The 537,004-nt window shown below is 38.6% G+C and overlaps 28 protein-coding genes, 9 long non-coding RNA genes and 9 pseudogenes across 76 annotated transcripts in view; 18 read left to right on the forward strand and 28 right to left on the reverse strand.

The window, feature by feature from the left end:
- Positions 1 to 2,687: 2,687 nt before the first annotated feature.
- On the forward strand, positions 2,688 to 12,238 carry LOC143878253 (uncharacterized). Of its 2 annotated transcripts, XR_013250907.1 has the most exons (3): positions 2,710 to 3,215; positions 10,647 to 10,904; positions 11,668 to 12,238. It is a non-coding gene; the product is annotated as an uncharacterized LOC143878253 (long non-coding RNA). The 2 variants fall into 2 exon arrangements; XR_013250906.1 differs by lacking the exon at positions 10,647 to 10,904 and having other exon boundaries at positions 2,688 to 3,215.
- Positions 12,239 to 20,257: 8,019 nt separating this feature from the next.
- LOC143879351 (xyloglucan glycosyltransferase 4-like) lies at positions 20,258 to 23,894 on the forward strand. The gene is made up of 5 exons (XM_077381707.1): positions 20,258 to 21,492; positions 22,148 to 22,456; positions 22,537 to 22,827; positions 22,932 to 23,045; positions 23,136 to 23,894. The coding sequence occupies exons 1-5, from the start codon at positions 20,857 to 20,859 to the stop codon at positions 23,772 to 23,774; spliced, it is 1,989 nt and encodes a 662-aa protein (XP_077237822.1). The 5' UTR covers positions 20,258 to 20,856; the 3' UTR covers positions 23,775 to 23,894.
- A 4,435-nt stretch (positions 23,895 to 28,329) lies between these two features.
- On the forward strand, positions 28,330 to 34,591 carry LOC143879352 (xyloglucan glycosyltransferase 4-like; annotated as a pseudogene). Its single transcript, XR_013251205.1, has 6 exons — positions 28,330 to 28,909; positions 30,195 to 30,503; positions 30,581 to 30,871; positions 30,947 to 31,060; positions 31,426 to 31,533; positions 34,230 to 34,591. The product of XR_013251205.1 is annotated as a xyloglucan glycosyltransferase 4-like (transcript).
- Positions 34,592 to 38,999: 4,408 nt separating this feature from the next.
- Positions 39,000 to 40,723, forward strand: LOC143878254 (D-ribose-binding periplasmic protein). The gene is made up of 3 exons (XM_077380554.1): positions 39,000 to 39,489; positions 39,596 to 39,738; positions 40,331 to 40,723. The coding sequence occupies exons 1-3, from the start codon at positions 39,231 to 39,233 to the stop codon at positions 40,433 to 40,435; spliced, it is 507 nt and encodes a 168-aa protein (XP_077236669.1). The 5' UTR covers positions 39,000 to 39,230; the 3' UTR covers positions 40,436 to 40,723.
- Positions 40,724 to 46,819: 6,096 nt separating this feature from the next.
- On the forward strand, positions 46,820 to 60,951 carry LOC143879353 (uncharacterized). Of its 3 annotated transcripts, none has more exons than XR_013251206.1 (7): positions 46,820 to 47,027; positions 47,183 to 47,238; positions 47,468 to 47,585; positions 47,703 to 47,809; positions 49,056 to 49,199; positions 59,582 to 59,651; positions 59,745 to 59,813. XR_013251206.1 is itself a non-coding variant. In XM_077381708.1 (7 exons), the coding sequence occupies exons 1-6, from the start codon at positions 46,961 to 46,963 to the stop codon at positions 59,819 to 59,821; spliced, it is 495 nt and encodes a 164-aa protein (XP_077237823.1). In that variant the 5' UTR covers positions 46,820 to 46,960; the 3' UTR covers positions 59,822 to 59,824; positions 60,450 to 60,951. The 3 variants fall into 3 exon arrangements, 2 of the variants coding, with proteins under 2 accessions (XP_077237823.1, XP_077237824.1); XM_077381708.1 differs by lacking the exon at positions 49,056 to 49,199 and adding an exon at positions 60,450 to 60,951 and having other exon boundaries at positions 59,745 to 59,824; XM_077381709.1 differs by lacking the exon at positions 49,056 to 49,199 and adding an exon at positions 60,450 to 60,951 and having other exon boundaries at positions 46,876 to 47,040; positions 59,745 to 59,824.
- Positions 60,952 to 73,499: 12,548 nt separating this feature from the next.
- Positions 73,500 to 76,895, reverse strand: CYCD1;1 (CYCLIN D1;1). The gene is made up of 6 exons (XM_077381710.1): positions 76,481 to 76,895; positions 75,791 to 75,877; positions 75,091 to 75,189; positions 74,796 to 74,997; positions 74,522 to 74,652; positions 73,500 to 74,435 (listed from the first exon to the last, which is right to left on the reverse strand). Exons 1-6 carry the CDS (start codon positions 76,721 to 76,723, stop codon positions 74,226 to 74,228), a joined length of 972 nt encoding a protein of 323 aa, XP_077237825.1. The 5' UTR covers positions 76,724 to 76,895; the 3' UTR covers positions 73,500 to 74,225.
- A 9,415-nt stretch (positions 76,896 to 86,310) lies between these two features.
- LOC143879355 (gibberellin 3-beta-dioxygenase 2-like) lies at positions 86,311 to 87,712 on the reverse strand. The gene is made up of 2 exons (XM_077381711.1): positions 87,219 to 87,712; positions 86,311 to 87,022 (listed from the first exon to the last, which is right to left on the reverse strand). The coding sequence occupies exons 1-2, from the start codon at positions 87,677 to 87,679 to the stop codon at positions 86,395 to 86,397; spliced, it is 1,089 nt and encodes a 362-aa protein (XP_077237826.1). The 5' UTR covers positions 87,680 to 87,712; the 3' UTR covers positions 86,311 to 86,394.
- Positions 87,713 to 91,529: 3,817 nt separating this feature from the next.
- LOC143879356 (RNA-binding (RRM/RBD/RNP motifs) family protein) lies at positions 91,530 to 99,845 on the reverse strand. The gene is made up of 5 exons (XM_077381713.1): positions 99,548 to 99,845; positions 99,148 to 99,475; positions 93,858 to 94,065; positions 91,983 to 92,489; positions 91,530 to 91,896 (listed from the first exon to the last, which is right to left on the reverse strand). Exons 1-5 carry the CDS (start codon positions 99,689 to 99,691, stop codon positions 91,809 to 91,811), a joined length of 1,275 nt encoding a protein of 424 aa, XP_077237828.1. The 5' UTR covers positions 99,692 to 99,845; the 3' UTR covers positions 91,530 to 91,808.
- A 2,778-nt stretch (positions 99,846 to 102,623) lies between these two features.
- Positions 102,624 to 157,131, forward strand: LOC143879360 (cardiolipin synthase (CMP-forming)-like). Of its 8 annotated transcripts, XR_013251212.1 has the most exons (12): positions 102,624 to 103,133; positions 105,848 to 105,945; positions 106,064 to 106,114; positions 106,283 to 106,396; positions 107,672 to 107,728; positions 149,903 to 149,988; positions 150,101 to 150,250; positions 150,361 to 150,578; positions 150,681 to 150,752; positions 152,367 to 152,416; positions 152,497 to 152,556; positions 153,280 to 153,837. XR_013251212.1 is itself a non-coding variant. In XM_077381718.1 (8 exons), exons 1-7 carry the CDS (start codon positions 103,016 to 103,018, stop codon positions 108,339 to 108,341), a joined length of 645 nt encoding a protein of 214 aa, XP_077237833.1. In that variant the 5' UTR covers positions 102,627 to 103,015; the 3' UTR covers positions 108,342 to 108,370; positions 108,481 to 109,056. The 8 variants fall into 8 exon arrangements, 2 of the variants coding, with proteins under 2 accessions (XP_077237833.1, XP_077237832.1); XR_013251210.1 differs by lacking the exon at positions 153,280 to 153,837 and adding an exon at positions 156,872 to 157,131 and having other exon boundaries at positions 150,101 to 150,578; XR_013251208.1 differs by having other exon boundaries at positions 150,101 to 150,578.
- Positions 112,321 to 114,866, reverse strand: LOC143879357 (G-type lectin S-receptor-like serine/threonine-protein kinase LECRK4). Its single transcript, XM_077381714.1, has one exon. It carries the CDS (start codon positions 114,759 to 114,761, stop codon positions 112,395 to 112,397), a length of 2,367 nt encoding a protein of 788 aa, XP_077237829.1. The 5' UTR covers positions 114,762 to 114,866; the 3' UTR covers positions 112,321 to 112,394.
- Positions 148,479 to 149,819, reverse strand: LOC143878081 (G-type lectin S-receptor-like serine/threonine-protein kinase LECRK2; annotated as a pseudogene).
- LOC143878145 (uncharacterized) lies at positions 153,538 to 157,206 on the reverse strand (annotated as a pseudogene).
- Positions 157,207 to 157,345: 139 nt separating this feature from the next.
- Positions 157,346 to 160,016, reverse strand: LOC143879359 (G-type lectin S-receptor-like serine/threonine-protein kinase LECRK4). The gene has a single exon (XM_077381716.1). The coding sequence runs from the start codon at positions 159,814 to 159,816 to the stop codon at positions 157,444 to 157,446; it is 2,373 nt and encodes a 790-aa protein (XP_077237831.1). The 5' UTR covers positions 159,817 to 160,016; the 3' UTR covers positions 157,346 to 157,443.
- A 7,599-nt stretch (positions 160,017 to 167,615) lies between these two features.
- On the reverse strand, positions 167,616 to 179,241 carry LOC143878146 (G-type lectin S-receptor-like serine/threonine-protein kinase LECRK3; annotated as a pseudogene).
- Positions 179,242 to 179,361: 120 nt separating this feature from the next.
- Positions 179,362 to 182,428, reverse strand: LOC143879358 (G-type lectin S-receptor-like serine/threonine-protein kinase LECRK4). The gene has a single exon (XM_077381715.1). The coding sequence runs from the start codon at positions 181,828 to 181,830 to the stop codon at positions 179,458 to 179,460; it is 2,373 nt and encodes a 790-aa protein (XP_077237830.1). The 5' UTR covers positions 181,831 to 182,428; the 3' UTR covers positions 179,362 to 179,457.
- A 10,239-nt stretch (positions 182,429 to 192,667) lies between these two features.
- Positions 192,668 to 220,408, reverse strand: LOC143878147 (G-type lectin S-receptor-like serine/threonine-protein kinase LECRK4; the record flags this gene model as incomplete). Its single annotated transcript, XM_077380455.1, has 2 exons — positions 192,668 to 192,948; positions 218,087 to 220,408. Coding segments are annotated over 2 exons (2,472 nt in total), but the record flags the coding sequence as incomplete, so codon positions are not given.
- LOC143878255 (uncharacterized) lies at positions 197,077 to 198,010 on the forward strand. Its single transcript, XR_013250908.1, has 2 exons — positions 197,077 to 197,170; positions 197,467 to 198,010. It is a non-coding gene; the product is annotated as an uncharacterized LOC143878255 (long non-coding RNA).
- LOC143878256 (G-type lectin S-receptor-like serine/threonine-protein kinase LECRK1) lies at positions 198,718 to 208,773 on the reverse strand (annotated as a pseudogene).
- Positions 210,138 to 210,765, reverse strand: LOC143878082 (G-type lectin S-receptor-like serine/threonine-protein kinase LECRK1; annotated as a pseudogene).
- On the forward strand, positions 213,335 to 213,968 carry LOC143879365 (uncharacterized). The gene is made up of 3 exons (XR_013251214.1): positions 213,335 to 213,393; positions 213,688 to 213,773; positions 213,887 to 213,968. It is a non-coding gene; the product is annotated as an uncharacterized LOC143879365 (long non-coding RNA).
- On the forward strand, positions 213,963 to 214,442 carry LOC143879366 (uncharacterized). Its single transcript, XR_013251215.1, has 2 exons — positions 213,963 to 214,036; positions 214,151 to 214,442. It is a non-coding gene; the product is annotated as an uncharacterized LOC143879366 (long non-coding RNA).
- A 1,723-nt stretch (positions 220,409 to 222,131) lies between the features above and the next one.
- LOC143879361 (G-type lectin S-receptor-like serine/threonine-protein kinase LECRK4) lies at positions 222,132 to 281,136 on the reverse strand. The gene is made up of 2 exons (XM_077381720.1): positions 278,635 to 281,136; positions 222,132 to 222,461 (listed from the first exon to the last, which is right to left on the reverse strand). The coding sequence occupies exons 1-2, from the start codon at positions 280,987 to 280,989 to the stop codon at positions 222,309 to 222,311; spliced, it is 2,508 nt and encodes an 835-aa protein (XP_077237835.1). The 5' UTR covers positions 280,990 to 281,136; the 3' UTR covers positions 222,132 to 222,308.
- LOC143878083 (G-type lectin S-receptor-like serine/threonine-protein kinase LECRK4) lies at positions 233,213 to 235,582 on the reverse strand. The gene has a single exon (XM_077380416.1). The coding sequence runs from the start codon at positions 235,580 to 235,582 to the stop codon at positions 233,213 to 233,215; it is 2,370 nt and encodes a 789-aa protein (XP_077236531.1).
- Positions 239,564 to 246,745, reverse strand: LOC143879363 (uncharacterized; annotated as a pseudogene). Its single transcript, XR_013251213.1, has 2 exons — positions 246,392 to 246,745; positions 239,564 to 240,242 (listed from the first exon to the last, which is right to left on the reverse strand). The product of XR_013251213.1 is annotated as an uncharacterized LOC143879363 (transcript).
- LOC143878084 (uncharacterized) lies at positions 254,792 to 261,806 on the reverse strand (annotated as a pseudogene).
- Positions 274,612 to 275,077, forward strand: LOC143879369 (uncharacterized). Its single transcript, XR_013251217.1, has 2 exons — positions 274,612 to 274,671; positions 274,786 to 275,077. It is a non-coding gene; the product is annotated as an uncharacterized LOC143879369 (long non-coding RNA).
- Positions 276,876 to 280,358, forward strand: LOC143879368 (uncharacterized). Its single transcript, XR_013251216.1, has 3 exons — positions 276,876 to 276,965; positions 277,397 to 277,586; positions 280,062 to 280,358. It is a non-coding gene; the product is annotated as an uncharacterized LOC143879368 (long non-coding RNA).
- A 5,282-nt stretch (positions 281,137 to 286,418) lies between the features above and the next one.
- On the reverse strand, positions 286,419 to 293,780 carry LOC143879362 (uncharacterized). The gene is made up of 2 exons (XM_077381721.1): positions 293,403 to 293,780; positions 286,419 to 287,093 (listed from the first exon to the last, which is right to left on the reverse strand). The coding sequence occupies exons 1-2, from the start codon at positions 293,755 to 293,757 to the stop codon at positions 286,558 to 286,560; spliced, it is 891 nt and encodes a 296-aa protein (XP_077237836.1). The 5' UTR covers positions 293,758 to 293,780; the 3' UTR covers positions 286,419 to 286,557.
- A 2,462-nt stretch (positions 293,781 to 296,242) lies between these two features.
- LOC143879364 (LIM domain-containing protein WLIM1-like) lies at positions 296,243 to 305,878 on the reverse strand. The gene is made up of 5 exons (XM_077381722.1): positions 305,561 to 305,878; positions 299,790 to 299,886; positions 299,655 to 299,698; positions 299,382 to 299,471; positions 296,243 to 296,914 (listed from the first exon to the last, which is right to left on the reverse strand). The coding sequence occupies exons 1-5, from the start codon at positions 305,693 to 305,695 to the stop codon at positions 296,705 to 296,707; spliced, it is 576 nt and encodes a 191-aa protein (XP_077237837.1). The 5' UTR covers positions 305,696 to 305,878; the 3' UTR covers positions 296,243 to 296,704.
- A 4,408-nt stretch (positions 305,879 to 310,286) lies between these two features.
- Positions 310,287 to 325,317, reverse strand: LOC143878257 (uncharacterized). The gene is made up of 4 exons (XR_013250909.1): positions 325,222 to 325,317; positions 319,166 to 320,497; positions 319,002 to 319,067; positions 310,287 to 310,555 (listed from the first exon to the last, which is right to left on the reverse strand). It is a non-coding gene; the product is annotated as an uncharacterized LOC143878257 (long non-coding RNA).
- Positions 325,318 to 325,716: 399 nt separating this feature from the next.
- LOC143879370 (G-type lectin S-receptor-like serine/threonine-protein kinase LECRK2) lies at positions 325,717 to 328,146 on the forward strand. The gene has a single exon (XM_077381723.1). It carries the CDS (start codon positions 325,777 to 325,779, stop codon positions 328,096 to 328,098), a length of 2,322 nt encoding a protein of 773 aa, XP_077237838.1. The 5' UTR covers positions 325,717 to 325,776; the 3' UTR covers positions 328,099 to 328,146.
- A 13,281-nt stretch (positions 328,147 to 341,427) lies between these two features.
- LOC143879371 (G-type lectin S-receptor-like serine/threonine-protein kinase LECRK1) lies at positions 341,428 to 345,199 on the forward strand. Its single transcript, XM_077381724.1, has 2 exons — positions 341,428 to 343,674; positions 344,845 to 345,199. Exons 1-2 carry the CDS (start codon positions 341,486 to 341,488, stop codon positions 345,035 to 345,037), a joined length of 2,382 nt encoding a protein of 793 aa, XP_077237839.1. The 5' UTR covers positions 341,428 to 341,485; the 3' UTR covers positions 345,038 to 345,199.
- Positions 345,200 to 346,321: 1,122 nt separating this feature from the next.
- Positions 346,322 to 348,919, forward strand: LOC143878258 (G-type lectin S-receptor-like serine/threonine-protein kinase LECRK1; annotated as a pseudogene).
- A 7,018-nt stretch (positions 348,920 to 355,937) lies between these two features.
- Positions 355,938 to 360,884, forward strand: LOC143879372 (G-type lectin S-receptor-like serine/threonine-protein kinase LECRK1). Of its 3 annotated transcripts, none has more exons than XM_077381727.1 (3): positions 355,938 to 356,414; positions 356,502 to 360,488; positions 360,599 to 360,884. In XM_077381727.1, exons 2-3 carry the CDS (start codon positions 358,162 to 358,164, stop codon positions 360,612 to 360,614), a joined length of 2,343 nt encoding a protein of 780 aa, XP_077237842.1. In that variant the 5' UTR covers positions 355,938 to 356,414; positions 356,502 to 358,161; the 3' UTR covers positions 360,615 to 360,884. The 3 variants fall into 3 exon arrangements, with proteins under 3 accessions (XP_077237842.1, XP_077237841.1, XP_077237843.1); XM_077381728.1 differs by having other exon boundaries at positions 355,939 to 356,414; positions 358,328 to 360,488; XM_077381726.1 differs by having other exon boundaries at positions 355,938 to 360,488.
- A 4,940-nt stretch (positions 360,885 to 365,824) lies between these two features.
- LOC143879373 (Calmodulin binding protein-like protein) lies at positions 365,825 to 373,327 on the reverse strand. Of its 2 annotated transcripts, XM_077381729.1 has the most exons (7): positions 372,949 to 373,327; positions 370,852 to 370,927; positions 369,460 to 369,512; positions 368,802 to 369,295; positions 368,217 to 368,377; positions 367,173 to 367,376; positions 365,825 to 367,089 (listed from the first exon to the last, which is right to left on the reverse strand). In XM_077381729.1, exons 1-7 carry the CDS (start codon positions 373,041 to 373,043, stop codon positions 366,430 to 366,432), a joined length of 1,743 nt encoding a protein of 580 aa, XP_077237844.1. In that variant the 5' UTR covers positions 373,044 to 373,327; the 3' UTR covers positions 365,825 to 366,429. The 2 variants fall into 2 exon arrangements, with proteins under 2 accessions (XP_077237844.1, XP_077237845.1); XM_077381730.1 differs by lacking the exons at positions 370,852 to 370,927; positions 372,949 to 373,327 and adding an exon at positions 369,838 to 370,037.
- A 7,182-nt stretch (positions 373,328 to 380,509) lies between these two features.
- LOC143879374 (uncharacterized) lies at positions 380,510 to 383,813 on the forward strand. 13 transcript variants are annotated; one of them, XR_013251230.1, is made up of 5 exons: positions 380,525 to 381,135; positions 381,242 to 381,555; positions 381,750 to 382,022; positions 382,263 to 382,365; positions 382,459 to 383,468. It is a non-coding gene; the product is annotated as an uncharacterized LOC143879374 (long non-coding RNA). The 13 variants fall into 13 exon arrangements; XR_013251223.1 differs by having other exon boundaries at positions 380,529 to 381,135; positions 381,750 to 381,823; positions 381,908 to 382,022; positions 382,263 to 383,463; XR_013251221.1 differs by having other exon boundaries at positions 380,530 to 381,135; positions 382,266 to 383,144; positions 383,244 to 383,458.
- A 10,654-nt stretch (positions 383,814 to 394,467) lies between these two features.
- On the reverse strand, positions 394,468 to 395,645 carry LOC143879377 (snakin-2-like). The gene is made up of 4 exons (XM_077381733.1): positions 395,529 to 395,645; positions 395,419 to 395,445; positions 395,286 to 395,328; positions 394,468 to 394,853 (listed from the first exon to the last, which is right to left on the reverse strand). Exons 1-4 carry the CDS (start codon positions 395,580 to 395,582, stop codon positions 394,669 to 394,671), a joined length of 309 nt encoding a protein of 102 aa, XP_077237848.1. The 5' UTR covers positions 395,583 to 395,645; the 3' UTR covers positions 394,468 to 394,668.
- Positions 395,646 to 400,616: 4,971 nt separating this feature from the next.
- On the reverse strand, positions 400,617 to 405,469 carry LOC143879376 (xyloglucan endotransglucosylase/hydrolase protein 2-like). Of its 2 annotated transcripts, none has more exons than XM_077381731.1 (4): positions 405,261 to 405,469; positions 404,518 to 404,618; positions 404,050 to 404,243; positions 400,617 to 401,154 (listed from the first exon to the last, which is right to left on the reverse strand). In XM_077381731.1, exons 1-4 carry the CDS (start codon positions 405,442 to 405,444, stop codon positions 400,770 to 400,772), a joined length of 864 nt encoding a protein of 287 aa, XP_077237846.1. In that variant the 5' UTR covers positions 405,445 to 405,469; the 3' UTR covers positions 400,617 to 400,769. The 2 variants fall into 2 exon arrangements, with proteins under 2 accessions (XP_077237846.1, XP_077237847.1); XM_077381732.1 differs by lacking the exon at positions 405,261 to 405,469 and adding an exon at positions 404,982 to 405,012.
- Positions 405,470 to 408,101: 2,632 nt separating this feature from the next.
- Positions 408,102 to 410,499, reverse strand: LOC143878259 (xyloglucan endotransglucosylase/hydrolase protein 2-like). The gene is made up of 4 exons (XM_077380556.1): positions 410,334 to 410,499; positions 409,768 to 409,868; positions 409,277 to 409,470; positions 408,102 to 408,660 (listed from the first exon to the last, which is right to left on the reverse strand). The coding sequence occupies exons 1-4, from the start codon at positions 410,497 to 410,499 to the stop codon at positions 408,276 to 408,278; spliced, it is 846 nt and encodes a 281-aa protein (XP_077236671.1). The 3' UTR covers positions 408,102 to 408,275.
- Positions 410,500 to 414,310: 3,811 nt separating this feature from the next.
- LOC143879379 (uncharacterized) lies at positions 414,311 to 416,335 on the forward strand. The gene is made up of 3 exons (XR_013251232.1): positions 414,311 to 414,610; positions 414,749 to 414,809; positions 416,158 to 416,335. It is a non-coding gene; the product is annotated as an uncharacterized LOC143879379 (long non-coding RNA).
- A 491-nt stretch (positions 416,336 to 416,826) lies between these two features.
- Positions 416,827 to 422,430, reverse strand: LOC143879378 (IAA-amino acid hydrolase ILR1-like 4). The gene is made up of 5 exons (XM_077381734.1): positions 421,680 to 422,430; positions 419,796 to 419,921; positions 418,842 to 419,156; positions 417,400 to 417,528; positions 416,827 to 417,294 (listed from the first exon to the last, which is right to left on the reverse strand). The coding sequence occupies exons 1-5, from the start codon at positions 422,097 to 422,099 to the stop codon at positions 416,911 to 416,913; spliced, it is 1,374 nt and encodes a 457-aa protein (XP_077237849.1). The 5' UTR covers positions 422,100 to 422,430; the 3' UTR covers positions 416,827 to 416,910.
- An 18,353-nt stretch (positions 422,431 to 440,783) lies between these two features.
- Positions 440,784 to 457,958, reverse strand: LOC143879380 (Glycosyl hydrolase family 47 protein). 3 transcript variants are annotated; one of them, XR_013251233.1, is made up of 16 exons: positions 457,596 to 457,958; positions 456,936 to 456,978; positions 456,741 to 456,806; positions 456,570 to 456,631; positions 453,521 to 453,620; positions 453,157 to 453,339; positions 452,706 to 452,754; positions 452,438 to 452,617; positions 451,845 to 451,965; positions 449,828 to 449,909; positions 449,654 to 449,739; positions 444,904 to 445,004; positions 443,286 to 443,427; positions 442,979 to 443,129; positions 441,262 to 441,641; positions 440,784 to 441,161 (listed from the first exon to the last, which is right to left on the reverse strand). XR_013251233.1 is itself a non-coding variant. In XM_077381735.1 (15 exons), exons 1-15 carry the CDS (start codon positions 457,745 to 457,747, stop codon positions 441,411 to 441,413), a joined length of 1,749 nt encoding a protein of 582 aa, XP_077237850.1. In that variant the 5' UTR covers positions 457,748 to 457,958; the 3' UTR covers positions 441,238 to 441,410. The 3 variants fall into 3 exon arrangements, 2 of the variants coding, with proteins under 2 accessions (XP_077237850.1, XP_077237851.1); XM_077381735.1 differs by lacking the exon at positions 440,784 to 441,161 and having other exon boundaries at positions 441,238 to 441,641; XM_077381736.1 differs by lacking the exons at positions 440,784 to 441,161; positions 441,262 to 441,641 and having other exon boundaries at positions 442,989 to 443,129; positions 443,279 to 443,427.
- A 9,782-nt stretch (positions 457,959 to 467,740) lies between these two features.
- On the forward strand, positions 467,741 to 470,698 carry LOC143879382 (peroxidase 31-like). Its single transcript, XM_077381737.1, has 2 exons — positions 467,741 to 468,692; positions 469,988 to 470,698. The coding sequence occupies exons 1-2, from the start codon at positions 468,025 to 468,027 to the stop codon at positions 470,313 to 470,315; spliced, it is 996 nt and encodes a 331-aa protein (XP_077237852.1). The 5' UTR covers positions 467,741 to 468,024; the 3' UTR covers positions 470,316 to 470,698.
- A 1,800-nt stretch (positions 470,699 to 472,498) lies between these two features.
- On the reverse strand, positions 472,499 to 486,264 carry ARL1 (ARG1-like 1). The gene is made up of 12 exons (XM_077381738.1): positions 485,852 to 486,264; positions 481,819 to 481,942; positions 481,476 to 481,558; positions 481,251 to 481,362; positions 481,061 to 481,165; positions 476,691 to 476,741; positions 474,049 to 474,138; positions 473,838 to 473,946; positions 473,593 to 473,741; positions 473,445 to 473,498; positions 472,879 to 473,108; positions 472,499 to 472,767 (listed from the first exon to the last, which is right to left on the reverse strand). The coding sequence occupies exons 1-11, from the start codon at positions 485,995 to 485,997 to the stop codon at positions 472,884 to 472,886; spliced, it is 1,248 nt and encodes a 415-aa protein (XP_077237853.1). The 5' UTR covers positions 485,998 to 486,264; the 3' UTR covers positions 472,499 to 472,767; positions 472,879 to 472,883.
- A 4,837-nt stretch (positions 486,265 to 491,101) lies between these two features.
- Positions 491,102 to 520,113, reverse strand: LOC143879385 (uncharacterized). 2 transcript variants are annotated; one of them, XM_077381742.1, is made up of 6 exons: positions 519,971 to 520,113; positions 518,804 to 518,923; positions 517,173 to 517,329; positions 516,698 to 516,760; positions 492,023 to 492,643; positions 491,102 to 491,595 (listed from the first exon to the last, which is right to left on the reverse strand). In XM_077381742.1, the coding sequence occupies exons 2-5, from the start codon at positions 518,908 to 518,910 to the stop codon at positions 492,500 to 492,502; spliced, it is 471 nt and encodes a 156-aa protein (XP_077237857.1). In that variant the 5' UTR covers positions 518,911 to 518,923; positions 519,971 to 520,113; the 3' UTR covers positions 491,102 to 491,595; positions 492,023 to 492,499. The 2 variants fall into 2 exon arrangements, with proteins under 2 accessions (XP_077237857.1, XP_077237858.1); XM_077381743.1 differs by lacking the exons at positions 516,698 to 516,760; positions 517,173 to 517,329; positions 518,804 to 518,923; positions 519,971 to 520,113 and adding an exon at positions 492,788 to 499,789 and having other exon boundaries at positions 492,091 to 492,181; positions 492,402 to 492,510; positions 492,583 to 492,643.
- A 3,327-nt stretch (positions 520,114 to 523,440) lies between these two features.
- LOC143879384 (uncharacterized) overlaps positions 523,441 to 537,004 on the reverse strand; it is a 30,116-nt gene continuing 16,552 nt past the window's right edge. For 3 of the 9 annotated variants that reach the window (XR_013251240.1, XM_077381740.1, XM_077381739.1), the window contains 2 exons: positions 524,096 to 524,155; positions 523,441 to 524,015 (listed from right to left, as the gene is read on the reverse strand). Coding sequence is in view for 3 of the 9 variants with exons in the window: in XM_077381740.1 (XP_077237855.1) it covers positions 523,800 to 524,015; positions 524,096 to 524,155 (276 nt within the window). In the remaining 6 variants the exon portion in view is untranslated. Of the gene's footprint in view, positions 524,156 to 535,997; positions 536,046 to 537,004 lie in introns of all 9 variants that reach the window. The other 6 variants (XR_013251239.1, XR_013251236.1, XR_013251237.1 and 3 more) reach the window with 4 other exon arrangements.

A 537,004-nucleotide genomic window follows, 5' to 3' on the forward strand; every position in this document is an offset into this window, starting at 1 on the left:
TCACCCAAAAAATGTGGACCCCACTTTTTTGGGGCTGCAAGTTCACATGACCGTCTATTTCCATGGGCTTAACCATTGATGGATCATGACGCCAATACCACATCAATTCAACGACTCTAACCATCGATAAATCATAGCTCTTTTTCTTATTTAAAATTGTGGATAGATGTTTCTATAATGAGGCCCACCTTTGATTGACCTGGACCGCTCATCTAATTTATGCTATGTCGGACCTCTAGTGGCCCAAGACCTGGCAAACGGGTGGGCCGGGCTGGGTTTGACGAAGCTTTTATATGTGCACGGGACGTAGTTCTCCAAAAAGGACAGTTGGGCCCACATGAATAGATGATCTATACCATTCATTTTTGGGGGCCGTTGCTAGAGGCTGAGCCCAAAAAAAACGACTGACCATTGAATGATCTGAAATGCTTTGAATTTAGGAATTTCCACTGCCTTCCTATGCAAAAATGTGGGCCACAAAACATGTTTCTTTCCTTTGGTCGTTCTTTTTCTTTCTATAGGAAATTTTTTATTGAAAACATTTTTCATAGAAAATTTTTACTAGAACTTTTCTAGGTGGATTATATTTTACACCTCATGCATAGCAGGCCCACCATTTTTCTTCTCTGTATGTGACTTTATGCATATTGACAAACTGAACTTTTAATGGTTAGAATTGTATGGCATACCTCATGTTTTGATATGGTATGGCCCAACCTGTCTACCCCAATACATGAATAGGCTAGGAGCCTACCATTTCACAATGATAACTAGCCTACCATCTCAACCCAAATCCGTGCATAGGGCGGGCCCGACATTTTGCCCCATGTTTTGACACAGTAAGTCCCATCCGCTCAAATCCATGCATGTGTGTGGCCCCAATTTACTTCATGTTTTGATAGGGGTGGGTCCCACGATCTTCACTCGTGCTCATGAATAGGCTGGGACCCACCATTTTACACCTCATGTATCAGAGGGTGAAGTACATGGAATTGTTTTACTAGTCCATCGAACCTTCTCAAGATTACACTAGGTGGATCAGATAGAGTAAGTCACATGGGTTCTTTTTTCTGAAATCTCTAACTATCTATTAAAGGAAAGGGATCTTGGGTCATTCTCTAGATTTTATAAAACATGGTTGCAGCACAAGTACATCTCTATCATCCCATTCTAGTTCTCCTTTTAAAGCTAGTAATTTACAGTCACATGGCCCTATGACTAAAGCAACCCTTAGATGCTCGTGAAAGATTGAACTTTGACAGAAAGGTTCTCATTCAATCAGGTGAAAGGGATTATACAGTGGCTAACAGAAAAATCAACACCAGGACTTGACTTATCTTATAAATACACCTCAGCTAAAGGTGAAAAAAATACAAATTTCAGACTGTCATTATCCCAATGATGCCTCTGTATAGTATATCGGTCGGGGAGGAATTTTATTGGTTCATGTTTTTTCCCAATGGGTCTCCATAATGACATGATACATGCAAGGTTTAAAATTTCGGTTTCGGTACGGGTTTCGAATCCTGAAATTTTGAAATTTCGGTCGAAATATGGTACAAAACCCAAAACCAATATTTTATTCAATATTAAATTTCGGTGAAATATTAAATTAATATTTAAAAATTTCGGTAATTTCGGTCGAAATTTATGTGAAACATTAAATTAATATTAAAAAAACAGATTTTTAGGTCAAATTTCGGAAAAACAGAAATTTCAATCGAAATTCCAAAATTTCGCCCGAAATAAATGACCATTTCGGTTTTGGGTGATTTTGGTGTCGGTCGATTTCGGTCGAAATTTAAAACCATGGATACATGTATGCAGTTATTATAGCTGTTGAACGAACCCCTTAGACCCACAGTGAATGAATGATCTGAACCATCTGTTGAAAAATCGGAGGATCTCTATGTTGGGGTTCCACGCAAAAGCAATAGTCCCACATCGGACATGTGAAATGGATGTGGATGGGTAATAAGAGAATGGGCACCCTCTCTCTAACAGCTAGCTTTTAGGGGTGAGTTCTACCCGGTTAGATTCCCTACAGATGGTATCAAAGCCCGGGCGTGGTAACTCCCGGGAAGATCTCAGTAACCCCGGTGTGCCTCTGAGGACGGTGGAATTTCCTCGGAGAAGATCTCGTGGTTCCCATGTTGCCGCTGCGTGGAGGGGCAAGATGGTCCACGTTGCTTCCGCTTGGAGGGGGAGATTGTTGGGGTTCCACTCAAAAGCAATAGTCCCACATCGGACATCTGAAATGAATGTGGATGGGTTATAAGGGAATGGGCACCCTCCCTTATAACAATCTGGCACACAATCGGTCAGGGTGATGATCACTGCTAGAATACAAGACATCCGCGCAGCACGATCCCCTCGATTATGACTTGCAAATGGCAGAAATCGATACTATTATTTTAATTAGCACAAATTAAACTTGTTTTGTTAGATTATCTGCTCATCATGGGACCCAAGGCCCCATACAAAATCAATTGTCCCAATCACCATACAGTTTTGCCATGTTTACTGTAGGACGCACGCGCAGAAGTGCCCTTAGCATTCCTCATTGGGTTAGATTGACTTTAATCTCAAGAAAATTCATATGAAGGAGAAGAAAATAAAAAGAAATTCAACATCGTCACCTATTAGTTTATTTAAACTACTGGTGAAATAAAGAAAGTGGGCAATCCTAAACTCCTAAAAGGATGTCTGTTGTAGTAAGAATTGTGGGTGATTTTATCAACCCCTTTTGGGGCAAGCATTATCCAAGTTAATCCAAGGGTTGTGCGAGGGGACATCGATTTGATCATCAATCACGATTTGTTCCATAATTTCTTGTTCCAACACCATAATTGGGTTTTCATGATCCTAGACCTTCATGTAGGATTAAAGATAAATCGTTGATTTTTTTTTGGACAATTATTAATCTTGTAGGGCAGATCTGAATTTTTTTTATATGACTTGAACCCACTATCACAGAGTGCTGGCAAATCAATTCCGTGGTCCCTATCCAAACTACTGTAGATCATGTGTGGCAAACAACCCCCTTTACATGCCACTGATCAAACGGTTATGATTATTGCAGTTCTTGATGGAGCCCACCTGTTCTACAAATCCTAATTTATTTGGGGACATAGGGCAATCCAAACAAAATCGTCGGAACATTGGGATGTGTGGAACTTAGCAGGTGTCCAAGCAAGGGAAGAATCTGCTACGAGGTCAGATTTTGGGCATAACCCATTTACTACTTTATTTGGTTTTTCTCGTTTTCCTTTTTGATGTTTCATTTTTTAATTCTCTCTCTCTCTCTCTCTCTCTCTCTCAATTACCATGATCTATGGTTCAAAATTTATGAAAAGCTGGTTAGACATGAATCCAAGTGGTTCTAACTAAAATAGCTTCACACCCATTGGGTGTGGGTAGTGGATTTTTAGCCAGCCTCTCTCACCTGCTGCCTTATCAATCCCACTGCTTGTATTTCATCATCCTTTACAAAGCATTTCTGCTTTCTTGTGAGTCATCATCCTCTACCCATTGTGCATATGCTATCCTAGAATTAAAACTTATACATGCTTGAGCTGTTGTTATCCCCATTACTGGTAAATTGTATACTGTATCCAATGTTTCCATATTAAGTATTTCTTTAGAGCCCATGCTTTTTTATTGTGAAAAGCACAGTAATTGATAGCATTGTTGTGATGCCAGTCCTTCGTGAAGGTCTCTGAGGAATTCCTCAGCCATGCTCTTAGGATTTAGGATGTCATCGGTATGCTTTCATATTATGGATTATCCAGATGAATTAATCTGGAGCCTAGAACAAGAAAGGGAATTCTTTGGTGGGTCATACTAGTCATTTTAAGCCCAAACCAAACTACTATCGACTTCCCTAACATCCTCATGGCGTCTCCTTAAGCGATTGCCTTTATATGATGTTTTTTTTTTTGAATGATACCTTTCTATGATGTGTAATGCATCACAAAATTCTTATGGCTAATCTGTTGAAATTTGAGTGGTAGAAGAACAAATTTTATTCAATGTAAAAGCTCAAAAGTACACAACTTGTATACACTCAAATGCACTCAAGAGTTTCTCACCCACAATCACTTTGCTCTCATCACACACACTCAATTACTCCTTTGCACACTCTAAGGAGAAGCTTTGAACTCTACATACCCAAATGGAAGGGGATGACTCATTTTTATACTTGCTAGAGATGCTTCCCCATTATTCTAGAATGGTGGCTACACTCTTCTAGCATTACATGTTTCTTGAAAGAAACATCTAGAACAATGTTTTAAAAGAAGGAAAAAGGAAGAGTGGAGAAATCTCTAGAAAGAGGATTATCTAAAAAGAAGAAGAAGAGAATTCTAGAGAGAGAGAGAGAGTCGGTGCTCTCTTAACGCTCCCCCTCAACGGCAACTCTCTCTTTATCGGCTACTCTCCCTTATTTCCGATCTAGTGACCATGCTGAGTTGTCTTCTGAACTCCTCAAACTTCGTGCCACTTAGTCCTTTAGTAAATATGTCTGCAACCTGGCCTTCGGTTTTGATGTGCTTCATTTCAATTTGTCCTTGTAGCATCTTCTCTCGAATAAAGTGATAGTGTACCTCCACATGCTTAGTCACTACGTGAAAGACTGGGTTCTTTGCCAACCTTATGGTTGATTGATTGTCGCAATGGATCTCCATCGAGTAGTCAATTGGTTGATGTAGGTCTCTCATCAGCTGCATTAGCCATGTACTTTCCTGAGCTGCCTTCGTTGCTGCTCTATACTTAGCTTCTGTGGTTGACAGAGATACTGTTGGTTGTCTCTTGCTACACCATGACACTGCTCCTGATCCAAGGTGGAATATGTATCCAGTAGTTGAACGTCGTGTGTCATGGTCTCCAGCGTAGTCGGCATCGCAATATCCTTTGACCTCACAGTCAGCTCCTTTCTTATAGAAAATTCCAAGGTCAAAGGTCCCTTTTACATACCTTAGTATGTGTCGAATTGCTTCTAAGTGAGGCTTTCTAGGTTGCTCCATGAATCGACTAGCCACTCCAACTGCGAAAGCGATGTCAGGCCTTGTGAGCGTTATGTAGATTAGACTACCCACCAAATTGTCTATACATTGTTGAATCTTCATCATCACCTTGAGTTATGATAACTGACATGCCCGAGTCGTGCATGCCATAGATCAGCCGTCTCTTCTTCCTAGTCTTGTCCATGTATGCCGTCTGTGCTGACATAACGTAGATAGCCTCTAAGCCTCTCCCTTCCATGCTTGGAGTACCCATTGGCTTAAGGTTCTGCTATACCTTTACAACGTCTGGTCCGAACACCAAATAATTTCTAGATGCTGTGAGCTTTGAGACGGACAACAAATTCTTCTTCATCTCAGGCACATGGTACACATTCTCCAATGGTACCTGGCTAGAGCTGAATCGAGGAACTATTGTTGCCTTGCCAATGTGAGTGATAGGCAATCTAGAGTTATTTGCCGTGACGACCACTCGTCCTTTCTTATATTCCGTCATATCAGTCAACTTCTTCATATCTCCAGTCATATGATTGGAGCATCCAGAATCTACAATCCAATCATCATCATAATTAATTAATTTATCACTCACCGTAACAAGTGCAGACTCCTCTTCTGGGTCTATGACGCATGAGGCCGCAAGCTCCGTGGGGTCTTCAACGGCAAGTGATGCTTGAAAATCCCACTAATTTTCACTGTCATTCTCATTTTGGGTGGAGGTTGCTGCATTACCCTCCACTCGCTTGGACCAGCAGTCCTGTGCAAAGTGTCCTCTTTTTTCGCAGTTGTAACATTGGTTATTTTGGCGACAATATTTCTTATCTTCGTTGCCTCATCCTTGTCGAGCTCTCCCTTGCTGCGAGCCCTTTCCTTCTGGTCTCTTTTTCCATCCTTTTTTATCTTTTCGATCACCGCCAGTTTTTGACCTCGCAGCATTTTTGTCATTAAATCCTTTTCTCTTGTTGAACAGCGCCTTGTCATCATTTACTGAGGCTGTAGACATTTGTTTGTCTAAGGCCTCCTGATTGGCTAGTATATTTTCCAACTCTATAAGAGTTGGCTCTTTGGCCCATCCACGGGTCGCCGTAATAAGCCCGTTATATTCCGGCCTCAACCGGTGAATAATTATTCTCCTCATTCGTGCTTCGGAGATGGCATTTGTAGGATCTAATTTTGAAAGTTCTTCACAAATAGATTTATTTTTTGTGAAATATTCACTCACTGTCATATCCTTTTGTGAAGATGATAGGAGCTCGTTCTCCAGCCGCTGGAGCTTAGCATCATTCGTTCGTGCAAAAAGAGCCGCTAGTGTGTCCCACGCCTCCTGTGGCGTTTTCACGCTTTTAATGTGTTGCAGTAATTCAGCTTGAATAGGTACTGCAAGGACGAACATGGCCTTACCAGCCTTAATCTTCCATTTCTTCAACTCGTCAGCATTAGTGTGTGGTGTGGTGTTTTCGCCGCCGACAATATCCCACAGGTCCTGTCCGAGCAGGTAAAATTGTATGCGACCACTCCAATTGTTGTAGTTGTTGTCATTGAGCTTCTCCACGCCGCTAGCCGAACCACAAATATCTGCCATCGTGACTTGGTGATGCCCTGCACTCTACCAAGTAAGCCTAGTCCCAGACCAATAAGCTTCACAGTCCCTGACTGTATAGTTGTAGAACTTCCAGATAGAACGATCCCTGATCGCCTGCTCTGATACCACTTGTTGAAATTTGAGTGGTAGAAGAACAAATTTTATTCAATGTAAAAGCTCAAAAGTACACAACATGTATACACTCAAATGCACTCAAGAGTTTCTCACCCACAATCACTTTGCTCTCATCACACACACTCAATTACTCCTTTGCACACTCTAAGGAGAAGCTTTGAACTCTACATACCCAAATGGAAGGGGATGCCTCCTTTTTATACTTGCTAGAGATGCTTCCCCATTATTCTAGAATGGTGACTACACTCTTCTAGCATTAGATGTTTCTAGAAAGAAACATCTAGAACAATGTTTAAAAGAAGGAAAAAAGAAGAGTGGAGAAATCTCTAGAAAGAGGATTGTCTAAAAAGAAGAAGAAGAGAATTCTAGAGAGAGGATTCTAGAAATCTAGAGAGAAATCTAGAAAGAGAGAGAGAGAGAGTCGGTGCTCTCTTAACATAATCGACTTCACAAAAGAAAAAATTGCAGTACACCGGACTGCTATTTTTTGGAGCCCAGTAGGAAACCCCTGTTCATATATTCATTCATCGCCATTGGGTATCCCAAGTTTGGAGATGTTTTTTTTGTTTATTCAAGATGTATCCTTTTCAGACAAATATTGCTAATTTTTACTCCTTTTGGTTGTGGTAGCATAGGCTCATAAAAAATATGAGACTCGAAAAATGGGTAAATGTGGCTAGAGGCAAGGGGATTGGAAATGCGACGATAGCAATTTCATGAACTTCTGATGGTGACAGTTCTATGGAAGATGCAAACCACATATGGAAAAATGGGTAAATGAACATTGAAGTGCTTCATACCATTGTGGCTCGAGGCAAGGAGATTGGAAGTGTAATGATTGAAGATGTATGAGTTTTAGATGGCAATGATTCCGCGAACGATGAAAATATCGTATGGAAGAAAGGAAAATCGGAGGGATCTACGAGAGCAAGTGAAAAATAAGACAAAAAGGAATAGAAGGGATGGGCAGCGATGGGGAAGAGAGGAAAATCCCACATTACAGATTGAGCGAAGGTGAAAATCGCAATTATATTGGGAATTGGATTTGTAGTAAATGAAAATACTCAAACTTCCAGTGGAGAAAGTTCTACAGACGTTGTTATCTTGACATGGAGTCGCACATTTCCAAGAAGTGCACAAATCCTAAGAGGAATGGAGGAACTGGTAGGAACGTAAAAAAATAGGTGACTACAAGGGGAAGAAGTTCAAATGTGAGCTAAAAAAAACCCCAAAGCTTGGAGCTACAAGGTAACACTTATTTGAACGTTGGGTTGTCGTGGGAAAAATGGCTGACAGAGGGTGGGGTGAATATAAAATTTTATGGAGGTTGCTGGAGGGTGGAAGTTGAAGTCAATGCATTAGAGAATGAGAAGGAATTTCTCCATAAGCATCTGATTGGAAAACTTGAGGGATTCCTGCATGCAGAACTTCAGGGCATTAAAAATATCCTATGACTAATAGATAAAGAAGACTGGAGATGGGCTGGTTTTTTGGTGTTTCTGTCTATGGCAAAGGTAAATGATGCTCTGAAGAAGATGGAGAAAGGGGCTTTTAGTTTTTTTGGGGCCTCAAGAGATGGCATTCGAATTTCAAAACAAACACTGGGGATCGATGGGTCTAGCTATTAAGTATTTTGTTTCATGCCTGGGGTATGGAAATCATTAGGAAGCTAGATGAATGCTTGGGGAGTTTTCTACCCGTAGATATAAACTTAGAGACAACTGAGTTCTTGGGATATGCTTGGGTGCTTCTTTGGATGAAGGAGCACATCACAATTCCTCATACTCTTGAAGTCTTGGCCATAACCAAAAACTTCTCTGTGAGGTTGGAAATCGACGAAGATGCAGAAGAAACAATACATGTTGCAATATCTTCGAAAAGCCAATGTGCCATGGCAACAAAGGAGGAGGTTCCAGGGCATGAGGTTGACGATGACATGGGACCTAATGGAACACCTAGATACTTGGCACATCAAAATCAAGCCGCTGTCGAAGGGGTCCATTTACCATGTATGGATTCACGGAGTTTTTGTTTCAGATTTTGAATTTGAATCTCAAGAACATGTGGATAAGGATGGGGAATTTACCCGAGAGGTTCCTAAGGGCAGGACTACCGGGACAAGTGGGGGTCATTAGTAGAGGGGCATGAAAGACTCCAGGGAAAGAAAATGTAATCCCCACATGCGCGGAAGGAGGCGACAGCGGGGCCTAGAGAAACTCAAACGGAATAAAGATTGAAAATATAAAGTGGGTGGTAAGTCGTTTTTCTTTACGATAGGTGTCAAGTGGAAGTGTAGTGATGTATGCAACTGAGGCATCCTAACTGACCGAGAGATTTGAACCTTGCACCTACATGACCCAATCAATTCGATCAGGCACTCGCCATCTATTTTCATTGTTCAACTATTTGACTCAACTCAACTCAACAAAGCCTTTGTCCCAAACTAGTCGGGGTCGGCTATTTGACAACATGAAAAAACCAAAGTTGCCGGGTTTAGGTTTTGTTTATGATCCAATGATGATGTTTATGAACCCCCTATGAATTAGCATTTGGTCTGCTCGTCGCACAGTACTAGCCACGAGTCAATCAATCCAATTATATATGATTGATGGTACGAAGCCTTTTTTCAAAGCCTGAAGGCGGATAAAGAGAGGTCTCCATCCGCTTCAGGCGAATATTACCTTCTCACTTTTGATTTTATAGTTTTGTTAACCGTTCCAACCAGATACAAGTTTTGCAAAGGAAATACATTATTCAACGAGTGAAATCAAAGCCCTCGGCATACTATTCACGGAGCATCACAGTGGAAGCCATACGTGGGGTGCAAAGAGCTTGTTCCATGTCGTGATGTGATCCCACTCATCATTAAAAGAGGGTCCCTCTCAATCATATCACAATTCGGCATAACTTTTATGGATCCTCTTGGCGTGCTCCTACCTTTCCTTTCCTTATCGAGGAGTGGCTAGCTCAGTTTGTGAGTCTAGTTCTGTTGAGTAGTTCAGGAAGTCCTTTTGTAAGCTGATCTTCTTTCCAAGAAAGCGTTCGTGTTACTTCATGCTGTAGTTGTAGGATGATGTTGCTTGTAGTTTTGTTTTTTTCATCGAGATTGGTTTGTTTGACGTGTACATTAATTTCTCTAAAAGAATGCATTGGATGAATGCCCGGGCATTGAGAGGCAAGGGCGCTTTCAAAGGAGAAAGGCCATGGGGAGATACCGTTTGTGATCCATGGTAAATAAGAAATTAAAGGGTGTACAGACTGTTAGGGGGAATAGTCAGGTCTTGAGAATAAACAAGAATGGCTAAATGAACATGAACACGATTCAAACAATAGAGCAAACAAGGACAAGGTTACACTCTTTTGAGCAAGAAGATGCTGCTCCTTCCATGGAAGCTTCTGTAAGGAATGAGGGCATGACCTTTAAGAGTCCTGTGATAGAGTTAGAAAGCTTGAAGAGTTGGGTTATAGCTGCTTAGGTAGGAGTTGGGCTTCTAGTTATAATTAGAGTCTAGGCTTATCTTATTCTATAATGCCCATGTGTCTCCAATTTTCTAAAGATCTAATAATGCTTTGCTTGATTAGCAAGGGATGGCGAGATAATTTCTTTAGAAAGAGGCTACCAAAAAAGGTAGATGAGATATTTAGTTTCTATTTAAGTGGGTTGCTGTCCAAGATATTTGCCACAAATCGGTTGCTTGAAGACTTGGGACCTCTAAAAGCAGATTTAGTGCTCAACTTTGCTTGTTTCTCCACAAATTGATGCTTGTTTTATGCCTCATGATCCAACCAGTTCCTGCATTGACAACATCTAAGCATTATCTTGTTATTGTAGAAACACAATTGCTTGTGGATGTCTTGTTGTGCTTTCCAAGATTGCTTTTTATTAGAACTGACCAAAGTTTGCTGGTTAGGTGTTCCAACTGAGCTTCACCATTCATTCTCATAATTGGGTTGTAAGACCTGTCACTTGGACAAATCTGCACGGTTCCTTTCTCGCCATAGGATTGACACTGGTTGGGGAGCTTTCACCGGAATAAAGCGAAAATTGTGAATCTATCATGGTGCTACTTTATTCTCCTGCAAAGTCTGGTTGATACAAAGGAAGTACTAAGCTGATATGTGAGATTTTGAATCGGAGATCATTAAAATGGTCCACAAGTGAAGTCGAGGTAGCATTCTGTCCAAACTTGCAGATGGTTATTGATCTTCCTGAGTACAGGTTTAGCCATGCTGGCCTAAATGGATAAGTTTTTTTTTTAAATTGTGGCTTAAATGGATAAGTTAAATGGCATGATCCACGAATCTGTGTCGGGGAGAGTGAATCAAGCTATTTAGATTATGAATGATGCATCATTACTGATATCTGAAGCAAATCCAATTAAAATCTCAGTTTCCATTTATTATTTGTTGGACTTGATGGCATTCATATTGTTGGGAAGGTCTTGGACTTTGTGTACTTACCTGCATTCAACATCATCTACAAACATCTGATATGTTATCTTTAGGCATTTTTTGGTTTTGTTGGAGTATCTTCATTATAAATGAATCATGTGGATTTATGCTTAATACTTCTTAAGCCTCTAGAAATGCGATGTGGATTGATGTTCTTCATATCATTGCTGTCTGTTACTTTCGATAAGCCATTAGGGGGATCCATTAAAAATGACTGTGAAGCTAATGAGTTTTCATGACATGGAAAACTCAGTTATCTAAAACCAAATATTCTCATACTTCGAGGAAGAATGTGCCTCACTTAAAGTGTCAAAGTTTTAATATTGTTCATCCTAGTGCATACAGCTCAACTTTTGTTTTCTATGGCCAACATTTCTTTATATTTCATCTGCTGAACAAATATGGTTTTGATACATTGACCTTGCATGTATATGCTTTTTTTTTTAACTCTCCAGCCTTTCTCTGCTCCATGCCTTTCAGGAGGATCGTTCCATGTCACTGAACTCTCTACAGGAAATCGTTTCCCCATCATCTGTGATAAGTGCATTAACTGGATTGCAGAGCAACTAGATAAGAATCCGGATATCACTTTCCAAAAGCTACACTCAACTCAACCAATCCTTACACTTTACCTATCATGTCTCTCAAGTTTGTGGGACCCATCAATATCTTTGAGAGCATCAAACTCTCTTGCAGAGCATATAAAAAAGCATGCAGGCCATAGATGCAGAGATCTGTTGGGATAGGGAAGTGGATAGGAGCTTTGTGAGTGCTATCAGTGTGAGGCCTTCATCAAGTGATTTTTGTTATATCTTGAAATTGATATCATCCGCACATGAAATTGATCTTGTGTTACTGTTTGTTGAATTTGTTCGATCCTTCTGCGATATTATTCAGGGGTCTGCGGAGTTGACCCAATTTTGCGAATTTAATTGGTCGATGAGTATTGTTGAAGAATTCTGATCTTATTTCAACATCCTGAATGTTATATTTCTCTCGAATCCTTTTGCTCCTCAAATCTCAATGCAATTGCTTGTGTTTTCCTTGGTTACTTTCCAGTTTATCGAGGTGGTTGTTTTGGTATTTTATATTTGACCAATGCACATTGAAAAAATTCACATGAAAAACTTGAGCGACGTGGAGTCTGAATATTGCTATAATCTATCCAGCCCATACGAAGAGCCATTGGAGAAGCCACTGCTTCATTTTGCCACCTTTATTTTCTAACACCTTATGGAAATGTTGATGCGGTATCGTTCTCGTCATATTTATATTTTATGTAATTCTAGAACATTCCACACGAGTTGAAGTGACTTGAAAAAACAAATATTTGGAGCAAATATTCAGTGTTAATTCTTTTGTCGCAGCTTACAGCTTACTTCATTCGTCATGTTCTCTATCCTTACTATCGAATGTATGCTTGTTCTGTTACCACCCTTTGTTCTATTATCAGGCTTCCAGTTAGCACCCGTCATAGTCGTGATGAATGCAGTGCGTGTTAGTAGCCCATAGATTCTTATCTAATGGTTTTAGAGTTTGTATATTGGCAAACATCAATTCATGAGGATGAACACTTTTAGATAAAAGGAGCAGCTGATATATCCCAGTTTAATTGAACTCAACACAGTGTTCATCACCATAAAATTCATGCAGGGTCTTGCATTTTATGAAGTTCTTTCTTTCTTTAGCTATATTTCATCTTAACCTCTTGGCTGAGAACGTGGATTGTTCTGAGATAGCAAACTTGCTGGTACAATTGCAATAAAATTTCTCCCGACAATCATTTAGTTCAACAGTTCATCTACATTTATCATATGTTACTTTATACAGAGGTGCTGAACATGGGAGGTTGTTGGATTCTTATTCTAAGCTTAAGATTGAACCCTTGACATTAATGCTGAGACATTTTTTAAGATATACTAAAAAAAGCACAATAGCCAATCCCAGGGATTCATTTAAGATAAAATTATACAAGCAGGATAGCCAATCACAAGAAAGCTTACCCAATGACATCTATCTGGGGTTTATTTTATCCTTGGATAGCTAGGCTTGCTATCCTTAATTATTCAAACAGGGTAGCCAATCCAAAAGGGTTTTTCTCAAGATAAAAAATATCAACATCTAACAATGTGGGGAAGCCAGTATTAGTTTTGCTGATCCTTGATGTTTTTTGGTCTTATTGTTGCTGCTATGTCAAATCAAGGCGCTCTGATGTCGACGTGCCTTCCATTTTGGACGACATTTGTCCACATAAACCATGCAATTTCCACCATTGATGACATCAAACTTCAATTATTATGAAACATGATTAGAGCAAGTCCTTTTCGTATTTAGATTTTGCTTAAATGCCCCACAACCAAGGATTATCCTGACCGAGTCGCAATGAGTTTCTCATCAAGGCAGTTGATTTCGTGAAAATAGTTGCAAATTCTGTAGTAATTGGATTGATCTCAACCGTTCCATTGGTGAGATTCTTCTGCATTGAATGTAGACCATTGCTTACTTTCCACTCCAAGTTTTTTCCAACAATCCATTTTCAAGACACTGATCGAGCGGCTAAGATGGTTTCATTGACGTGGGTTTCGGACTGTGGCCCATCCACACCGCCCCCGTAAGATCAACAGCCCCATATGTGCCACGTGTACAATGTAGATGGTTGGGATGGAATGAAATGGAATTCATGCCTTGCTAGTAACAAGGTGGGGGCCAACATCACATGGAGATGTGAAGTTGAGAGTTAGAAAATGAAGGAACATTGAAAAAGTGAGGTGAGTGGTCGAGTATCAGACAAGGCCAACACGGTCCAATACCATTGGACCGGCCGGTCCGGTCGGGTTAAAAGGAGTTGACATATCACCTACTAGACACTTTCACATTGTTTTGCCCCACCTTCATGCAATAAAGCCAAGGCAACAGCTAAATTGGCCATGTGAAATAGTGGTCCCCCAAAACCAAAGTGTCCCAATTCATTTATAGTACCGGTTATGCCCACACATCAGAAATTAGCCGTGGATGGAATCTCACCACCGTTCGATCACAGATAGGATGGCGATGATGAGATGTGTGGGCCACTTGTTCTGAGCTTCTAGTAGATGATGTGGTGGGCCCGCGTGATGAGATCCGCACAATAAAATTCCCGTGGTACATCATTTTTTTAAATTGTGGAGAAAAAAATGTCAAAAAAAAAATACCGTGAAAAAAATGGCGGGTGAAGAAAATGGAATAAAAATGAGAATTTTCAAATGCATCCAAAATTCTAAATTACTTGTCAACACATGTCATCAAATTAAAAAATCTTAAATAATAACTAATGATTAATCAATCTCTCATCATATTTAAGTGATTAAATTATACATAGAAAAACTAAAATATTTTTAAACTTATGAAGGAGCCCCGGAGATTTTACATGAACAAAAGGGTGTGAAGCTAGCTCTTCACCACCTAAGGTGGAAAAAAGAACCCTAATCTTGTATTTGGATGAAACATTTGAGCTTAATTATCATCTTGTAATTGAATCAGATTACTTTTAAGCAAACACGAATTCAAAAAAACGTCAAAATGTTTGTTTTCGACCTCCAACATTAAATCCCAATTCAAAACATCTTAAATTTCATCCAAGATGACCTCAGGATGAGCTTGAAAAATCAGTATTTTTCAATTATCTTAATGAATTTCATCAATGAGAAGAGTCCAATTGAGAGAAAAAAGAGACACTGAAAAGCAAAAAGAGTACAAGGGAATGAGAAAAAACCACGCGGGGTACCTGTCCACACTAGAATGTCTTCAAAAATGAACCCTGACCCGCCTTCAGGGTTGGAAAATCCAGCCCTGACCCTGTTCGGCCCATGGTTGACAGGGCCAAACTTGCACCCCTAACTAGTACATTTTTTAAGAAAAAGAAGAAATAATAATAAAATATATATTTTGATAAAAACATAAAGGTGGGCTAAAAGGCAGGGAAAAAATCTTATTTGGGTGTAGACTACAAAGCATGGCCCACATGAGGGTAGTTTTGGTCATTTTAGTGTGGAAATTAGTTCCTATATATTGTAGGAAAACATGGTGTGTCATCATATATAGCTGAAGAAAACAATAACAGAAAGAGGAGTGTGATTCAATAGGTGTATGCACTCTTAATTACAAGAATACCAAAGATAAGAAGACACTAAAAAAACGTAGTGATGTGTTTGTACAGCCAAGGCCAGAGGAGTAGGGCTTTTAGGCCATGTGATCTTCTATAACTGCCAATAGGAGGCCTGAAGAGCAGGTATATGAAAATGTTGTGTGTTTTTTATAATGCTTGGTAGATAGGGAGCAAAAAATCCATGCAAATAAATCAACATGTAATTGAGACATTTCTTTGTCCTAAATTAAATAAGAATTAGAGTGGATTCAGATGTGCAGCAAAATTGCAATTCTATCACATAGTCGCTTCACTCACCTCCCTCTCAATTTTTTGTTTCACCACCCTCTCTACCCTTTCTCTTACCTTGGGTAAACAAATATTCAATTTTTTTTGGTTGCCAAACATGCCCTAACCAAAGGCTGTATCAGAATTTTCTAAGAATCTATTGAGGGATTTGCTAGCGTCCATTGCAAAAGGCATTTCACAGATGGTCTGTCACACGGGATTTGCTAGCGTCCATCGCAAAAGGCATTTCGCAGACCATCTGCGAAATGCCATTTGTGATGCTCCATGGGACCAACAACTCGTGTCTATACATAATCATCCCACTAGATTTCGATTGTCTCCATGTTCCACCTGGGACACATTCTTAGACACACCCATTTTAGATTATATTCATCGGGTCCGTCAGACCATCAAAGTCCGTTAACAGTCCTAGTTGGAAATCATAAAGATGCCTACATCAGGGCAATTAGGCTTGCTTAGCTATGCTTTAAAAAAATCCTCGAAAATGTGTTTTTCCTTGAATTATTTGTCAGTCCACAAGTATAGCCTGTGTGTCAATTTTTTAAGGTTTTTGATGAATACTTGAAAAAAAATCTGTTGCCATACATCGGAAAATTCAATTTTCAAGTAAATCTGTTTTTTTGGCTGCCATCCCATTTGCGATTGAGATGAGAAAGGGCTTGGGGCTATGCCATCTCATTTGAGATTGGCAATGGAAATTTTTGTTGGGTAGCTAACCAATACGTCAAAAGCTTCAAAGCTGATGGAATTGGAACGCGTTAGGCTTGGCCCTTTATACATATCCCATTCCACGTTGAGTCCCACTTAGTTCCAAGGTTTTAAATTTCGACCGAAATCTGAAATTTCGGGTTTCAGTCACGACCGAAATCAAAATGCCGAAATCGAAATGTGTAATACTCGAAATGTTATTTTATTTCGATTGAAATTTCAAATTTTCGAAATTTCGCTTACTTCACCCAGAAATCTCAATTCTTGATAATTTTTTTTGAATGGTTTGATTCTTGATAATTATTTAATATTATCCTGAAATTTCAGCCGAATTTACTTCAGCCAAAATTCTGTAAGAGATAAAATAAGCGTTAAAAGATTTCGTCGGATTTCGGCCGAAATTTCAAAAATTCAGCTGGAATTTCGGTTTCGGTGAGGACCGAAATGCATTCCGAAACCGAAATTTAAAACCTTGCTTAGTTCCATAACTAGGCAGGCACCCCACTTAGGGCCGTAACATTCCACCACGCTTCTGCATCCGTGGTGGCCCACTCTAGCCTTTTTCCCAAGTAGCCCTTTCCACAGGTTACCTCTAGACTCGAACATGAGACATAGTGATTGCTCTAATATCAAATGTTAGGTGCCTAACCAATACATCAAAAATTCAAGAACGGGTGGAATGCAATAGGCTAAGACCTTTAAACTTATCCTATTCCAAGCTGAGTCCCACCTAGTCCTATGCCTATGCAGGCCCCCACCGTGACAAATTTAGATAGGTGACAATGGAGCTGCCTCATTTGCAAACTCCCAATGATGTCAGCTCCAACACCCCAATAGTGATTTGGGGATGAAAAATGATATTAAAGATAAGGGATTTGGTAGGCAATTTCACGAAATGCCATTTCGTGGCTTACTTTTACCGGGGAGAACAGCCACCTCAGATGGATTAAATGAATAAAATAAAATTTGCTAAAAAGTGTGCCTCTGTGACTGTTCTCTGCTGAAAAAGTGAGCTGGGAAATGGCTTTTCTGCAAAATTGCCTAGCAAATCCCCACATAGAACATCTCATTTCGAGGGCTGGGTAAGTCCTCCCATGTGCTAAATACGAGAGAAAAAAGAGTTCCTTGATATTAGCCACTGTACACATATAATTCTTCAAACATATGATTCAGCTACTCAAATTTAATTTGCAACAAGCTAATTGCTTAGTATAGTTGCTTGATATTAGCCTCCATTTTTTGCAACTTTTGAGAGTGAATATCTGCCATATGTAATATCATTGATGGTTAGGTAAGTTGACAATGAACCTTCCACCTCAAGCTTGAAGAAGAAAGCCATACCCAATTGATCTAAGGCTATACCCGGACCTTCAGTAGTTACACTCTCTAAAATTAGATTTTTAATTTGAGTTGGTATTTTAATGATTAAATTAACATGTTGGGTGTGAATACTCTCTCAATCATTGGGCTTCTCTTGTCTCTACTCTCAATTATCATGGGTGGAATTATCAAATTTTCAGTACCCTTAAAAATAGTAATATATATGCCTTGGTCCTTGAGAAGGTGCCAAGAGAATGTGTTAGTTTTCATTTCCAGTTTCCAAGGTACTAAGTCTCACACATAAAATCCTTTACCTTAGACCAGAGAGACGATGATGTGATGACGATGATGTCTCTCTCCAATAGTTGGAAGCCTTTGTCTTTTCCTACCGTTATTGTTCCACGTCATTGATTGTATCATGCATGTGAGTTTATCATGCATGCGAGTGTAACCGTGAACGTGGCTTACATGACCCACTCACAAGTCACAACTCACAAAGACCCTATCATTGTACAACTAATATAAAATGCACAGAATGATCCGGTGTGGCACGGCATACTTGTAAGACTAGTTATACCGAATATGTGGGCCCTACTTTACTTGATCTACACCATCCATGTGGTTGGGCCTACCATAATTATCCAATGTTTTAAAAGAAAAGTCAGCCGAAGAATCTTAACTATCAGATTAAATGCTTTTTTTTTGTAGTTAAAGCCAATCCCTAATATAATTTTGTATAATCCTGTTTAAACGTTCTTGATTTTATGCTTAGGATTGCAGGGCCATCATCTTTTTTGGGTCATTGAATATTCAAAGTATCAACGAGTGGACGGTTTAGATCGATCTAAGTTGGAGAGTCTGAGAGATATGCCACATCATATTACAATGAGGCTGGAGAGTCTAGCTCAAGGAGCAAAAATAAAAGTTAAATCTAATGAGATTGCTGACCAAATGATCCCAACCATCCGATCAATGGACTTGTTTAGGTATCTTGCCTATAAATTGTATTTACTATGTCAAGGCAAGCTATTCATAAAAAAAAGTAATGGTGGAGATGGCTCATTGTTTTATAAACATTAATTGGACGGTCCTGATGGACAGGATTTACACTCCTTGGAAGGTGGAGATGGTTTAGAGTTTAACAACGCAACTCCGCTTTATTTGCAAAAAGAGTCTTCGGGTTTGACAATTTGCAAATAGCTGTTACATTTGAGTGAATTTTGCAAATCTGCGCAAGCCATATTTTTGTGACCAAAATACCCATGGTAGATTTTTTTTACCCATAAAAATGCCAAAATATGCATATAAGTGAAAAGACAGAAATTACCTTATAAATAGACCAAAATAACCGTGACACTCAACTATATGTTTAGGGGTCCCACCAACTCAACCCAAACCGTGCATTAGGGTGGAGCCCACCATTTTACACGTCATGTTTTGATGGGTGGGGTTTAATGTTTTGATAGGGTGGCCCCCAGCAACTCAACCTGAACCCATGCATCTAGTGGGGCCTACTTTTTACCTCATGTTTTGATTGCGAAGGTCCCATGATATCCTCTTGAAAGTATGCATAGAGTGGGCCCATTATTTCACACCTCATGCTTTGATGGGAGCGTCACACATATTTTGATCTTTTCAGAAGGTATTTTTTATATTTTCACATAAATACGGACATTTTAGTCTCTTTACTAGTCAAAAAATTTACCACGGGTAATTTGGTGACAAATTTATGGCGTGACCTGATTTGCAAGATTCCATCAAATGTAATGACTCTATTTGCAAATTTTCAAACTAGAAGACTCTTTTTGCAAAGGAAAATGATATGGTGACCGAGGGTAAGACACATGTGAGAGCCAAACAATGAGAATCTGTCGCGTGCAAAAATAAATAAATCTAACTTTTGTTGATTTTTGTAAACCTAAGGGTTGGCATTGGTCACTTGTGATGATGTTTGGTGTCCTGCTCGTCTCTTTTGCAAATAAAGCAAAATAGAATACTTCTTTTGCAAAAAACACCTTTTTTTTATTTACATGTAAAGCGTTTCCTTTCTTCTTACTCTTTGCCTTTGTAACAATCTAGCCTTCATGGGGCTGTATTTGCAAAAAAATACTATTTTCAAAAAAGTACATTAAGTCGTCTTTGGAAGCCATTAATTATATTAGAGAAATTATATGATGCCCGACTGTGAGAATGTAAAGGGCGGAAGGAGGTAAAACCTGCCTTAGTTTTTGAACCAAGGAAAAGTCAAAACGGGGCTTTCTCTTGGATTTAAAATCACGGTCGGGCATCATATAATTTCTCATTATATTATTTCACGGTCGGGCATCATATAATTTCTCATTATATTATTTCGCTCATAAATTGAAAATAATTGTATTTAACAGCAAAAGCCTTAGTTAGTTTTACACATGTCCAAAGATGCTCTGTAATCTTCTGTGCCAAAATTTAAATTTTCTACAGGATAGAAGATACCTTTGATATTTTTAATTTTTATTGCAATAAAAATAGTAATCTTGCATGAAATAAAAATAGTAATCCTGCATGAAATCTGCAATTTGGCTGTATCTTGCTGGATTTTTCCTTACTTACATTTATAAATAAAACCCAACCTAACCTTTTCACAACTCAATCTAAGCTCTTTCTTCTCAACAGTAGAAACTAGAAAGAATGCTTACATTTTGTTCTCAAGCCCTTCTCATTTTTCAAGCTTTCTCAGGGTGATTTTTCATAGATACAATGCCATCTATAGATTAGAGTCCTCACCTCCATTGCCACCAAATTAAGTTTAAACACTTTGTATCTTTTGGTGTTTCCTTTTTCTCACTCTTCTTCAAGAAATGGTGGGAACTTTAATGATGTCTCCAATCTCTAGTTTACTGGTTTCAATCTTTGTCTCAGAGAAAAGTGAGATATTTCAGAGGAGTTTAGTTTAGGTCCACTTTCTTCCCTTTTAGCAATCTCTAACTAATTTTTATTTTCTTTCTCTTTTTTATACAACAGATTGAAATTCCATATAGAAAGTTGAATCAAAGCTATTCTATTTTTTTTTTTACTTATTTCTGAATCTTAGAGGGAACTGGGACTTTTCATACAGCATAGATTTTAGTTGATTTTCTTTTCAGCTCTGTCATTTCTATTTGAACAAATTCAACTTGGTTTTCTCTTTACTTCTTTTCTTGCCACAAAACATCAGAATTTTACAGAGAAAAATGGCTCCAAGCACAATGGCAGTAACAACTGAGAAACCCAACAATTTCTCTGTTGTAGAGATCAACTGCCCTGCTTCACTAGCAATTCCTGAGAAAGAAAAATCCAAAAACCCCAAGCAATTCACTTGGGTTCTTTTCCTCAGAGCCCACAGAGCTATTGTTTGCCTTTACTGGTTAGCCATAACCATCTGGGGTCTGGTTCCTGCGATTACGAAACGCCTCATTTTTTTCAAAAAAAGAGAAGAACTCAAAAAGAGGGGAAGGCTGTTGAGGTTTATCCGAGCTTCTCTTATTGTTTCAATGGCTGTGCTCTTCCTAGAAACCATTGCCCATTTCAAAGGCTGGAATTTGCGTCTGATCCAACCGTTGGAGGTTCAAAGTCTTGTGCATTGGGTGTTTCTGTTTTGGCTGTCTTTCAGATCTAATTACATTGCTCCTCTGATTCAAGCACTTTCGAAATTCTGTGTTTTCCTGTTTATGATCCAATCATTGGATCGGATAATTCTATGTTTTGGATGTTTTTGGATTAAGTATAAGAAATTAAGGCCAGAAGTAGAAGAAGGCATCTACAGCACTGAGGAGTCTTCAGGTTTTCCAATGGTTCTTGTTCAGATTCCAATGTGCAATGAGAGAGAGGTAACAAATCCGGTCCATTTCCTCTAAACTTTGCTTGAATATTATATCTCTTCTTTTTTGCTTTCTGTTTATGGGTTGATGTCTGTCTGCCCTTTTTCAAGATTCAAGGTTTATTGATTTGTAAAGAAAACCAGATAAACTGTGATAACTAGTGATGAACTCATATCTGAAAATTAGGAAAAAGTTATTTCTAACATGGGATTTGCCAGGGGCAATCTCAACAACATTTCGTGGACCCGCTGTTGGATAAGAGAGCAACCACATAGGCTCACTTTTCAACAGATTTTGTCTTATTCATTTGATTCATCCTATGTGGCTGCTCTCTCATGCAACAGCTAGTACGCAAAATGCCTTCTGCGATGATCCTTAGCAAATCCCTTCTAACATAGTTTTCCTTTTTTGTTTGTTACTTTATCTGCTAATTTGAGTTCCCTATTCTAGTAGAGATAATATAATTACAAGGGGTTTAATGATTCGCAAATAACTTATGCACTTTATCTTTTAATCATATACTGTTAACATATCAAGCCTACAATTATTCCATGTCTTTACATTTAAACGTCCTTGGTTGTAAACGTGTTCCGGTTATATTGCTTGCTATACAGTTATTTTTGTTACTGAAATTGTTCTTATGGAGATGATTACATGGCATTAGGTATATGCGCAATCGATCTCCGCAGTTTGTCAGTTAGATTGGCCAAGGGAGAGACTGCTAATTCAGGTTCTAGATGATTCAGATGAAGAAAATATACAGCTGCTAATTAAAAATGAAGTTTCCTTATGGAGTCAAAAAGGGGTGAACATACTCTATAGGCATCGGTTCATCCGGACTGGCTACAAAGCCGGCAATCTTAAGTCTGCCATGGCTTGTGACTATGTCAAGGACTACGAATTCGTTGCCATCTTCGATGCAGACTTCCAGCCCAATCCTGACTTCCTAAAGCGAACTATACCACATTTTAAGGTATCCCAAAATTCACTTTTCGTAAATTAGTCTTATCGTGAACCATCTCCTAAAGAAATTATTACCATTTGCTGTTACAGGGAAATCCCGAACTAGGTCTCGTCCAGGCTCGCTGGTCTTTCGTGAACAAAGACGAGAATTTGCTCACAAGGCTCCAGAACATCAATCTATGTTTCCATTTTGAGGTGGAGCAGCAAGTTAATGGTGTATTTCTGAATTTCTTTGGATTCAATGGGACTGCAGGAGTATGGAGAATCAAAGCTCTCGAGGATTCCGGAGGTTGGGTCGAAAGAACAACTGTCGAGGATATGGATATTGCCGTCCGTGCACATTTGAATGGATGGAAATTCATCTTTCTCAATGATGTCAAGGTAAGTTAACTCAGCAGTGAAACTAGAAATACTGTTATACAACGCTAGTTGTGCTTATTCCTGTCATACCACTCTAGTTGTGCTTATTCATGTGACTGGATCAGGTCCTTTGTGAACTTCCAGAATCTTATGAAGCATACAAGAAACAACAACATCGTTGGCATTCTGGCCCAATGCAACTATTTCGCTTGTGCCTTCCCGATATCCTAACTTCGAAGGTATTCGAAGTTTTATTTCTCTTAATTTAGAATTCTAAACTTTCAGCATGGTTTTGACGGGGTGTTTAAATTGGTTTTATGTCTCTACAGATATCATTTTGGAAGAAGGCCAACTTGATTTTTCTGTTCTTCCTTCTAAGGAAATTGATACTCCCCTTCTACTCATTCACATTGTTCTGCATTATTCTTCCACTCACAATGTTCATCCCAGAGGTTGAATTACCGGTCTGGGTGATCTGTTACATACCAGTTTTTATGTCTCTACTGAACATCCTCCCAGCCCCAAAATCGTTTCCTTTCATAGTACCTTACCTACTGTTTGAGAACACGATGTCTGTAACAAAATTCAATGCTATGGTTTCGGGCCTTTTTCAGTTGGGGAGCGCTTATGAGTGGGTTGTGACAAAAAAGACGGGAAGGTTATCAGAACCTGATTTATTAGCAGCAGCTGAGACGGAATCAAAGGCTATGAACCAACCACAGCTACATAGACATGATTCTGAAACTGGTTTAGAAGTATTGAATAAATTAAGAGAACAAGAAGAAGTTCCATTTGTCAAGAAGAGTAATCGCCTATATAGGAAAGAGCTAGCACTTGCTTTTCTTCTTCTTACGGCGGCTGCGAGGAGTCTGTTATCAGCTCAGGGTGTCCATTTTTATTTCCTGTTGTTTCAAGGAGTGTCATTTCTTGTTATGGGACTAGATTTGATTGGGGAGCAGATGAACTGACATGAAATGATAGGATTGTTTTTGGTTTCATGTTTCTTGGTCTATAGACAATCGAGATCTAATGAGACTGTTAAAGCTATTTACTGAAGTGTTGGATTGACTTGTTGTCACAGCTTTTCATACTTGGGCTTGGCATCAAATTTCATCACAGTTAGGGACAATTATGTAGCTGAGCATAACAGACTGCTGTTGGATGCAAAGAAAAAATCAACATCCTCTCTCTCTCTCTCTCTCTCTCTCTCTCTCTCTCTCTCTCTCTCTCTCTCTCTCTCTCTCTCTCTATATCTATCTCTCTCTCTCTCTCTCTCTCTCTCTCTCTCTCTCTCTCTCTCTCTCTCTATATATATATATATATATATATATATATATACTGATAGGTAAAATCATATATTTGTATTCATTCATTTGAGTTAAATGAGAAAGAATCTGTTGTCCTTGATGCAGAACAAGATGTTTTAAGCTATATATGATTCCTGTGAGTATTTTTATCAGTCTTTGGAAAGGCATTCAAGATTTTGAGATGGATTTGCTCAAGGGACCCCCAGGAAAATAGGCTGAAGAGGATGTTTGTATTTTCTCAACTAGTTGCATACAGGCAATTTGCCCTGGAATTGGTGGCAGAGCTGTAACACCAGCCAAAAAAGTTCTTTAGAAGTTTTAACCCAAGTCTGATGTGTAATTAGGCGAACTCCAGAAACAAGTTGACATAAACCAAAATGGTTTTGCAAAAATAAAAGCCTACCCTTTACAGAAGGGAGCTGAACTGTACATATGAACTGTATTAAATACTCATTCATTGGCTATTAGAATTCCAAATGAACTGAACAAACCAATGTATATTAAAAAATGTTGTGGAAGCCTGGAATGTAAATGGTTTTTTTTTTTTGGTGGAGAGAGAGAGAGAGAGAGAGAGAGAGAGAGAGAGAGAGAGAGAGAGAGAGAGAGATTGCCAATCACTGATTTCTCAGCCATGGCCCATTGGGTCTGGATTAGTACTTATCACTGCAGTGGAACAACCCAAAAAATCAAACCATTTGGACATTCCTAACAATGAGTGGAGAAATCTTAGAATTGCACTTAGTGCCAGAAGCCCAAATAAAAGTACTTGAATCAAACTGGGTTTAATTTATCCTTGGATAGACTTGTTATCCTATGGCCATGCCACCTTTGCTCTTAGGTAAATATTATCAGAACAAAATTGTATATTTTTTGACGTTAAAAATAGACTGCGAAAAGTACATACAATTTACGGTTCACCTTCAATGAAAAAAATGCACTCATGTTTGGCTGCCATGAAAGTTTTTTCCATGGAATATTAGTTTACCAAGTGTTAGGATAGGAGCAATGAGGGTGGGAGACGAAGAGAATTGACAGGGCATGAGCATAGTTAGGAGAAATTGTCTTTTTCAAAAGAAAAAAAAACATGCCGTTTAAAACTCGTTTTAATGGCTTGCCGTTTAAAACTCTGTTTAAAACTTTTCCAGTAAAAAAATTCCATTTTTTTTAGGAAAATGCTTTAAACACATTTTTTGGCCAACTTCACAACTCTACCCCAACTATATTTTGTAAATTACAAAATTTTAAGGGAAATGATATCAACGCTGCAACGTTTTAATAAAATGCGCGAAAGCATCTTGTCGTTTAGTATTTGAAGGGCTGTCAGAAGGATATTCCAGTTCTCAAAAAGCTCTTACAAGCTCTTTAAATGCTAAACGGCAAGATGCTTCCCGCATTTTATTAAAACGTTGTAGTGCTGATATCATTTCCCAATTTTAAATGCATTTTTTTGTGTTTCCTTTTTTTGCCTACAATTTTTTGAACCAAGATCGTATTAAACTCGAATTTTTGCCTTCCCATTTTATTGCCAAATCACGTTTTGCTATGGGCATGAGTCAAGAGAGTGTGAGAAGGGGTTGAAAATAGGGAAAAGAAAGATTCTATTCAAAATAGAGTTCTATTTTCTGCCACTTCAACTTCTCACTCATGCCCTTTCAATTATGTCCCCCCTCACCACTCTTCCTACGGTCCTACCCCTTCTTTCAACACTTGTAAGCTAATATTCCATGAAAAAAAATCATGGTCGCCAAACATGGCCTATGATCATGGCCGTGTTTGGCAACCATGAAAAGAAACTCATGGTGGTTGGTAGGGGTGCAACTCGGGTTCAACCTGAAAAAAGGTTGGGTCGGGTCGGGTTTGGGTTGAGTTCGGGCCGGGTTCGGGTTGAGGGGTTAGGCAACCCGACCTGAGTGAAACCCGACATTTTTTATTTAAGTAAGCTTAAAAAAGTCGCGTGGGGTTAGGTTCGGGTTGGAAGAATAAGTTCCTCGGGTTGGGTTGGGTTGAACCTCATCATGTTGGAACTCGGGTCGGGTCGGGTTCGGATTGGAAAAATGGGTTCCTCGGGTCGGGTTGGGTTGGCCTCAACTCGACCCAACCCGAGTTTGTACCCCTTGTACTGGTTGGGCCTGTAGCTCAATTGTTGAGGCTTTGTATCTCAACCTTGAGGTGGTAGGTTCAATCCCAATTTACCTACCAAAAAAATAATAATTCATGGAATGTTTGTAAGGTGAGAGATGGCTGGTGAGGGAGAGATTTGAAAAGGTGATGAGTGAGGAGAGCTTACCATGGGGTTTGGGAAACAGAGGGAAAAAAATCGGTTTAAAATAGTAATTTAGTTTTCCATCTCCATCCTATTCTCTTTTTACTCACCACTCTAAATCTCCTCTCTTGGTCTAGGCACCCCTCTCTTCTATTTTAATCAATACCCCCATTTTGATGACACACCCCGACTTTTGATCCATACACCTTACAAGGAGAGAGAGAGATTCCACCTACTGTCCAATATTCCAAAGTTGAAAATTATTGTCTATATTTGCTTCCAAAGTTGAAAATTATTGTCTATATTTGCCAGCAGGGGCTGGGCTACATGTAGCGTAAGGGGGGCAGGGGCAGCTGCCCCCTTGAGTTGGGTAAAGGTCTTTTAAGAAGGGCATTTTTTGAACTAAACATATGCATGACTAGTTTGTCATGTTTTTTAGAAATCTCCTGTCAGTAGCCCTTTGTCCAAGAAGAAACCTTCGTTATTCGGTCAAAATTGAAACTATGCTACTCAATGGTTTTAAAAAGGTAGGTTTTTAAGGTCTTTAAAAACAGCTATGCTTTTTTTTTATAGTAGCACCAATGTAAAAAGGTTTATTATTGGTGTGCTGATTTTGATAACAGCACTCCACTTTTGCTAAATTCAACACACCTAGTTTTTTATAGTGACACCTTGTTATTCTATCCAATTTTGAAGAACTAATGTTTTTATGGTCAGTCAAGCTTGGTTCATTCTGATTGTAAGTCTTGTAGAATTTTAAGTCCTTTAGCAGTTTTGCAAGTTGTGATCGTGTGGAACATCCTTAAGGCTCTGTTTCTTTTAATGTAAAATGGACGTGAAAAAAAATTTATGCTCATTTTTAGAGTAAAAATGGGCATAAAACAAATTTTATTCTCATTTTAAGTGTAAAAATGCGTGTAAAATTTGTTTTTGCACCAATTTTATGTCAAGAGAAACGGAGCATTAAGTAAAAAATGAGCTTGAAACTTAAGATATTTAACATCTTCTACATGGAAACTGTAATTGAACTGCACAAATTTGATGAGTTGTTTGCCCCGCTTGGGGCAAATTCCTGGCTCCGCCCCTGTTTGCCAGTCACCATATCCCGCACAATACTCATTAGTTGCTGCTCATCTCATTTTCTTTTCCTTCCAATTTTTTTTCTCCAAATCTTCATTTCTTATTTCAGTTGAGGTTTGTCACTGGATTAGCAACTCTTTTATGTAGAGGGCTAAATTTTCTTTGAATGCGTGCATGAGCGAGTAATTTCATCTCATCTCAATGACGTTCAATATCTAAAATCGACCATACATTCAATATCTAAAATCGACCATAAAGGCTCGCACAACGATGCTTGAGTCACAGCCACCTCTTTGAGATACATCGGCTTTTATAAGTTCGTTCGTTGCACATCAACAAGCGGCAACTTCGTCGGCAATCATTAGCAGTCCGTAGCTGACATTCGAGGCAATGATCTGTTATGATCCATTGGTTTTTATAAGCTCTATTCGTGGAACATCAACAAAGAAATGTCTTCTTCGGCAATCAATATCAGTTCTCATCATCAGCAACATCGGTCACCATCATCAAAGGATCTTCATTGTCGACTTTCTACATTGTGCATTGAATTGACTGATTTTGATTACATTTGTAATATAGGGACTTCAGATTTTGAGGACATTTGTAACGTGGGAAATTCTATTGTAATCAAACGTATCGTCATTTTCCATCCACATACGTTTGAGGGGGCATGCTAAGATATGTTAGATCTCACCGTTGGATTGGATTGGTGGTAGATTAGGCAAGTAGATTAGAAGAGGTAACCTAGAGTGATTAGGAAAGTGGGTTAGATTAGGTATTTCTATCTTTCATCTCTTTCTACACGTACTCCCTATCTTTATATGTTTATCTTTTGAGTGTTCTACATAAACACTCGTTAGACACTGTAGATCCACTGCCCTGCTTCACCAGCAATTCCATAGAAAGAAAAATCTAAAAACCTCAAACAATTTACTTGGGTTCCCCTCAGAGCCAACAGAGCTATTGTTTGACTTTCCTGGTTGGCCACGGCTATCTGTGGTCTGGTTCCTGTGACCTTGAAACGCCTCATCTTCTTCTTCAGAAAAGAAAAGAAAAGAGAGAACCCAAAAAGAGGAGGATGCTGTTGAGGTTTATCCGAGCTTCTCTTATTGTTTCCATGGTTATCCTCTTACAAAAAACCATTGGCCATTTCAAAGGCTGGAATTTGCATCTGATTCAACCGTTGGAGGTTCAAAATCTTGTGCATTGGATGTTTCTATTTTGATAATCTTTCAGAGCTGATTACATTGCTCCCTTGATTCAAGCACTTTCGAAATTCTGTATTTTCCTGTGCATAGTCCAATCGTTGGATAGGATAATTCTATGTTTTGGGTATTTCTGGATTAAGTATAAGAAGTTAAGGCCAGAAGTAGAAGAAGGCGTCTATAGCACAGGGGATTCTTCAGGTTTTCCAATGGTTCTTGTTCAGATTCCAATGTGCAATGAGAGAGAGGTAATAGATCCAGTCCATTCCCTTCAAACTTTGCTTGAATGTCTCTCCTTTTTTTGCTTTCTGCTTATGGGTTGGTGTCTGTCTGCCCTTTTTCAAGATTGGAGCCTTATTGATTTGTAAAGAAAACCAGATGAGCTGTGATATCTACTGATGAAACAGTGATTTCTTGTTCTATTTTGAGAATTTAACATGAAAATTTTATTCATAGACAGCAACGCTTACAAAGGCAGACAAGGTCTCCCCCACCATAAAACACAGAAACATCCAAAACCAAAAAAGTACCTAGATACATGATGCAGGTGAAATTAGCAGTAAACTCCTCTCAAAAGTCCTTAAGTTTGTCCAAATTTCCAACAAGTGAAAGTTGCAAGACTGTTGTTTTGTCTTTGAAAATTTCTGGAAACAAGCACATAAAAATGGTCAAGAATCACTTTCATCTTGGACTGAACTAGTCCATGGCCATAATTTCTGAAGCTACAGTAACATACAATTATCCTTACTCTTTCACAAGACTTTAATCGAGCATCATGCATGCATGAGAAAAGCCATTGATAAGTAGTCATACCCTCGCTTCATTCAATTCCAACTGTATCACTCAAACCCCTTGCTTTCAATTGCAATTAAAGTGCATGGAAACCTTGGGCATAAGTAGTAATTGCTAATGGATAAGTCATCATCCAACTCAAGTAATCAAACAACATGCACATAAGGAAACAGAGCAAATATACTGGTAGGGGTCCACCTAACCCCAGCTTACCGATAAAAAAAAAGAGCTACAGAGCTGAACTTATGCTTGAAAAGAGGTCTCGGTTGAGATGCATGTAGTAAAGTGTTGGTTAGAACTACGGTTTAATCAAGTGAAGACATTGAAAATGAGCTAGGTGAGCTTGAAGGTGAATTCTACTTCCCAATTCAAAAGGAAAAATTCACAGATTCTATTCAAAGTTCAAACTAGCTTGCCCATGAATCCAACTAATAAAGGCCACGGATCAAACGGTTTAAATGCCAGGCGTAAATTGTTGTCTGTCTTCAATTGAGAAAAGCCATTCCAAGTAAAATTTAATTAGAGCTCCCTATTCTAGTAAGAAATAATATAATCACAAGGGGTTTAATGCTTTAAAAATCACTTGTGCTCTGGATCATCTAATCATATACTGTAACATATCAAGCCTATAATCATTCCAAGTTTTCACATTTCAATGTCTTGGATGTTTGTGTTCATGCTGTATTGCTTGTTATGCTGTCATTGTTGTTGCTGAAATGGATATGATTACATGGCATTTAGGTATATGCACAATCGATCTCAGCTGTCTGTCAGTTAGATTGGCCAAGGGAGAAACTGCTAATTCAGGTCGTAGATGATTCAGACGATGAAAATATACAGGTACTAATTAAAACTGAGGTTTCCTCTTGGGGTCAAAAAGGGGTGAACATACTCTATAGGCATCGGCTCATCAGGACTGGCTACAAAGCAGGCAATCTTAAGTCTGCCATGGCTTGTGACTATGTGAAGGACTAAGAATTCGTTGCCATATTCGATGCAGACTTCCAGCCCAATCCCAACTTCCTAAAACAAACTATACCATTTTTTAAGGTATCCCAAAATTCTTTCCTCGTAAATTAGTCTTATCATGAACCATCTCTTAAAGATATTACCATTTGCTGTTGCAGGGCAATCCCGAACTGGGTCTTGTCCAGGCCCGCTGGTCTTTCGTGAACAAAGACGAGAATTTGCTCACAAGGCTCCAGAACATCAATCTATGTTTCCATTTTGAGGTGGAGCAGCAAGTTAATGGTGTATTTCTGAATTTCTTTGGATTCAATGGGACTGCAGGCATATGGCGAATTAAAGCTCTCGAGGATTCTGGACGTTGGGTTGAGAGAACAACTGTTGAGGATATGGATATTGCTGTCCGTGCACATTTGAATGGATGGAAATTCATCTTTCTCAATGATGTCAAGGTAAGCTTACTCAGCAGTGAAACTATAAGTCTTGTTATACAACTATAGTTGTGCTTAATCCTGTGATTGGATCAGGTCCGTTGTGAACTTCCAGAATCTTATGAAGCATACAAGAAACAACAACACCGTTGGCATTCCGGGCCAATGCAACTCTTCCGCTTGTGCCTTCCTGATGTCTTAAAATCGAAGGTATTTGAAGCTTCATTTCTCTTAATTTAGAATTTAGAGCTTTCCAAGTTGTTTTGATGAGGTGCTTAAATTGGTTTTCTGTCTCCACATGGAAGAAGGCCAACTTGATTTTTCTGTTTTTTCTTCTAAGGAAATTGATACTCCCCTTCTATTCATTCACATTGTTCTGCATTATCCTTCCACTGACAATGTTCATCCCGGAGGCTAAATTACCAGTCTGGGTGATGAGTTACATACCGGTTTTTATGTCTCTACTGAACATCCTCCTAGCCCAGAAATCGTTTCCTTTCGTAGTGCCTTATCTCATGTTTGAGAACACAATGTCTCTAACAAAATTCAATGCTATGGTTTCGGGCCTTTTTCAGTTGGGGAGTGCTTATGAGTGGGTTGTGACAAAGAAGGCGGGGAGGTCATTGGAACCTGATTTATTAGCAGTAGATGAGAAAGAATCAAAGGCTATAAACCAACCACAGGTACACAAACATTCTTCCAAATCTGATTTAGAAATATTGAACAAATTAAGGGAACAAGAAGAAGTTCCATTGGTCAAGAAGAGTAATCGCCTCCACAGGAAGGAGCTAGCACTTGCTTTTCTTCTTCTTACGGCAGTTGCGAGGAGTCTGTTATCAGCTCATGGTATCCATTTCTATGTCTTGTTGTTTCAAGGAGTGTCATTTCTTCTTTTAGGGCTAGAATTGATTGGGCAGTAGATAAGCTGGCATGAAATGATCGGATTTTTTTTCGTTTCATGTTTTGTGGTCTATAGACAACTAGTTTGGGACAAAGGCTTAGTTGAGTTGAGTTTTGTGGTCTATACACAATTGAGATCTAAGACTATAAAAGAGCTATTTACTGAAGTGTTGAATTGACTTGTAGTTACAGCTTTTCTTTCTTGGTCTTTTAGCATCAAATTTCATCACAGCTGGGGACAATTATGCAGATGAGCATATAACAGACTTCTGTTGGATGCAAAGGAGAAACCAACAATCTCTCTCTCTCTCTCTCTCTCTCTCTCTCTCTCTCTCTCTCTCTCTCTCTCTCTCTCTCTATATATATATATATATATATATATATATATATATATATATATATATATATATATATATATATATATATATATATGAGGAAAAGGTTGTGCGCTCAAACGCGCCAAGCTTAGGTGCGCTCAAGTGCACCAAACTCATGTGGGACCACTTTGTTAGGATGATCCAAAGCATTCATTTGAAAGGCCCTTACATAGATGGGGTATGTACCAAAAATTAGCTCCATAGGATCATCCTAACCCATCCATTTGTGGAGGTCAAAATGGACAAACTCTGTTTGTCCACAAATCTGCCCATTTTTTCCCTCCATTTTTGGAGGGGTTAGGATGATTCAATGGACCTGATTTTTGGTACACACCCTATCTATGATGGGGCCTTGAAAATGAATGGTTTGGATCAGCACAAAAATGTGGGACCCATGTGATTTGGCACTCGAGCATACAATCCTTTTCCTCTCTCTCTCTCTCTCTCTCTCTCTCTCTCTCTCTCTCTCTCTCTCTCTATATATATATATATATATATATATATATATATATATATATATATATAATATAGGGTGTGCCCAAAAAATCAGCTTCATAGGATTATCCTAACCCTTCAAACCGTGGAGGCAAAAAATGGACAAATTTTGTGAGGGTCTATACACGTCCATTTTACCTCCACAAATTGTAGGGTTGGGATGATCCTATGGAGCTGATTTTTTGTGGACACCCTATCTATGTGAGGACCAATCAAATGAATGATTTGGATCACCCAAACAATATGCCCTCTACTGCATTTTAAGCTAGTGTGTAGATAACTTATCTATACTAGTGTGTAGAAACCGTTTTCTCATATATATACTGAGAGGTAAATCATATATTTGTATTTATTCATTAGAGTTAAATGAGAAAGAATCTGTTCTTCCATAGTGGCAAACAAGATGTTTGAAGCTATAAGTTTCTTGTGAATAGTTTTAACAGTCTTTGGAAAGGGACTCAAGATTTTGAGATGGAATTTGGTCAAGTGCCCCAAGGAAAATAGGCTCTAGAGGATGGATGAATTTTGTATCTTTGGCCCTTTCAGAGGGAAAAAATTGTATCTTTGTTCTTTCTCAACAAGTTGCAGGGAGTCAATTATGCCAGAAATTGGTGGTAGAACTATTTAACAAGTGTGAAGTGTAATTAGGTGAACTGCAGAAACACCAGTTCACACAAACCAAATGGTTTTGCTAAAAGAAAGGCCACTATTTAGAGAAGGGAGCTGAACTGTACAAATGAGCTGTATTTTATGCCCTGTTCATTGGCAATTAGAATTCCAAATGAACTGTACAAACCATTTTACATTACAGAGAGGGTATGCAAGCCTGGAGCGAAATTGTTGGGGAGGGGGTCGGTCCTCGTAACACTCCATGTGTTATGCCCTGTTCATTGGCAATTAGAATTCCAAATGAACTGTACAAACCATTTTACATTACAGAGAGGGTATGCAAGCCTGGAGCGAAATTGTTGGGGAGGGGGTCGGTCCTCGTAACACTCCATGTGTGTCCTTCCAATGATGCCTGGTTCATAATTAGTTAAGCAGGATCACTTCGAGTGCACAAAACATGAGCATTACTAACCTAACAACTGTGCAATTTGCCTAAATCAAATTCAATCATTCTCGAGGAGTACTAGGTTAACTGATCTGAAGACAAACATATGGTCGATAATATTTCATTGCATAGAGATAGAGCTAAGAGAAAAACATGAGGTAAATGATGAAGGGCAAAAGCATGATAATATACAAGAATGGCAAGAAATAAATTCCTTCTTCTTGCTATTGGAATCCATTTTACCTATCAAATATACAGAAAAGACATATACATAAAAAAGGCAACAGATGCATCCTGTAAAGGGATTCATTTATACCACTAGGATATCCACTCCACAGACAGAAAAACGTTATATCATTACCTAACTGGTTCTTACAAGATCGGACCGATTTTGGACAACATGGTCTCACAATCAGACTGATGGAAAGAATTCGACGAAACTGAAAGGTAGGGAGTACAATTCTTCCTTTCCGATATCGATCTTAAACGAATGGAACCTATCCCACCAATGATAACCTCTATCTTTCCTTGTTGGGCTGTCTTTTTTAGGCAGGGTGCTGTCCAAAGAATGCTGCAAGGCCTGCACCAAACGCTTCTGAAGAGAATATATAAGGCTCCAACATTTGGTGCTGGAATCGAAGCAAAAAAGGCTCCAAATTTTCCTGGAATGGCCGAATGTATTGCAATTTAAACCAGGTTCTGAACACATGGCAAGATGCAAATCAGCTCAGATAGTCCCAATATTCTGCTTCATCAGATCACGCACATTAGATATCCTTGTAGTCAAATTGTAACTCAAAAGTATACAGCAATTAACAGTGTAGCTCATACATCTGACAGTGTATGACCAAGGACTCTGGACTCTTCTGGTATCCAATTCTTCTAGCTGAAAAACTCATTCTCCAGCCGTACAAAATCGGGGCAAAGTTACATATTCATGAGGAATTTCGTGGAAAGCCAATTTGCCGCTCACTTTTGCAGGATAGAACAGGCACCAATCTCACCTTTTAGCAGATTTTGTCTTATTCATTTAATTCATTCTAGGTGCTGTTCGCTCCTGCAAAAGTGAACCACGAGATTGCCTAGCTAATCCCATTGATAAATATAGGGAAATGATATCAGCACAACCATATTTTGATATTTTCACTAATGCATCTAATCTTTTAGCATTTAACGAGCTTTACAAAAGTTATTACAGATCCCAAAAAGCTCTCACAAAACCAATTAAAAAAGAAAAGACAAAGTGGGTCTGTGCAAATATTAAAACATGGGTGTGCTGATATATAGTGTATAATATGTCAGTCGTAACCATCCCCACCTAGGATAATGCAACGGTGATAAGTGAGGCCCACCTATTGTAAATCAGTGTGTACACATTATACAAAAAAGTGGTCAAATCTCGATCATGGACCATTATTGTTGTAGAAGAACTATCATGATCGGTATTTGGTTTTTATATTCTTATCTTTTTCATTTGAATCGAGACTTTATAATAATCGGGTTGTTTAATGTGTCATGTTGTGGTTGTTCATCTTGTTGTGTTCTTTAAAAGTTTAAGCCACAAAATAATATGACAAAGGATACAAAGACAAATTATTTTTGGATTGTTCCAAACTTCCATCATAATGTTGCCTTGTGTATCAAAGTAGGGGTAGAAGAAAAACATTTATCCCAGACAATTTATGAGGGAAATGATATGATTATGGCTCAATTAGAAGGATATCGTCGTAAAACAGATTTTTTATGTCAAATTTCGGAAATTCTGAAATTTCGGCCGAAATAAATGACCATTTCGGTTTTGTGTGGTTTCGGTGTCGGTCTCCACCGAAATCCGAAATTTCGGTCGAAATTTAAAACCATGATTTGTTTAGTCATTGATATGGAAGTAAAATGAAGTGTTCCTAATGTATTTGCCATAATATCAATCTAGAGGAATGATAGATGAAGGGGGCCCTTGCATAAAGAGCCCGAAAAGGGCCCTAGATTGGATCCACATCATTAAGTGCAATGGTATGGCCTCTTATCCCTTTTAAATAGGCTCCAATATTAGCACTACCATGTTTTGATAAATGCACTAACTCACCTTGTATTTTCCTTTTTAATTGGCCTCTGACTTTCTGAAAGCTTCTAGGGAATTGCAATAAAACTTTGACAGCTGGTTAAGAAAAGACAAAATGAGTGTGTGCAATTATCAAAATATGGTAGTGCATATATCCGTAGCCTTTAAATATTGCTATATTTATTTAGTGGGAAATCATATTTCCACCTACTTTCCCAGCATTTCCAAGTTCCAACCCTTTTTCCTGAAAATTAGCCATTTCCAGGAAGAAACAGAGAAAAGGCTCGGGAAATGCATCAAATTTTATTTAAAGACAAATAAAATGGGGGTAGAAATAAATTCCCTTATTTCCAATATTAACTATAGATGGGATGATAGATGCAAGGGCGCCCTTGCAAAAAGTGCCGGAAAAGGGCTCTTGATTGGATCCACATCATTAAGTGCAGCAGATTTAAATCCGTTGAGAAAGTAAAATCATTGGCACTTAATGACATGGATCCAATCAAGGGCCCTTTTCCCATTAAGTGTAGCAGATTTATATCCGTTGAGAAAGTAAAATCATTGACACTCAATGACAGGGATCCAATCAAGGGCCCTTAATGTTAGTGTATGACCAACTCCGTAGGATTATCCAAACCATGGACGGCTTGGATCATCCTATGTTGTGGACGGGCCTTAATGTTACTGTAGGACCACAGGATGATCCAAACCATTCATTTGATGGGCCAACCCTTTTGGGGGCACAACCCATTTACGTTATGGCCAATCAAATGGATGGCTCGGATCATACTACGGTCTGGACGGTACACTTCATTTTCAAAAATATGGGTGGGGCCTAAATTGGGCCTTAATGTTACTGTACGAACCACACCATAGGAGGATCCAAACCATGGACGGCTTGGATCATCCTATGTTGTGGACGGTACGCTTCAATTTGAAAAAATATCGGTGGGGCCTACGATTGGGCCTTAATGTTACTGTACGACCAACTCCATAGGATTATCCAAACCATGGATGGCTTGGATCGTCCTATGTTGTGGACGGGCCTTAATGTTACTTTACGACCAACTCCATAGGATGATCCGAGCCGTCCATTTGATGGGCCACAATGTAAATAGGTTGTGCCCCAAAAATCATTTCCATAGGATGATCACAACCCTACAATCTATAGAGTTTGCATAAGATGTAGTTTCTATATAGATCGGAGGGCTAGGATCAGCCTATGAAAATGATATTTTGGGACGCAACCTATTTACGTTTATGGCCCATCAAATGGACGGTTTGAATTATCCTATGGTGTGGCATGGGCGGGGCCTACGTTGTTCAAAGATGGGCCCACCATTCCACCAGCGGTTTCTGTTGGGCCCACCAACTGTTCCTGTTGTGTGTGTGGAGAGAGAGAGAGAGACCGGTCAAACGGTAGGAAAGTGACATATACTTAAATCCTAACGTTTAACGTTAGCCAGCCGTGGGGGAAGGAATATCAGCGCCCTACTTTTACCCTTTTTAAAATCTCTCAATTTCCTTTTGATCAACCCATATGAGAAAAGCAACACTATCAAACTTTATTCGTATACTGATGGAGATAATGACAGAGAGGAGAATTCTATCCCTTCCCAAACCCCCAAAAATCTCATGTTATCTGGTAGGGGGGTTTAATTAGAAATTATAGCCAATAGAATGACATTGGGAGTTTGGGACCAAAATATGTTGTCCCCCCACTCTACAATTATGAACAAGGAGACCCACTAGCTAGTGTATATTTAAATCAACCAAACCATATAATATGTGATCCTTCATGTAACACATCATCTCTTCTCGGTCCTCGAACTGGAAAGGGATGTCATTGACTCCATGAGCCCTAGATCCCCAACATTTCCACATGGGCACATAAATGACATTTAAAATCAAGGAAGTTTAACAGTGGTGACTTCCTATACAGCCAAAGAACTCTAGATTCTTTATTATTATTTTTTTATAGCACAATTAGGAAACCAAATGTTTACAAGATGGGTTATTCCTTTTTCTCACTCAGGCAAGAAAAGATATTCTAAAATTTCCCCTTTTTACACACAAAAAGATAACCTAAACCAACCCTATTCAATTTTTACTTAGCGGACCTTCAATTTATGATAATATTACCTCTAAATTAATCACAATTATATCATGGGCAGTGATAAAAATCGACTCCCTATGTGTCTATCTCTCTCCTCTTTCTCTCTCTAACCCAGAGGAGAGAGAAACACACATGGGGAGTCGATTTATCACTCCCCCTTATATCATTCCCCCATAAATTATTGAAAGAAAGAAAATTTTTTCCATCAGAAAGGTTTTTCTTCCAATCCAAGCAGGGCCTGAAGAAGTTAAGAACCCTAGATTTAGAAGATTGATTTATGTAATAATTAGTCAATTGAGAAATCATAATGATCTTTGAAAACATTAATGTCCATCTGGTATTTAGTCTAGTGGATCTTGCACATCATCCAGCCAAAGAGTAAAGCAAGAAATTATAAATCTACTGTCAAATATCTGTCTTTGAATGATCTGAACCGTTCATCTGATTTTACTCGCTCTGGCCCAAAAGAATACTCAGCAGTAACATTCAATAATGTGTACTGTTTTCGTTGAATTTGAACCGTTGCGTTGTTTGTTATCGTGGACTATCCATGATTGGGCCCACCATAGGAATCTTCCAAGTAATCTGACCGTACACTAAAAATTTAGCCCCACTTGTTTTAGTATCTGACACCTGCTCTCTTTTAAATTTCAAAAGCGACAAATGAGCTGTACGACACAATGAACCAAGTCAAACAAAGAGAGAAGGGTGTACACAACCAAAACAAGAGGGGTGTAAATATCAGCGACCCTGGAAAGTAAATAGTAAAGGCTAAAAAGTAGAAAGGAGAATGTTTCAGAGAAGCAGCAGCCTTTGGTTTACTCCCATGCCCAAATGAGTGCACTTACTGCCGCATGTCACGTGTAGTTATTACAACGTGGTAAGAGAAGAATGATGTGGGGCCAGTGGTGGGACCCACCCAACCCCGTGGCTTTCTTTTTCGTCGTCACGGAATCTCACGCTTCGGTAGGCAATAGAAAACACGCCCTTCCATGCAGTTTTTCCACGTGTCCAATGGGAGCTTGCCACGTGGAAAGCTTACCAGCTTCAAAGCAAAATGTGCTTCCTTTCAAAGGTGGTGAGATGTACACTGTGCAAAGGAATATACACAGTAAAAATGAAGAAAGAATGAAATTTGAGAGAGTTATAGCAAGTTGTTGGTTGGGGGCCCTGCTTAGACAAAAGATGTGATGTGTTTTGTGCTTAGAAAAAAGAGACCTGTGCTCATTTCACCTCCTCTATTTCTCTTTCACACCTATCTTCTTCTTCTGCTTCTTTACATGCCATCTCTCTGTTCACACCAGCTGGAAACAAAAACTTAAGACCCATAGTTTCTTCTTTTTTTTCTTCCTCTACTTTTACTTCTTAGGGAGAAGTAGATGGGGAATTGCCAGGCTGCGGATTCAGCGACTGTGGTGATACAACACCATGGAGGGAAAGTAGAGAGGTTGTATTGGCCGATTACCGCGAGAGAAGTGATGAGAAGTAACCCGGGTCATTACGTCGCGCTAGTTACTCTATGTCGACAGGAGGAAGAGAAGCGTGAGAACAACGGTATACGTTTCACGCGCGTGAAGCTTCTACGGCCCAAGGATATGCTTCTTCTGGGCCAAGTTTATCGGCTAGTAACCGCTCAAGGTCGGTTTGATCCTTCTTTTGTATTTGTTCTTCATGGGTATTGCTTTCTTGGATGTGTTCTTTCAAGTAAGGAGTTTTGTTTACTTACCTGTTTTTTGGGTTGTAGAGGTTATGAAAGGATTGTGGGCGAAGAAGTATGCGAGGATGAAGAAAAACCAGTCGGAATCGATCAAGAAGCGAGAGAGGGAGAGGGAGCCGAAAAGTTTAGAATCTGTAACAGAAGCAAAGTCTGAAATGGAGGTGAATCAGGTAAACCTCCTGTCTGAGTGTGTCAGAAAATTTGGTCTGGTTTAGTCCATGTAACTCTCTCAACACTTGGTAACCTAATGTTCCATGAAAAAAGAAATCTCATGGTCGCCAAACATGGCCTTCATGTTGACATATATTTGGGTCTGATATGCGAGGGAGAGTAAGAGGCTTAACTAGATTTAAGGCCCTGTTTGTTTTGGATTTTAAGAACCGATTGTCAGTCCAAAACTGATTGTTGGACTCAAAATTAAGGCCCTGTTTAATTTAGGTTAACCTATTGCGAGTCCATAACCTATTATTATTGGACTCAAAATTACGGTTAATTCTGAGTCCAATAATAGGTAATTTTGAGTCCAATAATAGGTTTTGGAGTCACAATTGGTGGTCATAATCTAAAACAAACAAGGTGTAAACGTAAATTTGAGCCCAACAATCAGTTTTGGACTCTGTAATCGGTTCTCAAAACCCAAAACAAACAGAGCCTAAATATCAGAGACTTGAGCATTGCAATGGATTGAAATCTGAATTCAGCAAAGGCTTTTCAAGTGACTGTTAACACCATTCATAACACACCTACTGTCAAACATTTCAGGAGGAAAACCAAGATAGGCATCAACCAAAGCCAAAACTGTCAGGTTCAAGATCATCACGACACTGGCGTCCCTCCTTACACAGTATTTCAGAGCTTGGAAGCTGATGAGAAAGGCTTTTGAGAATGATTATAACAGATGAACAGGCAGGTGAAGAGAGAGAGATTACTGCAATTGAAAAGGTTATCCTTTCTAAATTGTTCGAGCTTAGAAATAAATAAGACATCATGGAGGTGACTAGAATTCTCAGTGATTCCAAAGTACTGTCAAGGAGAAGTTCTGCATTTGAAGAGTTCACTGGAATAGAATCCTTGTATAGCAAAAAAAAAAAAAAATGTGTTTGATGTTGTAATCAACTACTGTTTTGGAATGAAATTAAATTCAGCTTTATGATATATATCAAACAGATGCAAACTGCACTTCAAATTGATTTTTCTGGTATGGGTTAGTTGTGTCAGTACATTACGGATAGATGAGTGGAAATTCAGACCATATAGAAACCAACTCTAAGACTGCCAACATTTTGTTTCACAATCAATTCATACATGAATAAACAATGCCAAGTTTTGTAAAATTTCATATACTTGTGAAGGTTTAGAAGGGAGTGGAATAGCAGCTTCTGATAATTTCCATGTATTATGTTCTCCTTTAAGGCCATGTTGGCAGCCATGAAATTTTGGAATATTGGTTTATCAAGTGGTGGAAGAGGGGCAAGGAGGGTGGGAGAGGGAGAGAATTGAGAGGGCATGAGTGAAGAGTGGGTGAGAATAGGATGCAAACAGGGAAAAGAAATATTATATTCAGAATAGAGTTTAAGTTTTCCTTATTTTTCAGCCACTTCGCATCAAATCCTGGCTCATGTCCTCTGAATTCTCGCCCTCGCCCACCCTCCTTACTCCTCTCTCCGGTGTTTAAAAACTCCTTGACTCAACAAGGAACTCGTTCGAGTCGACTCCTTTTCGCCTTGGCCGTATTCCGCGTGACACCACATCCGCATTCCGCGTTTTGCACCACAGAGTCAATAAACTCCATTGACTCTCCCGAGTTATGACTGCGTCGATCGCGTCAACCACATTCTTGGAGGCGTCCGCGCCGAGTCGACAAGGATTTTCTTTGGCCGCATTCCGCGTCACATCCGCGTTTTTAAACACTGCCTCTCTCAACACTTGGTAAACTAATATTCCATGAAAATAGAAATCATGGTTGCCAAACAACGCATAAGTGTCATTCTTCAACTCAGGTCAAAGAAACTTGGCTTTTAAAGTAAAGAGGCTGACAAGTCTTCCGAAAAAAATTAACACTCTGTAGGATATTCAAGGTAGATGATTTCAGCGGGAGATTTGCCTTCTCTGTGGTATATGTGGTTGCCTTCAACATGATCAAGAAACGCCACTAAAATTTTGAGGTATCCACCTCAAGCCAAAACAAAGAAATTCATAACTAATTTGGAGAGAGAGGGACGTTGGTCAGTAAGAAAAACGAAAAAAGAAATCTAGCTGTAATTTGGTTTGGAAATCTCAGTCAGTAAGGAAAAAAAATTTCCCCTGAAAAATGAGAACAAGATGATAATAGAGACGGAAGAGCGAGAAAGTGAGATGAAGTAGGTAACTTTCTCTTAAATTTCTGTCCATTCTCTATAGGTAAGTTCTTTCCTCTTTTCCTCCCGTCTTCAATGTTCTCTTTTTCTTGTTCTTTAACTCTCATCTTCAATGTTCTCTTCTTCTTGTTCTTCTTTTTCTCTATCATTCAAATTATTACAGGATCTGTTGGTTGAGAGCTCCCCTTTTGTCCATTTAAGGACAATGAAAAGTGTATAAGGGTTAGTGTACTTACCGTTAGAGCTTGTAACTTTCATTTCCATACCTACAAAATCTGCTTTGTTATTTTTAAGGGATTGGCATGGGGATTATCTCCTGGTCCAACACGGCAAAACATATAGTATTTTAATGCCAAACTTGCATATGGTGTGTTGGCCAAGTCTGGCAGATCCAATAGAAAACTAGACTGTCCATTTAGGACTATCTATGCAACAAGCAATCTGTTGTGCAGATGTCTTGTGTTCTGCTATTGACTCATCAGGACTAATGTGCGCAATGCACACCGGGTTGAGGTAGGGTTGTAAGGGTTAGCATACCGCTGTCATGGTTTCCAGGGCAGCGCTTCGGAAAGAAAATTTAATTTTCAATTTGCATTATAAGGGTATTTCGGTAATTCTTGACATAGTGGCGTTTATGTATAAACCGCATATTAGGGTTTCATGTGAAAGAATTTTCCTGGGCGTTTCTTGGTTGAGAGGAAAGGAAGAAAATAGAGTTTGTAACCACAATCGAAATAGTGAAACTCTCTTTTCCTGTGGACTTAAGCACACAGTCTTACCATGTAAATCTTATGTTTTCTTGCATTTTGTGATTGTATTTCTTACACCTTATCTTGTCATTGATTGCACATTGAGTTTGATCCTATTTTGAGAGATTAGCGATCTCTCGGTTATCAACAAAGTCCAACAGAAAACTATTGGTTAATTATTTGTAAACTAACTCACACTAATCCAGCTAGCTACCTTGGTGAAATTTAGATGAACTTATACAGAGAAGAGCTCAAACCTATTAATCGGAACAAAACTAGGTCCTAAGAAGTTCTTTGATGCTCATCCATGTTAGGTTGGACTTAGGGATGCTCATCCATGTTGCATAGTTTGGGTGCGAGTATCATTCTCACAAGGGTGAGGGATAGATGGGGATGGAAACCTATGCTATTTGGATACTTCAATATGACATGTTGCTTGTACCAGATGTGTACTGCATATGCATGAAGGATTGCCAACATACAGAAGGAACAAATTAATGCACTTATAGCACTTGTTTTTAGCAATTCCACCCCATAGTCTCTTTTTTGTGTTTTTAATAGAATGATTGAGATGCCTCTCTCTCTCTCTCTCTCTCTCTCTCTCTCTCACACACACACACACACACACACAACGGAAACCATAGGAAACCCCAAAAACCCCACAAGTCTCCATCTCCAGTCCTCCCCCTCCTACCATTCCTCTCCCTCTACAAATCCAGCCTGGAGCCCTGGTATCTCCAACTGGCTACTTTTTCCACACATGCTGATCCGAGAGAGAGAGAGAGAGAGAGAGAGAGAGAGAGAGAGAGAGAGAGAGAGAGAGAGAGAGAGAGAGAGTCGGACTATCTATTTGTCATAACAGCAACATGTTCTTTGGTTCCTTCTCTTGGATTTGTATTTAGTTTTTTTTGTAGAATGACTAACTATCTACTTTGCTTTATCCAACCCCCAACCCCCAACGCCCCTTGTTTCCTGTTCTTCTCCTTCAATTATCACCAACAAGATGATCCATGAGAATCTATTCCTGGTTAGCCTCGGATTGGCAGCTAAGGTCAACAATTAATATGCTGATATCTTCATGCCAGCGAAGATGACAAGAGCTCCCTACCTAATTTGACACAGCAAATAAACTGCTACAATTCAGTTGTTGCAGGCATAAATTCAAGCCCATCAGTACTATAATCTCTGTCCACCACCCCCAACTGTTACCCTAGGGACCATGGCAAGAATTTGACGCCCTTCCTGTATTCCTCTATTTTAATGTACAGGGAGACATGTCCCCTACATTTCTCGCATAATACCAGATGGGTTAAACTAGTTATTCTTCAGTAGATAACATTTCATGAAATTTACAACACCAGAAAAACCCAAAGTTTGAAAATTGATAATAGTGGAGTAACTAAAATTGCTTAAGAACATTGACAATAAGAACAAAAGAGGGCTTTCCAATTCAAAAAGATCTTCTAAACGCAACTCAGGTGGCACTGCAGGTGCCCTTCTTCCAGCGTCGAACTTAAGCCCTCAAAACTGAGAATGTTGATGTGTGAGAGGAAATGAGGTAAAAACCAGAGGATTTTATAGCAGAGAATGGGAAATTGAGGAAAAAGGATGTGATTCTCGATGTTGATGTAATAAGGGATGTGGTAGCATCAGCAATGAGGAAGGCAATGGGTCGACGAGGAATAAGGTGGAGACCTCGATGACCTTGAGTTCGATGTAGAGGGTTGCTGGTGTGTGGGACAGATAGAAGATGGGAGAGAGCAGGCCTCCCTGATGGACTTGAAGAGAGAGAGAGAGAGAGAGCATTCCCTTTAGTTCAAAAAAATCACCGAAAAAGAGACTGTAGGCGGATAAATAACATTTATATACAGACCGGGGGTGTCTCGACTGTATTCTGAATGTGGGTTTTCCACAATAGATTCCCCATACTATACCGGATACTAGGGTTGCAACTTGGGTCCAAAAAACCCTACCCACATCGACCCAATCTGAAAATAACATGGGTCGGGTTTAGAAATCATGGCTCTTGGGTAGGGTCGGGTTTCAATTTGGAAAACCCGACCTAATCTTGGGTAGGGCCGGGTTTAAAGGAAAAAAACCTGAAACCCGACCCGACTCGACTCATATGGGTGCACTGTGACTTTCTTAAATAGATCAGAAAAAGAAATGCATAGCAGCTGAATAGATCAGAAGAATTCATTGAGGCGTGCATGCCTAGTTAGCATACTTAAAAACATGTGGCATCAGAATAGATGAGAAGAATTCATTGAGGTGTATGCCTAGTTATCATAATTATGGATATAAATTTCCAAGGTATGCATGACATAACCAAATGTTTCTTTAACCAGGAAACAAATGTTGCCCAGCCACAAGAGTGTCACAATGCATCTACTCGAGTTATATTTCTGTCACAATTCATGTGCCTAACTAAAGTAGTTGCGCACTGCATTGCTCAACTTCACCCAAGTATTCATACCTTCTTTCCAAAAGATACACTGCCCTTTACTTGGATGAGCCAATAAACTGATGACACCTTCTAACAACTACACTTTGGACACTATTGACCTATAGAAAGCACTTTGGACACTATTGACCTATAGAAGTTTAGATAAATCCAAATCCAAGAGGTATCCAAACGAGGCATAAGTCATTTTTACTTGATATAGGGGTATTTCAATAATTTTCCATGATCTTGGGGTATTTTAGTCATTTTACCCTATATGAGGTTATTTTGATCATTTCTATGTCGTAAGGGTATTTTAGTCATTTTGCACGACTCGGGGGTATTTTGTCATTTTTATCTGGTATAGGGGTATTTCTAGTCATTGTACCTAATATGGGGTATTTTTTCAGTTTTATCTCATGATGGTATTTTTAGTCATTTTAGTCACTTTTTATGAGTCATGTGTCATTTTTACTTGATCTAGGGGTATTTTAGTAATTTTCCATGATATTAGGGTATTATAGTCATTTTACCCTGTATGAAGTTATTTTGATCATTTTTATGTCATAAGGGTATTTTAGTCATTTTGCAAGACTTGGGGGTATTTTGTCATTTTTACTTGGTATAGGGGTATTTCGGTCATTTTGCCTGACTCGGAGTTTTCTAGTCATTTTACCTAATACGATGTATTTTAATCAGTTTTTAATGTCATGTGGGTACTTAAGTCATGTACCACTTTTTTGGTATATTTGGTCATTTTAAGCCCTCACAGGTGAGATTTAGATTTATAAATAACCTCTCGCAGAAAGGATTTATAAATCCAAAAAATTACACTAGCATGAGGAATTTGTAAATCTTGTAGATTTCACTCAAATCCAAATCCAGATGTCATAAAGGCTTGCCAAACGCCGAATTTGGATTTAAAAATCCAAATTCACCTCCAAATCCAAATCCAAGAGGTATCCAAACGGGCCCTTATAGAAGTTTAGATAAAGAGGAATAAGATTATGCGGTCGAGGGCCCCAAACTGATAAATCCAATTCATAGTAACAACTAAGCAGATAAGTTGACCTGTGGCTTCATCACCATTGTTGTTAAGTAGTGACGGATTCAGATCAAGAACAACTTGGAATTTAAAGTAGGGATAATTACATTTACACCCCCTCCAGTTTCTGACACATCCACTTCCACCCCTATAGTTTAAAACGTGACAAATACACCCCTGTAGTTTCAATTTGTTTAAGGGTTTGCCCCCTCAACTGAAGGTTCATCCATAGATTAAAGGGTTAAGATGATCCGATGGAGCTGATTTTTTGGGCACACCCTATCTATATCAGGACCCATCAAATGAACGCTTTGGATCATCCAAATAATGTGGGCCTATACCCGAATCCAAACACTACCAAAAAATATCCAAATAATGTGGGCCCACATTGTTTGGATGATCCAAAGCGTTCATTTGATGGGTTCTGACATAGATAGGGTGTGCCCAAAAAATCAGCTCCATCAGATCATCCTAACCCTTCAATCTATGGACGAACCTTCAGCTGAGGGGGGCAAGCCTTAAACAAATTGAAACTACAGGGGTGTATCTGTCACGTTTTAAACTATAGGAGTGGAAGTGGATGTGTCAGAAACTAGAGGGGGTGTAAATGTAATTATCCCTTTAAAGTAAAGAAACAATACTCCAATTCTTCTGGCAGAAATCAGAACTCCAAAAATGACGAAAATACCCTTTTAATAAAAACCCCTATCCCATCTCTCCCACACACCCAAATCCCCTAACCCTAGCTTCCCCTCTCTCTCTTTTTCATCTTTGTAGGGCACAAAAGGCCAAAAAGAGATGCAGCACTCAGCAGAGGAAAGGGAGGCCTACGGGTACCGACGGCTCAGATTTCTCCTATCGAATGGTCGTCGATCCCAGTTACCCAATAAAAATCCCTACGCCATATTTTTTTCCTTCCCTATTTCTTTAATCTGTCTCTTTGAATATGCACTGAAACAAACAAACATAGGTGATATATTCTAGGGTTTTTTTCTTGATTCTAATCCTTTTCTTTTATAGGGTATACGAAAGTCGCTCAACAGAAATCTCGACTCAAAGCACTCATAGTCGTACAGGTACTCTTTTATCATTGCCTTGCTCTAATCTGAGATTCTTTTGGTGCAATTTTTGAACGTTCCCATGTCTTGTAGTGTTGTATTTTGAACCATCTTTGTGTGGTTTCTTTTTAAATTCTTAGTTTCTCATCTTTGTGGGGGTTTCATTTTGAATTCTTAGTTTGTTACAATGTGATAGAAACTTGAAACTAAGCCTATAATGAGATTGGCCTGAATTCTTTGATTGTAGGTTGTTAGTCAAGTGATAGAAGTACTATGGGCACTTCTAACTGGAGAAAAGGGTCTGGATAGGCTTGCTATTTTATCAATCACTGCCGGTTTTATTTCTGTCATTACTGGAGAACTAGGTTGTTGCCATTCAATCCCAATGTTTATCTTCTCGTTGAGTTTCCTTGTTTCGTAATTGTATTTCTGTTTTATTTTGTAAAATTTTGTTTGACATTAGTCATTTCTTATGTTTGAAGGTCGAAGGCGTAGCAATGCGAGCTTTTTGAGGCTTTACATTGTCGCATCATCTATTGCTGCGGTGCTTTCACTTGCACCCATTGCTAGACATGGTTTCTCATTGGAGGTAAGATAGATTGTATGTTTCTCTTATCTATATATATGTTCTCTTAATATATTGTGTTTGACAAAAGGATCACCTTGCGTATCTTTATTTCTAAGAAGAATTTAGCTTTGGTAGATCTTTGCTTTTTTGGATATATTTTGTTTAAAGAAGGTAATTGTATTCCACATATATAATACCATAAAGAAACAGAAATGGCAGTACATAATTGGAATGAGATGTCCTGTCCAAAGAATAATGAAGCAAAGAACACTTAACTTTACACAATAGGGTAACTATCTTTGATAATTAACACTGGGTGCAATATTCCTTCATTTGATAAGACATCTGCCTCGCCATTTGCAGAGTTGAGTGGAAGTACCTGGATTATCTAACGAGGCATATGGGATTTGTAAATAGATGGTGATCTTGGATTTAAAGATGCATTTCTTAAGCTTGGTTATCCATTCCAATTAATGGATCTTCGAAAGGCTTCTTTAAATCCTCCAGGGGGTTGAGACAAGGAGATCCGTTGTTTTCATTTCTGACCACTATCATAGCCAAATCTTTCAGTAGGATGCTTGACAAAGGTAGGAATTGTGGTCTCATTGAAGGCTTCAAAGTTGGTTTCCCAAAGATGGCAATTACGCGTCTGGACTCTAGAGTATGCTTGTGACATCCTTATTTTAGCATCACGGATGAGGATAAAATGTTGAATCTAAAAGCGATCATGCTATGTTATGAGCTCCTATCTGGACGAAGGCAATTTTCTTTTGAACACCAAGTTTTTTATTTTTATTTTTTGAAAATGAAATATACTGAGTTTTGTGGTGGAGATGCGGGGTATGGATCCCTGTACCTCTCGCATGCTAAAATATAGTAATTTTTTTTTTGAACGCCAAGTTGATGAGAATTAATTTATCTGATGACGAAAAAGATAGATTTGCGAAATTGTTGGGGTGCATTGTGGATCAGTTTCCTTATAAGAATTTGGGTCTTCTGCTGTGTGAGGGGAGACCAAAGAAGAGAATGTGGAAAAAGAGGAGAAATGACTCTCTTTGTGGAAAAAGAATCTTGTCTCACTTGGGGGGAACACAATGTTGGATAATCTTTCAATCTACTACTTTTTCATTGTTCAGATGTTGTATTGTGGTTATCAAACGAATAGAGCAGTTATAGAGAAACTTTTTGTGAGGAGATGGATTTGATTTTGGTAAAGTAAAGAGGGTGGATTTTTTACATGATCTGACTTGGGGCAATGTGTTTACAGTTACAACGACAAATCAAGCGATAAGGGCGTTGGAGCTGTTGAGAGAGAACAAAGATCTGGTTATTAGCGATGTACACATGCCAGATATGGATGGTTTTAAGCTTCTAGAGCTTGTGGGTCTTGAAATGGATCTACCTGTCATAAGTAAGTCGTGTAATGCTTGTGGGGTTTTCGATTATCTGTTTTCGATGGAATTTTTTATTATCTGTATATTAATTTTTTTTACGATTTAATGATTCCCATGTTTATAAATTCATCTAATTGAAAGAGAAAATGTAGAAAATGAACATTATGTATCTGTGCACAGATTATAAACAGATCAGTTTCAATTATAAGATTTCCTCATTTTCACTTCTTTCAGTCTAAGTTTGGTATAAAAATCTGATCTTTCTCCTTCTCTTCATCTTCTTCACAATTTGTTTACCGAACCCAACTGTATAGTTGTGTCAATTTGGTTCATTGGTACTATATTTTCAAGGCTGACGAATTGGTTGGCTTGTGAGAGGAGAGAGCTCATCTCTGGACAAAATCATAAAGAAGAAATACGGGATTTTCCCAAGGATGTGGATGTCTTCTGAAAATTACAGGAATAGTAGCCTTACAATGTGGAGGGATATCATGAAGCATAAGGATGATTTTTGTAAACGAATCATATATCGAGCTTATGAAGGGGACACAATTCAGTTCAGGAAAGATAGATGGTGCCAAGAAAAGTCTTTAATGGAAATGTTCCCACATCTGTTTGCATCCGTCTCTGACAAAGATGCTACTAGACAACATTCTTCTTATTGAGTTGATTGCAGGATCACTCGGAAGGTAAAGTTTCGCCAGCATTTCTTTGACTGGGAAATTGATAGGTTTGCCTCATTTTTGAACAATTTGGATGCTATTTTTCATCAAGAAAGAAGGTAAAGAGAAGGATTTCGGCATGGAACTCAAGGTGGGTGTTTACGGTCCAATCTTTCTATCATCATCTTGTGCCGATCTACTCGTATTCACTCATTAATAGTCTCTAGAGTATTCCAGTGCTGCCTAGAGTGAGTGCGTTCGATTGGACACCACTCAATAAGATTCTAATCCTAGACCATTTCCGGAATTGAAAGATTCTCGTCGTTCACCATTGCTCTTTATGTTTGAAGAACTGTTGTAAATTTCGTTTCGTTTCGTCCGAAATGGACGAAACGTTTCGGTTTCGGCCGAAAACCGGAATGAAACGACGAAAATTTCGTTTCGTTCCGGATTTTGGTCCATTCCGTAATTTATCGAAATTTGACGAAATTTACCTAAAATTTTTGTACGAAATTTACAACATTGGTTTGAAGGTAGGAGAGTCAGTGGATCATCTCTTTATCCACTGCAGGCTTTCTAGAGAAGTTTAGAGCCACATCATTATCAAATTTGGCATATCGTGGGACTTCTCACATCATCTCGTTGAGGTTTTTGGGAGTTGGAGATTCACCTCTTGGCCAAAGAAAAGCTCTTTTGGGGGATGGTTTTCTTGACAACTATTTGGTCGATTAGGAAAGAAAGAAGTGGCCACATTTTTTACAAATAGAACTAGAGGAGCCTATCCCGTTTTTCAGAAGGTTAGCTCGATGCCGACATGCTGGACGAGAATCCTCGTGTTACAAAAATGAGTCTTATCATGCTTTCATGTGCTTTTGGAAGGAGCTTTGTTTTAGTGCTCAGAAGACTTGCTTTAGCTCCTGAAGCTGGAAAGTTGAAATTGATTTTTGACGTATCAAGCTTAGGAAATTCGAGTCCTGCTGGAGTGGGGGGAACTCTAAGAGATGACGTTGGAGTTATCAGTTGGGCCTTCTCTGGGGAAATTGTCATAAAATATTCCAACGAGACAGAATTTCCAGCAGTTTTGCATGGTCGTCAGCTCGTGGATTGCTGCAGTGATATTAATCGTCTAATAGAAGGAGATTCCGTGAATGAAATTCTGTGGTTGGAATCAAAGTTTTTCTCGATTTAAATGTAAGTAATTCGGTGGTTGGAATCAAGGTTTTAAATTTCAGTTTCGGAATGCGTTTCGGTCCTCACCGAAACCGAAATTTCAGACTGAAATTTTGAAATTTCAGACTGAAATTTTGAAATTTCAGACTGAAAATTTGAAATTTCAGACGAAATTTATCGAAATCGAATTAGGTAATATTTTGTCCTGTACCAGATTTCGACTAAATTTCGGTAATTTCGGCTGAAATTTCAGGATAATATTAAATAATAAAGAAAATCCAGATTTTTTTAGTGATAGTCCTTAAATTTCGACCGAAATTTCGGGGAAAATGTCGGAATTTTGTAACGTTTTGACTTTACGCAATTTCGGTTTCGGTCTCGACCAAAACCCGAAATTTCGGATTTCCGTCGAAATTTAAAACCTTGGTTGGAATCAAAGTTTTTCTCACACTCAAGGATTTAAATGTAAGTTTCGGTGTCAGTTTCGGGCTTTCGGCCACCACGAAGGAAATTTCGGCTGAAATCATGTAAAACATTTATAATTTTTTTTTAAAAAAAAATTTCCAATGAAATGTATAAAATTTCAGTGGAAATTTCGGCGATTTTGTATCCTCACATCACTCCTAGACAACATATTTGTGATATAATTCACTCTACGACAATATGAGAGAAAGACACTGAATGCAATGGAGAAAGAGCTATTTCAGTGGTATGAAGGGGGAATAGTATCAAGGGGGACAAGAAGGCAAAAACAGGGGATAAGAAGTCAAAAATGGGGTGGTGGCCTGGGGATTTGGTATGCTCATCCTGTGATTACCACAACTTCAAATGGCGGAATCGGTGTCGATGGTGTTATCAGGACAAAAAGAAAATTGCTCCCCCAATTGCTTCGGCTCCCATCATCTATCAGCCACAAAAGTCTGCGTTTGGTGGCCTGACTCAGGGGTGATCTCGACAACTGTTGAGGAAGGGATCCCGTCATTATCTATTTCGGGTAAGGAAGTGGAAGTGTGAATTGATATCCTAAAAGCGTGTCTGGGTGGTAGGAAAAAGGATATAAACGGGAGTTTAGACGATCTTTGGCATTGGGCTAAAAGATTCTGGGACATTCCTTCCCTTACATATCCCTGTGCCCTAGCAAAGAATGAAGTTCTTTTTATGTTCGAATCAGTGGATCTGGCTGCCAAGATTCTGGCTAAGGGAGTTGAGGCGTGTGGGAATCAGCTGTTCTATCTTTCTGCCTGGAATCGGGACTTTGTTCAGGGTGCAGAAGAAATTTGGGTTAATTTTTACAGAATCCCGCTGCATGTATGGGCCACTTCAACGGTTGAAGCTTTAGGAAACATCTTTGGTCTGGTCTTGGAAGTGAAGATGGAAAGAAGCCATAACCAATGTATGAGTTTTGTTTCGGCTAAAATCCTCGCTCCTAGATGGAAGTTATCCCGTCCTTTTGTTCATCTCCGGATATCGGGTGATTGCTTTACCATAGGAATTGAAGCTCATAAATCCCAACATGTAGAAAGTAACGGGTCCCAATCATGCTCAGATCCACTCAGCATTGATTCCCGCGGGAAAACAAACCTAAATCTGAGGTGTCCATTGAATTCGTTGGCTCTGGTTCGAATGGACTCTCTTGGGGGTCGAAAGCTCGATTGTGCTAGACCACCAACGACTCTTGTTAATAGTCAACTGTTGACTAACTAGAGGAATCATGGCGGGAAGATGGTTAAACTTTTGGAGCCCACTTATTTGAATTCAAAATTCAAACCTCACCAACCAAAAAAAAAAGGAAAAGAGAAGGGTGTACTTCCCAAGAATCCCCTAGTCCTGAATCCTCTAGTGACCGATGGAAATGACTAGGGATCTAAAAGGAATGACTTGTTTGCATCGAAAGGAGTATTTGGGCATGTGGGTCCATGTCTCGATCAAGGATCTAAGCAAAATAGATTAGTTAAACCCAAGGAGCCTGTTGGAATGCACCCGAAATCAAATAAGTTCTTGGGCATCCTTAAAAATGGGATATCTGAACCGCGCACTACTGGAACGATCTTCAAGGTTCGAAAGTCTAATACTTGCTCTCTGTGGAAGGGAAAAGTTGGACTGGAACTATCAAGGGAACAACTTGGGAGGAGTTCCCCTGAAAAAGCATCCAAAAGCAAACTGGAATACATTACAAAGCCACCTTCAGGAAGTTTTCCGAAGGATAAAATGGTTGAGTGGGTTTCAAAAAATCATGATTTTCCCCAATCTATTTCCAGGGCATGCGTAGCCTTTGGATGATCGATAGAAAAGTCTTTGGGGTTCCTCTAGTTTTCGCTCCCATGGAAGCTGGTTGGATTGGAGGGGTTGCAGGAATAAAAGATAAAGAATTAAAAGGAAGGAATGACGGACACTTGGAGGGCATCTTTATCGTAGGGAGTGGGGGCATGGGTGAAAAGGTGTCCTTGAATACAGCAAGACTGCTTCATACGATATTCGATTGAAAAGCACCTAAAGCGTGGTTTTTTCAATGCATTATTGTAATCGGAAATATAGAGGTGGCGCTTTTTTCGAAAGTGGCGCTAATCATCAACAGATATCTTAAAATATTAAAGGTGTCAGTGGAATCGATGTAGATGATTAGAGATCTGCCAGGAACAATATCTGGTCTCATAAATATTTTGCTATTTGAGTGTAGAAATCCTTGTCTTACTATCTATGTGTCATTAGAAGTCGAAGAGGGAGATTGGATACCTGTCTGGAATGATCAATTGTATTTGGCCTCATAAATGTCGTACTATCGAAGTATGGAAATCTTCTTCCACACGCTATCGTGGGAGGTGTGGGGATCTATTATTGGTCATCGTAGGCGGTTGTGCTTTAAAAAAAAGTGTTTTTGGGATTATTCAGGAGATTTGAAAGAGTGTAGCTGTCGACCTTTCGTTGTCTCCCTGAAAAGCTTGAAAATGGAACGGAAGAACGATAAATCCTCCCTCCCATCCTCTTCCTTGGACAGTCCGACCATTAGCCGGAAAAGGAAGCGATCCATGGACCTTTTGGAAATGGAGGAGGCCTTCGGCAAGATGAAGACCATGATTTACAATCAGGATAGGGCCTCTAGGTTTTCGCCGACCCCAGGGAAATTATTAAAGATTTCCTCAAGAGGCAATGGACGCTCTTTAAGGAGGAGGCTAACCGGAAACCAGAGGTTTTTTTCAGTCCAAATGGGACCTACATTGTAAAGGCAACTCATACGCCTATGTACAAACACCCTTTCTTCTGCAAATCTTTGCAACTCATACGCCTATGTACAAACACCCTTTCTTCTGCAAATCTTTGGTTGATGAGAGGAGCCTAAGGCGGCTTCGATGGTAGTCAGACAAGGCGGTGGGGATACAAAACCTTGAAGACATGATCGCTGCAGAAAAGGCCTATGAAGGTATGGAAACAAAGCCCGAGGATCTCTCTGTCCTCCTATCAGATGAAGAAGTCTTTGGTTTTAAGATTGATAATCTCTTGAGGGAATTGGAAAAGTGTTCATCTTGAAGGGGCGTCTGTCTGGACTTGTTGATGAGAAGTTTTTTGAGAAGTATTAGGAGTAGTTTGTCTTCAAAATCTTCGCAGGAAGATCGCAAGGGTTTTTGGTATGGGAGTTTTCAATATCTTCGCTGGAAGATAGCAAAGGTTTTTGGTAGTTTTACCCGGAGTAATGAAAAGTTTCTGAAAAATGATGATGAATGACCTTCTAAGAAGGTGGCAGTAATTGGGGTTTTTTTTTTTTTGGTTTGGAATGGCTGATGTATAGGGGACAACAAAGGAGGAATAGTTTTTTGGTTTTTTCGATTTTTTCTGTTTTTGGCCCGGGAGTTATTTCCTTGGTCCACATACTCTGTAATACATAGGAGGACTCCTGTCTGGTCCCTTTTTCATGTAATCTTCGTATGAATCTTAATATATCTATGTCAATTTTCAAAAAAAATGAGAGAGACACCGGAAGAGACTGACACAAGTCCAAATTTTTGTTGACAATGTTCGCCAAGCTCCACAAACTTGGGGATTGCCTCTTCATCCACGAACACTCGCAAACCAGGCATTTTCACTTGTGAACACTCTCAAACCAGTTAAATAGAGCCTTAACTTCTGCTTCATTGAGTTAGTTCTATTGATAAGACCTGAGAAAACACAAATAATGTCACCCATGTGATTCCTAAAAAGCTCGCAAATCCCCATCGGGTCAGTTTTGCAAGGGAAACGCCGTAAATTTGTCTTGATGGCATTTCGCAGAGGTGTTCTCGACTTGACCAACTTATTTCTCTTCCACACTATCCCCTACGATCTTTCCCAATTGTTTTGGAGGTCTTGAATAGTGTACCCCATGAATTCCTTTCTTCCGACTGCCCTTGTGAAGATGGTATTTCTCACCTCGAAAGAATCCTCCCTCCTTTATTTTGGTTCTTGGGACTTTTGTGGAACAAAAAACTTCCTGGGAGATTGGTGGGAAAAAAAACTCCCTGGAAGTATCCCGGTAAACCATGTTTGGTTGACCGGACTATGGTGGGAAAAAAAATCCCGGTAAAATAAAAATCCCATGCTTTGTTTGGTTGCTTAAACTGTTGGGAAGAAAAAAGTTCTTTTGGTTATTTTGGTTCCTCGGATTTCGTGCGGGATTATTTTGGTTTTGGGATTTTTTTTCCAGCTTTGGGTTTCGTGCGGGGTTATTTTGGTTTGTGGGATTCTTTTTTGCCCACTATATAACTAGCAACCAAACGTGGGTTTCCTGCGGAAATTCCACAAAAGTCCCAAGAACCAAAAAAATTCTGGCATCCAAACGGAGCATTAGATGCACGATTGTCGAAAATTCTCTTATTCCTCCCATGCTAAAGAACCCAAATTACTACGAATTGAATTCGCATCTACAAGAAACTTCCCTTCTCGTCAATTTGTCAACACCACCACCCCTCCAAAAGACCCTTGAAAGATGAATCTATGGTCCAATTATTACCAAACAACTTGAAAACATGACTCCAAACCAATCTAGCAATAGAATAGTGAGAAAAATATAATTTGATATATCTGCAACTTTCAAGGCCATCACACACCTATTAGCCAATTGAAACCTTTTTTTTTTTTTTTTGAAGAGGCAAGCAGGAAAATATATATATAAAAAGGGAAGACCAAGGAAGTCACCAAGGAGAATACAACAAAGAAAAGAAAGGTACAAGCGCCTCAAGGAGGCATAAAATCGAAAAACTCCAAAACATCCTTAACAACACCCTCCCGAGCGAAAGCATCAGCCTCTCCATTCGCAGATCTTCGCACATGATAAAAACAATAGAAGAACCACAAACAATATCATTGATCTCATCAAACAATATCAGCCAATTGAAACCTTTTGCGCTTGAGGATGTTTTGGCTTGTTGGTTTTTTGGTGAGCTACCTTCCAACTAAAACTTTGGACCTTGGGTGGGACGGGAGATCGCCATATTTCGTAACTCAAAGATCTTTGTATTTTCATCCAAACAAAAGAAGGCCCCCTCACACACCATCCCCACTAAAACAATGAGATAAAAACTGATCTAGGGCTCAAATCCTTCTATCCGACATGGTAGTGGATAGAAAGACCTCTTCAAGCATTCCAAAAGGGTATACAAGTTCATTATATCTTCTTCCTTGAAGTTACGGCTACAAAACCCAACTCTATAACACCCTGGCCTTCAATCTCTCAAAACAATCCATGATATGGATCTCCTTTAACTCTCACTAACATATAAATACTCTGATACGCATGGAACAAACCACATATCTTCCCAACAACTAATGCTTAACCTTGCCCTACCCTAAAGCTAATAAAAGACTTAATGACTCATTGACTACACAAACCGACAAGCATGCCCTTAAACCTTTAACACTAGCTAAATCTCTCCCTTCCTACCCTTCAATCTCTCAAAACAATCCATGATATGGATCTCCTTAACTCTAACTAACCTAGAAATACTCTGATACGCATGGAACAAACCACACATCTTCCCAAAGCCTAATCCCATAACCTTACCCTACCCTAAACCTAATGAAAAACTTAACAACTCATTGACTACACAAACCGACAACCATGCCCTCGAACCTTTACCACTAGCTAAATCTCTCCCCTCCTACCCTTCCCTCTCCATGTTTTCCCATGATTATTGATCTCCATAGGACATTCCTTTCCTCTCCAACTCTCCAAATCTGTTTTCCTAATAGAGCACTATTTCTATTTTGGATATTTCCAATACCAAGACCCCTTCCAATTTAGGTCTATACACATTCTCCATTTTTATCAACTGCTTCAACCTTTTACCTTCTCTCTTACTTCCATAGGAATTTACAATAAGGACATAAAAGACACTTTACATTTGGGGGTATGATCACTCTTATAAATGTGGTGCTTTCCAACCTCCCCACTGGTCATGAATGCGAAGATCATTGGAGCTACACTTTGTATGCGTAATCATCTCCTCATTGAATCGAGTAGCTGATGTCACAAACGAGTGTCTATGTAGCTGGAGGGCTATTCCTTCACACCAGTTAGGAAGATGTTTCTATGGAACCGTAATGTCAAGCATGTTCCTTGGTGAAACTTCGCAAAAAACAGACCTTTGAAATGCGTCTTTTACTATGTGACTGTGGATACAAGAAGATCGAATGCATTGCCATGTTATTAGCACAACAAACACCATAAGGTTTCTTAACAGTGTAAGTGTGCATTCTGGCAATAACAAGTTAGTGATTCGACTTGAGACTCTCCGATGGAACAGAGTTGAGGTGGGACAAGCATCACTGAGCGGTATGCAGACTTAAAAATAGGGGCTTGGGATGACATAAATAGAGGACCCTTAACTTGGCATGTAAGGGAAGTGATGGCTGGTAAGTGGGTCGCAAGAATCGTGAGGATATATTTTCTATGAATCTTATGGCAAAGTGGAACACATCTTTAGGCTGAGTGATGGTGGAGATAGTGGTCTTGCCTATGGTTGGTTTGGAGGGAGGTCTTCAACTTGTTCTCCAAGAGTAGTGTTTCAAAATGCGGATGTGGATCAAAATGGAGCCAAAGCAAATCCTAGTCGACTTGGGATGATGCAGTGGAGTACTCCGTTGATGGAGCTGATACTCGGTTGACACGATCATAACTCAGTTGTGTCAAAGGAGTTTTGATCTACTTTGTAAGGCAAAATGCGGACTCGGACAAAAATGCGACTGAGGTAAAAGGGAGTCGACTCGGGGGAGCCCATGGTGACACGGGGGATTTTATAAGTATGACCAGGAGATCTTTTTCAGAACGAGTAGCAATGACCATGCGTCTGGCTTGACATGTGATGTGCCAACTGTTAGGTGGTGCATTTTTTTGCCACCTTTTAGGGTGATGGAAAATAGGAGTTCCTAGGTGGTTAGCTGCTTTGACCAGTGGGACGGGTTTTAACATAAGCACTAAAAGTTGCTAGACTTTATAGAGAAGATGTTAATGTTTCTATTGCTGCAAGAGTTCTTAGAGCTAGTGTCTATTGTGGACAGTGGTCTTAGGATGAATTAGTGGATTCTGACTATGGGTTGTTCTTTGCGAGTTCTTTTTTGTTTTGATTCTTGATAGGCCCAGTAAGCCTCTTCCTCTATAGCTAGCCCGAGAGTGCTAGATTTCATTTGGATAACAATGAGGAACAATATTCTCACTAAAGACAAGCTGCATCGTCAAGGCCTCCGATTCCCGATCAGTGTCTGTTCTGCGATTTGGTCGAGGGATGCCTTTCACCTTCTTCTGATTCTCTTTACAGTGGATTTGGAGGCAATTTGCCACTCTTATGGTCAGAGAGGCTACACTCATTGATACCGGAAGATGGCATTTTTGGAGATTCATTTGGGGTTACAGAGTGGGTCATATCTCTTCTGGTCACCATCATGTGTGGAATGTGGATGGAAGGAAACTCAAAAAGGGTCTGCTGCAGTCTAATGAAATTTATTGCTGCCAAAATCTGCTTCGAAATGAGTGGAAAAACTTTCTCTTCCTAGACTAATAACAATGCAGATTTTCTATTTCTGTGCCAATAGACTGAGAGATTATAAATTTTCAAAAAAGATGATAGAAGTAAACTCTAAAATGGCAGATATATCCTAAGAATTCAAAGTAATCTTGTTGTTTTAGGGGAGTTACTATGCGTTTTCCAGTCATTTTTTGCCCAAAAGGAGAGGGTTGTCAAAAAATATTAATTGGCTTGAATTACCAAATTCATTTGTTGGATACAATTTTACAATAAGTGATATGTAGTGGTTTTTTGTCAGTGCTCATCGTCAATAAGTTTCTTAAAGGTCTACTTGAGTCCTGGGCTGTGATTGGAACCAATTAAGGTGGCCATGCATCAGACTTCTGTGCTCTATTTTGTTATCACTAGCACATCTAACAATACATTTATCATTTTCAAAGAATAATTTGTTTTCAACATCACATAACTGGCTAATACAAGTTATATACATAAAGAGAACTTACTGTGAAGACCTTGAAAGCCATATGCATTATCATAGGATTTTTTTTCGAAATAATTCTATTTATTCTTGATTAGGCATTCCATGATCAAGACAGCTCGGTGCTGAAAAAACTTGAACTAGCTGAAGTGGGTCGTGTTCTACTCAGTGAGTTCCAAGTTCATGATATTTATACATACCATCTATAATATCAATATGTACTCAGCTATATTTATGCTCACCTTACTTTGCTTCTTCCAGGATTGCCAGTGCAAATATTTGCTATTATTACGACAGTTACACTCATACAAAACATGTCTCCAAAGAGAGCTTCTTGAAAGGTTTGTAAACTCACAGCAATGTCCTGTGTCCAGCTGCAGAAAAATTAATATTCACCCCATTTTGTGCTCCTACTGCATCTTCTGATTGAAAAATTAACCAGCTAGTTTGAACAACATTGAGCGGAAACTAAAAATATTTAATTTATGCTTTCTCCATGCATTATTATCCCATTTTGCTCGTTCTCATCGGTAGAGCAATGACAAAGGTGCTTGATCTGGGCTGCAAATTTCATGAACTTTTGCCATTAGGTTATGAATGAAAACAAGAGTACCCTGATTAGTGTGGCAAGGCTGCAAATTTACCTGCTTCCTATTACCAAATTTTGCTTAGAGTAGCCTTCTTTTTATATTGGAGGCTTTCGTTTCATGTCGCTGAATTGTTTGGTCTCGATCAAGCTTAGACTATAGTCTCTTAAGAATATGATATGGTTTAATCTAAGTTTGGGAGCAATTCCCCCCAGTTTTACAAGTTTTCTATTATTTAAAATAGAACAGGTAACCCGAAATTGATGTAAATTTTCAAACATGGTACTGTGAATATCAGTAGCCTACTGTTATCATAAATGACTGAATTATTTTTGCAATACAGCCATCTCTTATTTTGTTATCTGTTCTCACTGTGCAGGTAACACTTCTGAGAAATGCAGATACATTACTTCCGGTTTGATTTATTGATTCTTAAACTCAGAACCTGTCAATCATTGGGGAATGAAGCCTTCGATTTAGTTGACTGGGTCCAAGAATCTGGCTTTACTAATTCCATACATAAGATGGTGACTGCAGGTCTCAGAAGTAGTTAGGATTCCAGCCTGTTTAAAAATCTTCTATTCATGACAAGGTTGCTTATGAAAACTGAAGGCAGGCCACTGCTTTCAGTTCTACAGGTACTCTGATTCTGCCAAGAATTCTAGAACCCTCCATTCCATTTGTCTAGTGCTGTTAACCAAGGGGTTTTTGCTTGCTTAAAAGTTATTGATGCTGAGGGCATTAGTTATGATTCTAGAAAACAGTTCTCACCATTGCGTTTTGTTTCTCCTTATTGGTGTTTGGTCCTCTAGAATTTGGAACCAGAGAGTTTCTGTAATAATATTTTTTGATATGATTTGTTTGTCAGGCCGGTTTTGATTTCTTCCGGCTTCTGGTTTAGTCAATGAAAGCTTCCTAGAAAATAATAAGATGAGAACAATGCATGAAAGGATCCTTGAACGACCATAGGGTCTTCTGAAAATCATTACGAAGCACTACTAAAAGATGTTCAATTTTTCCATAGAAATGTGTTCACTCAAGAAAGGTTCCCGAAGATGTTGGGCCTTCATTGCTTTTCAATAGACTGTTGACAGAATCCGTCACATTTTCATTCTAAATAACATATGCATTTTATACCGAGGTATACCTTTCTCTCAATCATATATTTAGTATTCCATGTGCATTTATTCTATGAAGCTATTTATATATGCGTGGTAGTAGTGTTTTAGATTCAAGAACCCTTAAAAGATTTTTTTTAAAGGACCATCCATATTAAGTTGACTGTATTTCATGCTGTAATTTTAATGAAAATGGACCAAAAGCAAAATGTAGTAATGAAATATAAGGACCGTTACAAAAAAAAATTTTTTAGTGAGGGTTGTCTGCTGGGGAATATACTCCTAGATAGAATTCAATGGGGAATATAATCGAACACTGGTAAACAATAGACTTATGAAGCAAGAGGATTACCAACCATTTGAATATAAGAATAATCAATGAGAAGAATATTTACTAATGAGGGAGGTTAAACGATGGTATTGAATAATCTGGTTAGTTGCCTCCTTGAAGAAAGACTGGATGAAAGGGTAATAGCAGTATAAGAAAATACACTAGGGGGGAGGGGCTTGGACTGCATAATGTTAGGTAGCTTACTGATACGCCAAAAGCTCTAGAGCTTGTGGAATGTGTTAGGCAAGGTAAACCTGTCCTATACCAGGTTGGGTCCCAACCAGTCCCATACCTAGGTAGGTCCCCACTTAGGACTGTAACACATAATCACAGTGCAGATGCTAGTGCCATTGATTCAGGGAATTTTTGAAGTCATATAAAATCATTAGAAAAATGTTGTTTTTTAAAAATATCATAAAAGTGTTGGGGGGCTTTGAAAATCTTGGAGATATTTGTTACTTGGGTGCACTCCCCCCTTGTGGTCAGTATTTCCATTGCTTCATTTTGGGCAAGTCTTTTATTGATTGGCCACCTGCCAACATATCCAAGTCTGTGTTCGTTGTTTTAAGATTGTGCACAGCATGCCTAGATTTTCCGCTGGGTCGATCGCAGCTCCTTGATGAAGCAATTTCTGTGAGGCTTTTTTCGAGTTTCTAATGTAACTATGGAAGTTACTCAATGTACCTAAATATTTTAAAGAACTCCTTCAGTGTTCCAGTAAAGGGAAACTAAGGGATTAACCCCTCATTCACATTCGTTGGGTGGATAAGAACTATGCCAATAAAAGCAGGGGTCCGCTTTCATGTCGATCAGTTTGCTCCCATTACCCCCACCACCCACATTTGTCTCCAGCAAATTATCAAGGTAAAGCCTGAAATCTTAAGTCTTGATTGGGCTATTTATATTTTGCTATGATTTAGCTGGGCCTTTGAATTTACAACTAAAACACTTGCCGACATGTGTCGACACTGACATGCATATTGATGCTCCCACATACCCACCTACATTTTGTACCGTGTCAAGTGAAAAACTATTTATTTTTGAATATGGTGTCTACTTCATCCTTTTTCATTAACTCTTCTTTTAACTCTTCATTAAGATATTTATTGTATTATGTTGGTCTCTCTTTCTTGCTGCATACTGGAGACTAAAGAGAAACTATATTAGATTGATGAATGCACTGTTATTTGATTATCTCATGTTTGTTTTATACTTATAGTTGCTTAACCTAAAGGTTTATTAATTTTTTAAATGAATTCCGTATTTATCTTATTGCAAAATATGAGTAGTAATCAGTAATTTTATATGTATGTGCGTGTTTGGGTATGTCCCTATTTCTAGTTTTTTAGGGGTTGTTGTGTTGGATACCTCGCATCTGTGTTGCAACTCGACACATGAATCCATATGCACCGATGATAGATTTCTTGTTATCTTAGTCTTATGGTTTTTGTAAGCTTACTGAAATTCAGGAAAAAAAAAAACCAAATTTGAAAATTTTGCTTTTTCTTAGACTTTTTTTTTTTTTTTTTTTTCAGTTAGAGCAAAGGCACCTAAAACCCTAGTAATAAGTGGGGCATATAATGAGGTTATCTTTTGGAGGCTCTTTGGCAGTTTGGCTTAGTTACCGGGAAATTCTATTTTACCAATGGATAGCTATAAGAGCAATTTTAGTTCATCAACCTTGGAACAGATAGTCATGTGATAAAGTAGGTAAACTCGTTTTAGAAATCTCTGGTGAGATTGCACCAGAACATCCAGCTTTGGGCAAATTTAATTTAATTATGTTTTTACCTGAATATAAATTTTCTCACAATAAATCCTACTTTTGGCAAAACTAATGCATCCTCTTAGCTATGATAGGAATCTTGCCTTCAATTTATCCAATTTTGTACTTTTTTTTTCTTCTCATGCATTTTATTTTATGGCCAAAGTATTTCATATGCTAATGTAGCCGAGCTAAAGGTGCTTATGGAAATCTTGAACATCCTATCAACAACTCAAGAAAACATGTTTCATGTGGAAGGTGACTCATTTGTCGTCATTTCTTGGGCCCTTAACAAATCTATTGGGCCGTGGAGATTCACTAACCTGATCGCGCGCATCCGAGACATCAAAAAACAAGAAAATTTTGATTTTTTTTCATATGTGATGTTCTGCGATTGATATCGCTGACGAGCTGGCTAAAGTTGGAGCTGATTGTGATGATCTTATGTTTCTGATTTTTATCCTGTTTTTCTTTTAGCTTTTTTCTTTTGCTTTGTGAGGGCCATCTCGGCTCTTGCTGTATCTTTCCTTTATGGACACTTGGTCTTCATCTTAATATATTTATCATTTTAAAAAATATATGCTACAAAAAAATATGTTTTACTTATATTCCTGCCCTTCACAAGGGCACCTTATCCAATCCAATGAATTTAGATGGAAACATATAGAACCTTATGATAATTATCATGGGAATGATTTTGTACATGAAGTTTCACAAACTGATTGGTTGTGGTATGGATAGACTGTTGGGCTTCTTGTCTTGGGGGTTTGGAATGTGTGATCCAAACCTTCCAAAATCTTTCCTAGGTTTAGGTTTTGATTATATCCCAACCACTTGTGGTAGTGGAAAGTGGATACTATGTCAGTTAGGCTTGGTCTTACTAGGCATCAGTAGAGATGCCAAGTTTATATTTACAATAAGGGCAGTGATAAATCGACTCCCCTAATGGATAAATCGACTCCCCATGTGTCTACCTCTCTCCTCTTTCTCTCTCTAACCTAGAGGAGAGGGAGAGAGAAAGACACATGGGGAGTCGATTTATCACTCCCCTTACAATAATCATTAGTAGGACTATAATTACCATCTATTAACAATTGTAATTACGCATGATCATTAGAACTATTAAATAGGAAAAATATGGTGTTGCTAGGGTGCATCACTCAGCCTAAGCCAATGAAATGATTATGGACTGACTATCTATTATCCTTTCACACTAGCTATTGCTTTTCCAATTGCTTTATGCACTGAGATCAGCTTTATTTTTTTATCTTGAATTCCTTCGTATTAAAGCTGTTAATGTCGACCTTTAGCAGTTTACATCAAAAAACCTCAAGTAGAGTTCTTTTTTTCTTTTTTGAATGATAGAGAATTTTATTAGGAAAGAAAGGGTAAAAGCCTCAAGTAGAGTTATTTGTACCATTTTATATGAGGTCCTTCCTGATTCAGTAGATGACCCCTACACTTGCATTTTTTAAAAGCAAACCAATGGCCTGACTTGCTAGACCTATGTACCTAGATGTCTTGTCCAGTGGGCTGTGTTATTACTTCACTTTACAAATTTCTACTCTTAGCATCTTAGGGAACTCTACTAACAGCTCACCGAGATTGAATCAACATAGGCCAGTCACTCAAATTTGTAATGTAAGGATCTTCATAGCCTGAACAAAAGCTTTCATTTCAATGGGGGAAGGTGATGGTTTCCATTTTCAGAGTAAAAATGTGAAAACAAGGACTGTTTCTCTTTTAGTTGGAAGATGAAAATGCTTACACCTATGCTTGTTGTGAACCACATTTTCTTCGTAAAGATTCTACTGTGTACTTTAGAGGTCCTCTTAACATACTTGTCATTTTTTCCTGTTCTAAGTCATCTTGAAAGTTTCCTCTTGGGAGGAGGTTCTATTTGGGAGGGACCTATTATCCATTTTCTTACCAGCATATGAAGACTTAGTGATAGAAAAATACAAGGCAGATAGATGCTGTTATTTTAAGGGCAGGATCTTCATTCCCCAACCTTGGAATCTGTCTATGATCTCCTGTTTGATTACCCCCTAGCTGACAAATTTTCATAGTTGCCCTTCAACTTTTACACATTTTCCTAGCTTAATGTGTTTGTTACCTCTACACATTTTGTAGGTTAATGTGTTTGTTAATTTTATGACAGGATCAAAGTGAATAATAATAATAATAATAATAATAATGGGTTTCATGAGGATATGGTGATTCCTGATGATTGAACAAAGACCTTCAGTCTCCACTTCATCCACAAATGGAGGTGGGCAGTGGGCACTACCACAAAGCAAAAAGGGAGAACGGCGCGTCGTTCGCACACTATCCGATGGAGTTCCCATTGCCTTTTTTTAATGGCATCCGAAGAGGAGAACTGTGAGTTGGAAAGCCTCAGATGGGGTCACCACAGAGATTCATGTATAAAAAATGGAGGTTGATTTCCAACTCATTCATAGGCCCGAGTCAAGTTGGCTCAATGGCTTCCTAGTCTACTCAGCGAGCTGTCTTTTAACAACTGGGGATAGAACAAAAGGTAGCTACAAGCCTACAACCACATAGAAGATCAGTGAATGGGCGAGTCAGGTGACTCGGGCACTGCCCACAAGATCAAATGATTTTGAGTAGATTTTCTAAAACAGGCACACAGTGCCCCACGTACTCGAGAGAGCAGTTCTGTCTTGCATTCAGCATAAAAAACACCATCCATCTCCAAAAATTCTGAATCATTCTGACTTTTGACTCTATTATTTAGGGCCTACAACAGCCCCAAGAGCATGTTTTTACAATCAAAAGGCAAACTTGAAAGCTGAGAGATCGTATTTGTGATGGCCACCCCTTAAAGCTGAAATTCTCCAAGGAAAGAGATTTGATAAAGAGGAAGATTCTGCCTCCCCTTTTCTTTTCATTGGGAGGGGAAAAGGGTCCTTGGCTTTTGGGCATATTCATAGGATTCCTCACTTTGTAGAGCATTCAAAGGAGAGGGATGAGACTCTATAAAGGATAAGGGAAGTGAGGGTCTGCCATTTGAATTTCCAGCTTAAAATAAAAGTAGCCGTTGGGTCAGTTGCTGATCTGGGGTCCACGTGGATGGCCTTTTTTTGTTGCACGTGTTGACTCTTTATCATATACAAACCCCTTCTCTTTATATATATCTACCCTCCATCGCGACGAAGTTAGTCGCACAAAAACAAGTTCACTTTTTGGTGGCTTACATCAGCCGTGATGCTCAGAGCATCTCTTCTTTCATGGCTTTATGGTTCATCATGTTAAAACATCTTTTTTCTCTTTGATGGGTACTTTATTATTGAGATTTCTGTAATCACTTTTGCATCTTGTGATCTTTTTATCTTTGATGGACAGTTTATCATATGTCTATAAGGGCGCTGATATCCACCCACCGCGGAGGCTATTTCCCCCCTCGACGGCTAAACGTTAGACTTAACGTATCTGGCGCGTTTCCCAACCTTTGACCGGTCTCTCTCTCCCTCACTCTCTCTCTCTCACCAACAGGAACAGTTGGTGGGCCCAACAGGAGCCGTGCCCTTCCCATACTTTTCAAAATGAACACCACACCATAGGATGATCCAAACCGTCCATTAGATGAGCTACACTGTAAAATCGTAAATAGGTTTCGTCCCAAGAAATAATTTCCATAGGCTGATCCTAGCCCTCTGATCTAAATAAAAATTACATATTATGCAACCTCTATAGATTGGAGGGTTGCGATCATCCTATAGAAATGATTTTTGGGGCACAACCTATTTACATTGTGGCCCATCAAATGCATGGTTTGGATCATCCTATGGAGTTGGTCGTACAGTAATATTACGGCCCAATCGTAGGCCCCACCCATATTTTTCAAAATGAAGTGTATGGTCCACACCATAGGATGATCCAACCCGTCCATGGTTTGGATCATCCTATAATGTGGTTTGTACAATAACATTAAGGCCCAATTGTAGGCCCCACCCATATTTTTGAAAATGAAGTGTATGGTCCAGACCATAGGATGATCCAAAGCATCCATTTGATGGGCCACAATGTAAATAGGTTGCGCCCCAAAATATCATTTGCATAGGATGATCACAACCCTCCAATCTATAGAGTCCATAATAAGCAGTTTCTCTTTATATCAGAGGGTTAGGATCATCATATGGAAATGATTTTTTGGGACACAACCTACTTGCGATGTGGCCTATCAAACGGACGGCTTGGATCATCCTATGGTGTGGGCCATAGTTCATTTTGAAAAAACTGGAGAGAGAGAGAGAGAGAGAGAGAGAGAGAGAGAGAGAGAGAGAGAGAGAGAGAGAGTAGTCCCCAGCTTTTATAAATACCAATTTATTTTGTAAATTCTGAGTCGTACGGTTGGCCACAACGTAGAATGATCCAAACCGTGCATTTGATGGGCCCAATGTAAATAGGTTGTGCCCCAAAATATCATTTACATAGGATGATCCTAACCCTTCGATCTAAAGAGAAACTGCATATTACCTCTATAGATTGGAGGGTTGGGATCATCCTATGAAAATGATATTTTAGGGCGCAACCTATTTACATTGTGGCTCATCAAATGGATGGTTTGGATCATCCTAAGGTGAGGGTCGTTAAGTAACATTAAGGCCCAACTGTAGGCCCCATCATTGGAAATGATAGTTTGGGATGCAACCTTTGTCGCTCGTCAAATGGACGGTTTGGATCATCCTATGGTGTTGCGTTAATTTTAAAAAGTATGGGTAGGGTTCAAAAGATGGGCCCACCAACGGTTCCTGTTCCAAAAGATGGGCCCATCTCAGCGCCCCGTCTATAATCACTTTTGCATATTGTTGATCAGTTCCATCTCTTTTGTCATCAGAAAGTGGACACTTCTCTTTTTCATTTTCACTAAACACTTTAAACCAGATCAATACATTGGTTTGTGTGCTTTAAAAAACCAAAAATTATACATAGGAGCTGGAAATTTTTTTAAAAAAAGGGTAAAAAGTCCAAAGAGAAGTATCCACACTCTTCTTTCATTACTGCCACTCTAATCTCTATTTTGTACTTTTCTAATTTGCTTTTGCGGGCCATTCTAATCCCCAACACACTTCAAATAATCAATAAGAAACGTGGTTAATAGTAAAGTGTGGATCGTCCTTGTTAAAAACAAGAGAGAGAGAGAGCCTACATATCATTTCCCATTTAGAATTTGACTTACCTTCGTAGATTATATATAGAGTCCTGTATTTTCCAAAAATTACAGTGGGGCCCACTTCATAGGATGATCCAAACCGTTCGTTTGTTGGACCACAGCTTAAATGAACGGAAGACAATTTTTTATGACAAGCTGGGGAACGTCGTTGAGCCGTGGGCTCGCTATTCCCGCCATAACCGGTATCCCAATAGTACCAAACATTGGATTAGATTGTACCGAAAAATCTCCGCTATCATCCGCAAACCGAACAGCCTCTGAATAAGGGAATATAGTAGGGCCCAATCACTAGTCAATGTGACTGGTGACGTTAGAGTGGGTCCCACAGAAAAGCAAGTTAGGCAACTGTTGGTATGTCACTTGGCCCCGTTATAGGAAGCCATTTATGAAGCCTGCGCAGTGTTCCTAACTAAATTTCTACCAGACTAATTCTATGTCCCCCTGTATGTGTTACAAACTTACAATAAATAAAAAAAAGAAGAGAGGAATGCTAAACTGAAGGGCGTCCTTGCAAAAACCAAGGGCAAGATCTCCCTTATTGGAGCCGCATCACTAAATAGCATTTATTATTCCCTTACTTTTATATTTTTCATTGCGGTTATAAATCCATTTTGGTGACGTGGCTCCAATGCGGGCGCTCTTTCAGTTTAGCAATCCTCGAAAAGAAGAAGAAGAAGAAGAAGAAGAAATCATCAAGTCTTTCTTGGGAGCCCATCAGTAAAATGTACCTTACGTCCAACACCATAAGATGATCCAGACCGTCCATTAGATGGGCCACGACCTAAATAGGGCACAATAATCATTTCCATAGGTTGATCAACCCTCTAATGTGCGCAACCTATTTTTTCAAAATAATGGACTATAAGGCCTTTCATCGTATAAAAACTCCTTGCTTGGATATGTGTAAGCATGGAAAGATTTTTTTGGCTTTCTCGTCTTTAAAGCACCTCTTTATGCAAGCTGTCATGCCTAGGATCCGCCAAGAGGCACGTCACTATGTAAGCAGCATATTGGACCACAGGACCAAACGATCCCGGCCATCAAATCAATGACCGAAACAAATGGATGGATTCGATTCAATTTGGGGCAATATTTGGACCAACTGGACAGTTACTCTTATCCGATCATTCAGATTTTCCCTCAGTAGCAAATCCACACGGTGGAACCCCCTGATCAATAATCCAAGTTCCCTCGACCCGCTAGGGGCTGCAACTTGGGTCGGCCGGGTTGAGCTTTTGCTTAAAAAAAAATAATTTGGAACGGGTGTAGGTGGTGCTATTAGGGATGCAACTCGGATCGGGTTAGGGCTGGCAACAGGTTTTTAACGCCCATAAAAAAGAAAAAGACAAGCTCTGTTTATGCACTTATCAAAATATGGTAGTGCCAATATCAATAGCATAAAAGAAATATTTACTGTTAACAAAAAAAAACACTAAAACAGTACTAAAATAAGAGGATATTGATAATGCCTTGCCTGTTAAAACAGGGCCGGGCCATCTCCACCCCGATCCCCTCCCCCGTCCCCACTTCAGGGATTTTTAAAATCACGTCCCCGTCTCCGTCCCTACGCCGTGCGGGGAGGGGCAGATCCCTGTTTTCACGGGTGAAATTGCCAGCCCTAAGTCGGGTTGACTTTTCCCAACTTGGGTTGGGTTCGGGTTTTTAAAACTTTTTATTTTTTTAAGCTTAAAACTGGGTTTGGGTTAGGTCGGCCAACCCGACCTGAGTTGCACCCCTAGGTGCTATGGGTCATCGCTCGAGTGGACCCTAACAATATTGTATTTCAACCTGGATTAGTGAAAAGGTTAAGAATACTAATAAAGTAAAGCATCTAATCCCACGCGTGGTTACTTAAAAACTTGTGGGCTTTGGCAAGAAAGTAGCTTCTAAAGGGATTGGCCCACAACACGATTCTCGGTACATGTGACTGAGAAGGAACTAAAAGCAAAGCGACACTGTTAAGGACTGTGAGTACTTTTAAATGGGGCCTCGGTAAAAATGTCGATTGTTATGTCTCTTCTGTGTTTCTTTTAGCAAAGCAAGAAACTTCACTTGTGTGAAGAATATTCATTGCAAAAGCCACTTCAGATATCATCCATAGATATGAAAACACGAGGTGGGTCTCAATATGGATGGACCGCACGCCCACAGGAGCTTCTTTTAGGTTTGTTCCATACATGCATGGCGGGCCATGACTCTTTATCGGTTCTGATCGCAGTACACGGTGGAGATTGAAATCTACCAGATGGGTCGTCTCTATAATATGAGATTTGATTTAATTTTCCTTGGGTGAATACATGAACAATTGCTTTTGTAATTCTTTGAAGCAGACTAGGAGGTGGTAGATTTAGGTTTTAGATTGTTCCAATCTAATCAAGGGGACCATATGACAGGATTGTGGTAGCTAGATGTTTTCTGGGTTTTTGGATCTTACTTCTTAATTTAGCTTTGATAACATATGCTTTGATAAAAAATCCAAAGAGCTTTAGCAGAGATACTTTCAAAAGCTTAAGAAAATTCTTAGGATTTACAACAAACATGTACTTGACTCCCAAGGAGTTATTCAATTTTCTTGAATGCTTTCACCACAATTGGCATTGCTTCTTGTGGATTTTTCTTTATTTTATACCCAGATTTGTGAGGACACGCTTTTTCTTCTTCTTCTTCTTCATATGCTCCACTGTCCATCTAATTATATTTGACCTTTTCCTTTTTTTTAGTATCTTTTAGCATTTATTTCACGCAAATTAAATAAGGGTGCAGCCTGGGTCAATTTTTGGGAATTCCAGTTGAGCTTTTACCGTAAAATTAGGTCGGGTTCAAGTTGATTTCAAGTCATTTTTTTTAGCAAAAGCTCGACCTGACCCTACCAAAGTTGTAGCCCTAAAATTAAAGGAACAAATGCCTATTAGTAACTTTCGATTTTAATCACAGCGGGACAAATACTTGATCCAATCAGAACTCCAAAGTTAAGCATGCCTGGGCAAGAGTAGTAATAGGATGTGCAAACTTCTAGAGAAGTCCTTATCATGAACCTCTTATTTATTTTCTCAGGCCAGTTTTCATACCAAAAAAATGACACAATTTGAGACACCTTATTGCATTAGGCTATGCATACAAGTTCTTAGATTTGTTGGTAAACAGAAGATTGAAACATGTTGAACGTCGACAATTGCGATCTAGTTCTTTGCCATCCATCCAAAGGCCATTGATCGGATAGCTAGAATCATTCAATGGGCCTGATCATTGTTCAACCCCCCATCCACTGTAGGGACCACCATAATAGACAGTCTGGATTATCTGATATTAGAAGTGTATGGCTGCCATTGACACAAAACTTCCTCTTTAAAGGTTTTGTTCTCCATCATTTTTCTTGTTTTGGTCAATGAATCTGTTAAGGTTATTGAAATTTTAACTCGGTAGGTGACATGATTGGGGGGGTTGAGCATCTTGTCACAATGTAAATGTAACCTTTTTTAGTTCATTACATTAAAACTTGTGGGGCTGGACTTTAGCCAACCATTAACCCTACTGATTACGACCCAAGTGCCACTCTTTCACCTCATGGTTCGACCTAACCCTTGAAAAATTTTCGCGAGAAAAAGACACAGCTTTATAGCATGGGATACCTTTGTCAATGTTTTCTTATGAAAAAAGTTTTACTTGGGGCCCTTTGGATCTAGGGAAAGCAAATGGGAAAAGAAATTACAGGGTTCAGTATATGTTTGTGATTTTTCTCGAATATAGGGAAAATTTTTAATTTGAAAAGAAAATCCACAGAAAATTAGTTTAACAACCATTTAAAACTATTCCCTGAAGTTGGTAATTTGATTTAGTAAAAAAGAAAAGGTGTCATGGTAGAGTACCAAGACTGTTTCTTGCGAGGCCGTTAAAATTTTTTACTCATGCACATTTTGAATGGAAAATGGGAGTAAAAATTGTTTCACACCCATTTTACTTGGAAAGAAATGGAAAGAAAAGGGTGGAAATGACGGTGTGAATAAATTTTGTACGAACATTTTTGTGTGGAAAATGGGGGGTAAAAATTGTTTTACACCCATTTTACATGGAATGAAATGGAAAGAAAATGGTGTGAATACCCATGAAGGCATGAATAGATTGAGGACCATTTCTACCACCCAAATAATTCCCACCACCATGAATGTAGCTTTCGTTAACCATCCATGAAGTGGGTAATTGACTAAAAGATTTTCATTGGTTTAGCAGATTCCATTGAAGTCGATCAGACAATTTACTAGTTGAAGTGGGAAAAATTCTTCCAACATCATTTCATGAGCTAAAGGCAATAGTGATTGCTCGTGGAGATTAGCCACCTTTATGGACGAGATTAGAGAGACATGGAGAAGGTTGAATTTGTCTTCTTCGGCTGTAATTTCTCAAATTGCCAATGATTAAGATGATCAGCTTGCAAAATTGGGTGCTTTGAGGGATTCTTTGTAAATTGGGCGCCTCATGCCCAATGACATTGTAATATTTATCCCTTCACTATAAGTGGTATTTCCTTATAAAAAATAAGATTGGGGCTTTGTTAGGGCAATTTAGTGGTGTGGTTCACTTCTGAGTTTAGATTTATATAATTAGGGATTTGCTAGGGACCATGGCAGAAGCCACATTAGGCTCATTGTTCAACAGATTTTGTCTTATTCGTTTAATTCATCGAGTTTATACACTGAGTTTAGATATGTATAATTATGGGAAATGATATTTGCACTCCTCGTTTGTTTTTTCCTGAAAATAACAACTGGTTGGGGCAGCACTATTGAAAGTAGTTGTCCGTATAGTTGAAAGAAAGCACAAATGAATAAATGAAAAAGAGATGGGTACTAGAAAAAGGAGAGAGGGGAAGCAGGGTAACGCTTTTAAAAGCAGGAAAACAACCATTTGTTTGTCACGGCCTGACGGGAGTGTCAAACAAGTCGTTTTCAATGCATAAACTATCAATTATGTTGCGTGTATATAAAAATATCATACAGAGAATGAGAGAGAGAGAGAGAGAGTATAGAAACATATAAAGCTTCATTAATGAATTGAAATACAACACGCCTTAAAGGTCACCCAGACCTTTGTAGTATTGTTAGGCCAAAGTTGGGCCATTGGAAAGAGGCATTTGCCCCCCTCCAAGCACACTTAAGTGTCTACGCACAAGCTGTACGTAGACACATACTCAAACAGCTCAGATCCTATTGAGCTATATATGTCTCCTCCATTAATAAAAGAAGTAGTTGAATCAATGATGGTGGACTGAGTGTGAAGCTTGACTATTTCACAAGACAATTCAATACTCCATTTCTCCCTTATTTACCTAACCACATCATGTCTCTTTTCCCAACTCCTGCATGGCCCACCATCTCCTTCTCTTTCATTCAACAATCAATGCTGCCTTTGAATTCAATCCCCACCTCCTCTACACTCCACAAACAAACATATCTCCCTCCTATGTCTCTCTCACTTTCTCACACAAAAAATAAAATAAAATAATTCCACTCCCTTGGGAATCAGCAATCTCATCATCAGACATTAACAAATAACAATACCCAGAAAGAAAAAAATAGAAAAGAAAAGAAAAGAAAAAAAAACTCTCAAGTCTCCCAACTCCCAAACGTATCCAATTATACTAATCCACATCACTTAGTTAATTCAATCCAACCTCAAAATCCTCTTAAAAATGCTGAGGATTCTGTCTTTATCCAATTCAACAACTTTTATTATCATTTCCTTTTTCTTTATAGTCCTTCCTTGTCTTCATCTACCCATAAGCAGTTGTTTAGTTTTCTCTTTTTGTTGGGAGAGGAAGAAGATGAGGAAGACAAATCGCCTGATCCCGTGCCGGCCGGGGTTGTTACTCTGAGCTGTTGTAGAACTTTAGGGCGCTTTCTCCGGCCGCTATCGACCACAATATCTTGCATTAATTGGTAGCAACTGATAATCCTCTCCTGCAAAAGTGATATAGGTTTTTCTAATTGATACAGTCCTTTGTTTTAGACATACCCCATAACCATAATCACAATTACTTACTTACCTTGCTCATGCCAATACACCACGATATCGAGTTCCTAGGATTAGCCATAGATATGTCTGGGATTGCATCGGCCGCGCAAAGTATGGCTGCAGCAGCCACTGATGATGGCCAGTAATTTAGGAAATCAATCTCTGTGTCATATCAATAAAGTGTCAGATGGATGTAAAGACTGCATTTCTTTAGTTCTGTTTCTTTTAATATAAAATGGGCATAATGTTTGTTATGCCCATCTTACATCGAAGGAAACCATCCATAAAAATACTATATGTGCTACCTTGGATAATGGCTAGAATTATTTGAGTGGCTCGCGAAACCAAGAACTTAATAAAGGTTCCATTGGAATCAACCTTATAAGCGAAAAATTCAAGGAAGGTAAAGGGTGTTATGGATCTAAGTCTCCAGTTCAAAGTGGTCAATATGAGAATCTCCATTCTGCAAATCGTCCGAGGTTCGAAGATGAATCGAGCACCCTCAACCTATGAAATCAATGATTTTTGATAGTGCAATGAGAAAAAAATAATAAAAATCAATGGAATTGATATTTACAAAGATAAAATTAAGGTGGGTACCTGGAGATCCAAAAGAGAAGGGACTTGGGTTTCCTCCATTTTAGCAGCCAAGGACAAGGAAGCCACACTTAAGAGCTGTATTGGCCATCCATTCGCTTGCTGTGGCGATAATACGAGAAATTTATTAATAAATATTACAAGATAATTAGAAAAGCTTACTTAATAAAAAATATATATATAATATTTCTAGGCTACTGATATTGGCACTACCATGTTTTAATAATTGCACTAGCTCATTTTTGTCTTTTATTATTTAAACAGCTGTAAAAGGTTGTAACCGTTCCCAAAAATCTCTCATAAGCCAATTAAAAAGTAAAGACGAGCTGATTTAGTGCAATTATCAAAACATAGTAGTGCCAAAATCAGTACCCTATTTTTAACACTATATCATAGTACACCTAATGCTTCCTACACTTTTCAGTAATTTCATAGGAATGAAAACAATTGTTTTAGGTCAGTGATTGGCATTTAAGATCTGTTTGGGAATTGTAATAACCTTAGAAATCTGGTTAAATAATAAAAACACGGTAACAATAGTGCAATTATTAAAACATGGCAGTGCCAATATCAGTAGCCTTGTTTTATTCATAGAAGACAAAAAGCTTTGGATATTTTCTTCCTATTACACGACAATATTATCAATAAATAAGAGCTTGGAGACTGTTGACCTGCAGTTTAACTGACGGTGACGGCAGCTTACCGGCAAACAGTGAGATGAGAGGAATCTATCCATGTAGTTAACGGAAAGATACGCCGTTAACGGTTGGAAACGGTAGAAAGCATGCACCTGCAAAATAATCATCTGGTTATCACCTTCGGTTAAATACAAAACAAACGGTGAATGTCTAATATATTTAGGGTGATGTTAAATTCGCACCCCTCTGTAGGATAATCCGCACTCCTTGGACGTGAATTGATGGGGCAGACATTAACGCTTTTATCAAGTTAACAGTGGTGCGAATTATCCTACAGCGGGTGCGAATTTATCATCTCCATATTTTTATTCTTCGGCGCAAACCAGCGCCGTCACTCCGTCAGGGATATTTCAGTAATTTTAACAAACGGCGGCTACAAATCCAACGGTTGAGAACTCCTGGCGCATGTTAGCATCATGGCAGATCCGTAATTTTTGCGGTTGAGAACTTCTGGCGCATGTTAGGATCATGGCAGATCCGTAATTTTTGCCTATTCCTATGCTTGCTCGGATTAAGCGACAGAAAGTCCCCTGCGTAAGTTAACAACAATAACCAAAAGATAGCTAACATGCGCCACAAGATTCTCGCGCAAAATCTGGCCAAACTGACGGAACAGTTTCGTCACCCTCCCGGGGAAGCGCAAGTTAGAGGGCTACAGAAACCGGCGCATGTTAGCATGGAAGAAAAAAAAATACCTTGAGAATCCAGGCAACAGCCTCTTTCCGAGCGGAAGCATCGAGAGATCTCGACCGGAATCTCGCCGGATAATCCAATCCCGGCGAGTACACTCCCTCGAGTTCTAAGAATCCGGCGATTGATTCCTCGATATCCGCCGGAAATTCCAGATCGGAAGAATATTCCGGCTCATCGGCGGCCAATATTCCGGCATCCTCCCCGCAGAGGAGGTCGGAGAAGCAGTCAGGGAACGTGAGAGACATAGCCAGAAGAAACAGCTCTTCATCCTCTTTCCATCTCCGATCCAAAACGCCCGACGGAAAATGCAAGAAAAAGTGTCGGAAAAGTCGTCGGAGAAGTCGCCGGGAAATCTGCTTGAGGCGGAGATGCTTTTGAGTCTGCTTTGAGTCTGTATGCCTATCAAACTCCGATCTCTTCTCTCCGTATATATATAAATAAATAAATAGATATAAGAAGCTTTTTTTGTCCTTATTTTATTTTCAATGTGACAAAATAATCCTCTCACAAACTGCTAATTAGGAAGAAAATTTAACTGAGATTAAGAGATAATCACAGCTTTTTAGGTATAAAACCGAATTAAGTTCTAATAAAGAAAGGTAATGATTGGTAAATCACACATGCTCGTACTTCGTTAAGCTTTTGTTATGTGTAAATCTCACCACTGTTCGATCAAGATCTGATAGCGGGTCCCACTTATTTTCTAATTTCTAATTCTAGTTACCTCCTCAAATGATCGAAGCTAGTGGGCCCTACTTCCTCGTATTGATTGGATGGTGATAAAATAAAATAAAATAAAAAATGTAATGCACATATGATCTATCCTCATGCTGACATCTATCCATTTGGGTGAATGATTTAGATGCCAAATAGTGAATATCTTATCATCAACCATTATGGTGGGCCCTACCGTGGATAGACTGAGGTATTTCAATCACATCCACCGTCCGAATAATAGGTGGGCCATCGTAAATCACGACCCACCAACGACCATGATCGAAATTATGTTCAGTTTTTTTTTTTTTTTCCCTTTCAAATCTGATCGATCCAAGGAATGTGTAACCAACGGTCGGGATCTCTTCCCGCGAAATTGGGTGGCTCTTATTCTGCCTAACGTAAGCCCCATCGCTTTCTCATATTTACCTTTTTACCTGCCACGTTAACAGGACGTCCCACTCTCACTCTCACTTTCACCCAGCAGAGAGAGAGAGAGAGAGAGAGAGATTGTTTAATTACTAAAATGCCCGTTGGAGCGAAATACCAGAAATGCCATTGCCTGATGTTGAAAAGGACCCGTTTAGAAAATAAAAAGGTGATTAACGTATCCAGTATGAGGTTGGACAAGAGGTACCACAATACCAAAACGGAGTGTAGAGTCAATGCAAATGAGTAGCCATAAAGCTGACATATCGTATTACTTGTGCTGTATTATAGTATGATAATTACTCTAAGTATTTACCCATGGGGACATATGATGAGGGATTTGGGTAGAGAAGGTGTTGGGAATTAACAAAATAGGGTATGGTTGTCTTTAGTAAGTAGGGGTGCAGTTTGGGTCGGGGTGGATTGAGCTTTTGGTAAATTATGAAAATGAATCGACCCTAACCTGACCCCATTTTATGGTAAAAACTCAACCCGAATTCCCAAAAATCGACCTGAGTTGGACCCTCAGTCTTAGAAGGGATGGGGAAATGTGATTGGAGGTGCACTTCTTTTTCTCCTCCTACTTGTGTGCAATATAGGATTTGTCTCTTGGTGCATTTGTCCATTATTCTTCACTTTCTCTAGTGAAAAGTGACTCTTTCCCTATCAAAATTCCTATCTCCTTTTTTCTCTTCTCTACAACTTGTATGAACCATCATACCACACTAGCAGCCTCTCACTCTTCTTCTCACAAACAGCTTAGAGAGGGAAAATGAATTGACCCCTCTGATGGCGAAAGAAGACAGAAAGGAGTCTTTATTTATTTGTTTTTTATTGGAACACAGAGGGCTACAATTTAGAACTGCCCGGGTTAGGCATTGGTTTTGCCAAAAAGATGAATGGGTTTGGGCCGAGTTTACTCTATTACAATGGTAAATTTTGGGTCCAAATAGCTTGTGAGGACCACCTACTTAGTAGCAGACAATGATGATTAAACCCAATTGGTTAACTCGGACTCATCGGGGTCTACTGGACAATTTGAAGGGTTAGGATGATCCTATGGAGCTGATTTTTGTTGGACACCCTCTCTATGTGAGGTTCAATCAAATGAATGGTTTGGATCACCCAAACAATGTGGGCCTCCACTGTATTTTAGGCTAGTGTGTAGATAACTGTATAGAAGCCGTTTTCACTTAATAATATTCAACTTACATTTATTTTAGGGAGATGATATCAACACTCCAATGTTTTGATATCAAGCTCTACTAGCTTGTATTTTAGTGTTAAAAAGGCTGTCAACAGATTATTACAGTTCCCAAAAAGCACTCAGAAAGCCCATTAAATACTAAAAAACAAGCAAGCAGAGGGTGGATATCAAAACATTGAAGTGCGTGGATATCATTTCCCTTAATTTAAGGTCGACTCAACCCCGAGATTTACCAAGTCTTAATAAAAAAAGGTCACGGGGAACTCACGTTGTTCCCTTTCAAAAGTGGAGTGATATATTTGCCCCAATTTTTTCCCTGGCCACGCCCACTAGTGTATTTGAGGGTGTAGCCCAGAGAAAGAAAAGGGGGCAAAAAAATCATTTCCTATCATTAGGATTTCTACCCCGTTTTGTTTGTCTTTTCCTAAAAAAGAAGAGAAAGACAAAGAAAAGGAGACGGGAATGCATCCATTTTTTAGGACAAGACAAACAAGTGGGGTCAAAATGCTAAAAAAGAGGGTGGAAATAACATTATCCAGGGAAGTGATATATTCGTCCGCTTTTCCTTCACTGGCTACTCCTTTAGTGTATTTATGGCTCCCCTTTTTTACATATAGGAAGGTCTGACACAAGGAGCGTAGAGCGGCAATACCAAGTTAAAGATCGATACAAGAAGCAACTAAAATAGTCTTGTGGGGGCTTGAAAACCCATGCCACGGTTTGGAGGAAAGCTCCAATATAACACGTGAAAGGAACAAAGCTCCTTCACCCACGTGAAAGAGCCAATGCTCTCTTAACAAGTGATGACTAAAAATAAACTTTATTCAATCTCCTCTTCTCTCCTCATGCCATTAAAGTATATAAAAAGCCAAAACCTAAGAATAGCAACCATAAAGTCTTGCCTAACTATTATTCTCAACTTCTAACTAAAGCAACATAAATAAAAACAAGAAACATGACTAAAACTTTCCTAAAATACTAACCCCGTAATCTACCTATACAATATCCGTAAAATGCCCAAATCAAGTCCAAATAGCATCTCTTTAGTCATGTTTAGGTAATAGAAAAACCTTTCTAAAAATACCAAAATCAAGCTAAATAGACAGGTTTGGACACCCTAAAAAAATACTATAAATAAAATGACGAAAATAAGAAATAAAAAATAAAAGATTTGATTAACGCTATCCGTTCTGCATCAGGGTGGGAATATAAAATGGGGCGAATATATCTTTTCTCAAGAAATATTATCCCCTTGTTATTTTCGTTTTGGGATTTGCTAGCGTCCATAGCAGAAGGCATTTCGCGGATGGACGCTAATTGTCATTGACGCCACCTCGGTCGTGCACGATCCGAACCTAGGATCTCTTGCTGCTTCCCATCATGAAACTATACTCATATTACTCTCTTTTTTTTAATGTAGAACAACCCTTTTTAGGTAACATTAACGCCATAGATCTACAATTGGAATGCCAATAGGATGGTGACCATGCGCCACGGACCCACGACACGAGGGGGGCGAATAATTAGCTGGAAGAAGTAACAATAATAGAGAATTATTTGAGGTTTACAAATCATGTCCCCTCCTTTTAGGGGTTCATTCATTCAAAGTAGCAATAGAGTTCTGTTTACATGCTCTGTTTGTTTGCATCTTTTTCCAAAACCTGTTGTTTATTCAAGCTCCACAGAAGATCATGTCTCTAGATATTGGTCATGATCATGTTTTTTAATTAATTGATTATGAAAGTGATATCTGCACTCCCTTGTTTTAATCACGGCACTCCTCTCTTTATTTATACATTTCTTGTTTGTTGGCTGTTAAAAGCTGTTGTAATACCCAAAAAGCTATGAAATCCGAATCGCAATTGTTTAATAAAGTGAAGAGTACCGTTTTAAAAAATTATGGAAAGTAAACATACATGCATGCATGGTCTTGTAGGGTGATTCAAAATATCATTGAATCAGGGCAAACATTGGAAAACTCATTTTTCAATGGAAAAATTTCCATGCATCCAAAATCTCTTAATTTATCCTTTTTAAAGGGACGAATACCATTTTCAAATCTTTTCTAAGGGTGCAACCTGGGTCCGATTTTTGGGAATTCGGGTTGGGTTTGATTCCAATTCATTTTTGTTTTACAAAAGCTCAACCCGTCCTGACCCAAAATTGCACCCATAACATTTCTTATTATTGTTCGTAGATAGTAGGGCTGCAACTCGAGCCGGGTTTTACCCTACCCGCATCGATCCGACCCGAAAATAGACTGGGTTGGGTTCAGGTTTCATGGGTTTCGGATCGAGCCTGGTTTGAAGGGGCCCGACCCGACCCGACCCCAGTTACATAAGTTATAGTATGTACATTTTTTTTTATTGTTAGTTAAAAGTTAAAAGTGAAAACCCACGCACCCACTGTTATTGTATGTGAGTGTAATTTCTGCTTCCATGAATTGAGTTGATTCAAGTGTTTGATTCAACATTGTTTGATTGTAATTACAACATTGTTTGATTACAGCATTGTTTGATTCAAGTGTAATGTGAGTGTAATTACATTATTGATTGATTCAAGTGTAATGTAAGTGTAATTTCTGCTTCTATGAGTTGAGTTGCCTTGCCAAATAAGAATTTTCCTTAAAAAATTGCGTCAACGTGAAAAAACCCGACCCGACCCGACCTGACCCGAGATTTATCATGGGTAGGGCCGGGTTTGGGAATCGTGGGTTTTCCGGAAAAAAACCCCGACCCGACCCGAGATATTTCTCGCGTAGGGTTGGGTTCTGCAAAATCCGACCCGAGCTGCAGCCCTAGTAGATAGGCCGTGTCCCAAAAAGATGGTCGCCTGATGATCTAACCCTTTTAATTGTGGCCCTCATTTTCTGACAGCACTGTATAGAAAAACTACACAAATCGAAGGATTAGATCATCCTATGGCCCCCATTTTTTAGGTCAGGGCAAATCTGAATCTATGACAAGGACCGCAGAATGAATGATGTAGGCCCATTACACTTTTTATACGCCATATAGAAACACATTCGAGCGTTGTTAAAGGGAAAATCCGTTCCATTTAAAAACACCTCCTGAAGAATGAGTTTTCCAATGTTTGACTACGTGACTTTCCCGCAAAACCTTTTCCCAGAACATATTTTTCTAGAAAATTTTCAACCCTCTTAGACCCTAAAAAAAATTTCTGCATGAATTTTTTTTTCCATAAAAACTTTTACCCCAGTCTCATGTTAGCCTACACTGATAAATTTGTATCAAAATCTTTCTTTCCATCCCTGAAAAAACTTTCCAAGAAAAAAAAAACACATAATAGCCTGACTTTTGTTTTTTGATGAAAATGGGTAGTAAAATCTCGGAGAAAATTTTCAGAGAAGATTTTCAATGTGGTCAAACATGTCATACATATCCGATTAAAAGACTTTTGATCATTGAATCTGGACCATTGATTTTATTACAATTATTGAGTATAGTTGTGAAGTGCGACAAACGTATCTCGGCTAACCACAACAAATATAAAACAGAATTCTTACATAGATAACAACTCAAGTCTTAAAAAGTGTTTTCTTCATTCTGGTAGGCAGGGTGGGATCCAGTCCGTGATGGTGAAACAGAACAAACAAGACGAGGACTGGTAGGTTACCAACTCTCTGTTCTTCACATGAGAACCTGACAATAACATTTCGCAATCTGTAAAACCTTCTGCTCCATGTTTCATTAAGTAAGTAAAACTATTTTCCAGAATTCAATGCTCAAAAGGGATGGTCTTCTATTATATCTTCCAGAATCCTATATCTAAATACCCTCCCCTCAACAGGATATGAGCATAAATTCAGGTGTCAACAAAATCAGAACGTGACAATCGACTAATTTTTCTAGTGAACTAATGCACTAGATAAACTATACAACAAGGGATAATCCATAACAAGAGGAGAAAAACCAAAATAATCAGTCTTCAACTGGGGGCCACCTGAAATATACACCTACTTCTAGGCAAGGTTTAAAATTTCGGTTTCGGTACCGGTTTCGGACCTGAAATTTCAAATTTTCAGATTTCGGTCGAAATTTAAAACCATGCTTCTAGGCCACAATTACATATTGATTAGACCCGGAAAAATGGCACCCGTACCCGTGGGTACACCCGGCCCGTAGCAAAATTTGCTGGTACGGGTACCGATTTCGTTACCCATGGGTACACCTACTTCTATGTAAATCAGTATATTTTTCAGGGAAAATATTAGCATACTGCAATAACGCATAGCTTTGACCTAATGGGGTAGCTCCCTTCCCCCTTTCTTTGCACTATCACGATCTTTTCTCAGGGATCGGACGGGCTGATGCATGAGAGAGCAGCCACCTCTCATGAATTGAATGAATAAGACAAAATATGTGCCTCTGTGTGGCTGCTCTCTCATGCAACAGCCTGCCCGCGAAATGCCTTCGGCGATGGTTCATAGCAAATTCCCTTTTCTTAACTAACCATAATATTTACATAATGAGGTGCTAAACTTACCATTCAAAAAAAAGGGGTCCTAAACTTAATACAATAGAAAATGGGATTATGAGTACAATCTCTGCTGTTGATTTTCTATGGGATTATGGTCCATAGAAAATGAAATTGATGTTGTAGTAGAAGGTGTTTTTTTTTTTTTTTTATAAAAATATATATATATATATATATATTTGCTGGGTTATCCGCGGGTTGGGTCTGGGTTAATGAAAAGCCTACTGGTAGGTATTTTTTAGGTATTTTTTACCTGTACCCCCTGGGTACGTACCCGCACGGGTCGTACCCGTACTCGTGCGGGTTACCCGTTTGCCGGGTCTAATATTGATGTCGCAAAGGCTACGAAGAGAGCCCCGCTGTATAGTCAAATGTAGCCACACCTTCATGTGTAGGTTTTCACCTTGCAAACGTTGAGGGCCATACCTTACTTTTAATAAAGTGAGGAGTGCCCTCATCAAAATACAGTAGTGCTGATAACATTTCCCAAAATAAATTATCTTTAGTTAGTTCTTTTTTTTTTTTTCAAGTTAGAGTCCTAATGAGACTTATAGGTTTAGAGCGTAGAGTTTTTATTTCATAACTAGAGGAAAACCCCTGTGCAAGCTATAGGGACCGTTTGGATGCAGGGAAACTTTTTAATTGAAATTTTTTTACATGGACATTAATTTTCTTGCATTTGGTCAACTCATATTCAATTTCTTTTTCAAAATCAAATTTTTCAAGGAAAATTGCAAACCAACTACACCCTAGAATTGTACGTTCTATGGAATATTTTTTACCTCTTTTCCCTAGATACAAACTTAGAGAAGCCTCTAGAAGTCAATGGGACTTTTCATATATGAGGCCATTCATGTCATGATGAATCGAAGACTTGCAAACTTGCAATTATAAAATGAGTGATTTTACATTTTGATCATAGGTGGGGAAGTGGGTATGCCTTGATCATCTCCTTGGGTGGGATGCCCTTGGACCGATAAAGGAGGGATGCCCCAACATAAATTATCATTAATAAGTTCTATTTCCTTAACTCCAAATCTTCATCTTGTAATCTTGTTCATTCTCTTGCTTGATTTCTATTTCCTAAAAATTTCTGAGCTGGACTGTTGCCACGTTACCAATAGTATCAATAGACTGACTCTAGATGTTGATCTAACCATCAGATCTTATTACAAGTTTCGGGCTCACCCCTAGACCATAATTAATCCAACATTATCAAATTTCAACCTGATCCAACGGTTAGATCACAAACTTATGGTACGATGTTTTCTGCAGAATTGATAAAAAACACCCAGATTTGAGTTTTATTGACCAAATCAACTTCAAACTTTGGCATTAACCTCCAACAATCTTTTCCCACCACATATACAAGTTTATGAAGATCCAAGTGTGAGATCATTCCCTGTCTCCTGAGAACGTTCCTGATCTTAGCATCTCTTTTCCTGTTTTTTTGGTGGGTAAGCTAGGATTGGACCTTCAACCTCAAAGTTGAAGAACAAAGACTTAACAAATTGAGCTAGAGGCTTAAACCCTCTTTTCTATTCTGAAAATTCACTTGATTACCCTATTGAAATTCCGAACTTGGATTCCATCTAGTTCATCTGTAATCATCCGATCCTAGTTTCCACGCCTTCCATCGCAGGCCAAGCTTCTTCCATAGAAATCCTACATTATTCTACCACATATTTAGTTATGGTAGTCGTTGTGGGATACAAATTAAAGAAAGAGGGCGAGAGATTATTGCAATAAGAAAAAAAAACACAACGGAGGGAGAAGGCCTACACGATTTCATCCAAGGACATTTTCAAAACACAACGGAGGTGGAGGGATCCATATTGGTGATGCCTCTGCAAACAACATTTTACCAGAAGCAACTGTTCTCCAATTTCTAAGAATATCCACTATTGACAATCCCCCCCAAAATTCATACTTCAAAGTTGACAATCTTATAATCTCCATTTTGATATCCATAATTCCCTTCCCAATAGACTATTCCTCATTGAAAATTCTTCTATTTCTTTCTTCCTAAACAGACCGTTTCTCCAACTTTCACAAGTAGACAGTAACAGACTTTGGGAAGACTCAATGCATGCCAAAGCAAGATTGGATTGTCCCCCGAATCTTGTGATCAATAAGATAATTTACAAAAAATGATCCAATGATTCTTCTTCATTATTACAAAGAATGAGCATGCTTGCTAATCTAAATTACTACTACTTAGGACTTCGGCCTTTGTTTGGCTTACCCATCACTGTCGTCCAACAAAAAACTTTGACCATGGGAAGTATCTGAGCTCCACAAATACGAGCTAGAGCGAAAACCACTTCCTCCCCAATGATGATCGAGAGAAAGAAAGATTTTTGCCAAAATTTTCTCTTTGGGGGGTCAGGATCCAAATCCTTATGTCGGTTTCATAAGGGGATACGTACACTGACTAAGGATGATGAAGTATCTATCTCATCTTGCCAGAGCTTTCTCCTAAGAACGTGGGCGCACCCACCCTCCCACTCCCCCTCCTATCATGGACTTGATTTCAAGCCAAATTAACCCACGAGATTGCCGTCTCTCTTTGGTACATTATTCTTCTCTCTGGTACCGCTTCGTTTTTCTTCTAAGTATACGTACTAGAACATTAGCCTTGGCGCAACGGTAAGGTTGCTCCATTGTGACCTAGTGCACAGGTTCGAATCACTGAAATTGCCTCTTTGCAAAGTAGGGTAAGGCTGCGTACATCTAGCCCTCCCCAGACACCGCAATGGCGTAGAGCCCGTGCACTGGGCCGACCTTTTTTACACAGGACTAGAACTAAACAATAGCATGTGCCTATACATGACTTGATGTAACTGATCTGCTCGGGCCTTGTGTGCTCATGTGAACTAACCAAATTCCTCACACTTTTCAGTTTTCCCTCCATCCCCACCCAAGCAATGTACAGTAACACACAGCTCCCAAAAGTTAACATTTAATAGAAAGAGAGACGAAAGATTCTAAAGCAGTTATTCCTTTTTCATTATAAACTGGTAGGATTTAAAACATTCTTATTACAAACTGCTTGTGCTCTGCTCAACCCTAGTTGGAGAGAGGTTGATCATGGACGTTGTTTTCATCATCAACGTTAATGCGAATGGCAGCAAGCCCGTTGTCGGAATTATTCTCCTTGATTCGGAGGTACTCATTCCATGACACACCACCATATAACAGAGGGCGTTCAGGGCCCACGAGCTTCGGAAAGGGCGAGATTTTAACATCCTCAGGTGGGCCCCAGAGATAAGCCATGGAGAACCGGGCGCGGGTCTGGTTCACGACCGCCCGGTGAACTGGACTCTGGAATCGGCCGTTTGAGAGGATGTGGAGGAGGTCGCCCACGTTGATGAGGAGAGCACCGGGAAGTGGGGGAACTGGGACCCATGCCGGATCTTCGGCCCGAAGGAGTTGGAGTCCAGTGGTATTGCTTTGGTGAAGGATGGTGAGCATGCATGAGTCCGTGTGTTGGCCTAGGCCCATGGCCCGGTTTGGGTCCGGACACTTGGGATAGTAATTCATTTGAAGAGCGGCCGAGGACCCTGTTTTGGACTCTCCTCCATTGGGTTCCAACCATTTGACATCATCCTTGTTAATGTCCAAGTATTTAAGCAAGAGACCCATGAGCTTCTCAGCCAGTTTCTCCATCTCCTTGTCGTATTCTTCAATTACATCGCTGGATTCAGGCAAAATATGGGTCAGAATGATAGGGTCAATTTTCAATGGACCATGCATATCGTAGGATGATCCAAACCGTTGATTAATTTGTAGGGGCACAACGCAAATAACCTACTGACCTTGTGCCCGAACAAATGAACGGTTGGATAATCTTATGTATATGTTTGGGTACGTAAAAGTAACGAGGGATTTACCAAAATTGCATGTAGTCTTGAGGCCAAAGTTGGCGAGCGTGTTCAATGGGAGAACCCATGATGGCGAAGCCTTCATACCACAAGAGCTTAGCGAAGAAGCAAAAGATGTGCTTGAGGCCATAGCCCTTGAGCCCATCAGGCCCTTGAGCGACCTTTAGCTTCTCTTCTAAAGGGAGTGAGAAAAGGCGTCCACCTTGGTAATCTATAGCCTCGAGAAGGCTGATGGGGACCCCGTGGTTTGTGAGATGGAACATACCCCATTCCTCGCATGCATTTCCAAGGGATTTGAAAACGTTTGGATCGTCTAGATCGATAACGGGCACAGATTTGAAGGTCGATGATTCAGTGGATTGGTAGTCGTTAAGGGTGGGCCAGGTGTGAGAATCAGGGACATATTGGGCCGAGCTCAAATCGATGTAAGAGTTGTAGGGGTCTAAGGGGGATTCTACGAGTGAAGACATGGTGATTTGAGAGAGTGGCTTCTTGGTTTTGAGCCCTGTGTTGGTTGTGCTTTTATAGAGAGAAAGAAATGGATTTTCCTCGTTTGTATCTGACCTATAGGTACATGCAAATTTTTTTATTTTTTATCGGTAGGTACATGCAATTTTGTAACGCTTCTGAAAATCTGCCAGAAACGTTATCCAATATTGTAACGTGCCATTTCTCTGCTTTATTTTTTATTTTGTTTTCCTTATTTAACCTACTTGCCTAATCTACGACTAAGATGATCCAACTCAATCCAACACTGAGATCTCACATGTTGCTAATCTAAAATGGGGTGAATATATCATTTCTCAAGAAATATTATCCCCTTGTTATTTTCGTTTTAGAGGGTGATTTTGATTGAGGGAGATTGCCACCTTGTTAAGATAGTTGTATGAAAATTGCAAGAAGTCGGTTTTTGGGCCCCACACATGTACCACATGGATGTGATCGGTCCAACCGATGACCAGAAATCCGGCCTATTGTCATTGACCCCACGTCGAGGATCGCTTGCTGCTTCCCATCATGAAACTATATTCATATTACTAATAATATAGTTTTTTTTGTCTATCCCGAGTTTTGGATATCCCTTTCTCATTTGTTCCGAGTTAGGGATGGCGTATTGTTCCCATGAATATTAACATCTTTCTCATTATCTAATAAATCGGTAGGGTCCCCGTCAAACCCCAGCTTATCTATGAAAAAAAATGGCGGGGTTACCTCTACATTGGGTTTTAGTAACTTAGGATGAGCCCACTTTTGCAAGGTTAGGTTTTCTTAGCTTTGTTTTATTTTTCTAAGGTCTTGTTGATTTGGATTTTTGAGAGCCTATTGCGAGTCCCAAACTGATTATTGGACTGATATTTTTGTTTAGGCCATGTTCGTTTTGGACTGTAACAACCTATTCTGGCCCCAAACCGATTATTGAACTCATAATTACATTTAATTCTGGGGTCGATTTAAGATATTTGGGGGTCGATTGATCACTGCTCTTAATTTTTTGTCTAATAATTGGATTGGGCCCACAATCGGTTCTCACAATCTAAAATGACCATGGCCTTGGGTTTTTTTAGAATAGATTGTAAGTCCAAAACTGGTTATTGGACTCAAAATTAAACATAAATTTCAGTTCGATAATCAGTTTTGGTCTGACAGTTGATTCTCAAAATCCAAAACAAACGGGTCCAGAAAGTCCAAGTTAAAATCTCTTAAGAATCAAGTTAAAAGCTACTAGGTTTCTCTTTTGTTAATTTTTTATTATTTGTATAAATCTATAAAGTCCAATTAGGTTTTTGTTTTGTTTATTCCTATGTTTAATAAGATAAATTATCTTTAGTTAGTTCTTTTCTTTTCAAGTCCTAGTAATTAGACTTATAGGAAGTGTGTAGGGACAGTTTGGATGTAGGGAAAGTTTTTATTTGAAAATTTTTTACATGGAAAATTAATTTTCTTGCATTTTGTTAACATATTAAATTTCGTTTTCAAAATCATCGTCTTCATGAAATTTTTTTTAAGGATTCATTTAGCAGACCCCAACTCGTTTGGACAAAGGCTTTGTTGAGTTGAGTTGAGTTTCAAGGAAAATTGCAAACCAACTACACCCTAGAATTTAATGTTCTATGGAATATTTTTTACCTCTTTTCCCTATATCCAAACTTAGAGAAGCCTCTAGAAGTCAATGGGACTTTTTATATATTAGGCCATTCATGACATGATGAATCGAAGACTTGCAAACTTGCAATTATAAAATGAACGATTTTCCAATTTTCCTTAAGATGGGATGCCCGAACACAAATTATCTTCAATATGCTCTTTTCCCTTAACTCCAAATCTTCATCTTGTTCATTCTCCAATTTCCCAATTTTCCTTGTCCTAGACCTTTTCTCTTACTTGATTTATATTTCCTAAAAATCAGCCATATTACAAGTTTAGGGTTCACCCCTAGACCATAATTGAACCAACATTATCAAATCTCAACCTGATCCAAGGGTTAGATCACAACTTATAATCAGGTTCAATCAGAGGGTATGATGTGTTCTGTAGAATTGATAAAACACCCAGATCTGAGTTTTATTGGCCAAATCAACTTCAAACTTTGGCATTAACTTCCAACAATCTTTTCCCACCACATATCCAAGTTTATAAAGATCCAACAACACTCAGATCATTCCCTGTATCTTGAGAATGTTCCTGGTTTTAGCAACTCTTTCTAGTCAGAAAATTCATTTGATTACCCTATTGAAACCCTGAACTTGGATTTCATCTAGTTCATCTATAATTATCCAATCCTAGTTTCCCACATGTTCGCTGGTACAAGCTTTGTGACCATGTCAGATTTGAAATCCTTATCTAAACAGATGCTTAGGTCCAGTGGTTTCTTTCCCTCCTGAAACATTGTAATCAATGCAAAAAAATTAGAACTGTTTCTGCGATTCTGTGATGCAATTCTCATGTCTTTATACAACTTGCATTTGCAGTGTGACAGAAGCACTTTGAAATGGCTTAACTACACAGAAGCAATTCAAGAAAGACTACTGCGAGTCCGCGAATGCCAAAGTGCAATTCAAAACAACTCAACTGCAGATTTATAGATTTCCAGGGTAGGGGAAACAGGCCATTAGTTCCCTCCACAGAAAAAATATAGGGGCCCTCATGAAAAGAAAAATAGAACAACAAAAGAATAAGTAAATAAAATTTCCATATAGGCTTACCTCTGCATTTGATGGTGGGACTGCAGGATTAGTAGAATGAACTGACTGAAGTTTTGATCACAAGAGCTAACGTTGGATGGATCATATATTTTTTAAGGAGAGTAAAAATGTTGGACATGAATAGGTTGAATGTGTCATCTAAAGGAAAAGGATCAGAACTCTCTTCTTTGAGCAGTATGAAAGAAGAAATTGTTCATGGAGGAAAAATACAGAAACACCGATGAAATGTCGCCTGGTTCCAACTCTAGCACAGTGCATGTAAGTGACAAATACAAGGAAATCACACAACAAACAAAAAAACAGATCTGTTGAATATGTGAACGCCAGTGAAGAGAGATTGCCCTCGTTAGGATGGAGGTGGAGGAATCCATATTGGCCATGGCAAAGCAAGATTAGATTGTCCCTCAAATCTTGTGATCAATAAGAAAATTTACAAAAAATGATCCAATGGCTCTTCTTCATTATTACAAAGAATGAGCATGCTTGCTAATCTAATGACCATGGGAAGTATCTGAGCTCCACAAAACGAGCTAGAGGAAAAGCCACTTCCTCCCCAATGATGATCGAGAGAAAGAAAGATTTTTGCCAGAAGTTTATCTTTGGAGGGTCAGGATCCAAATCCTCTTGTCGGTTTCATAAAGGGATATGTACACGGACTAAGGATGATAAGCATGATAAACTATCTATCTCATCTTTCCAGAGGTTTCACAGTCTTTCTCCTAAGACTGAGGGGGCGCCACCCTCCCATTTCCCCTTCTCCCATGACTTTCTTTCAAATACTCAATGGCAAACTAAAAGATACAGGCCCGGTGTGGAGTGATATACGATGTTTCTACTCTCCCATTCACCATAACATATCTCATATTTTTTTTGGAAGAACGGCAAAATCATCATTTGCTCATAAAAAAGACGGCAGTTGCCGTTGTACAAACATGGCAGAGGGCCAACCATCCAAAATCATTTAAGTGGGGTCTATCTATATAGTTGTCATTAGCTCAAGGGTCAACTATACCTTCTTTTTCATTTTTGGTTGAGGAAAATCCAAAGTCACCATAGTGAGTAATATGCAACTGGTATTTTTCAGCTGCCCACACCCAAGCACAATACCAGAGACCCAATAAATCACAGGAGTAACATGTGCATAGTGTGCACTTTAGTGTTCATCTTCTCACCTGAGAACATATGATGCACATGATGTATTTCATTCTGCTCTAACTACAAGCTGTTTTACTAAATTCTTGGAAGTCTAGTTTTTGTACATAATATGCTGCATGCAAAGGGAGCTCAGGAACAGAATGTAACCTCAAGGTTGCTCTTGGCCTTTGCTAATAGAAGAGTAAGGATGTTGGTTAGTGGACTCATCTAACGTGGGCCGCATAAAATTAAAATCAATGGTTCAGCTCTCCCGTGATGAAGCCAGCTCAGCTTTTCCACCATACTTCAAGAACACGCCATTTAGAACAGCCCTCTCTTTGATTTTCAATCTGCACAAGAGCAACAAGTCAAACAAACTAGGCAATGATTGGTTGCGGTGAACATGGACGTAAATCGAATGTGTGTATAGATCTACCTATTTGCAGACCCTGGAACGTTCAATCTTAAAGTCTTCTCTGAATTTTTCTTGTCTGTTTGCCTCTTTTGACCGGTGCGTCTTTTCTGTCGTTGTTTTGAGGATAAAGATTCGGCTGTAATCACACCTTGTTTGTTGTTTGGTGTGGAGATATGGATATGTTCAATACCCACTTCAATCTCGTCGCTGTCAGGGAATACATCTTGGTTGTCCATGCTATCAGTGTGCTCCATAGTTAATTCAATGCCACCATTTAATGGAATTCCAGTAGATCCTTCAGAGAAGGTTCCTTCCTGTAAATCCCCGAGATTATCATTCATATCGGAATCTGCCTCCGTCTCTGCTCCCATAGCAGGAAACCTTAGTTGAGGAGTAGATATAGAAGTGATCTCTGCTAACTTTTCAGAAGCAGAGTTGGAAGAGCACTGTGGGTTTGTGATCTCACATGTTATTTGCTTTTGAAGCTTTCCAAACTTTAAATTTTGCTTGGAATACACCTCTATGAACCTAAAACATAAGTGGCAAAAGGCTCCAATTACTGAAGTTAATAGATATGAAAATAACTAGTAAGCAGCTTTGGATATAAAAACGGGAATTTAAATTTGCTCGCCTTTTTTTATGGATACACCCCCTTTCTTTATTTTAGATTCTTTCATTAGCTTCTACAGCATTGGGAAATATAACAGCTAATAAAAGATTTAAAATAAATAGAAAGAGTGTATCTTCAAAGATAAGGGGCTAAAAATATCAGGTCCCTATATAAAGATGCATTGGTTTTCTTAACATGTATCAAACCTTGTATAACTAAAAGGTCAATATGAAGGCAATAAAGCTAGACTTAGGGAGACAAATCAAGGCATAAGTGCACATGTAAACCTGCCTGTGAATCTGGAAGATAAGACATGTCTTTGAAGATCATGACCAAACAATAACAAGTGAAGAGTGAAGAACTAATCCATTTCTTTAAACAACAAAACAACTTATCTTACAGAACATAGAGGTTGGGACATTCCAACAGGTAACTACCATCAAGAAAGGTAGGAAATAGTGTGAGACTGCAAAAAATAAATCTGTTAAGAGTTTTATGCAAGTACGAGGCTGGTACTGCCACTCATAAATTAGGAACTTCAACCCATGTCAGTTTGTCGTGTTTGATATGCATTTTGTTTACAATAAGACATTGCTGTGAGGGTAAGTGCCTGATATTAAGGTGGCAATACCATGCCACTTTAGGAAGAGGTTTTGACGATTATAAGATTGCTATACATTTCAAAATAGGAGATAGTGATTGATTTTCCACTAAATGTGTTGTGTAAGGAACATGTATTTACTTGGTTTTTAAGATGGAGAAGCAAGCAAAAATAATTTTCAGATCAAGGAGGTAGGCAATAAGAACAGCGCTAAGCAAAAGGAAAAAAAATAATGATATATGAGGCTCTAGGACATGCCACAAGTTATAGGCCTTCAGAGAGTTCAAATGCAGATTCTCTAACTTGGCCAAAAGAACCACCTATGATTTTTACGCATCTTTGATATGTCTAGCATTGGTAATCCATGGCTGCAAGTGTTGGAGGTATCTTTCTATATCGTGAAGAACTGAAGTGCTTGTGTATGTTGGCCCTATCAGCATAGCTAACTAATGAAGCAGAAGTACTAGCTCTTATGTTGGGGATAAGGTTTTGGAACCCCATCCTATGGCCACCTTGATTGCGGAAAGGGATTCCAAAAATGCCATTAGCATAAATCTTTTCAGAGCTGTCCAGAAACACTAAAAAAAATGCACGTTTACATTTTATTTTTTTCCTCTATTGGCATAATTAACATGATATTCAATTAATTCTGACAGAGAAAGGATAAATTAAACCATAGTATTACCTGTATGCAGCCTTTTCAGACTCAAGATAAACAAAAGCAAAACCCTTGCAAATAGGGTCCCTTGTCTTTTTATTTCCAGAAACCACTGGGCTTATATTAACAATGCCAGGAAAACCTTTAAAAGCTAATTGCAGATCTCTATGAATGTTCTTTTTCTTAGGAAGGTTCCCGATACGCACCTGATTTCTCCCAGGAAAAACTTCGAGTGCTGCAAATGCCCAATACTACAGAATCAGATTCTACTAGAGAAAAAATGCATATGACAAAAGCAGTGAAACTATGAACCATATACAGAATTACTCAAATGGGTCTTAGACTCTTAAATGCTCGCTCAAACATCTTGTTTACAAATATCCTTAAGCATTCAGTATAAGAGGACCTTCCCAGATGGAAAAAAAAGTACTATAAATAATAAAGATCCTTAAAGTATCACAAGAAAATGGCACCCATTGCAGTATGTAAACTGCACAACAGAATCCTCTCAGGTGGTTACAATTGTGTGACTGATGAGGCATATTAGCCTTAAAATCATGTAGATAAACACATACAAACCGGTTGAGAAGAGCAAACAATTCAACCAATTTAACCTAAACATTGTCGGATTGGCCAAAGCTTGTTGAGAAAATTAAGTGATAAATGAACCAAAAACTATTCAAGCAATTAAGATTACTGAATAGCAGACAAGCAGGCAATTGGAATATTGAATGTGTATGGCTTTTGTGACGGCCTTCAGTTAACAAAATGTAATAAAAAGAAGTTAAAATTCACTCTATTGTTGCAAAAGAATCCCATTTATTGTTCCCCTCCTATGATGCTAATCTATGGGATAGCCTTACTTGTTAATTGAAGCCAAAACATTAATGAATTAGTTCACAACAGGAAGACTACTAGGTAGCGATAGGCACATCACGCCACAATTTTAAGCGGTGGTTATGAAATGGGACAACACTCCGCACGATGCACAACAATCCACGAAGGATCAGTTCACAAAGTGTACCAAAAAAACCACAACAGTTCATGAAAAGTGGGGCAACTCAGCACGGCCGAACAGTCCATACAACAGCCCACAATGAGGGCACAAAATAACCCTCATGCAAAGTGTACCAACTCAGCATGGCAGAACAGCCCATACATATGCACAAAAGCCCACACGAGGGCACAAAACACCCTCATATGAAGCACAACAGTCCACGTATGATTGTAGAACAGATTCACATCACAGTCCTTTATGTTTTATTTGTTAAAAAATTGAACATTATTCCTTGATAAAACATTGTCAAGAAACGGTAAGGTTCCTCCATTGTGCCCTAGTGGTCACCGGTTCGAGTCATGGAAACAACCTCTCTGCAAAGCAGGCGTAAGGCTGCGTACATCTAGCCCTCCCCAGACCGCGCAATGGTGGGAGCCTCGTGCACTGGGCCGCCCATTTGTTGATAAAACATCCCAATCAAATTAGCACTATGGAGGGAGGACATCAACTCTTTAATCGCCACAGATCAGAAAAGAAACAATGAGGAGAGAGAGAGAGAGAGAGAGAGAGAGAGAGAGAGAGAGAGAGAGAGGGGTGGGGTGGGGTTAGTGTTTTATGAAGGTAGAAATGGTTTCAAAGGTGGGTTTGTGGTTTTAAGGTATACGATGGTAGTTTAGGGTTTCGAAGGTACATTTATGAGGTTTTAGGGCTTTGGTGTGTTTGAATGGTAGTGTTTGTTAAGAACTTAAGATGGTTTAGGGTTTCAGAGGTAGGTTTGTGGGTTTTGGGGCTTACGATGGTGGGAGATGGTGGTTTAAGGTTTTGAAGGTAGGGTTTTGAGGTTTTAAGACTTTGGTGTGTTTGAAATTTAAATGGTAGTGTCATTTTTAAATGAATTGAATGGTAGTGTTTATGAATGTGGAAATGGTGGTTTAGGGTTTCAAAGTAGGTTTGTGGGTTTTGGGGCTTACGATAGTGGGAGATGGTGGTTTAGGGTTTCAAAGGTAGGGTTCTGAGGTTTTAGGGCTTTGGTGTGTTTGAATGGCAGTATTTATGAAGGTGGAAATGCTGAAATGGTGGTTTGGGGTTTCAAAGGTAGGTTTGTGGGTTTTAGGGTTTGCAATGGTGGGAGATATTGGTTTAGGGTTTCAAAGGTAGGGTTCTGAGGTTTTAAGATTTTGGTGGGTTCGAATGGGAGGGTGTGGAGCTAGGGTTCATGATTGGTGAAATTAAGGTTTTGAGGTATTTGAATGGTAGGGAGTTGAATCTTGGTTTTCCATTGGTTAGGATTTTGAGGTCTCAACGACTCCAATAGCAGAGAAGATAAGATCCACAAAGCACGAATCTTGAGAGCGAAGGCAATTATGTCTAAGACTCTAAGGTCTCAATGACCATGATAACAGAGAAGGAAAGATCCATGAGACAAGGGAAGAGAGAGGAGGGTCGGTCCAGGCTAGATCTTGCTCTAATACCATGTTAAAATTAAAAGATCATCCCCACTGTTTGATTCATATGAAGGAAGAAGCTGAATATAAGAGAAAGAGAGAAATATGAAGAAAAGGAAACAGGATTTTCGTGGAAGTTCATTCCCCAACCCCACGAATTGGTGTATTTATTATAACATTAGCTCATAGTAAAAATAAGGCCAATTAAGGCCTTTTAAGATGAGCCCTATCAATTTAATATAAGAACCACCGCTAGAAACATAAAAGCAACTACATTAAGATGCAAGCCCTATCGAATTTAAACTCTCAACAAGATGTATAAACAACGGTGAGAACCAACGCAACAAACGGGATCCAATATATGATCTTTGTCGTAATGTCTAGGATGGCTCATATTAACATGCGACCCCTTTGGGGAACAAAAGGATGCTCAGTGTTCCAACTTAGTGTTCTAACTTCATGTGACAAAAATGAATTCCCAGTTGAAAATCTACATAAATATGGATCTTATTGTGGACCATTGCTCTCTTTGTCTTGAGGTAGGGGAATCTGTAGATCACATCTTCATTCATTGTAATTTGGCGAGGGAGGTTTGGAGTCTGTTGTTGAGCAGATTCAATATTTCCTGGGTATTCCCAGAAAAGCTCATCTACCTTTTAGAGTGTTGGTCCCTAGTCCCTTGGAAAAAGAAAGGAAGAATTTTATAGAAATTTTCTCCTGGCAGTATGTTGGATCATTTGGAAAGAGAGAAATGCTCGTGTATTTAAAGGAGTTGTGAAAAGTGCATTTTTGGTTTTCCTCAAAGCCATTGCCTTAACTATTTCATGGGTTAAGAACTTAAGATCATTCCTTCTTTCAGATTCGTATCGGCTTTCGACCTATGGCATGGTTGGAGAGAGATTTGCTTCAATTCTGAGCATCAAATTCCTCCCTCTATGAATTGGAAGCCTCCACCCCCTAGTCAGTTGAAGCTAAATTTCGACGGTTCTAGCTCGGGCAATCCGGGTCCAGCAGAGATAGGTGGTGTTCTTAGAGATACGGAGGGGGCCGTCCATTGGGCTTTCTCAGGTACCATTGGTGTGCTGATTCTTCTGAGTCGGAGGTGTGAGCTGTCCATCAAGGAATCAAACCCCTTGACTCTAGTTCTCTTTCAAATGCGGTGGTCGAAGGTGATGCTCTTAATGTCATCGATTGGCTTCATGGGTCTCATCCCTTCCCTTGGCGGTTTGCCCCTCTCTTTGATGAGATCCAGGACCTGACTAGGGGTGCTAATAGTGTGTTTCGACACATCAGGAGATCCTCAAATGGGGATGCTGATCGGTTAGCGAGGGCCGGGGTGTCTCGCGAGGATCTAGCTCTTTTTTATTTCCTCCCTCCTTGACAGTTGTTGGTCTTTGGCTTTGCCCTATTTGTTGTGATGTATTGATCCTTTTCTTTGTTTTATCTCTAATATATTGTAATATGACCATCTCGGTCTCTCTCTTCTTTTTTTCAATAAAATATCTTCAGCCATTCAAAAAAATATTCTCGAAAAGCGACATCTTGGTACAAACAATGTAGACTTAACGCATTATTCTGGGTTGGTTTAAGAAATTCAGCAACAGAATGGAGATGAAAGTGCGTAATACATCTACCATTAAGTGCTAAGTCCAGAGTAGTTACTGCTCATTCTCACTAATAAAACAGGTTCAGAACTGCTACTCAAAAATGTCTACTTCAGCTTCTTTGTCATCAGAGATGACTGAGTATAGCTCCTTCAAGTCCCGCATAATAGAAATTTTTATATCAAGAAGCACCATTAATATATGTCCATGTTTTGAGTCCATCTGCAGCCCTTGTAGTTGCTGGTAGCATCTTCCAACTGGAATTATGATAGGAAATAAATGACAACACTTCTAAAATGTGTTCCAAAAAACTTAACAGCTAGTAAATTTTGTACAACCACCTAAATGGGGGTTTACTCCTTAGAAGACTCGGCACAGAATGCTAGCTGATTCCATTGTAGCTATGGCTTCACTACTTAAATAGTTCTAAGTTCTAACTTATATCAGTTGAAGGTATGAATTTCACTATTTAAGTCTCCTTACATCAACCTTGCCAAATAATGCTACAATCATAATGGTATGTTCGCCTATTACTCCTGCAGTAGTTCTTCGAACACAATAACTCCTAAATTGTATGAAAACCTACCCTCAAAGAAAATACAATTCTTCCTTTTTACAAGAACCAAGAAGTTCATAAAAAAGAAAAGAAAAGAACACATCACAATCATCAATCAAAAATAATAATATACGTGAGTATTGTTTTCCCCAATTACTTTTTTTTATAAATGTGACAGTATATTTATACCATGGAAATTACATTGGGGACCAGGGGTCCCGGCTTGCATTTACATAGTATTATGGCGAGGATCATACTCCTGAACCATGAAGAGAAACAAGTAAAAACTATTCATAATTACATCAAGATAAAGTATAGCACATCCAACCTATCAACTCCCACCAACATTTCAAAACTACTGACCCCACAGCTACCCCAACCGAAAACCATTTCCCAACCTCCTTCCCACTCAACCAAAAAGAATTCTTCTTCTCTCCGAAGCACCTGAGGAGAAGTGCATGTACAAAAGGGGATATCACCCAAAGCGAAAGACTGGAATCTCTCCAGTTAAGGGGATCAATTTCAATACAGCTACTTCACTGCTTCCATGGAAATTGAAGCTTTAGTGTTTTCCCCAATTACTAATTGGGTTTAGTATGAACATAAAATCGAAACATGTGTAGAACAATAAAGTTGTAATTCCACCCATATAGTGAGCAATTAGAAACCCTAAATATATCCAAATGAATAAACAAATAAATGTGAATTATGCTACCTTTCTGGGGTTGCTCCTGTTTCTTAGAGTTAGGGTTTGGAGGACTGGTCTTGAGTTCATTGATATTAGTAATCTGTGCTTTTCTACTCTGCTCAATCTCTTCTAAAAGCTTCTCTTCAATGGAAATATCGTATGCCTTGCCCTCACCAAATCCAGACGGTTTATTCCGAAACCACCTTCCCATTTCTTCCAAAGGCATCGATATCATTTCCTTCTCTTCCTCCCCATCATCATCATCATCCTCGAATTCATCTTCATCGAGAATTTCCACCAGGTTTTTGCTTCTTTTACCATTGCTTGAAGCAGAGACAGAGAACCCTGTTCGTCCCTGATAAAACATAAATGAATAAATGAGATGGGTTTTTTGGAATAAAGAGAAAATGGGGTTTTTTGTACAGACCGAGAAGAAGAAATTGTTGGTAGAAGAAGCATTCCAATAGAGACAGTGGGGTTTTTTTTTGTGGGTTTTGTTTGAAAACAGAGGAGGAGAGAAGGGGATGAGGGTGGAGGAGGAATTGCAGAGTGGTAGAAATGTTGCCAACATCCTAATCTCTTCTTTTCTTCTTCCTTCCTCTTCAATCGCATTACCGTTATCCACCTTCCGACTGCTAAGTTGTCGAATATTTTAGGTAAATGGTATCTGAGCTATAGGTTATCTGAGCTAGCTAGAGACTCTAAGAAGGATGGGTGCCATTCCCAACAAGCTCTTGGAAGCCAGTTAAAACAGAAAAGACATGCTGAGTTAGTGCAGTTATCAAAACTGGAAGTGCCAATATCACTGGCCTATATTTAATGTCTCGCCCTACCGTCTCATTTCCAAGTAAGATTACCTTAAAGGCAAATGTTATCAGCACTACCTTATTTTGATGAGGGCACTCCTCACTTTATTAAAAGTAAGGTATGGCCCTCACCATAGAATGATCTAAACTGTCCATTAGATGGGCCACAGCCTGAATAGGTTGTGCCCCAAAATTCATTTCCATTGGTTGATCCTCACCCTCCGATCTCTAACATTCAGATCGGAGGGGTAGGATCAACCCATGGAAATGATTTTTGGGGCACAACCTATTCAGGCTGTGGCCCATCTAATGGACGGTTTGGAACATGCTATGGTGCTGGCCATACCGTACTTTTAATAAAGTGAGGAGTGCCCTCATCAAAATACAATAGTGGTGATAATATGTCCCTATCTTAAATTAATTTTACAGGCAAATAAGGCTCTAATTGATTGTATCGATATCCAAAGAGGCTCTATGTTTTTTAAATGGAGGAGTGCGGTTATTAAAGTAACACAATGCAAATACAATTTCCCCTAGTTATGTAGATTGTGATGGAAGGGTTACGATAGTCCAACCAAATTGGAATTAGCGTGTTTTTTCACATGCTCCTGTTTTATATCATCAGCCACCATACGTGTGGTGACCAATCAAATCAACGGATTTGATCACTGCACACACATGTCAGCCCGTGGTGAGATCTATTTTAGCAACATTTTATAAGTATTATTTCTTTTTATGAGCATACTATTAGAACTTCAAAGTTACACAGGAATTGAAATTGTGCGTTAGTAGTCAACAAATGCTCGACTTTGAAGTCTTGAAAGATCAATAACACTCAAATTTTAGGATTATGCTGAGGGTTTATGGGATCCACTAACAGATCCCAATATTAAATGAGGTTTGTGGGCAGCATTAATAGATCCGAGTACTCGTAGGTAGAACTATGTGAACCCCACTAATGCATTTAAATAAAGAAAGATTTGTATGCCCGGGCAGTGGGTAACACTCAGATTCGACTCTTAAGGATATGGGTGGATTCCAACCACCATCCTTGTGACAGCCAAAGAATATTTGTTCACACATTAATCAAACATAGTGAGAATATTACGAACCTGATTTGGTTCGCAATAGATATTATTTTCTTGGAGAGAAGATCAAGTTTCTTGACCCATCTGTCCATTTTGAACTCCACAAATGGATGGGTTAGGATGATCCTATAGAGCTGATTTTTTATGGACATCCTATCTATGTTAGAGGGCTTTCAAATGAATGCTTTGGATCATCGAAAAAATGTGGACCCACATGAGTTTTGTGCACTCAAGCGCACATATGCTTCTGATTTTAATAATCATTTATATAAAAAAAAAAGCTATCGTAGCAAACTTAGAATAAAATGTGTTGAACCAATATTGGATGTAGAAAGCATATATTATTAGATTGCGTGAATAATTATCTGCATACAATGATCATATTCAATTATATGTTGAAAACTTCAAACTACTATAGAGGAACTATAAAGGAAAGTGATATTTACGCCCCTTTTCATCACCACGGACACCCAGCGTCAGTGTACGTGGCAATCAAGGCCACTAGATTCTTCTGACATCAAGTACATTAGGCCTCCTTTAGTCATTGGTATACTGGCACCAGATGTCCCTGGTGATGAAAAGGGGCGTAAATATCACTTCCCACTATAAAAATAAGGTTGTTTCTATGTCTTATGTCAATTGGTGAAGAGTCGGTGTTGAGAGATTGAGATGCTTTCATCCATTTGACAATTTGTTAGCACTTATAATTTATAATTTACTCAGTAAAATATGACAAGAAGTTATTTAATAGTGAATTGTTATTTTAGATTTTAAAATTCTAGGACATGTATTGACTTTGCATGTACGGCCATTCCTTGAAGCCAGGATATATATATATATTTTTTTTCATGGTAAATTAGAGAAGAAGAGACTCGATGAAGGGGATATGGAAAAATTAAAAAAAACAACAGAAGAAGAGGGCAAAATGGTCTTCTAGACCTGTTTTCTCCTATGTCAATAAGGTTGGCACTGACAGCCATCCGTAAATTGGCTCTTTATGTTTTGACTTAGTAAATTGCCCTTAATTTATTATAAAGCAACCTTTACAACAAGTTTTCTATCAAACTAGACAGAGACCATTTTATATTGTTTTTCTATCTTTTTTAATGAGACGAGATTGTTTCCCTTCATCGTGACTAAGTGCGTCTCCCTTAAATCAACCTTTCATACTTAGGTGAAAGCTGGGATTCATATTTTGGGTGGAGTTTTTTGTTTTCCTATTTTCCAGGCTTTTCTCACCCTCTCCTCAGTTGCTCTAGTATCTGTCTTCTCCCAGTCTCCCTCACCATTTGGGTAAGCTAATAAGCTAATATTCGAGTTAAAAAACAAGTTCATGGTAACCTAAATAACACCAGCTCTACCAACCTAACCTTTTGGAGTAATTGTTTGGTATCGTCCCAATCTTGTGTGACCTTTGGACTTTGGAATCACTATTTCTCTCCATCCACTTTTAATCTCAGCCCTTCACAGAAAAGAGTGAAAGGCTGATGTAACCTCCCTAATGAGATAGAGATGTTTGGTATCTGTGATATCATTTTCTCTTGACGTTTTCCTACCATCATTGCTTTTGCTAACTATATAGAAGGCCTGGACTCGTCCATCTTTTCATCTTTATACTGTTACCATGTACATAAAAGTTTCACGCTTCTAAGACGGCAGTTTTGGCCCACCATACATGTGGGTTGGTACAAAACTTTTAGTTGGGCCCCACACGGATGGTGACGATCTTAGCCAACCCTAATCTTTTGAACGAGCGTTGAGGATCATCCAATCCCCATCATCCTTGCTTGGACATAGGGCCGGGGCCAGGCGGGCCCATCTCCCCAAATCTAGTAGGAGTTTTGTAGCTAGGATAACCGAGATGATGGCGAGAGCAGAGGGTTCGGCGTCCCTTTTTAATGGGAATGGAAAGTTGGAGGTTAATTTCGTTGGCGGGTTTTGTTGGGTAAGAAAATTTTGGGTCTAGGGTTTGAAAGGAGAGGGGGAGGTCTGATATCTGAAATGGGTTCTCAGATTAAGGAAGGGGAAGAACACAATCAAAATCCTCCTCCCAGATTACTCACGTTGCCAACAATTTTAACCATCGGCCGTGTTGCAGCCATTCCTCTCCTCGTTAGCAGTAGGTTTATTTCTTTTTTATTTTAGTTTTTTTTTTCTGATCAAAGTCTCTCTTTTTTTTTTCCCTCTTATGTATCCATCTATATATTTACATTTGATTGAAAATTCGATGTGGGTTTTGATGTGGGGAGTGATGATGAGTTGGGTTTTGATTGGATTGAGGATGTTTTGTGTCCTTTTATTTTTTTTTCCTATTGAAATTCATATGTAGTTGGGTTTTTGTGTTTTTCTTCATCTGGGTTCCTTTTCTCTTTTCTGTTGGGCTTTGATCCAGATGATTTTTTTTAATGAGGTTTTGGGTCCTTTTTTTTTTTCCGTATGGAGTTTGTAATTTTGTATTTTGCACTTTTTTTTTATTTCTTTTCTTGAATTGGGTCTTTTTTTTTGGGGTTTGGTTTTTTAAATTGAATATATATATTTTTTCTTTTCTTCTCCGTGTTGGGTTTTGATTGAGGCGGGGATTTGGATTTTCTTAGGTTTTGCAAAAGTTTCATTTTTTGTTATTTGCAAGAGGCTGCTGTCTTTTTTCTTCTTTTTTTTCTGTCTGGGTTGTGATAGATCTGCTGCTCAGAGAAAGGAACTGTTTTTTTTTTTTTTTTTGGGTTTTTTTTTATCTTTCTCACTGATTTAGAAATAAGGGTTTAGTTATTTCTTCACACATTGACATTATTAGATATACATGATGTTCGCTGTCTGGTAATAAGATTCAAATGGCGATTTTTCTTTTTGAGGCATCTGAAATCTTGAAGGGTTTAGTATAATTTTTATATGTTGGTATTTGTTTTTATTTCCTCCTCTCTTATGGTCTAAAGTTCGAAGAAATTTAGCTACCTATGCCTATTTTGAGGCCGTAAGATCCAACAAAATTGTCCATAATTATGGTTGGATTCATTTAGTTTAACTTTATGGTAATGAAATTCTTACATTTTAGGATGGAAAGGAAAAATATTAATCATCTTGGGGTGAATAAAATCATTAAGTAGTGCATGTGGTATTTCAGTCTTACTTGATAAGCCACGTAAACCCTTTGAAAGTCAACTATGGAACTTTTTTCATTTAGTTGGGTGGTAAAAAGAAACTTGAGATTCATAGTCGAGATTTTAATTCTTGGGTTACCTGCAATAACTTGAGGATATTCATACGGTAGTTTGGCGGGGTGGGAAATAAAAACCTTAAGATCCACTTGTACTAGATGTTACTTTGATTATTGCAAAATATGGGGTACACTGGTTGAATTTGATTCAATTAGGTGCAGCTGAATTCACGAGTTCTTGAGACTCGGCCAAGTTGGCCAGAGCCCCAATTGAGTCGTTGTAATAGTGAAGGCCAAGTATGCCACTAGTTGACTGAGACGGAGTTGATTTAAATTCTGTTTATATCAGAAAAATAAATTTAAATCAGAAAAATATTAAATAATTTTTTTTATCACCAATTTGATACATGATGGATTTGAGAGATTGGGTTGAGTTCTGGGCACTGAAGCTTTTGAACAATTGTTCTGTCTTTTTTTTTTTTTTGAATGGTATATTGTTCTGCCTTTCTCCACGCCTTTGGATTAATGATTGTGCCACTGATGGGCTAAACATAGTAGAGTCATCCGTCACTTTGTCGAGGAAATATGGATAAAATGAGTATTGATTTAAAAGGTTTGTTCTTAATGTGATTAGGTAGATAAATGAAACATCCAGCCACCTATTTTGGTTTTAAAATGGAAGCTTTTGTAATAAATGATTGTATATGTAACAAAAGAGCACCATTTCCCCCAAGTTTCAACAGAAATATATGAAATTATAGTGGTAGGGATCAACTTAGCATCTACAACCAGGAGCAAGAAGGGGAAAGACAGTCATTCTAAGATACCCAAAATCAAATAAGTCAACCCCAGATTTCAACGGGGTTGGATAGTCATTGTGATCTTAAATCCGACTGTTAATTTGAGTTGATCTCAACCATCAGATTTAGCAATTGATTTGATCTTCAGATTCAGTGGTCTGATTTGAGCACTTCTATTGGGGATCATTGTGATTTTATTGCGGATCATTGTGATTATCCCAGATCTGAGGTTTAACAGTTGGGTTTGTTTATATTTGTGGAAGTATGCTCAAACCCTAGATCAGCTAGATTAGAGTGAGTTTTATATATTTGAAGGTTAGAAGAAATCTCTCTCCTAGATCTACATCTTATAGATCATTTGGCAAATATGGAGCTTAGGAGAGCCGTCAAATATTGCCCAATTTTGCTAGTCTTTGTTTTTCTCTCCTTTAACTTCTGTGGAAATCTCTTTTTCAACTACTGGTTTATGCTTGCGGATTCTTCTGTTTATAGCCAAACTATGATGAAGAACTTTCTCACAAAATTAAGCGGATCAATTTGACCATGATGAGTGGATTAAGTCTATAGTAGAGATGAAGATACTGCCACCAAGCCATTGCTACCATATCCAACATGTAATGTCATATAGTTTTAAGTTGCTAGAATACGGGAAATGAGAGCTAATGCTTCATAGATATCGTTGTACATATCCTTCCTTTTTGTTCTTTGGGGCCAAGAGTAGATCTTTCCATAATCATATTCTCCAATAGGTTGTGATTGTAACAAATATGTACTTGTCAGACATTCTCTACCTACAAATTTTCTTCTTCACTCGTTTGTTTACATTGACTTGTGTCAGATCTATACATTTGATGATGCTAACTTGATAATTTTTCCCACTAGCCTTTTACATGAATGGTTGGTGGGCTACAACTGCTACAACAAGTATCTTTATTGCAGCGGCAATTACAGATTGGCTTGATGGATACATTGCTCGGAAGGTATGGAAATTCTTAATATCTTTAAGGAGCACATTTTGTAGGAGCAAATGCTAGACCCTTTTGACTGCCCATTTTATCACGATGTAGTTTTAGAGCTAATTACTTCCTTATGTCTCAGATGCGGTTAGGCACAGCCTTCGGTGCATTTTTGGATCCTGTAGCTGATAAGGTTTGATTTTTTTTTTAAAATAAATTGTGTAATCTGTTTGTAGTAATTGACTCTAGGAAGGGATGTAGTTTGGGAGTCTAAATGAAGAAAGGCAGTCACTCATTTTCATTTTTCCTTTCGATTGTTTTAGAGTCTCTTATGTCTGATTCTTATGCTTATTGAATGCAGCTTATGGTTGCTGCAACTTTGGTGTTATTATGTACCAGACCTTTGGAAGTTGCTGTATTTGGACAAATACCGTGGCTATTGACTGTACCCTCAATTGCTAGCATTGGTAGAGAGGTGATTTAATAATTCATTACTGTTGTTTCATTTCAGTCTTGATAATATCCATTCCAACTGTGGATTGTAGTATTTGCACGTGGAACCCTTGCATTTCTTCCATCTGGAGTTCTGGACCAAAAGTTGGTTCTAGTCGCAGCCTATATGTTTCTGTAGTGCCAGATAGATAAACAACATGACTGCATTTTGTTCATTTGACAATGATATAACTGACACTTTAGATCTGATAAGTCAAAGGATAATTTTCAGACTAGTATGAAACAGCATGTGCTAAAACTTGCTTTTTGAACACGTTTGTTAATTAGTACATATTGCATAACATGACACAAGATATCAACTTGGTAGTTATTCACAATGAAAGCTAAATGCTGCAAAGTATGACGGTACCACGTAAGTTTATGCATTCAGGGGCAGTTGAGTGGGCCTTAGATTTTTTGGGATCCGTTTTTATAGAATTGTTACAGTAATCATTTTTAGGTGACTTTCCAATTGAGGTGTGATTTGTGCTAGATCTCAACTCAAGGATCTGACTTTGAAGCAATCTCTTGTGTTTGCCCTTTTCCAAACTGGTCTCGCAAGAAAATAAGATTTCATATTGAGCTCCAAATATATGCTATTGCCATTTACAATCTTGCAATAGGAGTCTTGGCATGGTAGCACCACTCCATTTTTTTTTACTAAAAAGAGAAATGTGAATATTCTTTCACGATATGCATAATGTTACATGGAATTGGACACAAACAATTCCCTACATCTTCACAGAATACTATTTACAAAGCAGGCAAAATTTTCTTTGGCTTCACTTTAAATCATATATAATTGCATCTATCAACAAATATTTGGCTCTTATTTCCCAAATAAGTTGTAAAATAAGTGCTTTGGACAAGGACAACGAGTCACAATAAATCTATGAATTCTTATTACTATATTAAAAAGCATGTTTTTGATAGTCGGAAAGTGAATCATATTTTGGTTTTGTCATCAATTCGTTCTTGATTTCTTTCATCATTAACAGTGAACTTTCTTGTTTATGCAAGGAAGCTTGCACACCTCTATCGTAGGAATTTTAGTGTGACATTTGAAAATAGCTACTATATTAAAAAGCAGAAAGCCTTCTGTCAAGTAACATGGGAACTTATGAAAAGCAAATTGGATTCCATAACATTGAGGATATAATTTTAGTATTTTACTTTTTATGTTTTCTACTAAGATTGTGTTTATGTTAAGTTGTTTTTTCCTATAAAGTAATTCCACTATTGGCATTTTCTTTTATAGATAACAATGTCAGCAGTGCGGGAATGGGCTGCATCTCAGAATAGTAAAGTTCTTCAGGTTTCTTTTCCTACTCATGCCTTGTATATCTTTCTGTGATGACTCTCTTGTTCATAAAAGTCCTAGGATGAATGATAGCAATCTGTGCCAGAGGACAAAATTGAGCAATATGTCTGCATCTGTTGGCGTCCACGATCGGACAACATGCCCAACACCCCTCTCCTGTAATGCAGTATGGGTCCCATTGCCGGAGCCCATGAACATGCACATATTACACAATTTTGTTGCAAGCATTTGTAAAGTTTTAGTTGAAATTTACATATTATCGACTGACCGTTGACTATTATTGGTAGTCCGTTGCTGTAAACAACTTGGGGAAATGGAAAACAGCAACACAAATGACGGCACTAACTATCCTTCTGGCTGCCAGAGATAGCAGGTTCGTCATCATCTTCCTTGCTGTTCACATATCTTTCCTGATCAGTTTTTTTTTCCAGCAGGGCTGTTGGAAAAACTTTTAATCATTTGCTCTTTTTTATCCGTGGAATGCAGTCTAATGGGGCCAGGCATTCTAGTTGCTTCTGGTGTTGTTTTGCTTTATATCTCGGCTGGGCTCGCCATTTGGTCATTCGCTGTATACATAAGGAAGATAAGGAGAGTATTGCTGAAGTAGTTGCCTTTCATTTTGAGCTGGCCTGATGGGTCAGTACGTTGGAATTATATTTATCGAGGACGTTTGGAATGTGGGTCACTTTTTCTTTTTCTTTATTGCTTTTTTGAAGATTGATATATAAGGTGTGGGAGGATTGCAGATTTCTACAACCCTTGTTGGGTAATTTGCATTATGCTGAACGAAGTGTGGCTTCACCTCAGTCGCCAACTTTGCAACCATCTGTGGAGTGGAAGCTGTTGCAACTTTTCTTGAGGGGGAAATGGATTCTTTGATTTTCTTTCTCAAGTGTGACCCCTCAGTGACCTGCAGTTTCAAACCATTACGGTTTGGCCGTGGCACTACTACACTAATGAGAAGGTTTGGAAAATAGGCTAGTTAATCATTTTTATTGTATATTGATTCGAACAGGGTGGAAATTGATTTCCGATGAACATTGACACTGTTATGGGGCTCAAACAGGGAGCGTTTTAATGCAATTCGATGGGCAGCCGTCATTAAGGAGCTCGATTTAGAAGTGCTTACCTTGGAAGGTTGGCATTTTAGAAATATTTCTTTAGAAGATTTAGAGAATTATATGGAGAAATTTGTTCATGGATACAAATTATAAAATGGTCAGTCTTGATTTTCTCACAGAACATTTGACCTTTTCTTTTATTTTTTGTTGAAATGCAGTTTGGAAATTTGCATATTGAAAGAGAGGTTTCCTTTGTTTCCACTTCCTTCTTTTACGTTATTTTTATTTCAATTGTGCCGATGCATGCTTGGAGATTCCGAGACGGAAAGAAACATGATAACATATTCATATCAACCTTAAGGGGCCGTTTTGATAAGCGTATTTTAGAATCCTGGATTTCCTCAAAATTGTAGTTGGGAGACGAGAAGAAAGAGAGTGGTTGTCGTTTTCTGATTTCTAGACCTTAATTCCGACAGCAAGAGAGCTGGCGATCGTCCCATGTTTCCAGGTTTTAGAAATCGCAGGATGCGGGAAAACTGCCAAGACAGCATACCAGCAGCTTGATCATGACCTTCTTTTACACTATTTTGAAACTAAAACCTTGATTCTAAAATCCACGTATCCAAACGGCCCTTAAGGGTTTTGAAGAAGCTCTCCCCACAGTTGAGTTGCCCAAATTGCTACCGGCGTCATCATTGGGCTGGGTAGTCAAATTGTCTTCCAAAGTCTAAGCACTTGCCTGGGTAGGTTTTCGGGCTTGACCCAAAGCCCTGGAATGGAATTTTGTGAATGGGGGTTTCTTCTGCAGGTCTTAGCGGGGGTTCTCTAAAGGGTTGTTTACCATGGGGATACAAATCCATGGATAAGCTGTTCAAGCCTAAGTCTTTCCAAGGATAAGATAAACACTGGTTTGTTATACCCATGGGGAATAGCCCAATGGGCTGAACTCAAATCGCAGGTGGGGTAAAAAATGGAATAGCTGAGTCTCACTTATTCTCATTTGATGTTCATTAAAGCAACTAAGATATGTTGCTAGAAACAGTGAGCTTACATGGTTGCATCCTATAATTGGCACCCCCAATGTAATATCTCTTAAAACAATGAGGTTTTACCATGGAGATTCATTTGAAACCCCTTGGCCTTGTGTTGGTCTTCATTAGTTGCATTGTAGGAAGAGGAACTTTCCCACACCATATTCATCAGAACCATAACAAGATAGTTATATGGAAAGGATTTGCTAGCGTCCATCGCAGAATGCATTTTGCGGATGGGCTGTTGCATGTGAGGGCAGCCACAAAGGCTCACTTTTCAGCAGTTTTTGTGTTCATTACTGTGGTGGCTGCTCTCAGATGCAACAGGCCATCCGCGAAATGCCTTCTGCGATGGACGCTAGCAAATCCCCTGGATATTGGAAAATATCCCAAAAGTCTGGAAGGGTTGAAACATCCCTAGAAAATAAGGAATTTTTTTATTCTGCAAAATAAAATCCATGAAAAATAATTTAGCCAAACATTGTATTTTTTTTATGAATCCAAATAGTGCCACATTAGGTGGAAATGATGGCACCCACCTGATTCATTCAGGGGTGTTCGGATGTAGGGAAAGAAAATTATGGAAAGAAATTCCAGGGTTTAGTAGCTTTGTAATTTTCATTGAAAACAGGGAAAAGTTTCTATTTTAGTAAAAAAAATTGCGTGCAAAATAAGTTTACCAAAATAAGGACAATTTTGTAAGGTTAGTTTTGTTCCAATTGCCAGGAACAGACCACTTCTGTGTTGTCCGAGAGAAAGTTCCCTGAGATTCAAAGCCGTGATTGTGATTGAGGCGATATATGTCAATAAAAATTGGAATATCTGCTTCCATGGATTCTTTTTATTAAACTTGATTAAGGATATTTTGGTCGGTTCCCCAGCTCTGCAAAGAATTGGTTTTCAAGATTGGGTATTAGAGAACTTTTGATTGATATTTTAATTGGGCGTATTTCTTTCAAGTGTTTGGGTCTTTTTAAACTCTCCAATCACTCTTTTATTTTGTTCCTCATTATCTTTGTTAGGCATGCATGTGTTTAAGTTTCACTCCAAAGCTATCCATCCTTTTGATGATGTGGTTTGAGTGATAACATGTAATCATATTGTTATGAGTGATCTAAATGATCTCTTAAGGGGAACTGGTCTCGAAATCCCTTCTCTTTCATTTCTATTATGTTTTGGAAGCTGTTCATCCTTGTATATTATATCTGTTTTCTTTTCTAAGTATTTAATATCATTTTTAGTATAGGTGTTTTCATTTTTAAGTATTTAACAACTGCAGATGCAATTATGATATTATTTAGTTTATCTTTATCGATCTTCCTCTTTCAAATGTTAATGCAGAAGGAACAATGAGTGAATCAGCTGTCTCTACTGTGACAAAGGCTCTACAGGTGTAACCTTTATCCCTTTTTAAAATATTCATTTCGCTTATATCGATTTATCCTATTGATTTTTTCCCTTCAAGGTGTAGGACCAAGAGGGTGTCAGCGATCTATAAGTTCAGGTCCTTGAGGGAATTGCATGTGTTGAGGTACATTTGCAAATAACTTTATTTGATAATAATCTGTTCAGATATGATGGGAATCCTTTAAGCTAATAAATATTATCTGAAAACTCTGTCTAAAAATGTAACCATTTTTTTCAAAATATTTATTTGCTTTGTTAGAGAATGTTCTTTTAATTAAGCATGGCAATTCAATCATTTAGAGAATAAAACACAATAAAGAAAAGATGTGATCGGGGGTCGGGATAGGAAACAAAATAGATGAACAATTCCCTTGGGTTGTAGTTGAACTAGTGAGGAGGGGAGACAACAATGTGCAAGTAGACAAAGTGACAGTTTTATCAGAAACTCCATCATCATCAATATCAAAACCCCCAACTTCCAACCAGTTTTGGTTGACATTGCCCTGTAAAGAGTACTAGTTTCCAGATGCAATGACGAATTTATCTGTCAGCATTTAGCTTAGCTCCTTGTGCTGCCAAGGAAAGGCTGCAAATCTTTCAGCTTGAAACTAAAAAGATGTTTAGTAAATTCAATCTTTGCTGACAATTCTTAAGTAATGGATAATCTGATTTGCCAACAGTTGGAGCTGAGAATTCTGACATTTGTAAACCATATTTCACATTGGATGATGGTATTTTCTTACAAAAACATTATTCACCACGAACAGATGTTTTCAACAACCACCATTCATCTGTTTGTGGTTTTTCTTTACCGTCGAGGAATGCAAGGCGCAATTCCAGAAATCTCTGCATTTTATATTATTCATAGTTTTATTCACTTGTGTAGCACCGATATTATCCATAACCTTCTAACCAAAAGTAAACTTTATCTATAATTAAAGGTATAATCAATAAAGAAAAAGTTTCAAAGTTATTTAAGGCACACGATTGTAGTATAGGTGATTAAGAAGTTTTTTGGGGATTCTTCTACTTACGTATTGATGTAGGGGTTTTTCAGCACTTTTCCCTTTACATTAACACAAGATAATCTCTTAAATAAACTAATGATAGTAAAAGAACACAAGATGTTCTCTTAAAATAAAATAACGTAATACATGCGTATCAATAACTACTTACAGTTGGAGATGGAAGAATTGGTACATCCTTAATCCCTTCCAACATCAAAATCACAGTTTTCATAGAAGGGCGAAGATGGGGTTCGTCTTGAATACACCACAATCCCACCTTCACCATCCTCTCCAATGTTGCCTTCTCCACCACTTCACTGCCCAAGAGCTGACCCAACTCTCCATCGAAAAAGGAACTATACACGCATTCAGATAAAACAATCTTGTCATCTGCAAAATCTGACTCCACATTCCTCCTACAAAAGACAATCTCCAACAACACAATCCCAAAGCTGTAGACATCCACTTTCACAGAGATAGGTTTGTAGTAGTGCCATTCGGGCGCCACGTAACCCCTTGTCCCTCTTACTTGGGTAAATGTTCTCGTTTGATTTGGCATCAACAGCTTCGCCAGCCCGAAGTCTGATATCTTTGCAGTCCAGGAATCATCCATGAGTATGTTTTGAGGCTTTATATCACAATGGATGATATGAGGCTCGCAGTCTTCGTGTAGATAGAGAATTCCTCTAGCCACATCTATGGCAATTCTCACCCTTTCGTTCCAATCTGGCCGTATTTGGGCCTTGAAGATGAGATTTGCAAGTGAGCCATTGCACACGTACTCATAAACTAAAAGCCTATGAGAGCCTTCGTCACAGAAGCCAAGCAATCGGACCAAGTTCCTGTGATGGGTTCTTCCTATTGCTCTCGTCTCTGCTCGAAACTCTCTTTCCCCTTCTTCGATCACTTTCTCCAGTCTCTTTACAGCGATGGCTCTGCCACCAATGGATAAGGAGCCTTTATAAACTGTTCCAAAAGCGCCTTTCCCGAGTTCTTCCTTGAAGCCATCTGTTGCCTTGAGTAGGTCTTCATATGAGAAGAACCGCAGAGCAATTTCCTCTGTCAAACTAAAATTCCTTGCTTCCTCCAGCTTTTTGTATCTATGAACTCGGTGTCTGTAGATAAGAAAAGCAGAGATTATAAAGACGGCTATGGAGAACGTAGCGAGAACTATGCTTATGATTAAAATCTCCATTCGTAGCTCTTTTTTGGTGTGATAAGTTCCCGTGTTGTTTGCATTTGAGAAGGGATTGATCGGGCTTGGAATTGTACTACTTTCATTGCCGACTTTGACAAAAGTAATCAAGCTGGTCGATTCATCTTTTTTCCCATAGGTGAGTGGAATGCTAAATTTCTGGCACCCATTCCCTCTGAACATTGCAACCTTGCATTCACAGTCTCTTAGACACTCATTTCTGCAATCTTCTTCACTATTGGATGGTACAACATAGTATGGCTCTTCTCTCCAATTAATATTACTATACAGAGTCTGAATGAAGTTTGTTACGTTGTCTTTCTTGCTGTTACAATCTTCGATCCGGAAGCTTCTCTCACAGCCTTGAAACTTATTAATTGGGTCACTAAAATTGAAACCAGGTAGACCAATGCAGTCAGGTTGAGTATTCGTGCAGTAGCTGTTAAATCCACAATAACCTTTGGCTGAACATTGATCTGAAAGGGCCGACCAACTGATCGACTTACTTGAGCTACCATCGCCCCAGAAAGTGTGAGAATACAGCCGGAAATTCCCGTCTGTGTCGAGTGTTGCACGGTAAACAACATCTGTTCCATTGCTAGAACTCATGATGCCATTCCCCAAACTCTTCATATTTAGATTGCTAGAATTAGCAAGGTATAATTGGCCGAGGTTGTCGAGAATGAGTGTTATATTGGGCCCTGCACCAAAACTACCAGAAGCCCAATTAGCATCTGCACTAGTTGGAATGCTATATGTAGGGTATAACACGAGATTGCCATCCCTTTGCATTCTGAGCAGAAACCGTCCTGTCCTGTGGTCTGTATCCGAGAAGATAGAAACCAACTGGTTATTGGATAAAAGATGCTGACCACCTAAAATGGTGTCGGTCGGAGAACTAAAGCTTTCCCAAATGATTGTGGAACTAGAATTGTAGAGAACAAAGTTGCCGGAATCTAGCAACGAAGCCGAGGAAGCAGATTGAACTGCACCAGTGATGTTTTTGTCGGGGCCACCCGGAGTTTTGAGAAGAAGCCAACCATCATGGGTTAAGAGCAATGTAGCATTTTCAGAAACAGGTGGGTCATCTCGGTTCGCCGTCCATACGACTGTCTTGTTTGGATCAGCCTCCAACCATATTCCAATTTCAAAGCCATTGCCTTCTTTGTAGAATCCAAAGGCAAAATGGGTTGAAGGTGAGAGCCATGAAGTGGTGTTTCCTGTGGGGAAGAGAGAGGAGCCTATGGTTATGTTGGTTTGGTTTTGTTGAGCTATTGTCAAAGGAGTTGCAAAGAGAAACAACAAGAAGAGAGAGATGAGTGCCATTAGATTACTGTATGAGGGAAAGACTAGAGAGCTCTTTTTGTGTATTTTATTGGGGAAATGATGCTGCAGTTCCTTATTATATAGCCAGTGGGGCTGCTTATTTTCCTAAACACGTTTCGGATTGGCTGTTTATAATCTTTCGGGAATTGAAACAAATTGATTAGAAAAGTCTATTGAATTAAGGGAGTGCGAGTATCATTTCCCTATTCCCTCTTTTTGCGTTTGAAAGAAGAAGGAGACGTGGAAATTTCAAGGTTACGGGTCTTTTAGCACTATCTGCGGGGAACAACAACGCGTTTAGTCGATCGTCTACAAAAAAGGGGCCCACATTTCATATTTTCCACATCAATTTGCCTAGGATTTTAAGAAGCGGGTCCATATTTTCTGAGGTTCACACACACACACACAAAAAGAAAACATTTTTTCGTGACCACGAACTCAGCCGCCTTGACGTAATGTTAACGGTATACTTTATTTGTGAACTATACAGGCCAGTGAGGGATAGTTCATGTGGGCCCAATTTTTAACAAATGATCTAGCCTTTCGACAAAAGATGGCCCCTTACAGACAATTGTGAGATAGTTCATGTGGGCCTAATTTTGAACAAATGATATAGCATTTGGATAAAAGATGGGCTCTGAAAAATTTTGAACAATTGATTTGATAGACTATCTTGAGATTGTTGAGTGTCAATGTCCCAAGGCTTAAGCGCAATTGCTTCGCACGCCATTGTAAAATGAACCATTCCCATATTACATAGTGTATCCCATTGTGGCCGTCTGTCTAATCTGTATTGCTCTCAAATGGGCTTGAAATCAGTCCACTCAAATAATTCTTTGGCCCTATTCATTTTGGATATCAGGAATGTTCATGGCCCTGTTCGTTTGAGATTATGACAACAGATGGTGAGCCCTCAAACCGATTATTGGACTAAAAATTAATGTAAATTTGAGTCCATAATCGGTTTGAGGGCTCACAATTGGTTGTCATAATTTCAAACAAACAGGGCCAAATTCAATTTTGAGTCCAATAATCAATTTAGGACCCAAAATCAAGGCTCTGTTTGTTTTGGATTATGAGAACTGATTGTGAGTACCAAACTGATTATTAGACTGAAAATTATGTTTGTTTTTTAGTCTAATAATGAGTTTGGGACTCACAATCGGTTCTCATAATCTAAAACAAACACGTAATTTTGAGTCTAATAATCCGTTTTGGACTCGCAATCAATTGTCAAAATCCAAAAAAATAGGGCCTTCGGATGCAGAGAACTGATTGTGGGTCTGAAAGTGATTATTGGATTCAAATTAATGTTTAATTTTGAGTCCAATATTCATTTTGTTTAATTTTCCGTTTTGGACTTACAATTGGTTCTCAAATCCCAAAAAATAAAGCCACGATGCTAACAGGCCTTTACTGTCCAAAGATGATCACTACATATGAAGTAATATTTGACTCTGTACATTCAATCACCATAGCGGAGCATTTGGATTTTCAACTTTGCGTGATCTTTGGAGAATTAAAAATCCAACGGCAGTCTTTCCAATTAACAATTACTCAAGACGTATGACTATCAACATTACATAACCATCACATCATTCACCAAATACATTGACTCCCTCTTTAATATGAGAAATTATATGATGTCCAAGACAACATGCTCATGTTACGGCCCTTGATATTTGATCCTCCGATGGCATTAAAGTTTTTAAGAGGCTGCTGTTGGATCAAATATCAAGGGCAGCACTTGAGCATGTCCGCTCGTGTTCAACACAAAAAGGTTGTGCCCCAAAAATCATTTTCATAGGATGACCCATAATGTGCAGTCCCTCTATATTACGAAGAGGACATGATTAATCATCCAACAATACTATGGAAACACTTGGCTCCCTGCCAACACATAACAAATACACCACCATCTTTGAAACACCAAATCACAGCTCCCAACCTGCAGACAACAAATTCACAGCCTACAAAAGGCCTTTGCCTACGCTGCTTATTGTAACACTACACCTCTCCTATTATTCATTCAACTCTCACATCTCAAAAAAATTTAGCTACAAAGTGAAAGGTTTGGTTTTGCAGTGCACATCAGACACTCCAGAACTCTGCTTATATACTTTCACAGTTACCTCCAACTTGTGCTAGATGTGATACTATGCTGCGATGACCTTCAGTGAACGGTCACAGGGAAAGACAGACCATACCACTCGAGAGATGAATATCAAAGCCATGATCACTCGGAGACTATGATCTCAGACACCCCTTTAATGTGCTCATGTTTGCTAAGCTGGCTGAAATTTCCCTTCTCCTTGAAGAGCTGCATGTGATGGTGTTTGCAGTAGAGTCTGCCCTTGTGTGCCACATAGTTTGATGGGCTGATTACGCAGTCCCATGGGTACATTTGAAACAAGGCTGAAGGTATGAGTTGCCATCTAACAGATCCAGAGAACAAGGACTTTATATTAAGAAATAAGTCAACTTCGTAATGTATTTTGAATGAGATCAAAGTTTCAGAGGAAAAAGTATAGTCACACAAGGAAATTTGTGGAAATTTAAGATAATTACGAACGTAAGCAAAACGTCCACTTCAGCCACACAAACTGAATTTTAAGGCTAGACACAAAGTGAACTTTAAATCTAATGAGTTCCATGGTCTAAAATTTGGCCTAAACATTTCATTTCGGCCAAAATATTTGTATTTCATTTTCTATTGAAATGAAATCCCGAAATGAAATCCACTTGGATTCAAAAAATACAAGATTTCGCCTGAAGTTTTGAGATTCCATTATTGTATCAGTCGAAATATCCAAAACATGCAACTTTTCAAATAAATAAAAAATGACGACATTTCCTCATAAACCCTAATAAAAATCAACTCCGACAAGAACCACAACATTCCTTTAAGATATTTCTAAAAAAATAACAAAAAATAAAACGAAAAAAACTGTGATGAAGAGTCTTGCTTGGATATAGGCTGTGATTTCGGACTGAAATGTTTCTATGGTTTTACAAGATTTCAGCTGAAATTTCATACCAAAACCAAAACATATTGGTTTCGCTGATGACCTAAACCAAATCAGAAACCAAAATTTCAAAGCTTGATCAGTTCAGGAGACTCCATTGTTACATAGGATGAAGTGGGCATGTGCTAGGTGATCAAAGCTATCCCAATTATTTCTCAAAACGGAGTCCTACCTAAGAAGGATTCTTCAAGACAACAAATAAAAATAAATAACTAAATAACCATAACAAAAAAGATAGCAGACACGTATCATTCCACCCTCCTTGGAAAGAACCTTGTCCTCAAGTTTCAAAATTTGGAAAGTGCTCCTTCAACTGCTGCCAATTTTCCCAAGTTGCATCCTCAGGTGCCATATTTGACCATTGCACTAGAACCTATGAAATTGTTGGAAAATTTGTTGAGGGTACTGTTGATGATAGAAAACAGAAACTTGTTGCTTCAAGGCGTGATATCACTTTCCTTAAGACAAGATTCGCCCCCACTAGTAGTGTGCAAAGGGGATCCGCGAATTGCCTCCAAGATACAATGAAGCCTAGTAGGGAAGCCCTACTAATGTTTGATGACTCGTAGCACTAGCAGAATCAAACCCGAAATACCCTTCCGAAATTTTAAGCCTTAGAGAAATCTCTAGATTCTGTTTCTGCAGAAAAACAGTATCTAGAACAGTAAACAAAAGAAAAACAGTATGTAGAAATACTTGGGGATTTTTGTAGGAGTGTAGAAGAGAGTGTAAAATCAGTCAGAATTGCCAATTCGATTTCTATCTTAAATGACTGAAGTTTGCACATATTTTATAGACCATCTGGTGACTTTTCAGTGTGAAAAACACCTCTACAGGGCACCTTTCCAGAATGTTTGAAATCTGACCGTTAGATCGCACCCATTGATTTTGAATGGTCCTGATCGATTCTAGAGGTGACTGTTGGTTTGAGTAAAACCTCTCTCCAACCCAGTCATCGTTAGATCAACCATCTATGGTGGGGATCGCACCCCCTTGGCACATGACCGTTGGGGGAAGGGACACAACCCATTTGATCACACCCTTTGAAAGTGCAAAGTGCGCCTAAAAAAGCGCCAATAAAGCGCCACTATGCGCCCTATAGCCCATTGCCCACGCCGCGCGCGCGCGTGCGCGTGCGCGTGTGCGAACTGTGCGTTGCACCGTCCCGCGGGTCCAACCATGGGTTCAACCCAATGTGCAATCAACAAGAGTTAGAAAAGGTAGTGCTTTATAAGCCCTTCTCTTTCTTTTCTCTCATCCGATGTGGAACTATCTTTTTCAACTACACTTCTACATCCTTTTGTAAAAGCAAATATTTCCAAGAAAACATTTTCTTTTTCCCAAACGCTTTTGATAAAATATTTTCCAAAACACTAAAACATGTAATATACATGATTTTGAAAATGCAAAATCACTAACAATCCCCCACCATTTTCAAAATCAAAGAAAATTTTCTCATCAAGCTTGGAAATCTTATGCATAGATGAATGTATCTCTCGATTTGAACCTTCACTTAGTGAGGACATATCAAAGTTAACCAGAATTGCATAGTAGACGTATCTTTGAACTAGCTATTCTATTTGGTTAACCGGATACGTCTCACACACAAGATTTCACCTCTTTGGGCAATTTCTAAAACCGACACATGAACTGGCCTTGTGTCTATATCTTGGTTTCATGAGCGCTCTAGAGACTAGCCAGGTCTCATAGGAAGGGGCACCACTCCCACACTCACATAGGTAGGCTTATCAAGAGTGCCCCTGTAACCAAGACACTCCAACATTATGTTATAAGCCTATTAAGAGTTTAAATACTCAGCCTTCTCCTTTTAAACATTACAGGTACCAAGCACTTTACCTTGGGATGGCAAATAATACAGATTATAGTGCTTGCAATCACTCCATATGATGTACTTGGACTCATTGAACTCAAGACTTGATGTTTATTCAAGTGTTGAGTTGATGTTCCATCATTGGTGACTATTGGTTAATGGCTTTAACCCCATCCCTAATGATGTTTTGCACACCAGATCTCTTGCAAGAGCTTTAGTGAATGGATCGGCGAAGTTTTGGCTCGATCTCACAAAATCAATAGTTACTACTCCATTAGTAAGTAACTCTCTTATAGCACTATGTATAAGTCCTATATGTCTGGACTTACCATTATAAACATGATTATATGCCCTTGATAGTGTGGCATGACTATCACAATGGACATAAATCGATGGCATTGGTTTAGACCATAACGGAATTTCCAATAACAAATTCCGAAGCCATTCCGCCTCTTTACAGCATGCTGCCAGAGCTATAAACTCTGCTTCCATAGTTGAAGTTGTTATGCATGTCTGTTTCTTAGAGGCCCAGGAGACTGCTCCCCCACCAAGGGTGAAAATCCACACACTGGTTGATAAATGGTCTATACGCTCAGTTATCCAACTAGCATCAGAGTATCCTTCTATTACAGTTGGATACCCACTATAACATAAACCATAGTCTATAGTTTTCTTTAAATATTTTAAAACTCTATAGACTGCATTCCAATGAGAAAAACTAGGATTACTGGTAAACCTACTAAGTTTACCTACAGCATATGCTATGTCTGGCCTAGTACAAGTCATAGCATACATAAGACTACCAATTACACTAGCATACCCTAGTTGAGAGATAGTCCTGCCAGTATTAAGATACAACTTTATATTTGGGTCAAAAGGTGTTGAAATGGGTGAACATTCAAAATGGTTAAACTTTTTAAGAACTTTCTCAATATAATGTGATTGTGTTAGAATAAGACCATTGTCCTGTCTTATGATTCTAATACCCAAAATCACATCAGCTTCACCCATATCTTTCATATCAAAGTTTTGAGAAAGATATGATTTAGTACTTTGAATGCTTGCAATATCAGTACCAAAAATTAACATGTCATCAACATATAAACAAATAACAACACCTTTGCCGCCCTTAAATTTACTGTATATACATTTATCTGATTCATGTATCTTATAACCATTTGACACTAAGACTTTATCAAATCTTTCATGCCATTGTTTAGGGGCTTGCTTAAGCCCATACAAAGATTTGATAAGCTTACATACTTTATGCTCTTGGCCTGACAGAATAAATCCCTCAGGTTGTTCCATTTACACTTCTTCATCAAGTTCACCATTTAAGAATGCGGTTTTAACATCCATCTGGTGAATGTGAAGTTTGTATATGGAAGCAAGGGCAATCAACACTCTAATGGTAGAAATCCTAGCAACAGGTGCATATGTGTCAAAGTAATCAATACCGGGTTTTTGAGTAAACCCTTTGGCAACTAACCTTGCCTTAAACTTTTCTATGGTTGTGGACCCCGATCCGAGAGAGAGGCGGGGAACGGGCCCCACACTAAGTCTCAGGATCATCCACGTGAATGGAGAGCTCTACCAAGGAACTCTCGAAAGAAGTGCCCCTCACAGCATGAGTGGCGATACAAAAGGTGAGATACCTCTCGATTCGGGGACTAGCCCAGATTCGAGGCGTACCTTAAACAAAGAAGAGTCGCCATCCAAGGAAAAAGGCAAATGGGCCTTGGATCCCATACTATGCTCTGTTGCAACGGATAACCAGAGATATAAAATAAGGTTCGTGCCTGGTTACGAATTCGGAAGGTCTAAAGAGCACCTCATCCGCCCAAGTGCAAACACCTGGTCTCTTATGCCATTTACTTAATAATTTTGAAGAGCTTTGGGGGGGGAATCATATGAAATGGGAATGAATATCTCCGAGAAGACGTCTATCTAATCATGCATGTCTCGGAGATGAAATCAAAGGCACACAAGATAAAATAAAAGAAAACATGTATCACCTAAGCATAGCTAGGTTATAAGTGACATGCCTAATGGGTGTCTAAGTTCTGATGAACAAACACATGCATGACACACCAAAAAAGTATAAGGTCTGCGCAATAAAGTAAGAAAACACTGCAAAACATAGAAAATGACCCGATACCACACAACCTTAAAACTCTAATCTATACCTAGGCCCGAGTCTTTAGATGATCTGATGTTCATCCAAAGAAGCCTACGTATCCCCGCCTCCACGAGAATCAAGGCAACGTAGTTCTTCGTACCTATTCTAAGCTATGATGCCTAAGACATCTAGACCTCTATCCTAGACTCGATCTAAAAGACCGGACTAGTTCTTAAAGCTTCTTGTGTGATTATTTAAATTCCAATGGATTGTAGATTTTAGGACACCCTATATGCCCTAACTAAATGCAGGTTAATCCTAAACTAATGCAGGTGATTCCTATAATCTAAGTGTAGCTAGGCTGTACGCCCTAAGGGAAACAATGGGATCACTAACGTATCCAAGACTTAATCATCAATCGGCGATATGAATCGCCAACTGACTGGACGGAGGCGCTCCTATAACTCTAGGACAAACTCCTAACTCTAACACAAACACAAACAAACCACACAACACATCAAAGACAAACTCAAAACTCTAAAACTCTTTAACTAGGACAAACTCCTAACTCTAGAGGAAGATCTTGTTGAAAACAAGGTTTTGAAGATTTTTGGTATTTTTTCTTAAAATGGGTAAATGATTTATTTACAAAGGTTTGGCTGGACCTGAGATAAGAATCTCAAGCTGCACTACGTACCTCGTGGAAGAGGATCAAGCCAACGTAGTTCGAAAAACGATTTTCCTAACTACTTCTAAATGACTCAAGATTTTTGAGATTTTTAGCTTTTCAGATGTTTTTGATATTTTGGTTGTTTTATAGTATTTTTTGAGTTTTTGATGCAAGAGGACTGAATCCTATCATCATAAGGGGAGGACAGACTCCTGAAATCCCGCAAAGGTTGGACAGCATCCTATGCTTTGCGGGAGAAAGAACAGAAACACGACTCTGCAAGGGTTGGACAGCATCCTATACCTTACAAGAGCGGATAGAAAAACACAAGATTTGATGAGAGGTTGGATAAAATCCTAACCCCTATGATGATAGGACTGAAACCTGAAAGAAAGATAGACTCTCTAGCTAAGGACAGACTCCTAGGCAAAGGACTGACTCTAAAAAAAAAAGGATTCTAAGAAGGAGGTGCTAATGAGACAAAGCCTGTCTCCTAAAAGAAAATGAGATAAAGAAGGGTGCTAGTGAGACTATCAAGCTAAGATAAAGCTCACAAGTAATAAGGAAAGACCTTGTGCATATTTAGCAAAGGTAAAACATCCAGCCGGGCCGGACAGCTACCTAGCCTTAGGGTGCAACAAATGTGCAACCAGATACCCATATAGGATAGGGGTATGAAGCCAAGCCGAGTAGGGTGTTCTCCCCAAAACCAAATGATACACAAAGAGAAGGTTTAGCAAGAAAATGAGACTAGGTAAGTCTCTTAGACACAGAGGTAGGATAGAGAAAATACTAACAAGGAAAAAGAGACCTTGTGCATATTTGGCAAAGGTAAAACACCCAGCCGGGCCGGACAGCTACCTAGCCTTAGGGTGCAACAAATGTGCAACCAGATACCCATATAGGATAGGGGTATGAAGCCAAGCCGAGTAGGGTGTTCTCCCAAAACCAAATGATGCACAAAGAGGAGGATGCTAATAGAATGAGACTGGGCAAGTCTCTTAGACATATAGGTAGGATAGAGAAAAATGCTAACAAGGAAAAAGAGACCTTGTGCATATTTGGTTTAGGTAAAACACCCAGCCGGGCCGGACAGCTACCTAGCCCTAGGGTGCAACAAATGTGCAACCAGATACCCATATAGGATAGGGGTATGAAGCCAAGCCGAGTAGGGTGTTCTCCCAAAACCAAATGATGCACAAAGAGGATTTAAGACCTATGAGACTAGAGATAGTCTTCTAGAGGTTAACTCAGGTTGATTCATTAATGAGACAATGCCTGTCTTCAAAGATTTGGATCTAAAAGACTAGGCAAGTCTTTTGAGAAAATAGAATGCTATTTGGACTGAGCAAGTCCCCTAGAGATGGGCTTGGGCTAGCGCCTTCATCGCCCTACAAGAAAAGGGGATTCTAATATCTAAAGAAAATTAACAGCAATCTATAAGACTGTGTTAGTCTATCAAAGAGAGAAGAAAAAGTTGCCAGATAATTGCAAATTTCACTCTAAAAACAAATCAAGTGCTAAGCAAAGAAGAATATACAATTTAATTGTAATCATAAAATGATAACTAACATTAATTAGTCCAGACCAGCCGCTGGATAGCCTAATAAAGTAAAAAAAAAAATATCAAACACTTCTAAACCAACCACAAACCCCAATACGGGGACTCCAATGAAATCAGATGATGCCAAAGTAATCATCTGATATCACATACACATAATAATATTTCTAATCCCGCCTTGAGATCAGACAGTACTCATGTCGATAATATCGAATAGAGTAGTCATCTGATCTCCTTCTTCCTATTAAACAATTTATTTAAATAAAAAGAATGAGTATAATAAGCTTCGAGATAAACTCACCTGAACAATCCATTTATTATTGAATTTTAAGGTGTCCAAGAAGATTGTATATAATATTTTAAAATGATCAAATGAGACAATGATATAAAATAAAGACTGCAGGAAGATCTCGTTAATATAAAATGAACTATCATAAACATTAAAATAATAAGATATCAGCAGTCTATACTTTTCTTAAAGAAATGACATCATCTCAGCTTAAAATATTATCAATGACAAGTCTCTTTTAAAACATTTGAACAAGCATGAATTATTACCTAAGAATTTAACCACTTATAAAGGTGGCAACTATGTGCAATAATGGGCATCAAACAATGAACTACAATGAACATCAACTATGTGCTAGTGAAAAGAACCAATAGACAGCTTGTTTATACAAAATAATGGGCAGCAATTTATACAAGATAATGGGCAGCAAGCGGTGAATAAAAATGGACAACAGCTTTGTGCTTATGAACCAAATCTATGGGCAGCAGTTATATACAAAATGAAACAGCAAGTAGTAAGCAAAAAATGGACAATATCTATGTGCTTGTGAACCGAATCTATGGGCAGCAGTTATACACAAAATGGATAGCAATTAGTGAGCAAAAAATGGACAATATCTATGTGCTTATGAACCAAATCTATGGGCAGCAGTTATACACAAAATGGACAGCAGATAGTGAGCAAAAAATGGACAATATCTATGTGCTTGTGAACCGAATCTATGGGCAGCAGTTATACACAAAATGGACAGCAGATAGTGAGCAAAAAATGGACAATATCTATGTGCTCGTGAACCGAATCTATGGGCAGTAGTTATACACAAAATGGACAGCAGATAGTGAGCAAAAAATGGACAATATCTATGTGCTTGTGAACCGAATCTATGGGCAGCAGTTTATGCAAAATAAGAGGCTTGGGCTATCGCCTTCATCGCCCCCTAGTCAATGATACTTGGGGTACACAGCTAAAAAATTAAGGAAAACCTCTATAAATGACACTCTAATGAGACTAAGTAGTCTCCTAGAGGGTTGAAAAATCTTCAAAGAAAAGCACACAAAAAGACATTTACATAACCTTAGGCTGCAAACAAGATCTCTTTGATTCTTACCACCAGGTGATCATCAATATTGCTCCCTTACGAAATTTCCAACTAAGAGGAATCTAACTCAGCCTTTTTCTCCTTGCCTCCACAACTTCAGCCATTTCACAATCATCTTGAGATATTAATACCTCCTATTCAAGTTTATCAACACCAACGGAGCAATAGGTTCCGTGAAGCCTTGTACAAGAACATATTCTCCTTCCATAATTTTCTCCAACAATTAAGTTAAAGCCTTCTCCTAGTAAATCCTATGATTCCTGCACTAACTCTAATGAAGCTATGTTATGCCATTCATACAAGCTCAACTGACAAGCCCTACTGCCAGCTCTTACAAATCCCTGTAAAAATAAAAATAAAAAAGATATTTGCTAGGATAGTCCTACTAGAAGGTATTTAAAGGACTACAATTAGTGCTAACAAAGAGTGATTTTCAGATTGCAGTTGATGCAAAAACTGGGGTCAAATCAGGGCTGATCTTATGCCAAAACATGGGTCCAAATCATGAGCCAAATTGCGTTAAAGCTGGGAATAAATGCATTGAAAAGGCTAATTTGGTAGCATGGAAAACATAGACTAACCTGTAAGTGAATGGACAGACTTTGTATTATACAAAACAGGGGACTAAATCAAAGACTTGCACTATGTAAAATAAGGATTGAATCATGTTTTGATACCAAAATGAGAGCTATTATGGAGAGGGCTGCTATGGACACATACATACACACATATGTATACATTCACACACATACATACACTCAAACATACGTATATATATAAACACATGAGAGTACACTCATGCACACAAACACTCACTGGTCACTTGTTAAAACATCTAATTTTCATAGATCATAGGCTTAAAATGCTAGCAATAGAAGAGTTCACAAATCTCCAGCTTAGAAATTAGCATGTTACAGACGTTTTATGAATTTTAGATTCAAGATACAAACATCACAGAGATCTTACAAATCTCAAGCTAAACAAAACAGAGATCCCATAAATTTCACATTTCAGAGCATTAAAACATAGAGATCATGCAATTTTTACACAAACATTCACATTTAAATCAACAATTCAAAAATAAAAAAAAAATAAAACTCAAATGCCCAACAAAATCATGTACCTGAGCTGTTGCAGAATTTTTGAATTGACTGAAAAAATGATCAAAGCCTGAGGAATTTCGAGAATTGATATCTGATGTTTCAGCTCTTGAAGGTTTTGATGCTAGATCTGAGGTCTTAGAGAATGGCCAGAGCTTCGCGGAGCTTGCGGAGAAGAAGAAGAGAAAGAAGAGAAAGATGAGCTTTGCCGGAGATGATTATCCGACCGGAAATTGGCCGGAAAAAGAAGAACGGAGGAGAAGGTAGAAATGGGTTTCAAATACAGAAAAATAGCAAGAGGAGTTTCAAAATAGTAGAGATGGCTGCAAACAGATGATGTAGAGGCCGGACGGAACGGTCGGATCTCCGGCGATTTCGGAGAAGATCGAAGCTAGGGAGTTAGGGTTTGGGCTATTTTTTTTTTCTCGCTCAGATTTTCGCTCAGATTTGGAAATCAACTCCTCTCTCTATTGCAACTCATGAAACCCTGCCGGAGAAGATGTGCGGCTACCGCCGGCCGGAGTATTGCTGGATCTCAGGTGAAATGATCGGAGAAGACGATCAAAACCCACTCTCTCTCTGTTTCGCTCTTTCTTCGTTTGAAACGAATTTTTTCTTTTTTTTTTTTTCTTCTTTCACAGATCTGAGGTTTTTTGGGATGAGCAAATCTACGGTTTTATGAAACTAAGGTTTCTAAAGGGAACACACAGAGAAATCAATAGATTCACAGAAGAAGGAGAAGAAGAAAATCAGAAATTTCATGATCAGAAATTAGCCGGAGCTAAGCCGGAGATCTATCGGAAAGAAGAAAATGGGAAATAGGGTTTGAGCTTTGGGGAAAGCTCTCGTCCTCCCTCTTCTCCAGATCTGAAAAAAATGAGGTCTCTCTCCTTTCTACGATTTTTTTTATACTTTTTATAAGAAAATATGGGTGATATTGGCACTCCATTTATGAGATTTTTGATAGGCGCACATTAGAATCGCGTCCTATTCGGCCATGCACAACCCTCTCCAGGATAAATGCACCCCCCCTCTGCGATTTACACTACAGCACAATCTCGACCCGTCTCGTTCGCTAGGCAAACGCCCTCGGAATTCGACGAAATTTTGCAGGGAGCTTGGTAAGACCCTAACCTAGCTTGGGGTGAAATTTGAGGTCCTATCTCATTGATTCGATGGGGTTTTTGCACAAACATGGAGAGATTAGGGTACGGTCAAAATGGGGTGTCTACAGATGCCCCTCTTTGGCAGAGCGTGCTTGTCACGCGAATGTCAAAGCTGAACAGACAAACCATTTTGGCCGACCCGAAAAAGGAAGCAAATCAAATTTTTATTTTTATTTTTGAAAATGATATTTACAAAGATAATACGGTGAAATAGCCTTTCGCCGGACTCTGACTCTGCAAACGCTGGTGAGATAGCCTCTCTCCAAATCTTAACTCAGTACATATTGACGAGATAGCCTCTCTTGCAAAACATTAAAGGATAGATTTGATTGTAAATGATCTTGAAATTTGAAGAGAAAATGAATCTTGATGCCGTGTGAAAACGGTCTTGAATGCCGTGTGAAAACGGACTTGAATGACTTGGATGCCGTGTGAAAACGGACTTGAAATACTTGAATGCCGTGTGAAAACGGACTTGAAATACTTGAATGCCGTGTGAAAACGGACTTCGAATGCCTTGAATGCCGTGTGAGAACGGACTTTGAATGCCGTGTGAAAACGGACTTGAATACCTTGAATGACTTGGATGCCGTGTGAAAACGGACTTGAATACCTCGAAAACATTTTTTTTTCTTTTAAATCTTTCAAATGGTGAAAGAAATGACCAAACTCCAAATCGCGGAGCCATTGGCGAAAACAGCTTTTAAAATCTTTCAAATAGTGAAAGAAATGACCAAATCGCGGAGCCATTGGCAAAAACATCTTTTAAAATCTTTCAAATGGTGAAAGAAAGGACCAAACTCCAAATCACGGAGCCATTGGCGAAAACAGCTTTTAAAATCTTTCAAATGGTGAAAGAAAAGACCAAACTCCAAATCGCGGAGCCATTGGCGAAAATAGCTTTTAAAATCTTTCAAATGGTGAAAGAAAAGACCAAACTCCAAATCGCGGAGCCATTGGCAAAAACATCTTTTAAAATCTTTCAAATGGTGAATGAAAGGACCAAACTCCAAATCACGGAGTCATTGGCGAAAACAGCTTTTAAAATCTTTCAAATGGTGAAAGAAAAGACCAAACTCCAAATCGCGGAGCCATTGGCGAAAACAGCTTTTAAAATCTTTCAAATGGTGAAAGAAAGGACCAAACTCCAAATCACCGAGCCATTGGCGAAAACAGCTTTTTTTTTAAAATCTTTCAAATGGCGAAAGAAAAGACCAAACTCCAAATCGCGGAGCCATTGGCGAAAACAGCTTTTAAAATCTTTCAAATGGTGAAAGAAAGGACCAAACTCCAAATCACGGAGCCATTGGCGAAAACAGCTTTTTTTTTTTTTTTTTAAAAAAATCTTTCAAATGGCGAAAGAAAAGACCAAACTCCAAATCGCGGAGCCATTGGCAAAAACAGCTTTTAAAATCTTTCAAATGGTGAAAGAAATGACCAAACTCCAAATCGCGGAGCCATTGGCAAAAACAGCTTTTAAAATCTTTCAAATGGTGAAAGAAAAGACCAAACTCCAAATCGCGGAGCCATTGGCAAAAACAGCTTTTAAAATCTTTCAAATGGTGAAAGAAATGACCAAACTCCAAATCGCGGAGCCATTGGCGAAAACAGCTTTTTTTTAAAAAAAAAAAAAAAAAAAAAAAAAAAAAAAAAATGAAAGGAAAATTCATTGAAATGATTGAGGAAATGACCAACTTTGATCGATTTCACAAGGTGAATAAGTCATTCTTCGCCAAGAATGATTGAAAATGTATGATCTTTGCTGAAGATAAAACTCAAGAAACTTGAAGAAAATTCCAGGTATTGACCCTTCTTTAACAGGTAAAAAGCATTATGCTAAGGTTTGAAGGTTGGGGAGCAAATTCTATACTCCACTGAGGAAATTGATTTTTCTTGGGAAATTGACTCTTCAGGAGAGTGGACTCGTCTAAGGAGTTTAGAAGTTTAGTTCGAGATATACTCTTACATCTCTTATCTCAACTTACTGAAGACATTAACACTGATTGCCTTTTTTGCTTGATATCTTTTATGACGCAAGTCATAAAAGATGCCCCTAGTGTATTGTACTTCCATAACAAGAGTCCCAAGGAAAGTAAAACCAGGATAGGTAAGAAAATTTGGGTTTGTATAGGTTCTTTCTTTGGAATAAAGATGGGATAATGGCTAAGCTCAAAGACTTCTCCTTTCATTGACCACTATTTGAGGTTCGCTCTTTCCACCACCTTCTGCTTGAAATTTGACATCTTCAACATTTCTGAACAAGATATTTTTCGCTTTTCTCTGGTACTTAAACCAGGGTCTATTCATTTTTATCACTTCAGAAAGTATACACCCATTCTTCCAGTGCCAGATGACTTGGACCTTGAAGGAAAACAAATATGAATGAGGAACAGACTTCCAAGACTCTATCAAAGAAAATGTACATTATTCAAGGGACTTGACTCACTTTTGATTCACCCTTAGACCTTATGTGTATTTTTAAATGGTAAGGCTAGCCGCTCTCAGAATAATTTCAAAAACCATGTCAAAAGGCATTAATTTCCTCCATCGGTATTTCCGTCATGGTTATTACCCCCTTTGGATTGCTCAGTTTTAATGCTCCTAGTTTAAAAAGGGTGTCAAAGTAGGTCTCACTGACACTACTTGGATTCCAAGATCCTGCCCTGTGTAGTGATTGCTTTTTCATTTCTTCGAGTCTCCTTTGCTGGGAACTCCTGATTATTGCATTCCAGGTTTCTGATTTAGCAAACCATTTGCTTCAGTTTTTGCCTGGAATTCTCATACTACTCAAACTTCAGAATTCTTCATAATCGAGGAACTCCTTCCATGTCTTATCAGCTTACTTTTTGTGGGAAGTCTTCGCCTATGACTGGATTGCCTCTTCAAGTTTTCAATCCATTGGACCGCTACCCTCATTTTGCATAAGCCGGCTTCTTTGGTTATCGACTTAGCAAATACATGACTTTATCTAGGCCGCCCTTTCGGGTTTTCAACCTAGTGGGTCTTCAGACTCTCGTTCTTTTCATTTCTTTCTGTTTTTATTTTCAATTGCCTTGAACCTTTGCTCGTTTCACCAGAAGAACTTTATAGGTGGGCTCGGGTTCAAAAGGGTTGGATATCAGAAGTTCAAACGATTTGGACCGAATCTGGTCTTGCCAGACTACCTACGTACCCCAAAAATGGAGGATCAGATCCGCGTAGTTCGCTTTGGGGTTTAACAAAGAATGGTTTAGCTTTTTAGCTTCAAAATTTTGGAAAGGGAATGATTTGGCTTTTATCCCAAAGGTTTTACCGAACCTGAATTGATCAGGTTGCCTACGTACCCCCGAAGAGTTGGGGATCAGGTCATGACGTAGTTCGGGTGCACAAAATGCCCCTGGTTTATAATGTGGTTGAAAGAATTATTTGGTTTTAAAATATTGGCTCAAAAGGCTCACAAAAGGATTTTTAAACATTGGGATTTTGGCTATAAAGGCTCAAACGTCCAAGGATGGCCTCCTGGTGTCTTGATGTACAAGCTTTTGAATGTTTAAGGTTCAAGACTTTGAAATTTTTTTTTTTGTTTTTTTAGAGTCTGGCGGTATTTGCAAGCAAGACTTCAACCATGGTGCTCCACTTAAACTTGTGCGCTTCTCGAATATTGAACTCATGCTCAAGATTATACTGCTCTCAATAGTCTCCAAATGTTGGAGACAATTCTGATATTCAATCCATCTCATAGACTCCATCACTTGGGTCTTTGATTTTTCCAAGATGTTGTCTTAGGGACACATTCCCTTCTCCTTCTGTCTCTTTTTCTCATGCTTTTCTTTCTTTTGAATATTCTCTTTCTCTTGGACATAAAAACTGTCCTTACTATCTGAATACGATGACTTGAAATCCCACCAAGATGTACAACACAAATGCTCTTCTTGGGGATCAAGTCTATGGCTTTCTTTTCTGAAAGTCATCTCTCAATGTCTTCATCAGCTTCACTTAATGCTTGATGTTCATCCCTCTCAAATTCTTACTTTTCGACTGAGTGTCTAAAGCGGATGAGTCTTGCTTTTCACAACAACAAGGCGTTCACCTGGTTTATCCTTATAGGATCAAGCAAGACTACCTCAAACCCCTATAAACAGGTTTATCAATTCCTCGCTATCCTCGGAAGATAAAGTTTTGCCAATCCATCTTTCCCGAGTTTCGGATTTCAATACCACTATCAACAGCTTTGATTTCTTCTTTGAGTGGCTATGCTCGACGCTCTTCCTCTCGTTTGATCATGTTTCAGATCTCGAGGGGAATTTCGTCTGCATTCTCATCCGAAAAGGGTGTCTTTAGTTATTTTAAACATTAGATCTAAGAGTGAATCATAGAACATCAAAGATATAAAATGAACAACTTTATTGAATTGAAAACTGTATATACAATGGTAACACTCTTTTTCTCTTTTTTTTTTTTTTTTTTTTTTTTGACGCGCCTCAATGGGCTCTACATTGGACTTGACAAAGAACGGAAACAACAAACTCTTGAATGAACAAGACTGACAAACATGACACTCTTTTTATTGACACTGCAAGACGCACTAACTCTCAACACGAGAGCTAGTATACACTTGACGGAAAATAAATCTTGAAATATGACACTTGACACATGACATTTGAAACATGACACTTGAACTGAGACAAAGAACTAGCACTGATGTTCATGAGTAGCACGCCTTCCTCCATGATAATGACAACTACTGAGTCCGATCTCAGAGTAAGAATCTCGGAAAGGGTAATCCTACAAAGTCCGGATGACCTGGCTTGTATTGATCTCCACCCTTTGATCTCCCTGAAGTCTCCTTAGTCATGACAGAACTTTTCGGAATCTCAAACACTAACTCTTTTCCTTTCACAGCTAGTTTGCCACTCGGTACCGGAGTATGAGCAATAACAGTTGGCTTTGCAGACAGCTGAACAGGATCATCATCTTCGATTCTCAGAATATATGGAACATGCTTCGGTTCACTTGACCCTGGAAAGTGGGAGGTAGAAATAACTGGTTTTGCGAGAGGCTGAATGAATCCATCATCCTCATCTGACTTCAAAACATACACATCCCGTCTCAGAGGTCTCTGATAAGTATTGAGCTCATGTAGAATATGGAGATCCTCATCTATCAAGTCTTGGATCTTGTGCTTCAGTGCAACACAATAATTGGTACTATGGCTAAGACATTGGTGGTACAAACAATAGCATTTACCATCATTCTGCTTCTCTGAGTTTTTCAACAGATTTGAACACGGTGGTAAGGTTAACTTTCCCATTCTGACCAACTTCTTGAGAGCTGCTGCTTGTGTACAAGGTAATCTTGAAAATTTTCTTTTCAACTCCTTGGCTGGTTTTTCTCTTTGAACAAAAGGTCTCTTTAAAGGTTGAAGGGAGGTTCTACTATAATTCATTTCCTTTTCAGCAATAAAGGATTTCATTCCATCTGGTTTCTCCTTGGATGACCTTTGCTCATAATGGATGACTTCCTCTACATTTCCATAAGAGAACCGATCAAGAAACCTGTCTACTAAATCTTTCAAACTTGTGATATCCCTCAAGTTTAAAGTGAAAAACCATTTCTTAGCTTCACCAGTTAAAGAGAGTGAAAACAACTTGGCTATCTGCTCTGGAGATAGGCCTTTCATTTCTAATACAGGAATATATGACCTTAAATGACTCCTCGGGCATCCCATCCCGTCATACATGTCAAACTTAGGAACTTCAAACTCAGGAGGGAGGATAACATCTGGAAAAAGGACATAGTCATTAAGGTCAAACTTCTTTTTGTTCTGAACCCTCTTATTTTCACCATCGCAATCCGATATCCCAAGCTCTTCTAGTAATGATTTTCCTTTGTCTAACTTGGTCTTATGTTCACAAAATTTCTCCTTGATATGTGGTCCATTATCAACATTATGCACTGATGACTTCTCAGACTGGTCCAGGCTTGTAATCAGATGAGAGTTTAAAATAGGCAAATTCTCAGAAATCATGGGTGTCTTCTCCTTTTCTTGAGCCTTCAAACGGGTCAACTCTTCTTTCATATTTGCTACCCGTAGGACGAGAGTTTTCATCATGTCCAATATCTCCATTTGTGTTTCCTCAGATTCAGCCATTTAGTAAGAACCGCGTAGAACAGGTGAGGGTTGAATAGAAATAGGTACTGAAAATGAGTGAAGTCAACAAGGTCAGACTCCCGCCATGGAATTGACAAACACTATAGTTCAATATAGGGTAATCAAATGAAAATCTCATATGCAAGTTGAGACAAAAGATGATACGAATATATCCTCTCATAGATAAAATCTGACAGCATAACATCTATGCAAAGAGATATGGTAAGATCAGCACATAGAGTTTGTCAACAAGTCTAAAAGGATATCGACCAAACCCAAGGTATTTGGAGAAAATTCGGCAGCATAACAGCTACATAGGGAGGTCAGGGTAAAGTAAACTCATGATCTAACCAACTTTATAGAATAACTGTCATACACAAAAAGGTTCTAGGTAAAATTTGACAGCATAACGGTGCTACAAAGGGTATATGGGTAAAAAGAAACAGTAGTGCAGCACTCTTAAAAAGAATACCAACACCTCAAAATGACAGTGTCACTAGAAAAAGATAATAGGGTGAAAACTCGACCATAGCTAAAAACTATGTGACACGGGGTTTAATCCAATAACCGAAAGATCGAATAACAGAACATGACGATGATAATGGACAAATAAGAGTCATAGACTAGATCTGAGACTGGATAATAAGTGGAGATAACCCACTGAAATGAATAAGGATCCCTAACTAAAGGGAGAGAGGAGAACCCTAATCTAACAATCAAAATATACATATATATATATATATACACATATATATCCTAACCAGGGGCACCAGCCCTAAATATATCCAAACAGAGTCAAGATACTTGACTCAAGACAGACATGTGAGTGTACTAGGACCGCATTGTAACCACATAAGGTGAGCTACAATAATCTATACACAGGACAAGGCTCCTAAATCTAGGCTCCAACATGTGTAAGCAACACATGTTCGCTCCTATATGAATAAAATACATATATTAGTACAAGCAAGTCCTAATTGGGTTTTTACTAGGTTAGCAAATATACTCATGTACATAATATATGTGAAAGGAAAGTAGAGCTCCGGACTCAATTAGGTACTATGCATATGATCCATACTTAGTATGTATAACACAAGTGCACCGAGTGCTATACATAGTATGCTTCATTGCTCATCGGCTGCTGTAAACACAAGTGCACCGAGTGTTTACGGGTGCAGCACGAGCGCATAGCTTGGAAATAGATACAACAGCACCAACAGGGTAATGACATCCCATGTGGCACGCATTGTTTCTATCCCGTGGAGCCAATTATAATAAAATCAATAAAAGAAAATAAAGAACAAAATGATGTATGTCTCTGTGCAGTGTGTGAATCCCTTGTTTTAAACACCTATTTGGTGCCCCTGGATTCTAATCGATTGAATTCCAATTTATAATGATTTTAGCTCAAAATTCTTCAAAATTAGTAACAAATGGCATTTTAACAGAGTTAGGCAATATCTCGAAAGAGAATATCCCCAGCAGAGTCGCCAGCCTGTGGACCCCGATCCGAGAGAGAGGCGGGGAACGGGCCCCACACTAAGTCTCAGGATCATCCACGTGAATGGAGAGCTCTACCAAGGAACTCTCGAAAGAAGTGCCCCTCACAGCATGAGTGGCGATACAAAAGGTGAGATACCTCTCGATTCGGGGACTAGCCCAGATTCGAGGCGTACCTTAAACAAAGAAGAGTCGCCATCCAAGGAAAAAGGCAAATGGGCCTTGGATCCCATACTATGCTCTGTTGCAACGGATAACCAGAGATATAAAATAAGGTTCGTGCCTGGTTACGAATTCGGAAGGTCTAAAGAGCACCTCATCCGCCCAAGTGCAAACACCTGGTCTCTTATGCCATTTACTTAATAATTTTGAAGAGCTTTGGGGGGGGAATCATATGAAATGGGAATGAATATCTCCGAGAAGACGTCTATCTAATCATGCATGTCTCGGAGATGAAATCAAAGGCACACAAGATAAAATAAAAGAAAACATGTATCACCTAAGCATAGCTAGGTTATAAGTGACATGCCTAATGGGTGTCTAAGTTCTGATGAACAAACACATGCATGACACACCAAAAAAGTATAAGGTCTGCGCAATAAAGTAAGAAAACACTGCAAAACATAGAAAATGACCCGATACCACACAACCTTAAAACTCTAATCTATACCTAGGCCCGAGTCTTTAGATGATCTGATGTTCATCCAAAGAAGCCTACGTATCCCCGCCTCCACGAGAATCAAGGCAACGTAGTTCTTCGTACCTATTCTAAGCTATGATGCCTAAGACATCTAGACCTCTATCCTAGACTCGATCTAAAAGACCGGACTAGTTCTTAAAGCTTCTTGTGTGATTATTTAAATTCCAATGGATTGTAGATTTTAGGACACCCTATATGCCCTAACTAAATGCAGGTTAATCCTAAACTAATGCAGGTGATTCCTATAATCTAAGTGTAGCTAGGCTGTACGCCCTAAGGGAAACAATGGGATCACTAACGTATCCAAGACTTAATCATCAATCGGCGATATGAATCGCCAACTGACTGGACGGAGGCGCTCCTATAACTCTAGGACAAACTCCTAACTCTAACACAAACACAAACAAACCACACAACACATCAAAGACAAACTCAAAACTCTAAAACTCTTTAACTAGGACAAACTCCTAACTCTAGAGGAAGATCTTGTTGAAAACAAGGTTTTGAAGATTTTTGGTATTTTTTCTTAAAATGGGTAAATGATTTATTTACAAAGGTTTGGCTGGACCTGAGATAAGAATCTCAAGCTGCACTACGTACCTCGTGGAAGAGGATCAAGCCAACGTAGTTCGAAAAACGATTTTCCTAACTACTTCTAAATGACTCAAGATTTTTGAGATTTTTAGCTTTTCAGATGTTTTTGATATTTTGGTTGTTTTATAGTATTTTTTGAGTTTTTGATGCAAGAGGACTGAATCCTATCATCATAAGGGGAGGACAGACTCCTGAAATCCCGCAAAGGTTGGACAGCATCCTATGCTTTGCGGGAGAAAGAACAGAAACACGACTCTGCAAGGGTTGGACAGCATCCTATACCTTACAAGAGCGGATAGAAAAACACAAGATTTGATGAGAGGTTGGATAAAATCCTAACCCCTATGATGATAGGACTGAAACCTGAAAGAAAGATAGACTCTCTAGCTAAGGACAGACTCCTAGGCAAAGGACTGACTCTAAAAAAAAAAGGATTCTAAGAAGGAGGTGCTAATGAGACAAAGCCTGTCTCCTAAAAGAAAATGAGATAAAGAAGGGTGCTAGTGAGACTATCAAGCTAAGATAAAGCTCACAAGTAATAAGGAAAGACCTTGTGCATATTTAGCAAAGGTAAAACATCCAGCCGGGCCGGACAGCTACCTAGCCTTAGGGTGCAACAAATGTGCAACCAGATACCCATATAGGATAGGGGTATGAAGCCAAGCCGAGTAGGGTGTTCTCCCCAAAACCAAATGATACACAAAGAGAAGGTTTAGCAAGAAAATGAGACTAGGTAAGTCTCTTAGACACAGAGGTAGGATAGAGAAAATACTAACAAGGAAAAAGAGACCTTGTGCATATTTGGCAAAGGTAAAACACCCAGCCGGGCCGGACAGCTACCTAGCCTTAGGGTGCAACAAATGTGCAACCAGATACCCATATAGGATAGGGGTATGAAGCCAAGCCGAGTAGGGTGTTCTCCCAAAACCAAATGATGCACAAAGAGGAGGATGCTAATAGAATGAGACTGGGCAAGTCTCTTAGACATATAGGTAGGATAGAGAAAAATGCTAACAAGGAAAAAGAGACCTTGTGCATATTTGGTTTAGGTAAAACACCCAGCCGGGCCGGACAGCTACCTAGCCCTAGGGTGCAACAAATGTGCAACCAGATACCCATATAGGATAGGGGTATGAAGCCAAGCCGAGTAGGGTGTTCTCCCAAAACCAAATGATGCACAAAGAGGATTTAAGACCTATGAGACTAGAGATAGTCTTCTAGAGGTTAACTCAGGTTGATTCATTAATGAGACAATGCCTGTCTTCAAAGATTTGGATCTAAAAGACTAGGCAAGTCTTTTGAGAAAATAGAATGCTATTTGGACTGAGCAAGTCCCCTAGAGATGGGCTTGGGCTAGCGCCTTCATCGCCCTACAAGAAAAGGGGATTCTAATATCTAAAGAAAATTAACAGCAATCTATAAGACTGTGTTAGTCTATCAAAGAGAGAAGAAAAAGTTGCCAGATAATTGCAAATTTCACTCTAAAAACAAATCAAGTGCTAAGCAAAGAAGAATATACAATTTAATTGTAATCATAAAATGATAACTAACATTAATTAGTCCAGACCAGCCGCTGGATAGCCTAATAAAGTAAAAAAAAAAATATCAAACACTTCTAAACCAACCACAAACCCCAATACGGGGACTCCAATGAAATCAGATGATGCCAAAGTAATCATCTGATATCACATACACATAATAATATTTCTAATCCCGCCTTGAGATCAGACAGTACTCATGTCGATAATATCGAATAGAGTAGTCATCTGATCTCCTTCTTCCTATTAAACAATTTATTTAAATAAAAAGAATGAGTATAATAAGCTTCGAGATAAACTCACCTGAACAATCCATTTATTATTGAATTTTAAGGTGTCCAAGAAGATTGTATATAATATTTTAAAATGATCAAATGAGACAATGATATAAAATAAAGACTGCAGGAAGATCTCGTTAATATAAAATGAACTATCATAAACATTAAAATAATAAGATATCAGCAGTCTATACTTTTCTTAAAGAAATGACATCATCTCAGCTTAAAATATTATCAATGACAAGTCTCTTTTAAAACATTTGAACAAGCATGAATTATTACCTAAGAATTTAACCACTTATAAAGGTGGCAACTATGTGCAATAATGGGCATCAAACAATGAACTACAATGAACATCAACTATGTGCTAGTGAAAAGAACCAATAGACAGCTTGTTTATACAAAATAATGGGCAGCAATTTATACAAGATAATGGGCAGCAAGCGGTGAATAAAAATGGACAACAGCTTTGTGCTTATGAACCAAATCTATGGGCAGCAGTTATATACAAAATGAAACAGCAAGTAGTAAGCAAAAAATGGACAATATCTATGTGCTTGTGAACCGAATCTATGGGCAGCAGTTATACACAAAATGGATAGCAATTAGTGAGCAAAAAATGGACAATATCTATGTGCTTATGAACCAAATCTATGGGCAGCAGTTATACACAAAATGGACAGCAGATAGTGAGCAAAAAATGGACAATATCTATGTGCTTGTGAACCGAATCTATGGGCAGCAGTTATACACAAAATGGACAGCAGATAGTGAGCAAAAAATGGACAATATCTATGTGCTCGTGAACCGAATCTATGGGCAGTAGTTATACACAAAATGGACAGCAGATAGTGAGCAAAAAATGGACAATATCTATGTGCTTGTGAACCGAATCTATGGGCAGCAGTTTATGCAAAATAAGAGGCTTGGGCTATCGCCTTCATCGCCCCCTAGTCAATGATACTTGGGGTACACAGCTAAAAAATTAAGGAAAACCTCTATAAATGACACTCTAATGAGACTAAGTAGTCTCCTAGAGGGTTGAAAAATCTTCAAAGAAAAGCACACAAAAAGACATTTACATAACCTTAGGCTGCAAACAAGATCTCTTTGATTCTTACCACCAGGTGATCATCAATATTGCTCCCTTACGAAATTTCCAACTAAGAGGAATCTAACTCAGCCTTTTTCTCCTTGCCTCCACAACTTCAGCCATTTCACAATCATCTTGAGATATTAATACCTCCTATTCAAGTTTATCAACACCAACGGAGCAATAGGTTCCGTGAAGCCTTGTACAAGAACATATTCTCCTTCCATAATTTTCTCCAACAATTAAGTTAAAGCCTTCTCCTAGTAAATCCTATGATTCCTGCACTAACTCTAATGAAGCTATGTTATGCCATTCATACAAGCTCAACTGACAAGCCCTACTGCCAGCTCTTACAAATCCCTGTAAAAATAAAAATAAAAAAGATATTTGCTAGGATAGTCCTACTAGAAGGTATTTAAAGGACTACAATTAGTGCTAACAAAGAGTGATTTTCAGATTGCAGTTGATGCAAAAACTGGGGTCAAATCAGGGCTGATCTTATGCCAAAACATGGGTCCAAATCATGAGCCAAATTGCGTTAAAGCTGGGAATAAATGCATTGAAAAGGCTAATTTGGTAGCATGGAAAACATAGACTAACCTGTAAGTGAATGGACAGACTTTGTATTATACAAAACAGGGGACTAAATCAAAGACTTGCACTATGTAAAATAAGGATTGAATCATGTTTTGATACCAAAATGAGAGCTATTATGGAGAGGGCTGCTATGGACACATACATACACACATATGTATACATTCACACACATACATACACTCAAACATACGTATATATATAAACACATGAGAGTACACTCATGCACACAAACACTCACTGGTCACTTGTTAAAACATCTAATTTTCATAGATCATAGGCTTAAAATGCTAGCAATAGAAGAGTTCACAAATCTCCAGCTTAGAAATTAGCATGTTACAGACGTTTTATGAATTTTAGATTCAAGATACAAACATCACAGAGATCTTACAAATCTCAAGCTAAACAAAACAGAGATCCCATAAATTTCACATTTCAGAGCATTAAAACATAGAGATCATGCAATTTTTACACAAACATTCACATTTAAATCAACAATTCAAAAATAAAAAAAAAATAAAACTCAAATGCCCAACAAAATCATGTACCTGAGCTGTTGCAGAATTTTTGAATTGACTGAAAAAATGATCAAAGCCTGAGGAATTTCGAGAATTGATATCTGATGTTTCAGCTCTTGAAGGTTTTGATGCTAGATCTGAGGTCTTAGAGAATGGCCAGAGCTTCGCGGAGCTTGCGGAGAAGAAGAAGAGAAAGAAGAGAAAGATGAGCTTTGCCGGAGATGATTATCCGACCGGAAATTGGCCGGAAAAAGAAGAACGGAGGAGAAGGTAGAAATGGGTTTCAAATACAGAAAAATAGCAAGAGGAGTTTCAAAATAGTAGAGATGGCTGCAAACAGATGATGTAGAGGCCGGACGGAACGGTCGGATCTCCGGCGATTTCGGAGAAGATCGAAGCTAGGGAGTTAGGGTTTGGGCTATTTTTTTTTTCTCGCTCAGATTTTCGCTCAGATTTGGAAATCAACTCCTCTCTCTATTGCAACTCATGAAACCCTGCCGGAGAAGATGTGCGGCTACCGCCGGCCGGAGTATTGCTGGATCTCAGGTGAAATGATCGGAGAAGACGATCAAAACCCACTCTCTCTCTGTTTCGCTCTTTCTTCGTTTGAAACGAATTTTTTTTTTTTTTTTTTTTCTTCTTTCACAGATCTGAGGTTTTTTGGGATGAGCAAATCTACGGTTTTATGAAACTAAGGTTTCTAAAGGGAACACACAGAGAAATCAATAGATTCACAGAAGAAGGAGAAGAAGAAAATCAGAAATTTCATGATCAGAAATTAGCCGGAGCTAAGCCGGAGATCTATCGGAAAGAAGAAAATGGGAAATAGGGTTTGAGCTTTGGGGAAAGCTCTCGTCCTCCCTCTTCTCCAGATCTGAAAAAAATGAGGTCTCTCTCCTTTCTACGATTTTTTTTATACTTTTTATAAGAAAATATGGGTGATATTGGCACTCCATTTATGAGATTTTTGATAGGCGCACATTAGAATCGCGTCCTATTCGGCCATGCACAACCCTCTCCAGGATAAATGCACCCCCCCTCTGCGATTTACACTACAGCACAATCTCGACCCGTCTCGTTCGCTAGGCAAACGCCCTCGGAATTCGACGAAATTTTGCAGGGAGCTTGGTAAGACCCTAACCTAGCTTGGGGTGAAATTTGAGGTCCTATCTCATTGATTCGATGGGGTTTTTGCACAAACATGGAGAGATTAGGGTACGGTCAAAATGGGGTGTCTACAATGGTCCCATCTACATTGATCTTCTTCTTGAAGATCCATTTACATCCTATAGGTTTAGACCCAGGTGGTAGATCAATCAAAATCCAAGTTTTATTACCCATGAAAGAATCCATTTCGTCATTAATTGCTTCTTTCCAAAAAGCAACATCTTGTGACTTTATGGCTTCTCCATAGGTTTGAGGGTCACTTTCTATGCTTAAGTTTAACAAGACAGAACCTTGGAGTTTTTCCCTTGTCCCTTCTACCAGGTAGGTTACAAAGTCAGGGCCAAAACTCCTATCCCTTCTATCTCTTGAACTTCTTCTTATTTTACTAGGTTGTACACTAGGTTCACCAACTTCTGTTTGTGATTCTAAAGGATGATCTACAGAAGTTGTAGGTTCAATTTCTTTAGGAATTGAAGTGAACCTATTTTCATAGAAAAATGCATCTCTAGATTCAATTATGGTATTGACATCTATGAAATCATTAGGTTCTATAACTAAGAACCTATAGGCCTTACTGTGACTAGCATATCCCAAAAAGATACACTCAATATCCCTTTCACCTAATTTTCTTAACTTAGGTTTAGAGACTTTAACTATAGATCTACAACCCCAAACTTTAAGGTAACTTAAGTTTGGTTTCCTTTTCTTCCACAATTCATAAGGGGTTATATCAGATTTCTTACTTGGTACCCTATTCAAAATGTGACAAGCTGTAAGTAAGGCTTCACCCCAAAAACTTTTATTTAAACCAGAATTAACAAGCATAGCATTAATCATTTCAGTAAGTGTCCTATTCTTCCTTTCTGCTACACCATTTTGTTGTGGTGTATAAGGGGCAGAAGATTCATGGCCTACTGATTCACAGAAATGAGGAAAGTGATATTCACCACCTCTATCTGATCTGAGACATTTAATGCTTGTTATACATTGGTTTTCTACTTCAGTTTTATAAATCTTAAATTTTTCTAAAACCTCATCTTTATGACTAAGTAGATAAACATAACAGTACCTAGAATAATCATCAATAAATGTAACAAAGTACTTTTTACCTCCCTTTGTGGGAACACTATGTATGTCACATACATCACTATGAATTAAATCTAACAAGTTAGAAGTTCTATCTACTTTAGGAAATGACTTAGTGATTATCTTGGTTTGCATGCATGTTTTACATCTATCTACTGAGTCATTTTCATATTTAGGAATTAAGGTTAACTTAACCATATCATTCATTTTCCTAGTATTTACATGTCCTAAACGATTATGCCATAAAGATAAAGAAGAATCCAAAACATAAGCAAAGACATTCACTTTATTGATATTAAGTTTGAACATCCCTTCATACATATATCCCTTCCCAACAAAAGTACCCCCCTTAGAAAGAATGAACTTGTCAGATTCAAATACAAGTTTGAAGCCATTCTTGTTGAGAATGCTTCCAGACACTAAGTTCTTTCTAACTTCTGGTACATGGTAGACACCGGTTAGAGTGAGTCGCTTGCCGGATGTGAACTCAAGTTCCACCTTGCCCTTCCCTTTGACTTCTGCTGTCGACGAATTTCCCATGTATAACACGCTTCCATCTTCAACTGTTTCATAAGTTGAAAACAGGTTCCTGTCTTTACAGACATGCATCGTCGCACCAGAGTCAATCCACCAATCATTGCCATCTTCAAGCATATTTGCCTCTGAAATCATGGCGACAAACTTTTCTTTGTCTGTTGGTGCACCCAACTTCTTATCCTTAAGAAGTCGGCACTCATTCTTGTAATGGCCTGGTTTGCCACAGTTGAAACAAGCACCCTTTCTTTTCTTATTCTTATTAGTATTCTTTTCAGGGTGTTTGTTTCTCTTCCAATTGCCTTTTCTTTGTTGGTTCGAATTCTTGACATTTTCCACCAAATGGATCTTAGAGGATACAGTTTCATTTTCTTTCTTGTCTCTGATTCTTGACTCTTCCTCAATCCTGAGGCATTGAGCCAAGTCTTCAATAGACATTTCCTCTTTCTTGTGTTTTAGACTTTTTCTAAAGTCTTTCCAATTTGGTGGAAGTTTGTCAATAATTGACGGGACAATGAAGGAATCATCAAGAAGGATGCCTTGCAAATGAATTTGATTAATTACATGTTGTATTTCATGTAATTGATCAATAACAGACTTATCATCTACCATTTTAAAATTTAAAAATTGACTCACAGTGAATTTCTTGCTACTGGCATCTTCCGCCAAGTATTTGGCTTCAAGTGCATTCCAGATTTCACTTGCTGATCCCATGCCTTGATATATGTCAAATAGTGTATCTGACATAGCATTTAGGATGTGCCCTTTGCAAATGTAGTCATCCTGTTCCCACTTCATCCTTGCACGAGCCTCCGCCAAAGTTTCATTTTCATTTGCTGACGGCTTTAGAGTAGTGAGAACATGGACCACTTTGAGTGATGTCAAAATGAAGTGCAACTTCTTCTGCCAGCGCTTGAAATTTCCTTTGTCGAAACGTTCGAGTTTGACAAAGTCTTGGGTCATTTGACGAACTGAATAAAGTGCCATTGAAACAACAGTAGTAAAATCTTGTCTTAAGATTGTTGGAAAATTTGTTGAGGGTACTGTTGATGATAGAAAACAGAAACTTGTTGCTTCAAGGCGTGATATCACTTTCCTTAAGACAAGATTCGCCCCCACTAGTAGTGTGCAAAGGGGATCCGCGAATTGCCTCCAAGATACAATGAAACCTAGTAGGGAAGCCCTACTAATGTTTGATGACGCGTAGCACTAGCGGAATCAAACCCGAAATACCCTTCCGAAATTTCAAGCCTTAGAGAAATCTCTAGATTCTGTTTCTGCAGAAAAACAGTATCTAGAACAGTAAACAAAAGAAAAACAGTATGTAGAAATACTTGGGGATTTTTGTAGGAGTGTAGAAGAGAGTGTAAAATCAGTCAGAATTGCCAATTCGATTTCTATCTTAAATGACTGAAGTTTGCACATATTTTATAGACCATCTGGTGACCATCTTAAATGACAGCCAATTGTAGCTAAATCTGGAGAGATGATTTTTTCAAACCCCCCACCCCCGTTTAACGTGAATTGTGGCAGACTTTAACGCTTTTTGATGTCAAATCACGTTAAAAGGGGGGTGGGGGTGAAAAAATCATCTCCCTAAATCTTGCATTGAAGCCAAATATCAGGCCATGGCTACCGTCACCGCTGATCTCTGTTGGGTTCATGCCATCATCATTGACATGGGAATTCACCCCGAACACGTCCCACTCTCTCTTGTGACAATCTCAGTGCTACGTCTCTCGTGGCAAATCTCATCTTTCTTGCTTGTACCAAACATATAAAGGTCGACTATCACTTTGTTCTAAAACGGGCTGCTTGCGATGCCTATCAAGTCCAGTACATTCACAACAATGACCAAATTGCATATGGTCTTACAAAGGGTCTTCCCATCAACCACACTGAGTTTGAGGGTGGGGGATAAAAGATAGCCTTTAATCTTGTCAATCGCATGCATTTATTGACAGCAGGTATATTTGTTTGTATGCAAATTTGTTTCCTTTTTGGGTGATTGGACTACTCCAACCACGGCTTTTCCTTTCCTCATTAGGAGATTGGATGGCACAACAATTTAGCATCTATATTTGGTTACTAATTCATTCTTTATAAATGCAATTATAAATATACATAGGATGCAACCAAAGTGGCAAGCAACTAATTCTCCAAAACATTGGCATCTTCATTCTCCATTCCTTTTGTTTGTTTTACATTGTGTACCTATGAACTCGGTGTCTATAGATAAGAAAAGCAGAGACTATAAAGAGGGCTATGGTGAACATAGCGAGAACTATACTTATGATTACAATCTCAATTCGCAGCTCTTTTTTGTTGCCACAATTCCCTGTCTTGGTCACATTTGAGAAGGTATCGATTGTGCTCGGAATCATACTACTTTCATCGCCGACTTTGACAAAAGTAATACTCGTGTTGGTTGATTCATTTCTTCTCCCATATTGCAGTGGAAGCCTTGATTTCATGCATTTCTGCCCATCGAATATTGCAGCCTCGCATTGACAGTCACTTAGACACTTATTGCTGCAATCTTCGTCACCGTTTGATGGTACAGCATAGTATGAACTTTCTTTCCAAACCAAATTCATTAAAGATTGAATGGAGTATGTTATGTTGTTTTTCTTGCTGTTACAACCTTCGATACCGTAGATCCTCTGACAGCCCTGAAACTTATGAATTGGGTCACTAAAATTGAAACCAGGTAGACAAATGCAATCAGGATGAGTATCAATAAAAGTGCAGTAGCAGTTATATCCGCAAGAACCTTTGACTAAACATTTATCTGAAAGGGCCTCCCAATTGATTGACATAGTCGAGCTACCGTCCTCCCCGAAAATGTGAGAATACAAGCGGAAATTCCCGTCCGTGTCAACTGTTGCATGGTACACAACAGTTATTCCATTGCTACAATTGGTGCCATTCCCCAGGCTCTTTACATTGGCATCGCTAGAATTAGCCAGGTATAATTGGCCAAGGTTGTCGAGGATGAGTGTTATATTGGGTCTGTTACCAAAAGTACCAGAATTCCAATAAGCATCTGAGGCAGTTGGAATGCTATATGTAGGGTATGAGTATGACACAAGATTGCATCACTTTGCATTGGGAGGCCAAAACGTCCCGTCTTGTGGTCTGTATCTGAGAAGCTAGAAACCAACTGATTATTGTTGAACAGACGCTGACCCCCTAAAAGGGTGTAGGTGGGAGAACTAACGCTCTCCCAGATAATCGTGGAATTGGAATTGTAGAGAACAAAATTGCCTGAATCAAGCAATGAAGCCGAGGAAGCAGATTGATCTGCACCAGTGATGCTTTTATCTGGCCCACCCAGGGTATTGAGAAGAAGCTGACCATCATGAGTTAACAGTAATGTAGCATTTTCAGAAACAGGTGGGTCGTCTCGGTTCGCTGTCCGTACCACTGTCTTGTTTGGATCAGCCTCCAACCATATTCCAACTGCAATAGAATCCAAAGGCAAAAAGGTTTGAAGGTGAGAACCATGAAGTGGGGTTTCTCGTGGGGAAGAGAGAAGAGCCTAAGGTTAGATTGGTTTGGTTTGGTTTGGTTGAGCTACTGCCAAAGGAGTTGTAGACAGAAAAAACAAGAAGAGAGGGATGGCTGCCATGAGATCACCGAGTGCGAGAAAGAGAAGCCAACTCTGTATTTTACTTGGGAAATGATATCTGCAATTCCTTATATAGACATTGGGACTGCTCATGTGTTGTTTGTTTATGTTGCTTTCTTCTTCTTTTTTGGTTTGTATGGTCTTGATCATCTTGGATTGCCGGGGTCTTCCCCTTCTCTTTCATTATTAATTTAATTCATTACCGTTAAAAAAAAGACAGTGGGAATGCTCAGTTTTTCTATACACGTTTTGGACTGTTGATTATCTTTCAGGGTTTGAAACAAATTGATTAGAATACTCTATTGAATGGAGTGCGAGTATACCGATTCCCTCCTTTTTGTGCTTGGAAGAAGGAGACTTTGGAAACTTCAAGGTGGCGGGTCTTTAGCACTAAAACCTCTTTGGAGATTTTATAGGGTGTAAGACTGTATGATCCAGTATTTTTCAAAAAGTATTGTACGGACATAGGATGATCCAAACCGTCCATTTGATGGGCTATAACGTAAATAGGTTGTGCACCAAAAATTGTTTCCATAGGATGATCCCAACCGGCCGATTTATAGAGGTGTTCATAATATGCTGTTCCTCAATAGATATGAGCTTACACCGGATAATAATATCAAAACTCTATACGGGCTTACACCATATAAAAACTTCTTTGCGTGGAACGAACAAAAACGCGTTTGACTACAAAAAACAGATACGTTTTCTTAAATTCGTAAACGACATTTGGCCCTGCCTTTTATTTCTGAGACGGCTAATTCTAAAATCACGTGGAAATTGCGTGCTGTATGGTAAAAAGACTAAAAATGCCTTTAAGGCAGTTTTATAGATTCAGTCTTTGCCGACAATTTGTTTGAGTAATGGATAATCTGATTTGCCAGCAGTTGGAGCTGAGAACCATATTTTACATTGGATGTTGGTATTTTCTTACAAAACCATTATTAAACATGAACAGATGTTTTCAACAACCACCATTCATCTGTTTGTGGTTTTTTTTTTACTGGCTTTTAAGAGGATGCAAGGTGCAGACTTCTTTTCTTTTTATATTATCCACAATTTTATTCACTTGTGTAGCACCAATAACTTTTTTATTTTAATTTTATTCACTTGTGTAGCACCAATATTATCCATAATCTTATCACCAAAAGTAAACTTTATCCATAATTAAGGTTGTGTAGCACCATTATTATCCATAATCTTATCACCAAAAGTAAACTTTATCCATAATTAAGGTTATAATCAATAAAGAAAAATTTCAAAGTTATTTAAGGCACGAGATTGTAGTATAGGTAATTAAGAAATTTTTGGGGGTTCTTGTATACACGCTTTGATGCATGGGATTTTTAGTAGTTTTCCCTTTAACACAAGATATTCTCTTAAATAAACTAAACATAGTACAAGAACACAAGTTATTCTTACCATTCAAAAAAAAAAAAAAAACCAACAGAATAGAAGTTATAATCTAAACTAAACAACGTAATACATGCATATCAATAACTACTTACAGAAAAGGATGGAGATGGAAGAATTGGTACATCCTTAATCCCTTCCAACATCAAAATCACAGTTTTCATAGAAGGGCGAAGATGGGGTTCGTCTTGAATACACCACAATCCCACCTTCACCATCCTCTCCAATGTTGCCTTCTCCACCACTTCACCGCCCAAGAGCTTACCCAACTCTCCATCCAAAACGCAATTATACACCCATTCAGATAAAACAATCTCGTCATCTGCAAAATCTAACTCCACATTCCTCCTACAAAAGACAATCTCCAACAACATAATCCCAAAGCTGTAGACATCCGATATAGGTTTGTTACTGTGCCATTCGGAAACCAGGTAACCCCTTGTCCCTCTTATTTGGGTAAAGGTTTTCGTTTGATTTGGCATCAACAGCTTCGCCAGCCCGAAATCCGATATCTTTGCAGTCCAGGAATCATCCATGAGTATGTTTTGAGGCTTTATATCACAATGGATGATATGAGGCTCGCAGTCTTCATGTAGATAGAGAATCCCTCGAGCCACATCTATTGCAATTCTCACCCTTTCGTTCCAATCTGGGCGTATTTACTCATTGAAGATGAGATTTGCAAGTGAGCCATTGCCCATGTACTCAAAAACTAGAAGCAAATTTTTCTTTGGCTTCACTTTAAATCATATATAATTGCATCTATCAACAAATATTTGGCTCTTATTTCCCAAATAAGTTGTAAAATAAGTGCTTTGGACAAGGACAACGAGTCACAATAAATCTACGAATTCTTATTACTATATTAAAAAGCATGTTTTTGATAGTCGGAGTAAAGTGAACCATATTTTGGTTTTTTCATCAATTCGTTCTTGATTTCTTTCATCATTAACAGTGAACTTTCTTGTTTATGCAAGGAAGGTTACACACCTCTATCGTAGGAATTTTATTGTGACATTTGAAAATAGCTACTATATTAAAAAACAGAAAGCCTTCTGTCAAGTAACATGGGAACTTATGGAAAGCAAATTGGATTCCATAAATTCTACATTGAGGATATAATTTTAGTATTTTACTTTTTATGTTTTCTACTAAGATTGTGTTTATGTTAACTTGTTTTTTCCAATAAAGTAATTCCACTATTTGCATTTTCTTTTATAGATAACAATGTCAGCATATCTTTCTGTGATGACTCTCTTGTTCATAAAAGTCCTAGGATGAATGATAGCAATCTGTGCCAGAGGACAAAATTGAGCAATATGTCTGCATCTGTTGGCGTCCACGATCGGACAACCATGCCCAACACCCCTCTCCTGTAATGCAGTATGGGTCCCATTGCCGGAGCCCATGAACATGCACATATTACACAATTTTGTTGCAAGCATTTGTAAAGTTTTAGTTGAAATTTACATATTATCGACTGACCGTTGACTATTATTGGTAGTCTGTTGCTGTAAACAACTTGGAGAAATGGAAAAAAGCAACACAAATGACGGCACTAACTATCCTTCTGGCTGCCAGAGATAGCAGGTTCGTCATCATCTTCCTTGCTGTTCACATATCTTTCCTGATCAGTTTTTTTTTCCAGCAGGGATGTTGGAAAAACTTTTAATCATTTGCTCTTTTTATCCGTGGAATGCAGTCTAATGGGGCCAGGCATTCTAGTTATTTCTGGTGTTGTTTTGCTTTATATCTCGGCTGGGCTCGCCATTTGGTCATTCGCTGTATACATAAGGAAGATAAGGAGAGTATTGCTGAAGTAGTTGCCTTTCATTTTGAGCTGGCCTGATGGGTCAGTATGTTGGAATTGTATTTATCGAGGACGTTTGGAATGTGGGTCACTTTTTCTTTTTCTTTATTGCTTTTTTGAAGATTGATATATAAGGTGTGGGAGAATTGCAGATTTCTACAACCCTTGTTGGGTAATTTGCATTATGCTGAACGAAGTGTGGCTTCACCTCAGTCGCCAACTTTGCAACCATCTGTGGAGTGGCAGCTGTTGCAACTTTTCTTGAGGGGGAAATGGATTCTTTGATTTTCTTTCTCAAGTGGGACCCCTCAGTGACCTGCAGTTTCAAACCATTACGGGTTGGCCGTGGCACTACTACACTAAAGAGAAGGTTTGGAAAATAGGCTAGTTAATCATTTTTATTGTATATTGATTCGAACAGGGTGGAAATTGATTTCCGATGAACATTGACACTGTTATGGGGCTCAAACAGGGAGCGTTTTAATGCAACTTCGATGGGCAGCCGTCATTAAGGAGCTCGATGTAGAAGTGCTTACCTTGGAAGGTTGGCATTTTAGAAATATTTCTTTAAAAGATTTAGAGAATTATATGGAGAAATTTGTTCATGGATACAAATTATAAAATGGTCAGTCTTGATTTTCTCACAGAACATTTGACCTTTTATTTTATTTTTTGATGAAATGCAGTTTGGAAATTTGCATATTGAAAGAGAGGTTTCATTTGTTTCCACTTCCTTCTTTTACGTAATTTTTATTTTTATTTCAATTGTACCGATGCATGTTTGGAGATTCAGAGACAGAAAGAAACATGGTAACATATTTATATCAACCTTATCAACCTTAAGGGGCGGTTTGGATAAGCGTATTTTAGAATCCTGGATTTCCTCAAAATTGTAGTTGGGACATGGGAGACAAGAGAAGAAAGAGAGCAGCTGTCGTTTTCTGATTTCTAGACCTTCTTTCTGACAGCAAGAGAGCTGGCGATGGTACCATGTTTCCAGGTTAAAACCTGGTTTTCTTACTTAAAATCCAAGAAACGCTACCAGGACAGCATACCAGCAGCTTGATCATGACCTTTTACTCTATTTTGAAACTAAAACCTTGATTCTAAAATCCACGTATCCAAATTCCAAACGGCCCTTAAGGGTTTTGCAGAAGCTCTCCCCACTGTTGAGTTGCCCAAATTGCTACCGGCATCATCATTGGGCTGGGTAGTCAAATTGTCTTCCAAAGTCTAAGCACTTGCCTGGGTAGGTTTTTGGGCTTCACCCAAAGCCTTGGAATGGAATTTTGTAAACGGGGGTTTCTTCTGCAGGTCTTAGCGGGGGTTGTCTAAACGGTTGTTTACCATGGGGATACAAATCCATGGATAAGCTGTTCAAGCCTGAGTCTTTCCAAGGATAAGATAAACACTGGTTTGTTATACCCATGGGGAATAGCCCAATGGGCTGAACTCAAATCACAGGTGGGGTAAAAAATGGAATAACCGAGTCTCACTTATTCTCATTTGATGCTCATTAAAGCAACTAAGATATGTTGCTAGAAACAGCGAGCTTACATGGTTGCATCCTATAATTGGCACCCCCAATGTAATATCTCTTAAAACAATGAGGTTTTACCATGGAGATTCATTTGAAACCCCTTGGCCTTGTGTTGGTCTTCATTGCCTTGATTAAGGATATTTTGGTCGGTTCCCCAGCTCTACAAAGAATTGGTTTTCAAGATTGGGTATGAGAGAACTTTTGATTGATATTTTAATTGGGCTTATTTCTTTCAAGTGTTTGGGACTTTTTAAACTCTCCAATCACTCTTTTATTTTGTTCCTCATTATCTTTGTTAGGCATGCATGTGTTTAAGTTTCACTCCAAAGCTATCCATCCTTTTGATGATGTGGTTTGAGTGATAACATGTAATCATATTGTTATGAGTGATCTAAATGATCTCTTAAGGGGAGCTGGTCTCGAAGTCCCTTCTCTTTCATTTCTATTATGTTTTGGAAGCTGTTCATCCTTGTATATTATATCTGTTTTCTTTTCTAAGTATTTAATATCATTTTTAGTATAGGTGTTTTCATTTTTAAGTATTTAACAACTGCAGATGCAATTATGATATTATTTAGTTTATCTTTATCGATCTTCCTCTTTCAAATGTTAATGCAGAAGGAACAATGAGTGAATCAGCTGTCTCTACTGTGACAAAGGCTCTACAGGTGTAACCTTTATCCCTTTTTAAAATATTCATTTCGTTTATATCGATTTATCCTATTGATTTTTTCCCTTCAAGGTGTAGGACCAAGAGGGTGTCAGCGATCTATAAGTTCAGGTCCTTGAGGGAATTGCATGTGTTGAGGTACATTTGCAAATAACTTTATTTGATAATAATCTGTTCAGATATGATGGGAATCCTTTAAGCTAATAAATATTATCTGAAAACTCTGTCTAAAAATGTAACCATTTTTTCAGAATATTTATTTGCTTAGTTAGAGAATGTTTGTCAGAACAAATCTTTTTTGGATATTTCTAGCATTAAATCCATGATCTTTCATGCTGCGGTTTATTCCGTCTTAAACTGTCGGCTTGATGAGAGGATCCCAACTATGATCTCACTACTAGCATGTTTAAATCGTGTTACCTTGTGAAGGTGCATGAGCTAGTGGACTTCCAGTGATGAGAAAAGTTTTTTTTTTCCTTCTGTCCCTGTTAATTGGGACTTAATAATTTACTTGGCTTAATAGTCAAACTGACAATTTCCCCACGCCATCCTAGTTTTCTTTTTTCTTTAGAGTTGAAGGATCTCTTAGATTGAGTCCATAAGATAGCAATATCTCTGTCACTCTTACAAAAAAAATTTCCTCTTTTTGTTAGGCAAGTAAGTTGATTCATAAACCCAATTTTCCTTCCTTCTTTGACATTTAATTAACTTTCAAAATAATATAAAAAATGGAAGTCGACTTGATGCATGTTATAGTTTTCCAATTTGTTGCCCTCGACTTTCAAATGTAATGAAATGCAGAAAACATCTGGGGACAACACAGGTAATGCATATACTTAAGTGACTTGCATCTCTCTGCAGTTAACAAAACAGACCACCGTACAAGCTACAGAAGTGGCTTCCAATTTACTCGTGATCATACAAGGATCAGTCTTTAAGTTGCAGGCTTTGAATCTAAGTTTTGAGGATGAAGAAAATACCAACAAATGACAGATTTATCAGAAACTCTATCATCATCGATATCAAAACCCCCAACTTGCAACCAGTTTTGGTTGACATTGCTCTGTAAAGAGGACTAGTTTCCAGATGCAATGACGAATTTATCTGTCAGCATTTAGCTTAGCTCCTTGTGCTGCGAAGGAAAGGCTGCAAATCTCTCAGCTTGAAACTAAAAGGAAGTTTAGTAGATTCAATCTTTGTTGACAATTTCTTAAGTAATGGATAATCTGATTTGCCAACAGTTGGAGCTGAGAATTCTGACATTTGTAAACCATATTTCACATTGGATGATGGTATCTTCTTACAAAAACATTATTCACCACGAACACATGTTTTCAACAACCACCATTCATCTGTTTGTGGTTTTTCTTTACCGTCTTTTTAGAGGAATGCAAGGTGCAATTCCAGAATTCTCTTCATTTTATATTATTCATAGTTTTATTCACTTGTGTAGCATCGATATTATCCATAACCTTCTAACCAAAAGTAAACTTTATCTATAATTAAAGGTATAATAAATAAAGAAAAAAATTCAAAGTTATATAAGGCACACGATTGTAGTATAGGTGATTAAGAAGTTTTTTGGGGATTCTTCTACTTAAGTATTCATGTAGGGGTTTTTTAGCAGTTTTCCCTTTACATTAACACAAGATAATCTCTTAAATAAACTAATGATAGTACAAGAACACAATATATTCTCTTAAATAAAATAACGTAATACATGCGTATCGATAACTACTTACAGGTGGAGATGGAAGAATTGGTACATCCTTATTCCCTTCCAACATCAAAATCACATATTTCATAGAAGGGCGAAGATGGGGTTCGTCTTGAATACACCACAATCCCACCTTCACCATCCTCTCCAATGTTGCCTTCTCCACCACTTCACCGCCCAAGAGCTTACCCAAATCTTCATCCAAAAAGCAACTATACACCCATTCAAATAAAACCATGGTTTAAAATTTCGACCGAAATCCGAAATTTCGGATACCCGTGGGGACTGAAACCGGAATTTTCTGAAATTCCATTTTTCGCGAAATTTCGGTTTAATGACATTATTTATTAAAAAAAAAAAGTGTTACAAAATTTCGGAATTTCGGTCCGAAATTTCAAATTTTGGGTCCGGAATTTGGAACCAAATTACCAAATTTTGGTCCGAAATTTCGGTTTTTGGTGGGGTCCGAATTGGTTACCGAAACCAAAATTTTAAACCTTGGATAAAACAATCTGTTCATCTGCAGCATTTGACTCCACATTCCTCCTACAACAGACTACCTCCAACAACACAATCCCAAAGCTATACACATCCGCCTTCACTGTTATTGGTTTGTTTCTGTGCCATTCTGATACAAATCAGGCTCAGGGGGAGATTACAGGGGTTACTGATACAGATCAGGTTCAAGGGGAGACTACAGAGGCTACTGATACCGATCCTCAGCAGATTCGCACAAGTAATAGAGCAAGGAAGGGGCCTGTGTGGGCTAAATATTACCAACTGTAATAAAGGGAAAGCATGATTAGTTAGTTAGTTAGTTAGTTAGTTAGTTACAACTAGAGTTGTGTAGCCTATATCAAGAGGCATTGTAATTTCAGAAGGTAATAAAAAGTTAAATCACATTTCTTTGTTTTTTCTTTTCTCACTTTAACCCTTTCTTCTTCTTTCTTCTTCCCTCCTCTCATCTGTTCTTACGCAAAAATCTCTGCAATTTCTTCTAAAACTCTGTTCCAGGAGCCATCTCTGGTTCAGATTTAGCAGTTCTTTCCCCTAACAGGTCGTAACCTGTTAACATTAAGAAAGGGATGAAGTGAGAAAAGAAAAAACAAAGAAATGTGATTCAACTTTTTATTACCTTCTGAAATTACAATACCTCTTGATATAGGCTACACAACTCTAGTTGTAACTAACTAACTAACTAACTAACTAACTAAGCATGTGTTCCCTTTATTACAGTTGGTAATTTTTAGCCCACACAGGCCCCTTCCTTGCTCTATTACTTGTGCGAATCTGCTGAGGATCTGTATCAGTAGCCTCTGTAGTCTCCCCTTGAACCTGATCTGTATCAGTAGCCTCTGTAATCTCTCCCCGAGCCTGATTTGTATCACATTCTAGCGCCACGTAACCCCTAGTCCCTCTTATTTGGGTAAAGGTTCTCGTTTGATTCGGATTTAACAGCTTCACCAGCCCGAAATCTGATATCTTTGCAGTCCAGAAATCATCCATGAGTATGTTTTGAGGCTTTATATCGCAATGGATGATATGGGGCTCGCAGTCTCCGTGTAGGTAGAGAATCCCTCTAGCCACATCTATTGCAATTCTCACCCATTCGTTCCAATCTGGCCGTATTTGGACCATGGAGATGAGATTTGCAAGTGAGCCATTGCACATGTACTCATAAACTAGAAGCCTATGAGAGCCTTCGTCACAAAAGCGAGCAATCGGACCAAGTTCCTGTGATGGGTTCTTCCTATTGCTCTCGTCTGTGCTCGAAACTCTCTTTCCCCTTCTTCGACCACCTTGGTTGTCGAGAATGAGTGTTATATTGGGTCTGATACCAAAAGCACCAGAATTCCAATAAGCATCTGTGGCAGTTGGAATGCTGAATGCTATACGTAGGGTATAACACAAAACTGCCATCACTTTGCATTGGGAGGCCAAAACGTCCCGTCTTGTGGTCTGTATCCGAGAAGCTAGAAACCACTTGATTATTGTTGAACAGACGCTGACACTCTAAAAGGGTGTCGGTGGGAGAACTAAAGCTCTCCCAGATAATCGTGGAATTGGAATCGTAGAGAACAAAATTGCCTGAATCAAGCAATGAAGCCGAGGAAGCAGATTGATCTGCACCAGTGATGCTTTTATCTGGGCCACCCTGGGTTTTGAGAAGAAGCTGACCATCATGAGTTAAGAGAAATGTAGCATTTTCAGAAACAGGTGGGTCGTCTCAGTTCGCTGTCCATACAACTGTCTTGTTTGGATCAGCCTCCAACCACATTCCAATTGCAAAGCCATTGCGTTCTTTGTAGAATCCCAAGGCAAAAAGGTTTGAAGGTGAGAACCATGAAGTGGGGTTTCTCCTGGGGAAGAGAGAAGAGCCTAAGGTTATGTTGGCTGAGCTATTGCCAAAGGAGTTGTGGACAGAAAAAACAAGAAGAGAGGGATGGCTGCCATTAGATCACCGAGTGCGAGAAAGAGAAGCCAACTCTGTATTTTTCTTGGGAAATGATATCTGCAATTCCTTATATAGACATTGGGACTGCTCATGTGTTGTTCGTTTATGTTGCTTTCTTCTTCCTTTTTTTTTTTTTTTTGGTTTGTATGGTCTTGATCATCTCGGATTTCCGGGGTCTTCCCCTTCTCTTTCATTATTAATTTAATTCATTACCATTAAAAAAAAGACAGTGGGACTGCTCATTTTTCTAAACACGTTTTGGACCGTTGATTATCTTTCAGGGTTTGAAACAAATTGATTAGAAAACTCTATTGAAGGGAGTTCGAGTATTCCGATTCCCTCCTTTTTGTGCTTGGAAGAAGAAGGACACTTTGGAAACTTCAAGGTGGCGGGTCCTTTAGCACTAAAACCTCTTTGGAGATGTTATATGGTGTAAGACTGTATGATCCAGTATTTTTCAAAAAGTACTGTATAGACATAATCTTATTCACTTGTGTAGCACCAATAACTTTTTATTTTAATTTTATTCACTTCTGTAGCACCAATATTATCCATAATCTTATCACCAAAAGTAAACTTTATCCATAATTAAGGGTATAATCATTAAAGAAAAATTTCGAAGTTATTTAAGGCACGAGATTGTTGGATAGGTAATTAAGAAAATTTTCGGGTTCTTGCATCCACGTTTTGATGCATGGGATTTTTAGTAGTTTTCCCTTTAACACAAGATAATATCTTAAATAAACTAAAGATAGTACAAGAACACAAGTTATTCTTACCACTCAAAAAAAAACAAAAAAAAAACAACAGAATAGAAGTTATACTCTTAAATAAGCAACGTAATGCATGCATATCAATAACTTCTTACAGAAAAGGATGAAGAAGGACGAATTGGAACATCCTTAATCCCTTCCAACATCAAAATCACAGTTTTCATAGAAGGGCGAAGATGGGTTTCATCTTGAATACACCACAATCCCACCTTCACCATCCTCTCCAGCGATGCCTTCTCCACCACTTCATCGCCCAAGAGCTTGTCCAACTCTCCATCCAAAAAGTATCTATCCACCCATTCAGATAAAACAATCTCGTCATCTGCAAAATCTAACTCCACATTCCTCCTACAAAAGACAATCTCCAACAACACAATCCCAAAGCTGTAGACATCCGCTTTCACAGATATAGGTTTGTTTCTGTGCCATTCGGGAGCCACGTAACCCCTTGTCCCTCTTATTTGGGTAAAGGTTCTCGTTTGATTTGGCATCAACAGCTTCGCCAGCCCGAAATCTGATATCTTTGCAGTCCAGGAATCATCCATGAGTATGTTTTGAGGCTTTATATCACAATGGATGATATGAGGCTCGCAGTCTTCGTGTAGATAGAGAATCCCTCGAGCCACATCTATTGCAATTCTCACCCTTTCATTCCAATCTGGGCGTATTTGGGCCTTGAAGATGAGATTTGCAAGTGAGCCATTGCACATGTACTCATAAACTAGAAGCCTATGAGAGCCTTCGTCACAGAAGCCGAGCAATCGGACCAAGTTCCTGTGATGGGTTCTTCCTATTGCTCTCGTCTCTGCTCGAAACTCTCTTTCCCCTTCTTCGATCACTTTCTCCAGTCTCTTTACAGCGATGGCTCTGCCACCAATGGATAAGGAGCCTTTATAAACTGTTCCAAAAGCGCCTTTCCCGAGTTCTTCCTTGAAGCCATCTGTTGCCTTGAGTAGGTCTTCATATGAGAAGAACCGCAGAGCAATTTCCTCTGTCAAACTAAAATTCCTTGCTTCCTCCAGCTTTTTGTACCTGTAAACTCGGTGTCTGTAGATAAGAAAAGCAGAGATTATAAAGACGGCTATGGAGAACGTAGCGAGAACTATACCTATGATTAAAATCTCCATTCGTAGCTCTTTTTTGGTGTGATAAGTTCCTGTGTTGTTTGCATTTGAGAAGGGATTGATCGGGCTTGGAATTGTACTACTTTCATTGCCGACTTTGACAAAAGTAATCAAGCTGGTCGATTCATCTCTTTTCCCATAGGTTAGTGGAAGGCTAAATTTCTGGCACCTATTCCCTCTGAACCACGCAACCTCGCATTCACAGTCTCTTAGACACTCATTTCTGCAATCTTCTTCACTATCGGATGGTACAACATAGTATGGGTTTTCTCTCCAAGAAATACTACTATACAGAGTCTGAATGAAGTTTGCTACGTCGTCTTTCTTGCTGTTACAATCTTTAATCCGGAAGCTTCTCTCACAGCCTTGAAACTTATTAATTGGGTCACTAAAATTGAAACCAGGTAGACAAATGCAGTCAGGTTGAGTATTCGTGCAGTAGCTGTTAAATCCACAATAACCTTTGGCTGAACATCGATCTGAAAGAGCTGACCACCTAATCGACATACTCGAGCTACCATCGCCCCAGAAAATGTGAGAATACAGCCGGAAATTCCCGTCTGTGTCGAGTGTTGCACGGTAAACAACATCTGTTCCATTGCTAGAACTCATGATGCCATTCCCCAAACTCTTCATATTTAGATTGCTAGAATTAGCAAGGTATAATTGGCCGAGGTTGTCGAGAATGAGTGTTATATTGGGTCCTGTAAGTGGAGTATTAGAAGCCCAATAAGCATCTCGAGCAGTTGGAATGCTATATAAATAGTATGCCACGAGATTGCCATCAAGTTGCATTGTCAACTGAAACCGTCCAGTCTTGTGGTCGGTATCTGAGTAGCTAGAAAACAACTTATGATTGGGTAACAGATGCTGACCCCCTAAAATGGTGTCGGTCGGAGAACTAAAGCTTTCCCAAATGATTGTGGAACTAGAATTGTAGAGAACAAAGTTGCCGGAATCTAGCAACGAAGCCGAGGAAGCAGATTGAACTGCACCAGTGATGTTTTTGTCTGGGCCACCCGGAGTTTTGAGAAGAAGCCAACCATCATGGGTTAAGAGCAATGTAGCATTTTCAGAAACAGGTGGGTCATCTCGGTTCGCCGTCCATACGACTGTCTTGTTTGGATCAGCCTCCAACCATATTCCAACTTCAAAGCCGTTGCCTTGTTTGTAGAATCCAAAGGCAAAATGGGTTGAAGGTGAGAGCCATGAAGTGGTGTTTCCTGTGGGGAAGAGAGAGGAGCCTATGGTTAGGTTGGTTTGGTTTTGTTGAGCTATTGCCAAAGGAGTTGCAAAGAGAAACAACAAGAAGAGAGAGATGAGTGCCATTAGATTACTGTATGAGGGAAAGACGAGAGAGCTTTTTTGTGTATTTTATTGGGGAAATGTGTCTGCAGTTCCTTATTATATAGCCACTAGGGCTGCTTATCAGTGTCTGCGTGGAAATTTCCTTCTTTTACCAGTGTCTGCGTGGAACAAAAACGTGTACGCGTTTGACTGGGTATACTTTATCGTGACCACGAACTCAGCCGCCCTGACCTAATGTTAACGGTATACTTTATTTGTGAACCATGATCAGGATCATCATCATGTACAGGCCATTGTGGGATAGTTCATGTGGGCCCAATTTTTTAAAAATGATCTAGCATTTGGATAAAAGATGGGCTCTTACAGCCCATTGTGAGATAGTTCATGTGGGCCTAATTTTGAACATATAGCATTTGGATAAAAGATGGGCTCTTAAAAATTTTGACCATTGATTTGATAGACTATCTTGAGATTGTTGAGTGTCAATGTCCCAAGGCTTACGAGCAATTGCTTCGCACCCCGTTGTAAAATGAAGCATTCCCATATTACATAGTGCACCCCATTCTGGCCGTCTGTCTAATCTGTATTGTTCTCAGATTGGCTAGAAATCAGTCGAATCAAATAATTCGTTGGCCCTATTCATTTTGAATATGTTTAAGGCCCTGTTGTTTGAGATTATGACAACAGATGGTGAGCCCTGAAACCGATTATTGGACTAAAAACTAAAGTAAATTTGAGTCAAATAATCAATTTAGGACCCAAAATCAATTCTCAGAATCCAATGGCTTTTGTTTCGGATTTTGAGAATTGATTGTGAGTCCCAAACTGATTATTAGACCGAAAATTATGTTTATTTTTAGTCTACTAATGAGTTTGGGACTCACAGTCGGTTCTCATAATCTAAAATAAACACATAATTTTGAGTCTAATAATCCGTTTTGGACTCACAATCAGTTGTCAAAATCCAAAAAAATAAGGCCTTCGGATGCAGAGAACTGATTGTGGGTCTAAAAATAATTATTGGATTCAAATTAATGTTTAATTTTGAGTCCAACATTCACTTTGTTTAATTTTCAGTTTGGAATAACAATTGGTTCTCAAATCCCAAAAAATATAGCCTTCACATATAACGTACTATTTGACTCTGTACATTCAAAGACCATAGCAGGGCATTTCGATTTTCAACTTTGTGTCATCTTTGGAGAATTGGAAATCAAGAATAAATGCAGTCTTCCCAATATATTAATATGAGAAATTATATAATGTCCAAAAACTATCAAAATTACATCACCATCACATCATTCACCAAATATATTAATATGTGAAATTATATAATGTCCAAGAGAACATGCTCGTGTTCAAAGGTACGGCACTTGATATTTGATCCTCCCATGGCATTAAAGTTTCTCAGAGGTTGGATCAGATATCAAGGGCAGCACTTGAGCAGGTCCGCTCGTGTTCAACATAAAAAGGTTGTGCCCAAAAATCATTTCCATAGGATGACCCTACCCCTCAAATCTATAAAGGTTCCCCATAATGTGCAGTCCCTCTATATTACGAAGAGGACATGATTAATTAGGGCTGCAACAGGGTCGGGTTTTTCAAAACCCTAGCCCATTATCTAGGCCTTGACCCGCCCTGACCCTGAGTCAGGGCCGGATAACCTCAACCCATTACCCGCCCTACAGGGTATTTGTGCTGGCCCTGGCCCGCCCTAATTGACCCCAGTGCAAATACCTGTTAAGAGTGCCAAAAATAAAGCAACCACTTATCATATGTAACAAAATGATCAATAAACAAAGAAAGGGAACAAAATAAGACAATATGAATTCAACAACATGCGGGCAACAGAGACAATTAATACTAATAATCTAAAGAAACATCAATCCAAGATAATAGAAAACATTAGCAAAAGAACACATGCACAGATGGTTCAATTCTATAATAGAAAACTCAGGGTCGGGCTGGGTCAGGGTACCCGAGGTATTAACCCAAAACCCGCCCGACCTGAGTCAGGGTCAGAAAAAAATAACCCTGCCCGCCCTCAGGGTTAGAAAATCCAGCCCTGACCCGTTTCGAACTCAGGGCGGGTCAGGGCCAAACTTGCACCCCTATGATTAATCATCCAAAAATACTTCAGAAAAACTTGGCTCCCTGCCAACTTTCAAATAACTACACGACCATCTTTCAAACAACAAATCACAGCTCCCAACCTGCAGACAACAAATTCACAGCCTACAAAAGGCCTTTGCCTACACGACCATCTTTCAAACAACAAATCACAGCTCCCAACCTGGAGACAACAAATTCACAGCCTACAATAGGCCTTTGCCTACACTGCTTATTGTAACACTACACCTCTCCTATTATTCATTCAACTCTCACATCTCAAAAAAAATTAGCTACAAAGTGACAGGTTTGGTTTTGAAGTGCATATCAGACACACCATAACTCCATGTCAGACACTCCATAGCTATACTTTCACAGTTACCTCCAACTTGTGCTAGATGTGATACTATGCCGCGATGACCTTCAATGAACGGTCACAAGGAAAGACAGACCAGACTACTCGAGAGATGAATATCAAAGACATGATCACTCGGAGACTATGGTCTCAGACACCCCTTTAATGTGCTCATGTTTGCTAAGCTGGGTGAAATTTCCCTTCTCCCTGAAGAGCTGCGTGTGATGGTGTTTGCAGTAGAGTCTGCCCTTGTTTGCTACATAGTTTGATGGGCTGATTACGTAGTCCCATGGGTACATTTGAAGCAAGGCCGAAAGTATGAGTTGCCATCTACTGCTTCCTGATGAAAAGCAGAAAATCAGTGTCAAAAGGTTCTCACACAGATCCACCCGGAGTTTTGAGAAGAAGCCAACCATCATGGGTTAAGAGCAATGTAGCATTTTCAGAAACAGGTGGGTCATCTCGGTTCGCCGTCCATACGACTGTCTTGTTTGGATCAGCCTCCAACCATATTCCAACTTCAAAGCCGTTGCCTTCTTTGTAGAATCCAAAGGCAAAATGGGTTGAAGGTGAGAATCCAAAGGTAATTCTGACAGACTTTACACTCTCTTCTACACTCCTACAAAAACCCAAGTATTTCTATATACTGTTTTTCTTTTGTTTACTGTTCTAGATACTGTTTTTCTGCAGAAACATTATCTAGAAATTTCTCTCTAAGGCTTGAAATTTCGGAAGGGCATTTCGGGTTTGATTCCGCTAGTGCTACGCATTATCAAACATTAGTAGGGCTTCCCTACTAGGCTTCATTGTATCTTGGAGGCAATTCGCGGATTCCCTTTGCACACTACTAGTGGGGGCGAATCTTGTCTTAAAGAAAGTGATATCACGCCTTGAACCAATAAGTTTCTGTTTTTATCAACAACAGTACCCTCAAAATTTACAACAGTGTTTCCTGTGGGGAAGAGAGAGGAGCCTATGGTTATGTTGGTTTGGTTTTGTTGAGCTATTGTCAAAGGAGTTGCAAAGAGAAACAACAAGAAGAGAGAGATGAGTGCCATTAGATTACTGTATGAGGGAAAGACTAGAGAGAGCTTTTTGTGTATTTTATTGGGGAAATGATGCTGCAGTTCCTTATTATATAGCCAGTGGGGCTGCTTATTTTCCTAAACACGTTTCGGATTGGCTGTTTATAATCTTTCGGGAATTGAAACAAATTGATTAGAAAAGTCTATTGAATTAAGGGAGTGCGAGTATCATTTCCCTATTCCCTCTTTTTGCGTTTGAAAGAAGAAGGAGACGTGGAAATTTCAAGGTTACGGGTCTTTTAGCACTATCTGCGGGGAACAACAACGCGTTTAGTCGATCGTCTACAAAAAAGGGGCCCACATTTCATATTTTCCACATCAATTTGCCTAGGATTTTAAGAAGCGGGTCCATATTTTCTGAGGTCCACACACACACGAAAAAAGAAAACATTTTTTCTTGACCACGAACTCAGCCGCCCTGACGTAATGTTAACGATATACTTTATTTGTGAACTATACAGGCCAGTGAGGGATAGTTCATGTGGGCCCAAATTTTAACAAATGATCTAGCCTTTCGACAAAAGATGGCCCCTTACAGACAATTGTGAGATAGTTCATGTGGGCCTAATTTTGAACAAATGATATAGCATTTGGATAAAAGATGGGCTCTTAAAAATTTTGAACAATTGATTTGATAGACCATCTTGAGATTGTTGAGTGTCAATGTCCCGAGGCTTAAGCGCAATTGCTTCGCACCCCATTGTGAAATGAACCATTCCCATATTACATAGTGTATCCCATTGTGGCCGTCTGTCTAATCTGTATTGCTCTCAAATGGGCTTGAAATCAGTCCAATCAAATAATTCTTTGGCCCTATTCATTTTGGATATCAGGAATGTTCATGGCCCTATTCATTTTGGATATCAGGAATCGGTTCTCATAATCTAAAACAAAAACGTTATTTTGAGGCTAATAATCCGTTTTGGACTCGCAATCAATTGTCAAAATCCAAAAAAATAGGGCCTTCGGATGCAGAGAACTGATTGTGGGTCTGAAAGTGATTGTTGGATTCAAATTAATGTTTAATTTTGAAGGGGTTGGTGTCGCCTCCTTGGAGATTTTCTTCTATTTTTGATGAAATAGATGATTTAATTGCAGGCTCATCTATTGTTTTCAATCATGTTCGGCGATCTGCTAATGGGGAAGCGGACTCCTTGGCTAGAAGTGGGGTTAGGAGGTTGGAGTTGGAGTGGTTTGACTTCCTCCCTCCTTGAGATTTGTCTTTCTTGTTATTGTTGTTTTATTTTCTTGTAATTTTGGTTGAGGCCCACCTCGGTCCCCTTCCTTTTTAATGAATTCATCTTGCCATTTCAAAAAAAATAAATTTTGAGTCCAATAATCATTTTGTTTAATTTTCCGTTTTGGACTTACAATTGGTTCTCAAATCCCAAAAAATAAAGCCGCGATGCGAACAGGCCTTTACTGTCCAAAGATGATCACTACATATGAAGTAGTATTTGACTCTGTACATTCAATCACCATAGCCGGGCATTTGGATTTTCAACTTTGCGTGATCTTTGGAGAATTAAAAATCCAACGGCAGTCTTTCCAATTAACAATTACTCAAGACGTATGACTATCAACATTACATAACCATCACATCATTCACCAAATACATTGACTCCCTCTTTAATATGAGAAATTATATGATGTCCAAGACAACATGCTCATGTTACGGCACTTGATATTTGATCCTCCGATGGCATTAAAGTTTTTAAGAGGCTGCTGTTGGATCAAATATCAAGGGCAGCACTTGAGCATGTCCGCTCGTGTTCAACACAAAAAGGTTGTGCCCCAAAAATCATTTTCATAGGATGACCCAAACATTTCATTTCGGCCAAAATATTTGTATTTCATTTTCTATTGAAATGAAATCCCGAAATGAAATCCACTTGGATTCAAAAAATACAAGATTTCGCCTGAAGTTTTGAGATTCCATTATTGTATCAGTCGAAATATCCAAAACATGCAACTTTTCAAATAAATAAAAAATGACGACATTTCCTCATAAACCCTAATAAAAATCAACTCCGACAAGAACCACAACATTCCTTTAAGATATTTCTAAAAAAATAACAAAAAATAAAACGAAAAAAACTGTGATGAAGAATCTTGCTTGGATATAGGCTGTGATTTCGGACTGAAATGTTTCCATGGTTTTACAAGATTTCAGCTGAAATTTCATACCAAAACCAAAACATATTGGTTTCGCTGATGACCTAAACCAAATCAGAAACCAAAATTTCAAAGCTTGATGAGTTGAGGAGACTCCATTGTTACATAGGATGAAGTGGGCATGTGCTAGGTGATCAAAGCTATCCCAATTATTTCTCAAAACGGAGTCCTACCTAAGAAGGATTCTTCAAGACAACAAATAAAAATAAATAACTAAATAACCATAACAAAAAAGATAGCAGACACGTATCATTCCACCCTCCTTGGAAAGAACCTTGTCCTCAAGGTTCAAAATTTGGAAATTGCTCCTTCAACTGCTGCCAATTCTCCCAAGTTGCATCCTCAGGTGCCATATTTGACCATTGCACTAGAACCTATGAAATTGCTCTGTTGTGTCTCTTCACAGTCCTGTGGTGAAGGACGACTAGAGGTTTGGAAAGTAATTGTCCTTCATCATTAACGTCTGGCAAGATTGTTTGTGGTATAAATTACTGTTCCAATTTCTTTTTTAAACATGAGACGTGGACCTTTGAGCCCTCAGGGGGTTCTAGCTTATAAGCCACACCTTCATGCGTTGTAATACCATATAGGGACCATAGAATTTCATTGCTAACATCAGATTTTCCCTCACTGCTATAGTAACTTGCTGATATGGATGCAATCATAGGAAAACTATATCCCCAACCTGAAATTCCTGCATAGTCTGGTGTTGGTCAGCTTGTTGCTTCATTATGCGGTTGCAAGTTTTCTCTAACGAAGTGAATGGAACTATTCCTTTCTCTTAGTCGTTGTCCTATAACAGCCACTATTGTTCCTTCTGAAGTATATAGTGTGAGTGAAGGTAGTGGTTGTCCATAAACGACCTCATATGGAGTGGCAAGGGCAGCAGAATCAGATGATGTGTTATACCACCACTCTGCTAGAGATAGCCACCAAGCCCACCGCTTAGGCCTCTCCCTTATAGTGCATCTCCCGGGACCTATGGGTTATGGGCCCACCATGCTTCCGCTGCGCAACAGAAGTGTGATGGGCCCATAACCCACAGGTCCTAAGATTGAAATCTGTCTCTAATACCAAATGATATGAATATGAAAGAAAAACACAGAAGCAAGAATAGATTATGTTTCTCTCGTCCGATGGGAAGCCCTTCGACAAATCACATGGAAGCTATCATATGCATACTTCGCTATATCAAAGGCACAGTTGATCATGACCTCACCGTTCATGCTTCCAAGGAATTCACTCTTCACACCTTTTCAGATGCCGACTGAGCTGGGTCGCCTGATGATCAATGCTCTACTGGTGGTGGTTCCATATTCCTTGGCAAAATTTTCATCTTACGGTGTTCCAGAAAACAGCCAATTGTAGCTAAATCTGGAGAGATGATTTTTTCAACCCCCCACCCCCGTTTAACTTGAATTGTGGCAGACTTTAACGCTTTTTGATGTCAAATCACGTTAAAAGGGGGGTGGGGGTGAAAAAATCATCTCCCTAAATCTTGCATTGAAGCCAAATATCAGGCCATGGCTACCGTCACCGCTGATCTCTGTTGGGTTCATGCCATCATCATTGACATGGGAATTCACCCCGAACACGTCCCACTCTCTCTTGTGACAATCTCAGTGCTACGTATCTCGTGGCAAATCTCATCTTTCTTGCTTGTACCAAACATATAAAGGTCGACTATCACTTTGTTCTAGAACGGGCTGCTTGCGATGCCTATCAAGTCCAGTACATTCACAACAATGACAAAATTGCATATGGTCTTACAAAGGGTCTTCCCATCAACCACACTGAGTTTGAGGGTGGGGGATAAAAGATAGCCTTTAATCTTGTCAATCGCATGCATTTATTGACAGCAGGTATATTTGTTTGTATGCAAATTTGTTTCCTTTTTGGGTGATTGGACTACTCCAACCACGGCTTTTCCTTTCCTCATTAGGAGATTGGATGGCACAACAATTTAGCATCTATATTTGGTTACTAATTCATTCTTTATAAATGCAATTATAAATATACATAGGATGCAACCAAAGTGGCAAGCAACTAATTCTCCAAAACATTGGCATCTTCATTCTCCATTCCTTTTGTTTGTTTTACATTGTGTACCTATGAACTCGGTGTCTATAGATAAGAAAAGCAGAGACTATAAAGACGGCTATGGTGAACATAGCGAGAACTATACTTATGATTACAATCTCAATTCGCAGCTCTTTTTTGTTGCCACAATTCCCTGTCTTGGTCACATTTGAGAAGGTATCGATTGTGCTCGGAATCATACTACTTTCATCGCCGACTTTGACAAAAGTAATACTCGTGCTGGTTGATTCATTTCTTCTCCCATATTGCAGTGGAAGGCTTGATTTTATGCATTTCTGCCCATCGAATATTGCAGCCTCGCATTGACAGTCACTTAGACACTTATTGCTGCAATCTTCGTCACCGTTTGATGGTACAGCATAGTATGAACTTTCTTTCCAAACCAAATTCATTAAAGATTGAATGGAGTATGTTATGTTGTTTTTCTTGCTGTTACAACCTTCGATACCGTAGATCCTCTGACAGCCCTGAAACTTATGAATTGGGTCACTAAAATTGAAACCAGGTAGACAAATGCAATCAGGATGAGTATCAATAAAAGTGCAGTAGCAGTTATATCCGCAAGAACCTTTGACTAAACATTTATCTGAAAGGTCCTCCCAATTGATTGACATAGTCGAGCTACCGTCCTCCCCGAAAATGTGAGAATACAAGCGGAAATTCCCGTCCGTGTCAACTGTTGCATGGTACACAACAGTTATTCCATTGCTAGAATTGGTGCCATTCCCCAGGCTCTTGACATTGGCATCGCTAGAATTAGCCAGGTATAATTGGCCAAGGTTGTCGAGGATGAGTGTTATATTGGTTCTGTTACCAAAAGTACCAGAATTCCAATAAGCATCTGAGGCAGTTGGAATGCTATATGTAGGGTATGAGTATGACACAAGATTGCATCACTTTGCATTGGGAGGCCAAAACGTCCCGTCTTGTGGTCTGTATCTGAGAAGCTAGAAACCAACTGATTATTGTTGAACAGACGCTGACCCCCTAAAAGGGTGTAGGTGGGAGAACTAACGCTCTCCCAGATAATCGTGGAATTGGAATTGTAGAGAACAAAATTGCCTGAATCAAGCAATGAAGCCGAGGAAGCAGATTGATCTGCACCAGTGATGCTTTTATCTGGCCCACCTAGGGTATTGAGAAGAAGCTGACCATCATGAGTTAACAGTAATGTAGCATTTTCAGAAACAGGTGGGTCGTCTCGGTTCGCTGTCCGTACCACTGTCTTGTTTGGATCAGCCTCCAACCATATTCCAACTGCAATAGAATCCAAAGGCAAAAAGGTTTGAAGGTGAGAACCATGAAGTGGGGTTTCTCGTGGGGAAGAGAGAAGAGCCTAAGGTTAGATTGGTTTGGTTTGGTTTGGTTGAGCTACTGCCAAAGGAGTTGTAGACAGAAAAAACAAGAAGAGAGGGATGGCTGCCATGAGATCACCGAGTGCGAGAAAGAGAAGCCAACTCTGTATTTTACTTGGGAAATGATATCTGCAATTCCTTATATAGACATTGGGACTGCTCATGTGTTGTTTGTTTATGTTGCTTTCTTCTTCTTTTTTGGTTTGTATGGTCTTGATCATCTTGGATTGCCGGGGTCTTCCCCTTCTCTTTCATTATTAATTTAATTCATTACCGTTAAAAAAAAGACAGTGGGACTGCTCAGTTTTTCTATACACGTTTTGGACTGTTGATTATCTTTCAGGGTTTGAAACAAATTGATTAGAATACTCTATTGAATGGAGTGCGAGTATACCGATTCCCTCCTTTTTGTGCTTGGAAGAAGAAGGAGACTTTGGAAACTTCAAGGTGGCGGGTCTTTAGCACTAAAACCTCTTTGGAGATTATATAGGGTGTAAGACTGTATGATCCAGTATTTTTCAAAAAGTATTGTACGGACATAGGATGATCCAAACCGTCCATTTGATGGGCTATAACGTAAATAGGTTGTGCACCAAAAATTGTTTCCATAGGATGATCCCAACCGGCCGATTTATAGAGGTGTTCATAATATGCTGTTCCTCAATAGTTATGAGCTTACACCGGATAATAATATCAAAACTCTATACGGGCTTACACCATATAAAAACTTCTTTGCGTGGAAGGAACAAAAACGCGTTTGACTACAAAAAACAGATACGTTTTCTTAAATTCGTAAACGACATTTGGCCCTGCCTTTTATTTCTGAGACGGCTAATTCTAAAATCACGTGGAAATTGCGTGCTGTATGGTAAAAAGACTAAAAATGCCTTTAAGGCAGTTTTATAGATTCAGTCTTTGCCGACAATTTGTTTGAGTAATGGATAATCTGATTTGCCAGCAGTTGGAGCTGAGAACCATATTTTACATTGGATGTTGGTATTTTCTTACAAAACCATTATTAAACATGAACAGATGTTTTCAACAACCACCATTCATCTGTTTGTGGTTTTTTTTTTACTGGCTTTTAAGAGGATGCAAGGTGCAGACTTCTTTTCTTTTTATATTATCCACAATTTTATTCACTTGTGTAGCACCAATAACTTTTTTATTTTAATTTTATTCACTTGTGTAGCACCAATATTATCCATAATCTTATCACCAAAAGTAAACTTTATCCATAATTAAGGTTATAATCAATAAAGAAAAATTTCAAAGTTATTTAAGGCATGAGATTGTAGTATAGGTAATTAAGAAATTTTTGGGGGTTCTTGTATACACGCTTTGATGCATGGGATTTTTAGTAGTTTTCCCTTTAACACAAGATATTCTCTTAAATAAACTAAACATAGTACAAGAACACAAGTTATTCTTACCATTCAAAAAAAAAAAAAAAAACCAACAGAATAGAAGTTATAATCTAAATTAAACAACGTAATACATGCATATCAATAACTACTTATAGAAAAGGATGGAGATGGAAGAATTGGTACATCCTTAATCCCTTCCAACATCAAAATCACAGTTTTCATAGAAGGGCGAAGATGGGGTTCGTCTTGAATACACCACAATCCCACCTTCACCATCCTCTCCAATGTTGCCTTCTCCACCACTTCACCGCCCAAGAGCTTACCCAACTCTCCATCCAAAACGCAATTATACACCCATTCAGATAAAACAATCTCGTCATCTGCAAAATCTAACTCCACATTCCTCCTACAAAACACAATCTCCAACAACATAATCCCAAAGCTGTAGACATCCGCTTTCACAGATATAGGTTTGTTACTGTGCCATTCGGAAACCAGGTAACCCCTTGTCCCTCTTATTTGGGTAAAGGTTTTCGTTTGATTTGGCATCAACAGCTTCGCCAGCCCGAAATCCGATATCTTTGCAGTCCAGGAATCATCCATGAGTATGTTTTGAGGCTTTATATCACAATGGATGATATGAGGCTCGCAGTCTTCATGTAGATAGAGAATCCCTCGAGCCACATCTATTGCAATTCTCACCCTTTCGTTCCAATCTGGGCGTATTTGCTCATTGAAGATGAGATTTGCAAGTGAGCCATTGCCCATGTACTCAAAAACTAGAAGCAAATTTTTCTTTGGCTTCACTTTAAATCATATATAATTGCATCTATCAACAAATATTTGGCTCTTATTTCCCAAATAAGTTGTAAAATAAGTGCTTTGGACAAGGACAACGAGTCACAATAAATCTACGAATTCTTATTACTATATTAAAAAGCATGTTTTTGATAGTCGGAGTAAAGTGAACCATATTTTGGTTTTTTCATCAATTCGTTCTTGATTTCTTTCATCATTAACAGTGAACTTTCTTGTTTATGCAAGGAAGGTTACACACCTCTATCGTAGGAATTTTATTGTGACATTTGAAAATAGCTACTATATTAAAAAACAGAAAGCCTTCTGTCAAGTAACATGGGAACTTATGAAAAGCAAATTGGATTCCATAAATTCTACATTGAGGATATAATTTTAGTATTTTACTTTTTATGTTTTCTACTAAGATTGTGTTTATGTTAAGTTGTTTTTTCCAATAAAGTAATTCCACTATTTGCATTTTCTTTTATAGATAACAATGTCAGCATATCTTTCTGTGATGACTCTCTTGTTCATAAAAGTCCTAGGATGAATGATAGCAATCTGTACCAGAGGACAAAATTGAGCAATATGTCTGCATCTGTTGGCGTCCACGATCGGACAACCATGCCCAACACCCCTCTCCTGTAATGCAGTATGGGTCCCATTGCCGGAGCCCATGAACATGCACATATTACACAATTTTGTTGCAAGCATTTGTAAAGTTTTAGTTGAAATTTACATATTATCGACTGACCGTTGACTATTATTGGTAGTCTGTTGCTGTAAACAACTTGGAGAAATGGAAAACAGCAACACAAATGACGGCACTAACTATCCTTCTGGCTGCCAGAGATAGCAGGTTCGTCATCATCTTCCTTGCTGTTCACATATCTTTCCTGATCAGTTTTTTTTTCCAGCAGGGATGTTGGAGAAACTTTTAATCATTTGCTCTTTTTATCCGTGGAATGCAGTCTAATGGGGCCAGGCATTCTAGTTATTTCTGGTGTTGTTTTGCTTTATATCTCGGCTGGGCTCGCCATTTGGTCATTCGCTGTATACATAAGGAAGATAAGGAGAGTATTGCTGAAGTAGTTGCCTTTCATTTTGAGCTGGCCTGATGGGTCAGTATGTTGGAATTGTATTTATCGAGGACGTTTGGAATGTGGGTCACTTTTTCTTTTTCTTTATTGCTTTTTTGAAGATTGATATATAAGGTGTGGGAGAATTGCAGATTTCTACAACCCTTGTTGGGTAATTTGCATTATGCTGAACGAAGTGTGGCTTCACCTCAGTCGCCAACTTTGCAACCATCTGTGGAGTGGAAGCTGTTGCAACTTTTCTTGAGGGGGAAATGGATTCTTTGATTTTCTTTCTCAAGTGTGACCCCTCAGTGACCTGCAGTTTCAAACCATTACGGGTTGGCCGTGGCACTACTACACTAAAGAGAAGGTTTGGAAAATAGGCTAGTTAATCATTTTTATTGTATATTGATTCGAACAGGGTGGAAATTGATTTCCAATGAACATTGACACTGTTATGGGGCTCAAACAGGGAGCGTTTTAATGCAACTTCGATGGGCAGCCGTCATTAAGGAGCTCGATGTAGAAGTGCTTACCTTGGAAGGTTGGCATTTTAGAAATATTTCTTTAAAAGATTTAGAGAATTATATGGAGAAATTTGTTCATGGATACAAATTATAAAATGGTCAGTCTTGATTTTCTCACAGAACATTTGACCTTTTATTTTATTTTTTGATGAAATGCAGTTTGGAAATTTGCATATTGAAAGAGAGGTTTCATTTGTTTCCACTTCCTTCTTTTACGTAATTTTTATTTTTATTTCAATTGTACCGATGCATGTTTGGAGATTCCGAGACAGAAAGAAACATGATAACATATTTATATCAACCTTATCAACCTTAAGGGGCCGTTTGGATAAGTGTATTTTAGAATCCTGGATTTCCTCAAAATTGTAGTTGGGACATGGGAGACAAGAGAAGAAAGAGAGCAGCTGTCGTTTTCTGATTTCTAGACCTTCTTTCTGACAGCAAGAGAGCTGGCGATGGTACCATGTTTCCAGGTTAAAACCTGGTTTTCTTACTTAAAATCCAAGAAACGCTACCAGGACAGCATACCAGCAGCTTGATCATGACCTTTTACTCTATTTTGAAACTAAAACCTTGATTCTAAAATCCACGTATCCAAACGGCCCTTAAGGGTTTTGCAGAAGCTCTCCCCACTGTTGAGTTGCCCAAATTGCTACCGGCATCATCATTGGGCTGGGTAGTCAAATTGTCTTCCAAAGTCTAAGCACTTGCCTGGGTAGGTTTTTGGGCTTCACCCAAAGCCTTGGAATGGAATTTTGTAAACGGGGGTTTCTTCTGCAGGTCTTAGCGGGGGTTGTCTAAAGGGTTGTTCATCATGGGCATACAAATCCATGGATAAGCGGTTCAAGCCTGAGTCTTTCCAAGGATAAGATAAACACTGGTTTGTTATACCCATGGGGAATAGCCCAATGGGCTGAACTCAAATCACAGGTGGGGTAAAAAATGGAATAACTGAGTCTCACTTATTCTCATTTGATGCTCATTAAAGCAACTAAGATATGTTGCTAGAAACAGCGAGCTTACATGGTTGCATCCTATAATTGGCACCCCCAATGTAATATCTCTTAAAACAATGAGGTTTTACCATGGAGATTCATTTGAAACCCCTTGGCCTTGTGTTGGTCTTCATTGCCTTGATTAAGGATATTTTGGTCGGTTCCCCAGCTCTACAAAGAATTGGTTTTCAAGATTGGGTATTAGAGAACTTTTGATTGATATTTTAATTGGGCTTATTTCTTTCAAGTGTTTGGGACTTTTTAAACTCTCCAATCACTCTTTTATTTTGTTCCTCATTATCTTTGTTAGGCATGCATGTGTTTAAGTTTCACTCCAAAGCTATCCATCCTTTTGATGATGTGGTTTGAGTGATAACATGTAATCATATTGTTATGAGTGATCTAAATGATCTCTTAAGGGGAACTGGTCTCGAAGTCCCTTCTCTTTCATTTCTATTATGTTTTGGAAGCTGTTCATCCTTGTATATTATATCTGTTTTCTTTTCTAAGTATTTAATATCATTTTTAGTATAGGTGTTTTCATTTTTAAGTATTTAACAACTGCAGATACAATTATGATATTATTTAGTTTATCTTTATCGATCTTCCTCTTTCAAATGTTAATGCAGAAGGAACAATGAGTGAATCAGCTGTCTCTACTGTGACAAAGGCTCTACAGGTGTAACCTTTATCCCTTTTTAAAATATTCATTTCGCTTATATCGATTTATCCTATTGATTTTTTCCCTTCAAGGTGTAGGACCAAGAGGGTGTCAGCGATCTATAAGTTCAGGTCCTTGAGGGAATTGCATGTGTTGAGGTACATTTGCAAATAACTTTATTTGATAATAATCTGTTCAGATATGATGGGAATCCTTTAAGCTAATAAATATTATCTGAAAACTCTGTCTAAAAATGTAACCATTTTTTTCAGAATATTTATTTGCTTAGTTAGAGAATGTTTGTCAGAACAAATCTTTTTTGGATATTTCTAGCATTAAATCCATGATCTTTCATGCTGCGGTTTATTCCGTCTTAAACTGTCGGCTTGATGAGAGGATCCCAACTATGATCTCACTACTAGCATGTTTAAATCGTGTTACCTTGTGATGGTGCATGAGCTAGTGGACTTCCAGTGATGAGAAAAGTTTTTTTTTCCTTCTGTCCCTGTTAATTGGGACTTAATAATTTACTTGGCTTAATAGTCAAACTGACAATTTCCCCACGCCATCCTAGTTTTCTTTTTTCTTTAGAGTTGAAGGATCTCTTAGATTGAGTCCATAAGATAGCAATATCTCTGTCACTCTTACAAAAAAATTTTCCTCTTTTTGTTAGGCAAGTAAGTTGATTCATAAACCCAATTTTCCTTCCTTCTTTGACATTTAATTAACTTTCAAAATAATATAAAAAATGGAAGTCGACTTGATGCATGTTATAGTTTTCCAATTTGTTGCCCTCGACTTTCAAATGTAATGAAATGCAGAAAACATCTGGGGACAACACAGGTAATGCATATACTTAAGTGACTTGCATCTCTCTGCAGTTAACAAAACAGACCACCGTACAAGCTACAGAAGTGGCTTCCAATTTACTCGTGATCATACAAGGATCAGTCTTTAAGTTGCAGGCTTTGAATCTAAGTTTTGAGGATGAAGAAAATACCAACAAATGACAGATTTATCAGAAACTCTATCATCATCGATATCAAAACCCCCAACTTGCAACCAGTTTTGGTTGACATTGCTCTGTAAAGAGGACTAGTTTCCAGATGCAATGACGAATTTATCTGTCAGCATTTAGCTTAGCTCCTTGTGCTGCGAAGGAAAGGCTGCAAATCTGTCAGCTTGAAACTAAAAAGAAGTTTAGTAGATTCAATCTTTGTTGACAATTTCTTAAGTAATGGATAATCTGATTTGCCAACAGTTGGAGCTGAGAATTCTGACATTTGTAAACCATATTTCACATTGGATGATGGTATCTTCTTACAAAAACATTATTCACCACGAACACATGTTTTCAACAACCACCATTCATCTGTTTGTGGTTTTTCTTTACCGTCTTTTTAGAGGAATGCAAGGTGCAATTCCAGAATTCTCTTCATTTTATATTATTCATAGTTTTATTCACTTGTGTAGCATCGATATTATCCATAACCTTCTAACCAAAAGTAAACTTTATCTATAATTAAAGGTATAATAAATAAAGAAAAAAATTCAAAGTTATATAAGGCACACGATTGTAGTATAGGTGATTAAGAAGTTTTTTGGGGATTCTTCTACTTAAGTATTGATGTAGGGGTTTTTTAGCAGTTTTCCCTTTACATTAACACAAGATAGTCTCTTAAATAAACTAATGATAGTACAAGAACACAATATATTCTCTTAAATAAAATAACGTAATACATGCGTATCGATAACTACTTACAGATGGAGATGGAAGAATTGGTACATCCTTATTCCCTTCCAACTTCAAAATCACATATTTCATAGAAGGGCGAAGATGGGGTTCGTCTTGAATACACCACAATCCCACCTTCACCATCCTCTCCAATGTTGCCTTCTCCACCACTTCACCGTCCAAGAGCTTACCCAAATCTTCATCCAAAAAGCAACTATACACCCATTCAAATAAAACCATGGTTTAAAATTTCGACCGAAATCCGAAATTTCGGATACCCGTGGGGACTGAAACCAGAATTTTCTGAAATTCCATTTTTCGCGAAATTTCGGTTTAATGACATTATTTATTAAAAAAAAAAGTGTTACAAAATTTCGGTCCGAAATTTCAAAATTTGGGTCCGGAATTTGGAACCAAATTACCAAATTTTGGTTGGAAATTTCGGCGAAATCTGAATTTTCAGTTTTTGGTGGGGTCCGAATTGGTTACTGAAACCAAAATTTTAAACCTTGGATAAAACAATCTGTTCATCTGCAGCATTTGACTCCACATTCCTCCTACAACAGACTATCTCCAACAACACAATCCCAAAGCTATACACATCCGCCTTCACTGTTATTGGTTTGTTTCTGTGCCATTCTGATACAAATCAGGCTCAGGGGGAGATTACAGGGGTTACTGATACAGATCAGGTTCAAGGGGAGACTACAGAGGCTACTGATACCGATCCTCAGCAGATTCGCACAAGTAATAGAGCAAGGAAGGGGCCTGTGTGGGCTAAATATTACCAACTGTAATAAAGGGAAAGCATGATTAGTTAGTTAGTTAGTTAGTTAGTTAGTTAGTTAGTTAGTTACAACTAGAGTTGTGTAGCCTATATCAAGAGGCATTGTAATTTCAGAAGGTAATAAAAAGTTAAATCACATTTCTTTGTTTTTTCTTTTCTCACTTCAACCCTTTCTTCTTCCCTCCTCTCATCTGTTCTTACCCAAAAATCTCTGCAATTTCTTCTAAAACTCTGTTCCAGGAGCCATCTCTGGTTCAGATTTAGCAGTTCTTTCCCCTAACAGGTCGTAACCTGTTAACATTAAGAAAGGGATGAAGTGAGAAAAGAAAAAACAAAGAAATGTGATTCAACTTTTTATTACCTTCTGAAATTACAATGCCTCTTGATATAGGCTACACAACTCTAGTTGTAACTAACTAACTAGCTAACTAACTAACTAAGAATGTTTTCCCTTTATTACAGTTGGTAATTTTTAGCCCACACAGGCCCCTTCCTTGCTCTATTACTTGTGCGAATCTGCTGAGGATCTGTATCAGTAGCCTCTGTAGTCTCCCCTTGAACCTGATCTGTATCAGTAGCCTCTGTAATCTCTCCCCGGGCCTGATTTGTATCACATTCTAGCGCCACGTAACCCCTAGTCCCTCTTATTTGGGTAAAGGTTCTCGTTTGATTCGGATTTAACAGCTTCGCCAGCCCGAAATCTGATATCTTTGCAGTCCAGAAATCATCCATGAGTATGTTTTGAGGCTTTATATCGCAATGGATGATATGGGGCTCGCAGTCTCCGTGTAGGTAGAGAATCCCTCTAGCCACATCTATTGCAATTCTCACCCATTCTTTCCAATCTGGCCGTATTTGGACCATGGAGATGAGATTTGCAAGTGAGCCATTGCACATGTACTCATAAACTAGAAGCCTATGAGAGCCTTCGTCACAAAAGCGAGCAATCGGACCAAGTTCCTGTGATGGGTTCTTCCTATTGCTCTCGTCTGTGCTCGAAACTCTCTTTCCCCTTCTTCGACCACCTTGGTTGTCGAGAATGAGTGTTATATTGGGTCTGATACCAAAAGCACCAGAATTCCAATAAGCATCTGCGGCAGTTGGAATGCTGAATGCTATACGTAGGGTATAACACAAAATTGCCATCACTTTGCATTGGGAGGCCAAAACGTCCCGTCTTGTGGTCTGTATCCGAGAAGCTAGAAACCACTTGATTATTGTTGAACAGACGCTGACACCCTAAAAGGGTGTCGGTGGGAGAACTAAAGCTTTCCCAGATAATCGTGGAATTGGAATCGTAGAGAACAAAATTGCCTGAATCAAGCAATGAAGCCGAGGAAGCAGATTGATCTGCACCAGTGATGCTTTTATCTGGGCCACCCTGGGTTTTGAGAAGAAGCTGACCATCATGAGTTAGGAGAAATGTAGCATTTTCAGAAACAGGTGGGTCGTCTCAGTTCGCTGTCCATACAACTGTCTTGTTTGGATCAGCCTCCAACCACATTCCAATTGCAAAGCCATTGCGTTCTTTGTAGAATCCCAAGGCAAAAAGGTTTGAAGGTGAGAACCATGAAGTAGGGTTTCTCGTGGGGAAGAGAGAAGAGCCTAAGGTTATGTTGGCTGAGCTATTGCCAAAGGAGTTGTGGACAGAAAAAACAAGAAGAGAGGGATGGCTGCCATTAGATCACCGAGTGCGAGAAAGAGAAGCCAACTCTGTATTTTTCTTGGGAAATGATATCTGCAATTCCTTATATAGACATTGGGACTGCTCATGTGTTGTTCGTTTATGTTGCTTTCTTCTTCCTTTTTTTTTTTTTTTTTTGGTTTGTATGGTCTTGATCATCTCGGATTGCCGGGGTCTTCCCCTTCTCTTTCATTATTAATTAAATTCATTACCATTAAAAAAAAGACAGTGGGACTGCTCATTTTTCTAAACACGTTTTGGACCGTTGATTATCTTTCAGGGTTTGAAACAAATTGATTAGAAAACTCTATTGAAGGGAGTTCGAGTATTCCGATTCCCTCCTTTTTGTGCTTGGAAGAAGAAGGACACTTTGGAAACTTCAAGGTGGCGGGTCCTTTAGCACTAAAACCTCTTTGGAGATGTTATATGGTGTAAGACTGTATGATCCAGTATTTTTCAAAAAGTACTGTATAGACATAATCTTATTCACTTGTGTAGCACCAATAACTTTTTATTTTAATTTTATTCACTTGTGTAGCACCAATATTATCCATAATCTTATCACCAAAAGTAAACTTTATCCATAATTAAGGGTATAATCATTACAGAAAAATTTCGAAGTTATTTAAGGCACGAGATTGTTGGATAGGTAATTAAGAAAATTTTCGGGTTCTTGCATCCACGTTTTGATGCATGGGATTTTTAGTAGTTTTCCCTTTAACACAAGATAATATCTTAAATAAACTAAAGATAGTACAAGAACACAAGTTATTCTTACCACTCAAAAAAAAAAACAAAAAACAACAGAATAGAAGTTATACTCTTAAATAAGCAACGTAATACATGCATATCAATAACTACTTACAGAAAAGGATGAAGAAGGAAGAATTGGTACATCCTTAATCCCTTCCAACATCAAAATCACAGTTTTCATAGAAGGGCGAAGATGGGATTCATCTTGAATACACCACAATCCCACCTTCACCATCCTCTCCAGCGATGCCTTCTCCATCACTTCATCGCCCAAGAGCTTGTCCAACTCTCCATCCAAAAAGCATCTATCCACCCATTCAGATAAAACAATCTCGTCATCTGCAAAATCTAACTCCACATTCCTCCTACAAAAGACAATCTCCAACAACACAATCCCAAAGCTGTAGACATCCGCTTTCACAGATATAGGTTTGTTTCTGTGCCATTCAGGAGCCACGTAACCCCTTGTCCCTCTTATTTGGGTAAAGGTTCTCGTTTGATTTGGCATCAACAGCTTCGCCAGCCCGAAATCTGATATCTTTGCAGTCCAGGAATCATCCATGAGTATGTTTTGAGGCTTTATATCACAATGGATGATATGAGGCTCGCAGTCTTCGTGTAGATAGAGAATCCCTCGAGCCACATCTATTGCAATTCTCACCCTTTCATTCCAATCTGGGCGTATTTGGGCCTTGAAGATGAGATTTGCAAGTGAGCCATTGCACATGTACTCATAAACTAGAAGCCTATGAGAGCCTTCGTCACAGAAGCCGAGCAATCGGACCAAGTTCCTGTGATGGGTTCTTCCTATTGCTCTCGTCTCTGCTCGAAACTCTCTTTCCCCTTCTTCGATCACTTTCTCCAGTCTCTTTACAGCGATGGCTCTGCCACCAATGGATAAGGAGCCTTTATAAACTGTTCCAAAAGCGCCTTTCCCGAGTTCTTCCTTGAAGCCATCTGTTGCCTTGAGTAGGTCTTCATATGAGAAGAACCGCAGAGCAATTTCCTCTGTCAAACTAAAATTCCTTGCTTCCTCCAGCTTTTTGTACCTGTAAACTCGGTGTCTGTAGATAAGAAAAGCAGAGATTATAAAGACGGCTATGGAGAACGTAGCGAGAACTATACCTATGATTAAAATCTCCATTCGTAGCTCTTTTTTGGTGTGATAAGTTCCTGTGTTGTTTGCATTTGAGAAGGGATTGATCGGGCTTGGAATTGTACTACTTTCATTGCCGACTTTGACAAAAGTAATCAAGCTGGTCGATTCATCTCTTTTCCCATAGGTTAGTGGAAGGCTAAATTTCTGGCACCTATTCCCTCTGAACCACGCAACCTCGCATTCACAGTCTCTTAGACACTCATTTCTGCAATCTTCTTCACTATCGGATGGTACAACATAGTATGGCTTTTCTCTCCAAGAAATACTACTATACAGAGTCTGAATGAAGTTTGCTACGTCGTCTTTCTTGCTGTTACAATCTTTGATCCGGAAGCTTCTCTCACAGCCTTCAAACTTATTAATTGGGTCACTAAAATTGAAACCAGGTAGACAAATGCAGTCAGGTTGAGTATTCGTGCAGTAGCTGTTAAATCCACAATAACCTTTGGCTGAACATCGATCTGAAAGAGCTGACCTCCTAATCGACATACTCGAGCTACCATCGCCCCAGAAAATGTGAGAATACAGCCGGAAATTCCCGTCTGTGTCGAGTGTTGCACGGTAAACAACATCTGTTCCATTGCTAGAACTCATGCTGCCATTCCCCAAACTCTTCATATTTAGATTGCTAGAATTAGCAAGGTATAATTGGCCGAGGTTGTCGAGAATGAGTGTTATATTGGGTCCTGTAAGTGGAGTATTAGAAGCCCAATAAGCATCTCGAGCAGTTGGAATGCTATATAAATAGTATGCCACGAGATTGCCATCAAGTTGCATTGTCAACTGAAACCGTCCAGTCTTGTGGTCGGTATCTGAGTAGCTAGAAAACAACTTATGATTGGGTAACAGATGCTGACCCCCTAAAATGGTGTCGGTCGGAGAACTAAAGCTTTCCCAAATGATTGTGGAACTAGAATTGTAGAGAACAAAGTTGCCGGAATCTAGCAACGAAGCCGAGGAAGCAGATTGAACTGCACCAGTGATGTTTTTGTCTGGGCCACCCGGAGTTTTGAGAAGAAGCCAACCATCATGGGTTAACAGCAATGTAGCATTTTCAGAAACAGGTGGGTCATCTCGGCTCGCCGTCCATACGACTGTCTTGTTTGGATCAGCCTCCAACCATATTCCAACTTCAAAGCCGTTGCCTTCTTTGTAGAAGCCAAAGGCAAAATGGGTTGAAGGTGAGAGCCATGAAGTGGTGTTTCCCGTGGGGAAGAGAGAGGAGCCTAAGGTTATGTTGGTTTGGTTTTGTTGAGCTATTGCCAAAGGAGTTGCAAAGAGAAACAACAAGAAGAGAGAGATGAGTCCCATTAGATTACTGTATGAGGGAAAGACGAGAGAGCTTTTTTGTGTATTTTATTGGGGAAATGTGTCTGCAGTTCCTTATTATATAGCCACTAGGGCTGCTTATCAGTGTCTGCGTGGAAATTTCCTTCTTTTACCAGTGTCTGCGTGGAACAAAAACGTGTACGCGTTTGACTGGGTATACTTTATCGTGACCACGAACTCAGCCGCCCTGACCTAATGTTAACGGTATACTTTATTTGTGAACCATGATCAGGATCATCATCATGTACAGGCCATTGTGGGATAGTTCGTGTGGGCCCAATTTTTTAAAAATGATCTAGCATTTGGATAAAAGATGGGCTCTTACAGGCCATTGTGAGATAGTTCATGTGGGCCTAATTTTGAACATATGGCATTTGGATAAAAGATGGGCTCTTAAAATTTTTGACCATTGATTTGATAGACTATCTTGAGATTGTTGAGTGTCAATGTCCCAAGGCTTACGAGCAATTGCTGCGCACCCCATTGTAAAATGAAGCATTCCCAGATTACATAGTGCACCCCATTGTGGCCGTCTGTCTAATCTGTATTGTTCTCAGATGGGCTAGAAATCAGTCCAATCAAATAATTCGTTGGCTCTATTCATTTTGAATATGTTTAAGGCCCTGTTGTTTGAGATTATGACAACAGATGGTGAGCCTGAAACCGATTATTGGACCAAAAACTAATGTAAATTTGAGTCAAATAATCAATTTAGGACCCGAAATCAATTCTCAGAATCCAATGGCTTTTGTTTCGGATTTTGAGAATTGATTGTGAGTCCCAAACTGATTATTAGACCGAAAATTATGTTTATTTTTAGTCTACTAATGAGTTTGGGACTCACAGTCGGTTCTCATAATCTAAAATAAACACATAATTTTGAGTCTAATAATCCGTTTTGGACTCACAATCAGTTGTCAAAATCCAAAAAAGTAAGGCCTTCGGATGCAGAGAACTGATTGTGGGTCTAAAAATAATTATTGGATTCAAATTAATGTTTAATTTTGAGTCCAATATTCACTTTGTTTAATTTTCAGTTTGGAATAACAATTGGTTCTCAAATCCCAAAAAATATAGCCTTCACATATAACGTACTATTTGACTCTGTACATTCAAAGACCATAGCAGGGCATTTCGATTTTCAACTTTGTGTCATCTTTGGAGAATTGGAAATCAAGAATAAATGCAGTCTTCCCAATATATTAATATGAGAAATTATATAATGTCCAAAAACTATCAAAATTACATCACCATCACATCATTCACCAAATATATTAATATGTGAAATTATATAATGTCCAAGAGAACATGCTCGTGTTCAAAGGTACGGCACTTGATATTTGATCCTCCCATGGCATTAAAGTTCCTCAGAGGCTGCTGTTGGATCAGATATCAAGGGCAGCACTTCAGCAGGTTCGCTCGTGTTCAACATAAAAAGGTTGTGCCCAAAAATCATTTCCATAGGATGACTCTAACCCTCAAATCTATAGAGGTTCCTCATAATGTGCAGTCCCTCTATATTACGAAGAGGACATGATTAATTAGGGCTGCAACAAGGTCGGGTTTTTCAAAACCCTAGCCCATTATCTAGGCCTTGACCTGCCCTGACCCTGAGTCAGGGCCGGAAAACCTCAACCCATTACCCACCCTACAGGGTATTTGTGCTGGCCCTGGCCCGCCCTAATTGAACCGAGTGCAAATACCTGTTAAGAGTGCCAAAAATAAAGCAACCACTTATCATATGGAACAAAATGATCAATAAACAGAGAAAGTGACCAAAATAAGATAATATGAATTCAACAACATGCGGGCAACAGAGACAATTAATAATAATAATCTAAAGAAACATCAATCCAAGATAATAAAAAACATTAGCAAAAGAAACATGCACAGATGGTTCAATTCTATAATAGAAAACTCAGGGTCGGGCTGGGTCAGGGTACCCGAGGCATTAATCCAAAACCCGCCCGACCTGAGTCAGGGTCAGAAAAAAATGAACCATGACCCGCCCTCAGGGTTAGAAAATCTAGCCCTGACCCTGTTCGGACTCAGGGCGGGTCAGGGCTGACATGGCCAAACTTGCACCCCTATGATTAATCATCCAAAAATACTTCAGAAAAACTTGGCTCCCTGCCAACTTTCAAACAACTACACAACCATCTTTCAAACAACAAATCACAGCTCCCAACCTGCAGACAACAAATTCACAGCCTACAAAAGGCCTTTGCCTACACGACCATCTTTCAAACAACAAATCACAGCTCCCAACCTGCAGACAACAAATTCACAGCCTACAATAGGCCTTTGCCTACACTGCTTATTGTAACACTACACCTCTCCTATTATTCATTCAACTCTCACATCTCAAAAAAAATTAGCTACAAAGTGACAGGTTTGGTTTTGAAGTGCATATCAGACACACCATAACTCCTTGTCAGACACTCCATAGCTATACTTTCACAGTTACCTCCAACTTGTGCTAGATGTGATACTATGCCGCGATTACCTTCAATGAACGGTCACAGGGAAAGACAGACCAGACTACTCGAGAGATGAATATCAAAGACATGATCACTCGGAGACTATGGTCTCAGACACCCCTTTAATGTGCTCATGTTTGCTAAGCTGGGTGAAATTTCCCTTCTCCCTGAAGAGCTGCGTGTGATGGTGTTTGCAGTAGAGTCTGCCCTTGTTTGCCACATAGTTTGATGGGCTGATTACGTAGTCCCATGGGTACATTTGAAGCAAGGCCGAAAGTATGAGTTGCCATCTACTGCTTCCTGATGAAAAGCAGAAAATCAGTGTCAAAAGGTTCTCACACAGATCCACCCGGAGTTTTGAGAAGAAGCCAACCATCATGGGTTAAGAGCAATGTAGCATTTTCAGAAACAGGTGGGTCATCTCGGTTCGCCGTCCATACGACTGTCTTGTTTGGATCAGCCTCCAACCATATTCCAACTTCAAAGCCGTTGCTTTGTTTGTAGAATCCAAAGGCAAAATGGGTTGAAGGTGAGAGCCATGAAGCGGTGTTTCCTGTGGGGAAGAGAGAGGAGCCTATGGTTATGTTGGTTTGGTTTTGTTGAGCTACTGTCAAAGGAGTTGCAAAGAGAAACAACAAGAAGAAAGAGATGAGTGCCATTAGATTACTGTATGAGGGAAAGACTAGAGAGAGCTTTTTGTGTATTTTATTGGGGAAATGATGCTGCAGTTCCTTATTATATAGCCAGTGGGGCTGCTTATTTTCCTAAACACGTTTCGGATTGGCTGTTTATAATCTTTCGGGAATTGAAACAAATTGATTAGAAAAGTCTATTGAATTAAGGGAGTGCGAGTATCATTTCCCTATTCCCTCTTTTTGCGTTTGAAAGAAGAAGGAGACGTGGAAATTTCAAGGTTACGGGTCTTTTAGCACTATCTGCGGGGAACAACAACGCGTTTAGTCGATCGTCTACAAAAAAGGGGCCCACATTTCATATTTTCCACATCAATTTGCCTAGGATTTTAAGAAGCGGGTCCATATTTTCTGAGGTCCACACACACACACACACACACGAAAAAAGAAAACATTTTTTCTTGACCACGAACTCAGCCGCCCTGACGTAATGTTAACGGTATACTTTATTTGTGAACTATACAGGCCAGTGAGGGATAGTTCATGTGGGCCCAATTTTTAACAAATGATCTAGCCTTTCGACAAAAGATGGCCCCTTACAGACAATTGTGAGATAGTTCATGTGGGCCTAATTTTGAACAAATGATATAGCATTTGGATAAAAGATGGGCTCTTAAAAATTTTGAACAATTGATTTGAGATTGTTGAGTGTCAATGTCCCGAGGCTTAAGCGCAATTGCTTCGCACCCCATTGTGAAATGAACCATTCCCATATTACATAGTGTATCCCATTGTGGCCGTCTGTCTAATCTGTATTGCTCTCAAATGGGCTTGAAATCAGTCCAGTCAAATAATTCTTTGGCCCTATTCATTTTGGATATCAGGAATGTTCATGGCCCTGTTCGTTTGAGATTGTGACAACAGATGGTGAGCCCTCAAACCTATTATTGGACAAAAAATTAATGTAAATTTGAGTCCATAATCGGTTTGGGGGCTCACAATTGGTTGTCATAATTTCAAACAAATAGGGCCAAATTCAATTTTGAGTCCAATAATCAATTTAGGACCCAAAATCAAGGCTCTGTTTGTTTTAGATTATGAGAACTGATTGTGAGTACCAAACTGATTATTAGACTGAAAATTATGTTTGTTTTTTAGTCTAATAATGAGTTTGGGACTCGCAATCGGTTCTCATAATCTAAAACAAACACGTAATTTTGAGTCTAATAATCCGTTTTGGACTCGCAATCAATTGTCAAAATCCAAAAAAATAGGGCCTTCGGATGCAGAGAACTGATTGTGGGTCTGAAAGTGATTATTGGATTCAAATTAATGTTTAATTTTGAGTCCAATATTCATTTTGTTTAATTTTCCGTTTTGGACTTACAATTGGTTCTCAAATCCCAAAAAATAAAGCCCCGATGCGAACAGGCCTTTACTGTCCAAAGATGATCACTACATATGAAGTAGTATTTGACTCTGTACATTCAATCACCATAGCCGGGCATTTGGATTTTCAACTTTGCGTGATCTTTGGAGAATTAAAAATCCAACGGCAGTCTTTCCAATTAACAATTACTCAAGACGTATGACTATCAACATTACATGACCATCACATCATTCACCAAATACATTGACTCCCTCTTTAATATGAGAAATTATATGATGTCCAAGAGAACATGCTCATGTTACGGCCCTTGATATTTGATCCTCCGATGGCATTAAAGTTTTTAAGAGGCTGCTGTTGGATCAAATATCAAGGGCAGCACTTGAGCATGTCCGCTCGTGTTCAACACAAAAAGGTTGTGCCCCAAAAATCATTTTCATAGGTTGACCCATAATGTGCAGTCCCTCTATATTACGAAGAGGACATGATTAATCATCCAACAATACTTTAGAAACACTTGGCTCCCTGCCAACACATAACAAATACACCACCATCTTTCAAACACCAAATCACAGCTCCCAAGAATGTTGAAAATTGATGCTCCCACCATCCAGGGCACTCGAACAGAATTTGCAAAAATCTGCATAGAGATCAATATTAGGGAGAAGCTCCACGAAATTTTTTGGCTTGGCACCCCGGGCGGTGGAGGAAGATGGCAGAAGGTGACCTATGAAAAAATCCCAAAATACTGTGATCACTGTCTCAAATTTGGGAATTATGAACTAGAATGCAGATCAAAAAAAGAACACGAATCAATTAATCCTCTTAAGGATCTCTCAATGGAAGGAAGGGTCAGGGTAGCAGATGTCTCGGCCCCAGATCAAGGTGAAAAGCAGAACTCTGGCAGGGTGGGGAAGTCTAGAAGGCCTGGGTAACAAAGTCATTCTCCGATCGAAGAGATCCAGAGGACACCAGAACCACGCAGGACAAAGAGAATACTGATCAAATGGTTACAGGATTGGAAGAGACAAGATTTAATGAAGAGGAGGATTTGATGAACCAAACAGAATTTTTGCAGATGAAATATCAGCAAGGATAGCCTTCAAGGAAGATATGCAAAGACAAATTCAGTTCACCCGAATAGAGCCATCAGGCGCCCATGAGGAAGGAGAACAGTCTCTGGCACCTTCAGAATCAGACCAATCTCTAGGGACGGAGCTAGCTGAGGAAAGTCCTTTAAACCAAGAATCAAGGGAAGTTAGACCCGAAAATTCAGAGATGATCCTAGAAGCAGGAGAACCGGAGGAGGAAATTCCAAGCCGTGTTCATTATAGTGAGGGAGCAGAACCCGGGAGATTAACAAGAGAGTCGTTAACCCCATCCTCGGAGAAGGAAACTAGCACAAGCGTCGAAGACGGTTCAGAGATTCATCTCTTAATTCCACCTAGAAATCAGGCTGGTTCGAGTTCTGTTCCATTACAAAATCCAAGAAGGGACATAGAAGAAGGCACAGTCTCGGCTGGAGCTATTCCAAAGTCAACAGTTCCTAGAAGGGAGCTAATCAAATTAGGAGTTAATGTTGAAGCCAGAATTCAAGCAATTATGGACACAGTTAGGCAGGAGAACAAGGGAAGTGCTCTGTTATTGGAGAAAGATTGCCTGGAGATAATGCTTACAGAAGAATCAGCTAATTTGGGAGTTGCATCTCAGGAATCAGCCAAAGCTCAATCTGAATTTACCACCAGGTCAGGAAAGAAATGGGGGAAGCCTTCATAATGATTTCAGGAATTATATGGAACATAAGGGGAATTAGGAGCAGGAGCTCCCGTAGCAGGTTAAATATGATTAATAAGATGCACAAGCCATGCTTCATTGCAATTATGGAACCCTTTCTAAACGAAGCAGCGATTCAAGGGGTGGCCAATCTGTTAAATATGGATTATCACATGACAAACTCAGACTCAAACTCAAAAATATGGCTGATGTGGAATAATATGATTGATATAAATATGATATCTTCGTCTCAGCAAGCTCTATCAGTGAAAGCCCGCCATCGGGATTCGGCAAAGTCTATTTTCATGACATTAGTATACGCAAGTTGCTCAGTAGTCGAAAGAATACTTCTATGGAGCTACCTGTTTGACTGCAGTCAATACTTTACCGATGCGTGGATGGTGGGTGGGGATTTCAATGCCGTATTAAGTGCGGAAGAAAAACTGGGATTACATCCTCCTAACTGCCGATCTACATCTGACTTCCAAGATGCAGTAGAAGGAGCAGGATTGATTGATGTGGGATACTCGGGAAATAGGTTCACAAGATGTAATAATCAGATGAATGAAGGGTGCGTATGGGCTAGATTGGATAGGGTTCTTGTTAATGCATTGTGGATGACAGAATTCTTAGCATTAAAAGTTACTCACCTATCTCGAACCAATTCAGACCATTGTCCGCTACTTGTGAGCTTCAGGTCCAATGCCAATCCTCCTGTGGGGTCGTTCAAATTCCAAAGAATGTGGTGCAGGCATGAGAACTTTCAGGAGGTGGTCAGAGGAGCTTGGAGTGTGCCGGTAGATGGGAACGCCCTTGAGATCTTGTCCATAAAGCTAAAGAACACAAAAAGAAACCTAAGAGCTTGGAACTCGCAGCATTTTGGTAATGTTTATCAGAATGTTAAAGATGCGGAAGACTCTGTAATAAAAGCGGAAAGTATTCATCTGGAACTTCCAAACCAAGTAAACACTGCAAGCCTTGATGGGGCTAGGGCAAAGATGAACGAGGCCATTCTCCAGGAAGAAATCTTCCTAAGACAGAAATGCAAAGATAAGTGGCTTAAAGAGGGGGATCGAAACACAAAATTCTTCCATGCCTCAATTCAAATGCAAAGGAAATACTGTGGAATGAGGAGGATTATGGAAGATAACTCTTGGGAGGAGGACCCTCAGAAAATACGTGAGTTGGCTGCTAAATACTTCCTCAAAGTCTTTCAAGATGAGGGAGTTTCAGAAGATGAAGAAATGCTCGAAGCTATTCCTTGTCTTGTATCTGAAGAGGACAATGTCTCGCTGATTCAAGCTCCCTCAGAAGAAGAAGTCAAGGAAGCCGTGTTTGGCTGCCCAGAGGAGAGTGCTCCTGGCCCAGATGGTCTTAATGGGACTTTCTTCACAGCTTGCTGGGAGGTAATTAAAGATGAAGTGGTGGAAGCAGCAAAAGCCTTCTTTGCCGTAGGTAAGTTATCGAGACACTATACCTCCACTCTAATTTCGTTAATTCCGAAAGTGGAAGACCCAAAGGACTTTTCTGAATATAGACCAATCAGTTTGTGTAACTTCTGTTATAAAATCTTTGCCAAGATTATTGTAACAAGACTTGCCAAAGTTTTGCCTAACCTGATTTCTCCAGAACAGGGAGCATTTGTTAAAGGAAGATGCATCTCAGACAATATATCAATTGCCCAGGAAATGATGGTGGGAGTAGGTAGGAAAGTGCGAGGAGGTAATGTAATGCTCAAAATTGATATGGCCAAGGCGTATGATAGATTAAATTGGGATTTCATGCAAAAAGTGTTGGCGCGATTTGGATTCTCGGAGTCTTGGCGAAAGCTCATCGAAGAAGCAACCCAGAAGTGCTGGTTCTCAGTGGTTTTGAACGGGGAACCAAATGGATTTTTTAAATCATCGAGGGGTCTCAGACAAGGCGATCCTTTGTCTCCTTGTCTCTTTATTATTGCCGAAGAAGTCCTAAGCAGAGGAATATCTAAACTGTTCCGTGAGGGTAAGGCTAAGTATTTCTTGAGAAGTAAAGATAGCACCCCAATATCTCATTGTCTGTTTGCAGATGACACCGTGATTTTTTCAAATGGAGGGAAAGCAAGCTTGAACCAGATTATGAGATTCCTAAAGCGGTATGAAGCTATGTCAGGCCAGCTAGTTAACGCTAACAAAAGCAGCTTTACCATATCAGACAAGATGACGCTCAGTAGGCAAAGAGCTATTGGCAAAAGTACAGGGTACATGCAAAAGAAGTCCCCTATAATGTGTCTAGGAGCTCCCCTATTCACGGGTCGTCTTAAAGCGTGTTTCTTTGATGGGCTAATAGATAAAGTTCGGAAAAAGATTGAAGGATGGAAAGGGAAAATGTTATCCTCTAGAGGAAAACTTATATTAATCAACCATGTTCTATCAAGCCTTCCCATCTTCATCCTGTCAACATTAACCCCTCCAAAAAAGGTTCTCCGGCGCATTGACAGTATAATGGCCAACTTTTGGTGGGGGATTTCAGACTTTGGGGCTAGAAACCATTGGGTTGCTTGGAAGAAAATTTGCAAGCCAACAGACGAAGGGGGATTAGGCATAAAAGCTATGGAGGACCTATGTATTGCATTTCGAATGAAGGCTCTTCATAGGCTTCACCAATCCCATGGGCTATGGGCCTCATTCTTGAAATCTACCTACAGCAAGGGTAAACACTTAAATTTAGTGGAGCCAAATGCAGTCTCATCAAAACAATGGAAAAATATTATTGCTACAAAACCCTTGTGGCAAGAAAATGCGAGGTGGACTGTTGGAAAAGGAGAGGTGTTTTTCTGGACAGATATTTGGATAGGGAATAAGCCATTGGTGGAATATACAACAGGATTCCAAGGAATCGATCTTAAGGGAAAAATCAAAGACATGATCAATGAGAATGGAGAGTGGAAGAAGAGTCAGATATTGCCTTTTCTTCCTGGTGGTTGGGATGCAATTATGGACAAGGTTAAGATCGTCATCAACCGATCGCCTGACAAGCTCATTTGGGCAAAAACATCGTCAGGTAATTTCAGCTCTAAATCGGCTTGGGAAGTATGTAGAAGGAGTGGCCCTAAAGTGAGTTGGGCGCAAGGTATTTGGGATTCCATCCCACCTAAGATGGGTTGTTTCTCTTGGAAACTTTTCCTCAATGCCATTCCAGTGGACAGCAGAATCAAAGATCTCAAAATCCAGATGGCATCCAAATGTGAATGTTGTAAGCACAGTAAAGAAGAATCAGTTGATCATCTGTTAGGTAACAATGGCCTAGCAAGGGGAATCTGGGAGTTCTTCGCAGACCTCTGGGCCATGAAACTTCTTCCATTGCAACCAGTAAGGAGCAGGATGCTTGCTTGGATATCATATGGCAGGAAAAGCAGCACCCAAGCTGGATTTCTCCTTGGCATGTCAGCCTTGATTATCCCTTGGGAAATCTGGAAGGAACGTTGTAATAGAAGAATGGAAGGTAAAGAGAGAAGTACAAATTGGGTGATTCAGCAAATATTGAATAAGTTAAAAACTGTGAGCTCTAGCCAAAAATTCACCAAAGAAAACAATATGGTGGAGTGTTTAGCTTTGGAGCAAATCCAGATTGAACCGCAGAGGCAAAAGATCAGCAGAGATAATTGGATTTGGTGGGAACGTCCGATGATTGGTTCGCTCAAATTGAACATTGATGGAGCAGCCAAGGGAAACCCAGGAGAGTCGGGAGGCGGTGGAGTTATGCGAGATGCCAAAGCAAAAGTAATATTTGCTTTTGTGTTCTTCTACGGGACATCTACCAACATGGTGGCTGAAGCGAGAGCTCTATTGGACGGCCTTAGGCTATGCAAAGCCTTTGGGTTCAAGAATTTCGTAGTAGAGTCAGACAACAAATTTCTCATGGATTTCATCTCTAAGAAAGGAAGCCACCCCTGGTCCATCTCTTTCTTCTGGCCCGAAATCATAGACCTCATGGACTTCATGGGCCCTCATCATCAGCACCAGTTTAGAGAAGGTAACCAAGTGGCAGATGCTCTTGCAAATGAAGCTTGCAAATCTAGATCTCATCAAATTTTCCATGGATGGTCAGAAATGCCTCGCATAGCCCGGGGGGCTGCAAGATGCGACACTAATGGTTTTCCAAATATTCGCCCAAGCAAATGATCGAAGCAGGTGGTGTTGTGTAGGGTCTTTGGTACCCCTTTGTTTGTCGCGGTCTAGAGGGCTGGTTGTTTGCCCTCCTCTTGTATTGTGCCTTCAATAAATAATATGCAGAGGCCCGCCCCGGGGTTGCATTCCTTTCCGGGTTAAAAAAAAATAAAATAAAAAAATCACAGCTCCCAACCTGCAGACAACAAATTCACAGCCTACAAAAGGCCTTTGCCTACGCTGCTTATTGTAACACTACACCTCTCCTATTATTCATTCAACTCTCACATCTCAAAAAAATTTAGCTACAAAGTGAAAGGTTTGGTTTTGAAGTGCACATCAGACACTCCAGAACTCTGCTTATATACTTTCACAGTTACCTCCAACTTGTGCTAGATGTGATACTATGCTGCGATGACCTTCAATGAACGGTCACAGGGAAAGACAGACCATACCACTCGAGAGATGAATATCGAAGCCATGATCACTCGGAGACTATGATCTCAGACACCCCTTTAATGTGCTCATGTTTGCTAAGCTGGCTGAAATTTCCCTTCTCCTTGAAGAGCTGCATGTGATGGTGTTTGCAGTAGAGTCTGCCCTTGTGTGCCACATAGTTTGATGGGCTGATTACGCAGTCCCATGGGTACATTTGAAACAAGGCCGAAGGTATGAGTTGCCATCTAACAGATCCAGAGAACAAGGACTTTATATTAAGAAATAAGTCAACTTCGTAATGTATTTTGAATGAGATTAAAGTTTCAGAGGAAAAAGTATAGTCACACAAGGAGATTTGTGGAAATTTAAGATAATTACGAACGTAACCATAAACGTCCACTTCAGCCACACAAACTGAATTTTAAGCCTAGATACAAAGTGAACTTTAAATCTAATGAGTTCCATGGTCTAAAATTTGGCCTAAACATTTCATTTCGGCCAAAATATTTGTATTTCATTTTCTATTGAAATGAAATCCCGAAATGAAATCCACTTGGATTCAAAAAATACAAGATTTCGCCTGAAGTTTTGAGATTCCATTATTGTATCAGTCGAAATATCCAAAACATGCAACTTTTCAAATAAATAAAAAATGACGACATTTCCTCATAAACCCTAATAAAAATCAACTCCGAAAAGAACCACAACATTCCTTTAAGATATTTCTAAAAAAATAACAAAAAATAAAACGAAAAAAACTGTGATGAAGAATCTTGCTTGGATATAGGCTGTGATTTCGTACTGAAATGTTTCTATGGTTTTACAGGATTTCAGCTGAAATTTCATACCAAAACCAAAACATATTGGTTTCGCTGATGACCTAAACCAAATCAGAAACCAAAATTTCAAAGCTTGATGAGTTGAGGAGACTCCATTGTTACATAGGATGAAGTGGGCATGTGCTAGGTGATCAAAGCTATCCCAATTATTTCTCAAAACGGAGTCCTACCTAAGAAGGATTCTTCAAGACAACAAATAAAAATAAATAACTAAATAACCATAACAAAAAAGATAGCAGACACGTATCATTCCACCCTCCTTGGAAAGAACCTTGTCCTCAAGGTTCAAAATTTGGAAAGTGCTCCTTCAACTGCTGCCAATTCTCCCAAGTTGCATCCTCAGGTGCCATATTTGACCATTGCACTAGAACCTATGAAATTGCTCTGTTGTGTCTCTTCACAGTCCTGTGGTGAAGGACGACTAGAGGTTTGGAAAGGAATTGTCCTTCATCATTAACGTCTGGCAAGATTGTTTGTGGTATAAATTACTGTTCCAATTTCTTTTTTAAACATGAGACGTGGACCTTTGAGCCCTCAGGGGGTTCTAGCTTATAAGCCACACCTTCATGCGTTGTAATACCATATAGGGACCATAGAATTTCATTGCTAACTTCAGATTTTCCCTCACTGCTATAGTAACTTGCTGATATGGATGCAATCATAGGAAAACTATATCCCCAACCTGAAATTCCTGCATAGTCTGGTGTTGGTCAGCTTGTTGCTTCATTATGTGGTTGCAAGTTTTCTCTAACGAAGTGAATGGAACTATTCCTTTCTCTTAGTCGTTGTCCTATAACAGCCACTATTGTTCCTTCTGAAGTATATAGTGTGAGTGAAGGTAGTGGTTGTCCATAAACGACCTCATATGGGGTGGCAAGGGCAGCAGAATCAGATGATGTGTTATACCACCACTCTGCTAGAGATAGCCACCAAGCCCACCGCTTAGGCCTCTCCCTTATAGTGCATCTCCCGGGACCTATGGGTTATGGGCCCACCATGCTTCCGCTGCGCAACAGAAGTGTGATGGGCCCATAACCCACAGGTCCTAAGATTGAAATCTGTCTCTAATACCAAATGATATGAATATGAAAGAAAAACACAGAAGCAAGAATAGATTATGTTTCTCTCGTCCGATGGGAAGCCCTTCGACAAATCACATGGAAGCTATCATATGCATACTTCGCTATATCAAAGGCACAGTTGATCATGACCTCACCGTTCATGCTTCCAAGGAATTCACTCTTCACACCTTTTCAGATGCCGACTGAGCTGGGTCGCCTGATGATCAATGCTCTACTACTGGTGGTTCCATATTCCTTGGCAAAATTTTCATCTTACGGTGGTAGCTAAATCTGGAGAGATGATTTTTTCAAACCCCCACCCCCGTTTAACGTGAATTGTGGCAGACTTTAACGCTTTTTGATGTCAAATCACGTTAAAAGGGGGGTGGGGGTGAAAAAATCATCTCCCTAAATGTAGCATTGAAGCCAAATATCAGGCCATGGCTACCGTCACCGCTGATCTCTGTTGGGTTCATGCCATCATCATTGACATGGGAATTCACCCCGAACACGTCCCACTCTCTCTTGTGACAATCTCAGTGCTACGTATCTCGTGGCAAATCTCATCTTTCTTGCTTGTACCAAACATATAAAGGTCGACTATCGCTTTGTTCTAGAACGGGCTGCTTGCGATGCCTATCAAGTCCAGTACATTCACAACAATGACCAAATTGCATATGGTCTTACAAAGGGTCTTCCCATCAAGCACTTCGTATGGTTTCATGGCAAACTACAGGTGGTCCCCACACTGAGTTCACACTGAGTTTGAGGGAGGGTGATAAAAAATAGCCTTTAATCTTGTTAATCTCATGCATTTATTGACAGCAATCACAGCTCCTCTCTCCTTTTCTTAGATAGTAGATTGAGATTGGAATGTATATTTGTTTCTATGCACATTTGTTTCCTTTTTAGGTGATTGGATTACTCCAACCAAGGCTATTCCTTTCCTCATTAGGAGATTGGGTGGCACCACAATTTAGCATCTATATTTGGCTACTAATTCATTCTTTGTAAATGTAATTATAAATATACATAGGATGGAACCAAAGTGGCAAGCAACTAATTCTCCAAAACATTGGCATCTTCATTCTCCATTCCTTTTGTTTGTTATACATTGTGTACCTATGATCCTGGTGCCTGTAGATAAGAAAAACAGAGACTATAAAGACGGCTATGGAGAATGTAGTGAGAACTATATTTATGATTAAAATCTCAATTCGCAGTTCTTTTTTGTTGCCACAATTCCATGTCTTGGTCACATTTGAGAAGGTATCGATTGTGCTCGGAATCATACTACTTTCATGGCCGACTTTGACAAAAGTAATCGTGCTGGTCAATTCATTTCTTTTCCCATATAGCAGTGGAAGCCCTGATTTCATGCATTTCTGCCCATCGAATATTGCAGCCTCGCATTGACAGTCTCCTAGACACTCATGGCTGCAATCTTCGTCACCATTCGATGGTACAGTATAGTATGAACTTTCTTTCCAAACCAAATTCATTAAAGATTCAATGAAGTAAGTTATGTTGTCTTTCTTGCCGTTACAACCTTCGATACCGTAGATCCTTTCACAGCCCTGAAACTTATGAATTGGGTCACTAAAATTGAAACCAGGTAGACAAATGCAATCAGGTTGAGTATCAATAAAAGTGCAGTAGCTGTTAAATCCACAAAAACCTTTGACTAAACATTGATCTGAAAGGGCCTCCCAATTGATTGACATAGTCGAGCTACCGCCCTCCCCGAAAATGTGAGAATAAAACCGGAAATTCCCGTCCGTGTCGAGTGTTGCACGGTAAACAACAATTGTTCCATTGCTAGAACTGGTGCCATTCCCAGACTCTTTATATTCCCATTGCTAGAATTAGCCAGGTATACTTGGCCAAGGTTGTCGAGAATGAGTGTTATATTGGGTCCGATACCAAAAGTACCAGAATTCCAATAAGCATCTGCGGGAGTTGGAATGCTATATGTAGGGTATAACACAAGATTGCCATCACTTTGCATTGGGAGCCCAAAACGTCCCTGTCTTGTGGTATGTATCCGAGAAGCTAGAAACCAACTGATTATTGTTGAACAGACGCTGACCCGCTAAAAGGGTGTTGGTGGGAGAATGATGTGGACTAAAATGGCCTAGGAGTTTGGGCACCACCCGTAGTTTAGTTAGTTGCCATTTCTTTTCATTAGTAAGGGTGTTTTAAGGGTAATAGGGTGGTTAGAGTGAGAGGTTAGTATGGTACTAAGAGAGATGAGGCTTCGGGGATCACCTATCAAGAGGACATGCGGCATCAAATGGGAGCTTGGGACCACTTCTTTATAACTACCAACCTCATATATTTGACACATGGCTCCCATGCTGCCATGTGGCTAGCACATCAGCCAACAAGCAAGCACGATTGGCAGCAAACGGAAGGATCTAGAAGGTCTCATTTCTTCTATAAATAGATGAAGGTCTGCCTTTTTTAGGGGAGTTTTGAAGATGAATTAAAAGGTGATCGTGTGGAGCTCCTTTTGGGCAGAAGTTAGCTGTGTATTTTTTTTCCTGGATGCCTAGAGATTCTTCCAAGTAAGAATGCTTCTACTCTTTGTGTAAATCCAGACTTCTTGTTTCTAGAATATAGATCTGCCTTTTGTCATTCTAGATCCCTGTAGATTAAACTGATTTCTGCCATTAATGGGTCAAAAGAGTACAAAGATCCTTCATCTCCTCTATTTATGACTGTTCTGATCCGAGAATTTTCAACTTAGATCACAAGCAGAATTAAACTTCTACTTATGATTGTCTAGTAGATCAGACATTTTCTATTAGAACAGGATCCCCATCAATTAAATGTGAGCTTAATTGAATCTGATCCTCATCAGAGAACTAAAGCTCTCCCAGATAATTGTGGAATTGGAATCGTGGAGAACAAAATTGCCTGAATCAAGCAATGAAGCCGAGGAAGCAGATTGATCTACACCAGTGATGCTTTTATCTGGGCCACCCTGGGTTTTGAGAAGAAGCTGACCATCATGAGTTAAGAGTAATGTAGCATTTTCAGAAACAGGTGGGTCGTCTCGGTTCGCTGTGCATACCACTGTCTTGTTTGGATCAGCCTCCAACCATATTCCAACTGCAAAGCCATTGCCTTCTTTGTAGAATCCAAAGGGAAAAAGGTTTGAAGGTGAGAACCATGAAGTGGGGTTTCTCGTGGGGAAGAGAGAAGAGCCTAAGCTTAGGTTGGTTTGGTTTGGTTTGGTTGAGCTATTGCCAAAGGAGTTGTGGACAGAAAAAACAAGAAGAGAGGGATGGCTGCCATTAGATCACTGATTGCGAGAAAGAGAAGCCAACTCTGTATTTTACTTGGGAAATGATATCTGCTATTCTTTATATCGATATTGGGACTGCTCATGTGTTGTTCGTTTATGTTGCTTTGTTCTTCTTCTTCTTTTTCTTTTTGGTTTGTATGGTCTTGATCATCTCGGATTGCCGGGGTCTTCCCCTTCTCTTTCATTATTAATTTAATTCCATTACCGTTAAAAAAAAAGACAGTGGGACTGCTTATTTTTTCTAAACACGTTTTGGACCGTTGATTATCTTTCAGGGTTTGAAACAAATTGATTAGAAAACTCTATTGAAGGGAGTGCAAGTATTCCGATTCCCTCCTTTTTGTGCTTGGAAGAAGAAGGACACTTTGGAAACTTAAAGGTGGCGGGTCCTTTAGCAGTAAAACCTCTTTGGAGATGTTATATGGTGTAAGACTGTATGATCCAGTATGTTTCAAAAAGTACTGTATAGACATAATATTATTCACTTGTGTAGCACCAATAACTTTTTATTTTAATTTTATTCCCTTGTGTAGCACCAATATTATCCATAATCTTATCACCAAAAGTAAACTTTATTCATAATTAAGGGTATAATCAATAAAGAAAAATTTCAAAGTTATTTAAGGCACGAGATTGTAGTATAGGTAATTAAGAAATTTTTGGGGGTTCTTGTATACACGTTTTGATGCAAGTAATTTTTAGTAGTTTTCCCTTTAACGCAGGATAATCTCTTAAATAAACTAAAGATAGTACAAGAACACAAGTTATTCTTACCATTCAAAAAAAAAAAAAAAAACAGAATAGAAGTTATTCTCTTAAATAAACAACATAATACATGCATATCAATAGCTACTTACAGAAAAGGATGGAGATGGAAGAATTGGTACATCCTCAATCCCTTCCAACATCAAAATCACGGTTTTCATAGAAGGGCGAAGATGGGGTTCGTCTTGAATACACCACAATCCCACCTTCACCATCCTCTCCAATGTTGCCTTCTCCACCACTTCACCGTCCAAGAGCTTGTCCAACTCTCCATCGAAAAAGGAACTATACACGCATTCCGATAAAACAATCTCGTCATCTGCAAAATCTAACTCCACATTCCTCCTACAAAAGACAATCTCCAACAACACAATCCCAAAGCTGTAGACATCCGCTTTCACAGATATAGGTTTGTTACTGTGCCATTCGGGAGCCACGTAACCCCTTGTCCCTCTTTTTTGGGTAAATGTTCTCGTTTGATTTGGCATCAACAGCTTCGCCAGCCCGAAGTCCGATATCTTTGCAGTCCAGGAATCATCCATGAGTATGTTTTGAGGCTTTATATCACAATGGATGATATGAGGCTCGCAGTCTTCGTGTAGATAGAGAATTCCTCTAGCCACATCTATTGCAATTCTCACCCTTTCGTTCCAATATGGCCGTATTTGGGCCTTGAAGATGAGATTTGAAAGTGAGCCATTGCACATGTACTCATAAACTAGAAGCCTATGAGAGCCTTCGTCACAGAAGCCGAGCAATCGGACCAAGTTCCTGTGATGGGTTCTTCCTATTGCTCTCGTCTCTGCTCGAAATTCTCTTTCCCCTTCTTCGATCACTTTCTCCAGTCTCTTTACAGCGATGGCTCTGCCACCGTTGGATAAGGAGCCTTTATAAACTGTTCCAAAAGTGCCTTTCCCGAGTTCTTCCTTGAAGCCATCTGTTGCCTTGAGTAGGAAGAACCGCAGAGCAATTTCCTCTGTCAAACTAAAATTCCTTGCTTCCTCCAACTTTTTGTATCTATGAACTCGGTGTCTGTAGATAAGAAAAGCAGAGATTATAAAGACGGCTATGGAGAACGTAGCGAGAACTATGCTTATGATTAAAATCTCCATTCGTAGCTCTTTTTTGGTGTGATAAGTTCCCGTGTTGTTTGCATTTGAGAAGGGATTGATCGGGCATGGAATTGTACTACTTTCATTGCCGACTTTGACAAAAGTAATAAAGCTGGTCGATTCATCTCTACTCCCATAGGTCAGTGGAAGGCTAAATTTCTGGCACCCATTCTCTCTTAACTGTGCAACCTCGCATTCACAGTCTCTTTTTTTTGAAAAGGGCAACAGAATATATATGTAAAAACAGAACCGAGATGGTCCTGAAGGAACAAAGATAATACAAAGTATGGCTTTTCTCTCCAATTAATATTACTATACAGAGTCTGAATGAAGTTTGTTACGTTGTCTTTCTTGCTGTTACAATCTTCGATTTCGGATTGGCTGTTGATAATCTTTCGGGAATTGAAACAAATTGATTAGAAAAGTCTATTGAATTAAGGGAGTGCGAGTATCATTTCCCTATTCCCTCTTTTTGCGTTTGAAAGAAGAACGAGACGTGGAAATTTCCTTCTTTTACCAGTGTCTGCGTGGAACAAAAACGTGTACGCGTTTGACTGGGTATCGATCGTCTAGAAAAAAAAAGGGCTCCACACCCACACACACACACAAAATAATTCGTTGGCCCATTGTAAAAAAGGGCTGCTTACGACCAATTGCTTCGCACCCCATTGTAAAATGAAGCATTCCCAGATTAATCTGTATTGTTCTCAGATGGGCTAGAAATCAGTCCAATCAAATAATTCGTTGGCCCTATTCATTTTGAATATGTTTAAGGCCCTGTTGTTTGAGATTATGACAACAGATGGTGAGCCCTGAAACCGATTATTGGACCAAAAACTAATGTAAATTTGAGTCGAATAATCAATTTAGGACCCAAAATCAATTCTCAGAATCCAATGGCTTTTGTTTCAGATTTTGAGAATTGATTGTGAGTCCAAAACTGATTAATGTACTCAAAATTAAGGCTCTGTTTGTTTTAGAATATGAGAATTGATTGTGAGTCCCAAACTGATTATTAGACCGAAAATTATGTTTATTTTTAGTCTACTAATGAGTTTGGGACTCACAATCGCTTCTCATAATCTAAAATAAACACGTAATTTTGAGTCTAATAATCCGTTTTGGACTCGCAATCAGTTGTCAAAATCCAAAAAAATAAGGCCTTCGGATGCAGAGAACTGATTGTGGGTCTAAAAATAATTATTGGATTCAAATTAATGTTTAATTTTGAGTCCAATATTCACTTTGTTTAATTTTCAGTTTGGAATAACAATTGGTTCTCAAATCCCAAAATATATAGCCTTCACATATAACGTACTATTTGACTCTGTACATTCAAAAACCATAGCAGGACATTTGGATTTTCAACTTTGCGTGATCTCTGGAGAATTGGAAATCAAGAATAAATGCAGTCTTCCCAATTAGCCATTACTCACGACGTATGACTGATACATTACATCACCATCACATCATTCACCAAATATATTAATATGAGAAATTATATAATGTCCAAGAGAACATGCTCGTGTTTAGGGCTGCAACTCGGGTCGGGCGGGTCGGGTTTTGGAGAACCCAACCCTACCCGAGAAATATCTCGGGTCGGGTCGGATTTTTTTTCGGAAAACCCACGATTCCCAAACCCGGCCCTACCCATGATAAATCTCGGGTCGGTTCGGGTCGGGTCGGGTTTTTTCACGTTGACGCAAATTTTTAAGGAAAATTCTTGTTTGGCAAGGCAACTCAACTCATAGAAGCAGAAATTACACTCACATTACACTTGAATCAAACAATGCTGTAATCAAACAATGTTGTAATTACAATCAAACAATGCTGAATCAAACACTTGAATCAACTCAACTCATAGAAGCAGAAATTACACTCACATACAGTAACGGGTGCGTGGGTTTTCACTTTTAACTTTGGGATAATTACATTTACACCCCCTCTAGTTTCTGACACGTCACTTCCACCCCTATAGTTTAAAACGTGACAAATACACCCCTGTAGTTTCAATTTGTTTAAGGTTTGCCCCCTCAGCTGAAGGTTCGTCCATAGATTGAAGGGTTAGGATGATCCGATGGAGCTGATTTTTTGGGCACACCATATCTATGTCAGGACCCATCAAATGAACGCTTTGGATCATCCAAATAATGTGGGCCCCTACCCGAATCCAAACACTACCAAAAAATCATCCAAATAATGTGGGCCCACATTGTTTGGATGATCCAAAGCGTTCATTTGATGGGTCCTGACATAGATAGGGTGTGCCCAAAAAATCAGCTCCATTGGACCATCCTAACCCCTCAATCTATGGACGAACCTTCAGCTGAGGGGGCCTACCTTAAACAAATTGAAACTACAAGGGTGTATTTGTCACATTTTAAACTATAGGGGTGGAAGTGGATGTGTCAGAAACTAGAAGGGGTGTAAATGTAATTATCCCTTTAACTTTTAACTAACAATAGAAAAAAATGTACATACTATAACTTATGTAACTCGGGTCGGGTCGGGTCAGGCCCCTTCAAACCCGGCTCGACCCGAGATTCATGCGGGCTTTTGAATGCTGAACCCGGCTCGACCCGAAACCCATGAAACCTGAACCCGACCCAGGCTATTTTCGGGTCGGGTAAAACCCGGCTCGAGTTGCAGCCCTACTCGTGTTCAAAGGTACGGCACTTGATATTTGATCCTCCCATGGCATTAAAGTTTTTCAGAGGCTGCTGTTGGATCAAATATCAAGGGCAGCACTTGAGCAGGTCCACTCGTGTTCAACATAAAAAGGTTGTGCCCCAAAAATCATTTCCATAGGATGACCCTAACCCTCAAATTTATAGAGGTTCCCCATAATGTGCAGTCCCTCTATATTACGAAGAGGACATGATTAATTAGGGCTGCAACAGGGTTGGGTTGGGTCGGGTTTTTCAAAACCCTAGCCCAACCCTGGATCCCATTATCTAGGCCTTGACCCGCCCTGACCCTGAGTCAGGGCCGGAAAACCTCAACCCATTACCCGCCCTACAGGGTATTTGTGCTGGCCCTGGCCCGCCCTGATTGGGCAGGGCCGGGCCGGGCTGGCCCTAATTGACCCGAGTGCAAATACCTGTTAAGAGTGCCAAAAATAAAGCAACCACTTATCATATGGAACAAAATGATCAATAAACAAAGAAAGGGAACAAAATAAGACAATATGAATTCAACAACATGCGGGCAACAGAGACAATTAATACTAATAATCTAAAGAAACATCAATCCAAGATAATAGAAAACATTAGCAAAAGAACACATGCACAGATGGTTCAATTCTATAATAGAAAACTCAGGGTCGGGCTGGGTCAGGGTACCCGAGGCATTAACCCAAAACCAGCCCGACCTGAGTCAGGGTCAGAAAAAAATAACCCTGACCCGCCCTCAGGGTTAGAAAATCCAGCCCTGACCCGTTTCGAACTCAGGGCGGGTCAGGGCTGACAGGGCCAAACTTGCACCCCTATGATTAATCATCCAAAAATACTTCAGAAAAACTTGGCTCCCTGCCAACTTTCAAACAACTACACGACCATCTTTCAAACAACAAATCACAGCTCCCAACCTGCAGACAACAAATTCACAGCCTACAAAAGGCCTTTGCCTACACGACCATCTTTCAAACAACAAATCACAGCTCCCAACCTGCAGACAACAAATTCACAGCCTACAATAGGCCTTTGCCTACACTGCTTATTGTAACACTACACCTCTCCTATTATTCATTCAACTCTCACATCTCAAGAAAATTTAGCTACAAAGTGACAGGTTTGGTTTTGAAGTGCATATCAGACACTCCATAACTCCATGTCAGACACTCCATTGCTATACTTTCACAGTTACCTCCAACTTGTGCTAGATGTGATACTATGCCGCGATGACCTTCAATGAACGGTCACAGGGAAAGACAGACCAGACTACTCGAGAGATGAATATCAAAGACATGATAACTCGGAGACTATGATCTCAGACACCCCTTTAATGTGCTCATGTTTGCTAAGCTGGCTGAAATTTCCCTTCTCCCTGAAGAGCTGCGTGTGATGGTGTTTGCAGTATAGTCTGCCCTTGTGTGCCACATAGTTTGATGGGCTGATTACGTAGTCCCATGGGCACATTTGAAGCAAGGCCGAAAGTATGAGTTGCCATCTACTGCTTCCTGAGGAAAAGCAGAAAATCAGTGTCAAAAGGTTCTCACACAGATCCAAAGAACCAGGACTATATTAAGAATTAGGTCAACTTAGAAATTTTGAATGAGATTAAAGTTTCAGAGGAAAAACTACACACAAGGAAATTTAAGATAATTACGAACCTAAGCATAAATGTGCACTTTAGCCACACAAACTGAATTTAAGGCTAAATACAAAGTGAACTTTAAATCTAATGAGTTCCATGGTCTAAATTTCGGCCCAAACATTTTATTTCGGCCAAAATATTTCGATTTCAGTTTCTATTGAAACGAAATCCACTTGGATTCAAAAAAATAAAGATTTCGCGTGAAGTTTTGAGATTCCATTACTGTTTCAGTCGAAATATCCAAACCATGCAACTTTTCAAATAAAAAAAATGACGACATTTCCTCAGAAATCCTAATAAAAATCAACTCCGAAAAGAACCACAACATTCCTTTAAGATATTTCTAAACAAAATAACAAAAAAGAAAAAGAAAAAAACTGTGATGAACAATCTTGCTTGGATAGGCTGTGATTTCGTACTAAATGTTTCTGTGGTTTTACCAGATTTCAGCTAAAATTTTATACCAAAACCAAAACATTTTGGTGTCGCTGATGACCTAAACCAAAATAGAAACCAAATTTTAAAAGCTTGATGAGTTCAAGAGACTCCATTGTTACATAGGATGAAGTGGGCATGTGCTAGATGATCAAAGCTATCCCAATTATTTCTATAAACACTATCACTTAACACTGAGCACAATGGCTGAAACATGTGTTACAATGGGCAAAAATGCTCCAGTATTACCAACATTTGTTGAAACAACACACTACTACTATGCAATGGGATAAAATGTAATCTTTATGAACACCTTGAATTCATTGGCTTCACTTGAATTTACAATTGTATAGTTATACTTCATAAGTAATGAAAAAGCCAACTGTCCTCCAAAGACAAAGTAAACCGTACTTTTTCAGTATTATATTTCCCATTCGTGAACAAGTAAATAAGTATAATGTTAGCAACAAATAATCCAACCGTTCAACACAGGAAGATAGCAAAATAAAGTTGCCAAGAAAAATGATATGAATACGGAACAGAAACCCAGAAGCAAGAATAGATTATGTTTCTCTCATCTAGGGAAGCCCTCTGCACAATTTCTGGTATGAAAATTGTTTTTTTATAACTCACGTCAAAGAAGAAAACAACCTGCTTATCATACCCAAACAAGTCCAACAGATATAGTTCGACTCCAACAATCAAGCCTACTGATATCTCAAAATGGAGTCCTACCTAAGAAGGATTCTTCATGACAACAAATAAAAATAAATAACTAAATAACCATAACCAAAAAGATAGCAGACACATATCATTCCACCCTCCTTGAGTCCTTGGAAAGAACCTTGTCCTCAAGGTTCAAAATGTGGAAAGTGCTCCTTCAACTGCTGCCAATTTTCTCAAGTTGCATCCTCAGGTGCCATATTTCACCATTGCACTAGAACCTATGAAATTGCTCTGTAGTGTCTCTTCACAATCCTGCGGTGAAGGACGAATACAGGTTCGGCATGGAATTGACCTTCATCATTAACATCTGGCAAGACTGTTTGTGGTTTGAATTGCTGTCCCAATTTCTTTTTTAAACATCAGACGTTGACCTTTGAGCTCTCAGGGAGTTCTAGCTTATAAACCACACCTCCATGCGTTGTAATACCATATAGGGACAATAAAATTTCATTGCCAACTTCAGATTTTCCCTCACTGCAATAGTAACTTGCTGATATGGATCCAAATGCAATCATAGGAAAACTGTATCCCCAACCTGAAATTCCTGCTTAGTCTGGTGTTGGTCAGCTTGTTGCTTCATTCTGTGAACTACTCGTTGCAAGTTTTCTCTAACAAAGTGAATGGAACTATCCCTTTCTCTTAGTCGCTGTCCTATAACAGCTACTACTGTTCCTCATGAAGTATATAGTGCGAGTGAAGGTCGTGGTTGTCCATAAACGACCTCATATGGAGTGTCAAGAGCAGCAGAATGAAATGAAGTGTTATACCACCACTCTGCTAGAGATAGCCACCAAGCCCACCGCTTAGGCCTCTCCCCTATAGTGCATCTCCCGGGACCTATAGGTTATGGGTCCACCATGCTTCCGCTGCGCAACAGAGGTGTGATGGGCCCATAATCCACAGGTCCTAAGATTGGAACCTGGATCTAATACCAAATGATATAAAAATGAAAAAAAAACACAGAAGAAAGAATATATTATGTTTCTCTCGTCCGTTGGGTAGCCCTCCGACAACTCACATGGAAGCTTTCAAATGTGTACTTTGCTATATCAAATGCACAGTTGATCATGACCTCCTCACCTCTCATGCTTCCCAGGAATTCACTCTTCATGCCTTCTCAGATGCCGATTGGGCTGGGTCGCCTGATGATCGATGCTCTACTACTGGTGGCTCCATATTCCTTGGCAAACTTTTCATCCTATGGTGTTCCAGAAAACAGCCAATTGTAGCGAAATCTAGAGAGATGATCTCCCCCCCCCTGTAGCATTATGTGCCCCCCCTTTTAACGTGCATTGTGGCAGACTTTAGTGCATTTTGATGTCAAATCATGTTAAAAGGGGGGCACATAATCCTACAGGGGGTGAAAAAATCATCTCCCTAAATCTACCATTGAAGCCAAATATCGGGCCAGGGCTACCGTCACCGCTGATCTCTGTTGGGTTCATGCCATCATCATTGACATGGGAATTCACCCCCGAACACATCCCACTACTCTCTCTTGTGACAATCTCAATGCTACATATCTCGTGGCAAATCTCATCTTTCATGCTTGTACCAAACATATAGAGGTCAACTATCACTTTGTTTAAGAACCGGCTGCTTGTGATGCCTTACTAGTCCAGTACATTCACAACAGTGACCAAATTGCATATGGACTTACAAAGGGTCTCTCCATCAACCACACTGAGTTTGAGGGTGGGTGATAAAAGATAGTCTTTAATCTTGTCAATCGCATGCATTTATTGACAGCAGGTATATTTGTTTGTATGTAAATTTGTTTCCTGTTTAGGTGATTGGACTACTCCAACCACGGCTTTTCCTTTCCTCATTAGGAGATTGGATGGCACAACAATTTAGCACCTATATTTGGTTACTAATTCATTCTTTATAAGTGCAATTATAAATATACATAGGATGCAACCAAAGTGGCAAGCAACTAATTCTCCAAAACATTGGCATCTTCATCCTCCATTCCTTTTGTTTGTTTTACATTGTGTACCTATGAACTCGGTGTCTATAGATAAGAAAAGCAGAGACTATAAAGACGGCTATGGTGAACATAGCGAGAACTATACTTATGATTAAAATCTCAATTCGCAGCTCTTTTTTGTTGCCACAATTCCCTGTCTTGGTCACATTTGAGAAGGTATCGATTGTGCTCGGAATCATACTACTTTCATCGCCGACTTTGACAAAAGTAATACTCGTGCTGGTTGATTCATTTCTTCTCCCATATTGCAGTGGAAGCCTTGATTTCATGCATTTCTGCCCATCGAATATTGCAGCCACGCATTGACAGTCACTTAGACACTTATTGCTGCAATCTTCGTCACCGTTTGATGGTACAGCATAGTATGAACTTTCTTTCCAAACCAAATTCATTAAAGATTGAATGGAGTATGTTATGTTGTTTTTCTTGCTGTTACAACCTTCGATACCGTAGATCCTCTGACAGCCCTGAAACTTATGAATTGGGTCACTAAAATTGAAACCAGGTAGACAAATGAAATCACGATGAGTATCAATAAAAGTGCAGTAGCTGTTATATCCGCAAGAACCTTTGACTAAACATTTATCTGAAAGGGCCTCCCAATTGATTGACGTAGTCGAGCTACCGTCCTCCCCGAAAATGTGAGAATACAAGCGGAAATTCCCGTCCGTGTCAAGTGTTGCATGGTAAACAACAATTATTCCATTGCTAGAACTGGTGCCATTCCCCAGGCTCTTTACATTGGCATCGCTAGAATTAGCCAGGTATAATTGGCCAAGGTTGTCGAGGATGAGTGTTATATTGGGTCTGTTACCAAAAGTATCAGAATTCCAATAAGCATCTGAGGCAGTTGGAATGCTATATGTAGGGTATAACACAAGATTGCCATCACTTTGCATTGGGAGGCCAAAACGTCCCGTCTTGTGGTCTGTATCCGAGAAGCTAGAAACCAACTGATTATTGTTGAACAGACGCTGACCCCCTAAAACGGTGTAGGTGGGAGAACTAACGCTCTCCCAGATAATTGTGGAATTGGAATTGTAGAGAACAAAATTGCCTGAATCAAGCAATGAAGCCGAGGAAGCAGATTGATCTGCACCAGTGATGCTTTTATCTGGGCCACCCAGGGTTTTGAGAAGAAGCTGACCATCATGAGTTAACAGTAATGTAGCATTTTCAGAAACAGGTGGGTCGTCTCGGTTCGCTGTCCGTACCACTGTCTTGTTTGGATCAGCCTCCAACCATATTCCAACTGCAATAGAAGCCGAAGGCAAAAAGGTTTGAAGGTGAGAACCATGAAGTGGGGTTTCTCGTGGGGAAGAGAGAAGAGCCTAAGCTTAGGTTGGTTTGGTTTGGTTTGGTTGAACTATTGCCAAAGGAGTTGTGGACAGAAAAAACAAGATGAGAGGGATGGCTGCCATTAGATCACTGAGTGCGAGAAAGAGAAGCCAACTCTGTATTTTACTTGGGAAATGATATCTGCTATTCTTTATATCGATATTGGGACTGCTCATGTGTTGTTCGTTTATGTTACTTTGTTCTTCTTCTTCTTTTTCTTTTTGGTTTGTATGGTCTTGATCATCTCGGATTGCCGGGGTCTTCCCCTTCTCTTTCATTATTAATTTAATTCCATTACCGTTAAAAAAAGACAGTGGGACTGCTCATTTTTTCTAAACACGTTTTGGACTGTTGATTATCTTTCAGGGTTTGAAACAAATTGATTAGAAAACTCTATTGAAGGGAGTGCGAGTATACCGATTCCCTCCTTTTTGTGCTTGGAAGAAGGAGACTTTGGAAACTTCAACGTGGCGGGTCCTTTAGCACTAAAACCTCTTTTTGTTTGTTGTGTCTGTTCCTCAACAGAAATCTGATAAGCCGTATTATTCCCTAAATCCAAAACACATAGGATGATCCAAACCGTCCATTTGATGGGCTATAACATAAATAGATTGTGCACCAAAAATTATTTCCATAGGATGATTCCAACCATCCGATTTATAGAGGTGTTCATAATATGCCGTTCCTCAATAGACCAAATATGGGCTTACACCGGATAATAATATCAAAACTCTATATGAGCTTATACCATATAAGAAATTCTTTGCGTGGGAGGAACAAAAATGCGTTTGACTACAAAAACAGATACCTTCTCTTAAATTCGTAAACGACATTTGACCCTGGCCTTTTATTTCTGAGACGGCTAATTCTGAAATTACGTGGAAATTGTGTGCTGTATGGTAAAAAGACTAAAATGCCTTTAAGGCAGTTTTATAGATTCAGTCTTTGCTGACAATTTGTTTAAGTAATGGATAATCTGATTTGCCACCAGTTGGAGCTGAGAATTCTGACTTTTTTAAACCATATTTGACATTGGATGTTGTTATTTTCTTACAAAACCATTATTAAAACATGAACAGATGTTTTCAACAACCACCATTCATCTGTTTGTGGTTTTTTTCTTACTGTCTTTTAAGAGGATGCAAGCTGCTTTCTGTTCTTTTTATATTATTCACAATTTTATTCACTTGTGTAGCACCAATAACTTTTTTATTTTAATTTTATTCACTTGTGTAGCACCAATATTATCCATAATCTTATCACCAAACGTAAACTTTATCCATAATTAAGGTTATAATCAATAAAGAAAAATTTCAAAGCTATTTAAGGCACGAGATTGTAGTATAGGTAATTAAGAAATTTTTGGGGGTTCTTGTATACACGCTTTGATGCATGGGATTTTTAGTAGTTTTCCCTTTAACACAAGATATTCTCTTAAATAAACTAAAGATAGTACAAGAACACAAGTTATTCTTACCATTCAAAAAAAAAAAAAAAACAGAATAGAAGTTATACTCTAAAATAAACAACGTAATACATGCATATCAATAACTACTTACAGAAAAGGATGGAGGTGGAAGAATTGGTACATCCTTAATCCCTTCCAACATCAAAATCACAGTTTTCATAGAAGGGCAAAGATGGGGTTCGTCTTGAATACACCACAATCCCACCTTTACCATCCTCTCCAATGTTGCCTTGTCCACCACTTCACTGCCCAAGAGCTTACCCAACTCTCCATCCAAAAAGCAACTATACACCCATTCAGATAAAACAATCTCGTCATCTGCAAAATCACTCCACATTCCTCCTACAAAAGACAATCTCCAACAACATAATCCCAAAGCTGTAGACATCCGCTTTCACAGATATAGGTTTGTTACTGTGCCATTCGGACGCCACGTAACCCCTTGTCCCTCTTATTTGGGTAAAGGTTCTCGTTTGATTTGGCATCAACAGCTTCGCCAGCCCGAAATCCGATATCTTTGCAGTCCAGGAATCATCCATGAGTATGTTTTGAGGCTTTATATCACAATGGATGATATGAGGCTCACAGTCTTCATGTAGATAGAGAATCCTTCGAGCCACATCTATTGCAATTCTCACCCTTTCGTTCCAATCTGGGCGTATTTGCTCATTGAAGATGAGATTTGCAAGTGAGCCATTGCCCATGTACTCATAAACTAGAAGCAAAATTTTCTTTGGCTTCACTTTAATATATATATATATATATATATATATATATATATATATATATATATATATATATATATATATATATATTTTTTTTTTTTTTTTTTTTTAACCCGGAACAGATTGCGGCCCCGGGGAGGACCTCAAAATATTATATAGAAATTGCAAAATTACAGAAAGATGGCTAATCGACTCGCCTCTAAATCAAACACATTCCCTAAAAACCGCCCACCACCTAGGTCATCCTCGACCGGAGATTAGGAAGACCTAAAGCATCACATCTTGCAGCCCCACGGGCCGTGGTTGGCATTTCTGACCAGCCTTGATAGAATCGGTTCGATTTGGAAATAACTGCTTCATTTGCGAGAGCATCCGCAACTTTATTGCCTTCTCTGAATTGGTGTTGATGGGAGAGGCAAAGTTGATCCATGAGTAACATCATATCCGTCCAGAAAGAGGAGATGGACCACGGGTAGCTTTCTTTCTTTGAAATGAGATCCATCAGCACCTTGCTATCCGATTCTACAAAGAGGTTCACTATTCCGAAAGCTTTGCATAGCCTAAGACCGTCCAAGAGTGCCCTTGCTTCTGCCACCATGTTGGTGGATGACCCATAGAAATAGGCGAAGGCAAAAATAACTTTTGCTTTAGAGTCGCACAAGACTCCGCCGCCTCCTGATTCTCTCGGGTTTCCCTTTGACGCCCCGTCAATGTTAAGCTTAAAAAGACCACACACAGGTCTTTCCCACCAGATCCAGATTTCCCTGCTAATTTTTTGCTTCCGAACGTCAATCTTCAAATCCTCTAAAGCAAGCCGGTCCAGCATGCTGATTTCTTTCGAGAATTTTTGGCTAGTTCTCACTGCTCTTAAATCACTCACAACTTTCTCTATAACCCAGTTTATATTGCTGATCTTGCCTTCCATTCTTCTCAAGCAGCGTTCCTTCCATATGTGCCAAGGGATAAGCAGGGCTGACATAGCCAGGAGAAAACCTGTTTGAGATTTCCTTAAGCGACCAATGGCCATCCAATCTTTAATCCGGCTTCTCACTGGCTGCAGGGGGAGCAGTTGTACCGCCCAAAGACGAGCAGAAAAACTCCATATACTACTTGCTAGCTCACCATTCCCTAGGAGGTGGTTTACAGTTTCTTCTTTGGAGGAGGGGCAGCAGTTGCACTTTGAAGCTATCTGAATCTGCAAATCTTTAATTCTGTTATCTGTCGGGATTGCATTTTTGAAGAGTTTCCAAGCAAAACAGCCCACCTTTGTGGGAATGTGGTCCCATATTCCATGCGACCAGTCTACGTTTTCCCCTCGGCTTCTGCTTACTTCCCAAACTGATTTGGTGTTGAATTTCCCTGAAGGCATTTTAGACCAGATTAATTTGTCTTCAACTTGGTTTATAGCAAGGTGAATGCTGTCCAGAATGGCTTGCCATCCGTCAGGTAAGAATTGCAATATTTGTTCCTTGACCCATCCTCCTTCACTGTTGATCAAATCACTGATTTTGCAATTCAAATTCATGCCTTCTACTTTAATCGCATATTCCACAATTGGCTTTTTCCTTATCCAAACATCTGACCAGAAAAACACATCTCCTTTCCCAATAGACCACATCGCATTTTCCTGCCACAAGCGTTTTGTGGCCAGGATGTCTCTCCATTGTTTTGACGATGTTGCATTTGGCTCCACATAGTTGAGGTGCTGACCCCTACAGTACGTAGATCTCAAGAAAGAGCTCCATAACCCTTGATTTTGATGGAGCCTATGGAGAGCCTTCATACGGAACACCACGCACAAATCAACCATTGCTTTTGTACCTAAACCCCCTTCATCTTTGGGCTTGCATATTTGCTTCCATGCGACCCAGTGGTTCCTTGCCCCATAATCTGATTTATCCCACCAGAAGTTTGCCATTAAGCTGTCAATGCGTTGAAAGACTTTCTTGGGGGGGGCTCATAGCTGAGAGAATGTAGATGGGCATGCTAGCAAGAACATGGTTGATTAAAACTAGCTTGCCCCCTGCAGTTAACATTTTTCCTTTCCACCCTTCTATCTTCTTCCGGACTTTAAATCATATATAATTGCATCTATCAGCAAATATTTGGCTCTTATTTCCCAAATAAGTTGTAAAATAAGTGCTTTGGGCAAGGACAACGAGTCACAATAAATCTATGAATTCTTATTACTATATTAAAAAGCATGTTTTTGATAGTCGGAGTAAAGTGAACTATATTTTGGTTTTTTCATCAATTCGTTCTTGATTTCTTTCATCATTAACAGTGAACTTTCTTGTTTATGCAAGGAAGCTTGCACACCTCTATCGTAGGAATTTTAGTGTGACATTTGAAAATAGCTACTATATTAAAAAGCAGAAAGCCTTCTGTCAAGTAACATGGGAACTTATGAAAAGCAAATTGGATTCCATAAATTCTACATTGAGGATATAATTTTAGTATTTTACTTTTTACGTTTTCTACTAAGATTGTGTTTATGTTAAGCTGTTTTTTCCTATAAAGTAATTCCACTATTTGCATTTTCTTTTATAGATAACAATGTCAGCAGTGTGGGGATGGGCTGCATCTCAGAATAGTAAAGTTCTTCAGGTTTCTTTTCCTACTCATGCCTGGTATATCTTTCTGTGATGACTCTCTTGTTCATAAAAGTCCTAGGATGAATGATAGCAATCTGTGCCAGAGGACAAAATTGAGCAATATGTCTGCATCTGTTGGCGTCCACGATCGGACAACCATGCCCAACACCCCTCTCCTGTAACGCAGTATGGGTCCCATTGCCGGAGCCCATGAACATGCACATATTACACAATTTTGTTGCAAGCATTTGTAAAGTTTTAGTTGAAATTTACATATTATCGACTGACCGTTGACTATTATTGGTAGTCCGTTGCTGTAAACAACTTGGGGAAATGGAAAACAGCAACACAAATGACGGCACTAACTATCCTTCTGGCTGCCAGAGATAGCAGGTTCGTCATCATCTTCCTTGCTGTTCACATATCTTTCCTGATCAGTTTTTTTTTCCAGCAGGGATGTTGGAAAAACTTTTAATCATTTGCTCTTTTTTATCCGTGGAATGCAGTCTAATGGGGCCAGGCATTCTAGGTGCTTCTGGTGTTGTTTTGCTTTATATCTCGGCTGGGCTCGCCATTTGGTTATTCGCTGTATACATAAGGAAGATAAGGAGAGTATTGCTGAAGTAGTTGCCTTTCATTTTGAGCTGGCCTGATGGGTCAGGACGTTGGAATTGTATTTATCGAGGACGTTTGGAATGTGGGTCACTTTTTCCTTTTCTTTATTGCTTTTTCGAAGATTGATCGATATATAAGGTGTGGGAGAATTGCAGATTTCTACAACCCTTGTTGGGTAATTTGCATTATGCTGAACGAAGTGTGGCTTCACCTCAGTCGCCAACTTTGCAACCATCTGTGGAGTGGAAGCTGTTGCAACTTTTCTTGAGGGGGAAATGGATTCTTTGATTTTCTTTCTCAAGTGTGACCCCTCAGTGACCTGCAGTTTCAAACCATTACGGGTTGGCCGTGGCACTACTACACTAAAGAGAAGGTTTGGAAAATAGGCTAGTTAATCATTTTTATTGTATATTGATTCGAACAGGGTGGAAATTGATTTCCGATGAACATTGACACTGTTATGGGGCTCAAACAGGGAGCGTTTTAATGCAACTTCGATGGGCAGCTGTCATTAAGGAGCTCGATGTAGAAGTGCTTACCTTGGAAGGTTGGCATTTTAGAAATATTTCTTTATAAGATTTAGAGAATTATATGGAGAAATTTGTTCATGGATACAAATTAGTCTTGATTTTCTCACAGAACATTTGACCTTTTCCTTTATTTTTTGATGAAATGCAGTTTGGAAATTTGCTTATTGAAAGAGAGGTTTCATTTGTTTCCACTTCCTTCTTTTACGTTATTTTTATTTTTATTTCAATTGTACTGATGCATGTTTGGAGATTCCGAGACGGAAAGAAACATGATAACATATTCATATCAACCTTAAGGGGCCGTTTGGATAAGCGTATTTTAGAATCCTGGATTTCCTCAAAATTGTAGTTGGGACTTGGGAGACTTGAGAAGAAAGAGAGCAGCTGTCGTTTTCTGATTTCTAGACCTTCTTTCTGACAGCATGAGAGCTGGCGATCGTCCCATGTTTCCAGGTTAAAACCTGGTTTTCTTACTTAAAATCCAAGAAACGCTACCAGGACAGCATACCAGCAGCTTGATCATGACCTTTTACACTATTTTGAAACTAAAACTTTGATTCTAAAATCCACGTATCCAAACGGCCCTTAAGGGTTTTGCAGAAGATCTCCCCACTGTTGAGTTGCCCAAATTGCTACCGGCGTCATCATTGGGCTGGGTAGTCAAATTGTCTTCCAAAGTCTAAGCACTTGCCTGGGTAGGTTTTTGGGCTTGACCCAAAGCCTTGGAATGGAATTTTGTAAACGGGGGTTTCTTCTGCAGGTCTTAGCGGGGGTTCTCTAAAGGGTTGTTCACCATGGGCATACAAATCCATGGATAAGCTGTTCAAGCCTAAGTCTTTCCAAGGATAAGATAAACACTGGTTTGTTATACCCATGGGGAATAGCCCAATGGGCTGAACTCAAATCACAGGTGGGGTAAAAAATGGAATAGCTGAGTCTCACTTATTCTCATTTGATGGTCATTAAAACAAATAAGATATGTTGCTAGAAACAGTGAGCTTACATGGTTGCATCCTATAATTGGCACCCCCAATGTAATATCTCTTAAAACAATGAGGTTTTACCATGGAGATTCATTTGAAACCCCTTGGCCTTGTGTTGGTCTTCATTAGTTGCATTGTAGGAAGAGGAACTTTCCCACACCATATTCATCAGAACTATATGGAAAGGATTTGCTAGCGTCCATCGCAGAATGCATTTCGTGGACGGGCTGTTGCATGTGAGGGCAGCCACAAAGGCTCACTCTTCAGCAGTTTTTGTCTTCATTACTGTGGTGGCTGCTCTCAGATGCAACAGGCCATCAGCGAAATGCCTTCTGCGATGGACGCTAGCAAATCCCCTGGATATTGGAAAAAATCTCAAAGGTCCAGAAGGGTTGAAACATCCCTAGAAAATATGGAATTTTTTTATTCTGGAAAATAAAATCCATGAAAATTAATTTATCTAAACATTATATTTTTTTTATGAATCCAAATAGTGCCACATTAGGTGGAAATGATGGCACCCACCTGATTCATTCAGGGGTGATCGGATGTAGGTAAAGAAAATTATGGAAAGAAAATCCAGGGTTTAGTAGCTTTGTAATTTTCATTGAAAACAGGGAAAAGCTTCTATTTCAGTAAAAAAAATTGCATGCAAAATAAGTTTACCAAAATAACGACAATTTTGTAAGGTTAGATTTGTTCCAATTGCCAGGAACGGACCAATTCTGTGTTGTCCGAGAGACAGTTCCCTGAGATTCAAAGCCGTGATTGTGATTGAGGCGATCTATGTCAATAAAAATTGGATAGATTACCAATTATCTGCTTCCATGGATTCTTTTTATTAAACTTGATTAAGGATATTTTGGTCGGTTCCCCAGCTCTACAAAGAATTGGTTTTCAAGATTGGGTATTAGAGAACTTTTGATTGATATTTTAATTGGGCGTATTTCTTTCAAGTGTTTGGGTCTTTTTAAACTCTCCAATCACTCTTTTATTTTGTTCCTCATTATCTTTGTTAGGCATGCATGTGTTTAAGTTTCACATCAAAGCTATCCATCCTTTTGATGATGTGGTTTCAGTGATAACATGTAATCATATTGTTATGAGTGATCTAAATGATCTCTTAAGGGGAACTGGTCTCGAAGTCCCTTCTCTTTTATTTCTATTATGTTTTGGAAGCTGTTCATCCTTGTATATTATATCTGTTTTCTTTTCTAAGTATTTAATATCATTTTTAGTATAGGTGTTTTCATTTTTAAGTATTTAACACCTGCAGATGCAATTATGATATTATTTAGTTTATCTTTATCGATCTTCCTCTTTCAAATGTTAATGCAGAAGGAACAATGAGTGAATCAGCTGTCTCTACTGTGACAAAGGCTCTACAGGTGTAACCTTTATCCCTTTTTAAAATATTCATTTCGTTTATATCGATTTATCCTATTGATTTTTTTCCTTCAAGGTGTAGGACCAAGAGGGTGTCAGCGAACTATAAGTTCAGGTCCTTGAGGGAATTGCAAGTGTTGAGGTACATCTGCAAATAACTTTATTTGATAATAATCTGATCAGATATGATGGAAATCCTTTAAGCTAATAGATATTATCTGAAAACTCTGTCTAAAAATGTAACCTTTTTTTTCAGAATATTTATTTGCTTTGTTAGAGAATGTTCTTTTAATTAAGCATGGCAATTCAATCATTTAGAGAATAAAACACAATAAAGAAAAGATGTGATCGGGGTTGGAGTAGGAAACAAAAGAGATGAACAATTCCCTTGGGTTGTAGTTGAACTAGTGAGGAGTGGAGACAACAATGTGCAAGTAGACAAAGTGACAGTTTTATCAGAAACTCCATCATCATCAATATCAAAACCCCCAACTTCCAACCAGTTTTGGTTGACATTGCCCTGTAAAGAGTACTAGTTTCCAGATGCAATGACGAATTTATCTGTCACCATTTAGCTTAGCTCCTTGTGCTGCCAAGGAAAGGCTGCAAATCTTTCAGCTTGAAACTAAAAAGATGTTTAGTAAATTCAATCTTTGCTGACAATTCTTAAGTAATGGATAATCTGATTTGCCAACAGTTGGAGCTGAGAATTCTGACATTTGTAAACCATATTTCACATTGGATGACGGTATTTTCTTACAAAAACATTATTCACCACGAACAGATGTTTTCAACAACCACCATTCATCTGTTTGTGGTTTTTCTTTACCGTCGAGGAATGCAAGGCGCAATTCCAGAAATCTCTGCATTTTATATTATTCATAGTTTTATTCACTTGTGTAGCACCGATATTATCCATAACCTTCTAACCAAAAGTAAACTTTATCTATAATTAAAGGTATAATCAATAAAGACAATGTTTCAAAGTTATTTAAGGCACACGATTGTAGTATAGGTGATTAAGAAGTTTTTTGGGGATTCTTCTTCTTACGTATTGATGTAGGGGTTTTTCAGCACTTTTCCCTTTACATTAACACAAGAAAATCTCTTAAATAAACTAATGATAGTACAAGAACACAAGATATTCTCTTAAATAAAATAATGTAATACATGCGTATCAATAACTACTTACAGTTGGAGAGGGAAGAATTGGTACATCCTTAATCCCTTCCAACATCAAAATCACAGTTTTCATAGAAGGGCGAAGATGGGGTTCGTCTTGAATACACCACAATCCCACCTTCACCATCCTCTCCAGCGATGCCTTCTCCACCACTTCATCGCCCAAGAGCTTGTCCAACTCTCCATCCAAAAAGCATCTATCCACCCATTCAGATAAAACAATCTCGTCATCTGCAAAATCTAACTCCACATTCCTCCTACAAAAGACAATCTCCAACAACACAATCCCAAAGCTGTAGACATCCGCTTTCACAGATATAGGTTTGTTTCTGTGCCATTCGGGAGCCACGTAACCCCTTGTCCCTCTTATTTGGGTAAAGGTTCTCGTTTGATTTGGCATCAACAGCTTCGCCAGCCCGAAATCTGATATCTTTGCAGTCCAGGAATCATCCATGAGTATGTTTTGAGGCTTTATATCACAATGGATGATATGAGGCTCGCAGTCTTCGTGTAGATAGAGAATCCCTCGAGCCACATCTATTGCAATTCTCACCCTTTCATTCCAATCTGGGCGTATTTGGGCCTTGAAGATGAGATTTGCAAGTGAGCCATTGCACATGTACTCATAAACTAGAAGCCTATGAGAGCCTTCGTCACAGAAGCCGAGCAATCGGACCAAGTTCCTGTGATGGGTTCTTCCTATTGCTCTCGTCTCTGCTCGAAACTCTCTTTCCCCTTCTTCGATCACTTTCTCCAGTCTCTTTACAGCGATGGCTCTGCCACCAATGGATAAGGAGCCTTTATAAACTGTTCCAAAAGCGCCTTTCCCGAGTTCTTCCTTGAAGCCATCTGTTGCCTTGAGTAGGTCTTCATATGAGAAGAACCGCAGAGCAATTTCCTCTGTCAAACTAAAATTCCTTGCTTCCTCCAGCTTTTTGTACCTGTAAACTCGGTGTCTGTAGATAAGAAAAGCAGAGATTATAAAGACGGCTATGGAGAACGTAGCGAGAACTATACCTATGATTAAAATCTCCATTCGTAGCTCTTTTTTGGTGTGATAAGTTCCTGTGTTGTTTGCATTTGAGAAGGGATTGATCGGGCTTGGAATTGTACTACTTTCATTGCCGACTTTGACAAAAGTAATCAAGCTGGTCGATTCATCTGTTTTCCCATAGGTTAGTGGAAGGCTAAATTTCTGGCACCTATTCCTTCTGAACCACGCAACCTCGCATTCACAGTCTCTTAGACACTCATTTCTGCAATCTTCTTCACTATTGGATGGTACAACATAGTATGGGTTTTCTCTCCAAGAAATACTACTATACAGAGTCTGAATGAAGTTTGCTACGTCGTCTTTCTTGCTGTTACAATCTTCGATCCGGAAGCTTCTCTCACAGCCTTGAAACTTATTAATTGGGTCACTAAAATTGAAACCAGGTAGACAAATGCAGTCAGGTTGAGTATTCGTGCAGTAGCTGTTAAATCCACAATAACCTTTGGCTGAACATTGATCTGAAAGGGCCGACCAACTGATCGACTTACTCGAGCTACCATCGCCAGAGAAAATGTGAGAATACAGCCGGAAATTCCCGTCTGTGTCGAGTGTTGCACGGTAAACAACATCTGTTCCATTGCTAGAACTCATGATGCCATTCCCCAAACTCTTCATATTTAGATTGCTAGAATTAGCAAGGTATAATTGGCCGAGGTTGTCGAGAATTAGTGTTACATTGGGCCTTGTAGGTGCAGTATTAGAAGCCCAATAATCATCTCCATCAATTGCATTGCTATATGTAGGGTATAACACGAGATTGCCATCGCTTTGCATTCTGAGCAGAAACCGTCCCGTCTTGTGGTCAGTATTCGAGAAGCTAGAAAGAAATCGATATTCGGTTAACAGACGCTGACCCCCTAAAATGGTGTCGGTAGGAGAACTAAAGCTTTCCCAGATGACTGTGGAACTAGAATTGTAGAGAACAAAGTTGCCGGAATCTAGCAATGAAGCCGAGGAAGCAGATTGATCTGCACCAGTGATGTTTTTGTCTGGGCCACCTGGGTTTTTGAGAAGAAGCCAACCATCGCGAGTCAAGAGCAATGTAGCATTATCAGAAACAGGTGGGTCGTCTCGGTTCGCCGTCCACACCACAGTCTTGTTTGGATCAGACTCCAACCATATTCCAACTTCAAAGCCATTGCCTTCTTTGTAGAATCCAAAGGCAAAATGGGTTGAAGGTGAGAGCCATGAAGTGGTGTTTCCCGTGGGGAAGAGAGAGGAGCCTTGCCAAAGGAGTTGCAGACAGAAGAAACAAGAAGAAGAGAGAGATGGTTGCCATTAGATTACTGTATGAGGGAAAGATGTCTGCAGTTCCTTATTATGATATAGCCAGTGGGGCTGCTCATTTACCTAAACCCATTTCGGATTGGCTGTTGATAATCTTTCGGGAATTGAAAACAAATTGACTAGAAAAGTGCGAGTATCATTTCCCTATTCTCCCTTTTTTTTCTTTTTTTTTTCTGAGGAAGAACGAGACGTAGAATTGTAGAAATTTCAAGGTCACGGGTCTTTTAGCAGTATATGTGGGGAACAAAAACGTGTTTGACTGGGTATCGATCGTCTACAAAAATAAAAACATTTTTTCGTGAGAATGACCTCTGCCGCCCTGACGTAATTTTATCGGTATACTTTATTTGTGAACCATGATCAGGATCATCATCATGTACAGGCCATTGTGGGATAGTTCATATGGGCCCAATTTTTTAAAAATGATCTAGCATTTGGATAAAAGATGGGCTCTTACAGGCCATTGTGAGATAGTTCATTGGCCCTATTCATTTTGAATATGTTTAAGGCCCTGTTGTTTGAGATTATGACAACAGATGGTGAGCCCTGAAACCGATTATTGGACCAAAAACTAATATAAATTTGAGTCAAATAATCAATTTAGGACCAAAAATCAATTCTCAGAATCCAATGGCTTTTGTTTCGGATTTTGAGAATTGATTGTGAGTCCCAAACTGATTATTAGACCGAAAATTATGTTTATTTTTAGTCTACTAATGAGTTTGGGACTCACAATCGGTTCTCATAATCTAAAATAAACACGTAATTTTGGGTCTAATAATCCGTTTTGGACTCACAATCAGTTGTCAAAATCCAAAAAAATAGGGCCTTCGGATTTAGAGAACTGATTGTGGGTCTAAAAATAATTATTGGATTCAAATTAATGTTTAATTTTGAGTCCAATATTCACTTTGTTTAATTTTCAGTTTGTACTTACAATTGGTTCTCAAATCCCAAAAAATAAAGCCCCGATACGAGCAGGCCTTCACTGTCCAAAGATGATCACTACATATAACGTAGTATTTGACTCTGTGCATTAAAAGTCCACAGCCGGGCATTTGGATTTTCAATTTTGCGTGATCTCCGGAGAATTGGAAATCAAGAATAAATGCAGTCTTCCCAATAAGCCATTACTCACGACGTATGACTATCAATATTACATCACCATCACATCATTCACCAAATACATTAATATGAGAAATTATATAAGAGAACATGCTCGTGTTCAAAGGTACGGCACTTGATATTTGATCCTCCTATGGCATTAAAGTTTTTAAGAGGCTGCTGTTGGATCAAATATCAAGGGCAGCACTCGAGCAGGTCCGCTCGTGTTCAACATAAAAAGGTTGTGCCCAAAAAATCATTTCGATAGGATGACCCTAACCCTCAAATCTATAAAGGTTCCACATAATGTGCAGTCCCTCTATATTACGAAGAGGACATGATTAATCATCCAAAAATACTTCAGAAAAACTTGGCTCCCTGCCAACACATACCAAATACACGACCATCTTTCAAACAACAAGTCACAGCTCCCAACCTGCAGACAACAAATTCACAGCCTACAAAAGGCCTTTGCCCACACTGCTTATTGTAACACTACACCTCTCCTATTATTCATTCAACTCTCACATCTCAAAAAAATTTAGCTACAAAGTGACAGGTTTGGTTTTGAAGTGCCTATCAGACACTCCACAACTCCATATCAGACACTCCATAGCTATACTTTCACAGTTACCTCCAACTTGTGCTAGATGTGATACTATGCCGCGATGACCTTCAATGAACGGTCACAGGGAAAGACAGACCAGACTACTCGAGAGATGAATATCAAAGACATGATCAGTCGGAGACTATGATCTCAGACACCCCTTTAATGTGCTCATGTTTGCTAAGCTGGCTGAAATTTCCCTTCTCCTCCCTGAAGAGCTGCGTGTGATGGTGTTTGCAGTAGAGTCTGCCCTTGTGTGCCACATAGTTTGATGGGCTGATTACGTAGTCCCATGGGTACATTTGAAGCAAGGCCGAAAGTATGAGTTGCCATCTACTGCTTCCTGATGAAAAGCAGAAAATCAGTGCCAAAAGGTTCTCACACAGATCCAAAGAACAAGGACTATATTAAGAATTAAGTCAACTTAGAAATTTTGAATGAGATTAAAGTTTCAGAGGAAAAACTACACACAAGGAAATTTAAGATAATTACGAACCTAAGCATAAATGTGCACTTTAGCCACACTAACTGAATTTAAGGCTAAATACAAAGTGAACTTTAAATCTAATGAGTTCCATGGTCTAAATTTCGGCCCAAACATTTTATTTCGGCCAAAATATTTCAATTTCAGTTTCTATTGAAACGAAATCCACTTGGATTCAAAAAAATAAAGATTTCGCCTGAAGTTTTGAGATTCCATTACTGTTTCAGTCGAAATATCCAAAACATGCAACTTTTCAAATAAAAAAAATGACGACATCTCCTCAGAAATCCTAATAAAAATCAACTCCGAAAAGAACCACAACATTCCTTTAAGATATTTCTAAACAAAATAACAAAAAAAGAAAAAGAAAAAAACTGTGATGAACAATCTTGCTTGGATAGGCTGTGATTTCGTACTAAATGTTTCTGTGGTTTTACCAGATTTCAGCTAAAATTTTAGACCAAAACCAAAACATTTTGGTGTCGCTGATAACCTAAACCAAAATAGAAACCAAATTTTAAAAGCTTGATGAGTTCAAGAGACTCCATTGTTACATAGGATGAAGTGGGCATGTGCTAGATGATCAAAGCTATCCCAATTATTTCTATAAACACTATCACTTAACACTCAGCACAATGGCTGAAACATAAGTGTTACAATGGGCAAAAATGCTCCAGTATTACCAACATTTGTTGAAACAACACACTACTACTATGCAATGGGATAAAATGTAATCTTTTTGAAAAACTTGAATTCATTGGCTTCACTTGAATTTACAATTGTATAGTTATACTTCATAAGTAATGAAAAAGCCAACTGTCCCCCAAAGACAAAGTAAACCGTACTTTTTCAGTATTATATTTCCCATTTGTGAACAAGTAAATAAGTATAATGTTAGCAACAAATAATCCAACCGTTCAACATAGGAAGATAGCAAAATAAAGTTGCCAAGTAAAATGATATGAATACGGAACAGAAACCCAGAAGCAAGAATAGATTATGTTTCTCTCATCTAGGGAAGCCCTCTGCACAATTTCTGGTATGAAAATTGTGTTTTCTAACTCACGTCAAAGAAGAAAACAACCTGCTTATCATACCCAAACAAGTCCAACAGATATAGTTCGACTCCAACAATCAAGCTTACTGATATCTCAAAATGGAGTCCTACCTAAGAAGGATTCTTCATGACAACAAATAAAAATAAATAACTAAATAACCATAACCAAAAAGATAGCAGACACATATCATTCCACCCTCCTTGAGTCCTTGGAAAGAACCTTGTCCTCAAGGTTCAAAATGTGGAAAGTGCTCCTTCAACTGCTGCCAATTTTCTCAAGTTGCATCCTCAGGTGCCATATTTCACCATTCCACTAGAACCTATGAAATTGCTCTGTAGTGTCTCTTCACAATCCTGCAGTGAAGGACGACTACAGGTTCGGCATGGAATTGACCTTCATCATTAACATCTGGCAAGACTGTTTGTGGTATGAATTGCTGTCCCAATTTCTTTTTTAAACATGAGACGTTGACCTTTGAGCCCTCAGGGAGTTCTAGCTTATAAGCCACACCTCCATGCGTTGTAATACGATATAGGGACAATAGAATTTCATTGCCAACTTCAGATTTTCCCTCACTGTGATAGTAACTTGCTGATATGGATGCAAATGCAATCATAGGAAAACTATATCCCCAACCTGAAATTCCTGCTTAGTCTGGTGTTGGTCAGCTTGTTGCTTCATTCTGTGAACTACTCGTTGCAAGTTTTCTCTAACAAAGTGAATGGAACTATCCCTTTCTCTTAGTCGCTGTCCTATAACAGCCACTACTGTTCCTCATGAAGTATATAGTGCGAGTGAAGGTCGTGGTTGTCCATAAACGACCTTATATGGGGTGTCAAGAGCAGCAGAATGAAATGAGGTGTTATACCACCACTCTGCTAGAGATAGCCACCAAGACCCACCGCTTAGGCCTCTCCCCTATAGTGCATCTCCCGGGACCTATAGGTTATGGGTCCACCATGCTTCCGCTGCGCAACAGAAGTGTGATGGGCCCATAACCCACAGGTCCTAAGATTGGAACCTGGATCTAATACCAAATGATATGAATTTGAAAAAAAAACACACATGGAAGCCCTCCGACAACTCACATGGAAGCTGTCAAATGCGTACTTTGCTATATCAAATGCACAGTTGATCATGACCTCCTCACCTTTCATGCTTCCCAGGAATTCACTCTTCATGCCTTCTCAGATGTCGATTGGGCTGGGTCGCCTGATGATCGATGCTCTACTACTGGTGGCTCCATATTCCTTGGCAAACTTTTCATCCTATGGTGTTCCAGAAAACAGCCAATTGTAGCTAAATCTAGAGAGATGATCCCCCCCCGCCGTAGCATTATGTGCCCCCCCTTTTAACTTGCATTGTGGTAGACTTTAGTGCTTTTTGATGTCAAATCATGTTAAAAGGGGGGCAGATAATCCTACAGGGGGTGAAAAAATCATCTCCCTAAATCTACCATTGAAGCCAAATATCGGGCCAGGGCTACCATCACCGCTGATCTCTGTTGGGTTCATGCCATCATCATTGACATGGGAATTCACCTCCGAACACATCCCACTACTCTCTCTTGTGACAATCTCAATGCTACATATCTCATGGTAAATCTCATCTTTCATGCTTGTACCAAACATATAGAGGTCGACTATCACTTTGTTCTAGAACCGGCTGCTTGTGATGCCTTACTAGTCCAGTACATTCACAACAGCGACCAAATTGCATATGGACTTAGAAAGGGTCTTTCCATCAACCACACTGAGTTTGAGGGTGGGTGATAACAGATAGCCTTTAATCTTGTCAATCGCATGCATTTATTGACAGCAGGTATATTTGTTTGTATGCAAATTTGTTTCCTTTTTAGGTGATTGGACTACTCCAACCACAGCTTTTCCTTTCCTCATTAGGAGATTGGATGGCACAACAATTTAGCATCTATATTTGGTTACTAATTCATTCTTTATAAATGCAATTATAAATATACATAGGATGCAACCAAAGTGGCAAGCAATTAATTCTCCAAAACATTGGCATCTTCATTCTCCATTCCTTTTGTTTGTTTTACATTGTGTACCTATGAACTCGGTGTCTATAGATAAGAAAAGCAGAGACTATAAAGACGGCTATGGTGAACATAGCGAGAAGTATACTTATGATTAAAATCTCAATTCGTAGCTCCTTTTTGTTGCCACAATTCCCTGTCTTGGTCACATTTGAGAAGGTATCGATTGTGCTCGGAATCATACTACTTTCATCTCCGACTTTGACAAAAGTAATACTCATGCTGGTTGATTCATTTCTTCTCCCATATTGCAGTGGAAGCCTTGATTTCATGCATTTCTTCCCATCGAATATTGCAGCCTCGCATTGACAGTCACTTAGACACTTATAGCTGCAATCTTCGTCACCGTTTGATGGTACAGCATAGTATGAACTTTCTTTCCAAACCAAATTCATTAAAGATTGAATGGAGTATGTTATGTTGTTTTTCTTGCTGTTACAACCTTCGATACCGTAGATCCTCTGACAGCCCTGAAACTTATGAATTGGGTCACTAAAATTGAAACCAGGTAGACAAATGCAATCAGGTTGAGTATCAATAAAAGTGCAGTAGCTGTTATATCCGCAAAAACCTTTGACTAAACATTGATCTGAAAGGGCCTCCCAATTGATTGACATAGTCGAGCTACCGTCCTCCCCGAAAATGTGAGAATACAAGCGGAAATTCCCGTCCGTGTCAACTGTTGCATGCCAAACAACAATTATTCCATTGCTAGAACTGGTGCCATTCCCCAGACTCTTTATATTCCCATTGCTAGAATTAGCCAGGTATAATTGGCCAAGGTTGTCGAGAATGAGTGTTATATTGGATCCTCTACCAGTAATACCAGAAGCCCAATAAGCATCTGCAACAGTTGGAATGCTATATGTAGGATATAAGACGAGATTGCCATCACTTTGCATTGGGAGCCGAAACCGTCCCGTCTTGTGGTCTGTATCCGAGAAGCTAGAAACCAACTGCTTATCAGATAACAGACGCTGACCTGCTAAAATGGTGTCGGTCGGATAACTAAAGCTCTCCCAGATGATTGTCGAATTGGAATTGTAGAGAACAAAATTTCCGGAATCGAGCAATGAAGCCGAGGAAGCAGATTGATCTGCACTAGTGATGTTTTTGTCTAAGCTACCCGGTGTTTTGAGAAGAAGCCAACCATCATGAGTTAAGAGCAATGTAGCATTTTCAGAAATAGGTGGGTCATCTCGGTTCGCTGTCCATATGATTGTCTTGTTGGGATAAGTCTCCAACCATATTCCAACTGCAAAATCGTTGCCTTCTTTGTAGAATCCAAAGGCAAAAAGGTTTGAAGGTGAGTGCCATGAAGTGGGGTTTGTCGTGGGGAAGAGAGATGAGCCTAAGGTTATGCTGGTTTGGTTTTGTTGAGCTATTGCGAATGGAGTTGCATACAGAAAGAACAAAATGAGAGAAATGGCTGCCATTAGATTACTATGTGCAAGAAAGAGATGAGGGCTCTTTGTGTATTTTAATGTCTGCTATCCCTCATATAGCCAGTGGGACTGCTCATTTTCTTGAACACATTTAGGATTTGCTGTTGATTATCTTTCGGGAAACAAATTAATTTGAAAAGTCTATTGAATTAAGGGAGTGCGAGTGTCATTTCCCTATTCCCTCTTTTTTGTGTGTGTGTTAGGAAGGAGAACGAGCTAGACGTCCATATTTCAAGGTCAAGGGGTCTTTTAGCACTATTTGCGTGGAACAAAATCGCGTTTGACTCGGTGTCAATGGTCTACAAAATAAGCTACCTGAAGTCATAAAAATAATGGCCCAGATTATATTTTTTCGATATAAACTTGCCTAGCATTTCAAGAAGTGTGCCCATATTTCCTGAGCTCCATAGAAAAACACATTTTTTAGTGAGCTTGATCTTAGCCTCCCTGTCTTAATCATAGTTTTAGTGCGACCATGATCAGTATCATCATCCTGTATAGGCCATTGTGAGATAGTTCACATGGGCCCAATTTAGAACAAATGATCTAAGCCTTTGGATAAGAGATGGGCTATTAAAACTATTGAACTTTTTCAATGTAAATCAGATCGAATGGTTGGGCTATATGACTCATGAGATTGTTGAGTGTATGGCGATTAAGCCATTGATTTGATACACCATCTTGAGATTGTTGGGTGTCAATGTCCCAGGACTTACGAGCGAAGCATTCACAGTTTCACACCCCATTGTAAAATGAAGCAAAATCATAATTTATCGTGCACCCCACCCTGGCCATCTGTCTAATCTCTATTGCTCTCAAATGGGGTAGAAATCAATCCGAATCAAATAATTCTTTTGCCTGATTTGTTGGGGTTCCACGCAAAAGCAATATTCCTACATCGGACATGTAAAATGGATGTGGATGGGTTATAAGGGAATGGGCACCCTCCCTCTGACAGCTAGCTTTTATGGGTGAGTTCTACCCGGTTTGATTCCCTACAAATGGTATCAGAGGCAGGGCCTGGTAACTCCCAGGAAGATCTCGGTAACCCCAGTATGCCTCCGAGGACAGTGGAATTCCCTCGGAGAAGATCTCGTGGTTTAGTCCCACATCGGTGAAGTGAAGTGGATGGGGTGGATGGGGGGATGGGTTAGTTAAAAGGGAATTGCCACCCTCCCTCTAACAGCTAGCTTTTAGGGGTGAGTTCTACCCATGGTTTTAAATTTCGACCGAAATCCACCGAAATCCGAAATTTTGGTGGAGACTAAAACCGAAATTTCCCGAAATTCCATTTTTCGTCATTTATCGGATTTCGGTCCGAAATTTGGATTAAATGCCATTATTTATTTTAAAAAAAAGTGTTACAAAATTTCGAACAAAATTACAAAATTTCGGATTTCGCCGAAATTTTGGTTTTCGGTGGGTCCGAAACGGTTACCGAAACAGAAATTTTAAACCATGGTTCTACCCGGTTAAATTTCCCAACACTATTAATTTTTTATTTTGGTATTGCTTAATTTTGAACCCAATAATCAATTTAGGACCCAAAATCCTAAAATCCAGATGTCCTGTTTGTTTTGGATTTTGAGAACTGATTGTGGGTCTAAAACTGATTACTGCCCTCAAATTAATGTTTAAATTCGAGTCCAATAATCAGTTGGTTTAATTTTGAATCTAGAAAAAAGAAAAGAGAGAACATTTGACCGTGTATATTCAATTATTCAAAGATCTGACCTGGGCATTTGGATTTTCAACTTTGCGTGAATTTTGGGGAATTGGAAATCAAGAATAAAGACTGTCTTTCTAATTAGCCAAAGGTAAGCGACACTAATTTAGTCACGGCATGTGACTATCAACATCACAGGACCATCACATCATTCACCAAATACATTGATAACTGACTCCGGCTTTAATAGTAGCCAATCTAAAAATTTGAATGGCCTGATCTGACTTGAGTAATCTCAATGGTTCAATCACAAATTTATAGCTTAAAGCCCTTGATCTAAGCCGCTCAATCTGATTACTGATTACAGTAACGACACATTCGCCCCGGATCAGCTAAGATGCACTAGCACCAACGGCCCAAGATGGGGCCGGGTGAACAACTGTTTCTGGTGGATTCATTAAGAATACATTTTATGGATTTAATAGTGATTTAATTTTAGGAAAATGATAAATGCGCCCCTTTTCATTACTTGGGACACCCATAATGAAAAGGCCCCAAATGTGAAGTACATCAGCCCCTTTGCAGTCATAGATACACTGTAGCTGGGTATCTATGACTTCAGTAGCTCTGTAAACAGGTGATGGTTGATTGGATGGCCTTGCATGCCTGTGAATTGGATTTCTTGGGCGTGCGGTGCTGTCACATGCCTAGCCGTAATCTCTGATCGGGGCATAACAAGGGTTTTCATTAGTTGCATTGTAGGAAGACGAACTTTCCCACACTAAATGCATTAGAGGCAATTACAAGATAGTTACATGGAAAAAATTCCAAAGGATGCACCTATCCTAGAAAATAAGGAATTTTTGTATTTTAGAAAATAAAATCCATGAGAAATGAGTTAGCTAAACATTGGATTTTGTTTTAGTATCCAAAGAGTCCCACAGAGTCCCATGTAAAATAAGTTCACCAAAGCTTGGAAAATTAATTTTTCATGAAAAAAATTCTTAGAGAGAGAGAGCAATAATACGGGCATTTTTTTAAGGCTAATGATGTCCGCACGACCATGTTTTGATAATAGGCGAACTTACCTTTATTTACACTTTTCAATGCTTAGGGAGAGTTTTTCTATGAATTGTAATAGCGTCTGAAAACTTATTAAATAATAAAAGACAAGGTGAGTCTTAACTACGAAAATATAGTAGGGGAGGGGATTTGCAAGGCAATTATGCAGAAAGCCCCCATTTCGCAGCTGACTTTTGCATTACAGAACAGCCACCTAGTCTCACTTTTTAGCTAAGGGGAGTATCGCATAAGAAAGATATTCCCAGAACCTACTGAGATAGGGCTGTTATAGAGTAAGAAGCCGTAATTGCAGACGAGGAGAGCGAAACTCCGTCCGAGAAGCCACTTTCCACCCCTATGTCGCCCTCCGACATGCTAACCATATTCTTTTAGGCAAACTTTTCTCCCAGATTTTTATTTTCTCTCTTTATATACTTGATTTACTCGGATTTGGTCATGTTTTTCCCCCCTTTTTCAATTCTTTTAGTTCTTTTTTTAAGCTGTATTTATCATTCGCCTATTTTTGATACAGATATTAGCTTCTGATGCATGCATTGCCTTTTTCTTTCCCTTTAGTGTGATGTAGAGTAGTTACTGATTTGTAGAAATTTTCATTTTGGGGAAATGTTGGGAAATGGGCTGAAGCGGTGCACAGATTTGAAATGAGATGTTGATGGGGGGAATAAAATTAGATATTAATCAAATTAAGGGCAAGGCTTACCATTTAAGGAACGTTTAAGACAGTAAATTCCTCTACAATAGGATAATATCCGAAAAAAATGGAGGTGGCTCTAGGAATCTCTGCCCAAAAATGAATCACAATGCAATCCGGTGATTCACAATGAATCAATCGCCCAAAAATAACAAGAAAGATAAGTAATAGTGATATGGGTTGAGTCAACAAGAGCACTTAATGGGAAGACAATGTATGTGTGTGGTGTTTGTGTGTGTGTGAGAGAGATTCTCTCTCCTCATCACCACCAACTACCATGGTGTCTCTTAGGTATTTCCTCTATTCAAATTTTGAAATTGAAAGGTGGGTTATAGTTGGTTATAATGTCTTTTGAGAGTATGATTTTCAACCAAGGGATGAGTTTTTTCATCAGTGGTTGAGGTCAACTCACAATGAAAATACATATAACACATAACCTTTGAGAGCATCAATCCCAATCATTGGACGAGATTTTTCATCAACAGTTGAGATCATCCCACAGAGGAGATCAATTGCACAAAAAGGCAATGTTCTTGAGACTCGATGCATTTTATAATTTTCCAATTTGTCGCCCTCGACTTTCAAAAGTAATGAAATGCAGAAAACATCTTGGGACAACACAGGTAATGTGGATGCTCAAGTGATATATCTTTCTGCACTTAACAAAACATACCATAGTACAAGCTACCGGAGTGGTTTCCAATTTAGTCAAGATCATACAAGGAGCAGGCTTTAAGTTGCTGTCTTTTGAATCTGAGATTTGAGGACAAAGAAGATACCAACAAATGACAATTTTAATAGAAACTTCATCATCATTGATATCAAAACTCACAGCTTGCAACCAGTTTTGGTTGACATTGCCCTGTAAAGAGTACTAGTTTCCTGATGCAATGATGATTTACAGGTCAGCATTTAGCATAGTTGCTCGTGCTGCCAAAGAAAGGATGTTTAAACTCACAGCTAGCATAGTTGCTCGTGAAACCAAAGAGATGTTTAATAGACAATTTCTTTACGTAATGGATAATCTTATTTGCCAGCAGTTGGAGCTGAGAATTCTGACCTTTCTAAATCATATTTCACATTGGATGATGGTATTTTCTTACAAAAGCATTATTCACCACGAACAGATGTTTTCAACAACCACCATTCATGCTATCTTTTTTGAGGAATGCAAATTGCATCCCTGTTTTTTATATTAATCATAATTTTATTCACTCGTGTAGAACCAATATCTTTTTTATTTTAATTTTATTCACTCGTGTAGCACCAATATTATCTATAATCTTCTAACCAAAAGTAAACTTTATCTATAATTTAGGGTATAATCAATAAAGAAAATTTTTTAACGTTATTTAAGGCACAAATCAAAAAAAGAAAAAGAAAAAGGATTCTAGTATAGATAATTAAGATATATATATATATATATATATATATATATATATATATATATATATATATATGAGGAAAGTGTCTCTAGTCTCTCCCCTAGATAAGCTTATCTACTCCTCCCTTTAAAAAAACACAGTGGGCCCACGCTGTTTGGATGATCAAAAGCATTCATTTGATAGGTCCTAACATAGATAGGGTGTGCCCAAAAAATCAGCACCAAAGGGTCATCCTAGAACTTCGTTTTGTGGTGCCTTGTGGTACCCATTTTGGACACATAAACGTCCACGTTTATATGCGTCCATTTTGGACACGGTGTGCCCAACAAAATGAAGTTCTAGGATGACCCTTTGGTGCTGATTTTTTGGGCACACCCTATCTATGTTAGGACCTATCAAATGAATGCTTTGGATCATCCAAACAGCGTGGGCCCACTGTGTTTTTTTAAATGGAGGAGTAGATAAGCTTATCTAGGGGAGAGACTAGAGACACTTTCCTCTCTCTCTCTCTCTCTCTCTATATATATATATATATATATATATATAGAGGAAAGTGTTTCTACTCGGTCCCCTAGATAAGCTTATCTACTCCTCCCTTTAAAAAAATACAGTGGGCCCACGCTGTTTGGATGATCCAAAGCATTCATTTGATAGGTCTTAACATAGATAGGGTGTGCCCAAAAAATTAGCACCAAAGGGTCATCCTAGCCCTTCGTTTTGTTGGGCACACCGTGTCCAAAATGGACGCACGTTTATATGTGTCCATTCTGGGCACCACAAGGCACTACAAAACGAAGGGCTAGGATGACCCTTTGGTGCTGATTTTTTGGGCACACCCTATCTATGTTAAGACCTATCAAATGAATGCTTTGGATCATCCAAACAGCGTGGGCCCACTGTATTTTTTTAAAGGGAGGAGTAGATAAGCTTATCTAGGGGACCGAGTAGAAACACTTTCCTCATATATATATATATATATATATATATATATATATATATATTTATTTTTTATTTTTTATTATTATTTTTATTTATTTATTTATTTTTATTTTTGGGGGGGGGGGGAGGAGGATTTCTTGTAGATACGTTTTGATGTACGAGGTTTTTAGTAGTTTTCCCTTTACATTAACACAAGATAATCTTGTAAGTAAACTAATGATAATACAAGAACACAAGATATTCTCTTAGATAAACTAACGTATTACATGCATGTCGATTAACTACTTAAAGAAACAGAAACAGATAGAGATGGAGGAATTGGCACATCCCTATTCCCCTCCAACATCAAAACCACAGTTTTCATAGAAGGGCGAAGATGGGGTTCGTCTTGAATACACCACAATCCCACCTTCACCATCCTCTCCAACGTTGCCTCCTCCACTCCTTCACCACCCAAGATCTTACGCAACTCTCCATCCAAAAAGCAACTATACACCCATTCACATAAAACAATCTGTTCATCTGCAGCATTTAAATCCAAATTCCTCCTACAACAGACAATCTCCAACAACACAATCCCAAAGCTGTACACATCCGCCTTCACTGATATAGGTCTGTTTCTGTGCCATTCCGGCGCCACATAACCCCTCGTCCCTCTAATTTGGGTAAAGGTTTTTGTTTGATTCGGCATCAACAGCTTCGCCAGCCCGAAATCCGAAATTTTTGCAGTCCATAAAGCATCCATGAGTATGTTTTGAGGCTTTATATCGCAATGGATGATATGGGGCTCGCAGTCTTCGTGTAGGTAGAGAATCCCTCTAGCCACATCTATTGCGATTCTGACCCTTTCCTTCCAATCCAGCCGTATATTGTCCTTGAAGATGAGATTTGCAAGTGAACCACTGCCCATGTACTCATAAACTAGAAGCCTATGAGGGCCTTCGTCACAGAAGCCAAGCAATCGGACCAAGTTCCTATGATGGGTTCTTCCTATTGCTCTTGTCTCTGCTCGAAACTCTTTTTCCCCTTCTTCAATCACTTTATCTAGTCTCTTTACAGCGATGGCTCTGCCGCCACCATTGGATAAGGAGCCTTTATAAACTGTTCCAAAAGCGCCTCTCCCCAGTTCTTCCTTGAAGCCATCTGTTGCTTTCAGTAGCTCATCGTATGAGAAGAACCGCAGGGCAATTTCCTCTGTCAAGCTAAAGTTCATTGCTTCTTCTAGCCTTTTGTACCTATGAACTCGGTGTTTGTAGATAAGAAAAGCAGAGACTATAAAGACGGCTATGGAGAACGCAGCGAGAACAATACTTGTGATTAAAATCTGTCTTGGAAGGCTTTTGTTGTTGTTAGAATTCCCCGTGTTGGTCGCATTTGAGAAGGGATCGATCATCATACTACTTCCATTGCCTACTTTGACCAAAGTAGTAATGTTGGTCGATTCAACATTTCTCCCATAGAGCAGTGGAAGGCCTGATTTCATGCATTTCTGCCCATCGAATAGTGCAGTCTCACATTCACAGTCTCTTTGGCACTCATAGCTGCAACCTTCTTCACTATTCGATAGTATAGTATCAAAAGAGTACGTATTTTCTTTCCAAGCCAAATTCTTCAAAGAATGAATGGAGTATGTTATGTTGTCGTTATTGGCATCACAAACAAAAGGGAAGTCCCTTTCACAGCCCTGAAACTTATGAATTGGGTCGCTAAAATTGAAACCAGGTAGACAAATACACTCAGGTTGAGTATCCATTAAAATGCAGTAGCTGTTAAACCCGCAAAAATCATAGACCGAACATTGGTTTGCAACGGCTGTCCAACTGATTGACATAGTCGAGCTACCGTCCCCTCCGAAAATGTGAGAATACAATCGGAAATTCCCGTCGGTGTCGAGTGTTGCACGGTAAACAACAATTGTTCCATTGCTAGAACTGATGCCATTCCCAAGACTCAATATATTCCCGTCGCTAGAATTAGCCAGGTATAATTGGCCAAGGTTGTCAAGAATGAGTGTTATATTGGGTCCTATACCTGCAGTATCAGAAGCCCAATAAGCATCTTCAATATCTGTATTATATGTAGGGTATGGCACAAGATTGCCATCGCTTTGCATCATGAGCCGAAACCGTCCTGTGCTGTGGTCAGTATCCGAGAAGCTAGAAAGCATCTGAGTGCCAGATAACAGACGCTTACCGGCTAAAATGGTGTCCGTCGGGGAACTAAAGCTTTCCCAGATGATTGTGGAACTAGAATTGTAGAGAAGAAAATTGCCGGAATCGAGCAATGAAGCCGAGGAAGCAGATTGATCCGCACCAGTTATGTTTTTGTCCTGGCTACCTGGAGTTTTGAGAAGAAGCCAACCATCAGGAGTTAAGAGCAATGTAGCATTTTCGGAAACAGGTGGGTCATCTCGGTTCGCCGTCCATACCATAGTCTTGTTTGGATCAGCCTCCAACCATATTCCAACTGCAAAGCCATTGCCTTGTTTGTAGAATCCAATGGCAAAAAGGTTTGAAGGTGAGAGCCATGAAGTGGGGTTTGTCGTGGGGGACAGAAAGGAGCCTAAGGTTAGGTTGGTTTGCGTTTGTTGAGCTATTGCCAAAGGAGTTGTATACAGAAAGAGCAGGAAGAGATAGACGGCTGCCATTAGATTACCGTGTTCGAGAAAGAGAAGAGAGCTCTTTTTTGTGTTTTATTCGTGAAATGATGTTTGCATTCCCTTATATAGCCAGTGGGACTGCTTATTTTCCTAAACAAGTTGATAATAGAATGCTGAGTAACATTTCCCTCTTTTAGCACTATTTGCGTTGAACAAAAATGCGTTTGACGGGGTATATAACCTTTCCCTAAAAATAGGGAAATGATGTCAGCACAACCGTGTTTTGATATTTTCACAAGCCATCTTGTCTTTTAGTATTTAGAGAGCTGTCAAAAGGTTATTACCGTTCCCAAAAAGCTCCCACTAGGCAATTAAAAAAAAATACAAGCTGGGTCGGTGCAATTATTAAAACATGATTGTGGTGATCTAATTTCCATAAAAATAATGGCCCACATTATATTTATTCTTCCCATATCAACTTGCCTGGGATTGTAAGAAGTGGGCCCATATTTCCTGAGCTCAACACACATATTCTTTAGTGAGCTTGATCTCAGCTTCCCTGGCTTAGGCCCTGTTCGTTTTAGATTATGAAAACTGATTGTGAGTGCTAAACAGATTGTTGAATTCAAATTTAAACATGTTTTTGCATTTAATAATAGGTTCGGCACTCACAATCGGTTGACATAATCTTAAATGAACAGGGCCTTGGTGTTAGTCTGACACTTCTATGTGGTAATGGTATAGTTTGTTTGCAAACCATGATCAGAATCAACATCTTGTATATGGCTATATGCCATATGCCATAGGTTAGCCAAAGGTAAGCCACAATAAATTTTGATTATTTTTTGAGTCGAGTAATCAGTTTTTTAAGGTAACCCAAGGTGAGTTCAATAATTTTGATTATTGTTTAGTCCAATAATCAGCGTGGCTTAATTTTGAGCCCAACAAAACCGGCTTTGCGCCAAGAGATTTTGATTGATGGCAAGCTCTTCATGTGTTTAGGGTTCATTAGAAGTTGCTGTAGAAGTTGACATGATCTTATCCATTCATCTCGAAATCCGATGATTCATGTATTAAGAACCCCTTAATAAATTTGCCAAAAAAATGAGAAAAACATCAAAAGCAATATAACATAGGCCAAAATAGGATATATCATTCCGAAGAGACACTCCATCCTTAAGATAAGGGGTGCAACTTGGGTCGGTCAGGTTGAGCGTTTGGTAAAAAATGAATTAGAATCAACCCGAACCCGAACCCAACCCAGTTTTTAGGTAAAAGCTCAACCCGAATTCCAAAAAGTAGACACACTCCATCCTTAATATTAGGGGTGCAACTTGGGCCGGGTAAGGTTGAGCTTTTGGTAAAAAATGAATTGGAATTAACCAAACCCGACCCAATTTTAAGGTAAAAGATCAACCCGAATTCCGAAAAGTAGACCCCAGTTGCACCCCTACTTAAGATTAAAAAATCAACGACATATTCAAGTGCCACTTGTCTGTAGAACACCATGATATTTCAATCAATTCAACAAGATAAGGATGGAATCCTCCACTTCTCAAATACAAATGGAAGGAAGGTGATTTTTTCATTTTCGTTTTCATTTTCCCCTTCTTATATTAGCATTAGGTAATCTAGGTTTACCAACAAGTACTCAAGTCTCCTTGAATATGTTTTAGATATTCAATAATGTCTTGATTGATACTTTTGATTTATCTTAATACCAATTATGGCTAACAAAACCCGCTTTGCGCCAGGAGATTTCGATCGATGGCAAGCTCTTCATGTGTTTAGGGTTCATTAGAAGTTGCTGTAGAAGTTGACACGATCTTAGCCATTCATCTCTAAATCCAATGGTTCATGTATTAAGAACCCGTTAATAAATTTGCAAAGAAAAAAAATGAAAAAAAAAAAAAACATTAAAAGCAATATAACATGGGCCAAAATAGGAGATATTTCAATCAATTCACCAAGATATTGAATTTTGCCATTTGTCTCTAGAACACCATGATATTTCAATCAATTCACCAAGATAAGGATGGAAGTCTTCCTCTTCTCAAATACAAATGGAAGTAAAGTGATTTTTTTTTTCATTTTCCCCTTCCTATATTAGCATTAGAGGTTTACCAACAAGTATTCAAGTCTCCATGAATATGTTTTAGATATTCAATAGTGTCTTGATTGATACTTTTGATTTATCTTAATACCAATTATGGCCAACAAAACCCGCTTTGCAACAAGAGATTTCGATCGCTAGCAAGCTCTTCATGTGTTTAGGGTTCATTAGAACTTAGAAGTTGACATGATCTTACCCGTTCATCTCGAAATCCGATGGTTCATCTATCAACAACCCATTAATAAAAGCGTTGAAGTCTGCCCACAATCAACGTTAAAAGTGGTGCGTATTATCCTATAGGGGTGCGAAAAAATCATCTCCCTAATAAATTTTGCAAAAAAAAATTAGAAAAATATTACAGTTCTAAAAAAAGGGCTGTTAGAAGAATATCACAGTTCTCAAAAAACATTTACAAGCCCTCTAAATACTAAAGATAATGCTATCACGCATCTTATAAAAAGAGTGGAGGCTGAAATCATTTCCCTATAAAATATGCCAGAATAGGATATCTCATGCCGAACAGACACGGCATCCTCTAGATTAAAAAAAATAACGGCATATTGAAGTAGCACTTGTCTCTAGACCACCATGATATTTCAATGAATACACCAATATTATGATGGAAGTCTTGCTCTTTTCATATACAAATGGAATGAAAGTGAATATTTTTTATTTTTTTTCATTTTTCCCTTCCTATATTTGCATTAGGTGATCTAGGTTTACCGAGAAGTATTTAAGTCTACTTGAATATGTTTTAGATATTCAATAGTGTCTTGATTGATACTTTTGATTTATCTTAATACCAATTATGGCTAACAAAACCCTCGTTGCGCCAGGAGATATCGATTAATGGCAAGCTCTTCATGTGTTTGAGCCTTTGAGGTTCATTAGAAGTTGCTGTAGAAGTTGACACGATCTTAGCCATTCATCTCGAAATCCGATGGTTCATGTATTAAGAACCCCTTCATAAATTTGCAAAAGAAAAAAAAATGAGAAAAACATCAAAAGCAATATAACATGGGCCAAAATAGAACACCATGATACTTCAATCAATTCAACAAGAAAGGATGGAGGTCTTCCTCTTCGCAAATACAAATGCAAGTAAAGTGCTTTTTTTTTTTTCATTTTCTCCTTCCTAGATTAGCATTAGGTAATCTAGTTTACCCCTCTAACATTTAGTCCCTCTATGGAAATGATTTTTTGGGGCACAACCTATTTAGGCTGTGGCCCATCTAATGGACGGTTTGGATCATCATATGGTGTGGGCCATACTATACTTTTAATAAAGTGAGGAGTGCGATCATCAAAATACAATAGTGCTGATAACATTTCCCTATCAAAAATGCCAAAATAGCACATCTGGGGCCTAGAAAGTGGATGTTAGGAAAGAGCCTAACTGCCAAATTTTTTTAGCATTTTTCTACTTTATATAAAAGGTTGATAACACTTAAAACTACATGCCAAATTACATAACCTAACTTGGGTTGCCTAAATTTGGAAGACTTAGGTCATATCGGGCAACCATGAATTTTTTTTCATGATAAATTAATTTCTCAAAGTGGGGAGAGATGGGCAGTGCGGGTGGGAGAAGAGAGAGGGCACGAATGAGCAGAGTGTGAGAGACTTGAGAGGGTCAGAATGAGTAGTGGGGTGAGAAGCGGCTAAAACACAAGGAAAAATTGATCATATTTTGGGTAGAGTTTTTTTTTGTTTCAATGTTTTCAAGTCTTTTCTTACTCTCTCGGCCTCTCCTCAGTCAGTCGATCTCGTAGCCCTCTGCTTCTCCCACTCCCACTACCCCACTCTCACCACTAGAGAAACTTTTTTATCATGAAAAACTTTTCATAGTTGACAGATGACCTAACTGATCCAAAAAGACATGCATGTCTTCTAAATCTCACACAATGCTGATGATGTAAAAAACACAGTAGAAAATCAGAATAACTAATATTGTCTGAACAGTATATGGTTCAAAGCATAACACAAATAACAAGTTTACCAGCAAATTCAGATGGCCTCCAATCAATTCCCTGCTGATAATCTAATTCTCGTTGAGAAAATACCTCTTAGTTTGTTCTTGGTGTAGCCCACTCCACTCTGAGAATGAGATTGTCATAGCCATAGCCTTGGTAATAGCCCGCTCGGCATCTTCCTTGTTGACAAAATTGACAAAACCAAAGCCCCTGCTCATGCCAGTCTTCTGATCAATGGCAACATAAACACGACTCACAGCACCAAATGTTCGGAACAACTCGAGAAGATCAGGCTCACGGGTATCCTCAGAAAGATTGGTGACCCGAACCGAGTTCTCTTCATTTCTCCTTCTCATCTCAGTCCCCGTTCTCTCGGCGCCTGCTCTCATTCCGGGAGGAACATAGGTTCCCTTGCTAGTGCCAGAAGCAGGGGCAGGAGTTTCAGATGTAGGAGGTTTGTCAATGAAGCCTTCGGCTCGTGGAGCGAGATCCTTGTAAGGACATTTTGATGTCCAGTGGTCACCCTTCTTACCACAAGTCCTGCACACCATGAGAACGGCACCACCTTTTCCAAGCGCAGCAAAGGGGTCTCCTGCAACCTTTGTCTCTTCTGCTTTACTTCCTGCAGTTCAGTTGCATACTATACTCAAATCTTCTATATCATGACATATAAGAACCTCAGCTTGATTTAGTTGAATGAAATGAAGCCTTGATCGGATCACAAAAAAACAATGCAGTATATACCCAAGCAACAATGGCAAGAAACTGCTTGAGTCGAGATTCCACAGTAAGAAACAGTTCCACAATCATCAGATAAAGGCAACAAATTCTTTTCTGAAATATTTAAATAAAAAGAAAAAACACCCCCGGAAGATGTCATTGCCATCGTGCAAAGCATAGTGGGCATCCCTCGGCCCAGGCAATTTCTCATTAATCAAATATAAATAATTAGTTTATTACTGAATAGAAAAAAAAATTATAGCAGTACAAAATCTAAGTAACAAGATTGTAACTATCAGTATCAACATAAGCAAGTGCAACGAATAAAATGATGAAAAATGAAACTAAAGAGTTTCTTGCAAAAGCCTAACCCCAACAAGTTCAGAATAAAGCAAAATGCACTGAAGTATTTCCATGATAATAAAGTTGATAAACACCTGTATTTCCACGAACACCAAGAAAGAAAGCAGAATACCTACCAAAAATTCTTTTTTTACCTGCTTTAATCACACCATTGGACAATCCAAGGAAGTAATGGACAAGATCTGTTAAATCCAAAGTGTATTCCAAGATCTGTTAAAACATTTTCTAGCAGCCTTGCACCAAGGTTTTAAATTTCGGTTTCGGTATGCACGGAAACAGAAACATTTCGGTTTCGGTGGAAATCAGGTAAAATTACGGAAACGTATAGAAACACATGCAAATGAGGAAATTTTAAGATGAAACTTTGGGAAATGCTAGAATACGCACAAATACATACTTAGAGACCATCACATAATCAAGAAAGCCATCCATAATGGCTTAATCACATCGAACACCTAGTGACATGCGTAGTCGCATGTCTGGAACAATGTAAAGAAGTATAAGAAAGTACAATGCTCTATGTCAATACCACAGAGTTACAAGGTATCATTAGTCCCATGCCAATCTGACATCCCATGCATAAAATACGGTTACTTCTAGGTGAGTTCAACGATAATGCCTACCAAACATGATTCTCTACATTAATGGAATGAAATAAAATGCAAATCACAACATCTTTCCATTTTTAAGTCATTCTGACCATTCCGGTTGAATTTTGAAATTTTCAAGAGGAAATAATGACGTGGAAGGAATCATTGAGATTTCGCTTCTGTGGCGATGGAAATGGAAATGGAAACATTTCGGTCATTTCGAAGAAAGTTTGGAGAAATTTAAAACCACGCATGGCACTAACATAATTTGTAACTTTATATCAGCTGCATCCTTTGTAGTTTCTATTATTTAGGGTTTAGTATATTAAGCCATCATGTGGCACTCTTCATAATAAATGAGTAAATAGAACAAGCCTAGATATTGGGTTATTTCTCCTTTCTTCTCCTCTATACCCCAAATCTCTTCTCCTCTATACCCCAAATAGTTTTTAACATGGTATTAGAGCATCATTCAAGTTCCCTCTCATCTCAATGGTAACCATCACATTCCTTCATGATCCACATAGAAAAAACATAAGTACCTTCCTTTACGTAGTGCATAGCTCATGAACTCTTATCACTGTTTCCTTTCATGAACGACAAGTTACTCATCATGCTTTACGAACCATACCCCATTACGAAGCATATAAAACATATCCAATTTTTTGTAACCCTAAAGCACTATTTTTATCAATTCACCCTTCCAGACATCTATTCATCTACGTAAAAGTCCCATTCCATCTTTCATCGCTTTGATCATTCACAAATCAGTTCCTAACATCCATCAATCCCTATGGGAATTTCATCTACCTTAATTCAACTGCTGTCTCTTTTCTCGTCCTTTCACAACGTGTGACCATAATTATCTCCTCCATAAAGGACAGATCCTTCCCATTACTCTCGAGGCATTCTTAACCATCTACAGGGGCTCATAATACCTCCAGATATCTAAAGAAGAATAAGCTGACAAGAAGGAAAATGCCTCGGAGAATTATGTAAAAAATGAAACACGGCACACCAAGTATCAACTAGTCATCGGCTAGATTAGTTCCCCTCTTTCTCCAGAGGTTCTTGCACAGGTTCTCAACATTACCTCGACAAGAGAACTCTGGAAGGCACTTGAGAATTTGTACTCAAAGATGCCTGGATCTTACAGCTCAAGTAGGAGATTCAAAACTGCCACAAGGGTACTCAATACATGCTATAAAGTTTTCACCGCGTCTATTCTCAGACAAAAAAGAGCTTCCAACCTTCACTAAGCTACATACCCTATTGCTACAACGGAACCCACATTTTCATCTCCTGGGTCTTCAGTGAACCCATCACCCTCAGGCATATTAGCGGTTCTATATTCAGCCCATCTCCTAGGTCTTCAGTGAACCCATTACCCTCATCCGGAATAGTTGCGGTTCTAAATTCAGCCGAAAGATCGCCTAAGTGCAGACATGAATGTGGTCAAGGAAGATGACAGTGGACAACCGTTTTATCCACAGGGTATCAACACCCTCAACCTGGGAGCTACCCCGCTTTCCCTACATGAGGAGGGGCTTACCAATGTCTTGCCTACACAATCACCATCACCATCACCTTTTCCCATGTAGTTTGCGGACCCTCCTCAGAGTCTAGGATATGTCCAACCATACCGTACTACACTGCCACCCACCATCATCAGATTTGTGATCACATCAACCATTATATGCTATTACTGATATGATTCAAAGTATTAGCAGTCCATTGCAACGAGTGTCACATATAATAAGAGGTGAGACATATCGCTCTCACCTCCATCATAAGCTTCATGGGTGATAGATTTGATGTCATACACCATCTATCGGACGCTACGAGTAACATTTCGTTCCTAGTTCCATATTTTGGGTCTTCACGTGTTGTTCTAAAAGATGGATCTTCTCTACTCATCGCCCATATTGGCAGCATTGTCATTCCTTTTTCTTTACAGCCTTGCTTGTTCTCGATATCCAGGTTATCCCTAGCTTTCAATGTCCGCTGTTATTTGTTTCTAAATTTACATCTAAATTCCCGTTTCATTTGTTTTTGCACCCTCCTGTGTGTCTGTGAAGGATCTACAGTCGAGGAAGCTCTTCACTAACAGTATTCGTCGTGGCAACCTCTACTATTTATCTAATCCATCCGCTCGAGCATCTTTGTTGACGTCATATGCTGAAGTTGCATCTGCATCATGATCATCTCCATCATTGTCATATAGAATCATCATCTTGCTCATACGAACAGTAAGAGTCCTTGAAAAATTAGTGCCTCAGTCTTTTATTAAAGTTGCATATACAAAACCTTAAACCATTGTTTGTATCATAGATGTAACCTCAGGCAGCACTCTAATACTTTGTTTAACTCTTATAATAATATATGTACTTTTATATTTGAAGTAATTCATTCTAATGTGAGGGGTCCTACCCCACTTGCTTCTATGTCTAATTCTCACTTTTATGTGGTCTTTATTGATGATTTTATATGCCACCCATAGATAGTCCTACCCCACTTGCTTCTATGTCTAATTCTCACTTTTTTGTCGTCTTTATTGATGATATTATATGCCACACATAGATAGTATACTCTTCATGAAACACAAATCACATGTTTTTTAATGGTACACAAATTAGATGTTTTATCTTTATTTTTCCATCTCTAGATGGTTCATCTTTATTTTTCCATCTCTACACATTATGAACATCACAACACTTGAATCAAACTTCTAAGAAGTAGGGGTGCAAATTGGTTTGGGTGGGGTTGAGCTTCTGCTAAAAATGAATTGGGATTAACCGGAACCCGACCCAATTTTATGGTTAAAGCTCGACCTGAATTCCTAAAAATCGAACCTGTTGTCTTGTGAAAAGTGCCATTATGCAATTAATTATTTCCACCGGTGACATTTTGGACGGCCTCTGACACGAATGGATGTAAAAAATGCATGTATACATGGACATCAGAAGGAAGTACCAAACGGCCATAGGGTTATGACCCAACTTATACGAAGATTTGTGTGCAAACTCAAAAGGACATATATGGAGTAAAGCAAGAAGGCATGGCTATCGAATGACTAAATCATATAACTCCTTGTTTGTGAGGCGCAACCACAGAGGTGTTGCACTCATTTAAGTTTATAGTGATGACTTTATTCTAACTGGAACTAGCAAGGACTATTACTTTTATTATGTTGATGACATCTATAACATTGGAGAGTTGGTAAAGAAACTGGGGAAAACATCAAATAGTGCTTTGCTTGCCCTTTTGGTACTAGCAAGTGCTATTATTTTTCTTTGAACAATTTTCACATGTTTATGCATCAACTTCAATTAAGAAAGAACCTGGGAGGAATTGGCAGGCCATCTTAAGACCATCACATGAGCTGCTTGCAAAGTTGTCAAGGTTAGTACTAGCAAGGCACTGAAAAGGGCTCTGAATTCATGAAGTTTCTAAAGATTCAAGATTAGTTTCTTTTTTCTTCAATATTATTATCCATTCCTCCAGCAGAACTTGACTACAATACATGCTCTCTTGTGCCATATGCTCTGGACGCAGGCCCTATAGCAGGCCCTATAGCCTTCACCAATGTTTAATGTCTCACGGATCAATCATTGGCTAGCCCAAGTCATCTGATTTTGGCCCTACAAAATCAAGAACTCACTCAACTCACTCCAGTCAGAAAGCATGCATCAGTTTGTCTCGTTCGAGCAAGGTCTTAAATATCTAAATTGGTATGTGTATCCGCCTATGGCAAAAACAGTGCCTGCTTCATGAATCCAATATGCTTGTGAAGTTTTACTTGTAGTTTTAGTTTTACTTAGCCAACCCCAACTAGTTTGGGACAAAAGCTTTGTTGAGTTGAGCTGAGTTTTAGTTCTACTTACATATATGCTCCCTAAACAACAAATAATTTATTTATTTTTACTGGTAGGGTCTACAATTGCCCTCTTAAACTTCACCCAAAAAGTAAAAAACAATACTAAATACCATCATAACAACCAGCCTAACAATTTCCGCAATAAGGGGGGCTCTCTAGGACTCAGTTCTGACATCAGTGTGATGTAACGATGATATACATGGCGCCCCATTTTTGGGTCCTGTGCAATAATAAGACACAAGTGAAATAATAAGAAGCAGATTTGAGAAGAGTTCGGGAATTGATTAATGTTGTCCAAAAGGACCTCTCTGAGTCACATCATCCAGGAACTTGACCATATGTCCTACACTAAACCCAAGTCAACTCATAAATTCCACCTTCACCCAACTAATTTCCTTGCACGCCAGAGTCTCCTCCTTTTACCCTAGTCACCAATCGACAAACCATCCACCTTGGAAAAGCCATGTTTTTATTCCCCACCGTGCACTTCTCCTCAAGACAGCACATCTTCTCCCATCTCACCAAATCACACATGTGCTCCCACCCACCCACACACACACTACGAAAGTCCCCTCAAAACTCAAAGCCATTATAAGTTCTAACATCTATCCAATCGCTACTTGCACCTAAATCTACGAATCTCCAACACAGAGCTCTCAACTTTTCTCTGAGCATACAACATCATCACATTTCATTAAATGTCATGACTCAGCACTGCATCCCAATAATCAGATTTTTTTTTATAGCAGGGATTTAGCAGTCAAATAATAACTAATTGGGGCTCTTTGTTAGCAATTAAGTTTGGTTTACTACTCGAACATAGATATAATTAGGATAATTCCATCAATTAGAGTTAGTACTTATGAGAGAGAGAGAGAGAGAGGCATTCTCTTCTCTTTGAGAGAATGAATTTACGACTCAGATAAGAGAATTAGGGATTAAATTCAACGCCAAGAAAGTAGAGAATTACGCAGTTTTTTCTTTATCAATTAGGGTTTTATCAGTTAGGAAAAGAAGGGTTAGGGTTTCACTTTTTTCTTTAGAGAATAAGTTACCCCTCAGATAAGAAATATGAAATAAATAGATCTCTATATTCGATCAATTAGGTTTCACAGCTCAGAAAAAGAGTACTAGGGCGTAAGAAAGCACAAAAATTAAATCAAAACTAAACCCAAAATAGAAAATTAGATATAAAAATAGAGATAGAGAGAGAGAGCAAACCGGGAGCCCTAGGTTTCTCAAGGAGAATCTCTTCAGTAGAGATCATGGTGAGCCTACTGCTTGAATCCTCATGAGCGGCATCTCCGAACTTGGGCCAGGCACAACGCTCCACCGCACGCTTGCTGAGACGGGCCTTGGCGAGCTTTCTAGTGCGTGTGGTGGTTGTGATCTTAACCTTGTTTCCGTCCTCGTTGAACTTGTACTCTATCACTTTCTTCACTCCGTTATCGTCGGGTCCGATTACCATCCGAGGCGGGAGCAGAAAGTCCAGATCCCCCCATCGTCCTCTTCCAATTCTCCCCATCGGACCTTGTTGGATCCGGATGCAGCTGGTCGGGAACTCTCCATCACCATGGTCTCCGATCGAGATCGAGATCGAGAGAGAGGGAGAGAGAGAGAGAGTTTTTATGTCTAGTCTAGGGTTGGAAAAGAGGGATTTGGAGAAGAGAGAATTTATATGATGGGTGGCCGTGAAAACACGTGAAGTCTAAAAAAGTAGGTACGGCTCACTTTTGTCGATGATCCAAACCGTTCATATGTCTGGGCACAATGTAAATAGGTTGTGCCCCAAAAATCAGTTCCATAGGATGATCCTAACCCTCCGATCTGTAGAAGATTCCATAAATGATTTTAGGAAATCTCCATATTCAGATAAGGTAAGATCAGAGAGTTACTATCATCCTATGGAACTGATGTGGGTCTCTTCCTAATGTGGCCACGATGGGGAAAATCCCCTCGACGGAATCCCACCACCTAAAACCTTCTCAGATCTGAAGCTTCATGGGCGTCTCAACAAAACCCACTTCGTAGAATATTTTTCTTCTTCTTCTTCCTACCAACAAAACCCATTCAAGTCCTGTTTCCAGGGACTTGTAAGGCCCGTTGACAGAGACAAACCCCTCTTCATCACACACCCCTTCCCTGCGGAATCGAATCCATCAGATCCAACTCTTCCTCGCTGAAACCCCAATCGAAGATTAGCAGAGGAAAATCTGGTTTCTGGTTGCTATCCGAGTCCCGACCCCCTCCCGGCCACTGGTCCCACCCCGACGACCTGCTTCTCCGTGCCGGAATCTTCAGATCGGTGCCTTTCCCTGCCGGAATCTTCAGATCTGACTGTTCACCGGAGCTGTGAAGAGTATTCGGAAGTTCCAGATCTGAGAGATCTGATCCTTTTTCGACCCCAATCTGATGAATCGTCGCAGGATCTTGTAGATCGGCCAGATTTTTCAACGATCCAGAGCTGCCAAAAGTAGTTGGAAGTTTCAGATCTGCGAGATTTGATCCTTTTTCGACATCTCTCTGATGAAAAATCCTCATAGGATCTTGTAGATCCTAAGGGTTCTGTGACTGGCAACCAGATCTCCGGCAGAATCGACGGCGAGGCGAGCAACATCCATCACCGGCGCCGGAGGCCACCACACGTGTGCAGAAATCTGAGGCAGGAAATATCTCCTCATCTATCTCCTCAACTGCCATGTCAGTCACGAAGGCTTGACAGGTTACCGAGAGATCCGGCCTCGTCGCTCCGAGCACCGGCGACGGAATCCGGCAGGTGCTCTCCGGCGAAGAGACTCCATCCAGATCCGGGCCCTGTTTCTGAATCCGGAACCGTAGATTCAACTCCGGTGATTTCCAGACGGCAAGCATACTCACGACGTTGGGCGGATCGCCGGAATTTGCTTTAGATTCCGGGATCAGAGTTCCGTACAGGGATTCTTGTAGACGGCGGCATCTTTGGATTCCTCCTCTGTATCATCTTCCTCTTCGTCTCCAGTTCCCTCTGACTCGGTGTCTTCCTCCCTCTCGGTTTCCTTTTGGGGATCCGATTCAGAATCCGGCGGATCCAAAATATTTGGAGGGCGACAAATTTTGCTGGGTGGTGGTTTATATGAAATCCGGCGGGATCAGCCGTGGAGTGGGAGCGAACTCTAGATGGGCCACTGGGGCGAATCTAACCCCGCTTGGAGTCCGGAGACTCCAACCTGAACCTAGTAATTTGGGCGCCCGGACGGACTGTGGGCATCCGTTACGGCTGGGGCCGACCGATGAGGTGAGTCTCCAGATTCTCCGAGCTGAAGAGGCGGCTTGGATTCCCGTACGAACTAGGAAAAACAGACGTCTGGAGAATGCCTTCCACCGAAGACAAAGTCGAGCCTTGGGAGACTGGAGATGCCACAGGTGTACTTTCCGGAATTTTAGCAGGAGGGCCAGCTGCTGGAAATGTCACAAACCTTGGTCCAGTTTGGACTTCAATTTTCCCGGACGACACTTACAGAGAGCGGCTCCGGTGGTGAGTTGTCCGCTTCCTCCTCACCCACAGGAGCTCCCTGCTGAGACAGTTAGATCGGAGTTTTTGCTTCCTGCGACTTCAGAAGGGGTAGCTTTCAACATTGAGGTAGTCCCCCTTAAATCTATCAGTAATGCAGATTTGGGGTTATGGGGGAAGATGAAGGAGGGTTGGGATGGTGATCTGGATGCCTTGGAGATATGGCTTGTTCAGAATAGCAGTCAAGGGAGTGAAGCAGTGGTGTATAAAATTGCTCCTCTTGAACTACACATTGCCATCCCTGCAGGTGCTAATCGTTCGAATTTGATCAGAGACTGGAGTTCTTCCTCCGATTCTCCTTTGGCAGACCTGCAAATTTGGGATATAAAATTTCCTAAGGGGGAGAAGTCGGCCTGGTGGAAAATAGAAGGCGTTCCGCCTGAAGCTTGGTGTGCAGACAATTTTCGGCGCATCGGTAAAAAATTAGGCCAGGTGGTGGAGGTGGATGTCTCATGTTATGCTGGTTCCGGATATGGGGTGGGTAGGTTGAAGATCGTAACTGCAGGTCGCCCTGGAAATGAACTATCTATACAGAGCTCTATCGATGGCACCCTTCGCTGGATTCTCGCCTCCCGGGAAATTGATGAAGGTGAAAAGCACTGTGTCAATTTACCAGCTTTTGCTACAGATGAGATGCCGGGTGAGGAGGAGGAGGTAAATCATCATTGTGCCATCAATGAAGACCCACCGTTCATGAATGAAGTCCAGCTTGCATTTAATGCACCCATTGTCGTCACAGAGATCCTCTCAGAGTCAGCCTTCAATGTCACCAACCCCGGACTGGTGGATTCCGCGCTCCCTCCAATCGCCTCTACTCGGGTTCAGCAGGAGTTGCCGGATCTCCACCTTTCATCTGAGGCAAATGTTCCAATTCAAACAGAGGGTCCCACACAGGCAATCAGGTGGCACAGTGCTGATCGGCCTATTCAGGGACTTCCCTACTCCGATTCTCCGTACTCCCAGGTCCACAGCTACGCAGATATTTTATCCATCTTATCTTCTCCGTATCAAAGAGACTCCTCTCGAGTGGGTGTTAGTATTGTGCTCGCTTCGGAGCGCGAGGAAATTGATACACAAGGGGTTGGTGAAAAAGTCAGCTGGGATTCTTCGCTGGCGGATCTTGGGTCCCAGGAAGGGGAGAGGGATTTCGGGCCTCATCACGTATGTCCTGGCTCACTCACCCCCTCCTCTTCGGCAGCTTTGAGCTCTACCCAGATGAATCTTATTTCCAATTTCAGTACATCGGGTAACAATCGATCTTATTATGCGACAGCAGAGGAGACTGGGGTCAGCCAATTGAGAGGACCTAAGACAATAAATCCCACCAGCAGATGTTTCTTTTTACCTAGAGAAGACTGTTTTTCCCTTCAGTGCCGGGTGGGACATAGGGTGGTGCTATTTGACAATCGTTGCTGGGGTGATATGAGTTCTTTATTCTACTGTACCCCTAGGGGGCGGCCCTTTTGTTCCCTGGTCCAGGTTTCAATCGGCAACTACTCCCATCCTCCTTCTCCAAGATGGTGTAGCAAGGCAGTCCTCCAGCCCCTGCTTTGTGCCCCATCACTCTCTTCTTCTCGGGTTGAATCAGGCCCAGTTACTATCCATCAGGTGATTGAATTGATGGTGGATCATACAGTGTCTATCAGCTCCCACTTGGGCCTAGTTTATCCGGGGCCGGCTGAAGATTACCGATCCAACATAAAGGCGGCAGAATTGAGGGAGGTCGATGTAGTGTCATCTCCTGCACCTATATCCGACGCAAATCTGAAACGTACGGAGAGAGAATTGATACGGCTTCATTCAGATATCAATTATGACTCTGGCTCGCATAGCAGTGGTCTCAAGCGTACGAAAAAAGGAAGAAAAATTGGAGTTGGGGAGGGGAGGATCTAACCGCACTCTAGTTGTTGATGAAGATTCTATCCTGGAATATCAATGGCTTGGGCTCTCGAGAGAAACGAATTCAAATAAAAGCAATAGTTAAACACCGGCGACCCGAGGTGGTGTGTCTACAGGAAACTAAGATGGAACAAATCAGTTCCATAGATATGAGTAGCATGGGGTTCAACTCTGATTGGAATTTTACTTTCGTAGCATCTAAAGGAGCTTCAGGGGGTATCTTGGTGGCATGGGATACAGTCTTGTGGGCCAGCTCAGATGTTTGGCGAGGGGTCTTCTCACTATCTGTAGCCTTCCGCAAATGTAACGATCAATCAGAATGGTTATTCACAGGCGTCTATGGTCCTTTGTCCCCTTCCGACAAGTGTTCTTTTTGGGAAGAATTAAATCAGAGGCGTGGCCTATGTTCCGCTCCTTGGTGTATTGGGGGGGATTTCAACGAAGTTCTAGATTCACGAGATCGAATTGGGGGTCAGCGCATTACTGTAGGTATGAGAAATTTTGCTGATTTTATCGCAAACAACGAACTAGTCGATTTACCGTTGGGCGGTGCATCCTTCACATGGGCAAGAGGTACGAACCGGAGCCGGCTTGATAGGTTTCTTTTATCGGGCGACTGGTTGGCAGGTATCTCAGAAGTTTACCAGCAGGCATTACCCCATTCTGTCTCCGATCATTGCCCTCTTCTTTTGTCCCCTAAAATGGAGTCCTGGGGCCCCCCTCCCTTCCGATTTGAATTAGCTTGGCTGGAAAATCCCCTGTTGGAGGCTCAATTAGTCCGTTGGTGGGCGGACTGTGCCTTCTCGGGACCCAGTGATGTCGTCATTGGCAAAAAATTAAGGTTTATCAAAGGGAAATTAAAAGCATGGGATAAGGAGCAGAAAGAGATTACCCTCGGCAGGAAGAGGGTCCTTGAGGACCGATTGTTGGAGATCCATTCATTGGCTGATAGTGGATCGGCAACGGCGGAGGATTTTGAGCAACAAGGCAGGCTTATCCAAGAACATAAAGAGTTGTTAAGGCTTGAAGAAATCTCATGGCGGCAAAAATCCCGAGTCAAGTGGTTGATGGAGGGGGATAAAAATACAGCCTTCTTCCATGCCATAGCCAGTACTCGCAGACGAAGGAACCGAATTGAATCTTTAGAGGTGGAAGGGGTTGTTATCTCGGACCGGGAGAGGATTATTGCGGAAACTATTGCATTCTACCGTTCTTTGTACTCCGCTGACGGACTTCTTCGCCCAATACCCCAAGACATTTGTTTCTCAACTTTGAGCCTGGAAGCTTCTGCTGGATTGGAAATCCCCTTCTCTGAGGAGGAAATCCGAATCGCTCTATTCTCTCTAGCTCAGGATAAAGCCCCTGGCCCTGATGGATTTTGCTTGGCTTTCTTTCAGACGTGTTGGGACACAGTCAAATCGGATCTTATTCGTTTCTTCCTAGAATTTTTTGAGGGTGCTATTCTCGACAAGGGGACGGGGGCGACTTTTCTAGTCCTTATTCCAAAAATTGATGGAGCATCCAAAGTATCAGATTTTCGTCCGATTAGCTTGGTGGGCAGCCTATACAAGGTGCTTGCGAAGGTGCTGGCGGACCGTATCAAAGTGGTTCTTCCATCCATTATATCGGTAAATCAGAGTGCTTTTATAGGCAAGCGTCAAATTCTTGATTGTTCCTTAACAGCAAATGAGGCAATTGACTATTACCGACGGTCAGGGGAAGGCGGCATCTTATGTAAGCTTGATATGGAGAAAGCATATGACCGTGTGGATTGGGCCGCTTTAGATTATCTTATGGGTCGTATGGGTTTTGGGGAAAAGTGGAGAGGGTGGATCCGGAATTGCTTATCATCTGCATGGTTTTCCGTTCTAATTAACGGCTCAGCAAAAGGATTCTTCAAATCCTCTAGAGGATTGCGGCAGGGCGATCCTCTCTCTCCATTTCTTTTCTTGATAGTGGCCGAATCCTTATGCAGTATACTGAAAAAGGGAAGTGATATGGGGCTATATAGAGGTTTCCTAATTGGGACCAATAAGGTGGAAGTCTCGCTGCTTCAGTTTGCGGATGATACCCTCCTGTTCTGTTCCCCGGTCCTCTCCCAGCTTCTCAATCTGAAAGCCATGCTTCGGTGTTATGAGATGGTCTCAGGTCAACGATCCAATTTTGGTAAATCTCGGTTGTATGCGATTAATGTATCTGAGAGTGAGGCTTCATCCTTCGCCGGAATTATGGGGTGTGGTCTAGATGTCTTTCCCGCTACCTATTTGGGTCTCCCTCTCGGGGTGGGCCGTCCGAGACACACCCTATGGACTCCTATTATACAAAGGATTGAGCGTCGGTTGGCCACATGGAAGCGCCGTTTGGTTTCCAAAGGAGGTAGATTGGTGCTTATAAAGGCTGTTCTCTCTAATATGCCGATTTATTTTCTATCCCTTTTTCATTGTCCAGCTTCTGTTGCTGAGAGCATCGAGCAAATTCAGAGACGATTTCTGTGGGGCGGTTCAAGGACTTCCAAAGGGGTCTCCCTTCTTAAATGGAGTTTAGTCTGTTCTCCAATTAAAAAAGGAGGTTTGGGTATCAGGAGAGTCCAGCTCTTTAATCAGGCCCTTATGGGTAAGTGGTTGTGGAGATATGGAGAAGAACAATCCTCTTTGTGGGTTCGGGTCATTGACAGTAAGTATGGTTCATCTCATGGGAATTGGGACTCTGTTGATACTTTCAAAATCAAAGGAATCACGGTATGGAGGGACATATTGCGTTTGAAGACCGTTTTTGCCCCTGGAGTTCGCTTCAGAGTCTATAGGGGGGATCGAATTCGGTTTTGGCAGGACCCTTGGTGTTCGTCCCATTCTCTCCGAGTTTTGTTTCCTGACTTATATATCGTATCTTCTCAGAAAGAAGCTTGGGTATCGGAATGTTTCGAACGGGTCCAAGGGCAAGTGGAGTGGATTCCTAAGTTTCGTCGAGCCTTCTTTGTCCGGGAGTTAAGCGATTACAACGCCCTCATCTCCTTATTGAACTCTTACTTCATCAAGTCTTCGGGCATAGATCGTCGTATTTGGATTTGGAATCCGTCGGGGATTTTCTCTGTTAAATCTTTTTATCTCCATCTGATCCCCACTCTAATGGAGCATGCGTCCTCCGCGGTTTGGCGCCTCGCATGCCCCCCAAGAGTTGCTTTCTTTGGGTGGTCGGTTAGCAGGGGACGAATTCAGACGATAGATTTCTTACGAAAAAGAGGAATGTGGCTGGTTGATCACTGCCCCCTATGTCTATCCGCCGGGGAATCCATCGACCACCTATTTATACATTGCCAGGTTGCTTCATATATTTGGGGTCAGCTCTTTTCTAGATTTGGAGTCAGTTGGGTTGCTTCCAATTCTATGGCCGAATTTATTAGGAGTTGGGACTGGGCTCCGTGGAAGAGGAAAGGTAGAATTTTGTGGAAGATGTGTCTCTTAGCCTCCTGGTGGTTCTTGTGGAAAGAGCGGAATGCGCGGGTCTTTGAAGGGAAAGTCAGGTCCCCATATTGGATTTATATACAGGTGGTAGCAGCGGTCATCTCCTGGGCCCGTTCACTTCCTCTTTTTCGTTTTGTTTCTGCGTATGCCCTTTGGGAAGGGTGGTCAACCATATGCATGGAATCGGTTACCAAAGTGCAATCTCGACCCTCATGGTCCCCCCCGCCACCGGGGTCTCTGAAGCTCAATTTTGACGGTTCCTCTATCGGTAACCCAGGGGCGGCTGGAGTGGGGGGGTTATGTCGGAATCACAAAGGGGAAGTCATTTGGGCCTATTCAGGGCCTCTTGGATTTGCCGACTCGTCTGAGGCGGAGGTTCGAGCCGTTCACAGTGGGATTCTTTCCATGCCTCGCTTGGAGTGCGACAGTCTGATAGTCGAAGGCGATTCCGTAAATGTTATTCGCTGGCTTTCGGGAGATGCTTCTCCCCCATGGAGATTTGTGCCTTTCTTTGAGGAGATAGAGGATAGAGGAAAGGGCTACTCCATGGTCTTTCAGCATGTCCGGAGATCGGCCAATGTGGCAGCCGACTCTCTGGCTAAAAGTGGTGTTTCTCGGGCCGAAATGGAGTGTTTTGACTATCTCCCCCCTTGAGTCATTGTCTTGCTATTTTATTTGCTCATTGTTCCGACAGGACCATCTCGGTTCTGCTTATTCATATATATAAATATATATTCTGTTGCCTTCTTCAAAAAAAAAAAAATTGACAAAACCAAAGCCCCTGCTCATGCCAGTCTTCTGATCAATGGCAACATAAACACGACTCACAGCACCAAATGTTCGGAACAACTCGAGAAGATCAGGCTCACGGGTATCCTCAGAAAGATTGGTGACCCGAACCGAGTTCTCTTCATTTCTCCTTCTCATCTCAGTCCCCGTTCTCTCGGCGCCTGCTCTCATTCCGGGAGGAACATAGGTTCCCTTGCTAGTGCCAGAAGCAGGGGCAGGAGTTTCAGATGTAGGAGGTTTGTCAATGAAGCCTTCGGCTCGTGGAGCGAGATCCTTGTAAGGACATTTTGATGTCCAGTGGTCACCCTTCTTACCACAAGTCCTGCACACCATGAGAACGGCACCACCTTTTCCAAGCGCAGCAAAGGGGTCTCCTGCAACCTTTGTCTCTTCTGCTTTACTTCCTGCAGTTCAGTTGCATACTATACTCAAATCTTCTATATCATGACATATAAGAACCTCAGCTTGATTTAGTTGAATGAAATGAAGCCTTGATCGGATCACAAAAAAACAATGCAGTATATACCCAAGCAACAATGGCAAGAAACTGCTTGAGTCGAGATTCCACAGTAAGAAACAGTTCCACAATCATCAGATAAAGGCAACAAATTCTTTTCTGAAATATTTAAATAAAAAGAAAAAACACCCCCGGAAGATGTCATTGCCATCGTGCAAAGCATAGTGGGCATCCCTCGGCCCAGGCAATTTCTCATTAATCAAATATAAATAATTAGTTTATTACTGAATAGAAAAAAAAATTATAGCAGTACAAAATCTAAGTAACAAGATTGTAACTATCAGTATCAACATAAGCAAGTGCAACGAATAAAATGATGAAAAATGAAACTAAAGAGTTTCTTGCAAAAGCCTAACCCCAACAAGTTCAGAATAAAGCAAAATGCACTGAAGTATTTCCATGATAATAAAGTTGATAAACACCTGTATTTCCACGAACACCAAGAAAGAAAGCAGAATACCTACCAAAAATTCTTTTTTTACCTGCTTTAATCACACCATTGGACAATCCAAGGAAGTAATGGACAAGATCTGTTAAATCCAAAGTGTATTCCAAGATCTGTTAAAACATTTTCTAGCAGCCTTGCACCAAGGTTTTAAATTTCGGTTTCGGTATGCACGGAAACAGAAACATTTCGGTTTCGGTGGAAATCAGGTAAAATTACGGAAACGTATAGAAACACATGCAAATGAGGAAATTTTAAGATGAAACTTTGGGAAATGCTAGAATACGCACAAATACATACTTAGAGACCATCACATAATCAAGAAAGCCATCCATAATGGCTTAATCACATCGAACACCTAGTGACATGCGTAGTCGCATGTCTGGAACAATGTAAAGAAGTATAAGAAAGTACAATGCTCTATGTCAATACCACAGAGTTACAAGGTATCATTAGTCCCATGCCAATCTGACATCCCATGCATAAAATACGGTTACTTCTAGGTGAGTTCAACGATAATGCCTACCAAACATGATTCTCTACATTAATGGAATGAAATAAAATGCAAATCACAACATCTTTCCATTTTTAAGTCATTCTGACCATTCCGGTTGAATTTTGAAATTTTCAAGAGGAAATAATGACGTGGAAGGAATCATTGAGATTTCGCTTCTGTGGCGATGGAAATGGAAATGGAAACATTTCGGTCATTTCGAAGAAAGTTTGGAGAAATTTAAAACCACGCATGGCACTAACATAATTTGTAACTTTATATCAGCTGCATCCTTTGTAGTTTCTATTATTTAGGGTTTAGTATATTAAGCCATCATGTGGCACTCTTCATAATAAATGAGTAAATAGAACAAGCCTAGATATTGGGTTATTTCTCCTTTCTTCTCCTCTATACCCCAAATCTCTTCTCCTCTATACCCCAAATAGTTTTTAACATGGTATTAGAGCATCATTCAAGTTCCCTCTCATCTCAATGGTAACCATCACATTCCTTCATGATCCACATAGAAAAAACATAAGTACCTTCCTTTACGTAGTGCATAGCTCATGAACTCTTATCACTGTTTCCTTTCATGAACGACAAGTTACTCATCATGCTTTACGAACCATACCCCATTACGAAGCATATAAAACATATCCAATTTTTTGTAACCCTAAAGCACTATTTTTATCAATTCACCCTTCCAGACATCTATTCATCTACGTAAAAGTCCCATTCCATCTTTCATCGCTTTGATCATTCACAAATCAGTTCCTAACATCCATCAATCCCTATGGGAATTTCATCTACCTTAATTCAACTGCTGTCTCTTTTCTCGTCCTTTCACAACGTGTGACCATAATTATCTCCTCCATAAAGGACAGATCCTTCCCATTACTCTCGAGGCATTCTTAACCATCTACAGGGGCTCATAATACCTCCAGATATCTAAAGAAGAATAAGCTGACAAGAAGGAAAATGCCTCGGAGAATTATGTAAAAAATGAAACACGGCACACCAAGTATCAACTAGTCATCGGCTAGATTAGTTCCCCTCTTTCTCCAGAGGTTCTTGCACAGGTTCTCAACATTACCTCGACAAGAGAACTCTGGAAGGCACTTGAGAATTTGTACTCAAAGATGCCTGGATCTTACAGCTCAAGTAGGAGATTCAAAACTGCCACAAGGGTACTCAATACATGCTATAAAGTTTTCACCGCGTCTATTCTCAGACAAAAAAGAGCTTCCAACCTTCACTAAGCTACATACCCTATTGCTACAACGGAACCCACATTTTCATCTCCTGGGTCTTCAGTGAACCCATCACCCTCAGGCATATTAGCGGTTCTATATTCAGCCCATCTCCTAGGTCTTCAGTGAACCCATTACCCTCATCCGGAATAGTTGCGGTTCTAAATTCAGCCGAAAGATCGCCTAAGTGCAGACATGAATGTGGTCAAGGAAGATGACAGTGGACAACCGTTTTATCCACAGGGTATCAACACCCTCAACCTGGGAGCTACCCCGCTTTCCCTACATGAGGAGGGGCTTACCAATGTCTTGCCTACACAATCACCATCACCATCACCTTTTCCCATGTAGTTTGCGGACCCTCCTCAGAGTCTAGGATATGTCCAACCATACCGTACTACACTGCCACCCACCATCATCAGATTTGTGATCACATCAACCATTATATGCTATTACTGATATGATTCAAAGTATTAGCAGTCCATTGCAACGAGTGTCACATATAATAAGAGGTGAGACATATCGCTCTCACCTCCATCATAAGCTTCATGGGTGATAGATTTGATGTCATACACCATCTATCGGACGCTACGAGTAACATTTCGTTCCTAGTTCCATATTTTGGGTCTTCACGTGTTGTTCTAAAAGATGGATCTTCTCTACTCATCGCCCATATTGGCAGCATTGTCATTCCTTTTTCTTTACAGCCTTGCTTGTTCTCGATATCCAGGTTATCCCTAGCTTTCAATGTCCGCTGTTATTTGTTTCTAAATTTACATCTAAATTCCCGTTTCATTTGTTTTTGCACCCTCCTGTGTGTCTGTGAAGGATCTACAGTCGAGGAAGCTCTTCACTAACAGTATTCGTCGTGGCAACCTCTACTATTTATCTAATCCATCCGCTCGAGCATCTTTGTTGACGTCATATGCTGAAGTTGCATCTGCATCATGATCATCTCCATCATTGTCATATAGAATCATCATCTTGCTCATACGAACAGTAAGAGTCCTTGAAAAATTAGTGCCTCAGTCTTTTATTAAAGTTGCATATACAAAACCTTAAACCATTGTTTGTATCATAGATGTAACCTCAGGCAGCACTCTAATACTTTGTTTAACTCTTATAATAATATATGTACTTTTATATTTGAAGTAATTCATTCTAATGTGAGGGGTCCTACCCCACTTGCTTCTATGTCTAATTCTCACTTTTATGTGGTCTTTATTGATGATTTTATATGCCACCCATAGATAGTCCTACCCCACTTGCTTCTATGTCTAATTCTCACTTTTTTGTCGTCTTTATTGATGATATTATATGCCACACATAGATAGTATACTCTTCATGAAACACAAATCACATGTTTTTTAATGGTACACAAATTAGATGTTTTATCTTTATTTTTCCATCTCTAGATGGTTCATCTTTATTTTTCCATCTCTACACATTATGAACATCACAACACTTGAATCAAACTTCTAAGAAGTAGGGGTGCAAATTGGTTTGGGTGGGGTTGAGCTTCTGCTAAAAATGAATTGGGATTAACCGGAACCCGACCCAATTTTATGGTTAAAGCTCGACCTGAATTCCTAAAAATCGAACCTGTTGTCTTGTGAAAAGTGCCATTATGCAATTAATTATTTCCACCGGTGACATTTTGGACGGCCTCTGACACGAATGGATGTAAAAAATGCATGTATACATGGACATCAGAAGGAAGTACCAAACGGCCATAGGGTTATGACCCAACTTATACGAAGATTTGTGTGCAAACTCAAAAGGACATATATGGAGTAAAGCAAGAAGGCATGGCTATCGAATGACTAAATCATATAACTCCTTGTTTGTGAGGCGCAACCACAGAGGTGTTGCACTCATTTAAGTTTATAGTGATGACTTTATTCTAACTGGAACTAGCAAGGACTATTACTTTTATTATGTTGATGACATCTATAACATTGGAGAGTTGGTAAAGAAACTGGGGAAAACATCAAATAGTGCTTTGCTTGCCCTTTTGGTACTAGCAAGTGCTATTATTTTTCTTTGAACAATTTTCACATGTTTATGCATCAACTTCAATTAAGAAAGAACCTGGGAGGAATTGGCAGGCCATCTTAAGACCATCACATGAGCTGCTTGCAAAGTTGTCAAGGTTAGTACTAGCAAGGCACTGAAAAGGGCTCTGAATTCATGAAGTTTCTAAAGATTCAAGATTAGTTTCTTTTTTCTTCAATATTATTATCCATTCCTCCAGCAGAACTTGACTACAATACATGCTCTCTTGTGCCATATGCTCTGGACGCAGGCCCTATAGCAGGCCCTATAGCCTTCACCAATGTTTAATGTCTCACGGATCAATCATTGGCTAGCCCAAGTCATCTGATTTTGGCCCTACAAAATCAAGAACTCACTCAACTCACTCCAGTCAGAAAGCATGCATCAGTTTGTCTCGTTCGAGCAAGGTCTTAAATATCTAAATTGGTATGTGTATCCGCCTATGGCAAAAACAGTGCCTGCTTCATGAATCCAATATGCTTGTGAAGTTTTACTTGTAGTTTTAGTTTTACTTAGCCAACCCCAACTAGTTTGGGACAAAAGCTTTGTTGAGTTGAGCTGAGTTTTAGTTCTACTTACATATATGCTCCCTAAACAACAAATAATTTATTTATTTTTACTGGTAGGGTCTACAATTGCCCTCTTAAACTTCACCCAAAAAGTAAAAAACAATACTAAATACCATCATAACAACCAGCCTAACAATTTCCGCAATAAGGGGGGCTCTCTAGGACTCAGTTCTGACATCAGTGTGATGTAACGATGATATACATGGCGCCCCATTTTTGGGTCCTGTGCAATAATAAGACACAAGTGAAATAATAAGAAGCAGATTTGAGAAGAGTTCGGGAATTGATTAATGTTGTCCAAAAGGACCTCTCTGAGTCACATCATCCAGGAACTTGACCATATGTCCTACACTAAACCCAAGTCAACTCATAAATTCCACCTTCACCCAACTAATTTCCTTGCACGCCAGAGTCTCCTCCTTTTACCCTAGTCACCAATCGACAAACCATCCACCTTGGAAAAGCCATGTTTTTATTCCCCACCGTGCACTTCTCCTCAAGACAGCACATCTTCTCCCATCTCACCAAATCACACATGTGCTCCCACCCACCCACACACACACTACGAAAGTCCCCTCAAAACTCAAAGCCATTATAAGTTCTAACATCTATCCAATCGCTACTTGCACCTAAATCTACGAATCTCCAACACAGAGCTCTCAACTTTTCTCTGAGCATACAACATCATCACATTTCATTAAATGTCATGACTCAGCACTGCATCCCAATAATCAGATTTTTTTTTATAGCAGGGATTTAGCAGTCAAATAATAACTAATTGGGGCTCTTTGTTAGCAATTAAGTTTGGTTTACTACTCGAACATAGATATAATTAGGATAATTCCATCAATTAGAGTTAGTACTTATGAGAGAGAGAGAGAGAGAGGCATTCTCTTCTCTTTGAGAGAATGAATTTACGACTCAGATAAGAGAATTAGGGATTAAATTCAACGCCAAGAAAGTAGAGAATTACGCAGTTTTTTCTTTATCAATTAGGGTTTTATCAGTTAGGAAAAGAAGGGTTAGGGTTTCACTTTTTTCTTTAGAGAATAAGTTACCCCTCAGATAAGAAATATGAAATAAATAGATCTCTATATTCGATCAATTAGGTTTCACAGCTCAGAAAAAGAGTACTAGGGCGTAAGAAAGCACAAAAATTAAATCAAAACTAAACCCAAAATAGAAAATTAGATATAAAAATAGAGATAGAGAGAGAGAGCAAACCGGGAGCCCTAGGTTTCTCAAGGAGAATCTCTTCAGTAGAGATCATGGTGAGCCTACTGCTTGAATCCTCATGAGCGGCATCTCCGAACTTGGGCCAGGCACAACGCTCCACCGCACGCTTGCTGAGACGGGCCTTGGCGAGCTTTCTAGTGCGTGTGGTGGTTGTGATCTTAACCTTGTTTCCGTCCTCGTTGAACTTGTACTCTATCACTTTCTTCACTCCGTTATCGTCGGGTCCGATTACCATCCGAGGCGGGAGCAGAAAGTCCAGATCCCCCCATCGTCCTCTTCCAATTCTCCCCATCGGACCTTGTTGGATCCGGATGCAGCTGGTCGGGAACTCTCCATCACCATGGTCTCCGATCGAGATCGAGATCGAGAGAGAGGGAGAGAGAGAGAGAGTTTTTATGTCTAGTCTAGGGTTGGAAAAGAGGGATTTGGAGAAGAGAGAATTTATATGATGGGTGGCCGTGAAAACACGTGAAGTCTAAAAAAGTAGGTACGGCTCACTTTTGTCGATGATCCAAACCGTTCATATGTCTGGGCACAATGTAAATAGGTTGTGCCCCAAAAATCAGTTCCATAGGATGATCCTAACCCTCCGATCTGTAGAAGATTCCATAAATGATTTTAGGAAATCTCCATATTCAGATAAGGTAAGATCAGAGAGTTACTATCATCCTATGGAACTGATTTTTGGGGCACAACCTATTTATGTTGCGCCCAAACAGATGAACGGTTTGGATCATCAAAAAAAAATGGGCCGTACCTATTTTTTTTAGACTTCACGTGTTTTCACGGCCAACCATCATATAAATTCTTAGGAGAAGAGTAGAAGGTTTCAGTTTGTGACAATGACAACGACGATCACCATTAATCTTGTAGAAGAATAGAAGGTCTCATACATCCCACATGAGATGTGTGCACAATCCACACCATTGATCTTGTAGAGGCGATAAACGTAATCCAGATCCCTTCCCAAACATAGATACCATCCGTAAGATTAGAAAAGGACCTCCGAATTGTCGATACATTGTAAGATGTAGGGGTGGACATGGTTCGGGTCCAACCCGGTTCGATTCCAATTTTAAATTATTCGGTTCCTGTTCAGATGTTTAGAAACCGATTATGTGCGTGTTTGGCGTTTGAAACACTGTTTTGAGGCCAAACGGCCGTTTGGGAGTGTTTGGGTGCGCAGCCACCGTTTGAAACGCTGTTTGAAACACCATTTTGAACCCTCAAAACGGTGTTTTGCAAACGGAGGGGAGGAGGTCCGTTTGCAAAATGCCGTTTTGAACGGAATTTTTGGGCTGTGGGTTTTTACATGTTTGCCCTCCCCATTTTTACGTATATGAGCGCGATTTTATACGTTACGTCATATACCAAAAAAGTGGGGGTGTTAATGTCATTTTTGAGGACCCAAATTTGTTAAATTGTTAATATTTAATTCAAAACAAGGGGCTGCTAATATCATTATATGATCTCTTAATTTTGATTTTCTAAAGACAAAAGAATTAAAAGAAACCCTAGTTTCTTACTTTCTTCATCTACTTTGCAAAATTGTAAACCCTCTCATGCCTCACTGCCTCAGCGCCTCCACTCGTCTGTCAAATCCGGCTGTTGAGAAGAAGAAGGAGAAGAACCCCAAAGGTATAGCCATTTATTTCTTTGGCAATGATGTTTAATTTTAATAGTGTTTGAATGAGATCCTAATGACCTTTTAATATTGGGCCTAATGAGAGAGTAGTTGAGTTACATTGAGGCCAACCAAACAATGCCCTTTTTGGTCATTTTACCACTAAAACTCCGTTTTGGGGCATTTGCAACCAAACACACAATACCTCTGTTTGCCATTTAAAACGCCACTTTGATCTGGCCAACCAAACATGAAAACGCCGTTTGGCAAAATGGCGTTTTAAACGCTATTTCAAACGGTACACCAAACACACCCTATATATGGTTCGGCTCTGGGTTTGGGTTCCTAGAACCAAGAACCAAGCATGATGCGCCCCCTAATGGATAAAATCACCCCCCCCCCACCCCCCCCCCCCTAACGGTTCCCCTCATAACGGTTCTGTGAGAATGGTTTACTTATGCTTGAGGATAAATTCACCCCTGTAACGTATTTATTTGCCCTTTTAGAAAGTAGAAAACCACACGAAAATTTTCTCTATCGAGAGTAGGAAAAATTTAAGATTAGGCAAAATATCTCCATTTGGTCAAAGGTTGGATAAACCCAGAATTGAACCAATCAAGTTCAGTTCTGGTTCGGTTCTGTTCCAAAGATAAATGGTTCGGTTCTAGTTCCAATTTATAGGAACCGATTATATATGGTTCAGTTCTGAGGTATACACTAGAAGAACTGAACCGAACCATACCATGTCCACCCCTAGTAAGATGTATACAAATACGAGCGAAAGACGTGCACTAACATAAGTATGAGAACCGAACAATATCCAGGGAAATTATTGCCATACATGGAAACCTTGGGCCCCACCCCTTCTAGTGGAAAAAAAGAGAGTCCTGAATACACTAGAAGGGGTATGGCCCAAAGGACGAAAGGGGGTGAAAATATCATAATCCCTATACTCGGTATGCAGTTTGTTCCAGGACTCGGACATATCCACAAAATCCGTTGGAACTTCCTAGATCCAATTGGCTGCTGGTAATGTATGAAAACAAGCAAATGATGTCCCTTAATCCCACCAAGGATTTATAGAAATAGCTTGGATGGGTAAATAGAATAGGATAAATTATATGATGAATGGGATTACTAACTCTTATTTGTGTAGGACAGAAGTACCACCCTTGATATTAGATCCAACAGCAGCATCTTAAAAAGTGTGCTGTTGTTGGATCAAATATCAAGGGTGTGATTATGAGTATGAGTTCATAGGCCCATTCACCATATCATTTCTCAGAACAGATATATTTGTATCATTGTGCTTGTCTTCAGCTCCTGATATTTTTTCCTGTACTGTCTTGGCACTTGTGCATTAGTTCGTCATAGTGGTCCTTACTCTTCTTGGCACACACCTCTAGCTTGTAAAGTTCCAGTAAATATCAGGTTACCCAATATTTATTGGCAGCTGGAGTAGTAAACTTTAAGCAATTATTTAGGGTGATTTGGATTTTGCCAACTGATCGGGATGGTTACGAGAATGTGGCATGTACTCCATGCTAGCATTTTCCAGTATTAGAAATACTACTAAGCAAATAAACAACACAAAAAAAAGAAGGTTGCTAAGAGCACTATTATTACAGAGAGGACATGATTAATCCTCCAACAAGACTATAGAAACACTTAGCTCCCTGTCTACACACAACAAATACACCACCATCTATCAAACACCAAATCACAGCTCCTCCCAACCTGCAGACAACAAATTGAAAGCCTACACAAGGCCTTAGCTTAAAACTGCTTATTGTAACACTGCACCTCTCCTATTATTCATTCAACTCTCACATCTAAAAAAAAATCGGCTACAAAGTGATAGGTTTGGTTTTGAAGTGCATATATCCTAATATATATGAAAACAGACAGTCCAAACTCCATTTATATACTTTTACAGTTACCTCCAACTTATGCTAGATGTGAGATACTATGCCGCTGTATCTGACGATGACCTCCGAAGAACGGAAAAGAAAGACAGGACCACTCGAGAGACAAATATAGAAGACTTGGTCACTCGAACACTGTGTTCTCAGTCACCCCTTTAACATGCTCATGTTTGCTAAGCTGGCTGAAATTTCCCTTCTCCTTGAAGAGCTGTGTGTGATGGTGTTTGCAGTAGAGTCTACCCTCGTGTGCCACATAGTTTGATGGGCTGATTACGCAGCCCCCGTGGGTACATTTGAAACAAGGCCGATGGTATGAGTTGCCATCAACTGCTACCTGATGAAAAGCATAAAATCAGCGTCTAAAAGTTCTCACTAGGATCCAAAGAACAAGGACTTTATACTAAGAATTAAGTCGACTTCGTTATGTATTGTGAATGAGATTAAAGTTTCATAGGAAAAAGTAAAATCCTTTTAAAAGAAAAAAAAAGAGAAAATTTGTGGGAATTTAAGTTAATTAAGAACCTCAGCATAAACATCCACTTCAACCACACAAACTGAATTTTAAAGCTAAATACAAAATTGAACTTTAAATGTTATGAGTTCAAGAGACTCCATTGTAACCTAGGATGAAGTGGACATGTGTCAGGTGATCAAAGATATCCCTGTCATTTCTAGAAACACTATCACTAAAGTTTAGCACCAAGAACAATGGCTGAATTGCAAGTCTTAAAATAGGCACAAATACACGTGTAGTATCAGCATTTATTGAAACAGCACACTACTATGCAAAGAGATAACATGTTAGCTTATTGAATAACTCGAATTCCTTGGCTTCTCTTGAATTTACAAATGTATAATTTTTACAAATGTATAATTATACTACACAAGTAATGGAAAAAGCGTTGTGTCCCCCAAAGACAAAGTAAACCCTATTTTTTCAGTATTATATTTCCCATTTGTGAAAAGTAAAAAATTTGTAATGTTAGCAACAACCGAACCAAATGTAGCAACATAGAAAGACAGCAAAATAAAGGAACCAAGAAAAAGGCTACAGAAATATGATGAACCTAAATTTTTGAGAGGGTACAATGCCCATTACAACTACATGGCTTCTTCCTGTCATTTTTTCTCATTGTTGATTTCTGGGGGTGTATATGGAATTTGATAGAGTTAATAAGCATGCAGAATAAGGGCTTTTGCTTCCAATTTTGTTACTCGGGCTGGGTTAAAAATATGCAGTCGGCATTGAAGAAGAAAACAGTCCACGTACACCCCCTTTATCCTTACCAGAAGTAAACATGGATTATCCATTGTTACCTGAGCACTAGCTCTGAGACCAAATTGGATATGAGCAAGCTCCTCAAGCTTGGTCTGAGACGTTCAGAACAGCAGTCAGTTCAACTGGATTTGTGTGAACCTTACCAGTCATGAGTGAATCACGGATACAAGATTGTCCAGAGTACAGATACCTATCGAGCTTAATATTAAGATCCATAATACAGATGCCAAACACTAGATTCAACTCTCCTTCAACAGTTAGTTGGAGTCTTTTTTATCTATTTCTCAACCTAAACCACTTGTGCAGTGCATGTTTTTAGTCAATTCATTTCATCCCCTCATTTAGTTCATTATGCTCTTTATCTTCAATTGGGAGCCTATGAAAATGCAGACTGGCCTCTGTATTCTCTTGGAGACTTCTATCCGACACCTTCAGCACGTGTAACCCACACAAATTGGTGAAATAAGAGATTCAAGTCACATGACTCATTTCTCATCTCTTATATAATAAGTGAGATGATACAAATACAAAAGTACCCATGATGGCAACATTATATACATTTAAGGTGATAACAACAACAGCATTTTTTGCCATCTCCATAGCCAACAAAGACATACTCGGCGGCACGAGGTGAAACTTTATCCCGCTCGAGTGGGAGAAGATGAACATAACAAACAAAGCCAAAGATATGAAGCAAAGAGTAGTCCAGGGGTTTCCAAAAAAGACAATGACAGTGATCTGTTGTTCAGGACATCAAAAAATTGATAGTTGATCAAGTGGACAGCTGTGAGTGCTGCCTCACTCCAAAGAAAATGAAGAACATGTGACAAACGTCATCAATGAGGAAAATTATGGAAACATGGATATCTTGTATGGTCATCAATAAACGTCACAAAATAATATCCTTGGAACGATGGCACTGTTGCCAATTCCCACATATCACTGTGATCTTAATATTAAGCGATTGGAGCCTTTAATTTTTCCATGTTTGATCTGCACCGTTGGATCAAGATGAAGGTGGACCGGTTGGATGGGTGGGCCAAATGGTTCGTAGGCCCATCAAGCCGACCGGTTGGGTTGGGCTTCGGTTCTGGCCTAATGGTTGGCCCAACGGGCCCATAACTCCAACGGTCAAAGGGTGTGATCAAATGGGTTGTGTCCCTTCCCCCAACGGTCATGTGCCAAGGGGGTGCGATCCACACCATAGATGGTTGATCTAACGATGACTGGGTTGGAGAGAGGTTTTACTCAAACCAACAGTCACATCTAGGATCGATCAGGACCGTTCAATATCAATGGGTGCGATCTAACTGTCAGATTTCAAACATTCTGGAAAGGTGCCCTGTAGAGGTGTTTTTCAAACTAAAAAGACACCAGGTGGTCTCCAAAATGTGCAGAATTAGGTCATTTCATATAGAAAAACGAATTGGAAATTCTGATAGACTTTACACTCTCTTCTACACTCCTACAAAATCCCCAAGTATTTCTACATACTGTTTTTATTTTGTTTACTGTTCTAGATACTGTTTTTCTGCAGATACATTATCTAGAAATTTCCCTAAGACTTGAACTTTCGGAAGGGCATTTCGGGTTTGATTCCGCTAGTGCTACGCGTCATCAAACATTAGTAGGGCTTCCCTACTAGGCTTCATTGTATCTTGGAGGCAATTCGCGGATCCCCTTTTGCACACTACTAGTGGGGGCGAATCTTGTCTTAAGGAAAGTGATATCACGCCTTGAAGCAACAAGTTTCTGTTTTCTATCAACAACAGTACCCTCAATTTTTTCAACAAGAACCTTGTCCTCAAGGTTCAAAATGTGGAAAGTGCTCCTTCAACTGCTGCCAATTTTCTCAAGTTGCATCCTCAGGTGCCATATTTCACAATTGCACTAGAACCTATGAAATTGCTCTGTAGTGTCTCTTCACAATCCTGGGGTGAAGGACGACTACAGGTTCGGCATGGAATTGACCTTCATCATTAACATCTGGCAAGACTGTTTGTGGTTTGAATTGCTGTCCCAATTTCTTTTTTAAACATGAGACGTTGACCTTTGAGCCCTCAGGGAGTTCTAGCTTATAAACCACACCTCCATGCGTTGTAATACCATATAGGGACAATAGAATTTCATTGCCAACTTCAGATTTTCCCTCACTGCAATAGTAACTTGCTGATATGGATGCAAATGCAATCATATGAAAACTATATCCCCAACCTGAAATTCCTGCTTAGTCTGGTGTTGGTCAGCTTGTTGCTTCATTCTGTGAACTACTCGTTGCAAGTTTTCTCTAACAAAGTGAATGGAACTATCCCTTTCTCTTAGTCGTTGTCCTATAACAGCCACTACTGTTCCTCATGAAGTATATAATGCGAGTGAAGGTCGTGGTTGTCCATAAACGACCTCATATGGAGTGTCAAGAGCAGCAGAATGAAATGAAGTGTTATACCACCACTCTGCTAGAGATAGCCACCAAGCCCATCGCTTAGGCCTCTCCCCTATAGTGCATCTCCCGGGACCTATAGGTTATGGGTCCACCATGCTTCCGCTGCGCAACAGAAGTGTGATGGGCCCATAACCCACAGGTCCTAAGATTGGAACCTGGATCTAATACCAAATGATATGAAAATGAAAAAAAAACACAGAAGAAAGAATATATTATGTTTCTCTCGTCCGATGGGAAGCCCTCCGACAACTCACATGGAAGCTTTCAAATGCGTACTTTGCTATATCAAATGCACAGTTGATCATGACCTCCTCACCTCTCATGCTTCCCAGGAATTCACTCTTCATGCCTTCTCAGATGCCGATTGGGCTGGGTCGCCTGATGATCGATGCTCTTCTACTGGTGGCTCCATATTCCTTGGCAAACTTTTCATCCTATGGTGTTCCAGAAAACAGCCAATTGTAGCGAAATCTAGAGAGATGATCCCTCCCCCCCGTAGCATTATGTGCCCCCCCTTTTAACTTGCATTGTGGCAGACTTTAGTGCTTTTTGATGTCAAATCATGTTAAAAGGGGGGCACATAATCCTACAGGGGGTGAAAAAAATCATCTCCCTAAATCTACCATTGAAGCCAAATATCGGGCCAGGGCTACCGTCACCGCTGATCTCTGTTGGGTTCATGCCATCATCATTGACATGGGAATTCACCCCCGAACACATCCCACTACTCTCTCTTGTGACAATCTCAATGCTACATATCTCGTGGCAAATCTCATCTTTCATGCTTGTACCAAACATATAGAGGTCGACTATCACTTTGTTCTAGAACCAGCTGCTTGTGATGCCTTACTAGTCCAGTACATTCACAACAGTGACCAAATTGCATATGGACTTACAAAGGGTCTCTCCATCAACCACACTGAGTTTGAGGGTGGGTGATAAAAGATAGCCTTTAATCTTGTCAATCGCATGCATTTATTGACAGCAGGTATATTTGTTTGTATGCAAATTTGTTTCCTTTTTAGGTGATTGGACTACTCCAACCACGGCTTTTCCTTTCCTCATTAGGAGATTGGATGGCACAACAATTTAGCATCTATATTTGGTTACTAATTCATTCTTTATAAATGCAATTATAAATATACATAGGATGCAACCAAAGTGGCAAGCAACTAATTCTCCAAAACATTGGCATCTTCATTCTCCATTCCTTTTGTTTGTTTTACATTGTGTACCTATGAACTCGGTGTCTATAGATAAGAAAAGCAGAGACTATAAAGACGGCTATGGTGAACATAGCGAGAACTATACTTATGATTAAAATCTCAATTCGCAGCTCTTTTTTGTTGCCACAATTCCCTGTCTTGGTCACATTTGAGAAGGTATCAATTGTGCTCGGAATCATACTACTTTCATCGCCGACTTTGACAAAAGTAATACTCGTCCTGGTTGATTCATTTCTTCTCCCATATTGCGGTGGAAGCCTTGATTTCATGCATTTCTGCCCATCGAATATTGCAGCCACGCATTGACAGTCACTTAGACACTTATTGCTGCAATCTTCGTCACCGTTTGATGGTACAGCATAGTATGAACTTTCTTTCCAAACCAAATTCATTAAAGATTGAATGGAGTATGTTATGTTGTTTTTCTTGCTGTTACAACCTTCGATACCGTAGATCCTCTGACAGCCCTGAAACTTATGAATTGGGTCACTAAAATTGAAACCAGGTAGACAAATGAAATCACGATGAGTATCAATAAAAGTGTAGTAGCTGTTATATCCGCAAGAACCTTTGACTAAACATTTATCTGAAAGGGCCTCCCAATTGATTGACGTAGTCGAGCTACCGTCCTCCCCGAAAATGTGAGAATACAAGCGGAAATTCCCGTCCGTGTCAAGTGTTGCATGGTAAACAACAATTATTCCATTGCTAGAACTGGTGCCATTCCCCAGGCTCTTTACATTGGCATCGCTAGAATTAGCCAGGTATAATTGGCCAAGGTTGTCGAGGATGAGTGTTATATTGGGTCTGTTACCAAAAGTACCAGAATTCCAATAAGCATCTGAGGCAGTTGGAATGCTATATGTAGGGTATGAGTATGACACAAGATTACATCACTTTGCATTGGGAGGCCAAAACGTCCCGTCTTGTGGTCTGTATCTGAGAAGCTAGAAAGCAACTGATTATTGTTGAACAGACGCTGACCCCCTAAAAGGGTGTAGGTGGGAGAACTAACGCTCTCCCAGATAATCGTGGAATTGGAATTGTAGAGAACAAAATTGCCTGAATCAAGCAATGAAGCCGAGGAAGCAGATTGATCTGCACCAGTGATGCTTTTATCTGGGCCACCCAGGGTTTTGAGAAGAAGCTGACCATCATGAGTTAACAGTAATGTAGCATTTTCAGAAACAGGTGGGTCGTCTCGGTTTGCTGTCCGTACCACTGTCTTGTTTGGATCAGCCTCCAACCATATTCCAACTGCAATAGAAGCCAAAGGCAAAAAGGTTTGAAGGTGAGAACCATGAAGTGGGGTTTCTCGTGGGGAAGAGAGAAGAGTCTAAGCTTAGGTTGGTTTGGTTTGGTTTGGTTGAGCTATTGCCAAAGGAGTTGTGGACAGAAAAAACAAGAAGAGAGGGATGGCTGCCATTAGATCACTGAGTGCGAGAAAGAGAAGCCAACTCTGTATTTTACTTGGGAAATGATATCTGCTATTCTTTATATCGATATTGGGACTGCTCATGTGTTGTTCGTTTATGTTACTTTGTTCTTCTTCTTCTTTTTCTTTTTGGTTTGTAAGGTCTTGATCATCTCGGATTGCCGGGCTCTTCCCCTTCTCTTTCATTATTAATTTAATTCCATTACCATTAAAAAAAAAGACAGTGGGACTGCTCATTTTTTCTAAACACGTTTTGGACTGTTGATTATCTTTCAGGGTTTGAAACAAATTGATTAGAAAACTCTATTGAAGGGAGTGCGAGTATACCGATTCCCTCCTTTTTGTGCTTGGAAGAAGGAGACTTTGGAAACTTCAACGTGGCGGGTCCTTTAGCACTAAAACCTCTTTTTGTTTGTTGTGTCTGTTCCTCAACAGAAATCTGATAAGCCGTATTATTCCCTAAACCCAAAACACATAGGATGATCCAAACCGTCCATTTGATGGGCTATAACATAAATAGATTGTGCACCAAAAATTATTTCCATAGGATGATTCCAACCATCCGATTTATAGAGGTGTTCATAATATGCCGTTCCTCAATAGACCAAATATGGGCTTACACCGGATAATAATATCAAAACTCTATGTGAGCTTATACCATATAAAAACTTCTTTGCGTGGGAGGAACAAAAATGCGTTTGACTACAAAAACAGATACCTTCTCTTAAATTCGTAAACGACATTTGACCCTGGCCTTTTATTTCTGAGACGGCTAATTCTGAAATCACGTGGAAATTGCGTGCTGTATGGTAAAAAGACTAAAATGCCTTTAAGGCAGTTTTATAGATTCAGTCTTTGCTGACAATTTGTTTAAGTAATGGATAATCTGATTTGCCACCAGTTGGAGCTGAGAATTCTGACTTTTTTAAACCATATTTGACATTGGATGTTGTTATTTTCTTACAAAACCATTAATAAAACATGAACAGATGTTTTCAACAACCCCCATTCATCTGTTTGGGGTTTTTTTCTTACTGTCTTTTAAGAGGATGCAAGCTGCTTTCTGTTCTTTTTATATTATTCACAATTTTATTCACTTGTGTAGCACCAATAACTTTTTTATTTTAATTTTATTCACTTGTGTAGCACCAATATTATCCATAATCTTATCACCAAACGTAAACTTTATCCATAATTAAGGTTATAATCAATAAACAAAAATTTCAAAGTTATTTAAGGCACGAGATTGTAGTATAGGTAATTAAGAAATTTTTGGGGGTTCTTGTATACACGCTTTGATGCATGGGATTTTTAGTAGTTTTCCCTTTAACACAAGATATTCTCTTAAATAAACTAAAGGTAGTACAAGAACACAAGTTATTCTTACCATTCAAAAAAAAAAAAAAAAAAACAGAATAGAAGTTATACTCTAAAATAAACAACGTAATACATGCATATCAATAACTACTTACAGAAAAGGATGGAGGTGGAAGAATTGGTACATCCTTAATCCCTTCCAACATCAAAATCACAGTTTTCATAGGAGGGCAAAGATGGGGTTCGTCTTGAATACACCACAATCCCACCTTGACCATCCTCTCCAATGTTGCCTTGTCCACCACTTCACCGCCCAAGAGCTTACCCAACTCTCCATCCAAAAAGCAACTATACACCCATTCAGATAAAACAATCTCGTCATCTGCAAAATCTAACTCCACATTCCTCCTACAAAAGACAATCTCCAACAACATATCCCAAAGCTGTAGACATCCGCTTTCACAGATATAGGTTTGTTACTGTGCCATTCGGATGCCACGTAACCCCTTGTCCCTCTTATTTGGGTAAAGGTTCTCGTTTGATTTGGCATCAACAGCTTCGCCAGCCCGAAATCCGATATCTTTGCAGTCCAGGAATCATCCATGAGTATGTTTTGAGGCTTTATATCACAATGGATGATATGAGGCTCGCAGTCTTCATGTAGATAGAGAATCCCTCGAGCCACATCTATTGCAATTCTCACCCTTTCGTTCCAATCTGGGCGTATTTGCTCATTGAAGATGAGATTTGCAAGTGAGCCATTGCCCATGTACTCATAAACTAGAAGCAAAATTTTCTTTGGCTTCACTTTAAATCATATATAATTGCATCTATCAGCAAATATTGGCTCTTATTTCCCAAATAAGTTGTAAAATAAGTGCTTTTGACAAGGACAACGAGTCACAATAAATCTATGAATTCTTATTACTATATTAAAAAGCATGTTTTTGATAGTCGGAGTAAAGTGAACCATATTTTGGTTTTTTCATCAATTCGTTCTTGATTTCTTTCATCATTAACAGTGAACTTTCTTGTTTATGCAAGGAAGCTTGCACACCTCTATCGTAGGAATTTTAGTGTGACATTTGAAAATAGCTACTATATTAAAAAGCAGAAAGCCTTCTGTCAAGTAACATGGGAACTTATGAAAAGCAAATTGGATTCCATAAATTCTACATTGAGGATATAATTTTAGTATTTTACTTTTTACGTTTTCTACTAAGATTGTGTTTATGTTAAGTTGTTTTTTCCTGTAAAGTAATTCCACTATTTGCATTTTCTTTTATAGATAACAATGTCAGCAGTGTGGGGATGGGCTGCATCTCAGAATAGTAAAGTTCTTCAGGTTTCTTTTCCTACTCATGCCTTGTATATCTTTCTGTGATGACTCTCTTGTTCATAAAAGTTCTAGGATGAATGATAGCAATCTGTGCCAGAGGACAAAATTGAGCAATATGTCTGCATCTGTTGGCGTCCACGATCGGACAACCATGCCCAACACCCCTCTCCTGTAACGCAGTATGGGTCCCATTGCCGGAGCCCATGAACATGCACATATTACACAATTTTGTTGCAAGCATTTGTAAAGTTTTAGTTGAAATTTACATATTATCGACTGACCGTTGACTATTATTGGTAGTCCGTTGCTGTAAACAAGTTGGGGAAATGGAAAACAGCAACACAAATGACGGCACTAACTATCCTTCTGGCTGCCAGAGATAGCAGGTTCGTCATCATCTTCCTTGCTGTTCACATATCTTTCCTGATCAGTTTTTTTTTCCAGCAGGGATGTTGGAAAAACTTTTAATCATTTGCTCTTTTTTATCCGTGGAATGCAGTCTAATGGGGCCAGGCATTCTAGGTGCTTCTGGTGTTGTTTTGCTTTATATCTCAGCTGGGCTCGCCATTTGGTCATTCGCTGTATACCTAAGGAAGATAAGGAGAGTATTGCTGAAGTAGTTGCCTTTCATTTTGAGCTGGCCTGATGGGTCAGGACGTTGGAATTGTATTTATCGAGGACGTTTGGAATGTGGGTCACTTTTTCTTTTTCTTTATTGCTTTTTTGAAGATTGATCGATATATAAGGTGTGGGAGAATTGCAGATTTCTACAACCCTTGTTGGGTAATTTGCATTATGCTGAACGAAGTGTGGCTTCACCTCAGTCGCCAACTTTGCAACCATCTGTGGAGTGGAAGCTGTTGCAACTTTTCTTGAGGGGGAAATGGATTCTTTGATTTTCTTTCTCAAGTGTGACCCCTCAGTGACCTGCAGTTTCAAACCATTACGGGTTGGCCGTGGCACTACTACACTAAAGAGAAGGTTTGGAAAATAGGCTAGTTAATCATTTTTATTGTATATTGATTCGAACAGGGTGGAAATTGATTTCCGATGAACATTGACACTGTTATGGGGCTCAAACAGGGAGCGTTTTAATGCAACTTCGATGGGCAGCCGTCATTAAGGAGCTCGATGTAGAAGTGCTTACCTTGGAAGGTTGGCATTTTAGAAATATTTCTTTAGAAGATTTAGAGAATTATATGGAGAAATTTGTTCATGGATACAAATTAGTCTTGATTTTCTCACAGAACATTTGACCTTTTCTTTTATTTTTTGATGAAATGCAGTTTGGAAATTTGCTTATTGAAAGAGAGGTTTCATTTGTTTCCACTTCCTTCTTTTACGTTATTTTTATTTTTATTTCAATTGTACTGATGCATGTTTGGAGATTCCGAGACGGAAAGAAACATGATAACATATTCATATCAACCTTAAGGGGCCGTTTGGATAAGCGTATTTTAGAATCCTGGATTTCCTCAAAATTGTAGTTGGGACTTGGGAGACCAGAGAAGAAAGAGAGCAGCTGTCGTTTTCTGATTTCTAGACCTTCTTTCTGACAGCAAGAGAGCTGGCGATCGTCCCATGTTTCCAGGTTAAAACCTGGTTTTCTTACTTAAAATCCAAGAAACGCTGCCAGGACAGCATACCAGCAGCTTGATCATGACCTTTTACACTATTTTGAAACTAAAACTTTGATTCTAAAATCCACGTATCCAAACGGCCCTTAAGGGTTTTGCAGAAGCTCTCCCCACTGTTGAGTTGCCCAAATTGCTACCGGCGTCATCATTGGGCTGGGTAGTCAAATTGTCTTCCAAAGTCTAAGCACTTGCCTGGGTAGGTTTTTGGGCTTGACCCAAAGCCTTGGAATGGAATTTTGTAAACGGGGGTTTCTTCTGCAGGTCTTAGCGGGGGTTCTCTAAAGGGTTGTTCACCATGGGCATACAAATCCATGGATAAGCTGTTCAAGCCTAAGTCTTTCCAAGGATAAGATAAACACTGGTTTGTTATACCCATGGGGAATAGCCCAATGGGCTGAACTCAAATCACAGGTGGGGTAAAAAATGGAATAACTGAGTCTCACTTATTCTCATTTGATGCTCATTAAAGCAACAAAGATATGTTGCTAGAAACAGCGAGCTTACATGGTTGCATCGGCACCCCCAATGTAATATCTCTTAAAACAATGAGGTTTTACCATGGAGATTAATTTGAAACCCCTTGGCCTTGTGTTGGTCTTCATTAGTTGCATTGTAGGAAGAGTAACTTTCCCACACCATATTCATCAGAACTATATGGAAAGGATTTGCTAGCGTCCATCGCAGAATGCATTTCGTGGACGGGCTGTTGCATGTGAGGGCAGCCACAAAGGCTCACTCTTCAGCAGTTTTTGTCTTCATTACTGTGGTGGCTGCTCTCAGATGCAACAGGCCATCAGGGAAATGCCTTCTGCGATGGACGCTAGCAAATCCCCTGGATATTGGAAAAAATCCCAAAGGTCCAGAAGGGTTGAAACATCCCTAGAAAATATGGAATTTTTTTATTCTGGAAATGATGGCACCCACCTGATTCATTCAGGGGTGTTCGGATGTAGGTAAAGAAAATTATGGAAAGAAAATCCAGGGTTTAGTAGCTTTGTAATTTTCATTGAAAACAGGGAAAAGCTTCTATTTCAGTAAAAAAAATTGCATGCAAAATAAGTTTACCAAAATAACGACAATTTTGTAAGGTTAGATTTGTTCCAATTGCCAGGAACAGACCAATTCTGTGTTGTCCGAGAGACAGTTCCCTGAGATTCAAAGCCGTGATTGTGATTGAGGCGATCTATGTCAATAAAAATTGGATAGATTACCAATTATCTGCTTCCATGGATTCTTTTTATTAAACTTGATTAAGGATATTTTGGTCGGTTCCCCAGCTCTACAAAGAATTGGTTTTCAAGATTGGGTATTAGAGAACTTTTGATTGATATTTTAATTGGGCTTATTTCTTTCAAGTGTTTGGGACTTTTTAAACTCTCCAATCACTCTTTTATTTTGTTCCTCATTATCTTTGTTAGGCATGCATGTGTTTAAGTTTCACTCCAAAGCTATCCATCCTTTTGATGATGTGGTTTGAGTGATAACATGTAATCATATTGTTATGAGTGATCTAAATGATCTCTTAAGGGGAACTGGTCTCGAAGTCCCTTCTCTTTCATTTCTATTATGTTTTGGAAGCTGTTCATCCTTGTATATTATATCTGTTTTCTTTTCTAAGTATTTAATATCATTTTTAGTATAGGTGTTTTCATTTTTAAGTATTTAACAACTGCAGATGCAATTATGATATTATTTAGTTTATCTTTATCGATCTTCCTCTCTCAAATGTTAATGCAGAAGGAACAATGAGTGAATCAGCTGTCTCTACTGTGACAAAGGCTCTACAGGTGTAACCTTTATCCCTTTTTAAAATATTCATTTCGTTTATATCGATTTATCCTATTGATTTTTTTCCTTCAAGGTGTAGGACCAAGAGGGTGTCAGCGATCTATAAGTTCAGGTCCTTGAGGGAATTGCAAGTGTTGAGGTACATCTGCAAATAACTTTATTTGATAATAATCTGTTCAGATATGATGGAAATCCTTTAAGCTAATAGATATTATCTGAAAACTGTCTAAAAATGTAACCTTTTTTTTCAGAATATTTATTTGCTTTGTTAGAGAATGTTCTTTTAATTAAGCATGGCAATTCAATCATTTAGAGAATAAAACACAATAAAGAAAAGATGTGATCGGGGTTGGAGTAGGAAACAAAAGAGATGAACAATTCCCTTGGGTTGTAGTTGAACTAGTGAGGAGGGGAGACAACAATGTGCAAGTAGACAAAGTGACAGTTTTATCAGAAACTCCATCATCATCAATATCAAAACCCCCAACTTCCAACCAGTTTTGGTTGACATTGCCCTGTAAAGAGTACTAGTTTCCAGATGCAATGACGAATTTATCTGTCAGCATTTAGCTTAGCTCCTTGTGCTGCCAAGGAAAGGCTGCAAATCTTTCAGCTTGGAACTAAAAAGATGTTTAGTAAATTCAATCTTTGCTGACAATTCTTAAGTAATGGATAATCTGATTTGCCAACAGTTGGAGCTGAGAATTCTGACATTTGTAAACCATATTTCACATTGGATGATGGTATTTTCTTACAAAAACATTATTCACCACGAACAGATGTTTTCAACAACCAACATTCATCTGTTTGTGGTTTTTCTTTACCGTCGAGGAATGCAAGGCGCAATTCCAGAAATCTCTGCATTTTATATTATTCATAGTTTTATTCACTTGTGTAGCACCGATATTATCCATAACCTTCTAACCAAAAGTAAACTTTATCTATAATTAAAGGTATAATCAATAAAGACAATGTTTCAAAGTTATTTAAGGCACACGATTGTAGTATAGGTGATTAAGAAGTTTTTTGGGGATTCTTCTTCTTACGTATTGATGTAGGGGTTTTTCAGCACTTTTCCCTTTACATTAACACAAGAAAATCTCTTAAATAAACTAATGATAGTACAAGAACACAAGATATTCTCTTAAATAAAATAACGTAATACATGCGTATCAATAACTACTTACAGTTGGAGAGGGAAGAATTGGTACATCCTTAATCCCTTCCAACATCAAAATCACAGTTTTCATAGAAGGGCGAAGATGGGGTTCGTCTTGAATACACCACAATCCCACCGTCACCATCCTCTCCAATGTTGCCTTCTCCACCACTTCACCGCCCAAGAGCTTGTCCAACTCTCCATCGAAAAAGGAACTATACACGCATTCAGATAAAACAATCTCGTCATCTGCAAAATCTAACTCCACATTCCTCCTACAAAAGACAATCTCCAACAACACAATCCCAAAGCTGTAGACATCCGCTTTCACAGATATAGGTTTGTTTCTGTGCCATTCGGGCGCCACGTAACCCCTTGTACCTCTTATTTGGGTAAATGTTCTCGTTTGATTTGGCATCAACAGCTTCGCCAGCCCGAAATCTGATATCTTTGCAGTCCAGGAATCATCCATGAGTATGTTTTGAGGCTTTATATCACAATGGATGATATGAGGCTCACAGTCTTCGTGTAGATAGAGAATCCCTCGAGCCACATCTATTGCAATTCTCACCCTTTCATTCCAATCTGGGCGTATTTGGGCCTTGAAGATGAGATTTGCAAGTGAGCCATTGCACATGTACTCATAAACTAGAAGCCTATGAGAGCCTTCGTCACAGAAGCCTAGCAATCGGACCAAGTTCCTGTGATGGGTTCTTCCTATTGCTCTCGTCTCTGCTCGAAACTCTCTTTCCCCTTCTTCGATCACTTTCTCCAGTCTCTTTACAGCGATGGCTCTGCCACCAATGGATAAGGAGCCTTTATAAACTGTTCCAAAAGCGCCTCTCCCGAGTTCTTCCTTGAAGCCATCTGTTGCCTTGAGTAGGTCTTCATATGAGAAGAACCGCAGAGCAATTTCCTCTGTCAAACTAAAATTCCTTGCTTCCTCCAGCTTTTTGTACCTGTAAACTCGGTGTCTGTAGATAAGAAAAGCAGAGATTATAAAGACGGCTATGGAGAACGTAGCGAGAACTATACCTATGATTAAAATCTCCATTCGTAGCTCTTTTTTGGTGTGATAAGTTCCTGTGTTGTTTGCATTTGAGAAGGGATTGATCAGGCTTGGAATTGTACTACTTTCATTGCCGACTTTGACAAAAGTAATCAAGCTGGTCGATTCATCTCTTTTCCCATAGGTTAGTGGAAGGCTAAATTTCTGGCACCTATTCCTTCTGAACCACGCAACCTCGCATTCACAGTCTCTTAGACACTCATTTCTGCAATCTTCTTCACTATCGGATGGTACAACATAGTATGGGTTTTCTCTCCAAGAAATACTACTATACAGAGTCTGAATGAAGTTTGCTACGTCGTCTTTCTTGCTGTTACAATCTTCGATCCGGAAGCTTCTCTCACAACCTTGAAACTTATTAATTGGGTCACTAAAATTGAAACCAGGTAGACAAATGCAGTCAGGTTGAGTATTCGTGCAGTAGCTGTTAAATCCACAATAACCTTTGGCTGAACATTGATCTGAAAGGGCCGACCAACTGATCGACTTACTCGAGCTACCATCGCCAGAGAAAATGTGAGAATACAGCCGGAAATTCCCGTCTGTGTCGAGTGTTGCACGGTAAACAACATCTGTTCCATTGCTAGAACTCATGATGCCATTCCCCAAACTCTTCATATTTAGATTGCTAGAATTAGCAAGGTATAATTGGCCGAGGTTGTCGAGAATGAGTGTTACATTGGGCCTTGTAGGTGCAGTATTAGAAGCCCAATAATCATCTCCATCAATTGCATTGCTATATGTAGGGTATAACACGAGATTGCCATCGCTTTGCATTCTGAGCAGAAACCGTCCCGTCTTGTGGTCAGTATTCGAGAAGCTAGAAAGAAATCGATATTCGGTTAACAGACGCTGACCCCCTAAAATGGTGTCGGTCGGAGAACTAAAGCTTTCCCAGATGACTGTGGAACTAGAATTGTAGAGAACAAAGTTGCCGGAATCTAGCAATGAAGCCGAGGAAGCAGATTGATCTGCACCAGTGATGTTTTTGTCTGGGCCACCTGGGTTTTTGAGAAGAAGCCAACCATCGCGAGTCAAGAGCAATGTAGCATTATCAGAAACAGGTGGGTCGTCTCGGTTCGCCGTCCACACCACAGTCTTGTTTGGATCAGACTCCAACCATATTCCAACTTCAAAGCCATTGCCTTCTTTGTAGAATCCAAAGGCAAAATGGGTTGAAGGTGAGAGCCATGAAGTGGTGTTTCCCGTGGGGAAGAGAGAGGAGCCTAAGGTTATGTTGGTTTGGTTTTGTTGAGCTATTGCCAAAGGAGTTGCAGACAGAAGAAACAAGAAGAAGAGAGAGATGGTTGCCATTAGATTACTGTATGAGGGAAAGATGTCTGCAGTTCCTTATTATGATATAGCCAGTGGGGCTGCTCATTTACCTAAACACATTTCGGATTGGCTGTTGATAATCTTTCGGGAATTGAAAACAAATTGACTAGAAAAGTGCGAGTATCATTTCCCTATTCTCCCTTTTTTTTCTTTTTTTTTTTCTGAGGAAGAACGAGACGTAGAATTGTAGAAATTTCAAGGTCACGGGTCTTTTAGCAGTATATGTGGGGAACAAAAACGTGTTTGACTGGGTATCGATCGTCTACAAAAATAAAAACATTTTTTCGTGAGAATGACCTCTGCCGCCCTGACGTAATTTTATCGGTATACTTTATTTGTGAACCATGATCAGGATCATCATCATGTACAGGCCATTGTGGGATAGTTCATATGGGCCCAATTTTTTAAAAATGATCTAGCATTTGGATAAAAGATGGGCTCTTACAGGCCATTGTGAGATAGTTCATTGGCCCTATTCATTTTGAATATGTTTAAGGCCCTGTTGTTTGAGATTATGACAACAGATGGTGAGCCCTGAAACTGATTATTGGACCAAAAACTGGAGTTTTGGAAGGGGGTTTTCAAGTCTCTGAGGTTGGGGTTATCCAGTATCAAAATGGGGTTATCAAATTCCGAATGGGCTTATCAAGTCCCTTATGAACACGTTTTTACTTTCTGTTTTTTTTCACTCGTTCATTTTCACGTTTTTTTCTTTCTACCGTACGATTCATCTTCCTCATCCTCCATTGAAAGGGAGAAGGATTAATGCAAAACCCTAAAACAAATAAAAAATAAAACCTAGATATTGAAAGATAGATTGGAATGAACTCACGTTTCAAAATTTTGAGTTTTCCCACCTCCAATGGTGGCTAAATGATGAAGAAGATGACTGGTAATGTAGAAAAAACAAAGTTGAAAATGAAAAAGTGAAAAAAAAAAAAAAAAAAGGAAAGAAGGGAGAAGAGGGAAAAGTGGAAAAGCAAAACGTGTTGCTTAGAAAAGGGCATTTTCGTCCAGCATTTAATGACAAGACATATTTTGTCCCTTGTTAATAATTTCTGAAAAGCATGGGTCCTGTTGATAATTGCACCTAATTTTTGTCCCCCATTGGTAATTGATCCTTAAAAAAAATACAAGCTGGGTCGGTGCAATTATTAAAACATGATCTGTGGTGATCTAATTTCCATAAAAATAATGGCCCACATTACATTTTTTTTTCCATATCAACTTGCCTAGGATTGTAAGAAATGGGCCCATATTTCCTGAGCTCCAAAAAAAAAAACACACATTTTTCAGTGAGCTTGATCGCAGCCTTCCTGGCTTAGGCCCTGTTCGTTTTAGATTATGAAAACTGATTGTGAGTGCTAAACAGATTGTTGGATTCAAATTTAAACATGGTTTTGCATTTAATAATAGGTTCGGCACTCATAATCGGTTGACATTATCTTAAATGAACAGGGCCTTGATGTTAGTGTGACACATCTATGCGGTAACGTTATAGTTTATTTGCAAACCTTGATCAGAATCAACATCTTGTATATGCCATATGCCATAGGTTAGCCAAAGGTAAGCCACAATTTTGATTATTTTTTGAGTCGAGTAATCAGTTTTTTAAGGTAACCCAAGGTGAGTTCAATAATTTTGATTATTGTTTAGTCCAATAATCAGCGTGGCTTAATTTTGAGCCCAACAAAACCGGCTTTGCGCCAAGAGATTTTGATTGATGGCAAGCTCTTCATGTGTTTAGGGTTCATTAGAAGTTGCTGTAGAAGTTGACATGATCTTATCCATTCATCTCGAAATCCGATGATTCATGTATTAAGAACCCCTTAATAAATTTGCCAAAAAAATGAGAAAAACGTCCAAAGCAATATAACATAGGCCAAAATAGGATATATCATTCCGAAGAGACACTCCATCCTTAAGATAAGGGGTGCAACTTGGGTCGGTCAGGTTGAGCGTTTGGTAAAAAATGAATTAGAATCAACCCGAACCCGAACCCAACCCAGTTTTAAGGTAAAAGCCCAACCCGAATTCCGAAAAATAGACACACTCCATCCTTAAGATTAGGGGTGCAACTTGGGTCGGTTAAGGTTGAGCTTTTGGTTAAAAACGAATTGGAATTAACCAAACCCGACCCAATTTTAAGGTAAAAGATCAACCCGAATTCCGAAAAGTAGACCCCAGTTGCACCCCTAGTTAAGATTAAAAAATCAACGACATATTCAAGTGCCACTTGTCTGTAGAACTCCATGATATTTCAATCAATTCAACAAGATAAGGATGGAAGTCTTCCACTTCTCAAATACAAATGGAAGGAAAGTGATTTTTTCATTTTCGTTTTCATTTTCCCCTTCTTATATTAGCATTAGGTAATCTAGGTTTACCAACAAGTACTCAAGTCTCCTTGAATATGTTTTAGATATTCAATAGTGTCTTGATTGATACTTTTGATTTATCTTAATACCGATTATGGCTAACAAAACCCGCTTTGCGCCAGGAGATTTCGATCGATGGCAAGCTCTTCATGTGTTTAGGGTTCATTAGAAGTTGCTGTAGAAGTTGACATGATCTTAGCCATTCATCTCTAAATCCAATGGTTCATGTATTAAGAACCCGTTAATAAATTTGCAAAGAAAAAAAATGAAAAAAAAAACATTAAAAGCAATATAACATAGGCCAAAATAGGAGATATTTCAATCAATTCACCAAGATATTGAATTTTGCCATTTGTCTCTAGAACACCATGATATTTCAATCAATTCACCAAGATAAGGATGGAAGTCTTCCTCTTCTCAAATACAAATGGAAGTAAAGTGATTTTTTTTTTTCATTTTCCCCTTCCTATATTAGCATTAGGTAATCGAGGTTTACCAACAAGTATTCAAGTCTCCATGAATATGTTAGATATTCAATAGTGTCTTGGTTGATACTTTTAATTTATCTTAATACCAATTATGGCCAACAAAACCCGCTTTGCAACAAGAGATTTCGATCGCCAGCAAGCTGTTCATATGTTTAGGGTTCATTAACTTAGAAGTTGACATGATCTTACCCGTTCATCTCGAAATCCAATGGTTCATCTATCAACAACCCATTAATAAAACATTGAAGTCTGCCCACAATTCACGTTAAAAGTGGTACGTATTATCCTATAGGGGGTGCGAAAAAATCATCTCCCTAATAAATTTTGCAAAAAAAATTAGAAAAATATTACAGTTCTCAAAAAAGGGCTGTTAGAAGAATATCACAGTTCTCAAAAAACATTTACAAGCCCTCTAAATACTAAAGATAAGATGCTATCACACATCTTATAAAAAGAGTGGAGGCTGAAATCATTTCCCTATAAAATATGCCAGAATAGGATATCTCATGCCGAACAGACACGGCATCCTCTAGATTAAAAAAATTAACGGCATATTGAAGTAGCACTTGTCTCTAGACCACCATGATATTTCAATCAATACACCAAGATTAGGATGGAAGTCTTGCTCTTTTCAAATACAAATGGAATGAAAGTGAATTTATTTATTTTTTTCTCATTTTTCCCTTCCTATATTTGCATTAGGTGATCTAGGTTTACCAACAAGTACTCAAGTCTACTTGAATATGTTTTCGATATTCAATAGTGTCTTGATTGATACTTTTGATTTATCTTAATACCAATTATGGCTAACAAAACCCTCGTTGCGCCAGGAGATATCGATTAATGGCAAGCTCTTCATGTGTTTGAGCCTTTGAGGTTCATTAGAAGTTGCTGTAGAAGTTGACACGAACTTAACCATTCATCTCGAAATCCGATGGTTCATGTATTAAGAACCCCTTCATAAATTTGCAAAAGAAAAAAAAATTGAGAAAAAAATCCAAAAGCAATATAACATAGGCCAAAATAGGATATATCATGCCGAACAGGCATGCCATTTCAAAAAAAAAAACAGGCATGCCATCGGCATATTGAATTTTACCATTTGTCTCTAGAACACCATGATACTTCAATCAATTCAACAAGAAAGGATGGAGGTCTTCCTCTTCGCAAATACAAATGCAAGTAAAGTGCTTTTATTTTATTTTCATTTTCTCCTTCCTAGATTAGCATTAGGTAATCTAGGTCTCCATGGATATGTTTTAGATATTAAATAGTGTCTTGATTGATACTTTTGATTTATCTTAATACTAATTATGGCCAACAAATACAGCATTGCGAAAAGAGAAAGCTCGTTTTCATGTGTTAACTAGAAGTTGCTGTAGAAGTTTACATGTTCTTAGCCATTTACCTAGATATCTCGAAATCCGATGGATCCAAGAACCCCTTCATAAATTTGCAAAAAAAATAAATAAATGAGAAAAACATCAAAAGCAATATTTAGGGAAATGTTATCAGCACTACAATATTTTGATGATCGCACTCCTCACTTTATTAAAAGTACGGTATGGTGCAGACCATACGATGATCCAAACCGTCCATTAGATGGGCCACAGCCTAAATAGGTTGTGCCCCAAAAATTATTTCCATAGGTTGATCCTAACCCTCCAATCTTTAGACCCCTCTAACATTTAGTCCCTCTACAGATCGGAGGGTTAGGATCAACCTATGGAAATGATTTTTGGGGGGGCACAACCTATTTAGGCTGTGGCCCATCTAATAGACGGTTTGGATCATCGTATGGTGTGGGCCATGCTGTACTTTTAATAAAGTGAGGAGTGCGATCATCAAAATACAGTAGTGCTGATAACATTTCCCTATCAAATATGCCAAAATAGCTGGGTTCATCAGCAATGGACAAGACTTCTATTCGTCAGTCAATGAATCCGATCACATCCTTGTGGCACATCTGGGGCCTAGAAAGTGGATGTTAGGAAAGAGCCTAACTGCCAAAAAATTTTTAGCATTTTTCTACTTTATATAAAAGGTTGATAACACTTAAAACTACATGCCAAATTACATAACCTAAGTTGGGTTGCCTAAATTTGGAAGTCTTAGGTCATATCGGGCAACCATGAATTTTTTTTCATGATAAATTAATTTCTCAGAGTGGGGATAGATGGGCAGTGCGGGTGGGAGAAGAGACTTGAGAGGGCACGAATGAGTAGAGGAGTGAGAGAGACTTGAGAGGGTCAGAATGAGTAGTGGGGTGAGAAACGGCTAAAACACAAGGAAAAATTGATCATATTTTGGGTAGAGTTTTTTTTGTTTCAATGTTTTCAAGTCTTTTCTTACTCTCTCGGCCTCTCCTCAGTCAGTCGATCTCGTAGCCCTCTGCTTCTCCCACTCCCACTACCCCACTCTCACCACTAGAGAAACTAATTTATCATGAAAAACTTTTCATAGTTGACAGATGACCTAACTGATCCAAAAAGACATGCATGTCTTCTAAATCTCACACAATGCTGATGATGTAAAAAACACATTAGAAAATCAGAATAACTAATATTGTCTGAACAGTATATGGTTCAAAGCATAACACAAATAACAAGTTTACCAGCAAATTCAGATGGCCTCCAATCAATTCCCTGCTGATAATCTAATTCTCGTTGAGAAAATACCTCTTAGTTTGTTCTTGGTGTAGCCCACTCCACTCTGAGAATGAGATTGTCATAGCCATAGCCATTGAGCTTGTTAATAGCCCGCTCTGCATCTTCCTTGTTGACAAAATTGACAAAACCAAAGCCCCTGCTCATGCCAGTCTTCTGATCAATGGCAACATAAACACGACTCACAGCACCAAATGTTCGGAACAACTCGAGAAGATCAGGCTCACGGGTATCCTCAGAAAGATTGGTGACCCGAACCGAGTTCTCTTCATTTCTCCGTCTCATCTCAGTCCCCGTTCTCTCGGCGCCTGCTCTCATTCCGGGAGGAACATAGGTTCCCTTGCTAGTGCCAGAAGCAGGGGCAGGAGTTTCAGATGTAGGAGGTTTGTCAATGAAGCCTTCGGCTTGTGGGGCGAGATCCTTGTAAGGACATTTTGATGTCCAGTGGTCACCCTTCTTACCACAAGTCCTGCACACCATGAGAACGGCACCACCTTTTCCAAGCGCAGCAAAGGGGTCTCCTGCAACCTTTGTCTCTTCTGCTTTACTTCCTGCAGTTCAGTTGCATACTATATTCAAATCTTCTATATCATGACATATAAGAACCTCAGCTTGATTTAGTTGAATGAAATGAAGCCTTGATCGGATAACAAAAAAACAATGCAGTATATACCCAAGCAACAATAGCAAGAAACTGCTTGAGTCGGGATTCCACAGTAAGAAACAGTTCCACAATCATCAGATAAAGGCAACAAATTCTTTTCTGAAATATTTAAATAAAAAGAAAAAACACCCCGGAAGATGTCATTGCCATCGTGCAAAGCATAGTGGGCATCCCTCGGCCCAGGCAATTTCTCATTAATCAAATATAAATAATTAGTTTATTACTGAATAGAAAAAAAATTTATAGCAGTACAAAATCTAAGTAACAAGATTGTAACTATCAGTATCAACATAAGCAAGTGCAACGAATAAAATGATGAAAAATGAAACTAAAGAGTTTCTTGCAAAAGCCTAACCCCAACAAGTTCAGAATAAAGCAAAATGCACTGAAGTATTTCCATGATAATAAAGTTGATAAACACATGTATTTCCACGAACACCAAGAAAGAAAGCAGAATACCTACCAAAAATTCTTTTTTTACCTGCTTTAATCACACCATTGGACAATCCAAGGAAGTAATGGACAAGATCTGTTAAATCCAAAGTGTATTCCAAGATCTGTTAAAACATTTTCTAGCAGCCTTGCACCAAGGTTTTAAATTTCGGTTTCGGTATGCACGGAAACAGAAACATTTCGGTTTCGGTGGAAATCAGGTAAAATTACGGAAACGTATGGAAACACATGCAAATGAGGAAATTTTAAGATGAAACTTTGGGAAATGCTAGAATACGCACAAATACATACTTAGAGACCATCACATAATCAAGAAAGCCATCCATAATGGCTTAATCACATCGAACACCTAGTGACATGCGTAGTCGCATGTCTGGAACAATGTAAAGAAGTATAAGAAAGTACAATGCTCTATGTCAATACCACAGAGTTACAAGGTATCATTAGTCCCATGCCAATCTGACATCCCATGCATAAAATACGGTTACTTCTATGTGAGTTCAACGATAATGCCTACCAAACATGATTCTCTACATTAATGGAATGAAATAAAATGCAAATCACAACATCTTTCCATTTTTAAGTCATTCTGACCATTCCGGTTGAATTTTGAAAATTTCAAGAGGAAATAATGACGTGGAAGGAATCATTGAGATTTCACTTCTGTGGCGATGGAAATGGAAATGAAAACATTTTGGTCATTTCGAAGAAAGTTTGGAGAAATTTAAAACCACGCATGGCACTAACATAATTTGTAACTTTATATCAGCTGCATCCTTTGTAGTTTCTATTATTTAGGGTTTAGTATATTAAGCCATCATGTGGCACTCTTCATAATAAATGAGTAAATAGAACAAGCCTAGATATTGGGTTCTTTCTCCTTTCTTCTCCTCTATACCCCAAATTTCTTCTCCTCTATACCCCAAATAGTTTTTAACATGGTATTAGAGCATCATTCAAGTTCCCTCTCATCTCAATGGTAACCATCACATTCCTTCATGATCCACATAGAAAAAACATAAGTACCTTCCTTTACGTAGTGCATAGCTCATGAACTCTTATCACTGTTTCCTTTCATGAACGACAAGTTACTCATCATGCTTTACGAACCATACCCACCCTCCCATTACGAAGCATATAAAACATATCCAATTTTTTGTAACCCTAAAGCACTATTTTTATCAATTCACCCTTCCAGACATCTATTCATCTACGTAAAAGTCCCATTCCATCTTTCATTGCTTTGATCATTCACAAATCAGTTCCTAACATCCATCAACCCCTATGGGAATTTCATCTACCTTAATTCAACTGCTGTCTCTTTTCTCGTCCTTTCACAACGTGTGACCATAATTATTTCCTCCATAAAGGACAGATCCTTCCCATTGCTCTCGAGGCATTCTTAACCATCTATAGGGGCTCATAATACCTCCAGATATCTAAAGAAGAATAAGCTGACAAGAAGGAAAATGCCTCGGAGAATTATGTAAAAAATGAAACACGGCACACCAAGTATCAACTAGTCATCGGCTAGATTAGTTCCCCTCTTTCTCCAGAGGTTCTTGCACAGGTTCACAACATTACCTCGACAAGAGAACTCTGGAAGGCACTTGAGAATTTGTACTCAAAGATGCCTGGATCTTACTGCTCAAGTATGAGATTCAAAACTGCCACAAGGGTACTCAATACATGCATGGGTTTCTACTCAAGATGAAGAATCACTTCGACCATTTCGTTGACATCAAACAACCTCTAGATGAATGTGACAAACTTTATTAAACATTGACTGGTTTGGGATATGACTATAAAGTTTTCACCGCGTCTATTCTCAGACAAAAAAGAGCTTCCAACCTTCACTAAGCTACATACCCTATTGCTACAACGGAACCCACATTTTCATCTCCTGGGTCTTCAGTGAACCCATCACCCTCATCAGGCATATTAGCGGTTCTATATTCAGCCCATCTCCTAGGTCTTCAGTGAACCCATTACCCTCATCCGGAATAGTTGCGGTTCTAAATTCAGCCGAAAGATCGCCTAAGTGCAGACATGAATGTGGTCAAGGAAGATGACGGTGGACAACCGTTTTATCCACAGGGTATCAACACCCTCAACCTGGGAGCTACCCCGCTTTCCCTACATGAGGAGGGGCTTACCAATGTCTTGCCTACACAATCACCATCACCATCACCTTTTCCCATGTAGTTTGCGGACCCTCCTCAGAGTCTAGGATATGTCCAACCATACCGTACTACACTGCCACCCACCATCATCAGATTTGTGATCACACCAACCATTATATGCTATTACTGATATGATTCAAAGTATTAGCAGTCCATTGCAACGAGTATCACATATAATAAGAGGTGAGACATATCACTCTCACCTCCATCATAAGCTTCATGGGTGATAGATTTGATGTCATACACCATCTATCGGACGCTACGAGTAACATTTCGTTCCTAGTTCCATATTTTGGGTCTTCACGTGTTGTTCTAAAAGATGGATCTTCTCTACCCATCGCCCATATTGGCAGCATTGTCATTCCTTTTTCTTTACAGCCTTGCTTGTTCTCGATATCCAGGTTATCCCTAGCTTTCAATGTCCGCTGTTATTTGTTTCTAAATTTACATCTAAATTCCCGTTTCATTTGTTTTTGCACCCTCCTGTGTGTCTGTGAAGGATCTACAGTCGAGGAAGCTCTTCACTAACAGTATTCGTCGTGGCAACCTCTACTCTTTACCTAATCCATCCGCTCGAGCATCTTTGTTGACGTCATATGCTGAAGTTGCATCTGCATCATGATCATCTCCATCATTGTCATATAGAATCATCATCTTGCTCATACGAACAATAAGAGTCCTTGAAAAATTAGTGCCTCAGTCTTTTATTAAAGTTGCATATAAAAAACCTTAAACCATTGTTTGTATCATAGATGTAACCTCAGGAAGCACTCTAATACTTTGTTTAACTCTTATAATAATATATGTACTTTTATATTTGAAGTAATTCATTCTAATGTGAGGGGTCCTACCCCACTTGCTTCTATGTCTAATTCTCACTTTTATGTGGTCTTTATTGATGATTTTATATGCCACCCATAGATAGTCCTACCCCACTTGCTTCTATGTCTAATTCTCACTTTTTTGTGGTCTTTATTGATGATATTATATGCCACACATAGATAGTATACTCTTCATGAAACACAAATCACATGTTTTTTAATGGTACACAAATTAGATGTTTTATCTTTATTTTTCCATCTCTAGATGGTTCATCTTTATTTTTCCATCTCTACACATTATGAACATCACAACACTTGAATCAAACTTCTAAGAAGTAGGGGTGCAAATTGGTTTGGGTGGGGTTGAGCTTCTGCTAAAAATGAATTGGGATTAACCGGAACCCGACCCAATTTTATGGTTAAAGCTCGACCTGAATTCCTAAAAATCGAACATGTTGTCTTGTGAAAAGTGCCATTATGCAATTAATTATTTCCACCGGTGACATTTTGGACGGCCTCTGACACGAATGGATGTAAAAAATGCATGTATACATGGACATCAGAAGGAAGTACCAAACGGCCATAGGGTTATGACCCAACTTATACGAAGATTTGTGTGCAAACTCAAAAGGACATACATGGAGTAAAGCAAGAAGGCATGGCTATCGAATGACTAAATCATATAACTCCGTGTTTGTGAGGCGCAACCACAGAGGTGTTGCACTCATTTAAGTTTATAGTGATGACTTTATTCTAACTGGAACTAGCAAGGACTATTACTTTTATTATGTTGATGACATCTATAACATTGGAGAGTTGGTAAAGAAACTGGGGAAAACATCAAATAGTGCTTTGCTTGCCCTTTTGGTACTAGCAAGTGCTATTATTTTTCTTTGAACAATTTTCACATGTTTATGCATCAACTTCAATTAAGAAAGAACCTGGGAGGAATTGGCAGGCCATCTTAAGACCATCACATGAGCTGCTTGCAAAGTTGTCAAGGTTAGTACTAGCAAGGCACTGAAAAGGGCTCTGAATTCATGAAGTTTCTAAAGATTCAAGATTATTTTCTTTTTTCTTCAATATTATTATCCATTCCTCCAGCAGAACTTGACTACAACACATGCTCTCTTGTGCCATATGCTCTGGACGCAGGCCCTATAGCCTTCACCAATGTTTAATGTCTCACGGATCAATCATTGGCTAGCCCAAGTCATCTGATTTTGGCCCTACAAAATCAAGAACTCACTCAACTCACTCCAGTCAGAAAGCATGCATCAGTTTGTCTCGTTCGAGCAAGGTCTTAAATATCTAAATTGGTATGTGTATCCGCCTATGGCAAAAACAGTGCCTGCTTCATGAATCCAATATGCTTGTGAAGTTTTACTTGTAGTTTTAGTTTTACTTAGCCAACCCCAACTAGTTTGGGACAAAGGCTTTGTTGAGTTGAGCTGAGTTTTAGTTCTGCTTACATATATGCTCCCTAAACAACTAATAATTTATTTATTTTTACTGGTAGGGTCTACAATTGCCCTCTTAAACTTTACCCAAAAAGTAAAAAACAATACTAAATACCATCATAACAACCAGCCTAACAATTTCCGCAATAAGGGGGGCTCTCTAGGACTCAGTTCTGACATCAGTGTGATGTAAGGATGATAATACATGGCGCCCCATTTTTGGGTCTTGTGCAATAATAAGACACAAGTGAAATAATAAGAAGCAGATTTGAGAAGAGTTCGGGAATTGATTCAAGAAGATGAGTAAATCATAAGAATTTCAAATGTTGTCCAAAAGGACCTCTCTGAGTCACATCATCCAGGAACTTGACCATATGTCCTACACTAAACCCAAGTCAACTCATAAATTCCACCTTCACCCAACTAATTTCCTTGCATGCCAGAGTCTCCTCCTTTTACCCTAGTCACCGATCGACAAACCATCCACCTTGGAAAAGCCATGTTTTTATTCCCCACCGTGCACTTCTCCTCAAGACAGCACATCTTCTCCCATCTCACCAAATCACACATGTGCTCCCACCCACCCACACACACACTACGAAAGTCCCCTCAAAACTCAAAGCCATTATAAGTTCTAACATCTATCCAATCGCTACTTGCACCTAAATCTACGAATCTCCAACACAGAGCTCTCAACTTTTCTCTGAGCATACAACATCATCACATTTCATTAAATCTCATGACTCAGCACTGCATCCCAATAATCAGATTTTTTTTTATAGCAGGGATTTAGCAGTCAAATAATAATTAATTGGGGCTCTTTGTTAGCAATTAAGTTTGGTTTACCACTCGAACATAGATATAATTAGGATAATTCCATCAATTAGAGTTAGTACTTATGAGAGAGAGAGAGAGAGAGAGAGAGAGAGAGAGAGAGAGAGGCATTCTCTTCTCTTTGAGAGAATGAATTTACGACTCAGATAAGAGAATTAGGGATTAAATTCAACGCCAAGAAAGTAGAGAATTACGAGGTTTTTTCTTTATCAATTAGGGTTTTATCAGTTAGGAAAAGAAGGGTTAGGGTTTCACTTTTTTCTTTAGAGAATAAGTTACCCCTCAGATAAGAAATATGAAATAAATAGATCTCTATATTCAATCAATTAGGTTTCACAGCTCAGAAAAAGAGTACTAGGGCGTAAGAAAGCACAAAAATTAAATCAAAACTAAACCCAAAATAGAAAATTAGATATAAAAATAGAGATAAAGAGAGAGAGCAAACCGGGAGCCCTAGGTTTCTCAAGGAGAATCTCTTCAGTAGAGATCATGGTGAGCCTACTGCTTGAATCCTCATGAGCGGCATCTCCAAACTTGGGCCAGGCATGGCGCTCCACCGCACGCTTGCTGAGACGGGCCTTGGCGAGCTTTCTAGTGCGTGTGGTGGTTGTGATCTTAACCTTGTTTCCGTCCTCGTTGAACTTGTACTCTATCACTTTCTTCACTCTGTTCTCGTCGGGTCCGATTACCATCCGAGGCGGGAGCAGAAAGTCCAGATCCTCCCCATCGTCCTCTTCCAATTCTCCCCATCGGACCTTGTTGGATCCGGATGCAGCTGGTAGGGAACTCTCCATCACCATGGTCTCCGATTGAGATCGAGAGAGAGAGAGAGAGAGGGGAGAGAGAGAGAGAGTTTTTACGTCGAGTCTAGGGTTGGAAAAGAGGGGTTAGGAGAAGAGAGAATTTATATGATGGGTGGCCGTGAAAACACGTGAAGTCTAAAAAAGTAGGTACGGCTCACTTTTTTCGATGATCCAAACCGTTCATATGTTTGGGCACAATGTAAATAGGTTGTGCCCCAAAAATCAGTTCCATAGGATGATCCTAACCCTCCGATCTGTAGAAGATTTCATAAATGATTTTAGGAAATCTCCATATTCAGATCAGTTCAGATCAGAGGGTTACGATCATCCTATGGAACTGATTTTTGGGGCACAACCTATTTACGTTGCGTCCAAACAGATGAACGGTTTGGATCATCAAAAAAAGTGGGCCGTACCTACATTTTTTTAGACTTCATGTGTTTTCACGGCCAACCATCATATAAATTCTCAGGAGAAGAATAGAAGGTTTCAGTTTGTGACAATGGCAATGACGATCACCATTAATCTTGTAGAAGAATAGAAGGTCTCATACATCCCACATGAGATGTGTGCACAATCCACACCGTTGATCTTGTAGAGGTGATAAACGTAATCCAGATCCCTTCCCAAACATAGATACCATCCGTAAGATTAGAAAAGGACCTCGGAATTGTCGATACATTGTAAGATTTAGGGATGGACATGGTTCGGGTCCAACCCGGTTCGGGTCCAACCCGGTTCGATTCCAATTTTAAATTATTCGGTTCCTGTTCAGATGTTTAGGAACCGATTATGTGCGTGTTTGGCGTACCGTTTAAAGCACCATTTGGCGTTTGAAACAGTGTTTAGGGGCCAAACGGCCGTTTGGGAGTGTTTGGGTGCGCAGCCACCGTTTGAAACGCCGTTTGAAACACCGTTTTGAACCCTCAAAACGGTGTTTTGCAAAGGGAGGGGGGGAGGTCCGTTTGCAAAACGCCGTTTTGAACGGAGTTTTTTTGCTGTGGGTTTTTACATGTTTGCCCTCCCCATTTTTACGTATATGCGCGCGATTTTATACGTTACGTCATATACCAAAAAAGTGGGGGTGTTAATGTCATTCTTGAGGACACAAATTTGTTAAATTGTTAATATTTAATTCAAAACAAGGGGCTGCTAATATCATAATATGATCTCTTAATTTTGATTTTCTAAAGACAAAAGAATTAAAAGAAACCCTAGTTTCTTACTTTCTTCATCTACTTTGCAAAATTGCAAACCCTCTCACGGCTCACTGCCTCAACGCCTCCACTCGTCTGTCAAATCCGGCAAATCCCCTCATAACGGTTCTGTGAGAATGATTTACTTATGTTTGAGGATAAATTCACCCCTGTAACGTATTTATTTGCCCTTTTAGAAAGTAGAAAACCACACGAAAATTTTCTTTATCGAGAAGAGTAGGAAAAATTTAAGATTAGGCAAAATATCTCCATTTGGTCAAAGGTTGGATAAACCCAGAACTGAACCAATCAAGTTCAGTTCTAGTTCGGTTCAGTTCCAAAGATAAATGGTTCGGTTCTAGTTCCAATTTCTAGGAACCGATTATATATGGTTCAGTTCTGAGGTATACACTAGAAGAACTGAACCGAACCATACCATGTCCACTCCTAGTAAGATGTATACAAATACGAGCGAAAGACGTGCACTAACATAAGTATGAGAACCGAACAATATCCAGGGAAATTATAGCCATACATGGAAACCTTGGGCCCCACCCCTTCTAGAGGAAAAAAAGAGAGTCCTAATTACACTAGAAGGGGTATGGCCCAAAGGACGAAAGGGGGTGAAAATATCATAATCCCTATACTCGGTATGCAGTTTGTTCCAGGACTCGGACATATCCACAAAATCCGTTGGAACTTCCTAGATCCAATTGGCTGCTGGTAATGTATGAAAACAAGCAAAAGATGTCCCTTAATCCCACCAAGGATTTATAGAAATAGTTTGGATGGGTAAATAGAATAGGATAAATTATATGATGAATGGGATTACTAACTCTTATTTGTGTAGGACAGAAGTACCACCCTTCATATTAGATCCAACAGCAGCATCTTAAAAAGTGTGCTGTTGTTGGATCAAATATCAAGGGTGTGATGATGAGTATGAGTTCATAGGCCCATTCACCATATCATTTCTCAGAACAGATATATTTGTATCATTGTGCTTGTCTTCAGCTCCTGATATTTTTTCCTGTATTGTCTTGGCACTAGTGCATAAGTTTGTCATAGTGGGCCTTACTCTTCTTGGCACACACCTTTAGCTTGTAAAGTTCCAGTAAATATCAGGTTACCCAATATTTATTGGCAGCTGGAGTAGGAAACTTAACCAATTTTTTAGGGTGATTTGGATTTTGCCAACTGATGATGGTTACGAGGATGTGGCATGTACTCCATGCTAGCATTTTCCAGTATTAGAAATACTACTAAGCAAATAAACAACAAAAAAAAAAAAAAAGGTTGCTAAGAGCACTATTATTACAGAGAGGACATGATTAATCATCCAACAAGACTATAGAAACACTTAGCTCCCTGTCTACACACAACAAATACACCACCATCTATCAAACACCAAATCACAGCTCCTGCCAACCTGCAGACAACAAATTCAAAGCCTACACAAGGCCTTTGCTTAACACTGGTTATTGTAACACTGCACCTCTCCTATTATTCATTCAACTCTCACATCTAAAAAAATTTGGCTACAAAGTGAATGGTTTGGTTTTGAAGTGCATATATCCTAATATATATATATATATGAAAACAGACAGTCCAAACTCCGCTTATATACTTTCACAGTTACCTCCAATTTATGCTAGATGTGAGATACTATGCCGCTGTATCTGACGATGACCTCCGAAGAATGGGAAAGACAGACAGGACCACTCGAGAGACAAATATAGAAGACTTGATCACTCGAACACTGTGTTCTCAGTCACCCCTTTAACATGCTCATGTTTGCTAAGCTGGCTGAAATTTCCCTTCTCCTTGAAGAGCTGTGTGTGATGGTGTTTGCAGTAGAGTCTACCCTCGTGTGCCACATAGTTTGATGGGCTGATTACGCAGCCCCCGTGGGTACATTTGAAACAAGGCTGATGGTATGAGTTGCCATCAACTGCTACCTGATGAAAAGCATAAAATCAGCGTCTAAAAGTTCTCACTAGGATCCAAAGAACAAGGACTTTATACTAAGAATTAAGTTGACTTCATTATGTATTTTGAATGAGATTAAAGTTTCATAGGAAAAAGTAAAATCATTTTAAAGGAAAAATAAATAAAAAATTTGTGGGAATTTAAGTTAATTAAGAACCTAAGCATAAACATCGACTTCAACCACACAAACTAAATTTTAAAGCTAAATACAAAATTGAACTTTAAATGTTATGAGTTCAAGAGACTCCATTGTAACCTAGGATGAAGTGGACATGTGTCAGGTGATCAAAGATATCCCAGTCATTTCTAGAAACGCTATCACTAAAGTTTAGCACCGAGAACAATGGCTGAATTGCAAGTCTTAAAATGGGCACAAATACTCGTGTAGTATCAGCATTTATTGAAACAGCACGCTACTTTTTTTTCGAAGTTGAAACAGCACACTACTATGCAAAGAGATAACATGTTAGCTTATTGAATAACTCGAATTCCTTGGCTTCTCTTGAATTTACAAATGTATAATTATACTACACAAGTAATGGAAAAAGCGTTGTGTCCCCCAAAGACAAAGTAAACCCTATTTTTTCAGTATTATATTTCCCATTTGTGAAAAGTAAAAAATTTGTAATGTTAGCAACAACCGAACCAAATGTAGAAACATAGGAAGATAGCAAAATAAAGGAACCAAGAAAAAGGCCACAGAAATATGATGAACCTAAATTTTTGAGAGGGTACAATGCCCATTACAACTACATGGCTTCTTCCTGTCATTTTTTCTCATTGTTGATTTCTGGGGGTGTATATGGAATTTGATAGAGTTAATAAGCATGCAGAATAAGGGATTTTGCTTCCAATTTTGTTACTCGGGGTGGGTTAAAAATATGCAGTCGGCATTGAAGAAGAAAACAGTCCACGTACACCCCCTTTATCCTTACCAGAAGTAAACATGGATTACCCATGTTACCTGAGCACTAGCTCTGAGACCAAATTGGATATGAACAAGCTCCTCAAGCTTGGTCTGAGATGTTCAGAACAGCAGTCAGTTCAACTGGATTTGTGTGAACCTTACCAGTCATGAGTGAATCACGGATACAAGATTGTCCAGAGTACAGATACCTATCGAGCTTAATATTAAGATCCATAATACAGATGCCAAACACTAGATTCGACTCTCTATCAACAGTTAGTTGGAGTCTTTTTTATCTATTTCTCAACCTAAACCACTTGTGCAGTGCATGTTTTTAGTCAATTCATTCCATCCCCTCATTTAGTTCATTATGCTCTTTATCTTCAGTTGGGGGCCTATGAAAATGCAGACTGGCCTCTGTATTCTCTTGGAGACTTCTATCCGACACCTTCAGCACGTGTAACCCACACAAATTGGTGAAATAAGAGATTCAAGTCACATGACTCATTTCTCGTCTCTTATATAATAAGTGAGATGATACAATTACAAAAGTACCCATGATGGCAACATTATATACATTTAAGGTCATAACAACAATAGCATTTTTTGCCATCTCCATAGCCAACAAAGACATACTCGGCGGCACGAGGTGAAAGTTTATCCCGCTCGAGTGGGAGAAGATGAACATAACAAACAAAGCCAAAGATACGAAGCAAAGACTAGTCCAGGGGTTTCCAAAAAAGACAGTGACAGTGATCTGTTGTTCAGGACATCAAAAAATTGATAGTTGATCAAGTGGACAGCTGTGAGTGCTGCCTCACTCCAAAGAAAATGAAGAACATGTGACAAACGTCATAAAAAAACGTCATCAATGAGGAAAATTATGTAAACATGGATATCTTGTATGGTCATCAATAAACGTCACAAAATAATATCCTTGGAACGATGGCACTGGTGCCAATTCCCACATATCACTGTGATCCAAATCCAACGGGACCTATGTCATGGACTCAGGGGTACTTGTGAAAAAGAAAAGACTGCTTCTACTTAGGGAATAAGTATGATAATGAGAAGGCGGCAAAGAGGAAACAATAGTTTATTCATAGAAAAGTCCAGACTTCAACATAGAACATATTCTCTTTCTCTCTCTATGTGAAGGACACAAACGTCGATTATAACTTCTGGACTAGCGAAGTTTTCAAAGCATTCACCACCATCAACTTAGAAATTATAATAACATATTGCTAATATATTCTTACGCAAAAAAATATTCATAATGTAATAAAATTTTGAAAAAAGAAAAGAAAATACAATGTCTAAAATATTGAAATCAAGCTGGATCTGTATTGACAGTTACTAATTCAGATTTCACAGTCAAAGTTCAACTTCTCAAGTCTAAGTGACCAAGAGAAACCAATGCAGTATCCACAAAATTTTAAGACTTGAAATAAATATGACAGTTTTATCAACAGAATACAGCTTCCGAAATCCATATTGATGATAAATAAGAAAAAGAGAGAAAATATTACCTTCTCGATTGGGTACACAGTTTTCTTGCAAGCAACACACTTGTCCTGAGTTCCAGCAAACATACTTGAAACCTTGTTGTTGGCGTGGCCCTAAGAGTTATATCAAAAACAAGAAATAATTCAAGAGTTTCCTTTCTTATTTTTTTGGTTATATTGAATAGGGTGTCCTTAGAGGTGTCATTAAGAAGTTTGGACCAATGACACAAATCTGAATTTCAGAAATAACTGAATTGGTGGGTGAAATGGATCCATCAAACTTGAATAATGCAATACCTCATGTTCAATAGCTTTGTCTACTTTGACATCTTTTGGAGCTCCTAGAAATAAAAGCCAGAGATTAGCATAGAGTGAGAACAGATGCAACGAGAAACTAATAAGATTGAAACTAAATCGTTCACTGGTAGCCACCTTCAAAACTTTTATCCAAACTGCCAGTCCTCTTAAAGAGTTGGTCAAAATGAGGCTTGCAGTATAGAACACCTTCAAAGGAGGAATAGTTACTGAGCTGTAAAAAATAATTAAACATTAGGAAAAGTAGGTTCTAAAGATAAAGTAAATACACATACATAATGCAGAAAAGTAGGACCTAAAGATAAAGCAAATGCACATACATGCAGGGTTCTAAATTTCAGTTTCGGTCGTCACAGAAACGGAAACGTTTCGGTTTCGGTTGGAAATTTTGAAAGAAACCCTGTAAAATCACGGAAACATATGGAAACATATGCAAATGATAGAATTCTAAGATCAAACTTCAGGAAATGGTAGAATAAGCACAAATAAAACTATCACATAAGCAAGACAACCATCCATAATGGTTTAGTAACATTTAACACCTAGTGACATGCGCTATCGCACATGCCTGATAATTCAGTACATACTACACATTTCACATCTAACGCATATAAATATTTATACATAATATGGGATTTGCTAGGGTCCATCGCAAAAGGCATTTCGCGGCTGGTCTGTCGCATGTCAGACCAGCCACCTCGTGAATGACAACAACAGCTTTTGTCTCCATTCACAAGGTGGCTGGTCTGACATGTGACAGACCGGCCGCGGAATGCCTTTTGTGCGCGGCCTTTTGTGATGGACGCTAGCAATTCCCGCATAATATATATAGCACAATTCACATGCAATCCATATAAATATAATTATGCAACACAATCTGATATAGTATGCCACTAATGTACTTACGATTTTGGTTTCGGTATGCATTTTCGGTTCCGGTATCATTTCAGTGGGGATGGGACCAAAAACACTCCGGTCGTTTCAAAGTATGCTTTCTTTGCAATTATCCATTAAAAAAAAAGTTCTTTGCAATAATGAATAAAAACATACTAGTTTCTCATAGCACAAATAAAACTTCTTACCATATGAAAACAATAAATATTTTCAAAAATAAATATCTCAACATATAAAACCACCAAATGAGAATACCTCCAATGAATATTCTCGATTTCCAAAATTGCCTATAAAAAACTGGTGGCATCTTTAGGGGCTCCTTTGGATAGGCATAATTTGTCTGCAGGCGTAAATCAATATAATCTGAAATATATTTTCAATCAGATACTTTTACATTGTTTGGTTGGTTCATTTCCACACAAATCTAATTACATTATTTGGATAACATCCTCTTAATTTCCCAGAAGTTTCTATAAGTGTTGTTGGCTAATAGTTTCATGAATATTATCTGTTATAAAAAAGATTTGGCTAATCCAGTGGATATCCTATACTAAATTTAACTTATTGAAAATTAAGTGAGACCTAATGGGCCCAGATATTAAATTAATATAGAGGGTTGCTAGGAAAATGTAATCTCGTTTTCATTACAACACAATCCATAGATATGCACTACATGTCCAGGAGAAGATGAGAAAAGGAGTCCATTCATTGGGGAGAAAACCCTTTTTAACGACATGGCAAAAATACCCTGACTTCACGAGTTAATTAACACAGATTTCAGCTTTATTTTCTGACGGCAGACAACAAACCTTTCACTGAAAGACTCTCACCTAAAGTAAGCTGATGATGATTTGCTCATCTTTTTTCATGCTAACCCGCTTCAGATCCACAATTTGAAAGGTACACTTAGACCTTATGAGACAGTTTTTGGCCCGATGATTAATTTTCAAAAGTCCTTGGTAGTGGGTGTTTGGGGTCGATGATCGTGTTCTCCGACACTTTGATCTCGCTTTGGGTGCAGTATCGGTCAGCTCTTCTGCAATTATCCAGGGCAACATCTCTGCTTTGGGAAGCCATTTGCAGCATTATGGGACCCAGTCGTAGAAAGATTCGAGAGAAGGCTATCTACATGGAAGAAAAACAGTCTCATTGGATGGTACTGTCACATTTGATTAAGGTTTCTTAGAAACCTTCCTATCCAATTCTCCCTCCTCAAATACCGATTAGTATGGTGAATCAGAGGGAGAGCATCCAAGAGAATGATTCAAACGAACAAAGAAAGTTTCACATTGTGAATTGGAAGATCGTGTGTCGTCCCAAGAAGGGAGGGTTGGTTGGGGTTTTTTTTTTTTTTTTTTAAAAGGTCGTTGGTTGGTTGGGTATTAGGTGACTGCAGTTTCATGAACCTTGCTTTCTTGGGCAAGAGGTTGTGGACTTGTGGTGATTTTCCAAGGAGGATTGGCTCTCTCCGGAGGACTTCAATTGTGCAAAAAGTATGGCACTACATGGGGGCGGTTGGTTGTCTTGTGAAGACTCTAGCTGGATTGGTCGGAGCATTTGGAAAGACATCATCTCTCAACTAAGCTTGTTGCTGGCATCAGATTCACAGCTGCCAAGGGGGAAAATATTCACTTTTGACTAGATCCATGGTGCGATGAGGATCCTCTTAAAAAGACTTGTCATAGCATTTTCCCGAGTGGCAATTGAGCTGGATTTGTGTGCAGTCTACTCCTTTGTGAGAGGATGGTCGTAACTCCCAAAAAGTTCCAGTTTAGGAGGAATTTCATTGAACATCGATCTATTTAATTATTTAATTATAAAACATGATGGGGAAATAAGCCCTTACAAAGCTGCATATATACAAATAAACCCATATAAACAAGGATTTCTAATCTACCCTTCACAAGTGTGATACCTTCCCCTTGCGAGGTGCCCTTCCTCTGTTTTTGCTGATTTTTCCCCTTCGATGTTGCCACTTTGGACATCAACGGAGTTGTATTTTTCTTTTATTTCTAGTCAAACTTTATCACCATTCCAAAAACAAAAACCTCACCCATGTTCTTCCTTTGGATATTGAAAGACCAGTAAGGGCATTGCAATCTAGTCTAAGAAAAACTTATGACCAGCCCAACTCGCAGAACTTTCCTTTGTCACCACTGGGATGAGCACAGCATACTGCAAGGGGCATATTTAGTCCTCAAAGAGAGAATACAAGAATATATGTTCCCATACGTTACCAAAGCTGCCAAGCGCAGGCTTTGGACACTACAAGTAGTTCTAGCAGCATTTTGTAACATATACCCTGTGTGATTTGGGTATGGAATGAACAAAATTGCCAAAAATGGAAATGCATAATTCTCAAAGTGTCATAGTCCTACAACACAAAACAGAAAACAGCCATTTTGGAGTATCAATTGCTGCCAACATCATACTTCTAGCAGCATTTTGTAACATATACCCTGTGTGATTTGGGTATGGAATGAACAAAATTGCCAAAAATGGAAATGACATAATTCTCAAAGTGTCATAGTCCTACAACACAAAACAGAAAACAGCCATTTTGGAGTATCAATTGCTGCCAACATCATACCATTGTCATAGCGAAAAGGCTAGTAGCCTATTACAATGGACAATAATACCTTTCAAATTTTTTTTTTACAGTGGACGATAATATCCCTACTTTTGTGTAATTGAAAAACATATTACGGATGTTAGGTCTCACTATCCAACAAATGAAGACAAAATAAACCCCAAGAAATTTATTGCCAAATCCAAGAGAGAAACTGCTTCTCTTCTTCTCCTCTCTTATAATCCTCTCATTTTTTTATTTTTTTATCTTTTCCCTTCAAAACTCCATAAATGCTATCCCACCACATTTGCAAACCCGTCTACACCTCTACCTTGCTTTCAACACCGGATTTGTCACCATACCCCATAAGCAAACCCATCTACAACCTTATTTGAAACTCCATAACTGGCTGGTGTATGTTTCTAGAAGATTCTTTGATTTCATGGAAATGTAAGAGGCAAGATGTTTCTGAATTTTCCGCTTAAGTGGAATGTTGGGCATTATGCTTCTTCCATCAACTCCACTTTGTGGTAGTATGTGGTTATAATAAGAATGATATTCAGATAGCCACCATCCCATATTTCATGAGCGAACGAAGTATATTGAGGTGAATTGTCATCATATAGGATTGTGCTATTCAAGATGGTGGATCACATTAACATATGTTCCTTACACACAGCAGCTTGTAGACATATTCACAAAAGCAATGACATGTGCCATGCATGCTTTTTGGAATCTCAAATTGATGCTTCGCAATCATGCACATCAATTTGAAGGGGAGTATGGATCATAGCAGACTTATACACACCATCATCGAGTGTATATAAGTCACGGGGAAATGTCTTTTTAATCAAGTGTGTGCATATAATATCCTAAGTGAATAACATTAGATAGGATTTTTCATTTATACCCCTTAGCTAACAATTGTTATACTTGTAACTAGATAAAGTTGTCATTATAAATACAAGGAGAAACAAGTCGTGGTGTGTTGACTTGGCTTTTCTCATTCTCTCACTTTTTGTGTAAATGCATAATGACACTATTATGTTCAGGAAGGCTTCTACCCGGCAACCTCGAAACTTCATCTTTTTATTTCAGCTTATAAAGTTAATAATTTAGCAAGGAATTGACCTTTCCGAATGCCCAATTAGGATGTTAGACATTCGAGGGGATCATGGGTCACCAGATTCCCTCTTTCCAGGCACCTAGCTTGGTCTTACTTTTACTGTGCTTGGGCTATTTCATGGTGCTCCAAAATTTCTTCTAGGACCTTTCATTCAGCAAGATTAATCCCAAACCGACTTTTTATTTTCATGATACCAAAATAAATTGACACAAACTCATCAGGAAATGACAGCATACACGATCCAAAAAAAAAATTGTAAAGATGATCCAAAGTTTCCTCCTATATTTAAAATCACATCCACTATGGTATATGGACCTAGTATACCTCATGCTTAGGCCCTGTTTGTTTTGTTTAAATTTGAGTCCACTAATCACTTTTGGACTCACGAATGCTGCTCAAAAATGAAAGATCCAAAACAAACAGAGCCTTGGTCTTTACATCCCACAGCTTGATACATTATCTACAATTTAGAAGCAGCTAACTATGCAAACACACTATCACAAAAATGTCCATACCACAGCTTAATTTAGGTGGGAACAATTGATAGGTGAGGAAGCACCTAGCTTGCAAATCCATGTTCCATGTCCGCAGTGTCTACAAGTAACTAATACTACGTGATTTCAATCTAAATGAAACGATCAAAACCAGCCCTACTTCCACCACCATGCAAAAACTCTTACCCATTGTGAAAAATTGATGAAGGCCACCAAAAAAAAAATTTGATGAGGGCCAATTTTAATCAATAGATGCTTGAACTAAAAGAAGAGTGAGAAGTTTTCTAGAGAAAATCATAATGGGTATTACAGACTGCTCTCTATAAGCCCTCTCGGTTTCTTGAGCGACTGAATAACAATGTCTTCCTTGTTAAACCCGAAAACCAAAAAAGGAGAAGAGAATCAGCCCCAAAGAAACACTAGGAGTCCATCTGATCGTGAAGAACAACGCAAGCAACAAAACGATTTCCACCTAAACAACAGTAACATACAGAATCAAATCCCTTCAAAACCCCATAATTGTTCACCCATCACTAAAGACACCCCCTCACATTCCCCCACAATAAATGAGAAGGACAAGAAAAGGGCAATCAAAAGAAATCTTTCATCAAACATGCAAGGAAAGGCACAAAATCACCAAACACCGAAAATAAATTTTTAGGGTAAACCCTAAAAAAGAGAAAGGTAGAGAAAGGAAGGCCTTTTACATTTTTTTAGAGAAGATGATAAAACTCTAGTCTAAACCAGTGATGATGCATTTAAATATATATCCAAGACAAGAGAATATATACAGAGAGATATATACCTTGAGGGTTCCCTTGCAGTGGTAGCAGCGGAAGCATGCCTTGTGATAGACTTTGTTGTCAGCAGTCAACTCATCCACCAAGTATACCGTCTTCTCACAGCCCTTGCACTTCTGTGTCGTCCCTGCAAATGCCATTTTCCTCTCCTCCTTTCTTTATAGCCGATGATGGAAAAAGAAAAAGAAAATTGAAGAAGAAGAGACTAGAGAGAGAGAGAGAGGCCTGTGTATAGTCTGGAATCCCAGCTGAGTCAGTCAGAAACAACGGCAGGCTGCAGAGGCCTTTTAAATGTAGCCCCAACCAAGATCATTTGAAACCCGGTAAATGTAAAGTTCTTTTTGACCATTAGATGTTTTATAAGGGGGCGTGGTATGTGAGCACAAGCTGGGCATCTCCCATGTTGTTAGACTTATCTAAGCCATTCATTCTATAGAAGCTAACATAGATAGGTTGTTCCTAAGAAACATCATCATTGGATCCTCCTGACCATTTGATATGTAGAGGCACAAAATCAACCATTTTGTAGACATCCATTTTAAACCTCTACAAATTAATGCTTACCATGATCCTACGAAGATGATTTATTACGTACACCCTAAGTCCTATACAATCAATATCTAACATAACTCAAATATCATAGGCAGCCCACCCTATTTAAAAACTCTACCTCAGAAATTCTATCTGAGCTTGAGCTCAGAAACCATTTACTAATGTTGCAGATATAAATTTTAATTTAATAGTTAGTTGAAGAATGCTAGACTGAAGGGGGGCTGCACGTCATTTAACATTCTTTGACTTTCACATTTTAGGGTGATGTGCAGCCAATGGGAGCCCTTTCATCTCATTTTTGCAAGGGCTCCCTTCAGTCCAGCATTCCTCTAGTTGTAAATTGAGGAATTTAATTTTTTTTTTTTTTTATGTTTTTACCTCATAAAATTAATTAGTTATAAATCCTGGAATTTAAATTTAGATACATACACTTTACATGATTGGGATTTGTTAGCGTCCACCTCGAAAGGCATTTCGCGGATGGTATGTTGCATCTGACAGCAGCCACACAAGCTCACTTTTCAGCACATTTTGTCTTCATTCAAGAGGTGGACGCTATTTTTCAAACTTCTAGAGATACCAATACTGGTTGTTTCTAAGGGGAATACACTTGTTTACTCCAAAATTTTAAACAGGTATTTTGTCTTCATTCCTTTTGCAATGGACCCTAGCAAATCCCTGATTAAAATTATGCACCTCTGTAATGCAAGTATTAAGTTTTTGCTTGAACTTACTCTTGAAACTTCTACCACCGCATTGATTTTAAATAGGATATAACATGTGTGTAGGTATGGTTAGAAAATTTGCACGGCAACCAAAAAAAATGGCAATATGAAAAAACAGGATTAAAAATGGCAATGCTTAAGGACTGTTTTTTGCCATTGTTCCGACTTTCCTAATGGTCAGTTATGCGCGCGCGCACACACACACAAGGAGGACAATATGATAGGGGATTTTTTGGGGAACCCCTTACCCACTTCTAGAGATACCAATACTTGGTTGTTTCTAAGGGGAATACACTTGTCTACTCCAAAATTTTCATCAATTTTTAACCTAAATGAATAAAACAAGGTTTTTACTTTTTAATTTTACAAACTTATAAAGTTTTGATGAAAAAAAAAATGTAAATAATGAGTTTACTAGAGAGAAAAAAAGTAAGTTTGAAAAAGTTTTGCTAACATAGGAAGTGTCTAATTTATGAATTGCAAATCAACTCCCATAATAAAAATATCATTAAGGGTGACGAAATGGTATCTAAGACTCCCTTTTTAAATAATGGCCCTCTTCTTTGTTTTACACTTTTCTAATTGGTTGTTAGAGGCTCTTACAATTTCCATAAAACTGCCCACATCCAATCACATAAGTGTAAAATAAGGAGAGGAGTGACATTATTAAATAAGGGAGGGTGGATATTATTACATAATAGTCACACGAATCATGAAAATGACCCTTGTAAAAGAAGCGGTCAACATGGAAATCTCATGTGTTTTTTGTAATCAGTGTTTATTTTTTTAAGTATATCTTGTGGAGGTTTGTTAACCCCTAGAAAAAATGAATCCTTTTTAAGGGCAAAAATTGAACAAAATCAGCAGATATTCAAGCAAGGGGTTTGCCATGCTGAAAGAACCTGATATTTCCACTCCAATATTTTTGCACCTTCATTTAGAAAATTTTCTCTAGCTGTTGCAATTATTAACGAGTTGTATGAGCCAGTGAGAGGCTTGGAAGGTACCAAAACAAGGGGGTGGGAATATCAGCCTTCTATAAAGAAACAAGGCCATATAATTTGGTTTGATTTGAGGTTTGATAGGTTAAGATGAACATTACCACCTCTTGCTTTGCTATGCTGAAAAAAGAATTCATAAGAAGAAAAACATGGGGTTTTATAAAAAAATATACCTAACAAAATGGGTTACCAAATGAAGAAAAATTCTATCTTCAAGGAAAAACTTTTCAAGTAAACGAAAATTCAGCATAGCCAAAGAGTCATATTAAAATAGTTAATTATTGCTTGAGGGCATATTCTACATTGCTTTTAGATTTTTAAGGGAGAAAAAGGCTTCTCTACATTGCCTCTTATTCACTTTGGTAGCCTTTTACTCAGTATGGTATCTCTCGGACTCTACAAAAGCAAGATGAGGGCATCTTCTTCTCTCTTATCTTAGTTTTTGTCCCTTCAGTGATGTGAAAGATATTCATAAATGGTAATAGAATATTGCAGCATATAATGGCACATTATTGTTTTTTCCCCATGCTTTTCTTAATGGACAGCTAATCTGTTTTGTATCAAGAAGAAAAGATACGAATTGCCTAAGAAAAGAACAGTAGGGAGGGAGGGGTCCATGTGGGATTGCATTTTAGAGATCTTGGATGCACCATTTCTTTGAATATTTGTTGCACTTTATTGAACCACATGACCTGCATAAGATCAGTGAGATGGTGGCCTTTCCTAAAGACCCACTTTTACAAAGTACTTGATATGGGTGTCCAAAAGTGTATCATAGCTTGGGTTGGTTTCCTTGATCTAGGGCTATAAATATTACAAGAATACCACTAGCTTAGTATATGATTTTTCTCATTGCTTAGTGGACCATATGGCTGCATCACTTTCTTTAGGAAATAATGTAAAAAGTGGATTTTCAAGGCATGTTTGGCAACCATGAAAAAATATTCGATGAAATAATAATAGAGCAAGGTGTGAGACATGGGGGAGAGGGAGAGAATTGAGAGTGTGGGAGAGAGGGGAGCCTCAAAAGCCCCTGAAAAACAGGAAAAAAAAACCCAATTTGATGTAGCGTATTATTTTCATTGTTTTTTTTTGGGATTTCTCATGCTCTCTCCACTTATGCCGCAACCTCTCCCAATCCATCATTCTGATATCAGATTTTACAATTGCCATCATTAATATTTCATGAAACAATTTTTCATGGTTGCCACGCTTTTTTTTTTTTTTTTTTTTTTAGCATCAAACAACTTGATTCATACAAAAATCCAAGGGGATCAACCTTTTGATGATTTTTTTTTCAAGTAATGCTGGGGAAACCGGTTTTACAAAAGAGAAGGAAACCAAACAAATCCGTTGCTGCCACCATATCACTAGTCACATAACATTGTTCCCTCGGTTTAGGAAACTCACAGGAAAAGGTGATTTTTATTAATACATGGCGCATTTTGATTGTTGGTTTTTTCCCATGGGTCGTACTCTCGGTTACCATATCATTTTCCTTTTTTCAACAGATTTTTCTAATATTGTAACTAGCGACTCTTCAGGAGCCAGCTTCTCTCCATTGTAACTCTTCCCCTCTTATTGTTCTAATATATCCCAGTGGGGGTCCTGCCTAACCCCAGCTTACCGATCAAAAAAAAAAAAAAAAAGGATTTTTTGATGCATCAAGCAGTTTGATAGTAAAAAAATCCACTTCCCATGTTCTTTCTCAGAAAAGTGATGCAGGCAAACGGATGGTAAAATTTAAAAGGGACAGACTAGAAAGACAAATTTTTGCCTTATGAACGAAAACAATCATGACCCAATGCACACATGGGATGTGCAGAGTAACTGGATTTAAGATGGGACCTCAAAAGTTCCATAGACTACTGAACCAGTTCTTGGTTGAAATACTTGTAAACTAGAAATCCACAATTAAACCCATTTGTAGCATTTCCATCAAGTAGTATGACCCAAATCATGGCCCAGCTGACTCGATTTTCTGCTTCTTCTTAACCAACTCTTTATTCGCTCAACCGCACCCTGAAATGATGATAAAAACTTACTTTTAAAACCCTCTAGCCTACTAATCAATCAGTTAAAACTTAAAACTGGTTGAAGGTTTCCGTTGGCGTAGTGAAATTTGTACTGTGCATCTTCATATATTTGAAATGAACACATCCGTTTAGATTGAAGAATTTTGGGTTCCACACTGTAGATTCAACTACATGTCAAACTGTCTTATCTGTTGAAAACCAGCTGTTCATCTATTGTACATCTGCAAAATATTTTAAATGAACACATCCATTTAAATTGAAGAATTTAGTGTTTCAACTTTCAAAAGCTTGGCATATTCAGCAACATGTCAAACTGCCAATATCTGCTGAAAAACAGTTTTTCATTAAACCTCATAAGGATGATTTCTTCTTTCAATCATTTAATTACTGATATTTCAGACAAAGACCCACTACAAAATTGAAATTGAAGACCCACATTTACCCCTGTTTCTCAGTTTTATTTTTAAGCAACGATGGATTCAATATCTGCTCTGCTTATTCAAATGGCATACACTGCCACCTAATATGAATTAAGTTGAAGAAAAATCTTGTGGAAGGCGCAAACTATGTTACCTACCACTAATTGCATCGAGATCTCCTTTCCTATGATTCATTGCTATTAGACTGCGCCTCATGAATTGCAGCTTTCCGCATTGTTGTTTGTACATAGATCTGATAACAGCAGCCTGAACCAAGCAAGAAATGTGACACCCAGTTCTAAGAGATTCAGCCATAATAAGGAAACACGTAACAAGGATGAGAAAAATCTTTAGTTATCTTCTAATAGTATACAGGTTACTATGCAAAGCCAAATCACATATCTTTTGTCAGCAGCCCAACTTATAAATTTCCATATTCCTAAAAAACACAAATTCTCACATTAAGGGCATTAATAATTTGACGAGCTATAATTCTCACATTTCCACTTTCACAGTTAAAACATAAATTCAAGTTCTACTTTGCAAACTTTCTACGGCTAGAAGTAACCACCGGCTTTAACAGTTTTCAGCGGCCAAACATCAACAACAAATAACCACTAGTATGGAAGGATTGCAGTTAGGAACCATCCTTGATCTAAGATGATGACATCAAGGTGTATAAATAAAGCTACTTCTCTTGACTGGTTATGGTACCTATCCCCATAGAAAACAAACTACTTCTGTGAATACAATGTAAAAATAGGTTATACTGAAACATGCAGATAGTTAATTTGAAAAGAAGAAGTCAAATTTATCTTTGAATATCGTATGGATACCCTGTCATTCACTACATCATTTCCAAAATCCAATTACATGTCTGATAATTATTTGAGCAGGCACCATTTGCAATTGCGAAACAGATAATCATCAAATGTATCAACTCAAGAGTTGACTGAAATACACCTAGCGTAGTTTCACTTTCAGGCTTAACTTGGATGAACAGTTACCACAAACTGAATTTCAGAAATTAGATGTAAGAAACTAAAATACTTAATAACTATATGAATCAAGACGAGGTTAATCAAAGGAACTAGATGTACAGCATACACTGGAGCATGGAGACATACTGCAAAAGAGTGTGGCTAGAGAATATATTCTCCGGGCCACTTGCTCCATGCACATAATCCAGAACTATGAGCACAAGCTAGTGATAATCGAGTAAAAATTAAATGACCTAAATGTAGCACTGGCTATCTCTTCAAGACAGGACAATTCCTTGCTGATAATGTAGGCTGTCTTTTTCAGGTCCTTTCCTTAGTCTTATTGATCCCATTTCAAAGAGGCTTCTCTTCGAGTTCTCTCTTCTTAAACAAATAATCCTCCAGTTTGCCATTTCCTATTGTCTGGTTGCTTCCATCTTGAAAATCTGATTGCCTTCTGAATTCCGGGATGGGCAGTTTTAAATTGGCCAATCGGCATAAACTGAAGAGAAAGAAAACACGAGGACTTATTAAATTGAACACTGAAGAAGATCGGCCAACGAAGTGGCGGATCGTTTGGCCAAGGATGGCGTCCTCCTGGATTCTATCTCGATTTCTATTCCGGCTAAGGAGGACCAAAGTGGGGTAGTCTGCTGCTTTTAGGCATTGATCAAATTTTGTAACCTTCTATTGTTACTGATGTAAGCTTTGTGGGTTGCCTTTTGGGCTACTTTTGGGGACATCTTGTCCCCTGGATTGTAATATCTTTTAGTAATGGAAGTCATCTTTCAAAAAAAAAAGAAAAGAAAGAAAAGAAAACACGAGGACTAGGGCCAATGTGGACACAAAAATCCGTCGTCAGCAGGAGAGCCAAGGAAATGCTATAAATGCCTATTACTTGGGGGGTGTGGGTCAATGCTGTAAATGCCTCATTGTCCACAATTTAATTTTCTTTCATGAAACAGGAATAGCAAAAGCACCTTAATTGCAAATAACTCTTATGAGCCACAAGCGGATAGCAAAGAGCAAAGGAAAAACAAAGAAACAATGACCAATACCAGAATAAAATTCAATAAATTGTAAGCATGAATTTGCAATGTGTCGAATGATTTTGGGACAACAAAATCACTCAAGAAAATGTGTACTAAGGAAGACAACTCTTAAGCAATATCCTGGAAATTAAAACAAAATCACTCAGAAAATGTGTACTAAGGAAGACAACAAAATCACCCAAGAAAGTAGCCCATGTTTTGGAAGACCCAAAGCCTTGGCGATCAGAACTTGAACCAGTTAGATCTACTTTGAAAAAGAACTGGACAGATTCTGATTTCCTATGCCAAAACTTTATTCTCAATTGCCTATCCGACGAATTATACGATTTTTATAGTGACTGTAAGGATTCCATGACACTTTGGGAAGCCTTACAGAAGAAGTATGATACGGAAGAGGCTGGGTCTAAAAAATATGCGGTTAGCAAGTATTTTAGATATTACATGGTGGATGAGAAGACGGTGATTTCTCAAACCCACGAGTTGCAAAAACTTGTTCACGACATTCTTGCGGAAGGAATGACTATTAGTGAACAATTTCAAGTTGCAGCCGTGATTGACAAATTACCTACTTCTTGGAAAGAATTCAGAAATTCCCTTCTTCATAAAACTAAGGAATTATCTATGGAAGGTCTTCTTGTTCGTCTTCGGATCGAAGAAGAAAACCGTAACCAAGATAAGAAAGAAGGGAATACTGAAATTGTAACTAATGTGAATGCCATTTCTGAAGTTAAGAACCAAAATCAGAAACCGCAAGTGAATCTGAAGCCCAAAAAGAAGTTGAAGAAAAAGCAACAGAACCAAAACCGAGGTACCTTCAAGCGTCCGAACCAAAACACAACTTCTGGAAAGAATGACTATTCCAAAATTGTGTGCTATATTTGTGGGCTCAAGGGTCATATTGCACGGATGTGTCGACGTAAGAAGACTGCACCAATCCCTCAAGCCAACGTGATAGAAGAGCCACTTGTGGCTATGATCACTGAAGTGAATATCGTTGGAGGATCTGAAGGGTGGTGGGTCGACACTGGTGCGTCCCGTCATGTGTGTTTTGACAGGAAGTGGTTCAAGACGTATGCTCATGCAGATAATGAGAAGAAGGTGCTTCTAGGGGACTCGCATACAATAAAGGTACTCGGTGTTGGGGACGTTGAACTTTGCTTCACTTCAGGGCGGAAAGTGATACTGAAGGATGTTCTTCATACTCCAGACATGAGGAAGAACTTAGTTTCTGGTTTTCTTCTTAACAAGGCTGGTTTTAAACAAACTATAGAGTCTGACCAGTATGTTGTAACCAAGTTTGGATCCTTTGTTGGTAAAGGATATGCATGTGATGGAATGTTCAAACTGAATGTTGAAATAATGAATGAAAGTGATTCTTCTGTTTACATGCTTTCTTCTGTTAATTCATGGCATGCTAGGTTGTGTCATATAAATAGGAAATATGTACATAACATGAGTGTATTAGGTATGATTCCTAAAGTAGTCTTAGAAGAATTTAACAAATGTGAAATATGTAGTAAGGCTAAAATTTCTAGAAAGCCTTTCAAAAGTGTTGAAAGGAATTCAGAACTTTTAGACTTAATTCATAGTGACATTTGTGAGTTAGACGGTATCTTGACCCGTAGTGGTAAAAGATACTTTATAACCTTTATAGATGATTTTTCTAAGTATACAATCATTTATTTAATTAGACATAAGAGTGAAGCCTTAAAAATGTTTAAGGAATACCTATTAGAAGTAGAGAACCAATTCAATAGGAAGATTAAGAGACTAAGAAGTGATAGAGGATGTGAATATGAATCATTAGAATTCACTGACTTTGTTAAGTCATTAGGAATTATACATGAAACAACCGCTCCTTACTCTCCCGCTTCAAATGGGGTTGCAGAAAGGAAAAATAGAACACTAGTGGAACTTACGAATGCTTTACTCCTAAGTTCAGGAGCCCCTTCTAACTTATGGGGAGAAGCAATTCTAACTTCCTGCTATGTTCTTAATAGAATTCCTAATTACAAAACTAAAGTCTCACCTTTTGAATTTTGGAAAAATAGGAAACCCAATGTGAGTTACTTTAGAGTTTGGGGATGTTTAGCTTATGTAAGACTTTCTAATATTAAGAGACCCAAAATAGGAAGTAGAGCCATAGAGTGTGTCTTTATGGGTTACTCTCTTACAAGCAAAACATATAGGTTTTTAGACCTAAATAACAGTGTAATAATAGAGTCAGTGGATGCTGAATTCTTTGAAGATAAATTTCCTTTTAAATCTAAACATAGTGGGGGTACCGTGACTATTGGAGATAGTGGGGGCACCGAGCCTAGGATTGAGGTAAACCCTGAAGTAGAAATTGAACCTAGGAGAAGTAAAAGATCCAAAATAGCCAAGGATTTTTGCTCTGATTTCTATGTCTTTAGTTTGGAGGGAGATCCTTCTTCTTTAGAGGAAGCTTTGTCCTCGTCAGATGCTGACTTTTGGAGAGAAGCTGTCAATGATGAGATGAAGTCTCTGATGTCAAACCAGACTTGGAAATTAGTAGATTTACCACCAGGATTTAAGACCATAGGGTGTAAATGGATTCTTAGAAGAAAATTGAAACCAGATGGAACCATAGACAAATATAAAGCTAGGCTTGTTGCTAAAGGCTTTAGGCAAAAATAAAATATAGATTTCTTTGATACATACTCTCCGGTTACTAGGATTACATCCATTAGAGTTTTGATTGCAGTGGCTGCAATCCATAATCTGATAATTCATCAAATGGATGTAAAGACTGCTTTCTTAAATGGTAATCTAGAAGAGGAGATATATATGGACCAACCTAGTGGTTTCATATCTCCAGGTCAAGAAAATAAAGTATGTAAGTTGGTGAAGTCACTGTATGGACTTAAACAAGCACCAAAACAGTGGCATGAAAAATTTGATAATATCATTATATCAAATGGTTTTAAAATCAATGAAAGTGATAAGTGTATATATTATAAGTATATTAATACTTATTGTATTATTATTTGCTTGTATGTTGATGATCTTTTAATTTTTGGTTCTAACTTGGAAATAGTTAAACAAACCAAAAATCTATTAAAACAAAACTTTGATATGAAAGATCTAGGAGAAGCAAATGTAATTTTAGGGATTAAAATTACAAGATCTGATAGTGGTATATCTTTAGACCAGTCCCATTATATAGAAAAGATACTTAAAAAGTATAAGTACTTTGATTGTAATCCAGTATGTACTCCTTTTGATCCTAGTATTAGATTGTATTCTAATGAAGGTGATAGTGTTAATCAAAAAGAGTATGCTAGTATTATTGGTAGTTTAAGGTATGCTACAGATTGTACCAGACCTGATATAGCATATGCGGTAGGCATATTATGTAGATATACTAGTAATCCAAGTATAGAACATTGGAATGCTATATCACGAGTCATGAGATACCTCAAACGAACCATTAATAATGGGATTCACTACAATAGGTTTCCTGCTGTTCTAGAGGGTTTCAGTGATGCCGATTGGAATACTTTGTCAGAAGATTCCAAGGCTACCACTGGGTATGTATTTACTATTGGTAGTGGTGCAGTTTCTTGGAGATCCAAGAAACAGACTATTATTGCTCAGTCCACTATGGAATCTGAGTTGATTGCACTAACCTCTGCATGTGAAGAGGCTAGTTGGTTGAGAAATATTTTATCTGATATACCTATTTGGGAAAGACCTGTTCCCGCTATTTTGATTCACTGTGACAGCACAGCTGCTATTGGAAGAGTACATAATAAGTACTATAATGGAAAGTCGCGACAGATACGCCGGAAACATAGTACTGTGAGAGAATTGATTTCTAATGGATCAATCACCATTGACTTTGTGAGATCTGGTGATAATTTGGCAGATCCCTTAACTAAGGCCTTGTCAAGGGAGAAAATCTGCAATACATCGAGGGGGATGGGACTAAAGCCCATTTGTAAATAGTTACCTATGATGGACACCCAACCTAGGGACTGGAGATCCCAAGAACTAGGTTTTCAATGGGAAAAACGAGTCGTAGTGTAACTTGTGGACGATCATGCTATTTTCAAGTTTATCTCAAAGTCCATCCCTATGGTGTAACTCAAGCATGATATCCTGAAGCGTTTGGAAGGTTGAGTTATTACTCTTAATGAGATCTATAGCTCGTATGAGTGGGATGTATAGGCTACAGGAGCATCCTTGATAGACTCACCTACATGTTAGCGCGGAAGTGGGCCGCTTCCAAAAGAGACGAGAGCTTATTCTCTTATGCTTACATGGAAACTGGGATGTAGCACATGGCCGTAATGTGCGAGCTTTTTGGAACCAATTGAACACTTTAGTATCATGTGTGTGGTGCGCGTCTCTCTGTACCCAAGGATTGTAGTTCAAGACATAGTCACTATCAATTTCTTACAGTTAGAATGCACTTACACTAAGTAAAGGTTCAAGACATAGTCACCTTTATTATACGTGATACTCTGCTGATTGCCCAGCATTAAGTTTTACTAATATTTTTTCTATTAAAATAAGTGGGGGATTGTTAGTATTTTAAATACTAAAAATGAAAGAAACATTTGCTTTTGAAAAAGATTCTTTTTTGCTTTTGAATTTCCCACCCAAAATTTGAAATTTTCAAATTGATCCTATTCTCTTGTACTTTCCCACCAATATCATTTAAACTTTTGAAGGTAGCTCTCTTACCTCTTAAAAGTTTAGTCCAAGATGGGAAGTTGAGAAAAATTCTCCCATCCATATAAGAGGGAGTGTTGAGCAAAGGCTTGACCCTTTCAAGGGCATTCAATTTGTTTGCCTTTGGTGTTTTACAAAGAACAAGATCAAATAAATAAAAAACACACACACGCGCGCGCGCGCGCCGAGCCGAGCCAAGCCGAGCCGAGCCGTGCCGTGCCGTGCCGTGTCGGGTCGGGGCGGGGCGCGGGTGCGGGTGTGTGTGTGTGTCTATGTTGGGTTGGGTTGGGTTTTCTAAACGGATTTTTTATTTATAAATCCAACGGTCATGTCTCTTTAGTTTTAACTTAATCCAACCGTTACAACCCTCTTAAGTAACGGCAATTTTTTAAATGACGTTTTTAAAAAAGGTGTCTCTACTGTTTTAAAGAGGTGTCTTCAACAGACACGTTTTCTCTATAAAAAGAGATTGTTTCCAACGTCTTGAAATACAGTTCTTACATTTGTTTTAGAATCTCTCTTTAAAGAGATAGACGAGCCTTTCATCTCTGTTGATTCGTTTTTCCATCTCTATTGAGTCGTTTGCAAAAACAGAACAGTTTCTTTTCTGTTATTTTTGTTTTCTTTTCTCTGTTCTGTTTTATTTGTTGAGCATTCGGAGTGTTCGCTGTTTGGTTCGGATCTATCTGATTGTGCACTTCAGATAGATAGCGACGGTGCGTCGGGCTGTTGTATCCTGGGGGTGATTGCGTTCGGATCTGTTGCACAAGAGGGTTTTCCGCAGAGGCGCAAAATCACCTTAAAGAGAGCGACCTAGTCCGTGCCTCAACTCGCCGCATCGAAAAGGTTATACTAATCATCTATTCTTTCTGTTTTTCACAGAAATCAGTAAACAGGTACGCCATATTATTTATATTAAGAGGAAAATCTCATAACAGTATCTCCATATACAAAAGAAACACAGTACACGCATATGCATTGACATGTGATAATGAGCACCTCCAGTCATACACCACACACTGGATGAAGCACCTTCTTCAACTCATATATGCAACATGACACAGGGAATGTTGAAAACAAAGTTTTCACTGTTAATGGTAAGATAATTGCTGAAAGACAACTATTAAGTCACTTCACCAATTTCAAAGATTATCATCCATACTTAGAATGAAGCTGAAGTAAGGGCGCTCCTCTTTGGACTTCGATGGACTAATGACCACACGTTGAATCATTTAATAGTAGAAGCAGACTCAGCCAATGTGATTATTCGGGCTTCGAGCATCTTGAAAGGGCCTTGGCGTTTTCAGGAAATGATTGGGAAATTTTGGATCTGGTATTAGTGCTAAGACCAGGAATTAAGCATAGAAGGTGGTCGGCTAATGGAGAAGCAGACTCCTTAGCGAAGGAAGGGGTGATGAGAGATTCTATGTCTGTATCTTCATCTTTGTCTTAAACCTGTAATCGCTTACTTAAAGTGATGTAATATCAGTGGGGGAGATCTTGTTCCTATCTGATTCCTTTATAATTAATAAAATGTCATTTCTCAAAAAAAAAAAAAAAAAAAAAAGAGGATTTCCATCCATACTTATTTCATGTCAAGGGTTCATTTATTGGGTGGAAATATGTTCACTTATTTTTACAAATTTATTATTAGCTGCAACTAATACAAATGAGGATGATTTAATTTTTTTTTTTGGCTGCCTTTGCTAAGGCCCTTTTTGGATTGAAAGAAAAGCATTTCTTAAGGAAAATCTTTTCTTAGGATTTTTTTCCACAATTTGTAAATGATATAGTTTAGGGATATCTTTATAAATTAAAGGTCCCTGTAAATGAAACATTAATTTTGGTGGTTCAAATTGCATATTTTCATGTGTAATCAAACAATGGATCGAATCGGATCCAAAATAACATCAAAACATAAAGATAGAGAAATATCAAACAGATATATAAAATGAAAGAAATCTCTGAGCGAGAAAGACTCACCGCTTTCTTGCGAGCCCCAAGTTCTACGTGGAATCCACGGCGAGAGAGAAGGAAGGGATCCTTCGTCTTCAGGTGAATAAAAAATATCAGTCAAAGGCATAAACCATAGAAAATAAAACTCAAAGTCAAGATAAATAAGAAGATGAAGAAGGGGAGAGTATAACCTGAGATTTGGGACCGGAAGTGAGAGGACATCTGATAGGTACCTGCAAGATAAAGCAAGGAGGAAGAAAACACGGATCGTTTGGGAAACCAGTCCCTCGTACAATAGCATGAAATTTGGTTGAAATCTTCTCTGCCTTTTTTATTAAGAGATAAGAGCATACAAAGATCTACAATATTCTCAAGTTTCAACACAACCAGGATTCTACAACCAATTAGAATCAAGGATAAATAAAAGAAAACTAAAAGATAAATATAAAAGATAGCTAAAACTAACAAGCCAACGTAAGCGTTGGTTATTGACATCCCTAAAATTTGGGGATTCAACATTCCCTTCCCCTTGAAAATTGCCTTGTCCTCAAGGCTGTTGATTTTCTTCGTCTTCTTCTTCCCTATCACTGTCAAGAACTTGAATTAACTGAAATTGAGGAAACTTGCATTTGTGACCAGGAATAAATTGCTCGTCACAGTTGTAGCACAACCCTTTAGAATGTCTCTCCTTTATCCCGCCCATTGTAAGCCTTCGAGGACCTTTCGGATCTGGTGTTGGGTACTCATGCTCAATCATTGGACCCTTTTCAAATATCTGGCAATGCTGGATTTTCTCTTTCATCATCCGTGCCAACCCAATAGCATCATTCAATGTCTTCGGAAGGAAGACTTGAACTTCTCCTGCCAACTCATCCTTGAGACCTCCCACAAAAGTCCCAATTAGGGCCTTCTCACTCCATCCTTCCACCATATTTGACAATTTTTTGAACTCCTTATGATATTCTCTAACCGTACTTGTCTATCGCAGCTTACTAAGAGCTGAGTCGAAATCTTCAAACTCGGTAGGCACAAATCGAACACATAAGGCTATCTTAAGTCTGTCCACTCCACATTTTTGTGAACCTTCTCGTACCATTGGAACCATTGTAGCGCTTCACTCTCCAGATGAAACGATGAAAGAGGTACCTTCATGTTTTCTACAGTTTGATGGAAGCGAAAAAATTGTTCTGCGCGATATACCCATCCCGTAGGATCTTCTAGACCATCAAAGCGAGGAAACTCGAGTCTCATGAACCTTGTTTGGACAGATCCACCAGTTGCTCTAGACCTTGATGCGTCCTTTCCTCCTAATTCCATGTTGGAAGAGGTAGCCTTGCCATGGGAAACCTCATCCTCAACGGATTTCTGGTTTTGACTTTCCATAAACTTGGAAAACATCTCTGCAATATTGTTAACGGTCTCTTCCAACTTCTCCACTCTCTCTTCCATGGCTGAATTGTTCTTGAGTTGACTCCTTTTTGTCATGCCAAGATCAACCAGCTCTGATACCAGTTGATACGTACCTGCAAGATAAAGCAAGGAAGAAGAAAATATAGTTCGTTTGGGAAACCAGTCCCTCGTACAATAGCACGGAATTTGGTTGAAATCTTCTCTGCCTTTTTTATTAAGAGATAAGAGCATATAAAGATCTACAATATTCTCAAGTTTCAACACAACCAGGACTCTACAATCAATCAGAATAAAGGATAAATAAAAGAAAACTAAAAGATAAATATAAAAGATAGCTAAAACTAACAAGCCAACGTAAGCGTTGGTTATCGACATCCCTAAAATTTGGGGATTCAACAACATCGTGTTTCTTCTGGAGAATAGAAACGCCATTTTCTGGGAGATGTGCGTGTTGAGGAGAGAGAGAGAGAGAGAGAGAGAGAGAGAGAGAGAGAGAGAGAGAGAGAGAGAGAGAGAGAGAGAGAAGGGGGGGGCTATATTGGGGGGCCTCTTTCCGATGAGCCCCCCCCTCCTCAAGTTTCAACACAACCAGGACTCTACAATCAATCTTAATAAAGGATAAATAAAAGAAAACTAAAAGATAGCTAAAACTAATAAGCCAACGTAGGCTTTGGTTATCGACATCCCTAAAATTTGGGGATTCAACAACATCATGTTTCTTCTGGAGAATAGAAACGCCATTTTCTGGGAGATGTGCGTGTTGAGGAGAGAGAGGGGGGGGTTGCTATATTGGGGGGCCTCTTTCCGATGAGCCCCCCCTGGGTTGGTTACAAATGTCAGTTCTCAGTTGGGAAACGAGCAATAAGTTCAGGGAAATGATTTTTTCACCCCCTATAGGATAATGCGCCCCCACGGTTAATGTGATGTGATGTCAAAAAGAGTTAAAAGTCTGTCAAATCATCTCCCTAAGTTCTCAGGGGGCGAATATATCAATTCCCAAAGAAAATTGATTGGGCATTTGGCCCCACACACGTGGACGTAATAAGTCAATTGATCAGACAAGCAGACATGGGTCCGGCCCATTTCACTTCTCCCACCACACCTTGATTTGGAGCCAAGGCATGGGTTGTTAGAGGCCTTAATCTAACGGCCGTGATTCCCATTTGACATGGAACCACATGGAGGACTAACTTCATTGGGCATGTACACTTGATGCACTGTGGGTCCCACTTTTGACTGATCTGAACTGTAAATCTAACATTCCTTAGTTTTGATCCCCAGGCCCAAAAAAATTCAAGGCAATCATGTAATCATTAACATCCACTATAATTTGTAGCTTTTGTTGTTGAATGTTAACCATTAGTTATAGGGTTTTGTTGGGGCACTCGTTAAGGTGCATTGAAAATGTAAATCTACGATAAATTTACATAGGGATTAAGCTTTTTACATGGCTTTTGTGTCTTTTTTCTCAAACAATGTGTAGATTTACATTTTCAATGCACCTTAACAAGTGCCTCCTAGGGATAATTCGCATTTATTTACTTTCGTTAACAAAACCCAATTCGCAAATTAAAGGGGTGCGAATTATCCTAGAAGGAGAGCGAAATTATCATCGCCCTTCCATGATTGACTTGTTTTTATTTAGGCCACCCATGTTGTACTGCTCAGAATGTTAGGCCACCAAGAAGCAACATGTGCATAAGATGAGTGTAGCAGAGATGCAAATGTTTAGATGGATGTGCAGCCGCACAAGGTTAATTAAAAATGAAGACATCCATAAAAATGGGGGGGGGGGGGGTGACACCAACTGAGGAGAAGATGAGAGAGCACCGCTTAAGATGATTTGGGCTAGGGCTGCAAACGAGTTGAGCCGGCTCACGAAAATGTTTAGGTTTGGCTCGTTAAAAGCTCGGCTTAGACTCGTTCGTTTACTAAACGAACCGGACCCGAGCCCAAAAATTAGGCTCATCAAACAAACGAGCCGAACCCAAGCTTTGTATAGCTCGGCTCGGACAAGCTCATGAACTTTTTAGGCTCGGTTCAGAGCCGAGCCGAGCTTTAAAGCTCGGATTATGTTTACTTTTTATTGATAAAATAAAAGAATGTGAGTTGTTTATCAGAAATGAAAGTTTGGCCGAGTGGTTAAGGCGTTGGATTTAGAGGTCCTGGGTTCAAATCCCCCAGCTGTATGTATTTATCATTCTTGAGACGAGCCGAGCTTAAGCTCATTTCGTTCCACTTAACGAGCCGAGCCGAGCTTTGATAGAATATTTCACGAGCCGAGCCGAACACGAGCCTTCATAAAAACTAAGTGAGCTACGCCCGAACACCCCAACGCTCGGCTTGGCTCGTTTGCAGCCCTAGTTTGGGCATATCCAACGTAGGCCTTTGGATGCTCTAGTGAGAAGAAGTGACTTGTGCCAAGTTAATGGACTAAAAAGAGGTAGAGGCAGACCGAAAAAAATTTGGGTAGAAATAGTAAGGAAAGACTTGAGGGCTAGTAACATAACAGAGAACATGACCTTGGATAGGATAGAATGGAAGAAAATGATCCATGTAGACGAACCCAACTAGTGACTTAGTCAATTTGAGCCGGGTAGATCATTTCACCTTCTTCATGAAAATTTTCTAAAGGATTCTTTAGTCGACCCCAACTACTTTGGGACAAAGGCTTAGTTGAGTTGAGTTGAGGGGATCAAAAGCAAGGCCTCCCAAATGAATGGTTCATCAGTCAAAGAAGGGACCCACTGTGCAGTAATAATAGTCTGAGCTCTTTTTTGAGTAGTTTGCGATGAGGAAGTAGATTTACAATCATAAACAAATCCTAAATTTTTTTGTGTAATGTGGTTTGCAGTTTGCTCGGGACCAGGAATTTTGATTTGGGTGCGGTATTTTTAGGTTTTGGGGCGTTTCGAAGTGAGTTTTGAATGGTTAGGGTCTGTATCAAGGTATTTGCTGAATGACGCGATTGTCTTGTGATGTTGATAGTCAAACACCTTAGGGGTGCAACTCGACCGTTCAACCCGAAAAAGGTCAGGTCGTGTTTGGTTGATTTCGGGTCAGGTTCGGGTTCGGGCTGAGTTTTACCAACCCGGGTTGAGTTCGGGTCGGGTTGAGGGCTTGGCAACCCTACCCGAGTGAAACCCGACATTTGATATCATTTTTGTTTTTAGTAAGCTTAAAAACTTGTATTGGGTCGGATTGGGTTGAACTCAAGTCAGATTGGAAAAAAGGGTTCCTTAGGTCAGGTGGAGTTGAACCTCATCAGGTTGGAAATCGGGTCGGGTTGGGTTCGGGTTGGAAAAAAGGGTTCCTTGGGTCGGGTCAGGTGCTTCAACCCGACCCAACCTGACCTGAGTTGGACTCCTAACACACCGTCACTATTAAGTGTGGCTTACCTTTGGGTAATTGGAAAGACAGCCTTTGTTCTTTATTTCCAATGCTCCAATAATCACACCAAGTTGAAAATCCAAATGCCCAGGTATGGTCTTTGAATGTACACGATCAAATTCTATTTATATGCAATGATCAACATTGACTCTAGACTTCATGTTTTGGGCCTTTTTTGGGAGGTTGAGTCCAACACTGATTCCATAAACAAATTAATTACTGTACTCAAAATTAAACATTAATTAGAGTTTGATAAACAGTTTTAGACCCACAATCAGTTCTCAAAATCCAAAGTCCCTGTTTGTTGTGGATTTTAAGAATTGATTATGATTTCAAAATGGATTATTGGACAATCACAGACAATTCTCAAAATCCGAAACAAAAGCCTTTGGAATTTGAGAATAGATTTTAGGTCTAAATTGATTATTGGACACAAAATTAAACATTACCGAATTGGGCCCACATGCACTATGTCCCAATCGATATGTTTTACAATGAAGATGGTCAATATTTTTAAGATATCAGCTTTAATCGAAAGGCAAGGATCATTTGTTCAGAATTGGGCCACAGGCACTATTTCAAAATAACCTATAAGATTATGATTTTGATCATGGTTAACAAATAAACTATACCATTACCACAAACAAGTGCCACATTACCACATGGAAAAAGAAACCAATCATGGAACACAATTCGGGTGGGTTGAGGCCAACCCGACCCAACCCGAGGAACCCATGTTTCCGACCCAACCCGATTTCCAACCCGGCTGGGTTCAACCCGACCCAACCCAAATTGCAATTTCCTCAACCTGACCCTACCCGATTTCCAATTCACAACCAGAAAAAAACATTGTTTAACTGCCGTATTTGATTTGAATTTCACCAAACACAGCTTACTTGGTCGGATCTCTTTTCTACGGGAGACGAAGTCGTAGGAATAAGGAGGAGGTGAAGCCGCGGACCAGAGACGTGGAGACGATTCCACGCCGCCGTGACGTGGGGTTAGGGTTTCGTTTAGTTTAGGGCTTATATTTGGAAAAGAGAAAAACTGAAAATGACATAAAGAGTCAAAGAGAGTAAAGCTGTAAAGAGAGTACGAGACCTGCTTTCTTTCATTGCTTTCTGTGAGTCACTTGCACCAAAATTTTAAAATTCTAAAAAGAAAAGTCTAAAACGATAAAACCATATTTATTAATAAAAGTTGAAAAAAAAAATAGAAAAAACTTAACACAAAAAGTGGGGTTGCAATTCGGGTCGGGTTGCCTAGTACCCCAATCCGATTTGCAAATCGGGTTATAAAATTCCAACCCGGCAAAAAAACGGGTTGAACCTGTTTGGTTCGGGTTGAGCCCGACCCAAGTTTTTTTTTTGGTGAGTAGCCCGACCCAAGTTGCACCCCTAGAACACATAAAAGCAATGCTTTAAAATTTTGAGGAATGGAAGCTAACCCACGCGCGGAGAGAAGCAAATGGTGCTGCGGACTTCCTCTCTAAAGCTGATTGCCCTATCAAAGGAGATAACATTAACCCATCTCTCATTCCCCCTCTCTTGAGTGAGATTGTAATGAAAGATGCCGCTGGCTCTTTCTTATCAGCAAGTTTGGGAAGTGATATGGCCTACGTTTTTTACTTGGGACAGCCCCATCTAATGTATATATGAGCACAGTCTTCTACGCTAAATGGGGCTTTCCCAAGGAAAAAGAAGGAGCTAATGTACCATTTTCCGCAAGTTTGATATGGAAAAGAAGGAATGTGGGCCTTTATTTTTAAGACTTTAGGGAGAGGTCGCCATTGATACTCCCCGTCAAACGCGTTTTTTGTTCCCCGTCAAATGCGCTAAAAGACTAGCGACCTTGAAAACAAAAAGAGAGAACATGGAAATGATACTCGCACTCCTTTCCTGGAAAATGAGCAATCCCACTGGCAATATAAGGGACCGCAGACATTAAAATACACAAAGGGCTCTCTCTCTCTCTCTCTCTCCCTCCCCCACACAGTAACCTAATGGCATCCATCTCTCTCCTTTTGTTCTTTCTGTCTGCAACTCCTTTGGCAATAGCTCAACCATTGCAAACCAACCTAACCTTAGGCTCATCTCTCTTCCCCACGAGGAAACCCACTTCATGGCTCTCACCTTCAAACCTTTTTGCCTTTGGATTCTACAAACAAGGCAACGGCTTTGCAGTTGGAATATGGTTGGAGGCTGACCCAAACAAGACTGTGGTGTGGACGGCGAACCGAGACGACCCACCTGTTTCTGAGAATGCTACATTGCTCTTGACTCGCGATGGTTGGCTTCTTCTCAAAAACCCAGGTGGCGCAGACAAAAACATCACTGGTGCAGTTCAATCTGCTTCCTCGGCCTCATTGCTAGATTCCGGCAACTTTGTTCTCTACAATTCTAGTTCCACAATCATCTGGGAGAGCTTTAGTTCTCCGACCGATACCATTTTAGGTGGTCAGCGTCTGTTATCTGATAATCAGTTGTTTTCTAGCTTCTCGGATACCGACCACAAGACCGGACGGTTTCGCCTCCATATGCAAAGCGATGGCAATCTCGTGTTATACTCTTCTTTGAGTGTTACAGATGCTTATTGGGTTTCTACAACTCCGGGTACAGAACCCGGTAAAAAACTCATTCTCAACAACCTTGGCCTATTATACCTGGCTAATTCTAGTGATGTGAATATATTGAGTCTGGGGAATGGCACCAGTTCTAGTAATGGAACAAGTGTTGTTTACCGTGCAACACTCGACTCCAACGGGAATTTCCGGTTGTATTCTCACATTTTCCGGGGGAATGGTAGCTCCTATATGTTGATAAATTGGTCTGCCCCTGAAAACCAATGTTTAGTCAATGGTGTTTGTGGGTTTAATAGCTACTGCACTTTTATACATACTCAACCCAATTGCCTTTGTCTACCTGGTTTCAATTTCACTGACCCAATTCAAAAGTTCCTGGGTTGCCAGAGGAACTTTAGTATCCAAGGGTGTAACACAGCATACACAATTCAGTCTCTGAAGAATTTCACTTTGAAAGAAATTCCCTACTATGTTGTAATGTCCAATAGTGAAGAAAATTGTAGCAACGAGTGTCTAATAGACTGTGAATGCGAGGCTGCAATATTCAGAGGGAATATATGCATGAAATTGAGGCTCCCACTTCTATATGGAAGAAGAGATGAATCGTCCACAACAACTTTCGTCAAAGTCGCCACTGAAAGAAGTATGATTCCGAGACGGATCGATCCTTTCCCAAATGCGACTCGGATGGGGAATTATGATAACAAAAAAGGCATGCGAATGGAGATTTTAATCATAAGTATAGTTCTCTCCATGTTCTCCCTAACTGTCTTTTTAGTCTCTGCTTTCCTTATTTATAAACACCGAGTACAGAGGTACACAAAGGTTAGCTTGGCAGAGGAGATTGCTCTGCGATTCTTCTCATACAACGAGCTACTAAAAGCAACAGATGGCTTCAAGGAAGAATTGGGGAGAGGCGCTTTTGGAACAGTTTATAAAGGCTCCTTATCCGACGGTAGCAGAGTCATCGCTGTAAAGAGACTAGAAAAACTGATTGAAGAAGGGGAACGAGAGTTTCGAGCAGAGACTAGAGCAATTGGAAGAACCCATCATAGGAACTTGGTCCGATTGCTTGGCTTTTGCGACGAAGGCTCGAATCGGCTTCTGGTTTATGAATACATGGGCAATGGCTCACTTGCAAATCTCATCTTCAAGGACCAAGGGGGACCCCCAGATTGGAATGAAAGGGTGAGAATTGCAATGGATGTGGCAAGAGGGATTCTCTATCTACATGAAGAGTGCGAGCCCCATATCATTCACTGCGATATAAAGCCTCAAAACATACTCATGGATGATTTATGGACTGCAAAGATATCGGATTTTGGGCTGGCAAAGCTGTTAATGCCAAACCAAACGAGAACCTTTACCCAAATAAGAGGGACGAGGGGTTACTTGGCTCCGGAATGGCACAAAAACACACCTATATCAGTCGTGGCGGATGTCTACAGCTTTGGGATTGTGTTGTTGGAGATTGTTTGTTGTAGGAAGAACATGGATTTTAATGTTCCAGATGATGAGATTTTTTTGTCTGATTGGGTGTATAACTGCTTTGTGGGTAGAGAGTTGGGCAAGCTCTTGGGTGGTGAAGTGGTGGAGAAGGCATCGTTGGAGAGACTGGTGAAGGTGGGATTATGGTGTATTCAAAACGAACCCCATCTTCGCCCTTCTATGAAAACTGTGATTTTGATGCTGGAAGGGATTTTGGATGTACCAATCCCTCCTGCTCCAGCTGCTTCTGTGTAAGTACAATTACAGTTGGGGTGCTCCATAAATTTATAATCTCTTATATCATATTGCTTTGATCATAAATAGCATTTTTTTTTTGAAATGGCAATAATAATATATAGCAAATTTAGGAGGCCGAGATGGATCACCCATATCTACAATAGGAAGCAAGAAAGAAACAGGAACAAAGAAAAAACAAAATACAGAGAAAACCCCTTTCAGGGAGGAAGGTGGTCGAACCACAGAATAGAACCACCGGAGACACCACGCTTAGCTAGCGCATCCGCCTTATCATTTGCCGATCTTCTAACATGTTGAAAGCCGATAGCGGACCCCGCAGTTAAGTCCTCAATCTCATCAAAAATGGAAAGAAATCTCCACGGAGGAGCCACCCCACCTTTCAACCAACGAATCACATTTAACGAATCTCCCTCAACAATGGTTTGATCCATCAACCTTCTATCAATATTCAAAATGCCAAAATGTGCTGCCCTTACTTCCGCATCCGAGGAATCAGACACACCAATAGAGCCGTAGTATGCCCACATAACATCCCCCTTATCATTGTGACAAACCCCTCCCACTCCTGCCGGACCCGGATTGCCGGAACTCGCACCATCGAAATTAACCTTATACATGTTTTGAGCAGGGGGCTTCCACCTATGCAAAATAAGATCTTTGCGCTCAACACTAAAGCACACCTCCCGCCAACCTTCCCAAAGATCAAAAGCCGATACAAACCGAAAGGATGGGAGGCATCTCACCCAAGATATAACCAAGGTGATGATCTTCAAGTAAATCCAATGAGGATTCATGGCTTTCCCCTCAAAGACTCTAGAGTTCCTCTCCTTCCATATAGACCACCACGTAGCAAGTAAACAAAAATTCCACAAGGTTTTTCCTTTTTCCTTCCAAGGAACCCCTCCCCATTGGTGCAATAGTGACGGAATAGATTTTGGAAAAACCCAACAAATCCCAAATCTCATGAAGATGAATTGCCATATGAGCCTAGTGAACGAACAATGCATAAACAAGTGATCCACAGATTCCCCATCATGCAGACATAGTGGGCAATGATCAATAAGCCACATACCACGGTTTCTCAGAAAATTAATAGTTTGTATTCTATCACGACAAACCGCCCAACCAAAGATAGAAACTCTAGGTGGGCAATGAAATTTCCATACCTTTGCCGAACATGAAGGGTTAGAAATGGGCATAATACTTTTATAGAAAGATTTAACCGAGAAAGTCCCAGAAGGTTCCTCAATCCAAAGCCTTTTATCCTCCCCATTCCTTTTAATGTAACAACCCTCAAGAAGGGCCCGCAGGCTAGAGATCAATTCCACCTCCCACTCAAAAAATGATCTTCTAAACCCAGGGTTCCACACAAGAACACCATCATTCCACTCAAAGCAATCGCTAACAAAAGCCTCCCTATTTGAAGCCATATTGAATAATCTCGGAAAACGACACTTAAAGGACACATCCCCACACCACACATCCTGCCAGAAAGATATTCTATCACCCCTATACACTCTAAATCTAACCTTTGACTTGAAAAGAGAAGAGATTTTTAGAATGTCTCTCCAAACCGACAACCCTTTTTTTTCAAACAAGTCCAAGGATTCCCATCTCCCCATATCACATCCATACTTACTTCTAATGACCTTGACCCACCAACGATCATGCTCATCCCCAAATCTCCATAACCATTTACCCAAGAGTGCATGATTAAAATCTCTAATTCTCCTGATACCCAAACCACCCAACTTAATGGGGACACAAACCTCCTCCCATTTGACCAAAGCAATTCCTCTCTTATCCTCATTCCCACCCCACAAAAATCTCCTCTGGATCTGTTCAATCCTAAGGGAGAGACTAACAGGGCATTTAAATAAAGACATGAAGTATATAGGTATATTGGACAATACCGCCTTAACCAGCACAAGCCTACCACCACGAGAAACAAGATTCCTTTTCCATGAACCTAATCTTCTCTCGATCCTCTCAACTATAGGAACCCACAGATCTTTATTCGGTCTACCAACCCCTAACGGAAGGCCCAAATATGAGGAAGGAAACGCGTCCAGCTGACATCCCAGAATCACAGCAATTTCCAGAGCCCTCTCCTCAGGAATATTCAAAGCAAAAATTTTAGACTTGTGGAAATTAGATTTTTGGCCTGAAATGAGCTCATAGCATCTCAAAATGGCTTTTAAGTTTCTCACTTGCCCAATCTCCGGCTCACAAAATAATAATGTATCATCAGCAAACTGCAAGTGGGAGACCTCCACCTCCTCCAAGCCGATCCTGAATCCTCTAAAAAGATCAAGGTTGCTTCCCTTCGCCAGTAACCTACTAAGGATTTCTGCCACAATGATAAACAAGAAAGGGGATAAAGGATCCCCTTGTCTAAGCCCTCTAGACGACTTGAAGAAACCCTTTGGAGATCCATTAATGAGAATAGAAAACCAAGCAGATGACACACAACTCTTCATCCACGAACGCCATAGACATCCGAATCCCATACGCTGAAGAGAGTAATCCAGACATCCCCAATCCACTCTATCATAAGCTTTCTCCATGTCCAACTTACACAAGATGCCTTGCTTACGAAGTTTGCGATATGAGTCAATAGCCTCATTTGCAATCAAGGAGCAATCTAAAATTTGTCTTTTTTCTACGAAAGCACATTGATAATCCGATATGATTGATGGAAGTACCCTTTTTAAGCGATCCGCTAAAACTTTAGCCAAAACCTTATAAAGGCATCCCACAAGACTGATAGGTCTAAACTCTGATATCCTACTAGCACCTTCCACCTTAGGAATTAGAGAAATGAAAGTAGCCCCCGAACCTCTATCCAACTCCATACCTTGATGGAACTCATGAAAAAACACCACTAGGTCACCCTTGACATATTCCCAACAAGATTGGAAAAATGCCAAACAAAAGCCATCTGGCCCGGGAGCCTTATCTCTACTCAAAGAGAAAACAGCCCTCTCAATCTCGTCGACCTCAAACCGATCCTCCAATTTCCTACTCTGATCACATTCTAAATGATTAAAATCCACCCCCTCCGGAATAGGCTTCAATATACCATCTGATGTATATAAGGCATTATAAAAGCTCAATATAGCACTCGAAATATCTTCCTTTCCGGAAACCACCGCCCCGTCCACCATCAATGAGACAATCCTATTACCCCTTCTTCTAGCACTAGCCATAGCATGAAAGTAAGCTGTATTTTTATCACCTTCCTTCAGCCACTTAACCCTCGACTTTTGCCTCCAGGATATCTCTTCATTTAGAAGAATACTTTTATGTTCTTCTCGAAAACGCCCCAATTCCTCCCTAGAAACAATGTTTCCCAATCCCTCTTCCTCTAAATCTCCTAGAGCTATAATCCTACTTTCCAACCAATTCTTTCTGCAAGAGTCAGCCCCTCTTTTCTCCTTAATCCATTCCTTCAACATCTTCTTAACAAATCTCAATTTTCTCCCTATTCTAACGTCTGCAGGCCCCTCAAAATTTTCAGAGGCCCACCATTTTCCCATCCTTTCTTCCATATTTGGATCCTGGAGCCATGCAATCTCAAATCGAAAAGGTGGGGGGCCCCAAGATTCTAACCTCGGATCCAGAAGAATAGGACAGTGATCTGAAACCGAATGAACCAGGGATTTTTGTATCACCTCAGGAGTCAAGCACATCCACAGCGGACATACAAGGAAGCGGTCAATCCTACTACGACTCTCCCCTCTATTCCACGTGAACCGAGCCCCAGATAACGGAAGATCGATTAACTCATGCTTAGAAATGAAATCAGCGAATAAGACCATATTTCTATTAGACCTCGTGCAAGCCACCCTTTCACACGCAAATCTAATTTCATTAAAGTCTCCACCTAAACACCAAGGATGGGACCATCGCGCTCTAATCCCATCTAACTCCCCCCATAACAACCTTTTCTCCACCCTTTGAGAAGGCCCATAGACCCCAGAGAAAACAACTCTCACCGAGTCTTCCACTCTTTCTAGAACAACAGACAAGGAGAACCTACCTTTCCATTCCTCGACCACATTCCAATAAGACTCCTCCCAAGCAACCAAAATCCCCCCAGAAAGGCCAATTGAACCCACAAAAGAAAAGCTCCACTGACCTGTGAGACCAATACTCTGAACAGTAACCTTATCAATAACCTCTAATTTGGTTTCTTGTAGACATACAAGACTCGGTTTACATCGTTTAACCATTTCCTTCACTTGAGCTCTCTTCACCAAAGAACCCAATCCATTTACATTCCATGATAACGTCTTCATAAGGAAACAATTTTCACGTACTTTCTCCCCTTTCTCCCTGACTTGACACTACTCAATGGAGAACTCTTCTTACCTCCCTCACTCTTCTTATCCCCATAGTTAACACCCGATTTCAATCTAGCCAACTCTCGGAGTGACTTCTTCGAAGATTCACTCCTGTGAGACTCGTTAACCTCTCCCCCAACCATATCCCTTAATTCAATTGACCAAATCATACCACGAAACTCCGGTAATGGTCCGAGGTATCTTAACCCCACCTTCTCACTAACATCTATCACCTTATCCACTGCCCTCTCCAGTAACTCCATGTTACCCTCAGACCCCTCAACCCCCTCTATCTCCTTGGGACTATTGGAATTTTCCCGGCCCAACAAAGCCCTCTTATCAAGATGCCCATAACAAGAAGGAATAGGAGAGGATAGCAAGGAATGGTTTGGGACATCCATACCCAAAGACTCACTGATTTCGTTCTCTACATAGAAACCCATTTCTGTGCCCTACATATTAGGAAAAGGAAAAGACACCTCATTGCCACAAAATGAAAACGAAGAGTTGATACCTTTGGGGGAGTTGAAGCCAAGACTACAACCATCGCATTCCAGTTGTGATTGATTGACTTGAAATATCTTCATTAACCCACCAATACCTGGTAAGATAGGATCTTCAACGTCACTTGTGGTGCTTTTCTCTCCCGCTCGGTCCAGGCTGAACTGTACAGAGTGCTCTGAGTTACCCAAACCATCATTAATTCTCCGGAAAACCAAGTCCGAAGGGATAATCCTCCGAGAGTATTCCTCACACTCTCCCCTCAAATCAGTGTTAGAGTCTTCCCTACGCCTCACCGATGTTCTCCTTAATTCAACGTCACTTGAATAGACACTATCCACTGCTCTTGAATCAGCCCTCCATTCTTCCAGGCTAATTTCATTGCCAGCAACACCATGCAAATCTGCCCCAAAGTTTATGATCCCTTGATCTGGTGACATGTCAATCAAGGGCGGGCCATCTGCAATGTTGCAAAGTTTCCTAGCAATTGGCATTTGTCTTAAAGGTGTAACAGGCCCACAACCTCTCCCTGAGTTGTTCTCCACCAGCCCAATAATATTCTCCACCAGCAGGTTCAAATGTCTTCTAAGCCCATTAATATGTCCACTGATTTGATCATCTAGCAAGCCCACCAACCTATGCCCACTTGTATGATCATCTGGCAAGCCCACCAACCTAGCGTCAATCAAGTCAGCCCCCTACCTCTGTCAACACCAGACGTCTGACCTTCCAGAAACTCCCGCCCACTCCCTTCCATTCTTTCCTCACCACAAATTTGAGAAATTTGATTTTCAAATTCTGCGCTAACGTGCGCCCCCTGCTATCATGTGCCCCCCCGCTATCGTGCACCACCCTATTCCTTCCAGCCCAATCCATGCTAACCTGCTCCTCCCCACTACCAGACTGGTTTTCCGAACATCCATCAGCACCAAACCCATCCTCGTCATCATCCGAGCTGAATTGATTGGAATATGTCTTCCCCCCATCCACCTTTTTGCGCGCCGACTCCATTTCGCATTTCACCCACATCGTTGCTCCGTCGATGCCTACCGGAAAAGCCACCACGATTGGGCAACCAGAGCTTGTGGCAATCCGAACTTTGGCCCACTGATATCCTCTAGCAGCTTTGCAGGAATCATCCATCTCAATTACACTACCAATCCTCTTCCCGATGTTTCTGAAATTCTCCACACACCAAGCTTGAGGTGGAATTCCAGAAATGAACCACCACTCCACCCTTGTCAGATTCTCAAACTTCTTCGACCAAGAGCTCAATTCAACAAATGGCGAATTTCTAGCAGCAAACCAGGCTATCTTCGATTTCTCAAGAGCAGATTCTGCCTTTAAAACAATCATAACTTCCCTTTCATCTATTTTGTAAACTTTAACAGCCCCTTCTGCAACTTTCCTTTCAAACAACCAAGCTTCCAAAGCCTGAACATTGCCAGACCATCCTTCCCCGATTTTGCCCCACAAACTACGTTCTGTTCCTTTCAAAGAGACCAATGGAAGAACCGCTCCTTTGTCCGGCTCGCCAAAGACAATATTCAAAGGAGTTTTCCTACTGCCAGACTCAGGCTTATCAATCCCTTCCATGCTCCCACTACTTGATGCATTCAATGCATTGGTCTTTGGTTTTGGCGGACTCGTATCGACATTGCAGTCATACGACGACCAGATCTTCCCGCATTGCCAACATTCAACCCTTCTCTTGAAATTGTGGAACCCACACTTGCAGCACTTCCAGTCTCCCCTCAGCTGTTCCACTCTCTTCTTTCCTATTCTATCTATTCTCTTCTCCCTGCGATTCTTCTGCTTCGCCCAAGGAAACACCATTCTCTTCTCCCCCCTTTTTCCTCCACAGCAAGATAGCCCAGGAGTAAGAGAGAATCTGACCAGACGAGAGGGGTTTGGAGGAAACACTGAAACCCTAGATTTTCTCACCGTTTCACCTCCGCAGCTCTCCGATCAAAGATCGACGAAGAACAGGCAAATCTCCGTCAGATCTCAGCCGATCTACTTTTTTTTTAGCTGGAAATGTCGCCGGAATTCCATCCCCGGCCTTTAAATCAGCCTCGTTCTTCTACAGGATTGGTTTGATGTGGCACGATCTGAAGAAATTCGATCTTGCCTCGAATTGTTACGAACGAGCAACAGATCTGTTGTCAAAGATCGAGATCGAGGATATTTCAGACTGCGAAGAGAGAAAGCTGCTTTTAGATCTGAATCTCTCGAGATCTCGAACGGCCTGGGAGGTTTCCGAGAGAAATTTGGCTCTCACCGTTCGGACGAGATTCTTATGCCGGAGACGGTTGATGATAGTGAGCTCCGACAAGAAATCAGCTTTCCCTTTTATGTTCCCTCTAGAAAATTTCTTCACAGCCACCTCCTTCCGATGCCTTTGATCCGAGATGAATTGATGAAACTCGGAGACGAGGAATGCTTGCTGAAATTGTCGGAGGTGGGAAAAGAGGGTTTGGGTTCAGATCTGGGTTAAAAAGGGTCTGATTGAAGTGGAGAAAAGGAGATGGAGGTTTTGATGATGAAGGTAGAATCGGATCAAGGGTTTGCTGGTGATTGAGGTTTTGATGATTGGGGAAAAGAGGGTTTGGGTTCAGATCTGGGTTAAATAGGGTAAAAGTACATATTGTTCCTATGGTAATTTATAATCTCTTATTTCTTAATGCAAAAATCCTGTATTATAAGATGTAAGAGAGTACCTTTTTAGGATACTTTGTTCAAAGTATATTCAGATGAAGATTAACGATGTTAAAAGTACATATTGATGTATCAAAGTATATTCAGGTGAAGATTCACGATGTTAAAAGTACATATTAAATGTACGTATATACTGTGAATACATATTGTATGTAGCAGCAACATATAAACGTTCTTCAATATCTTTATTGGAATCTGCTGTGGTGGTCACAATAGTCATGCACTCTTGCATGGCTGTGGCACATGCACCAAGGGCAGACTCCTACCTACTAGTGCCCGTAGGGAACTCAATTTTCCTATTTCCAAACAAACATGTATAAAACATGTTGCACTATATACCATTGAAAAAAACATGGTGCACAATAAACATGGGCGAGGGGTAAAGCAAACCAAAGAGTTGGACGAAATGTGTGTCATGTTGCTAGTGTATGGTGTGATGGACAACACATATTTGGTAATTAATACTCTCTATTATCATATAAAATTCGGCCACTGACAATATTAATTATTAGAGACACAATTGTTGTTATCAATATGCATCTATTACAATAGTTCCTTTGAGAGACTGTCTTGTATTTATGTATTACGTTAGTTTATTTAAGATATTATCTTGTGTTCATGTAAATCACTTGTTTCAAAAATTGAGTGTCTAATATTTCACATAGAATAATAGGGGGAGTGTCCCCTCCTGCTCCACTTTTTTGTTTTTGGCGTTTTAGGAGTTTTTGGCTCAATTATAATTACGAAAATCCTTCGATCGACGGCTGTGAATGGGCAAATTGTTTCTCTCTTCCTCTACGAAACCAAGGCAAACCCTAGTTTTATGGGAAATTACTAGAGTCGTCACCTAGGAGAGGGCCTGGGACCCACTTGTGACTCTGCAAACCTAGTCTACACTTGTGTTTCAGGGTTTGTCGCTAGTTATTGGGATCAGACGATGTTAGGCACCATCCCCGCCCAGCCAATACTAGTCTTTATATTGTGAACCTTATTTATGTCGGAATATCTCAATTTGAATTCATTTGTCCTGGAAAAAAAGAAGCCGAAAGTGAGAGGGACGGCCTGTTTGCAACTTGCGATCCAAAACACTTTAAAGTTTAAGAAGTATACGATGGCAACCTGCAGGTTGCGATCGCATGCCTCCGTCAGACAGTTCTTCCGCTTAGTCATTTTCTGTCTTTGTTTGATTAGTATTAAACGGAAAGGGGTATGAGGAATGGGGTTCTAGAATTATTAATGAGAAAACTAGGAACTTATATCACAGGTGCGATATACTTTCTTAGATTTCATTAGCTGATAACCGAAAGTAAACCTAACCTCTCATGATAATAAGCAAAAGGAAAAATATAAAACTGATTCTAACATAACTATGTTTACCCTTTATTCAGAGAATTCTTCAGGGTTGGGGTTCTTGGTTGAACACTAACCTCATAGATTCCTTGTAGAAATCATTATAAGCCTCATGGCATTTATTTCAGAATTTTGTTCTCTTTGAAGAGTTTTACCAGATAATATATGGCCAACAGGAATCTAATAGGTATTGCGAACGCTTTTTTTAAAAAGTTTCACATCATTTGTCAAATTGATTTCTGCAAAGAAAATTTTGGATTTCTGCAAAGAAAATTTTGATTTATCATTGATAACAAAAGTCTAGAAAACATTATCAAGTAGGTAATCAATGACAAAGTAAGGGCCCGTTTGGATACCCCTTGGATTTGGATTTGGAGGTGAATTTGGATTTTTAAATCCAAATTTGGCGTTTGCCTTTATAACATATGAATTAGGATTTGAGTGAAATCCACAAGATTTACAAATTCCTCATGTTAAAATGACCAAAATATACCAAAAAAGTGTTAAATGACTTAAGTACCCACATGACATTAAAAACTGATCAAAATGCATCGTATTAGGTATAATGACTAGAAAACCCCGAGTCAGGCAAAATGACTGAAATACCCCTATACTAGGTAAAAATGACAAAAAAACCTTGAGTCGTGCAAAATGACTAAAATACCCTTGTGACATAAAAATGATCAAAATAACCTCATACAGAGTAAAATTACTAGAATACCCCAATATCATGGAAAATTACTAAGATACCCCTAGATCAAGTAAAAATACCCATAGCTCATAAAAAATGACTAAATATACCATCATGAGATAAAAATGATAAAAATACGTCATATTAGTTAAAATGACTAGAAATACCCCTATACCAGGTAAAAATGACAAAATACCCCCGAGTCGTGCAAAATGACTAAAATACCCTTGTGACCAAAAAAATGATCAAAATAACCTCATATAGGGTAAAATGACTAAAATACCCCAAGATCATGGAAAATTATCAAAATACCCCTATATCAAGTAAAAATGACCTATGGCTCGTGAAAAATGACTAAAATGACTAAAAATACCCTCATGAGATAAAAATGATAAAAATACGCCATATAAGGTAAAATGACTAGAATACCCCCGGGTCATGCAAAATGACCGGAATACACCTATACCGTGTGAAAATGACCAAATACCCTGAGTCATGGAAAATGACTAAAACACCCTTATGACAAAAAATAATCAAAATACACCCCCATATAGGGTAAAATGACTAGAATACCCCTGGATCATGGAAAATGACTGAAATGCCCCAATATCAAGTATTTTAGGGCTTTTTGGTTTTGTTAGATTTCAAATTCAAATCCAAAGAGAATCCAAACGAAATTTTTTTTAAATTTAGATTTGAAATCCAAATCTATACGTGGTCATCCAAACGGCATTATTTATAAATTTGTGAATTTTAAAATTCTTGATTTCAAATCCATGAATTTTGGAAATCCAAATTCACCTCCAAATCCAAATTCAAGGGGTATCCAAACGGGCCCTAAATGAAGTATCAAGAAATTTGATTTCAAACAAACGATTACCATGTATACTGATATACATCGCACTAAGGTAAGAAAGATTGCCTTACCAACCATACGTTCGAAAGTAATTGTTAGAACTCATTTGTATTCTGAATGTTGTGAATTAGATTGTGAAATGGATCGTTTCCCTTTGCATGCAAAGGAAAAACACCAGCCTCCATGCTCTTGAGAATGGGATTGCATCTTAACTCAAGATGTCATTTATTGATCGTTAGTCTTTTGGGAAAGAAATATCCGTTCCTTCGGATGAAGAGTCTAATGAGATGGTAGATTTTTGGAACTTATCCTTCTCACTTAGATCTCCCTCATAATGAAACTTTCGAAATGAAGGGAACTAAACAAGAACAAGATGGATCTACCAAAGAAGACCCTTCCCTTCCATTCGACTCTACAACTATAAAAGATGTCATTTAAAGCGTGCTTAAACAAAAAAAATGTAAAAGAATGCTAAATAGAATTATAAAATCAAGAAACAAAATTAAAATTGTTGCCAAACACGATTATGACAAAAAAATAATTTTTTATGTATATTACCAAGCATGATTGTATTTGTAAAGATCAGAATCAGAATATTCGACTCTAAAACCATAAAAGATGCTATTTAAATCTTAAAACAAAAAAAAAGTAAAAAAATACTAACTAGAATTATAAAACCAAGAAACAAAATTAAAATTGTTGCCAAACACGATTATGTTTAAAAAATAAAAAATTATATTTTTATACGAAATATGATTCTAATTCTATGTTGGTGCAAATAGGGGAAAACTATAAAATGAACAACTGCAAAAATATAATCTTAGATAAAGATGGAAAGATCAAACCGAATATAGATTATCCTTAATATATGTAGAGCTGCTGTACGTCTTCGAACGCTTCGCTTAAGACGTTATACGGCCCTAGTTCGGTGCAAGGATTTGACGACCGAACCGTCTCCAGGAACAACAACTAAGAGTTGGTGTGCACCTACCAAACACTTTAACGACAAAGCTTCGAGTCTCTCTAGTTAAGCAAATCGGGCTCTACAAAAACAGTTTGAGGCTTCTTGTGTACATCTTAATCTCACACCAAAAATATGGGACACACCCTTGGTTGGCTTTCCTTTCACACACTACAACAATGGTATAGAACCTTTTCCTTCTCTCTTTTTTCTCTTATTAGAAGCTAGCCAAGAGTCTCTTCATTCTTATAGAATCACCCTTAATGAGAGAACTAAAGGCATTCAACTAAAATGAGAAAACCAAAGAGCCACCATAAATGGAATACAAAGAGTCACCAAGAAAGGCCTACTCTTTTGTGCTTTTGTGCATGACTTTTGGAGTACCAAGGAATATGAAAAGCCACCTTAAAGCCTCAGCCCAATTATTGAATATTTGAAACTTAGATTTTTTAATAAAAAATCCAACATTCTAGAGGTAAGAACCAGAATAAGAAAACAAAATTAAGAAACGGAATTAGAATCATGGTCTGGAGTTTTTAGACCCACACTGGTCATGGTCTTGTGATGTCATACCGTGACTAATGGGGCTTACCTTTGGCTAAATGGAAGGAGACCCTTTATTTGGTCCATAAATCATGCAAAGTTGAAAATCCAAATGCACAGGTATGGTCTTTGAATGTACACGGTCAAATTTTGGGTTTGAGAACCGATTGTAAGTCCAAAACTGATTTACTAGACTCAAAATTAAGCAAATTGTTCAAAGTACTCAAAATTAAACATTAATTTGAGTTCAATAATCAGTTTTAGACCCACACTGTTTGTCGTGGATTTTGGCAAAGATTGCGAATAATCCGTTTTGGACACAAACAATTCTCAAAATCCGAAAACAAAAGCCTTTGGGTTTTGAGAATAGATTTTGGGTCCTGAATTGATTATTGGACTCAATTAACGCCCTGTTCATTACCGATTAGGGGCCCTAAATTTAATTTGGAGTCCAATAATCTGTTTGGGGCCCACAATCGGTTTGACAATCTAAAACGAACAGGGCCTAAACGTTCCTGAGATCCAAAATGAATAGGGTGGGAGCAATACGGATTAGACGGACTTCCAAGATGGGGTGCACTGTGTAATATGGGTGTGCTTCATTTTTACAATTTGTGTGCGTGTGTGTTGCGGGGGGCATTTTGCTAGTAAGCAAAGCTCATGACTCATATCGTACAACCATTTCACCTAATTATAGGAGATTTTCACGAACTTCTTAGAATATTCTAAGGACACTCACACCTTGAGATCAGTTTATCACTTGCAAGCCCATCCATACATCTGTTACATATATGGTCATCCGGGAGCTAATTTCCTAAGCCACGATTGGGGCCAAGACGATACTTTTCATGGTGCTAACCATTAGATCTGATTTACAGTGAAAATGTTCAATAATTTTAAGAGTCCATCTTTTATCCGAAAGCTTAGATCATTTGCTCAAAATTGGGCCAACACGAACTATCTCACAATGACCTATGCGAGATGGTGATTCTGTTCATGGTTAACAAATAAAATATACCGTTACCACATATACAAGTGTCATATTTACTTGGTTCCAGCGTAGAAATGTTTTGCAAATTTCGTAAGATCCATGTCACATTTATCCAACTATCCGAAGTCCAGGAAATATAGGCCTCCTTCTTAAAATCCTAGTCAAGTTGATATAAAAAAAAATGGAATATGGGCTATTATTTTTAAGACACTAGGGAGAGTTCGCCATTGATACTACGCCGTCAAACGCGTTTTTGTTCCCTGCGACCAGCGACCGTAAAAAAGAGGGAACTTGTAAAATGATACTCGCACTCCTTTTCTAATCAGCTTGTTCCAAGAAAATGAGCAGTCCCACTGGTAATATAAGGGACTGCACACATTGAAAAACACAGAGACCTCTCTTTCTCTTTCTCTCACAAAGTAATCTAATGGAAGCAATCTCTCTCTTGTTGTTGTTTCTCTCTGCAACTCCTTTTGCAATAGCTCAACCAAAGCAAACCAACGTAACCTTAGGTTCTTCTCTCTTCCCCACGAGAAACCCCACTTCATGGCTCTCACCCTCAGCCATTTTTGCCTTTGGATTCTACAAAGAAGGCAACGGCTTTGAAGTTGGAATATGGTTGGAGGCTGATCCAAATAAGACAGTCGTATGGACGGCGAACCGAGATGACCCACCTGTTTCTGAAAATGCTACATTGCTCTTAACCCATGATGGTTGGCTTCTTCTCAAAACTCCGGGTGGCCCAGACAAAAACATCACTGGTGCAGTTCAATCTGCTTCCTCGGCTTCGTTGCTAGATTCCGGCAACTTTGTTCTCTACAATTCTAGTTCCACAATCATTTGGGAAAGCTTTAGTTCTCCGACCGACACCATTTTAGGGGGTCAGCATCTGTTACCCAATCATGAGTTGTTTTCTAGCTACTCAGATACCGACCACAAGACTGGACGGTTTCGGTTGACAATGCAACTTGATGGCAATCTCGTGGCATACTATTTATATAGCATTCCAACTGTTGGAGATGCTTATTGGGCTACTGGTACTAATGGTAGAGGACCCGATTCAAAACTCTTTCTTACCAACCTTGGCCAATTATACCTGGCTAATTTTAGCGATGGGGGTACACGGGATGTGGCATATGGCAACACCATCAGTTCTAGCAATGCAATAATTGTTGTTTACCGTGCAACACTCGACGCCGATGGGAATTTCCGATTGTATTCTCACAATTTGGCGGGGAATGGTAGCTCGACTATGTCAATCGATTGGTCAGCCCTTCCAAATCAATGTTCAGTCAAAGGTTTTTGTGGGTTTAATAGCTACTGCACAACATTAGATATTCAAACCGACTGCATTTGTCTACCTGGTTTCAATTTTATTGACCCACTTCAAAAGTTTCAGGGCTGTAAGAGCAATGCCAGCATGGAAGGTTGCAACAGCAAGAAAGACAACGTGACATACTACATTCAATCTTTGAAGAATTTGGTTTGGAGAGACGATTCATACTATACTGTAACATCGAATAGCGAAGAAGATTGCAGGAATAAGTGTCAAAGAGAATGTGAATGCGAGGCTGCAATATTCGATGGGCAGAATTGCAAGAAATCGAGGCTTCCACTGCTCTATGGGAGAAGAGATGGAACAAGCAGCACGACTACTTTTTTCAAAGTCGGCAATGAAAATAGTACAATTCCAAGAAGTAATGATCCTTTCCAAAATGCGACCAGGATGGGGAAACATGATAACAAAAACGAGCTGCAAATGGAAATTTTAATCATTAGTATAGTTCTTGCTATGTCCTCTGTAACCTTCTTTATAGTCTCTGCTTTTCTTATCTACAAATATAGAGTTCAGAGGTACAAAAAGCTGGCAGAAGCAAGGAATGTTTGCTTGAAGGAGGAAATTGCTCTACGGTTCTTCTCATACGATGAGCTACAAAAAGCAACAGATGGCTTCAAGGAAGAATTGGGGAGAGGCGCTTTCGGCACAGTTTATAAAGGGTCCTTATCCACCGGTGGTAGAGTCATCGCTGTAAAGAAGCTAGAGAAATTGATAGAAGAAGGGGAAAGAGAGTTTCGAGCAGAGATGAGAGCAATAGGAAGAACCCATCACAGGAACTTAGTCCAATTGCTCGGCTTCTGTGATGAGGGCTCTCATAGGCTTCTAGTTTATGAATACATGGGCAATGGCTCACTTGCAAAACTCGTCTTCAATGACCAAAGGCGTCCAGATTGGAATGAAAGGGTGAGAATTGCAAAAGATGTGGCTAGAGGGATTCTCTATCTACACGAAGAGTGCGAGCCCCATATCATCCACTGCGATATAAAGCCTCAAAACATACTCATGGATGATTTATGGACTGCAAAGATATCAGATTTTGGTTTGGCAAAGCTGTTGATGCCAGACCAAACGAGAACCTTTACCGGAGTAAGAGGGACAAGGGGGTATTTGGCTCCTGAATGGCATAAGAACACGCCAATTTCGGTGAAGGCGGATGTCTACAGCTTTGGGGTTGTGTTGTTGGAGATTGTCTGTTGTAGGAGCAATGTGGAGTTAGATGTTGCAGAAGATGAAATTGTTTTATCTGAATGGGTGTATAGCTGCTTTGTGGGTGGAGAGTAGGGCTGGCAATTTCACCCGAAAAAGAGGGGATCCGCCCCGCCCCGCCCCGTTTGGGGAGGGGATTCCCCGATTTGAAAGGGGAAGGGGAAGGGGAAGGGGATTATAAAAATTCCCCGGTGCGGGGAGGGGAAGGGGAAGGGGATGGAGTTGTCCCCGCCCCGCCCCGCCCCGACCCGCCCCGCTACGCCCCGCTAATCAATGCCATTTTTTTGTAAATTTTTAAGTATTTTTTTTAAGGAAAACTACTAGAAACTCTGTGGATCGGCTACAAGATTCCCCCAAACATAAACTTAGCTTGTCTTTTCCTTTTAATTAGCTTCTGAGAGCATTTTGGGAACTATAATAACCTTTTCACAGATGTTGAAATAATAAAGACAAGCTGAGAGCCTGAGACGCTGAGTGTATGTAATTATCAAAAAATCGTAGTGCCAACAAAATTTTAGGGTTGGATTGCAGGTTTTAATTTTCAACAAGAAAAATTTAGCTACTAGAAATTTGTTTCATGTCAGCACTAGACTGAATTGCAGTTAAAGAAATAAGTCATTTGTTGATTTTGTTCTCTTCTCCATTCTCATTTCTCATGCTCATCTGGGGGTTAACATGCTATACAGAATGAACTAATGAACATTATTTTGCGTGTGTGAGCGCCCACTTATGGACTTTTAAAGTTCATTGTGACTACTGAAATAGTTACTTTTTGCACATTGGCTGTCTGTTAATGAAGGTAATCCTGGTGCTCATTTCCTATTTATCATTCCATAATTTATGCAGAAAATTGCTGAAAGATGAGGTCCTGTTGTTATTTATGTTTGTTGTCTCATCCATGCATTTCTGATTTTGTCCATCTGTTTGTTGATCACATGAATAGAATCATAGCATTCATCACAATATTGTCTGTAATGGACGTAGAAGAAAGAAGCTCTGTTTGCTGGTTTGATTGGGTTCCAAAGAGGGGGCGGGGCGGGGATTTTGTCCCCGAAGGATGCGGGGAGGGAAAGGGGAAGGGGAAGGGGAAGGGGATTAGATATTCCCCGCGGGGAGGGGAGGGGGATTCCCCACCATCCCCGCAGAGGGGAAGGGGAAGGGGAGGGGGAAAATTCCCCGCAGAGGGGAAGGGGAAGGGGACCCCAACATCCGGCCCCGACCCGCCCCGTTGCCACCCCTAGTGGAGAGTTGGGTAAGCTCTTGGGTGATGAAGAGGTGGAGGAGGCAAGGTTGGAGAGGATGGTGAAGGTGGGATTGTGGTGTATTCAAAATGAACCCCATCTTCGCCCTTCTATGAAAACTGTGATTTTGATGTTGGAAGGGAATAGGGAGGTACCAATTCCTCCATCTCCAGATACTTCTTCAAGTAGTTAATTGATATACATGTATGAAGTTAGTTTATATAGGAGATTATCTTGTGTTCTTGTAGTACATTAGTTTATTTAAGAGATTATCCTGTGTTAATGTAAATCATCCGTTTAAAAAACGGGGTGTTTAATATTTCATATATAATAAAAGGGAAGGTGATATCTACACGCCCAAAATAAGGAAAACGAAGGTCAAGGTCGTTCCATGCTTCCTTTTTTTTTTATGGGTCGTTCCACGCATCATTCTCTCACACTCGTTGTGATATGGAAAAGAAGAAAGGTAGGCCCATTGACTTAGGACTGTACAGAAATGTCTGCCGTAGAAAGACCGGAAACCTTCAAATACCCACCTCTCAAGTTTTTTTCCGAAGATGAATTAAACAAAATAGCTGCTAGGAAGACTGGTATACGTTTTCCTAAATACTAGACGCTAACACATTTCAAGGTAAAGTGGTAAACTATATGAGAGTAATCTACTTAGCTTACATTCGTTTACCTTTGAATTAATTTCTGTTGGTCCAATCTCCAATGTATAGGGTAAAGTAAGTGGGTATTTAACTTCCCGTTTTCATCTTACAGGGTACGGAAAGGTAGTATAGTCCTTTACTTGTACAACTCGTGTGTTACGAAGTAAATTTTAAAAGTGAATTGATTGCATTTCATACTTCTCAAATCCTAATGCCCAGTCTGTATGACCTTGGAATGTACAGGGTGAAATACTATTTGTATGCAATGATAGACATTGGACATTAAATAATCTTTGATTGTAGTATTTTGGGCCATTGGAGAGCAGGACAGATAAGGTGGACGGCCAGGATGGCGTGCATCATTTAATAATGGTCTGCTTCAGTGTATTATAATGGCATTGCGAAGCATATCCACACAGATTTGTGGTGAGTGACCGGGCCACTACTTTTTATGTCCTACTGTTGGGGTAATTGAAAACTTGTCACAGCCCCAACCATTGAATAATGCAGTATTTATAAGAGGCCATCTTTAATCGAAAGGCTAGGATCATTTGTTTTGAATTGGGCGCAAATGCACTTTGTCACAATGACCTACAAGGTTATTATACTGATCATATGGGCCCGCTTCTTAAATTCCTAAGCAAGTTTGATAGGGAAAAAATGAAATGTGGGCCATTATTTTTAAGACTTTTCGGTAAGGGGAGTCATTGACATTTGACACCCCGTCAAACGCGTTTTTTGAGCGAAGTTCAAATTTCCACGTCGTGTTCTTCCTCCAAAATCAATCAAACACAAAAAAGTGGGAGTAGGGAAATGTTACTCGCACTCCCTTATTTCAATTGACTTTTCTAATGATAGAGCAGTTCCACTGTCAATGTAAGGAATTGCAGATATCATCATTTCCCAAACTCTCTTCTCTTTCTTGCACTCGGTAATCTAATGGCAACCATCTCTCTCTTCTTGTTGTTTCTCTTTCCAACTCCTTTGGCAATAGCTCAACCAAACCAAACCAACATAACCTTAGGCTCATCTCTCTTCCCCACGAGAAACCCCACTTCATGGCTCTCACCTTCAAACGTTTTCGCCTTTGGATTCTACGAAGAAGGCAATGGCTATGCAGTTGGAATGTGGTTGGAGGCTGATCCAAACAAGACAATCGTATGGACTGCGAACCGAGACGACCCACCTGTTTCTGAAAATGCTACATTGCTCTTAATTCATGTTGGTTGGCTTCTTCTCAAAATCCTGGGTGGCCTGGACAAAAACATCATGAGTGCAGATCAATCTGCTTACTCGGCTTCATTGCTCGATACTGGTAATTTTGTTCTCTTCGGGTCCGATTCCACAATCATCTGGGAAAGCTTTAGTTCTCCGACAGACACCATTTTAGCAGGTCAGCGTCTGTTATCGGATAATAAGTTGTTTTCTAGCTTCTCGTATACTGACCACAAGAGCGGACGGTTTCTGCTTAGAATGCAAAGTGATGGCAATCTGGTGTTATACCCGAGATATAGCCCTTCTTCAAGTGGTATGGAAGCTTATTGGGCTACTAATACTCAAGGTACAGGACCCAATAAAACACTCATTCTCGACAACCTTGGCCAATTACAACTGGCTAATTTAACGGATGGGAATGTAAGGAGTTTGGGGAATGGCTTCAGTTCTAGCAATGAAACAACTGTTGTTTTTCGTGCAACACTTGACTCCGACGGGAATTTTCCTGTCGTATTCTCACACTTTCGGAAGGGATGGTAGCTCCTCTATGTCAATAAAATGGTCAGCCGTTAAAAACCAATGTTCAGTCAACGGTTATTGCGGGTTTAATACTTACTGCACTTTTGTGCATACTCAACCTGATTGCCTTTGTCTACCTGGTTTCAATTACACTGACGCAATTCAGAAGTTTCAGGGCTGTGAAAGGAACTTTGGTATCCAAGGTTGTAACAGAAAGAAAGATAACATAGCATACCCCATGCAGCCTCTCGAAAATGTCGTTTGGAGAGAAAGTCCCTACTATATTGTACCATCAAATAGTGAAGAAGATTGCAGCAGTGAGTGTCAAAAAGACTCTGAATGCGAGGCGGCAATGTTCAGAGAGAATAGATGCCTGAAATTTAGGCTTCCACTGCTATATGGGAGAAGAGATGAATCGACCACCACTTTCGTCAAAGTCGGCAATGAAAATAGTACGTTTCCAAGTACGATTGACTCCTTCTCAAATGCGGCCGGCATGGGGAATAATGATAACAAAAAAAGGTTGTGAATGAAGATTTTAATCATAAGTGTACTTCTTGCTACATTGTCCATAACTGTCTTTATAGTCTTTGCTTTCCTTATTTACAAATATCGAGTTCAGAGGTACACAAATCTGGTGGAAGCAAGGAATTTTAGCTTGACAGAGGAGATTGCTCTGCGGTTCTTCTCATACGATGAGCTACTAAAAGCAACAGATGGCTTCAAGGAAGTATTGGGAGGGGAGCTTTTGGAACAGTTTATAAAGGCTCCTTGTCCAACGGTGGCAGAGTCATCGCTGTTAAGAGACTAGAGAAATTGATTGAAAAAGGGGAACGAGAGTTTCGAGCAGAGACGAGAGCAATAAGAAGAACCCATCACAGGAACTTGGTTCGATTGCTTGGATTCTGCGATGAAGGCTCGAATAGGCTTCTAGTTTACGAATATATGGGCAATGGCTCACTTGCCAATCTCATCTTCAATGAGGATAGATGCCCAGATTGGAACGAGCGGGTGAGAATTGCAATAGATGTGGCTAAAGGGATTCTCTATCTTCACGAAGAGTGTAAGCCCCATATCATCCATTGTGATATAAAGCCTCAAAACATTCTCATGGATGATTCTTGGACTGCAAAGATATCAGATTTCGGCCTGGCGAAGCTGTTGATGCTGGACCAAACAAGAACCTTTACCGGAATAAGAGGGACAAGGGGTTACTTGGCGCCGGAATGGCACAAAAACACACCTATATCATTGAAGGCAGACGTCTACAGCTTTGGAATTGTGTTATTGGAGATTGTTTGTTGTAGGAAGAATATGGATTTCCATGTTGCAGAGGATGAGATTTTTTTGTCTGACTGGGTTTATAGCGAAGCAGAGAATTGGGCAAGCTTTTGTGTGGTGAAGAGGTGGAGAAGGTAATGTTGGAGAGGATGGTGATGGTGGGATTATGGTGTACTCAAAATGAACCCCATCTTCGCCCTTCTATGAAAACTGTGATTTTGATGTTGGAAGGGATTAGGGATGTACCAATTCCTCCAGCTCTAGGTGCTTCTGTATAAGTAATTGATTTTTTTTGAATGATGTGTAAGCAGTTATTGATATGCATGTATCACGTTAATTAGTTCATTTGAGAGACTATCTTGTGTTCATGTTTTGCGTTTGATTATTTAAGAGAATTATCTTGTGTTCATGTTATTCATCACTTTGAAAAATAGGGTGTTCATTAATATTTCATATATAATAATAGTGTTGAATTCCTAGGAAAAACTAACTAGTATTGGAGCACAACGGATGATCGAATGACTGATCAGGAGAATCTGAATCATTGACATTCAAAACCTGGAATACCGACCACATTGATCCACTCCCTATTCAGTTGTGAGTGCAATGATGTTCACTTCCGAGAGTAGGATCTCAATGGCTTTTATAGACTTTCCTAAAACCCTAAACCTAGGGGTAGGTTTCACTAGTGAATTCCAAAATTATGAGGGATAGATTTGTCATCCCATCACCAAACGTGAGATTATCAATATAATAATCATCATTCAATAATTACAATAATTGCTCGTAAGCCTTGGGCCATTGACACTCAACAATCTCGAGATAGTCTATCAAATCAATGGTCAAAATCTGTAAGAGCCCATCTTTTGTCCAGGATGTGCTGGGCACCATCGCATAAGGCATTTGGCGGACCAGCTGTTGCATGAGAGAGCAGCCACATAGGATCAGATTTTGTCGTATTCATTTGATTCATCCTATGTGGCTGCTCTCTAATGCAACAGCCCGTTCGCGAAAGGCCTTATACGATGGTCCCTCGCAAATCCCCTTTCATCCAAATTCCAAAGGTTAGATCACTTGTTCAAAATTGGGCGCACATGAAATATCCCACAATGGGCTGTAGAAGATGATTCTGATCATGGTTCACAAATAAAGTATCAAGTTAACATTATTTCAGGGCGCTGAGATCATGCTCACGAAAAATTGTTTTGTGTGTGTGGATCTCAGGAAATATGGGCCCACTTCTTAACCTGTACAAGATGATGATTCTGATCATGGTTCACAAATAAGTACACCGTTAACATTACGTTACGGCGACTTCATGCTCAACGATTTTCTTCTTCTTTGTGTGTGTGGAGCTCAGGAAATATGGACCCACTTCTTAATATCCTATTCCTAGGCAAGTTGAAATGGAAAATATGAAATGTGGGCCATTATTTTTACGACTACCCATTTTTTTGAAGACCATTTTTTTTTTTTTTGATCGGTAAGCTGGGGTTAGGTGGACCCCTACCAGTATATTAATTAAAGAAAGATATTACAATGAAAGAAACAAGACCACTCCCCAATCCTGAGAACAATGACTAAGGGAGGGGAAAACAACAAAGATAATAATACCCTTGATAACAAAACTAGAAAGAGAATAGAAAAAATATGTGAAATCTAGAGCCGGTCTTCATGATTAAGGCACTAATGATCCAAGGCGTCTTTCATCTTCTGGCTAAAATACCTTGGTCTCTGGCTCTTCCTCAGCTTCTTCTGAACCTTAGAAGATTTAGTTTTCCTTTGATGGAGGGTTCTTTTTTCTTCAGATGGGGGTGTTCTTCTTCATCAGCTTCCATTTCCGACTCTTCTTTGGAGGAGTAATCTGTTTCAGGCCTAATTGCCTCCTCCTTACTATGACAAGGTTCACTTTGTGTCTTCTCAGGCCTCGAATCGGCTGGGACTGACAATCCACCAGAGACATCATGATTATCCGTGATGAGGGCTGGGGGTTGGGAGCTGTTTAGTCTAGGAGGAGGGTTAAATGGTTGAGGTTGGGTACCAGGTCCAGAAGAGGAAGGCTTAATTTGACTGGGGGCAATGGGTCTGCCGTTTGAATTTGTTGAAGGGGTTTGGGCCTTGGTTGGGGATGTAGTAAGAGAAGGGTCTTGGGCCTGACTGGAGTAGAGGGGCTTTTCTTTGGGAGGTTGGTGTTAGGAAATAATCCTAACGGTGGATGTGGCTTTTGCAAGATCGATGGTCAAGATCATTTGGTTAGTTAATTGGTTTTGTGAAAAGTCATTAATGAAAAGACTTTATGTGAAAAGGTATGAACGTAAAGAGACGTTTGGGGAGAGGGATGGGCGTGATGAGGAGTCGCATCTCTTCCCACAAACGCTTATAAAAGGGAACTCTTGGGTCCTATTTGCACACAACAAATTCGTTTTTAATCTTTGAGAATCCACGCTTGAAGAGAAAGAAACCGGTTCCCATCACCAACGGTTGTGTAGCGAAGAGAAACTCAGAGAGAAAGAAAAACCCAATTCATGGCTTCCGGTATGTTTTATTTTTCATTTCAATTCAATCCCTATTGTTCTGTAATTTTCTCAATGTTGAATCGCCAAGATCTGTTGCCTCTTACATGTGGTATCATAGCCACGGTTTTAGCGAGAAAACGGCAAGAAAATTTTATTTTTTTGGGAATTTTTTTGACATCGCCGGAAAACGGCATGCCGCCGGAAAACGGTTGCTCCGATCAGTGATTTTCCGGCATGGATGTGAAGTTCGTCGAGAGACGAGTCCAATGCAACAAACGGTGCCTGAATCCGATGTCAAACGAACCCAGAAATTGAAATTGAAATTTGTTGTTTTTTTTTGGGATTTTCTGGAAATTATAACTGCTGTTGGAGAAGATGATGAATAGTGATGGGCCGATGGGCCGCGCAGGCCCGTTAAGGATCCATCAAGGATCCGCGAATTTCTGAAAGGCCCAGTTAACAGATAAGGCCCATAAAACCTGTCTGGGCCCAGCAGACCCAACCCAAACCGGCCCAGGGACAATCTTAGATAGTGAGCAAAATTGTAACTGTCTGTCTTTTTCGTCTACAGCATTGAACCCTAGTTCTATCTCTAGTTATTTGTCCGGGATCGAGGTTTTGAGTGGGACTAATTTCGGAAAATGGAAGGATCATATTCACATAGTCTTAGGGTGTTTGGACCTAGATTATGCACTTAGGAATGACAAACCTGAAGTGCCTTCTAATGAAAGTACTACTGCGGATTTGGCTACCTATGAAAAATGGGAACGGTCAAATCGCATGAGCCTTATGATTATGAAAAGCACGATCTCTACCTCTATCCGAGGAGGCATTCCCGACTCAGAGGAAAATGAGGAATTTACTGCTAGTGAGTACCTACAGGCAGTAGAGGATCAGTTTAAGGGATCGTCTAAGGCTCTTGCTAGTACCCTGATGATGAAGATGATCACTATGAAGTACAATGGTAGTAGTGGTGTGAGAGAGCACATTATGCGAATGAATGACATGGCCTCCCAGCTAAAGAAAATGAACATGGAGATCTCTGAGGGTTTCCTTGTTCATTTCATGATGACATCTCTTCCTGCGCAGTTTACTCTATTTAAAATTAATTACAATACGCAGAAAGAGAAGTGGGAAATGAGTGAACTCATAGCCATGTGTGTTCAAGAAGAAGAGAGGTTGAAGACTGAACAACCTGAAAGTGCTCATTACACCACAGAGGGAACATCGAAGGGTCACTTCAAGAATAAAACCAAAGGAAAGGGCTTTGGGAAAGGCAAGAAGAAGGTAGCAGGTGGTTCAGCTCAGCAGGGCTTGACCGGTGAGGTGAAAAGTCACATTAGGTGCCATTTCTGTAAGAAACTTGGTCACATAAAGAAAGAGTGCTCCAAGTATGAAGAGTGGCTGCATAAGAAAGGTAATAATTCAGTTTTTGTTTGTCATGAATCTTTCCTTGTAGATGCACCTAGAAATACCTGGTGGATAGATACAGGTTCTACTATTCACATCTCGAATTCCTTGCAGGGATTTCAAGAGAGACGGAGACTCAGGAAAGGAGAGCGAACCATTAAGATGGGAAATGGAGTAGAAGCAGACGTCAAGGCTATTGGCACTTTTCGTCTTGTATTAGATAGTGGCTTCATTATGTATTTGGAAGACACATTTTATGTACCTGCCATGAGCAGAAACCTTATATCTGTATCCAGACTTGATTCCTCAGGATTTGAATTCAAGTTTGGGAATAAAGGTTTTACATTACTCCATGATTCCAATGTTGTTGGTTCTGGTCCTCTTGTGGGCAATCTATATATGATTAATTTAGATAGCTCGTTTGCACATTCTCTGTTGTCCATGCATGTGAATGAGGAAATCAGTTACCGTGGCAATAAACGGGGTCGAGTTGATGAAAACTCTTCCAGTTTGTGGCATAAGCGTTTAGGCCACATTTCCATTAGTCGTATGGAAAGACTGGTGAAGGATAAAGTTCTTCCTCCTCTTGACTTTTCTGATTTCGCGATTTGTAGGCAGTGTCTTAAGGGTAAACAAACCAAAACTAGTAAGAAGGGCGCCACTAGGAGTACCGGCCTGTTAAAAGTTATTCACACTGATATCTGTGGGCCATTTCCTACTCCTGCCCTAAGTGGCGAGAGATATTTCATTACCTTTATCGATGACTTTTCTCGTTTTAGCTACGTCTATCTCATCAAAGAAAAGTCGGAAGCACTGGATACCTTTAAGATCTATAAGGCTGAGATTGAGTTACAACTTGACCGGAAGATTAAGGTTGTGAGGTCCGATAGAGGTGGGGAGTACTATGGCAGATATTCCGATACGGGCCGCAGTCCAGGTGCGTTCGCACTTTACCTACAGGAGAACGGTATTGTCGCTCAGTACACGATGCCAGGTACACCTGAGCAAAATGGTGTTGCTGAGAGACGAAACCGTACTCTTATGGATATGGTGAGGAGCATGATTTGCAATTCACCATTGCCTGAGTCCTTGTGGGGAGAAGCATTGAAAACAGCCGTTCATATCCTAAACCGTGTACCGAGTAAAGCTGTGGCTAAGACCCCTTATGAGTTATGGGCCGGTAAAAAGCCTAAGCTAGGATATTTGCATGTTTGGGGCTGTATGGCTGAAGCCAAAATATATAACCCACAGTTGAGAAAGTTAGACGCTAGGACCATCTCTTGTTACTTCATAGGTTACCCTGAACGGTCTAAGGGTTATAGGTTCTATAGTTCTACTCATAGCACCCGGATTGTAGAGACTAGATACGCTGTATTCTTAGAGGATGGTGATCTCAGTGGGAGTTATGTGCCTAGGTCACTTACTTTTGAGGAGAACCAGATATTTGTTCCAATACCGGTAATCCAAGAAAGAATAGTGTCGATTCCTCCACCTGAGGATATTGATGCACCAGATGGCACATTGGAGATTTCGCCCCACATTCCTGATGCTCCAGCAACGATTGTCGCTGAGCAATCTGTGCGTAGGTCACAGAGAGAGAGGAGGTCAGCCATCTCTGATGACTATGTTGTCTATCTAGACGAGTGTGACTACGACGGTGAAATGGATGATGATCCACTTTCATTTGGTCAGGCCATAAATAGCGACCGATCAGCTCAGTGGCTTGAAGCCATGAATGATGAGTTGCTCTCGATGGAAAAGAACCGTGTCTGGGAACTCACCGAGTTACCTAAAGGGGTCAAGCCTGTAGGCTGTAAATGGGTCTTCAAGACCAAAAGAGACTCTAAGGGCGGTATTGAAAGATATAAGGCCAGACTAGTCGCTAAGGGGTTCACTCAGAAAGAGGGAATAGACTTCAAAGAGACTTTCTCTCCAGTATCAAGGAAAGACTCTTTGAGGATAGTCATGGCTTTGGTAACTCATTATAACTTAGAGTTACACCAGATGGATGTGAAGACTGCTTTTTTAAATGGTGATCTTCATGAAAATGTCTATATGATTCAGCCTGAAGGTTTTAAGGCTGAGAGCGAAGAGCACCTAAGCTGTAGGCTTAAAAAGTCCATTTACGGACTTAAGCAGGCTTCTAGGCAGTGGTATCTGAAATTTCATGAGGTAGTGTCTAGTTTTGGGTTCAAGGAAAATGCTGTAGATCAATGCATATATCTTAAGGTTAGTGGGAGTCGATTCATCATCCTAGTGTTATATGTTGATGATATACTACTTGCCAGTAGTAACCTAGGCATGCTGAAAGAAACAAAATAATTCCTCTCAAGGAATTTTGATATGAAAGATCTTGGTGAAGCTTCCTATGTTATAGGAATAGAGATTCATCGAGATAGGACTCGAGGATTGCTGGGATTGTCTCAGAAGACCTATATAGAAAAAGTCCTTAAGAGATTCAGCATGGAGAAGTGCTCCCCTAGTCTTGCCCCTATAGTTAAGGGTGATGTATTCAGTCAGTTACAATGTCCCAGGAACGCACTGGAACGGGATGAGATGAGACATATTCCTTATGCTTCCGCTGTTGGTAGTCTCATGTATGCTCAGGTCTGTACCCGTCCAGATATTTCATTTGCAGTTGGCATGCTTGGTAGATACCAAAGTGACCCAGGGCTGGATCACTGGAAGGCAGCCAAAAAGGTTATGCGTTACCTGCGAGGGACTTCAGATTACATGCTCACATTTAGGAGATCGGATAGCCTTGAGGTGATTGGCTATTCTGATTCCGACTTCGCTGGTTGTCGGGACACCCATCGGTCCACTTCTGGTTATATTTTTATGCTTTCAGGAGGACCTATTTCTTGGAGAAGCGTCAAGCAGAGAATGACGGCTTCATCCACTATGGAGGCAGAGTTTATTTCATATTCGGAGGCTTCGGCTCATGCCTTATGGCTGCGAAATTTTCTTTCAGGGCTTAATTTGATTGATTCTATTGAGAGGCCGCTGAAACTTCTCTGTGATAATTCCGCTGCGGTTTTCTTTTCCAAGAACAACAAGTCTGGAGACGGCTCGAAGCATATAGATCTAAAGTATCTTGTTCTGAGGGAAAGAGTTCAGAATCAGCATGTATCTGTGGAATACATAAGCACTGCACTTATGTTGGCGGATCCCTTCACTAAAGGCTTGTCACCAAAGCTCTTCAGAGAGCATGTAGCGCGCATGGGATTGGTTGACACTTTTGATAGCCTATGATAGTGGGAGTCCGCATTTGGTATTGAGATACACTATTGTGATCACATTATAATTTATGATTCTGATATATATGATTATTTTCTACCGCTCCATTTCGTGCACATTTTGTAAATGGATTGTTAATAAGAGGTAGAATGTGTCTATATGACTGTTTTGGACCATGTTTACATCTTATGCATGTATGCTTTTACATTCCTATTAGTAAGAATTACTAATAATATAATCATGGGATAGGCTATTGGGTAGAGTTGGTGACCCAATGGTTACATGGTTTATTGTTGGTAGTTTTTGCTAAACGGAATGTTGGTTTATTATCTAACTAATTTAAAGTTATGATCCTTATGTTTGGCTCAAAGATCTTGCTAGCCAAGTGGGAGAATGTTAGGAAATAATCCTAACGGTGGATGTGGCTTTTGCAAGATCGATGGTCAAGATCATTTGGTTAGTTAATTGGTTTTGTGAAAAGTCATTAATGAAAAGACTTTATGTGAAAAGGTATGAACGTAAAGAGACGTTTGGGGAGAGGGATGGGCGTGATGAGGAGTCGCATCTCTTCCCACAAACGCTTATAAAAGAGAACTCTTGGGTCCTATTTGCACACAACAAATTCGTTTTTAATCTTTGAGAATCCACGCTTGAAGAGAAAGAAACCGGTTCCCATCACCGACGGTTGTGTAGCGAAGAGAAACTCAGAGAGAAAGAAAAACCCAATTCATGGCTTCCGGTATGTTTTATTTTTCATTTCAATTCAATCCCTATTGTTCTGTAATTTTCTCAATGTTGAATCGCCAAGATCTGTTGCCTCTTACAGTTGGGTCTCTGAGGATTGAGAGCTGGGGTCTTTGGCCTGACTACCCATTTTTTGAAGACCATTGACAACCAGTCAAACGCGTTTTTGTTCCACACAGATAGTGCTAAAAGACCTGTGACCATGAAATTTCCACGTTTCTTCTCTCAAACGCAAACAGAGGGAATAGGGAAATGATAATTCCACGCAAATAGTGCTAAAACATTGTCACCTTGAAAATTCCGCGTCTCGTTTTTCTTCCAAACACAAAAAAGAGGGACTAGGGAAATGATACTCGGACACCCTTAATTCTATAGACTTTTCTATTACTTTGCCCTGTTTGAATTGAAATTTTTTCTTGAGAAATTGTTTTCTTTCCACAAATTGGAAGGAAATGATATGATTATAGTTTATTTGGACGGAAATTATCATAAATTGTATGTCCCTCTAAATAGGGTTGGTGCCAATTATCTTTTTTTATGTGTAAAAAAAGAGGAGTGAAAGATGCAAGAGCCATCTTTATGCAAAGGATGGAGAAGGCCTCTTGAATAGATCCAGGTCATTTTTAAAATCGGTTGAGAAACTGAATTTGGTTGCACTTAATGATGTGGATCTATTCAAGAGCACTCCTTTAGCCCTTGCCTAAAGAGGACCCTTGCATCTATCATGCCTAGTAAAGAAATTGTGAAATTTTTTATATATTTTTCCGTTCCGAACTTTTCCAAAAAATTCTAGCCGTTGTTTTTTTGTAGACCACAGACACCAGTCACACACATTTTTGTTCCGTGCAAGTAGTGATAAATGACCCGCAACCTTGAAATTTCCATGTCTCATTTTTTTCCAAACACAAACGCGTGGGAATAGGGAAATGATACTCGCACTCCCTTAATTCAATAGACTTTTCTATTCAAGTTGCGACTTTGCCCTATTTGGATTGCAAGAAAAAGATTGTGATGGCAAAAAATTTCTTTGAGAAGCCTTTCCACGAATTAGAGGGAAATAATATGATTATAGTTAATTTGGACGGATATTATCCTAAATTGTGTCCCTCTACAATATAATTTGAATAGAGTTGGTTCCAATTATCTTTTTTATGTGAAAAAAAGGGAACTGATACGTCCTCCCCTCTTGATTACTTGGGACACCCAGGGCCAGTGTGCGTGGCAATCAGCCCCATTAAATCCTTCTTGACGTGAAGCACATCAGCCCCCTGCTGGGTGTCCCAAGTAACCCAAAGGGGCGGATATCTCACTTCCCTTAAAATAATTATGAAATTTTTGACATATTTTTCCTTTCCAAACTTTCACAAAATTCTTGCCATCCAAACAAGAGCATTTTTTTTTTTTTATGTAGACCATGGACAATTGGACAAGCGCGTTTGTGTTCCACGCAAATAGTGCTAAAAGTCCTGTGACCTTAAAGTTTCCATGTCTCGTTTTTCTAGGAAAGGTGTTTTGGAAAATTTCAACGGCTACTTTTTCTACAAAATACTCCCCAATCCAAAACGTGTCCCACTGAAATTCATTAAGACTTTTCTAATCGAGTTGTTTCAATTCTCGAAAGATAGCCAACAACCAAAAATGAGCAGTAATTCCACTGGCTATATTTACAAGGGACTGCAAACATCATTTCCGGAATAAAACACAAAAGGAGCTCCTTTCTCTTTCTCCCACTCTATAATCTAATGGTAGCAATCTCTCTCTTCTTGTTCTTTCTGTATACAACTCCTTTGGCAATAGCTCAACTAAACCAAACCAACGTAACCTTAGGCTCTTTTCTCCTCCCCACGGGAAACACCACTTCATGGCTCTCACCTTCAACCCATTTTGCCTTTGGATTCTACAAAGAAGGCAATGTCTTTGCAGTTGGAATATGGTTGGAGACTGTTCCAAACAAGACAATCGTATGGACTGCGCACCGAGATGATATAACTGTTTCTGAAAGTTCTACATTACTCTTAACTCATGATGGTTGGCTTCTTCTCAAAACTCCGGGTGGCCCGGACAAAAACATCACTGGTGCAAATCAATCAGCTTCCTTGGCTTCATTTCTCGATTCCGGCAATTTTGTTCTCTACGATTCCAATTCCACAATCATATGGGAGAGCTTTAGTTCTCCCACCGACACCATTTTAGGGGGTCAGAGTCTGTTATCCGATAAACAATTGTATTCTACCTACACGGCCACCGACCACAGGACCGGACGTTTTCAGCTAGTAATGCAAGCCGATGGCAATCTCGTGTTGTACCCTATATATAGCTTTCCAACTGGTGCAGATGCTTATTGGAGTTCTGATTCTGTAGGTTCCAGTAAAACACTCATTCTCGACAACCTTGGCAAATTATACCTGGCTAGTAGTGTTGGGATTAATATAACCCTGGCGAATGGCACAAGTTCTAGCAATGAAAGGGCGGTTGTTTACCGTGCAACGCTCGACACCGACGGGAATTTCCGGTTGTATTCTCACTTTTTCTGGGGGAACGGTAGCCCGAATATGTCCATCAGTTGGGTGGCCCTTTCAAATCAATGTGCAGTCAATGGTTTTTGTGGGTTCAACAGCTACTGTACTTTAATGGATACTGAACCCAAGTGCCTTTGTCTACCTGGTTTCGATTACAGTGACCCAATTCATAAGTTTCAGGGCTGTGTGAAGAACTTCACTCTCGCAAGTTGTAACAACAAGAAAGACGAACTAGCATACTCCATTCATACTATAGAGAAATTGGCTTGGAGAGACATTGCATACTTTATTGTAACATCGAATGGAGAAGAAGATTGCAGCAATGAGTGTCAAAGAGACTGTGAATGCGAGGCTGCAATGTTAAAAGGGGATAGATGCATGAAATTGAGGCTTCCACTGATATATGGGAAAAGAGAGGACTCGACCACGACTTTCCTCAAAGTCAGTAATGAAACTAGTACCAATAATGGAATTGGTTCACGGGGGAACTTTGATAACAAAAAAGCATTGCCAACGGAGATTTTAATCATAATTATAGTTCTTGCTGTGTTCTGCATAGCCGTCTTTCTAGTCTCGGCTTTTCTTATTTACAAACTTCAAGTTCAAGGGTACACAATTTTGGCAGAAGCAAGGAATAATATTAGCTTGACAGAAGAGATTGCTCTGCGGTTCTTCTCATACAACCAGCTACTAAAAGCAACAGATGGGTTCAAGGAAGAATTGGGGAGAGGTTCTTTTGGAAGAGTTTATAAAGGCTCCTTATCCAATGGGGGCAGAATCATCGCTGTCAAGAGACTAGAGAAACTGATTGAAGATGGGGAACGAGAGTTTCGAGCAGAGACGAGCGCAATAGGAAGAACCTATCACAGGAACTTAGTGCGCTTGCTCGGCTTCTGTGACGAAGGCTCCAATAGGCTTTTGGTTTATGAATACATGGCCAACGGTTCGCTAGCAAATCTCATCTTCAAGCATACAATGCGCCCTGATTGGAATGAAAGAGTGAGAATTGCAATAGATGTGGCTAGAGGGATTCTCTATCTGCATGAAGAGTGCGAGCCACATATCATTCATTGCGATATAAAGCCTGAAAACATATTAATGGATGATTTCTGGACTGCAAAGATATCGGATTTTGGGCTAGCGAAGCTTTTGATGCCGAATCAAACGAGAACCTTTACCCAAATAAGAGGGACGAGGGGTTACTTGGCGCCAGAATGGCACAAAAACTCACCTATAACAGTGAAGGTGGATGTTTACAGCTATGGGATTGTGTTATTGGAGATTATATGTTGTAGGAGGACTTGGAATTTAAATCTTCCAGATGATGAGATTTTTTTGACAGACTGGGTGTATAACTGCTTTGTGGGTGGAGAGTTGGGCAAGCTCTTGGGTGGTGAAGATGTGGACAAGGCAAGGTTGGAGAGGATGGTAAAGGTGGGATTGTGGTGTATTCAAAACGAACCCCATCTTCGCCCTTCTATGAAAAGTGTGATTTTGATGTTGGAAGGGATTAGAGACATACCAATTCCTCCATCTCCATCTGCTTCTACGTAAGTTGTTATTGATTTTCATTCAAGAGTATTTGTTCATGTATAACTTTAGTTTGTTTGAGAAATTATCTTGTGTTCATGATTATCATGTGATTCTTTGACCTTGATAGGATGGCTGAACTCTGAAGTGAAGTGAGATCCCATCTCTGGCGGTATGCCCGCTAGATAATCAGATCTAGGATCGAGTGGCGGGATCCTCCACTGCATCTTATCATGTAAGATCAGCTAATAGCGAGGCCAATAATTTAGCTCAGGAGGGGCTTCAAGGCCAGAGTTGGAAGTTTTCGATTTTCTCCATCCTTAATATTTCTTTGTTCTATGTCTTGATTTTCTCTTCATATTGGTTGTTGGGGTTCTCCCCGTGTTTCTTTTCTCTATTGATTCAATTCTTTATCTTGTGTTCATGTTTGAAAAATGGGGTGTTCTAAATATAATAAGAAAGGGGAGTCATATTTAGACGCCCAAAATAAAGTAACAGCACAACCCCCATTATTCACTTTAATTAAAGGGGAGTGATAAATCGACCCCCATATATCTTAAATCGAAGTAAATGAAGGAAAATGATGCATATTGTCAAACCAGCCACCATCAATTGTGGGTCTGCTCTTTAAAAGCCTTGGAATGTGGAAAAGAAAATTGTGGGCTCACTACCTTACGATTTTTTACAGAAACGTGTGCTTTTAACGTGGGCACAGAAAGGCCTGCAACCTTCAAAGTATCCATGCGTCGCATTCTTTGTCAAGATAAACAAGGAGGGTCATATTTAGAAGTGTTTTCCTTTATTTGGGTTGCTAGAAAAATGGGAATCATGTGTAAATTCATTTTTCCAATGCTCCTTAACGAGTGCCCCACTCGTTAGCAAAACTCTTTCATTATTTAAAGTGCTCTCATTTCTCATGCAGAGAATATCATTCTCATGCACACAATAATCATTTATCATGGCTGTTGCATTCTCAATGTTTTTGCTATCTCAAACTCCTTTCCCGACAGCTCATCCAAAACAAACCATCCAAACCTTATCGCTTGTTTGGTTGTACCATTAGGACAACTTTATTAGTAGTTTGGTAGTAAGTTATGTGACGATTGGTTGAATAAAGAAATCAAAATCCCATGAGACTACTTACCCAATATTCTACCTACCAGTCCCCTGTATGCTGAGGTGTTACCTTCTAACTCTGCTACAAAAATCTTTTAAAAACACAATTTTTTATGGTAGAGTTGTGGGATTTACGTCTCTCTCTCTCTCTCTCTCTCTCTCTCTCTCTCTCTCTCATACACACACACACCGTGTCTGCTCTACAAAAGCAACAATTTCAAAAGGGATTTGACATCGTTCTGTTTCTTTTTCACTACTTTTTGAAATCCAGTCGAGTTTGTAAGGAGTAGGGTGCTTCCTTTGACGTGAAATTCTCCGCGCTATCTCCATCAATGAAGATGTTGTAAACTCTTTCTTTGACAATGCACTTGCACCTGAAGAGATTAATACATTATGTAAACTCCTCTATTTTTTATGTGCACATAACTTGGTCATCACCAATGATTGCCCGGGAGCACACATATTATGGATGAGATCTTCTGTATTTTGTTCCTCTTCTTACTCATCTTCATCACAGCGCTCTACTCTCTATCATCTTCTTTATGCTCATCGCCAACATCTAGATTCGTAGTGGGCTCACGCTTGGGAGACACTGGTTGGATTTGTGACTCAATTGGTTACACTTATAATACATAATTTGTTGCACGAACCGCGACTCGTAAGAATCACACGGTGGAACTAAAGTCATTTCTGAATTAGATGGGATATCTCCAAATCCTATTTCTCATGCCGAGAATGCCTAGGAGGCTTGCTTATCTCAACAGGAGTATTCATAATCACTATGTCATTTGCCGTTGGAATCGTTGCCCGCAATGTCTACCCGATTGGACTTACGTAAGAAGTTCTCTGAGCCAAATGGTTGAGCATAGTCTCAATTCACTTTGCGATTTTTACTGCCTCAGACAACATCCAAACCGGGTGAAGATAGTCATAGATTTCCCATGAAGACCTCCGATGTAACGTGCTATGTAATGTGTCTCAGTGTCGGAAATATCGTTCCTTAATTGACGATAGCCTGTAGAACTTCTACGTGTAATCTCGCATTGATCTACTACACTGACAATAATTTTGGTACTTTTGGTATTGCTGGAAGAGTAATTTATCATAGTCAATAGGTAGAAATCTCTCAGAAAGGATTTGACACATCTGTATCCATGTTCGAATTGGTTACTTTCCCATCCTTGTACGAGAGGGTTGGAATTGCTCCTAAGCTTGATTATTTTTTTCGAATGGTTCATCCCTTTAGCTTAGTAGCCACAAGTTTCATTTTCTTCTCCTCATTATAGTCAAAAAATCTTTTGTCCGCCTCCAATCAAGGAAGTCTTCTATGTAAAGATGACTGTTAAACTCGGGCAACCCACTTTAATATGATAGTCGCGATCACGAACTGCCGCCTGTGGAACATGACCACGGGCATGCCTACGGTGGAAGATGTCTTCGAATTCCTCCTTGCAAGAGTAATCAACGTCGAGAAGATACGTAACTCCAGGGTCAGGGTGTGGAACTCGTTGTAGAGCTTGAACGGGTTGTCGCCAATCACCGTCGTTGATATGGAGTTGCTCTCCCTCAATTGGATTCAACCGTGCCAATTGCTCTGCCATTTGATTAACATTAGAATGTAGAGCATTAAACATCTCTATTGTTACAAGCAATTGATTTTCTCATTCCACGGAAGCCATGAAACGTAGTAGTGCTCTGATACCACCCGACATAGCCCAAAGTATGAAGAACGAGTTGAGGGTTGACTTGCATCGATCTCTGATCGGAATAACCTTCGGATCCATGAAAGGACGGTAAACTAAGAAGAAGAAAATCCTTTTCTTCCATTATTTAAAAAAAAACAATATTATTCCTACAGGCAAATCCCTTGCACTTAGGTTTTATAGAATGGAAGTTTTTACTCTAAACTGGACTCCTTCTCAATCATTGATCTAATTCAACGGTTGAGATAAACTAGACTCCTACCCTAAGCAAATTGGACTCCACTACCCACACAAGATTCTTAAACAACCAAAGCATACTCGGACTCAACTCGCAAAACAGAGACGTGATGCTTTCCGAACGCTCTTGGACCCTTTATTAACCATTATCTTCAACAGAGACGTGTGCTACATCAATAATTTTGCAATCCATGTATTTAAGCTTCTTTTCTGTATCTCATAAGCATTCATGTTCGTTGGGGAGGCCTGAAAGATTTTACCAAATAGATTCGGATAAATAATACATAGTTAGTATACAGCCATTCAAAAAAAAAAAAAGTACATAGTATACAAATTGATAATTGAGGATAACCTGAAGCATCTTGCATGATTAATTATCGTCTGTATCTTTGCTCATTTCTCTAGAATCAATGAAACTTGAGTTTACTGTGTTTATCTCATAATTATGCTCTAAACCATGATTGAAAAACTCCTTACTATTGCTGTCCTCTTTGGTATGTATGGTACCTAACACTGACAAATTTAGAAAAAAATTATGATTTATTTGACACTTAAAAGAGTACTTAAGAATTACGAAAAATGGTCAGTGGTTTGCAATTGTTGGAACTAACCACGTCCGCAGTGGTAGAAGCAGTGGTCCTAGATGTATTGGCTTGGTTCCCACTGGTAAGCAAGTGGATAGAGTTGTCCCAGAGAAGGAAGGGGGGGAGGAGGGTGGTAAGTTTCATTTGCTGCAGTAGAGATCAGGAAAGTCGCCTCTTCAAAGACACTCCTATTAAAAAAACTAGATCCATTTGTCAAGCATTTCAAACTATGTGAATACCAAGTAGAAGCTAAGTTTAACATCACTATGCATGGAGAGATGGCTGGATGGTCTCACCTTATAAATTAGACCAGATGCCAAAGCAAGAATTACATAAACCTCACTTGGAAAGAACAATTTATTCATAGTTCATATATTCATTTGCCAGGAGATGTAAAGAGGGTGAGCCTTGTAAAGAGGGTGAGCCTTGGCGCAATGGTAAGGTTGTTCCATTGTGACCTGGTGGTCACGGGTTCGAGTCACGGAAACAGTCTCTCTGCAAAGCAGGGGTAAGGCTGAGTACATCTAGCCCTCCCGGACCCTGCAATGGTGAGAGACTCGTGCACTGGGCCGCCCTTTCATACATTCATTTGCCAGGGGATGTAAAGAGTATCCGGTATCTCTTCCTATTTAAACACCTGTCCTTCGGTGGAGAGGTTTTGCAACCAATACCGTGCTGAAAAAAAATATACAGTTACTAGATTCATACCACTCACATCACAAAGTAAGAAACTCTAGGGAGAGAGAGTAGTAACACTCAAACACACCCCCTTGTCGATTTTATATTTATATACTTAATTCGATTTTATTAGTCATAATCACTTGAGAATGGTATATTTGATTGTGTTAGCTTGCCATTAAAAATTAAAATTAACACTTTGAATGACCCAATTAATTGAGCATAAGGTAGAATAGCAGTAGAAGAATATAATACAAATTCAAATTGAAAGTTGTTATACCTTCTGTGAAAACTATATCTATGAAGTTATGGTCCTCTGTAGAAAAATTAAATTAAAGCATTACACTATTGCTGTCCTATTTGGTATGTAGGGTACTTAACATTGGCAAATTTAGAAAAGTTTTATGATTTATTTGACAATTAAAAGAGGAATTAGAATAAAACAGATATAACAGAAGAATAGTTTAGAATTAAGAAAAATGGCCAGTGGTTTGCTGTTGTTAGAACTAACCACGTCTGTAGTCATAGAAGCAGTGCCCCTTCGTGTATTTGCCTGGTTCAATTGCATAGTTCTATCCCGAAAACATTGATGAATAATGTCTAGACAATACCAACAAATGTATGACAGATTATAATTCAGCTTCTTATTCTATCCTGAGTTAGGCTGAAATTTTCATTCTCAAATAAGAAAATCCTAGGATTGGCACCAACTGCACGTGCTGTAGTCAAATTACACTAGCTCCAGACCAGTTTATTTCCATCCTGATACCTTTCGATCTCATCTCCATTTTCAGAGAACAGCAGCCCCTGCGGGCCTTAGAGACCGTGTACATAAACTACTGCGGTTGCAAGTTGCGGCTCTGCGTGATGTATTTGGTCGTGTGGTGGCGAATTCGTTGTTGGGTTATAAAACGAACAAATAAAGGAATAGTAATTTGTTATAGACCATCTCAGTGTTTTGGCTGTTGGGCGCCTGGGGAGAATGGTAATGAAATAACAGGAACTAAAGCCAAAAAACTATGTAAATGGGAAGAGGGAAACTGCCAAATTCAAAAATATAACCAGTAAAAGTAGGTGTTCTTATAAAGAAGAAGGGTTGCCTAATCAGCCCCCTTTCTCTCTATACAAGAATGTTAATAGCAAATTGAAACTATCCTCACTTTGTTGACGATGTTTCACTTCAAAACATAAAGGAAGATTATCTTACTGAAAGGACATTTTAATCCAATCAAAAGTACATGCTTTCAAGCAGCAGAACCACTGCACAAGTTCTAAAAAAAAGTACTTCACCAGGGCCACAACTCAGTGAGTCATCAAGCCAAATCCCATACAAGCGACTCGAGAAGGCATTCACAGAGTTCTTACACCACAGCACCCGGCAAGACGCTACAACAGCTGCCATGAAAGAGATTATTCATCTCTAGATTACATACAGAGCATCTTCATCCATATACATTTCAGTTTCGCGCAGGAACCGGTGACTTGGATCTAATCTACCAATGTCCTCACACTAAAGATATATACACTTCTAAAAAGGAAGCATTGCGATTCCAGTGGCAACGAGATCTTAATTAGAGCTAGTCTCTTTCCAGTCCATGCCATGATCGCAACCGGGTATGAAACTCGGCAACTTTCTGAAACTCTCAGCATTTTTCAATTTCTCTACATTTCTCACGTCCTATTCTTCTTCGTGCCACAAGTCTCCTTATGGAACTCCATTTCAGCACAGCCCTCAGCATCATCCATTTGGTTTGAGCTTGAGCTTTACAGTGATTGGCTGCAGACTGGGCCGCTGATCTGGCAAGGAAGCCGCTGACTGCTGCCCCGAGATCATCCTGTGGTTCTGAGCTCGCATTCTGAGATTGGAATGTGGGGTTGATGTCATCAAAGTATCGCAACTGGTCTTCACCGCAGAAAGTTTGGCCATCGGACCCGACATCAAAGAATAAAGGATTGGTGATTTGGCTCAACTCTCTTGCGTCTTTGTAAACATTGTGGCTCGGGAAACCATGTGACTCCAGATCAGTTCTGAATTCCAGGTCGCCACTAGCTTGCAAAGCATAGTCATCCAAGCTCCTAATGCCTCCAATGGATAACATGGAAGAAACGATGTCCGGTGATGAAACACTAGGTTGGATAAAACTAAATCCTCCAGATATGTGAGTACTCGAAACTCCAGAGGAGTCAGTAGGGAAAGAAACAGGGGGAAAATGCAAAGAGGTATCGGTAACAGAGCTGTTCTCATAGGAGACTACTTGTTCCCAGTGCTGAAATGCAACTCTTACCAATTTGTGAGCCTCTGTCTGATCCAGCAATAAAAAAATAAGAGTTAGAGATGAATTATTTGAGAAAGAAAAAGAAACTCCAAGCCAAAAGAAAACCATGCCTTCTGGGTCTCCGAAAGCTCTTTGATTGGAACATATTGCTGTTCCATGAGTAGTCCCATCACTTGTCCTACAACATTGAATATGACTCCCAGTCTCTGTTGAGCATTGGCAGAATACACATACATCTGGCTATTAAGAGTACATGTTCGAGCATGGTCCACGGTCATATCCCACATCTTAGCAGACATGCCAGTGCCCAGGATCTGCAAAGGTTTGTGCAAAAAACTTGACTGCTAATGAATATCTAAGAGTTGATTTTATGTGGAGGATAATGTATGGCGAGCATAAAAAAACGAAATTGGTGATTAACTCTAAATTTGATGCAAGCAAACTTTATGGACAAGTATATAATTCAGCAACGATGATTCGAGAGGAGATGGTTGACTGGGATCTTAAAGTAGGCTAAGGGCGACCAAAATTAGCAAATTGATTCATTATAATTTATGGGAATTTTTAGTATTTTTATTTAATTTTTGGGTAGTCAATAGGCTTTGATGGGTCTTGTGAAATGAAAAAAAAAAAAGGTTTTGGTAGCTCTTCTGAAAAGGAAACATGAATAGTATTTTTTACCTACTAGTAAGTTTTCTTCTTTTTTTCCTGAGGAGGTGTGTGTGTGTGAGGGGTGGGGGTTGTTATGGCAACATGTAATACACAGTCTGACTTTATTCTAGGCTGCTCTAAAAAAGACATTAGGGACAGGGGGTGAATTTGATCTAACAACAATGATCAGGATTAGCTTTAAGTTTTTAAGCTGTTTTGGGCTTACACACGCATACACAAAGTTTCAACATATTTTCTAGGAATGAATAGTAATGATTTTCCCCTTTGGATTTTACATGTCTTTTTATCTCTATCTACCATTATTTGTGAAGCTCTCTCTAGCACCATTTGTGAAGCTCTATTGCACTATTGAGTGTCACTACAAAAAGGAGACTTCCGAAGCGAACTTTCAACACTTCTAGGGAGCTTCAAATAACTATGGTCCAAGTTATAACCATAAAAAAACTATGATCTAAGATATAAAAAGGGATAGGTGGTCTTACATTTCGAAGCCTCTGAGTATCTATACACAGCAATGTCAGAAAATCCTTAACAGTATTGATGTTCTCACAGCTTAGACGCTTATGGAAAGCACCATCTTTACCAATCTTCTCTAGGCGCCATACTTCATCCATCAAAGATGGCGGATAGTGCTTCTTGTACACTGCAAACAGATAAAAAGGAAATTAGAAGAGAAAAAAAAAGAGCCTATAATTCATTTAAGGAAGATTTTAGTGCAACAATAGCCATACAATAGTCCAATTCAACCCATATGGAAGTGTATATTTTACAATCACTACGCTAGTTGTCAATTCCGCTCCACTCATGACAAAAACTTTAGAATATTCTGTTCTGGAATGTGTTCTGAAAGTATTAGTAACCAATATGCGTTGAACATGGGTATTCCATCTAATATGAGGAATCTGCCTGACACAGATGATTAGAAATTCACTAACTAATAGATATAGCAAACAAAAGAAATTATTTTCATCTAATTGTTTTGTGTTTCATGTTATTCTTGGAGATATCAACTTCAAAGATGTTAAATTATCAATAACAAAGATTATTCAGAAATCAGAAATACTCACATTCACCACGATGATCCTTCACCGTGAAAGCTTCTGTCTTTGCTTCTCTTACTCTCATTCCATCAAAATAACCATCTGAAACTTTTGCCCCTAACTTGAACTTACGACTTCTCGTCCAACTCGAATTGTCTGTAAACACTAGCTCCCCTACTACACCGGTTCCCTCTTTCAGATTCAAAATCACATCTCCCGCCAAAAGTGATCTCTTTCCTTCCCTTTCTCTAACAACGTTGTCTTTAAAATCTCCAGATGTCCAGTTTTCTTCTTCATCACCTTCAGATTCTCCCTCCAAAACTACTATTTCCACCTTCATCGAGGATTCGGGGCCTGATACAACAACTTCCCCAGTTAAGGCATCAACTAATGCTATCGTTACGAAAGGACAGTCTTCTCCTTCAATCTTAGTTCCCGTAAATACCGGAAGAGAAAGCTTGTTCATGAACTGTAACTGTAAGGTTCTTGAGGTTGACGGATGCACTTGTTTCCCAGAATGTCTGTACCGAATTAAAACTCATATCAACCACATAACCTATCAAGGGTTTTTTTTTTTAAATGATTTTTTTTTACAGAATCAAACTGGATGATTAACCTATCAAGGGGTTATTTTCATTGGGTTGTTACAAGGAAGAATTTTTCAACAATAAGTATTAGTTCTCACCGTTTCATGCTGGTTAAATGCTTTGCTAATGCCTTTTCAACTTCCTCTTTTACCTGAAAGCAAAGAACAATTATATACGAATGCCCTATTCAGCAGGAGTGCTATATGTACTGGTTATAAAGTACAGAACATCTACATAGTTTTTTTTTTGAAAGATAACCATTTACAAAGTATACAACATAATCGTCTTCTCCAAGCTTTCACATATTTCTTCTGTTGAATTATTGATAAAGAAAAGGCCTGGAATGGACCTTGAATCTCACAAAAAGATACATGAATAGATGGAATGGACAAGAAACATAATTAAAATACAGTCCCCAAGGGACTATATGAAAAGGCTGAGGTCTTCCATGAAGCTCCTAAGCAGTGTTTAAATACTTGGATGTGACGCGGAACGCAGCCAAGAAAAATCCTTGTTGACTCGGTGCGGACGCAGCCAAGAACGCGGTTGACGCGGTCATAACTCGGGAGAGTCAAAGGAGTTTTTATTGACTCTGTACGGCAAAATGCAGAATGCGGATGCAGTGCAATGCGGAACGCGGCCAAGGTAAAAGGGAGTCGACTCGGGCGAGTTCCGAGTTGAGTCAACGGGTTTTTAAACACTGCTCCTAAGATGTAAGAAGATAAAGATCAATTCATAATCTACAAGAAACCCACATTTTCTTTCATACTTGATACTACCCTTTTTTACAAGTAATAAATATTGTTAAAGGTCATGTTAAGGGCCACAAAATCTGGAAAATAAAATATTTCAGAGACAAAAATTCATGACAAGGTCACCAAACTGGCCATACAGTGGTGGCTATTAAACCTCCATGCACAGCCAACTTGTATACCACCTGATCGGACCACATTTTATTCTGATGGAATCTGAATATCCATTTTCATGATTTTGTCCAAAAAAAACCACGCCTCCAGCAAAATGAATTCAATTAGTAGCCGAGCTAAAAACTACAAGTGAAATCATTGTTGATCATGACATGATGATCACGTTAGCACTGTAATATTTGATAAGAGAACTAAAGAGTAAAATGGATGCATGAGACATGATAAATAGGAAATTGGACCACTAGAGCATAAAGACCAAAGTGATACACAGTGATGTAGTCGGGGCTAAAAAAATCATTAGGTGGACATGAGATAATCTTAAGTTCTCTCGAAAAAGCAAAAATCTTCAGAAACCTCCAGCTTTAGGGCATGACTCAATTGTTAATCAAGAATATAGGGACAATATGATTTTATTTTCCACATTTATTTCCAAGGAATTACTAAATATTAAAAAAAAGGGATCGCATACATTGTCTATGAGCCTGCGTAGATTAGTACAACAGCAATCAATCAAAACATAGAGTTCATCATTTCTACAAAATCATTTGGGGGATATGTACTCACAACTTTACGAAGTAAGGGCTCCACAGCCGAAAAAAACTTCTGAACACGATCATACTTCATAGCCTCAATGATCACTCTAGAAAAAGGAAGAAAAAACATTATAACCATTATCCAATGAAGTATACCAAATTCTTCAAGCATCTAAGCAAATCCATTTTTATTGTTCTAATAGCATAGAAACTCACTACGTGGAAGCAAAACAACTTCATTTCTCATGATAATAATCATATGCATTTCATTTATCCAAGATACTGAGCAAAATCGTAAATACGCAAACTTACTTCATTCTTAATGATAATAAGGACATCAATTTATTTCTCATATCATGTCATGAAAATAAACAAACCCATACCAATTTTCATATTGACAACCATATCCCTTTAACTTCTCATGACAATACGCAAAAGCATTACATTTTTCAAAGTTAGCCAAATCAGATTCAACTTTCATGACAATATGCTCACCATCTTTATTTTTTTTTTAATGATAGATAAGTGTATTAGAGAGAGAGAGAGAGAGAGAGAGAGGGGGGGCGAGGGGACCACGACCGAGATGGTCAATACATAAAGATGAAAACAATGCAACAGAAACGCATACAAAGAATAGAAACTCAAGGAGGCAAAAAGTCAAATATCTCCAGGCTCTCACAAACAGCTCCTGCTCTAGCTAAACTATCGGCCCATTGTTTTTTGCTATTCTCTTCTCTTTTCTTTTAAATAATGACAACTTTAATCATAAAACTATGCATAAAGGACATAGTTAGACCTCAAATTTGAGTTATCTTCAAAAGGTCCAAGATTTGCTTAGAGGCAAAACGCAGTAACATTAGACAAGTATTAACCACCATAAGCTTGCTAGAGAATCCACTAGAGTATCTAAAGGCTGGTAAGAAGGGCACACGCCTCAACTTCATTATAATCTTTCATGCCAAGTAGATTGGAGTCGACTCCCACCACTTCCCCTTTATGTTCAATCATTTCTAAACATGATGCAAACAACGTTGCCACCTTGATGGACCATGGATTGCTGAATGAGGTACCACTATAATTGAGCTTAAGGACATTAATGAGAAGGCCACCCACCAAGCTACTACTTTCTCCACTTTTTTCATCTTTTAATCAACTCCTTCCAACAATGAAGGTCTTGCATTGACATCCCCCAGAGCTCTTTGTGAGCTGGAGCCCAAGGGATGACCAAACTTTTTGATATGTTGAGCAAAGGAACAGCTTTGTGTTCAAAGATCCTCACTCTTTCCAATGATTTCCCTCCTAAGAACTAAACTAGGGATAATGCATTATAAAAATAAGCCCATTTCGGATTTCATGGCAATAACTCCAACCTTATCATAGATCAATATACTATCCACAGTCAATTCATCTTCTTTTTTCATGAAAATAAACAAACCGACTCCAATTTTTTAGGGACACCAGCATAAGAACTTCAACTTTTCATGATAATAAGCAAACCCATTTCAATTTTCACACAAATGATCATAATAATAAACATGCTCAGTTTAAACAAATGAGCCCATTTCAATTTTCATGACAACAACCACACCCAATTCATTTATTATACCGAAAAAATCCAACCCAGTTAAATTTTCATCACAAAAAGCATACCCACTTCAATGTTTCATTAAATGACAGACTCCATTCCACTCTTCATGGGGGATAAGCCAAACCTGTTTCAATTTTCCTGGCAATAAGCATAGACATTTCATTTCTCACTAAAACAATACAAACACCCAATTCACTTCTCCTTTATGTAAATAAGCCAACCCATTGCAATTTTCATTACAAATGGAATACCCACTTCAAATCCCCATGATAGCAAGTAAATCCATCACTTTTCTCATAGTAATCAGTTAAAAATTAAAAACCATCTCAATTTTCATAGCAGTAAACATACCCACTTCTTTTCTCATTACAATAAACCATATTCAAATCATTCTTTCAATTTCCCCAATTTCAAATTTCCTTAATGGGGACCAAAACCCATTTATTGTTTTTATGTCAATAAGCAAACCCAATTCATCCCATTCTTCTAATTATCGATTTAGGTTAGATAAGAAAAAGGTGAAAAAAAAAAATCACTGACCCTTTAAGAGCAGGAACCTTTTGGCGTTTTTCTTCTTGGGTGTTACCATCGGATCCTCCAACCTTGCCTTCATCAGATTGCCGCTTTTGCGACATACTCCAAGTAAGAATTAAGGGATTTGGTGTTGGGCATCAAAGAGCATGAACAACCAATAATGTTACGAACAAGTTAGGAATAAAATAACTTCAATAAAGGGGAAACTTCCAAATGTATCCGTCTCATTTGGATTTGATTTCAGAGATGAATTACTGAAGGGAGAGAGGCGGCTTATAGAAATATAAAAATCTTCTGAGTAATTGATCGTAAGAATGAAAGAGAAATGTTAGGAAACTGAGAGAGAGAGAGAGAGAGAGAGAGAGGACCCAAGAAAACGCGTTAACGGTGGAGAAACGGTCACATCAACGCGCTTCTCTTTCTTGGCGCTTTGTAATTTTGTATGCGAATGTATGGGCTTTTCTATTCTGTCTATGGGCCTTCATCAGATGGGCCAATGTCCAATGGGTTTTCTTTTAAAAACTAGGGTGCAACTTGGGCCGGGCTTAAACCGAACCTGAAGGGTTCAACCCGATTTTGGCCTTGGGGCACCCGGACATGAACCCAAACCCATCCCCATAATTATTTTATGTGATTTTATTGAAATTTCAAAATCTTAGAGTTATAATTTTCTTTTGGAACAATTACCAATGGCGGAAAAAATTAGGAGGAATTATCAATAGGACCCATGCTTTTTAGAAATTATCAACAAGGGACAAAAGAGGTCTTGTCATTAAAAGTTGGACGAAAATGCCCTTTTCTTAAGAAACACGTTTTGCTTTTCCACTTTTTCCTCTTCTCTCTCTTTTCCCTCTTTTTTTTTTACTTTTTCATTTTCAACTTTGTTTTTTTACCTTACCAGTCATCTACTTCATCATTTAGCCACCATTGGAGGCAGGAAAGCTCGAAAACTTGAAACGTGAATTCATTCCCATCTATCTCTATATCTAGGTTTTGTTTTTCATTTCTTTTAGGGTTTTGCATTTCTCCTTCTCCCTTTCAATGGAGGATGAGGAAGATGAATCGTAGGGTACAAAGAAAAAAAACAGTGAAAATGAACGAGTGAGAAAAAAATAGAAAGTAAAAATATGTTCATAAGGGACTTGATAAGCCCATTCAGAATTTGGTAACGCCATTTTGATACTGGATAACCCCAACCGCAGAGACTTGCAAACCCCCTTCCAAAACTCCAGTACCGTTGGACAATTTTAAGGGACATGATAAGCTCATTCGTAAATTTGTAACCCCATTTTGATACTAGATAACTCCAATCCAAAATACTTAAAAACCCCCTTCCAAAACTCTAGTACCCTCGGCCAATTTTCAGGGACTTGATAAGCCCATTTGGAAATTGGTAACCCCATTTTGATACTTAATAACCCCAATCCCAGAGACTTGAAAACCTCCTTCCAAAACTCCAGTACCCTCTGCCAATTTTCAAGGACTTGATAAGCTCATTCGGAAATTGGTAACCCCATTTTTAGGGACTTGATCACCCCATTCAGAAATTGGTAACCCCATTTTTTATACTAGATAACCCAAATCCTAGAGACTTGAAAACCCCCCTTCCAAAACTCCAGTACCCTCGGCCAATTTTCAAACACTTGATAAGCCCATTCGAAAATTGGTAACCCTACTTTTGAGAGTTACTAACCCCCTTCTAGAGAGTTGATAAACCCCTTCTGCTACAAAACCCCCTGCCTATAACAACTCTTCTAATGGCATTACAATTTTGGTCATGATAGAAATAACAAAAGAAATGGATGTTGTTTTCATTAAATGTGCTTCATGTATTACATCCCAATTTGTGTATTACAAAAAAAAAATAAGTAAATAAAAAAATGTGTACCCATCCATTCATGTACTACATCAACTTTTTCTTATACAACCACTTGTCTTCCAAAAAAGTGAGTGAAGCCATCAATGCATCATTTCTAGAACACACCCTAAAATAGAAACCGCTTAAATAGTGGAATGAAAAATAGTAAAAACCCTAAAAAAAATAGAAAAACAAAACCTAGATATAGATGGTAAGAACTCAACATTCAAGTTTTCAAGATTTGCCAGCAACAATGGTGGATGAACAAGGAGGAGGATGAACAAGGAGGAAGATGACTAGTAGGGTAAAAAATCAAAAAGGTGATAATGGAAAAGTAAAAGAAGAGGGAAGAAGGAAAAACAAGGTCAAAATGTGTTGTAAATGCCAAAGGGCATTTTCGTCTAGCTTTTACTGACGAGACCTCTTTCGTCCCTCGTTGATAATTTTTGAAAAGCATGGGCCGTGTTGATAATTTCGCCTAATGTTTGTCCCCCATTGGTAATTGTTCCTTTTCTTTTTTGTATTTTTTCTAGTTTTTTTTCCTTGGATCAATCCGAACCCAGTGTGTTCCAACATGACCGATTTGGAAAATCAGGTTAGGTTAGTGATGAGAGATTTAAAGGTGGGTTAAGTTAGTGTTGACCCGGTTAAGGTTGTGGTCTTGGGTTTTTAGTTTGGGCTAGGGCCTCAACCCGGTCTAAGTTCTGACAGCCGATTATGAGCCCCCAACTAATTACCATTACATTTACGCCCTGTTTGTTTGAGATTATGACAACCGATTGTTAGCCCCAAACCTATTATTGGGCTCAAAATTACATAAGTTTTGAGTCCAATAATAGCTTTAGGGCTGGCAATCGATTGTAATAATCTGAAATGAACAGGGCAATAATCAGATGGGGCTAAAAAATTTCCTTAATTAACTTCTAATGTTTTCACTGTTATCTACCCATTTTACGCTTAGTTAAATAAATATTAAATGAAATCTGTTTCCATGTAATTCTTTCAAAGAATCTATGTTATCTTTAGCCATTTACATGCACTAAACTTTTATACGTCTTATAATATCCATTTTACCCGAAGCTAAAGTCAATTTTATCTACTTATAAAAGAAAGAAAAATTATTAAATTATAACTCTTTCAAAATTTCTCTCCCTTTCTTTCTATTATGAACTCTTGTTTCTCTTCTTTAAAATAGATAGATTGATAGATACATACATACACATATATATATAGAGAGAGATCTATTCCTACTTAATTCATGAGAACAATTAGACAAAGAACAACTATAATTAGGATCAATGTCTAAAATTAATTTTTGCATCCCACGTGGAAATACATGTACGATCAAGACCGTTGATCTTTTAGAATACAAACATGCCAATTTGATACTAGGTTGAAGATGAAGCATTACCTGAGGTAATGTGATTTACATTCAATGATTTTTTTTATGGCCATTTAGACTGGGAAAATAACTTCTTAAATCTTTATATGGGAATAAAATACTTTATTATTTCTAAAGAGGGAAAAAACATTAAAATTTTAAGAATCACAAGTGTGCCATGTCATGATGAAGTATTATTTAAATATTTATCTAGTTTTTATATGTTTTAACTGTATTATTATTGCAATGTCACGGGTGCACCTACTTTGAATGGTTGGTTCGAAAAAATAAAATAAATTCTAATCCGTTCACTTTTTGGTTTGACATTGATCCAATTTAAAAATAATCCGGCCCCGTGCCAAGATTTCGGCCATCTTAGGCTTAATTATGCTTATTATTATTTTTATATCTGGTTCAATTTATAAATAAGGCACGCCCATGCCAAGATTTTAGCCCATCTCAGGCTTAATTAGGCTTGCTATTTTTTTTTTTTTTTTTTTCAGTAGGTAAGGTAAGGTGGGATTGAACCTAAGACCCTAATTTGAATGGTTGGTTCGACAGGTAAAAAAACAGCTTAGGCTTAATTATGCTTATTATTATTTTTTTCTTTCTTTTCAGTAGGTAAGATGGGATTGAACCTCAGACTTTCAAGGTTGAGCTATCAATCTAAGAAGATTTCTCTCTAAGTAAGCCATAATTATATCATTTTCCTCTAAATCAGGGAAGGACAAAAAAATTTACTGACGGAAATATTTTTCCTGGCCCTGTTTGGATTGCTGGAATTTTCTAGAAAAGTTTCAACTCAACTTAATTTTTATGTTTTTTTCCCGAAAAATTTAAAAAAAATCCCTGTTTTCATGGAAATTAAATTGTTAACCTACTATTAGACACTGTTTTTTATTATTTTTGTTCGGGCTTTTGAAGCAGGCCCAAGTTGAGCTTAGGCGAAGAAAATTGTGGTTCGGATCCATTGTCCTCAGAATTTGACCCATCATAAAAGCAAAGCAAGGCATGGGCCTATCAAACCTCCTTTTGGTCATCTTAAATAGCTTGGGGCCCATCTTGTTGTAAACTCTAAAACATTCACTCGAATTAGTCAATCCTAAGGACTGGGTCGATCGACTTTTGCTTGTTGGATAGGCTTGTTAATTATCCCATGTTCAAATTGAGAATAAGCCCAATGGATAGAGTACATTATATCCAAGCGATTTATTCAAAATAAAATTATCCAAGAAATGTAGCTTGTCCCAGGAATAGCTTAACCAAGGATTTTTACCCCTTTGGAGAACTGCCCCATTACCTTGTTGATTGATAAAGTTATCATGCGTCACAACCACTCGGTTGGGTAAGTGGGCCAGTAACGCAGGGACGGATAGCGAAATCAAAGTGCTGAATTTAGAATGGGTTTTGCGGAATTTATCAAATAGAAGAGCAGCAGATGGCTCTCTTATGGAGGGTAACAGCAGCAGGTGACTGTACTTTTCCGGCCAGGAAGAACAAGCAGCAGATGGCTTGTCTTGACGGGGAAAATCGAAGGCAACTTTCCGAGGCAACCAAATTTTATTTTCAATAAAAGATATCTCAAAACGATTACATGGGTGCCATATTTATAGGCTTTTTGAAAAGAAAAATCCTACTCAATCTAAACTTCCGAATTCTACTCAAACTATGAAATAAATGAGTAATTTAAATAGCACATAATTCATCACGAATGCGGTCCCAAACCGAACCCATGAAAGCATCATCATGTAAAAATGGGTTTTGATGAGGGCAAACACATAAAAGCCCACAGCCCAAAAACTCCGTTCAAAACGGTGTTTCAAACGACGTTTCAAACAGTGGCTGCGCACCCAAACACTCCCAAACGGCCGTTTGGCTCCAAAACGGTGTTTCAAATGCCAAACGGTGTTTTAAATTGTACGCCAAATACGCACTTAGAGAAAAGCAACCTTCTACGAAACTTATCCTATTAAAACTCCTATAATCGCTCAAACACCTAAAAAAACTTAAAATTCCTAAAATTATTCTAGATATACACGTCCAACCCTAAAAGGACTCTTCAAACATAGTAATTAATGCCAATGGGGACCGTAGATTTGGACTCCGTCTTATATCTTCCGATCTAGCCGTTGGTCAGGGTTCTGACTATCTTGACCGTTGATCTACAAGATCGTGCGAGATGCACCTGCATCAGCCATGCAATGGTTTTGCACATACCCGGTACGGATATAATCGAGCCTAGAATGTTCGGCCCACCCAAACTGCACCTTGCCTTTTAAGTTTTTCAACACAGCCCCAAACCATGATTTAACTTGGTAACGGACAAGCTAACTATGCATCAAGAAAGGCCCAACAGGCCCACTAGGCGATCCGGCTCATTTATAAAGCCCAACAGCTTGGGTGTCATTATCACCCGTGCTCGAGGCTAAAAACTCACTGGTCTATCATTCTTTTATGGGTCAATATTTTTAGAGTTTCTCTGATTTTCTCTTCTTTTCAACAACAGCATTCAGTGTCATTTACTACTCAGATAAAGGATATGTGGTCACTCTTTTTGCTATCCTTTTGGGTATGCACTATTCTCCCCTCTTTGTAATGGATCTAAGGTGTTGATTTCAGTTTTTTGGAGGATTTTGGAAGTGTCAAACTAAATAATCTATGGTATTGTCTCATCCCTGGATACTCTTGTTAGCTAGTTGCAGTTGAAAAGCAACAGTATAAAAGTAGCAACACTACAAAACTTTAACTTGCTTTCCATACAGTTTCATTTATTTGAAATCGGAATTTTTTTCCTTAGGCTCTGTTCACTTCTTTTCCCTGGAAAACAGCCCTTTTTTTCCCTGACAAGGCAGAATTTCTGTGTTCACTTCTTTTCTAGGGAAAACTATTATCAGATGTGGAATTTCTTATTTAAAGGCTGAAAATGACGTGGAAATTGACTTTTTCCCTGATACTTGAGATTTGCTTTCCGATTAAATATATCGGAAAAAGGCTTTCCAGGGAAAACGAAGCATTTCCCTCTTCATTCCTTTCCCTTCTGCCATGTCACCTGGAAAGGAAAGGTAAATGAAAACCTTTCATTTCTTTTCCCTTGTGCTGTTTTCCTTGGAAAAAACTGCCTTTTTTTTTCCTGACAAGACCTTGACAAGACAGAATTTCTGTGTTCACCTCTTTTCCAGAGAAAAATATTATCAGATGTGGAATTTCTTATTTAAAAGTTGAAAATGACGTGGAAATTGACTGTTTCCCTGTTACTTGAGATTTGGTTTCCGATTAAATATATCGGAAAGAGGCTTTCCAAGGAAAACGAAGCATTTTCCTTGACAGTTTCCCTGGATTCCTTTTCCTTCTGCCATGTCACCTGGAAAGGAAAGGAAAAGAAGTGAACAAAGCCTAATTGTTGTTAGGTTGGAATTTCTGGCTGAAGATCACGTACAAGAATTTCATGGGACAAATTTCCACAGACATTATTTCAGGTTGATGTTACTTGACAATGTGATTTCTGTATTTCTCTCCCCCTCTGTTTCTGCTTTTCTCAGAGAGAAACTTCGCCGAAGTCAGCTCAGATGGGTAGTCATTTTCTTGGTCAGGATTTTTGGAATGGGAGGCCTTACCTTGAGGATGACATGACACGAAAAATACTCCAACACTCTTACCATTTGATCTAAGAACTTGAACAAGGGACAATTGCTATTTTTCCCTATGTGAGCATTTTCAAATTGCCAATGGGATAGTGGGGATCATCCAAAGAAGGGGCCCACCAAATCATGCAGATGTCATTGTAGCCCACTGTCAACTGACCATGATGGTCCAATGAATCCAAAATGATTTGGGTCCGTTGGAGTGGGACAGAGACAGAGGATACGGGTTCACGGGTCCGCCCGAGTATCCCATGTGGGATATGGACACAACTATTTTCAATTGGATGGGAGCAGGACACTGCTAAAAATTCCCGGATCCAATTATATATCACTATTTACAAAAATATCCTTTGCATTTTATAAATCTAAGGCTAAATATAGGGGGTATTTTGTATATAAAATATTCACAAACCAAAAGAGAAAAATTCCAATCACTGATGTTCCTTGTAAATCCCATGTTAATTTTTTACATCATCCAATGTTAAGTCGATTGAATGCTTCTTGATCTTAATTATTCACAGAAGGTTAACAAAAAGTTTGTTTTTACCGGCGTACATTTGCTGGTGGTCTATGCGTGAATTTTTTTATCCGCGGTCATAAAATAATCTCCGGTGTATGCTTAACATACAATCTTGGTTATAAAGCCGCTGATTTTACGGCGTTTCTTTAAAAACGGGAGAAGAGAAATGTGTCAAAAATCTTGAAATTAGACAAAACAATAAGAAGATACATTAGGCACATAATCATATATAAGTGAAAATATATTATCTTTTGATTGTACAGCCATAGCCATGATTATAGGCAGATAATCATAACAAAGCTCATCAATTGCTTGATTATTGCTTGAAAGAGATTTCATAGGTTTTTGTAGTTCTTACAATTTAGGACATTGGAGTTGGGGTTAAACAATTAGTTAATCTCTAACAAATAGTGTTTAGAAGGTGGGTAAGATTCTTTCCTCGGTAGAGGAGAACTTGAAAGAAAGGGTCACTTGTGTTTCACTAATCCTGTGGCAAAATTTTCATTGTAGTGCAAACTCTAATTCCTCTCTGCAACCTCATCATTTGTTGAATTGCTCCCTAATGGAACATATTTCTCTTTTATTTTCTTTTTGTATAATGGATCTTGCTTCAAGGTTGCACACTATGTAGTATAAGTGGCAACATACATAGATTTATAAGTGAAACCTTCGGAGTGAAAAAAGAAACAGTGCTAGGTAGTGACCTTATTGCACCCATGTGAAGTGAGGATGGAACATTCTAACAATTACGAATGAGTGGCAACATACATAGATCAATGTTGTGCAGCTGATGGTACCTTTATTTAAGCATGAATGATATGCTTCTTCAGTTCTTTGTACGTTTTTATTTTTTATTTTTTTGCAATCTTCTGAGAATTATTTTCATTTTCTTTTTGCAGTTTTCTTAGGATCATAGGAAATGCGATTATATCTTAACAAATCAACAATCAAAGCAGACCTCAATTTGAAAGGTGGAAGTAACTGTAAGAATGATAAGAGTGGCACCATTAAAAAAAAAGAATGACAAGAGTGGGCCTCTTATCACAACTCTTGAATTTGGAAGATTACTTATATCACAGATGAGATCGACGACCATTATAAGAATATTTATGTTTCGTTAAGCATATTTTTCAGAGAGGCTAGCCATCTATCTGATAGCTTAGCTTAAATGGGTGTCTCTTGTCCTCCTTTGCGGGCAATCTTTTCCCTTGATGTAATTTTCTTTTAATGAATTATTGTTATGTAACGAGATTCCATTGATGCTATCAACTGGGCCTCTTGTCACAATTTCTGAATGTTGAAGATTTTTCTTATCAAAGATGAGATCAATGAGATTTTTAAAAATATTTATGTTTCTCTTAAACATTCTTATATGGGTACATATTGTCCATTTTGTGGTGCCTGCAGTTGTTCACCACTATATATGTTTTGCCATGCATGTGCAGCCTGCATCCCGTACACTGTTCTCAAATATGAATCCAGTTACGTATTAATGCTCAAAGCCTTGATTTATTGTAATTTTTCATCTTATTGGATTCTATGTAACCAAAGTTGTCCGAGTTTAGGCTTTGGGAGAACAGTTTCAAGGGGTGATACCATGGTTGACAAGGGGAAGGGCAGGAAAGAGGAGGTTATTGCTAGGGAGCACGGAATCAACCTTCACAGGCGCTTGCGTGGATGGTTAGTGGTTTTCTTCTCACATCTATAAATTAAAGTTGCTTATTGTGTTTTAATTTAAATTAGCTCTGTTGGTGCGGCTGTAAATGTGTAAAAACTGTTCTCTTTTTCGTTAATTGGATTCCTTTTTAACTACTAGAATACTCGATTATTTACTTTCCTCAATTGCTTATTGTGTTTGGGCACATCTTCTGAAGACAGATTTCTGTGATGCTGAAATTTTTATGACTTTCCTTTTTCAAGCAGCTTAATTTTGCTTTCCCATGGGGGCGTACTGAATTTAAGGGTGGAAATTTGATCGGCCACCACCACCCTCTTAAGTGACGGGCTCCATCGATAAATTTCTGTCTCTCATAAAATCTTTTCGCCCTCTTTCTCTTTACACTTTGATCTTCTTTGTGATGCTGACAATCTCTCTTTCTCTCCCTGCATTATCCAGGACTAAGGCTGGTACATTCAAGGATGGTGATCTTCTCATCGACAAGGATGGTTTGTGAATCATTCTCCATGATGAACAACAGGAGCTACACCTGATCTCTGTTGCCTCTAGTGTTTTCCAACTGCTCTTTTTTTTCTCTCTCTCTCTTCTTTTTTGGTTAATTATTTATGGTAGAAGAAGAACACCCCATCTGTATTAGGTTTTCAATTTGGTTTGAGATTTGGGTGTGTAGAGAGCATGGTTTTAAATTTCGACCAAAATCGACCGAAATTTCGGATTTCGGTGGGGACCGAAACTGAAATTTCGCCATTTTCCAAATTTCAGCTGAAATTTCAGAATTTCGGTCCGAAATTTTGAGAAAATGCCTTTTTATTTTAAAAAAAAAGTGTTACAAAATTTCGGCTGAAATTTCGAAATTTCGGTCCAGAATTTTGGTCTGGAATTTCGAACTTGAGTACCAAATTTCGACCGAAATGTTGGAATTTCGGTTTTTTGGAAGTCCGAAACCGGTTACGAAATCGAAATTTTAAACCTCGGTAGAGAGTGACACCTGAAGTGGAAATAAGGTCCAGATTTGGGCTCTGTATGAAGTTTGAGCACCCTTATGCATGGCTCTTGTGCTATAATTTCAGGGTTATTATGTATGCATTGTAACAAGCTACTGTGAGGTAGTGGCATACTGACATGTAAGATATAGTTCTGTTTGGTAGAGAAGTTCACTTTGTTCCTTTTTATTTCAATTATGTGAAGAAATGCTGATATTTTATACTTTTCTGGATGGCCAGGGCTCAATTATTAAGGACGCTAACGGATTGCTATTTCCATTCATAAACATTAATCTTCTCAAATTTAATGAAACTTGGACTTTGTATATAGTTTGGGACAAAGGCTTAGTTGAGTTGACTTGGACTGTGTATATGTGTAGGTTACATTGGACTTGCAAAGGTCCTGAATGCTGATTGAATTGACATCCTCCCGTTAAGTGTGATAATTCTTCGCTACTAAAATTTTCCTATTTATGATACAATGCTGGTAATAACCAAGGTTTTAAATTTCGGTTTCGGGCGTAGTTTTGGTCCTCACTGAAACTGAAATTTTAGCCAAAATCCGAAATTTCGGCAAAATGTCGGTAAAGGTGTTCAAAATGTCGGTTTTTTGGGCCAAAATTTTGGTAATTTAAGCTGAAATTTTGTAAAGAAATAACAAATTAATATTTTATCTAAAATTGCACCGAAATTTTGACCGAAATGACAATTTCAGCAATTTCGGTTTCGGAACGTTTCAGTTTCATTCCTCACCGAAATCCGATATTTAATAACTAGGGCAACTTGGCCAATTACTATGAAGTTTGTCTTGGTTTTGAATGTTTTATTGTGGCAAATTGTTGTGGTCATTATTGGAATAATCCCATCAATTTTGTTTTCTCTTCCTTCATAATTTATCTTTTTAGAGTGAGCATGGTCTGGGCATACTTGTCATTCTTGCATGATATTCTATAAAATGCTGTGAAATGAAATTCCCACTCCCTTTCCAGAATTTACATTCCATTTTGTTTGTCTTCTCCTTAAAATGAAGAATAAAGGGGGTAAATTTTTCATTTCCCTAAAGCCATTAAAAAGATCATTTCCCTAAAGCCATTAAAAAGAAATTTCTTTTTCTTTTGTTAAAAACTTATAAATTTAATTATTATTCAAAAAAATTATAAATTTTTTTTTTTTAAATGTGTTTTTATTTTTTATTTTTAAAAATTAATAAATGTTAATAAAAAAATTAAAAAAGTATGCCTTTCCCGAGCCACATAATAGAGAGCTCTAGTACTTGAACAGAAGTCAAAGTAAAGTTTTCCTTCAACCCCATCACATGCTATGACATCACAGTGCAACAAAACTCCCTAAATCTCACATGCATTCTTTTTATTTCGAAGCTTGCAAACTATATTTTAAATGTTTTAAGGTGAGATGACCTTGGTTTTGCCCTAGATTGGAAACAACGTGGATGACTTTCAATAGAAAAAGAAGAAGTTTGAATCCACTTCAAGGTATCTTCTTGAAATACTAACAACTAAACTGTACTCCTCATTTGGCTCATCTAGATCTACCCAGGTGTTCAAGAGATTAAAAAATAAGCTATGAAATTTTCCTCTACACCCTGTTTGGATTGCAGGAATTTTCTACACAAGTTAGGAAAGGAAAAATATTTCTAAAAGTGTAGAATATGAGGAACTAAAATATAAATCGCAAGAGGAGAATAAAAGAGCTTCTATTGAAAGAGAGAAGATGAACACTAGATTATGGTGGATTTTTTCTCAAAAACAAAAAAAAACTACTGTTTCATAACTTTTTCATTCATCAAAAAATAACTACAATGACCCTCTATATAACTACTGTTGCACGTTCAATAACCATAAAGCCATACGTTTCCTACTTCTATTCTTCTAATAGGACTCCACCTAACACTTGGACTCTTTTGGATAAGAATAAATAATACTTCTTCACACTTGGACTCAAAGATTCTAGAATAGTTAAAAGATAAAACAAAATATCTAAACACTCTTCCCAAGAGAACCGACTCAACTTTAACGTGGAAATACTTGGGTGGGACCCACAAGGTAATTCCACCGTTTGAATTAACTATTCCAACACGCCTCCTTAGTTCAAACTAGGTGAATTGTTGTACTCCCATCATGTGACGAACTTCTTAATTCAAACGAGGTGAATTGTTGTACTTCCATCATGTGATAAAAAAATTTCAACTTTTCTTCTGGCAAAGCTTTTGTGAAAATATCCGCCACTTGATCTTCAGTGTTGTGATGCTTTAATTCAACTTCTCCTTTGGTTGTGACTTCTCTAATGAAATGATGACGAATCTCAATATGCTTCGCCCTCCCTTGATGAACTGGATTCTTTGTTAAGGCAATTGTGGATTTGTTGTCACAAAACATCAACGTAGGTCCGCCTTGTTCGTCCTTCAAATCACGCAAAATTATTCGTAGCCAAATTGCTTGACAAGCTGTAGTTGTAGCAACAATATACTCGGTTTCTGTGCTTGAGAGCGCCATAGTAAGTTGCTTCTTAGATGCCCAAGCTATGACACCCGATCCAAGACTAAAACAATACCCTGTTGTGCTTTTACGATCATCAATGAAACCTGCCCAATCACTATCAGAAAAACAAAGCAATTTAGAATTAGTGGCTTTTGAGTACACAACACCAAAATTGATTGTGCCTTAGATGTATCTCATAATTCTCATTGCTGCCCCAAGATGATGCTTGCTTGGATTGTGCATAAACCTGAAAATAATGCTAACGGCAAACATAATATCTGGTCTTGTATGAGTTAGATAAATCAAACCACCAACAATGCTTCTAAAATTCTTCTCATCTGCTTTTTCAACCCCATCTTGCAAAGTAAGTTTCTCATTAGTATTTATAGGTGTTTTTGCAGGTGCACAATTTGTCATTCCAAATGTTTTCAATAAATCTAAAGCGTACTTTCTCTGACATATGAAAATCCCATTAGATCCTTGAATAACTTTAATTCCAAGAAAATAATGCAATAGACTCAAATCTGACATTTCAAAATCTTTCAACATGTTCTCTTTAAATTCCTTAACCACATCAAGAGAACTCCCGGTGTATATCATATTATCCACATATAAGCAAACAACTAGGATATCATTACCATGAATTTTAACATAAAGAATTGGTTCACTAGCACTCTTTTAGAATGAGCTTTCAAGAAAATACCTGTCAATTTTACTATACCATGCTCATGGCGCTTATGTAAGCCCATATTGTGCCTTCTTCAATTTGTACACTTTATGTTCCATGCCTTTGATTTTAAAACCTTGAGGTTGTTCCACATACACTTCTTTCTCAAGTTCTCTATTAAGAAAGGCTGATTTCACATCAAGCTGAAAAACTTGCCAATTTTTTTGAGCTGCTAAAACCAAAACAGTTCTAATAGTATACATTCTAGCAACAGGTGCAAATATTTCAAAATAATCAATACCTGACTTTTGTGCATAACCCTTTGCAACTAACCGAGCTGTGTCTTTGAAGAGAACCATCTGCATTGAACTTTGACTTGTAGATCCACTTAAGTCCAATTACTTCTTGGTTTGGAGACAAATCCACCAATGTCCAAGTGTTGTTCTTAGTAATGCATCAATCTCTTCCTTCATTGCATCACATCATTCTTTCTTTTTCACTGCATCAACAAAACTAGAAGGCTCCATTGCAAAACATGCAAACTCACATGAATCATAAATATCAGCAAGACTTCTCATTCTCATGGGAGAGGAATCACCAGATGAACTTGGTGACTCATCAGGATTTGGTAAACAAACATCAAGAGTAGGTGTCTCACATGATGTGTTTTCATTTAAAACACATATGGGGGCTTCTACATCATTTTTCTAATTCCAAGCGTCTTTTTCATTAAAAATAACATAACGACTTATGATCAATTTTTTAGAAATAAGATCATAAAGTCGGTACCCTTTTATCTCCACACTATAGCTAATAAAAATACACTTTCTACTTTTATCATCTAACTTTTGTCTTTTCTCAGATGGAACAAAAGCATAGGCTATAAAACCAAAAACTTTAAAATGACTCACATTGGAATTTCTTCCACTCCAAACCTCATATGGAGTTTTTTCTTGAACTGCTTTTGTAGGAGCTCGATTGGATAGATACACCGCTGTAACTACTGCTTCAGCCCAATATTCATTAGGCAACCCTTTGTATTTTAGCATGCTCTTTGCCGCCTCAACAAAGGTCCTATTTTTTCGCCATGCGACTCCATTCTGTAGTGGGGTATAGCTCGCTGTCAACTGTCTTTTGATTCCACTTTCATTGCAGAAATCCTGAAATTCTTTGAAAATAAATTTACCACCACGGTCAGTACGAAGAGTAATAATAGAATGACCACTTTGCTTTTCGACAAGTGCCTTGAACTGTTTGAAGATTGAGAAAGTCTCATCTTTTTGTTTCAGAAAATATACTCATATCATCCTTGAGTAATCATCAACAAATAGAATGAAATATTTATTCCCACTCAAAGATAAAGTTTGCATAGAGCCACAAATATCGGCATGTATAAGCATCAAAGGCTTATATGCTCTCCAAGACTTATCTCTTGAAAATTGCTCATTGTAATGTTTTCCCAAAATGCAAGCCTCACACACTTTTTCATCATATTTCAAAGAAGGAATACCAACAGTCATATTCAATTTTTGCAATAAAGACAATCCACCAAAATTCAAATGTTCATATCTTCTATGCCATAACATAGAGTCATCACTACTCGCATTAAAAGCATTGAATACTAGTTTTGAAAACACTAGTGGAAACATCTTATTTTCTGTCATCTTAATAGACAAAACTAGTTTCATACTTTTCTTATCATAAAGTTTACATTCTTCTTCATCAAAGATAGCACGGTACCCATTTTTTATCAATTGACCCAAACTTAGCAAATTTTGAGCCAACCCAGGAATATACATAATATCTTGAATTTGTTTCTTGCCAACCAGTGTAGAAACCACAATAGAACCAATACCATGGGCATTAACATGATTGTTATCACCCATTCTTACTTGTGGTTTGATAGTTTCATCTATTTCAAGAAAATAATCATTGTTCCCGTCATATGGTTACTACAACCACTATCTAAATACCATATTTCATCATTCAATTCAACATTGGCAGTTAGACATTATAAAAATACGTTATCTTCTTTTTCAACTTTTTCATCACTTTTCTCTTCATGATAGTTTGCTTGTTCCCTAGCCTTTTGATAACAATTTTTTTCAATATGACCATACTTTTTGCAATAAAAATATTGTGGTGAATTTCTATTTTGATTTTCACTATTCTTATTCCAACAATCCTTATCACTATAAGTTGATCTTTTGCAAATAGAACAAAATAAAGAAGTAGATTCATGGCTACCTCCACTTTGATTTCTTTGATAACCACTTGATTGGCCTCTACATCTTCCTCTGCCGCGGAATCCACCACGACCATAAACATCTGATCTTTTCTTCCAATCCACTTTTGATTGAAACGCTTGTTCCAATGGATTTTCTGCAGTCCTAGTCAATCTTTGCTCATGTGCTTGCAAAGAACCCATTAATTCATTCATATAATATGTAGATAAATCTTTTGACTCTTCTATGGCAGCAACTACATGATCAAATTTAGGAGGAAGACTCCTTAAAACTTTTTCAATAATTTTTTTCCCATAAGTTCTTATTTGATTTACAATAGAACTCACTCTAAAGAAAAACACTAGAATTGATTCAGAATTTTTCATAATCAAATTCTTAAAATCACGACGAAGGGTTTGTAACTTAACAAAAATTACCTTCGTAGTACCTTGGTATTCTTCTTGAAGCAAATCACATGCTTCTTTTGATGTAGTTGCAGCCATGATCCTTGGAAATATTGGCTCATCCATAGCTTGTTGGATGAGAAAAAGATCCCTTGCATCTTTCTTTTTACTCTTCTTCAATTCGTTCCTTTGTGCCGTGGACAATCTTTCCACGTCTGCAAAATTTTCACAACCACTCTCCACCAATTCTCATAATTCATAAGACATAAATAACGTCTTCATCTTAATAGATCAAAATTGAAAATTCACTTTGCTGAAAATTTGAAGAATTGGTGTTACCTGCCATGTTGCGAACTTACAGAACCCTTGCCGGTGTTTTTTTGAATTCACCCTCGCTTTTCTGCTCTCTACTCGATTGAGAAATCCCAAGACCTTCTACTTTGATACCACTTTGTAGAATATGAGGAACTAAAATATAAATCACAAAAGGAGAATAAAAGAGCTTCCATTGAAAGAGATAAGAAGAACACTCGATTACGGTGGAATTTTTCTCAAAAAAAAAAAAAAAAAACCTACTGTTTCATAACTTTTCCATTCATCAAAAAATAACTACAATGACCCTCTCTATAACTACTGTTGCACCTTCAGTAACCATAAAGGTATACGTTTCCTACTAATAGGACTCCACCTAACACTTGGACTCTTTGGATAAGAATAAATAATACTTCTTCACCTTATTAGAACTCAAGACCTACTCAAAGATTCTAGAATAGTTAAAAGATTAAACAAAATATCTAAACACTCTTCCCAACAGAACCGACTCAACTTTAACGTGGAAATACTTTGGTGGCCTTGGGTTGGGACCCACAGGGTAATTCCACCGTTTGAATTAACTATTCCAACAAAAAGTTTATACTTTTTCACACATGAAAAAAGATAACTAGAACCAACCCTATTCAATTTTTACATAGTGTGACCTTCAATTTTATGATAATATCCCTCTAAATTAATCATAATCAAATCATTTCCCTCTAAACTGTGATAAGGAAAAAAATTTCCAATCCAAACAGGGCCTAAGTTCAAATTTTCAACGACCAATCTCACGTGTGTCAATAAACTGGGGAAAGTACAGTACACCTTCTCCTAGAGTAGAGATATAATTTTGTATGAGACATATTTATGGAGAGGAGAGCTCACAGAACTCATCGGTACAGCTATCAACTCCATATCCCACCGTCAAGCTGTCATTGACAGCCATAACACACCAAGACATGTTTCCATGGAGCATCCTTTTCTCTCTCCATTACTGCTATATAAACACCATGAATCCATGATCCCAACAATAGCTACTACTCTTAACTCTTAAGTAGTTCTTTCATCCCTTCTCTTCTCTTGCTTATTATATCTCAATGGCTGTTCAAACAGCCATCTTTGTCTTAGCCTCCTTCCTTCTAGTTACTTCAAGGGTAGGTCCTTTTCTCTCTCTCTCTCTCTCTCTCTCTCTCTCTCATGACTAACCATTCTTCTCGTAGGTTTCATCCAATGTCGAAGAGCACTCCTTTAAGGTAGGATTTCCTAAGAAGGTTTTGACAATGGCAAATGCAATAGTTCGATTCTCGCTGTGCCCCCACTATTTTTCATCCGAATTTCTTTTAGGCCACGTTTGGCAACCAAGAAAAATTGTTCCATGGAATATTAGTAGGCCCATTGTGTGTGTGTGTGAGAGAGAGAGATCCCTAAAAAAGTGAAAAAAAATAAAAACATGGAATTTTTTTATTTTCCAAATTTTCCAAAATAGTGAAAAATAAAACTACTCACTCATTTCATAGAAGAATGGCAAAGTTTTTTATTTTCCAAATTTTTAGGAGCTTTTCATGCTCCTCTCAATCCCCTCCTCTCACTCTCACAATTGACCTCACAAATATTACACGCATGAAACATTTTTCAAGGTTGAATAGTACTGGGATTAGTGAAAGAATAGTACTGGGATTAGTGACCTCGGAAGTACTCATGTTACACCCCTTGTTTAAAGGCTTGAGTCCGATCTCATTTGGCAGGTGCTTTTAGTGTTACAACCACAGGGTTGTGCATTCAAGCTGGGCCAGCTTACCTACCCCCCACCCAAAAAAAAAAAAAAAACTTTGGCAAATGTAACTCATTAAATTATATTTATCACTTAACCAACCTTCCATTTCAAGCAACAGACTTTACATGGTCGAATAAGTTGGTTAATGAAAATTTGGGTTTCTTTTTTAATTTATTTAATGTAGGCTGCTCTTGCTGCTTCCCCTGTCATGGCTCCTGCCCCTGCCCCAGTGACTCTCTTGCCTCCAGTGGATTTAAAAGGTGATATACAACACAGACCTCTCTTTGGTAACTTTGTGATATTGTCCATTCTAAATGATTGAAGGGGTTTTAAGATTTATATATAATGCAGATTGTCCTGGGTTGTGTGGAGAGAGGTGCAAACTGAACAGAAGGCCGAGGGATTGTGATAGAGTGTGCGAGACGTGTTGTTTCCGATGCAAATGCGTTCCACCAGGAACATTGGGGAATAGAGAAATGTGTGGAAAATGCTATACTGATATGACCACCCACGACAATAGAACCAAGTGCCCTTGAACTGTTTTTATATGTTTTTTCTTCACTTTCCACTCTGTATTTCTGTTTTCTTTTTTTACTCAAGTAGCTGAATCTTAGATCTGGTCGTGCTGCTTTTTATCTTGTTATGTTATGGATTCTACGAAGTCATAATAAACGGTGCCGAACGACCACATATATGTTTATACCCCTTATATATATATATATATATGAGGAAAGTGTTTCTACTCGGCCGAGTAGATAAGCTTATCTACTCCTCCCTTTAAAAAGTACAGTGGGCCCACACATTGTGGATGATCCAAAGCATTCATTTGATAGGTCTTAACATAGATAGGGTGTGCCCAAAAAATCAGCATCAAAGGGTCATCCTAGCCCTTCGTTTTGTTGGGCCTTGTAGAAACAGAATGGACGCATCTTACACAGTACGTTTATATGCGTCCATTCTGTTTCTACAAGGCCCAACAAAACGAAGGGCTAGGATGACCCTTTGGTGCTGATTTTTTGGGCACACCCTATCTATGTTAAGACCTATCAAATGAATGCTTTGGATCATCCACAATGTGTGGGCCCACTATACTTTTTAAAGGGAGGAGTAGATAAGCTTATCTACTCGGCCGAGTAGAAACACTTTCCTCTATATATATATATATATATATCTCTCTCTCTCTCTCTCAAGAGAGGGGGTTCTAAAAGGGGGTGAATTTATAAGCCCCCAATATTTTCTCAAAAGTAATGTGGGGTCCGCTTCTTAGAATGATCCAAACTGTTCATTGTGGGCCGCAAAGTAAATAGGCGGTACCCTGTAGATCATCTCCGTAGGATGATTCCAACCTTCCCATCTATACCCTACTATCTATAGAGGTTTCTATAATGTGCAGTCCCAGTAAAGATAGGAGATCATCTCCATAGGATGATTCCAACCTTCCCATCTATACCCTACTATCTATAGAGGTTTCTATAATGTGCAGTCCCAGTAAAGATAGAAGGGTTAGGATCATCCTGTGGAGGCCTATTTATGTTGTGGCCCAACAAATGAACTGTTATGTTCATCATGTGAAAGGGGCCCCAATCTACGTTTGGAAAAATGTTATACTTACACGCGTATAAAATCAGACCCATATATAAAATATGACTCAAATTTTGCCTTTTACCATTGATGGTAAAAGCGACTTTAGCACTGCTCTGCAAGCGTGCTTCAAGAGTGCTCCCAGCATTCATCTGATGGTAATTGTTTCACTGATGCTCTGTTTGGATGCTAGGTTTTTTTTGTTCCCAGGATTTATGTGGGTAAAGTTTTAGTGGTCACATCAGCTTTTTCTTGCTGACATCAGCAAAATCTTCTTTTGAAAATGATGTTCTCTCTTTCTCTCTCTACCCTCTCTCTCCACTCATCATAATATCTTTCTCTAATTAATGTTTGTCCCCTCTTTTGTCTCCTACCTTTACCCACATAAATCCCAGGTAAAAAAAAAACCCGGCATCCAAACAGAGCATGAATGGTATTATCTTACAATGAGGCACGCCCACACGCCTAGCATGATAGTATCACAGACAGGATTCTATTTTCGGTTGATCCAAACCGAGCATCTATTACATCTTACTTTAGAATCTCTAATGTTCCTAGAATCCGACCAATCCGAGAATCCCTCTCAACCATATAATGTTGAAGTGCAAATGATTAAATAACAGCTCAAGCTTTTGGTGTAATTGGTTGTTTCACATGCATCAGAGCCATCGCCTCACCGTAGGTCATGAGGTCAAAACTCAACAACTCCTCGACATTAATTATCCATGTAGGCCAACCCAAAAGAGAGGTCATGGCCACACGTGAGTGGAGTGCCATTATTTATCTGTTAACTTTCAAAGATAAAGAAAGTTAAGAAAAGCGTTGAAGCATTCTCACGAATAACATTAAAGTTCTCATGGATAACATTAAAGGAGGGATTTTAACGGGTGGGGGTGGGGTATCTTTCCCCTGAATAAGGGTGTCAGTTTTGGCTCGGGCGTGGAAGCTCACTCGGTAAGGGCTCGGCTCGAATCCTTAACGAGCCGAGCCCGAGCTAGGCCCTCGTTAATGCTCACTAAGGATTTAATATTATATTATATCATATTATATTATATTCGAGGGAGTGAAAGGGGAGGCAAAATATATCATTCCTTTTCTGCAAACCCCTTTTATTCCTTGGACCACCCCAAGGGTGTAAAAAGTAAACAGAGTAGACGAATGGTGGAGCTCGGTAAGGCTTGTGAGCCGCTTGCAAGCCTCGCTGAGCTGACCTGAGCTCGAGCCTTGTTCAAGCCCAAGCCCAGGTATCGAGCCAAGCAAGCTCAGCTCAGCTCATTTACACCCCTACGCCTAAATTATACGTGGCTATTTCGAGAAAACGGTTCCTACACATGTGTAGATAAGTTATCCACACACTAGCTTAAATTACAGTGGGGGCCACATTATTTGGGTGATCCAAACCATTCATTTTTAAGGCCCTCACATAGATAGGGAGTCCATAAAAAATCAGATTCATAGGATCATCCTAACCATTCGAACTGTGGAGGCAAAAAAATAGACTAATTTGTGAAGGTTTAAAGACATCCATTTTACCTCCACAAATCGTAGGGTTGGGATGATCCTATGGATCTGATTTTTTGTAGACACCCTATCTATGTGAGGGCCTTTAAAATGGAGGGCTTGGATCACCCAAACAATGTATGCCCCCACTGTATTTTAAGCTAGTGTGTAGAGAACTCTCTTATTGAAAAGCGTCGCAGATAAACAAGTTTCCTGTGACCAACTATACATTTCATTGGTTCTTAGGAATTAGGATAGTCCCTTGGAGTGATTTACCAACAATTGGAGTTGCCAATCTTGGAGATATTAGATAGACGGTCAAGAAAAACCAAATGGTAGGCCCACTATGTAACGTGCGCAAGCCTCATTGTATCCCATGGAGAAGCTTAAAGTAGACCGGGGCCATACGAGCTGAACAAAACATCTACCAGGGAAAGAAATGCATACTTAAGATACATAACCACCGATCATAAATAACACATGACATTATCACCGTCAGTAGGTACCATTTAAAACCACTCAAATGATTTTTTTTTTTTAAATATAAAAAGACTAAAGTTCCATAAACATGGGATGCACATAAGTCACCAACCCCACGCATGTACACACTACATAGAACATACATACATTACTCACATACAGCCATAGTCCACATATATAAAATAAGTAGAGAAAAGGAGTGCATATTTGACTGGTGGGGCCTACTACGGGCATTTGGTCCTATTACCGTGAGTGAGCATGTCGGTGTAGCAGCTCCCACACACTTCTCTATTTCCTGAAGTTCCAGGTGGGACGCATTTGCACCTGAAGCAGCACGTGCCGCAGGCTCTAGTGCACACGTTTGGCCTCGAATGAAGACTGCATCTCACCTTGCACAACGCATCGCAATCTATTTACAAGAAAACAAAATAGATATCTTATTAACATTTTCGTGTGGGTAAAAACAGAGGGAGCAATACAAGATCCGCAGCGAATGTTTATAAAAAGTGAATCTTACAACCGTTCGATCAATCGTGGGCCACACAAAATAAATAAATTTAAACGTCTCGAGGAGCGGGTTGTAATTTGTGAGAACTTATATGGTGGAAGGCCGTGCATGCACGTTCGGCCAAAAAAACAGTGTGACCCACGTTATTTGGGTGATCCAAACCGTTCATTTGTTGGGCTATGATGTAGATAGAGTGTGGCGAGAAAATTAGGATGATCCTAACCCTCCTTTAATAATAATAATAATAATAATAACTTAAGCTCGGGTTAAATTAATTTATTAATTTTGGGGAAGATAACTTAAGCCTAGCAGAAAAGACCAAAGAAACCCCACCTATGGCATCGACCAGCTTCCTGTTTCCACTTCCAGCAACTACCTGTAGAACAACACATTAGTTGTTTAATTATCTTCTCACAAAACTTAATTAATTTCTCATAATAAAATATCATTTCCCATAGTAAAATACCTGACTTCCCTCCATTTTTGTTTGAACCTGAACATGCAACTGAAGAATTAAAAAAAAAAAAACTAGACAGAAAACGAAAATATATTCCTTTATTTTGGTTTTTCTTCTACCTCGGAAAGGAGGATCACCAAAACCACAGCAAGAAAAAGCACCCGTAACGCCATGGCAGCTAGCAGTGGACTCTGTAGGTACTCCCTGAGTCCCTGGTTGGACTTTATAGCACTTTATTTCGTGACAGCTAAACAAAATACCCTCGCCCTTTAATCATAATTACGAAAAAAATAAAAACCGTGGCCATGAGGGAGAAGGACGGTAGCCCGAGGAGTACCAAAGTTAAAGTATTGTGGGCCCACTATGGATGCAAAACTCTACCATATTAACTATTAAGCTGAATAATAACATTGGATCGACGAAAGTTGAATGTGAATCAATGGCTAGAATAGTCCAATCGATGAGAGCGTACTGAATTGTAACAATTTTTGAGTGGGTCCCACTAGATAAAACAAAACTTTAAAGTTTTAATAACAGCACACGTGGGAAGATATAGCTTGGTCCAACAACCGGCACAATAGGATCCAGCACCAGAGATTTTCCTTCACCCTTTTACGTTTTTTAATTTAATCTCTCAGCGTTTGAGGTTCACCATACCGCTAACATTTAAAAAACGAGGTGAACATTTTCCACCCCCATTTTATCAGCATTTCTACATGCTTCTTTCTTCTTACTTCTTACCCTCTATCATTTCAAAGGAGCATAAGACCGGCGTACAAAAATACGAGTTTGTGAGGGCGTTCATGTTTTCGGATGTTGGGAAATCAATTTTATTTTTTTTTCCAATGTTTTCATTCGTTTTCCTTGGGATTCGAATGCGAGAAGATGACAAGGAACTAAGGAAGAATAGGGAAAACAGCTCAGCAATAGTTGGGGCTGAAATGCTGTCGTTTTCCTGGTTCAGCGGCGTCCCATAACGTTAAAGCAGATTTATGAGCTGGACAATCCGACAATTATTTAGGGGTACGTGAGAAAATCTCCTAACAAATATTAAAAAAGATGATTATAAATTCGCACCCCCTAGGATTATTCGCACCACTGTAAAATGATTTGGCGTCAAAAAGCGTTAAAGTCTATTCCCGTTACGGCGTTACCCTTCTTTTCGACGCTTTTTTTTGACGTCAAATCAGGTTACAATGGTGCGAATAATCTTAAAGGGGGTGCGAATTTATCATTTCACTATATAGAGTAATGGAAAAAGAAACTGGACTGAAAGTGAACCTATTTCTGGACTTTTGTCCTGTATGAGGCGTATTGTTCCACACTTCCAGCTAACAAGTTCGGTATTTATTTCGGAAGATATGAATGTTTTTTTAATATTTATTTTTAAGACTTAAATAAGGGCATAAAAGATTCAAGGGCAGCAGCTACTTAGACACGTGGAAGCTCAACAACCGCGCGATACGGAGCTCAGTGACGTGGGTGGTGTCGCATCCGTCGTCTGACACGTAGGTACGGAGTCAACAGCTACTCGAGTTGACGCTTTTTAACTTCGGGAGTGCCAGCTCATTGATTCCAGCTGGCAATTTATGGGAACCAGCTCTCTAGATACATGGCTCGTCTTTTGAGGTTACACGTGGATAATCAGCAGCTGACACGTCATGTAACCTATAGGGAATTCTGTATAGGCGACTGTTATCGGCGCGACCATTTTTTCGATAATGGGACGACTTAATTTGGTGTAATGTTCACTTTTCTGATTAGATTGCTTTTGAAATTGTAATAGCCTTTGACTGCTGGTTAATAAAAAAAACGTTAAAACAAGTGGGTCTATCCAATTTTCAAAACATGGTCAAGCGGAGATCATTGTCTTTCCACGGCGTTTTTCACCCCTCTGTTTGTCTTCTTCATAAAAAATACTTTATTTATAATTGCACAAACTAATCTCGTCTTTTCTTTCTTACTTGGCTTTAAAGAACTTTTTGGGAGCTGTAGTAACTTTCTTTTTATTGTCAATAAGTAGGGTTAGGCAGACCCAAACCAGAGAGAACAGATGGAAAAATTTCTCGGGGAATTAGGAGAAATTCTTGTCTTATTATTTTTCTCTCTCTCTCTCTCTTACTTTTCTCTCTCTTTTCCACCTATATTTTGATAATGACACTCTGCATCTTCCGCTAATTTCCTCGCACAACCAAACACTATTCGCAAATCTCCTCCTAATATTCTCTTCATCTTCCATTCGTGTCTAAATCTCATTGGCTTATTTTTCTCCATTCTCTCAGCCATCTAGAAGCAACCAAATAGAGCAGAGAAAGAGGAAATATGAGAACTGTTGCTCTATAGTAACTTTGACAGCTGTTTAAACAATAAAAGGCAAGATGATGTAATGCAATTATCCAAGCAATTTATGACTGATGGCGTCTGAATCCGGGTCTGCGATTGCGCGGTCGGTAGAGGGCCTCCGCGGGGTCTGCAATCACAAACAAAGAGAGTCAGGGGGTCCGGGGTGGGTCCCGGACGACCACTTCGACACCCAAGTCAGATCCTTCAACCAATCAATATAAAGAACAGCGAGAAGGGGAAGGGGTTTCGATCAGGGTTATCAGGGGCAGTGTGTGGAGTCTTTTTTGGGTGCGTGAGTGAGTGGGTCGGAGGGGACTAACAGGGAGAGTAGGATTGAGTTCCTAGCCTCCTCTGTTGTTGCCTCGCCTTTTTTTCTGGTGTCCGGAGTGGAGAATGGGTGAAGTTCTTTTTTCAGCGGAAAAGTCTCCCCTTCCCTTCTTCCTTTTCCTCCCTTTTAAAGGGAGGCGCGCGGCCCTTTTCATCATTATGGAGAGAAAACCTTCTTTTGCAGGATTGAGCCGTCCCCCTGCTTCGCCGGCGGGCATGGCTTTGGCTGCCATTTCCTTCCATGATTTGTGATGATGAGGCCTGGGCGGCGAGAGGGTGACACGTGTCATGATTGTGTGGCCTTTGCTGTTTTCCAACGCCCTTCTTCATGATGATTTGGGCTCTGCTCGTGCATGGACGACATGCGGCGATATTTGGGAATACAGCCGTATTTGTGTCCCATCAATGACTATTCAAGATTGAAAGGAACTGGATTTTCCAGATTAGGTAGTTTGCAGAGGCCAGTTATCAAAATAAGATTCGAGATCCCTGGTGAAAGACACGGGGAGCTCGTTTTGGGTGTCGAAGAAACATAATTGGACTAAGAGGAGTTGAGTAGCTTGGATCTAAAAAAGACAAACTAGCTGTGACAAACTATTTGCTTAAGCATTCTAACAATTCTACCGACTATATATATTGGGAAATGATAGCCCCCCACGGATAAAATCACCCACTTAACGTTGTTCGTTAAGTTCTAAAGACACAGAAAAACGTTAAAGGGTGAATTTATCCTCACCCAGGGAACCACTCTTATAGAAACCCTTGTGGGGGGAGGGGATGATATCATTTCCCCATATATGTAAGGGAGGTGATATATCCGCCCCATTTGATTACTTAGGACACCCAGCAGCAGTGTATCAGTGACCGTAGAGGGGCTGATGTACTTCATGTTAGACGGTTTCAGTGGGCCTGGTTGCCACGTACACCACTGCTGGGTGTCCCAAGTAATCAAAAGGGGCGGATATATCACTTCCCTATATGTAAATGAGATTCTATATGGTGTGTGGCCGTATATTGTCCAGCTATTTCAATAAGTACTGTACGGCCCACTTCATGGGATGATAGAAACCGCTCATTAGTTGGGACATAACGTAAATAAGTTGCCCCCCCCCCCCCCCCCCCCCCCGGCGACTCATTTCCATAGAATGATCCTAAACATCCGATCTGTAGTGGGACTGCACATTATTGAAACCTAATAGATTGGAGGGTTATGATCATCATGTGGAAATGATTTTTGGGGCCCATCATATTTACGCTGCGGCCTAACAAATGAACGGTGTGGATATCCTATGAAGTGGGCGGTACAATACTTTTTCAAAAATAATGTACTACGGCAGCACACTATGTAAAATATTTATTTATATGAACGTATCATCTCACCTATCTCAAACTCATGTTGCTAACTGCTGAAATCATAAGATTAGATAGATCTTTATCTTCTTCAGACATTGTTTATCTTGTTAAAGTTATGATTGGACATTCAATCCTAACTTTTTGCCAATGGCTTATTGATTGATAGGACTAATCGTTAGTTCCATTTAGGTGAGCGACAGCGACATTTGTTCGGTGCTTAATTATGTAAGTAGATGAGCGTTTCATTCTTCGTGCTGACGTGTATAGTCTCTCCATCGCTCACCTGGCATCTGAAATCTTGAAGGTTATGGCATACTTTTATAACACCCCCTCCTTCTCCTCCTCCTTCTCCTCCTCCTTCTTCTTCTCCTCTCTCTCTCTCTCTCTCTCTCTCTCGTTTCTAACCCTAACTGGGTACACCCTGAGCAGGAACTAGGACATTCACAAGGTTTTAAATTTCAGTTTCGGGGTTAATTTCGGATCCCACCGACAACGAAATTTCACCCGAAATTCCGAAATTTGGTAAAGCCTCTCGAAATTTCAGTTGAAATTTGGTAAAGGATTAAAAAATTAATTTTTTTCTCAAATTTCGTTGAAATTACAGAAATTTCCAAAATTTCGACAGAAATAAGTTACATTTCGATTTCAGATTTCGGATTTCAGATTTCGGCCGAAATTTAAAACCTTGGACATTCATATATGTGCTCCTTTTCAACGTGAATCATGATCCTGTATTTAAAATACGATACAACATGAATCCGAAGTGGATCACTCGCACCCCTTAATTCTAGGGACGCTCCAAGTCATCTATCTTTTAGACAAGTGATCATATTGTGAAAATTGTCCATCAAGCGATCAATGGAAACACAAACAAACTGAGAAATTTCACAAAAAAATAAAAAAAATAGAAGAGTTTAACCTAGTTAATCACATTCTATGACCGTGTATGTCTATGGGGGAAGGCAATCTAAGAACTTACACTATAGGCGACCTATACAACAGCTTCACTCAAACACAAATAATACATTTCTAATGTATATCATTTATATTCCTATTTTATACTTCAGCTGTGTTGCCTTATTTACTCTCATCCTCACATACATTTCATTCTCTTAGCGGACGAAATCAAAACTTTGCATTACACCAATGACCCAAACTGCACATCTAGAGAAGCGATCAACAAATTATCAAACTAAGCCTCCTTTATTACCACAACTTTATATTCTTTTCCTTATTACATAACTCAGTTCAAGGTTCATGTCACTACTTGGACTTCTCAGACAAGTATTAATTTCTATGGCCTCTAATAAGGCAAAAGGTAGTCTAAAGGGTTAACCTTACTGTGGGCATTCTGGGGGAGGTTTTGGGTATCTCTGCTGATCAGAACAGTAATCATATGTCATATATTTATGCTTCACATTTTCATATGCTTCTATTTGGCTAGTGTTTAGTATGCTGTATTCTGCAGTGTTCCACCAAAGGTTAGAGGATAAACATGGTTCAGTGTTGGAATTGTCCGAAGGGCATCCTTGCACGTCGAAACCTTGAAAGTAGGCTTTGAATGGCGCATGTGTCCAATTAGTCTTGGTCTTGCCCCCATCAGTGGCCCAATCTTCCCCGTCCCATAAGCTTCCAATTATTTGCATTGGTTGTGATGGATAATCAACTCCCATCTCTGTCTTGTTCATGAAAACCCTAATAGGAATGTCGTCCACAAAAAACCTGCAATGCCAAATCGGTTTTCTCATATGAGAAGGAATAAGAAAGTCCCATCTAGGGACAAATTTTGGGTCCTACATGGGGGATAGGAGGGCATCTTTGTAAAATCAAAATCGTTGATCTTGTAAAACATCGTGACAGGACAATCCCGAATGGACATCAAAGTATCAAACGCATATTATATAGGATTACGAAAAAATCAATGGTTTAGCTTTCCTTGGTGGACCCGGAACAAGGGATAATTGATCAAGGGTATAGAAGCGTACGATGAAGGTGTTCTCGATGGCATTTGGCAGGAATTTCTCTTCGGATCAACAGATCCCACCATGTATGTGAAGTGGGGCAAATATAAGTATTTTTCATTTCTAAGGGGGGTTTGGTCGTAAGGGATTCTTATGACCGGTCATGGAACTTTGGTAGGGATTTGCTATGGACCATTGCAGAAGGCATTTCGGGGACCTGCTGTTGCATGAGAGAGCAGCCATATAGGCTGCATGAGAGAGCAGCCACATAGGATGAATTAAATGAATAGGTCAAAAAGTGAACCTATGTGGTTGCTCTCTTATGCAACAGCTGGTGCGTGAAATGCCTTCTGCGCTTGTCCCTAGCAAATTCCCTCATGAATATGATAAATAGTACCCATAATTTAAGAGAAATTACTAAGGTGTCATCTCAGAAAAAACTGTTGGAAAGTTGCCTTATTTCCCACCCACCGTGGCTTGCTTGGGTGAGAAGGCAAGAGGCAACAAGGAAAGCTACTTTTTTAGGTTTTGGGGAAAACCTAAATACCAAAAGAGAGTAGGTTTTTTCTTGTGGGAAGGACGGCAAGAGAGGACGAGCGAGAGGCTTAGGGTGTGACGGCTAGCCTAAGGGAGAAAGAGAAAAAGAGAGATAAGAAGAAGGAAGAAAAGGGTTTTTTTCTTAGGTTTCTTCTTGGGTTTTCTTTCGGGTTTTCTCGGGTTTCTCTTGTGTACGATCTTGGTTTGAGAAAAAAAAGGAAAGGGTTGCCAGTTTTTTGGGTTTGAGATTAATCCTTGTATTTTGTTTTTCTCATAGTAAAATATCGTGTTTCTCGCCCGTGGAGTAGGCTTTGCTGAACCACGTAAAATCTTAGTGTTCATCTTGTGGCTTGCTTGTGTTTATTTTACTTTTCCGTTTAATTTGTCCACGATCGGATTGGATTTGCCTGGCAAATTTTCTCAAAAAAACAACAAAATACGCCAATCTCATAGCAAATAAATAATACCAATATCTCATAAAAACCCAAAGTGCCCCTTTTTTTAGGAAAATTAATGACCAAAATACCCATATCTCATGGAAAATGGCAAAGTACCCTTATCTCCCAAAAATGACCAATTTATCCATACATCATGGAAAATAATAAAAATACTTAAAATGAGCAAAATGCCTATCTATCATTGAAAATAACAAAAATAGCCATATCTCAAGGAAAATGGCCAAAGTACCCCATATCCCATGCATGGAAATAACAAAAGTGCCCCTTTTCATGGAAAATGACAAAATGCTCATCTAAAATATTATATTAATAAAATACAAACATCTAAGTAAAAAATGATAAAAGTATTAATATATCATGAGAGATGAGTTTTTCAACCCCCCCCCCTCCTAGGATTATGCGCCCCCCCTTTTAACATGAATTGTGGCAGACTTTAACGCTTTTTAATGTCAAATCATGTTAGGGGGGCTTATAATCCTACAGGGGGGTGTGAAAATCATCTCCCTAAAAGTAGCAAAAGTACCCTAATCTCATGACAAATATTATATGATCTCAGTTTTTACTACAATGTATGTTTCAATAATTTTGAATTTTTCATGAAATTTATAAATAATATATGAGAATTTAATGAATTATTCATCAATTTCTTGTTTCAGTAGTAAAATTTAGGTTAATTTGGCAAATTTCATTTACTTCAAGAAGTGAGAATTTTTTTGAATAATTTAGATTCTCTCAAAGTTTAATTATGGTACATAAAATATTCGAAGACTTTTTCAAGAACTTGTCAATTATTTGGAACTTTGTAACTATGCTTACTTTCCAATTGTAGGTTGATCTTCAAATTTGTGGATTCCACTAGGGGTGAGCATTATTCGGTTAAAACCGAATAACCGAACCGAACCGAACTGAATTGGTCGGTTTGGGGTATTTTTTTTTTTTGGAAATTCGGTTATTCGGTTTCGGTTTTCTCAAAAAAAAAAAATTGGTTAACCGAATAACCGAAATTATGGATGAAAACCATTTTTTCCAAAAAAAAAAAAGTGTTATATGTGCACTTCGTAGGATGATCAAAACCGTCCATTTGATTGATCACAACTTAATTAGGTTGTGCTCAAAAAATCATTTCGATCGGATGATCCTAGCCCTCCGATCCAAACCGAGATTTGATTTTTTCCCTCTTTTTCTCCCACAATTCGGTTATTCAGTTTTAACCGAATAACCGAATTTTTATTCGGTTCGGTTACGGATAATTTCGGTTCAGTTTCGGTTACCGAAATTACTTCGGTTACCAAATTTCGGTGTATTCTGTTCGGTTTAAACAGAATAACCACCCCAAATTCCACCATGGATTGGGTATAGCCATGGAAAATGCACCATTTAATAATCCTGAAGATTAAATATGTAGATATTTTCTTGTTAATGTCGAATTGCAATTTTTTCCATTTAACTATTCATCTACAAGCCTGCAATTGAAACTTGAAACGTTAGAATTATATGATTGGTGCTATTTTTGTGGCAAAGGCACACGTATGGGGTCCCTCGTGCCTACACATGTCATGTGTATTACCTGTACATTATTCAGGAGTATCTAACTGTGGGATTATATGCGAATGTGCAAAGGAGAGAGAGAGAGAGAAAGAGAGAGAGTCCTTTCTTCTTACACTATTTGATATGGGTTCCAGAGGATTTTGTAAGTATGGAAACTTGATGTGGGATCAAACCAGAGATGGATCCTTTGCTCTCTATATCCTTGACCATTTACAAAGACATTTGTCTGCAGTGTGATGGGCTTCCCTTCCCTGTTACCCAAAAACTCAAAGTCCACCTCATCCCTCCTACTAGTAGCCGAATTCAGCTGAACATAATTCCATTAACGAGTCAAGATAAACAATCATCATAACTAACAAAGCTACCATTTGGGGGCAATTCAACCCTCGAACTTCTACATCAATAATCCAACCTTATAATTTAACTCGAAAAATTCTATAAAGATAATTAAAGGATTAGCTTGGGCAAATTCAAGAGAAAAACTTTTCTCTGTTGATCATGAATGGTTTTTCCAGTACTATAGCTTCAACTAAAATTGCATGAGATAGCAATTAATGAGCAGGTGAAATAAAGTATCTTACGTAGAAAGCTGTAATAACTCCTGCAGAATCTTTATCAGGTATTTTCATCTTCATATTAAAAAACCCTGATCCATAATTCAATTTGGACCCAAATCCAGCTCCTACAATTCACAAAAACATAATAAGCTAAAAAACCCATACAATCAAGGCAATAAGATGAAAATGATAATAGAAAATGAAAAGACTAAGGAGAGGACTTGTCCATGGAAAGCTGAACTTCTACCATTTATTTCAACAAACACATGCCTCCCATGAATAATAAGAGTATTAGCAGGAGCATCATCTGTGAATTATATATAAACATTTATAATAATAATAATAATAATAAAAGAAGAAGAAGAAGAAGAAGACAACTGGATAGCCAGGGTCCTCCAATTCCAGAGTTCCTTTTCTCTATAATATTAATTCTTTGCCATTCAAAAAAGAAGAAGACAAAATAGAAGAAAGCATATAGAAGGACGAACCAGAGGATTTGTCCATGTTGGGCCCAACTATAAATAATATTAACAATAGTAACGGATTTGCTAGGCAATTTAGAGGAAAGACATTTGGCAACTGACACAACAGATAAAATAAATGAATAAGACAAAAATTAGTTACAAAGTAAGCCTATGTGGCTGTTCTCTCATGCAACAGTCAACTGCAAAATGGCATTCTGAGAAATTGCCTAGCAAATACCTAATAATAAGACTAAAAAGAAGAAGAAGACAAAAAAGAAGAGAAAAACATATAGAAGGATGGACCAGAGGATTTGTCCATGTAGAGCTGAATTTCTCTTCCTTGGTCAAGAGACACGACATGGTTTCCTCCCCATGTGATGACATAGTTCTGACCAAAACTAGGATCGTTCAATCTACTTGCAAGTGCCCCACCAACAAAAGCAAATACAAGCAAAATCCATAGAGTAGAAACCATTGTAAGAGACATGTATTGTTTATATTACTCGATCACTACCAGTGCTCGCATATATATACATTAGTTGGACGTCATGTTCACAAGCAAACGCGAAGCGTGTGAACTATAATTTTTCTTCAACTCCTTTACGCAATTCGCGCTCCCATGCTATCCTCCTAACAAACCTTATCATGCTACTGATCAAGCAATATATAAAAAGGAATACCCTTTTGTTATTTCTGATTTCTCCTTTTTACTACATGCAAGAGAGAGAGAGATAGACTTTGTGTCTTTCTTTGTTATTATGGATCATTTGGGCAAAGGTGGTTCCATGGCAATATGGGCATGACATCACATTGCTGGGGTTTGGTTTTCAGGGTTAAACGGCTAAAAGTGATGGCCCCCACCCTAACAATTTGCAGCCCTATTTTGGCTATGGTTTGTTGCTGAAGCTTCAAGCAAGACATGATCTATTTCAGGTATATGTTGGATCTATTATTTATTCATTTCTTCTCTCACGCAATCGTTCCCCATTCTATTGGAATGTGTGGGCTCGTGCTGGGTGCAACATGCAGGTAACGCACACATGAATATTGATCTTGGCCGTTGATTTTTTGGGCCACCTTTTCTATGTGCCACAAACAGTCGGGGCATTCTAGGAATGTACCACCATGACTCTAGCCATTGCATCTTTGCTGTGAAATCGTATTTGGGGAACCCTTTGGTATGAAAGGAGACCAATTTTGGGATCAATGGTAACATGTAATTTTTGGGTCCCACATAGTGTTATCTATGTGCAATGGAGGCGGTTGATCTTATATGAAATCATGAGGTGATCCACATGGGCTTAGTCTCGTGATGAGATGAAGGACTACAAGTGCAACTTGGGTAGAACTTTTACCATAAAATCCATTCGAGTTAAATTCTAATTCAATTTTTTAGCAAAAGCTCAACCTGGCCCTACCCAACTTGCAACCCTACGGTAATAATCAACAGTGTAACTTATGAGAGCCCTAAACAAGGTTTGATGGATGTGGCTAGGATCATCCGATCAAGGAGTTCTCAGCCTGTCTTTTCAGAATTATGCTAATCTAAAACACATTTAGAAGTAGAAAAGAAAAGAAAAGACTCAAATAATGGATTCCATGTATTGGCTTAATTTCTTTATCATTAATGGTACAATATTATAGAAGTGTTAATCTCAATATGTATCCAAATAGAATGGGATATCATAATGGTTTATTAATGGCTTATTTCGCAATGACCTAACCCTAACTTTTAACAATATGAAAACTTGTGTCATGTATTCCTTTGCACCTTAATCCTTTTCAAAGCCTATTATACAGTGATACATTTGTGTAGTGGGTGAGGCCATGATTTGGTGTGCCACCACAAGCCACAGCAAATCTCAAGCCCCTAAATTGATCAATAAAGTTTTAACATTTTAGTGCATTGAAAGTGGATAACAAATCCGACGTTATAAATTTAGAAACTGAAGTTGAATTGAAGAAATGTTGTCTGGAATTGATTCTTTTTATTTTCCTAGACTGACGAGCAAACCTGGAAACTAATTTAAAGGAAGAAACAGAAAAGAAAGAAAGAGTGATTAGCCCGGGATCTCAAAACAGAAAAGAAAGAGAGAGAGATTGGCCTGGGATCTCAAAAAGATTTTTCTGACTTATGCGTGATTCTTCCCCAGGCCAACCACTCTAGTGTATTTACGACTACTCTTTTAGTATCTTTTTCGGTACAAGGGATAGCCCAGAAAAGAAGGCGAATATATCTTTTTCGGTACAAGGTGATAGGGTCCATGAGTATTGGTGACCATCACTATTCCTTCCTATTTTTTTGTATCCCACCCTTAATTGGTTGATTCTAGTTCTAGACCTTTGATCGAATATGCTTAAAAAGAAGCACTTTAAGATGTCATTAAGAAGTTAATTTTTTGCTTACCTCCTATTAATGTCTCAATGATTAAAACTTACAACTGAATGGTTGGTCAAACCTTGCAAATCCCACTTCAGAAATAGAAGTCCATTTCTTTCTCTTTCATTCTCTTTAAAAGGTCGGTTTGGTTGCACCAAAAATCAAGTTTTTATCAAAATATTATAGTAAAAGGACATGTTAGGCTGCAAATTTTCCAAATGCAAGTCTTTTTTTCTCTATTTTGACTTTCCTCTCAAATCAAGAGGAAAAGGAAAGTAATGGGAATCTATTTTCCTTTCCTTCTACTTCTATATAACCTATATCCAAATTCGTTTCTGTATAACCTATATCCAAATCCTACTGTGAATTTTGAGATACAATTAAATATCTTGCGTGCATGCTTATGGGATGGAGCCCTCTGTGCGTGCGGTTGTTGGCACGCCCTTGGCTTGTGTAGCCGGGTCAGGTGAATGATATTTCACATGTTTAAAGGGAAATGATTTATGCGCTCAAGTGTTTTGATAAACATGCGGTCCACTTGTTTGTCGTGTAGTATTTAAAGGGATGTCAGAGGATATTACGGTTCTCAAAAAGCTCTTAAGCCTTTTAAATACTACCCGACAAAGAAGTGAGCGCATGTTTATCAAAACATTGGAGCGCTTTACTCATCCTCACATGCATTTCATACTTCTAGAGGACAAAATCGAAACTTCTCATTACAACCAGAGAATCGATCAGCAAATTATCAAAGTAAATATGCCTAGCTCTTTCATTACCACAACTTTAATTTTTTTCCTTACTACATAAACCATTTCAAGCTTAATGTCACTACTTTCTCAGACCAGTATTACTGTATATGACTATGTGGTACCCATAAAAAAAAAAGGTATTACTGTATATGGCCTCGAATCTACGGATGAGAGTCTAAGGGGTTGCCCTTATTGTGGGCATTCAGGGGGAGGCTTTGGGTTTCTCTTCTGATCAGAACAGTAATCATATTTCATATATTTATGCTTCACATTTTCATATGCTTCTGTTTGGCTAGTGTTTAGTGTGCTGTATTCTGCAGTGCTCCACCAAAGGTTCGAGGATAAACATGATTCATTGTTGGAATTGTCCCAAGGGCATCCCTGTACGTCGAAATCTTGAAAGTAGGCTTTGAATGGCGCCTGTGTCCAATCAGTCTTTTCCTTGCCTCCATCAGTGGCCCAACTTTCCCCGTCCCATAAGCTTACAATTATTTGCATTGGTTGTGATGGATAATCAACTCCCATATTTGTCTTGTTCATGAAAACCCTTATAGGGATGTTGTCCACAAAAAACCTGCAATGCCAAATCCAAGTAAATTAAACTGGTTTCCTCATATGAGAACAAATAAGAAAGTCACATTAACCATCAATTGTGAAAGGTAATTTTTTGGTCCCACAAAGGGCATAGGAAGGAATGTATATAAATTCAAGAGTGTCGATCTTGTAGAACATCACCAGGGGACCCATATGATCGTAAGTGGGGCGCATGCGTAATGCAGGGGAAATTACTAACTATAGAGTACCGATACTTTAAGGGAAATTACTAAAGTGCCCCTCTCACATAAAATGACCAAAATACGCAAAATTCATAGCAAATAAAATAATACCAATATCTCATAAAAAACCGAAGTGCCCCCTTTTGTTTAATCTCATATTGTTGTATGGTGAATGGCTGAATGGCTGAATAAGTTTACAAATAACATACGAGAATGTTTGGAAATTGCCTTGTTTTCCACCACCACAGATTCCTATATAACTGGAATTGTGGCTGTGGTAGGAAGGGAAACGAGAAAAGTTTTGCAGTTAGGGCTTTTAGAGAACCTTAGGAGAGTTTTTCTCTTGGTGGGTGGCAGCAAGAGAGAGAGAGAGAGAGAGAGAGAGAGAGAGAGAGAGAGTTGTTTTCTTCTTACACTATTTGATACGGGTTCCAAAGGATTTTGTAAGTATGGAAACTTGATGAGGGATCAAACCAGAGATGGATCTTTTGCTCTCTATTTCCTTGACCATCTACAAAGACGTTTGTCTGCAGTACAATGGGCTTCCCTTCCCTGTTACCCAAGAACTCAAAGTCCAGCTCATCATGATTACTAGTCTGCGACGACAGCTGAACATAATTCCATAAAGGAGTCAAGATAAACAATCATCAAAGCTAGCAAAACAACCATTTGAGAGCAACTCAACCTTATAAATTCTGCGTCAATAATTCAACCTTATAATTGATTCTATAAACAGTACAAGTAAAAACTTTTTTGGAAGTGAAAGATAGTTATAGGATTAGCTTGGGCAACGTCAAGAAAAAGCTTTTTTTTTTTTAAATTATCATGAATGATTTTTCCGGTAGTATAGCATCTACTAAAATTGCATGAGAAGATAATGATCGAGTGAAATAAGGAGATCTTACATAGAAAGCTGTAACAACCCCTGCAGTATCCTTATCAGGTAATTTCATCTTCATACTAAAAAACCCTGAACCATAATGCAATTTGGACCCAAATCCAGCTCCTACAATTCACAAAAGCATAACATGACAATCAGATAATGGTTTTAGGATAGCTTTACTGGGTAATTCTGGCAGAAAACATTATAATTGATCATTGGACATTTTCCATCAGTTACATGTGTGGAAATTTATCTTTAGTGTTGGATTTTAGCCGTCTAATAGAGAAAACCGTTGTGTAGTATGAAAGGAATAAGCTCCTCTCAGTTTAAAACACCATATTATTTTACCCAACGTTAAAACATACAATCAAGGCAATTAGAAGATGAAAATGATCAGATAAAAAGCAAAAACTAGTTGTCCATGAAAAGCTGAATTTCTCTTCTTTGTGAAGCGAACAGACATGGTATATAGACAATTATCCTTGAATTATATAATAAGAAAAACAACAACAACAACAAGATGGAGATGATGATGATGATGTGGAGAAGAAGACAAAATAGAAGAAGAAAACATATAGAAGGACGAACCAGAGGATTTGTCCATGTAGAGCTGAATTTCTCTTCCTTGGTCAAGAGACAAGACATGGTCTCCACCCCATTGGATGACATAGTTCTGATCAAAACTAGTATCATTCTGTCCAATTGCCCCACCAACAAAAACAAATACAAGAAAAACCCATAAAGTAGAAGCCATTGGAAGAAACGTGTATTGTTCTTATTGCTCAATACCAGTGCTCATATATATACAATACTTGGACGTCATATTCTACAACTCCTTTAGGCAATTCTAGCTCCCAAGCTATCCTCGAACAGACCTGCTCGGAAAGTTGCCTTATTTTCCGCTTAGGTTGTTTCCTAATACAACCAAGATACGGTTGTGATGGGAAACTAAAGTGGGTTTCTTACCTTTTTAAGGTTTTGCAAGAAACATAAGCTAAAACTAAAGAGATCGAAGAAGGCTTTTCTCTTGTGGCTTGTTTCCCACTTAGGTTGTTTCCTAATACAATCAAGCTACCATTGCTGTGGGAAACTAAAGTGGGCTTCTTACCTTTTCTAGGTTTTGCACGAAACATAAGCTAAAAATAAAGAGAAGAAGGCTTTTCTCTTGTGGCTTGTTTCCCACTTAGGTTGTTTCCTAATACAATCAAGCTACCATTGTTGTGGGAAACTAAAGTGGGCTTCTTACCTTTTTTAGGTTTTGCACGAAACCTAACATTCTTTGCAAGACATGATCTATCTCGGGTGTATGTTGGATAGCTCCTACTTGGTACACCATGCACATAGTGCACACACATAAGTAGTGATCTTGGCCGTTAATTTTGTGGGCCACCTTCTCCATGTGCCACATAGTCGGGGCATGCTAGAAATGCAACACCATCTATGAGATGGCCACCATATAGACGGTTAAGATCGTCCTAACATATAGCCATGCACCTTCAGGATTAGAATGGATCAATCACGGTAGACTCCAGAACGTCAAATAATTCTTAGGCAATGATTGTACTTAGTGTAAGCTCCAAAGGAGTAACCCTCAGGCAATGATTGTACTTAGTGTAAGCTCCAAAGGAGTAACCCTCGGCGTTCTCGGCACGCTTCTGCTAATTAAAAACATTATGAACTCCTTCATATTACGTTGTACAAATAAAACAAGCTGAAAAAAACATAAAAATCTCCATCTCTAAGGCCATTTAAAAAGCTGGCAACAGATCATCCATGCACCATAGCAAACTCATTTAAATACCCGTTTCCAGCAACACAAATCACACACCATAACTAAGTAGCAAGATTACCACTAGAGAGAGATATGGCCTTTTCTAGTTCTGCTGTTAGTTTTTCCGTTTTCTTTGCCGTTATGGTCTTGGCAGTGTCGGCCATGGACGGAATGCCTGGCATGGACGGAATGTATGGGATGAGCCCAGTTCCGGCAAAATCGGGAAGTTCCATCAGTTTCCCGTCAGTGGTGGCAGGATCTATAGTCTGGCTATTTTCATTTCTTGTGCTTGGAAGAAGGGCTTGAGCTTTCCATTATCATTTCCATTGGGTGTTCATGATTGTGTTGTGAGTGTTTGTTTGTGGTGTTGCTTATTTGAATCTTTGTTTATGGGGGAGTTTTTTTCTTTTATAGTAACCTACTTGTTAGTGGGTGTGTTTGTTGAGTTTTTAGAGTCAAGTTTTGAGTGCCTTTCATGGTTTTGTTCCACAATTCATCATCATTGGCTTAATTTGGGATTTGCTAGGGTCCTTCGCAAAAGGCATTTGGCGGCTGGTCTGACATGCGATAGACTAGCTGCGAAAACCCTTTTGTGACGGACGCTAGCACCTCTCTCTCTCTCTCTACATACATTAATATACTACTGATAAAGGGAAGCTTCTCTCCTACTTTTTAGGGGGTTAATTAAAGGGGCAATGATATTTTCACTCCCCCTACAGTATGTATTCGCTCCCCTTTTAACTTGATTTGACGTCAAAAAACGTTAATGAGGGGAGCGAATGCGTAACGTAGGGGGAGTGAAAATATCATCGCCCCAATTAAAGGGGAAATGATATCCCCCCCCCTCCCCCCCCCCCCCCCCCCTCCCTTAACGTTTTCCGTGAGAATGGTTCACTGCTTGAGGATAAATTCACCCCCTTTAATGTTTTTCCTTACCTTTGAAAGTTAACGGATAATGTTAAAGGGGGGGATTTTATAGCACCTATAGTCACATGTGGACAAACCTTGTTTTACATTGGAAAATGATAAATGCGCCCCCTTTTCATCACTTGGGACACCCAGCTACAGTGTATCTATGACTGCAAAGGTGCTGATGTACTTCACATCTGAAGGAATGAAGTGACCTGATTGTCACGTACAATGCAGCTGGGTGTCCCAAGTGATGAAAAGGGGCACATTTATCATTTCCCACATTTAACTAGCTGTAAAATGCTATTACAATTGCAAAAAGCTCTCGCCAGCTAACCAGAGTGTACAAAAAAGTGAGTCGTCTCGTTATCAACACATGGCCTTGGGGATATTAATATCCTGTATTATAGGGGCTTTGTGAGGAGAAATATATAACTTGCAAAGAGCAATTTGAATGATACCTGAAAAGCTCACACTTCATTGGGACGTAGGAGAAATCTATCTGGTCTGCTTTTGCTTTGATTTCGTTCGCAAGTGAATTACGATCCAAAAAGAAGAAGATCAACCAAGGCATTCTTACTAACGAAGTTTGTGCGTGCCTAGTGTGATTCTAGTGCTACAGATTCTTTCACCCAAGAAGCTAGTCATATTAAAATCCCTCTTCCAGAGCACCACGTACTGGATCTACTTTTAAGCATCATGTATTAACGAAATAAAATTCCACATTGTAAACGAATTAACCACAATAAGTGCAAAGAGCAGCCCAAATATGGAGCACGACAGTTCACTTATGGTTTTATAACAAATCTTCCTCAGTATTTAATGTTTGTGTGCCCATATTGAATTAATCGATTTGCGTGCTCTAATGCATAAGAGCAAGGTAAGGAAGCTAGGGAGATACATGGCCAAATGAGCCTCCACTGAAAAAGACAAATGAATAACAAAATATCAAGACACTAACAACAAACTGAGTATTCTCCTCCCCTTAAATCTCTACGACTTCTTCTTATACTCCCTTGCATCACCATTTTTTCTTTAATCTTCCATTTTCTACACAAAATGACTACACAAAACACTCGTAAAATAGCTAACCACATAAAACTCATTGTTGCCTTGATTGCTTTCATGGTGGAACGAATTTTATGGCCAACCTCTCTCTCTCTCTCTCTCTCTCTCTCCACATGCAGAGCCAGGAATTTACAGTTGGGGGCCAAATTAATTTACACTTGTCTGCATTGGTCATTGGGGGGCCATGGCCACTAAACTAGCTTGGCATGCATGTATAGCCATGCACCATATAAAGGAATTTTGTAAGTCATGGGGGGCCATGGCCCCCCTCAAGCTATATGTGCCTCCGCCCCTGGATGAAAATACGGAGAAGTTGATGAAAGGCCTCATATATGAACACATAATCAGAGGTACCGCCCTTAATATTTGATCTAACAGCAACTCCCCAATTAGTGAGCTGCTGTTGGATCAAATACCAAGGATGGGATGATGGGTATGTATAAACACAGCCCTTCATCATATAATTTCTCTGAAAATATGATCGTCATTAAAATTCGGGAAATGATTTCAGCGCTCCAAGGTTTTGATAAACATGCACTCACTTGTTTGTCGTGTAGTATTTAAAAGGGTTTTAAGAGCTTTTTGAGAACCGTAATATCCTCTGACAACCCTTTTAATACTACATGACAAACAAGTGGGGCGCATGTTTATCAAAACACTGGAGCGCAGAAATCATTTCCCTTAAAATTTCTTTTACTATATATTTTATGTTTTCTATTTTTTATTTGTTTCTTCTCTTTTCGTTTTTTTGTTTCTTCTTTGCAGCAATGGCAGCCAAACGTAGCCTAAAGAGCATGTATTATTCATGTAATTTTATATTTTTCTGGGCAATTATAAATGCACTTTGGTGAGATGGTCCAATAAGGCAATAGGGGTGGCCTTATAGCTGGTTTTTGCAAGGGCGCCCTTCATGTTAGCATTCTCTCAAATGAATACGTTAAGTAAAAGTTTGGATTTAATTCTTCAAGACTACAGTTCATATTTCAATATTTAATGGGACTTAGGGGAGCCGGGAGCCGGGACGTGGAATAGTGTCCACGGCATGGATTCCGTCACGCTCTATTCTCCACCCCCACTATATGCTTCGTTTGTCCTCAACCTGTTTGTAGAATTGTAGGTATGTCTCAAAAAAAAAAAAAAATTCCCTGATTGGGTTGGTATCTTTATGAAAGGAAGAAATATTAGCTATGCTGATTGGATCATTGTATTCAAGTAGTTTATTTCCCTGAACAATCAGCGCTCTGTATTTTTCCAGCTATGGAAGTCACATCTTTCTTCATTGAAACCCAACAATTGTGAGAACGCTGAACAAATAGGTAAAAATATATTTATGGCCTAAGTTTTGGAGGGTGTAATTTCTCATTCTTATATTGATGAATTTAAAAAGAAGATTAGTAAGTGAATATTATTTTTAGAGGGGACATTAGAAGTGAACATCTGTCCTAATATTACTGAGTTTTTATGATTTTTGTTTCTTTGCAATTCATGAATTCTGTTATTTTGCCTTCTTCTTCCTTAGCTCTCTAAGTATACCTTAGTTTGCTTTTACATTGAAGACACTGTTACATCTCTGAAAAGACATCAAAAGTCAATGTTGGGTATTAATGTTTTATACGTTCTTAATATTTTTGCTTCTTTGTTGTTGCTTGCTTTTGATTCCATTGAACTCATGTCATTGGCAGACATTGCAACCAGTATGGTTACACACTCACAGTAGCTCTGAGGATGACATTTATATCTTTGGTGTGGGTCTTATGAAGCCAAAATACCCCGTCACTACTTTCTTTCACAAATCACTAGCTATATGCTTCTATGTTTTGTACACACTCTGTCATTTCTTCTAGCTATTTCATCAGAAATTGAGATACGATGCTGATTTGCACGGTCCCTAAAGCAAAAGTGGAAAGCCAGGTGGAAACCCTGTCCCAGAAACGTTCTCAACCACGATGTTGACGGTTGGCAACCCAGGGATGGTAGGTATTGGTGGCATCTTTAGGGACTTCTTGGTTAGCATCATCTACTCTTTTTCTGGCCGGATCGGGCACACTGATTCTTCTGAGGACGAGGTCTGTGCTCTCTCCATTGGGGATTGATCATCTACCTTAACAGGATAAAGGGGAGTTTGGATGTGGAAGGCGACTCTTCCAACACTATGTTGTAGGCCAAGGGGATTAGCAACGGTTTGTGGAGACTAGCCAAATTCATTGTTGAGATTAATGTGTTTGGATAGAGTTATCTCCTTTTCACTTATTCCTAGAAGTGCAAATGATTTGGCTGATCACCTTGCCAAATTGGGTGCATCTGAAGACTCATTGTTTAGGGGGCAATCTTTGCCTCCTAATGTGCATTTGTAATCCTTTCTTTGTTTGATCAATGTTATCTTTCTAAAAAAAGTTGTATTTGTGCCAATCCTCTTTGCCATCACAAATGTATACACCAAAGATATCTAAGTGAGATCACCTCAGTCCTGTCTCTCAGGAAGCAATGTAGTCTACTCGGGCTTGAAATTTCTGTGTTAGATTATTCCTCATTGTGGAAGATTTAGATTTTCTTTCTTCAAGCAATTTTTGTGAATTTTTTTGCTTCTAGTTTTTATCCCTCTCCTTATGCAAATTAGAGTTCTATTGTGTGTGGAACTCTAATAGGTATTTTTCTATAAATAAGGTAACCAAAGAGATCTTCCCCATCAAAGATAAGGCCGCAGACTAGAGAGGCAATCGAAGATCCAGCCCAATCGATCACCGCCATAGCCAATCGAGATAAGTTACTAATCTTTTCTTTTGTATTCTAGTTTATTTGCATGGTTAGATCCGTTTAGATTAATAGATCTATGATATTGATTTGATTGGATCTATTGTTTTTGTGACCATGGCATATTGAATGCCATGATCCTAGGTTTACATAGTGATCATGGTATATTGAATGCCGTGATCCTAGGCATGGTTTAAAATTTCGATTTCGGTACCGGTTTTGGACCCCTGAAATTTTGAAATTTCAACCAAAATCCGGCGAAACAAAGAAAAGAATATTTTATTCAATATTAAATTTAATTTCAGAGAAATGTTAAATTAATTTTAAAAAACAGGTTTTTTGGGTGAAATTTCGGAAAAATTAAAATTTCAACCGAAATTCCAAAATTTCAGCCGAAATAAAATACCGTTTCGGGTTTTCGTGATTTCGGTGTCGGTCACCATGATCCTAGGTTTACATAGTGAATTATTGGAGGCCCCAACATCTTCCCCTCCTTGTATATGCTAGTACTAATTTCCAGTCGCACACTATCATGTTGATGATCAGCTTAAAGGTGCTATAGGAAGATCAACAAAACCGAAATGCTCAAAACTCAACCGAAAATATAAAGAATGGCAGAAATGCCACATGTCTGAAGAATTGATATGTTTAACTTTGATTTATAAATCAACTTGCAATGTTATTTTGTCTTGATTTGAGAAGGTAGGAATGCGCGAATGCGGCATGTATCGCTGCTCCAATGGGAAGAGCATCCTCATCAATTTTATAGTAAGGACTATGGGGTGGGTGGATGGCCCCAATCCTTTCATTCCTTACCCCTATGAAAAGAAGAGTTCCAGGTACATGTTCTAAATAGAAGGCAAAATCCTCGCTACCCATGGTGCTTGGGCACACAAATGTGCTATTTTCTCCTAAAATCTCATGCGAGACTTGGCGCACCTGTTCATAAATCCTCTCATCGTTCACGGTTGGAGGGATCATAGGACGTTCTTCTTCAAAGAAGTCCAACTCAGCCGAACATCGATGCACTGCAGCTTGCCCTGTAATTACCTGAGACATGAGTGAGATTAAGTTTAATTACAAGCATGGACATTTTTGCATATTTTTTGCTGATTAAGTGAAGGTTTTTGCTAACATTTGTTATAAGTAGAGTACCTCTGCTATTCTCTGTTTTAATGCATTGAAGCTCTTCTTCCGAAAGGCCCTGAAAGTGCCGCCTAGTGTAACTGAATCTGGTATGACATTGAATGCATCCCCTCCATGAAAGTTGGATACTGAAACCACCTGCACAAACAGACAAGACCATGAAGAGGAGGAAAACATGTTAAGGGAAATGATATATGCAGTCCCTTGTTTCAATGTTGGCACTCCTCTCCTTTTCCAAATTTCAATAATTAGTTTGTATAAGAGTGAAGGGATTCCCCTAAGAGAGGCCCAAACGAAGCGAAGTGGTGGGCAGAGGGAAGTGAGGTCGAAACCACTCTTTCGAGTGGGTCCGATTGAGCAAAGCACGTGCGGGCATCCAGCCACACGTTTTGGCCTCAACATCCATCTTAATGCTCTCTTCATCAAAGAAATCCACTCACAGTCACAGCCACATGCTTCTTGCTTTTGTGTCCATGTAGAATAATGGAATGTATCTATTCCACACAATATTGATATCTTCCAATGCTGTTCTAGTTTATTCAGGCTATTAAAAATCACATGAAAGAATAAGAATTTCTTGTCAGATTTAAAAATTATTCCCTTAGCTTGCACAATAGTGGTATTTTCAACTCTACACATTGCTTGATTTTGAGTGCTTTTGGAACTGAAATAGTGTAGATCCTTCAGAAGAATCACATAAATGGAGCCAAACCCAGGACTTCTTTCTTTGATTTAGACTTGTAGGTTTTGATTAAAGTGCGATTCTATCGGCATGGTGAATGAGGTGATGGCTTTTGCCTTAACATATACCAGAGCCATTGCCCGCCAATATTGTTATCAGTAAAGAAACTTCTACATTAAACCATTTGGTATGATGTAAAGAACCAGCATGATTTTGATATTTTTGCTCAAAATCAGGAAAATCTAATTGGGAAATGGTTATCCATCTCTTCTCTTGTGATTACTAACTCCAGCTATTGGGTTACTTGGTGTGATTTGGAGAATCAGAAAACCCAACTCAATGTGCAAAGCCAGACATCAAGCTGATTGCAGAATTTGTATGTTAATTTGTCCATGAATCAACAAATTGATTGAGTTGACTCAGCATGGTTTCCATACAAGCTAAGTCCATGTAGTTTGATTCGTAGTTCAGCTACTCAAAAGTACTGCAGTCTATCACTCTATGTTCTCTAATACAGTCTATAAATATATAAATATACAAGTTAGAACTTAGAATTTATTCTCTCTTTTTTTTCAATATTTAAAATGACTACTTGATATTATCCCTTATGAAATACCAAGAACATGGTTATCTGTAACAAAAGAACAGTGTGTAACACAGTGCGGGGAAAACATGAAATTCAAACATATTCAAGTCTAGGATCCTACTCATACTTGTAAATCAAGTCGAAACATGCTTTTTTCAATCTTAAAGGTCGAATGGAAAGTACCTGGGAGTCTAATGGATCTGCCTCTCTTGAAACAAGATGTTGTAAGCTAATTATCGAAGCTGATGCTGCCAAGATAGGATCAATCGTCTCTTGTGGAATAGCTGCATGACCGCCTTTACCACCAATCCGCGCTTTGAATTGTCCACACCCTGCTAGAAATTCTCCACGCTTGGAAGCTACAACCCCAGTAGGATAGTGGGAAACTGTGTGCATGCTAAATATGGCCTCTACATTTTCCAATGCTCCTTCTTCAATCATCCTTCTTGCGCCTACTCCTCGTTCCTCAGCCGGTTGGAATATTAGAACAACAGTTCCCTATAGGAGCCATGCATACTAAAGGAGTTTATAATGAAATCAAAACGAACCATCTAAAATGCAGAGTCCAATGCTGCTATGCAATGATTTTTAGCATTCCCCATGCAGATTATGAATGCCCATAAACTTGAACTACAAAGAGTTTGTACTTTGTAGTCATTTTATATCTACTTGTGGCCTTGCAAAATAGTTACTCTCTTGATATATAATCCTGAATTATAGCGGAACAAGTCATACTTACCAGGAAACTCAATTTCAGTATAAATCCTGACTTTTGAGAAATCTATTATTTACATTGACATTCTTTGTCAAGAAAGATTTGGATAAAGTATAATAAACTCAAAATGTGAAACTACCAGTTACTCCAATAGCTTAAGCTGTTGGAAAAGGCGTTATTTAATCTTTTATACTTTAACACTCCCCCTCACGTGTAGCCCCTTGTTCTTTGGGTTGGCCTACATGTGGCCCCACTTTTGGGTTTGGCCACTGCATGTGGATTTTGCTATCAAGGAGGTTTGAACTCAGGAGCTTTTGCTTTGTTACCATGTGAAACTACCAGTTACTCCAATAGCTTAAGCTGTTGGAGAAGGTGTTATTTAACCTTTTATACTTTAACACAAAAGGAAGTTAAATTATTACCTGCAATGTATTCCGAATTTCCTGCAGTATTTTCACTGCACCAAGGAGCATAGTAACATGCGCATCATGGCCACATGCATGCATTTTCCCATCTATTTTGCTCTTATGCTCCCATTCTACCATTTCCTACACATGAGTAAGTGCTTTTTCAGAAATATAAAAGGATCAGAAGCAAAATAGTTTTTTTCCAAAATACTGAAAAACACCGCTGCTTTGTTACATTTTGATAAATTACTTTGCCTGTGGACATACATGTGAGTTGCACTGGATAGAATGATTGCACTAACAAATCATGCACAATTCATTTCTTATTATTTTCTGAAAAATAATATTGATTAGATAGAGTTGGACCCAGTTACTAGTTACATAAATTCTAGTCTTATGGAACATATCGCCTTGTGCGGGTGCCGGCCTAAGCTAGAGTCGGAGTGTTTTAGCATTCTGAGGCACTTTAAATATCACAATTCTGTACTTACAGTGGCTGAAACATGTTTTATTTTTTGAATTATTGCAGGAAATGCTTGTAACAATCTACAAACAAGTTATTCAGTAATAAAGTTCCATCAAACACTTCCTCTGTTCGCTTCTTTTTTATTCTCATGGTATTGGGGGTCTCATTTTCCCTCTTTTCACCATAAGAGTCGTGGGTGCCACTCTGTCCCTTCTATTATTTTTTTTGGACAGTGTCCAAGTAAGGTCTCATTTTCCCCCCTGTTCTCCATCAGAGTGGTGGGTGCCACTTGGTCCCTTCTATTATTTTTTGGACAGTGTCCAAGTAGACTTGTGCTTAGATGTCCCAAATTGAAAATAATATTGCTGAAAGAGAGCAATTGAAGATGTTTTTTTTAGTCTCGTAACGATGCACTCTGACTAGAAATTGGAATACGTTGCATATTGCGGGTAAAAGATTTCAATTGTTGGTTATTTGCATTCTTCTTTGTCATGTTATTTTGAGTGTATGTTTGTCGGGGAATGGGGATTTAGAGATATAGGAAATTTTCATACAATTGCCTACCATAAGCTGAAGTACCTACATCACATCAATCTTCTGTCTCAGAGTGACTTCCTTGAAATATGCTCTGTTCAATAGAAGTTACTACTGTCTCCCTTGCAGGGAGATTAATGATACATGACTTTTAGTACTATTCCAAAGCAATAATATTAAATCTTTCTTGCATCTATTGTCACTGAATCTTCAACTCCAACTTAAAGAACTCAATAAAAGAAAAGGGATCGAAATAAGGGCCATGACAGAAATTGAGAAAATGCAGAAAATTACTTGGACCAGTCCCTGTTTTTCTCGATGATACCCAAATACTACGTGTTGGATGTGTTACTACTTCTTAGTCTATTAGATATATCTTCTCATAGACATGTGAACGATGGCATCTCGATGCTTGTGTTGAGAACAAGTATCGATGTAGACACTATTCAGATATGGATAAAATAGGTTTCTTCTTCTTCATCATCTTCTTGTTTTGCCATGTAAGACACCCTTTCATGGCAATTCTCTAACTGGGCCTTTGGTAAATGTCAAGTTCTGCCTATGTTTGTGTAATTTACATAGAACAGAGATTAAAAAACGTTCAAAAGAGGCTTCAATGGTTGCAAAAATAAGATTTCTGGTTCAACGACTAAAAAATCTTACCTTTAATGAAAAACATTTTTTTTTCTTTTATTCTTGAAACACATTTCACCTTACAGTTGGTATCTGTCTGTCTTCAGGAATCTCATTTTGAATTATCTGATAATGCTCAATCTTCATACTAAATAAATAACAAGTTCTTCCTATATTGACATTTGTCTGCTTGTTTGATCATTCAATATACTGCAAATCAGTAAACATCATCTTCATTTCTAAGAGAAAGCAGACAAGGAGCTGACCTGAATTGGCAAAGCATCCATATCCGCTCTGAGAGCAACGAACGGTGGGCACCCAGTTCCTATAGAAGCCACAACACCTGTTCCGGCAACGGGCCACCGATACTGAACACCCATCTGATCAAGTTCGCGTCTGATGAGCGCACTCGTTTTAAATTCCTCGAACGCGAGCTCTGGGAACTCATGAATCTCTCTCCTTATCTTCTTGGTCCAATTCACAGTTTCAGGAAGATTAGCCAGCTGAATTATCTCATCCGTCATCGAATAATCCATTCGCGTGCTACCACCATTGGAACCAGTGAGAGATAAGTTGTTTAGAGGGAAATTTAAGTCTTCTACATTGGAAGAAGGTTGTGGGTTGCACAAGTCAAGGGTGCAAATGACACCCAAAAGGAATAGAGAGAGTTTGCAGAAGATATCCATGGATTTGAGGAACTAAGTAGAGGCAGCTTCTTCCTTTATCTGCGCAGAGGAGAACTGTGCTTAGATTTTCTTCTTCTTTACAGCTTTTCATCTGGCGAGCTGGAGAAAACAGGATAACGAACTCTATAATGGTCCTATTATTATTTTATTTTGTTTATGTTGGAGATAATATAGTCAGACTCATCTGACAATAAGAAAATAAGCCCAGTGATGGGCAACTATAGTTGGAAACACAACCATTAAAGAGAACAACCTCAGATGTTTCCGCCCTTTTATGTGTCTCACATTTAGGTAAGCTTTGTATGGACCATTCAAAGTGCTTCTTGTTATTTTTGTAAGGTGAGATGAGTCTGACCATAATAATTATAGAGAAGAGAGAAAGAGAGAGGGTTGTTGATGATGAGTGAATAAGTCACGTGTAGATAATGGGTTTGATGGGGTGAGAAACGCGTGAGTGGAGGGGACCATCTCTTACTCCTGAATTGATGGCTATGGTGGATCTGCAGTTGATATATTTAGCACGCATCATGGAAAGTCAATTAGTGTTACCCTTTAAAAGCAAAGTCATAAGGGATTGCAAGGCAATTTCATGGAATGCCATTTTGCCTAAAACAAAACGGAATTTTAATCGTTGTAAAAGTTTTAAACGGCACACCGATAAAACGTGTTTTTTTTTAAACGGAGTTTTGCTAACTATGGTCTGGGCCTAAATAACTTTCAGGGAAACTGAAGGGTGTCTTCGCAAAAATGAACGGTTTGGATCAACCTATGACGTGGGCCGCACAGTACTTTCTGAAAATACGGACTTCATATGCACCCACACAGCATATAAAATCATCGTTTTTCAAAGCTATTATAAATGCACTTTGATGATATGGAGCCAATGGGGTGCCCTTGCTGCTGATTTTTGAAAGGGCACCCTTGAGTTTAATATTCCCCTGGAAAAGTATAGAGTGAAAAAGTGTGTAGATATCACACCATGAAATCAATTCATAGCAGCGCTTAAAATATATAGGGTGTCCACCAAAAATGTGAGAAAGTGAAGCTACACCGCCGGCTTAAAATACAATGGGCCTACATTGTTTTGGTGATCCAAACCATTCATTTGATTGGCCCTCACATAGATAGGGTGTCCACCAAAAATCAGCTCCATAGGATCATCCCAACCCTTCAAACTGTGGAGGCAAAAATAGACAAATTTGTGAAGGTTTTTACACGTTCATTTTTGCCTCCACAAATCGTAGGGTTGGGATGATCCTATGGAGCTGATTTTTGGTGGACACCCTATCTATGTGAGGGCCAATCAAATGAATTCTTTGGATCACCAAAACAATGTGGGCCCAATGTATTTTAAGCCGGCAGTGTAGCTTCACTTTCCTCATATATATATATATATATATGAGGAAAAGGATTGTGAGCTTGAGCTCAAAAACCATTGAGGCCCACATTGTTAGGATGATCCAAAGCATTCACTAGAAAGGGCCTTACATAAATAGGGTGTGTACAAAAAATCAGCTCCATAGGATCATCCTAACCCATCCATTTGTGGAGGTCAAAATGGACAGACCACAAATCTGCCCATTTTTTCCCTCCACTTTTGGAGGGGTTAGGATGATTCAATGGAGCTGATTTTTTGTACACACCCTATCTATGATAGGCCCTTGCAAATGAATGGTTTGGATCCACACAGAAATTGTGGGACCCATGTGATTGGTGCACTCAAGCGCACCATTCCTTATTAGAGCTTGAGCACACGAACATATTCCTTTATATATATATATATATATATATATATATATATATATATATAATAGAGTTCCTAAGGTGTCACCTCATATAGCTTATATGAGGTGGCGCTTAAAAACAAAAGGGGCCCACTTTGTTTGGATGATCCAAAGCATTCATTTGATAGGCCCTCACATAGATAGGGTGTGCCCAAAAAATCAACTTCATAGGATCATCCTAACCCTTCCATTTGTGGAGGTTGAAATGGATGGGTATAAACCTCCATAAATATGCCCATTGTTTACCTCCATAAATGGAAGGTTTAGGATGATTCTATGGACCTGATTTTTTGTAGGCACCATATCCATCTAAGGGCCTTTCAAATGAGTGGTTTGGATTACCCCAAACAAAGTGGGCCCCTTATGTTTTTAAGTGCCACCTCATATAAGCTATATGAGGTGACACCTTAGGAACTCTATTCTCATATATATATATATATATATATATATATATATATATATATATATATATATATATATATATATATATATAGAGAGAGAGAGAGAGAGAGAGAGGAAAAGGATTGTGAGCTTGAGCGTTGGAACCTTATGGTGAGCTTGAGCTCTCAAACCAATGAGGCCCACATTGTTAGGATGATCCAAAGCATTTACTAGAAAGGGCCTTACATAGATAGGGTGTGTACAAAAAATCAGCTCCATAGGATCATCCTAACCCATCCATTTGTGGAGGTCAAAATGGACAGACCACAAATTTGCCCATTTTTGCCCTCCACTTTTGGAGGGGTTAGGATGATTCAATGGAGCTGATTTTTGGTACACACCCTATCTATGATAGGGCCTTGCAAATGAATGGTTTGGATCCTCACAGAAATTGTAGGACCCATGTGATTGGTGCACTCAAGCGCACCATCTCCTATTAGAGCTTGAGCGCACGAACATATACCTCATATATATATATATATATATATTCTTTTCCAGAGGAATATTAAACTCAAAGGTGCCCTTTAAAAAATGGACGTATATATATATTCTTGATCAAAGGCTTAAAATACAGTGGGGCCCACATTGTTTGGGTGATCCAAAGCATTCATTCGATTGGCCCTCACATAGATAGGGTGTGCCCAAAAAATCAGCTCCATATAGGATCATTCTAACCATTCAAACAGTGGAGGCAAAAAATGGACAAATTTGTGAAGGTTTATACACGTCAATTTTACCTCCACAAATAGTAGGGTTGGGATGATCCTATAGAGCTGACTCTTTGGGCACACCCTATCTATGTGAGGGCCAATCAAATGAATGATTTGGATCAACCAAACAATGTGGCCCCCACTGTATTTGAAGCTAGTGTGTAGATAACTTTTCTACACTTGTGTGTAGAAACCGTTTTCTCATATATATATATATAGGAAAAGGATTGTACGCTTGAGTGTACCAACCTTATGGTACGCTCGAGTGTCCAATCACATATGGGCCCACATTTTTAGGATGATCCAAAGCATTCATTTGAAAGGCCCTTATATAGATGGGGTGTGTACCAAAAATCAGCTCCATAAGATCATCCTAATCCATCCATTTGTGGAGGTCAAAATGGACAGACACTGTTTGTCCACAAATCTGCCCATTTTTGCCCTCCATTTTGGAGGGGTTAGGACGATTCAATGGAGCTGATTTTTGGTACACACTCCATCTATGATAAGGCCTTGCAAATGAATGCTTTGGATCACCACAAAAAAATGTGGGACCCATGTGATTGGACACTCGAAGGTTGGTACGCTCGAGCTTACAATCCTTTTCCTCATATATATATATATAGAGAGAGAGAGAGAGAGAAAACGGTTCCTACACATATGTGTAGATAAGTTATCTACACACTAGCTTAAAATACAGTGGGGGCCACATTATTTGGGTGATCCAAACCATTCATTTTTAAGGCCCTCACATAGATAGGGTGTCCAAAAAAAATCAGATCCATAGGATCATCCTAACCATTCGAACTGTGGAGGCAAAAAATGGACTAATTGTGAAGGTTTAAAGACATCCATTTTACCTCCACAAATCGTAGGGTTGGGATGATCCTATGGATCTGATTTTTTGTAGACACCCTATCTATGTGAGGGCCTTTAAAATGGATGGCTTGGATCACCCAAGCAATGTGGGCCCCCACTGTATTTTAAGCTAGTGCGTAGAGAACTCTCTACACATATGTGTAGGAACCGTTTTCTCACATATATATATATATATATATATATATATATATATATATATATATATAGAGGAAAATGATTGTGAGCTTGAAGCTCATATAGCTTATATGAGCTTGAGGGCCCAAACACATGGGTCCCACATTTTTTGTGATGATCCAAACCATTCATTTGCAAGGCCCCATCATAGATAGGGTGTGTGCCAAAAATCAGATTCATTGGATAATCCTAACCCTTCCAAAAGCGGAGGGAAAAAATGGGCAGATTTGTGGCAAACGGTGTCTGACCATTTTGCCCTCCACATTTGGATGGGTTAGGATGATCCTATGAAGCTGATTTTTTGTACACATCCTATCTATGTAAGGGCCTTTCAAATGAATGCTTTGGATCATCCTAACAATGTGGGCCCACATGTGTTTGGGCCCTCAAGCTCATATAAACTATATGAGCTTCAAGCTCACAATCATTTTATATATATATATATATATATATATATATATATATAGGAATATGTTCGTGTGCTCAAGCTCTAATAGGAAATAGTGCGCTTGAGTGCACCAATCACATGGGTCCCACAATTTCTGTGATTCTGTGAGGATCCAAACCATTCTTTAGTGTACCAAAAATCAGCTCCATTGAATCATCCTAACCCCTCCAAAAGTGGAGGGCAAAATTGGGCAGATTTGTGGTCTGTCCATTTTGACCTCCACAAATGGATGGGTTAGGAAGATCCTATGGAGCTGATTTTTTGTACACACCCTATCTATGTAAGGCCCTTTCTAGTGAATGCTTTGGATCATCCTAACAATGTGGGCCTCATTGGTTTGAGAGCTCAAGCTCACAATCCTTTTCCTCATATATATATATATATATATATATGAGGAAACGGACGTGTATAAACCTTCACAAATTTGTTCATTTTTTGCGTCCACGGTTCGAAGGGTTAGGATGATCCTATGAAGCTGATTTCTTGGGCACACCCTATCTATGTGAGGGCCCATCAAATGTATGGTTTGGATCACCCAAACAATGTGGGCCCCCACTATATTTTAAGCTAATGATGACGCAAAAAATCTGACTGCACGAACTAGCTTCGCAGAACCTGTAATCCTGCGGTCACAGAGAAAGCGTCAGTGACCCCGGAGTTGTGGCTCCGGACGACCACTTTGACACTCAAGTCAGAGATAGGCAATCACAGACGATGGACGGGGAATGGGAGAGAGTTTAAGGCAAGTTACCAGACCAAAGGAGGAGAGAGGGAGAGTTGAATCCCTTTGCTTGAGTGCGTAGCCCCCTTTTTATAGGGGAGGAGATCCACGATCTTGGAGATATCAATCGTACCTTTGATTTAGCCCACGTGGAGCGTGATGGCTGGAGAATAAAATCGTGGAGATATGACTTCCGATGATTCTGGGCGGAGATCGTGGATGGTGACTTAGGCGGGATGTTTTGAATTCAAAAGCTGCGCCTTACGTGTAACGGCCATTCGGATTAGTCATTTGCATGGTTTAAAATTTCAGATTTCGACGGATTTCGATGGAAACCGACACCAAAATTGACCAAAACCGAAACGGTCATTTATTTCGGTCGAAATTTCGGTTTTTCCGAAATTTGACCCAAAAAAACTGTTTTTTTAATATTAATTTAATATTTTACTGAAATTTAATATTAAATAAAATATTCATTTCGTGTTTTGTACCAAATTTCGACTGAAAATTTTGAAATTTCGGTCGAAATTTTGAAATTTCAAGTACCGAAACTAGTACCAAAACCGAAATTTTAAACCTTGGTCGTTTAGGGGCGAGATCCCCGCGATTGTGTTTGATTTCCCTGGTAGCTCGGTACCGGTCAAGGGAGAAGTATCAAGGAGGCTCAATCAATATTCGTTACTGAGTGTTGCTGCGGGGTTGTATTGATCCAGTTGAGTAATGGAGAAGGGGTTTGAGGGTCGGTACCGTGAATGCCGATTTTTACCCCCAACGGCTAGTGTGTAGATAACTGTGTGTAGAAACGTATATATACTAGTAAAAAACCCCGTGCGATGCACGGGCCGACAAAGAACTGTACGGACCACATCATAGGTTGATCCAAACCGTCCATGTGATGGAACACAACATCAATAGGTTGTGCCTGTAAAATCATTTCCATAAGTTGTTCCTAGCCCTCCAATCTATAGAGGTTTCCATAATTTAAAAAGCATAAAGGATGGGGGTAGGATTGAAATTATGTGGCTTTAATGGGTGCCTTTGTTAAAAAAGAAAAGAAAAAAAGTGACGTGTAATTCTCATAGAATTTTGAGAGAAATTCAAGTAATTCTCTCATTTTTTACTAGTATATATATATATATATACTAGTAAAAAATCTCGTGCGATGCACGGGCCAACAAAGAACTGTACGGGACCACGTCATAGGTTGATCCAAACTGTCCATTTGATGGAACACAACATAAATAGGTTGTGCCCCAAAAATCATTTCCATAGGCTGATCTTAGCCCTCCAATCTATAGAGGTTTCCATAATTCCCCTTAAATCGGATGGTTAAGATCACCCTATAGATTTTTTATTAAAAAACCTTAAAGGAGGCGGGTAAGATTGAAATTATGTGACTTTAATGGGTGCCTTTATTAAAAAGCATAAAGGGGTGGGATTGAAAATATGTGAGTTGAATAGGTGCATTTGTTAAAAAAAGTCAAAAAAAGTGATGTGTAATTCTCATAGAATTTTCAAAAAATTCAAAAAATTCTCTTCTTTTATCTTCTGCTATATAGTATACTAGTAAAAAACCTGTGCGATGCACGGGCTGACAAAGAACTGTACGGACCACGTCATAGGTTGATCCAAACCGTCCATGTGATGGAACACAGCATAAATAGGTTGTGCCCCAAAAATCATTTCCATAGGCTGATCCTAGCCCTCCAATCTATAGATGTTTCCATAATTCCTCTTAAATCGGATGGTTAAGATCACCCTATAGATTTTTTTATTAAAAAACCATAAAGGAGGGGGGTAAGATTGAAATTATATGGCTTTAATGGGTGCCTTTGTTAAAAGCATAAAGGAGGGCGTAGGATTGTAATTATATGATTTAATGGGTGCCTTTGTTAAAAGCATAAAGGAGGGGGTAGGATTGAAATTATATGAGTTGAATGGGTGCATTTGTTAAAAAAAGTCAAAATATGTGTTGTGTAATTCTCATGTAATTTTCAAAAAAATGGAAAAAACTCTCTTCTTTTCATCCCAGCTTATTGTAGTAGACTAGTAAAAAACTCGTGCGATGCATTGGCCTACAAAGAACTGTACAGACGACGTCATAGGTTGATCCAAACCGTCCATGTGATGGAACACAACATAAATAGGTTGTGTCCCAAAAATCATTTCCATAGGCCAATCCTAGCCCTCCAATCTATAGATGTTTCCATAATTCCTCTTATCTTAAATCGGATGGTCAAGATCACCCTATAGTTTTTTAATTAAAAAACCATAAAGGAGGGGGGTAAGATCGAAATTATATGGCTTTATGGGTGCCTTTGTTAAAAGCATAAAGGAGGGTGTAGGTTTGAAATTATATGATTTAATGGGTGCCTTTGTTAAAAGCATAAGGGGGGGGGTTTAGGATTGAAATTATATGAGTTGAATGGGTGCATTTGTTCAAAAAAGTCAAAAAATATGACGTGTAATTCTCACGTGATTTTCAAAAAAATAGAAAAAACTCTCCTCTTTTCATCCCAGCTTATTAGATTATATATATATATATATATATATATATATATATATAGGAGAAGAGAAAAGAAGAGAATTTTTTATCAAAGGCTTTGATATTGGCACTACCATGTTCTTGATCAAAGGCTTAAATATTAGAAAATATAGGCTGATATCTCGTCATATATTGTGATATTTATGGATCTTTTTAAAAGGCTCATAGTTTACCACTTAAATACTCCTAGATTCTAAAACTATCAAACGAGTTCTTTTTCTCCTGATACAACGATGAACTGTGGTACATAGAAAAGACAAAACCATCGACCCTACCCGAAAATAGCCTGGGTTGGGTTCAGGTTTCATGGGTTTCGGGTCGAGCCGGGTTGAACATTCAAAAGCCCGCATGAATCTCGGGTCAGGCCGGCTTTGAAGGGGCCCGACCCAAGTTACATAAGTTATAGTATGTACATTTTTTTTTATTGTTAGTTAAAAGTTAAAAGTGACAACCCACGCACCCACTATTACTGTATGTGAGTGTAATTTCTGCTTCTATGAGTTGAGTTGATTCAAGTGTTTGATTCAGCATTGTTTGATTGTAATTACAACATTGTTTAATTACAGCATTGTTTGATTCAAGTGTGATGTGAGTGTAATTACATCATTGTTTGATTCAAGTGTAATGTGAGTGTAATTTCTGCTTCTATGAGTTGAGTTGCCTTGCCAAACAAGAATTTTCCTTAAAAAATTGTGTCAACGTGAAAAAACCCGACCAGACCCGAACCGACCCAAGATTTATCATGGGTAGGGCCGGGTTTGGGAATCGTGGGTTTTCCGAAAAAAAACCCGACCCGACCCGACTCGAGATATTTCTCAGGTAGGGTTGGGTTCTCCAAAACCGGACCCGCCCGACCCGAGTTGCAGCCCTATCCGAAAGTAAAAAATAATAACTCTTATCAATTTTATTCTCCTTTCTCTATTTTTAAGATTGATCTTTCTCTTTTGTATTTGATCTTTTTTCTTTTGTATGTTCTTTTTCATTTCTCCCTTGATCAAGCAGCAGCTCACTTTTTAAGAGGCTGCTGGTTTTATTGGTGTACCGTTTAAAACTTTCATAAGGAATAAAACTCCATTTTTTTAGGCAAACATTTTAAACACGTTTAAAATGCGTTTTAAACACGTTTTTTTGGGCCAACTTTCCAATTTTACCCCACCATATTTTGTAAATGACAAAACACTAAACTCATTTCTTGTGTTTCCATTTTTTTTTTACTACATTTTTTTGAACTAGTGCCGTATTAAACTCAATTTTTGCCGTCCCATTTTTTTTTTGCTAATCACGTTTTGCTAACTATGGTTACCACCCTTGATATTCAACGGGCACCATATAATTTTCACGTATTTTATAGCTATAATATGACCCAATAATGAGAAGTCATTCTAGAGTTGCTATCTTGACAGGGCAACATGTCTTCTATTGACAAAGTGGCTCTACCATCACAATTCACACACGTTAGAAACATGGCCATTGGGTGCACCAACCATTGTCAGAGCGTCTAGGATTACCAACATGATTGATCCTCTACCAATTTTCATTTGTTTTTTTCTCCATGTTATGGTTTTCTTGGTCAATAGGATTCCACGCCCATGACCATTCTCTCTATGTATCCATCTTTAGATGTGTCTATCGAAACTAGGTTTCCAAGCAGTTAATGGAGGCCCCACAATAGATGGGTGGTGCTGAAAAAAATTTCCCATCAAAATACTGGTTTTCTTTTTTCTTTGTTTCATAATAATGAAGGGTTTGGATCCATGAACATTTACATTAGTACCAACTTTACATACCAGGAACAGAATCCCCTTCTTGTATTTTGTCTATCCAAAGATGACATGAACTCCTCCATGGAAATAGAAATGCCTACAGACAGATATCACATTATAACAAACAAAAATCAATGAGACATGCAAAAAAACAAGAAAGAAAGAAAGGTTATGTGGAATTAAGATTACACATAAGGACTTACTGATTACCCAAAAACAATCTCTTTGCTTGGTTTGGTGTTTTGGGTGGAAATGTCTTCTTTAACTTTTCAGAACAGAGAAGAGTTCTTCACCATGTAGGAAAGCCACTCTGCTACTTTTAAAATCCGGAATCTCTGGGGTGATTTTTTTACTAGCCAAGAGATTCATCGAATGAGAGAAATATGGGATAGAGTTTGTGGCTGAATACAGTGTACTTTTAAGACCTTTCCAAAATTAGGAATTTTCTCTATGGAAAAAGATAAGAAGGGAACTGATAAATCCGCCCCTTTATTTTCCATGGTCTTGGCCTTTTATTTTCTTGTTCTCGTCCTTGATCTTGATCATTCGACAGGGTAGTTTATACATAACTCCCCCGCTCCATACTTTATAAACAAGATTAGAGTTTGTCTGGCTACGCTGAATTTTGTTTTATGGAAAATCATACCTAAAGCATTAATTTTATTTTTCAAAGCTATTTGGCGAAAAAATTTACCTTAGAAAACTTGTCCCTCAAAAATGGGCTTACCAAACTTGAAAAATTAGATTTTCAGAGAAAAAAATTTCAAGCCTTGCCAAACATGCCCATAATGTAAATGTTTTACCCCTAATTTACCCTCACTGGAACAGACCATAAAGGACATGTAAATGTAACCTACCATCCCTTATTTCGGTAAGAGATGACTCAACCACGTGGGCCCTACTTTACCATTCTGGCACTTACCATTAGACTTATGTCCAACATCCTTTGCCAAGTTGTATGATTTTTCTGTTTTCACCTAACATTTGTTTATAGGATCTTTAGCCATTCAAAATCAAAATACCATATCTTGGATTCATACCTAATAGCTATTCTTGTTCTCAACCTTTTGAGCTCGGATCTTTGTATCCACGTTTCTTCACTAAGCTATGCTCAAGGTCAGCACAGGCCTTCTCTCCCCTTGCACCAAGCTTGGATCATGAATCCCTCCTTGAACGTAGAACACTACCTTCAATTGAGTGATAGCTTAATTGGTGTGGGAAAAGGGACCTAGGGAGCCAAATATATAATAAAACTCAGCACATTACTAAGTTTAAACCCGATTAATTTTGGAAATTTACCATCTGTCAATTGGTAAACCTCCTTGAACGTAGAACACTACCTTCAATTGAGTGATAGCTTAATTGGTGTGGGAAAAGGGACCTAGGGAGCCAAATATATAATAAAACTCAGCACATTACTAAGTTTAAACCCGATTAATTTTGGAAATTTACCATCTGTCAATTGGTAAACCTCAAAGACCGATATGGTTTAACATTTTTTCTACTAAAACAGCTATCAAATATGGAAAATACAAAAGTAGTGGTACAATGACACAGGTTATTTCCTCACCCGATTACCAATAAGGAAGAACACTATAATTTGTCAGGAGATAGTATCTCCCTCCTTTCATGAGAATATTAGGAACTTAGAACAGGAAAGGAAACAAATATCAAATGAAATCTTTCTTTGGCATAAATGGAAAAGTTAGGAGTCTTTGGTTTTGCAATGCATGTGGCATGATCTAAATGAAGTAAACGTGAGAATCGTTTTTCATGATATTGTTATGAGAAAGTAATCTTTTTTTTCTAATTTAGACATTGTTTCAACTTCTTCTTTTTCAAATCTTCCACGTTTGGTTAACTAAAATGGTGGGTTTCAATTTTTATACGTATTAAAAATAATACAGCCAAGGAAAAAGGTACTTCTAAGGACCACACTTTTAAGGGCGATGATATTGTCACCCCCCCTAAATTACGTATTCGCTCCCCTTTTGGCTTGATTTGACGTCAAAAAGCATTAATAAGGGGGGCGAATGCGTACGCAGGGGGGGTGACAATATCATCGCCCCACTTTTAATTATCTAACTGTTCATCTTGTGGTTCTAGAATGAGGGGTCATCCTCAGTCAATGGATTTGTCTTTTCTAATTTCAGATACTGAATCTTTTGTTTGGATATCGGCACCATCCTTTTCATTGAAACTTCTCCATGTGCTGTCGGGACTTGAGCAAGACCACCAAAAAATGTAATGGTTGCAAAGTTGCCATTTGCCAAGAGAGGGAATTAGAACAAGGACAGTCACTATTCAAGAAAAAGGCAAATGTCTATTTGTAAGGGAGAGCTGATATTTGCATTCCCCTCTTTAGATTTTGCACGCTCTCTTTATTGAAATCTTGTTTGGAACATAGCAAATAGGGGTACAAATTTGGCCCTGTGAACCCTCACCCTCCCTGAGCCCGAACAGGGTTTGGGTTGGATTTTCCAACCCTAAGGACGGGCTTGGGTTCATTGTTTAGGCCCTGACTCAAGGTCGGGTCGGGCTAAGGGTTGATACCTCTGGCCAACCCGACCCAGCCCTGTTTACACTTTACCCTGACCGACCCAACCCAACCATGTTTACACTTTACAGTCACAGTGGGTCCAACCCATGGTAATATAATGCGGCACTCCCACTACTTAATAGTGGGTCTAACTTTGATTGATCTAAACCATTCATTTGATAGCCCTTGTCAAGATCTGAACTGTTGATTAATAATGTGGGCCCACTTGTGTTTTTTTTTGCTGGCAAATGAACAATTCAGATCTTGGCAAGGTCTAGGCTATCAAATGAACTGATATTAGATATTAATATTTACAAAAGATAAAACAAATGGGCCCTACATGGTTAATGAACTAAATCAACAGCTTTGTGAAGCCATCCTAATGAACTAATATTAGATACTACTACTAGGGACATCCACTTTCGTGGGGTCCACTTGTTCAATGATCAAAAATCCGATCTCATTCAAAAATTCTAAGTCTCTAATTTGTAGAGCCTTTCCTGACAAATCTGAACCGTTGATTTCAAATATATTTATTCCCCACTTAACGGCCAAAACACTGAACTGGTATAATCATCCAATGAAGATGAGTCTGGGTACATGGCCTGACCCAATCCGGGCCGGCCCGACCCAATCAGGGCCAATCAGGGCTAGGCCAAACCCTGCAGGGCGGGCATTGGGTTGAGGTTTTTCGGCCTTATTCAAGGTTAGGGTTGGTCAGGGCCAAGATAATGGGATCTAGGGTTGGGCTAAGGTTTTGAAAAACCCAGCCCAACCTGACCCTGTTGCAGCCCTAATAGCAAAACTCCGTTTTAAACGGCATTTTTTTGAAAAAACCCCGTTTTATTGGTGTGCCGTTTAAAACTTTTACAACAAATAAAACTCCATCTTGTTTTTTACGCAGACACGTTTAAAATGCGTTTTAAACATGTTTTTTTTGCCAACTTTCGAGTTTTACCCCACCATATTTTGTCAATGACAAAATTATAAACTCATTTTCTCGTGTTTCCGTTTTTTTTTTTTACTATGTTGTTTTGGACTAGTACCGTATTAAACTCAGATTTTTGCCGTCCTGTTTTTTTGCCGAATCACGTTTTGCTAACTATGATCATAACTACCAATTATTTAATAAAGATTCACCATTTCAAAAAAAATTGCCAACTATTTAAGTTGTTTTAGAATATAAGAGTGCAATAATAGAGACGAGAGGATAGCGATTGATCTTGCTCAGCACAGGGAAACGCCTATCGCCGCTCAAAATTACGTTTAATCTTGAGTCCAAAAATGGGTTTGAGGCTCACAATCTCAAACGAACAAGGCCTAAGTAGATCGTCTGATTGTAATATCAAATAATATATTTTTTAGGGTATAATATTTTCACCCCCTCTGCAGTACCCATTCGCCCCACTCGTAACATGAACAGTGGGCAACTTTAACGCTTTTTGACGTCGAATCACGTTACAAGGGGGGCGAATGCTTGCTGCAGGGAGGGTGAAAATATTATCGCCCTATTGTTTTTGTTGAACATGGACTGTCAAAAATTATATATAATTTACCAACGGTTCACTTTTATAAATAGACATTCTTGAATGTTATGATTGCATGATCGGCACGGTTCAGGCCACAGGAAATCCAAAGCATGGCCTATCAGATGGACGGTTCAGATCAGTCAGAGGTAGGATTCAAACAAGGGTGCAGGCTTCAATTTATTCTCTAATGAGATGGGGTGGTCATAAAATTTGATTCATAACTGTATAAATTATATAGGAGAACTGGATTTAATGATCTTTCCAAGGAAGTGATTGTTGCGAAGAACATATCAACATTACATAGCATTGGAAAGATGACAATGGTGGTGGAGATTGTAAGGGGAATTGGAAGAAGGTGAAAAAGAGGAACAGTGGTAGAGATTGTAGGGGGGAATTGGAAAAGGGCGAAAACAGGGATCATGTACATGTTCTGAGCACTGAGTTCGGGTGAGTTGAACAGCAGGTAACAGGCGAGTCATAGGACAAAACAGAGGAAGGAGCAGATGGAAGTTTGGTAGAGAATTTATGAAGTTTTGTTGAAAACTAGTAAAAAGGAACGTGCACCTCACCTGCGGCGTCTTAATAAACTATTCTGATCGACTGCATTTGAATTTAATAATAATCTTTAAGCAACAAAGACGAGTATGGAGCTCATACAATTTTTGAAATGTATGATACAGAAAAAGCATAAGATATGAGAAGCCACAAAAGTGCAGTTCGACAAAAAATTTATAAGTTAATTTAGATTCGAAAATACTAGCAAAAGCGCTGTCAATAAATTACAATTCTCATTAACTACCAATTAGTAAATAGTCAAACTGTCTGATTCTGAAGATAAAGCAAGAGAAAGTAAAATAGAGAAATCACAATTGTTAGAATAAACAGAATCACATGCAATTTAAACATTGAAAGACCCAAAAGAAATAAGTTCTGAGATATTTCTATTTCAGATGAAAACTAATAAGAAAGGAAAAAATAACAAGATTCAATATGATTAATAGACAGTGGGGTGGGGGCCCACATTGTTTGGGTGATCCCAAGCATTCATTTGATGGGCCCTCACATAGATAGGGTAGGCAAAAATCAGCAAAAGAAATCAACTGAACATCATTGCATCAAATTTTACAGATAGATATAATTTTGCATCTTCAGCTGCAAATTGTTGGCCACAAACTATTCCCTTTAAATGCCTTAGCTGAGTGGAATTTCAGTCAAATGGCAATATCTCTTTCCCTTCTCATTTTTAAGAAGTATTGTGCATGCTTGCATCTCCTCAAACAATTGGCGTTTGACAACCTGAAACTGAATCAGTAAAAAAATATGTTAAAAAGGTAACAATAAAATGAGTAATGCTAAACTCAATGCTTTGTATCATTCAATAAACAAATTGATGGGATGCCAACACCCTTTCTATAATGGGCAAGCAATCTTTTTCATCAAAAAAATAAAATAAAAAGTACACCTAAATTATTTGAGAGATGACACAAGAAAATGACTCTAATTCTTCAATAATAATTGATGATAAAAAACAACTTCAATTTATATAATTCAATAAACAAATTGATAGCAAAATGATATACTGCACTCCCATACTATGATGATGACTCTACTTTCTATGTACACTTCTGTAATTGAAGTAAGCCCGACAGGTCTCAAACTCAACAATCAGATAAGGTATGATATCATGTAGGGCTGCAACTCGAGCCGGGTTTAACCCGACCCGAAAATAGCCTGGGTTGGGTTCAGGTTTCATGGGTTTCGGGTCGAGCCGGGTTGAGCATTCAAAAGCCCGCATGAATCTCGGGTCGAGCCGGGTTTGAAGGGGCCCGACCCGAGTTACATAAGTTATAGTATGTACATTTTTTTCTATTGTTAGTTAAAAGTAAAAGTTAAAAGTGAAAACCCACGCACCCACTGTTATTGTATGTGAGTGTAATTTCTGCTTCTATGAGTTGAGTTGATTCAAGTGTTTGATTCAGCATTGTTTGATTGTAATTACAACATTGTTTGATTCAAGTGTAATGTGAGTGTAATTTCTACTTCTATGAGTTGAGTTGCCTTGCCAAACAAGAATTTTCCTTAAAAAAATGCGTCAACGTGAAAAAACCCGACCCGACCCGAGATTTATCATGGGTAGGGCCGGGTTTGGGAATCGTGGGTTTTCCGAATAAAAAAACCTGACCCAAAATATTTCTCGGGTAGGGTTGGGTTCTCCAAAACCCAACCCGCCCGACCTGAGTTGCAGCCCTAATATCATGCAATCCAAACAAGGCTTTGTGTCAGTCTTACTGATTTTCCAATGAAGTTTTAATAGATAAATACTACTAATATGCCTCTTTAACATTTACCCAATAATATAAATTTTAAAAAGTCAATTTAGAACCAAAGTAGCAAAAAATATGAAATCCATAACATGTAAAAGTGATAATAAGTTCATGTAATTAAATCCCTGTCTTGTTTAAGAATCTTAAACTTGTGCTTATAGCAAACATTAGCTATTCTATAAATCTCATTTTGATCAGTAGAAGTCTATGTCCAGAATCATAGCAATGTGATATCTCTTTACACGGTTCCACCTTAAAAGTGGATAATTTAAATGCAAATTATAGTAAATATGTCACTTTCTATGATTGTGGATAATTTAAATGCAAATTATAGTAAATATGTCACTTTCTATGATTGTTTTTTGTGTTAGCTTTTGTTAACGAATAAGTTATACAAATTTGCCCTTCAACATATTTATCATAAAATTAGTTCCATATTTAGAGAAAAAAAAATTTAGTTGGGTACTAAAGTCAAATGCCTATGGTGGCTTGTTTGAATTTTAGGTCTTATAACCTTTTACCTAAGAGAAATGATTATTGGATCTGAAGAAATACTTTTCGATGAAAAAAAATTTCTTCAGAAAATGATATGATTATGGTTAAAGGGAAATGATTTAAAGGAAAATGATATGATTATGGTTAAATAGAGTGATGTCATCATAAATTGAAGGTTCCTCTAAATAAAAATTAGATAGGGTTGATTCGTGATACTTCTTTATTGGATTGCATGAAAAACATTTACGATGGAAAAGTTTTCTAGGGGGGGAATTTTTTGTCCATGTTGTGTATTAAAGTCAGATGCGTATTGGTTGGTCTAAATTTTAGATCCTAAACGCTTTTACTCTAGAAATCTGTATTGGATTGAAAGAAAAAAATTTCCTATGGAAAAAATTTTCTTAGGCAAATTTTTTCTTTCCACGATTTAAAGGAAACTGATATGATTATGGTTAAATTAGAATGATGTTATCATAAATTGAAGGCCCCTCGAAATAAAAATTAAATAAAGCTGATTCCTGATAAATCTTTATTGGATTGCAAGAAAAACATTTTTGATGAGAAAATTTTGTGTGGGGAATTTCTTTTCCCCACGATTCAGAGGGAAATGATGTGATTATGAGAGTTTTTATACGGTGCAAGTCCTTAGTGAGTATTTTTTCAAAAAGTACTGTATGGCTAACATCGCAGGATGATCCAAACCGCCCATTTGATGGGCTACAATATAAGTAGGTTGTGTGCCAAAATCCATTTCCATAGGATGATTCGAACCCTCTGATCAATAGATTTTTCCTAAATATGCCGTTCTTCTGTAGATTGCAAGGCTAGGATTATCATATGGAAATGTGTTTTTTGGGAACAACCTATTCACACTGGCCCATCAAATGGACGGTTCGGATCATCCTATGGTGTAAGTCATATAATATATATTTTTTTTAATAGAGCTGATTTCAGTTATATTTTGTCATATATAAAAAAGTAGGGAGTGTAAGAAATATTTTTTGGTTTGCAAGCTTTGTGACAAAATTCTCGTTAGAATATATATGGTGTAAGCCCGTGTAGTGAAGTATTTTTCAATAAGCCCGCCAAACCCCTTGTATCCGGATTTGAGATTTCTTATTAATATTTCAATGAATGTGTAATAAGAAGAAATCTCCTGTATAACAGTGTACTTGAGAACAAAGCAAAAAAATTGCCTCTGACAGAGATTTAACATACAATATTTATACCATCAAGTGATGGAAAAACAAATCTTTGATACCATTATCAATGAATAAAAACTCAAGTTCAAAGTTCAAATAAAAAAGGAACATAGGTACTATTGGTGCTTTACGAGAGCAGCTGCAGCTGCAGCTGAGAAACATCAAAAGGCCATTGCAATCCCCACAAATGTGCTTGCAAGAATTCTGTAATTTCATAGGCAAAACCAAATATTACATTAACTCTCCTCAAGACACCGACTCTTAAAAAACTACAGAGGTGAGTAGGAAGTTTAGTAAACAGGCAAACAGTTGCCGTTCAGGTAAGCGCATCTATCACTCGATCTTTCTCTTTCCACAGCTTCCGAGTGCTTGAACTCTTTCAACATTTTTTGAATGTTTTCATCAAAACCTATCTCCAAAGAACCCAATGATGCAACCCTCGGGAGTCTTATCCATCTCCATGTTGTGTAAGAAAATAAAATCAGCAGATAATAAAAATGTGTGTTACAATAAATTCCAAAAAAATTAATCAAAACGTGTCAGTCTTTGTCCAAAGGGTTGCTTTTCTTGATTGAAAGGACCTCAACCAAACTTAATGGAGATTATGACCTATGACTCAAATGATTCTTCAAATTAAAAAGCCGCCTTCTAAATTTTTTTCTTGAATATGATGCCAACATCCCGACATAAAACGATGGGGAGAGAGAAGGGTTGGAAGAGATTTGGGGTGAAGGTGAGGACGACACGTGGTATTTGGCTTGGATCAACATCCCAGGGCGTGGTAGGAGTGAAATGATGAGATTGGACAATGAAAGTTCAAGGCGGCTGGAAGTTTGAACAAAAGATCTACAGGAGGCAGACTGATTTAAGGCAAAAGAGTGGAAGAAATTAACCCATGATTCTCGCTTTATATATAGTATAAGGATTTTGCGGTCCCCCGATATCGCCACCACAATATTTACTGAGCAGAAGTGCTTAGGTTTATGTTGGAGAGCGTCCAAGAGGATTGGAAAAACCTGGCTTCTTTTTACCGCTTCCCAATTACATGAGATCACAGTGCTTAGAGCAGATGCTGATTTTTTGCTTGATAAAAAGCTTTTCATTCATTTTCTACATAATTCAAACATTGATAATCCTAAATAACATGCCAACAATCTATATCTTATAAATAGAAATGAACTGATTGGGACTGTTCGGCATGGGGATAGCAATCGCAGGGTAATGTGTTGAAAACATAAGACAGTTGAGGAGTTTGGGAGACATGGAGGGCCATTGCAGGAAGTGGGTTATGCCCTAAAGAGGCTTCCAGAACAAAGTAATCCCAAAAACAAACACTGGTTAATAAAATCTATAGGCTGAGCTGAGATTTCAATATCCTCGACCTACCCCATCCATTCCCTCACCCGCAAAACAATCCTGAAAATCGGCTCGCCAAGCTCAGCGTCACCTCCTCCTTGGCCCTCTCTTCCAGCCTCAGATCTGAACAGCTTATCCAAGGATTGCTATCCCTGTGCCGAACGCCATTATAGTAAATAGAGAGGACGATTTCACAAGTGAAATTGAAAAACAATTGAGGTGATTGCCTAGCACAAACAAGAATATAATCACCATTTTCTTTCTGGGTTCAATGTTAAATAACCTAACCACATCAGCAGAACCCCTCTGCAATACTTTATGCCTTTGGATGGAATGCTTATCTTATTGTGTGGACTAAAAGAATGGCTGAAATGGGCGCAGCTTTGTAAATCGCCTGAGAATCATGCTATGAATAACCACAATCCACAATAGCCAGCCATACTGCATGTTCTTTTCCTACAAGTGGTCGAGTCAATACCACATTCCTCATCAGTCTGACACATGTGATCAGCACGAGCATCTCGGACATGGCAAGCACTCTCAACCCAATAACCATCGTTTCTTCCACCCGTTAGAGTATCTGGACACACTTGCAATGACATCGCGCTTGCACGCTTTGCTTGATTTTCGCTCTGCACAATGAGACAGTTTTCATTCTAGCTCAGTTTCATCACAATATATACATTTCATGGAACCTTTGAATTTAAATTAAATTGGATAAATGAAAGAAAACATGACAGACAATAGTTTCCATTCTAGTTCCATACACTGGATTGAAACCAATATCACATGCAAGAAAAACAAAAGGGTCACAGAAACATTGGATACACCATCTAAAACAACTCAAGAGAGCTAGCACAGTAGTTAAGGATTTGTCGGGAGCCACCAATGGCTACATATTTGCATGTGTAATAGAATGTACGCCAACTAATCTGTTCCATCAGACAGCTACAAATAACTAATAAGCGATGATAATTATAGACCATTTCAAAAAAAAAGAAATGATAATTATAGTTTATAGTTGTTGTAAATCAAAACAGCAGACAATAAATGAGAATTTTGCGAATGAACTGGGAAACTAAAAAATTTCTCATAAGCAAAGCAACAAAAAAATCAGCACAGATATGTACTAAAGACAGCTTGAATAATCTGAGACCAATAAACTGGCACCCTTTAGTTATCTGATTACATTGCAGAAGGAAGATGCAGCCAGCATAGAAACTTGGGATAGCATCTCTAATAGTCAATATCTCCAAAAATTGAGTGAAATCATGGTCAGAGACTCAGAATACAATCTAAATGCACAAAATCATGGTGGAGTATCATGCCTTGTTTTGGTAATGGCACTCCCCACTCTATTGAATACATCTACTTGGATGTGGATAGTTTTGATGAATTGAAACAGCCTTTAAAAACTAGTTAGAAAAGTAATGTAAAGAAAGGAGCTACCTATATAACAAGGGAGTGCAGGTATTGTTTCGATATATATATATATATATATATATATATATATATATATATATATATATATATATATATATATGTGTGTGTGTGTGTGTGTGTGTGTGTGTGTGTGCAGTGTGTGTGTGTGTGTGGTGTGTGTACACACACACACACACACACAGTATTCGCTTACATATTAAAAGAGAAGGTTAACCTCAAAAGAAAATTCTGAAGTAAACTTGACAAAATTTTATTTCAATTAATGCATGGCGCAAGTCAAAGAGAACAGAAAACAACTACAAGTTCTCAGATTTCTGAGCGGTCATGAACTGGATCCTGAATTTTTCATCATTTGTATATATTGAGCTAACAGGAAACAATTAAAATAAACAAAATTAAAACTTGAATTTCATATAGGACGAGATCCAAGAAATTCAAACTAAAGAAAAATAATCCCGTAAGTTTTTTGGTAGCACTTAGTTCATTAGGTTCTGAGATAGAAGCATAGAAAAGGCAGAAACACCACCTTTACATAAGACCAATTAGTTGGAGTGTAGGCTTCTGGAAGTCTCTCATGCCAAGAGTTTCTTACAGGAAGAGGATGACCCTCAGTTGTAAAGATATAATTTTTTCCAGCCAAAAATGAATCATCAAAAAGAAGATAAAGATATTTGCACCTGAAAAGAAAAGAGATAGAGGAAGTATTATTTCAAGAATAGAATTTCACTCTGCTGCTGACAAAAATGTATGTTTTCACTGACATATATATTCATTTTTTAATCGTTTTTTAATAATTTTAATAGTATTCATTTTACGAATACGGAACTTCTCACGTTTCAGCAAGAAAGAAACTATGTTGATGGTCTTCCAGTTGCATAGTTGTCACATCTTTAACACTTGCAAAGCCACCTTCCACTTTAGTGTAAGTATTAAGAGAGTTCACAATTGATTCCCCAACTTCCATGTACCAAGGATCTGATCATGCATAAAAGATTGTTAGTAAGAAAAGCTGCTAAAAGACCGCTCAAAAAACAAAAACAAAAAAAAACAAAAAGCAGCTAAAGTAAAAAGTTAAAACTGATTCAAAACAAAAAAAAATGGAGCTTCAGCGCATTAAAATAATAAAACCGTCAAAACGGTTTTGCAGTTTATGTGTCACTGTAAATATGAAGCTTATACTGCAGTCAGAACAATAAAAAATTGAAGTAGGAAAGCGGGCATTGTAACAATTGTGGCTTGCTGCCACAGGTGAAAATACCTGCAAATTTTAGCATGGTCAGGTGCCTAATTAGAAAAGCATGGACCCAGACATTACTACCACCCAGTCAATTTTCCCAAGGTCTTTTTTTTTATGGCAAAGATTTTATTAGAAATAACAGACCAAGAAGGACTGAGGGAGAAGTACAAGACAAGATCAAATGAAGGCTTTAGCCGAATTTTCCCACGGTCCTCTGCCATTTTTTTCTTTTTTTGGACGATGGCTGCTTTTAGAGGGTTAGTGTGGGCCCTATCGTATTTATGTTTTTGGTGTAACTCTTTAGGTTTTTGCTTAAGTTTGGGCACATTATTGGATGGCCCTAATGGCACATTATGTAATTTTTGAAAGCTATATAAAAAAAACATAATGGGACATGGGGCAGATTTCACTCTCCACTATCTCCTTTCCTCTTCCTTCTTTATTCTCATCTCTCTCCCATTATTTCTCCATACGAAGCGTTGTATGTGGCTGTTTCATCAACAACTCTAACATGGTATCAAAGCCACCATTCTAGATCTTGCCAAGATCTGGAGGTACGAGATCGAGGACAATTGAAAAAGTCACACCTTTTTAGAAAAGTTGTGAATTCATTGGAAAACTCCCCAATTAAGTTGTCTACGAAGGTGTTTGTTGAGAGGGTAGGGAACAATGACAGGCGTATGAAGCGTTGATTAAGGAAGCCCTTAGAATCAGGATCTGTGGATTCGACCCCATATTCCAATAACTTGTATGAAGTTAAAAAATTTATAAAATAAAATGGTTAAATGGATTAATATCCCGTATAAAAATATTCTATAGAGAAGGTAGAACTGTACACTTATGCAAAACCAAAAAATGATATAAACCTATATGTGTTGCACCTATGTCCAGTGTTTTTCTTCCTTTTTAATAAATTTTGAGTCTAGCCCGGGGCTTCTTCTTTACATTTAAAAAAAAATGCTTAATATTTCAGATTCATAGAGAACCAAACCCACATGGAAATCAGATGGAAAAGGTATGGAGTTGGTAATGAAAGAAACTATGAAGGGATTGTTGTCTTCCGTTGTATCTCTTGAAGCCATACTTGATTCCATTTCACATACTTGTAACTTTTTTAATCCTTCTTTAATGCATCACTTCTTCCAGTGAAAAAAAATACTCTAATAAGACTTACAGGGTCATATCAAGACAATTGATAAACCAAATTACCACACCTTTGGTTGCTTGATATAGGTAAAGAGTAGATTCTGCTAGTTCAGGGCGTAGAGGATAATATTTCTCCGTAGGATGCAGCATTTCCCTATCCAGCAGGTACCTGTAAGGGCATAGAGAGTTAACATTAGACAAAAGAATCCACAGCAATAAAACAGCATTAAAAGGGAAGAAAACATCGCTGAGGCTAGAGGAAGATAATAAATGACACCTTGGATTTATGTCAAGACTCTTACGTTTTATCAATTCCCATTAAGATCAACAAAGAACTATCAAGATTTTAACACTGAGATGTGAAAACAGTTAGAGCAAATTGTAAAAAGCAACAACTGGAATGCGGTGACTCTGAAAAGCATTAGTGCATTTTAAAGTAAATAATCCATGATCATTTATTGTATCAGTATTAACAATTTAGTCTGCAATTTCCACCATCTACAGAAGCTACCTTTTACTCCTCAAAATAGAATCAACAATAATGCCATCAATGTATTCACAACAATGCCAAGATTCTATTGCAAGGTACTTAAGGAGTATTATGAGTAATATAGTTTAAATTAGATATGTATCCGAGTTTCAATGTGATTCCCTAAAGGTAAAGTTTTATTTCGTGCTATTAAGATAGGGCCCATCTTAGATGGCCCTAATGGCATTGGCTGCAATTTATTGCACGATAATGTATATAAAGGAAGAGGTAGGGCTGGCAATTTCACCCGTGAAAATGGGGCTCCGCCCCGTCCCGACCAGCACAGGACGGGAATTCCCCGATTTGGGCAGGGACGGGGTGGAGATTTTAAAAATTCCCCAGAGCAGGGATGGGGCAGGGACGGGGATGGCCCCGCCCCGCCCCCGTTTCAATATGCAAGCCATTATCAATACCCTCTTATTTTAGTACTGTTTTAGTGTTCTTTTTGTGAACAGTAACATTCATTTTAAGCTAGTGATATTGGCACTACGATATTTTGATAAGTGCACAAATACGCCTTGTCTTTTCTTCTTCATGGGCGTTAAAAAGTTTTTTTTTTTTTTAGGTGGGGATTTTTTGTGCGGGACAGGGACGGGAATGGGGATTAGATATTCCCCGCGGGGCGAGGGCAGGGACTCCCCGCCATCCCCGAAGCGGGGACGGGGAATTCCCCTTCCATCGGGGACGGGGAAGGCAACATCGGCCCCGCCCAGCCCTTTGCCAGCCATAGGAAGAGGATGTGGGTTTGGACTACTACCTCCATGAAATTTTTCTTCTCCCTGTTCTTTCTTCTCATTTGTCTCCCATAGAAGTTGGATGACAGTAGATTCCAAAGATTAACACAGTATCAAAGCTTGGTTGAGAGGTATGCTCATCAATTTGACAGACTAATTTCCCTTTCTCTAACCTCTATTATATTGTCTTTTGGTTCTCCCTTCTGCTGTCAAATCTGAGACCTAGACTTATTGTCATCTTTGGCACTCCATTTTTCTATCGGAACTAAGAACTTAGATTTATGGTCTCTGCTATCATAGTCGTTGCACCTTGAATCTTGAGTCGGATCGCCCATGGCACCTTGAATCTTTAAAAGTGCACTAGGTAGAAGAATTATTTGCAACAATTCTCCCTAACTTGAGTTGAAAGTTTTTTTTTTTTTTGAAGAAGGCTTGAGTTGAAAGTTTTTTAGAAGCAGATTATGTAGGATCATCTTCCAATAGATGTTCGACAACAGGCTATGTACTTTTGTTGGAGGAAATCAGTGTAACAAGAAGCAGGCACGATCCCTTGCAGAGACAGAGTATCAAGCAATGGCTCGCATGGCATGTGAGTTGATTTCGCAAGAGATACTTGTTGAACAGCTAGGATTTGAAGTTTGCAAACCGATAGAGATGCTCTATGATAATCAAGCAGCTATCTACATTGCTAGCAATCTAATGTTTCATGAGAGAAATGAGCACATAGAAGTAGATTGTCATTTTGTTCATGATAAGATTACTAGAAAGTAGATATCTACTCCATGTTTGGGGTCCAAATATCAATTGACAAACATATTTACAAAGGCATTTGCACGTAATCAATTTGAAACCATTTGTTCTAACATATGCGTTAGCTTGAGGGTGGGTGTTAAGATTGAATATGAAAGTTTTAGTATAGTTTTATAAGTTTATTTTTTTGGAAAAAAATCACTTATAAGTTAAAGTGTGCTTATTTCATGTTACGAAGATAGGGCCTTTGCCCTTTGATATCCAACTTTGAGTGTAATTTCTACAAGTTTAAGTGTGCCTATTTCATTTTACTAATAGCTCATCTTAGATGGCCCTAAAGACATTAATTGTAATTAATTGCACATTGATATGTATAAAACCAAGAGGATGTGGGGTTGGACTTAAACTTCCATGAAATTCCTCATCACCCAATTATTTCTTCTCTTTCTTCTTCTTCTACTTCTTTTTCTTCTCCCATAGAAGTTAGATCAGGGTAGATTCTAAGTATTAACAATCAGAAAATCGAAGGTGATGCAAGGGGCAAAACTCAAAAATTGTCGTAAGCTATGTAACTTAGACAAAGACATTGTGGTGCCAACCACGAAAATGATTCATAAACATGGAAATGACAGGAAAACATGTATGCATCGCAGAAGAATATGGGGGCCACATTGTTTGGATGATATAGGGTGTGCCCAAAAAATCAGCTTCATAGGATCATCCAAACCCTTCCATTTGTGGAGGTTAAAATGGACGGGTATAAATCTCCACAAATGGAAGTGTTAGGATGATCCTATGAAGCTGATTTTTTGGGCACACCCTATCTATATGAGGGCCTATCAAATGAATTCTTTGGCTCATCCAAACAATGTGGGCCCCCTATGTTTGTGAGCTCTAGCACACAAACAGTTCCCCCCCCCCCCCAACACACACACACACACACACACACACACATATATATATATATAAAGCCTCTCATTGGTTTGTAGCGAGGGTCCACAAGAAAGGAACCAATGGGAGGCTTTACAAACCACTAAAGCGCAATTAAGCTCCGAGCGCTGCAGCGCAGAAACACCTCTCTCTCTCTCTCTCTCTCTCTCTCTCTCTCTCTCTCTCTCTCTCTCTCTCTCTCTCTCTCTATATATATATATATATATATATATATATATATATATATATATATATATATAATACTATATGGCAGAAGAGACAAGGGAGAATTATTATCCATTTAACACGTCAATGTGGATGATTTTTACCGTTTTTTGCCCTCCCCACATATCTGTACATACTATCTATGTGAGGGTAAAATCAGGACACTTGCAAAATATTGACGGATTCCGGGCACCTGAAGAGGAACAACAATTATGGAAACCTCTATCGATTGGAGGGCTAGGATTAGCCTATATCGATTGGAAGGCTAGGATCAACCTATGGAAATGATTTTACGGGCACAACCGATTGATGTTGTGTTCCATCACATGGACGGTTTGGATCAACCTATAAAGCCACATAATTTCAATCTTACCCCCCTCCTTTATGCTCTTTTAATAAAAAATCTATAAGGTGATCTTAACCATCCGATTTAAGAGGAACAACAAATTATGGAAACCTCTATAGATTGGAGGGCTAGGATCAGCCTATGGAAATGACTTTTGGGGCACAACCTATTTATGTTGTGTTCCTTCACATGGACGGTTTGGGTAAACCTATGATGTGGTCCGTACAGATCTTTATCGGCCCGTGCATCGCACGGGGTTTTTTACTAGTGTGTGTGTGTGTGTGTATATATATATATGATAAAACGGTTCCTACACATATGTGTAGATAAGTTATCTACACACTAGCTTAAAATACAGTGGGGGCCACATTATTTGGGTGATCCAAACCATTCATTTTTAAGGCCCTCACATAGATAGGGTGTCCATAAAAAATCTGATCCATAGGATCATCCTAACCATTCAAACTATGGAGGCAAAAAATGGACTAATTTGTGAAGGTGTAAAGACATCCATTTTACCTCCACAAATCGTAGGGTTGGGATGATCCTATGGATCTGATTTTTTGTAGACACCCTATCTATGTGAGGGCCTTTAAAATGGATGGCTTGGATCACCCAAACAATGTGGGCCCCCACTGTATTTTAAGCTAGTGTGTAGATAACTCTCTACACATATGTGTAGGAACCGTTTTCTCTCTCTCTCTCTCTCTCTCTCTCTCTCTCTCTCTCTCTCTCTCTCTCTCTCTCTCTCTCTATATATATATATATATATATATATATATATATATATATATATATATAGGGAGATGATACCAGGACAAGCATGTTTTAATAATAGCACAAGCCCAGCTTTCTTTTTAAATTGGCTTGTGAGAGCTTTTTGGGAACTGTAATAAAGTTTGACAGCTCATTAAATACTAAAAGACAAGATGAGTAAGTGAAAATATCAAAACATGCTTGTGCTGATATCATTTCCCTATGTGTGTGTGTGTGTGTGTGTGTGTGTATTCATACATATATGTTGTATGTGTATCAAAATATAAAAAGAAAATTGTATGTGTTTTATATATTAAGAAAACAAAAATATTTAAAACATAAAATAAGAGAAAATAACATCATAATAGATAGCTCAAGTGCTCCCCTTTTAATATCATATTGATATGCATGGGTAACATGATATCAGATCTCATGTCCAACTCGCAGGTAGCACTCCAAATCTCTTTAAGGACTGAGGATGTTTTGATGTAAAGTTAGTGACATGAAACAATACTCATATTTAAGGAAGATTCGAAAACAGTGGATACCTTTCAGGTAGCACTCCAAATCTCTCCCACACATGGAAAAACTCACGATGTGATGAATTGGCAGCTGCAATATCTCCAACAAGAATCTGTTCATAATAAATCAAAAAATCAAGATCACACAAACTTTGTTCCACCAAACATTTGAGGAAAAAGTTAAGGCTTTCAAATACTTGCCTGAAGACCAGGCCAAAATGCTTGAAGGCTTGTAAGTTGCCAATAGGTTGCTTTTCCTGTCCTCATATCAGCTTCATGGTACCTAAAATATAATAAAAAAATACCTCACCTTGTACCCGATCTTTAATAGCATACAGTAAACTATGAGGCAGCACAAGTTGGAATATAGGAAGCACAGAAATTTTAATGAGGAAAGAACCTAACCAGTTGAATGAATTTTTCCATTTCAGTAGTATCTTGTGTTGTCTGTCTTCAGATAAAAGAATGAATTTTTCATACATGTTAGGATTGTGCTATTCTGAAATTAAAAGTTTAAGTTGGGAAATGAACATTTCCTTTTTCTATTATTTATCCATATGTGATTAGTTAATATAGTTTCTTTGAAGCTCAACAAGGCATTTTTGTCATATTGGGTAGAATAAAATATGATTAAAAATGAAGACATTCGTAAAAAGGTAGGGGTGGCACCAATTGAGGAGAAGATGAGAGAGCACCGATTAAGATGGTTTGGACACATCCAATGTAGGCCTTTGGATGCTCCAGTGAGAAGAGGCGACTCATGCCAAGTTGATGGAGTAAAAAGAGGTAGGGGTAGACCGAAAACAACTTGCGTAGAAACAGTGAGGAAAGACTTGATAGCTAGGAACATAACAGAGAACATGACCTTGGATAGGACAGAATGGAAGAAAATGATTCACGTAGACGAACCCAACTAGAGCCAGGATTAGAGCCGGGTAGATTCCTTTCACCTTCTTCATGAAATTTTTCTAAAGGATTCATTTAGCCGAACCCAACTAGTATGGGACAAAGGCTTTGTTGAGTTGAGTTGGGTAGAATAAAATATATTCATTTGATATAAGCATATAATATTTGTTCGGTTGCACAACCATGGGTATTATAAGTGGATCTGATGGGTGGCCATTACAATAGCGGAAATTTACCCAGCTGAAGACACTATTGCATCTAGATACACGAGTATCATGCCTTCCTGCCATACCATTATCTCTACCACCAAAAGGGCAATGAGAAGGGAGACGTTGGGGTATCCCAAATTCATTGATTGCAGAGTAACCCTTCTATCATTCATAGAACAAATGATTTTTGGCACGTGTATTTGCTCAAAAGATCAAATCAAATAAAAATTAGAGATAAGGTTAATTCAAGTTCATTTAGTTGTATTCTTGAAATTGGGATCCTACTAACAAAGTGTTTGAGACATCTACATCAGAACTGTTCAGCATATACCATGCATTTGCAAATTTCACAATGTTGTTTCTGTTACTCAGAAGGAATCAAGTCATATTTGTCATGTCATGACAATACATTAAACTGTATCAATTATATCTAATGAATAAGGTGTGCATGTAATTTCATTATAATGGACAATGACCACACCGAAATTTGAATAAAAATTGTAGCAGAATGAAGAAATATCTTCAAGTTATTATATTTATATCAATGACAAAAGGGCACATGTATCAAAGTGAAGATAGAGTGACAAGGCTGAAATGTGGTGCATGTTATTCCTTGTCGAGTTCAGCACGAAACTTATGTGTATATTCTTGGCTCTGGCCATATCTGAAGTGAATAAATGTTGATCTCTAAAAACATAAATTGCAAGCATTTGTTTAATTCTTCATAATAAAAAAATGGAAATTAAGTATGAATGACTAGTATAAATTCATATTGATTTCTTGTTGTTCAAGTTCAAACAAGTAAGATGTGTATTAGCCAAGTTGGTTTTTATTTCTCAAACTTTCATTTCATAACTCTAGCGTTCAAAGTAGATATTCAAGTGACCTCAGGAGGAGCACACACACAAAATTGTCAAATTTTGTTGTAATGATTTATTAATTCAGATATCAAACAATGACAAAAGATAAATAAAATATGAATCACAAAGAAAGGAAAAATAAAATATGAATCACAAAGAAAGGAAAATTTCTCATGGGACAAAGTGAATAAGCAGAGATCCAAACATTCACCCAAACTAGAAAAGCAATGCTCAGTGTTGCACCATGGACCATGTCGAAAATATTTCTGAACTGCAAGATAAGCAGAATGGAACATGTCCCAGAACTCCTCCCTTCCAAAAAGAATGTGGGCTTTGATTAGATACTCGTAAAATGAATCAACTCCTACATGAGATCAGAAGAAAAACAGTATCAGAAACCAGTCAGTACATCCACCAGTGACGAATGTCGACGCAGATTTAACATGTATCACCATTTAAGAATCCATGGTTTCAGATTTCAGCCGAAATACCGAAATTTCGGATTTCAGTTGGGACCGACACCGAAACCACCTAAATCCCAAATTTCAGCTGAAATTTTGGGAAAATGTAATTTTTTTAAATTTCCGAAATTTCAGCACATTAATGCAATTTGCCCAAAATTTCAGTTTCGGCTGTGTCCGAAACCAAAACCAAAACCGAAATTTTAAACCTTGTAAGAATCACAATGCACCATGAGCTAGTAAAGAGTTCCAATCCACCAGATGCTACTAGATAATCAATAGAGTAATGAAACTGAAATTTTCAGAAAGCCCAATGAACTTCACAGCATGGAAAAGTAGCACAAATTGAAATCGCAAGCACGTGGAGAAATGTACCAGCTCCAATGCCAGATGAGTACTCAATCCATTCCCCCTTAACCACATCCAGTGTAGTGCCCAGGAGATCCAAAGAGCTCCTCATGCTCCATAACTTACGAAGAGCACGCAATGCCACTGCTTCATACTTGGAGTCACCGGTTAATCGTGACAATGCTCCCATTTCAAGGATGAGTGAACCTGAATTTCAAAACGAGGTTTCAACAAAATCCACGCATTGCGTTTTGATTTATGATTGCATCTATGATGGTAAATAGTCAGTCCTCACCGCAGCCTGATGTGCTTGTTTCAGTAGTCTCATTCTCCATCACTCCATACTGCCAAAAACAAAACTTAGCATTAGTTTCAAGTTCTATACTATCAAATACAAACACACTTATGTCAACTCACATGGAGTAGTGCAACTCCCCCATGACCATTCTAACCATTCGACAAAAAATTAATGTAGACCAGATGATTTTCTGTTATAATGTGTCACTAAAAATTTCCAATGTTATATTAAGCGCTGTCCTCAAGTGCAACAGCTCATAACTAATTCTGTTTTTCGCATGTCAAAGGCACTTCACGATGCCACTGTACTATCGTGTCATACATACTGTCTTTCCATACTGTTAAGAGGTTACACAGCCCGCTTATAGAATAACCCTAACTAGGATCTTGAAATGGAATAGATTGTTTGGATACAGGAAATTAATAGAAGTGTGCTATTAGGTAGTTACCTTTAGATTAATCCATGCATATGGCAATCCAGTGGGAGTATCAAACGCCCATAGGAAGCGCTGCCCCAAGTCTTCAGCGAGATTAAGTAACTGGTTCTTGTATGTTCCTTGAATAAACCTGCTCGTAGAATCAGTTGCAAGAATATGAGCAGAAACAAGCCCTCCAAGAACTCTTATGTTGCACTACACAGTTGCAAGAAATGGGAAGAAGAACAAAATCAGAATAGTTCATAGTAATTTTCTTCAAAATTGAAGATAAATGTCACCCATAACTGACAATCACAATCTAAAAGATACCCCCTTGGCATTTTCCCCTCACAATTCTACAAATAGTCCTACTTGAATGAGGAAATATAATAGATACCTCAAATAGACTTATCCTAGCATCAACATCAAACGTAAGGTTGTCAGAAAGCCACCAAACAGCTCTTTCGAATTCCGTGTAGTTACCCAAGACAACAAGACTGCAAAATATCCAAGAGAAAAGAATGTGAATTAAAATAATGATCTGACTTCCGGATGCGGAATCATAAGTGCTACGATAAAAATTTGCAGGCAAAGAACTTAAAAGAAACAAAAAGCTTAAATATAAAATGATACTAGATCCAAGTTATCATTCAGGCCCTCATGCTATAGAATTGATCAAGAAACTGCTGAGTGGTTACTATAATGCTCCCGCACAAAATAATGAATTATATTATGCATGAGTACCACATGATGTGGGAAGGCTCAAATATAGAAAAGAAAACTTGTTGAATTATGGCTACATTTTACTGCACAAGATATATGTTGTTGGCTACAATACTATCCAATCGTTTCAAAATGTAGGAATTAAGAGTATGAAATTTAGCCTGGGGCAGCGATCAATGGCATTTTATTAAGGCAACTTTTACCTCCCCTCTCACGTCAAACAAAACATAGCAAAATGCCCTATTTTGTCACATTTCGTCCGGTATGGACGAATTAGAACAAAACTGACCGGTAATGAATTTCTGACCGAGTTGTTTCGTTCCTATCATATGTACCGGTTTCTCTACTGGTACAAAATGTTTCATCCATTTTTATACAGAACAAAACAAAATGATATCTAAGGGGTTGTTAGTCCCAAGGAATCAGGATTCGTTCCAAACATTGGGGATTCGTGATTCCCCGGTTCGGAATCCGATTCGATTCCCCAAAACTTGGGAATCGAGGATCATTGTTGCCGGAAACGCGATTCCTATTAATGGGAATCGCGGTTTCTAAATTACCGGCAACGTGACTCCCATAATTTAAAACCGCATACCTTTAAAAGTAAAACCGCAATTCTCATTTAAGTAAACCGCAAATTATATTTTATTGGAATCAGATTTTTAAATGTGGGAACCGCAATTCCCCATCTTTTTTATGGAAATTACGTTTCTGGCCGACTAAAAGTCTAAAACCAAATACATCTTTAAGGGGTATTTCTGTCTTTTTATCAAAACCCTCTTTATATAAACGAAAGATCGCGCTTTTTTCTGTTTTGCTCGATTGAAAGAAACCCTAAATTTGTGACGGTGGAAACCCTAACCCTAAATCGAGTTGCGACGGTCCACGGTGACGTTGAAGGAGAAAGAAGAGGGAGAAGTAGAAGAGAAGAGGATAATCAGCGTTGAATCTCAGTGACTCTAAATTTCCAACATCTGAAATGGAAAAAGACAATTTAAAGTATAAGAAGTAGAAATACACCCACACGTTGGGACTATACATTGACAAAAAAAAAGTAAATGATGCCCTAGTGATTCATGCCATGTACCCACCAGTGAAAAGGATGGGTGAAAAATTAATTTTTGGATTCTAAAATATGAGTAGATTGGGAAATATTTCAACTAGGTTTAGGGTAGGTTTAGAAGGGCTGACACGTATGCTAGGAATGTGCAGACGTACGTTGAGAAGCTGCAGATATATGTCGAGAAGGTGCAAGCAAAGGTTTTTTGGCGAAACTAAGGAACTCGTGGATTAAAGAATAATATAGAGATCAAGAATTGAAAATAAATAGGATTAAAGTAAGAAATTAAAGAGAAAAACCAGAGAAAAGAAATAAAGAAAGAGGGACAAAGACAAATAAAAGAATACGAAAAAAATAAAAGTATAGGGATTCAAAATTGCCCTAGAGTCAAACCAAGGTTCTCCTAGGCATCATACCTTAATATATGAAGCATCACACATTTAGAAAAGTCATCACACCCAATCAACACCCGGGTTCGATTACCCACCATTCAAAAAAAAAAAAAAAATACACCAATCAACATAAGAAACCATCAATTTTCATTCATGTTCAACTTTTTTTCAGGGCCAATATGATGTACTTTTTTCAAAATTGTCCAGATTTGTACCTAATAATATCTACACATCGTCTTACTATCAACCCTCTATATTTTTTCCCATTGAAAATTATGACGTAGATGCCATATCTTGGAATTATGTCTTGTTGAGTAACATGGGTTTTAATCTCCTTAACCAGTTTTTCCGTTGTTCCCTTTGTTGTCATTCCTACATTCTCAGTTCAAGTTTTGATATTTCAAACCCCACCAAGTTCCATACTTTAACAATTCACAAATTTTTCAGCTGCACATTGATAATCCTGGCCATTCAAATGGAACATTCTTCTAAGATCGCCTTAATCTTGTGGGATCATTTTCAATCCCACTTCGAACTTCACTCGGAAGAAAATTAAAACTTTCCAAATTCCCCGTAGAGCTAACCAAATTTAGTACAAAATCACAAGCAAACACTAGATATTTGGGACTTGCACTAGACAAACCCACATTGTGCCATATCTTTGACCGAGGAATTAACAATCCAACATATCAAACCATCAAACCTAATCTTTTTTTGGGATTGATGCGTGAATACTATTGTTTGCATCTCTCTGTGAATGGGTCTGAAATTTGGATTTTGGATGGCCCTTATGTCTCCTCTCTTGTTTTCTGTACATGGTTATTCAAGTATCTTACTATCTCATTTTTTATTTGGTTATCTTGATATAACAATGTATATATAGGTTCATAGTATCCTGAAACTCTATTCTTTTCATTTCCTTTTAACCAACTTTTTTGCTGTCACATTTGTGACCAACCTAAACTCCTACTGGCTAAAGAAATCCCATTAAATGGATCTTTCCTACCACAAATAGTATACTAGACTTCTTTTAAGTTGCAAAGTGGGCCCTTGAGGTCACTTCCCAACTTAAGTGATCAATTACAAATGACCCTAAGTCGAAGGATATCATCAAACTCATTTGACAGCCAAAACATTTTTGTGACATTAAAATAGCTACAGCTAGAAAAATCGGGAAACGTAACGAAACTATAACTAATTCAGAAAATAATGTACATGCAAAATTATTAAGAACTTAAACCTCATAAGAATTCTCCATGGCGTATATATACCTCGACAATGATTCAATTAATGTCAAGGCTGATCCATTATAATGCTGGGGTAAGTGTTCAAGCTGAAAAAGAGACAAGGAGAGAGATGATTAAAAAACAACCTTTTTGCTTTTAAAAATATTTATTCATTATCAGCAGATGCTAGGCAAGTTGTCACATCGCAATGAACACCTTCAGATTTCCAAGTTCGCTAAGTGAATCAGTGAAAGTTTTTGTAAGAGGCTTTAACTCATCATGCTACAAAAGAAAGGGAAAAAAAAAGAATAATCAATCAATAATCATACAAGGAACCATTCAAAAAAATCATACAAGGAAAGGAAAGGCAATTTAACAATGTAACAAAATTGTTACGGGGCTGAAACTGACCGGAAATGCATGAGTCATGTAGTTGTCATATGCATGGTAGAACCTGAAAAGAAGAAAAACTACTTAAGTCATAAAAGGGACTTTAAACAACTAAATAGCAAAAGAAATTTGTTTCAACAGCCGGTCTGTGAAATGCCTTCTGCGATGGTCCCTAGCAAATCCATTGGTGTTAATCCCTTTGGAATCTTGTTATCTTTTCTCTAATAGTGGAAGATCATGATGTCACCAGTGGACATAGGCCATTGTGCTAAACCACTTAAAATGCGTGTGTTCTTTGTGTGTTTCTCTCTTGTGACTATTGTGTGTTTGCTTTGAATTTCCTTTGATCGTATTTTTCATTGGATTTTTCTCCTACGATTTTCCCACAAGTAGTACAACTATTAAATTAACCAAAAACCTGGAGATAAACCAAAAACGCAATCTATAAATTCATTCGCAAAATGAGTTCAATACTTTTAACCCTCAATTCCATCAAGATCAACAAAGGCAATCAGAAACCTAATGGGGAAGAACATATGATACTTCTAATCCGAGCTATTCAGATTCGAAAAAAAAGAGTGATATTCTTAAACACAATAAAAACCCAAAAGAATACAGAAAAAAAAAAAAGGGGTTTTCCGTTTTCATGTGTGAATTCCCATCAATCAGGCATTTACTCACATTTTCCGGACCTTCTCGCTCATATATTTCTTCTTAGCAGCTTCTCGGAACCCTACCTCGGACATGGCCATGTTGGTGATGGTGGTGGAAAAGATAACGAGAAAAAGGAGAGCCCATGTCCAAACCCTAACAGCGGATTTGGAGGGCGACATTCAAATCAATCTGCAGACGAAACTCGGATTGATTTGGTTGTCTTGGTGCAGAGAGGGATAGAGAACGGTGGCCGGATTAAATTGAGGAACTAAGAGAGAGAGAGAGAGAGAGAGAGAGAGAGAGATCTTCGTCTCTCCAAAAACATTTATACCATCGCTGATTTTCTGCAGTGTACGTACAAAGGAGATAAGGGAAGTGGTTAGCTAAGGCTATAATGAGTAATGAGTACTGACTCGTGCGAGACATGGAACTTGGAACCCCATCTCCCTGAGTATAGAAATCAGGACCGTTGATCTAGTGGGCCACCTGTTAATGAGAGAAAAGACCAACATCAAGATGATTAGACTATGTTAGCCATCCGATCAATGTCATGCAATATGGATGGATCCAAAATCACTAATCGTTGATGATTAGGATTTTTTCCTATGGAAATTATTTTCTGGACGCCACCTATTTACATTGTCGCGCAACAAATGGACGGTTTGGATCATTCTAGTACTTTTTTGAAAAATAATGGACTATACAGAAAAATATCCAATTAAAGACTTCTAATTTCTCTAATTATGCAAGTGGCTACCGTGAAATAAGTTTCAAAGGTACAATGTCTACCCTAAGGATAAGGGTCTCATTTTTGTAATAAAGCTGTGGCTTTTCTTGCATTTCAAATATGTTGTACAATTGGGAGATAGATGTGGAGGGTGATCATGAGTCATGACAAGTGATATAGTGTGTGTTAAACTATTAAGATCACTAATCCTGATGATTACAATCAACCCTAATTAGAGCTTATATAGACCACATAGCAGATAAATATAATAAGATACTAAGGATAAGGGCAGTGATAAATCGACCCCCCAAATATGGAGCTGAGGCCTATTAAAGATCACTTCATCTGTAAGTAGTCCAACAGAAAATAAAATTATTGGATCACTAAATATCCAGACATAGTATCTCTTTGAGCGATAGTGGTAATTATATTTTATATGTAATTAAATTACGTTGCAGAAAAATGCAACTATTGAGAAGGAACATCTGTTACATTTGGCAGGTTCAATGGGTGAGGATTTGGAAGAGGAGGCAATGGAAGGAACACCTTTTTTTCAGCTTCAGATCATTTCATTGCTTTTTGGGTAATTTGTTTGGTTTCAGATCGTTTCTTCTCTTGTTTTAGTACATTTTGGTTTCACATCACTAAATATTTATTGTTTTGGGCAATGGCTTTGGTTTGGGTTTATAGCATATTTGACCATAAACTGCATTTTTTGTAGCCATGTAATGATCTATACACAAGCTCTTTTATCTCATGCGTGGCCAATAAGTTCTGTAAATTTCATTCTCTTAGGCTTGTGTTTCATTTTATTACAACAAATCTTACTCTTCTATATGTTTCATTTTTTAATATCTCTCGTGTTTGTAGGTTTCATTTTTGAATCTCTCTTGTTTGTAGGTTTTATTCTTCTTCTTCTCCGTATTCTTTTCATTTTGTTACAACAAATCTGAATCTTTCTTGTTATTAAAAAAATCTGATTCTTTCTTGTAGTTACAGTTTTTTGGTTAATCATTTGTTACTTGCTATTAGAAATGTTTCTTTATTTGTTATATTAACACTTGGCCTGATAGCAACAATCGTGCTAACCTTGGTATGGAAATTATGCATGAACGTAATGCTCACAACTTCCCTCTAGACCTAGCTGCTGTTGAAGCTCAATCAACAAATGGATAATACTTCGGTGCTAGTGTAGACGAGGCGTTGAAGGAGCAATGCCTAATTTCTTGATATATCAAGAGTTTGGTATTGCTCTGCTCCATAGTCCATTCAGTAGTGTTTTATTCACAAAGTATCTTTTTTATATTTTCTATTAAATAAAGTTGATTTACTTCAACTTACCGAAAATATTATTGTTGGTTAGTTCTTGATCAAATATCATACTTTTAACTAATTTGTTATCTCTCTTTTTTCCCAGATTCTGAATTGCATCTGTGGCTACTTAGAAAATTCTCAGACCATAGAGTGGTTCATGAGTGCCTTCACACTGTTCAAGGGCTAATCACAGATAACGAGTCAACCACTCACGTAAAATGCGAGAATTTAAGGAATCGGTCTTGGGCCATTTTTCTAGATCTGGATGCTTGAGCTCATGCAATAGAACGCGTCATTCCAGCGTGGATAGCTTTGAAACAGAGTTGGAGTCTGTTCTTCCCAAAAGAGTGTTGGTTTTGTTGAAAGGGATATGTGATGGAGAGGTTGCCCCTTTTGTGAGGAAGATTTGTACAAGCCTTGGCAAGAAGCAGCAGCTCAAGCTTCAATACATCATACAAAAACCTCTGAATCTCTCTGTTTGATCCATCAGGGATGTGATGTGGAAAGAAATCAGCTGGACCTTGTTCTTTTATATATATTTTGAGGGATACAAGTGCTTTGAAATTCAGAGAATGGGAGGCCATTGGGCTAATCTTATTGATAAAATTGGTTGTGACACTAAATATTTAAAAAGTTCTACCTCAGAAATCAAATGAACCAGATCCGTGGTAAAATAATGCCGGAAATTTTCATCAATTCATATCTTTTGGCTATCATCTTTCCCCGGTGAGTAATTGAACTCAGCCCCATCCATTATTCAACTCACATTCAAGAATTGTCTTTTCCTGATCATTATTTTGAGCTAATAATGATCATTGGACGTGGCAACATACAAGATCAAGGGTTTTACTTTTATCGCTGGTGACTTTTGTGAGAAGCATTATCTTGGCTAATTTTTTTTTTTTGGGATTGATGTGTGAATACTATTGTTTGCATCCCTCTGTGAATGGGTCTGAAATTTGGATTTTGGATGGCCCTTATGTCTCCTCTCTTGTTTTCTGTACACGGTTATCCAAGTATCTTACTATCTCATTTTTTATTTGGTTATCTTGATATAACAATGTATATATAGGTTCATAGTATCCTGAAGCTCTATTCTTTTCATTTCCTTTTAATCTGTTTTAGTTTTATTCAACAATCATATCCATTTTTATAGGTGTAAATTTTAACTTGTAATTTGGCCGTTTTAACAATTATTGATTTATTTCTTACATTAGTTCATAGAATGTATGTTGTAAACTTCTATCTAATTTTATTACTCATTTACTGTAAGTGTATTGGGCTGGAGCCTATGTATTTTGGATGGGGACACTTTGTCCCCTCTTCGCTTTCTATGTATTAATAAAAGCCAATTTTCAAAAAAAATAAAATCTTCTATCTAATTTTATTTAGATAAATTTGGTATTGCTCATTTTTTTGTATTAGATCTTTGTCATTTTTGCTATACTTTTTATATTAAACCTTGGTAGCATAGATATGGGCTTTGGTTTTAGCTGTTTCCGATTATGGGAACGGATACATCCAAAAGTAGTGATGGCCTCAAAAATGTGTAAACTGGAACCTTACAGCATAGCACTAGACAGGACAAAGTCATAATCCATGTTTTCTTTTTCCTATGTTTGGTTTGCCTTTACACATTTTTAGTGGATTTAACTAATGAGCCAACGAACATATTAGGCAGCAGAGGAATGTACATCGGTGCTTGAGCTGGATCAGAAGCACACTGGAGCCTTGATGCTACAGGCACAAACATTGGTCACCCTTTAGGAGTGCCAGTCAGCACCTACAAACGTGACTCAAGACACAACTGGTATGTGTCTCACCTGCTTTATTCCCCAATGGTTTGATACCTTAAATGGCCAATTTGCATGGAGACTGTGTTAGATATTGATGCTTCAAATAGTATTGCCCGTTCATGATTAACCACCTTTGTCAGTTTAAAATTGCAACACCAGTTGGATATTCAATTATGAATTAAGTATGTTGGCTGTCTAATTTAAGGATGCTTTTGCTTGTGAAGTCACTTGATCCCGTACCTGAGTCTGAAGAATAAGCACTAGCATCTAAGCTTGAAGAGGTAGTAGTAGAAGTGTCAAGCCAATGGTTTCAGAAGCAGACGAGGATCACAAAACTGAGCCTTTAAGCACAAATCACCACTCTGGCTAAGGCTTCAAAGATGCATCTGATTTACATTCCAAAGGATGGGAAGCAATCCCAGAGCCAAAGGGTAACACCAGTCATGATTACTCACTGTGGGAAGTGGTTGAAGATGATTTAAGTAAAGATGAAGATGAAGAAGATTCACAACCTCAGTATCGGTTCCGTGTTAAAAACTGTTGGGGAACGTCCTGTGAAGTGAAGGTCTTGTCAGTAGTAAACCACGACCTGTGAAGTGAAGGTCTGGTCAGTAGTAAACCATAGACGAATTAAAGCCTGATAATTTCATGGTCATTATGGTGGTCTCTTGATTCATGGGGTACAAACGTGTAGATGCACAAGCTTATAACTTCAAGTAACGACTTGTAACATTGCTATTTTTTTCTTTTATTGAGTATATGAAATGCTGAACTTGTTTATTTCTGTTTTGCAGTAGCATTGTTGGAAATCCTTTGATCTCTGAAACTGGCACATGGCAAGAGTTCTATGGGACGACGCCTATGTCACTTTCCTTCAACACCAATAATTCATAGAGTACTGATCACAAATTTAAAGGTTGCAACTTGAAAGTTTCTTTATTGTTCTTTTTGGTTTATTTTCTACTCAATTGTCAATATTTCCTTCTCCGTGGTCAGATCATTAATGAAGCTCTGCAAATAAAATCTAGCTTTTGATGCTTCTTCTTCTTAGCCAAGACCTTTTTTCATCATTAACCCTTGGCCACTCAATTTTGGCTATAGATATTCCATGTTCTTACTATTATTCTTGCATTTCCATTTTATTTATTATTTCCTGATATTCGCCTTATTTTCTTTGTTTTTCTATTTTATGAGTTTTTCCATTCATCTCTGCTTCGCTCAAGTTTTTTTATCCTGATTTTTATTGATTTTTATTAATAAATCGTCCTCCACCCTTAAAAATTGCTCTCTGATGCTATTTTTTAAATTAATTGTTTTATTTTTATTATCCTCTAAAATATTTGAAGAGCTGTCAAAAAGTTATTACATTTCCCAATAAGCTCTCACCAGCCAATTGAAGGAGAAAAGATAGGTGGGTTTGTGCAAATATCAAGAGGTTGTATATTCATGCACAGTGTGATACCAAAATAATTCCCAAAATATTCCATAGTGGCAGACTATGGATTGGCAAAGCTTTTGGATCACAGTGACGCACTCGTAACAATTGCATTGCGAGACACCGTGGGGCATTTTGCTTCAGAGTATCTGTCCAAAGGCAATCCTCCTAGAAAATTTAAGATAATTCACTAGGAAAAGCTCAATATTGATATCCTTGTTGAGGACCTTAAAAAGCTCACTACGATTGGTTTGAGCCCTAAGATGGACTTGCAGAGAGATTAAGAACTTTTCGAAGAACTGAAGCACCCTTTGTTAGATTCACTTTTGTTCGTTACATGGTGACATTTTAAATTTTTATTTTAATACTATATACCTTTTTTCAAATTTTCAAATTAATGTCATACATTATGTTTCCCCATACCTAAGTCACCTGAGCTTACGGAGTGAGTTCCATTTTAACTTTAACTGGTCGATTCAATGATATTTTTCACAAAACAATTTTTTATATATATACTATATCATGTTGTAAGATATATATGCCTTAGTTGAGATTTAGGGATGTGTGAAACCTAAAGAACATTCATGTTGGATTTTTTTTCTTTTTGTTGGTCTTTAATCCTTATAATTTCCTTACCTCCATTTTGTAAGATATTGATTCTTGATTATGATTCTTCAATGAATGGGAAGAATCAATTATTCTTCAATTATTAATTTCCTGGATAAAACTTCTCCATTTGTTCTCCTCTCATTACTAGCACACACGTTTCAACGCACGTGCACTAGTTGTCAAAACTCACCACGTCTGGTATATTCTAATAGTAGAAAGCCATGCTTATGGGCCATAGCCCCAAAACCATATTAAGAAAAATGATATGAAGACAAACTTGTTTTATGATAGTTCCAGCGTCCAAATAAAAAAAGGGCCAGCTTCCAAATAAAAAAAGGGGTGGCCCAATGCACAAGGCCCCTGCCATTGTGGGGTCTAGCGAGGGCTAGATGTACGGAACCTTACCTCTGCTTTGCAGAGAGGTTGTTTCCGTAACTCGAATCCTTGACCACCGGGTCACAGTGGAGCAACCTTACCGTTCCAAATAAGCGTCAAAATATTGCCACCATACTATTATAATTTGTTGGGTCACCTTGAAACCTGTCCGAGTTAATTTAATGCTATAACTTGTTGGACCACGTTGAAACTCGTCCGAGTTAATTCAAATCGTTTGCAAAACTAGTTGAGTCAAATAGAACTCGCTAGCTATAAAGAAGTAAAAGAGCAAACCCTCAAGGCAAAGTAAAATCTAAATCGATGAGTTTCTAACCATTGTGGTAGAAATTAGAATGTTTTATGACACACTAACAATATATAACCATAAAATAGATTGCAAGCACCGAGCTCTCAATGAGTTGCAATCAACCTCTTTGATTTGACTCTGCATGACCAATTTCTTATTCAATTTGAGTTTTTGAATTACAGTTGTCCTAGGTGTGTACCATTATAGAGGTGTATTTGTCATTTTGTTATGATAAGAGATAATGTTGAGATGAATATTTGATAGAGATGCATTGGCTGATGAATCGATAAAAGCTGATATTGGATGGTGGTTAATATGCTGATACATATAGAGAATATTTAAATAAATATTTGTATCAATGGGGGTTCGATATGCTAATTTAACATGAATATTTCAATAAATATTGGTTGGGTTAGATACGCTAATATATCATGAATTTTCCAAAGGATTTGCTAGGGACCATCATAGAAAGGCATTTTGACTGCTGGCTGTTGCATGTGAGAGCAGCCACCTCAAATGAATTAAATGAATAAGACAAAATCAGCTGAAAAGTGAATATTTAATAAATGTGTTCCTATGTAATTATTTAAAAGGTCAATTAGGAGTGCATAACTTGGAAGAAGTCATATCCTCACAAACTCCAATTTTTTAGTGGACCAACTACGCGGAGTCCCTTTCACTATCAGTGGTAAAAGACATGTTTTTTGGGTTCTATGAAAAGGAATGGAGGGCATGTAGCGGAAATCAAGATCATTGATCTTGTAGAGGGGCGGAGCCAGGAATTTACACTTGGAGGGGCCGCACTGATTTACATTAGCCTCCATTGGTCATGTGGGGGGGGGGGGGTGGGCAATGGCCATTAAACTAACCAAAGATGCATGTACATGCTGTCATGCCATGAAGCATAAAAGGGATTTTGCAAGTCATTAGGGAGGCCATGGCCCCCCTCATGCTGTATGTGCCTCCGCCCCTGCTTGTAGATAATCACGAGACAACTCACATGGTCTTGGTCTCATCGGGCACGGGCTTCCTATGGATAACATAGGATTGTCTTCGTAAACCATTCTCTATAGTGCTTGTGTTATTTTTCATTTGCGCATATCATCCTCTGATCAAGCTCATCTCAACCGTACTTAATAGAACTTATATCCGCTGCTTGGATCAACGGATCTGATCACATAAAGTGGGGCCCAACAAGTATCTTTTAGAAAGAAGGCGTAGAACTAGAAACGACTTTCATTTCTACATTTTCAAATCAGTCAATTTAGAGATGTTACAATTGAAGGACAAGATCTGTGATTGTGTGAGTGCATGTAGAATTTTTTTATGTGGAATGCTAGCAACCTTCTCGAACAAAAAACTTGACAAAATGTACGTGGGTTGATTACAACCCCGTCAAAGTGCTCACAGTGCTTCAGATGTTTCCACGTGCCCCGATGGGTCCACACGGAGTGCTAATAATGTTTCAGCCACCGACACAACCCGATGTTCTTGAAAGTTGTTGAAACTTATCCTTTTACAATTTCCATTGGCACCGAAAAATCTAAATCATTAATAATGCTTTGAATTGAGAACGATGATTGAAGAAGGCAGCAAGAATATAGGCTACTGATATTGGCAATACCATTGTTTAATAATCGCAGAAACTCAGCTTGCCTTTTCCTTTACCAAACATGGTAGTGCCAATATCAGTCGCCACCGATATCATTAGCCTGAATATATTTCTCTTTTGGGGGATGGTAAATGATATTTGCACTCCATAGTTTGTTTAAGATATACCATAAAAGAAAATGATATCAGCACAACCATATTTTGATATTTTCGCCAACCCATCTTATCTTTTAGTATTTAAATATCTGTCAAAAGGTTATTACATTTATCAAAAGGCTCTCATGGGTTGGGGTGGCAATGGTTCGGGTTCGGTTCACAACCCGAACCGAACCAAAACGATCATCAGTTTGGCTCTACCGAACCGAAATTTGGATTGGTTTGGTTTGACCAAACAGAAACAGGATTTTCGGTTCAGTTTAGCTAATTTTCCACCCCTTACTCATAATCATTGGAAATTGGGGGCAACGGTTCGGTCTGACCCAAACTGAACCGAATCGAACAGACTATTGGTTTGGTTCCACCGAACCGAAATTTGAATCGGTTTGGTGAAGGTTTGGTTTCACCAAACCGAAACCGGATATTTGGTTCTGATTCGGCGCGGTTTCGGTTCAATTCGGCCAATTTTGTCACCCCTACTCATGGCCCAATTAAAGAAGAAAAAACAACTGGATTTGTCCAAATATCAAAATAAGATTGTGCTGTTAACATTTCCCTAAAAAAAATGCAACCTTTAACTGGTAATTTGAAAGGGAAATGATAAATGAGCCCATTTTCATTACTTGGAAGTTGGAACACCCAGCTGCATTGTATCTCCAACTGCAAAGGGGTTAATTGACTTCACATTTAAGGAATAAAGTGACCTTATTGCCACGTACAATGCAGCTGGGTGTCCCAAGTAATGAAAAGGGGTGCATTTATCATTTCCCATTTGAAATTGTAAATTGAAGAGCGGGGCCGCCATTATCGTGTCGGCGGGTGGATAACACTTTCCCTCTCTATTTTAATAAAAGAAAGGGAAGTGATATATTCCTACCTTTTCTTCCCCGATTCACCCCCTTCCAGTGTATTTATGATTGCTCTTTTTACCCTACAAGCGGCTGCCCAAGGAAGAAAAGAAGGAGAACATATCATTTCCTTCAAAACTATTGAAAGTGTGTTTTTTTTTTTTTTGCAGTATAGCTGTAAGCTTCAACTATAAGTAAAGCAAAAACCCCGTTGTGCCCCACTTACGTTGTGTCTTTGCTGTACCGTATTGTAACTTGTAAGAGCATCTCAAACCAACCTCCTAGATATCGACCGATACGAAAAGTCTAAATCGTATCGGCATTCAGAATTCAATTAATGCAGAGGAGAGGTGGCCTTTGAGGCAAAAGATATCACGTGAACACTCGTTACATTTTTATGAAAACAAGGGAGTTTCGCGTGATTTTATTAAAATATTAAACAGAGCGGCCTGGGAATTTATGGGGGCGAATAAATTACCTCCCCTTCTGCTCTCCATAAATAAAGGGTACTGATGTTAGCACTTCCATGTTTTAATAATTGCACAAAATCAGCTTCTCTTTTCCTTCTTGATTAGCCTCTGTTAGCTTTTTGGGAACGGTATTAACCTTTGAGAGCCGTTTATATATTATTAAAGACGAGCTGATTTTGTTTAATTATCAAAACATGGTAGTACCAACATCAATAATAACCTAAAAAATCAAAATAAGATTTTGTTTTATTCATTTAACTCATTGTGGCTGCAAGGGTAGGTCCGCCAAATGCCTTCTGCTATGGTCCCCCGTCCCTATCTAATCCCTCTGTTACCACATGGCACATAACCACAAGCGATGTGCTATTTATGGCCTAAAAATCAGTCATTCACAGGGGTGGCAATATCATTATCACATGATCAATCCCAATGAACGATGTGCACGTACCCACAAGGCCACAAGTCCACAACACATGTTCTGGGCCTGATTTCGTTAAAATTTACCTTATTTTAGTAAGCAAACCCAAAAACAGAAGAATAAGAAAAGAAAGGCCGAACGAGAGTTTAGGCCTTCCACTCCCATGTGCCCTGTTCGATACAGCGCAATCCACGCATAAAAAACCCTTCAATCTTTCTCCCAATTCCACCCCCAAATATAACCCATTTCCCCTAAAACCTCTCCTCTCCACAACCCATTTCCCCATTTTCTCTACCTCCATTTTTCTTCCCCTCAAACAACATCTGCTTCCTCTCATCTTCCCCATTTCACCCTAGAGGAAGCAGGGTCAAAATAACTTTCTAACCCACAATGGCACATCCACCATTAATCCTCTCCATCCTCTTAATCCTCATCTCAACCTTAATAAACCCTTCTAACTCCCTCTCCTTAGACTACTACAAAAAAACATGCCCTAGATTTGAAGAAATCTTGAAAAACACAGTTGTAGACAAACAGATGAAACAGCCCACCACGGCTGGGGGCACGACCAGACTGTTCTTCCATGACTGTTTCGTCGACGGCTGTGATGCATCCGTACTGATCTCATCCAACGCCTTTAATAAGGCGGAACGAGATCATGACATTAATCTCTCTCTCCCTGGAGATGCCTTTGACGTGGTTGTCCGGGCAAAATCCGAGCTCGAGCTTGATTGTCCGGGCGTTGTATCCTGTTCTGATATTCTTGCTGTGGCTACTAGGAATCTTATCTCTATGGTTGGTGGGCCCTATTATAATGTTATGCTTGGTAGGAAAGATGGGTTGATTTCAAAAGCCTCAAGGGTTGAGGGGAATCTACCAAGAGGGAATATGAGTATTTCTGAGATTTTGGCTATTTTTGCTAATAAGGGTTTTAATACCCAGGAAATGGTAGCTCTATCTGGGGCTCATACTATTGGATTTTCTCACTGTAAGGAATTTACTTCGAGGATTTACAATTACAGCAAATTGTCGGCTTATGATCCGGTGATGAACCCCAGGTAATTTGAAACAAGTAATTACTACAAATGCTTAAGATGTTAGAGTTGGTGTTATTTAATTGTTTTTTGTTCAACACTCCCTTTACATGTGATTCATCTTTCTTTCTTTCTTTTTTCAATTGTTACTAGACATTAATGTTTAATTTCTTGAAGCTTTTTATGTTTTGAACCCTGGACATGCAGGGAGCATGATTTTAAATTTCCACCAAAACTGACACGAAACGACCCAAATGTCTCCATTATGAAACCAAATTAATAAGTAGGTTAGTGGTATACTATATGAATGTGTTACATTATTATACTTATATGAATTACATATGAAATGCGGTGCATATACTATGTTTATATGTGAATCCCATGTCAAATGTGGTGAGTAGTGAATTATCAGATATGATCGACAATATAAGTCACAAAGTGTTTGATGTTATTAAATCATTATGGATCGTTGCCTTGCTTATGTGATGGTTTCTAAGTGTGTATTTGTGTTTATTCTAGCATTTTCTTAAATTTCATCTTAAAATTCTATTATTTATATATGTGGTCACACGTTTCCGTGATTTTAGAGGATTTCCAACAAAATTTATACGTTTCTGAAACTGAAATTTAAAACTTTCGCCATGAGACAATAGTTCTGATAACATGTGAGACAACCAATTCCTCCCTAAGCTCAAGGTGTTATTTTATCATTTATTCTTCAACACTGCCCCTCATATTGGGTTGGCTGTACACATGAATTTCTAATATCAAGGAGCTATTAGTTTGTTAGGTTTTGAATCCCGTGAGGCAATAGCTCTGATACCATGTGAAACAACTAATTGTTCCAAAAGTTTAAGCTGTTAGACCATTTTTTTATGGGCAAGCTGGGGTTAGGCGGACCCCCTAAGCTGGGGTAAGCTGGGGTCAGGGCCACAACCAATTGTTCCATGTTTCACTTGGTGTTGTTTAACAACGTATTCTTCAACATTCCCTCCCTCATACACATGGATTTTTAATATCAAGGAGCTCTTAAGTTTTGAACCTCTATACCATATGAAGCAACCAATTGCTCCCAAATGCTTAAGCGGTTGGACTTTGTGTTGTTTAATCACGTATTCATCAACACTCCCCTCAGGTGTGGCCCCTCCTTTTAGGTTGGCCATACAGGTGGATTTTAATATTAAGGAGCTGTTAACTTTTGAACCCATGACCTGTTAGGCAATGTGAGGCAATAGCTCTGGTACCATGTGAAACAACCAATTACTCCAAAAGCTTAAGCTGATAGAGGAGTTGTTATTTAATCGTTTAATCTTCAACAGGTATGCAGAGGGGTTGAGGAAGGCATGTGCGAATTATGTGAAAGACCCAACAATGGCGGCATTTAACGATATCATGACTCCGGGAAAATTCGACAACATGTATTTCCAGAATTTGCCGAGGGGTTTGGGTTTGTTGGCATTTGATCAGGGTCTGTATGCCGATGCACGAACCAGGCCTTATGTGGAGCTATACTCTAAGAACGAGCAGGCCTTCTTCGAGGCTTTTGTAAAGGCCATGGAGAAGCTTAGTCTGTATGGGGTTAAGGTTGGGCGGCTACATGGGGAAGTCAGGAGGAGATGCGATCAGTTCAATTCCTTGTCGACCTAAGAAAATAAAGAGAGAGGAAGAGAGGAAGATGTTACATTATTTTCCTGTGATGATATATTGTTGTTCTTCTTGTTGTTCATTAATCCGATCCTATTTATATATATATATTCATGTTCATCATCTGATGAGGATGGTGATGGTGATAAATGCTTCTCTCTCTCTCTGCAACTTTTTGAGATTTGGGTATGGTTAGGCGAAGAGGGAGCTCTTTTTCTAGTATGGGGATTGGAGTCTATCTTTCCATCTTTTATTATTTCAATCTTTTGATACTTTATTGTTATTCCATATTTCTCATATCCCTTTTCTTGTTCTTTGATTATGTAATTGAATTGGATGATAATTTATTTGTAATATAATATGATGATGTATTTTTCCATTGATTATATGGAGAGGGGGAGAAGCACATGGGTGCAATGAAAACAGAGTTGTTTTTGAGTTGGAATGGATGATCTTTTGTTGATCACATTTGTTTTGATTTTTTTCCCTGTTTTCCTTTTTAAGATTCTTTTGACTGGTTGAGTTGGATGGTTTGGCCCTTTTTGACGTTTTTGTTGCCTTTGTTTGACGTTTGGAACAGAAAATCCCCTTACGAGAGAGAGAGAGAGAGAGAGAGAGTTGTATTAGAGCATTCTCTAGATGGAATGATAGTAACTAGTAAGCTTAGGGGTTGCGTAAATTTTGACTTTTGTTGAGTGGGAAGCAATTTAATATGGTTGTCTGAACGCATTTTAGGGAAGATCAATGACCGGTGTGGCTGTGCAATGACTCAAAATCCTGCACATCGAATGATCTTATGATCACTCGTTGAATAGATGTCGCCACTGGTCGAGTAACAAATCTGGTGAGATTTTTGGGGTATAAGACGGGTTAGTTGGACCACTGAATAAAGATGGGACCTAACTATAGTTTGCCCACTACCTTTCTTCCTTCCTCCGGGTCCAAAACCAGGAAAGTAGATTGAAAATACACCTTTTTTCTTCTCGGTCAAATGCCTCGGAATAAGTGCTGTTTCCTTGTCGCCCTCTTGGGCCCATGTGCCAACCCTTTTCCTCCTGGCTTATTTTTGGCCTCTCACCATAGGAAATATCCATTGCAATGTGGACAATCATGGGGGCAACCAACATGATCCTATACAAGGCCTAATGGATCAATCCCCCGTTTGGCATGGCAAGACACAGCTACATCACATGCGTAACCTGTACAAGAAAAACAGTTCTGCAATCTACATGTCGTGTTGCCTGTATAACCATTCACGGAACAATAGAAATTTATTCACAAGATCATCTTTCATTTTCACCCTGGAAATTAAATGGCCACCGATTAGAAGATTAAATCGAGCACACACATTTTGGGCCTACCATCACTTCATCCACCTTCCACTTTAAAGTTTTTGCCTAGGCTGTTTCCAGCTGTAGTTAATATGCTACAACTCTTTACGAGTTTCCATGTGAAGAAACTGTTGGTGGTGATATGTGATCCTCGAACCGATTTGTTACGAACCCAAATCGGTTCGTACCGGATTTGATCTCCTTAAAGGGAAGATCAGGCTCTTGACCCGCTTCGAGGGAACGGTCATTCCTCCTTTCCTTTGTGCACACGATACACTTTCTCAAATAATTTTCTTCATTCTTTCAAGAAAGTCCGAGTACACGTTATTTATAAAAAGTCCCTAATCTAGATAACCCTTATTTGTAAGACTCCTAGCCAAACTAAACAACCGGAAAGCAAATCAAAATATAAGAAATATCTCAACTAATTTATTTCAGCCAAGTGGGGCCAGATAAGCACGTAACGTACTCGCCTTTTCTGCTAACGGAAAAAAAAAAATCTAATGAAGGGAAATGATATTTCCATCCCCCTACCCAACATTTCCAACCCTTCTGTCTCTCTTTTCCTTAAAATGACTTTATTTTCAGGAAAAAAGAAACAGAAATATTAGACATGCTGTCATTTACAGGAAAAGAAAACCAAAAAGGGGTGGAAATATCATTGCCCACTAATGCAGAAGTAATTTAAGTCTAGAAAACTCCGACAAAATTAACAATCCATACACCACAGCAATGGAAACCTGTGAAAATTCAGGTTTAACTATTGTTCACGGTAGCAGGCAAAAGGCGTGAATGGGGAAGACTGATGCTAAGGCTGGTTTGATTGCCAGAAATAACAAAGTCGAAGAATCGAAAGGAAATAACAGAGAAAATAATTTAATAATACACCAAGATCTATCCTTTACATGCTAGAGTTACCATGAGATTTTACCATCTCCATCATTCTCTTGCTCTGAATTGATTCACTCAGTCTCAAGCCAGAATGTAGAGAAAAATGCCCACCAAGAATTGTTTTGTTTGGACTTCATACTTTACCCTATGCCTAAAAACCCTGCAACAAAATTATAAGCAGGTACAAATACAGAAAATGCATGGATCACCCACCGGCCGCTGGTCAGAGTTCCCTGCGATCATTCAGATAAAAAGTTCAACCCAACAATATAAGGATTGCCAACTTTCATCAACAAGGCAAGCCAGAACTGGTGATAAAATGAAGGGGAGATCAAATGCCTCACCCTATTCAGCAAGGCTTTCTCTTATCCACCTTCAAGTGGATATTGTACCATTTCTTCTTCTTTGGTCTATCCCTTGTTGGCTTTTTCTCTCTTGTTTGCCGTTCTTCTTCTTCCCCTTTGGACTCCTTGAAAGATGCTCTGACTTTGCTATTACTTGAATTACGTTTCAGAGGTGGAGCTGTTGAGTATGAGGCATGGATTGCATCCCTTTGCTTAAGTAGCTCGTCTATCTAAATACGGAGCAAAAATAAAAAGTCATCAAGATTGCCCGAAACCCCTTCAATTTTTTTAATGGCAATGATTTTTTTTTTTTTTAAAATAGCAAATAGAAACAAGAAAACCCTGACTGAGATGGACTAGAGAACAAACATAAGCAGCAAAGAAACCAAGACTAAATGAAACTGGAAGTGGTCATGGTCACAAATGGAAGGAAACCACTTTACCAACGATAGATCCAAAACCGCTTCCATGGCAATAGAGAACATTTTAAAAAATTATCAACGAATTGGAAGTGCCTCACTGGACAAGTATGAAATTTTAGTCAAAAAGGAGGGAGGTGAACTCACAGCTTGCATTTCTTGTGCATATCTGTTGGTCATTTCTGTGAATTGAGCCAACACCTGTCATATTTGATATAAAAAAAAACTCAAAAAAAAATAAATGTAATTCTTCGAGGGTGGTAAAAGCAATTGCTCATGAGAAAGAAAAGCAAACCTCTCTGTACTCTGTCTCAAATTTAGAGAGTTCAACCCTTTTGCTTAAAATTTGTGCTTCTACATCCCTAAGTTGTTCCTTCTCTTCTGAGAAGGGCTCAGCACATAGGGCTTCTATTGTGTAGTTTGCACTTTTGAAGAAATTGTCACCTGAAATGGTGTCATACCATATGAAACAGTGTAATTTCAGCAATCAGACTTCAAGAAAAGCATGCTTAATTGGACAAAACAGAAATGTTAACTTACCATAAACAGCAAATACATGGGTGCCTGCTTTTAGCTCAGTTATTTCGCATGGTAGAAATCCATCTAATTTCTTGAAGAAAGTGGCATCAGGATCTTTTGCAGCCGCCATCTGGATGCACCAACATTTGGAAAGCAGAGAGCAATACAAGTAAAAAAACATATTGAATATCAAGATTTACTTAGGATTTATCAAAATAGCTGTAAAACATACCGAGTTGATTGTTTGATCCAACCGGAAAACAGGGAAACAAAGGAAATACATCCCAGCAGAAGTAAACTTTCCTGCTTTTGCGCTGTCCTCCTGCACCAGCAAGAGATTCAGAAATACACACAACCTACCCAAAATGGTGCGATTCATTGATCTCTCTCTCTCTCTCTCTCTCTATATATATATATATATATATATATATATATATATATATATATATATATATATATGAGGAAAGTGTTTCTACTCGGCCGAGTAGAAAAGCTTATCTACTCCTCCCTTTAAAAAGTACAGTGGGCCCACACATTGTGGATGATCCAAAGCATTCATTTGATAGGTCTTAACATAGATAGGGTGTGCCCAAAAAATCAGCACCAAAGGGTCATCCTAGCCCTTCGTTTTGTTGGGCCTTGTAGAAACAGAATGGACGCACTGTGTAAGATGTGTAAGATGCGTCCATTCTGTTTCTACAAGGCCCAACAAAACGAAGGGCTAGGATGACCCTTTGGTGCTGATTTTTTGGGCACACCCTATCTATGATAAGACCTATCAAATGAATGCTTTGGATCATCCACAATGTGTGGGCCCACTGTACTTTTTAAAGGGAGGAGTAGATAAGCTTTTCTACTCGGCCGAGTAGAAACACTTTCCTCTATATATATATATATATATGGGATTTGCTAGGGTCCATCGCAGAAGGCATTTTGCAGATGGTCTGTTGCATGAGAGAGCAGCCACATAGGCTCACTTTTCAACAGATTTTGTCTTTATTCATGAGGTGGCTGCTCTAGGGAAATTTATTTAGACTAAATTTTAGACATTCTTGTTAATTAGCCTAGTGAATCCTGTTAATTAGCCAAAAGCCTTGAAAAGGGCCAAAAGGTAACTAAGTTAAGAAAACTTATTTAGAGTTTTAGACATTCTTTTATTTCCTGCCTTGAATCTCACCCACTTCCTACAAAATTCACCTTGCAACTTTAGTACTAAAATTTCCAAGGAAAGAACATCATTACTGTAGTTTTCTAGGGGAAAAGCCACAGCAAACGGGAGTTTCATGGCTATCATGAATGCTGTTCTTTTCATATCTGGGAGTGTTAGGACACAATGTTCATGCTGAGTAGTAGTTATGTAGAAAAATCCTACCATCCAAAGGAAATGGTAGCCTAAAAGGTCAATGTTAGAAGACATCTGATTAAACCCTACTCAAACTGCACTTAGTCATTGGCATAATTCACCAGGACCAGTTTGTCCCCAAGGTTCAAATCCTGCAAATTTTAAATTTTAATTAGATTTTCCTTCCATAGTGGTCCTACATAAAGCCGGTTCCTTGGGCATGAGCTTTTGAAATATATGATTTGCTCTACTGGACTTCAATCTACAGTTGAAATAAGAATTAAATCTCTCTCCTCTCTCTCTCTCTCTCTCTCTCTCTCTCTCTCTCTCTCTCTCTAAGCACTGCCCTACATGGGGGTCGATTTAAGATATAATGGGGTCGATTTATCACTGCCCTTAAACAAGTGGAGTCATTTAGAAATTTAGATGTGTGTTGTCCTTGTAATGCCTGTTTCTATTGACATGTTTATGGATAGAATTTTCATTTCTTTCTTGACAATGCAAGATTTACTAGTAAATGCTGGTTTTGAGTCTATTAATCCCTATTAGATAATGGAGTGTAATTAAAATGATCTGTAGTTGACGTTGAAAAGATAAAAATTATCTGTTTGCATGGAGAGGGAATTCAACTTTCGGGAAAGCAAAATGTTAGTTTTGGATTGATACTTGACTTTGGTTGTGTAGACATTCTGCTTTATGGCAGTTTCTCTACCACTTATGAAAAGTTTACCTGGAAGGCATAGCCGTTTTCATCGTATGCATGTTTTTATGATGAGTCCTTAAGTGTAAGAAGAAGATAAGCTTTACTCTAGTTATATTGAGGTGATTATTGAATATTTGGGTAGACGAAAAATCCATTTTCAACCGACAAGCTATCTTCTTTTTTTTTAATGAAATGGACCTATAAACTATCTTTCCCATTATTAAAATCCACAGGTGATCATATCACAGAAACTGACCATTGCAACTTTTCAAGTCCTTTCATTCTATAGATAGATAGTTTTAGGATCCGAGTTTTGTCTTCATTTCTGGCCACTCATAATAAGTGCTCTAGTGTGAGTTTCTAATCCTAACAGTTAACTAAAATAACCTCGGAAACTTTCTAGGGATATCATAACTAACCCACCCCCCCACCCCCCCACGCAGCTGCGGGGGTTCCTGTTTCTAGTAACCATGGGCCAGACCAACACACACATAAGACTAAAGATTTACGTCGCATTTGTTTATTTCGGATAAAATGTCAGCCTGGGCCTAGTGGTTCCACAACTTTCGAGCAGTATTAAGCAAGCTAATTGAGGACATTTCATTCATTTGTATCAATTTCACCAAGTTGGCAAAAGAGGGAGCATCTAGGGAAAGTTTGGAGCTATTTGATTTTCTGCCTCCCTAGTATTTATTTGCACTTTTATGGTTTTATTTGTTTCTATTGTTGTTTTTTATCTCGGGGACCCTCTCGGTCTCTCCTTTTTTAATGAAATTGCTTACCATTAAAAAAAATCACCAATTAAATAACCATGCTGAATAATACATACCTGTAATGCAAGGCTTAATCCCCCATTCTCTTCCTGCTCAAAGTACAACAGCTGGATATAAATAAAGCTAATTAGTTGGGGAATAAGGGTGGGTGTAGCACTTGCAAAATATGTCAAGACATAAACATTAATTGGCATGAAACAATTCCTTAAAAGAAGCATACATGCCACATGCTAATAAGTCTATCATTGTTGGAGAATTGAGGGCAAAGAGAATGGTTTAGAAGATTTTAGGAGTGGATAAAAAGTGTACAGTTCAGAAAGTTTGATTTGTAACTTCAGGGAATTGATATTTTCAAGCTTATGGAGGTTTAGTGTGAGAAATCAAGAGAAATGAGTGGTTATAATTCAGATTGCTCAAACATTTTCAATCATAATAATAATTCAGATTGCACAAAATAAGATATGAGATAGCATACTTCTCTGTACCAATATGAAGCACAGCCACAAAGTAAGATTGCTAGATCCTTGAACTTTCAGTAGTAAGATTTAATGCTTACATATAGGAAATTAGTCATGATACTTTTCTAATTTTTTCTGGAATATATGCTTCTGTACTAATTCAGAAAAACTAGCATAAAAAGCTTTTCAATGTAAACATCACAATGGATTTTGAAGACTATTAAAATCAAAGAGATGGGAATAAGAATCAGAATTTTCTAGCCACTGAAAAAACAGATTTTTCTAGATTATTTGAAAGTGATTTTAGTAACAAAAAAAATGCATCAACAAATGTATTCCATAATGTCACCGTGCTTTAACACATAGGCCCAAAGTGGTCTACCCGTTCCCCATATGTTTGGAGCTTTTTATTAACGCTATCAAGGTGGCCATTTAAAAAACACTGGCAAGAGATGCAGAGTTCAAGGAAGCATGTCCCAAGCCTAGCTTACATCATACATGGATTAATTAGATAGGTAATTCAACTGCTAAAGTATCTCATTCCTTCCTTCAAACAATTTCTCCATTTGCTTGGAGTCTTGGACATTACAACTGCAGCTCACATCCATTTAATCTCTCTCTTTCATTTTACTGATTTTCATACTTCTACGAGGTCCCTGTCCCACTGAAATCATTGTAGGATGATTTCTAAATGTGTGGACTACTGGGCTGTGGAGACATACTCCAAAAGTAGTTGTTCTTGGGAAAGTATACTGTGATTAATGTAACCTTGTTCTCTCCTATCAAGAGTAGAGGGAATAAACTGAACTTTTGTCGCATTCACAACCATCAACCACAAATCGTTCTTTCCAAATAGGGATTCAGTGTTTTCTTTAGAAGTGGCCAAGATAGAGGCTCTCCATGTTGAGTGTTTCTAGTCGAATAGAGCATCCCAATCTGGCAAGGTCCTACTACCTGGAGATGTAGGGCAAAAACAGTATAATGTTAGGCAATGGTGTGGTCTTTCAGTAATCTTTACATGGATGTGTCGCATACATTTTTTTTTTTGAAGGGTAAGGTGTGCCGCATACATGTTTATTCACACAATAATATTTGTGGTTATATTTTGCTTAATCCATGAGATGCTATTATGGCATATTAGTATAACTTGTGACAATGAATGGTGCGGAAATAGTATATTTAATCAAGCGATTAACTAAAGATCATTGACAGGCCAGTCAATTACTTACATATTAAAAGACCAACCCTGATGATCCGGATGAGGCTAATCACAGGAAGGGCGGTAAGTCACCCTGAAGCCCTAGAAGATCCGGATGAACCTTTAGCCTATTTATGTTCCAGGATGAGATGTCTAATATTTGACAGATGTATCAAACAAACTAAGTCAATGAGTACTCAATTGTGTTTTATAATTAAGCTATTATCCATCTAGTTCCTAGATTGTTTTATGCTTTTTAGTAGGGGTGTAAATGGATATTCGGAAATTCGATTACCGTCCGCATCCGAATCCGTTTTAAGCGAATATTATCCGAATCCGTTTCAAGCGGATATTATCCGAATCCGTTTATGAGATATCCGACTCTTAGCGGATGCGAATCTGGTAATTGGTATATCCGACTCGTTTAACATCCGAATCCGAGAAGTAAATCCTTTTTATTTATTAATAATAATATTATTAATATTTATTTTTAGTAATGACACACTATCTTTTGTTTCTATAAGAAAAGTGAATATTCTTTTTAGAAAAAAAATATAAAAACAAAAATAGCCCAAACCCATTCCATCAAAATAGCCCAAACTCATTCCATCATATACAAAAAAAAAAAGAAAAACACAAAGACCACTACCAACACTATCATTCATCCCCATCGCCTCCCTCTCTCTCTCTCTGCCTTTGTTTTAAAAGGAAGAAAATGATCTCATATATTTTAGGGTTTGAGAGTTAATTTTGTGAAGAGAATGTAGAGGTCTAGTTTTAAGGTTTGGAAAATTCATTCGAGTAAGTAGGAGAAAAAAGATAAAGTGCTGCAATAAAATGTTCGAATTTACCGGATAAACGGATACGGATAATATCTGAATTCGAACAATATCCGACGGATACGAATTCGGTAATAAATATTAAATATCCGTCGAATCCGAATTCGGATAGTGTATACTGTAATCGAATTCGGATATAGCCATATCCGCTCAGTTTACAGCCCTACTTTTTATAATGAGAATAGTGTTCCAGCGCAGCTGCTCAGATAGCTTATCTGAGCAGATAACTTATCTGAGCAGCCGCTTCAAAAACTCATGTGGCCTGCATTTTTGGGGTGATCCAAAGCATTCATTTGAAAGGCCCTTCCATGGATAGGGTGTGTACCAAAAATCAGCCCTATAGGATCATCCTAACCCAATCAAAGGTGGAGGGGAAAATGGATTGACACTATTTTTGACCATTTTTTCCCTCCACAAATGGCAGGGTTAGGATGATCTTAAATGGCTCATCTTTGGTACACACCCTATTCATGGAAGGGCCTTCCAAATGAATGCTTTGGATCACCCCAAAAATGCGGGGCCACATGAGTTTTTGAAGCAGCTGCTCAGATAGGCTATCTGAGCAGCTACGCAGGAACACTTTACTCTTTTAGAATTACAAGACTGTATCATATCACAAGTGATGGAAGCCATTAACTACAAGCATAGAATCGATTCATTCGGAATCGCATTGTTTACAAGCCAAAAACCCATTTAAATAAAACAAAACTAAAGAGAATCCAATTAACTTGGACTTTAACCCTATTAGGACATTGACTCATGAAAGTCGAGTCTTTAATTAAAATGAACAAACATCCAAGTAATAAACTCAAGGTATACCCCTACGAAACACAATAATTAAAATAAAATAATAAATGAATTCCAATGGATAGATGGGCCACCCCATTTATTCTTCTTCTTCAATTGGTGGCCTCCATCAAAACGCCACATCCCTTAGGTCTCAGTATGAGAGATTCAACCTAGACACATAGATTGCAGCATTTGATAATTTCTAAGGTGAAGAAATTTTAGGGTCATTCTTGAGATACTGAGAATTCTAATTAAATTATAATAAGAAAGCTTGCATTCTAATTCCAACTTATATTAGAATAGGGAAAAGTAGGTGGACTATGTAAGATAAAAACCCTTGCTTTCTTAATAAAATAAATATAATAAAAGTGATCTCGGGGCGTAGTGAACCTAGCAGAGGAAATGAGAAGGTGAACAGAACCGTCGGCACCAAAGAGAATTCTATATTGGAAGTAGGTTGAATAGATCGTAGGCCATAAATTAAAGGTTCTTTACAAAAATAAGGGGCAAATATTATGATGCTTTTGGAGAATGTGGACAAGTGAGGGCAAAGCAATTGTTGCAGCTAGAATCTTGAGGTCTGATTTGGGGTATTATTGTTCATTGACCCCGTTTAGCATATAGTAATTTCATTTTGTCTAAGACCAAGGAGTCCTATCAATGTCTTCTTTAAACGGATTTATTGTTTAAGGTGTGCAAGAGGCTCATCACATGGAAGATTACAAGCAGGATCTTCCTAGCCGTTGTCAAGCCACATTCCTCCTCAAGTAGAGACTCGCACTTGGGCTTTCGTCTTTTAGCCCTTTCAATTCGCGAAGGGGCAATCATATTATCCTGGGTTTCTAGATTTAGTTAACGAGTGGAATTCCTCCAAAGTGGAGCACGGTTTGCAAGAAGACAAAATCAATCAAGTTGATTCAGCAATGACAGTGACAAGGCCCAAGTGCTTACAAAACAATTGCTTTCGCCATATGCGACTCTTTCACTTTATAAGCCATGATCACATTTTTATAGAGGAATCTAAGCCACATGTGATTATTATCAGATAAGGACTGGTAATGCAGAGCACAGTAACAACCATATGTAATCGCTATAGAAAACATGATTTCAAGACTCTGTAATACTTTGCAAGTTGCACAAACCTTGAATTTGCTTTTGTCAGAAGATAGCACCCTACACACAAATCCTGCCTGTGCCTGCTGTTCTGTTATTGTTACAGAGTAGAAATGAGCACATTGTTTCTCCACCTGTACAAAATGGGAAAGATTCAGTATGTCCACTATAGTAAGTAGTAATAAAAGCGTAACCAAGAAAATGAGAACAAAAGTTCACCTTTTTTAACAAAGGTTGCCCCAAATGAAGTGGGCGAATGGTTACTGTACCATTCAATGCCTCCTCCAAGACAGTTGCCGATACAGTTGTCTTAATCGGCACGCCAAGTTTACTATTGAGCAGTACACACAGAACAGACATCTGAGTGCATTTCATAGCTTATGGATAACAAATATCCCGAGAATATATAAGGACACCATAAAACAACACTAGCATTGGGCTTACCTGAAAAGGGCAGCAAACATGGTGTTCACAGCTCCTAGACTTGAAAGGTCTAGCTCTAATTCTTGGCTTTCCAATTCAACAGCCTGGGAAAAAAATCATTTACTTAACATTTTAAAATTGAATGTTAACAAGATAAATGACAAAAGTCAAATGAATTCAGTGTAGCTATTTATTGTTAAGCCATATAAGAAATAAGACTGAAAAAATTGTTCTTGGCAACAAGAGACCATAAAACCCATGAACTGTTAAACACAAGCAATCATTGTGAACTAACCAAGTTCACATAAGTTCTTTCTAAAAAAAACCACGTTCACATAAGTTGCATGCCAACTAAATATCTTACCTCAAAACCAGATGTATCATACTGACGTCGTTTATCAGGATCAGACAGTATATTGTAGGAATATGTGACTTCCTTAAATGTGTCAGCTGCTTTAGCATCATTTCCATTTTTGTCAGGATGGTACCTGAGAAATGCGTGATAGGAATATCACAAAGCAATTTATCGACCACTAATAATGGAAAAAATAGAAAAATCAATAATGCGAAATACACAATGCCAAAGCTCTAACTAAATACAATTTCATGAAAATTATAAAACCATAACTCTGGCTGCGTCACTACAGATTACAATATCATACGCATAACAAACTTTAGGATATTATGGCTCCCATTTCATGATCAGGCAACATCAACTTTACCATGGATCCTAAAGTATCTCTTGAACACCCACCCTAGCAATCCGAATAGTGAAACTGATGTGCACAGTTTGTGTACAAGAAAGAAATGCCCCATCCAGAAAGAGTCTAGTCAACGAACCTCCAATTTATCATACAGGGGAATGTAAGAAAGTAAGAGAACACTAGCCAAAAGCTTCTTGCAAATTGAAGAAAAAAAAATCAGTATGTCTCATCATCTTATGGAAACCAAAAGTGGAAGCAAGGCTAAGTAACAAAAAGCATTATGCTAGAGCCACAAGATGTATCGCTGTATTAAAGAGTGGTTGAATATAAAGTATAAACAACCACATTACAGGTGAAAGGTAAGGTCCCAACACAGAGATCTTGGCAGAAGACAGATAGAGTGGCCATTTTGGAATGCAAAAAGCCAAAAACAGAAGAGGCATGAAGCCAGCCAAGGCGATGTGTTGAAGCACCAATCATCCAAACAATCATCTCAATCCATATTCCAGAAAGCTGTATGAACAATGTAAAATATGAACAACAAATGGCGTTGAGAATCAGAAACAATCGATACACAGCTGTCAGCAAGGTGACCAACTAAAAGCTATGAACTAACTGTTTCCATACATAGAACGAATAATGCCACACCTTGTAATATCAAACATATTAGGATCCCAAGAATAGAAGCATGGGTTACACTTAGTGTTGCAATATTCTGTGCTTCACAAGAGGAGCTACAGTGGTAAGATCCTAACCATACTACGTTGCAGACCACGTATTCTCCTGAAGATCATGAGACCTCTATTCTGGAATATGATGAATGCTTCTTAATCCACAGAATGAAAACATGGTTGAAGATCCTATTAGAGAAGAAAAGATTTAAGTTGAACGTAAAGTGAGAACCTAAGCATACTACGTAGCAGACCACAGAAGAACTTTCGACATCTATTCCAGAATATGATGAATACTTCTTAATTCACAGCATGAGAACGTGGTTGAAGATCCCACTAGAAAAGTTAAGGTTGAAGATGAACGTAAAGTGAGCAACAATCGAGTTTGGATCATTATTCAGATAAAGATTCAGTCACTTGTATAGACCAATGGTAATAGCAGTTATTTAGAAGTCCTCACAGTTACTGCTACGAAATAGTTGAAGACTTGAAGTGCCTCATGTGACTGTTGTGCGTGACCATCGTATCCAAGCGGACAATCTGCAGCATGAGCTATGAACTTCTCTCTTTGACCACGATAGCACTATAGTGCCTTTGTCTTGAATTGCTTTCAAATCGCAGGAAACTTCGAGCCTAACTTTCTAGGAGTTAAATCCGTCCACACATCCCATGCTTCATCGCATGCACTCTTAGTTTTTTTTTTTTGACATAGGTTATCTCCACGCCATATTAGGGCAGGAGTGCAGGACTAATCCCTATGAATGCGCGAAGTACTCGGTTGGCGTGGTCATAATTCGGGAGAGTCAAAGGAGTTTTTATTGACTATGTAGGGCAAAACGTGGAACGTGGCGTTATAACGCGGAACGTGGCGGCAAAATGCGGAACACGGCCAAGGTAAAAGGTAGTCGACTCGGGGGAATCCACGATGACGAGGGGAGTTTTAAAACTATGATCATTACAGTTGAGACACACCAGAAAAAAAAATGACATCCTTTCTAGTATTATCCATCAGATGGTTGATGCGTGCCCACATACCTTGGATATGTACTTCTTTACATTATTCGCTGATGGACAAAGATCCATTATATTATATCATTCGGATGAAACTTGCAAGAGTTTCCTCAGCTTATTTACATTAGGAATTAAGTTTAAAGTCGATTCTCTTAACCAGTTTTTGCAGCTAATCTCTATAGTTCCACATGTTAGTTACTTACACGAGTTTACTTTCCCGAGTACTTATTCCGGTATTTATAAACAATACATTAAATATCTAAACAACAGAACAGTGAAAGTGTCTTCCAGAGTGTATGGGGCAGGAGCGCTGAGCCATCCTTGAGATGAGAAATCATTTGAGGCAATGCTCCATTTGATTATACATCCAGTCTCAGAGAATCCTACAGTGCTAGGCTTCATGTGACACCTAGTCAAACGATTGATGAGATTAGGTATGACAAAGAGCCTCGTTACATCATGTGTGCAGTGGTTAACCTCAAAATCGATGTGCCAAACATGAGCAAGGCACCCATGTTGAAGCATTTAGGTTATACCAGAGAATGGGGACTTAGCAGACCTATGAGATAAAGTGATAATAAAATGACTGACGCATCATTCCAACACTGTGTACTCTTATTACCTCAGAGAACAATAAAAGGTTCTTGGATGAGATTGTAATCATCTTTTTGTTTTGCAAAACAGAGAGATGAATATTGATAGAGAGACATAGCACAACCATTCAAAAAATAATAATAAATAAATAAAGAGCACAAAATGCTCACAAATTACACATGTCCAAAAGATACCGGTGCACGGAAAACAATTAATATCACCAATTGCAGCGTAAATAGAGTTACTTGATAACTGACAAATGCTAGGGTTTAGTTGAACAACAAAACCCCCAAACTTCAACAAATAGTTGCCACTTGTATACATGGATTTTATAATATAGGATTGCAAAATTCTGGATTTTACATGCTAAAACTTGGATTCTGTAAGCTAAAATCATGATTTTATAATCCTGAAAATGTACAATCCAGATTTTAGGTAATAAAAATCTAGGTTTAGATTATAAAATCTAGGTTTTAGTTGCGGAATTGGGGCGCAAATCAGCCCTCCGCGGGGACACGTTAACAATCCGAACATGAAAGTGTGTTTCCGGTATTAATTAATAATACTGCGCAACGTTTCCGAAGTATGATTTGCAAGAATAAATAAAGTAAAGTGCAAGCCAAACCACATATAAAGCACACAAGAACACCACGATTTTACGTGGTTCACCACACGATCTGTGGTGGCTACGTCCACGGGAGAAAGACTTCAAAAGATTTCACTATGTGGGAAATAAGTGGGTTACACAAGAAGCACTCACCGGATTACAAAAGCCCAAAGCTTTCTCTGGATTACACAAGTCACAACCTTGATGCCGTCTAGGATCCAAGCTTCCAAAGATCCCTAGAATACTCGTGCTTCCTTCGACCTTCTTCACAACCAAGAGATAGCAAAAAAACCACGCCTTCAAAACCCTTTTCTAGTTCTTGAAGATGTTTTCCTCCTCTTGTTTTCCCAATTTTTTCACCAAGTCGTGAACACAACCCAATAACTTTTGCGTTATTATTTTCACCAAGTTACACACGGCAGCTTTTCCTTATTACTTTTGGATAAACTCCAACCGTTTGCAAAGTTATCAATAGAAATAGGATTCTCATATTAGTGGAGGATTCAAATAAAAGAATCCTAAAAGCTGACGTACGTAAGCCTCTTGCCTTAAGAAATTCAAGACAACCCAACAGTTTTAGCTTGTAAAATCCAGGATTTTGCAAGCCTAGATTATAAAATCCTTGAATCCAAACAAAAATAGATAATGTATGTTCTCGTGAACATAATAATCGGTATTCGAACGTTCAAGCGAGGAAAAACAAAGCTGGGAGAGTACAAAACATTCTTACAGCCTCAAAAAACGAAAAGATTATTAAAAAAACGAAGAAAACACATAATAATTCTATAAACAGAACAAAAAAAAGCTTACTTAAGAGCCATTTTTCGGTACGCGCTCTTGATTTCCTGGTCCGTAGAGTTGCGAGAGACATCAAGAACCTCATAAGGATCTCTCCTCTGCTGCTTCACGGCATCGATCTTTTTCTCTGATTTGGAAGAAAATCGAGAGGGCGCCATTCTCGTTCGGAACTCGAAAAGAAAAAGAAAAAACACGAAACCCTAGAAAGTTTCGCTATCTCGAAATTTCAGATGAAATTTCAAAGACATTAACGAATCTGCGAGAGAAATGCATATCGTGATCTCTCATTCACTCGGAAATCGAATGGAGAGGATCAGAAATCTTGAAAGATTCGGAGATTTCTAGGGTTAGGGCTCTTGAGACCTGGGAGATGTGGAGTTTTGGAAGAGCATGGAGCAAAGAAGAACATAAGGGGACAAAAAGGAGCTGGAAGTTTGGAGGAGATTTTATATTCTCTCATCTTTTTCAAAAAAACAAGGGCCCTCATATTTTCACCCCCTCTTCCGTACGCATTCACCCCCCCTTTATAATGTGAACAGTTGTCAAATCACGTTAAAAGTAGGCCAATGAGTACTGTAAAGGGGTGAAAATATCATCGTCCAAAAACAAAGAGGTATAAAACTTATAATACGCTGGGGTGCGTAGTGTAGTGCGTAGCCCAAGGGTATTCATACAGAATTTCCCAGCGTATTTGAGCGTATTTTTTAAAAGGAAATGTTATCAACACAACCATTTTTTATTTGAGAAAACGGTTCCTACACATATGTGTAGATAAGTTATCTACACACTAGCTTAAAATATAGTGGGGGCCACATTATTTGGGTGATCCAAACCATTCATTTTTAAGGCCCTTACATAGATAGGGTGTCCACAAAAAATCAGATCCATAGGATCATCCTAACCATTCGCACTGTGGAGGCAAAAAATGGACTAATTTGTGAAGGTTTAAAGACATCCATTTTACCTCCACAAATCGTAGGGTTGTGATGATCCTGTGGATATAATTTTTTGTAGACACCCTATCTATGTGAGGGCCTTTAAAATGGATGGCTTGGATCACCCAAACAATGTGGGCCTCCACTGTATTTTAAGCTAGTGTGTAGAGAACTCTCTACACATATGTGTAGGAACCGTTATCTCTTTTTATTTTTATTTTTATTTTAATGATACAGCACAACCATATTTGCACCATATTTGCACAAACCCAGCTGTCTTTTCTTCTTTAAATGGATAGTGAGAGCTTTTTTGGGAAATATTATAACCTTTGGACAGCTCTTGAGATACTAAGAGACAAGATGGGACAGCGGAAATATCAATATCATTTCCTTTTCAAATTATAGAGTGGGCTCACATTGTACGAAAGATTAAAACCATTCATTTGTACTGTACTGCGCCCAAATAGGTTGGGCTCCAAAAAATTATCCCCCTTCAATCTGCATAGTTTCTATAATGTGTGGTTGTACAGGTTGGAGGGTAAGAATGTGAGAAATGAATGGTGTGGATCTTCTAACAAGATAGCCCCACTATACTTTATGAAAAATACGTGTACACTGCCTGCGACTTCATAGGAAAACTCTAATATAAATGTTTTACTGTCTACAGGTGGGAAAGTGTATGAGATCTTGGCGCTAATTCGCTAATTCAGTGGGTCCCACTAGGAGGTTTGATAATAAGTTCACCGTCTATACGCATTTAATGAGTTAAAAGCATGGTTTTAAATTTAGATTTTGGTCCCCGCTAAAACCAAAATTTGGTAGAAAGTCCCGAAATTTCAGCCGAAATTAAGATTTTTGGGCCGAAATTTTGAAAATTTAAGCCAAAATTCTATAAAGCCACGTTTGGATACCCACAAGATATAGATTTAGATTTCTCACATTTGCATTTGAGATTTGGAACTAGATCAGATCCTTAGATTTCCAAATTGGCTACAATAGTGAAAAAAATCCGATCTGCAAATCTGTAAGACATTTTGGAAATCAATATTTGTGGCAATTGCTGTCACCCTCGCTGCTCCTCGACCTTGTTGCTGCACCAGCCCTACCTACCTCCCTCCCTCTCCCTCCTATCCAACTTTCAGGCATCAAGATACGTTTCAAGCCTGAAGAGCGTATCCACCGAAACAAATATGATTGCCTCGATAAGATATTCCCTTCATTCTTCCTCTATGTTGTTTCCGGAATCAAGTTCTTTTGGGGTTATAGGTGATGGTTGTTTCTCAATCCCATCTTCAGGTCTTTTAACTGAAATGCATCAATCCGCAATATTAGTACAACATGAGCATGAGGATGATTGATGTATTTTGTATCGAAATACAAATACAAAAACACGAGGTATCCAAACTTGGCCTAAAGAAAGGAAAAAAAAAAAAAGGCCATTTTTCAAAATTTCGAGATCTCTCCCTGGGTTGTCAATGGACCCGGACGGCCCAATAGATTCTGAAGATCTTGCCCAATTAAAATTGATCTTGATATTAATTTTAATACAGCAGATCCTTCACGGATCCATATTTTTACATTCAATTAGGATCCAAAAAAATTATAGGTTCATTTTAGGAATCAGCATACACATCCAAAAACCGATTAGGGTATGTCCTCTCAGGTCTCACCTTCTCTCACCCTCCTTACCTTACGCTCATCACTTGAGAAACTAATTTATCATGGGAAAAAAAAAATCATGGTTGCCAAACATGGCCTAAGCATACGACACATATGTTATAATGTTTTTTTTTTTAAATGGATCATGTGTTATAATGTTACAATTGATATATCCAAATAATTCATTAAATCAAATATTTAAGGACAAGCCACAAAAGTTATTATCAATGATCAACAAAACAAGTCACTCTCAAATGGCTAGTTATAAAAGTTTATAACAAAACAAGTCACTCTCAAGCCATAAAAGTTTATCAATACCTTCTAAGGGAGGACTAGTCCAAGATGCTGAAAAACAAAGTTTGATTCACCATCATTATGCTAAACAGTAGATTTTTCTTAGTCTTTCATCTTATGCATGGGATGCCCGTTTGAGATGAGACCAAGACCATGTAGATTGCCTCGTTAGGTTTTACAAGATCAATGGTCTCGATTCACATATACGTCCCTCTGTGAGACCCAAAAAATTCCGTTTTATCATTGATCCTAAAGTAACTTTCTGCCTAATTGTTCACTTTTTTGAAGAATAATAGTAAATCACAAAAGGAACTCAGTGTATAAAACATTGTATTTTTTTTGGTAACGAGGATCATGTATATTTCAAATCCCTTGATATAAAAATAAAATGAGGAATGCTAGATGCATGGGGCGCCCTTGCATAAAGAGCTGGAGAAGGGGATAGATAAAGAGACAATATTCGTACAAGGGGGTTGCACACTTGCACGTCACGCTATGGTTTTGGACTGAGGACGAATTCAGCAGCTCTTCTTTGGGCTGCAGATATCTCATCAATCCTTACTTTCAATCTACCATCAAAGAGCTAGTTTATTGATTGGATGGTCTAGATCAATGGACAAGTGCATCAATTGGACAGTAGAAATTATTTGTTTCCTAAGTTAATTTACATGCTTCTCTCTTAATACACCCTTTTTTTTTCTTAGCATCCAAGCTACAAAGATGTTACACCATTCCATTCCTTTAAAGAACACTATCTTCTTCTCATTCTCTTTTTCCAAATAGCAAAAGACCCATTTGAGGATTAGTGGAAATTCAATGAAAAATTTCCATCACCTTCTAAGATGGTGTCAGAAAGTGAATAAGCCTAAAATTGCACGCTAAGAGTAGGTTGTGATATTGATGCCTAAAATGCTGAGATATTGACAAACACTGAATGAACAATCAGATCTCTTGAAAACTTATAAGCTTCCATGTAGAAAGAGAAATGGTGTGATGATCTTAAGATCAGCATAAAAGTTGTGATATGCACAAGGATTTAAAATTCGGTTTCGACCCCTCGAAAATCAAAATTTCGGCCCGAATCCGGCGAAACAAAGAAAAGACTATTTTATTTAATATTAAATTTCGGTAAAATATTAAATTAATTAAAAAAACAGGGTTTTTGGGTGAAATTTCGGAAAAATCGAAATTTCGACTGAAATTTCAACCGAAATTCCGAAATTTCGGCTGAAATAAAATACCATTTCGGGTTTTTGTGATTTCGGTGTCGGTCTCCACCGAATTTCGGATTTCAGTCAAAATTTAAAACCATGGATATGCATTTCTTAGGATGAAAAAAGCCATGGGAAAATGCTAAAAGACTGGCTGTCAGGCTTTGTAACAGCCATTGTTTGGGCCTCACTATGCCAAGTGGCCATCATCGGATCCATTGTACCACGTGACCAACTGTCATGTTAAATCGCAGTTAATGTTAAGAAAAATGTCAATAGTCTCTTTTCTAACTAATAAAACCAGAATGCTGGAATATCTTTGTTATAAAATAAGCTATCACTAAGCACCTTATACACACAAAAAAAAGAGGTTAGTGGGTCATACCTTATGTACACAACCTAAACACGGAAGTCGGGATCTTGGCTTGATGTTACAAGCATTTATTCCTTAATTTATTAATCTATTGGGCTCGCCAACCTATTGGGACGTTTCTTTGGGTTTGGGTTCTAATAACCCAACCCGTAATCCAACAATCTTATTTATAGAATGATCCCTTGATTTGTGGAGGTTTCTCTGAACCACCCAGATTACAGGTAAGATAATCCTTCTCAGAAGATCCTTGGAAGGAGGACTTACGTAAGATGAAGGACGAGCAAAAGCAGTTACCCTCGGTTTGTGATTTTGCATTTGCACAAAAGAGAGAACAACAAATTAAAACAATATTAGCTTTTAAATACTTTTAAGCAGTTTTTCTGACTAATGCCTTTTACTGTTTACATTCAATCTTGAGAGGGAAATTGAATTCAAATCAGATCGATTTAGCCCCACACGGCCTCTGCAACGATATAAATGGTTTGGATTAAGGTCTTTTATTGTGTGTATATTCAATCTTGAGACTTAAGATCAAATTTAGCCCCACACGGCCTCTTCAGCCATCAAAATCGTGTAAAAAAATGCAGTGGGGACAACAACGTAATTAGGATGTAACCCGAAGATCATTTCCATATAATAATCCTAGCCCTCCGATCTAGGATTATAGAAGCCTCTATAGGCTGGAGGGTTAGGATCATACTATGGAGTTGATCTATGGGATACAACCTACTCACATTATGGGCCATATGATAAATGGTTTGGATTATTGTACAAGTAGGCATCGGATGTGTTTTAGATTGAATAAATCCCAGGGATTTACTACCCTGCATGTATAGAATTCTCTCATTGGGGATGTTCTTTGGGGATAACAAGCAAGGATAAAAAAAAAACCAGGCCTGCTTTTTCCATGTTTTTCAGCTACTTCACATCCTCTCCTCACTTATGCCTTCTCGATTCTCTCCCTCCCACACCATCATCCATCTCCCACCAATTGATAAACTAACAGTCCATGGAAAAAACTTTCATGGAGGCCAAGCTTGGTCTTAGTGTTTGGCAAACGCCAGTCCCCCCCGTTCTTGTTCAATCTTTCCATTTCTCCAATGAAAAAAACGCAAAAACATTATCTTCAGAAAAATTGAAACCAGGCACAGAGGTAGAGACCATTTTCTATCCGGCTTCAACGACATGCAGCTCGTGCAGATCCTTCAATAGGTCCTACGCTCTGGATGGGCCATGCTCCGAAGTCCAAACCAATCCAATGATTATAAGCATCCAACCAGTGGCCTGCAAGCAGATCAATAGAACAAAGATGAGGAGTGAGGACAGTCCACATTTGATGGGTAAAAGACTATAAATAGGAAAGATAGGAATGCTCCTTTGGTGCAGTATTTGGACCATAGCCTGTTCAAAGTAGGGGGGCAACTTGGGTCGGGCTCAGCCCGAACCCAACGAGTTCAACCCGATTTTGGCTTGGGTTGGGTTGGAATTTTCTTCGGTTGGGTTGGGAAAGCCAACCTGATTTAATTCCGGGTTGGGTTCGGGTTAAGGCCTTGGCAACCCAACCCAAACCCGACCTCAGTCCTCTAATTTTATCATAATTTTCTTAGGATTATGTTTTTTTTTGTTTGGCCATATATGAACCCGAATCCAACCAGACTCAACCCGACCCAACCCAACCCTAGTTGCATCCCTAGTTCAAAGTGGAGCCTACCAGATAGATAAGTATGGAGGTGGTGGGCCAGTACTCCTCTGTACAATATCAAAGTTCAGAAGGTTGACCTTCTCTCCCATCTTTTATCTTCATATCTTAACCTTCTCTGTTTCCAAATCCACCATTCCACCATTACACATATTGAATATAATGCTTTACCTGTAAAGTTTCCATTCCAGAAAACTACCATTCAGCTTTCACCTCAGAACCCATGGATTGTTTAGTATCTATTCTCAGGTTGCAGGAATTATAAATCTAGAGCTACTTGCAGGAATTATAAATCTAGAACGGGGTCCTCCTTTGCATTGGTATCAACCGGAATACGAGTGTAATCATAATCATCAAACTTGTAATCCTCATCAAGATCTTCCAGTCTTACCGAAAGCAAATGGTATTGTTACCATAACAGTGAAAGGCATCAAACCAAAAGCTCGGGCTATCTTGATCATGCGACCAACCTTCCTCTGAGCTTTGGCACTAATGCGGGTCTGCACAAACGAAAACAGAAACAACTGAAGAAAGATAATCTCTTAAGACATTCGAGATTGTTTTGTGCTCACCTGGGCTTCTTTTGATAATAATCCCGGGTTCTGTAAGAAAATTGGCAAGGAACCTAACATTCTGCATGAAATATCTTATACAATAAGATGATGGCAAAATTTACTCGAATATTTTGTAGAAAAGAACAAGGATGTTCAAGGATCTAATCACAAGTCCAATCATGATAAAACAATGACAAGTTCTGGGGTCTAACCTATCCATCACCTGTTAAAAAGGTCAAAGACTGTGACTGTGATGAGATGTGAGGACCTTCAAGACAGTGATGGATATACATTGTAGGGTGGAGCCTAAAATATCCATCACCTGTTGCGCCATGTGCCTTTAGTAGAAGAAACGGCGGATCACATTTTCATTCATTGTAGGATGGCCCAAGGGATTTGGTCCTTCATCCTAAACTTTTTTGATAAAACAATGACGAGTTCTAGGGTCTAACATATCCATCACCTGTTAAAAAAGGTCAAAGACTCTGACTGTGATGAGATGTGAGGACCTGCAAGACAGTGACGGATATACATTGTAGGGTGGGGCCTAAAATATTCATCACCTGCTGCGCCATGTACCTTTAGCAGAAGAAATGGCGGATCACATTTTCATTCAATGTAGGATGGCCCAAGAGATTTGTTCCTTTGTCCTAAACCTTTTTGATAAAACAATGACGGGTTCTCGGGTCTAACATATGCATCACCTGTTAAAAAGGTCAAAGACTCTGACTGTGATGAGATGTGAGGACCTGCAAGACAGTGATGGATATACATTGTAGGGTGGGGCCTAAAATATCCATCACCTGCTGCGCCATGTGCCTTTAGCAGAAGAAACGGCGGATCACATTTTCATTCATTGTAGGATGGCCCAAGAGATTTGGTCCTTTGTCCTAAACTTTTTTGGCACAGCCTGGTTTTCCCAGACCATATTACAAATCTATTTGGGGAATGAACTTTTGCCCCTTTGGGCCACGGAGGGGCCAGATTTTGTGGTTCTTGGCCCTTATCACTTCACTTTGGGCGATATGGGAAAGAAAGGAATAGGGTCTTCAAAGGATCGGCTAAGAAGAGTTGCTCTATTCAACAAGAAGTTTTATCATCGATTGTGCACTGGGTCCTAGTGCCGAAGTCCTCCCAAACTTTAGAGCTATGCATGAATCCACAATTAGACTACTTTAAGTAGAGGTGTGCATGAGCAGGATCATGACCACCACCAACAAGTTTTATCATCGATTGTGCACTGGGCCGAAGTCCTCCCAAACTTTAGAGCTATGCCTGAATCCACAATTAGACTACTTTCAGTAGAGGTGTGCATGAGCAGGATCATGTCCACTAAACCTACCCCTCGAAGTGGTTGCCCCTTTCTACTAGGTTGGTTAAGTTGTACTTTGACAGATCCCGTATTGGGAACCCTTGCCTGTCGAACGTGAGGGGTCTTACTCACAACAAGGATGGTGCCCACCAAGTGGGTTTTTTTCGGCCCACTAGGTCTAACAAATGCTAATGCGGCAGAAGTACATGCCTTGCTAGCTGGGATTCGCATGGCGGATTACAGGAACCTTGACGCAATCCCTTGGATGAAGCAGGGGGTGCACTATCAATGGAGATCTGCTGATGTGATCAAAGAGATTTTGGATTGATATCGAGGGTTATCCAGTGACTTTCCAACATGTAGGGCACTTTGCCAATAGTGATGTTGATTAGTTTTGCCCGCTATACTCAACTCAACTCCAACAAGGCCTTTGTCCTAAACTAGTTGGGGTCGGCAAAAATGAATCCTTTAGAAAAATTTCATGAAGAATGTGAAAGGAATATATCCGGCTTTAATCCTGGCTCTAGTTGGGTTCTTCTACGTGGATCATTTTCTTCCATTCTATCCTATCCAAGATCATGTTCTCTGTTATGTTCCTAGCTATCAAGTCTTTCCTCACTGTTTCTACCCAAGTTGTTTTCGGTCTGCCGCTACCTCTTTTTACTCCATCAATTTCGCACGAGTCGCCTCTTCTCACCGGAGCATCAAAAGGTCTACGTTGGATATGCCCAAAATCATCTTAAGTGGTGCTCTCTCATCTTCTCTTCAATTGGTGCCACCCCCACCTTTTTATGAATGTCTTCATTTTTAATTCTATCTAACCTTGTGTGGCGCACATCCATCTAAGCATTCGCATCTCCGCTATACTCATCTTATGCACATGTTGCTTCTTGGTGGCCCAACATTCTGAGCCGTACAACATGGCTGGGCTCACAGCTGTCTTATAGAACTTTCCCTTCAAGTTGTGGTAGGGATTTTACGGTCGCAAAGAACTCCTGAGGCAAGCTTCCACTTCAACCAACCTGCTCTTATTCTATGGTTAACATCCTCTTCAATCTCTTCTTCCTCATGTAGAATTGAACCAAGATAGCAAAAGATATCCCTCTTAGGTACCTCCTGTTAAGTCATATTTACGACATCCTCATCCTGCCTCCTTACATTACTAAAGTCGCATTCCATATATTCTGTCTTAGTCCTACTCAGTCTAAAACCTTTGGATTCCAAAGTAGTTCTCCATAACTCTAACTTAGCATTTACTCCTACTTTGGTTTCATCGATTAATAATTTAATACTATGTCATCTGCAAATAACATACACCACAACACCTCATCCTAGAAACCCTTCCGTAAGCTCATTCATAACTAGCGTAAAAAAGATAAGGGCTTAGAGCTGATCCTTGGTGCAGTCCTACTGTGATTGGAAACTCACTAGAAGTTCCATCCGTGGTTCTGACACTAGTTACTGCTCCATCGTACATATCCTTAATCACATCAACATATTTAGTATGCACTTTTTTCCTTTCAAGAACCCACCACATAACATTCCTGGGAACCCTATCATACGCTTTCTCCAAATCAATGAAAACCATATGAAGGTCCTTTTTTATTTTCTCTAAATCTCTCAATTAACCGCCTAACTAAGAAGATAGCTTCCATAGTCAATCGTCCAGGCATGAAGCCAAACTGATTCTCTGACACCTTAGTCTCTTCTCTTAATCTATGCGCAATTACCCTCTCCCAAAGCTTCATGGTGTGACTCATTAGCTTGATTCCCCGGTAATTGATGCAACTCTGAATATCCCCTTTATTCTTATAAATAGGTACTAATGTACTCTTCCTCCACTCATCAAGCATCTTCTTAATCTTCAAAATATTGTTAAATAATCTAGTTAACCAAACCAAACCCACATCTCCAAGTCTGGAGACTTTTGATTATCTTCCCTCGAGTTTTGATACTTTTGTTTTTTCCTATTTTTTGCTTGGCTTGTTTTCGACCATCCCTGTCCCCCAGCATTTGCCATCTTTATTTAATGAAACATTAAAAAAAATTAATTGCTAATAAACTTGGATGACTAAACTGACATGTATGTGCCAAATTGCAATTTCTTCACAGACTTATCTCAAAACTAACTTGCTAAAATGCTAATGGGACAGCAAAAGGAAAATAAAAAACTATGAACTCTTGAAAAGTAAACAAGTGCATATACTTAAATCAGTGATTTCTTCATATTGTCAAAATATAGGTAATACTGCAATAGATAACATCAAAGTGCAGTCTTTTAGACGGCTATCCATTCAAGCTGCATTGACAGTAAACAAAATCTACATAATGGGCACCACACCATATGGACTCCATGCCACCATAAATGAGAAGTTATGGGGGAGCCCAGGAAACCATTGCTATAATGTGAGACACTAGAACCCCTTGTCTTTGAATGAGAGGAATCATAGAAATTCATTCCTTGGATTTTCAAACCCCAGCCAACAGTGAAATGCCTGATTTCTTCATATTGTCAAAATATAGGCAATACTGCAATAGATAACATCAAAGTGCAGTCCTTTAGACGGCTATCCATTCAAGCTGCAATGACAGTAAACAAAATCTACATAATGGGTGGCACACCATATGGACTCCATGCCACCATAAATGAGAAGTTATGGGTGAGCCCAGGAAACCATTGCTATAATGTGAGACACTAGAACCCCTTGTCTTTGAATGAGAGGAATCATAGAAATTCATTCCTTGGATTTTCAAACCCCAGCCAACAGAGAAATGCCTGGTTCCACATCATTAGGGGTGTTCATTATTCGGTTACGAACCAAACCGAATTTTGGTTCGGTCGGTTCGGTTCGGTCGGTTCGGTTCGGTTTCGGGTTTTTTTTTTTGGAAATTCGGTTTCGGTTTTCGGTTATCTCAAAAAAAAAATCGGTTAACCGAATAACCAAAATTATGGATGAAAACCATTTTCTTCCAAAAAAAAAGTACTATATGTGCACTCCTTAGGATGATCAAAACTGTCCATTTGATTGATCACAACTTAATTAGGTTGTACTCAAAAATTCATTTCGATCGGATAATCCTAGCCCTCTGATCCAAACTGAGAATTTCCTTTTTTCCCTCTTTTTCTCCCACAATAACCGAATTGTTAATCTGTTCGGTTTCGGTTACCGAAATTTGATAACCTAAATTATTTCGGTTATAAAATTTCGGTTTATTAGGTTCGGCTATAACAGAATAACCACCCCTACACATCATATCCAATGAATCTTGTATTGTTCTTCTTTTTCTTCTCTCTCTCTCTCTCTCTCTCTCTCTCTCTCTCTCTCTTAATGGTAATGAACCTAGTGTTGCTTAGTCCCTTTTCATATATCAGAGAACTCCATAAGCTACGTTGCCATGTACCTATATTGTAAGAATGATCACAATGCACTACTTTGTGCACTCCCCGGTAAATTTTTGGGAAGGCCCAAGACACACTGAAGATGAAAACCATTTTCTTCCAAAAAAAAAAGTACTATATGTGCACTCCGTAGGATGATCAAAACTGTCCATTTGATTGATCACAACTTAATTAGGTTGTACTCAAAAATTCATTTCGATCGGATAATCCTAGCCCTCTGATCCAAACTGAGAATTTCCTTTTTTCCCTCTTTTTCTCCCACAATAACCGAATTGTTAATCTGTTCGGTTTCGGTTACCGAAATTTGATAACCTAAATTATTTCGGTTATAAAATTTCGGTTTATTAGGTTCGGCTATAACAGAATAACCACCCCTACACATCATATCCAATGAATCTTGTATTGTTCTTCTTTTTCTTCTCTCTCTCTCTCTCTCTCTCTCTCTCTTAATGGTAATGAACCTAGTGTTGCTTAGTCCCTTTTCATATATCAGAGAACTCCATAAGCTACGTTGCCATGTACCTATATTGTAAGAATGATCACAATGCACTACTTTGTGCACTCCCCGGTAAATTTTTGGGAAGGCCCAAGACACACTGAAGAGACCTAAACTGAAATATCAAATTGGTGAAGGTGTTTTATGGGTTAAGGAGGTCCCAAGGTCATCGTTAGAAACTTGGTTGGAGTGATGTTTAGCTAGAGCTGCAATCTTGCTCCTTTTAAACATCTTAAGCATTCCAATTCTTGGATTTTATTAGTAGCACCCTCTCCCCTACTCACAAGTTGCACCAAAACTGCTCCTGCTCCAACTCTGTACAATTGATGTTTGAAAATTTTTAGACAGTTAGTATCGATGAAGAACAATTCCGATAAGGTCATTTGATAATTCATTATTAATAAAGACAAACCTCAACAAGCGTTGTCATCACACTATGTTAACGGCTAATTATTTAGTGGTTATGATAACTCAGGGATTAATTCTCATTTCTCATTCAACTTCAAAAAATGATTATGCATAGAGATCATGATGAACTGAGATATCTTTTGGGAATGGAGGTTTCCCAAAACTCTAATATTTTGTAGCCAAAATAAATTGGTATTACATCTCACTTGACAAATTGTAAACCTAGTAGCACACATTGGAGCTCAATGTTAATACAGTTCATATGATAGTCGACTTTTACAAGATGCAACATCCCGTCACAAGTTACTTCGTGGGTAGCTATACCAGACTATGCTATGTCCAAATAGTACTCATGCAGTCCACACACGATCATGTTTAATTGTTGTTCATTGCATTATCTAGTGCAGAAGACAAATGCAGATTCACATCAATTACATTGAGTTACCGTATGGATCAAATGACTACTCAGAACTTTGAGCATTCATCTTAATTTCCTACTCCATGGAACGATAATACTAGTCAAGCAAGAGTGCATCCATTTTGGTCTTCAAATGTATAAGCATATAGAGGTCGATTGCCCCTCATCTAGGAAAAGCTACAGCTTACAAGCAGGATTGTAACATTCTCATGTCATATATGTTTGCCAAAGCCATGAGCCAAACATTCTTTATATGGCGGATGGACTCTCTCGGTTGGAATCTTAAAGCATCATATCTTATCAGGGGAATTCTGGGCATACTTATTCTCAACCAGGATCAAATGATTGGCAATGAAATACAATTGATGCAGAGAATTTCCTCCTGCAAGTTCAACATTAAACCCCCTTCTCAACCAATGAAAAGAAGCCAATTGAAAAAGGCCCATTAGAGACAATTACTTAGATACACCACTTGGATTTCAATTCCAATGATACTTATAGGGTCGCTAAGGCTGTGCATTTTTTTAGTTTTATTTTTTGAATAGTTCGCTAAGGTTGTGCTTTGTCCAATCATATGTATTAAACTATCAGCTAATTTGATTCATTTGCATGGATGTAACCACAGCTACATTGATAAGAAGTTGCTCTAATAATTCAGAAAAATAAGTATCTGCTGGAACCAAAAGCCGTTGAGGGTGTCATGTAAAGGTTTCGTTGTCATCTTAGTCTTCTTTAATTTATCCACAAGAAGCCCTGGAAAAAATTCAATTCTAGTGTAAGTAGGGTCGCTGATGCTGAGTATTGTCCAGTCATAAGTATTAAAGTACAGGGTCGCTAATGCTGTGTATTGTCCAATCATAACTATTAAACTATCGTGGCAGAATTCTAAATGAGGCTTGATGGAACAAGGACATAGGATCATCTGATCAAGGTGTTCTCAACAGCAATTTGCTGAACATATGGTTTTTTTATCAAATCATGGGTCCGCCCAATGTCTTTTACGAAGGAGTGTAAACATAATGTTCCTTTTAGCATTTTCCTTTCCTCTTTTGTTAACGAAGTTCTAGAAAGATGTCGGGGGAGGGATTCTAGACCAAGACAGCCTCTGTTTGAATGCGCAAGCTGCATGTGAGCTAGGCTTCGCAGGAGGATTGGTCTATATGCAAGGTGTGGAAATATAGGTGGTCCCAATATAGCGTCCCAAATCATTTTCATATGATGAGTGCAGTGTTTAAAAAACTCGTTGAAAACATTGAAAATTTTTTAATAGAAGAAACATTGTAATGTTGCGATAGTACAAGAAAAAACTGATAAAATTCTCGGAATTAATCCTAAAGTATCTTGAATCCAACAAGGCATCAAGTACTTATCATTTAGAAGAATATGTGCAACAGAAAACAAAGCACAAAAAATATTTATAATTTTGCTAAAAACATTACAATTAAATAAGACTCAAAAGTTACTACAAATTTTTGAAAAAAAAAACTTATAAAACTACAAAAACTAAAAAAATATTAAAGTACTGTAAAAAAGGGATTTCATTTTATAAAAAAATGATAAAAATGGATAAATAATATAGAAAATTTGACTTTAGAAGTATAAAAATCATGCAGTTAGTGAAAATGTAACAAAAAATAAATAAAAAATAATTTTTTTATTAAAGTATTGTAAAAAAGGGATTTCATTTTATAAAAAAATCATAAAAAAGGATAAATAATATAGAAAATTTGACTTTAGAAGTATAAAAATCGTGCAGTTAGTGAAAATGTAACAAAAAAAATAAAAAATCTATTTTCCATAATTTTAAATTCTAATTATTATACTTTTAAATTCTATTTTTAACGTCTATGAATAACATCTAATTTTACATTATTTTTAGTTAATTTTTTATTTCTTGATTTCATTGGATATTTCTATAACTATTACAACATAATAATGTAATAGAAAAACAAAATTTAATAGGAACAATTAAAACTTAAACTAATGATATTAAAATTAAAAACTAAAAGTTGACCAAATTTAAAAGAAATATGACCTAGGTAACAAACATATTTCTTCTATGTTTGGTTAAATGTTTAATTTTTAATTTTAATATTATTAGTTTAACTATTAGCTGCTTATTAAATTTTATTTCTCTGTTACATTGTTATGTTGTAATTATTGTAAAAACATCTAATAAAATTATGAAATAAAAAAGTAACACAAAAGAATGTAAACTTTACACCATTCATAGAATTGGAAAATAAAATTTAAAAGCATAAAATTTTGAATTTAACATTGGAAAAAAAGATTAAATTTTTTTAAGTGGTTTATTTTTTACTAAATGTATAATTTTCATTCTTTTAAAATCGATTTTTTTATGTTTAAGTATTCTTTTTATGATATTTCTAGATTTTTTTATAGGTTTATTTCTATTCAAAATTTTATAACAATTTTTGTGTGTTTTATTTTGTTGCTTACAATAATTATAAAAAATTTATTAGAGTTTTAAATACTTTTTGTGCTTTGTTTTTTGTTTGCTATGTATAATTTTTAACTTTAAAATGATAATTTTTCATATTACATATCCTCTTTTATGATACTTTCAATTTTTTACTTTTGTATTTTTTTTTGAAAAACAGCTTGCCTCAAAACGACTTTTTATTAATTTTACGTATCCCCTTTTTTATACTTTAATTAGTATTAGAATTTTTTTTAAGAGGGCGAGCATTGGCGCAACGGTAAGGTTGCTCCATTGTGACCTGGTGATCACGGGTTCGAGTCACGGAAACAGCCTCTCTGCAAAGCAGGGGTGGTGGTAAGGCTGCGTACATCTAGCCCTCCCTAGACCTTGCAATGGCGGGAGCCTCGTGCACTGGGCCGCCCTTATTTTATCATAATTTTTGGAATTTTATATTTTGTTGCTCATGAATGTCTATGCCTTATTTTAAATATAACGTTTTTATATTTTGTTTTTGTACCTTGTTTAATTATAAAGTTTTTACTGAAATTTTCAATATTTTTGTGCAAACATTCTTATATTTTGAATAATGTTTTTAAATATAACGTTTTTATATTATGTTTTTTTTCTATTGCAAACGTTCTTCTAAATGATGAAAATTAATTTAACATACAAGAAATACATTTAAAAGAAAGAAATCATTAATAACCCTAAACAACATAAAAAAATTGTTAACAAACCTCCAAAAAACATAAAAAAATTGTTACTAACCCTAAAAAAACATAAATTGAAAGGATTAAATTAAAAAATATATATGTAAAAACCCTATGTGAAAATTTTCTAAAGGATTCATTAGCAGACCCCAACTAGTTTGGGATAAAGGCTTAGTTGAGTTGAGTTGAGTTGAGTTTGTATATGTATAAAGCCTCCAAATAAACATAAATTGAAAAGGAATAAATTAAAAATAAAATAAAAATATATATATATATATATATGGAAAAGCCCTCCAAAAAACATAAATTGAATATAAAGTAAAACACAAAATATAAAAGAAACAATTCGTTAAAAAAAATTCTATAACCATCACTAAGTCGAAATGTAAATAAAATGAAATATTAAAATCGTAGGGTAACACTAATGTAGTAGAAGAATAAAATTTAAAATGTACAAAAATATTAAACTCTAAAAAATATAAACTAAATAATATTAAAGGGTAGTGATATATCCGCCCCTTTTGATCACTAGGAACGTCAGTGTTTGTGGCAATCAGGGGCATTGAATTCTTCTGACATAAGTACAACAACCCCCCTCTTTAGCCACTGATACACTGATAGGGGGTGTTTCTGATGATCGATAAGAAGGAACGGATATATCATTTCCCATATTAAAATTATAAAAAATAAAACTTAACAAAACATAGAAGACTCTAAAATAATTAAAAAATAAATAATGGTAATAGAAAATAAAATAATAGTAAAATTTTAGGAAATAGATTAAACATAGAAGATATATAAAACAAATAAAAAGGAAAAAATTATGAATCTATACTTTTCCCTGGTTCTGGGTATGCCCGTTCCAGTTTTATCGATTTTGTAAAGCAGAACGACGGGACCCCTGGTCCCCAATGCCTTTCTATTATCAATGAAAATTATGAATCTAATTAAGTTACAAAGAACCTTCAAAATGAAAATTAAATAAAAAAGAAGAAGAATAGAAGTAGAATAATAAATAAACATAAAAGTAAAAAATATCATCATGCAGATTTAGGCATATGATTGAGATGCTGCGAGAGAAACCTGCGAGAGGTGGAATCACATATTTGGATAGAATGCCCGATGGATAGAAATGTTTGGCACCAGAGGGAAGGAAGGTAATGCACAAGCTATTAGGAAGCAAATAGAGACCAGAGGATGGAGATTCCCAGAGCGAATGAGTCAACAATGGCATACCAGAAAAGTCGCAGAGAGACGAGATTAGATATCGCTACTAGGAAGAGGAAGGAAGGCTTGGGGATGCGGAGGTGCTCCAAATGCTATTTTATAAACTGTAGGAGGAGACCGAATGCATGGTCTGTAAAAAGATATGGTCTAAGCATGCTTGGAATCTTAGGGAAACAACAAACTAGAGAAATATGGTCTAAGCATGCTTGGAATCTTGGGGAAACAACAAACTAGAGAAATATGGTCTAAGGATGCTTGGAATCTTAGGGAAACAACAAACTAGAGAAATATGGTTTCTAAGGGGCAAACAAAAGCAAGGGAAGGGATGATACTCGAAAATTCTAGAAGGGAGGGAGTAGAGGCAGAGAATCTACAGGAGGAAAATCCTCCTTCGTGCGACGAGAACTCAGAGGAAGGTATGAATGATGCCAATGAGGACGGTATTCTTAAGAATAGGAGGACCGACCCGCTATTCGTCAATGAGGAAATCTGCACAGAACGGATAGAACTCCAATCAATCCCCGAGGGTGCAGAGAGGAATTTGGGCTTGGCTAAGAGAGAACGCTGAGGAAGATTGGAATCGGGTAAAATCTTGGCTGATGGAGGTCAGTAGCAGAGGTGAAGATGTATGTGCTCTTCCTATAGCTCTCAGGGAAGCGATTATTGTCCTTCTACTCGAACTTAATGCCGTAGACTTTAAAGACGTTTGGTTGAAAAAAGAAGATTGTCCCTTCGAGGACATGGATATGTGGTTCTCTAAAATCTTGGTTGATGGAGGTCAGTAGCATAGGTGAAGATGTATGTGTTCTCCCTATAGCTCTCAGGGAAGCTATTATTGTCCTTCTGCCCGAACTTAATACCGTAGACTTTAAAGGCGTTTGGTTGAAAAAAGAAGATTGTCCCTTCGAGGACATGGATATGTGGTTCTCTAAAGATGTTGGTTCTTTGAATAGAAGAAAACTTAACTGTTTTCTTATCACACTCCCTATAACCCTTGTGGTTAGTGTTATGTTTGTAGGATCGCATGATTGCATCTTATTTCTTGGTTTCTACTTCAAGGAAAATAGGACAACTCTTAGGCTTATGAAGAAAACAAAGCAAAACCCACATATTCTTAGATAGGAGTCCTCAAGGAATATGAAGAAAAGATAGAAAACCCTACTCTCTGTCAGTGTATTTTCTATTAGACACCTCCTATTTATCTAGTGGTTAGTTTTGTCATGTTTCTGCAGCTCTATTCTCTGAACAGAAATTGAAAGACGACTCATTTCTTTGAGTAGAAGAAAACTTGGTTTTGAAGATCTAATAAAACTTGGGAGGGCTCAGGGCTTATGAAGAAAATAAAGAAAATTCTCCACGTTTGGGCATTTACCTTATCAGACAAATAGTCATGTTTGGGCAGCTCTATTCTAAGATCACATCGCCCATCTCATTTCTTGGGTTCAAGGAGGGGGAGTTAATATGGATTATGAAAAAAATAGAGGAAACTCTAGTATCTGTTTGTGGATTTTCTTATCACACTCCCTATTTCCCTTGTTGTTAGTGTTCTATTTGTGGGATCGCATGAGTGCATCTCATTTCTTGGTTTCTACTTCTAGGAAAACAGGGAAACTCTCAAGATTATGAAGAAAACAAATCAAAACTAACATATTCTTAACGATTCTTTTGTTTTATGGACATGTTTTGTGTAAGATTTGTTTTCCCTACCAAAATAATTAGCCAATGAAGTTGCTACCCTACCATTGAAAGTTTCGATTGAACTGATTTTACAGCTATCTGTTTGTGGTATCGCATAAGTTGCGACCCTCGAATTAAGATCATGCCGTCAGGTTGTCGGCTTAGGAAATCCTCGCCAACTCTTGAAAACATTGAAAATTTCAAATTGAGTGACTTGTTGGGTCCTCGAAAAGACAACTACTATTTATAGTGACGAATCAATTCAGAACCTATTTATCTCAGTTTAGTGATGAATTCAATAAGCTTTATATTTCATATAGCTTAGCAAGAAAAGACAACTACTATTTGCATAAACATGCTGAGAAAAATGTTAGCTCTAAAATAAATGTAATGCAGCAACTAAAATTTAAAAAAATACAGAATAATCAGCAAATCAGTCTGAATCTATTAATTTGAATCACTCTAACACTAATATCCAGAATGACATAATTGAAATTGCAAAAATGGAGTAACTTACAAAAAAACATGAACAGAAATCCAACTGAATTCATACCAGCTCTAAACCCTCGTCAGCAAATCAGTCTCAATCTAACACTAATATCCAGAATGACATAATTGAAATTGCAAAAATGGAGTAACTTACAAAAAAATATGAACAGAAATCCAACTGAATTCATACCAGCTCTAAACCCTATGATCTATGCAATTTAGAATATCAAATAAAATATCAATTAATGGAAGAAAAGATAATGAATTTCAAAAGTTTAATTCGTCGTATTAACATAAGACAATTCTCTATGGTGCTTAGATGGCAATGAGAAACTTGTCATAAAAGATCTTTAGAATTCATTAAAATGTTTTATCTAAAGAGATACACTTTTGAGATCTATGATAAGATTTGAATGATTGCAAACATTTGTTGCTTTCTATTAGTAATAATTTTTTGTACTTCAATTGACTAAGGAGTCGTCATTTATAATGCAATTGAATATTGTTAACCTTTAGGTATGTGTAGAATATACTAGTTGTATGGTTGATGTTATCATATGTTAGGGAGCACATGCTCATGCGTAGAGTAGGTGCATCCTATGCTTCTTACTGGAATTTTTGCTACATTAATCAAATCAAAGCAATTCTATGTATCTTTGACAAACAACTTGAAGTATTCCTGCAGATGGTAGGTTACAAGTTACCACATTACTGAAAATCTACTGTCGTATTATTGCTTACTTGTGGACATTTGGTCAATTAGGTCGTCTGGTCAAAAGAGAGGAAATTTATTCTATCTGTGTTGTGCCCCTAAAACCTAGAATATAAGGAGAATAGCTCGACTTAACATTTAATGTGAACTAATCCACCTATGTGAGGAAGTGAGACATTGGTCAATTTGGTCGTCAGGTCAAAAGAGAAGAAACTTATTCTATCTGTGTTGTGCCCCGAAAACCTGGAATATAAGGAGAATATCTCGACTTAACATGTAATGTGAACTAATCCACCTATGCGAGGAAGTGAGACATTGGTCAATTAGGTCGTCTGGTCAAAGGAGAGGAAATTTATTCTATCTGTGTTGTGCCTCGAAAACCTAGAATATAAGGAGAATATCTCGACTTAACATTTAATGTGAACTAATCCACCTATGCGAGGAAGTGAGAGTGCTGCGATACTTGTAAAAGTTATAACCCCCCCCCCCCAACAAATTGCCATCGGTTTATATTTACTATTTGCGATTAATCTTGATGGCATCATTATTGATTGGATTATTTTCTGATTATTGGAATGATCTTATTGTATTCTTTTTGTCCTCTCTTCCATTGCATGTGTGGCACATTGGAGGGTGAATTAATCCCGGTCGATCATTTAGACATTTTTGCTTGAGATTTAAGTCATACTAAATGCTGTATTTCATGTCTTTTGTCCTCATTGGTATTCACTACAGCTGAAATTTCATCATCAGCCTTTGATTTATTAGCCTCAGGCCGTGATCCCATGACATCAAATTGAGGAACTGTTTTAACTGCGAAGATAAAACGGATTCATCCCGGGTTATTTTCTGAGTATCTTATTATTGGAACAATCTTCTTGTATTGCCTTTGTCCTCTCTTCCATTGCATGTGTGGCACATTGAAGGTGAATTCATCCCGGTCTATTATTTTGACATTTTTGCTTGAGATTTTCAATCGTACTAAATGTTGTATTTCATGTCTTTTGTCCTCATTGGTATTCACTACAGCTGAAATTTCATCATCAGCCTTTGATTTATTAGCCTCAGGCCGTGATCCCATGACATCAAATTGAGGAACTGTTTTAACTGCGAAGATAAAACCAATTTTTCCATGTTTCGCTACGAATTTGGATTACTCGGGATTTGGGAGAAGAGGGGAAAAACTAAGAACTTGAAAATTTGGAATAACAAGAGGGACAAAACTAAGAAGATTTGCAAGAACATATAAGAAGAAGAAGAATAGAGGGAAATATGAGGATGAAAAATGACATACCTTCTTGCATCTTTGAAGGCGGGCGACGTTGCTCCGCATTCAAAACCAGAAACGTGGCGAGGCAACAAGCAAGTCAGAGAGAGAGAGAGAGAGAGAGAGAGACATAAAATTTAAGAGGAATGCTAGGGACAAGCAGTTAAAATACCAAAAGTAAAGATTTGTCCATTTTCTTTCGCATATTTGCCTCTTTTATTAATAGATTTAACTCCATAATCGGTCAACAGGTAAAACCTCTCTCTCTCTCTCTCTCTCTCTCTCTCTCTCCTCACACACAACCTCGCTTTCTCCCTCCCTCTCTTTGATAAAGAGCTTCAATGGCTGTGAAATTTCATTGACTGCGCTAGACACCCGAGGTAAGTTACCACTTATAACCATAGAGGAAGATCCCGGTAAGCATGGAGCTTGCACAAGAAATAGGTAGTACTAATGCAGCAAAACCCATATGGTTTGGGAACTGCTAAGCCCCCAGTATGAGAACCCCTGATATCCAAGTAAAGAACATACGGGTTTGGGAACAAAGATTTGGGAACTGACAGGTTTCAATGGCTTGGCAATGGATGCCATTCAAAAAACAAATGGCTCGACCATGGGGACAGGGTGGCTTGTAGGCTGGTAGTACTGATGCAGCAAAACTCAGATGGTTTGGGAACTGCTAAGCCCCAGTGTGAGACCCCTGATATCCAAGTAAAGAACATACGGGTTTGGGAACTGACAGGTTTCAATGGCTTGGCAACGGATGCCAGTAAAAAAAAATGGCTTAGCCATGGGGAAAGGGTGGCTTGTAGGCGGCTGGTGAGCATGTGGGCCTGTAGCGTAGTGAGCATGCCACAATGGCGAATGTGGGCTTGTAGGCTAGTGAGCATGCCACCATGGCGAATGTGGACTTGTAGGCTAGTGAGTATGCCACCATGGAGGTGGATTGGATGGGTTTTCAGGATAGTGTGTAGTAGCCACAGATGGCATTGCAGAGGTTGCAAATGCAAGCCAATAGCTAATCTCTGAATCGGTCCATCGATCCAACTTCAAGTCCGAAACGATTTCGCAGCAGATTTTCAAGCTCGACCAACAAACCATCATCGTCACTACAGACAAGAAAAACTTCCCTAGCCAGATCCCGTTCTTCTCTTCTTTGGTCTACTTACACTTTCTATTTCATCTAAGTGGGTCAATGGAAATTAAATTGGTTGTACTACCACTATCGTATTTTCTAGAAATTTAACAATGAGTATCCGACTGGAATCTTGTTTGATATCTCTAGAGATGGATTTTGAAATCCTATCAACACTCTCGTTGTACTACCGCTATCGTATTTTCTCGAAATTAAACAAGGAGTATCCAACAGGAATCTTGTTTGAAATCTCTAGAGACGGATTTTGAAAGCCTATCAGTACTCCGGGGAATGTGTTAGCCTTTTTATTATAAGGGGAGTCCCAAAACATGGGTAATTTCACTAGTTTAGGTTTTTCTAAACATCACTGTAAGATTATAAGATGAATGCTCAACTGAATTCAACTCAACTAAGCCTTTGTCCCAAACTAGTTGGGTCAGCTAATGAATCCTTTAGAAAATTTTCATGAAGAAGGTGAAAGGATCTACTCGGTTCACATTGACTAAGTCTAATCCTGACACTAGTTGGGTTCGTCTGCATGGATCATTTTCGTCACTGTAAGATTAAAAGATGAATTTGATGCTAGGAATTAGGTTTAGAGGACTGAAGCAAAACAAAATGCCACAGAGAGAGAGAGAGACAGAGACAGAGAGGTGTTACCTCTTTGAACAGTGGTGAGAAAAGAGGAGGGCGTATGCAGAAGAAAGGGTGGATCTTTTACCTTTTCGAATTTTAAAGTTATGTGTGTTCTAATCATTTGCTCATGTGTTTTCACGCGACTCTTTAGCTCTTGACCCAAGCATTCCTCAAAATTTTAGCAGTATAATAATAATAAACACAAAAAATTAGAGATCATTATAAATGTAAAGTAACTGAGAGAGCGAGCCTTGGCACAACGGTAAGGTTGCTCCATTATGACCTGGTGGTCACAGGTTCGAGTCACGGAAACAGCCTCTCTGCAAAGTAAGGCTGCATACATCTAGCCCTCTCCAGACCCCGCAAAAAAGATAATAAACAAAATGATATGGTTTGAAAAATAAAAAATATACCAAAATAGAAAAAGGAAAACTCTTTAAATAGAATATTATATAAAACCACCATTCAAAAAAAGAATATTATATAAAACCCTAAAAAATAAAATAGCAACAAATTGATAATAAAAAAATAAAAAATTCCATAAACATCCCAAAATCAAAGTGTAAATAAAATGCAATAAATTAAAAACAGAAAAATATTAAACCGATAAAAAAGTGAAAACCTATGAATCTAGATGAGTTATCAAGAACATTCCAAAATAAAGATTACATAAAAATAAATAGCAAGAATATAAAAACCCTTCAAAAAAAAAAAACAATGAATCTAGATGAGTTTATACAGAACATTCCAAATAAAGATTACATACAATACCTAAAAAGAAAATAAAATCCCTTCAAAAAAAAAACATAAATAGGATATAAATAAAGAGAAATGATAGAATGAAGGGGGCGCCCGTTCAAAAATCAAACCCCATTGGTCAGTTTCAGCAAAAGTCAAAGCCGTTTCCGTTTTTCTGCGCCATCCACTTTTATCGGCGCCATCTTAAATGCACTTGATGAAACTGACCAATAGGAGCATCCTTGAAAGCGGTTTTTTGCAAGGGTTCCCCTTTCATTCTATCATTCCTCTAATATAAAATACTTAAAAATAAAAGAAACAAATCAATAAGAATAAACAAAAAATAAATAGAAAATTATATAAGACACTTAAACATAAAAGAAACAAATCATTAAGAAAAATTCTGGAAATATCACAAAATCAAAATGTAAATAAAATGACATAGTTTAAAAATGATAAAAAGATACAAAACTAATAAAAACCAAAAAGAAAAAAATAAATCTAACTGTTCAAACTAAAAAATAAATAAAAAGAATACATACATATAATACGATAAAAAGAACATTTAAGAATGGGAATTGTTAGCGTCAATCACAAAAGGCATTCCGCGGCTGGTATGTCGCATTTCAGACCAGCCACCTCGTGAATGGAGACACAAAAGTTGTTGTCTTCATTCACGAGGTGGCTAGTCTGAACATGCGACAGACCAACAGTGAAATGCCTTTTGCGATGGACCCTAGCAAATCCCTTTAAAAATATAAAAGTAAAAGCTTCTTAAATTCACACATAAGCTTCTTAAATTCACACAAAGGCATTTTGCGGCTGGTATGTCCCATTTCAGACCAGCCACCTCGTGAATGAAGACACAAAAGTTGTTGTCTTCATTCATGAGGTGGCTGGTCTGACATGCGACAGACCAGCCGCGAAATGCCTTTTGCGATGGACCCTAGCAAATCCCTTTAAAAATATATAAGTAAAAGCTTCTTAAATTCACACATAAGGAAATATAATACAATAAATTGAAAAAACAAAGGAGAAACAAAATATAACAAAATCCCAAAATTATTATAAAATTTGAAATATTACAGAATCATAAAAGGAGATACGACTCGATAGGAAAAAAAATCAAAGAAAGTTATAAATACAAAGCAACAAATGTCCATTAAAATAAATAAATGTAATAGAAAAATAAAACTTTGTTTTCAAATGGGGTCAGAAAATAAAACATAAAAAGTAAAATTATAAAACTTTTAAATTTTAAACAAAATTAAAATAAAATAGTTAAAATTAAACAAAACAAAGAAGAAATAACAACTAAAAAACTCCTAAACATGAAATATCAATATACAAGGAAATATTATTTGTCAAAAGATAAAATAATAAGACATAATTTAAAAAGTAAAAATTAATTTCAAATGCAAAAAAAAATAAAAATAAATAAAAATAGAATACAAGCACAAATAATTTAAATCACGATAAAAATGTCATAATTAGATAAGGCAAAGTAAAAAAACAAGCAACCAAAACATACTAGAAAAAAACATATAAAAATCGCAAAAAAAAAGTCACAATAATTCCTAGAGTATCTTGAATCAAAACATTATAATTAAAAGTTTTGAGTATTTATCATTCAGAAGAATGTGTGGAATAGAAAAGAAAGCACATTTTTTTCATAATTTTGCTAAAACATTATAATGTGAAAATAAGACTCAAAAGTCATTATAAAATTTTGAATACTAATAAGACTACAAAAATAAAAAGGGTGATGATATTTTCACCCCCCCCCCCCCTATAACGTGATTTGACATAAAGTTGCCCACTTTTCACGTCAAATCAGGTTATAAGGGGGGTGTGCACGTAATGCAAGAGGGGTGAAAATATCATCTCCCAAATAAAAATTCTAAAAGTAAGGTAAAGGGGGGAAATAATATAGATAGTTGGACATCTTCAAAAAAATATATAGATTAGTTGGAATGTAAAAGTATGAAAATCATACATTTAGTGAATAATGAAACTAAACAAAATAAAATACTCTAATTTTTTCATAATTTTAAATTCTAATTATTTTGCTTTTAAATTCTATTTTTAACTTCTACGAATGGCATCTTATTTTACATTATTTTTAGTTACTTTTTTATTTCATGATTTCATGGGATATTTTTATAACAATTACAAATAGCAAATGTAATATAAACATAAAATTTAGGAAAAACAATTAAAACAAAAACTAATGATAATAAAAGTAAAAACGTAAAAACTTAACCAAACATAAAAGAAATATGACCTAGTTAACAAACATATTTCTTCTATGTTTGTTTGGTTAAGTCTTTTAGTCTTTAATTTTAATATTATTAGTTTAAGTATCAACTGCTTTTATTAAATTTTATTTCTTTAATATATTTGCTATGTTGTGATAATTGTTAAAACATCAAAAAAATTATGAACTAAAAACATAACTAATAAGAATGTAAAGTTGACACCATTCATAGAGGTTAGCAATAAAATTTAAAAGTTTAAAAATTAAAATTTAAAATTCTGAGAAAATTAAAAAAAAATTATTTTGCCAATTTTCATTTTTTCATAATTTTAAATTCTAATTTTCTAAATTAAGTATCCTTTTTATGATACTTTTAGATTTTTTATTTTCATGTTTAATTTGTATTCGAAATTTTATAACAATTTTTGGGTCTGTCTGTTACGCATTTGTGTTTTCTGTATTATTTAATTGTATTTTTTTTTTAGAATTTTAACTATTTTTGTGCATCGTTTTCAGTTTTTCATACTTCTTACATTATTATAACTTTCAATATTATGCATCCCCTTTTTCTGATACTTTTAATTTTTTTGCTTTTGCAGTTTTGTTATTATTCATAACTTTATAATAATTATTGATATTAATATTTTATTGCTCGTTTGTGTTTTTTGCATTGTCACATAATCTCCTGAATGATCAAAAATAATGAAACACATAAGAAATATATTTAAAAGAAACAACCATTAATAACAGTCTAGAAAAAAACATAAAAAATCGTCAATAACCCCCCCTCCAATAAAACATAAGTTGGAACAGAATTGAAGAAATACATGTTAAAAACCTTCTAAGAAAACATTAAATGAATATATTACTAGTAGAACAGAAAATATAAAAAAAACAAATCATTTAGAAAAAATTCTAGAAACATAGCAAAATCGAAGTGTAAATAAAATGAAATAGATTAAAATCGAAGTGTGAAGTGTAGACTAATGAATGTAAAAGAAGAATAAAATTTTATAAGTACAAAAATACCAAACTCCCAAAATTTAAACTAATAATATTAAAATTAGAAAAAAAATAGGAAGATTCTAAAATTATTAAAAAAATAATAATAGTAATTATAAACACAAAGCAACAAATGGTAATCAAAAAATAAAATTTAGAAGTATGAAAAATAAGTAAAAAATTTAAATTGTTTTTTTTTCAATGGTAATAGAAAATAAAATAATAGAGTAAAGATATAGATTAAACATAGAAAAAATATAAAACTAATAAAAAAGGAAAAATTATGAATCTAATTGGGTTATAAAGAACCTTCCAAAATGAAAATAGAATATAAGTACAATAATAAAGAAACATAAAAGTAAAAAGAAACACTTAAATATGAAAATATAATAAAACAAAATAATAACAACATAAAATTAAAAAATAAAAAACACTTAAGTATGAAAATATAAAAAACAAAATAAAACCATAACAAGTAACATAAAAGTAAAAACACTTAAACATGAAAATACCAAAAAAAAAAGGTAACAATAAGTTTCAAATGTCATAAAAATAATAAAGAAACAATTAAAATTACTATATAAAACAATAAAAACATGAAAGTAAAAGACTCTTAATCATGAAAATATCAAAAGTAAAAAACTAACCAAAAGCAAAAAACTAACCAATAATTTCAAATGCAAAGAAGCACAAATAATAATAAACAATTAAAATAAAAATACAAAACACAAAACACAAAAAATATTAAAATTACCATAAAAATGTTATAATTAGATAAGATAAATTAAAAAAACAAAAGGAGTGACAAGATATAAAAAAGAAACGCAAAATTATTATAAAATTTGGAATACTAATAAAAAAACAACAAAATCAAAAGGTCTAAAAGCGTTACACAGGTATGCAGCAAATTCGAGTAATTAAATGTTTCACAATTAGTGAACTGAATTCTACACCTACCACAACAAACTTGAATCATCATGTGGCTGCTAAAGCAAGCCTTCACACGGCCCTGAGGTTTCACAATTAGTGAACTGAATTCTACACCTACCACAACAAACTTGAATCATCATGTGGCTGCTAAAGCAAGCTAAGCTTCACACGGCCCTGAGGAAGCCAAGCGATTAATTTTAAAAACAGAGACCAAAAACTATTCTAAAATTTGGAGTACTAATAAAAAAACTACAAATCAGAAAATCTAAAAGAATTGGAATTCAAAAAATATGAAAATCACACATTTAATAAATATTAAACAATAAAAAAATAAAGAAACTAGAAAAACAACAAATAATTAAATAAGTAACAAATGTAAATGAAAAATAAAATTCTAAAAGTATAAAAATAATAAATTGCAGGCACCGGCACAGGCACCACAAAACCCTAAAAATTATAAAGTAAAATGCTACATTTAAAATAGTTGAAAATATAAACCATGGACCTTTCTGTTGCACGACCCAACATCTCAAAGTAGTTGAGGGGGAAAATCAAAGAGAAAAAACAATTGGAGCATCTTATATGCAAAAATGTTTCTCATTGGCCTAATTTTTTGTAGGGATTAGAGTCGAGAAACTCCTACCTAGTTGACGGTAGTTCAATGAGTCTTCAAATTATGACGAATCAAGCCCAGCTAGTGGCATGATTTGAAATGGATTAGGTAGGGCATATCCATTTACAGCATGGGTGAGATCAACATACAATGAGTTCAAATCCATGAGCATACTGCTCATTGGAATTACAATCGAGGAACTCCTGTCAATGAGTTGCTTCAAGTTACGAGCATTCAAGCCCAGCTAGTGGCATGATTCGAAATGGATTAGGTAGGGCATCCGTTTACGGCATGGGTGAGATCAACATACAATGAGTTCAAATCCATGAACATATTGCTCATGGGAATTACAGTCGAGGAACTCCTGTCCACTCGATTGAACTACTTGACGGTAGTTCAATGACTTGCTTCAAGTTACGAGGATTCAAGCCCAGCTAGAGGCATGATTTGAAATGGATTAGGTAGGGCATCCGTTTACATGGGGCATGGGTGAGATCAACATACAATGAGTTCAAATCCATGAGCTTATTTATTGCTCATGGGAATTACAGTCGAGAAACTCCTGTCCACTTGACGGTCAGGTAGGGAATCAACGTCGCCCTCAGGAAGCAGCAATTGCATATCAAATCCACTCGACCGAATAAGCAAGGCCATCAAACTCATCCCATTCTCGGGCTAGTTGAATGATATGTAATATATCAGGTAGGGCATCTGTTTAGGGAAGGGGTGAAAGATCAACATAGACTGAATAAGATAGGCCATCGGGTTCCTCATCCCATGAGCATATCGCTCTATTAATAATATCTACTACGAATAGAGGCCGTCGGGTTCCTCATCCGATGAGCATATCGCTCTATTAATAATATCTACTACGAAAAAGAAGGCTCCTCCTTCCTATCACAGAAAGTATGTCTTTTGCCTAGCAACTTTAACTTTCCTTGGGATTGGGGCCTGTAGCTCAATGGTTGAGGATCTGGTCCTCAACCTTGAGGTCTCAGGTTTTGTCGCAGGCAACCTACAAAAAAAAATCTTAAACTTTCCCTAGCAGTAATCTTGATACCCCTATATCAGTAAGCCTATATTAATAAGGTCGTGAGCTTAGCATGAATGCATCTTGCAGTATCCCCCCCCCCCCCCCCCCCCCCACACACACACACACACAACGAATAGTGATCACCACTACAAGAAGTCAACCCTAGATACATTTTTTCACACATTTAGTTCTTGTACCAACAAACAAGCATGCAAATGCTAATGCTTATCAGGGTAGTCATTGTTAATGCTCTTCATTCTCAAACTAATAGCCTTTGTTTAATACGTTCAATTCTCAAACAAGAATTAAACGTTAAATTCGCAAACAAGCATGCAAATGTTAATTTTTACCATGTTAGTCTCGATACCCCTATCAGTAAGCCTATACTAATAAGGGCGTGAGCTTTCAGCATGAATGCATCTTGCAGTATACCCCTCACAATGAATAGTGATTACCACTGCAAGAAGTCAACCCTAGATACTTTTTTCCGCACATTTAGTTCTGTACAAAAAACAAGCATGCAAATGGTAATGCTTATCAGGCTAGGCATTACTCATCATTCTCAAACAAATAGCTATAAATGTTTAATACGTTCAGTTCAAAAACAAGCATGCAAACGTTAATGCTTAGTGTTGTTAGTCATTACTCATCATTCTCAACTAATAGCTATAAATGTTTAATAGGAACAGTTCACATCAGTGGCATTGAAATTCAGCGTGTTTTCATTGCTTCTCGTACTAAAGAGTAAATTATACCCACTTTTTACTAATTATAACCAATTAGACTAATTACAAAAGTTTATAGCTTCAAATTGACATGTAAAATTGTAAATTAATAGAGATTATTCTAAATACAAGAGCGACCCAGTTGGCATCATCCAACTGGCAATGGCCTAAAACCCTAGCAGAGCATCCAAAGCCTAGCAGCCAAATGCCCAAATTTCATGGAGGTGACTTGGTGAATGGCATTGACTATAGTGATCATCATATCTTGTGTTTGTGCCTACAATTGGAGGAAAAAGTGAAAAACTAGAAAACACCTCCAAAACCAATGCTATAAATGCCATTATGCTACTAAACAATATGGAACATACAGTGGATCTTTTCTAGTCTACCAGCGTGCTAGAATATTCATAGAGAAAAATATCATTCAAACAGCAAAAAATATCGTATTGGTACATGATCACCATCACTTGACATAGAGTGAAGGTTCAAAATAAAGAGAACATACTTCATGCCGTTTAGGAAAACATTCAATTGACATCAGATGATAATGATCCCCAGATGGCACATCCTAGAAACAAAGGGCAGAGCAATCACCAAGAAATTTCTTAACAATAATTAAAAATAAACCTAAGAATGGAGTTTATGAAAAGGGAAATAATATCAGTAGAAGTATTACCATGTTATTATATTTCCACTAAAGCATCTTGTCTTTTAGTATTTAAAGAGCTGTCAAAATGTTACTACAGTTCCCAAAAAGCTCTCAAAACCTTGTTTAAAGAGAAAAGACAAGCTGGACCATGCAACTATTAAAACATGGTTGTGCTGATATCATTTTCCTTATGAAATTTACAAACGCATTAAAAACTCCCATCTTCCATACAAGTTTCAACAACCACATTACCAACGAAATAAAATAAGCAATGATTGTGGAAATACAAATAAAAAACAACAGCAGTCAAAGAAGAATCTGATACTCTTACTTGAGTAGGAGTCAAAGAAGAATATTGCTTTACAGACCGGGCATTCTTGTGAATGTACATGAAGATGGAGCCATTTGTACACCCGAGGCAAGAAGATCTTTGGCGTGGGGTTTTGCTTGCAGATTCACTAAGCCCACTGGCCATATTCAAATTCCGTCTGAAAATCACATAAAACCTTAATTAATAACAACGTCCAACTCAAAACCCTAATCAACAGAAAGAAAAATCAATTCATAAAGAAGATAACAGAAAAATTCAAAAACTGGAGAACCAGACTAGCCACTAGTTACAAGACCCAACTTAAGTGAAATAAAGATATATGAGAAACAGAAATCAGAGACCCAACACAACCAGGTTTGGAAGCCGTAATTTAGAATCGAAAAGATGAAAAACAAATTGAAGCCCTAAATTAAAAACACATCAAATCATTTGCTATGGACCGATAAAATCCAAATAGAAAAAAAACAGTACAGTTTTCTACCTTCCATCAATCCAGAAACAAATCTAAGAAATCTAGGTTTGTTGTAGTAAGAACGAATCTAGACGATTATACTTGTAATATCTATCAAGAACATTTTCTTCCATCATTTCCAGGAAAAGAACTGCCTAATTTTGATAGCTTCAAGGAAAAGAAAGCTTAAAACAGTCCTCGAATTACTTACCCAGGAACATAAAAAATCAAAAATAAAAAATCGAACCAATTTACGATAAAGATTATATAATTAGTCTCAAGAATGTAATTATAACACAGATTAGCCATGATTCAAAGAAAGAAGGAATCAAGAAAAGGCAACATCTATGCTGAGGAAACCCTAATTTCATGGAGGTGACTTGGTGAATGGCATTGACTATAGTGATCATCATATCTTGTGTTTGTGCCTACAATTGGAGGAAAAAGTGAAAAACTAGAAAACACCTCCAAAACCAATGCTATAAATGCCATTATGCTACTAAACAATATGGAACATACATTGGATCTTTTCTAGTCTACCAGTGTGTTAGAATATTCAAAGAGAAAAATATCATTCAAACAGCAAAAAATATCGTATTGGTAGATGATCGCCATCACTTTAGATAGAGTGAAGGTTCAAAATAAAGAGAACATACTGCATGCCGTTTAGGAAAACATTCAGTTCATATCAGATGATAAATGATCCCCAGATGGCACATCCTAGAAACAAAGGGCAGAGCAATCACCATGAAATTTCTTAACAATAATTAAAACTAAACCTAAGAATGGAGTTTATATAAAGGGAAATAATATCAGTAGAAGTATTACCATGTTATTATATTTCCACTAAAGCATCTTGTCTTTTAGTATTTAAAGAGCTGTCAAAATGTTACTACAGTTCCCAAAAAGCTCTCAAAACCCCCCCTGTTTAAAGAGAAAAGACAAGCTGGACCATGCAACTATTAAAACATGGTTGTGCTGATATCATTTTCCTTATGAAATTTATAAACGCATTAAAAATTCCCATTTTCCATACAAGTTTCATGTTTCAACAACCACATTACCAACGAAATAAAAGAAGAAATGATTGTGAAAATACCAATAAAAAACAACAGCAGTCAAAGAAGAATCTGATACTCATAGTTGAGTAGGAATCAAAGAAGAATATTGCTTTACAGACCGGGCATTCTTGTGAATGTACATGAAGATGGAGCCATTTGTACACCCGAGGCAAGAAGATCTTTGGCGTGGGGTTTTGCTTGTAGATTCACTAAGCCCACTGGCCATCTTCAAATTCCGTCTGAAAATCACATAAAACCTTAATTAATAACAACGTCCACCTCAAAACCCTAATCAACAGAAAGAAAAATCAATTCATAAAGAAGAAAACAGCAAAATTCAAAAACTGGAGAACCAGACTAGCCACTAGTTACAAGACCCAACTTAAGTGAAATAAAGATATATGAGAAACAGAAATCAGAGACCCAACACTACCAGGTTTGGAAGCTGTAATTTAGAATCGACACGATGAAAAACAAATTGAAACCCTAAATTAAAAACACATCAAATCATTTGCTATGGACCGATAAAATCCAAATAGAAAAAAAAAACAATACAGTTTTCTACCTTCCATCAATCCAGAAACAAATCTAAGAAATCTAGGTTTGTTGTAGTAAGAACGAATCTAGACGATTATACTTGTAATATCTATCAAGAACATTTTCTTCCATCATTTCCAGGAAAAGAACTGCCTAATTTTGATAGCTTCAAGGAAAAGAAAGCTTAAAACAGTCCTCGAATTACTTACCCAGGAACATAAAAAATCAAAAAATAAAAAATCGAACCAATTTACGATAAAGATTATATAATTAGTCTCAAGAATGTAATTATAACACAGATTAGCCATGATTCAAAGAAAGAAGGAATCCAGAAAAGGCAACATCTATGCTGAGGAAACCCTAATTTCTAAAAGGGAATTAGGGTTAGGAAACCCTTTTTTTTTTTTTTTAATGGTTAAGAACCCTAATTCTAAAAGGGAATTAGAGATAAAGAGAAGTTACAATCTCCCTTTCAAAACTCAAAAACAGACAATTATACTCGAAATATCAATCAAGAAAGCTTCAAAAGTCTTAAAATTATTTACCCTAATTTAGGAGAAGATTATATGAAAAAATAACAAATCAAAATTCGCAGCAATTTACAAGATAGATTATATAATAGGTCACAAAAAGAAATTGTAATACCGAATTAGCCAAGATTCAGGGAAAGTAGGAATCAAGAAAAGAAAAGAAATGTTCTGCAGAAACCCTAATTTCTACAAAGGGAATTAGTGAGAAAGAGAACTTACTTTGGCGAGAAGAAGAGCCGCTCGTGAATCCCGATTATTCTAGTGGGATTCAATTATTCTTGTGGCCATTTGCAAGAGACTGATACTTGTTTGAAGAGGGAGAGAGAGAGGGTCCAAAATGAAAATAGAAACTGCTTGGAGAGGGAGTGATACTTGTTTTGTGCCCCCACCTCCAACGGTCTAAAACTACGTGGCGAGGGAGGAGATTGTTGTGTTGTGAACTCTAACGGTCTAAACTAGGCACGTGCGCTAATTCCATAGAAAACGAAGTAAAATTCTTTTTTTTTTTTTGGAAAACTAATTCCATAGAAAATGAGGAATCCAAACTCTGGAAAATATGTCTTTCATGAAAAATATTTCCCTACCTACTACAAGCACCCAGAGAGAGAGAGAGAGAGAGAGAGAGAGAGAGAGAGAGAGAGAGAGATTCCTTGAAAACAAAGAAAATTCTTTATTTTTGTAATCTTTTCACATTGAATAAATATTCCAAGGTTAACTGTTTTGTAATAATTTCCATGAAAATGGGGAATTTTTTTTTATTTTTCGGAAAAATAATTTCATGGGAACTGAGGAAACCAAACACTGAAAAATTCATTTTCCATGAAAAATAACTCTCTCTATATACAAGCAGCCCTAGAGAGAACCAGAGAGTTTGATTGTGCTGATGGAAGAAGTCCTTTGTAGTTCTTAGTTCTTACAAAAGGAGGCCAGCAAGAAATCAATAGAAAAAAAATAAAAAAATCGAAAAGCAAGACGTGGATTCCTTGCCTAAACCCTAACAAAGAGCCATTATATGGAAAAAAACACCTTGAAATATTGAGACACGTCTAGGAAAGCCATTATACCATGATGCAATATCCGCTTAGAAGTGAGACGAAGCGGAGGGCTAGGAATCAATCTTTAAACGAGAAACTTTTATAGAAAATCTTATGACAGCATTACAATTAAACGGTTATTTCTCGTAACAGTAAAACTAGGTTCAGTGGCAGCGCGGAAAATAGTTTTAAGAATTATTTTCAGTGTGTGTGTTGTAGTTGCAAAGAAGTTATTAGGTAGTTACTTATGTCAGATTGTGGGTGTTAGTTGCATTATGGCCCCTCTTTTTTAGGGTTGGCCTACACGTGACATATGTGGGCCCTCTTTTGGGTTTAGCCATTGTATGTGAATTTTTATCCCAAGTCCAGTCAAACCTTTCAAAATAAGCATTTCAAATTTTGTAAATAAATCATTTAACCCTTTTAAAAATACTAAAATCTTTCATAAAACGTGTTTTTGAAAAGTTCTTCCTCTAGAGTTAGAAGTTTATCATAAATAGAGAATTTTAGAGTCAGGAGTTTGTCTTTGATCTGTTGTTTGATTGTTGTGTGTATAATTTTCTGTTTGTGTTAGAGTTGGGATATTGTCCTAGCTAGGAGCGTCTTCGTCCGGTCAGTTGGTGATCCACATTGCCTACTGATGACTAGAGTAGGATGCGTTAGATAACCTCTTGTTTTCTTACGACATACAACCTAGTTACACATAGGATATACGAATCGCCTGCATTAGTTTAAGGCTAACTTGCATTTTGTTAGGGCATATAGAAAGTCTTTAAATTCACAATTCACTTTAACCTAAATAACGTTCCATAAACTTTAAAAAATCAATCTAGTCTTTTAAGTTGAGTCTAGTCTAATGGTCTATATGTCTTAGGCATCATAGTTTAGAATAGGCGCGAAGAACTACGTTGCCTTGATTCTCGTGGAGGTTGGGATACGTAGGCGGTTTTGGATGAATACCAAACCATTCAAAGAATCGGACGAAAACATTTAGAGTTTTAGGGTTTGTTGCATTATATTGTGTGTAGTATCGAGTCGTGTTGTATGTTTTGTTATGTTTTTCTTACTTTCATGTGTAGACCTTATACTTTTAGTTGTAGCATGCATGTGTTTGTCCACCAGAACTTAGATACCCATTAGGCATGTCACTCATAACTTAGCTATGCTTATGCGACACTTATCTTTTATTATTTTGTGTGCGTTTGTTATTTCTATTCCCGAGTCATGCATGCTTAAGTAGATTTTTTCTTGGGGATATTTGTCCCCATTTCACCTGATTTTCGCCCAAAACTCTTCAAAGTTAATAAATAAATGGCATAAGAGACGAAGTATTCGCACTCGAACGGATTGAGATGCTCTTCGGACCTTCCTCATCCGTAATCAGGCACGAACCCACATATATTTCTGGTTATCACTCAGGCTTCTATTTTTCTCCTTTTTAGTGAAAAATTTCCGTTAGATCAAAGTTCAATAAAATATTCCTATTACTCTCCATATCCAGTTGGTTATCACTCAGGCTTCTATTTTTCTCATCATACACGAGGCATGAGTTATTATCAAAATGAATAGAGTGCCCATTTTGAATAGCCGTCTAAGACTTAGAGCACGTTTGGCTACCATAAATTTTTTGTGATGATAAATCGGTGGCCTAAAAGTGGAGATGAGGGTGAAGTGGCTAAAAATCTGAAACATCAGATTTTGAGTGGAGTTTTTTTGTTTATTTTTATGATTTTTAGCCCCTTCTCACCCCTTGGAGGCGCAAGTTTATTATGAAAAAATTTCTTGATTTTGTTTCTTGATTTTTAGCCACTTCACGCGACTCAACCCCTCTTTTTGCATTGCACCTCCCTGCCAACGTCAACACACTCATTACAACGAGGAAAACAAATGGTGTTGATTGATGGGATACAACCTTGAGATTAAGGTCTTTTATTGTGTGTATATTCAATCTTGAGATTTAAGATCAAATTTAGCCCCACACGGCCTCTTCAGCCATCAAATCGATCCTTACGTGTAAATAGAGAAATTATATGATGTGTGAGCATGAAGTCCGGTACTTTTAAAAAAATGCAGTGGGGACCACTTCATAGGATGATCCAAACCATTAATTTGTTGGACAACAACGTAATTAGGCTGTAACCCGAAGATCATTTCCATATAATAATCCTAGCCCTCCGATCTACAGAGGTACTGCACATTATAGAAGCCTCTCTATAGGCTGGAGGGTTAGGATCATACTATGGAGTTGATCTACAGAGGAACTGCACATTATAGAAGCCTCTCTATAGGCTGGAGGGTTAGGATCATACTATGGAGTTGATCTATGGGATACATCCTGCTCACATCATGGGCCAAAAGATAAATGGTTTGGATTATTCTAAAAGTAGGCATATGATGTATTTTAGATTGAATAAATCCCAGGGATTTGCTACCCTGCATGTATAGAATTCTCTTATTGGGGGATGTTCTTTGGGGATATAAAGCAAGGATGAAATAAAGCCAGGCCTGCTTTTTCGCTGTTTTTCAGCAGCTTCGCATCCTCTCCTCACTTATGCCTTCCTCAATTCTCTCCCTCCCCCACCCTCATCCATCTCCCACCATGGAAAAAACTTTCATGGCGGCCAAGCATCCAACCAGTGGCCTTCAAGCAGATCATTAGAACAAAGATGAGGACAGTTCACATTTGATGGGTAAATAGGAAAGTTAGGAATGCCCCTCTGGTGCAGTATTTGGACCATAGCCTGTTCAAAGTGGAGCCTACCAGATAGATAAGTATGAAGGTGGTGGCCAGTACTCCTCTGTACAATATCAAAGTTCAGAAGTCTGACCTTCTCTCCCATCTTTTATCTTCATATCTTAACCTTCTCTGTTTCCAAATCCACCATTACACATATTGAATATAATGCTTTACCTGTAAAGTTTCCATTCCAGAAAACTACCATTCAGCTTTCACCTCAAAACCCATGGATTGTTTAGTATTTATTCTCAGGTGATGAGTTGTCAACTTGCAGGAATTATAAATCTAGAACGGGGTCCTCCTTTGCGTTGGTATCAACTGGAAGACGAGTGTAATCATAATCATCAAACTTGTAATCCTCATCAAGATCTTCCACAGTCTTACCGAAAACAAATGGTATTGTTACCATCATAGTGAAAGGCATCAAACCAAAAGCTCGGGCTATCTTGATCATGCGACCAACCTTCCTCTGAGCTTTGGCACTACTGCGGGTCTGCACAAACGAAAACAGAAACAACAGAAGAAAGATAATCTCTTAAGACATTCGAGCCTCAGTTATTGTTTTGTGCTCACCTGGCTTCTTTTGATGATAATCCCGGGTTCTGTAAGAAAATTGGCACGGAACCTAACATTCTGCATGAAATATCTTATACAGTAAGATGATGGCAAAATTGACTTGAATACTTTGTAGAAAAGAACAAGGAATGTTCAAGGATCTATTCACAGTCCAATCATGATAAAACAATGACAAGTTCTGGGGTCTAACCTATCCATCACCTGTTAAAAAGGTCAAAGACGGGGACTGTGATGAGATGTGACGACCTTCAAGACAGTGACGGATATACATTGTAGGGTGGGGCCTAAAATATCCATCACCTGCTGCACCATGTGCCTTTAGTAGAAGAAACGGCGGACAACATTTTCATTCGTAGGATGGCCCAAGAGATTTGGTCCTTTGTCCTAAATTTTTTTGGCATAGCATGGTTTTCCCAGACCATATTCCAAATCTATTTGGGGAATGAACTTTTGCCCCTTTGGGCAACGGAGGGGCCAGATTTTGTGGTTCTTGGCCCTTATCACTTCACTTTGGGCTATATGGGAAAGAAAGGAATAGGGGGTCTTCAAAGGATCGGCTAAGAAGAGTTGCTCTATTCAACAAGAAGTTTTATAATCGATTGTGCACTGGGTGGGCCGAAGTCCTCCCAAACTTTAGAGCTATGCCTGAATCCACAATTAGACTACTTTAAGTAGGGGTGTGCATGAGCAGGATCATGACCACCAACAAGAAGTTTTATCATCGATTGTGCACTGGGCCAAAGTCCTCCCAAACTTTAGAGCTACGCCTGAATCCACAATTAGACTACTTTTAGTAGAGGTGTGCATGAGCAGGATCATGTCCACCAACAACAAGTTTTATAATCGACTGTGCACTGGGCCGAAGTCCTCCCAAACTTTAGAGCTATGCCTGAATCCACAATTAGACTACTTTCAGTATAGGTCTGCCTGAGCAGGATCATGTCCACTAAACCTACCCCTCGAAGTGGTTGCCCCTTTCTACTGGGTTGGTTAAGTTGTACTTTGACAGATCCCATATTGGGAACCCATGCCTGTCGAGCGTGAGGGGTCTTACTCACAACAAGGATGGTGCCACCAAGTGGGTTTTTTTCGGCCCACTAGGTCGAACAGAAGCTAACGCGGTAGAAGTACATGCCTTGCTAGCTGGGATTCGCATGGCGGATTACAGGGACCTTGACGCAATCCCTTGGATGAAGCAGGGGGTGCACTATCAATGGAGATCTGCTGATGTGATCAAAGAGATTTTGGATTGATATCGAGGGTTATCCAGTGACTTTCCAACATGTAGGGCACTTTGCCAATAGTGATGTTGATTAGTTTTGCCCGCTATACTCAACTCAACTCAACAAGGGCCTTTGTCCCAAACTAGTTGGGGTCGGCCAAATGAATCCTTCAGAAAATTTTCATGAAGAATGTGAAAGGAATCTATCCGGCTCTAATCCTGGTTCTTGTTGGGTTCTTCTACGTGAATCGTTTTCTTCCATTCTATCCTATCCAAGGTCATGTTCTCTGTTATGTTCCTAGCTATCAAGTCTTTCCTCACTGTTTCTACCCAAGTTGTTTTCGGTCTGCCGCTACCTCTTTTTACTCCATAAATTTCGCACGAGTCGCCTTTTCTCACCGGAGCATCCAAAGGCCTACGTTGGATATGCCCAACCCATCTTAAGTGGTGCTCTCTCATCTTCTTCTCAATTGGTGCCACCCCCACCTTTTTATGAATGTCTTCATTTTTAATTCTATCTAACCTTGTGTGGCCGCACATCCATCTAAGCATTCGCATCTCCGCTACACTCATCTTATGCACATGTTGCTTCTTGGTGGCCCAACATTCTGAGTCGTATAGCATGGCTGGCCTCACAGCTGTCTTATAGAACTTTCCCTTCAACTTGTGGTAGGGATTTTACTGTCGCAAAGAACTCCTGAGGCAAGCTTCCACTTCAACCAACTTGCACTTATTCTATGGTTAACATCCTCTTCAATCTCTTCTTCCTCATGTAGCATTGAACCAAGATAGCGAAAGATATCCCTCGCTTAGGTACCTCCTGTCCAGTCATATTTACTACACCCTCATCCCGCCTCCTTACATTACTAAAGTTGCATTCCATATATTCTGTCTTAGTCCTACTCAGTGTAAAAGCTTTGGATTCCAAAGTAGTTCTCCATAACTCTAACTTAGCATTTACTCCTATGATTAATACTATGTCATCTGCAAATAACATACACCACAACACCTCATCCTAGAAACCCTTCCGTAAGCTTATCCATAACTAGTGTAAAAAGATAAGGGCTTAGAGCTGATCCTTGGTGCAATCCTACTGTTATGGAAACTCACTAGACATGCCATCCGTGGTTCTGACACTAGTTACTGCTCCATCGTACATATCCTTAATCACATCAACATATTTAGTATGCACATTTTTCCTTTCAAGAACCCACCACATAACATTCCTGGTAACCCTATCATACGCTTTCTCCAAATCAATGAAAACCATACGAAGGTCCTTTTTATTTTCTCTAAATCTCTCCATTAACCGCCTAATTAAAATAGCTTCCATAGTTGATCGTCCGGGCATGAAGCCAAACTGATTCTCTGATACCTTAGTCTCTTCTCTTAATCTATGCACAATTACCCTCTCCCAAAGCTTCATGGTGTGACTCATTAGCTTGATTCTCCGGTAATTGATGCAACTCTGAATATCCCCTTTATTCTTATAAATAGGTACTAATGTACTCTTCCTCCACTCATCAGGCATCTTCTTAATCTTCAAATTAGTGTTAAATAATCTAGTTATCCAAACCAAACCCACATCTCCAAGTCTAGAGACTTTTGATCCCTTGAGTTTTGATACTTTTGTTTTTTCCTATTTTTTGCTTGGCTTGTTTTCGACCATCCCGGTCCCCCAGCATTTGCCCTCTTTATTTAATGAAACATAAAAAAAAAAATTAATTGCTAATAAACTTGGATGACTAAACTGACATGTATGTGCCAAATTTCAATTTCTTCACAGACTTATCTCAAAACTAACTTGCTAAAATGCTAATGGGACAGCAAAAGGAAAATAAAAAACTATGAACTCGTGAAAAGTAAACAAGTGCATATACTTAAATCAGCGATTTCTTCATATTGTCAAATTGTAGGCAATACTGCAATAGATAACATCAAAGTGCAGTCCTTTAGACGGCTATCCATTCAAGCTGCAATGACAGTAAAAAAAATCTACATAATGGGTACCACATCATATGGACTCCATGCCACCATAAAGGAGAAGTTATGGGGGAGCCCAGGAAACCATTGCTATAATGTGAGACACTAGAACCCCTTGTCTTTGAATGAGAGGAATCATAGAAATTCATTCCTTGGATTTTCAAACCCCAGCCAACAGTGAAATGCCTGATTTCTTCATATTGTCAAAATATAGGCAATACTGCAATAGATAACATCAAAGTGCAGTCCTTTAGACGGCTATCCATTCAAGCTGCAATGACAGTAAACAAAATCTACATAATGGGTGCCACACCATATGCACTCCATGCCACCATAAATGAGATGTTATGGGTGAGCCCAGGAAACCATTGCTATAATGTGAGACACTAGAACCCCTTGTCTTTGAATGAGAAGAATCATAGAAATTCATTCCTTGGATTTTCAAACCCTAGCCAACAGTGAAATGCCTGGTTCCACATCATTAGGGGTGTTCATTATTCGGTTCGGTTTTTTTTTTGGAAATTCGGTTTTCGGTTATCTCAAAAAAAAAAAAAAAACAGGTTAACCGAATAGCCGAAATTATGGATGAAAACCATTTTTTTCCAAAAAAAAGTGCTATATGTGCACTCCGTAGGATGATCAAGACTGTCCATTTGATTGATTACAACTTAATTAGGTTGTGCTCAAAAATTCATTTCGATTGGATGATCCTAGCCCTCCGATCCAAATCGAGATTTTCCTTTTTTCCCCTCTTTTTCTCCCACAATACGGTTATTCGGTTATAACCGAATTGTTAATCGGTTTGGTTTCGGTTCGATTTTTAGGAATTTCGGTCGGTTTCGGTTACCAAAATTATTTCGGTTATCAAATTTCGGTTTATTAGGTTCGGTTATAACCTGGTGTTGCTTAGTCCACTCTCTCTCTCTCTCTTAAATGAATCTTGTATTGTTCTTCTTCTTCTTCTTCTCTCTGTCTCTCTCTCTCTCTCTCTCTCTCTTAATGGTAATGAACCTGGTGTTGCTTAGTCCCTTTTCATATATCAGAGAACTCCATAAGCTACGTTGCCATGTACCTATATTGTAAGAATGATCACAATGCACTACTTTGTGCACTCCCGGTAAATCTTTGGGAAGGCCCAAAAGACACACTGAAGAGACCTAAACTGAAATATCAAATTGGTGAAGGTGTTTTATGGGTTAAGGAAGTCCCAAGGTCATTGTTAGAAACTTGGTTGGAGTGATTTTTAACTAGAGCTGCAATCTTGCTCCTAGAGCTGCAATCTTGCTCCTTTTAAACATCTTAAGCATTCCAATTCTTGGATTTTATTAGTAGCACCCTCTCCCCTACTCACAAGTTGCACCAAAACGGCTCCTGCTCCAACTTTGTGCAATTGATGTTTGAAAATTTTTAGACAATTAGTATCGATGAAGAACAATTCCGATAAGGTTCATTTGATAATTCATTATTAATAAAGACAAACCTCAACAAGCGTTGTCATCTCACTATGTTAACGGCTAATTAATTAGTGGTTATGATAACTCTGGGATTAATTCTCATTTCTCATTCAACTTCAAAAAATGATTATGCATAGAGATCATGATGAACTGAGATATTTTTTTGGGAATGGAGGCCTCACAAAACTCTTTCATTTTTTACCCAAAATAAATTGGTCTTACATCTCACTTGACAAATTGTAAACCTACTAGCACACATTGGAGCTCAATGTTAATACAGTTCATATGATAGTTGACTTTTACAAATGCAAGATCTCGTCACAAGTTACTTCGTGGGTTGGTATACCAGACTATGCTATGTCCAAATAGTACTCATGCAGTCCACACACGATCATGATTAATTGTTGTTCATTGCATTATCTAGTGCAGAAGACAAATGCCGATTCACATCAATTACATTGAGTTACCGTATGGATCAAATGACTACTTAGAACTTTGAGCATTCATCTTAATTTCCTACTCCATGGAACAATAATACTAGTCAAGCAAGTGTGCATCCATTTTGGTCTTTCAAATGTATAAGCATATAGAGGTCGATTGCCCCTCATCTAGGAAAAGTTACAGCTTACAAGCAGGATTGTAACATTCCCATGTCCACCACAATGCAAATTGCAAATGACTACTCAGAACTTTGAGCATTCATCTTAATTTCCTACTCCATGGAACGATAATACTATTCAAGCAAGAGTGCATCCATTTTGGTCTTTCAAATGTATAAGCATATAGAGGTCGATTGCCCCTCATCTAGGAAAAGCTACAGCTTACAAGCAGGATTGTAACATTCTCAGGTCCACCACCATGCAAATTGCACATATGTTTGCCAAAGCCATGAGCCAAACATTCTTTATAAGGCGGATGGACTCTCTCGGTTGGAATCTTAAAGCATCATATCTTATCAGGGGAATTCTGGGCGTACTTATTCTCAACCAGGATCAAATGATTGGCGATGAAATACAATCGATCCAGAGAATTTCCTCCTGCAAGTTCAACATTAAACCCCCTTCTCAACCAATGAAAAGAAGCCAATTGAAAAAGGCCCATTAGAGACAATTACTTAGATACACCACTTGGATTTCAATTCCAATGATACTTGCAGGGTCGCTAAGGCTGTGCATTTTTTTAGTTTTATTTTTTAAATAGTTCGCTAAGGTTGTGTTTTGTCCAATCATATGTATTAAACTATCAGCCAATTTGATTCATTTGCATGGATGTACCCACAGCTACATTGATAAGAAGTTGCTCTAATAATTCAGAAAAAAAAGTATCTGCTGGTACCAAAAGCCGTTGGGGTGTCACGTAAAGCTGTTTCGTTGTCATCTTAGTCTTCTTTAATTTATCCACAAGAAGCCCTGGAAAAAATTCAATTCTAGTGTAAGTAGGGTCGCTGATGCTGAGTATTGTCCAGTCATAAGTATTAAAGTACAGGGTCGCTAATGCTGTGTATTGTCCAATCATAAGTATTAAACTATCTTGGCAGAATTCTAAATGAGGCTTGATCGAACAAGGACATAGGATCATCTGATCAAGGTGTTCTCAACAGCATTTTGCCGAACATATGGTTTTTTTTATCAAATCATGGGTCCGCCCAATGTCTTTTACGAAGGAGTGTAAACATAACATTCCTTTTAGCATTTTCCTCTCCTCTTTTGTTGACGAAGTTCTAGAAAGATGTCGGGCGAGGAATTCTAGACCAAGACAGCCTCTGTTTGAATGTGCAAGCTGCATGTGAGCCAGGCTTCGCAGGAGGATTGGTCTATATGCACGGTGTGGAAATATAGGTTGTCCCAATATAGCGTCCCAAATCATTTTCATATGATGAGTGCAGTGTTTTAAAAAACTCGTTGAAAACATGAAAATTTTTTAATAGAAGAAACATTGTAAAGTTGCGATAGTACAAGAAAAAACTGATAAAATTCTCGCAATTAATCTTAAAGTATCTTGAATCCAACAAGGCATCAAGTACTTATCATTCAGAAGAATATGTGCAACAGAAAACAAAGCACAAAAAATATTTATAATTTCGCTAAAAACATTACAATTATAGACTCAAAAGTTACAGCAAAATTTTGAAAAAAAAAACATATAACACTACAAAAACTAAAAAAATATTAAATTATTGTAAAAAAGGGATTTCATTTTGTAAAAAAATCATAAAAATGGATAAATAATATAGAAAATTTGACTTTAGAAGTATAAAAATCGTGCAGTTAGTGAAAATGTAACAAAAAATAAATAAAAAATAATTTTTTTATTAAAGTATTGTAAAAAAGGGATTTCATTTTATAAAAAAAATAAAAAAACGGATAAATAATATTGAAAATTTGACTTTAGAAGTATAAAAATCGTGCAGTTAGTGAAAATGTAACAAAAAAAATAAAAAATCAATTTTTTCATAATTTTAAATTCTAATTATTATACTTTTAAATTCTATTTTTAAGGTGTATGAATAACATATAACTTTACATTATTTTTACTTACTTTTTTATTTCGTGATTTCATTGGATATTTCTATAACTATTACAATATAATAATGTAATAGAAAAACAAAATTTAATAGGAACAATTAAAACTTAAACTAATGATATTAAAATTAAAAACTAAAAGTTGACCAAATTTAAAAGAAATATGACCTAGGTAACAAACATATTTCTTCTATGTTTGGTTAAATGTTTAGTTTTTAACTTTAATATTATTAGTTTAACTATTAGCTGCTTATTAAATTTTATTTCTCTGTTACATTGTTATGTTGTAATTATTGAAAAAACATCTAATAAAATTATGAAATAAAAAAGTAACTCAAAAGAATGTAAACTTTACACCATTCATAGAATTGAAAAATAAAATTTAAAAGTATAAAATTTTGAATTTAAAATTGAAAAAAAAGATTAATTTTTTTTGTGTAGTTTATTTTTCACTAAATGTATAATTTTCATTCTTTTAAAATCTATTTTTTATGTTAAGTATTCTTTTTATGATATTTCTAGATTTATTTCCATTCAAAATTTTATAACAATTTTTGTGTGTTTTATTTTGTTGCTTACAATAATTATAAATTTTTTATTAGAGTTTAAATACTTTTTGTGCTTGGTTTTTTGTTTGCTATGTAAAATTTTTAACTTTAAAATGATAATTTTCCATATTACATATCCTCTTTTATGATACTTTCAATTTTTTAATTTTGTATTTTTTTTTGAAAAACAGCTTGCCTCAAAACTACTTTTTATTAATTTTACGTATCCCCTTTTTTATACTTTAATTAGTATTAGAATTTTTTTTAAGAGGGCAAGCATTGGCGCAACGGTAAGGTTGCTCCATTGTGACCTGGTGATCACGTGTTCGAGTCACGGAAACAGCCTCTCTGCAAAGCAGGGGTGGTGGTAAGGCTGCGTACATCTAGCCCTCCCCAGACCCCGCAATGGCGGGAGCCTCGTGCACTGAGCCGCCCTTATTTTATCAGTATTAGAAATTTTATCATAATTTTTGGAATTTTATATTTTGTTGCTCATTCTTCTATGCCTTATTTTAAATATAACGTTTTTATATCTTGATTTTGTTCCTCGTTTAATTATAACGTTTTTACTGAAATTTTGAATATTTTTGTGCAAACATTCTTATATTTTGAAATCATTAATAACCCTAAAAAACATAAAAAACAATTGTTAACAAACCTCCAAAAAACATAAAAAAATTGTTACTAACCCTAAAAAAACATAAATTGAAAGGATTAAATTAAAAAATATATATGTAAAAACCCTATGTGAAAATTTACTAAAGGATTCATTAGCAGACCCCAACTAGTTTGGGACAAAGCCTTAGTTGAGTTTGTATATGTATAAAGCCTCCAAATAAACATAAATTGAAAAGGAATAAATTAAAAAAATATATATATGGAAAAGCCCTCCAAAAAACATAAATTGAATATAAAGTAAAACACAAAATATAAAAGAAACAATTCGTTAAAAAAAATTCTATAAACATCACAAAATCGAAATGTAAATAAAATGAAATATTAAAATCGTAGGGTAACTAATGTAGTAGAAGAATAAAATTTAAAATGTACAAAAATATTAAACTCTAAAAAATATAAACTAAATAATATTAAAGGGAAGTGATATATCCGCCCCTTTTGATCACTAGGAACGTCAGTGTTTGTGGCAATCAGGGGCATTGAATTCTTCTGACATAAGTACAACAACCCCCCTCTTTAGCCACTGATACACTGATAGGGGGTGTTCCTGGGGATCGATCAAAAAGAACGGATATATCATTTCCCATATTAAAATTATAAAAAATAAAACTTAACAAAACAAAGAAAACTCTAAAATAATTAAAAAATAAATAATGGTAATAGAAAATAAAATAATAGTAAAATTTTAAGAAATAGATTAAACATAGAAGATATGTAAAACAGATAAAAAGGAAAAAATTATGAATCTATAGTTTTCCCTGGTTCCGAGTATTCCCGTTCTAGTTTTATTGATTTTGTAAAGCGGGATGACGGGACCCCTGGTCCCCAATGCCTTTCTATTATCAATGAAAATTATGAATCTAATTGAGTTACAAAGAACCTTCAAAATGAAAATTAAATAATAAAAAACAAAGAATAGAAGTAGAATAATAAATAAACATAAAAGTAAAAAATGTCATCATGCAGATTTAGGCATATGATTGAGATGCTGCGAGAGAAACCCGCGAGAGGTGGAATCACAGATTTGCATAGAATGCCAGATGGATAGAAACGTTTGGCGATGGTAAGACAGCCAGAGGGAAGGAAGGTAATGCACAAGCAATTGGGACGCAAATAGAGACCAGAGAATGGAGATTCCCAGAGCGAATGAGTCAACAATGGCATACCAGAAAAGTCGCAAAGAGACGAGATTAGATATCGCTACTAAGAAGAGGAAGGAAGGCTTGGGGCTGGGGAGGTGCTCCAAATGCTATTTTATAAACTTTAGGAGGAGACCGAATGCATGGTCTGTAAAAAGATATGGCCTAAACATGCTTGGAATCTTAGGGAAACAACAAACTAGAGAAATATGGTCTAAGCTTGCTTGGAATCTTAGGGAAACAACAAACTAGAGAAATATGGTCTAAGGATGCTTGGAATCTTAGGGAAACAACAAACTAGAGAAATATGGTTTCTAAGGGGCAAACAAAAGCAAGGGAAGGGATGATACTTGAAAATTCTAGAAGGGAGGGAGTAGAGGCAGAGAATCTACAGGAGGAAAATCCTCCTTCGTGCGACGAGAACTCAGAGGAAGGTATGAATGATGCCGCCAATGAGGACTGTATTCTTGAGAATAGGAGGGACCGACCCCCTATTTGTCAATGAGGAAATCTGGACGGAACGGATAGAACTCCAATCAATCCCCGGGGGTGCAGAGAGGAATTTGGGCTTGGCTAAGAGATAACGCTGAGGAAGATTGGAATCGGGTAAAATCTTGGCTGAGGAGGTCAATAGCATAGGTGAAGATGTATGTGCTCTCCCTATAGCTCTCAAGGAAGCGATTATTGTCCTTCTACTCGAACTTAATGCCGTAGACTTTAAAGATGTTTGGTTGAAAAAAGAAGATTGTCCCTTCGAGGACATGGATAGGCGGTTCTCTAAAATCTTGGCTGATGGAGGTCAGTAGCATAGGTGAAGATGTATGTGTTCTCACTATAGCTCTCAGGGAAGCTATTATTGTCCTTCTGCTCGAGAACTTAATACCGTAGACTTTAAAGGTGTTTGGTTGAAAAAAGAAGATTGTCCCTTCGAGGACATGGATATGCGGTTCTCTAAAATCTTGGCTAATGAAGGTCAGTAGCATAGGTGAAGATGTATGTGTTCTCCCTATAGCTCTCAGGGAAGCTATTATTGTCCTTCTGCTCGAGAACTTAATACTGTAGACTTTAAAGGCGTTTGGTTGAAAAAAGAAGATTGTCCCTTCGAGGACATGGTTACGTGGTTCCCTAAAGATGCTGGTTCTTTGAATAGAAGAAAACTTAACTGTTTTCTTATCACACTCGCTATAACTCCCTTGTGGTTAGTGTTCTGTTTGTAGGATCGCATGATTGCATCTTATTTCTTGGTTTCTACTTCAAGGAAAATAGGACAACTCTTAGGATTATGAAGAAACCAAAGCAAAACCCACATATTCTTAGATAGGAGTCCTCAAGGAATATGAAGAAAAGATAGAAAAGCCTACTCTATTGTCGGTGCATTTTCTATTAGACACCTCCTATTTATCTAGTGGTTAGTGTTGTCATGTTTCTGCAGCTCTATTCTCTGAACAGAAATTGAAAGACGACTCATTTCTTTGAGTAGAAGAAAACTTGGTTTTGAAGATCTAAGAAAACTTGGGAGCGCTCAGGGCTTACGAAGAAAATAAAAAAAATTCTCCACGTTTGGGCATTACCTTATCAGACAAATAGACATGTTTGGGCAGCTCTATTCGAAGATCACATCGCCCATCTCATTTCTTGGGTTCAAGGAGGGGGGGAGTTCATACGGATTATGAAAAAAATAGAGGAAACTCTAGTATCTGTTTGTGGATTTTCTTATCACACTCCCTATTTCCCTTGTTGTAAGTGTTCTATTTGTGGGATCGCATGAGTGCATCTCATTTCTTGGTTTCTACTTCTAGGAAAACAGGGCAAAACAAATCAAAACTAACATATTCTTAACGATTCTTTTGTTTTATGGACATGTTTTGTGTAAGATTTGTTTTTCCTACCAAAATAATTGGCCAATGAAGTTGCTACCCTACCGTTGAAAGTTTCTGTTTGTGGTATCGCATGAGTTGCTACCCTCGAATTAAGATCATGCTGTCAGGTTGTCGGCTTAGGAATCCCTCGCCAACTCTTGAAAACATAGAAAATTTCAAATTGAGTGACTTGTTAGGTCCTCGAAAAGACAACTACTATTTATAGTGATGAATCAATTCAGAACCTATTTATCCCAGTTTAGTGATGAATTCAATATAAGCTTTATATTTCATATAGCTTAGCAAGAAAAGACAACTACTATTTGCATAAACATGCTGAGAAAAATGTTAGCTCTCAAATAAATGTAATGCAGCAACTAAAATTTAAAAAATACAGAATAATCAGCAAATCAATCTCAATCTATTAATTTGAATCACTCTAACACTAATATCCAGAATGACATAATTGAAAGTGCAAAAATGGAGTAACTTACGAAAAAACATGAACAGAAATCCAACTGAATTCATAGCAGCTCTAAACCCTATAATCAGCAAATCAGTCTCAAATCTATTAATTTGAATCACTCAAATATCCAGTCTCAATCTATAATCAGCAAATCACTCTCAATCTAACACTAATATCAGCAAATCAGTCTCAATCTCAATCTAACACTAATATCCAGAATGACAAAATTGAAATTGCAAAAATGGAGTAACTTACGAAAAAACATGAACAGAAATCCAATTGAATTCATACCAGCTCTAAACCCTATAATCAGCAAATCAGTCTCAATCTAACACTAATATCCAGAATGACATAATTGAAATTGCAAAAATGGAGTAACTTACAAAAAAACATGAACAGAAATCCAACTGAATTCATCCCAGCTCTAAACCCTATGATCTATGCAAGTTAGAATATCAAATAAAATATCAATTAATGGAAGAAAAGATAATGTATTTCAAAAGTATAATTCGTCTTATTAACATAAGACAATTCTCTATGGTGCTTAGATGGCAATGAGAAACTAGTCATAAAAGATCTTTAGAATTAATTAAAATGTTTTATCTAAAGAGATACACTTTTGAGATCTATGATAAGATTTGAATGATTGCAAACATTTGTTGCTTTCTATTAGTAATAATTTTTTGTACTTCAATTGACTAAGTAGTCGTCATTTATAATGCAATTGAAAATTGTTAACCTTTAGGGATGTGTAGAATATACTAGTTGTATGGTTGATGTTATCATATGTTAGGGAGCACATGCTCATGCGTAGAGTAGGTGCATCCTATGCTTCTTACTGGAATTTTTGCTACATTAATTAAATCAAAGCAATTCTATGTATCTTTGACAAACAACTTGAAGTATTCATACAGATGGTAGGTTACAAGTTACCACATTACTGAAAATCTACTGTCGTATTATTGCTTACTTGTGGACATTGGTCAATTAGGTCGTCTGGTCAAAAGAGAGGAAATTTATTCTATCTGTGTTGTG

Source organism: Tasmannia lanceolata, unplaced genomic scaffold (assembly GCF_043159265.1).
Source record: "Tasmannia lanceolata isolate RefF3 unplaced genomic scaffold, GAP_Taslan_0.1 ptg000006l, whole genome shotgun sequence".
Taxonomy (NCBI): Eukaryota; Viridiplantae; Streptophyta; class Magnoliopsida; order Canellales; family Winteraceae; genus Tasmannia; species Tasmannia lanceolata.

What these genes read in the sequence shown, in the direction of transcription:
- LOC143879370 (XM_077381723.1), top strand. Translation starts at nt 325,777, where the DNA reads ATGGCATCCATCTCTCTCCTTTTGTTCTTTCTGTCTGCAACTCCTTTG.
- LOC143879351 (XM_077381707.1), top strand. Translation starts at nt 20,857, where the DNA reads ATGGCTCCAAGCACAATGGCAGTAACAACTGAGAAACCCAACAATTTC. An exon ending in GAACTATACCACATTTTAAG is followed by an intron (nt 22,457 to 22,536) that starts GTATCCCAAAAT and finishes TTGCTGTTACAG; the next exon opens with GGAAATCCCGAACTAGGTCT. An exon ending in TCTTTCTCAATGATGTCAAG is followed by an intron (nt 22,828 to 22,931) that starts GTAAGTTAACTC and finishes TGACTGGATCAG; the next exon opens with GTCCTTTGTGAACTTCCAGA.
- LOC143879378 (XM_077381734.1), bottom strand. Translation starts at nt 422,099, where the DNA reads ATGGATATCTTCTGCAAACTCTCTCTATTCCTTTTGGGTGTCATTTGC. An exon ending in AAATTCGGAATACATTGCAG is followed by an intron (nt 419,157 to 419,795) that starts GTAATAATTTAA and finishes TGGCTCCTATAG; the next exon opens with GGAACTGTTGTTCTAATATT. An exon ending in TAAAACAGAGAATAGCAGAG is followed by an intron (nt 417,295 to 417,399) that starts GTACTCTACTTA and finishes CTCATGTCTCAG; the next exon opens with GTAATTACAGGGCAAGCTGC.
- LOC143879358 (XM_077381715.1), bottom strand. Translation starts at nt 181,830, where the DNA reads ATGGGACTCATCTCTCTCTTCTTGTTGTTTCTCTTTGCAACTCCTTTG.
- LOC143879380 (XM_077381735.1), bottom strand. Translation starts at nt 457,747, where the DNA reads ATGTCGCCCTCCAAATCCGCTGTTAGGGTTTGGACATGGGCTCTCCTT. An exon ending in ACATGACTCATGCATTTCCG is followed by an intron (nt 456,807 to 456,935) that starts GTCAGTTTCAGC and finishes TTTCTTTTGTAG; the next exon opens with CATGATGAGTTAAAGCCTCT. An exon ending in GCGAACTTGGAAATCTGAAG is followed by an intron (nt 456,632 to 456,740) that starts GTGTTCATTGCG and finishes TCTCTTTTTCAG; the next exon opens with CTTGAACACTTACCCCAGCA.
- LOC143879377 (XM_077381733.1), bottom strand. Translation starts at nt 395,582, where the DNA reads ATGGCGTTACGGGTGCTTTTTCTTGCTGTGGTTTTGGTGATCCTCCTT. An exon ending in CAAAAATGGAGGGAAGTCAG is followed by an intron (nt 395,329 to 395,418) that starts GTATTTTACTAT and finishes GTTGTTCTACAG; the next exon opens with GTAGTTGCTGGAAGTGGAAA. An exon ending in GAAGCTGGTCGATGCCATAG is followed by an intron (nt 394,854 to 395,285) that starts GTGGGGTTTCTT and finishes TCTTGTAAATAG; the next exon opens with ATTGCGATGCGTTGTGCAAG.
- ARL1 (XM_077381738.1), bottom strand. Translation starts at nt 485,997, where the DNA reads ATGGCGCCCTCTCGATTTTCTTCCAAATCAGAGAAAAAGATCGATGCC. An exon ending in ATGATACATCTGGTTTTGAG is followed by an intron (nt 481,559 to 481,818) that starts GTAAGATATTTA and finishes TTTTTTTCCCAG; the next exon opens with GCTGTTGAATTGGAAAGCCA. An exon ending in CCATGTATTTGCTGTTTATG is followed by an intron (nt 473,742 to 473,837) that starts GTAAGTTAACAT and finishes ACACCATTTCAG; the next exon opens with GTGACAATTTCTTCAAAAGT.
- LOC143879373 (XM_077381729.1), bottom strand. Translation starts at nt 373,043, where the DNA reads ATGTCGCAAAAGCGGCAATCTGATGAAGGCAAGGTTGGAGGATCCGAT. An exon ending in ATACTCAGAGGCTTCGAAAT is followed by an intron (nt 367,377 to 368,216) that starts GTAAGACCACCT and finishes AAACCTTTGCAG; the next exon opens with ATCCTGGGCACTGGCATGTC. An exon ending in AGCTTTCGGAGACCCAGAAG is followed by an intron (nt 367,090 to 367,172) that starts GCATGGTTTTCT and finishes TTGCTGGATCAG; the next exon opens with ACAGAGGCTCACAAATTGGT.
- LOC143879353 (XM_077381708.1), top strand. Translation starts at nt 46,961, where the DNA reads ATGCAGCACTCAGCAGAGGAAAGGGAGGCCTACGGGTACCGACGGCTC. An exon ending in AAGCACTCATAGTCGTACAG is followed by an intron (nt 47,239 to 47,467) that starts GTACTCTTTTAT and finishes CTTTGATTGTAG; the next exon opens with GTTGTTAGTCAAGTGATAGA. An exon ending in TGTCATTACTGGAGAACTAG is followed by an intron (nt 47,586 to 47,702) that starts GTTGTTGCCATT and finishes TTATGTTTGAAG; the next exon opens with GTCGAAGGCGTAGCAATGCG.
- LOC143879364 (XM_077381722.1), bottom strand. Translation starts at nt 305,695, where the DNA reads ATGGCATTTGCAGGGACGACACAGAAGTGCAAGGGCTGTGAGAAGACG. An exon ending in TTTGGATAAAAGTTTTGAAG is followed by an intron (nt 299,699 to 299,789) that starts GTGGCTACCAGT and finishes TTTTATTTCTAG; the next exon opens with GAGCTCCAAAAGATGTCAAA. An exon ending in CTGTGTACCCAATCGAGAAG is followed by an intron (nt 296,915 to 299,381) that starts GTAATATTTTCT and finishes GCTTTTCATCAG; the next exon opens with GTAGCAGTTGATGGCAACTC.
- LOC143879371 (XM_077381724.1), top strand. Translation starts at nt 341,486, where the DNA reads ATGGAAGCAATCTCTCTCTTGTTGTTGTTTCTCTCTGCAACTCCTTTT. An exon ending in AGCTGCTTTGTGGGTGGAGA is followed by an intron (nt 343,675 to 344,844) that starts GTAGGGCTGGCA and finishes TGCCACCCCTAG; the next exon opens with TGGAGAGTTGGGTAAGCTCT.
- LOC143879385 (XM_077381742.1), bottom strand. Translation starts at nt 518,910, where the DNA reads ATGGCCAGTGGGCTTAGTGAATCTACAAGCAAAACCCCACGCCAAAGA. An exon ending in TACATTCACAAGAATGCCCG is followed by an intron (nt 517,330 to 518,803) that starts GTCTGTAAAGCA and finishes TGTGATTTTCAG; the next exon opens with ACGGAATTTGAATATGGCCA. An exon ending in CTTCTTTGACTCCTACTCAA is followed by an intron (nt 516,761 to 517,172) that starts GTAAGAGTATCA and finishes CTTTGTTTCTAG; the next exon opens with GATGTGCCATCTGGGGATCA.
- LOC143879359 (XM_077381716.1), bottom strand. Translation starts at nt 159,816, where the DNA reads ATGGCACTCATCTCTCTCTTCTTGTTGTTTCTCTTTGCAACTCCTTTG.
- LOC143879382 (XM_077381737.1), top strand. Translation starts at nt 468,025, where the DNA reads ATGGCACATCCACCATTAATCCTCTCCATCCTCTTAATCCTCATCTCA. An exon ending in GATCCGGTGATGAACCCCAG is followed by an intron (nt 468,693 to 469,987) that starts GTAATTTGAAAC and finishes AATCTTCAACAG; the next exon opens with GTATGCAGAGGGGTTGAGGA.
- LOC143879356 (XM_077381713.1), bottom strand. Translation starts at nt 99,691, where the DNA reads ATGTTGGCAACATTTCTACCACTCTGCAATTCCTCCTCCACCCTCATC. An exon ending in ACAGGAGCAACCCCAGAAAG is followed by an intron (nt 94,066 to 99,147) that starts GTAGCATAATTC and finishes GGGCATTTGCAG; the next exon opens with CACTCGAAGTTTTTCCTGGG. An exon ending in TCTGAAAAGGCTGCATACAG is followed by an intron (nt 92,490 to 93,857) that starts GTAATACTATGG and finishes CTTATGTTTTAG; the next exon opens with GTTCATAGAGGTGTATTCCA.
- LOC143879360 (XM_077381717.1), top strand. Translation starts at nt 103,016, where the DNA reads ATGGGTTCTCAGATTAAGGAAGGGGAAGAACACAATCAAAATCCTCCT. An exon ending in CATTCCTCTCCTCGTTAGCA is followed by an intron (nt 103,134 to 105,847) that starts GTAGGTTTATTT and finishes TTTTCCCACTAG; the next exon opens with CCTTTTACATGAATGGTTGG. An exon ending in TTGCTAGCATTGGTAGAGAG is followed by an intron (nt 106,397 to 107,671) that starts GTGATTTAATAA and finishes TTTCTTTTATAG; the next exon opens with ATAACAATGTCAGCAGTGCG.
- LOC143879362 (XM_077381721.1), bottom strand. Translation starts at nt 293,757, where the DNA reads ATGGTGATGGAGAGTTCCCTACCAGCTGCATCCGGATCCAACAAGGTC. An exon ending in TGAGAAACCTAGGGCTCCCG is followed by an intron (nt 287,094 to 293,402) that starts GTTTGCTCTCTC and finishes ACTGAACTGCAG; the next exon opens with GAAGTAAAGCAGAAGAGACA.
- LOC143878254 (XM_077380554.1), top strand. Translation starts at nt 39,231, where the DNA reads ATGGGGAATTGCCAGGCTGCGGATTCAGCGACTGTGGTGATACAACAC. An exon ending in TCGGCTAGTAACCGCTCAAG is followed by an intron (nt 39,490 to 39,595) that starts GTCGGTTTGATC and finishes TTTGGGTTGTAG; the next exon opens with AGGTTATGAAAGGATTGTGG. An exon ending in CTGAAATGGAGGTGAATCAG is followed by an intron (nt 39,739 to 40,330) that starts GTAAACCTCCTG and finishes CAAACATTTCAG; the next exon opens with GAGGAAAACCAAGATAGGCA.
- LOC143879372 (XM_077381726.1), top strand. Translation starts at nt 358,162, where the DNA reads ATGGTAGCAATCTCTCTCTTCTTGTTCTTTCTGTATACAACTCCTTTG.
- LOC143879357 (XM_077381714.1), bottom strand. Translation starts at nt 114,761, where the DNA reads ATGGCACTCATCTCTCTCTTCTTGTTGTTTCTCTTTGCAACTCCTTTG.
- LOC143878259 (XM_077380556.1), bottom strand. Translation starts at nt 410,499, where the DNA reads ATGGCTTCTACTTTATGGGTTTTTCTTGTATTTGTTTTTGTTGGTGGG. An exon ending in CTACATGGACAAATCCTCTG is followed by an intron (nt 409,869 to 410,333) that starts GTTCGTCCTTCT and finishes TGTGAATTGTAG; the next exon opens with GAGCTGGATTTGGGTCCAAA. An exon ending in TGGAACCCGTATCAAATAGT is followed by an intron (nt 408,661 to 409,276) that starts GTAAGAAGAAAA and finishes TTGGCATTGCAG; the next exon opens with GTTTTTTGTGGACAACATCC.
- LOC143879376 (XM_077381731.1), bottom strand. Translation starts at nt 405,444, where the DNA reads ATGTCTCTTACAATGGTTTCTACTCTATGGATTTTGCTTGTATTTGCT. An exon ending in CTACATGGACAAATCCTCTG is followed by an intron (nt 404,619 to 405,260) that starts GTCCATCCTTCT and finishes TGTGAATTGTAG; the next exon opens with GAGCTGGATTTGGGTCCAAA. An exon ending in TGGAACCCATATCAAATAGT is followed by an intron (nt 401,155 to 404,049) that starts GTAAGAAGAAAG and finishes TTGGCATTGCAG; the next exon opens with GTTTTTTGTGGACGACATTC.
- LOC143879355 (XM_077381711.1), bottom strand. Translation starts at nt 87,679, where the DNA reads ATGTCTTCACTCGTAGAATCCCCCTTAGACCCCTACAACTCTTACATC. An exon ending in CAAGACTACATGCAATTTTG is followed by an intron (nt 87,023 to 87,218) that starts GTAAATCCCTCG and finishes GCCTGAATCCAG; the next exon opens with CGATGTAATTGAAGAATACG.
- LOC143878083 (XM_077380416.1), bottom strand. Translation starts at nt 235,582, where the DNA reads ATGGCAGCCGTCTATCTCTTCCTGCTCTTTCTGTATACAACTCCTTTG.
- LOC143879361 (XM_077381720.1), bottom strand. Translation starts at nt 280,989, where the DNA reads ATGGCAACCATCTCTCTCTTCTTCTTGTTTCTTCTGTCTGCAACTCCT. An exon ending in CAATTCTTCCCTCTCCAACT is followed by an intron (nt 222,462 to 278,634) that starts GTAAGTAGTTAT and finishes AGGAAGCAGTAG; the next exon opens with ATGGCAACTCATACTTTCGG.